Raw genomic sequence first — 576,716 nt, forward strand, 5'->3', positions numbered from 1 at the left:
TCCCACGCTTGGAAAGAAGTGGACAAGAGGTGAGCGATGTCCTGTTTCTGAAGGCCGGGCTGATGCCAGCGGTGGTGGTGATAAGTGATGGAGGACAGCTGTGGACAGTGCAGTGGCAGGTTCACAAGTATCCAAGCCAAAGACACCTTTCAGAGAGGCCTGAGTTGGGCAGGAATGTGCCTGTAGTGGTACCCCTGACGTGCTCAGGCACTGACAGGGGGCAGCCTACTGGCAGGGTGGCTTGGCAAACATGTGGGGGTGAATCCTGTGGGACAGCTGCCGGGCCTGCCAGGCAATCATGCTCCGTGCAGCAGGAGGTCTCAGCAGTGTCTCTCCGTGCCAGCTGCTGCTAGAATAAGATCCTAGTCTCTTGGTTACCTGTGTGCTGTGTCACCAACCACTGTCCTAGCTTACCTGCTTCTGTCCTGTTGGCCGCCTTGCGGCCTTTGAACACACTGAATAGTCTCCTGTCTTCCCACCTTTGCATTGATTCATCTACATGGAGAATTCTGACCACCTATATCTGCAGGATTTGCTTCTTCCACTCAACAGTTCCCTTACCAAAGTTGCCGTCTTTTACCTCTCTATCCAAAATAGTACATCTCCTGCTCTGTCACACTCCATCTTACTTGCTTTATTTGTCCGTATTGTGTTTGTTTATTTTCTGTGGGTTTTTTTTTTTTCTGGTTATCTCCATTAGAATATAAGCTTTATGAGAGCAGGTATTCCTTTTTTTTTTTTTTTAATTAGTAAATGACATGCCCTAGGTAGGTGTCTATCACATATTTTGTGCTGCAAATATTTGCTCAATGAATGTTTCTTTACATTTCAATCAATCCACACAATCATTCTATTCTAAACAACGCCCTTATAGATCAGGAGGGAGAGCTTTAAGACATATGCCAGTAAGAATTCTTTTTGTGACCCGCTGAGGAATCTACCTTGAAGATGACAAAGGTTTTCACCAATTTTTAATTTTCTTAACACAAATCAGTGGGGAAAACTACTTTTTTAACTTTGAGTAGACTTTATTTATGTACAGAGTCTTAGACTCAAGTGAGCTTTTCTAGCTACAGCATGCTTCAGCCTCTAAGTCAGCGGTTCTCAACCTGTGGGTCGCGACCCCTTTGGCGGTTGAACGACCCTTTCACAGGGGTCGCCTGAGACCATCCTGCATATCAGATATTTACATTACGATTCATAACAGTAGCAACATTACAGTTATGAAGTAGCAACGAAAATCATTTTATGGTTGGGTCACAACATGAGGAACTGTATTGAAAGGGCCAGAAGGTTGAGAACCACTGCTCTCAGTCAATGTGAAGTCTTTTCTTTCGGCTTTCACATCTTTGTGTTATGTTTTACTCGTCATTGTGTAGTTATTTCACTGAATGCTCTAACTTTTCCTACCATTACCTCTGTTTCCTAGTACTTCATCTGTTTGTTTTTGGGTTTTTTTGTGTGAAAAAACTCATTTGACATCTTGCCTACTTGTTTGTGCTGTGGTGACTCCACTGGATCCCGACTTCTCCACAGGGTCCAAGGGCTCCCCAAGTCAGTCTCTTGTGCTGTTTTAATGACCACATGGAAAGCCATCCATTCTCCCTCATTATTACAGTCGATGTTAAGTGGAGCTCAGTGTAAGCCTGATTCTTTTGACTCACCACTGGGTAGCTCTTTCACACACTCAGTCTGCTGCTGTTTATCATTATTCCTTGTTTATACTCCTTCCACCCATTTTCCATTGGTGTGAATGTGTATGTGTGCAGGTCAATGTTACCTCCATTTTAAAGTAGGATTTTATGAGATCCAATTAAGTATTTTGGTAATGCTCAAATATAGTGTGTCTACTGCAGGATTTCCTTTGTGCTCTAGTTTTGTAATGAAACTGGAAGGAAATCAATCAAGCTCCTCTGGCATGGGCTGGTTGTATATAACTCATGCTGCTGATCACTTGGTCTGCGCTCCTCTGGATTTTGCAGAAATATATTTTCAGTATGTTTTCACTATTTTGGTAGATTATTAATAAACCTTGATCACAGCTTTTTTTTTTCCTTCAGGAAGTCAATACTAGGTTTACATTTTAATATTTCTTTGTTCTATTTCAATTATTCCTGATTTTGAAATGATATGTAACATGAAATAAGCAGTTTTCCTGACAAAGGTATGTGTATTCACACTATTAATTACTTATATATGCAGTTTTACAAATAATTTTATTCGTAAAAATATAATATCACATGAGCATTCTCTTAGAAGATAAAGTACAGGCAAGAGAATGGTTATGAACCATGTTTTTTTAATTATGAGAATTGATTCATTTTATCATAAATAAAAGATTTGGAGGTGGTCAATGTATTAGTTTCCTAGGCTCTGGTTCGAAAACACCACATAATTGGTGGCTTGAAACAATAGAAATTTATTCTCACAATATGGTTTGGAATCTGGAAAATAAGTTAGAGAGAAAATGGAATGTCCCCAAAATTTAGCTGTTTTTACTCTAAAATGCAAATTAAATCAGCAAAAAAGCAGCATATGCAAAGTGATCAGTTATTTTAAAAAATTATAATCTTTTATGTTGATAAGAATATATTGTCATGGGAATACTTATACACTGTGGGTGGATGTTTAAATTGGTATAAATTTTATAGAAAATAATTTGACAGATTTACCAAGAACCTTAATGAATTTCATGTCTTTTTATATGGCAACTAGAGGCCCTATGCATGAAATTCGTGCAGGAGTAGGCATTCGCAGCCCCGGCTGCCTTGGCCCTTGCAGCCCCGGCTTTGTCCAAAAGGTTGTCCGGAAGGTCGTCCAGATGGTCGTTCTGCTGTTCGGCCATTCGGTCTATTTGCATATTATGCTTTTATTATTATAGATTTTTTATTATGCTTTTCAAAATTAATTCTTTCATTAAAAAGATGTCAAACTCTACAAAATAAATTAAATCTTTAACTTCATCCTCTACTTCTCTTCTTTCCTACAATACCAACCGCACTGCCCTTTCTACTATTTCTCAAACATGGACAAGTACCCTCCCTACTTAGCAAGTGACTTTTCACTTCCTGTTGTTTCTCCTGCACTGTTTTTCCTGCCAACGTTCATGTGGCCCACGTCTTCCCTCAACTCAGTTCCCTTCTCTAATATTATATTTTCAGAAAGAACTTCCCAATTGACCCTGTCACAATGATACTCACCCCATCGCTCTCTAGTCCCTCACGCTGCATTTTTTTCCTTTTAACACTTAACACTATATAACATATTATCTATTAATTTATTTCTTTTCTGTTTCTTTTTTCTATATAAGCTCCATGGGGTAGGCGTTATGTTTATCTCATTTACTGTGGAGTTGCTGTATCTAGGACAGTGCCTACCATGCGGTATACACTCAATGAGTACATATTGAAATAATAAATAAATGAACAAACGAATGTCTGAATGGATCTTTAAAATGTTTCTGGTTTGCACATAGTGCCACAATTTATTCTTCTTAAGGCATGCTTAATATTTTGCCACAGGTATGCACTGCCATTTATTTACTCAGTACCCCGTGGAAGGATATTTAGGTCATTTTCAGTGTTTTCTCTTATATTGAACGTTCTTATGTATACATCTTTGTAGGTTAATTAACTAGAACTAGAATTGATGAGTTAAAGGATATATACTTAAAATTTGGTAGATATTGCCAAATCAACCTGGAAAGAAGTTATACAGATTTATACTCTTTTAAGGATGAAAACACTTTTAAAATCCTATTTTTAAAAAATTTATCTTTATTGAAAGTATTACAGATGTCCCCTTTTTTCACCCCAGTGACCCCCTCAATCTCACCCCCCACCCCCACCCCCAGGTCTTTATCACACTATTGTCTGTGTCCATGGGTTATGCATATATGCATATAAGTTTCTTGATTAATCTCTTCCTGCCTCATTCTCCCTCCTTTCTCTGAGATTCATCAGTCTGTTCCATACTTTCTTGTCTCTGGATATATTTTGTTCATCGGTTTATTTTTTGCTGACCCCTATTGGTCACAGTGTAAATGAGAAATTAATGTTTTAAACCACTGAGATTCTTGTGGTTGGTTATTACTACAATATAATTTTTCATATGTTGACTAACAAAGTCTGTTTATCTAAAAATATTTTTCATAATTCTGAGATTGTTACACAAAATTAACTATATAACTTTGTTATTGTCTTTATATAGATACAATTAAAATACACTAAAAACTGAAAGTTTGTAGATCTTTTTTTTTGTGGCTGAAAGATTAAAGCTGCATTTCATAATTTGTTGTTGTTGTTTTTTATTCCATCAACATCAACAGTGTGTCTATTTTTAGTATGCCTAAGGAAAATTACCGATAGTTCTGCTTTTACTATTTTTCCTTCTTGAGGAAGGTGAATTGTTTTTATTTCATATTTATTTGCTCTAGGCTCAACATTAAGAAAAGGATATGCAGATCTATAACGTGTGAATAAAACAAGGTTTGCTTTATTTCAGTATAAAAGTAAAAAGTCAATTCAGCCCCAGCCATTTTGCTCAGTGGTTAGACCACTGGCCCACAGACTGATGGGTCACAGGTTCGATTGTGTTCTAGTGTGTGTACCTCGATTGCAGGATCAATCCCTGGCCCCCCGGTCTCGGTGTGTGCAGAAGGCAACCAATCGATGCGTCTCTCTCACATCGATGTTTCTCTCTGTCTCTCCCCTTCCCTTCCATTCTCTCTAAAAATCAATGAAAAAACTATCCTCAGGCGAGGATTAACAACAACAAAAGTCAATTCAATACTGTTGTTTCTAACAGTTGTCGTTAAGGAAAAAGGATAAGAGCAACCTGTTTACTGGTCCATATTATTCTTTATTCCCATAAAATCTTCTTTTAAGTGTTTATCTTACATGCAAACGCCTAACACTTTTTTGGTTTGTTTTCTACTCTATCTCACACAAACCCTGGAGTCCCCTGTGAGCTCTCAGCCTTGGAGAAGAACATCCCTTTAAGATTTTTCTGTCTCTATTTACTGCGTTGCTGTAGCTTTGTATGTGTTTATTTTGCTAGTTATATGTGTTCAGGCAGGAATTCAAATATGTGATTCTCATTCTTGCTTTCCAAGAGAATTATCCCGAGGGAAGGAAAACGATGTACATGTTTCTCTTCTTATTTGGCAAAGCCAAACACCATCTCGATTTAGACACTTACAAGGAAATATGTTCCACACGAAGTCAGAGCAAAGGACCATCGCTGTTTCTCTTCCAGCTTTTTTCAATCTGACACACTTTTATTAAGAGGAAATACCACGAGGTCTTTCCTGCTCCATTAGCAGGCAGAAGGGCCAAGAGCATCCACAGACAAGACCAATTTCTCAGCAGAGGAATGATGTGGCCACGGTCATACTTTATTGTCTGAGAATCACTGATAAAATCTTTTCATGTTGGGGCTCCGTTGAGAAACGTATACATGTCATTGGAGGCAGGAAATGTTTAAAATGTTTAAAGGGGGAAAATAAACAGTTGAAAAACCAGCGTAGGGGGAAATGATGTGACTCTCGGAGAAACATCCAGCTTCCTGTCAGAGCTCTAATAAGGCTTCTTGCATCCATAAGCGCATGGAATTCATAAAAAGCCAACCCATTACGGTTACTCTCTGCCTTTAATTACTTTTTAACTCATGTGGAACTGAAGATATTATCATCCTCTGCTTTTCTGAGGTAGACAGTTGAGCGATACAGGATAGGGCAAGAAGGGAACAAAATAAAAGAGAGAATGATGAATAGAGAACGCTGCTTGGAAAAAAAAAAAAACTTTAAAAAAATATTTTCATAGGGTCTTTGTTGGATATTTCCCTCCCTTATCTACTTGTATTTTCACTTGGGGGTGGATAATTCCCAGACTGAGTTGAGACCCGGTGATGTTTCAGCCATTCTCTTTGGAGTTCATTGTGACTTTTTTTTTTCTGTTTCTTTTAATCATCAGCGGAAATGGAGGGAGACAATTAAACGGGAGCCGCAGAACTTGGGAGTGTGATCACAATACAAATGGATTCTCTCCACCAGCGGAGAACAGCTGTCTCCATTATTTGAATGCTTCACCTTTCTCCGTTCTATTAATTGGGTCTTTGATCACAAGCTGAGGTGGAGAGGGCCTGATAAGGAATAGGTTATTAGGAAGGTGGCCCGCAGGAATGAGTCGGGCTGGGTCCTTGCTGCGGAAGATGAGATAAACTCGCAGTGCCCCGCGGATGTGAGTGGTGGAGGGCGATAGGACCTCCGACGGCCCTGGGCTGCTTGCAGAGGGGGACGGCTGATACCGCCGTGCTATGATAGCTAACGCGGGATAGAAATTTAGCTCCCGGCAGCGGAATAGGATGAAAATTCCATAAAGGCTTTTCTGTAAATGGCTTAGACTTTTTATCTTCCACTGTGACAGTGTAGTCACTTAAAAAAAAAAATTTAAATAACATACTTTCTTGATCTCACTATATGTTGAACACCACTGGAGGCTTTCACAGAAAAAAGGGAGGAAAAATGACTGTTCAATTTGTTCACCCCGACATTAATAAGAGCACCCTTTGAAGTGCAGGCAAAGCCCCATTGGAGGAATTGAACTTGATTGAATCTGAGACTGTTTATTTTTTTTCATTTCTGTGGAGTGGGTGGTGAGTGATTTGTAATCCCTCATTGGAAGTCTTCAGAAGCTTGCTATCCTGTAATCCATTTTTATTTTTATTTATTTAATTTTTTTTGCCGCAGAATATGACCACAGGGGACAAGGCCATACTGGTTTGTTGTTAATGTACTGGAAAGAGGTACTATGGAGAAAACAGTTAATATTAAATTAGGAACACAAGGTTATCTTTCTGCCACACATGCTCCGCTGCCCCGAGGCAGGGGTAATCTGTTAATAGCATTCAGCCAAAATGACACCATTAAGGAACTGAAGCTCCGCATCCTTTGCAGGCTCAATGGTGTAGAAAGCCGGGTTTCTATCGCCCTCCATGCAATAAATTATACATGCTGCTAAAAATTGATACAAGACCAAAGTTGGATAGGACCAGCACCCAGACAGACAGGGAAGGCCTGGCTGGCAGGAAATGACAGGGAGATGTGAATGCTGCTGCCACCAGGATGTTTTTATTTCTCTGCCCCCTGCTGATTTCTCAGGCTTTGAGGGCCATTGTCGCAAATGTGCTGCAGTGACATTTTCATGGTTGGGAGCGAACAGTGATGGAGGGAAGGGGGGAGGGGGAAAGGTTTGGATAGCAGGTCTATTTTGTTTTTTTTGTTTTTTTTTTTTTTTTTCTTTTTTTTTTTTTTTTTTTATTTTCCTCTTAAAGTATTACAAAGGGTATTACATAAGTATCCTTTCCCCCCCCCCCCCCGCCCTTGACAAACCACTACCCTCCCTTACCCCCCAGTGTCTTATGTCCATTAGTTATGCTTATATGCATGCATACAAGTCCTTCGGTTGATCTCTTACTCCCCTCCCTCCTGCCCCCCAACTCTCTCTGGCCTTCCCACTGCAGTTTGACAATCAGTTTGAGGCAGCTCTGCCTCTGTATCTATTATTGTTCAAAAGTTTGTAATGGTCTTTATTATCCATGAATGAGTGAGATCATGTGGTATTTTTCCTTCATTGACTGGCTTCTTTCACTTAGCATAATGCTCTCCAGTTCCATCCATGATGTTGCAAATGGTAGGAGTTCCTTCTTTTTAACAGCAGCATAGTATTCCATCGTGTAGATGTACCACAGTTTTCTAATCCATTCATCTACTGATGGGCACTTAGGCTGTTTCCAGATCTTAGCTATGGTGAATTGTGCTGCTATGAACATCTGGGTGCATATATCCTTTCTGATTGGTGTTTCTGGTTTCTTGGGATATATTCCTAGTAGTGGGATCACAGGGTCAAATGGGAGTTCCATTTCCAATTTTTTGAGGAACCTCCATACTGCCTTCCATAGTGGCTGCACCAGTCTGCATTCCCACCAGCAGTGCACAAGTGTTCCTTTTTCTCCACATCCTCTCCAGCACTTGTCGTTTGTTGATTTGTTGATGATGGCCATTCTGACAGGTGTGAGATGGTACCTCATTGTTGTTTTGATTTGCATCTCTCGGATGATTAGTGACTTTGAGCATGTTTTCATATGTCTCTTGGCTTTCTGAATGTCCTCTTTTGAAAGGTGTCTATTTAGATCCTTTGCCCATTTTTTGATTGGATTGTTTATCTTCTTTTTGTTAAGTTGTATGAGTTCCCTATAAATTTTGGAGATTAAGCCCTTATCAGATATGACGTTGGCAAATATGTTTTCCCACGAGGTGGGTTTTCTTGTTGTTTTGTTGATGGTTTCTTTTGCTGTGCAGAAGCTTTTTATTTTGATGTAGTCCCATTTGTTCAGTTTCTCTTTAGTTTCAACTGCCCTAGGAGCTGTATCAGTGAACAAATTGTTTTGGCATATGTCTGAGATTTTGTTGCCTTTGTATTCTTCTAGAATTTTTATGGTTTCCTGTCGTACATTTAAGTCCTTTATCCATTTTGAGTTTATTCTTGTGTATGGTGTAAGTTGGTGGTCTAGTTTCATTTTCTTGCATATGTCTGTCCAATTTTCCCAACACCATTTATTGAAGAGACTATCTTGGCTCCATTGTATGTTCATGCCTCCTTTGTCAAAAATTAATTGAGCATATTGGTTCGGGCTAATTTCTGGACTCTCTATTCTATTCCACTGATCTATATGTCTGTTCTTGTGCCAGTACCAGGCAGTTTTGAGAACAGTGGCTTTGTAATACAGCTTGATATCTGGCATTGAGATCCCACCTACTTTGTTCTTTCTCAGGATCGTTGCAGCTATTCGGGGTCTTTTTTTATTCCAGATGAATTTTTGGAGAGTTCGTTCTAGATCTTTGAAGAAGGCCATTGGTATTTTAATGGGAAGTGCGTTGAATGTATAGATTGCTTTGGGTAGTATGGACATTTTAATGATGTTGATTCTACCAATCCAAGAACATGGTATGTTCTTCCATCTGTTTATGTCTTCCTCTATCTCTTTTTTCAACGTCCTGTAGTTTTCTGAGTAGAGGTCTTTAACCTCTTTAGTTAAGTTTATTCCTAGGTATCTTAATTTTTTTGGTGCGATGGTAAATGGGATTGTTTTTCTGATCTCCCTTTCTGAAAGTTCACTGTTGGTGTATAGAAATGCCTCAGATTTCTTGGGGTTAATTTTGTATCCTGCTACATTGCCAAATTCATGTATTAAGTCTAGTAGCTTTTTGATGGAGTCTCTAGGGTTTTGTATGTATAATATCATGTCATCTGCAAATAAGGACAGTTTTACTTCCTCTTTTCCAATTTGGATGCCTTTTATTCCTTCTTCTTGCCTAATTGCAATGGCTAATACTTCCAGTACTATGTTGAACAGGAGTGGTGAGAGTGGGCATCCCTGTCTTGTTCCTGTTCTTAGGGGAAATGGTGTTAGTTTTTGTCCATTGAGTATGATGTTGGCTGTGGGCCTGTCATATATGGCTTTTATTATGTTGAGGTATGATCCTTCTATTCCCACCTTGCTGAGAGTTTTTATCAAAAATGGGTGTTGGATTTTGTCGAATGCTTTTTCTGCATCAATTGATATGACCATGTGGTTTTTTTCTTTCAATTTGTTTATGTGATGTATCACATTTATTGATTTACGGATGTTGTACCATCCTTGCATCTCTGGGATGAATCCTACTTGGTCATGGTGTATGATCCTTCTGATGTACTGCTGGATCCGATTTGCTAAGATTTTGTTGAGGATTTTGGCATCTATGTTCATGAGGGATATTGGCCTGTAATTCTCTTTCATTGTGATGTCTTTACCTGGTTTTGGTATTAGGGTGATGCTGGCTTCATAGAATGAGCTTGGAAGCATTCCTTCCTCTTGAATTTTTTGTAGTAGTCTGAGGAGGGTAGGTTTTAGTTCTTCCTTGAATGTTTGGTAGAACTCCCCTGTGAAGCCGTCTGGCCCTGGGCTTTTGTTTGCTGGAAGCTTTCTGATGACTGCTTCAATTTCTTCCATAGTTATTGGCCTATTGAGGTTTTTAGATTCTTCCTGATTGAGTTTTGGAATGTTGTATTTTTCTAGGAATTTGTCCATTTCCTCCAGGTTGTCCAGTTTGTTGGAGTAGAGTTGCTCGTAGTATTGTTTAACAATCATTTGTATTTCTGTGGGGTCTGTTGTTATTTCGCCTCTATCATTTCTGATTTGGTTTATTTGGGACCTCTCTCTTTGCTTCTTGGTGAGCCTGGCTAGGGGTTTGTCAATCTTGTTTATCCTTTCAAAGAACCAGCTCTTGGTTTCATTGATTTTCTGTATTGTTTTTTTGGTCTCTATTTCATTGATTTCTGCTCTAATCTTTATTATCTCCTTCCTTCTGCTCACTCTGGGGTTTTCTTGTTGCTCTCTTTCTAATTCTTTGAGTTGTAGAGTTAGATGATTGACTACCATTTTTTCTTGTTTTTTGAGATAGGCCTGTAGAGCTATAAACTTCCCTCTCAGGACTGCTTTCATTGTGTCCCAGAGGTTTTGGATTGTTGTGTTTTCATTGTCATTAGTGTCCAGGATGTTTTTAATTTCTTCTTTGATGTCATCGGTAACCCAATCAATATTTAATAACATGCTATTCAGCTTCCAAGTGTTTGAGTATTTTGGGTTGTTTTTATTGTAGTTTATTTCTAACATTATGCCATCGTGGTCTGTGAAGAAGCTTTTTATGATTTCAATCTTCTTGAATTTGTGGAGACTTTGCTTGTGACCCAATATGTGGTCTATTTTTGAATATGTCCCATGAGCACCTGAGAGGAATGTATATTCCGCAGCTGTGGGGTGAAGTGTTCTGAAGATGTCAATTAAGTCCATCTGATCTAGTGAGTCATTTAGGATTGCTGTTTCTTTGCTGAGTTTTTGTCTAGCGGATTTATCCAGTGATGTCAGTGGTGTATTAAAGTCCCCTACTATGATTGTATTGTTGTCGATCTCTCCCCTGATTTCTTCCAGAAGTTTTCTTATGTATGTGGGTGCTCCTGCATTGGGTGCATATATGTTTACCAGGGTTATATCTTCTTGTTGTATTGATCCCTTTAGTATTATGAAGTGGCCTTCCTTATCTCTGGTTATGGCCTTCACTTTGAGATGTACTTTGTCAGATATAAGTATTGCTACCCCAGCTTTCTTTTCCTTTCCATTTGCGTGAAAGATATTTTTCCATCCCTTCACTTTCAGTCTGTGTGAGTCCCTTCTAATGAGGTGGGTCTCTTGTAGACAGCAGATGTATGGGTCATGTTTTTTTATCCATTCAGCCACTCGATGTCTTTTGGTTGGAGCATTTAGTCCATTTACATTTAAAGTTATTATTGAAAGGTATTTGTTTGTAGCCATTTCTTTTTGTGTGTGTGTGTGTGGCTGTTTTCTTTCTGAGCTTGATATTTCTTCTTTTTACACCAGTCCCTTTAGCATTTCTTGCATGGCTGGCTTGGTGGTGATAAACTCCCTTAGCCCTTTTTTGTCTGTGAAGCTTCTTATTTCCCCTTCAATTTTGAATGATAGCCTTGCTGGATAGAGTATTCTTGGATTCAGTCCTTTGCTTTGCATCACTTTGTAGATTTCCGTCCATTCTTTTCTGGCCTGATATGTTTCTGTTGAGAAATCATTTGATAATCTAATGGGAGATCCCTTGTATGTTACTTTCCGTCTCTCTCTTGCAGCCTGTAAGATTCTCTCTTTATCCTGAACATTTGCCATGGTAATTATGATGTGTCTTGGTGTGGGTCTTTTCGGGTTCACCTTGTTTGGGACTCTCTGGGCTTGTGTGACTTTTTTCTTCCCCACCTCAGGGAAGTTTTCTGATATTATTTCTTCGAATAGGTTTTCTAATCCATGTTCATCTTTCTGTTGTTCTGGCACCCCTATTATTCGTATGTTGTTTCGTTTCATGTTGTCCCAAAGCTCCCTTAGGCTCTCCTCCTGTCTTTTAATTTTTTTCTCCATTTGCCGTACAGTTTGAGTGTGTTTTGCTTCCTTGTCTTCTAATTCACTAATTCGGTCCTCTGCTTCTCCCAGTCTACTGTTGATACTTTCAATGGAGTTTTTTATTGAAGCTATGTCACTCTTCATTTCTTCTTGGGACTTACTTAAGTTGTTGATTTTTTCATCTGTTTCTTCTAGCTTCTTGCATAAGTAGTTGAGTTTTTCATCTGTTTCTTCTTGCTTCTTGAACATGTGGTGCATGTACTCTAGGAACCTTATTCTGAATTCTTTTTCCGTCATGTTGCATATCTCTGTCTCACTTAGCTGCTTTTCTGGCGAGTCCTCCTTTTCTTTCCTTTGGGGGTTTCTTTGCCTACCCATGTTTGATCTCGCTGACATATGTAGATGTTGAGGTGTTCAGTGGCTGCTCCCTGGGTGGCAGGGGCTCCTTGGGTTGTGGTTGCTGCTCAGACGGTTGCGGTAGCAGCTGCTTTCCAGTTGGCAGCAGCTCCTCTGGTGGGTGTTGTTCACAGCTGTGTTGGCTCTTCTGGCTGGTGGGGGGAGGCTTCACGTACAGTTGCTGTTCCACAGACAGAGGGTGTGGTGATCAGGAGGCTGTGGTGATCAGGAGGCTGCGGTGATCAGGGGGCTGCTGTTGCTTGGATCTGCTGGGTTGATTTAAAGGCACAAAATACAACAGAGCAAGGCACAACGTACCAGGCACTGAACACAAGTATATTCACAATATTAATAACTCCAAATAAAGGTGACCACCCGAATTAAGAGAATTAGGGGATAAGGGAGAAAGAAGAGAAGAAGATAAAAGAGAGAACAGAAAAGAAAAATAAGAAAAAAACAAACAAAAAAGGAGTGCAAAAATAGAATTGGGAAAAAAGAGGGGGGAAAAAAAGAGAGCGAAAAAAGAGAATGAAGTAGAAGTGGGGAAGAGACTCCCCGTATGAGGAGCAAACTCCAATAGAACTGCCACTAATCTCAACAAATTCCAGCAACAGATCCCTGGAGATGAATGCAAACTACAAACCACCAATAATATCCAGAGGGGTAAGGGAAAACAGAAGCACAAAAATAACTGGGGTGGGGTGGGGGAGGGAAGGGAAAAACCAGCAGAAAAAAAAAAGAAAAAGAAAAAGAAAAAGAAAAACAACCTCACAACCAGTCCTAAAAAAGAAGAAAAAACACAAAACAAAACAAACAAACAAATTAAAAAAAAAAAAAAAAGCCCAATATATTCGACAATCAAGAAAACAATAGAAAGATAAGAGAGAAAAAAAAATGGTTGGAAAGTGAAGAAGGATAAAGAATAGGTGTATAAGGATTTAGAGCAGTAGATTGGAAGTAGGATATATAAGTAGGGTGGAATTAGACAGGGGGTAAAAAGAGGGAATTGGGAAAGTCTGGACCAAAGTCTTACCCTTAAATAGGGTAAGAGAAACAGGACACCAAAAGGGGAAAAGTAAGGAAGAGGGTTTTGGCAAAGAGGTGGAATTGAGATAGGGAAAATTAATGCTAAAGGAACGATGAAAATAGAATGGAGAACACTAATCCCAAAAGAAAATAAAGAGAAAATAAAATGGCACTTCAAAAAATGGCAAAATGGTAGGAGCAACAATACTGGTCAAAAACAAAAATGTGGTAATTGAAAGGGTAAAATCAGGTGATGGAAAAAGAAGAAAAAGAGAAAAAAAAAAATTGGTTTCTTAGTAAAAAGGTGAAAAAATTAAAAAGAAAAAGAAAAAGAAAAAATTTGCAGTAGTGATGGTCCTTCGGCTCTTCCACTCTTCAGCCTGGTTCGCCTTAGTCCTGCCAGGTATTTAGGAGAGTGTTGAATCTGCCTGCATTACACAGTTCCTCCGTGTTGCAAATCACAGTCCCGATTTTAAAGCAGGCCGTATTTGTGATCCAGTCTGCCTTAATTTGTATTCCCCTAAGAGTCAGTTTGTGGCTCAACCTCTGGGTGGCAGTGTTTTTGGGTTGGCCTCTGAGGCTATACAGCTTCTCTATCCTTTTTTAATCCTTACCCTGCTCTGTGTTGTTGGTGGGACTGAAAATCCCTCTATAGGCCAGACCCTGGTAACTCCCAGGGACTAATCAGCTTGTTTTAGTCCTTTATCTCATACAGGGTGGAATCTGGGTGTGGCTGTGCTCCTTGCCTGGGGGGCTGGAGGGAGGAATTCCACCCTCTGGAGGAATGGCTGCCCCAGTCCTGGGCCCAGGGGGGTCTCAGCACTCAATTCGCTGCCACCTCCTCCGGCTCCCCCTCTTTCCTCAGCCTCTCCCCAGATTCCCCTCGTCTGCACCTTCACCCTCTCTTCAGCACAGGTGAGTGTCTGTATCCGAACTGTCCTATGAGCAGGGTTCAGTGAAAACAAAGAAACAGACAAACGCCGGCCGGCCGCGGAAACGCTCCTCTTACCGGTCTGGGAAACGCTCCTCTTACCAGCACTGCATGGTCTGGGAAACGCTCCTCTCTTATGGGCACTGCATGGTCTGATCAGTTCCTCAGGATGCCCCCTTTAGTCTCAGTTCTCCGCAATCACAAAATCCAAATCTCAAATCTCCTGGCGCCAGCAAACCCGCGGAACTCCTTACCCTGGTCAGGGTCTGTGTCTGTCCCAAGAGACGCGGCTGTCTGCCATGCGGTCTCCCTCCGACCCTCTGGGCTCAGGTCTGGCAAACTTTCCTGCCCAGATCCCTGGTTTTTAACCTTTCCAGGGGAGGTCTGCCCTTCCAGGCTGCAAGCCGTCTCACCAGCTGAGTAAATTTGCCAATTCGGGGTGGGTGTTATTAGTTTCAGCTGCTTACTCCGTTTGCTCCGGGACAAGACTTGGGACGCGTCTGTCTATATCGCCGCCATCTTTCCATTCAGCAGGTCTATTTTGAATGAATCATTGCAGTTCAGGTTCGGTTTCTGATTGTCAATGCCTGAATGGGCAGGGGAAGGCATTATCGATGGCTTGCATTGAGAGTCATCTGCCGGGTGGGTGGTGCCTTAGGAAACCGTAAGGTACTCATATTCAAGGCCCTTCATATTATTGTTTCCATCAACACGCAGGATAAATAATTGGGGGAGGGGGGGAATGGTTTAAGATTATTTCTCTTGATCATTTTTCTTATTTTAAATCAATGCAAATAATTAATAGACTTCATAGAAACAGACTCTCAATTTGCTTGAGCGTGTAGAGCTTCTCACTGTGTCAGGAAAAACAATTTCGAAACTGCAATGGTAATACCAGTGGAACAAAGTAATCTATTAAATTAATGCATTAGCCCTGACCAGTTTGGCTCAGTGGATAGAGCGTCGGCCTGCGGACTGAAGGGTCCCAGGTTCGATTCTGGTCAAGGGCATGTGCCTTGGTTGCGGGCACATCCCCGGTGGGGGGTGTGCAGGAGGCAGCTGATCGATCTTTCTCTCTCATCGATGTTTCTAACTCTCTATCCTTCTCCCTTCCTCTCTGCAAAAAATCAATAAAATATATTAAAAAAAATTAATGCATTAAATTTGCACCCTGTTCTCCAGCACTCTGCTAGGCACTAGAGATGTCAAGGTAATAAATATTATCTTGCCTTAGCTGGTGTGGCTCAGTGGATAGAGTGTCAGCCTGCAGACTGAAGGGTCCTGGGTTTGATTCTGCTCAAGGGCACATGCCAGGGTTTGAGGGCTGGATCCCCAGTAGGGGGCGTGCAATGATTCTCTCTCATCATTGATGTTTCTCTCTCTCTCCCTGCCTCTCTTAAATCAATAAAAATATGTTTAAAAAATGACTCTTTTTAATGTCACTGAATAGAGTTTCACGAAACTCTACTCGTGGCACGTTATGCAGTGTGTTTTGTTTCATGGTTCATGTATTTCCCTTGGATTCTTTCTACACATATTAGTATTAGTATTAAACATACTAATAAAAATACATATTAGTATTTTCTAGGGACAAATGCTAATCACAAGGTATTTGTGAGTTGCCTACACTGTGCTGCCAGGTATATGGAGATGCTCAAACACATATTGAATATGGGACTGATTTAAATTTAAGCGTTCTTCCCAAAATGGATTCAAGTCTTAAGTGGAAGGCCCAAAACCATAAAACTCCTGAGAGGAAACCTAGGTATAAGGCTCCTGGACATTGGTCTTGGTAATGATTTTTCACATGACACCTAAAGCGCAAGCAACAAAATAAAAAATGAGCAAGGGGGACTAAATCAAACTAAAAAGCTTCTGCATCGTAAAAGAAACCATCAACAAAGAAAAACGGCAACCTACAGAATGGGAGGGACATTTGCAAACCATTTATCTGCTAAAGGACTAATAATCAAAATATGGAAAGAGCTCCTACAACTCCAGAACAATAAGGACTAAAATGAAGTAACCCAATTAAAAAGGAGCAAAGTACCTGAATACACATTTCTCCAGAGGAGACATATGGAAGGCCAACAGGTAAATAACGGACACTCGGCGTCACCGTCACCAGGGAACTGGCTTGCTGGGCTCCTGCTGCTTCCTCAGGGAGGCCGGTGTGTGACCTCTTGGTGCTGCTTGCACCCTTTGTTCCCAGGCAAAAGCTCCAGGCAATGTGGGTGGGCACAGAGTCGTGGTGGGATCACAGGGGGTCCAAAGCACCCAAACATAGGTTCTGCCCACCCTGTCAACCCTGAGGAGGACATACACAGGGGTGGCCGCTGGCTCCTCTGGCCTGGAGAGTTCACCCAGTGGCAGAGAGCCTCCTCGGTTTCTCAGACGTCTCGATTCCATCCCTTTCTCTCCGTTGCTCAGAAGCTGATCATTCAGCCCCCGGTGGTCTTGCAGGAGCAATGGCTATCTATATATTTGTATATTCCAGTTTCCTCCTAAGAGCTGGCAAGGTCAGCGTCCTCCTAGGCAACTACCACCATGGATCTCAGCCAAGCCTAGTTCTTAATGCGATGGCTAGAGACCCCAGCAGGTGAGGACTTCATGGTTAATATCACAATGGACCCACTAGCTTATCAAGTACGTCTGTGCCTCTACAATGAGCCAATTCCTAATTATTTGTACATTTCTCCCCTTCTCTGTTTTTATTTTTAGTTATTGATGAGAGAGAGAGAGAGAGAGATCAATTTTTTGTCCCACTTATTTATTCATTCAATGGTTGTTTCTAGAAAGTGCCCTGACCAGGGATCGAACCCACAACCTTGGAGTGTTGGGAGGACACTCTAACCAACGGAGCTACCTGGCCAGGACACCTTCTTGTCTGTTGTCAAGCAAAATACAATGCGAATTTTTCATACGACGTTACCCATGTCCCGTTGAGAGCTGAGGCTTGGGGTGGGAGTGACGTGAGGAAAAGAGGAAAATGAAAGAACGGAGCAGCTGCCTTTGTGCTCCCAGGCCCAGAGGAAAGGCGGGCCGGCCCACCGTCACCGCCACGGAAGAGGTGAAGCTGGGGACACAGAGCAGATGGGATGTGAGGCGGGCACAGAGAGACACATTTGTGAGAAATGCAACTGGGATGAAGGCTACGTGAAGTTGGGGTGGTAAGGAGACTGGAGGGGAAGGAAAAGGGGGAAAAATGAAACCCTAGAAAGAATGAGATACAATCAGAGAGAGATCATGGCAAACAAAGAGGGAGAGGAAGCACGCACGTAATGGATTAGTAACATTGTGGTTCCAACCGAGGGCTTTCTCTCCTGAGCAGGGGACAGATCAAGAGGAACACATGTGCTACTGCGGGCCCTCCTTTCAGAGCTGTCACCGTGCAGGCGGTTCCTCGGCGGGCTGCCTCAGTTCACCGTGGGGCCAGCTCTCTCTCTTTCTTACTGAGCGATGGAATGAGAACCTCTTTCAAGACAAGCAAAACTCATTTTCAGTGCAAGCATAACTCTGTATGAGTCATTCTTTCTTCACCTCTGGCGGCTCTTCCAGCCAGCGACGATAGCCCTCTTCACGATCCTCACTGGGCTGCGCACATGCTCTTTTCCATAGAAAGCAACATAAAGAGTGTAATGTTTCTCACTCCACTTACAATCGTGAGCCTTACTGATTTTATTTGAAACGGATGAATAAGGGTAAAGAAACCAAGGTAGCTGTGAGGTTCTGTCTTTGTGACTCTCACTTCTTTTGGCCAACGGGATAGAGGATGGTTCTTCTTCCTTCGTGTCGGCAGTGCACCTAGGAGGCTGCATAAAGATAGAATATCAGAGAGAACAGCTGCTAACATCAGCAGGAAGTGACAACGAAATCTGGTGGGATAATATCCTATTCTAAGTCGTCATTTTTGAAACACAGATTTCTCTGTTGTCTTCCTTGTCTTTGTAATTCATTAATGACATTTTGCTCAGCGTCTTGTCTTGAGCCCCTTTGTTCTTTTTCAATCCTCATATTCCAGATATGTCAGATTCTATGACACATGGACCTGTGATACAAACTCATCAACATCTTTGTTATACTGTGTTCACATGCACTGAGCTGTTGTCATCTATTACTTTTTAATGATATCTGTCTGTATCTCACATCACCACCTCACTCCCCCATTAACATTTATTTCTGGCTTAGTATCCACTACTTTCTGTGTTTTTATTTTGCGAAAACAACCTTAGCTTTTTCGAAAAGTCTATTAGCAAATCTTTAATAATTTTATGATGTGTTTCGAATAATTAGCTTAAAGTTATGTTCTTTCACAAATACCACTGATGATTTTTATATGTTCAAACAAGATGAGCTTGGGGCTCACAAATATCAAACACCTTTATTCTAAGGGCAAAAGAACTCAATTCTGAAAGTCACTAACAAAGTGTCCTAGCTGTCAGTTTTGGACTAAATGTGAACTTTTGGGGTTTGACATTCATTTACTCCTGGCAAAATGTGACTTCCTGCGTCTAAGAATAAAGGCCTGAAAAGAGTTATTAAAGGGAGGCTCCAAAAAGACTTCTTAAACTTCAAACAGGTCTTACAAAACAAGATTCTGATGAGTTAAGTGTGCATGAATTAGAAACATATGTATTAAATTTCCCTTAAAATACACATGGGTTTAAAAATTAAGGGTGGGGAGAAGATTCTTGGCAAAATTCTATTTTATGTTTGGGTAAATCCAAACCATTTGAAGAGCAATTTTAAGAAAGAGGACAAAATACATTAAACTTTTTAAACACGTTGGAAATTGAGCATGCTTTAATTTTTATAAGGATTTAAGCTTGTGTGAATAAGCAATTCTGGGTTTGTTTCAATTTCTCCCATAGTGGATGGAAAACTGCCTGGGAGCAAAATGCATTTTTTGAAAACTCCAAATGTTTGGGGAAAAGTTTGAAAATTTTGACAACATTCAATGAAGACCAGAACTGCCAGGAGGAACAATAAGACTTTAATGAAGAGAATTGTGACTCTTGTCCTACTTGGCTGCTCATTTGTATCAGAAATAAAGTTGAAAACTCTTTCAGACCCTTGTTTTCCTCTCTCACATTGGTAATGTCATGTGTGTTCTCTCCCCCAAATACACACACACACACACACACACACACACGAGACACTGAGATTAACTAGCTAATGCTTGTCAGCAGTATGCGTGTAGAGGAAAAAGAGAAAAGACTCCATCTTGAATGTACTATACTTAAGTCAGGCATAATGCCACATTCCTCATTTAAATAGCATGGCAACAGCATGAATGGCTTCAGAGTTATTGTATTGGTTGATATAAACATAAAAGTTGACCATGACTTAAAAATAGAGTAAGTCATATTTCAATGTAAAGGACAGACTGGTAGTCCCAGTTCCCACCCATAGCTTGTTCTTAAAATGCTTCTTTTTTAAAAAAAATTAATTTTTTGTTGTTGAAAGTATTACATATGTCTCCCCCCCCCCATTGACCTCTCCCTGTCTGCTCCCACCCCCCAGCCCATGCCCTCACCCCCCTACTGTCTGTGTCCGTTGGTTATGCTTATATGCATGCATATAAGTCCTTTGATTGATCTCTTCCCCCAGCCTCCCTCTGAAAATGCTTCTTTTTAATAAATATTAAGGTCTTGCTATCTAAGTGAGCCATACAAATGTCTGTTCATTCCAGATACATTACAATATGACTATTGTAGGGAGGGCATAACACCAAAGTCAAAACCTAAAACCGGCACAGGCCTGTGAAAGACATTTAAAACATACTGTTATTGGCGAGGCGCTCTTCCCATCCCTACCTGCTGCTGGGGGAAGCGGGATTCGTGAGATGTCACGAGAAAAGGAATCTTCTGAGTATCGCATGGGAGAATGCGTGGCATTGATTTGTGTGAAACTACATCCCTCGGTTTCCAGGTCCCGTTTCCCTTCCTCCCGCCAAGGAGGACACCCAGCTCTGTCTCTGTCAGGGCTGGGGTGAAAGCGGTGGCCCAGAGATCCCATGCCACCTGTGCATGGTCCAGTCCGGCTTCGTGTGTGTTCCCAGCTGTAGTCCATTTAGTGCGGGGTCTGCATGGCCATCAGCCATGTGGCTATGGAAGGAACACAGGCAAATGCAAGGAAGTAGGAGCAAAACCAGAGGAACAAGAGAGCCACAAGGATCAAAACAGTGAACGTTCCTTTATTTTAGGATTCTGAATCCTCAAATTTTCATGGGATTGCAGTCGCCCCACCCCTCTGGCCAATAATCTCGGTTCCAGGTTAGACTGATAGGCACCTTCCCTATGTCACCAGGACTCACTGTGCCTGCCCTCATCTTCCCCTTTGTCCCGCCCCTTCCCGCAGTAATCTGCAGTGAATGCACCGGTGGCTCCCTGGGGAGTGTGACATTGCAGCTTCCTGGTGAAGTAGCCCAAATGGCCATGCTTATACTGTTTGGCCTTCCTTTTGCTCCTTTCTTCTTATTAATTACTAGCTAATTACAATGGTAACTATTCTATAGTTCAGAATACTTGAACTATAGTTGTCATTTTCAATTTTCTGGGTTTTTGTTTCTTTGTTTGTGTTTTGGTTCTGTGGTGAAGTGGTCGGTAAAAATTGATCAAAGACAAACCAGGAACAAGGCCTGTGAAGATAAGTATAACATTAAAGGTCAATTCTATTTGACAATTATTTATTGAGCACCTGTGTTATTCCCAGAATTATGTCTAGTGTCTGGCTTAAAAACAAATGAAAACGTATTTTGATTCTCAAGGTATCCAGAATCTACTGTCAATTTAAGTACTGCATCTACCATTAGTACTCCCTGTATGATCCTGAGTAATTTATATAACCTCTTTACGCTGTAGTTTCCACATCTGTAAAAGTGGGGATAAAATTATCTTTCATGTAGATATGTTGAGATTAATTCAGACTAGAACTTGATATACTGCCAAAGAGTGTGCCCGCCCCCCCCCCCCCCCCTTGTTAATGTTATGAATATAGTATTCTGGGGAAACAAAAGAGAAAGGGTGATGTGCTCTGGGGTGGGGAGAGCTGAAGAAATCTCCAGAAAAAAACAAAAAAACAAAAACAAAATGAAATGGAAGCAAGCACACTACTAGATACAGAGTTCAAAACAATGGTTTTAAGGTTGTTCAGGGATCTTAGTGAGCGCTTCAAGGACCTCAGTGAGACTTTCAAGAATATAATGCGTTTTTATTATATCTTACAAATATGTGGTTTGGCTCTCTGGTTCTTCTATTTTTGGCTAACTCAGCTTGGAATGAATGGTCTAGAATGGTCTCACTCTTATGTCTGCAGTCTTAGTTGAGCCCTAGAAGGTTGGGGGAGGGGTCCCTTAGCCTCGCCTGCACCCTCTCGCAGTCCTGGAGCCCTCGGATGTCCGCCTGCCGGCTTAGGGCCAACCCCCCCACCGGGCCTAAGCTGGCAGGTGGACATCCCCCTTGCAGTCCGGGACTCCTCGCTCCTTACTGCCTGCCTGCTCACTGCTCCTTAATGCTGCCACGAAGGCGGTAGAGGCTCCTGCCACTGCTGCTGCGCTTGCCAGCCATGAGCCTGGCTTCTGGCTGAGCAGTGCTCCCCCTGTGGGAGCATACTGACCACCAGGGGGCAGCTCCTGCATTGAGCATATGCCCCCTGGTGGTCAGTGCGCATCATAGCGACCGGTCATTCTGGTCGTTCTGCTGTAACAGTCGCTTAAGCTTTTATTATATAGATTGGGGTCATTTACTGCAACAATCTACCAAGGTCTAAAAAAAGTTCCTAAACTTTTCTGTGTGTAAAAATCAACTGGGGTGCTGATTTGACAGACTTATGTGTTTCAAGTATTGACAAAAATCATAATTATAGCCCAGATAAAGTTATTTTCATTCTGTTTGGCTATGGTATCATCATTGAAGAGTAGAAAGGGTAAACTTCAAATTAAACACCCACTGAGTGGGGAGGCTCCCTGGTGGTCCTTAACTGCTTAGTTAGGCACAGGGAGGTAGTGGCAAAAAAAGCTTGCCTGGGTGGATCAAGAAGCTACCAGGTCTGGGGAGACCCAAACAATTTTGAGGGGTTTGTGTCTGTCCCTCCCCCACTCTGTCTCACATTCTGAGATAATTAACTGTGAAGGTTCAGTATCTGTCATTGTCAAGCCTAAAAAACTATGCATGTAGCAGTTACTAGGCATCCAATGTGTGTGGTCAGATGGTAGGTATGTCTCGAAGACCAGCTAGTACATATGGGCATGAACAATTGCCGATCTGCTGCAACACAGTGCCAGGGTGGAACCGATCATGACATGCCCAGAAAAGATCTTTCACAGGAGCTTATTCAAATGAAAATTCTTGAGTGGAATTGACACTTTTTATAAATTATCTTGATTGAAATGGTTTAGGTTTTTCTGACCACACTTGGAAAAGCTTTGCTTGGAAAGGAAAGGAAGGGCATCCAACACAGAGGGCCTGGGATACAGCAGGAACAAGTACAATGACGAAGGCAGTGAACAACATGGCCCCAGGGACACGGAGAGCATGGGACATGGTAGATGAGGAAGAATATAAGGGCTCAAAGATAAGGGAGAGCAAGGGAGTTGAAGGAAGAACATAAATGGTAGAATGATTTCTGAAATAGAAGCCAGGCAGACAAACATTATTGGGGAGACCTGTGTATGGAATATAACTCGAGGTTATAAAATTCACAATGCAAATAGGGGTGGTTTTAAATATATGGCTCAATCTAAAACAGGCTTTTCATAATAATTTGATAAAAAGAGCTCGTTGTGATCTTCAGTGAGTTCGGAGTTCTGCTGCTTGGCTTCGACTGGAAGTCACACGTTGAAGGCCTTGACTTACTCACATTTATGAACCCCGGGACCTAATAAATCCTCTCAGCCTCTCAGAAGCATTTGTGTTTTGTTGTGACTTGAATTGGAATATATCAATAGCTACCTCACATGTTCATTATGTTTAATATTTTATGCATATGTGAGATGATGGATCATCTAAATTGTTTCGATGTGATTACTCATCTTCAGTTCTGCTTATGACCTGCTTGGTTGCAAAAGGGCTTTGTTATTAAGAAGCAGTAATGAAGTACTCTAGGTTTATTGTCAGCTATAAAGATAAGATCCATTCAATTCTCAAGAGTTTTGAAGATGCTGAAAGTAGTAAATAAACCTGCTGGTCTACAATAAATGAATTTTCTATCCATGAGATTCTCTAATATAATAGTCTCTGTAACATTCTAATACTCTCTTAATGTTCACTTCTTGGGCTCTAAAAGACACAAAGTAAAGAAATTAATGGAACCTGAATTAACACTATTTGGCCTAATAATTTTTATTTTCACAAAGAAATTAGACAATATATCTCATGACATAAACCTGTGATATTTCTGTTTAATTCAGGAATATCCTCCATGACACTCTTCAGCTTCTAACTCCCGTTTGTTTATTTTTAGGTTTTCACTGTATGGTTTGGCCAAGAGATTTTTGAAAAGTGTCCAAATGCCTTGTCCCAAATTAAGCTTACTGTTTTCCTCTAAACTAGATTTCCTTCATGGTGTCACTAATTCTGTTAACTGCGTCATAATTTCCTCAGTCCCCCTGGTTGTTGAAGATGAAGATTTCATTAATATCTTTCTCATCACCTGGTTCCCCAATAGGTCCCAGGCCCTATGGCTTCTACTTCTAAAGGACTCAAGCATTTACCATTTTCTTTCCATTACTATTGTTACTAGTTCACTTGAAGTTTTTATTTTGTCTCCTATCGATAATAGAAATTTAATATGTTTTATGAACTGTCTCATTGCCATCTGTTTATCCGTCTAATACATTCTGCCTATTGATTCATACATTTATTCAATAAACGTTTACTACCTGCTACACTGTTCTAAGCACCACAGCTAAAACTGCGAACAAGTGAAATATAAATCTCTGCCTTCTTGAAGCTTACATTCTACCAAAGGAGGCCGAACATAAAAGATAAATACATAAAATATATGACTGCTGTGGTAATAAGTGCTAAGGAAACAATAAAACAGCGAAGGAAGATATGAAATGTTAGGTGGGGAGCTGAAATTTTAGATTGGATGAATGGAGAGTCTTATGAGGAGAAGGATTTTGAGTAAAACCTGAAGGAAAAAGGGAGCTTATAGTAATGCAGTTAGGGTAACTATGGTTACTATTACATACTAGAGGCCCCGTGCAGGACATCACGTACTGGGGAGGGGGTGTCCCTCAACCCAGCCTGTGCCCTCTGTCAGTCTGAGACCCCTCAGGGGGTGTCCGCTTGCCGGCTTAGGCCCGCTCCCCATGCTTCTGGCTGAGCAGCGCTCCTCTTGTGGGAGCGCACTGACCACCAGGGGGCAGCTCCTGCATTGAGCATCTGCCCCCTGGTGGTCAGTGCACATCATAGAGACCAGTCGTTCCACCGTTCAGTCCATTTGCATATTAGCTTTTTATTATATAGGAGAAGTCCCCCAAGCTCATTGGTTTAATTTTTTAAAAAAACAGAAATATCACAGGTTTATGTCAATGAGATATATTGTCTAACTTTTTGTAAAAATTATTGGACCAAACAGTGTTCATTCAGGTTCCATTAATTTCTTTTCTCACTGGTGTTATTTTTATTCACATAACAGTTCAATACCAGAAGGCTCATAGGCTTCCAGGTTGTGGCTCAGGTCATAGGTCTGACATGAACGACCCAAAGTCAAGGCAAACTTCACAAGTTAAGGGAGCAGCCCCCCACAACAGTGTGTTTGCTTCAGACATCTGCTGTAAGTTTGGGGGTCCCCAGCTACACTTACTTCTGACAAACTAGTTATAAATTCAGTTGCCCCTGTCAGGTTTTAAAATTCACTTCTAGAACATCTCACAGTGCACAGAAAAGTGATATACTTACAATTACAGTGATATTATTGCAAAAGGATACACATATGAAGCTGCCAAAGGGAGATATGCAGAGACCAAGATATGAAAGGGTCCTGGCACTATGATGAGTAACGTTACCCAGGGTTTTGCCAACCAGAGAACCTCCCTTGATCTTTGAAGTTCATCGTTTTTATTGGGGTTTCATTACTCAGGCATCATTGATTGAACCATTGGCCTTGTTACTAACTTCTAGCACCCATCCTCTCCTGGAGATTCCACTGATATCACATGACTCAAAGCCTAAACCCTCTAATCACATGGTTGGTATTTCTGGCATGAGCAGCCCTCTGAGTCATCTCATTGGAATAAACTAGGGGTCCAGGATGAATAACAAAGACGCTCTTTTCACCTGGGAAATTCCAAGTGTTTAGAGGCTCCCTCCCAGGAACCAAGGTCATGGGCAAACCAAATTCTTTATGGCACAGGTCCTGCCATACTGTGCTTCCCTCCATCATCAACCTAGGACCTCTAGTACTGACCCAGAAGAAGACAGAGAGGAGCCCACACCCTGGATAGGCCCAGAGTGACACACATCCCTCTGCTCATCACACAAACACAGCCAGATGTCATCTAAAGAAATTACTTGGAGAAAACTCATCAGTCCATTCTGTTTTATTCCCTTTTCAGTCTATCACTAATTTTTGAGTCCATTCAATTTTTTTTTGTTTGATATATTACATTAATTTTTCAGTCCCTATAAGCCGCTAATCCAGCGGTTCTCAACCCGTGGGTCGCGACCCTTTCACAGGGGTCGCCTAAATACATCCTGCATACCAGATATTTACATTACGATTCATAACAGTTGCAAAATTGCAGTTATGAAGTAGCAACAAAAATAATTTCATGGTTGGGGGTCACCACAACATGAGGAACTGTATTAAAGGGTCACAACATTAGGAAGGTTGAGAACCACTGCGCTAATGCATTATCTGTATGCTATGCTGTATTTTCTTTCCTCTGCGTACTTTTTCTGTAGCTTTTGACACTTGGTTAATTAAAACAAGTATAGAATGTGGCTTTGATATTTTTTTTCTTTGAATAATACTTTCAGATGTTAATAAATAATACTATTTTATTGGGCAAGAATCAAACAAGCAATTCAACAAAAACAATCTAATCATCACCTTGAAGTATCCATCCTTCCTATCTACACTAATAAAAGAGAAACATGGTAATTGGCGTACGACCGCTACCCTTCCCATTGGCTAATCAGCGTATCCTTATGCAAATTAACTGTCAGCCAAGATGGCGGCCGGCAGCTGGAAGCGAACAGGAGGCTTGCTTGCTGTGGACTCCAACGTTCCCCTCCGGCCTCTGAGCTTCAGTTGGAAACATAGTAACATTTACAGAAGATAAACAAAAGCCCAGAAACCTCCTGTCAGTCAGCCGGGATCTCAGAGCTGGAGTCGCAACATTGTTTCGAATACAGAAAACAAAGGCCAGAAACCTGCTTTCAGCCGAGCCTCAGGGAGAAAGCCGGCTCTCAGCTCCAGTGACAGCCATAGAAGGTAAATAAATGCCAGAATAAAAAAAAAGAAAAAAAGGAGAGGTTTGGAGCTCCAGTCGCCCGCCAGCCTGAAAACGGCCCTCAGCCCCTCACCCAGACTGGCCAGGCACCCCAGTGGGGACCCCCACCCCGAAGCAACAAGATGGCGGCTAATTTGCATACTGAAGGCAGGCGGCAGCAGGCAAGGCTGTCTGCGGTCTGGGACCCGGATCTGTGACCCTGCCAGGCGGGATCAGCGGAGCTGCGAGGCCTCCTGGCACCGGGATCAGCGTGACAGGGGGCAGCGCCCAAACCCCCTGATCGCTCTGCAGCTCTGTGTGTGACAGGGGGCAGCACCCCAACGCCCCCCCCCCCCCCGCCACGGGCCCTGCTCTATGTGAGACGGGGTAGAGCCATACCTCCCCATCGGCCCTGCCCTGAGTGTGACAGTGGCGGCGCCCCAACCTCCTGATCGGCCCTGCCCTGAGTGTGACAGGGGGTGGTGCCCCAACTACACCCCCCCCCCACGGGCCCTGCTCTGTATGTGACAGGGGGCGGTGCCCCAGCTCCCCTATTGGCCCTGCTCTGTGCGTGACAGGGGGGAACTCCTCAACCCCCTGATCGGCCCTGCTCTGTGTGTGACAGGGGGGAGCTCCCCAAACCCCTGATGGGCCCTGCTCTGTGTGTGACAGGGGGGAGCTTCCCAAACCCCTGATTGACCCTGCTCTGTGTGTGACAGGGTACGGAGCCCCAACCCCCCTGATCGGCCCTGCTCTGTGTGTGACAGGGGGCAGCGCCCCAACCCCCTGATCGGCCCTGCTCTTTGCGTGGCAGGGTGTGGCGCCACAACCTCCCCATCGACCCTGCCTTGAGTGTGACGGGGCAGTGCCCCAACCCCCCAATCGGCCCTACCCTGAACGTGACTAGGGGTGGCATCGCAACCTCCCCATCCGCCCTGCTCTGTGCATGACAGGGGGCGGTGCCCCAACTCCCCAATCGGCCCTGCTCTGAGCCCGACCAGAGGCTGCACCTAGGGATTGGGCCTGCCCTCTGCCACCCGGGAGCAGGCCTAAGCCAGCAGGTCATTATCTCCCGAGGGGTCCCAGACTGCGAGAGGGCACAGGCCAGGCTGAGGGACCCCCTCTCCCCCCCCCCCCCCCGAGTGCACAAATTTTTGTGCACCGGGCCTCTAGTAGCTTTATAAAAGGATAGAACTTATGGAAGCAGTTGGAAGAGGCTGTCCTATAGGAGTGTTTATGTAAGCATATTGTTGCTCTGACAAAGGCCATAGAAAGCTAACTGCTCAGAGCTTCTGTGTTCAGGGTCTCCAAGGGTTAGGAACAAGAGAACATAGAAACTTTGGGTCTCACCAAATTTCAAGTTGCTTTTTAGCCACAGGTTGGGAGTTGTCACTTCAGCACATTAATTTTTTTAGAAGCACTGTCTCTGTTTCATTGGTCATTTGGAGTAAAGCTCTACAGGCATCTCACCAAATAGGTCATCACCAGACTGAGATATAGAATGAGAGTTGGCAGAAATTCTTGGAAAGGCTAATAGTCTGAGAAAGAAAAGTGTAATAGCAATAAGTCTGGGACAAATTTTACCGAAAAGAAAAGAAAACAAAACACAGAGCCGTGGAGACCGGATAAGCCAAAAGCAAAAAATAAAATAATTAATATGTTGGCATGTAGTTCAGGGAAAAGGTTTAGACACTGAAATTTGATCTCTAATCTCCAATCTTCAGGCTTCCTCCAGTCCACTCTAAAAATTAATAATAATAAGGGAACACAGATGAGTAGGGAGCATCCTTTATCCAGTGGAGCAGAAGAGTGAACCCACAATTTAATCTTTCAAGGAACCATGGCCTTGTAGAGTCTATTAAGCCATGAAGCTTAGGGTTAATAAGAGGTTTTCTTCACCTCACCTTGGGGTTTATTTCTCACATTTTTGTGTTTGAATATTTACTACCACACTGCAGACATGTTTGAGATATTTTTCTTCTCAATCTCTGCCTCATTTTCATTCAACACTACAGTTTGCCTTCCCCCAGTGCATACAATTATCACCTCTCCACTCTAATTAGCTTCCAAGCTGCCTATATTGTCCCCCTCACTTTTATGATATTGGCTCCATATATTTTGATTTCTTAATTAGCTTTTGATTTATCCCATTTTACAATGTGTTGCCAAATGCTTTTTTTTTTTTTTTAAATATACTTTTAGGGCTGCTTTACCAGGCACTTTTTTTCTTAGTATGTCCTTTTTAAAATCTAGTTTCTTACTCAACCTAGCTCAAATCTGTCCTTGCTGCAAAATATTACATCTCCAGGGAAAAAAACAACAACTTTACCGAGTATTTTTTAAGCTGTAGTGGTGCACAACCCACAATCAGATCACTTTTTAAAAAGATTTATTATTTTTCACTTGATATTCCTGGACCTTGCCTCTGATGACAGTCACTTCCTATTGAGGCTAGGAAACTTTTCCTTGCAAGTCTCATCTGTGATAGTTTGTAATGCCTTAAAGACTGTAGGATATAGACGTCTGAAAAGTGTGATTTCTTAACAGACTGTTTATGTACTAATGTGTAAAATGTCCCAGAAATCTGCTCTCCCATTTCTGTTGCCCGTGGGGACTGAGATTTCCAACAGCTCCATATGTTGGTAGTTGTCTAATCATGTTGCATTGCTTGTCTGCTTTCATTGACTGTCACTCAGTAAAATAGTCCATCAAAATTTCTAAAAATGTAAAAAGTAGTTCTTTTCCTTATGATTCTTATAATGTTTTAAAGTTAAATGACTCCTGCCAGTTCACTGTACATAGCGAGGATTTATATGGACACCTCTTGGTGTTTAAGTAAATGTAGTACTTAAAAATGAGAGGAATACATATCCTATATAATAAAAGCCCAGCGACCGAATGGCGGAATGACCAGAATGACTGGTCGACCAGTCGCTATGATGCGCACTGACCACCAGGGGGCAGACGCTCAACAGGATCTGCTCCCTGGTGGTCAGTGCGCTCCCACGGTGTAGCCACTCAGAGGACAGGTCCACAGTCACTCAGCTGACTGGGATGAGCAGCGCTCCCACAGCTGGCCGATCACCGCAGGCCACACCCCCTACCGGTGCACGAATCCTGTGTCCTGTGCCTCTAGTGAAAATATAAAATGCTTAAAGCTTTCCTGTTATGATGTCCATTGCAGTTTTTATTCTGTTGTAATTTTCATTTTACTTTCGGCTACCCAAATTCTGAGTGTAAGGGCCCTGATTAAAATAAAATGAGTGATTCTGTTTTAAGGTGGCATTAGAAGAAATTGCCTTTAATTTGCTTGCATGTAGGGCATTGTACGCTAAAGAATTTGGAAAGTCTGGGCAAATAGTAAACAGGTGGCTTTTCTGTGTAAGTCCCTAACTCAGTCAAGCTGCTTAAATATTCTTTTCCACTATTGCCACATCTGTAAAGTGGAGATAATGAAAATCTTTACCGCACATGATTGTGTTGAGGATTAGATGAGATGATACGCATCATAGTGCCTTCTGCATAGGAAATATCCAGTAAATGATAGTTTTAATTATTATTTGAATGAATAGATTCAATCAGATTATACTTATACCTTAAGTAAATTCATTGTGTCTAGTACATTGTAGGAAGTGTTATGTTAAGCTTTCCAGGTGCCAAGGTAGTTCCACAGGTGGTAACAAATGTACCTCTCTAGTGGGCAATGTTGATAATGGAGGAAGGTGTACATGAGGAAGGCAAAGGTTATGTGGGAAATCTCTATTATTTTCCCTTCAAATTTTCTACGAACCCTCACCTGCTCTGAACAAATTAAGTCTTAATACAAAATTTTAAAAATAAAAAGTCAGGAATTCAGCCATTTTCCCAGAAGTGGATGCATCATGATAGAGTGATGTACCATCAAGACTCGGTGCACTACTCAAATGCTCTACTGCTTCTCAGGGTCATAAGTTATTTGGTTGACCTTCATTCTGAACAGAAAAAAAAAGCCTTTGTAGATAAAATCTCTAAAATCATTTTAGGACAATACATTTTTGTTGTTGTTGTTAATCCTCACCAGAGGATATTTTTCCATTGATTTTTTTTTTCTTTTTAGAGAAAATGGAAGGGAGAAGGAGAGACAGAGAAACATCGATGTAAGAAAGACACCTCAATTGGTTGCCTCCCACATGCGCCCTCCCACAGGGCCAGGGATTGAGCCTGCAACCTAGATATGTGCCCTTGACTGGAATTGGACCCAGGACCCTTTGGTCCACAGGCTGACACTCTATCCACTGAGCCAAACTGGCTAGGGTGGGCAGTAGACTTTTTATGTGAATTACATGTAAGTTAGAAATGAGAAAAAAACACATGAACAAACAGGTAAGAATTGCAAACATAATAGGACCTTGAAAATAAAGAGAAATGTCTATGAAAGGGAAATAAAGGAAAGAATATGAGCTTTCCTGTCTCTGTTCTTGTTCATTTTGTTTGCTAGTATAATTTTCAAAGAGGCAAAATCATGACATACAAAATAAACACATATCACATTCTATTTTTTTAAAACATATTTCTTTATTGATTTCAGAAAGGAAGGGAGAAGGAGAGAGAGATAGAAACATCAATGATGACAGAGAATCATTGATCGGCTGCTTCCTGCACACCCCCTACTGGGGATCGAGCCCACAGCCCAGGCATCTGCCCTTTGCTGGAATTGAACCTGTGACCCTTCAGTCCGTAGGCTGATGATCTGGCCACTGAGCCAAGCCAGCTAGGGCCTATTAAATTTAGTAATTAGTAGGGAAACAGTAAAATATTTAAAGGTGGTTCAAAAACTGTTTTTTGAGAAGCTAGTACATACAGGCTATTTAACAAAGAAATGTTTTAGATAAATTGCTAAATTAGATATAAAACTGGTTAGTGTCCAACAAAGCCAAAAATGGCCCTGGCTGGTTTGGCTCAGTGAATAGAGCATCAGTCTGTGGACTGAAGGGTCCCAGGTTCGATTCTGGTCAAGGGCACATGCTCAGGTTGCGGGCTCAATCCCCAGTTAGGGGCGTTCAGGAGGCAGCCAATCGGTGATTCCCTCTCATCATTGATGTTTCTTTCTCTCTCTCCCTCTCCCTTCCTCTCTGAAATAAAAATATATATATATATATTTTTTAAAAAGCCAAAAATGGAAACATTTGAGGTTTTTATTTTACTGGATACATCTTATTTGCATCCCCCCCCCCCCCAAAAAAGTCTAACAATCTCTACCCTTAGTGTTGAATATTGCCCAGCCAATAGGACATCAAGCCAAGTACTGCAATGGAAGATCACCCAGAATCTCATTTGCCTAGTGTCAAATTTTGAACATTTTTTTCCTGAGATTATTGTCACTCTGATACATGCAAGCTTTCTTAAAAAAATGCATGCACGTTTTAACCACATGTTTTTACTAACAACAAAGCAATAACTCATGTGCCATCAGTGTGAAGGTACTGTTCATACAAAATAACCATGATCCCGGAAATTCTCAGTGATTGCTTTTTTGAAAATGCTAGGCTGTTGCTGAGCACTCTATCTAGAAATCAAATCAACTTCCTAAGTCACACTCATACAGTCATCTTTTCTTATAATCAAAAGTTGCTCTTAATTAATTCAAAACTGAAAATCATCTTAAACTTGTTTACAGTAATCACAGATTCCTTTAGGTAAGAATTTATGTGTTGATTTTAAGTTATACTCATAGAAGTACATAGGTAGATAGACTAAGACTGGATCCCCATCTTATAAAGCCAGATATATAAAAAGTAAGAGAATCCAAGAATAAGGTTTGAAGAATAGAGCTTTTGTAAGTAGTTTGATAATGTTATATCCTAAGCAGTAAAATGAACCCTGACAGTCACAAAAGGAGCTCAAAACCCAAATTAGGGCAGTTACATTCACATGGCCTTCTGATACTGACTCACATGTGTGCTTTTACTGCGCACGTTAGACTGTCATAGAGTTATAGGGAGACGGTGATTATATTCATGAAGAGGCTTCTTTGTATAATAAATTTTCCCCAAACTTATAAATTGTGATTCAATTCACAGGATTCAGTTTATTCAGAATGATCAATTATCACCTTTATTATTCATAGCCATCTTTAGCGGTGCATCTGTGTATGTCCCATGTAACAGTGAAATAAAACATACTTGGCAAGCTTGAGGAATACCCTAACGTCAAAGTTTACATCACGATGAAATGAATTGTTAAAGTACCCGATTGACCTTTAAGATGAATCCATAGCCGTAGAAAGTTTCATTTTTTTAAAATGAAAGTAAGTTTTATTTTTTTAAATCTTATGAAAGTGTCCTCATTGATTGCCTTATTTTAGATCACGAAAGAACTAAACTGCTTTTCATCTTCCTTCTAGGCTCTGTCTGTACTGTGAGCTTCAAATGAAGCTCTTCTTTCTATCTGACACTCGGGCTTGCTAAATTGTTTTATTTTTGTGTAAGAATCTTGATGCCCTCTCACCTTTAATTGCTCATTAGGTCCAGGGCAAAACATCACAAAAGACTATTGATTTACCCTCAAGAGGTTTCTATTCAAACAGCCCCAGCATCCTTGTGTTTTTTACGGCTTCCTCAATGAGTTCTCATTACCTCCTGTTGGAATTTAGGGTTTAAACAAATACAGCAATTACATCATTATGGTTACTATGTACACATTTTTTTTGCAGTATGTCCATTTGTTAGGAAGCCCTCCCCCCAATATTGACATTTATATACTTCACTAGAGGCCCGGTGCCTGAAATTTGTGCAAGAATAGGCCTTCCTTCCCCCAGCTGCTGGCACCAGCTTCCCTCTGGCACCAGCAGGCACCCGGGACCCAGGCAGCCCCGGCTTTGTCCAGAAGGTCATCCAGTTTAATTAGCATATTACGCTTTTAATATTATAGATACTGTACCCAGGAATAATGGAAACCCCAATTTCAAAGGATGCATCTGGTCTATATAACTAAACTCTGCAATGAGGCATGTGTTTTCAACTATGTCAATTCCAGATTTCCCTGTATGCTAGAAGATGCATGAAAATTTAAATTGCATAGTTCCCGAAACCACTCACAAGTAAATGCCAGCTATGCATATTGGTCAGAAAAGGGGGAAAAGGCACAATCATCTATTTTTCATTTCCAGCACTGGTTTCAAAACGATTAGGTTTGCTCCTCTTCCTCAAAAGTCCAATTAGGACAAGACCCACCCCCTTGAAAGACCTGGAACTAATCACAATTATTTGAAGCGTAATGTTAATGACTCTCAAGTAGAGAATGAGTCCCAGTGCGTGGATTCTCGGGGTCTGGCTCTCAGGAGAGGCCTAGAAACGGGTGCTGCCTGTGAGCAGGAACAGTCCTCTTAGGATCCCTTGTGCCTTCCCTTCAGTGCATATGTTCTCGCAATTAATGGGGAGACTCCATCCACTGAAACTGGTTGCAACATACTTGGGGACTCAGACATAGCATATGAAGGAAGCACATTAAAGTTTTTGACTCGACATTTAAAACCTTGGTTGATTTTTTTTATTAATATAGTCCAGGTACCTAGAATGCTACCTGGCATATACAACCATTTAATAACTGATTATCAACTGAGTGAATGAATGAGCAAAGGTTTATGACAAGGGGAGAGCCTATTTATAATATTTCTGGGCGGATTATAGCCTGTGAGTGAATACACATATTAAACAAGAGAGAAAAATCAGCATGGGTTGGATTTAAAGGGAAAGACTTCACTAAGAATGGAGGCGTCGCAATGGTCCATAATTGGTTTGTCAGGCCTGATGAGCCAGAAGCATCGGGGAGGCTCTTGAGTGTGAATGGCTCTGCGGAGCACCCTGGAATTATATCCACCGACATCACTTCTCTTCATCCCCAAACAACCCTTTAAAGTAAGAATTATTACACCGATTACATTTATTTTTTAATTTATTGGGGGGACAGTGGGTAACAAAATGACACAGGCTTCAGGGACACAAGTCTCCAAGACATCCTCTGTACACTGTATGTGTGTTCACCACCCCAAGTCTCCGTCCATCACCATTTAGTGCCCCTATACCTTCCCAACCTCCTTCCATCCTCTCCCTCCAGCAATCAACACACTGTTGTCAGTGTCCATTGTTTTCTTTTTTCTTTTTTCTTTTCCTTCTATGCACAATCCCTCCATGCCACCCGCCACCCAGAGGCTCCACCCCTACAGCTGTCATCCTGCCCACTATCTGTGTGTCTGTCACCATTTGGCTCTTGAGTTCATTTTGCTTATTGGATTCCACAGATGAGTGAAATCATGTGGTACTTGTCTTTCTTTGACTGGCTATTTCACTTCCCAGAATGCTCTCTGGTCCACTCATGCTGCTGCAAAGGGTAGCATTTCCTTCTTTTTTACGACCCAGCAGTATTCCGTTGCGTAAAGGTACCACCGCGTTTTTATCCACTCGCCTACCCATGGGCACTGGGACTGCTTCCAGAGGTTGGTGATCGTAAATAAGGCTGCAGTGAGCACAGAGGTCCACATATTCTTTTGAATCAGTGTCTTGGGTCACTGGATAGATTCCCAGAAGTGGAGTCACGGCGTCATCAGGCAGTTTCACTTTTAATTTTTTGCCTTCGTGAGAATTAGAATGCTCGTTTGTATAACTGGATGTCTGGAAAGTGGTGTATTGCATGATTCAGTTTTTCTAAAAAACAGGAGATAAAAAACAATCACTTCTCTGTCTGCATCTCCCATTGGTACAGACTTCCATCCCCTTTTTCCACCTGGTTCACCTTTGTTCCCACTTCCTGACTGTGTCCACCCCACCCCCAGCCTAAAGACCATCCTTGGTGTCCAGAGGCCTTAGGAATGATATTCAACTGGACAGATTTATTTCTAAGGTCCATTAATACTCTGAGTATTGGCTAATATGTTTGTCTGGTCTTGCATTGGAATGCATTTCTTCCCTTATATTGAATTCCCAAATTGTTTTACCTTCGCCATTAGGATCATTTGGGATATTTAAAAATGTATGAAGGTTTGATGTGTCTTGATGTGAGTCTGTCAGTCTCTGCCAATGACTGCAGTCAGAAGCTCTGGTGATGAGGAGGGGGCTACCGCTGGACCTAATAGCCCACTGTAGTCTTCAATGGCCTGAGTGATCTCTTAACATGTCTCTAAATTAATGCTTTTATCAGCTAATTCGGTTCCTATCCAGACTGTATTGTTTTCCTGCAGTGCAATGAATTGGTGGGATAAAATGGAAAAGCAGGAAAGAAAAACAATTTCTAAGCATAACCCTACCAGCTCTTTGAAATGTGCGCTACAAATGAGTTTGAACCTTGACCAAAGGTATTTGAAAACACACACACACACACACACACACACACACACACACTCACTCATACATTATTTTCTAAAAGGCGATTTTTCTTCTAAATAATTCCAGAATATCATCTTCCTTTAGGAAACATCCAGAACAGTTCCATCAAAAGAGAGGTGATAGCACTTCAGAGGAGTTCAGAAGTCTATTCTGAAACTCAAATAATGAGCCATACTGACTACCAGGTACTTTGCTCTTATTTTGAATTATAACCATAAAAAACTAGACTAGACCAATTCAAAAAAACTGACATTTGTGAGATTTTCTTTAGAGGGAAATATATATACTGTAGGGTTTTTTTCCCACTGCAGTGTGAGACCAAAATCCTACAAGGCCATTTACGACTCCCCAAACCATGCAATACTATTGGCAACAATTTGGTCCTCCTGCTGCTGAGATAAGTTTGCTGATGCAGGGTGTTTGCATTATCCTGAAGTTTGAGGTGTTTGTTTGGGGATAAATGCTTCCAATTCATGGCCTGAGCCCAAAGCTGCAACACGTGTGAGCCAAGTGAACATTATTTGTAACCCTGGTACAATCACGTAGGCGATAACACCTCTGTCCATGTAAGTGGAATGTTTCACATGCTAAAACACATCAGCATTTGTTTCCTAAGTTGGTTTTATTTATATGAGCTCAGGATGGCTTCCGTAGGTTTTACCTCTATGGCACCTTCAGACATATTTTTGTGAGTTAATATTATTTTGAAGCAGCTGTCCCTTTTCTCTTGCGAGCACAGTAATTTTAAATTAAGATCGGATGGTAAATTGAAATAATTAATGCAAATAATTGAAATATTATGCCTGCCAATTATTTGGTCATTGTTAATTTCTTCACCCTCAGGAAATCCTGAGATTGCTTTTCCTGCTGGGGAAACTGAGGCTAGGTGGGCAGAGTGTTCAGAGGAATTCAGGGAGGTGAGGCAGGAGAGGACTTCAGGGTTTCCGATGCTATGCAGATGCTGACCAGGGAAGGTACCCCCCCCCCCCCACCCCTACCCCCTGCCCCCACATCTCTCATTTTGAAGAGAGACACTTCAGTGGGTACAATACAGCTCTCAGCCATGGGTTCAGAGCATTATACTCCACAGCAGGAGTTTTTTCTTCATCCTGCAGGGAAATAGGCTTCCATTATAACTCCCAACTCTCTGAAAGAACAATTTAGAACTAAATTAAGCTATTGCTCACAATTGCAAAAAATTGGATACAACATCTTTTCGTTCCTTTTGAAGATATAATGACAATACATAAAGCTTACTTGAAGTGGAACAAATGTACTCAGCAAGCTGACGGGAGCATAAATCTGTATGTGACAACTGAAATAGAGCTATGCAGGCTGCTGCTTGTTAATCAAGAGTTTAAGTCTTAGGCTGAATAACCAAATTCTGTTGATTTTTGTTTTTTTAAAGATTCAATCAAACTTTAGTTTTCTCCCACAGATCTGACACTGCGCATCTCCTATTTCTTTTTTTCTTTTTTTTATCTCTCCTCATGTTGGCTCACTTTTAATGTAAATATACCTATGGATTATTGAACTTTCTAGGGACCCCTGCTGTGTTGATTAATTGCTAATGAATGCTAATGAGGGAGCATGGTGAATCTACACTATGATGTATTTAAGGGATGAATGATTAGAGTTAGCTCTGGCTGGCAGGAGAGCACTTACCACAAGAACAAGTCCATAAATAAGCTCAGAAATTATTTCTTTCTTAAAATGTGTGTCACGGTAAACATGTGAAAAAATAAAATTAAATAAATAAAGGAAGTGGAGAGATGATACTGAAAGTTCTATGTGTTATCTACATGAACGTAAGGTATATCCATTTCTAATTGATTAGATAATAACATATGAACTCAAACATGTAATCTATTACCTTTTCCCTTTTTAAAAAAAAATATATTTTTATTGATTTCAGAGAGGAAAGGAGAGGGAGAGAACGAGAGAAACATCAATGATGAGAGAGAATCATTGATCTGCTGCCTCCTGCACACCCCCTACTGGGGATGAAGCCTGCAACCCTGGCATGTGCCCTTGACCAGAATGGAACCCCTTCAGTCCATAAGCCGACACTCTATCCACTGAACCAAACCAGCTAGGGCCCTTTTCTTTTTTAATCTAACTATTTGGCCTTGTTTTGTGTTGTCATATACTATCAAATATTATGCAAGGTATTAGTATTATCTATGAATAACTAAGTAGAGATTTTACAATTTAGAGCTATATCCTATTTTGATAATCAGAATGAGTCAGTTTTACAAGAAAATGTTGTTTCTAAAAGTTTTTATCTGCGGAGCATTTGTAATATTTTTATCATATGGGAGTGATTAAGTTTATAGAGTTGGATCATAGAACTGAGCTATTGTTTGACATAAGGAGAGTTTGTAAAATACTAACAGTTTTTCATTTAAGTCCATTTAAAAATCAATATCCTATGCAATATCTATATCTGCAATTTTCTTTACTGAGAAATTCTTTCATATGGTATGTGTTATTTTTTCTCTGGTACCTAGCATTTTTATTCAGAGTCACTGACTGTGTCTATTACTTTACAGCACCATGGGGACATAGAAATGTAATGGCCTTAATATTAACATTACTAGAGGCTCAATGCACGAAATTTGTGCGGGGGGGGGGGGGATGTCCCTCAGCCCAGCCTGCACCTTCTCCAATCCGGGATCCCTCTCACAGTCCAGGACCACTGGCTCCTAACCACTCACCTGCCTGCTCCCTGATCGCTCCTAACTGCCTCTGCCTGGCTCCTGATAGCCCCTAACCTTCTCTACCTGCCTGCCTGATCACCTCTAACTGCTTCTGTCTGCCTGCCTGATCGCCCCTAACCCCTCTGTCTGCCAGCCTGATTGTCCCTAACTGCTCTCCCCTGCCGGCCTGATTGCCTCTAACCACCTTTGCCTTGGCCCCCACCACCGTGGCTATGTCTGGAAGGACGTCTGGAAGACATCTGATCTATCTGGTCTAATTAGCATATTACCCTTTTATTAGTATAGATGTAGACAATCATTTGGATGATTGGGCATTTCTTTTCAAATTTTATTTGAACTTTTTTTTTTCATTATTTTAAAGATCAGCTGGGCTCTGCCTTAGGCTAAGGCTTTATATTCTATAAGGTTTCCTATTTTATAAAATTGAACAACTTATTTTTTTGTGTTGTGTGTGTTCATGTGTATGTGATAGCCTTTGCCATCTAAACATGTGCATGTGTTTAAAGGTGATAATATATCATTTCACACTTTTTGGAAAAAGAGCACTTCCAGAGTAGGACAATGCTGGCAAATAGCTATTTAGATCTTAATCCAAATCATATAGTTGAGACTCCTGATTCTGGAGAATTTCGAATAATATTTTCAGTAACTTTGCACTAACTCAGTGTCTCTGTTTTTGTTATTTTTTAGATACATACTTTGAAAATGATTAGATGCTATATAACTCCACAAACTCAGCACAGTCATGGCTAAAAAGAAAAGTAAGTAAGTGCAACTTTGATTCTCTTTTGCTGAGTAAATCACTTTCTCTTAGCTAGAGAAAATGCATTGTACATCATGCTAGTCCTTTTGGGACATCTCAGTACATTGGTTGGGCCAATATTCTCCCAGTACAGCCCAGTGAACGTCTTTCTTGCCCTTAAATTTCTTCCTGGACATTAAAAAATATTATGGCTAATAAATGTCATATTACAATAGTAGAAACTAGTGAACATTGTGTCCCTCTGCCTCTTTACCCCAGGTAACTTTAAATATTGCCTTGTGCCTAGACCTTTGAGTGCCATTTGTCATTGCTCTGTTCTGCCTCTGCAAGGACTGTATGTGTATAACAAATGTTTATCCACCTTCACCCACGCCCACATAAGTACTTGGAAAGCTCCCCAGAAAGAATCAGGAGTTTTGTTAACCCTATTTGCTAGTTTTCTCAATAAGTAAAAGCAGTCAAAGTTGTCTTGAGACATTCAAATTCAAATTCAAAAGAAATTCTGCCCATTTGTTGTTGTCGTTTTCAAAATCTTTTCCTCAGACTTTTGTTCTTGGTCTTGTCTAAGACATAATCAAGTTTGGTTGGTCAAGCATATTAAAGAAATTATTTTCTCTGCAAGCAAACACTAGAATAACTTATGAAGAACTCCATTTTTGTTAAGTTTTTAGAACCAATTTGAGAAAAGCTCTTTCAAATGTTTACTTGATTCCTTGTTTTTGTTGTGGTGAAATATACAAAGCAAAATTTGACATCTTAACAATCTTAAATGTATAGTTCTTTGGTATTAAGTATATTCACATTTCTGTGTAACCATGACTATCATTCATTCCCATTCAGCAGATGTTAAATATTAACTCTCCATGCACTCCTCCCCCATGCCCTGGTAACCACCATTCTACTTTCTGTCTCTGAATTTGACTATTCCAGGTACCTCATATAAGTGGTATCCTGTATTATTTGTCTGGCTTATTTCACTTAGCACAATATTTTTGAGGTTCACCCATGTTGTTTCTTATGACAGAATATCACTACTTTTTAAGGCTGACTAATATCCCATTATTCCATTGTTGTACATGAATATACAACATTTTGTTTATCTACTCGTTCATTGATGGACATTTGAAATGTTCCTGCCTTTTGGCTATTGTAAATAATGCTACTATGAACATGGAAGCATACATTTGATCTTCTTTTTAAAAATATTTTTTATCTTTTAATTACTGTTAATGTATAATATCAAATTGGTTTCATGCATACAACATAATGAGTAGACATTTATATAACTTATAAACACCTTAATAAGTCTAGGACCCATCTGACATCATACATAATTATTACAATACTAGAGGTCCGATGCATGAAATTCGTGTAAGAGTGGGCCTTTGCAGCCGTGGCTGCCTGGATCCCTCCCTCTCAGCCAAGGTGGCTGCAGCCCTGGCTTCGTCCTGAAAGGACGTCCATTCTAACTAGCATATTATGCTTTTATTATTATAGATTATCAACTATATTCCCTTTGCTATACTTCAAATCCCTGTGACTATTTTTATAACTGGAAATTTGTACTTCTTAAGGTCCTCTCCTTTTTTTACCCATTTCTCCCTACCCCTCTGTCACCTGGCAACCATCAAAATGTTCTCTGTATCTGTAAGCTTGTTTATTTTGTTTTTTAAACTCTACACGTATGTAATTTGCCTTTCTTTGTCTGACTTATTTTACTCACACAGTGCCCTCATGTTGTTTCAGATGACAAGATTTAATTCTCTATATGACTGTGCCATATTCCATGGCATATATGTGCCACTTCTTCTTTATGTATTTACCTATTGATGGAGACTTAGGCTGCTTCCCTATCTTGGATATTGTAAATAATGCTGTAGTGAACATAAGGATGCATATGACTTTTCCTTTTATTTTCCTTTTTAATCCTCACCTAAGGATAATTTTCCATTGCTTTTAGATAGAGTGGAAGTGGGACAGAGTCTCCGGGAATCACCAGGGCATGATGGGGACTCAGATATGGTATCGGCTTGGGCCTTCCATGGTGGGGTAGGGACTCAGCAAATAAACAAAGGCTTCTGCTAGCACTTCTCTCTGGGAGAAAGCTGCCCCTCTGGTCCTCACCCCAAAGCCAGGCAATTCAGTTCCCCTCAATATGTACCTGCCTCCTTGTGAGCTGCTGCCTCAGCACTGGAGCTCAGAGGGAGGGAGCCCATCAGCAGGTAAGTCTGTGTGGGGGCCCTTTAAGAGGAATGCCTGGGACTCCAACTGCCTTTTGTCTCAGCTAAGCCTCAATCTCTGCTAATTTTTATAGTTAGAAGACATAGGTACCTCTCTTCCCAGCTGGGACCCCTCACTCCTCTTCAATGGGGGCCTACTGAGCCCAGATATCCTTCTCAATTTTTAGCTGTCACATGTGGATGTGGCACCAGTCCGTGTGTCATCTCCACTTCTCCCCCTGGTCTCCACATGGCTTCTGTATTTTCTTAATTACAGACTTTCTGCTCAGCAGGGTTTCAGATCTCAATGATGGCTGGCCTGTCGTTTCTTCGTAATTTTGGTGTGATCTGAGGAGAAAGCAAGCACAGCATTGGCCTACTCTGCGATCTTGACAGGAAACTGCTATTTGATCTCTTTTAAAGGGCCTTTCACTCTATGGAATGTCCAGCTAAGACCTTTCTCCTTGTATGCTCCTTTTAGACTTTTCCCCCTGGGTAAACAACGCATAACGATTTCCCTTTAGCTCTGTCTCGTTCTCTTCTTCTGACCACCCCCATTCTCCCTGCCCACACCCCCAAAGAAAACTCCTGCTATCCACTGAATTGAAAACCACGTGGGGGTGTATCGCATACAGACGGGACATGGAACTTTACTAGCAGCGACATGTGGTTAACAGTTTATTTCCTCTTATTCCCGCTTGTCACATTCTAGGGTGTTATCGTCCCAGACGTCTCATTAGCACCTCATTATTATGCTGCTCCATACATTGTGTTTGTTTTTAAATTTCTCTGAAAAGCCCTGCTAACAAAATGTCACTATGTGAATTCCCAAGAACTTCTATTGCCATAGCATTGAAAATGTGTCTGAGATCTCTTAGAGAAAGAATAGTTCAGCAATTAGGGAACTAAACTGCAAAGTAGAAAAGATAAGCTGCAGTCAAGGAGAAGTGACCCATGAATGATCATCACGTTTATTCTCATCCTTAAGCTCTTGATAAACCCTAATTGCTAGCAGACAGGTAGGAGGATAAGTCCACAGCTCTCGTTCTTCCAGAATGCAATTCGAATACCCCAATTAATTATTGGTCTACCATCACGTTTAATTTAGATAAGCTGGCTCTTAGTAAACTGTTGCTTTCCTGACACACAGTAAAAAACTACCTGTTCAGGGCTTCCGCTCAAGATGGGGATGTAGGTGAATGTGGCACCAGCCTTCTCCCACAACCACCTCAAAGTTACAACTAAACTACAGAACAGCCATCATTTAGAACCGCCTGAAACCTCACTTAACAGAAGTCCTACAACTATGGTTATAAATAAGCAGCCGCTTCGAAACTGGTAGGAGAGGTGGAGATGCAGAATGGGCTGATCCACACCCACCTGTAGCAAATAAAAACCAAGAGAAATATCTTGGCTGCCGAGGTCTCCCTCAGGAGGAAGAGATCCCAGCCCCATACCGCCTGGGTTCCAGCCCAGGGTTCCAGTGTCAGGATGAGAAGTCCCCATAACTTCTGCCTGTCAAAACCAGCAGGAATTATGGCTGAGTGAGAAAAAGGGCTGCAGCAGTCCCAGGCAGTTCCTCTTAAAGAGCCCATGCACAGACATACTTAGACTCACTCCTTTTTAGCACCAACACTGGGGCTGCAGCTCAAAAGGCACCAGGGACGTATGGGGAGGAACTGAAGTGTCTGGCATCATGGAGAGAGCTGAAGGGCCAGCTTTCTACCAGACAGAGGTGCTGGCAGAGGCCAGCGTTCGTTTTCTGATCCCTTTCCCCACAGAGCTTGCAAGGTGGGCACCATAACTGAGTTTCCATCAACCTGGCTATCACTTTCAACAATAAAGATTTAGAGATAGAAAAAAAACTGTGCAAAGTGCTACACAATTCTGTGGACCCAAAGTCTAGTATGACCCTTGACCCCTCACTGGTCCTATACTCATAAAAAGCAAATAAACACAAAATGTAGAGCTAAATAAGTATCTGAAGGTCTTTAAAGAACATCCTTAGAGACCCAATAGAACAGTGGTTCTCAACCTGTGGGTCGCGACCCCTTTGGCAGTCGAAAGGCTCTTTCACAGGGGTCGCCTAAGACCATCCTGCATATCAGATATTTACATTACAATTCATCACAGTAGCAACATTACAGTTATGAAGTAGCAACGAAAATAATTTTATAGTTGGGTCACCACATGAGGAACTGTATTTAAAGGGCCAGAAGGTTGAGAACCACTGCAATAGAAGGATATGAACAGGAAACCAGTGGCCCAGCGTTTTGTTGCTATTCATCTGCTACCCTCCCCGCCGTTTGACTGGTTACAGAACCTGGAAGAGATATTCCTGAATCCCAGCAGGCTCACTGCTTCTAGGGGTGGCAATGGGAGATTTAAAAGAAGAACCACCCACGATTTCGGGACATCTGTATTTTCTGGGAAGTTGCTGTAACACTCGTCTATTAATACTGTCAAAGGCCTACATTAGACCAGAAAGAACCTCATCTCACAGATGGCACTTTTCACAGGCCTTTTCCTAGAACTGATGGAGGGGAGCGCTCAGCAACACTTCCTCCCCTGGAGCCAAGCTGGCTCTCTGATGGAAGTGCGTGTTCGCACTCCAGGAAGCAGCCAGTTGAGAAGGATTCTCGCCACAGCATCAGCAGGAGTCGATTGACAGGACATCTCCTCAGCAGTTTTCGCACTCCAATCTGCCACCTTAGTCTCATGTAGAGGCATTCCAGTGGCAGCTCTGAAGCCCTTTGGCAGGGTTTATCCCCTCAGAGACTCGAGTCGCTATAAGACCCCAGGATTAAAAGGAAAGACCCCATACCCGTGACAGTCTGGTCTAACCGCTCTACCTTCAGGGTGATCCATGCCTAACACAGGGCAGACTGCTATTTTGTGTTTTCTTAGGACTGGTAAGCATGCATATTAGCATAACCAATGGACACAGACGCTGGGGCGGTAGGGGCTTTCCCGGGGTGGGAATGGCTGGGGGGGGCTCAATTGGGGCAAAAAGGAGCCACATATAAAACTTTAGACAATAAAAAAAAACAGACTGCTATTTTGTACCCTGCTTTTTAGATGACCCTGGTCCCCCTCCCACTGAAGATTGGGTTATTTATAGAACTAATTCTGCCCTTGGAAAATAAAAACAAATTCTTTATGCCATTCAAGTTTTCCCGTTGTAGTTTATAAATCCGTTGTTTAGGTCATGCGCTGGAGGAGGAAACCTGAAATCCTTTTCAGTTACCTTTCCTAAAAGAATCATGAAGAGAATAATTCCAATTCCTTTTCAATTTCCTTGGTCATGTCGATTAAATGAGACATTATCTATTATCATTTACAATAAAGACAGTGACTAATAACAAATATACTACTGATAATAGCTTCTGTTTTCCAAATGTTTATCATACCAAGCTTTACAGTAACCACTTTACAGATATTTTCTTATTTTTTGAGCCATACAGAATCCTAGGGAGTTCCTGAAAATCAGAGGGTTAAAATCTTTAAAGGACTTTACATAACATCCTCAGAGACCCAACAGAATAAAACCCTCTTAACCACTATGATTTACTGTTATTAAAAGTATAATGTTTCTCATAACCCAAATATCTTACAGCTATTACAGTCTATGACTCTTTTCTTTATTAAAAGTGCTCCTACTGGGGATCAAGCCTGCAACCCCTGCCCGGGAATCGAACCATGACCTCCTAGTTCATAGGTCAATGCTCAACCACTGAGCTACACTGGCCGAGCGTGTACTGTATTTTTAAAAATTTTAGCTAATGTATTCTCAATTTCTGAGTCTTTCTTTTATATTATGTATCTCTTTCTTGAAGTTATCACTAAATTTATCCATTCTTCCCCCATTATTTTGAATTCTTTATCAAGTATATTGCTTGTCTTATTTCATTTAGTTTTGTTTTGTTGTTTTATGGGGTTTTATTTGGAACATATTTTTTAAGTCTCCTCATTTTGGCTGTCTCTCTGTGTGTGTTTTCATGAATTAGGCAGAACAACTACCACTCCTGGTCTTAAGGGAATGGCCTTATATAGGCGCACACCCTGTGGCGACTGTGTGAGCTGGGTCCTTTGGCAGGTCAGCTGGAGCTGGAGCTGGAGGAGGCACAGGCCATGGAGAGTCCCAGGAGCATGCCAGGCCAGGATCACCTCACCTGGACAGCTGATGCCATAGCTGTAGCAGGCACATGCCACAAGAAGTTCTGAGGGCCAGCTGCCCTGAGGCTCCCTTGGCAGGCAGACTGAAGCTGGGCTGGGCTCAGGTTGTGATTAGTCCTGAAGGCAAGCCATGCTGGTGCTTGGAGCTGTATTTGGGGTGAGCACTTGCACTGCGTCAACCTTGCAGGCCAATTGAACCTGTAGTTAGAGGGGACTCGGGTTATAGGGAGTCTGAGGAGCAGGTCCCACTGGGGCCCAGAGCTACAGTTGTAGTAGGTACAGGCTGCCTGAAGTCCATGGGGCAAGCCACACTGGGGTCTCTTGGTCAGGCTGGTAGGAGCTATAGTTGATCTGAGCTCAGACTATGGGGAGTCCCATGGGCCAGCCACAGCAGGTCCAGAACTTTAGCTGGAGTAGGTGTGAGTCATGGGGTAGATCAGGGGCAAGCCACGCTGGGTCTACTTTGGCAGGCCAGCTGGAGTTGTAGATGGAGCAGGCTCAGGCTGCGGGAAGTCCGCACCAGGGCCTGGAGTTTTAGCTGGAGCGGGTGCAAGGTGCAGAGGTCCTGGGGTCAAACTGCCCTGGGACAGGAAATGTGGCTGGAGAGAAAATGGGTTGTGAGGAGTCTTGAGGGCAAGTCATGGAGCTGGTGTGGGCCTGTCAAGAGTGGATTTTTGGCCCTGACCAGTTTGGCTCAGTGGATAGAGCGTCGGCCTGTGGACTGAAGGGTCCTGGGTTCGATTCTGGTCAAGGGCATGTACCTTGGTTGGAGGCACATCCCCAGTAGGGGGTGTGCAGGAGGCAGCTGATCGATGTTTCTCTCTCATCGATGTTTCTAACTCTCTATCCCTCTCCCTTCCTCTCTGTAAAAAATCAATAAAATATATTTTTAAAAAAGAGTGAATTCTTGCCCTTTGTTCTTGCTTTATGACTAAGAGCCTATGTGCTTAAGGTCTTTAAAAACATACTGTATGTTCATTGCAACATTATTCTCAATAGTTTATTGAGAAAAGGGAGCTGAAACAAAGAGAGAAGGAGATTCAGAAAAGAGATAACAAATTTATATTCTATGTTTTTAAAAAAAACTCAAACACTTTAGAAATAAAATATCAACCATTCATGTGGTATAAATCTCATATTATTTTTGCTGGGCACAGTAATTAAAATCTGTTGATCTGCCTGGAGTTTGCATTGGAGATCCTTTGGGAGCAACACATCAAAGTCAATCCTATTTAATTTCTTCGTGTTTTAAAATTCAGTTTCCCAGTGCTCAGCCTCCATTTTCTGATCAATCCCAGAACCGCCATACTTCAGGGACAGCATTTCATCTACAGAGCACCAACCCTGGAATGCTTTACATTTTATTTGTAAATCCTTCATGCTCTATTCCGCATTAATCTGTCAGAATCTGATCTCAGGTGGAACATTTCCTAATCACTGAGATTGTAGACATTACCAGTGGTGGGGGGAAAAATGAGGGAACATAATAGTCACACAATAATTTATTTTTTTTAAATGCTATTTTCAACTCAGTTTGCTGAAATATTTACTATCCCTTGCCATCAAAGAACCTGACTATGCAAACAAATATATTTTTAAATATGAAAACGTCAGTGTTTTGTTATGATAACGGGTAGATGTTTAGAGAGATTTTGGTCTATAACACCAGGCTCCATTGTGTCTGGGGTCGCAAATTATGGTCTGGTTGTGGAAATAGGTGGTGACAATTTTCTTGACCTTAGTGATTTCTATGCCACAGAAGAACCCAGGAATAATCAATGTGATCACAACCTTAACCTCTAGCCTACTTTCCTTGTGTGTTCCAGACTGGGGATAGGAGCATGTGTTCTTGACTAAATAACAACCAAATGCTAAAATGTTTCCAAATCAAAAAGAGAAAACGTTTCTCTAGCTTAAACCTAGCCTCTAAGATGTAAAACTAAAGTGGTCAAGATGTTTTTCTCATGTCAACCACAAGACTTTAATCAATAGTGCATGCTGACTTGTCCATATATGAAGATGAATCATTGTTTCCTAAGCATGTGTTTAAACATCCAAGCCTTTATATTGAAGTGGCATTCAAGTGATCTAAGGCAAGGGGATGAATGAGGAAATGAACATCCATTAAATATCCACCGTCTGCAAGGCCTCTCCTGTGAACTTTGTATGTGCTATCTCGTTATATTTCCAAAAAGCCCTACTTGATAATTATTGTTTGACTTTTAACAATAAAAACCATGTCCCAGGTAGCATACTTAACTTACTTATAGCCATATCTGTAATTAATAGCAGAGAAAAGTTTTGAACCCATGTTACTCACACAACTTTCATTGCTGATTTTTGTTAATAGCTTTGAATCAAAACAAAAGAATTTGAAATTTCTATCTTATGAAGTTATTTGCAACATAGGAGCAAATGTTTTCTCTTTTGATTGGAAAATGATTGCAAATAGAAAAGGTGGTGAAGGGTGAGGAGCACAGGTTTCTGTGTCTGGTTCTTGCCACATCAATATTTTTTTTACGATGTCTGCGAACTCACTCAACTTTTCTGAATCTTGGTTCCTCATCTGTAAAGTTAGCATATTACTAATATTTTTCACTTAGTTACTTATATTGACTATGATAATTGGAGTATATTATAAACTATAAGGCACTACAGAAATATTTAGCTATTGATGGGTGCACTCGTTTCTTAGTGCTGTCATAACAAAGGACAAAATGGGTGGCTTAAAACAACAGAAATTTGTTCTCTTACAGTCCTGGGTGTTGAATTCTCAAATCGAAGTCCATGGTGCCACACCTCTCTGGCATCTCTAGGGGACTATCCTTCCTTGACACTTCTATTCTGGGAGTCCTTGACAGTTCTTTGTTCCTATGTGCATTACTCTAGACATATGGCTACCTTCTTCCTGCATCTCTTCCTATTATCTTCTCTGTGTATGCGTTCATTCCTGCCCAAATTTCCCTTTCGATAATGATTAGGGCCTGTCATAATGGTCTTACTTTTAACTTGGTTACCATTGTAAAGAACCTATTCCCAAATATGGTCACATTCTTTTGAAGGGAGAGAATTTAACCCATAACAATGGAGTAGTGCTAAAAGAAATAGTTAGTAAAGGGAACAAAAAATAATGTGAGACTCTAAGCATATCTCTTTATCAGAATAATAATAAAAATTCCCATATAAAAATCTTGTTGATGATCAGGGTGCCCTCTGACAGACTAGCTGTTCAGTGCCTGGAAGCTGGCAGGATTAATCAGACTGAGTGATCAAATGATAAGGCGTTGGAGGCCTGTGAAGACCCCAGAGTTCTTCCAGATGCACCTGTAAAGATGTAAAAATATGTGTATGTCCTTATACTCATCACAGAGCATCCAAAGGAGAGGAGCTGAGGTAAGACCTGTGAATTGGTTTTAAAAGCTCCATATGTATCAGCAGATGAGTGGATTAAAAAACTGTGGTACATCTACACAATGGAATACTATGCTGCTATAAAAAAGAAGGAACTTTTACCATTTGCAACAGCATGGATGGACCTGGAGAGCATTATGCTAAGCGAAATAAGCCAGTCGGAGAAAGATAAATATCACATGATCTCACTCATATGTGGGATATAATGAACAATATATACTGATGAACAAAAATAGATCCAGAGACAAAGAAACACTGAACAGACCATCCAACCTCAGAGAGAAGGCAGGGGAGGGGGAGGTAAGAGATCAACCAAAGGACTTGTATGCATGCATATTAGCATAACCAATGGACATGGACAGTTGGGGCGGTGGGGGCTTGTCCTGCGGGTGGGAGTGGTGGTGGTGGGGGTCAACTGAGGAAAAAGGAGACACATGTAATACTTTAAACAATAAAAAAAAAAGCTTCATGTGATAAACACTTCCGGTTTAGAACCATCCGAGGTCTGAGGAATTGTACAAGAATCAGGCCTGACTCCCTCATTTTGAAAGGGCTTGCAATGAAATCCAAAGCAGCCCCACGGAAGGCGAGGTTCCCGGTTCTGTGGGCGCTGTCCATGGTGCTGAGCTGGCTCCTGCTGAGAGTTGGCCTGCTTATGGATTCTGTTAAGGTCTCTGTACTGACACGAACTCTTTGATGGCATTCACCACGACAGATTTTCCTGACCCTCTGCTATCGCTTAAAACATTTTTGCTGTTCATCCCAGGCTGGGTTATGTCCAGATAGCGTTTACCACGGAAGAGAATTGGAATTAATTTAAGTGTAATGGCAAGATGTTAAGGTGGATATATTGCTAAAAATCAGAATTTCTGTGTACATAACCCCAGTGTAAACAAAGAGTAGGGCACACAAGGGTTACCTGTGAGTATGTAATAACAGTTAGACACCTGGGTCACAACCTCAGGGCTGGAACTAAAGGAGATACAGTTTTAAAAGTCCATTTAATTATTTTGATGTACACCACCTGGAATATAGGTCCGGCTTTCCTAGGATTTGATGTTTGCCCTTTCAGTGTCAAAACTTATTTTCTAGCCCTAGCCAGGTTGGCTCAGTGGATAGAGTGTCAGCCTGCAGACTGAAGGGTCTCAGGTTCAATTCCAATCAAGGGCACGTACCCTGGTTGCAGGCTCAATCCCTGGCCCTGGTCGGGACACATGCTGGAGGCAACCAATGTGTTTCTCTCACATCGATGTTTCTCTCTGTGTATCTCTCCCCCCGCCTTCCACTCTCTCTAAAAATCAATGGGAAAAGTAACTTCAGATGAGGATTAACAAAAACAAACAAAACATTTCATTTTCTAGGTAGAAATGAGGTTCCCCTGGGAGTTTTTCAGCAGAGAGATGCAGGAGCACTCACTTTACTTCTTTTTTCTGGTTTTGTTTTGTTTTTATGAGAAATTTGATGACAGCTTTGGCTTGAGCTTTTGGGTTGTTAGAGAGAAGAAAGAATAAAAATAGCTGAAAGATATCTGCTACTTCAGAGCAGGAAGATGATCTCTGCATGGCTCTCATCTTCCCTTACTTATCAGGCAAAAACTCACCTGTCATGTTATTTTTGGAAGCACAATTTCAACAGCGATCGTAAAATTAAATGTCATATCATTGTATCTGAAAGCACACAACTTTGTAACAAACGTTAGTGCATAGTAAATCCAAGGCTTAAATCTCAAACCCCAAACTCTGTTTGGTGGGTACAGAGTACTGGAATTGGGATCTGTCCTCGGGTGCCATGAAGATAGGGAATGATTTGAACCTTTTAAAAATGTCTTCATTGGAACCCCCGGTAAACTGCTTAAATAATTGCAGACATAGCCGGAAGCTAACTTATATCAAAATACCCCCAGATAACCACTCTACAACATTAGCAGAACTATTTGCAGTTTTACGAAGAGCTACAGCTGTTGCTGCATTGACAAGGAGTCTCTTTTAGGGAACAGCCCCAGTAATTGTGCCAATTGAAAGCAGAAGAGAGGAGGTGTTGCTAGCAACGTGGCTCTGGCTGCCTGAGAAGTCCCTCCGAAGGAGATACCGGAGCTATGTACAGTGCCCAGACTCTGAAATCCCATTACTTCTCAGTTTCAGGAATACAAAGATACGGTATTACCCCTGCCTTCGAAAAGCCATCTACAAATAATACCCTGACATTCCAAACACAATGAGCTCTAACTATGGTATTTTCTCAAGGCATCGGAAGGTGTCAAGGAATTGGAATCTTGCTGGTTGTTACAAATTCTTCCAAGCTGTTAGAGCAGATGTTTTTGCCTTCCCACCTTTCACCTCCTTCACTCTTGACTGAGTTTTAAACTTATGCAAACATCGTTTAAACTACTAGCTCTGTTTGCTGGTTGGCAGTTTTATCCTTTCACTGTAAAAGGTGCCAAACTAGGTCTTAGGAAAAACCTGTTATTTGGTACAACAGTTTCCCAGATGGACCCACTGTGCAATAAATAAATGAGGACTACTTAGGTACAAAAATTGGTATTTTGGCATAATCTTATCAAATGACGTGTTTTGTATGCCTTTTTTATACAGGCCATGATTTTCAAAGGGTTGAATAAGGGAAGTGTAGCTTTATCATTCCGTGGGGTCTTATAAATCTGTCAAATATTATTGGACTAAAAAACCTGTAATCAAAAGCGAGTGTGACCTAACTAATATTTTTCCTATCAGCTTTCCTTAGGACAGTAAAAGGGGAAGTAAATAGATGTCCATGGTAAAATGCATTACTTTTTCCTCTCTTTTTCCCTCAATTTGGTAAGGTGCTCAAGAGATTTATATTTAGGTCTATTTGAAATCTGTCTCTTTCCATCTAAATTAGCTGTTTTCTCTGAAGAGCAGTCTGAAAAAGAAATATTGTTGAATAATTCTTTTCCGAGCCTGTACATTCTTGGAGTTAGAGCTGACTAAACCTGTGGGTGATTTACACTCCTGTTTATTCAAAGAGCTTTATAGTTTACCATTAGTCTCTTCAGACCCCAAAGCATTTCCTGGGCAGCAGCACACTGACTGAGCACACAGATAATTTAATCACATGTGAACTAATGGATATTTAAGAACAGGAATATTTTTGTTAAAAATATCAATTTTAGATAAAATTGGGGAGAGAAACCAGCAGTAGCACTTATTATGTATTGCTTGTTTTTCTATTACATTTAATGCTCTCATTTCTTCTCTCAAAGTAAATCAAATGCCACCATTATAAATAATTAATGTTTCCCTAGGGCAATACTAAATCTTGCCATCATTTGAGGATCCAAACATGCAATGGAATCTAATAAATCATATGCCTCAATAGTATTACTAAATCAAAGCCAAAGTGAAATCTCATTGGATACAGTCCTCAGGAAGATACATGATATGAGTAGATGAATTAGAAAGACGGAAGAATTGATGGATTTTTTTTTTCTTGTATGGATTTCCACACTGAGACTCACTAATGCAAATTCTTTTCATCATGCAGCAATTAAAAATCTATACGGACCTCTATTTTTTATTTAAATAGGTAGCATATTCCATATGACTTCTGTAGCTTATGGTAATTTTGCATATAGAAAATCGCAATATATGTCATACTCAAGTTAGGAATTGTCCCAGAGAAAGCTAGCTAAAATTAATCTAATAGTATACTTTCTTGCTTGACAGAGGTCCTTCCTCTATGTCTTGTGTCTGACCTGCACTTTTCATTCTGAAGGAACTACTGATTGATGTAAGGAAAGAACAGCAAAGACATTACCATAACTTCTAGATCCTGAAAAAAACATGTCTGTATGGAGGAGCAAATTACTAGCATGTTTTCTGGTTAAATCAAATCCTGAGCAGCTAGAGTTATAAAAAGGATAATCGAGTTTCTATAAAAGGCAATAAATACAAATCTCTGTTAGGACTGATTGAAGAAGACAGTTCTTCAACACCTATATTTGGTTTATTTCTGTCTCTCCCCCACCCCCCCCCTCCCCCGCTTCCCTGCAATTACATGCAGCAGATGCTTTGCTTTGCATTCAGAATGGTTGAGGGCAGTTCTGTCAGAGGTTTCCTGTTAAGTGAGAAATAATTGGCTGCAGCTTTATATTGTAGAGTCGGTTGGAGGGAGATTTTAAAGCTTTTGTGAATAGTTGTTAAACCTTCCACATATTTAACAAACAAGAGTAAGTATGTAATTACAGATGAAATCTGTAGTGCCTGCTTTTAAGAGCCTAGGCTTCATTCAGTCATCCATCCATCCATCCATCCATCCATCCACATGCCCATCCACCCATCCATCTTCCCATTCTTATCCAACACTCATCCATCATACATTCATGCATCTATTCCTAGGCATATCGAAGACCTGGGAAAATACTACCACATGATGATAGGAATTGAGGAAAATAGGAAAAATTTTTTCTGAGGATTCCTGTACCTGAGTTCATACTAACTTTATTTCTCAAATCCAGAAAATTAATAGTTTTTCTCATTCAGGGCAGAGTATGTTTGACACTCGACCAAGGTTCTAGAAGATGCTTGGGGAAAACCCCTCCAGAGCTCTATGAAATGACATGTAAACATTAAACACATGTGTTTTTTTGTGTGTTTTTTTAAAAAATATATTTTATTGATTTTTTACAGAGAGGAAGGGAGAGGGATAGAGAGTTAGAAACATCGATGAAAGAGGAACATCGATCAGCTGCCTCTTGCACACCCCCTACTGGGGATGTGCCTGAAACCCAGGTACATGCCCTTGACCGGAATCGAACCCAGGACCTTTCAGTCCGCAGGCCGACGCTCTATCCACTGAGCCAAACCTGTTTCGGCTAAACACGTGTTTTTAAAAATTTGAGACACTCTAGAAGTAAAGCTAGAAGGGTTAGGTTGCCTATCTTTAATATGTTGATATGTTTAATCTCAGAATAGTTTATTGTCCAAGGATACCCAATATTCTTGCCCAATTTTGTTGTTGATAGAGAAAACATATATTTCTTGGTTAGAGACTACTTGACTGATGAAAAACCCACTGAAGCAATGTTGAACAAAAAATTAAAAATGTACTGCAAAGACACAAAGGAATCATATAAACATTTGCCCCAGTATATAGAAAGTACTCAGCAGCTATGCTACTCTTTTCCTGATTTTTTTCTTTCAATATATCATGATCTCTGGTCTTTCGGCTTTTGCTTCCTCTCTCTTTAGATTATCACTCTCTCCTTTGCCATATATTTAGAACACAAAGGACCACGCTGTCCCTTTACTTATGCCCCTAGCTTCACACTTCTGATCATTGACTAGTATCCCTGTTTACCAAGTTCAAATTTCTCGTCGAAGCTCTGATTGATTCAGTTTAGCCAGTTGGTTGAATCTCCTGAATCAGATACTACCCTATCTCTAATATTTAGATAATGAACATTTTCCCTAATTCAGTATAAACCACAGTCTCATTTCCAATTAAAGCACCCCAAATAAAAGTAAACTTAGTTTCATTTCTTTCTTTGAACATATTCTTTTTACATTTAATAACTTTTATTTTAGCCCTAACTGGTTTGGCTAAGTGGATAGAGCGTCAGCCTGCAGACTCAAGGGACCCGGGTTCGATTCCAGTCAAGGGCATGTACCTTGGTTGCAGGCACATCCCCAGTGGGGAGTGTGCAGGAGGCAGCTGATCGATGTTTCTAACTTTCTATCCCTCTCCCTTCCTCTCTGTAAAAAATCAATAAAATATTTTTTAAAAAACTTTTATTTTAATGTAAATATTTTCCTCTCTAGGTTTATACAGAGTAATGTGTTCTAAATGAAAAAATAAAGATTAAGTTTTCAAATAACTAAAGTCTACTGAGCCAATGATAATACATTATTTGAGCAACTTCTTTCCCTGCTGAAATGAAGCCTTTTGTTACTATCTACCACCTTACCATTTATCCCAGGAGTATCTTCAATAATGAATTTAACCATTTAATTCAATATCTTTTATCAAAATAATATATCTTTAACTGTTTTCATTAGCTTTAACGAATTCATTTTTATTAATTAATTTTAAACTTTTGATCTTTTAAGCTCTCAAATGATATCTGGCTTATTGAAACCAGCTAAGTGGTCAATGACTAGCTAGAAGAAATAATAATTCCATTGCATACAAATTAGGATAATAAATTATGTGATATCTATCCTTTTATCCAATTACCGAATTTAGTCATTTTCTCTTGATTTAGTCTTTTTCAACTCCAATTCAGCTCACACTTCAGTTACAGCTGTTTTAAAACATATATCTGCGTATGACATTCTCTCTCTCTTAAAAAAAAAAAAAAAAAAAAATGTCAGCTATTTTGCTGTTGTGATGAAGCCCAGCAACCCTTTTAGCCTGGCGACAAGACCCTTGAAAAACTATTCCCAACTGACTTTCTAACCTTCTCTTCTAGTGTTCCTACTCCTCAAGTCTATAATACAGCCAGGCTATTACTTACTAAACAGTTCAAGTTATACTCTGCCCAGGAGAGCTCGCCTTCCTTCTAGCCCAATCCATCTGATGAATACCTTCCCTGACTCCCTCTATCCTCTCTCACCAACGCCATACCTGTCAGAGCCCAAGTAAGATGTCAATTCTTTGAGGCGCTTTCCCTGATAACTTCAGGCAGAGTTATTCACACCCAAATTAACGAACCGTAATTGTATAACATAATTAGTTGCTTTGTGCCTGGGACCTCCTACAAATTATAGCCTACTTGAGGGCAGTGACCCAGTTGGAGGCATCTCATCTCTAGTATCTAGCACAGGGTGCACATGTGCTCATTAAATATTAACCCAAATGTGTGCATAAGTAGATAAATAAACACCCTGCACCCGCCCCTCCTAGGCTTTCACCAGACTATTGTCTGTGTCCATGGGCTACGCATATATGCATATAAATTCTCAGGTTAATCTCTCTCCCAACCCACACAACCCCGCCTTCCCTCTGAAATCCGTCAGTCTGTTCCATGCTTCTATGTCTCTGGATCTATTTTATTCATCAGTTTATTTTGTTCATTAGATTCCACATATGAGTGAGATCATGTGATACTTATCTTTTTCTGACTGGCTTATTTCACTTAGCATAATACTTTCCAGGTCCATCCATGTTGTTGTAAATGGTAAGAGTTCCTTCTTTTTTACAGCCACACTAGAGGCCCAGCGTACACAAAATTGTGTGCAAGTAACTTGCTTCCGCTTGCCTCAGCTGGCTGCCCCGCCCTTCACTGCTCATAGCTCTCTGCCATTCCTAGCTCTCCACTGCTAGTAGCTCGCACCCCGCCCCTCCTTCCGCGAGAGCTGCTGCTTGTTTGGTCGTGGCAGCGTTACGGTGTTAGGGCCACTGGCTTTTTATATATAGAGATAATAGTCCATTGTGTAAATGAACCACAGCTTTTCTATTCGTTCTCCTGATGATGGGCACTTGGGCTGTTTCCAAATCTTAGCTATTGTAAGTTGCGCTGCTATGAACATAGGAGTGCATATATTTTTTCTGATTGGTGTTTCAGGTTTCTTAGGATATGTTCCTAGAAGTGGGATCACTGGGTCAAATGGAAGTTCTGTTTTTAATTTTTTGAGGGAACTCCAAACTGTTTTCCACAGAGGCTGCACCAGTCTGCATTCCCACCAGCAGTGCACTAGGGTTCCTTTTTCTCCACAACCTTGCCAGCACTTGTTGTGTGTTGATTTGTTGATGGTAGCCATTCCGGCAGGTGTGTGGTGGTACCTCATTGTTGTTTTAATTTGCATCTCTCGGATGATTAGTGACTTTGAGCATTTTTTTTCATTTGTTTCTTGGCCATTTGCATGTCCTCTTTGGAGAAGTGTCTATTCAGGTCCTCTGCCCATTTTTGGATTGGATTGTTTATCTTCCTTTTGTTGAGTTGTATGAGTACTTTAAATATTTTGGAAATTGTTCTCCCCTGCAGTGGCTCTCTTTTCATTTTGTTGATGGTTTCTTTTACTGTGCAGCTTTTTATTTTGATGTAGTCCCATTTGTTTATTTTCTCCTTAGTTTCCTTTGCCCCTAGGAGATGTATCAGTAAACCCATTGCTACAAGAGATATCTGAGATTTTGCTGCCTATGGTTTCTTCTAAGATTTTTATGTTTTCATAATAGTTTTATTTTAATTACTTGGTTTGTTGTTTTGCTTTCTTCACCATAATGAAATGAAACTGATTCCTTTAGTACAACCATGTTCCATTAAATAGTACTTATATTAGTTGAATAGCACCATTTTATACTTTCTTACAAATTTATTTTTAAGGATTTGTAAGTTTTTAAAATTTGCTTATTATTTTAAAAATTGAATCCTCAGATTTATTTTAATGGTTAATCCTATGTTCTTTTCTTGGTTATTTAAAGAATCATACGTACAATTCACCTCATTCTAAAAGTCATTATGAAAAACATGTCCATAAAATTTTTAATTGTTTATTGGGGTGACATTGGTTAATAAAACTAACCAATAGATATATATTATATATATTGGTTTCATATATACAATTCTACAATACATTATCTGTATATTCTATTGTGTGTTTAACAAAATGAGTCCATAAAACTTTATTCTATGTCTTTCTTTTAACCCATTCTCAGATAGCTTTGGTTGATGTAAGCTGGTGGCCTTTGCAATGCTTCAACTCACAACATAGTTCAGTATTAATGTCAGTCATGCAGTCAGTTGGATGTTTTATAATGTGAACTTTAGCATGATGGCCCAGAGACCTGATTAACTCATTCATTTAAGCAGATGACTATTATTTCAGATGGTGTTATTCCAAAACGTTATCATAGCCATTCACAATATCTCTGCTTAGAGTCCAGGATAACTATGCAACATTTTTAATCTTGCTTGCATTTCATCCGTTTTCAACTTCTTTTTATTCAGCTTCTAGTTTTCATAAGATCTGCTATTCTTGATTCATTGAACTTTTAAAATATTCAAGGAATTGTTAACATAGCCTCTTCATGACATGCCTGAATTTCTGTGCCAGAATTTTAATGACAAAATTATGCACCATTCCCCATTCTTGGATGAGTAAGTAAAGATGGCTGGTTATAAGGGGTCAATGCTGACATCAGATACTTTACAAGTTAATTGGGGAAATGGAGCACCATTAAATAATCATGGTATCCTTGTAAGGGGAGATAAAACAACGGTCCATAAAAACATAAAGAAAGAAAATAGTTCTTCTAGTCATGAGAAATAGAATAGTCTTCACAGCAGAGGCAGCAGACAAGAGCTACATTTATTAAACACCTACTATGTGCCTGTCCCGAAGAGAATGTTACATAAGCCAATATATTTATTCTTTGCCACAATCCTGTGAAGTAAGAATTATTCATAGAGGTTAAGCAATCCATTCCCCATCACACAATGTGGAAGACAGAACTGGATTTGAATTCACAGCCATAGGATTCCCAAAGCACTCAACCTATGGAGGACAGATCTCAAAGAAAGGGCAGAATTTCAACTGGCACAGATAGCAGTAGGGGGGCAGAGATCTGACCTGTTCACGTGTGTTCCTAATTATCTGCAGGCTTTCATCTCTCTCAGTTTCCTTGGAGGCAGACCGACATTGAAACTAAGAGACGGAAATTTGAATTTATATCATCTGAACTCGAGCCTTGGGTTCACTACAGACAGAGTGTGGGGCAAACGTAAGTTTGAAGTTGTTCCTATGGAACGTAATACAATAATTAATAAATAATAATTTAAGAATAAACTCAGTGTTTCATGTCCTCACAGCTGTAAACCTACTTCTTTCCACCCTTGTATATACCATGCTTTCTCTATCCACTCATCCACTGAAGAGCATTTAGGTTGTTCCAATATCTGGCTATTGGGAATAATGCTGCCATGATCATATAAGTATGTTTTTACAGACCTTAAGCACATAGGCTTTTAGTCCCAAAGCAAGAACAAAGGGCAAAAATCCACTCTTGACAGATCGCATCTCTAGCTCCATATTTATATGTAGAGATGCATGTGATTCAAAAGATAAAACTGTGGCAAAATAATTTTTAACACAAGAGACACTTGAAAATAACCGATATGTGATTTTTTTCAATTAGTTATCCCTTAAGTCCAACTTAATTTTTGGTATAGTTAAATTGCCAAATTATTTTATTGCATAAATTATAATTTTCTTTTTCCCCTTATTTTTGTGTGCAAAACTTTTATAAGCATGTAATCAAATGACAGCTTACGCCTTCATACTATTCTGAGTTAGTGCCAATAACCCGAACAGCTCAATCCACTCTTCAACATTTAGGGGTGTGTGTGTGTGTGTGTGTACACATACATATTCAGGATATACTCAAATTGGTTCTTTGACTTTTCGGGGATTCTAATCAAGATCGTGAAACAAATTTAACTGAGGCTGCCCTTCTGGGAAGTTTTTCTTAATTACTCACTCCCTGTATAAATCACAGCTTTCGGGCTGTCATTTTTCAAGGCCCCGCTATGAATCCAAACCAGGTGACTCTGTGGATATGTTGGAAACACCTGAGTTTCCATTTTGCTCAGGGCAGCGATTATTAATGTGAGAAATCTGGAGTCATATGAAGTGGCCAGAGTTTCAACAGAATTTATTGCTTACGGCTTTGAGGTCCCCTGGCCTTTACCAGCTGCTCCACACCTGAACATAAAGAGCAGCAACATCCCTCTTCAATTTATCTTGCCTGGACTTGTTGCTTATGGGACTCAGATGTCAGGTGACAGGGCTGGGAAGCAGCAGCGAGAGTCCCCATCTGCTTGGCCTGAACTCCTCAAAGAACCCTTGTTCTGAGTGGTGTGGACACTTGCCTTTCACAATGTGTGTGCATTACATCTGGGGGGAACGGGAACATATACATAAACTTACTTTTTTTTTTCATGTATTTTTTGGTCCATTTAATCCGGGACAAATTGATTAAATGAGCAGGAGACTGGGGTCCCTGAAGAGTTCAAGGACTCTCTTCCATCAGACATGAGTGCAGTAAGCAGTTCTTTTCTGAAAGACTTTTGTTGGATTTCTGCAACTTTAAAGGCGTTTCCTGGGCCCCCAAGTGTTGTGACTGGCACATATTAGGCACGAAGAAAATGCTGTGCACCAAATGAATGGAAAAAAAATGAATGGATGAAAAATAATACCATCTTTCTAAGAGGCACTATGTTTCATTGGTTAAAAGCAGCAGCCTTTGAAGGGGAAAGAACCTGGCTTCTAATCATGGTTCTGCTACTTGTTAGCTATGTGACTCAGGGCAAATCCCTTACACTCTATGTCTTAATGTCTCCATTTGTAAAACGAAGATAATAAGGATGAAGGGAGGCAATGTATGCATAGCAGGATTAATTTTTGTCTTCCTCTTCACAGGATAGTTGACATTTTTCTAGGTTAACACAAATCACAGTAGCAAAAAAGACCCCCTTTTCATAAGAGGACAAAGGAGATGTGCTAGTGAGAGGCTGATCTTGGCAGTATGACAGGTCTGATTTCCTTTCACGTAATAAACCAGTGACCAGCCTATGATGAGGGCTCTTCTCTTCCTCTCTCAGGACCTGGACCACCCTCCAGAGGGAAGTCCACACAAATCAATGAACGTAGTGTTTAGGTTACTGACCAAGGGCTCACTGCCTGACCCACCTAGAAGCCAATCCTATGGCACCAGCTTTTGAGAAAAGAAAAAAAAAATGCTTTTATTGGGAAGTGCACCAGTGAGGAGAAAGGAGACAGGACTTAAGAGGCCTCAGCACCAGAGCTTCCTGGACAATGAATCATTTGCTTTGACAAGCGTTCCAGTGCTCACATTAGGGTCACTCACCGGTCCTATGGTTCCATAGGGGGAGCAGTTAGAGGATCACAAGTATCACAAGTGGTCACAAGTGGTGCTCACAAGTATCACTGGTGAGTGGAGTAGCCAAGGTTTAAAATTTCATTCTGGGTCTTGTTAGACGATAGGACCAGTTTGAGCTGGTTCTGTGGTTACCTTGCTTAGGGTCTTCAAAGGATCCCCTTTCAGAGCCCCTTCAGCGATCACTATGTGGTTCAATTGTTTTCTTCCTTGGGGTTCAACACTATGATCTATTTTGTCCAACTGTTAAAGCTTAAAGGACAAACGTGCAGGTTATTTGTGGAGCAGAAATAATGCCATGTCAGAAACGAAGAATATTTGACTTTTGGAATGTAATTGTGAAGAATTGGAAGACTGCCCTTGCAAAAATTTGGGCTTTGCCTATGGCGCCCTATAAAGAGAAGAGCCTGTGGCAGCTGAGGTGACAGGGCAGGCACTGCAGTCTCTGTCCTTGCTGTTGCACCTGCTGGTGCCTCCTGGAAGAATTCTGTTCTTCTCTCTTGGGAGGAAATGAATGGAGCCCTTCTCAGAGACACATGGGGACTGGGATCATGTTCATGCACCTCCTTCTGGTATAAATGGTCCTCTTAAGAGTCTGTCCTCTTCCTTGGGGTAGGAGTTCCCTCTTTTCTTCATGCTGAGTCCAGGCAAGGTGGTAGGTAGAATTCAGGCATTTGTTTTCGTCTTTTTAAATGAGTTGTTCTCTGAGAAAAGACCGCTATGCTTAGAAAGGACATAATCAGTTCTCAATTCTATCTTTTGAAACTAGGAAGTTTATCCTCAGAGGGTTGAAATGACGATGACTTTTATAGGAAGCTAAGAAGACATGGCACCCATTGGCCTGTGGAGGGAGGAGATGGGAGAGGAATGTGCCAAAGCAGCAAAATGGAACCTGAATTAGAAGAAGAACGAGGATGGCCCAGGCAGGAGTTCTGTACTGAAGAGAAAGTGTGAGGGCACCATCTGAAATGCTTCTGTCAGTGTGTCCTCTGTGCGTTTAGAACATGACACTCAAATTCCTGCAAAGCTGACATTTTGTGTAATGTTTGTTTTTTATCCTTCCCCTGTCTTCTCTATTTCTTCTTTTTCTCTCTCTCTTCCTCTGTCTCAACAGATGCACACACAAATACAAACATTCAAAACACAAACATATCTAAAAACTATACGTAGCCCAGCCAGAGTGGCTCAGTTGGTTGAGCATCGTCCTGGCACTGAAAGGTTTCGCGTTCAATCCCTGGCCAGGGCACATACAGAAGGCAATTGATGGATGTTTCTCTCTCACTTTGATCTCTCTCTCTCTCTCTCTCTCTCTAAGTGTGTGTGTGTGTGTGTGTGTGTGTGTCTTTCTCTCTCTCTCCCTTCCTCTCTCTAAGCATGTCCTTGGGTGAGGATTAAAAAAATAAATAAAAACTATATGTCATCAATAGTGACTATTTCAATGTGATACGTTGACTCCCCAAGCAATGCGCTTTACCAGTGCTAACAATCTCAACTTGCTTCCTGACTAACCAGGGGATATTGACACAAGGTGAGTTCACTCAGGAACAACCTTTCTGCACCTCTCAGTTAGCTGTAAGCCTTTTGTCCTCATAATTGATTCCAAGCACCATTGCTTCTTACCGGCAGCACCATGATCCCTGGCTGAAACTTGTGAGAATAAAATCATACATCTAATCAGTTGCATTCAAGGCATTGTTTTTCTTTACCTCAACTGTGAATATTTAGCTTGTATAGAGATATAAGAGGTTAAGGGAGGTGACCAGGAGTGTTCTCCATATACTCAGTTGTCCAACATTTAAAAAAATATATTAGTGAAATGATGACTTAGACATGGCATCAATAATACATTTCTCAAATTTAGATTCTTTTGCACTGGAATGGGCCATTGTAAATCATAATATCATCTGATTTACAAAATGACAGAAGCCAGTCATGGCTTAATTAATTCAGGGTCCTTTTCATTTTGGTTCTATGGGAAGATCTCTTAATAGAAACAATGTATAAATAAAAAAGATCAAGGAAATGATGTTACACATTGATGGTGATAAGGGGGAAAGCTGTCAAGAACTAAGGTCTAAAAAATATCATCTTTCCACGAGAGACAAGACTTGGCTGCAGACAGATGCTTATAAGATCCCAGCTTTGTTGAAGAGGGCGGCTTTATAAATAGATGCACAATAACAGAAGACAGCTGTTCAAAATAATTGTCAGGTGATATTTGGTGATGACAACCTGAAGAAAGTCATCAATGCAATTATTTCACACCAGATCAGTCCAGCAAAACTGTTGAACCCTCTCGCCTGTTGTGAGTGAAATACTCGTTGTTCTTGAAATGCCAATGTGGCTTGCTCACTTTTTTCTCTAATAAACAATGACTTCAACGACAATTAGTAACTTAATCAGAGAAAACTAACTCAGTGTATTAAAGTTTCAAACATGTGAGGCTAAGGTTCAACAAACTTATGTCTACGGGATATGCTATATCCCATCATTAAGGACCATGTAAATAACACTAGTTATTTATTTCAGAAAAGCATGCCAGTTGATGATAAATCAGGAAAATGTCCTATTAATAATGTCTTGATTACTTTATCAGGACGTACATAGAATCTCCACATATTTCTCTAGAATCAATCAGTAGTTCCCCAGATGCATTTATTTTATGACTACTGAGATTCATCATCGTTCACCCATTTCCTCCCACGACCTCTCCAGTGCCCTGGGTTTCTGCTTTATCACTTTTGCAATCCTTTCAGTTCAAAGACCCAGTTTAGTTATATAACTGCCAATTTCCTACAGCTACACCATAGTTTCAGGAACTTTTTAGATCGTCGTTGGACTTCTGTGTTAGAAGTTATGTTATTTGATTAACCCACCAGTAACACTTTTCCTGAGACCTTTGCAATATAGTATTTCATGTGAGTTTTAAACAAGTGTTTGTAGCAGATTTATTTACTCCGTGAAAAAAATTAGATTTTCATGACACCACACGATGGGACAGGTATTCAAGGGTAAATTGTGTTGATTCAACAAATAATAATTCAGTGAGAATTATATGTGGAGCCAAGACAAGGTATGAGAGTTCAATGGGGAGCTTTGCTAAGCAAAATAAAGTGTTCTTTCAAACTTTAAATTGTGCAAAAACAATGTACCTTTAAACTTGAAAATGAGGTTAGTGGGAAGTAGAGTGCAAACATGTGAAAAGTGACTCAGGATATTAAATAAAACCAAAATAACTGGAGAGACATGCAATGCTGGTGGCTTAGAAGAAAAATGGTTAAGATGTTAATTCTACTTAATTTGCCTACAGATTTGAAGAATTTTCATCAAAATGCCAGCAGGCTTTTTGGTAGAAATTGACAAGTTGATTCTAAAATTTATATGGAAGCGCACATGATCTAGGACATACTTATTCTAGATCCTTTGTGTGTGTGTGTATGTATTTTACATGCAAATGTAAATAATTAAGAGCTATGTCTAGAGTTAAAAATATTAAGAAGTTAAGAGACAATTTTAATTATATTTTAACTGTCAAAAACATTTACTTATACTTAGCATAGTTGATAAAATAATTAGACACTTACATTACCTCTCCAACCTCCAAATTTTGTTACTAACACTTTTTACATGGTCGAAACTTATAACATTTTCATTCTGTTCTATAATCAATCATAAGTTCATTTTATTTTTTTTTTAACATTTATTATTCTGTTGCTATTCTGGTTCTTAATTTGACCAGTGATTTTTTGCATAAAAATTTGTTGTACAAAGTTTCCCTTTTTAAAAATTTATTTTATTAATTTTTAGCATTATTTATTTATTTATTTATTTAAATCTTTATTGTCTGTATCCATGGGTTATGCATACAAGGTCTTTGGTTGTTTACCTCCCACCCACCCACCCTACCTCGCCTTCCCTTCAAGACTCTGCACTCTCTTCCATGCTTCCATGTCTCTGGATCCACTCCGTTCAGAAGTTTTGTTACTTAGATTCCACATATGAGTGCAATTATGTGCTACTTGTCTTTCTCTGACTGACTTATTTCACTTAACATGATATTCACCAGGTCCCTCCATGCTGTCTCAAAGGATATGAGATTCTTCTTTTTTGTCTACGGCCATACCACCCTGAACGCGCCCGATCTCGTCTGATCTCGGAAGCTAAGCAGGGTCGGGCCTGGTTAGTACTTGGATGGGAGATTCTTCTTTTTTACTGCTGCATAGCATTCCGTGGTATAAATGTACCACAGCTTTTTTATCCACTCATCTACTTATGGGCATTTGGGCTGTTTCCAGATCTTAGCTATTTGTACATTGTGCTGCTATGAAAATAGGGGTACATATATTCTTCCTGATTGGTGTTTCAGTTTTCTTAGGATTTATTCCTAGAAGTGGAATCACTGGGTCAAATGAAAGTTCTATATTTAATTTTTTCAGGAAACTCTATTCTGTTTCCCACAATGACTGCTTCAGTCTGCATTCCCATCAGCGGTGCACCAGGGTTCCCTTTTCTCCACATCTAATCGTAGACAGCGCTCGTTTGTTGATTTGTTGATGATAGCCTTTCTGACAGGTGTCAGGTGATATCTCACTGTGGTTTTAATTTGCATTTACCTGATGAATAGTGACATTGTGCATTCTTCATATGTCTCTTGGCCCTCTGTATGTGCACTTTGGAGAAGTGTCCATTTAGGTCCTTTGCCCATTTTTAAATTGGATTGTTTGTCTTCCTTTTGTCAAGTTTTATGTTTTCTTTTTATATTTTGGAAATTAATACCTTAATCAGATGTATCATTGGCAAATATTTTCTCCCATACAGTGGGTCTCTTTTCATTTTGATGATAGTTTCTTTTGCTGCGCAGAAGCTTCTTAGTTTGATGTAGTCCCATTTGTTTTCCTTTTCCGTTGCTTCTCTTGCCCTAGGAGCTGTAGCAGCGAAAATTCCCCTATGTGAGATGTCCCAGATTTTGCTGCCTATGTTTTCTTCTCTGACCTGGAGATTATTATGCTAAGTGAAATAAGCCAGTCCGAGAAAGACAAACGTCACATGATCCTACTTATTTGTGGAATCTGAAGGACAAAATAGGTTGACCAACAAAGTAACTCCAGAGGCATGGAGGCTTGGAACAAACTGGCATATCTTGGGGGCAGGAGGGGAGATGGGAAGAAATAAACCAAAGAATTTACAGACATATGCATAGCCCATGGACACAGACCATAGTGTGGTAAATTCCTTAAGTGGGGTAGGGGCTGGATGAAGGGGGCAAAGTGGAGGAAATTAGGGGACATCTATAATACTGTCAACAATAAAATATATTTTTTTTAAAAAATAAAAATAAAAATAATAAAAAGAGAACTGGCAACAAGATGATGGTGAGTTTGCTGCAAAACAATTTTATCACACTAATGTCCTAAAGCAGTAATGGCGAACCTATGACATGTGTGTCAGAAGTGACACGCAAACTCATTTTTTTGGTTGATTTTTCTTTGTTAAATGGCATTTAAATATATAAAATAAATATCAAAAATATAAGTCTTGCCCTGACTGGTTTGGCTCAGTGGATAGAGCGTCGGCCTGTGGACTCAAGGGTCCCGGGTTCGATTCCGGTCAGGGGCATGTGCCTTGGTTGCGGGCACATCCCCAGTGTGGGGTGTGCAGGAGGCAGCTGATTGATGTTTCTCTCTTATCAATGTTTCTAACTCTCTATCCCTCTCCTCTCCTCTCTGTAAAAAATCAATAAAATATATTTTAAAAATATATATAAGTCTTTGTTTTACTATGGTTGCAAATATCAAAAAATTTCTATATGTGACACGGCACCAGAGTTAAGTTAGGGTTTTTCAAAATGCTGACACGCCAAGCTCAAAAGGTTCGCCATCACTGTCCTAGAGGATAAGATTAAATAAAATATATTCCTAGTTTCTAAACAAAACAAACAAACAAATAAATAATATTGGCAGAAAAATTTATTGGGGAGACGTTGGTTTATAGTGTACATTTCTAGGATACATGATCTGTATATTACATTGTGTACCCAATGTCAATTTTGCCTTTTATTGTCTCAATACATTCTGTAGCTAGACATGCATCTTAAATGCCTTATGTAAAAAATGGTCCTTAACTTCATGGCAAAAGTTAGATGTTGTGACAAGTGCATGTGCTCATTTTAATAGGGAAAAGCTTCTTTCCCCCTAGGTGAGGAATGGAAGCTTTTAAACTCGCAAGGAGCTACTTCCACAGAAGTGATTGCTGTTTCAGAGAAGATGACAACCGACAAATATGTTTCCCTGATATTCATTTAAAAATTTGTATGGGACAACGTGTCTCTCCACAAGAGAATAAATCTGTATGGAAATGTGGTAGATACTGTCATCTGACCACTTTCTGGAGGTAAGAAAAAAAAAAGTAGCATAGTTTTAGTCAACCTATCAATGTATTTCACAACAAAGTCATAGTGTTCGCTGACTCAAATATTCCTGGTCTGTCCCTGAAAAAGAAGCTGCCATACTTCCTTTTCTGCATTGTCCTTATTAACATCTATTTAGAGTTGTCTGAGCTTTGCTTCTCTGCTTACAGCTATTATATCTTTTTAATAACTGTGTATAGACAAGCCGTGGGTTTACTTAACTGAGAGTCATTCCAGTTTCTGAAGTTTATGTCAAATTCTGGAATTCTGACTATCGTTTAGTTGTAGAGAATGCTTACTTTCAATGCACTGGTCTGGTATCCTATATAATAAAACCCTAATATGCAAATTGACCAAATGGCGGAACGACTGGTCGCTATGACACACACTGACCACCAGAGGCAGATGCTTAATGCAGGAGCTGCCTCCTAGTGGTCAATGTGCTCCCACAGGGGGAGTGCCGCTTAGCCAGAATCCGGGCTCATGGCTGGCAAGTGCAGTGGCGGTGGCGGGAGCCTCTCCTGCCTCCGCAACAGCGCTAAGGACCCCTTGGGGGATGTCCGCCTGCTGGCTTAGGCCTGCTCCCTGCCAGCGGGCGGACATCCCCCGAGGGGTTCCAGACTGCGAGAGGGTGCAGGCCGGGCTGAGGGATCCCTCTCCAGTGCACAAATGTCGTGCACTGGGCCTCTAGTTTACTTATAATATTAGATATTTTAGAATTCTATCTCAACTTAGTTCAGCATATTAGATTATTATTTTACTAGAGGTCCAGTGCACAAAAATGTGTGCACGGGGGGGGGGGGGGGGGGGGGTGTCCCACAGCCCGGCCTGTGCCCTCTCGCAGTCTGGGACCCCTCGGGGGATGACCACCTGCTGGTTTAGGCCCGCTCCCTGGGGGATTGGGCCTAAGCTGGCAATCAGACATCCCTCTGGCAGCCCGGGAGTCCTTGGGGGATGTCCATTTGCCAGTGGAGAGCAGGCCTAAGCTGCAGTCTGACATCCCTAGCACTGCTGAGGAGGCAGGAGAGGCTCCCACCACCACCGCTATACTGGCAGCCAGCAGCCTGGCTTGTGGCTGAGCAGAGCTCCCCCTGTGAAAGCGCACTGACCACCAGGGGGCAGCTCCTGCATTGAGTGTCTGCCCCCTGGTGGTCAGTGTGTGTCATAGTGACCAGTCATTCCCAGTCTTTCTGCTGTTAGGGTCAGTTTGCATATTACCCATTTATTATATAGGATAGAGGCCTGGTGCATGGGTGGGGGCCATCTGGTTTGCCCTTCAGGGTGGGGGTCCCCACTGGGGTGCCACTGGGGTGCCTGGCCAGCCTGGGTGAATGGCTGGTGGCCGTTTTCAGGCTGGCCAAGCCTCCCCAGCAACAGAAGCTCCCAGCCTCTCCTTTTTTTCTTTTTTTTCTGGGATTTATTTGCCTTCTATAATTGAAACTTTGTAGCCTGGAGTGGAGCTCAGAGCTGGCCAGGGCAGGCAGGAGGGAAAGTCTCCTGTGCTCCAGCTCCCTGGCCACAGCCGGCTGAAAGCAGGTATCTGGGGTTTATTTAGCTTCTATAATTGAAACTTTGTTGCTTTGAGCGTAGCTTAGAGCCAGGCCGCAGCAGACGGGGAACCTTGGCTTCCTCCATCACTGGAGCAAGCAAGCCTCCTGCTCATTCCAGCTCCATGGCTGCCGGCTGCCATCTTTGTTGGCAGTTAATTTGCATATCTCGCTGATTAGCCAATGGGAGGCGTAACGAAGGTATGGTCAATTACCATGTTGGTCTATTATTAGGTAAGATTGCTTCCTTATGATTTTGGCCACCAACAAACACTAATAAGCTAGTACTACTACTATATCCCTTAAATATTAGTAAGTTACAGCATTTTGATAAATATGAAAAGGTCTCTTTTTCATACATTTTATAGTCTATCTTATAAATATGTCAACATGACATTTAACATGTTTTTGTAATTTGAGCTTTTATTTATAACACTGCTAATATTTCTCTACTCTTGCTCTGGTCATTTGTACAAACCAGTACCTCACGGGTGTGATCTGAACCATGTAAGTTCTCTTTCTGTCTCCTTTGTGTGCTTCTTTATCACCCATAGAGTGAAATACTGAATTAGGCTATGGCTCTGAACATCTTTCTTTTGCTGCAAATACCTAATTTCTGAAACAAAGTATTTGCATTGCATAAAGCATATTTTTGGAATGACCCACTACACATTAGGACACAGTATTCTTTTTCATCTAAACATAAAAAAATTTGTAAATGTCCTTGATACAGTAGTCCTGGGGTGGGGGGGATACAAGGAAAATCTGAATGTGCTAGAAAACAAGGAATGTTCAGTTTTAATGCAAATAGAAGAAAACATAAGCTATCTCCTAGGGCAGTGGTCAGCAAACTCATTAGTCAACAGAGCCAAATATCAACCGTACTTCTTCAAAATAGACTCGCCCAGGCGGAAAACCGACTTCTGCGCATGGGCCACGAAGTTTCAATCGCACTGTACACGCGCCCGCATGTGGTATTTTGTGGAAGAGCCACACTCAAGGGACCAAAGAGCCGCATGTGGCTTGCAAGCCGCAGTTTGCCAACCACGGTCCTAGGGGTTCCACTGGCCAAACTTGGGACAATTTGAACATGAATAAAAACCATAACTTTAACATGCATAAATAATAGAATAAAATTCAATGAATCTCAAAGAAGACCAAGTGGGAGAGTGGGGAGAGGGCTCATTGCTTTCATTGGAGATGAAAATTATAATAATCCTTCACTTTGAAATTGGTAATAAAAGGGAAAGGATGAATATTTGCCCTGTCTTTTTCAGAGGAAATAAAATTTATCCTAATTGATGAGAAAATGTTGTCCTTTATAGAAGAACTAGAGGCCTGGTGCATGAAATTTGTGCACAGGGGTGGGGAACCTTCAGCCTGGCCTGCACCCTCTCCAATCTGGGACCCCTCGGGGGATGTCTGACTGCCTCTCGCAATCCGGGACCTCTGGCTCCTAACCACTTGCCTGCCTGCCTGATCACCTCTAACTGCTCCTCTACCGGGCTGATCGCCCCTAACTGCTCCCCTGCTGGCCTGATCGCCCCTAACTGCCTCTGCCTCGCCCCGCACCTGGAACCCAGGATTCCCTCCTCCAGCCGGCCGCAGGCCCCCAGGATCCAGGTCGGCTTCGCCTGGGCCAGCTGCAGTCGCAGGACACCATGGGCGGGCAGCTTCACCCAGGCTGCAGCTGCAGGCACCCGGGACTGAGGGGTGGGCGACTTGTTCCTCTCCCGGGCAGCAGCCCCAGTCGGCTGGCACCCAGGACTGCGGGGTGTGTGGCCTGTCCCTCCCCTGGGCCTCAGGCACAGGCGTAGCCGCTGGCACCTGGGACCATGGGACAGGCAGCTTGTCCCTCTCCTGGGCTGCAGCCTGGCTGGTCCCCATTCCTCTCTCATGAGCTCATTTGTGCCTGGCTGTTAGGGTGATCCTGGATTTTTCTTGAAGCCAGAGAATACATTTTAGGAACACATGGAAAAACCTTGAATACGAACAACTATTTAGATGATACTATAACAGTTTTTTTTTAACTCACTCCTTGGGCATTTATTTTTTATTTACTTATTTTTATTTTATTCTTTATTGATTAACATATTACATATGTGTCCTTATCCCTCATTGCCCCTCCGCTCCCCCACTCATGCCCTCACCCGCTAGTGTCCGTGTCCATTGGTTATGCTTTTATGCATGCATACAAGTCCTTACGTTTTTATTCATTTCTTAGGTATGATAATGACATCGCTATAAATAAAAACTTACTCAACCTTTGGAGGTACATACCGGATCATCATAATGTCTTTCACTGACTTGCCCACTGTTCCCATTGTGCCTATTTAAAAAAAGAAAGAAATATACACACATGTATAGCTACATTCACCAAACGTGGCAGAAGTGAACAGTTATTCAATTTAGATGTTGAGTATGTGGATATCCACTTTACATTTAAACATTATAAATTATATAACATGAATTTGGAAACAGAAGAATAGTGCTTTTTGGGTTTTGTATGTGAAATTTTACTTGTATAGACACATGTCATTTCATCTCTAGAAAGTCAATAAAAACCCTTTGTCTCGGGATTCTCTGTATGTTCATATGAAGCCACTTTGTAGAGGATGGCTTCTCAAATCAACGTTGTGAAACAGTGTCAGCTCGTTTTGGACGGAAGAGTCCTCCCTGCCCCTGAAACCTGTAATGTGTGCACAGACTTTATGTGGCGTCAGCAGCGTGATGGATGCCCCTAACACTAGGAAGAAATTACAGGCAGATGCTGCAATGTTAAATGTGTAGACTGCCATGAAGTCAGAAAGAAGAGGGCACAGCAGTGAGACCTGGGATGAAAGTGGAGATCAGAAATCTAAGAGCAGAGAAACGTTGTCCAAGTGGAGAGAGGGGGATTAAGGAAATGGTGAGCATAAGGAGGCAGGATGTATGGGAGCCATGTGGCATCAGAATGTGCCAGGTGGTGCTGAAAGATGGCAAGGGAGGGGCAAGTGCCCTGAAGAGACAATGGAGTTAAAGTGACGTTTACGAAGACCAGACGGAGGTCAGCATAGCATCCGTGGGTGGCATACCTATCGCAGCGGGACGGGAAGCCGAGAAACAATTCAAAGCAGGGTAGCGAAAATCAGAGGACCAACTTCAGCTGGTGAGTAGGGGATTTTGAGATCACGAAAAGGCAAGTGATTCGAAGCCAAGTCAGCTTAGAAGAGTCAAAACAGTATGAGCTTTAGTATCAGGTAAATCTAATTTTAAATTCAGGCTTTGTTATTTACTACCTGTGTGACCTTCAACAAATCGCCTCTGGAAGTGTGTTTTAAACACCTACCCAGGTGGTTTTGAGGTAGGTGAGGAGCAGGTCACTTGGAATCATTGAAAACACCAGGGCCCAGGAAGGCTGGAGTGGGTGGTGGAGGATTAGGGTTAGGGTTAGGGTTAGGGTTAGGGTTAGGGTTAGGGTTAGGGTTAGGGCTAGGGCTAGGGATAGGGATAGGGCTAGGGCAAGGGATAGGATTAGGGTTAGGGTTAGAGTTAGGGATAGGGATAGGGTTAGGGTTAGGGATAGGGTTAGGGTTAGGGATAGGGATAGGGATAGGGTTAGGGTTAGGGCTAGGGTTAGGGTTAGGGATAGGGATAGGGATAGGGTTAGGGTTAGGGCTAGGGTTAGGGCTAGGGCTAGGGTTAGGGTTAGGGTTAGGGATAGGGATAGGGATAGGGTTAGGGTTAGGGTTAGGGTTAGGGATAGGGTTAGAGATAGGGATAGGGATAGGGATAGGAATAGGGATAGGGTTAGGGTTATGGTTAGGGTTAGGGCTAGGGTTAGGGCTACGGTTATGGATAGGGATAGGGATAGGGATAGGGTTAGGGCTAGGGCTAGGGCTAGGGCTAGGGATAGGGATAGGGTTAGGGATAGGGTTAGGGTTAGGGCTAGCGCTAGGGCTAGGGCTAGGGATAGGGATAGGGATAGGGATAGGGTTAGGGCTAGGGTTAGGGTTAGGGTTAGGGTTAGCGATAGGGATAGGGATAGGGATAGGGTTATGGCTAGGGCTAGGGTTTTGGATAGGGATAGGGATAGGGATAGGGTTAGGGCTAGGGCTAGGGCTAGGGATAGGGATAGGGTTAGGGATAGGGTTAGGGTTAGGGCTAGCGCTAGGGTTAGGGTTAGGGATAGGGATAGGGATAGGGATAGGGTTAGGGTTAGGGTTAGGTTTAGGGTTAGGTTTCTGGGTATGGTTAAGGCACCAGGAGCTCAGCATTTTGGTAGGTCTAGGGTTAAGGTAATGGATAGGGTTAGGGTTAGGGTTAGTATTAGGGGTATGGTAGCATTTGGATTAGTTGTATGATTAAAGCACAAAGAGCTCAGCCTTTTGGCAGATGAGCTCTGAGATGGCCCAGCATGGGAATGCTGGTGAAGAACATGAAGAGTTTAGCTGTTTTCAGGGGACGAAGGACTGAGGGTAACTGAACCTGGCCTGGGGATCTGAAATCATATATTGAAGTCTTAGCCCCCAATACCTCAGAAGGTGACTGTTTAGGACACAAGGCTTTTCCAGAGGTAATTAAAACAAAATGATGTAATATTAGGGTTGGCCCTAATCCAATATGACTAGAGTCCTTAGAAGAAGAGATTAACACACAGCCAGACATAGAGAAATGACCATGCGAAGACACAGGAGAAGGGTGGTTATCTACAGGCCAAGGAGACCTCAGAAGAAATCAATCCCAATGACTACATGTTCTCAAAGTTCTAGCTTCCAGATCTGTGAGGAAGTCAATGTGTGTGGTAACACGTTGTGGACAGTCTTTGCTGTTGGGGCCCAAAGAAATCAGCACAATCGCTTTGGTCATAGTGCCTTTCCATGTGCCTTAGCAAAGCTCCACTGAGTAGCTCTCTCCTCTTCTGCATTGACTTTCTCCTGCTGGGTCCTCACCGCTTCCAGTTCCAGATCCTTCTTTATCAACGGCCCCCAGACCCCAACCACTTTGTTCTTCTCCTGGGATTTGTGGCTTTTCTGTTTTTGCCCATCTCCATGATTTCTCTTTCCAGCTTTGCCTTTCGTATCAGTCCTGTGTAGGCCTGCTTACCTGATTCTGATTTGTGGCGTTCTATTGTTTTAAATTACTGTCTGGACAGGGTTGGTGGATTTAGCAAAGAAAAAATATTGTTTATCCAAAATTCAAAGTTAATTGGGTGTCTGTATTTTATCTGGCCATCCTATGTCTGATCCATTACCCATCAATGTCTGTAGTGTCTTTGCTGTGGCACAATTATTTGCCACATAACTTATAACTGTAGTTAAAAACACACACAAATATCAGGCTTTAGAGCAAGGCATTAAATTCGAATTCTAACATCCCGCTAACTTCCCAACACTTAGTATCTTTTTTTTTTAATTAAAAATGTTTATTGATTTCAGAGAGAAGGGAGAGAAAGAGAGAGAGAGAGAGAGAGAAATGTCAATGAGGAGAGAGAATCATTGGTGGGCTGCCTCCTGCATGCCCCACACTGGGGATCAAGCCCACAACCTGGGCATATGCCCTGACTGGGAATTGAACCGGTAACCCCTGGGTCGATGCTTGGTCACTGAGCCATACCCGGCCCGGCTGTCTTTCTTAATCTGTAAACCATTGGTACATTTCTTGTCAAACCTGACAAAAAATGGGAAGGCTTAATCCCATCTATAACAATAAAAGTGTAATATGCTAATTAGACTGGACAGCCAAACGATCTTCCGAACGAAGTCGTGCAGCAGGGCCTGAGGCAGAGGTGGTTGGGGTGATCAGGCAGGCAGGTGAGCAGTTAGGGGTGATCAGGCAGGCAGGTGAGCAGTTAGGGATGATCAGGCAGGCAGGTGAGTGGTTAGGGGCTATAAGGCTGGCAGGTGAGCCATTAGGGGTAATCAGGCAGGCGACCAGTTAGGAGCCAGTGGTCCCAGATTATGAGAGGGTGCAGGCTGGGCTGAGGAACACACCCCCCTCCCATGCATGAATTTCGTGCACCGGGCCTCTAGTCTATACTAATAAAAGGGTAATATGCTAATTAGACTGGATAGACCAGATGTCTTCTAGACATCCTTCTGATAAAGCTGGGGGTGTGGCCAGCCTGCAAACCACCCGCAGCCCCTCACCCAGGCTGGCCTCGCCCCCTAGTGGGGATCCCAACCCTGATCAGGGGCATGGCTGGCCTGCAAACCTTTGGTGGACCCTCACCCAGGCCAGACCCGCCCCCAGTGGGGACCTCCACCCCGATGGGGGTGTGGATAGCCTGCAAACTGCCCAAGGCCCCTCGCCCAGGCCAGCCCTGCCCCCTAGCAGGGACCCCAACCCCTATTGAGGGTGTGGCTGACCTGCAAACACCCAGCGGCCTCTCACCCAGGACAGCCCTGCCCCCCAGTGGGGACCCCCATCCCCATCAGGGCCATGGCCAGCCTGCAAACCCCTGGCAGCCCCTCACCCAGGCTTGCCCTGCCCCCCAGTGGGGACCCCTACCCCGATCAGGGGCATGGCCTGCCTGAAAACTGCAAGCGGCCCCTCGCCCCAGATGGCTCTGCACCCCCAGCAGAGACCCCCAACCCTGATACAGGGCTCCCTCTGTGCAGGCCAGCTGGCCTCCACCTGTGCACCAGGCCTCTGTCCTATATAACAAAAGGGGTAATATGCAAATTGACCCTAAGGACAGAACAACCAGAATGACCGCTGGACCAGTCACTATGAGGCACACTGACCACCTCTTGGTCCCTTCTGGCCACGAGGCACCGATCATCCGATGGTGAATGGAGAACTGGGGGTGGGTGGTGGCGGTGGGGGGGGGGGGGGGTAGCTGCGGGCAGCTGGGGAAGATGGCCCTGATCGCAGGCCAGGCCTAGGGACCGTACCCAGGCACGAATTTTGTGCAAGGGGCCTCTAGTTCCATTTATATCTGTCCAGCCAGCTCCTCTAAATTGTTGGTCACTTTATTATTTTTCAAATCCTTCATCATGCTTCCTCCAACCAGAACCAAAGCAATGTCAAAGTGCTGGCTTTGCCACCATGGCCCTCCCCACCTCTGCCACCCAATTCTAAGAAGCCCTTTTTCCATTCATTCCTTTGGGATCAACCACTGGAAACGTGTCCACAAGCCATTGACAAACCCCTCCCCAAATAAGTCTTTCGGAAAAAAAGAGTTTCAGCTGTGTACCAACTTCATGAAGTTCTTCTGTAAATAAACCAGTTTACGCTTCGCTTGTGATCTGCTTTTGTATTTAAAGAGCAGAATCAATAGTATGTTTTGTTACTGCGCTTAAAGGGAGACACAGTTAAGATGTTTAACAGAGACCTCATAGGCCATACAGCCATTGCCTTGGGCTCAGTAGATGTCAATTAACTCCTCAATGCTCCCTTTTAGACAGATGTTCTCCAGGAAAGTTGCCAAAACACATGCATATTCTGTTAGCAGCAAAGAAGTGAAATAGAAAGCCACTTCCTCCTTCCCCTGAGTGCGTGCTTGAAAATCAGAAACCATAATTAAAAGCATATGTGACATTTTTCACAATATGTTAGGGTGGTGGTTCTAATCATTATCATACGTACCATATTTGATATGGTAGAACATGCGAAAATGTTTATATACTTTTACATGATGGCTTAACAACACGTATAAACATTTAGGTACAAAGGGATTATAAATTTTGGTAAAGGCATTGAGTTACCGTCAAAAAGAGATAAACGTTAGCAACGACCCCTGTCTTTTTGGCAAACCTGTTGTCACAGGACAAAGGCTGGTTCAAAAGCAAAACTGTAAGGAGAACCCAAATCGTGGAAGGCAGGCTGAAATGGGTCCAATAACCAGCACATATTTTTGCCGGCGCATCTTCGAGGGCTTTGCAAGGATCTGAGACGCTGGCGAGCGGGGCAGGTCCTGAGCTCCTCTCTCTCTTCTCGCGCTGCACGTGGAAGGTGAGGAAACAGGAACCGAGGTGGTGTGAACCGCCCGGTGGAGCAGAGCAGATGTCTCCCTGCAAATGATCAAGCACCGACTAGGTTTGAGGCACTCCTCCTACATGAATTGCAGTCCTTGCAACAAACCGTTACATGAGGAACAAGAAGACCGAGTCAGAAGTTGTATTGTTATTGAGCTGACTAAAGGCAGAACCTGGAGGGACAGCCATACCCAGGCCTGAGGTTTTGTAAAAGCCTTCATTTTCCAGGTCTGTCCTGGGGGGAGAAGGGTGGGCTTAGTCTGAGCTTCCTTCCAAAGTGTTAGGGGTTTTAAGTTAATTAAATTGAGGTGGCGCTACTGCCAGGGCTGCCTACATAAGCAAACAAAAATAACCCGTGAAGGCCTCAGGTGACCGAAATGGAAACTGAAGGAAAGCCACTCACAAACAGCCAACTGGGCTGGAGGCCACAGCCAGTCGGTAAGTTTCGGACTTTCTGCCTCTTCTCTATAAAGGCCCCTCCCCGGGTCCTGTTGGCAGAGGGCTACTCACCACTTCAGTGTGCCACTGCCTGATCCAGTTTTACACCCTCAAAGAAACTCTTAAAATGTCTAATATGCCCCTGTTTAGCTTTTAACGGGATGAAGGGATTTGTAATTTTTATATCGGTGACTTGTCGTAACTTGGTACGGCTTGCCAGAAAGATGGCAAGTGGTATGCGAGAGATGCTCGAGCACATATGTATGCCAGCAGTTCATAAAATGTCAAAGCTGGAAAGCCTTAGCAGGGCATCTGGTCCATCCCCTTCGTTTCAAAGGCGAGGAGTCGCAGGTCAGCTAGCTGTGTGTGACACGGGATCGGCAGCCGTGAGAGACGGTGTGTGAACGCCGCCCTCTGACAACCTCCTCGCTCCAACTCTGTTGGTCGCCTCTAAATGCCAATGTGCCTTCTTAGGCTGTGACGTTGGTGGGACTGCTCTGGCGATGCAGCCCAGTGACCGCTGCAGGGATGGAGAAATCGTTCCCTGGATGGTTAAGCATGTATATAAGCACCAATTAGCAAAGTTTCTCCTAATGTTTTCTTTTGTTTTTTTTGTTTTTTTCTTCATGTAGAGGATCCGTTCATCAAACTCAAACTGCTCCAGCTCTTGTAGGCTGTCTCCTACCTAATGGACAGGGCTGGCGTGCCCACAGGAGGGAGCCTCTGCCACCCCCAGCTGTGGCTAGAACATGAACTTGTGGCTGAAGGGAAGTTAAGTGGCCTTGAAGTCTAGACACAGAGGCTCATTTTTAAATGTGGAATAAGAAGCCACAGAGCAGGACAGTATGAAAGCACAGCTCAGGGCCCTGCTGGACTAGTAGGGACTAGATGCCCCCATCCTAGTGCTCCCTTCTGACTTAAGTTATTTGTGGGAACCACTGTGATGTATCGAGAGATGGAAGTAGAGTTCAGCTTTCTTCCTTCCTCCCTCCTGCTCCTCTAAATTCTAACTTGGGTTTTCATATACACACAAGAAGTCATCAAATCAAACAAAATTCAGAATCTATACTAATAGAAGGATAATATGCTAATTAGACTGGACATCTTCCAGACGTCCTTCCTGACAAAGCCAGGTGGTTGGCCGGCTTACAAACTGCCCCTGGCCCCTCGCTCAGGATGCCCACCCCCTAGGGGGACCCTCATCCCGATCGGGGGTGTGGCCAGCCTGCAAACTGCAGCGGCCCCTTGCCCAGGCTGGCCCCACCCCAAGCAGGGACCTCCATCCCAATGGGGACGTGGCCGGCCTGCAAACCACCTCGTCCCAGCAGAACCTCCTCCCCCCTGATCGGGGGTGGGACTGGCCTGCAAACCCCGGCAGCCCCACCCTTCAGTGGGCTCCCCCACACCCTGATCTGGGACTCCTTCAGGGCAGGCCAGCCAGCCCCTCACCCATGCACCAGGCTTCTATCCTATATAATAAAAGGGCAATATGCAAATTGACTCTAATGGCAAAACGACCAGAATGACCACTGGACCAGTCACTAGGAGGCTCACTGACCACCTCTTGGTCCCTTTCCCTGGCCGGCAGGCTCCCACCACCTGATGGCCACCTGCTGCGGGGCTGGGGCTGGCGATTGGGCGGGAACAGCTGACCTCTCGGTCCCTTTCCCCAGCCATCAAGCACTGATCACTCGATGGCGAACGGGGAACTAAGGGTCGGGGGGTAACAGGGGGAGGGGCTGGCTGCGAACAGCTGGGGAAGATGGCCCTGATCGCATGCCAGGCATAGGTACCATACCCAAGCATGAATTTCGTGCACCAGGCCTCTAGTAAGTTATAAAGAGAAAAGCCTCCTGGATAAGATTTTGTTCAATATGAAATATATAGTTCTGCAACTAAAATTACAGTGTAGTCTTTCCATATGCTGAATACAACAGAAGTGAATTTAGTAGAGAAAAGATTTAATTTTTTAAAAATATATTTTATTGATTTTTTACAGAAAGAAAAGGAGAGGGATAGAGAGTTAGAAACATCGATGAGAGAGAAACATCGATCAGCTGCCTCCTGCACACCTCCTACTGGGGATGTGCCCGCAACCAAGGTACATGCCCTTGACCAGAATCAAACCTGGGACCTTTTAGTCCGCAGGCCGATGCTCTATCCACTGAGCCAAACCAGTTAGGGCAAGATTTAATATTTTAATATAGACTTCAGAGGAACAAGGTTAAGAGATCCATATTTTGATGAGAGATGAGAACAGTTTTAGTGGTTATGTAGAATATATATTTAGGATTTTCATTTCTATGTGCAGACACCTCATATTTGAGACATCCAAAAGGGTTGCAAACTATAACATTTAAGTAGTTCCTGAAAACAATTTAATTATGTGCTCTAAAATATTCTGACATGAATCAAAATAAAAATTTAAACAGTGCCTATGTTTAACAATATTACAATGTACACTTAAAGTTTTGTTAAGAGGGAGATCTTAAGTGTTATTAGTAAGAGAAATAAATAAACAGGGTAGTTCACACTTGTTTATCATAAAAAAATAGCAAGAGATAATAAATGCTGTCTAGTATGTGGATAAAAGGGAACCCTGAGACACTGTTGGTGGGAATGTAAACTGGTATAGCCACTGTGGAAAAGAGTGTGAAGGTTCAAGAAATTATAAAAGGGACAACATATGAGTCAACACTTCCACTTCAGGATCTCTATCCAAAGGAAAAGAAATAATTACCTTGAAAAAATAGCTATACTTCACTGTTTAGCGCAGCATGATTCACAATAGCCAAGGCACACAGACAACCTAAATGCCTGTCAACAGATGAATAGATAAGGAAAGTGTGGTGTATATATATTAATAGAATATTATTCAACTCAAAAAAAAGGAAGAAAATTCTGTCATTTGCAATAAAATGGGTAAACCTGGAGGGCATTACACTAAGTGAAATAAGGCAGATGGAGAAAAATAAATATCTCATGGTATCATTTAAATGTGAAATTTAAAAAAAAAAAAGTCAAACTCATAGAAACAGAGTAGAAAGTGGTTACCAGTGGTTGTAGGGCAGGATAAATAGGAAGAAGTTGGTAAAGGGTACAAACTTTCAGTTACAAAATGAATAAAATCTGAGAATATCCTATATAATAAAGAGGTAATATACAAATTAACCCTCACGCCCTCACAAGATGGCTGCCTACGACCAGGCCGGCAGGGGGGTTAGTGAGGGACAACCAAACAACTGAACAGCAGGCTGTGTGGGGCAGCCAGGCCAGCAGGGGGCCTCAACCGGCAGTTGGACATCCCCCGAAGGGTCCTGGATTGGAGAGGGTGCAGACTGGGCTGAGGGGACCACCCCTGTGCATGAATTTCGTTCACTGGGCCTCTAGTATGGTTATAAAATTTAATGCAAATGTGAAAATGATCTTTGAAGACTAGATGCATAATGTAATTAATAGTAGTAATATTTAACTAAAATCTAATTTATGTGTTAGATATACAAGTATGTGTTTTTAGATATGTACATATTTATACACTAAAAAATCTATATCAAACACTCCTGGGTTTGAATCTTAGTTTTATCATTTAGTTTTGTGGGATCCTGGGTGAGTATCTTTACAGTATCCACATACATATGCTCACATACCTACACACCCATATAACACACATGTAATAGTATATATTTCAACAAAATGTTCAAAACAACTATCTCTAGTTAAAAGAATTATTTGAATTTTTTATTTTCTCAATACATTTTATGTCTTACTCAAATTGGTAAAGTAAGCATGTATCACTTTAGTAATCATAAAATATCACTGTAAGAAAAGAGATACTAAAAATAAAGCTATAATTCTAGCTAAGTACCTTTTCCTTCTGCATGCCTGAGTTGAATTTTAGTTGAACCTGTATCGGTAAGCTGATTAATCACACATGCCATTCTATCCATCTTGGAATGTCAATATAATATTTTGGTGTGGTTTTATATTTAACTGTCACCAAATCAATTGTTCAATTAATTTTTAGGTCAACAAACTCCTAGGAACTACCAAACCAGAATAGAACGGAGAAAGACATGTTCATTATTCTGACATCAGAAACTGGAAAATGCTATGATTGAGCTTTCTCATTGAAAAAGAGGAACACAGGCCCACATTTCAAAAGCATTGTATATCAGGGGCCTAGCTGATCAATTACCAATATGTTCTCTTCTGAGAAGCATGAAAACCTTAGAACACGACTCACAAAATGTGTTTGTGACATTCTCTCAATACTTCTGAAAAATGGCGAAATTGTCAATCAGCAACTAAAATATCTTCAAAGACACCCTGACAAGAAGAGCACCATATTTTCAAACCCGAACCAGATGTGCGAGTACTGGAGGCTCAGTTCCCTGAGGCCCCTTTGGAACTGGGAAGGATTACCCAGATGTTGCTACTTGGAAGGCCTTCAACAACCTGCCTACTTTGTCTAACATAATAGGACAGTGACCGGGCTCCTGAGTTCAGAGGTAGAGTACAACGCAGCAAAAAAACACGCAATCGCACAGCATGGCAGCGGCCCATGGCCCCTTCCCTCACCTTGGTGATAAACTGAATCGTCTGACTAAAGATTGAACTCTTGTCTTCCATTTATTTCAGTCATGCTTCAAGGACATATGGTTAGTCAAAAGGACAGACATTAACCTCAACATTTCCAGCCCCCAGAAACATTTAAGTCTGTTTCATCTGATTTAACAGCGGCACATATGTGCCTTCCAAATCTTTGTTAAAGACCACCGATCTTCATGTTCAGAAAAGGCCACCACTGAATCTGATGAATTTCAAACATGGAAGGGTGAAAACCAAGAATTTCACAAGATTGCTCGGGTTAAAAAAAAAAAAATGTTTTATTGGTCAGGACTGCCAAATGGGTAATGTATCAAAGATAATGCTACTACAAAGAGGAAAGTGCTTTTCTTTCCTAACACATGGCTCGCAGCTGAGTCCTGCGCTCTGCTCTGAGTCTTGTTTCATGTGGTGCCCTGTTCTCTTCCTTGGCCCAAAGCCCAAGCATCTCTGATGATTCCTTCCCTATCTCCCCAGACGTTAGACTCAGACATTGAAACGTTAAACCGAGCACAGAGTAAAGGATTAACATGCAATCGAATCTCCATGTAATCAAGAGTTCAAATGACATGTTTGCCCAGAGGAAAAAGTAAAACAAAGGTCTTTTTTTTTTTTCTTTTTTGCTACTTGGAAAAGCTGCACATTTATTTTTCTATAAATATTCCTTCCTGTTAATTTCAAAAAAGTGAATGAGGTGAGAAAGGAAATACAAAAAAAAAAAGGAAGAGGACAGGCAATTTTTGACAATTGACAGGACAAAATGTAAAATCTCAAAAATGGTGTTGATGACTAGAGGAAGGAATGTCACCGTGAAAGGAAGAGTGGGGAGCGTGCACAGACATTTGAAAGGTACATATGCATTAATGCTAATTCCATTGAGAAAGATGTAACTGTTTCCAAAGCGTAAAAAGGTTAAGGTTCGCGCCTCTGTGTCCTGCTCACCACGTGTCCGTGATTTATGACTGAAATGATTGCTTCAGTGCTTCCTCCACTCGGAATGAAAGGAACCGGAGAGAGAAACAAAGAGCACATTTGCTTTCCTGAGGCTTTAAGATCCCTTAGCAAGCCTGACCCAAGCGTTGATGACTTCAAAGCTCGTATTTTTGCTAGTTTCTTCTCAATGTTCATGACTCCACTCGGTGACTGAGGAGACTGACCTGACCATTTCAGACCCAAATGTTCTCAGGCCGTTTGATGCTTTGAGGAACAAATGAGATCACACAAACATGTGTACGGAAATGTCATGAATTCACCACCCCTATCTCCTTAAAAGACCATTTCAGCTCTTCCAGACGCTCCCCTGGGCACCACCACTCCAGCTGTTTATGGGAGATCTTTCAAGTTCATGAACAAGACTGCTCAGGGGGTCACTGTAGCACTTTATGACAGTCTCCCCTGCTTCATGAAAAACAGCAGGCTCTCCATACTCCTGTGGACACAGGAGATGCTCTGCCTGTGAAAACCACTAATCTGCCGGGACCTACAGGCACAAACCTATTCCTCCCACCCCTATGGCCCCCCCTCTCTCTCCCTCCCGCCCTAAGCACAGAAACATTTTGCCTTGGTCTCTCCCTAGTCCCTAATACAGTGGGGCCTTGACTTACGAGTTTAATTCGTTCTGAGACCGAGCTCGTTAAGGAGCTCGTTAACTCAAATTACTCTATCAACTCAATGCAAAAAATCGGCAGAGAGACAGCTGGTATCTCAAAAAACTCGTTAGTCGGGACACTCGTAAGTCAAGGCCCCACTGTATGTCATGGTGCACGTTGAGCCAAGTGTCCTACTCACCTTCTCTTCATCTCATTGGTGAGGGAGAGAGTCCTACCCCAGGGTGAGGGAGATGGCGGAATAGCCAACAATGGACAGAGGAGATTGAAAGCAATCGAATGGTCACATACACTCACAGCCTGAAGGAAACACCCCATGCCACACAAGGCCCAGTGGGGCTTGCGACTGGGAACAGAGTAAACAGCAGGGGCTGGGAGGGGTGGGCTCTATGGGAGTATGTGATTGGCATGTTGGGGTAATTCCATAAGCCAACAGGGAACTGAAACCTACTGCTCAGGGATAAGCAGGAAGTACACCCGGACCCTTTGGTAAGGAGAGCTGTTTGCTAGGGTACTTATTCTCTGGAGCAGAGCAGGGAGGAAACTTGTAATTAGGCCAGGTGAGGTAACCAATTTTACCAGGTGTCCAGGCAGGACATAATGTTGAGTCTTAATTTTAGCTCTTACACCATACCACGTTAAATGCACCAAACACCTCATTTTGTATGTGTATATATACCCAGGTAAGCGAATCAACAATCCTTTGCAAATTATCTGCTTAGCCTCCCCAATGCCTTCATGTACAATCACAGTATGTGTCAGTTATATACATTGGAGAGGAAAACACTACAAAATTAATTATCAACAAGTCTTCTGTCAGATGTGCTATATTCTTGGGAAGAAAAGCACTACCATTAGCATGATTTTACATATCATAGATCCCATAGCCAATATAGGGAAGCGAGGTAAGTATTGTGTCTGGCTACTGTGGCTCCACTGGGCAGCCTGGACGCCTCTCTCATCCCATGATCCTATTGCTGGCTTATGCTCCTTCAGGATGAAGCTGTGTCATATTTGTCATGGTGCCTCCAGAATTGAGTCTAATGTCTCACAGAATACAGGCAATGATACCAACCAGTTAGTGAGAATTTACCACCCACCAATGTCCTAAGCAATATGTACACATCATCCAATTTAATTGTCACAATCATCTCCTGGGGTCAGTCCTATCATTTTAGTTTACTAGATTGGGGGACGGCCAAGTTTTCCTGTGAAGAGCCAGACGGTAAATATTCTGGACTTTGTGGGCTGTGTCGTGTGTGTTGAGATAGTTACTTTGCTATTGTGGTGTAAAAGCAGCCAGAAAAAAATATGTAAATAAGTGGGCATGGCCCCGTTCCAATAAAAGTTCATTAACGCAAACAGGGAGCAGGCTGAATTTGGCCCAGGGGCTGTCGATTGCCAACACCTGTTTTTGATGACACTCATGCTTGGCTTAATTGAGCAATTTGCTCCCAGTCACACAGTTCAGAAGAGGGAGAGCAAGATTTTTAAACCCAAATGTGTCTGATACCCAAACTCCTATTCTGCACCACACCTCACTACTGTACTCGGCCATGGGGCTCCGTACATATGTGTTGAATAAATTAAAATGTCTATTTTTATATTCATTTTGCAAGAGCAAAAATGGAGTCAGGTTACATAGTCAGGGCTTCTGACTCCTATTCTACACTGAGTTTAAAATGTAATGAAAATCAGCCCTGGCCGGTGTGGCTTTAGTTGATTGGAATGTCGTCCCATACACCGAAAGGTTGGGGGTTCAATTGCCGGTAGAAGCACATGGCTAGGCTGAGGGTCCCATCCCAGGTCAAAGCGTGGATGGGAAGCAACCCATCGATGTTTCTCTCTCACAGCATGTTTTTTTCTCTCTTTATCTCTCTGTCCCTTCCCCTGTCTAAAGTCAATGGACATGTTCGTAGGTGAGGATGAGAAAAAAATTAAAAACTCATTATACAATTTTTTCAAAAATATGTAATGAAGACTCAATCAGTCAGGGACCAGTATCCCTCTGTCTACCGGTTGAGTGGTATATTAAGGCCATGTCCAGTAGGAATGGCCAGTTGTTAACGGAAGAGAAACAGACTTCAAATATGGGCTCTATTTTCCATTATTTGGATTTTCATCTATGGCGGCCTCATTTAATTCACTTCCATTTCCTTCAGGCTTTGCCTAAACCTATTCACATCCCCATATGTCAGAAGAAATTCAAATACCCCAGCAACTAGCTCTTTTAATCTCTCACACTAGTTATATAATACTAACAATGTTTTTACACACTCTGTTGAAAAAAATTGCTTCCTAACTGGGAAGCAATTTTTAACCCAAAATAGAAAGGATAAAGAATAAAAAATTGCTGACACCACTTTAATTGACTGTGTCTAGAATAATGAATTTCTAAGAAAGTTCAAGTATGTTTTTTTTTCATAATCTGGAGGAATAGTGTTGTTACTTATAACTCAGAGATGGCTGGTATTAAAAACAAAATAAAACATGAGGCATCCAGAAAATGTAATTAATTTAATGAGATAAGCCTTAAGAAATTATCAAGTATTCCCAGGAGCAGCTATGAGAAACTTAGAGAGAACATGAGCTGCCTTGAAATTGCTTTCTTTGCTCACAACCAAAATTATTTTAAGGTAGTTGAGCTGCTGTTGGTATTAAAAGATGCCTGAAGTATTATTACCATTCACGGCCAACTCCACCTTTAAATAAGGTCATAGAAATTTGGAATCAATACACAAGCCAGCATCAGCCTCCGGAGACTGCCATTTTTCTCGCTAATAAAAAAGCTCACAGTAATAAATTATGGGGGGAAGGTTGCCACTACCCCTACCAGGAATGAGGTGTCCAGATTCCAAATCCAGTGTTGCCGAGAGGAAGTACAGGGGCTCCACCTCCAAAAGCTTGGCTCACCGTGTGCTCATTTCGCCAGAAACAAGCAACATGCTTGACTGCAGTGGGAGGAGAATGAGGAGGGGAGGAGTTGTAATTTCACAATGAGCAGAAAAAGCAATCCCAGGAAGACAGAACAATTGGGTGGCCAGAACCATGCCCAGGGCCAGAGTGGTGGGTTTGGGCCAGGGGCTCTGGGTGACCATGAATCTACCTTTGAATATCTACATGGTATTGGCAAAATAAACCAGGTGATACACTTAATTTGGTGATCAATGCTAGATTCTGTGGTGGGCTTTCTGGGTTGAATTCCAGTTTTGTCACTTACTACCTATGTAACCTGGGGCAAGTGTTCTACCGTTTCTTTTTCTCGGTTTCCTTAACTATAAAGTAGGGAAGGTAATATCTACCGCATGGAGGTTGTTTTTTGTTTTTATTTTGGTTTTTAACCATAAGTAAATAACAGTACCTGGCACAAGCTAGCACTAAAAAAAAATAAAAAATAAAAAAATGTTGGGCTTATTATCAAAGAAGAATGGAGTTCGACTGATTCTATAACTATTGAACCAGAGGCAGATTAAAAGCAGAGCGGAGTCAGATTTAGCGAGTTCAAAAGGCGTATTATCCACTTGTTTCAGAGCGGGAAGGAACATGCCATGTGCTGAATGCTGATTTTGCCTCAGGTACCAAATATTATTGCCTTTAGTTTTCTTCAAAGCCCAGTGGGATGGTATTGTCATCCCCATGTTATAGGTTAGGAAACCAAGGCACACACGTTAAGTGAGCGGCCAGTGGCCTCATGGGTACAAATATGGCAGATCAGAGATTTGCATTCGACTTGCTTCACTCTAAAACATGCATGGGGCCACGGAGTTTGAGCCCTGTGGTGTGAGAAAGCAGGTGTGGGTTAGGCTAAGTAGCTATCGTCAAGGCTACCAGGGCCATGTCTGGTCGCCCTCCTAATTCCCCACAAGTAATCAGACATTAATGATTGGTCAGCCAACACTTCAAAACCTATGGGACGGCATGCAGTTCTCTCACACCCAAAGCAAGTCTTTTTTCTCTGCCTGGCGGGTCTTTTTCTGTTCTAGGTGTTAGAGAAGGAAAAATGAATGGAGGCCCTTTCCCCCTAGCGCCTCCGGGTTTCTCTCTCTCTCTCTCTCTCTCTCCTCTCTTTTTATCTTCCTCTAAAGAACTATCACCATCATGTCCCCACATCCCCATATCAGCCTTTGTTCTTGCCTGAGCCTGTGTGGTTACAGGATTTATTCCCTGTCTAGGTCACCATAAATAACAAGGTTTCTCAAAAGGATTAGTGGACAAATTAGAATTTACCGATGATTTCACAGGAGATGAAAGAGAAGATTCATGTGGGGAAAAACTCAGCAAACTGCTTCAAATCATCCTTCCACAATTTTTTTCCCTCCTATGCTGGCAACGGGGGTCCTTGGTCGTCCATTTCTTACCTCATGGTCACACTCACATTTGTGGGTCTGCTTCTCCCTGCAAAGGTCCTTTGAGTTCTCCTGCTTTTCTGAAACAATGCCATCCAGGGGACTCCTTCCTCAGGCTGACACATTTACATCCAACCCGAAGCAGACCGCAGCCCTTTGATGACCAGGACCTACGTTTCTTAGAAAGCAGTCAAGTCCCGGAAGCAGGAAGTATACTGGCCAGTCACAAAGTTTACAGGTAGCACCTCTGTGTGCCAAAAAGGAATAGCACTCAACAGGAGGCTGGTCTCCCTGATGGAAAAAACAACCATTGACCCCATGACGCCAGGCTGCGGGAGTTAGAAAAAGAAGACTGGCCCTGGCCGGTTTGGTTGAGTGGATGGAGCATCGGCCTGTGGACTGAAGGGTCCCGAGTTCGATTCCAGTGAAGGGCACATGCCCGGGTTGCGGGCTCGGTCCTCTGTAAGGGGCATGCAGGAGGCAGCCAATCGGTGATTCTCTCTCCTCATTGATATTTCTATCTCTCTCTCCCTCTCTGAAATCAATAAAAATATTTTAGGGAAAAAAAAAAAAGAAGGCTGAACAGTATTCTAAGGGAGAGTGCTTGTCAGAAAGAACTTCCAGAGGGAGGGATGTATCACCTGAAAACTAAATAACAGAATTGTAATGCTGTGCCTTAAATTAAAAAAATCTCAATTTACAGGCCTTTCTCTTTACGTCTCACATGTTATTAAATAAAAATAGCTGCAGGGCTTTATTCATTTTCACATGTATATATAAATATGCATATAGTCATGTCTACCTGGTACTATAATCACTTTATATTGCACTTGTCTCTCTCCTTTTATTGGATAGAAACTCCTTGAGAGTGGCTATTTCTGATTCAGTTCTGATTCATCCTATTACCTAGAACAATGGCTGAAACACCAGGGATAACGAATGCTGGTTGAATATGTGTGAGAGAACAAAAGTGAGATAGCGTTCTAATCAACTGTAAACTAGGTTCACCTTTTCTTATTAGGCAGCTAGCACAACCAGCCTAAAACGGCACGGCTGTAAGTTATTCTATATATTGCTCAGGAGCACTCCAGAGCCACGAAAGATTTTCGTTCTGATGGCTCAATAGTAGTCGCTTAGATTCCCAGGTGGCAGGAGAGCAAAACGAGAGAAGTGACCTAACTCCCTCTCCACTGATTATCTCTCCAGAAGCATGGCGGCTCCCTGGGACGGCAGGTGGCACAGACATTCTGCTGCTCAGCAAGAGGTGTTGTCTTGATGCTCAGGATCTCTGCGATGCCGGCAGGTGCGGGGGAAGTGGAGCCGACTTCCCCTGCACAGGCTCAACTGATTACACTCGAGTCCCTATGGTGCCCGGTGCCAGGGGGCCCCGTGATCGGCTGCAGCCGACATTCTCATTTATAGGTTTCCCTTTCTGTGATGCCGGACATTTTTAAGGCTGAGCTGGAAAGCAACTATGGTGACAGCCTTCCGAGAAGGGACTCATATTATTAAATAACTATAGTAGCTTGTGTTTGGAGAGTCTTTCTGAGCACTTAGCAAGTTCTCTCATTTCATCCTCTCTCTGTTCCTTTCCCATAAAAAAGCAAAAGTGATTTCCACTCATGTTTCGGCTAAAGAAACAAAAGCACATGACGACCAAATGTGCTTCTGACTAAGTAAGATTAAAAACCTAGGTGTTCTGTTTTCTACTTGGAGATGTTCACTCTAAGACTCAGAAATACAAGGAGACTTTTTGAAAGCACAATGATATCATTTTTTTAAAAAGAAATCTATATATAAAAGTCTTAGCGACCAAACGACCAAACAACTGGTCGACCAATCGCTATGACACGCATTGACCACCAGGGGGCAGACGTTCAACACAGGAGCTGCCCCCTGGTGGTCAGTGCACTCCCACAGCCAACCTCCCGCGGCAAGCCAACCTCCCCCCTGGCCAGCTGGCCCTGATTAGCCCCGATCAGGACTGGGTAAGAAACCCCCAATCACCCCAATTGCAGGCCAGGCCAAGGGACGCCCCCCCCCCCCCCCCCATGCACGAATTCATGCACGGGCCTCTAGTCAAATATAAATGAAAATGCAAAGAAGCGATAACCATTCCCTGCTTTATTCAAATTTAAAACTCAAACTTCTTATATCTGATATAGCTCTTTCCTGAATTCTTGTTCTTGCCTATTAAACATTTTAATGTAAAAGGTTATGTTCCTATGCCAGGCTATTGAAGGTTTGGGATTGGTCCTAAAGCTATTTGTACTCTCTCAAAAAAGGAACTTAACTATTGGCCTGCAGGGAATTTTTTTTAAGTCTAAATGTTATAGAAAAATCAAAATTACACACACCATTCATTTACAGTGTTTCTTCTTAAATTTATTACAGCATTTTTTAATTTTTAAAAAGTAGTCTCAGTACAAGAAATTGGAATGAAGGGGATAATAATATTCTTACATATAAAAGAAAATTTATCAATGCACTACATCATAAAAAAACACACTAAATAATGGTGGTACCTCTTTGTATTTTTGTATTTTGTTGTTTTACATAGTCAATGCTTTATAAATATAAATTTAAAAATAGTCAAGTCCTGGCCAGTGTTCTAGTGGTTAGAGCATCAGCCCACACACTGAAGATTCATGTTCCATTGATCTATATGCCTCTTCTTGTGCCAATACCAGTCTGTTTTGATTACGGTGGCCTTGTAGTATAGTTTGATATCTGGTATTGTGATTCCTCCAACTTTGTTCTTCTTTCTGAACAGTGCTGCGGCTATTTGGGGTCTTTTTTGGTTCCATATAAATTTTTGGAATGCTTGTTCTAGATCTGTGAAATATACCATCAGTATTTTAATAGGGATTGCATTGACTCTAAAGACTGTCTTGCCCCTTTAGTTTTTCTTCAAAGCATCTGTCAAACATGAATCAATTCACTTCCCCTTTTTCTTCTCATTCGTTTTCATTGTCAAGTTATCTTTAGTTATTTATCCATGTTGCCTGATCAAGCCAGCTTCACTAGCATAGCTAAGCTCTAAAAGAGAGCAGGAATAGATATTTAAAAAAAGAATTTATTTTCTCTTTTTTGCCACCTGCCAGGCAGAGAATGGCACCATTCTGTTTGTCTTCTTCTTTTACTGGTGAGTAGTGTACACAGCATCTGCTTTGTAAAGACCTGCAGGCATTGCCCAAGTGTGTCCGGGTGTCACTAGCACAGCCAAATAACTGTAGAACTAAAATGAAGCACATTCTCCAGGATTTTCAAATCTAGTGTTGTTTTGCCTTGGAAACCACAAACGAACAGTAGCATTCTCTGGAAAAGAGATCTAGTCTTCTTCTGATTCTATTTGCAGGAGATTTTTCCCCCCATAAAAATTTACTGCCATTTTAATGACATAGCCATGAATTTAAAAATGCAAATTAAACCACTTAACTATGCCCTTGACATTGAGAAAGTATTGCAGTTGTCACCTTTTGGGGCTCACTCAACGTAAATCTATTTTCTCACAGGTCTGGACGCTAAAAGTCCAAGATCAAGTCATCTTTGGGATGGGTTTCTCATGAGACCACTATTCCTGGCTTAGATGGCATCTCTTCCCTGTGCCCTTACGTGTGCACTTACAGTAAGAGAGATCTCTACCATAACTTCCTCTTTTTTAGTAAAGCACAGTTGGCATACAGTATTGTATTTGTTTCAGTTGTATGTCATAGTGATTCGATATCACTAAGTCTAGTAACCATCTGTCACCGTGCTAAGATATCGCACTGTTGTTGACTATATTCACCTTTCTCATCCATCCCTCTACCCACTCCCCTCTGGTAGCTATCAGTTTGTTCTTTGTTTCTATGAGTCTGGTTTCTGTTGTTTGTTTGTACATTTATTTTTTATTTTTTTAAATTTCACATAGAAGTGAAATCATGTGGTATTTGTCTTTCTTTGTCTAATTTACTTCCCTTAGCATAATACTATATATATATATCTTCTTTATGCATTCATCTATTAATGGCCACTTCAGTTGCTTCCATGCATTGGTTATTATAAATTGCTTAGATATACACATGGGTGCATATATTTTTTTAAATAAGTGTTATCATTTTCTTTAGATAAATACCCAGAAATAGAATTATTAGGTCATATAGTGGTTCTATTTGTATGCTTTTGAGACATCTCCGTACAGTTTTCCATAGAAGGTGCACCATTTTGCAGTCACACCAACAGTGCACGAGGGTCCCCTTTTCTCCACATCCTCACTAACTCTTGCTTTTTGTTGACTTTTTGATGGTAGAAATTCTGACAGGTGTGAGGTGGTGTCGCACTGTGGTTTTGACTTGCATTTTCCTGGTGATTAGTGATGTTGAGCATCGTTCAACATGACTATTGACCTTCTGTATCTCTCCCTGTTGCTTTAATTGTCTGTTGGCTAAGCTGGATCTGCGTGTGCAGGCCATGTCACTCCACTGGTTCTGCACTTTCTCTGGGTGGGGCAGAGCTGTGTGTGGGTATCCCACACAACTGCCTACTAGTTCCCCACTTTCTCTGGGCAGGGGAGCCTGTGTGTTTACACCGCCCAGTAGGTGCATGCAGTAGCGCCTTACGGTACCTGCTGTATCCATTTCTGGATGGAGGGGCCCTGTGTGCCCTCTGGTGCCCTCTTGTTCTTGTGGAGCTAGCTGTGGAAGGCGTGGTTGAAGACCCATTACCATGGCCCTGCAGGTCATCCACAGCACCTGATAGCACTCCTGCCTTCTAGCCAAGAACAGACGAAATGCAGACAATGGCCCTGACCAGTTTCTCAGCTCCTGGAGAGTTTCAGCTACACCCCAACTTTCTCTATGTGGTCTCTCTGCTGTTTGTTGTGCAGAAGCTGTTCAATTGACCCTCAGTTGTCTTTCAAGAAGGAATTTCTCTAAATATAGGGAAACACTGGGTGTGCTCTTGGTAGGAGGCAGGCTCAGTGTCCGTTTACACCGCCATCTCGGGCCTGCCTCCCCCGCTCTCTTTCTAAATGAGTATTTACACACAGTGCTGGAGCAATGGAAAGAGAACTTCCCAACGCCCCAGCAGGGACACACTTGCAACTGAAAGAGAATTCATCTAGCGTTAAACCTTAATTTGGGAATTGAAAATTCTCTATCACATGTTTTTCCCCTGTCTTGTAATCCCATAAGAGCTTTTGATTATGCTCTTTTTTTTTACTACAAGTGCATATAGCACATTATTAGTTGACACGGAAGAAAATGAAGAAAATTTATAATAAACCACTCTTTAAAAAATCATTTTCTGAGTGTAATGCTGCTTACGGCCTAATTATATATATGATCTGATAATTCCATTTTGGGGTATTTATCTAAAGAAAGTAATAACACTTATTTGAAAAGATCTATACACTCATGAGCAATCCGGCAGAGGATGAGGGTAGAGTAGGGAGTAGAATTCTTGCTTTTGTAAGTTCTAAGATTCCACTTACCTTTTAGTTTTTCTCTAACTCCAGCAGGAAACACGTCAGTAACACTCCCCAGTCTCCTGTAATAGCACCTGAGATAAATAGAAAAGAATGAAGCACAGCTGTAAATGTTCCGCAAGGTCACGTTTTTCAATTTGAATAGTATGAGAAAAGAAATCAAATATAAGTGGGATCAGTGTGTATAAGGGTGCTCAGTGTTTCCTTTTCTATTGTCTTTCCACTGCCCTTGTAAGTTAATCAGGTGTTCAGACTTTATTTTTTGAATTTGATGTCATAATACACACAAAAATCCTAAGGAACGAGGGCGAAAGAAAATCTAGGCCAGATGAACTTGCGAATGACTTTAAATTCCAAAAGAGAGATTGTTTCAACACCATGGTGATCTGAAAATATTTTATTTATTCTAAAAGCCATGGAAGCATCTTCCTCATGAACATGCACTTTTCCAACAGAGACATGTGTTCAAGATCTGTAGGTGAAATTGAGAGAAAACAGTTATTATTGAAGGCCAACTCTAACTTTCAGCAGTTATTTGGGAACTTTTTTTTTAATATAAAAAGTGGAAAAGTCCGTTGGGATGGCTCAGTGGTTGAGCATTGTTCCATGCACCAAAAGGTTGCTGATTCGATTCTCACTCAGGACACATACCTGGATTTTGGGTTTGATTCCCAGTTGGGTAGCATTCAGAAGACAACCAATCAATGTTTCTCTCTCACACTGATGTCTCTCTCTCTTCTCTCTTCACTCTTCTCTTTCTCTCTCTCTCTCTCTCTCTCTCTCTCTCCATGTCCTCAGGATTAAAAGAAAATAGTGGACAGAGGTTGGGGTCACACTTTACAGTTTGCTGGTTCTGTGTCGTTAGTCAAATCCTTTTATCTACTCTGAAATTCTATCACTCGAATACTGTGTCAGTGATCAACTACTGAGAAACCAATCACCCCAACCATTAATGTTGTTCAGAAATTGGCCATTCAGATGGAGCCCAACAGAGACAGCTTATTTCTTATCCTTGAAACATCAACTGGGGTGAGAGAAAGGTTGGGGTAACTTGTCAGCTGGAGGGTGAAATCACCTGGAGGCCGGCCACTCATAGACACGTGGAGAAGACCATCAGACACGCGCCAACGGCTCAGATATCAGCTTGGAATGTAGAGTGTGCTGCGCTTCTTCTCCACATGAGCTACTCCACATGGTGCTTGAGCTTCCTTGTGTCATGGAGGCTGTGTTCCAAGAGTCAGCTCTCTAGCAAAACGATATTGAATTTGGAAGCTGAATAGTCTTTTATGACTAGTCTTGAAAGTGACATAACTTCTGCCCCAGTAAGTAGCCTACTCAGATACAAGGGGAGGGAATGCAGACCTCAATCTAATTGGGAGGAATGGGACAGTTTTATGGCCTGAAGATGTATGCCGCATGGGAGATGTTGCGGTGGCCATTTTTGGAGTATCAACCCTCAGCAATAGTAAAATCTACTATTTAACATACATTCCTATTCCGCTTATTTTTTTCAGAAAAGCCTTTGCACATATTTTAACAATTTTAGTAATTTCTCAAAATAAGAAAGACATTTAAAACTTAATACTGAATTTCATTTCTTCTGTTAATTTTCTGCCCCTTTGGTAATGGCTACTTGGGTAAAGATTCACAGTAGCTTTAATGTGCTGTAAGACAGGAAGGAGAGGGACAGGAAAAACATCCCTTTGGTTGTTGTTGCCTTGAATTGTGAGATCAAGCTTTCGGTAAACTTCGCTAGTGGGACAAACTACTGCGATGTCTTCAAGACTATGTTTGCTTTATAAGAAAATCCTATACATTTAATAACCACTTTTGAAACATATCTCTTTGTTAGGCTCTTTGGTTTCTCACAAAGGGCGTCAAGCAAGGGCTAGCAGCGGTTCTCAACCTGTGGGTCGCGAACAATGAAAATACATCCTGCATGTCAGATATTTACATTACGATTCATAACAGTAGCAAAATCACAGTTATGAAGTAGCAACAAAAATAATGTTATGGTTTGGGGGTCACCACAACATGAGGAACTGTATTAAAGGGTCGCGGCATTAGGAAGGTTGAGAACCACTAAGGTATCTACTGTTTTGGATTAGTATTGCTGTAGACATTACATGTGGAAATGTATATGAGATTTCTAACCACTGGTTGAATAAGCAGCTCTCGTGACAAATGAAATCCAAATCTTATGCAATTATCACAAGAATAAAATGTATTGATTGGAAAGTTACTAGTGCATTATTAACCTTGAGTCCTAGCATCCTCGGTTCTTATCAAGAGACTTTCACATAGGCCAATTGGGAGAAATGAAAAGCTCTGGAAAAAACATTTCTCCAAATGTCTCTAAATATTTCCTAAATGCTGTCAATAGCCCAGCAGGGGAACTCCATCGATGTTTGTCTTTCCATCAGAAAGCTGTGATGATACTTAATGCCAAATATTCAAACAAAATAAGCCCCCCAAATTATTTATCACTCTCCAAATTCCCAGATATTTAACCTCACAAAGACTCAATTAGAAACTGTTTACTTCCGAGTTTTATTTTGGCAGTGATTGATTAACCAGAAACTGCGAAAGTTGCTGAGAATAATAGCAAACGGAAATGGATTGTCGAACTGTCAGCAAAACTGCCAGGCATATTTTCTAATTTGTGGGGAAAAGAGAAAAAACAATGTAATCGACAGAGTTTTTACTAGTTGCATCGAACTGTTGTCCTCGTTGCCAAATCCTACTATCTGGATGCAGCGCCTCCGGGGAGGAGTCCACACTGAAAATCCACATTAGTAGCCAATGCGTCCCCTCAGGTGTTTTCCGCCCTCTTCTATTCAGTTACTGCGTCTTTAATAAGCATTTTTCCAGCGGTAAGATCAGTGGTGGATATTCTTTTGTGTCAACAGGAATAGCCCTGGAGGTTTAGGAAGGACCCTGGACATCAACGTTGGCTTTGAAAAAGTGCATTTTAAACTACGAAGAAAAAAGTTAGTTACATCCTATAAATACGTTGTCTTTGTTCAGTTTACATAGCGGGGTGCCTTTTATCAGTATAAACATAGCCATTGGGTTTCCCTAGTGATAATAAGGTCATTCGTTAGTAAATCTTTGTGAACAACTTAAATCACGACATTGGAGATCCACTTAAATGAAAAGACCCTTTATGCGGAGAGAAAATGACAAAATGAAGTAGCCTTGCTTGAGAAGTGCAACAGCTGAACTTTTATGCAATTTCTTTACCCTGTGCCTGACGCTTTTAAATCTGTGACTATCGCGCTGGTACAAATGAAAGATGTCAGACAGTTGCTTGAGTTAACTGTGAGATGGGAAAGGACGGGTGAAGGAAACCCACAGGTAACCCAGAAACACCTTCCGCACGCAGTCCTGCCTCTGGAGAAGAACGGGGTGGGTTTTTATTAAGTCTCAGCTTGAGCTTGAACTTGGTGAATGGGTGAGTCAGGCTGTCAGGACCTGATTCGCCTGCAGAACAGGGATTTTGGAAGCACCCTTTTGGGAGGTGTGCTCGTTACCTATTGCTGTAACAAACGGTCACAAATTGAGTGGCTTAAAAAGATAAATATTTATTCTCTCACCGTTTCTGTAGGTCAGACTTTGGGCACAGCTTCTCTGGGTCCTCTGTTTCAGGGCTTCCCACCAGGCTGCAAGCAACGTGTCAGCCAGGGCTGCGCTTTCATCTGAAGGCTCAACAGAGGAAGGACCTGTTTCCCAGTTTGGTGAGCGTTGGGAGGATTCAGTCCTCAAGGCTGTTGGACTGCGGAGCTCAGTTCTTTGCCGGCTGTCAGACTGAGGGCCTCAGTTCCTCCCGGGCTGTTGGAAAGAGGCCATCCTCGTTTCATGCTGTGGGCCTCTCCACATGGCAACTTGCTTCATCAAAGTCTGTGAGATAAGAAAACAATAGAATCTGCTAGCAAGACAGAAGTCACATTAGTAGCCTCATCATGGGACATTTCATTACCCTTATTTTATTATATGGTGATAGGGAACATTTATGGGGATGGGCCGTGTAAGATCCTAGAAATCATTTGGTCTGGCTCTGCCAAGGCATTAGGGATGAGTTCATTAAATGTTTGATCAAATATAGTGGGCTAGTTTTTCAAAAAACTATATTTTTATTGATTTCAGAGAGGAAGGGAGAGGGAGAGAGAGAGACATCAATGATGAGAGAGAATCATTGATTGACTGCCTCCTGCATGCCCCCTACTAGGGATCGAGCCTGCAACCCGGGCATGTGTCCTTGACCGGAATCGAACCCGGGACCCTTCAGTCCACTGAGCTGACGCTCTATCCACTGAGCAAAACCGGCTAGGGTAAGCAGGCTAGTTTTTAAGTTGATAATTTTGTATGGCCCACAAATGATGTTATAAATATCCAAATAGCCCTTGGCAGAGAAAAAGTTCCCACCCTTGGTTATGTCTAGCCCTCACACAGGTGGGGAGGGGCCAGTGAATATTGTTACACTTGGGCATGCTTACCAGGAGGCAGGAATAACTGGGGGCCATCTTAGTATCTACCTGCCTCAGGAGAGTGGAGCAGAGAACTGGGATGGGAGAAGAGCTGGGTATCTGCCCAGGAGAGTGATTTCTGGACCTGCGCCCAAGTTCCATGGTGAGAGACCTTCAGCAGGCTGAAGTGGAAGGAGCTGATGGGGTTTCTCTGCTCTGTGACCATGTGACCCTGGGTGGGGATAAAGGAAGGGCTCTTTCTTTCTTCATACGACGCAGCATTGCTTCGTTCTCACAAAACCTGTGTTCTTTGCAAAATGGCCTGAGATAGTGGAGCTCTGCTGTTTCAAGAGTTGAATTGTGAGGAATGCTGGGAGGTTGTAACCTTGGGTTTTTATGCAACAATAAAAGAGAATAATAAATGCTATAGAAATGGATGGCTCTTGTCTGTTTGAGCAGGTGTGCATACTGGATACATAGATGAACACAATTACTGTAAGAAATGCATAGGCTCTGCTTAGCAGTTCTATTTCCTTAACATCCATTCTTTGACTCAGTGGCCAAGTTGATGGAGGGTTTAAGCATTCTCGTTTCTATGTAAAAATAATAAGGAAGCCAAATAAAATTAATTCTCTTAAGTTTCACAGAAGTCTGGGGAAGCAGTGGTAGGTGGCTGCTACTCTGACCTCTAACATATCTCCAGAAATATGTTTTGAATAATGTCCATCATATTCTTCTAGTATTTTGGATGGATATGTGGATATCAGTACATTAATAGCAAATTTTGTGAGCAATTTTCTGGCCATGATAGTGTGTCTAGTTATTCACACATACTAGACGCACAAAGAGGATGTATCAATGTCATCAAGCAATAATAGACTAAGGAAGAAGAATATATTAAAGAAAAAGAAAGAGGGAGAAGCAAAGGAAGAGAAATGTCAAGGTAGTATTTTTTCTTTGATAACCCTTATTAGATCTTTTCTGAAAGATCTCTAGGGACCATTGTAAATGGTCATACCTTTTCTTTTTTTTTAACAAAGCCCCTCAGACATCATGGAACAAAGGAAAGGGCAATAGGAGACCCAAATGTCAGATTTGTCTACTGAATTGGCACAACATTTTTTTTTTATATAAATAGTTTTATCATGAGCGTATGGTGGGCTATTTTCTTTGAAAACAGAGATTTCAGGATGATATTTCAGTACCACCTTATGTCTAATATTTTTCAAAACAGTAGAGAATGAAGGATTAAAGTGTCTAAACTTTATCACACATTTGCTTCTGCTGGCAAGACTAACAATTGTTAATATTGAAAATGAGATGAAAGATGCTCTAAATTTATCTTATCAGCACTGTCTTTCAATGTAATAATAGTAACCTGACACTATCCCATTGTTTGCCAGCCAGTTGAAACCAGGCCTGTAAAGACACAAATTCATTCAAATAGAGTGGTGTCAAAGGAAACAGGTAGTTTTCATTCACCTGGGAACCATATTTTGACTGCATTATGATGCACAGTGGAAAAAAAATCAATGTTCACATCAATTTAAAAACTAACACTTGAAAGACCTCAGATGGAAACCATATAGTTTTCCAAAATCCATTTATAAACTGTTATGTACCATCTGGGTTACATCTGGTGACATAACAATGCTGTCTTATGGACAACAAAGGTGTTAGAACCATCACACGGCTCCAACGTGGATTTGGCACATTTGTTCAAAAAGGAGGCACTTTTGTATGTGGTAAGATTTAACCTAGAAAGTCACTTCGAGGTTAAGAGCTCATTCCAGCACACACAGTTTAATCAAATATATGGAGATGGGTCACATCAATATTGATGAGATAAGCAGAGTGCAGTCTGTATTCCATGATGAAGGAGAGTGGGTTTTGGAAAATGAGGCTGCATTTGGACCTTTTCATCGATGCTGTTTTGCACCCATTTTAGAAATGTAGTATTGTGTACAGCAGTGGTGACGCAACTAAGTAGGGAGCCCGAGAATTAGCCTGCAGCCTCTCCGCCTGCAGGTCTGTGCTCAGTGCTGTGTAAAAGTTCAATGCGTGGCATATGCTGGCCATAACACAGAAAGCCTCCGATTCAACTCTTATCTATATATTCTAATGTCAACATGAAGAAAAGTGTTTAGCAGGCTGCCTTCTCTTTATTGTTGCTTGGAAACATCACTTACAAAGAGGTTGCAAAAATGAAACCCAATTATTTCCAAATTAACACACTGTTCCCATCTATCAGGAGTTATCCAGGCTCAAATCTAGTGTGCATAAAAAAGGAGCTTTTATTCAATATGAACATAAAATCAGGGACACGCAGGTCTACTATTTGGTATTCAAATGATGGTACTAAGTAGTCCTGATTATTTCATAGATGCTGAAATGATGAATGGGAATATACTAGATTTCAGGCGAAAAATAACAACTGTGATCATATTTATAACTGGGAAAATGTATCCCATAGAATTGGCAAAGTTGTGAGAAAAGCAACACAATCAAGTCATAGAATAGGCTCATGTTCCTCAGTCTTTAGGCGGGAAGACTCTCTACCTGTCTGTACATGCCTTAGTCTCTGCCCTGAAACATAACCCTCTGGATGACTAAATGTAACTGCTGGGGGGGGAGGGGTGGAGAGAGCCAGAAGAGAAAGGCCGCTGGAAAGGGCTGAGAACACAGCCTCCAGGTGTCCCTGAACTGGGTCTGGCTACATTTCTGGGCCCCTCAGAGGATGCTCACGCTGAGCCAGGCTTTAGGACGAGCTCCCGAATCATCCCAAGTCCTCCCTTTACCTCCCAGGATATTCATGCGGGTCAAATAAGAATCAAGGGAAACACCGAAGGGAAAAGAAGTGTGGACGGAAAAAAAGGCCACGTGCTGACCTGACAGCTCAGGGAAGGCCTGCATGGCGGTTTTGCAAACTCAAAGACCGAAAGCAACCACAGAGGGTGGTCTGAAATTAAAACTTTAACTAAAAACAGTTTCTACTGGGTGGTCTTGTCCTAGGCCGGGATCTTCCCTGACAAAGGTCACTCTTGGCCTTAACTGAGCCTATTGTCTTTTTGCATCTAAGATAACATCCTTGTGAAATGTCAGGGTCTTTTGTAACTTCCCTTTTTCCGGACCCCTCGGGGCGCAACCAAATGCACCCGGCCAGGACAGACACTAAGTCCTTCATTGTTATTGTTACCCTGTTAACTGTTGCCGGTTAACTCTCCTGCCCCCACCTGAGTAAAAGAAGTGTGTCCATCATTTTACTTCTTATCCAACCCCAGAGGTTTCCCCGGCTTTGTTTTCTCCCGCCTCCCTAATCTATCACCAATGGATTTCAGGTAACCCACTTACGGCTCCTCCTTCGATTGTAGCGTGGAAAACAAGGTGAAGAACTGCTTCCCGGCAATTGTCGACAGTTTGTTCGGCTCAAATAAACTCACGAAAAAATTCTTTACAGGTTCGAATGTTTTTACCTTAACAGAAGCATGAAAAGGTCTGACGGGACTATCACAAGGTCACGGACACTGGGCCCCGTCCAGAGGGGTGAGCTGGCTGGCCCTTGGGGAGGCCTGCGCTGGGCAGAGTGCTCCTGCCGGAGGAGGAGCCAGTGATGGATTTCCTTGGCAACGAAGCAGCCAGAAGGCTCCCAGGCCCTCACCAGATGGCAGCATCGGGCAACCATCGCCAGGATAAAACACCTGCCGAGGCCGCACAGACGAAGAAACCCAATTCGGGCGGCACCTGGAGAAGGTGGTCTTCTGAGGCAAGTGTGCATCCACTAAATGTGTGAGCCGGAGGCATGCAATACCAAGGCCATTTCATTCTCTTCAACTGTCAGCAGGATTTTGCCTCTCTGCCCTCCTTCACATTGATCTCCTGAGCTCACCCTCTGCCCTATGCCTTCCTGACGGTGCCCGGGCTGCCCTGCCCGCCGGGGCCTTCCGCACACAGGCTCCCTTCTCCCAGGACCTTTCCTCACGTTGCTTCCCAACTTGTTCCCTCGAGTCCTCGCAGTCATTTTGCTGTGGACACCCCGGAGTTTTGCAGGCTCTCGGGATAGAAATCAAAAGAGATCACCAGCAACCAGATACAAACGAAGGCTTATTTAGCTTGTGCACAAAGAAGCCAGCATCACAGAGGGAAAGGAAACGGGCTGCTCCCAGAACAGAGGCTGGGGAGAAGTTTCCAGAGGCTTGAGCAGGAAACGTGTAGAGGCCAGGGCTTTTAGGGCGCTTGCATCATGTGACTACATGTTTCTTCATGTGTCACGTGTCTCATTAGCATGTGACATCTCCACCTAGGGGTGTGCTTTCTAGTATTTAATGAAGAAAGTTCACCCACAGGACAGTCTCTCTTGCTAGCATGCATGAAGGGGAAGTCCCTAAACCCCTGAAGTAAGTCTTGTAGTTAGTGATGTCCTTTATGTCAGACTGACCCACAGGAGAATATGTGGTCTGAGAGAAGCTGTGCCTGACAGTCGTCCATAAGGATAATAAAAAGTCTGCCTCTACAATGTCCAAACTGACCCCAAAGAGCCATGGTGTGCCATCAGGCAAATACAGTGGGAACCTGAAAAGTACCGTTGGAAACACAGACCATGCGCTCCTGCTTTCTTTGTTAGTGGGGTATGCTCAGCTCGGTGAATGGTGGGCTCCGGGGCAGGGCTCAGAGGAAAAGCTGGCTGAGCAGAACAAAGGCTTCCTGACCTTGCTTTTGTTACCGGGAAACCCCTGGTTGGGCTCGGGCTGCCTGTCGCTGTGTCCAAGGACGAAGGCAGGGTTGATCATCTTGCAGTGGTTCTCAACCTTCTGGCCCTTTAAATACAGTTCCTCATGTTGTGACCCAACCATAAAATTATTTTCGTTGCTACTTCATAACTGTCATGTTGCTACTGTTACCAATCGTAATGTAAATATCTGATATGCAGGATGGTCTTAGGCGACCCCTGTGAAAGGGTCGTTCGACCGCCAAAGGAGTCTCGACCCACAGGTTGAGAACCGCTGATAAGGCGTTTACTGAGAAGGCCAGCCAACCAAGAAGACAGGGCGCTGACGAACATTCAAATCCTGTCTTACAGCAAGGAGCGGGGGACAGGGTTATACAGGGGAAAGGGCTTAGGGGGGGCCTTGGAAAGGAAACTTAAGAAAAGGTTAACCCCCTATTCACATATAAGAAACTTAACCCCCTCCTCATATAAGTATACGTGTTCTAAGATTTAAAATCACATGATTATTTTCAGATTAATTCAGGTGCTCTATCAGGTTATAAGCCCCCCTATCACTTCCACACAATCATCTTTACGATCCTTCTCAGCTAATGTCTTTCATTCTCAATCAGCATTTTGTTTTCACGATGGTGGTCAGTGGAGATGAAAAAAAACTAGAAAATATCACCGTTTCATTCCGATGTGCACAGTGTGTGTATGTAGAGAACTGGTCGGGCGCCAGGCCCAGAACCAAGTCACAGAACACAAAGAAGAACCAAGTGAGGCTGCCGCACTCATGGAGCTTCCTGTTTGGTGGTATTCTGTGCTCTTTTTCTTATCTGCATCCCATTAACTGAATGAGGATTATCAAGCTAATTCTATTCATAAACCTGGGAAGCTAATTCTGTGAAAGAAATAGCAGCTTTGGAATTCCAAATCAGACACAGAGGACACACGAACCTATCAAAATAAATGTCCTTCCTCTACCACATTCACATAGCAAGAATCACAAACTAGCCCTGGCTGGATTTGGTCAATGGTTAGAGTGTCAGCCCGAGCACCCAAGGTCCGATTCCTGGTTAAGAGCGTGTACCTGGGTTGCAAGTTTGATCCCCAGCCCTGGTCAGAACACCGGGGGGTGGGGGGTGGGAGCAGGGAGGCAACCAATAGATGTGTCTCTCTCACATAAATGTTTCTCTCTCTCCCCCTCCCTTCCTTCCACTCTCTCTCTTTGAAAAAAAAAATTAATGGAAAAAATATCCTCTGGTGAGGATTAACACACTAGCAAACAAAAAGAACCACAAACTAATAACCAAGAACACATTTCTCAACACACATTAAACGGCTACATGGTGTGGAATATAGTTCCAAAGACAAAAGACAGACCTTTATATCATGATTACACATGTGTACAGAGACTATTTCAGACAAGTAAACACTCCCAGTTTAATTTGGCTTCTTGACTCATCATCAGCTTTAATGATACCTATGGACAGCGTGGATAGTGTCTTCATTAAAATATCTTTGTTAGAAAACGAGGCATCACTTCAAGATCGACCCAGCTTCCTTCCCTGCCTGAGCCCTGTAGCTTTTGACTCCAGCCCACACCCGACTTCCCTGTCACCACGAAATAGAGTCTCGGCGTGTACGACTGTCACAACACCGTGCTCATGTGGAATCCAGCCACCCGACTTCGCTCTGAGTACAGCGACTGCAGCATCCAACCTATGTTAGCACTCTGTCTGCGTGCTGGGTTTAGCAGCTCCATAATTTTCACCTCTGTCAATGAGAGCCTCATTATGCGAGATTCTAAACATTTTAACGTGGGGGAAAGAATAAACAACATACTTAGTCCTAATGAGGTGAGATATTGCCTTTTTATTTGCGTTGCTGTTTAATGATTGTGCTATCTCCAGCGCGTTGCTCTCTGGCTGCTGTATTGATTGATGCAGTTTCTCTGCACGCAGCCCTTGGCGACAGCCAGCTCCTGGCACAGTGCGGTTTGTCACATGTTCTGGGTGTGTGGCTTCGGGATGACAGCAAGCCGGAGCCCCCATCTTCCACTCCCCATGCTTGCTGTACAGGTAATTTGGTTTTCGTTTCAGCATAAATATTTGAAATGAGTGTTCACCGGCCAAGGAAAATGAATCATAACATTTCTCTGGATGTTTCCACTCCATCCCTTCGCTATACAATGGTTGTGACAATGCCAACAATTTAAAATATTTCTCAGATCTTCACTCATCCTAATTCTTTCCGCCTCCATGTGACTTTGACAGATCATTTACTTAAACAAATATTCAGTGCCATCTTGTAACATACAGTGAAATACTCTGTACTCCAAAGTAGGCATGACTGACAGCAGCAAGTAGTTGGTCTCTGAAGGGGGAGAGTTGGAGGAATGGAATCATTACAGAATCACCTTCAGGACCGGCCAGCTGCAAAGGCACCTGGAAATAACCTTCATGGCCAAGCAGTGCTGGGTTTGAAGCCCCGCTGTGCTATTTCGGAGCTCTGCGAACTTGTGCTAGTTACTCCAGTGACTTCATACATTTCCGGCTCAGGTACTTTATCAATAAATGGAGATTTTAAAAGTTCAACCTCATTTATTCCTGAAGATTTGCGAGATAATGTATGTAAAATTCCATTGCATAGAGGCCTGGTACATAATAGGCCTTCGATACATGTGTGCTCAGATTATTATAGTGGAAACACACCAGGTACATAGATGACCCAGAACCAAACAGAGCTAGAGCTGAGCGGTCACAGGGAGACTCGGCAGAGCAGCTTTTCTTTCTGTGTTTAATCCCTGAACTTTGACAGCAGAGGCTTCCACTCACGCACACTCACACCTTGAGTTTGCCTAAAGGATATTGTTACCAGGACGCACCCTGTTGGGCTCGGACTGCCTGTCGCTGTGTCCAATAACGAAGGCAGGGCTGATCATACAGGGCGTTTATTGAGAAGGCCGGCCAACCAAGAAGACAGGGTGCTTACAAGCATTCAAATCCTGTCTTACAGCGAGGCGCATGGGACAGGGTTATACAGGGGAAGGGGCTAGGGTGAGGCTGGGGACAGAATGCAGCTACGGGCAGACATTAGCTATTGCCCTTAGTCATCAGGCAATGAGATGATGTTGATGAGATGATGTTCTGACTCCTGGTGGGTCAGTCTGACCATGCTTAACGGTTCTGTTTGCTGGGTTCACAGCTGAGTCACCTCCTCAATCGCTTCTCACAGGCCTTGGAAAGGAAACTTAAGAAAAACTTAACCCCCTATTCACATAAGTATATGTGTTCTAAGATTTAAAATAATACGATTATTTTTCAGGTTAATTCAGGTGCTCTATCAATCAGGTTATAGGTCCCCCTATCAATATTAGAGCTTCCAGATGATTCCTCACCAAAAGAAAAAGGAGAGACAACCCTCAGCAAACTAGACAGTCGGTGCCTTGCAACCTGTGAGGTCAGATCATAACTTCAAATGTGTCTACGGAAACACGTGGAACAATAACATATCAAGAAACATAGTTGGATTTAATGTTAAATTTGGCATTGGAAACCATTATTCTGCAGTGCAATACAGATTCTTTACAAAAAATCATTTCTTGATTGGGGGCTGATTTTGAAAAAATCCCAAGTATAGTTTAGGTTCTTTCTCTGTGTTTAAAGGTGGCTCATTTATTCCCGTGTGCTAAATAAATTCCATGTTTCAGCCACTGTGCTAGGGCTGCTATGACATGAGTCACACACAGTGCTGCTTTTGGACACAGAGTGGCCTGGTTAGCACTGCCATCATCCCAGAAGGTGGCGTAAAGGGGAAGCAGAAAGTGTAAGCTTAAAGCTTTGAGAACAGGTAGGAGGGAGTGTGATAGAAAGAGGGGACTGAGTGAGGGAGGAGAAACAGGAGAGTTTTGAGATTTCAGCTGCCACTTTCCATAAATAACTGTTCATGAGTGAGTTTTAAATTTTTATAGTTCCAAAGAAATGCAAGTTTAATATTTCATATTATAGAATACCTAGTGAACTGCTGGATTAAAATAAGAATTGGCTAGAGATTTGAAATAGGTAGGAGTGGTTTTTTTTCCTCTCATGTGAAATAACAGGTTTTTTTACTTAATCTTATTTTTAAATTAAATTTATTGGAGTGACATTGGTTAATAAGATTACAACAGGGTGAGGTGCTATCTCATTTTAGTGTTGTTTTTTTAGAGAGAGAGATGGATCAACTTGTTGTTTCACTTACAATGAATTCACTGGTTGATTACTGTAGGTTCCCTAACCAGGGATTGAACTCACAAACCTGGTGTATTGGGACCATGCTCTAACCAACTGAGCTACCCAGCCAGTGATACCAGAACAGGTGAGCAGGAGTTCTTACCGGGATCCTGTCTCATGGAGTCGAAGAATGAAGCCACGGACCAGAGGCATTCAAACAGGGCAGGAGTTTATTGCAAGCAGCAAACACAGGCTCCCCCTGCTCGGGGAGGGACCCAAATGGGTTGCCGCCCAAGCATTCTACCCTTCCCCTTATACCTTCTAAAGGCCCGCTCTCTGTCTATCTGTGTCGCTCTCTGATTGGTTCCTGGCCTTTTTGCAACATTTTATTTTGCACTTGCAAGAAAAACATCCTTGTTTCAAAACACCCTGTTTTCCCGCAAAACATCTTGTGGTTTCAGCTAGCTCCTTCCTCCTTCTTCCACCCCTTACCCTGTCTCCCTAATTCTGTTTTAACTCCTTTCACCAGGACTTATTGCAGTTTTGATTGGCATTTTCCTAACAACTAGTGAAGTTGAGCCTCTACTCATATATCTATTGGCAACTTATTAAGTCTTCTTGGGAGAAATGTCTGTCCAGGTCTTCTGCCCATTGTTTGTTTGTTTGGTGTTGAGTTGTATGAGTTCTTTATATATTTTATATATTAAACCCTTGTCAGAGCTGTTGTTTGCAAATGTTTTCTCCCATTAAGTTGGTTTCCTTTTTTGTTTTGTTGGTGATTTATTTTGCTGTGCAGAAGATTTTATTAGAAGTTTATTGTTTCTAATAGTGTGGTGGTGTTTTTCTGGTGGAGTATTTAGGGTTTTTGATGTAAGGAATCGTGTCATCTAATAAAAATGGCACTTATACTTTTTAATTCCCAAATTGAAAGCATGTTACTTATTCCTCTTGCCTGATTGCTCCAGCTAGGACTTCCAGTACAATGTTGAATAAGATTTTTTAGTTTGATATAGTCCCATTCATTTATTTTTGCCTCTACTGAGGTGTCAAATTCATAAAATTTTCTCTAAGACCAAGGTCCATAAGTTTGGGATCTATGTCCTCTTTTAAGTAATTTATTGTTTCAGATCTTATATTTAGGTCTTTTATCAAATTTGAATTAATTGTTGTACATGGGAACAAACTGCAGTCTGATTTCTTACTTTTGCATGTGGGTTTATAATTTTCCCAGCACCATTTATTGAAGAGACTTTCTTTTCTCTATTGTATGTTTTTGGCTCCTTTGTCAAAAGTTATTTGCCAATTCACATGTCGTTTTATTTCTGGGCTCTCGATTCTGTTCCATTGGTCTATGTGTCTGTTTTTCTGCCAGTACCATGCTGTTTTCATTATCATTGCTCTGTAGTATACTTTGAAGTCAGGTAGTGTCATAGAGAGATGGTGACACTCTCATACTGAGAATGGAATAACTGCTGTTTGGCGGGACATTTTTCAACTCATACATGAATCTTGATAAATGTAGCTACTTATTAGTCTAGTGTCTCTTCATTGCCAACCTGCTGCCTATTTTTCTTTGACGTTTATAGTTATCCAATTTATATCCTTTCACCCAGCAATGAATACTGGCATTTACTTCAATATGCCGGAATTTGAACCCAAGTATGAGATGCAAGTTTCCATTAATCCAATGTTCTCTGTGATTCTCTGAATACCTTGGCAGAATGTATTACATTTTGCATTTTGGAGAAAATAAGCAAATGGTAAAAGTCTCATACAGAAATTATAGGCTCTCATAGAAATTAATACAGAGGCTATTTTCTGTAGACAAGTGGAGCTTCATACTGTAAGTGGCAAGGAAACAGATTTGTCTGAGAGCCAATAGTAATTTTAAAGGCACTGAATGTACCATGGAATGTGTTTCTACAAGTCAATGTTGTGAAGGCAAACCCCTATTCTGTAAAACTACTGTTTGGAATTCTCTGCTATTCTTTAGACGGCCTCTTATTCTGAAAAAAATAAGTTTGCTTTCTAGCCCACTTTAGCCTGCTTGAATAATGAGGAAGATAAAATTAGCTGTCTGACCTTGTAGGCCAGAGACTAGATACGCCCAAAGCCATGCCAGGTGCATTTTTTAATTTTGGTTGTATTTTTTTTTATTATTAATGTACATCAGTAGATTCAATTATTTTTAATTTCAAGAATTTACATTCAGCTCAGTAGGCAATAATTATCAACATTCTATGCTGTTTTCTAGTGGCCTGGCTCATCTCCCATGTTATTCTCATCTTTTCTTGGTGGGTAAGGATGGGGAGATGAGGAGGTTTCCTAGCCCTGGGTCTGTAATCATTACCAGTCAGAGGTGGGACTGAATTAAAATAAAGTATTCTTACTTTAGGCAACATCAATTGCTAAGAGTCAGTCATAAATAAGATCCACTGGGAACTGCCAACATTTAAATATTAACATGACAAAGTCCAAATGCTAGCAGACACAAGAATCATAAAAATTCAGTTGGTTATTACTGAACCAAGAGTTTATTATACCTGGGGAAGCAGGTTCAAATCATGAATAAAACAGGACTAAATACAAGCTGTTCCCAAGTAATTGGCCCTAACACTTGTGAGTATTAATAATTTATCTTTAAGTATCAGGAGATAAGTGGGCCAGAGATGCAAAAATTATTAAGACCGAGTGAACATCCCTATTGGGCATATTCTGATACATCTGACATCTCTTAGCAGCTCAAACTATGAGTATTTCCCCCTCAACTCATTTTTGTTTTGTTTTCAAATATAACCAATATAGCAGTCAAAATTAAAAGAATCATTGAAATAACCTAGCTTTGGTTAGATTGGGATGAAGGCCAATTAGAAAAAAAGAGTTTTAAGAATAACTATGAAAATCTAATTCCCTGTATATATTACATTCATGTGGAGAGCTGTTTTTGTTTTTGTTTTGTCATTGGTGGTGGTTTGTTTTGGTTTGATTTGGTTTTCCTTTTAAATATTTTAATGACTTGGCTCAGCACAAACCAATTTAATAGAATATCTGGAGGTTGGTCTTAGACATTAATATCCACATTCCAGGTAATTCAAACTCACAGGTAAAGTTGAGAGCAACTAGCCTAATTCTATGAGTCCTGGAAGTCAAGGTCAGCCTTTTAGGAATAGTTATCCTTAGAGACCAAGGAGGGATATGCCAAGTTATTCTTATCAAAACGGAATCTTAGCTTTATTAAGAAGGAGGCAAATTTATCTTCAGAATTTCAGACTGTTCTTTCTGGATCTTTTTTTAAAAATTTTCCCTTTATTGATTAAAATATTACAAATGTGTCCTTATCCCCCAAATGTTCTCTCATCCTCCCAACCCACTCATATTTAACATACTCTTTTCCACCAACTTGCTTCACAACCCTGGAGCTTATCCCTTTGAAATGTACCTTTAGATCCCTCAGATTCACATAAAGATATGAATAGCTAACACTACATAAATTTATGCTGTCAGTAATAAAGATAAATTACCAGTGATGGTGAGAATAATTTACCTTTGCTTATATTTTATAGTTTGCAATACATTTTTTCCCTTTACTTTATAATTTGCTCCTCACAAAAGTTCTGTGAAGTAGTCACGCAGGTATCATTATCCACATTTTTCAGGTGGTGAAAGGAGTTTTAAAAAGATGAGTTTTAAGAATAACTATGATATGTTATTTATCAGCCACACAATGAGCAAGCACCATTACCATTACTCAAACCTCAAGTCTTCTGACTCTAAATTCATTGCTAAACACACAGACAATGGTGAAAAGTTTGGGTACCCTTTTTGTTCTGTGGGGGATATTTGGAAAGCTTTTCAGTCCTTGAGACATCAGGTCGTAAAGACAGACATTTGTTTTGCTATATTTGACCAGCCCTGGTGATATTACAAAGGACACATAAGCTTTCTGATAATTTTCCCTTTGTCCATTAATTTAAGCTTATCATTTGTCAGAGTGAATTAAACTAGGGAAATAAAAAAAAACACTTCATAGGAAATTAACATTTAAAATTCAAGACTAGAGCATAATTTGGACAAATTAAAGATGTCAAGTGGTCTACTGATACTATAGCTGTCACTCAATAGCTTTCTTAGGGTTTTCATCCAGCAACAAAATAAAGTGTCTAAGCTTAGCCAAAATAGGACCAATAATCATACAGAATGACAGAGTTTTCATTTCACTGGAGACAGTTCAGCTAGTTCTTGCATTGGGCTCCCGGGAGATGCATATGGAACACTTAGTCTATGAATGAGGCATGTGTGCTCTTCGGGGAGAGCTGGCCAAAGTGCTCAAGTGCATGGATTTTAGATAAGTCAGCGTGAACATGTGGTGTTGTGTGAATAAAATGTGATAGTGCCTATCAGAATGAGCCTGTATCATATTCTTCCTTGACACGTTAAGCAGAGCTTTCAGTTCTGGGCATACCAGTGTTTCAATTTTGTTCACAATTGTTTGTTCTGAGACTTTAAAACCAAAGACTCTAACTTTTATCATCAAGAAATACTTAAAGAAGTATCATACACTTAGCCCTAGCTGGTTTGGCTCAGTGAATAGAGTGTTGGCCTACAGACTGAAAGGTCCCAGGTTCGATTCCAGTCGAGGTCACATGCCAGGGTTGCGGATCCCTGGTGAGGGGCATGTGGGAGGCAGCCAATCAATGATTCTCTCTCATCATTGATGTTTCTCTCTCTCCCTCTCCCTTCCTTTCTGAAATCATTATATATATATACATATATATAGATAGATAGATAGATAGATATAGATATAGATATATATATAGATATTACACTTAAATAGTGTATTCTGTACTTCCAGAGTTGAGAACTCATTTGTTCTCATCTTCATCCCAAAAAGCTCAGCCTGTTGAAAACTCTAACCAATATTATACTTTTCATAGAGCATTCTACTGAGAATTACATATGTGAATTGAAATACCACATTCTTGAATTATAATTCTCTTATCACATAAAAAATATAGGGGAGAAGTGTGTGTGTGTGTGTGCGTGTGTGTGTGTGTTCTCTAGTACATTTGTTCACATATAATGAACTAAAAAAATGGGGATAATATCTATGTTTTTGTTTGTTTGTTGGCACCTTATTTTAAACCTCTAATTGATACCAATATAATTCCTTGCTATATTATTCATGGATCATTTTAAGGTATCTTGGACTGGGTTCCCCAGAAATCAGGACCTATAATAAAGTGAAGTGCTTTATTAGGAAATGAGATTCACAAAGTAGAAATGAGAGCTGACAAAAACGGAAGAATGGAGGACCAATTCAAAGATGCCTCCCTGAGCTGACTGTTGTTACGGTGCACATAGTTGCTCAGTCCCATGAGACCTCTTGAAGAATTTTGTGAAGCACATTTAAGGGCTTTCTCTAGAGTAAGAGAGGAGGAAACCTCTATCCATGGGCTCCTGCTTCCCTTCCGTCAAAGGTCTGTTTTTCAGAGCACGTCCAGATTCCACTTGAGTGAGTGTTCAGAGATTTAGCTCACTTCAGCAGCTGTATCAACAGAGGCCTCCCGGGAGGGCCGAAAATGCTGTCGGGAAATGCAGGCATGACAGTGGCTTGAGCCAAAGCAGAGCTGGTTGTTCCTGTGGCTACAATAAGGAAGAATAGGTTGTGGTACCTAAGAGGTGTCTGATGTATGAGGGTTCCCTGATTAATGAATAAGCTGGATTCCAAAAGTGTACACATAATCTGTTATATGAATGCTTAATTCTTCACATGAACTATCGAAAGCTCTAGATCCATCTCTTTCTATAAACATAGATGAAGAAAATCTCCAGGCAATCCACAGAGACCCACTTAACCCATACAGATAAAAATATTAACTTTTTTTCCCAATGAAAATTGTGTTGACCGATACTGTTCCAACTGTGTCATGCATTGTGTCAGCTGAACATGCTATTTGTCGTTTAGTAGCTCTTGGACAATGGCTGCCACAGCCTCAGTCAAACCAGGCTTACCTCTAAGATCTCTGTTCTGTTCCGTGGATCTCTGTGCCTGCTCTTGTGGCAGTACCAGGCTCTTTTGATTTCAGTGGCTTTGTAGTATACTTTGACATCCAATATTGTGATCCCTCCAACTTTGTTTTTCTTTCTCAAGATTGCTTCCACTCTTCTGGGTCTTTTTTGGTTCCATATACATTTGGGGAATATTTGTTCTAGAGCCGTGAAATATGCCATTGGTTTTTAAGTAGGAATTGCATTGAGTATATAGATTGCTTTTGGTAATATGGACATTTTAATGAGGTTAATTCTTCCATGAGCACAGTACATGCTTCATTCGTTTCTCTTTTCCATGCCATGTAGCTTTCTGAGAACAGGTCTTGTACCTCCTTGGTTAAGTTTATGTCAAGGTATCTTACTTTTTTGGATGCAATGATACATGGAATTTTTTTTTTTTAGTTTTTCTTTCTGAGAGTTCATTATTAGAGTATAAATATGCCATCAATTTCTAGATGTTGTTTCTGCATCCTGCTACTTTGATGAATTCATTTATCAAACCTATTAGTGTTTTGGTGGAGTCTTTAGGTTTTTCTATGTAGAATAACAACAAATTCACTTCCTCCTTTCCAATTTTGATGTCTTTGATTTTTTTCTTCTTGTCTGATCACTGTGGCTAGGACTTCCAGTACTGTGTTGAGTAAGAGTGGTGAAAGTGGACCTCCCTGTCTTGTCCCCGATATTAAGGGAAACACTTTTAGTTTTTCCCACTGAGTATGATGGCGGTGCCCCATGGCCCTGGCCGGGGGCAATGGGACTCAGCCACTGCCCACCGTCTTCTCCCAAGGAGGACACTGCAGATCCTCCAATATGGCCCGCTCTCCCATCCCAAGTGGCTAGAAGCTCTGCTGAGCAGTGAGTGCTGGCTGCCTGTGGCTCCCATGCCGGAGAGCCAGACCCACCCCACCCCAAGTCCCTGCACCCACAGACCCCACCCCCACTCACAGGCAGGCATGCTCTCCCTCACACATGCTCACCCACCCACTCACCCAGCCACACTCTCACCCTCACTCGATCCTGCCCTCCACCATGGTGGAATCCCCTCACTCAATTCTTCTGATAAATCATCCTCTATCAGATTATTCTGTCTTACTTTTTCTAAAATTATAAAACCTTGAATGCCAATAATATTATCTGATTGCAAACAAAATTATTTCCTGGCATATCTCATATATCCAGCATACACATGCATGGGTTATCAGTGCCCCGTTAGTTGTGAGAAAAAAAAAAAGTGTTGTCTCAGACAAAGTGCTGAACGTTCTCTAGCACAGAAAGACTGCTGTCATCGTGTACCTTCAAACAGCCCTCCACCCTCTCTTTCCCAGGCCTCTCCGTGTTATTTGTGTTATTTGTATACTACTACTTAAGTGGTAAGTAATGGATTTGGAGAACTGCGTTTAAGAATGTTTGGCCTATGTTCCTATGGAAGGCTATAATTGCAGATTAGATAAATATTGTGACAAGTAGATTACTGAGATGCCATTTTTCAAATTTTCTAATAAACATTACTACTACTACTACTCTTGACAAAATATGCCAGGAGATGAAATTCTAGACATTTTCCAAAACCACCTCTAAACCATTGAGTTTGAGGCATTCCATAGTGTGTTTCCACAAATGAAAATGCAGACCTCGCTTGCTTTCACCCTTAGGATTTCCTTCACGTTGCCTTTCTCATCGGGAATGTCTTCCTCTTTCACCTCTGTCCATTTAAACGTGACTTTTACTTTAAGGCTCAGCTGGAACAGCACCCCCACTAATAGAGCCTTCATCAATCTTTTATTGCTGGGACTATTTAAAGCAATTATAGAATACACAGTGTAGCATGTGTATTTTGTTATGTATTTTTCAGCATTGTGTAATAAATATTTTTTTCCTCAACCACAGAGAGAATGGTGTCCCTCACAGCCTCAACTGTGCTATGTATTTTCCCAGTAATTCATCTTTGGTTGTTTATATATTCTAGTGACGCTTAAACAAACATCTAATCATATTGCTTTTCCTGTTATTTAAATTCATTTCTTATTTTACTCATAGATAAAAATTGTCTGAGCCAAAATTCTATTAACTAAATATGTGAATATACACACACACACTAGAGAGAGAGAGAGAGAGAGAGTTTATTTATGTGTATATTTTATCTATTATCTACTTAATACTTCTTATTTAATTCATTTTGGTCAATACAACATAATTTTGTAGAGAATTGGTCATTTTTAACTCAAAGTTTTTCGTTGTTTTTTTTTTAAATATATTTTATTGATTTTTTACAGAGAGGAAGTTGAGAGGGATAGAGAGTCAGAAACATTGATGGGAGAGAAACATCGATCAGCTGCCTCCTGCACACTCCCCACTGGAGATGTGCCCGCAACCAAGATACATGCCCTTGACCGGAATCAAACCTGGGACCCTTGAGTCCGCAGGCAGATGCTCTATCCACTGAGCCAAACCGGTTAGGGCTTTTTGGCTGGAATCGAACCTGGGACCTTTCAGTCCACAGGCCGACACTCTATCCACTGAGCCAAACTGGTCAGGGCTCAAAAGTTTTAACACAGAGTCTTATGTTTAGAGTGGTGGCCTAAACAAACAAATAGGCCCTTGGTAATAATTCTGACTACTTTAAAAATAATGAAAACTATCCCTAATTCTGTGTCCATAAGAGATTCTAATGAATGATGTTTTTGCTGCTTAAAAAAATACAGGAAAAATAAGTTTTGGCTAAAACATCATACAACTAGTTTATTGGCATTTTTCTTTTGTTAACAAGCTGTTGGCGTCGTGTATACAATGTTAATGTCTTCTTGATGCCAAAATATTTACCATAACAGTAAGCTGACATATGGGGAGGAACCCACTTGATTTCTTCCATATACTTAATGCTAAACAACTGATTTGACTTAGTTATTTAAATGGAAACAGCCACATTAACCATTATTGTGGAAGTTTATATCCTAGTCCCTCGAATTTAGAGTAACAAATGATGGAGGAAAATGTGAATAGATATTTTTCTCTCCCAGGAGGACTCTTGCCTTTCTAAAACCTCCTGAGGACTCTTGGCTTAAAAAAACAGGTTTACCGCCGGCGGGTCTACTGGCAGTCTGCTGAAGAGGCTGGTGAAACGCTTTGCTTCATTGATCACAAACAGAAATTGTTTCAAGCAGCTTCCACCTTTGCAAATAAAAGCTCATCTGAAAACTGTTGTGATACTGAAAGCATGGTGAACTGGTCATAGGAGGAAACAGACCACGTTTTTTATCAGAAAAAAGTCCACTGTTTTCCAGCTCTCCTTTACCTAATGGCACGGGAAATGGCATTAATCCAAGCAATCATTAAGTGTGCCCTGCTGTATTCTAATGACACCATAATTGTTCCTTGAGTTTTGGAAGAACTTGGATTCTGACAGGTTCTACTGAGGTGTAAAAACATTAAATTATAAACTCTAAGACATCTTTTCCAGAAAAGGTCCTGAGGGAAAAAGCGGTATCTATCGCTGAAGGGAAGTAAGTTCTGGAGCCAGAAGACTTGGATGAAAGTCTCAGCCTCCGCACTAGCCAGTTCTGCTTTACCATTAACCAGTGATGCCACTGGGCCCTGGCTAACCGCCTGACTCTCATCATCTCTGTAAAAGTGATGACTAATACCTGCTTAAGAGAAGACCCGCGTTACCTGTCTGTGGTGACATTAAATAACATAAGAGATAGAAATACTTATTGTAACCCAAAAAACAAAACACTGTCAGCCCAGGTCACTGATTTCTCTGTTATTGTCAGTGATATTATCAGACAGCAAATGGGCTGTAGGGCCATCAGGCCCTTTGACCTAGAGAGCAGGGCTGCAACTCCATCAGCGTCCCCTAAAAATATGGATGATTAACGTCCTACCCTCTTGTGACTATTTAGTGTCAAGTTGGATACAGCACCTGCATGGTTGATTTTATTATGTATTTTCTTTTGAATGTTAGTGATGTGTGGGCAGAATCTATACCCATGTATTTGTATTTGGTCAATAAAAAAAACTTTAAAAACTACACAAGATATCACAACTAAACAAACTGGTGTACTTCAGCATGCAATAGTGGCCAAGATGGTCAAATTTATAAAATCTGAAGAGTTAGAAGAGAGCTTAGAAACCTAATCCTCCACCTGCCACCTCATGAGAGAATCCCCTCTACAGTTTATGACCAGCCAGATCCTTTTTATTACTGCCCTGCATTCAAACATTTTCCTCTTCACACTATGCTAGATGTGTCAGCTTGTCTCACAATATAACCATACAGAGGTTCGGCTGTCGGCAGCAAAAAAAGCCAAACTCGTGAGTCAGGTGCTGATGAAGAAGAAAGTGGTTTATTCTCCCTAGCTGGTGCGTCTCAGTGGATAGAGTGCTGGCCTGCGGACTGAAGGGTCCCAGGTTTGATTCCAGTGAAGGGCAAGTGCCTGGGTTGCAGGCTCAATCCCCAGTGGGGGGTGTGCAGGAGACAGCTGATCAGTGATTCTCTCTCATTATTGATATTTCTCTCTCTCTCTCTCTCTCTCTCTCCCTCCCTCCCTCCCTCTCCCTTTCTCTCTAAAATCAATAAAAATGTATTGAAAAAAAAGAAAGTGGTTTATTCAAGTGTCGACAATCTGAAAAGATGGGAGACTTTCCCCCAAAACCCATCTTCACATCTCAGTGCAGGCAGCGGATTTTATCAGGAGGAAGAGGGAGCCCAGAACAAAGAAATCAGGAGGAGGGCGATTGAGAGTTCTCTGTATGTAAGTCATCACAGTCCATTCCAATGATCATCTTGAAACTGGTCAAGCAGAGGTCCTGTTTTTATGGTTGAGAGTCTGCTAGTCTTCTAGAGACAGACTGTCCAGTTGCTGGAGTCAGCCTCCTTTTCCAAAGCTAGTTCCTGAAATATGCTAAAAGGCTGTTAGCTATTTATGGGAGGCATGACAGACCATGCCTTTGCCTTAACCCATCCATCCTCTTCCCTGATTTGGGGAGAAGCTTTGTTCATTATATGTTACTAGAGGCCCAGTGCATGGATTTATGCACTGGTGGGGTCCCTCGGCCTGGCCTGCATGTTTTCAAATGATATTTGTTTATTAAAGTTCTGATTGGAATTCATAACTAGAGTTGAGTTTGTTTTACACATAAAGTTAATGCATACACACACACACATTAACATGTTAACTTCTATTCAAAAATTAATTTATAAAAATAATATATTTTCAATTTTATGTTTTTCAAGTGCTCTAACATCACTGTTTATCCTCTTGTCCTAAATTCATTTTCTCAAATGTAATCAAGAACTTTACTGGAAAGCTAAAAGTATTTTTCCACATACCTGTGGAAAATTTAAGGCATTTGTTTTGTCAGAAACTGGAAAAACTTGCTGGACACCAGGAATCAGACCATATAAGAAACTGAAACTGTCCTACAGACACCTAATTGAACATCTGCTTTCCATCCCCATTCCAAGCCCACCAACTCAGGTCCCAGACCCACCGACAGACAAGAGCTTCCCACCAGTGACTGCATATAAGGATGAAACTCCAGCTCTTTGGTGCTGCCATCATCCACCCAATGACCACTTGGCTCTGGGCTGTGCAGCCCTTTCTTTGGATATCCCATCCCCCACCCCCTTTCATTAAATACATTCTGCTTTTCTTTCATCACCATCTGAGATGGTTATTTAGCCAGTCCACATACCACCCACTTTAACCTTTCAGGGTTATCCTTGTCAGGTTTTGGTATCAAAGATTAATATCCAAAATATATAAATAACTCATACAACTCAACATCAAACAAATAATGCAATTAAAAAAATGAGCAGAGGACCTGAACAGACACTTCTCTCAAGGAGACATACAAATGGCCAATAAATATATGAAAATATGCTCAAATTCACTAATCAAAACGACAATGAGATCCACCTCACACTTTTAAATGGTTCATCTTGATTGGGATTCTCTGTGCTTCCTGAACTTGTGTGGCATTTTCCTTCACCAGGTTGGGGAAGTTTTCTGTCATTATTTCTTTAAACAGCTTCACTGTTCCTTGCTCATCCTCTGCCCCTTCTGGTATTCCTGTAATGTGGATGTTGTTACGTTTTATGTTGTCCCAGAGCTCCCTTAAGCTATCTTCCTGCTTTTTAATTCTTTTTTCTATTCGCTGCTCTAGTTGGGTATTTATTTCTACCTGGTCTTCCAAATCACTGATTCGGTCCTCTGCTTTATCCAATCTACTTTTAATACCTTCCAGTGTGTTCTTCATGTCAGATATATCATTCTTCATTTCTGACTGGTTCCTGTTAATGGCATCTATTTCCGTTCTCATGCTGTTGTAATTTGCACTAAGTTCCTTAAGCATCTTTATAACCATTGCTTTGAACTCTATTTCAAATAGGTTGCTTGCCTCCATCTCATTTAGTACTTTTTCTGGAGATTCCTTCTTTTCTAATTTGTTTTTTTTTTCTTTGTCTCCCCATTTTAGCTGTCTCTTTATATTTGATTCTATGTGTTAAATAGAACTGCTATGCCTCCCAGTTTTTGTGGGATGACCTTATGTAGAAAGTGTCTTGAGAGGTTCAGTGGTGTAGTGTCTTTGTTCACCTGAGGTGGATGCTCTAGGAATGCCCCTTGTGTGTGTTGTTTGGGCTCTCCTGTTGTAATTGGGACTTGATTGATGTCCCATTTGTGGGAGGGGTCTCCCCTCTGACTTGCTGCCAGTGAGGTTCAACCCCAATGTCTTTGTGCCAGCTGTCCAGTGGTCAGGGATTCCTTAGCTCAGAGGCTGGGTCTGCCATGAGTCTCACACCTTGAATGATTATGTTCTGGGCTGTACTGCAGAGCTGGTCCTGCAGGTGTCAGCTGCAGGTGTTTGGGGTCCTGCTGGCTTTTGCCTCACTGAGCAGTCTGAGATGGTGTCTATAGCGGGGACCCAAACTGCTGTTTCTGATTAATTAGATCAGGCAAAGACTCAAAGCCTTCAGAGAACCACCTCTGCCTGCAGACTAATTGGATTCAGTCTGGAGTGTCCTCAGGCAATCATCCACCAGTGGGGTGAGAGGTTTTCCAAAAGGGTGGGACAATTGCTTCTGCCTGGAGGAAGATGGTGAAGGAATTAAAAATGGCAGCATAGTAAATGGAAGCCCACACTGGAATTACAACTAAAATACAGAATAAACACCCTGAAAAATTAACTAAGGACTAGCTGGAGAGAACCCTGATAACCAAGGACAGAAAGTGGGGACAGCATAGAGTCTGCTAGGAGGGGCAGAGGAGCAAAAGGGCTGGCCAGGCTCCCACAGACAGCATCTGAAGTACTAGACAGATATCTCAGCTGTGGGGGGTTGCCACTGAAAACTCTAGGGTCTAATTCCCAAGTTGGGCCTCCCAGCAGAGAGTACCAGAACTGAGAAAGGAGCCCACATAACATCTGTCAGTAAAAACAGCAGGGTTGCTGTCTGCCGGGGAGACACAGCCTTCTTGCACCTCCACACTTTCTACTGGTCTTGATGTGGCTTCCTCTTTACGTCCTTGTATATAAAGGACCTCTCCAATTGGTTATTCAGAATGATTTTTGTATATTTCAGTTGTATTCTTTTTGGTCCTGGGAGAATGTCAATGTTGCTTCCATTTAATCTGCAGCCATTTTTGAAATTTTAGCGGGAGGATTGTTAAAATCATTCCATATAGAATTCCAAAGTGAGAAAAGAGTCATATGCACTGAGATTTCAGGTGAGGAAATGGAGAGAGGTGATATCACTGACTAAAACAGGGAAGTTGGGTGAGACCATCAGTTCTACAGAAATACCATATATTCTATTTTAAACATATACATTTAGAGCATGTTGAATTTCGAAATATAGCATACCACCCAGGGAATCTTTCCAAAAGAACTAGTTCTAGAACATATATTATGAGTTAAGAACTATGATACATGATTTACAGATATTATCAAATTTGATCCTCACAGCACAGGCCCCAAAAAAGGAAGCCCAGAAAACTAGAAGATTTAGAAATGTCAGATTTGAAAGTCCATAGTACCTTAGAAACCAAGAAAGAAGACTTTCAAAAAGATGGATTTGATTACTCAGGTCAAGTGCAATATAAACATAAAGCTAGAATTGGGGGGGGGGGGGGGGGGGGGCGGGGACAGATTTGGCCATTACAATACCATAGTGACTTTAGAGGGTGCAGTTCCACTAGTTACATGGAACCAGTTTGTGGTGGTTAAGTGGAAAATTAGAGGTATGGACATAAGAAGAGTGGGTCTCATCCTGCCTTTCACATAGTTTTTCTTCATCCGCTTCTATATCATATAACCATAGCTGCACATATTCAATATTCCTACATTTGAGACTTTCATCAGGATGTTAATTACATTTAGACTTGGAGCCTTTGCTGTCTGGTTACCTCAGCCATTTCAGGTCACCCATTTAGGTCACAGGCATCTTCATGCTCTAAAAAGAGCAGACAATCCTGTCGAGATTCTAAATCACATTGACTTACAACAGGCAGAAATCCTTTACAAGGGAAAACAGTGGGAAAGGGCTGTGGTGATCAAGGAAAGAGGACAGACTTGATAAAGCTTTCTAAGAATTCCTTCCTTTTCCCTTTGTACCTGTCTGGCCACAGATCACTCACGGCCAGATGGGTGTCTACACTTTCATGAGCTGACTTTCTGGCCGAGGCCAGCCTTGTGTGACTTCTCCGAGGAGAAGTAGCCGGTTCTGCTGCAGATTTCAACATGGAATTTTTGTGCAGTTGTGCTTGCTTCTCTTTGGAGTGATAAACCAGTCAAGAAGATACATATGGCTGGTAATTTACACTAAAAAAAAAAAACTTACATTGAATTATACGTGGGTGACTTATTAAATGAAAGACATTATCAACATTACATTTGTCATAAATGAAAAACTTCCAATTTGAATGGATCTAATCCATTCACTGTTTTATGAGCAGACTGGCCTCCAGAGAGAATCCCAAATCCAAATAATGTCTCTGAGTGATGGATTTTATGTTCTCTTCACAGGGATGGCAAAAAAATGGTAAAATTTTTATGCATAATGACAGTTCCTCTTTGGCCAAACAGCAAAAAAATCATTTAAAGAAAAGTTTCCTGAGACTATTTGGAATTGTTTTTGTCCAGCTGCAAACATTATAATAGGCAAGCTGGCAAATACTAGCTTAGAGGAGAGAACTGCAGGAAGCCTTCTATTTCTTTACTAGTTCTCATCAAATCTCCAGGTCCATCCATGCTGTTGCAAAAGGTAAGACTTCGTTCTTTCTTTATGGCCGCATAGTATTCCATTGTGTAAGTGCATCACAATTTTTATATTCATTCATCTACTGATGGGTGTTTGAGCTGTTTCCAGATCCTAGTTATTGTAAATAATGCTGATATGGACATATGGGTGCACATATTCTTTCAAATTGGTGTTTTGGGATTCTTAAGATATATTCTCAGAAGTGGGGTTGCTGGGTCAAAAGGCAGTTCCATTTTTAATTTTTTTGAAAAAGACTACATAATGTTTTTTACAGTGTCTGCACCAGTCTGCATTCCCACCAACAATGCACTAGGGTTCCTTTTCTCCACCTTCAAAAAAATTTTTTTTTTAAATTTAGGTAGTCAGACCATTGAACATACTTGAATTTCTCTCTTTAAAATATGTAGCAACACTATAGACATCAGGTTGTTTGCTCAGAAGGCTACTGTGCCAGCATCAAAGTTGACATGCAGGATTAGGTTAAATATTAAAATGGGTCTCTTTGTAGACAACATGTTGTGCTGTTTGATTCATCTATTAAATAAAAACTACTTAGATCATTCCATTTAAGTATCTTATTTGATAGCAAACCATTTTCACTGAAAGAGAAATAGTGACATCTACTGGAACAATCTAGTTTTATCTAAAGTCTAGTAATTAACATTTCCTCTCAAAATAAATGTTTAAGATACACATGCTCTACCTGGTAGAAATAAAAATGTACCTTTATGATGGAAGTGGCACCTGCTACATATCATGATATTGCTTTATGGTGCCAATATCAGTAACTAATTCCCTTCCTAAAATAAAAACATGGAAATTCTTCAGTAAATTCCTAGAGCAAAAACAAAACAAAACAAAACAAAAAACACACACAACAAAACTTATTACTAGGATTTGAGTTTTCCATTATTCTAACCATTTGAACAATTCAATCTGAGTGTGGCAAGCACTGTGCTCTGTACAAAGGTATAAAAACATATGGATTTCAATCTGTATATTTTTAGGTTGCAAGATCAGTAGAAATTGAGGGAGAAACATACATAATGGCCTTTATGTAGAGTGTGGGGTTAGGCAAGGTTACCTGTAGAAGATCCTTAGAAATGGGATTTAGAAATGGGGTTAACAATATGATGATGGTTTAAAATACTGACGAACAGAAATGACGAAATTACTGAGCACAGGAAGTGAAAGCATTGACCGACAGCACTAGAGGCCCAGCCTAGAGGCTGGGAATTTTCAAGGACACCCATCCACAGAAATCGGATCACCCTCCAGCACCTCATTTGTTTACCAAATCATCTGGTAGTCTGTGAAATGCACCAAAGTTGGGATCCAGGATCTCAGGATCACACATAGTAGATACCGTTCCATTTTAACTTAGACTGCAAGGAATTTTTCTAACAATTATTACATCCGGTTTCACGCTACCCTCCCTCTCCCTCACATCGCATTAACCCGGATGGTTTGCCCGGGGAAGACCCACAGTGAGTCCCCCTCACAGTTGCTCTGGGACTTGGATTACAGAACATTGCTACATGAATTCCCTTTAGAACAATTTTTTACTTCCTGTTTTGGATTATGAGAGAAAGTCCAAATACATATTTTCTTTTTAAAATTTTTAGTGAATTTATTTTGGTGACATTGGTTAATAAAATAATATAGGTTTCAGGTGTACAGTTCTATAACACATCACCTGTATATCGCATTGTGTGTTCACCACCCAAGTCAAGTTTCCTTCCATCACTGTCTATACCCTTTTATCCCTTCAACCCCCTGCCTTCCCTTTCCCTCTGGTAATTACCATACAGTTGTCTGTCTATGAGTTAGGAGGCTGGGTGAAAAAGGTGAAGGGATTAAGCAGACACAGCAACCATAGTTTCTTAATTTGGGGATCTTCTGAACATTTAATGCCATTAAATTCATTACCCATAGAAAGAGACTCACAAAGTAGACAAAGAATATGCTACAGTAAGCATAGTTCAGAAAAATGAAACCTGAAGACATGAATTCACACATCTGGCAGTGATTCATAATTGAATATTATTTTCCCTCTAGTTATGATGGTTTGCATCAGCCTCAATCCTCGAACTGAAAGTAGCTGAGCGATATTGCTGAAACCTTCCCTTTATCCCAGCTCCATCTGTGCACAATAAAAGGTTTAACTAGAATTCACTCTGCTAGCATCACAGGAGCAATTTCAAGGAAGGCATTGAAGGAAAATGATTACCTGAGGAGCCTCGGGCTGGCAGGGAAATCTCTCCCTTGTAGGGCGTGCTTCTAACAGATGTCCGTGAGGAAGAACCTGGAGGGCGGGACCATTTCCTCATGTGACTGCATTGGTATCGGTCAGCGACAGTAAACATTTGTAAATGAAGAAGGAGGCTGACATGTTCCATGATGAGAGATATTCAACACAAACTTCTAGTCTTAGGAGTTTCACTCAGGAATATATGAATACGAATTGTATGTTTCAGATATTTTCTGATTCCGACCAACTCATGTTCACCAAAAGCTATGGGTGAATTTTACATGGTCCTTGGCCATGTGATATGATTATACACCTAGTTCTGGTCACGTAACATTAGCATCACAGATCTACTATGTAGCCATAATGCATTGTGACTGATGCACAAGCCAAAAAAAACTGGTGATGAGCACCTATGTGCCTGAGAATGAGAGGTCAGGGGCTTTCTTCGTATAGCAGACTAAACAAGCCTCTGTGACTGTGATTCCGAACTTTAGGGTGTAAAATTAAAGTGGAGGGGTGTTTTAAAATTCCTATTCCTCAAACCACCCCAAAGAAATTTTGATCCACTAAGTCTTGCATTGGGTGCTTGAATCTGCTTATTTTGAAAATACACCTGGTGATTGTGGTGCAGATTATTATATGGAACACATTTTTACTGTGACTTAGGAGAAAGCTGTATCACAATGTGATTGGTTTTCATTGATGAAGCCTCTATCAGTGGTTCTCAACCTTCCTAATGCCACGACCCTTTAATACAGCTCCTCATGTTGTGGTGACCCCCAATTTCATTGTTACAAATTGAACATAATTAAAGCATAGTGATTAATCACAAAAACAATATGTAATTATATATGTGTTTTCCGATGGTCTTAGGCGACCCCTGTGAAAGGGTCTTTCAACTGCCAAAGGGGTCGCGACCCACAGGTTGAGAACCGCTGCTCTACCATGTTAAGTGAGGCCTTGACTACCTCAATATTTTCATTAGCAGTGTGGAGAAGGGCAAGTAAAAAAATAAAAAGGTTTACACAAGATAAAAATGACATGTCAATCCCGTTTTTTTGGCAGTCACACTGCTATTCTCAAATTTTAATTCTAGAGCCAAAGCAAAAGGCATGGGTCTGAGCCCCAGAAAAAGGAAAAGCCGCTGTGTGGGAAGAACTGGGTTCAACTTCACAAACCCCACTTCCACCGTGTCTGTGTCTTCAGGGTGGGGGAAAGGAGAACACTGGGTATCCAGGGAATGCCTGAGGCCTAGCTGCCAGCCTGCATCCCAAACATCACCCCTGCCCTCCCTAAGATGCCGGCCTGAGCCCGCCTCCCAGTACCATATTCCCATTCTTTCATTTTTTAAAATATATTTTTATTGATTTCAGAGAGGAAGGGAGAGGGAGAGAGAGATGAAAACATCAATAATGAGAGACAATCATTGATCGACTGCCTCCTGCACGCCCCACACTGGGGATCGAGCCCAAAACCCAGGCATGCGCCCTGACCAGGAATCGAACTGTGAACTCCTGATTCATAGGTTGACACTCAACCACTGAGCCACATCAGCTGGGCCCACACCCCCATTCTCATCCTTACCCTCGGCAATGCCCTGAGCTCCCAAAGACATTTCTAACCAGCCTTCCTCATTCAAATGTCTTCTGTGCTTTGATTTCTTGAGTCCTTGACGCCAGTGTTCTATAAGCTGTCCGGATGAACCAGTGCTTCCTATGGCTAACACAATGCATGGTACCAGCTTACATGTGTGTTTTCCTTTCTTATAATATTTACTCCTGCCCAAGTGACTAATGATAACTTCAGGCCCCTAGAAAGAATGGTCAGATAAATATTTGGACTCAGGAGACATCTAGAGACTCCTGAAATCATACCATTAGAGGGTTCATCATGCCAACCTTCTCCTCAGACTCTCAGTGGCCTCTGCAAACCTGCCTTTATCCTCAACCTTTCTTTCCTCACCCCAACCTTTGTGTTCACTGCACTCTCTCAGGCTTCATTAGCCTAAGGAAAGGTATCTTTACTTAAATATAGGGCCCTTACCTAAAATTTAAGAAAATAGAGAGCATGAGCACTTGGAACTCCCGAGAGATATAAATCAAGGTGCAAGGCAGTGTAGCAATGGGAGTTAAGTAGGGAAGCTGATTTGGAAAACATGACAGTCTAAAAGAGGCTCTGACTTGCCTAACTTCTCTAGCTTCACAAAGACCAGCAATTGCTTCAAACCAAGATGGGTCAAAAAAGGCAGCTCTAAAAGCACAGGAAATAAGGATAAACTTCTGGTTTTATTTTTATTTATTTTATTCTTAAAGCATTTTTTTAATGTAACAATTGTTCTTAAGTAGAGATGCTTAATAGACTTGTTAATTAGTCAATTTCTAAATGTGGCCATAAAGAGGCCCCAAATAGGGGGGGAGGAGGGAGGATACTAAAAAGCTTTCCACACTTACTAGAGAGATTGGTCTTGCTTATTAGGAAAGAAAGGACATCAGTTTGACCAAAATAACCTTTTTCCTCTTGCTGAATCAATAGAAAATGACTGAGGACTTTTATATAATGAGTACTCTGGAAGACATCATTACAGAGCATTTAGGTAATTTGGAGTAACCTCGTATTCTTTCTTCTTAAAAAAAAAAAGAAAACAAAACAAAAGAACCACAACACCAAACAAAGTGGGGAACTCTCACTGCAGTTACATCCTGACTGTTTGGCACTAACTCTTTGAAAGTGAGACTTTTTTTTAAAAATTGATGTCAGAGAAGGAAGGGAGAGAAACATCACTGATGAGAGAGAGTCATTGATTGGCTGCGTCCTGCATGCCCCCTACTGGGGATCAAGCCCTGCCTGGGAATTGAACTGTGACCTACCAGTTCATAGGTCAACGCTCAACCACTGAGCCATGCTGGCTGGGCGAAAGTGAGACTTCTTAATAGGTAAATCAAATTGCTGAATAAAAATATGCACCAATGTAATTACATGTGAATAAAACTATATGAACAAAAATGAAACAATAACACATATAGGTCAGCCTGGCCTCTGGGGCTTGTCAATTACTCTGCTGGTTGGTGGGTTTACAGATAATCACATACCTAAGCTCTCCTACAACAAAAGAAAAAGAAAAACATACATATATAGCTATATAGAGATAAGTGTATTATGTTATACTAGAGGCCTAGTGCACGAAATTCATGCGCTGGATTGGGGGGGAGGGTGTCTCTCAGCCCAGCCTGCACCCTCTCCAATCTGGGACCCCTCAGGGGATGTCCGACTACTGGTTTAGGATATGTCCAACTGCCTGTGGGATCGGGTCTAAACAGGCAGTCGGACATACCTCTCACAATCCAGGACTGCTGGCTCACAACCACTCTCCTGCCAGCCCGATCGCCCCCAACTGCCCTCCCCTGCTGGCCCTCCCCTGCTGGCCATCTTGCCCTCCCCTGCTGGCTGTGGGTGCCGCCATCTTTGAGGGTGGGGCAGTCAATTAACATATTCTCTCCTTATTGGCTGTGGGTGCTGCCACCTTTTTGCAATGGTGTGAGGGTCAATTAGCATATTCCCTCTTTATTAGATAGGATTGACTGTGTCTCTGAAATAAGAAAGTCTCAAACTACTGTAATCTTATATCAGAATAGCACAAAGCTATAAATACTTACCTGTAGTATTTTCTCATCTAAAAATCAAATTTGTGAAAAAATATAAAATGTGCAACTTCCACATTCTTGGGCTCCAATAAAAATTAAGCTGAAAACAGATTTTTATGCAGTGGGGATTTGGAAATTAGGGGTATCAGGTCTTAAAATCTCCTAGTCATTTCCAATATTCAGAGCAAAAGTGAGTCACGTGAAGAACTTGGTTCCATTGGGGTACTGGTCATCTGGACAATATTCTTGAAGATCGCCGTGCATGCAAAGGTATAGAGAACAATGGTTGCTAGGGTGTCGTTTGTTTTGTTTGACTTATTTTCTGTGAATTGCATATCACATCACATAAAATTGCATATCCCATCACATAAAATAGATATTTAATTGTGTGTGCTTTTTGTAAGGGAAAATGGCAATGTGCTACGTTGTTTTTGTGTATTAGTTACAGAAGATCCTGGATTTTTACAAACGGTTTGCAAATGTTCTAAGTCTCTGATGACAAGATGTTTCTCAGTTTTACAAATTAACTGACAACAAAAGAGAAATAAAATAACACAAAATACCAGGAAAAAAGGAAATACATTCATGTTTACCTTTCAGTATACCAAAACTAAATGCATACCCATTTTATAAAATAACTACAAAATAACCTACTCAGTGAATCTGCTTACTAACAAAAATTAGGGAAAAAGTGATAGCAGATCTTGACCAGGGACTCTGTGGCTAACAAGCCACACTGTACGGATCGTAGCAGAGGTCCTCTGCAGGATCTGAACGACGGAACAGGTTGTGCAAAACGCTGGCGTACGTTCTCCGCAGGCCAGTTGCTGAAGCAACATCTGTGCTGCAGCACACAGGGCTTCAGACTTCACTCTGCTCACTGAGTTTGCTCAGATTCTGAAATTGAAAAGGAAGCAGTAAGCACATGATGCTGACCAGGTAAAAAAAAACAGTCGGAATGGAAGCAAGCTTCCAGCCAAGCCAGGAAAAGCCTGTGAGGCATCAGAGTTAGTTTAAAGCTCCAAGGTCAGGACCAGAGTGCTGACTTTGAAACCGGCTCCATCACTTACAAATGGTAGAATTCCCTGGGCCTCAGTTTCCTCATTTTTTGTTTGTTTGTTTTTAAATGTTATTTCTTTATTTCTTTTGGGAGGACATCATGATAAAACAATTTTATTCTTTCTCACCACATCTCCCAGATGGAGCATTTCTGTTTTGTTTTGTTTTCCCTTTATATTGAATTTATTGGGGTGACACTGGTTAACAAAATTATACAGGTTTCAGGTGCACAATTCCACAGCACGTCATCTGTACACTCTATTGTGTGCTCACCACCCCAAGTCTCCATCCATCACCATTTATCCCCCCTAAACCCTCCTCCACCACCCCACCTCCTTTCCCCCATTAATCACCATACTGTTACTATTGTTCCCTTCACCCCCACCCACCCAGTTTCCTCATTTCTAAAAAAAAAAAAAATAGCTTAAATAATAGTATCTTCCTCATAAGTTCGTAGCCAATTTAGTGGATTAATATGGGTGAAGTTCTTAGCATATTCGTGGATTGATGAATGTTAGGAGGTCATTATAATAATAGTAGTAGTCATGTTATTATTTTGTAAATACATACAGCTCTGATAGAATATAATAGGAATGACTCTGGGAGGCACCAAATTCTAGTCTAGGGATGAGAAAAGGCAACATGATTTAAATCAAGGAAAAATTACAGGAAATCAGAGCTCTAGGAATAGTCCTAAGACTAATCATAAAGCCCACTATTTGGAGGATAACTTGGACAATTCAGCGTGAGTGCCGGGCTTTCTAGATACCGTTTCCAAAGATGGCAATATTTGTAGAGTCAAGGGCATCAGAGCAGGAAAAAGGCTATAATGCTATGTTTAGAGTTTTGGTATTTGACAGAGGTAGATTCAAACTCCCAGGATAGTGGATCCTGCAAGAAAGAAGCATTTATTCTGCAAGCTAGCAGTCTGTACTGAATAGGTGCTCACCAAATCCTCTATGCCATGATACTGTTAGAAAATTTAAATTATTGGATAATGTTCATAACTGGTCCAGAAAAGGAATGGAAATATCTCTTTACTTGAGATAGAGGCCTCCGAGGGGGCACATTTTAATGGAGTTTTAGATGCCAGTGGAATAATAGGCTAATATTTAAACATACAAAGCCCTTGATTTTACATTCTAATTTTTCTTATAACTGTAGTAGGCCGACTTACTTGTCTCGCTTTATTCGAATGGATGTCACTTATGGCAGCAGATACTGATTTAAAAAAAATTGGTTTCTCTGAGTCTAGGTTTCCAAAGTACTGCATGGCTTTTACCAAGGAAGCTACAAGAAAGCACAAGTGACGTAAGGTCTACGTAGCAGCTGGGATCACGTTCAATTGTTCGAGGAGTCATGTTAGCCAAGGACTTTCCGTTTCTCACCTGTGCAATGGGCTAGTGATACATCCACACTCCTGCTCTGACAGTCCCTGCAAACCTGGAAGAATTAAAATGGGATACCACAATTAATGCGGGACAGCCCGCAAGAAGGGACAACAAGGGCTTCAGGAGCGAGGACAATTTCCAGCCAAAAGAAGCAATTTTTATGATGTCAGACCACCAGAGGGCGGTATTGCTGCACAGCCGGGCATACCCTGGCAGGCTTCTGCAAGAGACTGTCTCAGCAAAGAGGAATGCATCAGGGCATTTTACCTTCAATGCAAATAAATTTGTCTGCTGACATTTTCCACTTAGTTTAATGAAAAAATTTTTTAATTACCTTTTCTTCCCTATAAGATTTATATAAAATTGTTCTCAACCTTCTTTTATTGGAAGTTAAGGACCCATTTATAAAAGTGATGAAAACAGCTGACTAATATTTGTACAATTTGTGCATATTCACGGACTCTCGAAATCCCACCCCTGAATGGTAAGTTGAGAACCCCACTATACTTGAAACCATGTTTGATTGCCCTACTTCCATTTTCAGGATCCATCAAGATGAGAGAACCTAAATGATGTACTTGCCACACTGTAAGGTCTTGCTTCATATAAGTCCAAGAAAAGCTCAAATAGGAACAAGGTATTGAGGGCTCTGATCTTAAACTCACCCAGACGAAAATCAGCCCAGCAGTGCCAGTAAATCTAGAAGTTTTAGTAACTGTAGGATGGATTTTGTTACATAATAGTAACATATCGTTCATATAAAATAGAAAGCAGCAACTAAACACATTCTAAGATTATGCGTGATACATCCAAAAATTTCCCTTGTATTCTTGCAGCAAGTAGCCAGGTCTGTGTTAGAAGAACTGCAGACTAGGAGATGTATTGCTCTGAGCATGAACACACACACAAACAATGAAACAAATAATGAATACATGAACTGAGGCTCGGCCATGGAATACATGGTTCCTGCTTTTATAAGGTAAAATGATTAAGTCAAGGTGACCTGACAGTGTTTGACTTTTTCGGAAGCTCAGTAAAGCACAAACACTGCCATGGGTGGTGTGTGGATGCTGATAGACATAATCTGTAGTTTGTTGACCTCTCCAGTGTCCTAAGTATGAAAATAAATAGAAGTCTTTCCATTTCCTTCAACCTCTAACTCCTAGGAGAATGTTTCTTATGCTAAAGCAGCTAAGAAAGCAATCCAGGAAATGTTATTAAAAAGCGGAAGAGTATGGGTGAACCCGGAGAGCATTATGCTAAGCGAAATAAGTCAGTCAGAGAAAGATAAATATCGCATGCTCTCACTCATTTGTGGAATATAATAAACAACATAAATTGATGAACAAAAACAGATCCAGAGACAGAGAAGCATCAATCAGACCGTCAAACCTCAGAGAGAAGGTAGGGGAGGAAGGGGGGAAGGGGGAGAGATCAACCAAAGGACTTGTATGCATGCATATGAGCCTAACCAATGGACACAGACACTAGGGGGGTGAGGGCATGAGCGGGGGGTTGGGGGGGCAATGGGGGGATAAGGACACATGTAATACCCTAATCAATAAAGAATTAAAATAAATAAATAAATAGCAGAAGAAATTCACGCTGAAGAGACTCTGTGGCCCTTTACCGTGACCTTCTTTCAGGATGGCTGCAACGAAGACATATCCTAGTTGCAATGATATTATTTCCATTTTAAGAAATAACTATTGCCTCAAGGTCTATGTCCTTCAGAGAGTGTGGGTGAGGTGAAAATTGAAACAAGCAGAGTCAAGACCCCAGAGCTGAGAGTCGAAGGTGGAAACCCTGTTACTGAAGGGAAAGGAAGGGCTCAGTCCACACACACCCTGTGTCCATACCTCAACCAGCACGGAGACGCCAGAAGAGTCAAAAAAGGCCAACCCGCTGCAGTCCAGGACTACGGAGCACGTCCTCTCCTCTGGGCAGGGCTGTGATGCTTCTTCTGTGGGAGGAACATAGTAGGACTTAGACTAGGACGATTCTTCGTGATTTCTGCTGCTGATTTTGTTGAAAAGTGGCACAATAACAGCGGCCTCGTGTTTCATGAGACTAATTCCAAACACTTTTTAATCTTTACATTTTCAATTGATTGCTCATTATTTCCAAAATCTTTGCTTTTGTGTTATTCAGAGGCTATTTCAGGTAATTACTGTGTAACTCAGAGAAGAAGATGGGGGAGAGGTTAACTACCAGTGTCATTCCGCAGATAGATGGACTGAAGCTCAGGAGTTTAACAATCTTTTTGATAAAAGATCTGGCCAGTTAAGTGCCAACGGACTAGAACTGAAGCCTGAAGCCACTGTGCATAGGACTCCTTTCCACAACCTCACAGTTTCCTTCCTGGGTGTGGCCAGAGGGAGAGCCCTGTTTTGCTGTGCCTGGAGCTTACACAATTTTGGAGTCAGACTTTTAAGGAAAATATTCATCGCGGAAGCTTGTCTGCTGGCCTTGGGAAGGCTCTGAAGGAGGGGCCCTGAAAATTAAGTTTCACTGGGTTCCTGGGAAATCTGCCTCTGAAAACACCTGCTGGGAAAAATAAACATTTTTGCATAGGACTTCATGACATTTTGTCACTGATGTCCGAAGGGCCATACTTTCCTTGTGGGAAATGACATACTTCCAAAACAATAACAGGCCCCATCCGAGGTCCCTCTAAGACAGTGGTTCTCAACCTGTGGGCAGCGACCCCTTTGTCAGTCAAACGACCCTCTCACAGGGGTCGCCTAAGACCATCCTGCATGTCAGATATTTACATTACAATTCATAATAGTAGCAACATTACAGTTATGAAGTAGCAACGAAAATAATTTTATGGTTGGGTCACAACATGAGGAACTGTATTTAAAGGGCCAGAAGGTTGAGAACCACTGCTCTAAGGAGAGTTGAGGCTCTCCAAGCAGACTAGGAGGCTAAGGTTTTCTCACCATAAGAGGACAAAGTCGGTCAAGTATGTCCCAATAAACTAATTATTATGAAGTTCTCTTTAAAATGAATTCTTCATTGGAATCACTTGCCACTTAAAATGCCCATGGTTTTTCTCCTTATGGTAGCTATAGCAAAGTGGGACTATGGTAGAATCTCAATGAGCATTGAAAGAAAGTTTAAGGGAAATGTTGTGTTTTTAAAAATTGCTTAGAGGAAAATACAGGCAAGCGGAAAATATAAAATAAATACTGAACACTTATGTATAATAGTAACTGATAGGAAAAGGATAAATGCTACAAAGTGGTTTTAATATATTGAAAATTACTATTCAGGCAGAGGATTTGTTTCCAAGTTTCACCTTTAGATCTACATTAATAGTTATGAATTGAAAATAACAGCATATACTATGTTCAGAAATTTTTTTTTCCAAATGTAATGAATGGTACAAATGTGAGGAAGGTCCTATTCCTTCTAGGAGTGTATCCATGAGTGGCAAAGATAAATAAAATGATTTAAAATGAAAAAAAAAAAAGGACGAGAATTTACAAGAAAGAAGGTCTCTTTGGAGTAATTAAGAAGACTGCATGCAAAAGTAGTCTTGAAGATATATATACTTTCAAAAAGTAGAAATGATATGGAGATTTAAGCATTCCAATCATATGGATAGCTTTAATTGAACACTGATGACAGACAGATCTAAAACTCCTCCTGCTCTCATTCAACCAACATTTGTTGAGCATCTACTGCATGCCATGCTTCTCCCTTCCTCTCTGAAATCAATAAGAATATATTTTTTAAAAATAAATAAAATAGCAAATCAGAACCTTAAACAAAATGGGAAGTAACCACAATATAGTTCATCCACTGACGTCTCACCAGCAATCACTATCATGCACTATTTGCCAAATTAAACAGAGGACCTACCTCTATTATGCAAGGGCTTTTATTTATATTCTCAAATATAACCTGTCCCTGCTCATTATCAAAGATAACAGGGAATCCAGATCACAGGAAAAAGAAAAATACATATCCCAAGCAAAGATAAACATTTGTATTTATCCATTTTATCTCCTAGTCTCATAATACACACACACACATACATATACACACATCGGTGCTATATTAATTAGTTTATAGATACTATATTCCACTTTGTTTAGAGTTATAATAAAAGAATTATTTGATCAATATTAAATAAATTGCACATTACTTAATATGGGACATGTGTTTTCTTGCATATTTTTATGATTCATAAGTATATTTTTATTTAATTTGGAAGAATTTTACTGAATTTTCAGAGCTTAAAAAATACATAAAAATTAAACATTAGTTAAACTTTCTTAGAAAAGTTTAATATTTCTATGATATATATATATAAAATATATATAATAGATATTTTCTTAGCAAGTTAAATATAAAAATAGTTTTAGTAAGACTAATCATATTTGCAATTTTCCATGGAGTTCAATATTTGAAGGGTTCCTATGCACATACTTTTCAACATATCTGTTTTAGAAATAAAATGTATAGGATGTATTTAAAGGCAGTAGTGGATTGAAGTCAACTCACACCAGCTGTTTTGACATCTTTTTAATATGTCAATTGTGTCCATATTTCCTCAGCTACATGTTTAATAACAGTATGTTGGTAACTTGAAATTAGCCATAGTAGAATTATTTATACCATGGATATTGGCAAATGCTACAGATCAGTTCTTCTCCACCACCCCATATTCTATCCTCTGCCCTAAGAGTTGTTTGTTAAAGATTTACCAGCACATTACTGCTTAAAGTGGATACTATAGTTAAACATAAAGAAAATAATTAGTAATTTTAAAAAACAAATGGCTTTGATTATATAAATGACTTATTTTACTGACATCTTTAGCAACGGTTCTTAAAATGACAGCGATGGCACAATTTGTTACCAAAATCAGTCAAGTTCTTTTTATTCATGTACTTATACAGCTCTGTTCTTAACAAAAGGCGTGTCTTTTACAACACAGTACGTATTTCAAAATAAACTACAACCTAAAATTCATAGTCCAAAAATTTATGTAGAAAAGTTATTAGAGAAGGACCGAGCAGGGAAAGGCAGAAAAGAACAGAAGGAGAAAGTGGGAGGAAGGAGGAAGAGGAGATACAGAATGGAGGGAAAGGAAGATGGGGAGGAGAGAAAAAGGAGTAGGTCAGAGGAGGGAGGCAGAGAGAGAGGAGAAGGGGAAGAAGATATCATTCTATGGTCTATATTTAAGTCAGAACACTTTATTTAAAAAAAACTGACTCACCAATGCAATTGCCATTGGACAGAGAATTGAGCAATGAGTTTTGTTCACACTGAAATGAAAACAAATATAAAGAATAAGGACATTTCAAAAATTTATTTCTTTCCCTGAAAAAAAGGATATCATTCTTTTCTCCATAAGTAACAAAACACTAGTCTTCAATATGTATTTTCCATAGTCTGTTTATTTCAGAATGGTAAATACAACAAGCTGAAATAATAAAATGATAATTAGCTCTAAGTATAAGTTTGTCCAGTAGATCATTTATGTTATCAACTCAGACTATCTTGTTTACAATGTTTTATGCAAGACTAAGTTTGTTTTGATTTTGACCAGGAATTAAATATTTTTGTGTGCTTTCATATAGCATATCCAATCAGAAGTAACCTCATTAACACAGCATTCTTTGAGAGAGAGTCACTAACCATGTATTTCATATTATATAAAAGTTAACTGTTCATCAGAAGATCCATGGAAATGTCTGAGAAACATTCCTGATTTATGGAAATTCTAAAGAAAGAAAATGACTCTATTTTATAATTAAACTTAACATTGATTATAAATGATGCCCTAAAGGGATAGCATGCTAGCCACTTCTGAAAAAAATGTATTACTAATTATTTTTACTGTTAATGGTGACAATGGATATTTCTTGAGTACTTACTATATTCCAAGGACTTTACATTAATCATTTGAAGTTACTAATCTCATTTTTATAAAAAATTGAAAATTTTCTAAATTTTGGAAAGTTTAAAAATAACTTGACCAAAGTCACAAAGCTAAACCTGAGCTCATGCCTTTACATCCTGAACCCCATGCTACAAACTGTTAATTATACTATCTCTCCCATGAAATCAGTTTCCATCTTACAGGCTGACTACAGAAGATCTCATGATTTTCCCTTCTAGATACTCAGTGGTGCAGCTTATATATTTTAAGTCTGGTTCAGACAGGTAGCAAATAATTTCCACCAGGTTATTTTACATTGTGGGGCCGGTGATGATTAAGTTAGCCCAATAAAAGGGACCAGCTAATGAAAGGCATTCATGGATGTACGTTTCCTTTTATAGGTCTTAACAGTACCCTGTCTGAAATCTTCCATGTCAAAATATTCTGAATAATTTATGTAAATACTCCAACCACCAAGAGGCAGATAGTGACTCCACACTCCTGAAGGATAGACTGCACTTAGACTTGGTTCCAAAGGGGACAGTATGGCAACGGCGGAAATAGAGTATAGCTTTAGAGTGGAGAAGCCTGACAAATACTACCTCACCCAGGTGTCAAGGTCAGTCAACATCAATATTATAACTCATGTTGGTAGTCTGTACCCTTGATATAATGTGATAAAAATGGCACTTCACTTTCACAGTTTTCCTTCCCAAACTTATATCCCCAGGCCTACAGTCAGAAGAATACCACATAAATCCAATAGAGGGAAATACAAAACACCTGACCAGTACTACTCAAAACCATCAAAGTCATCAAAAAAAGAGTCTATGAAACTGCCACATTCAAGAGGAACCAAAGAAGACAGGACAACTAAATGTAATGTGATATTCTGGATGGAATCCTGGAACAGAAAAAAAGTACATTAGGTAAAACTAATAAAGCCTGAATAAAGCATGGACTTTAATAATAATAATGTATCCATATTGGTTCCTTGGTTGCAACAAATATGCCACACTAATGAAAGATAGAGGAAACTGTGTGGTGTAGGTACATAGAAACTATACTAATTTAAGTGATTTTTTAATGATTCTTCTCAAGATTATAGTACCTAGTACGCATGTCCATTAGATATATTCTGAATGAAAGTATAGATAAGTTAATAAATGCATGAATAAACAAATAATAAGTGAGAGATTACCCTAGAGCTAACTGTAAAAACCAAATAAAAATCATAATACAATATAATGTTTTGCTGAAGTAGAGGTCTCTGTACACTTTTATAATGTATTATATTGATGTGATACATTTTTTAGTATGGCCATATAAGGTTATCATGACATTATCATAATGAAACAGTTGATCCTACCTTGTTGGTATCATCAAATGGCTGGTTGCTGGCATGTTCTTTTTGGATTATATCCATTAGATCAGCATGAAACTTCTTTGCATTCAGAAAAACCAGTGGGTTGTTTATTGAGATAATTTTCACCTGCTGCTGGGTTTCCTTTTTGGAGAAGAAATGGATGAGATTCAGAGTCCTGAATACTATAAAAAAGGATAACTCTATCCAATGAATCTCATTCTTACAAGGCCAAATGTCACTCAACCTTGGAAGCAATCCCTTAGCTAACATTTTCATTATTAAAATGTATTTGGAGAACTTAATAGACTATCATGTTTCTTAGGGAGAATATGTGCATTCTCTTCACCAACAAACATGAAGAACCATGAGATGAGTCTGAAGCATTTTAGAAAATGACTTTTATCCTTACCTACTGGGTTTGGGGGATGCAACAGCCTAGAATATCCAAAGAATAACAGGAAGAGTTATCCTTCCAAAAGGGTCTTCTCTACTCAGTCTCAAAATCAAAACTTCATTTACTTAACCATGAGTATTTTAAAAACAAAAATGGGTCCTAAAGGCTCAAACTGGCAGTCATCTACCTCATCATGACATAGCTTTCCTTTGGCTGGCATATTACCCTGCAAGTGCCTGGTAGCCCTAGTTGAGAGAAGGAAACCTAGAGTTGACATGAGGAATCTAGGCCCTGGATTGCCAGGCTGTAGGCAAGGCACACAGAAAAAGAGAAGGACAAGGTTCAATATGAAAAGTATCTGCTGTGGCCATTTGCCCAGGTCTCCCTGGCAGCAAGTGATGGGTATGCAGCTAAAACTGTCTTCTCCATGACCTTTGGGATGAGGGTCAGACCTAGAAATTGAGAGGATGGTATTTTCTATGAAATGATAACTCCTTACCAATTAAATAAAGCATTACTCCTCCCTGCTTTAGTGTTTACAGAGAAGAGACACAGAAAATAGTGAAGAATCCGCGCAGAGAAAGACAAATATGAGAAACTATTATGTATGTGAAGTTGGATAATTCCCTTAACCTTTCTCAGTTTCCTCATATTAATAATTGGGTAAATATTTAAACTAGAGTACCTCAGAAAGTTCATTTAACTGTACAACTAACTATACTCTAGGAAGTGAAGAGATTTGCTACAAATAACTCAATATAAAAAAAAAAGCCTTAAGTTACCAAACCAACTTCTAATCAAGGGTAAATTTCTTACAAACCAAAAATAAAACAATTCTTGAGTCTGTCATATTTGGTTATCACAAACCTCCACATGGTGTGATTAGATCTACCCACTAATCACACCACATGATTGTACTAACGTGTTGTTTTAAGTTAACATTTTTAAAAGACAGGTATTTGTTAAAGAATAAAGATTCAAGTTGTACCAGAAAATAGATCCTCAGTGTGGGTGAATTTATTGAGTGGGAAGAGACGTCCCAAATTGAGAATGAGTGTTTCATATAAAAAACTATGGAAGAACACATGAATGGAAGAAAGGAATGACTAACCGCCTCCAAGCTAACGTCGTTAGCTTAATCCTGGCCTGGTAGCTCAGTTAGTTAGAGCAACATCCTGATATATCAAGGCTGCAGGTTCAATCCTGATCAGGGCACATACAAGAATCAACCAATGAATCTACAATTAAGTGGAACAACAAATCTGTTCCTCTCCCTCTCCCTTTTCCTCCTTCTCTCTCCCCTTCTTCACTTTTCCTCTCGTTCCAAAATCAATCAATAAAAAATATGTATATTTGTTAAAAACTTAAAATTCTATTCAAGAATTTTAAGTTTCAAACTTCAATTCTGTTTCAAGGTTAAGAATGCCAAAGCTAATGTATATAACTGTATGTGTGGGGTAGAGACATAGAGGATCTTAGGGGCCCAAGAGTCCATCTGTACAAATTCCTATGTAAAATGTAAAAGGAAAAAATAATATAGAGATAGGAAGGAAGAGAAAGGCAGCATTGGTGGGAAAGTTGATACTGGGACACTCTCGAAGGCTCTGAACTCCGGTAGTTCTCTGAGAAGCAGGCCCCCCGCCCCCCCCCCCCCCCCCCCCCCCCCCCCCCCCCCCCCCCGTGTCCCAGCAGGACTCCTGGTGCTACTTCTCACTCCCAGTCTATTCAGAAATACCCTGACAGTGACCCTGCTGGGGGAAGGCCAGTTCTCTCTGCTCTGAGGGTAACCATGAGGTACTGGAACAAGAAAATGTAAAAAATAAAGAAGAAAAAGTTAACCAAACATTTACAAAGCAGGTTCAAAGGGAGGCCAATTTGCAAAAAGTTCAAGGCAACATTTTTTTTTCCTCACGTTACAACTTGTTTTGGCCATCCCTCAGAATAAAAAAACTAGAACAAAAACACAATTGACCTGATAGGGTAAAACAAAAAAGTTGTTTTTTAAGTGTGCACTGTGCAAGAAACTAATTCTATTGGCATTCCATAATCATCAGAATAAATTACTATCTGCTAATAATACAATCTCATTGTGTGTGTGTTAAAAAAACAACAAAAAACAAGAACAAGATCTGACTTCGCCTTATTTCCTTTCCTATTCCCTATCTTCCCTCATCATTTAATTTGGAATGGCCTATTGGTTTAGTTGGACTGTTTTATGGAACTGAGAAATGGAAAAGAGGTTTCCAAAATGCCTGAATTAATCTGAACTATGATTCTGCTGTGGGCTGTAGTTCTATTGTCTTATATGAATGCTAATATAATTTTTTGTTGCAGCTGTTCTATTAATTTGTTGCTTGTCAACTGCCATATTTCTAGTAATCACATATATACAATTTAAAGTTTAAACTAATTAAAATACAGTTATAATGTTTTCAATGACATAATTTATCTGTTTTAATGATATTTGAAAGCTATCTTAATCACAAAAAATTAATAATTGCACAAAGTAGAAAAAAAACTAAACTTACACCATCCATTTCTGTTTTCATTTTAAATTCCATTTCATTCATGTTTTTTATATTCAGTGTCTTTGCTCTAGAATTAAGGCAGATGGAAAACAAAATGTCATTTCCTAATTACTGCATTAACCATGAAGAAGTAAAAATGATGTTTTAACAATAGGAATATACCTAAAATGGTTTAGATCCTCTAACTCATTTGTTAATAAGACACTGGTAAATCTGTATTTTTCTAAAATCCTCAGGAATAACAACATTATTCATATGTAGATAAAACCTTTTTCGTTTTGTCTCCAATAGAAAATAAAACATGAATAGTAGCACTATATAGCCCACAGAAATAAAAGTAACTGGTAACACCATATACTTTGCTGCTGTGTCATAATAAACAGAACATTTAAATAAGATCCTACCTTGGGAAGCGACCAATCACCACAGCTATGGTACTAACAACACCAAACAGTAGCCCCACATTGGCAGCAAAACATATTGTAAATATATATGTACTGACCCATATGCCCTGAAAGAGAAGCAAATAGAAAAGATGTGGGTTCTTTGATATTCTCATAATTGATAAATTCCTCACAATTTTATTTTACAATATCCCAGTAACCACATCTCTCAGGCAGAATATATTATTTAGTAAGATGTCATAAACAGAAGCCCAGGAATACAGAAACAAATCCTGCCCCCTCACACTCTCAGGAGCAGTGGTGGGTAAAAGGCACATGCTTGTATTTCTACACACCGCCAATACTTAATTCAATCCCCAAAAAACGCTTTATTTAAGATCTGTAAATTATTGGTTGATGTGTGTGGTTTAAAAGCATGCCATATTGTTTGGTCATTCCCAACACTATTCTGCTTTCTAGGATTGCTATAAAAAGAACTAATTTATTTTTTCCACATGACTCAAACCCTAATGTTAAAATGACTGAATCTAACATCATGATCAAAGCCACTTTCAGATCAACTACTCCAATGAGCGTTATTATTTTATTTGCAAGAAGCCACTTTTTGTGAAATTGTGAAAGCTAAAGCATCAGGGCCAATTTGGCTCTTGAATAAAGCATGTTAAACATTTATGTTAGTAAAAGCCACACTTTTCCACTGTTTAGTATAATTTCTTCCTGGCAATATCCTATTAAAATAATGATCCTCTCAACGTAACCCATTTAAAACCCAATTCATGTGACTTTTTGTATTTAGAATGAATGTGGTCACTACTAAGATTTTCACCTTATATTAATGTGGTGTACATATCTTAGCAATTAATGATTTCTCAGGCAGAATATATTATTTAGTAAGATGTCATAAACAGAAGCCCAGGAATACAGAAACAAATCCTGCCCCCTTGTCATATTTTTATTATTGTGTACTTCATGAACTTCATTGGCAAAATTAATCCATAACAGAAATTAAGAATCCTCAATCCATTCAAGTTAGTTAGCATTTCTTTAAAAGTTCTCAAACAACACATCAATCAAAATTTGACAAAATCCCAGGTCTATTTCTTATAAAGACATTTCACATTTAAATGCATTTATTGGGATTTTAAAAGAAATTACTGGTAGTTTGTAAAGTGTACAAGTCTCAAATGACTTAAACTACTTTCTGCAAATGAAACTATTAAAATTTATTTTTTACATGTGTTTAAGTCAAAGATGAAAATGTAGGTTAAATTTCTACTAACCCAATCGATTTTATCCACATTCCAATATTTTTTTAAATCCCGAAACTGTATGAGCATTCCTTTCAGTCCCACGACAATAATACTTGCAAGAACACACTACAAATAAGAAATAGGTTAATGAAAAGACAAGATAAATATTTTAATCAAAATTTAAAAGAACCAAAGTATTTTAATTTCTTTCTTTGTTAGAGTACTTACTAGAAAAAAAAGCAATCATCATTTAGAAGACTAATGTAGCATTCATTTTGTTTAGAACTAACCAATTATTGCACCTCAGGAATATATCAATTCTAGAAAATAACAGGGTAAAACATGCCATTCTAAAAAATTAGAAAGAAGGAAAAAGAAAAGTAATGAATGATAAGGGTAAATGTTATCATGCTGGTTGTCCTCAACTTTATAATAATTATCCACCACCAATTTTTGTTGCAAAATTAAATATTTATATCATGTATTTCTTAAACTTTTTATTTATTGATTTGAGAGAGAGAAACATGGATTTATTATTTCATCTATTTATGCATTGATTGATTGATTCTGGTATGGGACCTTACTGGGGATTAAACCCGCAAACCTTGGCATATTGGGATGATGCTCAAACCAACTGAGTTCCCCAGGTTGCTATGTATTTCTTTAAAATTGCCTTGGGTCTCAGTTTATCTGGTTGCACTGAAAGACATAACTCTGTTGAAGTGTCAACTTTATTATTGAAAGATCATAATCTCACTATCCCAGTGAGAACAAGGGAGGTCTGACACTGCCTCTGGTTCTTTGAAGACCAGAATCTTATTTGCATAACTTTGGTACCTCAGGCTTACGAAAGGCAAGATGAACCACTGGGATTAGGATTCTGAGTGACTTTGTTTTTTTCTGTTTGTTTTGTTTCTAGATATATTTTTATTGATTTCAGAGAGGGAGAGAGAGATAGAGACATCATTGATGAGAGAGAATCATTGATCGGCTACCTCCTGCACGCCCCACACTGGGGATCGAGCCTGTAACCCAGGGATATGCCCTTGACTGGAATTGAACCTGGGACCCTTCAGTCAGCAGGCTGACGCTCTATCCACTGAACCAGTTAGGGCAGTCATTTAAGAAATTTTAATATGCAATGCTTCTCATTAAAAGTAAATTTAAAAAGCAGATTATGGGAGAGCACTTCCGTACCATTGGCAGCCAGTAAAGCAAAGGTCCTATTGCATAAATGACTGTCAGGACGAAAACGCAAGATATGAGACAAGCCACCTGTAAAATACAAGACAGATAAAAGAGAAAACCTTGAACTTTCTAATAATTCCAAAGTAATAAAATCCTTAGTTCATTTTGATTAGCAAAAACAATATGCTAGCACACGATTACTAAATTACGTGGACTATTATCTCTATTCTGCAGCTGAAGGAACCCGAATGTGACATCTGACAACCTGGTGCAATCTAAGTCAGTGATGACAGAAAAGCAATTCTATGGGGAAAAAAAGACTTTTAGTACACATTACAACAATGGCTTTTTTGTTTAATAGTGAAAACATTTCAATTAAAGGTCCTTTAGCCTGTTTGGTTTAACTCCCCTCCTCACTTCCCAGGGAGTTATCTGGGTAATATTTGAACATGCAGCTGAAGGTTTTTCTGTGCTGCTGATAAATTTTCACTGAAGCATTTACTCCCTTCTTTGGAGCTCTTTGTTAGAAAGGGCTCCAGTATGAAGCAGTTATATAGGATTACGGTAGAAGTCTCTGCAATGAAACAGAGCATTTTATTAATCCTGAAAAGCTACCAGTTTCATCTTCCAATCAATTCAACCTGCTGACAAAAGGAAGTTCAAATAACTTAACTCTTAGCTATGCTCTACCTAATGGAGAATCTGATTTCACATAAGCAAATGTCCATAACTTAATAGAAACTTTTGGCCAAACTGGCAGCCTAACAGAAAAAAGACGGCTCTCACAGGACCACAGAGATGCCCAGAATACCATTATGGAAAAATCACAGGGAATCAGGTTCTATTAGAATGGCTAACATTAAAAATAAATATATAAATAATCAAATAATCAATATGAAGGGCTGGTGAGGATTCAGAACAACTGGTGTTCTCAGACATTGCTGAAAAAACAGTTTGGCAGTTGCTTGTGAAGTTACACATACACTTACCGTATATCCCAGAACTGTTTAACAGAGGTAAAAATGCACGCTCATGCAAATGCCTGTATGTAAATACTTATAAAATCTTTATTAACAAACACCAGCAACTGCAAATAACTGAAATGTCCAACAACTGGTGACTAGATAAACAAGTTGTGGTATATCCGTATAATAAAATACTACTCAGCAATAGAAAAGAACAGACTATTGATATACGCAACATCCTAGATGAAACTCAAAATAATTAAACTAAGGAAAAGAAGCTAGTCACAAGTTCCTTCCTTATTTAGCAGAATTTGTCTCCAGTACTCCCCAGCATAGAAAGAGGAAAGAAATCTTTCTGTGGGAAATAAGTCATTAGGTAATAAAAAATTGCCCATAAAAAAGTTATAACACATTGTCACTAAATTAATCATTTAGGAGTAAACGTTGATTTTACATTACAAAATTTTTTTTAAATATATGTATATATTTAAACCTATTTTTATTGATTTCAGAGAGGGAGAGGGAGAGAGAAATGGAAACATCAATGATGAGAGAGAATCATCAATCTGCTGCTTCCTCACACCCCCTCCCTCCTAGGGATTGAGCCCAAAACTCAGGCATGTGCCCTGACTGGGAATTGAACCGTGACCTCCTGCTTCATAGGTCAATGCTCAACCATTGAGATACACAGGCTGGGCTTTGATAAAAATGTTAAACACAAATTGATGCTGTCATTCCACTAAATCAGAGAGAGCTAGGTGTCAAGAGCAAATCACAGAAATTATTCAGATACCTTAATAAGTGACTCATTATATCACTGCTTATATGGAAAAAAAAGGACAACTGCCAAGGTTTATTTCATGATAAAAGACAATGGCATGCACCCCTTTGATGGGATCTTCACTCATATACTTATAATGTATCTGAAAATAAAACCCTTATTCTTAATTGCAGATATCAACTTGGGGAAGGTAGTCTACACTCTGTAAAAGGTTCTGAGGCCCAGGGAAACAAGCAGATTTGACTAAGGTCATAAAACTAAGGAGTTAGAAGGTATATGGACCATGAACTAAATTGGGATCCATCAAGCTAAATATATTTTAAGGTTCCAAAAATATCTTATAGTATAGTAAAGATGATATAGAAAATTAAACTTAACTCAATAATCCTATTTCAAAACAGTGAACTATAACTACCTTTGGGCTTTTCTCTAAATAATATTTAACTTATCTTTTATTGACATGATGCTTTGCATGTACATCAACAATAAACTACAATTCCGGTCCTATCGTTAAAATAACTCAAGAGTTAAAAGGGTCTTACTTACAAAAGTAGCACATTATGGGTGAAACACAGGATTTGTTTCCCTTACATGGGAAGTCATAAAATAAAATAGGTCAGATAAACAAATGGCGAATGTCAGCTTCTCTGCTCCACTTGCCTCATCACTGTTAATGCCCGAGGACAAAAGACAAGTGCATCTAATTGGACAAGAAATTTTTATCAGTTCTGTCTCATGTATTTCCTTCTCAGGCATGAAAATCAATAAAATAATAGTTTCTGCCCTCAATGTTCTCAAAACACTGCATTTGTTGTCTCCATAAGTAAGAGATCCAGATGCTAAACTTTAGATTTTTTTAAAAAAATTTGTGAGATCATGCAGTCCAAGCCATCACTTCAATAATGGACAACGCAGTAAATGAAAAAAAAAAAAAAAAGTTAGATTAAGATGAGACATTTTCAGTGCTATAATAGACTTCAAGATTCTGTAATAATCCCATTGAGTGATATTTTCAAGTTTTACCACCTTTTTGAGTACCCTTTAATTTGCACATAAAGTGCTGCTTCCTTATACATCTCTGATCAACTAAAAAAAAATAAAATTTAAAAGCAAGTTACAGCCAGAACAAGAAAAATAAACTTGTATTTTTTTTTAAGCTCAGGAAAAAAAAAACACACCTAAGTACCCCCTTACTTATATGTTTTAACTAGTAAAATGTTCACACCCCTAATTACCCATAGGACAAACATCTTTTAGGTATTTTACTTTTCTTCAACTCTTTTCCATTTTATACTTAGGAATAAAGCGAAGAAATGTAAATGAAATCATGATAGTCAAGCTGCTAAATTACTAAAATCAAGCAGATTGAGGGATGAGAAAATGATTCTATTATTTTTTTAAAACAAAATTCACATTTTATTTACATTGAAATAAACTATACAAAATTGACTTTCTGCACCAAAAGTAGCAGCAATATTTTCCGTGTTATTCTTAGATGACGACAAAACACATTTTTGTAGGCCTTCCAGGTTTTGATTATAAATCAAGATGAGGCAGTAGGTACAGTCATGAAAAAAGACAGAATGAAACAGGCAAATCCGTTGTCAGTATCCACGGCCTCGGATCCTGTGTTGACCATGAAACAGAGTGTCCTCCATAAACCTGCTAAAAAGCTTATGAAGATACAGGTTCAACAAAGGAATGTAAACAGCAACATCCAGATGTGGGACAACGATAGGTTCTTCCATTCAATCTTTAACTGTAACTTGTTTCTTTTTAAAAAATATATATATTTCTTTGTTGATTTTAGAGAGGATGGGAGGAGAGAGATAAAAACATCAATGATGAGAGAGAATCATTGATTGGCTGCCTCCTGCACACCCCACACTGGGGATGGAGCCCACAACCCAGGCATGTGCCCTTGGCCGGAATCGAACCTGGGACCCTTCAGTCCGCAGGCTGATGCTCTATCCACTGAGCCAAGCCGGCTAGGGCTGTAACTTGTTTCTTTAAGGTCACTGACTAAAGACAAAATCTACACTGAAATCCTTGTTTGGCAAGCTCACCTGTTTCTTTTACTGTCTGGTAAAGCCCTTAATTGTCCATTACTGATTTTTAATAGCATACTTAAAACTCCTGCTGGTCTTCACCCATCTTTCTCCTGCCACTTGCTCCCCAAGGTAAAAAAAACCACACCCTTTCAAATGTATTCTTCTGATCACCTCCCAGAAAAGACTTACTATAAGGGCAGGCTCCTAAAAATGTTCAACCTGTCACATAAAATACTTTATAAATCCTTATTCAATTCCAATGTGAATTGTTTTAATAATGGTGAGCAGATAATATGAGTTTCTATATTAACACATATATGCATTTTCTTGTATAGAACTACGGTTAACAGTGCAAGATCTGGAGTAAATCTATCTGGGTTAAAATCCCAGCTCTGCCAACTCATTAGCTCTGTGACCTGGGTAATTTACTTTAACCTTCTTTTCTTCAATTTTAGCATGTGGAAACTGAGAATAATAATTATACTTCCTTCAAAGTTGCCTATAAAGGGTTAAATGCATTCATTTACATAGAAAGTATGATATGCAATGTCTGGCACATAAATCAATATATGTTTCCACCAACACTGCCACTGTGAATAATCATCACAGATTATCTTCATTGTCATCACTGTCATCTTACCAGTATCTAGCATAATACTTGGTATAGAAGAGGCACTCAAGTGTTGAGTTGACTTGAATTCCTAAAAATATATAATAATTATTCCTTTAATATCAAATGTGCACAAACATCTTATTACTTATTTAAATACTTGCACATCTATTCATACAGGAATCTCAATGTTCATGACTAATCCTATCCTATATAATATAAACCCTAATATGCAAATTGACTGAACAGAGGAACGACCAGTTGCTATGATGCACACTGACCACCGGGGGGCAGACGCTCAACACAGGAGCCGGGCTCAGCCGTGGTGGTGGGAGCCTCTTCTGCCTCTGCTGCAGGCTGGTGGTAAGGAGTGAGGGGTCCCGGGCTGCGAGAGGGATCCTGGACTGCGAGAAGGCGCAGGCCGGGCTGAGGGAAATTTCATGCACGGAGCCTCTAGTTTTTTATATAATTGATTTAAATAAATTATAATTCATCTCATTTAAAAAAAGTGAACAAAAATGGAAATTTTTCAAGTTGATCAGCTTAGCAAAAAACAGAAAAACAGAGGCTCCAGTAGTGAGAGCTCTGGCTCAAAGGCTGCCAACAGTAAAGCTGCTATTGGTACAGTATTTTTTTAGTCAGCTCATTGAGTCATTGGCTTTTGGAAGGACTGTTTACAAGAAAGAGAGGAGAAATAGACTTCCTTGAAAGTAGTTAGAAAAAAATGAAGAAGTAAAACTATTTCCTGTACTTTTTAAGAAATACATTTTTATTTTTGTTGATTTCAGAGAGGAAAGGACAGGGAGAGAGAGATAGAAACATCAATGATGAGAGAGAACCATTAATCGGCTGCCTCCTGCATGGTCTGGTGAGCCCACAACAACCAAGAATCTAACCATGATCTTCTGATTCATAGGTCGAAGCTTAACCACTGAGCCACGCCAGCCAGGCTATCTTCTGTGCTTTAGATAGAAGCCCGCTCTTAAGCACCCTTCCCCAGAGGGAGAGTAAAGGCCAGGGAGTTCCCTGCCAGACAATGAAGTTACCTGTGTCTTTGCTCCTGTGCTGTACAGGCCAGTGGTCCTTCCCATGGCAGCAGCACTTGGTATGCAGAAGAAAAATGAAGAAATCACATTGCTGAGGCCATGAGCCAAAAATTCCTAGAAGATTGATAATATGGGAATACATCACTTCTTAATAACAATCAACTTTTAGAGACCACAGGCACAACCTATCAAACAATGAGTCTTGTTTATATCCCATTTCTGTTCTCTCCAATGGTTGTATTTAACCATTGCAAAAAAAAGTGGACATTTACTGGGTGATTAAATGAGCAAGAAACCATTGCAAGTACTTTAATCATTTAATCCTCATAACAACCTTATGGGAAAATACAAGATATTTATTCTTCTGTTGCCAGTTTCTCCCCCATCTTTTAAATCGCTATAATCAAGGCTGTAACACTGACAGCAGCCTCATATATCTCATGTTTACTGTGTTTCTTGATTATATTATTTTTATTGGGCTTGATTAAATCTCATATTGTTTTGTAAAGAAACATGTTGCACAGGTTTGTAGTCTAGGAGCAATAGGCTATACCATATATGTAGGTGTGTAGTAGGTGATACCATCTAGGTTTGTAGGAGAGAACCCTGTGATGTCTGAAAAATGACAAAATAGCCTAATAACACATTTTTCAATATGTATCCCCATAAATCAGCATCACACAACAATATTCTTGACTCCTTCCCTTTTTCCCAGATGGTATCTACAATCTAGAATCGATCTACTTCTCATCTCCTCCATTGCTACATCCTGGAACACACTGCCTAATTTTACCTGGATTCTTGTAAAAACCTCCTGATGTTTTCTTTCTGACTTTCCTGTTACCAGTAACCTACAGAGACCAGTATCCCTGCCCTTACAGAACTGACATCCTTGTGAGGGAATGCAGACAACAAACAAGATGAATATGTCAAGCACAGCACAGGAGGAAGTGGAAAAGTCTGGAGTTTAGGATTTTATCTTACCCGGGAAGGCTTCTCTGAGAAGGGAGCATTTAAATAAGGGAGGCATGCAAATATGTAGGAGAACAGCTTCTGGGAAAGGGAGGAGCAAGTGCAAATGTCCTGAGCCAGAATCATCAGCGGTGGGTTTAATGAAAAGCAGGCAGCAAACAGAGTAAAAGAAGAAAAAAGAAAAAAGGGATATATAGAGAAACAAAGGGATGTAGAGTTTTGTAATCCTTGGTGAAGAGATTTTTAATCTGAGTACAAGGGTAAAGCCCTGGTAGGCTCTGAGTTGAGAAAAGATAGGGTCTGTGTTGTACACTATTGTATCCCTTGTTTTTAGTGCCTGGTACGTTAGTAGGACTTGATACACATCAGTTGAATGAATAAATCTTCTTTTATACAGTTGACAAAACTGGGGCACAAAAATAATGAAGAGCACCCAGTGTCAGAGTGAGATTAGACATAGGTGATTTGACATTTGTAACCAGTTTTCCACAGCTTTCTCTGCTGACCTGTAGGAATGGGGGGCCAAGACACTGGGAGAAATTAATTCTAAAATGTGATCATGATCTTCATTGTTTGGCCTTCCAAGAGTAGATGCTCATATTCTTTAGTTTTCTACTAAGACGAGTAATACTAGTGTTTTCTGTACTTTAAAAACTATCATTTTTGAAAGATAAATTATCACATGATCTCACTCATTTGTGGAATATAATGAACAACGTAAACTGATGAACAAAAACAGATCCCGAGACAAAGAAGCATCGAGCAGATCAGCAGACCGTCAAACCTCAGAGGGAAGGTAAGGGAGAGTGGGAGTAAGGGGGAGAGATCAACCAAAGGACTTATATGCATGCATATACATAAGAATTACCAATGGTCACAGATACCAGGGGGGTGAGGGCATGAGTGGGGGGGGGCGGGAATGGAAGGATAAGGACACTATGTAATACCTTAATCAATAAAGAAAAAAAAGAAAAAAAAGTACTCAATGGTAATATATTTAGATTCTTGCCTAAAAGCAAATTAAAAAGAAAATCAAGATGCCCCTCTTTCTCAAAATAAGATAAAATTATAAACCAACCCATAAAGGACAGATCTTCAGCTATAAATGATTTAGAGATTTTCTTTTGTGTTTGGTCAATCTATTCTTGCTGTATACGTAGGAAAGTTATATTTTTCATAGGGTCAACATTTTCAGCACCTAGGGGTTCACAGCATGATGATACGATAGCTATGGAGAGGGGCTGGGGCATACTCCACCTGGTTGTCATCCACTGAATATTTGAATTTTTTGGCAGAGTCTTGAGCAAGAGCCAGGGAGGCCGCATAGCCCACAAGTGCTACTCCAAAAGCTTCTGTGATTACTGCAGAGAGGACATGCATGGAGGGAGGTCTAGGCGAAGGAATTCTGTGGAAAGAAAATACATAATGAAGTCATCAACTTTCATGTAATTTCTGTAACAACTTGCAATGAATTCCACTACGGCGGTGACTTTGAAGTTTACATAGAATAAGTAAGATGCCCAGGAGAAAGCCAGGCAGCCTTGCCCTTAGAAGCCCTTTGTTTTCAACGTTATTTAACAGAAAAGCAAAATCGCAAGGAACACCACAGGGTCAACACCACACCACTGCCATCTGCACTCAAGTTCACCTCGGGAACTGACTTGATGAAAATGTTCTATATCAGAACAAAAGCATATTTGGAGCATTCTTTCATTTGAACCTTCTCAAATATTTATTTGGCTGGCATTAGAGACTGCATTGTCTGCCTTGAACACTATAGACCTGTATGAGGACACTAGTTTACTGCGAGCTATAATTTCCTGAACTAATCCTTAAATTTGCTATTGAATTCAACAGCTTAATTATGTTTCTAACTCGATCCTTTCACAGCACACTTAACTATGCATCACATGTATCAGGGAAAATATGTATAAAGGCTACATCTACCCTCTGTTGCAAAATATGGGACCACAGTTAACTGTATCTCAGGTTTAAAGAATTATTTAAAATATTTATTTCAATGAATACCTGACCATTGTCTTATTGTTCTTTGAAAACTACTTGCTCCAAATAAAGTCTCATCATTTATTTATGCCTAATGATGCTTTGGGAGACTATATATATACATCCCTCTGGGGAAAAAGAAGAAACAGGAAAGGCAATACATGTTCATTTAATATCTAGTAAGTAAGTAGATTGCTCAGCCCTTTCATATTAACTGCATGGAGAAGGCGGCTAGGGAATGTATCTAAATCACAGAGTGAATGGTAGAGCTGATCTCAGCTCTGTTTAATTTCAATGCCACACTCTTGTTGATTCCTTAAGAGGCTGGGTCTGGAAAGTTCATCCAAAATAAGGGAGAATTAGTGTGGATGGAGGAGAGGCATACATTTTTTTACCTACTTGCTAAAGTTTACCCCCAAAACAAATGTACTTGTATCACTATAGGCTCTAAAATATATGCTATACAAAAGTACTACCATTTGAAAGTATTAGAACTTTTGTTTCATGGAAATTGAGCTTGCCTAATTATTAATACCAATAAACGGACCTAGAAAGAAACAATAAACTGACTTTTAAAAAATATATACATTTGTATTGATTTCAGAGAGGAAGGGAGAGGGAGATAGAAACATCAATGATGAGAGAGAATCACGGATCAGCTGCCTCCTGCACACTCCCTACTGGGGATTGAGCCTGCAACCCAAGCATGTGCCCTTGACTGAAATCGAACCCAGGACCTTTCAGTCCGCAGGTTGATGCTCTATCCACTGAGACCAACCAGCTAGGGATAAACTGACTTTTGAAGGTGGAAAAGTGAATAACTTTTTATAAAAACCAAATTGACCCAGATAATCAGCATTAGCCTTTAACTGCATAAAGGCTAAACAGAGAATTTTAAAAAATTATCTTTTTAATCTCTAAATGTTTTCTATTCTCCCTCCATTTTAATGTAGTTAGAAACCAAAATTTGGGAGTGAAAGGTAAAATTAGAGAGGACTCAATAACTAACTTTGCCCCAAATTTATAAATATTGGTATGTATACAGCTCCTTAAAAGGAAATGAGCCCTAAGACACATTCTATTCCTGAAGATGCCTTTGTTTCTTTCATGCTATACTTGGAACAACCTTTTGCCCTTTCAGGGTGAACAGCTCTTCTTGTTAACCTTCCTCTTAGTGTTCAGAGAAAAGCTTTCAGACAGAAAGGAAGCCACGCCCTCTTCTCCACTCCACTCTCTCCCTCACCATTATACAATACCCTGGCCTATGGGTTTGCCATTTGAGGTAATGCTTGTGTACTTCTACTATGTTTTAAGTGAAATAAAAGTAGTCATAAGAATATGTAAGTGAAATGGGGAAGACTAAATCCCAGAACATGACTCTAATTTAGAAATGCAATGCCCTCATTTAAAAAATAGCAACTGCCCAACTGGCATGGCTCAGTAGTTGAGCGCCAACCTATGAACCAGAAGATCCTGGTTTGATTCCCGGTCAGGGCACATGCCTGGGTTGTGGGCTTGATCCCCAGTGTGGGGCTCTCTCTTATCGTTGATGTTTCTATCTCTCTCTCCCTCTCCCTTCCTCTCTGAAATCAATAAAAATATATATTTAATAAAAGAACAAAACAATATTTTTGTAAATAACTTCCAAATCTTTTATCTGAAGCAATGTGCATAAAATAATAAACTAATAGATCTCAGACGGAAGGAGTTGGGAGGCAGGAAGAGATTAACCAAAGAACTAATATGCATATATGCATAACTCATGGACACAGAAAATAGTGTGGGGAAGGCCTGGGGTCGAGCTAGGTAGAGATGGACAGACGGGGATAGGAAACTGGGGACAACTGTAATACTGTCAACAATAAATTTGAAAAAAAAAACAGTTATTAACTTTCCTGGTTATATGCGAACAGTCTAAGACGTTAGTCTTTCTCTACATGTGTATTATTTGTTTTTAACACTTAAAAATAGTAAATAATTAGAATATTGATTTTTGAAAGAAATAAAATCCATACCACCTACCTCTAGTCTAGTCTCTTCTTCCATCAAAAACAAAGAAACATACAAACAAAAAAGTAAGAAAAAAAACATTACCCTTTTGGAATATGACCAAGTACGTCTAATCCATATGTATTTTCCATATCGGTATAATAACAAGCAAATGATGCAGCAATAACCTGTGTGGTTACATTTGAAAAAAAATTACTAGTAGCCTTTCAAACACCTTTTTAAAAATTAACGTTGAAAGTAGACATTGTTCATGTGTCCCAGGATTGTCATGAATGATGTAGCAGTTATACAGATTTTTAAAAATTAGGAAATTTTAAAGTTCAAAGAATACTTCTGATATTCGAGAGCACTTAATTTGCAGTCTCGAAAATTAAATGGCATTATAATAATACTAGAGGCCTGGTGCATGAAATTTGTGCACGGGGGAGGGGGGGCGGGTGGTCCCTCAGCCCAGCCTGAGCCCACTCGCAGTCTGGGATCCCTCACTCCTTACCGCCCCCACTGCTTGCTGCTCCTTAATGCTCAGCTGGCTCACTGCTCCTTAGTGCTGTTGTGGAGGGAGGAGAGGCTCCCGCCACCACCACTGCACTAGCCAGCTGTGAGCCCAGCTTCTGGCTGAGTGACACTCCCCCTGTGGGAGCACACTGAACATCTGCATTGAGCATCTGCCCCCTGGTGGTCAGTGCGCATCATAGTGACCAGTCGTTTTGGTGGTTCTGCCATAACGGTCGCTTAGGCTTTTATTATATAGACTAGGGGCCCAGTGCACAAATTCGTGCACCTTGAAAGGAACTGTGGGCCTCGAGGCTGCAGTAGGCACAGGGGTGGGTCTTGGCCTATCTTCTGCACCCCTGCCTGGCCCCTCCCACCACAACCCCCAGTCCCCTGTTTTCCAGCAGCCCCGCTCCCGCCGCTGCCGCTCCCACATGCTGACGCCCCCTGGTGGTCAACACACGTCATAGCGACCAGTTGTTCGGTTGTTCCACCATTTGGTCTATTTGCATAATAGCTTTTTATTATGTAGGATTTTTTTTAATGTTTTACTCTACTTAAACCCAATTATGTCTAATCTTGAACAGGAGAAAAACAGACTATAGGAGTGTGTGTGTGTGTGTGTGTGTGTGAAGTTACCATAATCCAACCTTAACACTTGTCTCTTGTGACATGAAGGGATGCTTTAGAACAGTGGTTCCCAAACTTATTTGGCTTACTGCCCCCTTTCCAGAAAAAATATTACTCAGAGCCCCCTGGAAATTAATTTTTTTTAAATTTTAATAGCAATTAAACAGAAAGATATATGTATTAATGTTTCTACCTTCTTCGTAAAATATAGTAAAGAAAGGTGTAAATTAGAAACATTGAAGTTTGAAATTATGAAACTATTTATTGAACTCAGAATAGAAAGGTAAGACAAAAAAAGTTAAAACAAATGCACCTGTGGCCATCACCGCCCCCCTGGATCGCTGCAGCGCCCACCAGGGGGCGGTAGCGCCCACTTTGGGAATCACTGCTTTAGAAAATACAGTGGGGCCTTGACTTACAAGTGTCCCTACTAAAGAGTTGTTTGAGATACCAGCTGTCTCTCGGCCGATTTTTTGCATTGAGTTGACAGAGTAATTTGAGTTAACAAGCTCCTTAATGAGCTCCTTAACGAGCTCGGTCTCGGAACGAATTAAACTCGTAAGTCAAGGCCCCACTGTAGCATGTTTTGAGAAATTGCATTGATATTCCTAATAGAGATTAGTAATCAATAATGTGTACAAAAAGGGGCCACATGCTAACATGACTAGCTCAGAGAAAGCCTGCGAGGTGGCCTTGCAAACTCAGAGAGCTGAGGTAACCACAAAGGATGGTCTGAAATTCAAACTTTTTTTTTTAACTAAAAGCAGTTTATGGTAGGTAGTCATGTCCTAGGCTGGTATCTTCCACAACAAAGGTCAATCTTTACCTTAACTGTCTCTCTCAATACTGCCTTTTTGCATCTATGATAACATATCGTTGGAATGTCAAAGTAATTTTCCTTTTTTCTGGACCCCTCAAAGCACAGGCATTGCTCTGCGGAGACCACAGATCCCCTCATTGTCACTGAGCTCATTGATGATTGTGAACTATCCTATACCCACCTATGTACAAAAGGTAAGTATGTCTATCCTTTTACTTTTTATCCAATCCCAGAGGTTTCCCCACTTTGCCTTCTCCCACCTCCCTACTCTATCACCAGTGGATTCCATGTGACCCACTGACATCTCCTCTTTTGGTTGCAATGTAAAAAGCAAGGTGCAAAACTTTGCAGCCAGTGTCACTCGGGCCTCTCAGCCGAGCACCAGCTCCCAGGAAGCTCCCCCTTTCCATACTCCCTCCTCTCCAGTCTCTAGGTTTCTCTTCAGTGCTCCTTAGATAAAACATGTCCAATCAGCTACGCTTCTCTTGTTTTTTTGTTTTTTTTTTAGGCTGATTGCACAGTATCTTAGCTATAAATCCTGTCCCTGGCTAGGAGCAAGGGCACGCAGCCTCCTGTTATGCCACAGCCTCTGGCCCCCTCTAGAAATGTCTCCATATTCAAAGTCTTAGGATACATGTTGTTGTACTTCGGTAAAAACAACAAGAATATGAGAAATGCTGTAATAAGTGAAAACATGTGTGTGTGTCCTTCTTAAAATCAGTGACTGCAAATGTTTCCTGGTCTTACACAAATGGATAGCCACACAAGTGAGACATCTTCATGAGAGGTAGGAGCAGCTGCGAGTTACTGTAGGCAACATGGTGAACCTCAGCAGGTCACCCCAACAGCTGGCAAACATTGTAGGGCAGAATGCTAACTGCAGATTTCACACTTACCAAAACCAAATCGACAGGAAGGACGGCTTTAATTTTCTTTTTAAACTGCTCATTTAACTCTTTCACCATCACAAGCACCACAATGCTCAGCAAGGATAAGAGCAGGGCCTCCAGGCGAACAGACTTGATGTTCTCAAAGACATATGTGTAGAGCTACAATGAGGAGAAGAAATAGAAAGAAAATATAGGGTCGCCCACATTATAACCACCTCTGACTCCAAATGAACTCAGTGATGTTTACCAAGAAATCTTAATGGCTGTAGGATGGGAAGGTGAGGTATAGATGGGTGTCAGTGCAAAGCTCTAATTTGCTGCTTTGCCCTTGATGCTTGTAGCGCATTCATGGGTTGCTACTTTGTACATAAGTACACTATGTATGACTTCTCCTTCCCAGCCACTTCAATGAAGAGATAAGCTCAAATTCATCAATTACATGGAGACTTACTGTTAAGTGCAGTGAGGGGATTTCATAGGCTCTCTGGGAACCCCCACTCTTCCTTAAACCCGAGAATCAAATACAAAGAAATTAAGCGCTGGTATTTAAATGATATCAGATATTTGGTTTAGTGTAGTGGTCGGCAAACTCATTAGTCAATAGAGCCAAATATCAACAGTACAACGATTGAAATTCCTTTTGAGAGCCAAATTTTTTAAACTTAAACTATATAGGTAGGTACATTGTTATTAACTTAATTAGGGTACTCCTAAGGCTTAGGAAGAGCCACACTCAAGGGGCCAAAGAGCCGCATGTGGCTCGAGAGCCGCAGTTTGCCAACCATGGGTTTAGTGTGAAATATTACCATGTTCTCAGTCATTCAATATTTTATTTACCTTTTTATTGCCACATGCTTTATGCCAACTACCATGCTCAATTCTAGGTCTACAAAGGTGAACAATTTCGATGAGCCTCAACATTTATAGAGCTAACAATATGGCGAGTACATTACCAATTAAAACAACAAATTAGTTTATTATGGTGCTATAAACATAGAAGGTGCACCCGAAGCATATGTGTCTTTGAGGGGTTAGTGGTCAGCAGAGCTGTCCCTAAAGAAGATAAACAGGAATCAGCCAGATGGTGGATCAGAGAAGTAGTGGGGGAGTCTGTTTTGCCTAAAATACATAGAATGTGAGAAGACTGTATGCCTTCCATATATTTATATATATGTGTGTGTGTGCGTGTGTGTGTATTCTTTATTTTTATTTGAGTGTACTTTTCATTTTTATTTATTTTTTTCTTATAGTTTACTTTCAATTTTATTTTGTATTGTCTCAGTGTACAGGTTAAAGTCAAAGAAAGAATCTTAAAAGCAGCAAGAGGAATACAGGATTGGCATGAAATATGCAAAGGGATGAAAAGCAAGGTCCTATAACCTGCTACAGTTTCTATCCCAAGCCACGATTGAATCAAACTACAGATGAGCTTTCTGTTTCTCTCCCATTCAATTTACACTGTCCATTTTTCAGGGTATATTAAACATTCCTAAAATTCACAATAGAAATATCAAAATAACTGGGGAGGAGATGTGGGCTTTCAACAAACCACTATGTGTTCTTGACTCAGAAATCCCAGATTCGTTCTCTACATCTAAACCTCATTTGTACATATTTAATTGTGACCTCATCCTCTAGAAAAGAAAAAGTTTCATGGGCTCTGCTTTCCTTCTGACTTTTTAATCCCCTTTTATTAACATTCTTGGTTCCTGCTTTGCAGCCTGTAGGAGCATTTAAACGAGAAAAGTGCTTTGCTTGTACTGCAGAGATGGGGTTGAGAATGAAACTGTTTTCCAGTTCTGAAACTCCTTGTTTTTAAGGAAGGAGATAAAACTTCCAACAGGGGCAGTCAAATAGATTGCCAAGCTTGCCTTGTGCTCTTGGTGGTTCGGTCTAATTAGCCTATTACGCTTTTATTATTATAGATAACCCAAGTTTCTTTAAGATGGAAATACATCAGTATTGTAATGAACCAAATCCTACTTTGTGAAATACACACCAAAATATATATGAACAAAGACATGTGGAAAACTCACATAAAATAATCCAAGTGGCCTGGATATGTAAGGTATTTTCATTCCCAAGAGATGCTTGACTTGTGAAGTCAAAACATTTGTGGCAGCCCCAGTTGTCATTGCGCTGATCACAGGCTCCGTGAGCAGGAACGTAGCACCGCCCAGTTGTAGGGCAAACATGGCCACCTAAGAGGACAGAGCACAGCAAATGTCCCAAGGTTGCGAGACAGTTTAATATCCAACACATGTTCACTTCACACAGACAGAGAGAACTAATGGAAAATGAGGTTCTACAATTTTAGGTGCTCAGTCCCTTGAGTGTTCTTGACAGCGTAACCCGGTCCCAGGACTCTCAATGTTATTGGGAACAATTGAAGTGTTTCGATTAAAATGAACATGTTATTTTTTCCTGAATATTTACTTCACTGTGTTTCTCTTTTCTTAATCATACATGTTACCAAGAAATTCTAGAAAATCGGTTGATCTATGGGGCTCTGTGGGGGATATTCAAATTTGCATGATCATATTTGTAATTATTTTAAAAATCTAAAATGGCACCATGCCTGGTGCCTTAATATGGTTGAATCTAGACTGACAAGACAAAAAAACAAACAAAAACAAAAAACAAAAACAACTTTTTTTCTTCAATGAAATAGCAGGAAGCTCCTTGGGAGCATGTGTTTTGAGTAACCATAGGTGGTGGATGCTAGGAATACAAAGGATTAACTACTTTAATTCTTAGAGTAGGACTGGAAGCAAGGGCAGGGACTTAGGCATAAGGTAGGAATCCCAGTCAGGAAAACTGAGTTGGTTTTAATGTACAGAACTGTACATAATTGTTTAGAATAGCACTCATGTGACACCATGCCAGTGCAACTAGCTTTGTCAAATTTATCATCGGCTGAGACACTGTTGCCATTTCAAATAAATCCATTTGCTAAGATGAACTCAGAATTTTTGTAAATTTTATTTTGTCTTTTTGGGGAAAGCACTCTTACCAATAATTTTTTTTTCTAGAGAGGAATTAAGCTTTCCCCTCTTATCTGTGTAGGAAACCAACTATCGCTCAAATATTTGAATCCTAAGAACAACCGAAGTGAAAACAATTCAGTTGGTGAGCCAGGGTCCCCAGCCAGAAATGAAAAATACTTTTTAGAAAGTTTGTTCTTAAAAAGTCAAAAACTACTTCTCTGTAGCTTCACTATATTAATTCTAACTCATTTACTCAACCAGTACTTATAGAGGAACTATTCTCTGTACCAGACCGTATTTTCATAAAGACAGAGCACATCTGTCCCTTATCCATCTAAACAGACACACCCATGAACATGAATAAAAATAAAGCTCCAATTGCCTTTCCTTTGCCACTGTCTCAGTTTCTTCATTCCCACATCTCAGTACCACTTACCTGAATCACACCTCCCAAGAAGGAAACGGATGCAGCGATACCAATCCTTTCCATCTCAAAGTCAGATAAGCCCAGGATGCTTGTGTTACTTTGTTTGGTGAGGTTCTGGCTACTCGAAGGGACAAGCCGTTCCACTGCATTGGCTGATATTAAGGATGTCAAGGCACAAGTGCCTAAAAAGGGGGATGGGGAGGGGAATCTCCTATTAGTAACAGACTCAATAAATATTGTTGATGTCCACCACTGAAGTTGAATCCATGCTGTAAAACCAAGTCAATCTATTAGAAACACTCTCCTCTGCACCCCCATTACTCCAACCTTTGTTCCACTCCATGGAATAAATAGAAAATCACCTACTTATACACATATTCCTTCAACATACAACCACACCCATCTACTTGCTATTCCCTTCCAGACCATACACATCCCCATCTCTCGGTAGACCTGCACAGAGAATATCCCCAGTGTAGGGATTAAAATCATGGACTAGACATAAATCTAGCTCTTCCATTTTTTCTCTAATGTGACAAAGCATATTACTGTGAGTCTAAATTGCCTCATCTGTAAATGGGAGTCATATATCTACACTTCAGAGTTTGGGGCAATATAAATAAGATGATAAATATAAAGACCCCAGTACACTCACTGGCTAAATATGAGTTCTTTGCATGAACCTGAAGCTCTTTACCTACTATGCTTGCTCTTCTATCTACTTGTGCAAACCCTGTAGTCTTTCAAAGTCTGGCTCCAATCCCATATCCATAAGGATCCATTTCAGAACCTGCAAGCCAGGTTTAATCATTCTCTCTGTGCTTTCATAGGAGAGTAGACCTTTATTACAGTATAACAACATGCTGCGGCCCATAAAATGATTAAGTATGCCATTTCTGTGTAATGTAATTAAAGTTCAATGGTATTTCCCCAAAATTGTCCTGGTCTCACACAAATATGGGACCGTTTTCAATGTCTTATTGTGTAGCAAGTACTAAGCCAGACACTGTACATTAATCATCTCATCTAATTCTTACTGTAATCATGTGAATTTTTTTGCATTTCAATATTAAGAAAGCAGCAAATAAACCTTTAAAATTTTGCCTAAGCTCATGCAGATAACAAACAAAATATAAGACACACACCCAGGACTAACTCTAAAGCCCATGTTTTTAAGCATCTCGTTCTATTACCAGACCTCTATACTGGTGACAGCTCACATTATACTTGGTAATGCAGAGCTAAGTAAGCTAAAAGACATATTAATTAAAGAGCATTAGAGATTATAGCTTAGAAGAAACCTAAAAGATCAATTATGTGGAAAACACTTTTCAATATTTAAGTCACTAAATTTTAGAAATTCTTACCTTTATCCCTCAAAGTGCTTATTTTCTACATTTCATTGTAAAATCAGAACATTTGTCTCCCTTTTATGGGCTTTTTACAGCTAACACTGCAAAGAATCTTTAACAATAAACCGGTTGCATAGTAATTTAGCAATAGTTCACAACATGTATCGAGTGGTTAGGCACAGAAAGTGAAATGTCTTAGCTCGAATATTTACTGAGATTTTCCATAGTAAAGGTAGAAATGTAATCAACAACTAATGATCACTTCTCAGATCCTTTTCTTCACAAAGATGAGAGGCATCATCAGAAACAGAAAGTATTACCTGTGGCAACGTGACTTCCCATTCCAAAGATGGCATAAATGATGGCAGGAAAAAAAGACCCATATAAACCGAACACTGGGTGCACAGATGAGAGAATGGCAAAGGCCAACCCTGCGAAGAAGACCAGCATAATGAAGACCATTTTATAACTCAGAATGTAGCCCATTACAAAGCAGAATGAATATTGGCTTACTTAGTAACAAGATAAGCCATAATTTTATTATTCTGTTTGCTCAATGAGAGACTAGCATCATGGTTCTAAACAACAGAGAATTCACTCATTAGTTTATATTTCATTTCATTTCAAATGTTTGGAGTACTGCTCTTTGTCCTTGGCTACAAAGATAACTACATGAAAATATTTGTGCAGAGTGTCTTCCTGGAGAAGTGTTAATATCACAGCAAAATATCTTCGCACACTTAGCAAAGCATTTTCACATGTATTTTTTTTTTAAGTTTTTGTTTCGTTAATCCTCACCTGAGGATATTTTTCCATTGATTTTTTTAGGGAGAACAGAAGAGAGAGGGAAAGACAGGGAGAAATAGATGGAAGAGAAACACATCGATTGGTTGCCTCCTGCATGAGCCCTCACCAGGGCCTAGGCCCGGACAGAACCTACAACCAAGGTAGGTGCCCTTGACCAGAATTGAACCTGGGGCCCTTCGGTCCGCAGGCCAATGCTCTATCCACTGAGCAAAATTGGCTAGGGCTCACACGTACAATTTTATTTGCCTAATAACATCTGCGAGAGAGGCAGGATTTATATTCTCACTGACAGATGAGAAGCCTGACATGAAAGGTGACTAAGGCTGGGGCACAAAGAGCACACATTCAAAGTGGCCTCGTTGGCTGGTGACTGGCTGGCCTAAGATTGTGTATCTCAGAGGCTGGGCATGCAGTTCCCATACCTGAATATAGTCACATGAATATAGTCATTTAGGTACAATTTCTTAGAGTGAAAAAAAGAATCAACTTTGATTATTCAAAAAGTAAGAAGTAATTCATGACCACTCATTTTTATTCCTAATAGATTCTACTGTCTCCATACTTTGTATGTCGCATGCGCATCAAAGAATGTCCTGGTGTGTCAAAATGACTACTAGTATTTAAAGGTGACCAAGATAAACGTGACCTTGTTTGTGGCTGGTCCTTGGCATTAAACAGCTGGTTAAGGTCCTGATAAATCCATTCAAGTCTATATACACTCTTCTCCATGTTTCATAAGTAGGGTGTTCAATTCAATAAGAGCAGAATTACAACTCTACCTTTCTTAATTTGGGGTAAAATTCCTGCAAGTGCTGATGGATATTTGTATTACCTCATCTAACTTAGATAAGAGCAAAAGCAACACAATAAACAAAAGTATAAAGGAATGAAATAAAAAATGAGTATTAGGTTAAAGGATGTCCAAAAAGGAGAGAGAGAGATTGGAGGGAGAAATAAAAAACTTAAGATCTTTAATGGCTCGCCGAAACCGGTTTGGCTCAGTGGATAGAGCGTCGGCTTGCGGACTGAAAGGTCCCGGGTTCGATTCCGGTCAAGGGCATGTACCTGGGTTGCGGGCACATCCCCAGTGGGAGATGTGCAGGAGGCAGCTGATCGATGTTTCTCTCTCATCGATGTTTCTAACTCTCTATCTCTCTCCCTTCCTCTCTGTAAAAAATCAATAAAATATTTAAAAAAAAAAAAAAAAGATCTTTAATGGCTCATTATTTTTAAAGATAAAAAATCATGTATTGGTAATGCAAGATTGTTATGACTACTGGAAGACTTTAAAAGATGCAATATTTGGGAAAAAAGGTTTTGTAGGTGCAATAATGGCTAATATAGTAGAGGAATAGAAGAGACTCTATATTCCCACATAAATCTCATTAGTAGTTTCAGGGCCTGTGAACACTGCCAAATTCCCAAGGGGCTCTTAGTGTGAAGCTGGAAATTAACCGCAAACACCCCCTACTCCTCAGACCCAGGCTGCAGTGAGAATGGCTTCCATCCACATAGGATCTGACCCCTGACCAAGAAGGAGCGTGAAAGCAGGTAGGTAGCTCAGACTCTGCCTCTGCTGCTGCTACAATCTCTTGGCTGAGGTAGCTAGAGTGACACTGTCGCTACTGATGAGAAAGAGAATTGTTTATCACAGAGATGATGTTTCATATTTAAGATACAAATATTTTACTTTCAGGACGGTTTTGTCTGGATTTACACAATAGCAATTTATTCTGAAAATCAAAGGACATTGGAGCTGCAAGATTGTTTCTAGAACTTGAGAATCGTGCAGAATTATAGAGAGAGGGCCACTGTGCTGAAGACTTTATACTTTCTTGTCTTAGTGACCTCACTATAAAGAGGGGAGGCAGACTTAGAGGCAGGCAGTGGTTTCACTCCCCTCAGGCATAAATACAAGAACAATATTATTTTATAGACTGTAGTCTATGGTTATGGAGCTTCAGTTACTACCCAGAAAACGACAGCTCACACAACTCAATGGAAAATCATTCCCGTAGAATTCACTGCCCTCACTTGTCAATCCTGTTTGTGAAACAGCCTTGGGGAATAGCTTTTGGTCAAGATGATGAAATAGGTAAACTCTATGCTCACCTTCTCCAACGACCATATCAAAATTATAACTAAATTATAGAACAATTCTTGTTGAGAACTAGCTGAAGACTAGCGGAAAGGAATTCCTATAATAAAGGATATAAAAAAAGCAACATCAGGACCTCAAGATGGGGGGAGAGGCAGAACAGGCAGGTCCCACATCCCCCATGTGGAAAATAAGGACTGAGAGTATATCACAGATGCAGAGGTCCTCCCTGAGAAATGTGGGGTCCCCATCCCACATCAGGCTCCTCAATTCGGGGCATCAATGCCAGGAAGAGGAGTCCCCATAACACCTGGCTGTAAAAACCAGCGGACGTCAATCAGATACAAAGGGCTCCTATAGATGAAGGCACTGCAGGTCTTAAAGGGACCATGCACATACTGACTTGCTCAAAAACTCAATCACTCTAAACCAGCGGTTCTCACCCTGTGGGTCGCGACCCCTTTGGCAGTCGAACGACCCTTTCACAGGGGTCACCTAAGACCATCCAGCATGTCAGATATTTACATGACGGTTCATAACAGTAGCAACATTACAGTTATGAAGTAGCAACAAAAATAATTTTAGGGTTGGGTCACAACATGAGGAGCTGTATTTAAAGGGCCAGAAGGTTGAGAACCATTGCTCTAAACTTTAGCATAGGGGTAGCAGTGCAAATGGCTCCAGGAACAGACAGAAAGAAACTAAAATGACTAACCTCAGGGCAAGAGCTAGAGAGTCATGGGTTGGGAAAACTCTACTGAGGGTGCTGGAAGGCACTGTAGTTTCTTTGAGGAAAGTATCAGAAAGAGAAATTAAGTAAATACTCCCATTTACAATTAAATCACAGGTATTATGAATAAATGGGTGTGTATTCATAGGTATTTATTATGTATTTTATTATTTATTCCAAGGTGGTGAAAGACCTGCACTTGGAAAACTATACAACACTGAAGAAAGAAATTAAAGAAGATACAAATAAAAGGAAGCATATACCATGCTCGTGGATACGAAGAATAAACATTGTTAAAATGTTTATATTACCCAAAGCAATCTAGATTCAGTGCAATTGCTATTAAAGTACCAATGCATTTTTCACAGAATTAGAATAAATAGTCCTAAAATGTATATGGAATCACAAAAAACCCCCAATCGCCAAAGCAATCATGAGAAAGAAGAACAAAGTTGGAGGTATTATGCTACTTGATATCAAACTATACTACAAGGCAATAGTATTAAAAACAGCATGGTGCTGTCATAAAAACAGACACATACATCAATGAAATAGAGTAGAAAGTCCAGAAAAACTCCATGCCTAAATGATCAACCAATCTATAACAGAGGAGGTAAGTATATACAATGTGGTAAAGATAGTCTCTTCAATAAATGGTGCGGTGAAAACTATACAGTTACATACAAAAATGAAACTAGACCACTGTCTTAAATCATATACAAAAATACATTCAAAATAAATTAAAAATGTAAATGTAAGACTTGAAACCATAAAACTCCTAGAAAAAAAACAGGCAATAAATTTTTTGACATTGCTTTTACTGATATTTTTTTTTATGTGTCTCCCTAGGCAAGGAAAACAGAAGAAAAAAAATAAATCCATGCGACCACATCAATCTAAAGTTTGCACAGTGAAGGAAACCATCAACAAAACAAAAACACATCCTACCAAATGGGAGAAGATATTTGCCAATGACATATCTGAGAAAGGGTTAATATCCAAAATGTATAAAGAAAACCCTTTAACTTTTACAATCTAATATGCTTCAGGAGTTCCCACTTATTGTTCACCATGTCATTAGGCTGCCCTCAGGAGTGCAATGAAGCTCCGCTTCCACACATATGTTTCTGTGCCAGTAATGCCACACATTCGGCAGAATTTTAAGAACATCCATCTTTTCCCTTCTAAGGCAGCATAAAATTTTCATGGTGTAGGAACAGAGTTCTAGGTGATCCCTTAGAATTACAAGCTCAAACATCCTCATATTGCTCCTCAGTGGATTAGGTTCTTATATGGCAAGTCATGCACTGTAGGCCTCCACTCTGTCTCAATGCTTGTTTTCAGGTTAGAAACCCAGAAACTATTTCCCCCGAAGCGGTCACCCTGGCTAGGATGTGAACTAAATACTCTCTAGAGCAGAGTCTTATACTGCTTAGCTTGCCATCCATGTTGGTGGCATGTTTTAAGTCAATGGCCTTCTCTAGAATGTTTGCTCATCTTCAAAATACGTTCAGTAGAGTGAAAATAGGTATTCGTTTCTATTGTTTGTTGTGAGGCAAGAACAAAAAATTACCCCTTCTTTCTTCTAAGTCCTTGAAGAAAAGGAGCCTATGATTGCCAATATTGTATTCACACAAATGAGAGGTAATAATATATAAATGCGTTCTTTACTTTATATTTTGTTGCAGTATTTTCCTTGTATCTTCACCTTTTGAGTCTAAAAGGTGCAGGGATAATAGCTAAATGGAAAAGTAATTTGAAGAGGAGAATATTTGAACCTTCCTAAAGAAATGTCTTCTATTATTAATAACACTAGAAGCCCGATGCATCAAATTCGTGCAAGAATAGGCCTTCCTTCCCCTGGCTGCCGGCACCAGCTTCCCTCCGGCACCTGGGACCTGGGCTTCCCTCGGGCCACCGGCAGGCACCCAGGACCCGAACTTCCCTCATAGCCCTGGCTTCGTCCAGAAGGATGTCTGGTCTAATTAGCACATTATGCTTCTATTATTATAGATTGGTATTGTAAATGTCTAGTTATTTTGGAAGTATAGAGTATAAAATATAAACTATAAAGTGTTGACTTTGTAATTTAGTCCTAACTCTATCAGTTATTAGGCATGAGGACCAGGAAAAATTATTTAATTTTCTAAGCCTCCATTTTTGTATGTGGAAAATGGAGAAGAGACAGCTGTCTCTTGGGATTTTGTTAGGTTAGGAGAAGATAATGTATATGCGGAGCTTAGTACAACACTCCTTACAGCAATGTCATGATATTTCACTTTTCTTATCTCCATAGTGGGTAAGCATGAGCAACTTGAAAGGATTGTTTTTAAAAGAAGAGGTAATTTTAGAAGAATGTGTCTTTCGTTGCACCAACAAAAACATTGAAGTTCTCTCTACTGGTGTAGACTTATCCAATCACTGGTAGACTTCCAAGAGAAACAGTACCAGATCCATAACTTTAGGAGACACAAAGACTGAATAAACTTTGTGCTTTTCATCAATTGGGAGCTGGCCAGTTTTTCCTCATAACTAATTAAATACATAAATCATAAACAAAATTTCTCAAAATCTATAGAAGCCATACAATTAACTTACACATAAATGCTCTCACTAATGACATACCACAGGTATTTTATTATATCCCCAAATTTCTTTATTACCTGATATTTTACAAAAGTGAAAAAACAAATTGGTTTTAAATATGTCTTTCATTTCACATTAAGTTAAAGCAAAATAAATTTATAACATATACTGACACTATGAAAAAGCCCTTGTAAATTAATCACCTAAGTTTCAAAGTACGTGATAGTGTCTCCTTTGAATAAAACTGACTAAAATCAAGACTGGAAATAACTCTATTTTGAACTTTTATGAAATATTACTATGTTTTTCTGTTGACAAAATTGTCATTAAAAATGTAATATAAGACTATTCAGAAAAATGTGATCCCATAAAATGTGGTATTATGGATCTTAAAGCACCAGTTTCTAATCACATTAAAAACACAAATACACAAACAAGTTTGTTTCAACTACTAAATAATTCAATTAAACGAGTGCATATAATGTAATGGTAGGGATAATAGTTCAAGGCAGGGAGGTAGTGAAAATGCAAGGAAATATAAATCTACAAAGTCTGTTCTGAGGAGTGTTCCAAATTCTCAAGGCTGAAAAGTTAGTTCCTTTCTTGCTACAGTTAGTAAATTATTACCTTAATTAGTTAAAGAAATACAATGAGCATACCTTTAAGGAACACACACACACACACACACACACACACACGCAACTAAAAACTTTCACCAAGAGAAACACCTATCTAAATCCAGAAGGTCATTTAGAACCTTCCTTGGGAAAATTAAAATAAGACTTCTCACCAGTTTAAATTTCTTATTGAGAAATAAATACAGTGCATAATGTTGTGACAGGATAGTAAGAAGCGAGGAAAATTCTTAGGCAAGTGGAATAGGGAAACTGAGATGAGAAAATTAAACAAGGCCAGTTTGGGCAGCTTGCAGCCAGCTTGTGAATCACAAGACCTTATCTTCCCCAACTAAGGACATTTGAGAGCAAATAGCTAATACCTCTCCTCCCTAACCAGACAATACATAGCTTAAATCACCCCGGAACTGCTAAGGCAGGGGTGGGGGGAGGGAGAAGGAAAAAAAGGGGCATTTTATCTCACTCACTGAACAAAGGTAAGCAGTCTTGGGACTTACCAGGTGATCTCATAAATCCTGGGAAAGCTACCACAAAGCAAAAGGGGGACCTTGAAATCTAGTCTGTGCCCAAGATATCCAGCAGAGGAACCCTGAAATCTGTAGACTGAAAGTTATAAAATCCCTTGAACCCCACCAGGCATGCACTCAGATTAGCTGGGTGCCCACTTATGTTTCATGCCAAGTATAATTTTAGCAAATTTGCTTGCTTTGCTTCCTTAATAAATTTGCTTGCTACAACACTGCTGTCCAGTGTCACTCATTTGAAATCTTTCCTGCAAGATTGACAAGAGTCCCATCTGACCCAGGGGCTGTCTAATAACATCTTTCTGGTGTTCTATAACAATGTGATACAGAATTAAATTGGCATGTACAATCAATATTGTGGGGGAGCACAGGAGACTTAGTTGGAAAGTTTGTAAGGAGAAAATTACAACCTAGGTGTAATTTTCCTTAACCTTTCCAAACAAGTCTGTGTGTGTGCGGACCCTCGGGTGTTTACTGGAATCTTTATGCTTAATCTTTAGACATCCTTGCTTAAAGGCCACTGCAGACGCATATGTCCTTCTAAGAATGCTTATCCTGATTTTATCTAAAAGTTAAACTTTAGCTCAAAGTTCTGTTACCATAAAAGCCTGAAGAGGCAGGCAAATGAAGCTGTCTGATTCCTATAGCCAGGCAGTCCCTTAGCCCTCTCTTTCACAGCAATCATGTGTCAGAGTAATCATTCATCCATTGCTCAGAGTCTGCTTGTCAGCCCCAGCACAAAATAAGCTCTAAGGGCATACAGGATTCTCTATATATTTATTCAGATATTCAGTATATAAGTATTCAATGTGTTTATTTTCCTCAAATTAATTAAAAATTCATTGCATTAGCTAAATTGTAAATCTGAGGTCATAATACTCTTCCACTAAAACAAAGTGACCACTATTCTGCGTAAAACAGGAAAATCAAATGCAACACATTACCTTGTGTCACCTGTTGAACTGCCAACATGATCCCAGACACGGTATCTGGAAGTAAGTTTTCACTCAGATTGTAATGTAATGCCCATTCCAAAATCGGTAGCCGTCTTCTACACCACTGTTTAAAGCCCTCACAATGGGGAGCCTTCACTTTGCTCCAGAGCACACTTTTCTTTTTCCTGTTTGCCCCTGTCATTTTTCAGATGTTCTCTTGCAGAAGTAAACTTTAGACAAGAAAAAAAGTGCTGCAGAACAACTCCTTTCAATGCAAGGCTCCAATTCTTCCGTGGTTTTCAATGTCAAAGCTATCCAAAATATAAACCAATAAAAGAGAGAGGCAGGTAGAGAGATTAGCAGGTGCACTTAAATATATGCGGCTGGGCTGTATGTATTATTATGGTGCAGCTAATCATTCTAGATAAAAAATATAGATTAAAACCTTGAAACCTTATCTGAATGAGATGGGGAAATGGTTCATGTTAGGATAATATTTTTCCAATCTTGGAAAAGAAATGAGTTTAGTGTAAAGTTGGTCTAGAGCTCTCTCACCAGTAAATTCTCGTATATGCTCTGCAGTCTTAAATGTTTGGCTCCAATCCCATGACTAATGCAGTTCTGGGCATGTGTTGTAAGTAGGCTGGGTCACGTTAATGAAAACAGGAAGCATTCAGCTAGCTGCTCCCTCCCTATAAGCTCTGCAAAAAGATAAAACTTCCAGAGGGCTCAGTCCTGCAAAATAAAATCAGAGAATTCTGACTTACCTCTTTGGGAAGTACTAGTATACGTTTTCAGCTCTACAAAATTCAGAAACATAAGAGGTAATGTCCTTATCATTTTTAGATCCTGGGAGACTGAAAATATTCATTCATTCACTAACAGCAATACTTACATTTGTATTAAACTAGTATACTTCATTCAATATATAAGCAAATAATTTCAGAAGCTATATTAAGTATATATTATTGAGTATATTGAGTATATATTATTTTTATAATCCAAATTCACAATAAAGATCTTTTCAAAACATATCTAGGTCATAAATTCAAATCTATGCTGACAAAATAAGAAGATTTGAAAGCTTGACTGAAGTCACTGATCAACAGCAACGATTCGTTTAAATGTAATAATTTAAATTCATTTTTTAAACTCTGTGTTCCATGTTAGTAACAAAGAATTCATGTAATCAGGATTATTAGAATTGAAAAGGAGGCTGTACTGAAGTACCTAAACAGTGCCAGCAATTGTGCTAAAACGTACTAAGACCAGGAGGGAGCAGAAATTAACTTGATAAAATACTTTTGTAGTTTCTCAATCAAAAGACTCCTAAAAATTTTGAATAAATCTTTCCTTAAAATCTTTTAAGTGTAAATCTAGAATTCCATTTCCTGGGTTTTTTTGTTTTTTGGGGGTTTTTTTGGTTTTGTTTTGTTGTGTTTTTTTTTTTTTTTGCAATTTCATGTACTTAACACATTATTTAAAGCATGCCAAAATCCTACTCCAAAGCATGGTATCACTCCTACTTATAATCAGCAATACTAAAATATCTTTGTGAAGAAATTTATTCACACCCATAAGATGATCAGAGAATCTTTGACCCAGCCCATAAAATTCAAAAAGACTAAAGAATATGTATGCAAAAGTTTCAATGGCTAAATGTAGATTAAAGTTCACTACTATGTATCATCTATATGAGAAATCTGTTCCCGAATGTCTAGGCAACACCTAGATAAATAATAAAAAAGCACAAGCTTATCTTTGACCTACCATGAGAAAGTACAGAAAAATTCCTCTTTCTCAAATATTATTTTGATTACAACTCTAACATGTTTGATCATTCAGTGTTCAATATCAAACTTAAACTCAAGCATGAGACCTCTCTCCCCTCCCCTATACCCCTCTGATTAGCTTCCCATCAACTCTATTTAACCCAGTAATTATTGATTGAAGACCACATACTGTTAGACTCTGTGTGAAGTTATCTGAAAGAGGGGATATATATTGTCTTTATTGTCTAGGAGTTATTTAATTAAGGAAATAGGAAAATGTATAACTCACTCAAGGCAGAATGGGATAAATAAATAATCAAGTCACACAGTAAAGCTATGGAAGCTCAGAGGAGGGACAATTACGGTCCCACTGAGAAAAAGCCTTCGCACACCGCATAGACCCTCTGTTCCAGCAGATAATTAGACTCACCCTCTGCTGCATACTGGCCCTCCAGCATAACACTACAGCAATTTCCCTAGCTCCCTGGTATTTCTCCTTGTGCTAAACATTTATCCAATCCTTACCTCTTCCATGAAACTTCTGATTTCCCCACAGTTCTCTTCTTGCTGCAAACCCAACATCCAGGTAGCCCTTAAGCTATTCGTGGGTGTGCAGCTGCGCTCCTTCTCACTGTCTGTTGGTTTTCTTCCTTGGAATCTACTTCATGTGATTTTAGCCAGTCACGCTGGTGAGATTGTAAATTCCTTGTGAGGAGAGATTATTCACATAACTCGCTTTGCCACTTTCCTAGGACCTAATAGAAGGTTCTGCAGACGTAGGATCCACTCAATAAGAATTAACACATGAATGTCCCTACTCCTGAAAGTATCCAAGAATTATTTAGTCTATTTCAGCCTGGCTCCAGGCTATGCTGTTAGAGGAACAGGAGACTAGGTGGAGAGAGAAAAACAGTTAGAGATAGTAATGGGGAAAATAAGGACTCCTCCCCATTCAATCACCATGTAGGGAAAGGTCTATCGCTTTTCAACACAATTCCTTTTGCTACTATTAGAGAATGTGGATAATGGGAAGAGGAGAAACTAGATAGTGAATGCAAGAGAAAGGGAGGAGACAAAACAGAGAGAGAAACCTCCTGGGCTGGGGTTTTAGAGAGTTTTAGAGGTTGGCATGTAAGAGCCTCTGGAGCAATTATGAAGTATGAGATAACTGAGCCAGGCTCAAATGAGGAAAGAGTCTTTAAAGAAATATTGTTCAGCCCTGGCCAGTGGGGCTCTGTTGGTTGGGTGTTATCCCATGCACCAAAATGTTGCTGGTTTGATTCCTGGACAGGGAACATGCCCGGGTTTCGGGACCAACTCCTGGTTGGGGGGTGGGGTGGCATGTAGGAGGCAACTAATGGATGTTTCACTCTCACATGGGTATTACATTTTCCTCTCTCTCTCTCCCCCTTCCTCTTTCTCTAAATTCCATTTTTAAAAATCTTTAAAAAAAGAAATATTATTCTGTTTATAAATTGGATCACATTTAATGGTTTTTGAGAGACACCAGTAAAGATTGATATTCTTATCACATTACTTTTTTATTAAATTTATTGAGGCGAGAGTGGTTAATAAGACTATATAGGCTTCAAGTGTACATTTCCATGAGACATGATCTGGATAGAGCATTGTGTGGCCAACACTCAAAGTCAAATCATCTTCTGTCGCCAAACAGTTGACCCCTTTACCCTTTTCTACCTTCTCACATTACTTTTGAATGTAACCTTATGCTTCTTTGAACATGATCTGTGTCGAGACTGGGACACCTAAAATGCTGATTCATCTACAGGTTACATTTGGAAATATAGACTCAGAAACCTTGGAGGGCATCAACTCCAAGTCCATGCTTACTTCAGGAAGCTGATGGACAGCATTTCTAAGAGGACACTGCACAAGGTTCCCATCTGAGGAGGAGAGCCGAGGCCACAAGGGCCACGTTCTGCTCAGAAGCCACGGAACTGGCATGGGGATACACCCACAGGGAGGAAACATTTTAGCAAGTCGTCCATTAGATAGAGTTCCTTTTCTTAATCGTTACCTTTTCCAGTTTTACATAGGTTGGCACTGTCCTGAATGGAGCCTCTGTTTTATTTCTTCCATCGACTGAAATTAACAGGCTTAGCAAAAGAGCCCATTCTAATATCCAGACATCCTAATTATTAGAACATATTTCCCAATTATTGAGCCAAAATCTGCTCGATACTGTTCAGAAATACCGCGACCTCTCCATGGGACTGCGCCTAGGCGGGTCAGTTACAGTCCTGAACAGTGCAGCTCATGGTTTACTCCTGACAGGCCAGCCAGTCGAGCAGAGGGAGCCACGTCCTGTGCTCCCAGTGCTTTGACATGCTTTGCTTTCTTTAGATTACAGAGCCCTTCCAGTCTGCTTCTTTACCATTTTTTTTTTCTTTCCAATGTTATTCTATATTCTGTGACTTATTTTGACTCATAACAGAGATAGCTGTAGTGAAGCAAAAAAATAAAAAAGCGTAGGGAAAAGAATTACTTGTACATTCAAATGCTTCTCTTACAATGATTGAAGGCATTTTAAAGGACATGGTTATGGAGAGAGAGAGAGAGAGAGAGAGAGAGAGAGAGAGAGAGAGAGAGAGAGAAAGAAGAAGAAGAAGAAGAAGAAGGAGGAGGAGGAGGAGGAGGAGGAGCGGCAGCGGCGGCGGAGGAGGAGGAGGAGGAGGAGGAGGAGGAGGAGGAAGAGGAGGGAGGAGGAGGAGGAGGAGGAAGTGGAAAAGGAAGAAAGGTATAATAATTCATTCCTGATCAATCAAAATCCATGCCTTCCTGGTGTGGGGCAGGGGCTGGGAGGAGTGCAAAAGGGTTGGGGGCATCTGTTAAATTGTCAACAATAAAAAAAATAAGTACAAATATCACCCAAAATACCCAAACCTTGGATTATATTTTCCTTTTCAATGGTCTGCTGGACATTTCTAGCAATGTTCAGTTAGCATCCTTAATTTACCATGTCTTAAATCAAACTTATTTTTCACCAAATCCATCACCTCTTCCTGAATTCCTTAACCTCACTACTTGGCACCAACATTCTTAGAGACACCTGGGACAGAAATCTCAGAGACATCTACGTCACCACCTTTTCCTTTTCATTGACATTCACTCCATCAGTTCTGTCTCCCGTCTTCAATCCCTACTGCCATTAACTCAGCTCCCACTGAGTGTAGTTCGTGGACTATTCCTATAAACTCTGATCTGGTCTTTCCCCTCTGGCTTGCTTGGCCCCCTTAATTCATCCCCGCCTCTGCTGCTGTTACCTTCAATCATTCCCTGTTCTTTAGCATGCAATATACATACAGCATAAGCTTCCAATTCAAACATTGACCGGGCACTTATGGTGGTACCATGGTAAGTGCTTTTAAAATGTACATTTATTTATTTGTCATAATAACCCCGTGAAAAAAAGGGACTATTGTTCACTGTTGCCATAAAGGGGTTATAAGTACAGGCCCAGAGATATTAAGAACCATGCCTACAGAAACACTGTAATAAATAGAGGAACATGAGCAAAACGTGCCAGGCAACCAGTAGAAAGAAACAGTGTTCCAACTGCAGGGATTGCATGCAAAAGGCTAACATGGGCGTGGCATGGACGTTTCAGGGTACTGGAAGGAATAAGGCTGGAGAATAGTAAGGGCAAGAAAATTAGAGTGGCAAGAGGTGAGACCAAGGAAGAGATAAGAAAAGCTAAGTTATATAGTGCCTGTGAGGTATTTTAAGGAGTTTATACTTAGAACTAGTGTAAATGGCAGCCACCGCATGTTTCTAAGAATGCTTTGGTGTGTAACAGCTCATTCATAATAGACAGAAACTGGAAAAAGCCCAAGGTGGAGAATAAATGAACAAACAGTATTACACCCACATTATGGAATGCTATTCCACAGTAAAAAGACACAAACTCATGATATATGCAATGATATGTGAATTTCAAAGGTATTATGCTGAGTGGAAAAAAAAGCCACACAGAAGAAAATGTACATTATGAAGTCCTAAAACACGTAAAATTTCTGATGGGAAAAAAATTGAACAATGGTTGCCTTTGTGGAGTTGGGGAAAGAAATTCCTGGAAAGTAGGGTTGCCAGATCAAATACAGGATTTCCAGTTGAGTTTGAATTTCAGATGAACAGAGTTTTTTTTAGTATAAGTATATCCTATGTCAGTGATGGCAAACCTATGACACGCGAACTCATTTTTTGGCTGGTTTTTCTTTGTTAAATGGCATTTAAATATATAAAATAAATATCAAAAATATAAGCCTTTGTTTTACTATTGTTGCAAATATCAAAAAATTTCTATATGTGACACGGCACCAGAGTTAAGTTAGGGTTTTTCAAAATGCTGACACACCGAGCTCAAAAGGTTCGCCATCACTGTCCTATGTAATATATGAGACATTATGCTAAAAATATATTAATTGTTTTACTAAAATTCAAATTGAGCATTCTGTATTTGGCAACCGTGTGAGAAAGAAACATTAAGAGAACTTTCTTGGTAGTAGTAAACCGTTATCTTCATAAAGATTTGTGAATGCATTAGTCAAAGCCATGTAAATTTTATCTCAGAGAAAAAAAGAGAAACAAGTATTTAACTCTGGTTAGTGACATACATGCTGAAATACTAAAGGGAAATACATTGATGCCTGCAACTTTAAAATATCTCTCTATATAAAAGCCTAATATGCAAATTGTCCCCACAGGAGTTCGACCAGGAGACAGATCCCTCACTATAATGTGCATTGACCACCAGTGGGCAGCATGGAATGAAGGAAGGCCCCAGCTGGCAGCCGGCAGCCGGCAGCCAGGGAAGGGAGGCCCCGACTGGCAGCTGGAAGGCACCGATTGGCCCTGATTGCTGGCCAGGCCTAGGAACCCTATCCATGCACAAATTTCGTGCACCAGGCCTCTAGTATAAAAAATAAGATGCGTTAATGGCTGAATAGAGGGATGAATAGTATGTAATAAAGCAAATACAGTACAATATTAACTGTAAAATCTAAATTCATTGTAAAATTCTTCCAACATTTCTGTATGCTTGAGAATTGTCATAATAAAATCTTAAGGGGAAAAATTCCCTGCCCTGCTTCATGGATTTACATTAGAATGAAGGGAGACAGACAATAAGTAACATTAGTAGGTAAATTATAAAATGAAATAGAAAGTAAGAAGGGATGGGAGAAACCAAAGGGAAAGAGTTTAGTGTGCTGGGGGTGGAACTCACAATGTTAAATATCCTGGCCAGGGAGGAACTTCCTTCTGGCTGTGGGGCAATGAACGACAGGCAGATCTGTGAGAAGAGCAATCATACCTGGGAAGTGGGGGATGGGGGGGTGCAAATGGGGGTTGGGCAGTGAGAGAGAAATTGGTGAGAGGAGGGCTTGATATTATTTGTTTTAAAGGAATTTCTCTCTGCTTATTGTGATAGGAACAGATAGAAGCTCTCTGAGGTCTTGCCCATTCTTAAATTTAGGAAATGTCTTCCCTTTTGCAGATATCAAAAAAAATATTTGTTGGATAAGCAATTATAAACATGAAATAACTCTTTCAGTGGAAAATGTATATTTTATTATTTTAAGTACTTTTTTATTTCAAGCCAATATCACTTGACTGAGACATTTTAAATGGTCTTAAACATTTTAAATGCCCTTTCTCTTTGAAAAGATAAAATAATAAATCTCATGTAACCCCTGAATTATACCAAAAAGAAATCAAAGGCCTTGGTTATAATTCAATTGACTATTTTTTTCCAATTTTACTAGGACAGTGATGGTTATTTATGATCCTCTTCCTCCTCGCATCCAGCTGCCCCATCCTTCAATACACCTGCCTTTTTTTCTCTCTCCAAATTTTTATCAACTTACTTAATAGAATAAAAGGTAAAGATTTCCCATAAGATGGCCCTTGGGAAGACCCTGCCCCATGCAGTCCTTGTGCCATGCTATTGGTCTGCTAACCATGATCTAAGATTAATTATGACCAGCTCCCTCACCTACAGTCTGCAGCGATGATGACTAGCCCTGTCTTTCTCTTAAGATCCAGGCATTTGCCCTAAAATGTGCCGGATCTCTCAGCTTCCCTTGGACAGTTTGACTCGAGGTGATTATAGATCCTTTGTCTTCCCCATCCCACCATCTAAAGCAGTCTTGCTTTTTTAACTTTTGCAGCTCACTCACCTACCACTGACCTCCCACGCCATTTACGGAGAGTGTTGCCCTAATCCTGGTGTGCTGTGGCTTGTCAATGCGTCTGAGTGTCTCTTCTGAACTTCAGGTCAGAAGCCTCCATGCCATTTGGAGTCCTGCAACCTGCAGGAGGCTCCCAGAGAAGCAGCAGGTTAGCACGTGAAGCTACCTAGGGATTTTCTCTGCACCAAGAAGCAAAACAAATTCAGCAAGTGCAAGTGACTTCCAGCCATTAAATTTCTCACAGGGACAGTGGGAAAATAACCTAGACAAAAGAGATGTTTTATGAAGAAATGGCAATGAGAGCCCCAGGTGTTATTTTGGAGTTTTTAAAAGCTTTATGAGGTGGGAAAAAAATACATCTACCTTCATTTAAAACATTCTCAGTAATCTCCATTAATAAATGTTAGTATAAATTATAAAGAAAACAAGTTTTGCCCTGATGGGGTAGCTCAATGAACTAGGGCATGGTCCCAGTAGGCCAAGGTTATGGGTTCGATTCCCCAGTCAGGACACATACAAGAACCATCCAGTGAATGCACAAATAAGTAGAACAACAAATCAATGTTTCTTTCTTGTGCTTTCTCTAAAACCAAACATTAAGTAAAAATAAATAAAGGTCAAAAGAAAGCAAATATCCTTAATGACTTACTAATATTGCTTTAATTATAGAAAATAATAGCAGTACTTTAAGCCAGCTTTATTGATTCTTCACCCACTGGATCAACTAACACCATTCTAAAGAATATTAGAAATATTGAGTAAATAGCGAAAATCCATCTTGAATTGTGTAAAAGAAATACACAAGTACAAGTAACTAGAGATTATGCTTGAATTATTCATAGTAACTAGGGACATATAGAAATTCATTAATATAATAAACTAGAGGCCCGGTGCATGAAATTCATGCAAGGGCAGGCCTTTGCAGCCCCAGCTGCCTCATGGCCCCACCCCCGCCAGCACCCGCCTTGGCCTGGTGATGCCTACGACCACCACCACACCCCCTGGTGCCCCGGAAACCCTAATCAATCACCCTGCAGAGGGTAGCCTGGGCCTCCATCTTTGGGGCGATTGCAGAGCTCCTTTCCCTCATCGATCACCCCCACTCCCAGCCGGTGGCCTGGGCCTCCCTTTGTGGGGTGATCGTGGGACAATGGCAGGGCCCCCCCAACCAATCCCATTACACCTGCCTTGGCTGGCCTGTCACCAGTGGGTGTCATAGCGTGGTCGTCCAGACAATCGTTCTGCTGTTCGGCCGTTCAGTTGATTTGCATATTACGCTTTTATTATTATAGATGACTGGGAACAAATTAGTAACAGGGAAAAATGAATTCATTAAATAATTCTAAAATAGTGCATTTTATTCTGTTTGAAACTACTTCCCCAAAACAGATAATAGCTTATAACAAACAGTAAAAAAGACTTGAGTTTCTCTTTTTCATTCTATGTCCTGAAGCAAATGTGAGTGAACAAATAAATTCCAAAGATCACTCACAGAAGAGACAATCATGAAGAAAAATTGAATCTAAATAATTCAAAAAAAGTTAATACTCCAGTTGCTTCCACTTCCCCTGAAAAAAATAAAAGTCAGCTCTAATTGTTAGGAAATGAAAAAAAATATTTTAGTGTTTTAGAGTACAAAAGTAGTGTATCAGATGAATTTCAGATTGACAAGAGGAGACCACTCACTTACAGGACCGTACACACCCACATACACATGGAATGGAAACCAGAACCAAGAGTTGAACTGCCTGTTGCTACCAGAGTCAAAAACTAGAGACAAGGTTGAATCTTTGAGGTGCTTTTGTTCAGAGGCCAGTGATCCAAGAAAGAGTGGCAGGTATAATACCTGCCCCCCGCGCCCCCCAAAAATGCTCTCCCATCTTGTCTCAAGCCAGCTGGTATCTAGAGTCCGTGTAAAGATTAGACCCCAGGCATTTGTCTCCCTTTAGGAAGGTCTTGTCCTTGATTTACTTTCAAAATGTACTAGAATGTTCTTTCTGAAGATACATTATCCTTCCAACTTTGGTTTTCTTCTTACAACACATCCTCCCTAGTTTCCCAGGGCCCATAAGATAAATCTCTTACCTGTGGTTAGTTCTGTGACAATGTGGATGGACCTTGAGAATATCATGCTAAGTGAAATAAGTAAGGCAGAAAAAGCTAAGAACCACGTGATTTCACGCATCAGTGGGATATAAAACTGAAACTAGAAGACACACACAGCAGTGTGGGGGCTGCCAGAGGGAAGGGGGTAGGGAGGTGGGGGATGAAGGAGATCTAATATAAGGTGACAGAAGATGATTTGACTTTGGGTGGTGGGCACACAGTGCCATATACAGATCTTGTAACATGAAAATCCACACCTGAAACCTACATGGTCCTATTAGTCAATGTCACCCCAATCAATTTAAATATATATATACTAAATTCGTGCAAAGGGCTCAGCCCTCGCATCCCCGGCTTCATCCAGAAGGTTGTCCGGACGGTCATCAGGATGGTTGTCTGGAAGGTCATTCTGGTGTTGGTCTAATTAGTATATTAGCTCTTTATTATATAGGACACGGACAATAGTTTAGTGAAGGGCAAGGGAGGGTGGAGTGAGTGGAGGTGGGCAAAGGGCAGGGAAAAGGGGGAAACCCAAAATTATGTCAACATTAAAAATTTTTACTAAAAATATAAGATTTATTTACCCACATTTTTCTTCCTGAGATTTACTGACTGTATGGGGAGGTTTCCGAGTGCTTTTCCTCTGAACTATTCCTTTAGGTCCTATCTAAGTAGAATCCTTATGATGTTAACAACATGAAAGGTTGCACATAAGTCACCTGTGGCAAAACAATTCTAATTAGTCATTGACTTAAATGTGCCAGTTAACTAAAATACCTCGTGGGCCCTGATGGAACCGGAGACCAGCCACTTGTGTCACAACAGAAACAGAAACAAAAATTTAAGGTTAAAACAAATTAGTTACAAAACAGCAATGGTCAAAGGATGTCCCCAAAAGAGAAGAAAACAAGCAAAGAACAATTGTAACCAAAGTGTTCTTTCACACAGAGGAGAGCTCTCAGGCAGAAACGTACTCCCTCCCACGGGGACTCTGGGGTTAGTCATGATCTTACCCCCCTGCCAAGCGGGCACTGGGCTGTCTCCAAGCCAAGCCGCAGAGGGCTGAAAAGCCCAGAGGTCAGTGATAGAGGACTCCTGGTGTGCACACCGGTTTGACTTGCCTGGTCAGACTTGGGAGTCAGTCCCCCCACTCCTCAGAGACCTGTTTCCTTCACCAGCTAAGCATCTCAGGCAGCCGACACCTAGAGAGGGAGAGAGGGACCCTAGCTAAGTGGGGCATGCCCCCCTCTTATTCATTTCCCTTAGTAACCAACAAAACAGACAGCAAGAACATAGCACTATGGCGTATGTCTATAGGCAATGGTACAGTGTAGCTTCCAGAAAGATCTGGCTCTTGCAGAGATGGAGTCCCTGGCTTGGTTGCCTCTTGTCTAATCTACAGAGGCAGAGGCGCCTAACACCTCTACAACCAGAGAAGTGTTTTTGATCTGGAACTGATTAGGCTCAGCCCGGACTTTCAGATTCAGAGAAAAAACAAACACACACAACCCTTAATGAACTGACTCAATGCCTAAGGAGGCGATGGGGAGACCCATGACCAGGAGCGGACTCCTACAGGAAAGAACTCCAATCATGCCCTGGGACCCCCAGTCCAGGGAACCAGTGGGACTCCCGCCCTTACCAGCCCCGTACCTGAGAGTCCCACTGCTGTCCCAGTAATTTGAAACGGGAACTGGAAGTTCAGCTGTCGGTGGCTACCAGAGTTATAAGTAGAAACAAAGTTGAATCTCTGAGGTGCTTCTATTCAGATGCTGGCCATGTAAGGCAGCAGGTATAACACCAACCCCCAAAAGCCACCCTCCCATCTCATTTCAAGCCAGCCATTATACAGGGTTAGAGGGTGGCAAAGAATCTAAAACTTACTTGAGTTCCCAGGATCTGTTTTCTGTCCTGGTCCTTGTAAAGATTCACCCCAGACGTCTCTCTCTCTTCAAGCAGGTCCTGTCCTTGATTTTCTTTCAAAATGCATTTCTCTCAGAGTGATTGGCCCATCTTCAAGGCTCCTTATCTTTATTTTTCTTACAACATGTCCTCCACAGTTTTCCCAGTCTGTAAAAAAAAATCTCTTCTCTACAGTTAGTGCAGTGAATAGCTATTAGTCAACTGTGATTCTATTCTTATTGCTATCCTTCCCCTGTCAGAATAAGATGAAAGTTTTTATTTAATTAACCAAGGCTTCAGAACATGGAATAGCCCCACAGGGCACAAGCAGATCCATCCTTCCCCAGTCTAGTTCCCATGGTGTCACTTCTTGCATAGCCATTCATCTAGCAACACTAAATTATATATATAAAATTCTTTATTGTTCAAAGTATTACATATGTCTCCCTTTTTCCCCATTGACCCCCTCCAGCCTGCTCCAGGTCTTCACCACCCCATTGTCTATGTCCATGGGTTATGCACATATGCATACAAGGTCTTTGGTTGATTACTTCCACCCATCCACCCGCACCCCCCACCCCCCCACCCCCCCTTCCCTCTGGGTTTCTGCACTCTGTTCCATGCTTCCACGTCTCTGGATCTACTCCATTCATCTGTTTACTTTGTTACTTGGATTCCACATATGAGTGAGATTATGTGATACTTATCTTTCTCTGACTGACTTATTTCACTTAGCATGACACTCTCCAGTCCCTCCATGCTGCCTCAGAGGGTAAGAGATTCTTTTTTTAAGCAACACTAAATTTCTTGGTGTCAGAGTCATGATGTTTTTTTAGTACACATTCTGTTCATTCTGGGTGTTCAGCCTTTCAAACACGGAAGTGGTTTCTACTCATTATGTCCAGAGAACTCCTTCCCTCCTCACATGCTTTGGATTGCTGATCAAGTATTACCTTCTCAGACCCAGATTGCCTTATACAAAAGTATTCCAATTATTCCCTCTCTCTCTCCAATTCTATTTTCCTTCTCTTCAAAGTATGTATCACCATATAATTTGTCTACTTTTGATTGTTTGCCTCCCACCATTAGATTGTACATTTTTGAAGAGCAAGGGCCCTCTCAGTTTTGTTCAGTGCTATATATCCCAAGAACAGAAAACAGTGGCCAATACACAGTAGTCCCTCAATAAATATTTAATCCTATCTAATAAAAGAGAAACATGGTAATTAGCGTACGACCGCTACCCTTCCCATTGGCGGCTAATCAGGGCGATATGCAAATTAACTGCCAGCCAAGATGGTGGCCAGCAGCCAGGCAGCTGGAAGGGAACATGAGGCTTGCTTGCTTCAGTGAAGGAGGACTCCAACGTTCCCTGCCTGCCTTGCCGGCCTCTAAGCTGGCAGTTTGAAACATTGTAACAAATATAGAAGCTAAACAAAACCCCAGAAACAAGCTTTCAGCCCTCCGGGATCTCAGAGCTGGAGATGATACTGTGTTTCAATTATAGAACCGAAATAAACCAGATACCTGCTTTCAGCAGCAGAGGCCTTGGCCCAGAATAAAAAAAAAAAGAAAAAAAGGAGCGGTTGGGAGCTTCAGTCACCCACCAGCCTGAAAACAGCCCTCAGCCCCTCACCCAGACTGGCCAGGCACCCCAGTGGGGACCCCCACCCTGATCCAGGACACCCTTCAGGGCAAACCAGCCGGCCCCCACCCGTGCACCAGGCCTCTATCCTATATAGTAAAAGGGTAATATGCCTCCCAGCACCGGGATCAGCGGAGCCTCGAGGCCTCCTGGCACCGGGATCAGCGTGACAGGAGGCAGCACCCAAACCCCGATTGCCCTGCGGCTCTGTGTGTGACAGGGGGCGGGGCCACAACCACCCTATCAGCCCTGCTCTGTTCGTGACAGGGGAAGGCGCCCCAACCCCCTGATCAGCCCTGCTCTGTGCCTGATAGGGGGGAGCTCCCCAACCCCCTGATCACCCTGTGGCTCTGTGTATAACAGGGAGCAGTGCCCCAACCCCCTGATCACCCTGTGGCTCTGTGTGTGACAGGGTGCGGCGGCCCAACCCCCCCCCCCCCCCCACGAGCCCTGTTCTGTGTGTGATGGGGTAGAGCCATAACCTCCCCATCGGCCCTGCCCTGAGTGTGAGAGTGGTGGCACCCCAACCCCCTGATCCGCCCTGCTCTGTGCGTGACAGGGGGGAGCTCCCCAACCCCCTGATGGGCCCTGCTCTGTGCGTGACAGGGGGTGGCTCCGCAACCTCCCCATCGACCCTGCCTTGAGTGTGACAGGGGGCGGTGCCCCAGCCCCCCAATCGGCCCTACCCTGAGCGTGACTGAGGGTGGCATTGCAACCTCCCAATCCGCCCTGCTCTGTGCATGACAGGGGGTGGCACCCCAACTCCCCAATCAGCCCTGCTCTGAGCCTGACCAGGGGCTGCACCTAGGGATTGGGCCTGCCCTCTGCCACCCGGGAGCAGACCTAAGCCAGCAGGTCATTATCTCCCGAGGGGTCCCAGACTGCGAGAGGGCACAGGCCGGGCTGAGGGACCCCCCCCCCCCCCCGAGTGCACAAATTTTTGTGCACTGGGCCTCTAGTACATGAATAAATGGGAAAACAACATTTTGTGAAGATGTGAAACAGTATTATTTCAGACATGCTAAAGTTGAGAAGCTTGGAAACATGGGTTAAAAATGGAGACTTAGGATTTACCCACTCAGGTGTGAAAAGTGAAGCTAAACGAAACTGTGGGAGTAGATGAGTTCCTTCAGGTAAAGAGAAAGTGCTAAGAAAGAAGAAAATGGGACTGCGTAGATCAGTGGTTCTCAACCTTCTGGCCCTTTAAATACAGTTCCTCACGTTGTGACCCAACCATAAAATTATTTTCTTTGCTACTTCATAACTGTAATGTTGCTACTGTTATGAATCGTAATGTAAATATCTGATATGCAGGATGGTCTTAGGCGACCCCTGTGAAAGGGTCGTTCGACCGCCAAAGGGGTCTCGACCCACAGGTTGAGAACCGCTGGCATAGAGACTCTCCTAGGACCCTTGATTTTGGGGCGGGGGACGGAGTATAAAAGAGAATTCAAGTTATGGGAAATAGGCTGTCAAAGACTAAGAAATGAATCCAAAGCAAAAGATGCTCAATTGAGCCCAAAATTCCAAGGAAGACCAGCCAGATGAGGAGCAGGTGGGTTGGTAGGCACTCATAGGTCCCCTCTGAGAAACCAGTTGTGGAGTAGTAGAGCAGAAACCAAGTCTCAATACCTTGACATATGAAAAAGAGAGCAGGATGAAAAGGTGTAGAGTCAAGATTCTCTTTTTGTGTCACCTGAGCTCCAAGAATACCTGAAATATTGGTTAAGTAAATACACCATAGATGAATAAATGGATACAATTTTCTCTCCGCAGTTAAGATGGCACATACATTTTGGCTGAGGTCCTGGGGTTCAAATGGTGAACAACACACTCTTTTCCATTGCACAGGTAGTGTAAAAATAGTTCCCTAATCAAAATCAACTTACTGAGCAGTTTTTGCCTCAGCAGTTTATTTTTGTAACTCCTTTTTAATGAGCTCCTATGACTTTCATTTTTACTTTTGCTTTGTGTTTTAGTTTAAAATGCATTCTTAGTTAAGGGAGCTTTTAGAGAGCTGCCTTGAGGCCCTCATCTCTGCGTCAGTAGGAACTGACTCTTGTGTTCTTTGGGATTGAGGGCCTCTCTGCTGTGCTCCAGTGACTTAGATTCCCAAGGTTTGCCAGAGGGAACGCTGATGCATAAAGGAGTAGGTCCTAAAATAAACTAAGGAAAGGCCTAGTTAGGAAGGTAACACGATAATCTATGGGCTATGAGAATCCACTCAGCTTTCCACCAGAAGAGCCACCCAATAGTGTATGAATAAGTATATTTCTAGTGGGGTTTTAAATGTAAAGTTATGATTACATTTCTTGCTTTTCTGAACACACAGCAGAGGGCATCAGCATTGCCTAGAGCAGTGGTTCTCCGGAATGAGGCCCAGAAATCAGGATTTTAAAAAGATTCCCAGGTGATTCTAATGTGCAGCCAAGGTTGAGAACCACTGGCCTACAGGGTTTCTTAAAACAGATTTCTGGGCCACACACTGCCTCATTTCTGATCCAGTAGTCTGGGGTGGGGCCAGATGTTTTGCATTTCTAACAATTTCTCAAGTGATCTGGATGCTGCTGGATACACTTACAAAGCTCACTGGTCTATGCAATCCATGCCATATATTTTCAATAACTTGTCCCCATAGTTTTCTGTTGCCCTTCACAGAAAAAGAGCCAAATTCACATTTCAGCTCTTTTGCTCTGGCTTCTGTCAGTTCCATTTGTGAGGAAAACAAAACAAAACAAAATATGAACAAAGTGATGCTAGGAATAACCAACCCTGGATTTCTAGCCTTTTACTCATTTTTAGTGGAATGAAGGTTTTATCTTAGTCAATAAGATATTAGTGCCTCTTAACAAATAAGAGCTTACCTGAATTATACAAAGGTGATACAACTGTCTAACACTAAAAAGTGATTCTCTTTCAATTATAAAATTTGTCTCCATTGAAGTCTCTTAATACTAGAAAAGGAAAATGGTGGTCATAAGATGACAGGGAAAAAAATAAGACTCATTTCCCACACAGATCGTAGTTATTCCATTTATTATTTTGTTTTTAAGTCAAAGAAGAAACAGCACATCTAGAATCTAAATAATGTAGGCAGGCTGTAATGCTTATATTGAGATGTTTAAAAGGAATTGTTTTTCTTCCTCTGGCTTAATGTATTGACAAAGAGACACAGCATGATATCATAATTAGGGTACAATCTGACTCTGTGTGCAGAGCTGACAGGGCAACTCCCCTGAGGCTCTAAATGAGCTTCTCACTGCTCTGCACTTGAGCAATTCCAAACTGGTTAGGGCCACGTAGATTAAAACATCGGTAAGAACAAATTAATGTTCGAAGAGGTACCAGCTTTAGATTTTTGCTTATCTTCCAGTTCTAAAAAGTAAAGATTAGAAATAAAATTAAGGCATTGCTCAACAAATAGTTTTGAATAAAATAAATATTAGCTTTTTTCAGAGATTTCATAACATTAATTTCTAAAGGACACACTCTTCTATTTATTCTTCATCTGCTATTTCTCCCACACAAATAACCTTTACTAGCTAATAAAGGCAAACTCAATATTAAACAAAATTCAAATGATAAAAAATTATCTATGCTTTTATCAAACATGTTATATTGTCCAGCTATAATGTGTTTGGGATGAAATACATTGAAAAAAACACAGGGAGGTGGCCAAAACGGGGAGACAAAGCAACATGGTCCAAATGAAAGAAAAGAATAATACTCCAGAAAAAGAACTAAACAAGGTGGAGACAAGCAATCTACTAGATGCAGAGTTCAAATCACTGGTTATAAGGATGTCAAGAAACTTGGCGAGGACCTCAACAGCATAAAAATAACACAGTAAGAAATGAAGGATACACTAAGTGAAATAAAAAATAATTTACAAAGAATCAACAGTAGGGTAGGAGAAACCAAGAATCAAATTATCGATTTGGAATGTAACAAAGCAAAAATAAAATAAAATAAAATAAAATAAAACACCCAATAAGAACAGCAAAAAGAAAAAAGAATAACAAAATATAAGGATAGTGGTAAGGAGCCTCTGGGACAACTTCAGGCATACCAACATTTGCATCAGGTGGGTGCTGAAAGGAGAAGAGAAAGAGCAAGAAATTGAAAACCTATTTGAAAAATAATGACAAAAAACTTCCCCAGTTTGGTGAAGGAAACAGACATATAAGTCCAAGAAGCTCAGAGTCCCAAACAAGATGACCCAAAGAGGCCCACACTAAGACACATCATAATTAAAATGCAAAAGTTTAAAGACAACAGAGAATCCTAAAAGCAAGCAAGAGAAGAACAGTTAGTTACCTACAAGGGAGCTCGAATAAGACTATCAGCTGATTTCTCAAAAGAAACTACAGGCCAATATGGTACTGGCATAAAAATAGACACATGGACCAATGGAACAAAATCAAAAGCCCAGAAATAAACTCCCACGTATACTGTCAACTAGTATTTGACAAGGGAGCCAAGAATACTCTATGGGGGAAAAGATAGTCTCTTCAATAAATGATGTAAATATAACTGAATAGGTACATGCAGAAGAATAAAATTGCATCTCTATCCTATACCCCTGAGACACACACCCCCCAAAATATATTAAAGACTTAAACTTAAGAACTGAGATCTTAAAACTCCTAGAAGAAAACATAGGGGGGAAATTTTTGACATTGGTCTCAGTGGTGATTTCCTGGATATGACTGCAAAAGCACAAGCAATAAAAGCACATCAATAAGGGGGACTGCATCAAACTAAAGAACTCTGCAGAACACAAGAAACTCAATAAAATGAAAGGGCAATCTACAGAGTATGAGAAAATAGTTACAAATTATATGTCTGATAAGGATCTATATCCAAAATATATAAAGAATTCATTTAACCCGATAGCCAAAAAAAATAAAAAAACCCACGTAACAATCTAATTTAAAAATGGGAAGAGGGACTGAATATAAATTTTTCCATGGACCTCAGGTACATGAAAAAGTGCTCAATATCACTAATCATCAGGGAAATGCAATTAAAACTACAATGTGATATCACCTCACATCAGTTAGATGGCTATCATAAAAAAGACAACAGATAAGTGCTGGAAAGGACGTGGAGAAAAGGGAACCCTGGTGTAGTGGAACGCAAATCAATACAACACTATGAAAAACAGTATGCAGCTTCCTTAAAAAGCTAAAACTTTAAAATATGATCCAGCAATCCCACTTCTGAGTACATATCCAAAGAAATTGAAATCAGGAGCTTATAGAAATATCTGCACTCTCATGTTCGTTGTGGCATTACTTACAATAGCCAAGATATGAAAACAAACTGTCAACAAAGGAATGGATAATGAAAAGGTGACATATTATTCAGCCACGAGAAATAAGGAAATCCTCCCATTCACTATAACTTGAGGGCATTACACAAACTGAAATAAGTCAGATACAGAAAGACAAATGCTGTGTGTTATCACTTATATGCAGAATCGAAAATAGATAAATTCAGAGAAACAGTAAAGTGATGTTTATTAAGCGTTGGGGTAGGGAAATGTTCAAAATGCACAACTTCCAGTTATAAGATGCATAAGTTTGGGCATCTAATGTACCGTATGATGATTATAACTAATAATAATGCATTATATATTTGTTTTTGTTTTAAAAATTTATAAGGAATCTATTGGGGTGACATAGGTTAAAATTATATAGGTTTCAGGTGTACAATTCTATAATACATCATCTGTATATTATATTGTGTCTTCACCACCCCAAGTCAAATATCCTTCCATCGTCATTTACCTCCCTCTACCCTCTCCTACCTCCCCCAGTCCCCTTTCCCTCTGATTATCACCATATATTTTAATGTTAAGATAGTAGACCTTAAGTGTTCTTACCACAAAAAATGAAATAATGTAACTATGTGATGGAATGGAGGTGGTAGCAAATACTATGGTGACAATGATTTTGCAACTTTTTGCAATGTATTTAGTCACATCTTGTACACTTGAACATAATGTTATATATCAATTACATCTCAATAAAGATAGGAAAAAACATTATACTATCATAGAAATAAATTCTTATATACAAATCTAGTTAGTATTGGATGATTTAGATATGAACAAAGAATAAGAGGAGGTCTCATGCTCATATTCACACAAAAAAGCACCATTTACCTTTGATGGAGAAACAAATTCAACACATTCTAGCCACATGCCAAAAAATGACTTTCCACATATTGCACATTTTCTTCCCTTAGAGATTATGTCCCAAATCTCTGGGTACCATTCTATGGCTTCCATTAGGAAAGGATTCCTTTCTATCAGCTCATTCTTAATAAATCTTGATGTTATTTCCTAGATTTAAAAAAATATGATTCCTCAAGATAATTTTCAAAATAACCATTCTTTATTATTCCTCACAGTGTCCGTTAAATTAATTTTTCAAAGTGTATATAAAAAGTATATTGTCAATAATTGGCATTATAAATAAGTTTAGTTTTCAACAATATAAGAAAAGCAACTTACTCCTATTTTAATATTTCCATATTTTCATATACAGGAATCCAAGTTATAATAAACTTACATTATTAGATAAAGTTTAGTTTAAATTTTGTACCTCTTATTACAGTAAACAGGACTGTACAAATATTCAGACTGACTGAGTCTATCCTATTTACTAGTGTCTAAATTCTTACCACTAAAATTGTAGATCATGAACCAATAGAATTTGCATCATCTGGAAGCATATTGAAAATTCACTCTCAGGTGCACTCCAGACTTACTGAATCAGAATCTGCAATTAACAAGTTTCCTGAGATAATCACTTTGCATGTTAGAGTTTGAGAAGCATTAGTTTAAGTTACCTACTGCATTGAGTACCTAGGTAGAGCCATATTGGTAAAGAATACTTATTTCTATTAACCAAACCTCTGAATTTACTCTGTATTAAACCTATCCAGACAGGTATGTTCAGAAACTTCATTTATGGTAATAATATTATTAGAATATCTATCTATATATAAAAGCCTAAGCGATCCAATGACTGAATGATCATTCAACCAGTCGCTATGACATGCACTGGCTACAAGGGGGCAGGAGCTGCTGAGTGACAGCAACTTTGAAGAATGCCCTCTCGCATTCCAGGACCCCTCGGGGGATGTCAGACTGCCAGTTTCGGCCCGATCTCCACAGGCTAAGCTGAGGGACCCCACCTGCCAGAAGGACTCCGCTCACTTCACAGACACCCTTTGAGCCCCGGCACCACCCCAGGTGTGGCCAGCCAGGGAGGGACAGCAGGAGGCATGTCCTGGGCATCTCACCCAGTCCTGCCCCGCCAGCCACCTTCTAATTAATTTCCTTTCAATGTCCACGAATCCGTGCACTGGGCTTCTAGTTAAATAATAAAAGGGGTAGGGTGGAAATATGTAGAAGCTGACTTTCATCATGACAATCAACATCATCCTAAAGTAAAAAATTAAATATATATATATATATAATACTTAAAATTAAATCCTTACTGGCCAAGCAACAACAAAAAAATATATTTGATTTACTCCACTAAGTGTCCCCACCTCCCCAATGTCTGTGCCAGTAGCCCGGAAGTCTTATATAAATGTTACACAAACACTGCATGAATTTGAATTAGTTTGTGAAACTTTTTTTTTCTGGTCAAAGTGAAAGATTTTTCAGTAGTATTAAAGTAGTCCATATTAGGCTCTGAAATGAATCTTTGCGAATACCTACATAGATGCAGATGTAGATATATAGATACAGACATAATCTATCACTCATTCACCCAAATTAAAGTATTTCTAAAATAACAACAAAATGTTATAGATTGCTGTCTCCCTGTTCCTTATGACGCTGTCCCTTCCACTTCACAGGCATCTGGGAAAGCTGCCTTTACACAGCTTGGGTTCCTTAAATGCCTGATCCTTCAGCAGCATAACCTCCTACCCACTTAAGCTCATTCTCCCGGGTGGTTACATAACTGAGGTCATCCTTCCTGAAAAAAAAAAAAAGGTACCCTTTCATACTATTATTACCAGGACTGATAAGTTACATGTCTATTACCACCCTTTCTTTACCTCTTTACACAGAGCATAACTTGTGATTCTGAATAAAATGTTGATTTTAGAGGTAAGTTTTAGCTACAATAATTAAAGTCTAAGTCTCACTATGAAGCTTCAGAAAACTAATACAAGATTCACTCCCCAAAATATCAGATGGTAGAAGAATTTGCTGAAATACATGGGACCTATAAATAGGTCACAGTTCACATAGTACACTTTTTCCATTTAAGATTTCTGAAACTAAATATGTGTGTTGTATCCAGTGTGTCTCTTGACAACTCTTAACATTACCCATTACTTATATTTTTCTCCTACTTGCTGCTAATGTATTACTTTGGAAGATATAGAATCAAAATATAAAGTTATTACTTGGAAATGTGAGTATATGTAAAGTATATATACTGGCTATGACAATAGTACCTTTTCGGATACCTCTTACAGGTACATGTGTTACAGGATTCCAGGGCAGGAGGAATAGGGAAACAGACAGGGAAGTTAAAACAAGGCCAAAGAGTGTGGGCAGTTTGCAGCCAGCTTGTAACTAACAAACCATTATCTTCCCCAGCCAAGGACAGAGCGAAAATGGTTAAAAAACCTCCCTAATGAGAGAATGCAGAAAGGGAGCGGGAAAGGTTTCCATTTTTCTGAATTTAGTCACTCTGGAAATCAGATAGGATGACATTAGATTCTATAAGCAAGACAAAGAGATTATGTCTAGGATTCACACTGCCAATAGACTAGGTGACATTAATCTTGCTAATTTGGCTAGAATGCTTTAAAAGAAAGCTCTTTACAACTTAAATCAGGGCTTCATTTGGAGGCCTGTGTGAATGACTCAGGCTTCACCTGTAGGCTTAGGACGTCCAGCTGCTTGACAGCACCAACAGGCTGCTTCAGGAACAGCGGGTTTCCCTCACAGTAGAATTCCTTCAGCTTCAGATGCTGAAACTTTCAAAACAAAACAAAAACTTCATTTCACAACAAAGTAACAAATTTTACTCCTGAGGCTACATCTTCAAGAAAATTAGATTTAAAATGCTTTATTTAGGACTTATAGTCCACATTAGTATTTTAACAGCAGGACCTAATCCAGTCACTATGAGGTGCACTGACCACCTCTGGGTCCCTTCCCCTGGCTGGCAGGCTCCCATCGTCCAATGGTGAACAGGGAACCGGGGGTGGGTGGCAGGGGATGAGGGCCGCACCAGGACAAGGCCGCCCCCGCCCCCAGTCGCCCCACACACAGAGGGCAACCCGTGGGGAACGGCGGACCTCTCGGTCCCTCCCCCTGGCCAGCAGGCTCCGATCACCCGATGGCAAATGGGGAACCAGGGATGGGTGGCGGTGGGAGGTGGGGCTGGCTGCTGGCAACTGGGGAAGATGGCCCTGATGGCCGGCCAGGCCTAGGGACCGTACCCATGCACAAATTTCATGCGCCGGGCCTCTAGTATGGTAATAAAAGAACTAATACATTTCTAACACATCTAACTGTAGTTATGACAGTGCTTTTTTTGCTTTTTTTTTAAAAAGATTTTTATTGACTTTGAGAGAGAGAGAAAGTGAGAGGGAGAGAGAGAAACATGGATGTGATAGCAAAACATCCATCAGCTTCCTCCTACACAGGAATCCTGCCCACAAGCCCAGGCATGTGCCCTGACCAGGAATCAAACTGGCAGCCTTTTGGTGCATGGGAGAAAGCCCCAATTGAGCCAATCAATGTCTCTATCTCTATATCCCTCTCCCCTCCTCTAAAAATCAATAAAACTATATTTTAAAAAAATGTATGCTCTTGAAAATAATATTTTCAAAAAGTATTAAGTGGCCTAAGATAGTATATACTAACAAAAAACACTAACCATACAAATATATTAAAATATTTATGATAGCAATCATAGTTCACTTAGTTCCAACAACTTCAGCTGGCACAGAACACAAAGGAAGGACAAAAGGACCACAATAGGTTTTGAAATTCTAGAACAAAAAAAGGTATTTGAGTCATTTGTATAACTCAAGGTTCCAATTACTACAGGTTCTACTGGTTGTTCATTTTGTTCTAATCTCAGTAGCATAAACAAAAATGTCTTTCCATTATAATAGAACTCGACTCTACTTACTCCTGTTGGAAATATCTGAATGACATTTCCAGCTATGTCTAGGATTCTTAGGTTTGTAAGATGACACAATACCTGTTTAAAAAAACAACAGAGAGATTTTTTAAGAATCTGTACGATACATAGAATCATAAATATTTCTTCTAAGTTCGAACTTGATGGTATTGATCATCTTTCCTAATTACCTGATCAATTCTTTTTTACATCCTCCCCAAAGAAAATCGCTGTATCCTGGATTGTCAGATTCTCTGAATTTTCCATTTCCTCTGACCACTCCAGGGCAATATAACATGGTGGCCAAGAGAGAGGCTATTTGTAGGTTCAAATCTCACTTCTGACACTTACTATGGGTAAATTTCTTAATCTCTTTGAACTTGAATTTCTCCATTTGTAAAATAGAATTGCTAATGGCAGGCCCTACTTCAGTGATTATTGCATGGATTAAATAAATTACTAAGTGCTTACTAAAGGACCCAATACAACACAGTCGTGTGGCTCAGTGGCTAAGCATCAACCTATGAACCATGTCGGGGCACATGCCCGGTTGCAGGCTAAATCCCCAGTTTTGGGTGTGTAGGAGGGGCCAATTGGTGATTATCTCTCATCATTTCTATCTCTCTCTCACTCCCTCTCTGAAATAAATAAAAATATGTTTTTAAAAGGGCCTAGTACATAGTGAGCATAGGTAGACATTACTATCATTACAGTGGAAAGAATCTTTGAGAAACGGAAAACAGATGTAATCTTAGAAAGTTGTCCCTAATTGACAATTCTACCACTGGCATATATTTCTCATCTCTCTTTTGCTTAGCACTGTGCTAAATGAACACTTTCCTTATACTGTAAAGAAAAATCTGTTAGGGTCTCTATCTACATGCCTAATGTGACTGGATGGACATATACATTCATATACATGTGAAGATATACACACAATTTATAATGTACCAGAAAATGATTCCTAATTTTTTCATAAACAAAACAAGTATTTTTTGTAAATATTTATTGTTAGGTTTGATCAAGCTAACTGGCTTTTCAGGTCATTTCACTATGGACAGTCCCTTTGCTGAGACCACATTTCATTTGTGGTGACCACATTCCACTATCTCCCCCTCCAGGTTTGCATAAAGAAGTCTCCACCCAGAAGAAAGTCCTCCAAAAGTCCTTTAAAAGCCAATGACTTCCATCACTGGGTGCTGGAGCCATCCAGGCTCAGCCACCTGGAGTGCGGATGATCATTCGTAATCCCTCACCACTCTGGCCTCGTGCGTTCCTCCTTCGGTGACCGAACAATTATAATTACAAAATAATGATAGACTGAATCATATTAAATGTACAAGGACATAAATGATCATAGACATTCTTTATATAATAATTCAGGATAGGACTTCCTAGCATTTCAATTCTTTAAAATCTAAACTCCTTGGGATTTATAAAATTACTAGAGGCCGGGTGCACAAAAATTTGTGCACTCGGGGAGGTCCCTCCGCCCAGCCTGTGCCCTCTCACAGTCTGGGACTCCTCAGGGGATGTCCACCTGCTGGCTTAGGCCCGCTCTCCCAGGGATCGGGCCTAAGCTGGCAGTAAGACATCCCTCTGGCAGCCCGGCAGCTCTTGGGGGATGTCCACTTGCTAGCGGGGAGCAGGCCTAAGCTGCAGTCGGACATCCTTAGCACTGCTGAGGAGGCGGGAGAGGCTCCCGCCACCACAGCTGTGCTGGCAGCCATCAGCCTGGCTTGTGGCTGAGCAGAGCTCCCCCTGTGGGAGCACACTGACCACCAGGGGGAAGCTCCTGCATTGAGCATCTGACCCTGGTGGTCAGTGTGTGTCATAGTGACCAGTCATTCCCAGAGGTTCTGCTGTTAGGGTCAATTCGCATATTACCCTTTTTATTATATAGGATAGAAAGAGGACTTTTAAGTTAGAGAGACATGGATTTGAGTTTCTTCTCTGATCTTTGCAAGTTGTGTTCAAGTCACATAATCTCTTTTCCTTATTCTAAATTGGATATAATAAAAAGAGCTACACCATAAAGTGTAATAAACACTAAATAATATAATGCTTCAGCATGATGATTATATTGCTGCTGTTAAAGCTTTTCCCTCAAAAAAATGAGTTATACTTTTAATAGATTTATTTTGTAATTTAAAGATATTTTTACTTGTTCATAGAAATTAGGATTTTTAAAGAATTTAAGAATAGAATTTTTAAAAAATATTCTTATTTGTAGCCTATAACTTGGTATGTTTTCACATATTACATTATACTGTGCACAGAATTTTTAAAGAGAATATTCCCTTGAAAGAAAAATGAAGGCAGGATTTGACCTGCTTTTGTTATCTCTCAATTTACTGCATGACATGCATTCCCTCCTACCAAGTTAATTTTAATTTGCATAAGAAGGAAAGGTAAACCCACTGACAGGTTCCTAGCAGGAAACAGTACTCTCAAAGTGAGAAATCTGAGGTGAGTTGAGTAAAGTCAGGATTTAGAAAAACCTAAACTACAAAATGTAGTTCCCTAAAACCTCAAAGTTCCCCAAAGCTGGGAAACAGCAGGAAGTTATTTTACCACCATAGGCCTAAGGAGCCAAGGGGAGATAGTAATGGCCCATATGAGAATCACATGACATTAGCTATAGCTTTCCAAAAAGGTGTGCAGGAAACTCATAGCACCCCATCAGACAGGGTACCAGGGGAACACCATCTGATATTCATTCTCTTATCCTTTCACCTCCTGCTAGTGCCTCTAATTGGCCATGTCCAAGAGGAAGCCAGAGGATGTAGGAGCTGATACTGGTGATTCTCCCAGATGCAGAGTAGGTTGAAAAAGGACAAAGTGTGGATATGAAGAAAAAAATGAAAGTTATCTAGCACATATTCAAAAACCATATGTACTTATATTTTGTGCAGCATATAGGGTTGCCAGATAAAACATAGAAGCTTCACTTAAATTTGAAACAAACAATGAATTTTTTTCATATAGTTATGTCCCATGCAGGATTTGGAACATACACTAAAAATTATTCATTGCTTACCTGAAATTCAAATTTAAGTTAGTATCGTATATTTGTATTTACTAACCTGGCATCCTTAACTATGTGAAATAAAACAAGTTACAACCATTCTTTGTCACAGGAATTTGGGAGCTGACTCCATCTAATCACAAGGAAAGTAAATGATGGTGTGCACTCAGCTACCCATGTCCATTCTACAATCCCCCTGAATCATGTTGTAAGGAGACTTCTTCCCCAACCAAAGAAAATTTTGTCCCATGCTTTGCTTACCTCTGGCAAAACTTCAATGTTGTTTCTGGCCAGAAGAAGTTTCTGGATCCTCTTCAAGAACTTAATCTCTTCAGGTATGCAAATGATCTGATTGTAGTTAAGTTGAAGTTCAGAAAGATTCTTAAGAAAACAAAGTTCTCTAGGAATACTGGTTAGCTGGTTATGATTTATACTCAAACATATAAGGCTTTCTAATCTGAAAATTAAACAAAGTATATAAATGAAACACAGAAAAGGAAAGCCTATTGCACAGACACTGCTTGTCAAAAGCCATGTGTCAATTAATCTTCTTGTAGCTCATCTGAGCTTTATTTCAGTCAAATGTTCACAACTACTGTGAATAATCGGAGCATAAAAAATCTTGATTGTAATCAAACTTTTGAAAATAATTTATATTCAGATAGCTTACATTAAAAGTAGTTTATGTAATCAAATCCTAAATTTTTAAAAAATGTATTTGTATTGATTTTTACAGAGAGGAAGGGGGAGTGATAGAGAGTTAGGAACATCTATCAGAGAGAAACACTGATCAACTGCCCCCTGAACGCCCCATATTGGGGAACAACCCTGCAACTGGAATCGAACCTGGGACCCTTCAGTCTGTGGGCCGATGCACTATCCACTGAGCCAAACCAATCAGGGAAAAACCTAGATTTTAAAGAAAGAAAATTCTATTTTCATTCTGTGTACATACACATTCACTATATTAAAGAGAAAGCCAAAAACAAAGGAGGACATATACATGCAGAAATATACATATACATATAAACACCTACATGGATATAGGTATTGGTATAGGTATAGTTATAGACTATAGATCTTGTGCCAAAAATTTGTGAGAACCACTTAGTTCCTGTGGAAGATGCAAAGATGGGTCAAACACAGACTCTGCCTTCATTTATATATCATGGCCTAGAAGGAAATATTACCTAGAGCCATAAAATGAGGATAGAAAATGCCACTGGACTGGGAGAAAAATATTAAGAAAATTTGAGTCGATGATTACAGACATGATACCTGAGGTATATCATAAGCATTTTTGAAAAACTGACATTTGAACTTGGCGTTGAATAATAAAACTTGTAAAATTAGGGCAACAAGAGGACATTATAAGCTAAGAAAATATCATTTTGAATAAAGAAACAACAACAAAAAATTAGCACTACCTGAGCACCAATTACCTGCATGTGCATTTAATCTACTCATCAGTACAACTCTAAGGCTGGAATTATTCACTTACAATCAGAAGTAATAAAAATAAAGGATCAGAGGTAGTAAATACCTTGCCCAAATTTCCCATCCAGTAGATAACAGTTTCAAGATTCAAATGCAGACGCATTTACTAGCAAAGCTAATAATAAAAATATATAGTGCTTGCTTTGACAGTACATATGGTAAAACTGAACTCTATAGAGAAGATTAGCATGTGAGTTTCATTCCATCTCTATAGGTAAAAGAATATTTAAAGAGGTGGTCAAGGACCTCGGCAGCCTGGTGGCATCATAGGACCTCCGAGTCTCTCCCATGGAAGGCCCAAGGTGGACAGACATCAGAAGGGGCATATCTGGGCGAACAGCAGAGGCAGGGCTGGGAAGGAGGACAGAGATAGGAACCTCCTGCAGCCCAGCCTTCCCTGCAGGCCCAGAGGACACCTCAGCAGTAAAGAGCTGGGGTGCAGCTCCACGGAACAGACTAGACGGGAGAGGAAGAAACAGCAATCTGTCCTGGGTGGCTGGCAACACTGAGAACTGGGCCCAGGGGCAGGGGCAGAGAAATGGTGCAAAAAAATATCAATCCTCTAAAGCCTGCTAGAATTGAACGAGATTCCACAGATGGGAAATTGGCCCACTCCATCCCCCCTGCAGCTCACAGGGCAGTAAGCTGAAGGTAAAAGCACTGAAACCGGGAGCGGGGGGGGGGGGGGGGGGGGGGGGGGGGGGCGGAATCCAGTCTAAGTAGTTTGTAATTGTTGCTGCTAAGCCCATAAGGTGGAGCAGAACTGGAATTCAGGTACTAGCTACCCCCACCCAACCATCCCAGTTCCCTGTGGTACATCTTAGTGGAAGCAGCTAAGTCAACCTGGAGTCACTCTGACTACAGGGAGTGGCACAAGGAGCACACAGAATATCCATAGCCTCCCCTGCGGATCCATGGGAGGGGTTCCCTGAGTCTGAGATGACAGGGTAGTGGAGGGGACACCCAGCTACTGGGGAACGAGGAGAGGTCTGCACAGTTTAGGGGCACTGCCCCAAGAGATCTAGGCAACCCCTGCAATAGAGGTAAGAGAAATAAGAACTACTGCTTCAGCGCCACCTACTGGAAAACAAATACCTCTACATTTAATTCTTTTTAAAAGCAGTTTACAATTATGCAAATGCAAGAGCAGAGAATTAACCCATTAAACACAATGAATAACCAAAATAACAAAGGAAATCCAAAAGAAAATCTTAAAACCTCTAGAAAAGAACTTAAAGTCATGGAAATATGTGATTTAAATGTCAGAATATTCAAGACTGCAGTTCTGAAAAGCTCAACAAGATACAAGAGAACTCAGGCAATTCACAAACTCAGAAATAAAATCAGTGAACAAAAAAGACTATTTTACTGAAGAGGTAACAACTATAGAGAAAGAGCCAAACAAATACTGTAGCTGAAGAACTCAATAAAAGAGACGGAGAATGAACTAGCGAGCTTAGAACATAAAGCAGACTAAGTGGAGGGAAGAATGTGTAATATCAAAGATAGACATCTAGAAATGAGTCAGATGGAAGAGAAATTTGAGAGTAAAAAAAAGTGAAAGAACTCTATAAGAACTATCAGATTCCATCAGAAAGAGCAATATATATATATATATATATATATATATATATAAAATATGCAAATTAGGCCAGGACACCGTAACGGGTCATGACCACAGGGGGAGGTTGCGCGTGCAGGTGAGGCCCGAGTGGACATGGACAGGGCCAGGGGGGCTGCCCCGCAGCCTCCGTAGCTGAGCACAGGCCTTGAGACGAGATGGCGGGCACACCTCCAACGGAAGCAGCGCAGCTCCCTCCCACCTGGAGGAAGTCCAGGTAACCTCAGATGGGAGGCAGTGTAGCTGACAGGTAGAAGCAGACCTCAGGGAGCCTTGGTCCAACCACAGATCTGCCCCCATTTCTAAGCTAAACAAAGCAGACCCATTTACACAGATTGGCCCCTCCCACACACATACAGGTCTAGTAGACACTGACATAAAGAGAGAAAAGAGTGGTAACTACACCTGGGTGGATCAAGGCCAGTTACATACAATTTTTGACAGCAACCACATCTGAAACCTACCTAAAGGGACCCAGAACCAACACAACCACTAGTGGGTTTCAGAACACACAAGAACTCAACCCAAATAGACACACAAACACCACACTCAAAGGTAGATCAGGGCAGGTTCCAGTCCCTACTGGGAACAACCCCACCTCAGGGGGCAGCCCCTGCACAGCATTTCCTACACAGTGATAGTCGTTTACCTTTATAGACACCTAGCCTGAAGGGCTATGATTGTGCCACTGAGCCCATCAAACCACCTCGAGACAGCAGTTTGCATGCCAGACTCATAGTCAGCTGGCCTGAAGTCAATACCACCCACAAAAGGGCCATAGTAATCAGGACCCAATTACAACAGGAGAGCCTAAACAACCCAAACAAGAAACATTCCTAGAGCACCCTGCACAGGAGATCAAGGAGATTGCAACATTCAGACACCTACTATGTGGAAGGCCACCACACAAAGACTAGGAGCAATGGTGTTCTATGTCATACATAGAAACAAACACAAAGAGACAGCCCAAACGGGGAAACAGAGAAACAGGCCCCAAATGAAAGAGCTTTTCCCAAATTCACTACTAAGTCAATCTTTTGTGTCGAAAAAGAAATGAATGAGAGAAACAGAAAGAACAAAAATAATAACCAATTAAAGTAAAAGCTAATATCTATTAAGTACTTATTATATCACAGGTTCAACCCTAAATGTCTTTGATGGATTAGCTTATTTAACCATCAAAACAATCCTGTCCTGTGAGCATGGAACAAATTGACATACCTTGATGTGGACTTGGGGGGACAAGAAGAGATAAATCAAGGAACTTATCCTATATAGTAAAAGGCTAATATGCAAATTATCCCATCGACCAGGAGTTCAACCAGGGGATGGGGCCAACCAGCCAACCACCTATGGACCCTCCCCCCAGCCAGCCCTGCCCCTGATTGGCTCCCCACTCCGATCCGAGGCAGGGCCGGCCCGGCTGGACTCCACCCATGCATGAATTCGTGCACTGGGCCTCTACTATACTTATATGCATAACCCATGGACACAGGCAATAGGGTAGTGAAGACCTGGGGCGGTGAATCAGGCCAGGGAGGAAGTGGGGAAAGGAGTGGAATTGGGAGACATCTGTAATATTATCAACAATAAGAAATATATTTAAAAACCCCAACCATGTGAAATAGGCACTATTATTGTCCTCCTTTTGCAGATGAAGACACAAAAGTATAGGAAGGTGAAGAACTTTCACTTTGCCTGGAACCATGCCTGGGGAGGTAACTCTTCAGCTTATACTAAGGCACAACTAGAATACTGACAATCCATAGTCATCTGTAAAACTGTGTAGACCTATCCATTTTCCAATTCTATTTGCTTTCACTTTTCTGACATATCACCATATGTTTATACGGTTCATTTTAATATTTTTTTGTACTTTAAACAGAGCTTACAAAATTGTGAAATCATAACATGTTATAACTGCAAAGATTTTGGAATTCACATACTCAGATTTTTTACTTTAGAGATGAGAAAGCTAAGATTTAAGACAGCTAAAGTACATGCCTCAAGTCATCAAGCTGGTTGTACAAATATATGAACCTGAACCTAGTTCACCAGATCTTCCAAGTGTCCTTTTTTCATTCAATCAATACATCAATACATCAATCAATTGAATAAGTGAAGAAGCAAGCAGACAAATACTAGCATTTTCATTGCTATAGATATTCCTCTTCTTAAAAAATTAAATTGCTTCAAAATTTTTTTCTAGTTGCTCTGACTTAAAACATTACTTTCTCTGCAAAAAAAATTTACCTGGGAAACAATACATTTGCTAGAAGTATTGGCAAGTGAATTAGAATAGACTTTTATGATACCTTTTCTATCAATCTGAAAATGATTTACAATACTCACATGAAATAAAATTTACCATCACCAGTTCTGTAGTGGAGCAACCTCTAAGAACTAGAGTTGGAAGGTTAATAACACTTTAGAAATGTATGTTTCAAACCCCTACTCTTACACTTAGACTACTAAGCCATGCTGTTTCTCATTTTTCTGCAGTGTTTAAGGAATCATCTGCTTAAAAATGGTGGCTTGTCTCATTCTTCAGATGCCCCCTTTGTTATGTACAAATCCCACATGGGCTTGAAGCTCAGCATAAGGTTTTCAGAGGGTCCTGGTGGGTTGCGGGGGGGGGGGGGGAGGGGCGGGCGAGTAATGGGGTAGGGAGTTAACTAAATGTTGCTATCAACAAAATTACCTGCTGACTTCTTTAGGAATATATGTGAGCTGATTGTTGTTCAGATTAAGTAGGATCAAATTTTTCAAGCCATCTGTTAGAAAATAATTTTAGACACTTTCGTTATATATATATATGTATGTTAGCTATAATTTTTAGCCATTTTTCTGTTTAACTTGATTTTCCTTCTGATTTCTTGTCTTGCCCATGGCTCTTGGGTTGCTGATAACAGATAACTTCTTAAACTTGCTTCAAAAACAAAAAAGGTGAATTTATCACAAAGTTTCACTATGCTAAATCATGGTGCCTGAGGACAGAAGTTATAGTCTAGTTAACCGAACTCAAACCAGAAAGGCACTACAAAAGGCACTGGAACACATAAATATTTGTGGAGGGAATGAATGAAGTCCAAGGATTCTTCTTTATGGATAACATTCATCTACCTAACAAAACACCCCGTGGGAAATCAGTCAAACACTCCATGCCCCCTGCATCTGTGAATCCCAGCAAGTGTGCCCACCCAAGCAAATCAACACGGGCACACATAACACCATCTCTCGGCACTGTGCACACCTGTTCCTTTCAGGGGCTCACCTCTCCTGCCCATGATTCTGTGCCCTGTGCCCCACTTACAAAATTGTGAAGTCATAACATGTTACAGCTGCGAAGATTTTGGAATTCACATACTCAGATTTACACAGTGCCTCTGTGAGATTGTCCATGATGAGTTTCTTGAGAGCTGAGCAGGTTGGACTCCCATTCAGCCAGCTCCTAGCAATTGCTGCCATGTGGCAATGTGATTCCAGTCATGCCTAATCTTTCTTTTTCAAAACAGACAGAAAGGTCCAGAAATCCAGCCTTTATGTGAATTCTCTTGATCTGCAAATCTTGGCACTAAAAAACTTATATGTAATACTTTCAATAATAAAGCTAAATTTAAACAAATAAATGCATTGGAGTAGAGAGAGAGAGAGAGAGAGAGAGAGAGAGAAGAAAAACACAGACAAAACAGAACCAACCTACTTGTGACCCAGATTCAGCTCATGAGCCACCCATTTACAACCACTATCTTATGATTACTTAGGCCAATTAAATTGTTTTAGATTTTATCACAATCCCCAGCACAGAGTGTATGACTGACCCAGCTTAGGACACACATGTAACCCTGGTCCAGTCTGCTCTGGTCAGGGGACAGGGTCATGTAATACATGCTGAACAATGCAGTTGGATAGTCATGATCTGATATAGACCATAATTTATGTCAATCACATAGGATTTTCAAAGTTCAACAGCCCCAAAATTAAGACATACAGGAACTAAAGACATTTAGGGGCAGTGTACACAGATTACATATATTTTACAAACCTCATTTAAAGGCAACATGAGAAGAAAAATTTCCTTACAGAAATCTAAATTAGCATTAAATTGTTTAATATTATATATATCAGATTTTACTTAAATTTATTCCCTCAGTATAGCTAATAAAATGTTGTCTACTTGTTTCCATTCCCTGAATTTTTTCTTATGTAAACTGTTTTCTTCCTAAGTAAACTGTTAATAGAATGCTGAATATGTGCTATTTTTGTATATATAAAGTGCATAAACATTGATAAGTATTTGTCACAGTTTTTTTTTAACCTTCACCTGAGGATATGTTTTTATTGATTTTAGAGAGAGAGAAAGGAAGAGAGAGAGATGGAGAGAGAGAAAGAGAAACATCGATGTGAGAGAGACACATAGATTAGATCAGTTGCCTCCCTTACATGCCATAACAGAGGCTGGGGATTGAACCTGCAACCCAGGTACATGCCTTTGACTGGGAATTGAACCTGACACCCATTGATGCATGCCGGGGTTCTTGTTCCAGCATCTAGAAGGGTTCAGCAATCTGGAGAAGGCTGTGCGTAGATTAAATAGGAGTCCAGAGACAAAAAGTAATTTTGAAAGGCATTTGGGGGTCAGAGGAACCTAGTTTAAAGGAAACTAAGATCTCAGATCTCCTTGTCTCAGGACCCCATGCTTTTTATTAACACAATTTGTCCTGAGGCGAGGCAGAGATATACACTTCAAAGGGTCAGGGTTTCGTATACAGAGACATTGTCAGATTGGAAGAATTAGCCTATGGCTGTTCAGGTGTTTGACCAGTAGGAGGCAATAACACGTAGATTAAGATGCCCTTTGCTGTCTGGCAGCAAGCAATCAACTTAATGTATCCTATTCAGGTTTGGGGAATGACATCAGCCATTCCCAGATTCAGCCCTGCTGAACATGCTGGAATTGGTTTCAGGCCAACACTCTAACCCCTGAGCCACACCTGCCAGGGCTAAACCTACTATCTTGATCAAAGTCTGTGACTTAGTATCTGAGACAAAATAAAAAGTATAAAGGAAAAGGAGAGCTGTGGAAAGCTTTCCTTGATTTGATTTTCCACTAGTTTTCACTCTGGCACAAAGAAAGGGCCCATAGATTCAAGAGTATAAACAGACATGAAAATTCACTACACTAATGCTTGCTTATTTTCTTAGGTCTACATCTAAAGAAATTTACTACAATAGCTGGGAAAAAAGTCCCCAGAATTTCATAATTTCAAGAGTAGCATGTAAATATCTCCCCCCAAAAGCAAAACATGTAAAGTTCCTTTTTCATATAAATTGTTAAGGGTATTATAAGTATAAGGGGATTAATTTTGAGACTTATAATACTGCTTTTCTTTGACTAACTTACCACATGCTCCAGAAGCAAATCTATTAATTCTATTTCCAAATAAATGGAGATTCTTCAGGGATGTGAGGTATTTCACCTCTTCTGGAACTTCTTCTAAAAGGTTGTTTCCCAGATTTAGTACTGTCAACTGCAAACATATAGAGATTTAATGGACTCAGACATTATCTACCTTCAAATGAGAAAAAAGAAATAATTAAGTCCCTTTGCTGAGATGGACATAACCTATGAAAACTTCAGCATGATCACAAACAATCCTTTTACACATATCTAAAATGATTTTTATAAAGTTCATTTTAGTTCGTGTTCAAACACTTTATGCTAATTAAAGCACACTTTAATTTTCAATTAAAGCACTTTAATAAAGTTGTATCGCAAACCATTCCAAGGGTATTTAAAAATGCAGTTAATGGCTCATTTATAACTCACTTGAACAGCTCGAGAATACCCTAGCATTGTGACCTATAGACTCAAAACCATTAAAAGAAATCAACAAAGGAGCTAATTTCCTGAAGTCAGAAATATTGCCAAAGATCTGAGGTTCTCCTGTCATACGACTCCCAAATGAAGCATTAAATTCAGGTGGAGCAAGAGGTGAGCACAAGGATAACAGGCATGACTACAGTGGGCCAGGCGGGCCATGAGGATGGCGTGGGCGACATCTTTGCCTAGATCCTTTTCCTGCTCTGCTCTACTCTGCTTCCTTCACCCCCTTATGGGTTTCTTCTGATAGTGCAGCCTCAATTAATTACAAAAATCTATGACTCAGGCTCTCAGAGATATATTGTGTCACAGAAGCCAAGAGAAAAGAAAAGGCAGCTATTTTAAGAAGGTAACTGTGGATCAAATCCTAGAGAAAAGTTAAGTAAAATAAAAACAAAGAAATAACCACTGGAATTAGCAATGTGAACATCAACAGTGACCTTGACAACAGGAGTGAAGTGTTGGAAAGGAAACTGTTTGAGGTATGCTGTCAAGAAAATGTGAGAAAGCAAAGACAATTATTTGAAGAACTTTTGCTATAAAAGAACACTGGAAAATTAGGAGGCAGCTGGAGGGTTTGTTTTTCCCTAAAATAACATACATTTCACTTTATTATATGCTGATGGACATAAACCTGTAGAGAATGAGTAACTACTAATACAAGGAGAGGGATAATTGCAGAAATCAAAATCCTTTAGATTTTAAGAGGATAGGATCCAAGTTGCAAGTAGGACCTTTTCATCCAGGGAGTAAGAAGGAAGGTAGAGGAAAGGTGTGTGCAGATCAGAACACTGGACCGATTTGGTGATGGAAAGATGAGGGAGCTCCTGATAGTGTCCATTTTTCAATGAAATGTGAACCAAAGTCTGCTGAGAGGAGGAGAGGTAAGAAGTTTGATGAAATGTAATTTTGAAGATCAATCTTGGGAAATATACTAGGATAGCTGACAGTCAAAAGTTAGCTCTCAAGATGATATAAAGTAGATAGATAACCCAAGAAAAGGCACTTTTCTGGGTGACACATCCTATATAAGAAAAGGCTAATATGCAAATCAACTGAATGATTAAACAACCAGTTGCTATGACGCACACTGACCACCAGGGGGAAGACGCTCAATGCAGCATCTGCCCCCTGGTGGTCAGTGCGCTCCCATAGAGGGAGCACCGCTCAGCCAGAAGCCAGGCTTATGGCTGGCGAGTGCAGTGGCGATGCTGGGAGCCTCTCCCGCCTTCTCAATAGCGCTAAGGATTTCCTACTGCTGGCTTAGGCCTGCTCCCCACAGGAAGCGGGCCTAAGCTGACAGTCAGACATCCCCCAAGGGCTCCCAGACTGCAAAAGGACCCCTCCCCCTCTCCCGCCCTGATTGCACGAATTTCGTGCACTAGGCCTCTAGTTAACTATATGGCTTTGGCTAGAAAAGGATACCATGTGAAATTCTGAGCACCACCACCAAGAATATGATATTAGATGATGAACAGGGTTCAACTGATAACCTCAAAATATAAAGGATTTCAAAGTTAAAACTAAGATGAAGTCCATGGAACTGGGATGATTCTTGATGGAATAAGATCACTAAAAAAAAAGATTCATTGATGACTTTCAAAGTCATAAAGGTATCTGAAAGACAAGGTGGTTATCCTCTGTTACCGTGGCAAATATGTCAGAGCTCCAGCAGAGATTACATAAACTATACAGAAAGGTCCAGAGACACCTTAGCAAAAAAAAATGAGTTGCCTTTGAGAAATACCTCAAGACCCAATCTAAATGTCCCATTACTTTAATCGTATTTGTTATATGTGTACTATGTACCTTGTACTATTCTCTATACTACAGTAAAAAAGACACATAAGATTCCCTCTCTCATAGTGCTTATACATTGGGAAATAAGACAGACAACAGGAGGTACACAAATAATTTCTGTTACTGCTAAGTGCTACGTAAAAGGGAAAGAAAATAGGATAATGGCATGGAAAGTAACTCAGGCTGTCATTAGGGAAGACCTCTCTGAGGAGGTGATGTTTGCAGGAAGGCAGTGGGATGCCTTGGCAAGGCTACTCTAAATGATGTTTTACTCACAAGGCTTTCAGAAATAGCAAGCATCCAGAAATAGCACGACAGTATTGCATTAGTAACACTCTTTATGGTTATGGGCAGTCCCCAAGGGAAGACTTTAAAACTTACATTACTTCAATAAGTTTTATTAACAATATGAGGGTAATAACTTCCTTAAAAATGAACAGAGTTCTTAGCATTGTGCCAGCTCTCACTAAATGGTTGATATTGTTATTCTATTGGATACCACTTTGTGAGTGCAGAAATATAAAAGTATCATTTCTGTTTTAGGAACTTAAAAATATCAAGACAATATGAATGGTGCATTCTATGCAAAATATGGCCAAGATCAGTATATTGGGGCCAACTGGACTTCCTCCAATGACAAAAGAAATATTAGTCCAAAAGGCAAGCATAGTATATATATAAAAAGTGGTAGCAAAATATCATTATTAACAAAGAGTATGGCCTGTAGCAACACAGGCAAGAGTTCAAACTAACATACTGACGGCTTAGGCCAGATCCCCACCCCTTCGCCCCCGCATGAAGCGGGCCTAAGCTGGCAGTCAGACATCCTTAGCATTGCTGCAGAGGCAGGAGAGGCTCAGGGCTTCTGGCTGAGCGGTGCTCCCCCTGTGGGAGCGCACTGACCACCAGGGGACAGCTCCTGCGTTGAGCGTCTGCCCCCTGTTGGTTAGTGCACGTCATACTAACCGTTCGTTCTGCTGTTCAGTCGATTTGCATATGAACCTTTTATTATATAGGACTGTTAGAATAAGAATTCTTATATCTTTGAACTATGACATACAAATCACCAAGTTACAAAGACCACAAGGACACTGTGCAACAGAGGTCATTCATCAGTATTTCGGCCAAATGCCACAACATGCCCTGCCCACTTTCTCTGCTTTATTTTTCTCTTTAGCACTAATCACTTTCTCATATCCTATTTGTTTTGTTTATTTGTTTCTTATATCTCATCTGATTAGAACTTAAGGACTTAAACTCCATGAAGGCAGGGATTTTCATCAGTTCTGTTTGTTGATGAGTTACTAGTTCCTAGTGCCTGAGACACAAATGGTGCTCAATCTTATGTTTGGATTCAATAAATGAAGGCAGAATTGAGGCCCAAAGAGATTAAGTGTCTTATATTTACCTATAAGTGGCTAACCCAGTTAAGGTGCCCAAGACTCCAAATTCACATTCAGGGCTCTTTGCAGCTTTCTAAACTTACTTTTTTTTAAAACACAATGTACTACTTTATTTTATTTTTTGGTTAATCCTCATCCGAGGATATTTTGTCCACTGATTTTTAGAGAGTCGAAGGGAAGGGGAGAGACACAGAGAGAGAGAAACATCAACGTGAGAGACACACTGATTGATTGCCTAACATAGGAGGATTGAGCCTGCAACCGAAGTATGTGCCCTCGACCAGAATCGAACCTGGGACCCTTCTGTTCATGGGCCAACACTCTACCCACTGAGCCAAACCAGCTAGGGTATAACTTTCTATCTTCTTAACCCCTCATCTGCTCTTTTATTAGCAAATGTGAAAATGACTGAGCAGTATTTCTCAACTGTGTAAATACTAGTAATCTATATTCATCTTTTGAGTGTTTCCAGCAGTTTTTATTCAAGACTAGATGCCCGATGCATGAAACCTGTGCAAGAGTAGGCCCTCGTGGCCCCAGGGGCCTTGCAGCTCTGTCCCCCGCCCACTGGTCTTCCGGAAGGTCGTTCTGGAAGGTCATTCTGCCATCCAGTCTAATTAGCATACTAGCTCTTTATTATATAGGATGGTTCTAGAACTCCCATTGTACAGGAAATTTTTTTTTAAATTCCACAAGCTTAGAGACGCTATACAAGAAAAATTATGAGTTCATGAACAGCTGAACAATGTCATTGCCTTAAGTAGAGAGCTGGCTCAGCTCAGCCCTTAAATAAGAAATCATATTTTACTTTTAAAAATGAATATAACTGATTTGAAACTACTTCAAAAGAAATGAATGTCCCTCCTTCCCATTCCCTGACAACACTCCATTTCAAAGTTCAGCCTGCTGTAGTCGGTCGGTGTGGTTCAATGGTTGAACATCAAACCATGAACCCAGAGGTCCCCGATTCAATTCCTGGTCAGGGCATATGCCTAGGTTTCAGGCTTGATTCCCAGTGCAGGGTGTGCAGGAGGCAGCCAATGAATGATTCTCTCATCACTGATATTTCTATCTCTCCTTCTCTCTTCCTGTCTAAAATCAATACAAATACTTTATAAAAAATTTCAGCCTGCTGTAGGAAACTAAAAAGGAACCTCCTTCCTATACTCCAAATGTCTCTTCATTCTGTAGGCAAAAGCCTCGAGAGTCCCCAGGATGCACAGCATTTCAGGGATCCTCAAGTGCACTTCCAGATGGAGCCCCCGAGGTAGACAATTAGATCTAGACTCCCAAGCCTTTCCAAAAGTCAGCCTCCAGAAAGATGAGTATAGCAGAGACCTAATCCTGAGTCCAGATGTGCTCCAAAGAGAACATGAACAAAATGAAACTACTTCTTCCCCTACCACATAGAATTCCTAAGGGAGAACACCTCAGGCACCTCTCTAACAAGGATCCACAGGAAGTGTTCAAGAAACCAAATCTCTACATATCAAAGCCTATTGTTCTCTCACCTCTTTGATCCTTAATCCAAAAAGATGAACTCTTCCTCACCTGGGTCAAGGTGCTTAACTCTGAGCACACCTTGGAGACTAGGTTTTTCTGAAGGTTTAGAACCTTCAGGCCAGGCAGGTTTCCTATTGTAGAGGGTATCTTTGTCATCTTCTTCCCATTCAAGGTAATGATCTTAGTGTTTTTACCACCCTTTACTGCTCTGAGGAACAACCTTTCTTCCATGAAGTTGGAGGAGAGATAGGAAAAGGGATAAGGTACACATTAGGGGTTAAGTTCCTTATTTGGTATCTTTACAATCTCTAATTGCAGAATGGTTGTGTCATGGAAACAAAAAACATTCTGAGACCTACCGTGCAGAAGGTGGGAGGCATCAGGCAGTTTCCTGAGTAAGAGGTAGGGAGGGGAAACAGCTGATTCCAGGCTTGGGGTAGAAAATGTACAAGATGAGCCGAGGATATCTCATGCCAGAGACATGGAAGTAATTGAAGACTAAGCAGATCCAAGAACATTAGTGCCAACTTATAAGGAACATCACCGGTCTAAAATCAGAAAATTTGAGGATCAGAAAAAATAATCGACAGTGGCCTGGTCCACGAACATGTAAGGATTCATCATGGTAGTTTTAAAAGAAAAGAAACTCACTGATTACAGTGGGGCTCGCTAGGGAACCAATTCCTAAGTCTGAAAATTGATCAAGGAAAAAATGCAGCATTTACCAGGTATCTTGATCTGAAGGCCTATGAACTAAAAAGACAAGGTATCTGTTCCCATATATCCAGAATTTAACAAAGGGTTTTCTAGTCAAGCCCTTGGCTTCACCTTTAGACTTTTATTTGGCAAGCTTATTTTGTGATTAAATTTGCTCTGACTTGTGGTAAACGTTTTCAAACATGAGCAGATACTTCATGTATTAGAAATCTGTAGAAATTCTCTCCTGTAATAAAGAAGAATATTGTGTTTTTCTTGGTTTTCTTTTTATATTTGGAAATGGAAGTTTTGATTTAAAGTGCTTTGGATCCTCACAGACCCACCTTCTAGGGGCAGCTTCACCACTTAATAACCCTATGGCTTAGTAAGTTATTCATTCTCAACCTCTTTGAGTCCCATTCCCTTTAGCTATAAAACAGGAATGACTATACCAACCCCTGCCTTCTGTGAGAAATGAATAAGCTTGCTTATGTAAAGCATTTAGCACACTGCTTAGCACAGTAAATGCTCATTACATAAGAGTAATTATGTTTTCTTTTGTACAACCTCACATAGACATTTAAATTCAGATTGCTATTTTGTTAACAAATCTCAAGCATGCAAGCATAACTCTATTCTCGGGACTAATACAAGGTGCTAACATATGCCTTCTGTGCCAAAGCCTTGTCTCCCTATAGCCACCTGCATTCTCTATCTTGTTATCAATCACTACTTCATCTGCTTAGATACCTGAGTGCACTCTCAATATAAGGGGCTAGGTGAGATCTGTCAGAGACGTTCTACAAAGAATTCTCAGTTGGTCATGAGATTAGAAATATGTTAGGGGTTCACAGACTTTAAAACAGGAAGCAACCTATGAAAAATACAGCTACCAACTCTTACTTTTGGCAAGTAAAAGCACTTAAATTTTCTTATTTTGCCAATGGTTTCAACTTACAGACCAATATTTGATTACTACTAGGTTGGATGAACCTCTGTGATTCTACTTACACATGCACAGATGCATATACATCACACATAGTTTTTTGAAGCTTCTGCAAAAAGTAAACAAGAAAACAGAGTAATTAAATTAAAACTAGAAATGAACAGTGAAAAAATAGAACAGTGAGGTAAAGCCAGGTCCAATAAGATAACTAATCATCTACAAAGTCTAATGAAGGCTAGAATGAAAGCAAAAGAGAAACAGAAAGGGGAGTGGTAGAAGAAGATGCCAAGCAATACTTTGGCTCGGGAAATGGGCATTCTTGCCCGAGGCATGGAATGGAAGTTAGCAGGCCAGGTAGGAATGGTGGGGAATGAACAGAAAATGCGCATGCCCTGTCTAAAGCTTGCAGTGGTGAATGCTGACAAGACCAAGTCCTGGCCCTGTGGTGATGACCGTTCTAATTTTTTTTAAAAAACCAGAAATATGGCTTTTAAGTGAAATCTTCCAGTTCTTTAACACTACCAACTGACTGACCTTTTTTTCTTTAAATCACTTAATGGTCCAAGTAAAATATACCTCTGGGACACACTCAGTCCTCTCATTGGGAAGCTCTGGTGTAGAGTGAGGAAAAGATGATCAAGGGTAACAACCTGAAAGAAAGTCAGAGGAAGAGGCACAGCCCAGAACAAAGACTAAGATGAAGAAGGAGGAACCAGTAAGGTGTGTTATGAAAAGTCAGAGAATTTCAAGGAGCAGTCTACTGAGAAATGCAGCAGAAATAAGATAAGGACAGGTAAGTGGTCACCGGTACTAGTTTTAGAAGCAGATTCATTGGAGTAATAGAAGCTAAAACACAGGTACTGGTTGAAGAAGATAAATAGTTCAAAACCACAGGGTTAAATGAATAGCAATGTGTGGACCTATCTCCCCCTCACATCTGCTGCTGGCACTGAGTTGGTACCGACCAGAAATGCTGTTGGCCATCTTATAATATGCAGACAGCCTCCACAACAAGGAATTACCCAGCTCACAAAGCCAATAGTGTCACTGTGGAGAAACACTCTGAGGTAGGTGTGTAAAGCCTTTCTGATTTGATGGGGGGAGAAATGCCTGTTTTAAAAACAGTAAGTTAAGCCGAAACCGGTTTGGCTCAGTGGATAGAGCATCGGCCTGCGAACTGAAAGGTCCCAGGTTCGATTCCGGTCAAGGGCATGTACCTGGGTTGCGGGCACCTCCCCAGTAGGAGATGTGCAGGAGGCAGCTGATCGATGTTTCTCTCTCATCGATGTTTCTAACTCTCTATCCCTCTCCCTTCCTCTCTGTGAAAAATCAATAAAATATATGTTAAAAAAATAAATTAATTAATTAATTAAATAAAATAAAAACAGTAAGTTAAGACAAGGTCGTTATTTTTGCTCATCAAACTCATGCATTCAGGCTCTCATTAATCCCCATGTTGATACTGTATTTGTTAAGATTACAAACATTAATAGGTGTTTCCTTTTGTCAAGACAAGAGTGACAGAAGAAAAATCAGGAGGATTATAAGTCATCCCTGTTTAAAGAATTGATACATTCAGCAATCTTGTAGAAAGGCAGTGAGTTTCAATAAGACATATAGGCATACCAATTATAATGAAATAAGACAACTATAAACTTCATGGTAAGTATATTAACAACCTTTTTAATATATTTTTAGTATGTACACTTATTTTAAAGGACCTTTATATTTAACAAATTCATTAAAATCAAATTGTCCTAACTGACACATGAGGTATAAATTAACCGTCACACACTATCAGAAGTTAAGAAAAAAGAAAGCTCTCTTGACTTCCATTCCACAAGAGACCAGAAGTTTTAAGAATTCACCCAAAGGCAAAGTAAATTAGAAAGCAGCCCTTTTATGAAGAAGCACTATTATAAGTCAGTATCTCTCACTTCTCCTAACAGTCCATTAACCCAATGACAATTCCTTAGTCATATACTATTCTTTCTTTTTTTTTTTTTTTTTAATATATTTTATTGAATTTTTACAGCGAGGAAGGGAGAGAGATAGAGAGTTAGAAACATCGATGAGAGAGAAACATCGACCAGCTGCCTCCTGCACATCTCCTACTGGGGATGTGCCCACAACCCAGGTACATGCCCTTGACCGGAATCGAACCTGGGACCTTTCAGTCCGCAGGCCGACGCTCTATCCACTGAGCCAAACCGGTTTCGGCCATATACTATTCTTTCAACTGATCTTAAGACTGTCAACAAACACTTATTAAGCACTTAATATGTAGGCCAGGCAATGTGCTGAATATTATAATAGTGAGCAAGTTATTTCTAAGCATTTAAAGAGTAGAAGATAACAGCAATAATAAGCAACAATAACAAACTAAATACAATAGCTAATTTCAAGTGAGTAGTCATTAGAAATATGCATTAAGTGGGGTACCTACCCACCTGGGTGGCAGGATTCTGGGTAGCTTGCCAAGGTAGGTGCTGTTTAAGCTGAAGACAGGAGGACAGTAGGCTAGATGAAGCAGGTTGGGTGAAATATTCAACTTTGAATGGCAGCTCAAAGGCCTTCAAGTAGGAGAGAAAAACAATGGGGTAAAGGACAAGAACTTTGTTTGCTTCCTAAATCTTACCTTGAAAAAAGTATTAGAAACCCCACGAGTTCTATTATTTCTACAAGATGCAAAGAGACTATTTTAAACAAGACAAAGTAGAAGAATCAACTGTTAAAACATACTTGACAGGAAGAAAAAACACTCTCATTTGTTCAATAAGCAAAAACAGTATAAAATTGCTAATTAAATTCTCAGAAAAAACAACTGATCGGCTCCTTTACCTAGTTCATGACAACTTGTACCAAGACAGTATATTAACAAATCTGTGCCAGCATTAATTTGCACAAACTTCCTTCTTACTGCTTCACATTCTTGCACACTAATTAATCGTTTGTCTTTTTTTCAACACCCACCAGTCTGAGAATATTCTGAGTCACTTGCCCGAAGGCCTAAATAAACCTTCATTATTTTAAAATATCCAAAATTCCAACCTGATTTCCAAGAGCCATGCCTTAAATGGCTATTATTTCACTACTTCCCTCATTCTGTTTGGGGCATAATATATTTATTCCAAATTTTTTAAATGCAAGAATATGTTATTGTATTACTTTCAATTATATGTGAGGACAATATACTAGTATAGGCTGGATATAATTCTAAAACAAACTGAGTTTTCTCTATTTCTATAATATAAAGGTGTTAACAAATAACAATTTAAACAAATGTTTATTGAATTCATATTTTATTCTTCTTTTGGCAAACAGATAATATGAACAAAACTATACTGCTCGCTATAGTTATACACATTCTTTCTTGCTTTATACAAGTTGTAAACATATTTAAGTGGATAAAATTCTTGACTTAGCACATTCCAGAATTCTGACATACTTTTTGAGTTAAAGCAAAAGAAAGCTTATGAAACTTCCACTGTATTATCATTACACAGCAAACGAAATTAGTATATCTGCTTTTAAACTAACATCTACCATTTTTTAAATACTTCAATTTTAGGTTAGAGCTAAAATGATTTTTATCTAAAGCAGTGGTTCTCAACCTTCTGGCCCTTTAAATACAGTTCCTCATGTTGTGACCCAACCATAAAATTATTTTCGTTGCTACTTCATAACTGTAATGTTGCTACTGTTATGAATCGTAATGTAAATATCTGATGTGCAGGATGGTCTTAGGTGACCCCTGTGAAAGGGTTGTTCGACCGCCAAAGGGGTCTCGACCCACAGGTTGAGAACCGCTGAAAAGTTTTATGGAAAAAAAAACAAACAGAGCTAACCATACAAATGCTGTTCATAACCATATCAATCATTTAAAGATGACATATTTCAGAGGGGCGGTGGTGGGTAAGAGGTTAACCAATGAAGTTATATACACATATGCATAGCCCATGGACACAGATAATAGCGTGGGGAAGGCCTGGGGAGGGGGCATGAACAGGTTGGAGGGAGACAATGGGGGGGGGAAGGGAGGACATCTGTAATACATTCAATAATGAAGATAAATTTTAAAAAATTATACAAATTAAAAATAAACCTATAATCAAGAAAATGCCACTCATCTTGTTAGAAAAAAAAAAAGTTACCAATAAGGTATTTTCCAATGCTTTAAATGTAGATGAAATTCATAATAACTAGGTTTCATGATACCTTATTTTATTACTTAATGCTTATCTTTTAATTTTAAAGCAATAGGTTACTTCAAAATAAAGGCAGTATGATTAGTATTTTATAATTTCATTATTTTATCAATTTCAGAGCCCCAAGAAAACTCAGGTCTCAAAACAGGCAGCCTTCAGAATGTATTTTGCTTGGCAGCAGAATGGCTTTTAATCTCTTGAATGGAACACCTTCATGTAGTACTTACTTACTCTAGTTGACCAGCTTCCCACATCATCAATGAGACTGACACCCATTTTTAATATATAAACCTGATATTTAACTGCAAATATTAGTTGCATTCATAAAGCAAAAATTCAAATATTATAAACTTCATGCTAAATGGTACTAGCTTTTTCTAATTGGGGAAAGACGGATCTAATAAAAAAAGTGTAATTTTCATAATACTTTCTTATCAAATTACCAGACACATTTGTATATATGAGTACTATCTTCTTAGAAGGAATACTGTTATGTGTAACTTGAAATCTGAGCTAGATAAATCATTCACACCAAAAGGTATTATATACTGATTTTTACTACACAGTCTGGCTCCTAAAGAGTGGCTTTCAGCTTGATCCATACATGTGATACAAACATTCTCAAATACTTCAGGGTATGGAAAGGGGACATTAAAAGGCTAACAAAATAACAGTAAAAAAGGCTTTCTTTTAATCCTAGAGAATGAAGCAAAAAGAGAAAGGTTTTGTAAGAGAAATTGGGAAAGAGGAAGGATTTGAAGTATATTTGGCCTTGGACACTTTTGACAGTGCTGCTTCAACTTGTAGAAGTTCATGAGTAAGAGAGGTCACAAATCGTTTCTCAGTGGAAAAAAGTGCAAGGAAAGCAAAGCAGCTGAGCAGTGAAGGAGAAAACACCACAAAGAGTACAAACATTTGTAGTTCTGAAAATCAGAAGTTTAAGAAACAGCAAGTAGTAACAAATTAATCAGACATTAGTATGTTGGGACCTTTAAAATGACACAAAAATAAAAGGCTAATCTATAATTCTTTACAGGTTTAAATCTGATAGGGAACACCTATATATTTTGAATCTGTCTCATTTCTTAAAGTTTTAACAACTGATTCCCATCTGAGAAAAAACATTTTAAAATTCTTAATCATTAAAACAAGCTTCTTGGCTGCACTTTGATGGGGTAATAAAAAAGCTTCACAGCATTAATTTCACTAATACCAAGGTTACTGCAATCAAGTTTCTTTATAAGGATAAATTAAATTTGCTGTCACCATCCCCACAGTATTGCAATCTTCAAGAAAAATTACACTGAAATGGTTACTGAAAGCTTTTAATAAAACATTAAGATTTATTTCAACAGAATGTTCAGGATCCCATATTAATAAAAAATATAAGCAAATAGGGTTGCATCTTGGCCTATGAATGATGCTCTCCACAATGGACGTACAAGTGTTTAAAATACCAGTAAGGGGATACTGGTTAAAGTTTATCTCTGACATTTTTTTTAAAAACCTATTAGCAGCTATGCCATAAAACTGATTTAAAGTAATTGTTTTTTTAGTAACGTTTAAAACAATCCAGCACTTGGTATAAATACTCATATTGGCACACTGTACAAAAACATAATTGTGCAACACTCTGTAAACTAGCTGCAGTTTTCAGTAACTTTGTTCACCAACCACGTGACAGAATTGTAATGTTCTCCTAAGCCATATGCGTGTCTCATATATCTGAAAGAAAAAGAAAAAGAAATTACTGGTTTTGATGAAGGTAATTCTTTGTATATAAATGTTTATTATGCATATAACACCACGCCCTCTGAATGAATCACTCCACAGATGTATCATTCAATAAACTGCATAAGCATATTACTTAAAAAGTTCAACAGCATGTGAAAATTATAAGATCTTTAACCATGTCTGCTGAGTTTAAGTCCTTAATAAAACACAATCATTAGAGGGGGGAAAAAAGATTGAAATTCTGAGTACTCAATAAGCTTAAAATTTTTACCTAAATCCAAACCATTAATGACCACCTTAGTAGGTTTATCTAATGAACACTAAAGCCGATAGCAAACTCTCCATGCTGTGTTTCAGGAGACTTCTCAGTCATGTAAAAATACTTTTACAATATGAAGAAAAAGATATCTAAAGAATAAACAATCAGGCAACGTGAATATATTTGTTTTTTCACTTGTTAAAACTTTTAGCATTATTGTCAACTCAGAACAATATTCAAACTAATCCTAAAACTTTCTAACCTTTAGAAATTATTTTATTATTAACTCATATGCAAAAATAAATCACTATAGATTTAAATAATTATCTAAATCTCACATTTTGGCAATGCTTTTTAATTCTACAATTGTCTTTAACATAAACAAGCTTATTTAATTCTGCTGAGCATAGGTGTTTTTTTAATTAATCAACAACAACCTAAAATATTTCAATAATCCTTTTTGTCTTAATTATGAAAAATAAAACAGTAGACATTTCTAGATACTTACACAAGTATTAATGGTTTGTTTGGATATTCTTCGCCAACTACAATAGGAGGAGAATCTGCCTGTATTATCTCTATTGGTGTTTGTAAAATATGAGACAGGGCTCTTAGCTATAGGAAAGAAAATGTATTAGTATAAAAATAAATAAAAGTATAAATCTTATTGAAATCATAAACTACTGAGGTATTCATGAACAGGGCAATCATTCAGAGCAGGGATTCTCTGTTTATCACTATACACTAAGAACCTGGCACACAGTAGGCACTTATATACATATTTGTTAAATTAACAAACAAACATAATATTTATTATATCGAATTCGAAAGCTTCAAACCCTGACTACATGATAGCTTCTTAGAAAGATCAATGTCATAGTAAATAAAGTGAAGGAATGGGTAGATTGGGCTCATTATATAGACTCTTTACTTTTGAGAATTTCCATAATAAAAAGTTTTTAAAAAAATCATTGTTAGAGCACCAGGCCAAATCAATTACAATTTTGGAGGGAAAGGGGGCAAAAGAGGGAACAGCGCAGAATAGGAGGTTTATTTTTCTTAAAGCTTTTCAGATGACTGTAATGTACAACTAGGGTTGACAGCCTCTGCTCTGTAATTTTCAAGGTGCAAATAGAATGAGATATGTATCTGAACTGCACTACTGTTTCATGGAATTTCCAACTAATTAGTACACAAGTTTAAGTAATTTTATACCACAGGACATAAAATTAGAACTAAAAGTGGATGAATAAGAGTTAGTAATACAATCAATCTTCACATAACCTTATGGAACAATACTGTTATACTTATTTTTTTATTATACTTATTTTAAAGACCTAGAATTTGATGCAGAGAATGGTTAAGAGGCCTGCCTAAAGTCATGAACAAGGAAATAAAATGACTTGCAAACTGAGGAAGTTCATAAACAAATTTGAAAATCTTTAATGTAGGGCCTTGATCTATGTATTGGCCCCATTAATCTGTCTAAAATGTGGTCCTTTTAGAAAGTTTTAAACCAAAGTAAGAAATTACTTCAGGAATCTGAAAAAGGTTCTATGTTTTCATACTCTATCATAAAATGTTTCTCCAAGGCACTTTTTTCTCATACCTAAAATAACATTTTAAAAAACCTTAACATCTCTTCCCAGTCTTCAGAAATTTTTTTCAACCATAATTTAAATTTACCCCATTGAAAAAAATAGCAAATCTTGCCCAGTCAGTGTTGCTCAGCAGTTGAGCATAAACCTATGAACCAGGAGGTCATAGTTTGATTCCCGGTTGGTTACGGGCTCGATCCCCAGTAGAGGTCGAACAGGAGGCAGTTGATCAATGATTCTCTCTCATCACTGATGTTTCTATCTTTCCCTCTCCCTTCCTCTCTGAAATCAATAAAAAAACATTCTTTAAAAAAAGAAAAAACAGCAAATCTTATTTCAAATGGATTCAGAAAGGAACATTTATGAGAAATGTCCTTCAAAGGATTTTTAAAAGGTTCTTCTGAATTTATAAAGAGTCACTTAGGTCTTTAATTCTCATATTAACTTGGGATTTTTATAAGAAAGTTCAAGCATCTTTAATACTTCTTACATAGTGACAAAGCTACTGTGGAAACTTCTTGAGTTCTAGAGACCCAGGAGAGGCACACAAATTAATGGGCAGTTCCCCCTGGTGACTAGAAGAGGTACAGATATAGCACTACTCAGAATAAGATTTTGCAGAAGCATTCAAGGAATACCTTGAGACAACATAGCTCTTTAAAAATATCTTTATATGTATAAAAATTGATTTCAGAGAAGAAGGGAGAGGGAGAGACAGAAACATCAATGATGAGAGAGAATCATTGATCGGCTGCCTCCTGCACGCCCCACACTGGGGATCGAGCCTGCAACCTGGGCATGTGCCCTTGACCGGAATTGAACCTGGGACCCTTCAGTCCACAGGCTGACGCTCTATCCTCTGAGCCAAACCAGCTAGAGCTAGACAACATAGCTCTTAAAATGAAATACTCAGAGCCGCCACAAACTATTCAAGATGCCTAGTCACTACACAATATTAATAAGACTGCTAGACTCATCCACCTGGCATTTTAGCTTACAAACTCCTATGCATATACTCCCTGCCTTATTTAGTGTCCACAAATGACCTACCCAGTATGCACAGGGTTTTTATTATCCCCATGCAACAATTAGGAAACTCGAGCACAGCAGGTTGACTAACTCCTGCAAAATCACAAAACTGAGAAGAGGAAGGAGAAGCCAGGACCCAAAGCTTTCCCTCTCATCTCCTGACTTTCTAATAATGCAGGCCGTCTCATCATCTTGGACCACTTAGGTGTTTTATTTTATTTTAATAAAACAAAGTTAACAAAGTAAGATAAATAATTGGAACTAAAAAAAAAAGGATCCCATTTAAATCCCTACAAGTGTCTAAAGGTATATTTTCTTACACTTACAAGCCAGTCGGTCATTATCAACTAGGAATTCAGGACACATTTGTAATAGATTTGTGTGGTAGGACTTGACCTGTAATTTCAATAAAAATACTGTTTTCTATTTCTGATGTAATTGATATGTTACTTTTCTAATACTGACTTTCATCAGTTGAGCCACTAGGGTAAATATTACTGTACCTGAGTAAACTCTTAACTTTCCTAAGTCAAAAAAAAAAAAAAAAAAAAAAAATCAAATACTTTGTCAGTAGCAGCATCACAAATGGAATCACTAAGGAAGACACAACACTAGCCTCACCAACCACAGCTCAAACGCTGGGCTATTTAAAATGAAACTGTAATTCCCTCCCTGAAGGTACATACTTACAAGCCTAGAAATGTTACCTTCCTACAAGTCAATGCTTTGTCAGTAGTGAGACAGCAAGTAAGCAAAGAAAAGGAATCTTCAAAGAAAACCTGAGATCATCTGAAAAATGTCTGGGATTTAGAAATAAGTTACCCATCCACAACCACTATGAACAATTTAAACTTACCTCCAGCTGGCCTCCCCATGCAGCTGTGTTTATAATATCATCACAGTACTTTCCAAACTCTTCTGTAGAGGATAAACAGAATATAGCACTTAATAATTGTCATAGCTCTTATTATAAAATCGCTCTTTATAGTTTCTACAATTCCTAATAAAACTACTCAAGATTTGAACTTCCTCCTTCTCTACCTGTACTCTCCAGAATTTAGTCCACTTACAGATCCAAACTTAATTCACTACAATTTTCCACCACCTTCCATCCAAGAGCAAAGCATTTCTGCTTCCCTCCCTCAGTCTGAGACCCAAGGAAGGGCCTTAACTACATAACAAGCCTACTTCCCTCTCCTTATCCCAAGCAATGACTCCCCCAAATCGTCAACTTATTCACTACCTTGACATGTACGTTATAGCCTAAAGCTGCACCTGAAAGAATACGCCAAAAGAATAAAAATGTAGCCTCTATAAAATCAGCTCCACCGTAAGATCTTAAGAAATGTGCGAAGAGAATCAGAGTAAAAGCACAAATGTGTTGAAACTCCTTTCTCAGAGGTAGCATCCAATAGGGCCTCCACTTATTATTTTGGAAACACCTTATTTGCATCAGCATCGTATATAAAATAATATATTTTAACTGCAGAATTAAATACTTAAAAAATTAACTTCCAGTACAGCAACTTGTACTAATATCTATTAAAATTATAGAAAATAATTCTATCTAAATTTTGAGATCTTTTCCCCCCATAAGGATTATACCAGTTTTTCTTATTCTGTCTCAGGAGGCATTTGATTTAACAATAACCACCTCAACTGCAACACCCAGACATAGTAAAGAGAAATAAATTACCTGGAGTATACATATCTCCTGTATTGGGATTTGTTAAAAATGGCAGAAAGTCTTCCATGTGGCTTTGCATATAGTTAGCAGTTTGGCTTCTTAAGGCAGCTACAGTCAGAGGGCATTCCCGCTCTTTCAGCTGATCTTCAATGGCTCTATACATACAGTGGCCATCCGAGGGAATCTGTTTAATCTCCAACTGTCTAGCTGCCAATATTTGAGCAAGTTTTTCACTTTCTACATGTCTAGCTCCATGTAAGTTCTCAATTTCAGCTTCAGCTATCCTTTCTTTCTGCTCCTTTTCCAATGCGGCTTTTTTATCCTAAGAAGAGGACAACGTAGGAAATTAACTCATACAAATGAGGACTAATTTACATTTATTAAGGAGATAGAAAGATAAGATTCTTAAAACACTTTTCCATCTTTCTTCCTTCTCCCACAAGCACTATCCTATTGCTGATATCATCACTTGTAGAATCTTCTATACTGAGAACTCCTTTTTTAGGACAAACTACCTTTCTCACCTGTATATACCCAGCACCTAGTTCTGTACTAGGACAAAAGCCCTCAAGTTTTTCCTTGAAAAATGTAAAAACTTTTAAAAACTATATGCCTACATGCCAAGTTTCTGAAAAATTTACTTACTGATTTCAATGTCCTAAGACTGGCTTATCCTAGTTCTAACACACACGTTATCAAATTTAAGTCCAGGCTCATACCAAGCTTTGTAACTTACCACTACACCAGTGGTAGATTAACATGCTAAAGCCTTTAGAAGGGAACAGAAATTCTACTTATATGTATCTAGCTTTGAAGAAAATGTGTGTGTGAAACAGACACAAACATTTTATTCACATAACAGATAAAAATATTCTTCTAGGTAAAAAATTAAAATATTACAGGTAAGACTAAAGTTCCCCTTAAGGACCACTACCAATACCAGTGCCTGCTCTAGCGGTCTGTTGTTTAGCCTTCCAGATTTTTTTTCCTATACATTTATTTATTTATTAATTATTGGTTGATTTTAGAGAGAAAGGAAAGGGGGAGAGGGAGAGAGACAGAGAGAGAAACATCGACTTGTTGTTCTGCTTACTTATACATTCTTGGTTGTTTCCTGTAGTGCCCTAACTGGGGATCGAACCTTAAACCTTGGCGTATCGGGAGAATGCTCCAACCAATTGAGCTACCCGGCCAGGGCCTCCTTTGCATTTTAATAAATATAGATGTACTCATAGAAAATGTGTAAAAAAACAGAACTTTTTAAAAATAAAAATGGTATACATTACATCCTGTAACTTGCCTTCCTTATTCAAATGTCATAAGAAATCTTCCTATAAAGCGTATGCAAAGAAGGGGGAGTCAATGAGAGATTTGTGATATGAAGGATAGATAGGAGGTAGAATGAGAAGGTTGGAAAAAAAGAGAAAACATTCTTGACAGTTGGACTAGGAAGGGTGAAAAACCAGAAGCAATATATGTCACACAGACGAACAGAGCACATATGGCTAGAATACCAGAGAAAAATGTCAAGAGCTGAGGTTGGAGAAAAAAAGATAGTTACAAACAGTCCTGACTTAACAAAGGTTCGACTTAAATTTGTTTGACTTTACGATAGTATGAAAGCATGCACTTTCAGTGGAAACCTTACTTCAAATTTTGAATTTGATCTTTTCTCAGGCTAGCAATATGTGGTAGGATACTTTTTCATGATGACGGACAGCAGCAAGTGACCATGAGGATAAACAACCATACACTACAGTGCAGTCATTGTGTTAGATGATTTTGCCCAACTGTAGATGAATGTAAGTGTTCTGAGAACACCTACGGTAGGTTAGGCCTAGTTGAAACTCAGTAGGTTAAGTGTGTTAAATTTCATGAATGTTAGTTCAGGTCCTTTGACAAAGAACTCCATCATTTTTTCCTACTCTCTTCTTATATAACATGTAAGACAGTACTGAGCACACAGCACTGACTTAAATACTTGGTGAAAAGATTTCCATACCCGTCTCTTTTGTGCTCTTGATATCCGAGGCGGCTGATTCTCAAGAACCAAGTTTGAAATGTTAACAGCATCAAAATCTCTCTAAAAAAAAAAGAAAAGAAACAGAGGAAGCATTAACTAGTTAATAAAAAATATTTTTAAATTAGTATTCAAAGTATTAGAGCAATTATTGAAAATCACAAATATGTGTAATCCCATAATTTGAGTAACAGCAGTAGGTCAGTATTAGATAGCATAGTTCTGTCTCCTTTCTCTCTTTATAAGAGAACATTTGCAAGATCCACAAAAAGTTTCTTTAGAGCCTTCCAAGACAATGCTCATCCCTGTATGCTTTTCTTCCTTCTTAGCATGCCCACCCATTAATCTAAATAATGCTTTTAAAGGCCAACACATTCAGCACTCTACTCTTTCCTTCTCTAAATGTTAGTACTCATAGGATAGACAAGGTCCCGTGCTGGCTCAGTTCTTTACTACCTTCTTAACCACAAATGTGGCATTAACATAATTAACCAGAACCTAATGAGCATTGCTTCTTGACCCTGGGAACAAGTTGAGTTTTTACTATCCTTTCCCATCTACTATAGGTAGAATTTAACTTACAAATATCATCAAGACATTACAATGAATCTTAAACATTAAATGGGGATCATGTACTTGCTGGAGAAAAAAGATGTTAGCCTTTTAACTATCAGGATTAGTAGCTAGGATTTTATTACTGCAAATAAGTGAAGGTAGTTTTTAGTATGACACATACACACAGAACATTCAGTGCCTCTAATAACTCGCCAAGGCTATAGTCCAAAATATGACCAAAATATCAAAATCAGATTAAGATTTCAAAGAGTGGTTATCACCTTTAGTGAAATTAGTATTCTTATATTTTTCAGAGGAATCTGTTAAAATGTATAAATTGCCATACTGACAATAGGCAAGATACAGAGAAGCATCTGGAAAAAAAAAAAAAAGAGAGAGAAAGTAATGACATAATTCAGGCAGCTTGCAGAAAGGAAACAAGCTTAAGTTAATGAAAAAGTTAGTAGTCCAAAATAAAATGGCAGTTTGTATTTGAACAGTTGGGTAATATGTAGCTTAAGAACCAAAGATTTTTGTTCCTAGAAACCCAGGAAAGAAATTTCAAAACGAAAAGCCCTGAGAGAATAAACAAAACTATCTCACTAAAAAGATGGGGAGACAAATAGGAACACCATGATTGTGACAACACAATTAAACACCCGGAGCACCAAACTTGTGACCTGCCAATAACATATCTAATGGCACAGAAGGCCCGGATCTTGATGACTGGCTAATAAAGTTAAGGAAAATGAGACTATGTTTAACACAACAACTGCTGTAAGTCAGTACATACAAGCTGTTTAGCCCTGTCAACAGCAGACCAAAAATGAACCAAACAAAATAAAATGTAATTATGGCAGGAGAATTCTGCATAGACATAAAGAACTTTCTGGCTACCGAAATGGAGTGAGGTTATGGGGTCTGACCTTTGATATCCAAAACCCAAGCAATAAACCACCCCACGATACAAAATTGTAACAGAACTCCACGTTCCCATCTGGCGTTGGCACTTAGCAGATGCTATGAATTCAGGACAATGTTCTTAATCTCGGGGAGTCTGTTTCCCACTTGAAAATGGGGTTACCTGCGCTTATGTCATAAGTAATACCTCCGTGTGTTACTCTGAGAACCATCACGAGATGTTGCATGCAATATGGCCAACACAGTGCGTGGCACACAGCACCTATTAGCTATAATAATAAAATGATGACAGCATGCCCCAATTTACCCAAGAAGCCAGTAGGTTTTCCTTCATTACCTGTCCCTAAAGCACTTTTACACCTTCAAAGTGATTTCACACTCACTGTCCCTCTTGATGCAGACCGTACCTTTACTCAAACAGCAGAGTATAAGGATATCTGGAGAAATTTATGCCCAGGAAAAGTTTTTTTTGTTTTTGTTTTTTTTTAAATATATATTTTTATTGATTTTTTACAGAGAGGAATAGAGAGCTAGAAACATCGATGAGAGAGAAACATCCATCAGCTGCCTCCTGCACATCCCACACTGGGGATGTGACCGCCACCAAGGTACATGCCCTTGACCGGAACCGAACCTGGGACCCTTCCGTCCGCAGGCCGACGCTCTATCCACTGATAGAGTCAGGGCGTGCCCAGGAAAAGTTTAAGTAACTGGACCCACGTTACAACCATACTTAATGGCAGTTTGGGGGCCGCACATCTGACCTCCCAACTTTCATTGGGTGAAAGCCTCCTCTGGTCCACGTTACCCATCTGCCCGTCTTCTGGGCAAGGACGAGTTGAAAGTGTCCCTTCTTTTGCTGACCTCCCTTTACAAAAACACACACTCGACCACAGAAAGAATGAAGGCAACGCCTGGGCATGACTGAGCGATTCCATCTCCCTCCACACGTACGATTTTATGCGGTTGATGTGGACACCTGCTGTCCAGCACCGTGGGCGGGGAGAGACCCACCTGAGCCTCCTGGGAAGCCCGCTTCAGCTGCTCCAGCTCCTCTCTGTGCCGCTGCTCCATGTCTGCCTCCAGCTTAGCAACGTCTTCCGTGAGCTGCTTCCTCCTCTTCTTGTCATTCTTGGGAACGGCATTCTTCATACCTTGAATTCTGGCTGGAAATCCACCAAAAAAAAAAACACACAAACAAAAACTTTTTAAGTCCAAAATCGAGGGGTTAGAGTTAATGAGACATAAAGGGGATGGTGAAGGGAGAGGGTAGAGAAAAAGTAACTATGGAAACAAGAGCGAGTGCAGAGCAACCCGACAAGGACCGAGAGGAGCCACAGGAAGCAGCTGAGTGGCCCCCGCCCTCCAGATAGTCTCATCGACGACCCTGTGAGTTGGCCGTGGCGGGCGACAAAATAAAAATAAAAATGACGGAAGTGTCTCCACCTTTTCCAGCACCGCTTCGGATCCCCCAAATTAAGGTGAGATATTTCCAAACGCACCCACGAGGGTCAAGGGCAGGTGACGGGGCAGGTGACGGGAGGGAGGTGGGGCTCGTTCTCCCAGGCGGCGTGGAGGGTCTCAGGCCCCGGCACTCGAGGGGCGCGCGAGGGGCGCGGGGCAGGGGACCGCGGGGCCGAGAAGGGGGCGCCCCTGGGGATGAGAGGATTCAAAGACTCCGGGGCAGGCGAGGCGAAAGGGAGTCGCCCACCGGCCACTCTGGCGAAGTCTGGGACGAGGCGGATTCGAAGCCACGACCCCCCTCACCTTGCAACTCCTTCTTCTCTTTGCGTTGCTTTCTCACCAGCTGCTCCTCTTCGTCCAACTCGTCTGCCAAGTCTTCCTCCATGTCCACCCGGCGCCCGCACTCGGAGGAACAAGCCGGCGCCGCCGGCTGGCGGGCACCTCCCACCCTTCACCCCTCACCCCGCGCGCCATTGGCTAGGCTGGCGCTAGCCCCGCCTTCTAGGCGGAACCGGATAGGCCGGATCTCTGGCAGGAGGAGGCGGGGAAAACGGAAGGCTCGCACATGCGCACTGCAGTGGGACACGCCCACCCTGGAGGGGAGCGGGAGCCGGGTGGCGCGGGGCGGGCTTTGAGGATGGAGGGCGCGGCGGGAGCAGGGATGAGCTCGCTGCCTGGAGCCTCTTGGGCCAGAAAGCTGCACTCTGGGCTGTGGGCCTTGATGTGAGGCGCGCAGAGATGACATAGTGAGAACCATTTTGGAAATTTGGTTTTTTTTTGTTCCATGGCTTTTTTAAATCTCACTTTTGGTTCCATGGCTAAGAAGGCCTATTGAAAACGTAAGAAAAAAAGAAAAAAAAGAAAAGGTAAGAAAGAAAAATCAAACGTCAGTAAAACCGTTGATAACTATCAATAGGAATCCCTCCGTTGAATCAATCAAACAGTAGGTAGTAAGTTGTTTATTGTTTTAAAAGTGTTTAAAATAATAGCAACAGAGGCACTTTAAAATGGAGTTTGAGCTGCCATCCCCAGGGCAGCGGGCCTCGCAGATCTTACTCCTCAAACCTTTGGAATTTGTTAAAATGGCCTTTGGACTCGGCCTAAAACAGCATTGCATCCAAACAATAGTTTGCAAAGATGACAATAAAACCAGGCTAAAAACTAAACACGTGAATTAGCATCACTGTGTTAGCTAACCTGCACCTACAGAAGCTCCTGTTCATGTAATTGCTTCCCTTCCTTTCCTCATAAATACCCTGCCTTTGTTGCCTGTGGGGCCTGACAATAAAGATACCCAGTAGAAGGGATCCTGGCGGCCAAATGGGCTCAAATTTTTAAAAATAGAGCTTTGCCCTGGCCCCTGTGGCTCAGTGGTTGGAGCCTCGTCTTGTGCACCAAGGGGTCATGGGTTCAATTTCTGATCAGGTGGCAGGGTCCATCCCTTGTTGAGGAGTGGGCATGAGGCAGCCGATCGATCTCCCCAATAACCCATACCTTAGCTGAACTTTGCTTGGTTAGTTTTGTATTTAGCACTGGATATGTAGCTCCTGTATCTAAGAAGAAGTCGATTCGTTAGTTCCCTGCTGTCAATGGTACCCGGGGCTCCTGTGTTGTTTTTGCCCCCACAAACCAGCATCCTTCATTGCCTGGGAGCCATATTGAGCAGAACAGAGATGGGAGTTTTATGTTAAAAGGGAAGTGAAAATAATTACACCAAAATTGGTTTTAGTGTTGTGGCGAAAGTAGGATTCCCCAGTTCCTTGTAGAGAAGGGTGGATTCTCCATTCGGCTCAGAATTCCTCATTTAAGTCTCATAGCTTCTCAATGAAGCCATTTCTAGGATGCTTTAATAGAATTTTTTTTTTATCCGCTTTTTGTACTTTTAACCGTCTCTTACAGAAGAGATTAAATGGAAATTGTGGAGAAGTACAAAGACAGAAACAGCCTCCCCGGAGGGTGCTTCTCAGTAGTCAAGCAGGCAGCCGGCCCAGAGCCTTTTTAGGGTAATATCTGAGAGAAATGAGAGTCATCTATTTGGAAGAAACAGTAAACAAGTTGCAAATTTACCAGAATTTTATGAGCCTACTGCTCTGCAGAGGAATGGAAACACATGAATCCAGACTAGCTATAAACTGAAAATGCAATCAACAGATTATGATGATAATACCTTTCTCTTTGGTTTCCTTAGCTGAGTAATAGGGCAAAATGCCATTTTAAGGCATCATCACAAATGACTGGTTACTTATATTTAAGAGGATGCGATGTTTTCCTAAGCATACATTTAGAATTAGTTAAGTCACATTGTTGCCTTTGTTACAGGGAGGCTTAACTTACCATCTTTGGGGCTTATTCATATTAAATAATAAATGAATTAAACATCATTTTCCAAGGTAAAATATGTACTCTGGTATACATGATTTCACACCTGAGAGAGAAAGTTGCTTTTTAATTGAAATTATTTTAAATTTAAAAGTTTCAAGGTTTAGAGGGCTTTTCTAGTTTTATGATAATTTATACTACTGATTTTTATATATTCTTTTTAAGATGAGTCAGTGCTTTCCCTCAGTGTGACTGTCATTGGCCTTCCTGATTTGGGTCTGTGGGCTTAATTCAAAGCATCTAAACCTAATCTGTAAATGCTCTTCTAACTGTTAATTGTATGATTGATTTTTTTTGTTTATTTTGCTTGAAGGTTATTCATACTTTTTAATTGGCTAGAAATAAAGTTATTCCTGCTTATAAAAATAAATTCATAAAATTATTTAAGTAAATGAAAGACAAGGACAGAGGTGAGTAGATTATAAAAAAAAATTTGCTATGAAGGGTATAAACATAAAAGGAACAAAACAGTGTACCACACAAAAACAGTTTATTAGAAAACCCAGAAAAGGAGATTTTAAAATAGGGTCTTTGTTTCAATTACAAAATAATGGTTAATACATAATACCTAGTTGTACTTAAATGCAATAAACCAATTAGCTCAAAATAATGCTAAGAGATTATATTGAAATGGTTCAGATGTGGGTATTGGATTCATCTAGCCTTATCTCTAACAGGAAACGTGAAGTGCCCAGAAACAATTAGAAAAATATGTTAATAAAAAATGAAAACCCCACCTAGCTGATGTGGTTCAGTAGTTGAGTGTCAGCCTATGCACCAAGAAGTCATGGTTCTATTCCCTGTCAGGGCATAAGCCCAAGTTTCAGGCTCAATTCCCAGTAGGGGGCAAGCAGGAGGCAGCCAGTCAATGATTCTCTCTCATCATTGATGTTTCTATTTCTCTCTCCCTCTCCCTTCCTCTCTGAAATCAATAAAAATATATTTTAAAGAACACCAATATACCTATCCAGTCTTGAAATTGAGGTGTAGAAGTAGTGACCAAGTGTTTAGTAAATGGGAACACAGGCCCATTCCCATGCTCCAACTCTCCCTCCCACCCCGTGGGAAATATAATGAAGGCCATCAGTTACAGACTGTGCGACCTTGGGAGTCTAGTCAGCTCCCAAGTCAAGAAAACAGCCAGCAGTTTTGACCTTACATAGCTTGCTTGAAAGCACATCCCCCTTCCCTTGTATGACCCGTTTTTCTCTGTTTTCTGTACTCTATAAAATCTTGTGTTGGGAAAGTGTGGGTGGTAGAGAAACAATGGCACTGGCCAGCGCCCTCCGTGTGGCCAGTCAGCAGGCCGATGGGACTTAGCAGTTCAGCTTCACTAGTGGCAGCATGTGTGGCGGAAACTTACCCACCTGGCTTCCATGGGGTCTTTCCATGTGTCAGTAATAAAGGCTATGTCCTTCACCTCTGGTCCTTGTCCCTGATTTTTTTAGGACTATCAAAGAACAGCGTGGTGCTCCCAGGAATGGAGCTCTTATGTTATACCAAGGAATAATCCATAGAATGGATGCATATATATATATATATAGTGGGGTTTTATAAATATTGATTAGGAGGGAGAGGGAAATAAAAACATCAGTGATGAGAATCATTGATTGGCTGCCTCCTGCATGCCTTGGGGAAGTGAGCCTGCAACCTGGGCATGTGTCCTGACCTGGTTCATGGGTCAACGCTCAACCACTGAGCCACATCAGCCAGGCTATGTTACATATTTTTATAGAATTATACAAGTTTTTATGCACATTGTTGTGTGTGTGTGTATGAGGATTCAATGAGGTTAGCAGAAATTATATTACCATTTTATATATGGTGTCAAAATGGCTCAAAATAGTTGAGTCCTGTGTAAGTTAGATAGCCAGTGTCAGTTTCATATGCAATATCATGACTTTAGATCATATTGTATGGAGGTTTTGCTTTGCATTTCAAATTCTCTCCTTCTAAGGACTTAAATTTGTGCTCAAAATGTTTCACAAGAGATTGAATGACCTGCTTTAGGATTCTCAGTAGCCACCCAGCGGTACTAAATTTTCTTGTGAATATAATTGTGTTGATGTTTTACATTCACATTTTACTATGTTTACATTTTTAAAACAATAGTAATTTAATATGAAAATAAAAATTTACATTTAAATTTTTATTCTCATTAATGAACTTCAAAAACTCTTCTCCAAGAGTGATATTTCTTTAATTCATCTTAGTTTATCTGCTCCCTAATTTTGAGGTACTTTGTTTATATTCTTTTGTAGTATCAGTTGTTAAGTTGCCTTTAATTTTCATCATCTTAGTTCTCATAACTAATATGAGGAAAATAAGGAGTGGACTTTGCTTTTTCAAAAAAAAAAAGACATCAAACTAGATTATCTTCCTGGAAATGACAGTTCAAATTAATCAACTCTTTTTTTTTTTTTTTTGAGAGAGAGAGAGAGAGAGAGGATATGAATGAATGAGGGGAAAGATTGAGAGAGAGATAGCTGAAGTCAGCCAGTGCTCAGGAAGAGAGGGTGTGTTCCTCAAGCTCTGAAGAATCAAGTGCCTATGCATTTCATTAGGAACATCTTGGTACTCTGTGCCTCATTTATATGCTCTTATTTGGTGTGTTACATTTCTGCCATTATCCTTGTGAAAGGAATTTTAGAGACAAAACAGGCAGGCTTAGGGAATAAAGAGGGTCCATGGGAGAGGAATGCATATGTGAAGGACAGCAGTATCTCTGGCCCGAGCAATTAAAGCAACTATAAGGTAGATCAAAAGCAGTCCTGACCTGAGCAGCTTGGAGAGCCATAAGGGGAAATAAAACATCTCCAGCCAGGACAACTGAGAGAGAGCCATAAGAGGGGAGATCAAAAGCAACTCCAACCTGAACAGATAAGATGGATATGTGAAGGCTACAGAAATGCCACAGGATAAGGAGGAAGACACACATTTACGAAGGATAAAAAAAAAAAAGTCACAGGATATGGAATGTTGCAAGATAAGGGGGAGAGGAAAAGGGGGGAGGCACCACCTGGGCTTTGAGCTTTGAAGCAGAATGACCAGTGAGGAAAGCATGGGGGTCCTAAATTGAGGAAGGGTCCAATTAGAAAGCGTCAGGGTCAGACAAAGAGCATATAGAAACTGGAGACAAAGGGACATGAGACAGATTTTTAGATTTTAGATTTTTTTTCCCATTAGAGAGAGAGGAGAGAGAACAGGCTTTTCCCCTGCCCAGATGGAGTTTGTATATGCTTCCAATAAACTTCTACATGTTTTATTAAAGAAGCCTTTACCAGTACTCCACGAATTTATGCTTCATCTCTGTTGGACAAGAACCCGAGAGAAGAAAAGTCTGCACCCCGAGCCCCACGTTTCACTTGCTTCTACATTGCGGGAGAAAATAATTTAAACCATCAATCCAGTCAACTGGAGTAAGCAAAGCATGACATCCTGGGGGAGAAAGCCTCTATGCTCCAGTCCAGGGAGGGTGGCACCAGAGAGTAGCCCCCACACCAAGGGGTGGTTTCAGTCCTCCAACAGAAACCCAGCACTCTCGGAAACTTATCTGTACAGATGACAAGCCCTTGTCTATGCAGCTGCAAGAAGCATGCGTGTGTCTACATTTCTCCAAGGGAAAAGGGAAACTTCCTTTGCCACAATCCAGAGCAATCCGTCTATTTTCGCAGAGCAAAACACAAGCCTTCCAACTGAGCCTCAAGTCACAGATTCTAGGTTTGTGCATCCCGCCGAGGTCGGATGGCTTTAACAGACACGGTTGGGGAGACTCCCTCACACCTTCCCACGGTGCTGCTGTTCCAAAGGCCTTCGAGAGGACGTTGACAGGGCTGCTTCCCACGGCGGGCACGGCTGCGTGGCAGCCCCACGCGGCGTTCGCGGCTCCAGCGGGTCCAGCGCGCTGCGAGGGCCGCTTCCAGCCCGAGCCGGGAGGCGGGCGGTGCGGGCTGCTGGCCAACTGGGGATGCGAGGGCATCCGCGCGGCAGCGACCCGGCCCGGTCCAATGAACACATGGACTTTTCCTGTGAGTAAATAACCTGCCTGCTTGATTTTCATTCCCAAACGATCCCTGTTTGGTGACGTTTCGCCTGGTAGCGCCGTGGCTGCCACCGCCCCCGCGGGCCTAGCTCGCCGCGCCTCGGCTCAGCTCAGCGGGGACCCGGGAGAACAGCGACCCCCCGGGGGCGCGGGCAGCTCCCCGCTAAGGCCGGGTTCCCCTCCCGCGATCGGCGGGCGTCAGCTTGTGGGGATCGCGCTGCCTCTACCTCCTCCTCTCTGAGGTCGGAATCGGAGGAAGAGGAATCGGTGCAATTCGCAGGGAAGGGGGCCCAGAGACAGCCGACAGCCGCTATCCTACCGCCCTGGACAAATCCGTGTTTCTCTCTACCCTCTTCCCCCCGGGACCCCTAGTCATTCCTTCCCGAATTTCCTCACCAGTCTACCTTAGTGGTCGTAGCCATGGTTTTGATCAGTTTCCCCACAGTTTCAGCGATGTGTATCTCTATTCCACAATCCCACCCCACCGGCGCCTGCACCCTTTGCCAAGTGTGGGTGGCGGGGCCCCGGGTGACTGCCCTCGGGACCACCCACGCACTTCCTTCTGCGCGGCTGTTCGCAGCAGGTGCAGCGGGCGGGAGTGGGGGTCTGCGCAGAGCTGGAGCCAGGAGCCGGCAAGAGCAGGGGAGAGCGCAGACTCGGGACCTGGGAGCCTGGGGGGCGGTGTGGGAGCAGAGTCCGCGGAAAAGGGCTGAACCCCAGGCGGAGAGCCGGCGGCGATGGGGGTAGCTCTGGCTTTAAAAGGGCGGGGATGACTCTATGTATTCCTTATTTGATCCTTTGTGAACGCAAACTCCCTCCTCTCGCCCTCCCCCATCAACCCCCCACCCCCCACCCTCCACTCCCCGCTCCTTACAGGATCCAGGACTGTGGGCGGCAGGGGAGCGCTCCCTGGGATGCAGCCTCGGAGGCTCCGGCTCGCCCAGCTGTGTCTTCCCGGCGCCGGAGCCCTGACACAGCTGGATTCGCTTAGCTGCTCTGCAAGGATTCGGAGCCAATTCAGCCGCGTTTGAAAAGGTAGCAGCGCCGAGATGCCTTTTCTTTCGTTCTTCTTCTTCTTCTTATTATTATTATTGTGCAATAAGCTGTCGTTTTGGCTTGGAGGGTCAGAGAAGAATCCACGACCTCGTTACTGTGTTTAATCTAGGAATTTCAAGTGGGGTTTCTCAGAATTTAAATGTGGTTCACCGAGTTGGTAATCAAGGTGGCAGAGTCTTCCAACATAGACCCTTTCCGTTTTATGTAATGAGAGACCCAAAGAAGCTCGGGCTTTTCTGTGATGCATAATCTGTATTCATTCCCTCTCTCCTCTCTCTCTCTGTCTCTTTCTCTCGCTCTCTCGCTCTCCCCCTCTCTCCTTCTCTTCCCCTCCTCCCGCCCCTCTCTCCTTCATTTGTATCATTGGGAAACTCGTCCAGAGCCACTGAAAAGTCAGGAAAGGTTGAAATCGGATTTTCCATGGATTCCTACTTGCAACGTCAAATAATATCGGGAAACATCGCCACCAAACAAGGATGAGGATATTATTGTGGAGAAGCAATTAACCCCTCCCCAAATACAAGGCGCCCGGGGAAAGGTGAGGCCGGAAGGCAAGGAAGCCCTTTGGAGGAGAGCGATCTGGGGAGCGGCTGCAGGTGGGCTCCCAGCCCCCGAGCTTCAGTACCGGAGGGGATGGACAGCGTCTCCAGCCTGGGCTGCAGCCACCGGGACCGAACTGCGCCGCCGCGGCCCCTGCTGCTGTCCTTGCCTCCGCCGGCAGCGGGGCTGCCTGCTCCTCGCATCTGAAAGGCGGCGCCTCCCGGTAACCCCTCGTCTCCCCTTTCCTTCTAAGTAGAGGAAAAACAACAACGCTTCTTACCCACCTGCTACAGCGACCATTCGGGGCTCGGAGGAGTGCTCTTGTTGCACAGGTTCAACTCTCGGCAGCAACTTCAAAAATAATTTTCCGTGGGGGCCTGGGAGACATGCAAACAGAGGAGTGAAGTCCAAGTTCTTTGAGGCTCTGGGAAGTCATGGGCTCTGCAGTGAGGATCGAGGTGCTCAAAGGCCCCCACTTTTTGGAATAAACAATGCTCACGAGAGAAGGCCCCTGTTTTGGGATATACTGGTAGCTTTGTGAGAGGAGGTTCCAGAACTATTCAGAATCCTACGTTAGAGAAACGAACAGGCATCTAATTCTTTCACTGGGCAGGTAAGTGATAAGACTTTTTTTTCTGTTTGTTTACAACCCTACTTTTTCAAGAATTTCGCAGAAAGAGATATACAGTATTATTTTTCCTTGTGGATGAAGTAGATAAACAATTTGATTTTTAAATAATTGTTCCTGCATCATGATCTTTGGAAATCTCTTGCCTAATAATCTAGTTGAGTATTTTTATTGTTGAATATTTTATTTCTCTGAAGTCCCTTATATGACAAGAATATTAAAGAATTTATATTGGGTTATATAATTACAGCAAAGTCTTTCTTGGGTATTTTTATATTGCTGGCCTAACATACTTTTAAATTTATGTATGGATTGGTTTTCCAAAATCTGGACTTTCATTAAGAGGGTTGTTTTTTTTATCTTATACTTGCAGTTTAAAGTGATCTTGTCTGTGTTACATGGTATGAAAAATTCAAAAAGTATCAAGTAGAGATTGTTTAACCACTTCATCTATTATATTTTAGATGATTATAATTTGCCAAACAATGCACAGGAACAAACACATGTATGCATACACACCTGATTCTTCTTTCCACCTGAACACCCAAGTACTAGTATACCTGCACCTGTAGAATCTTAACTAAAAAATACACACATTTTTACTTAGTGTGGTCTTTCCTGCCTTTTAAAGCTTAAGACTGCTTGTGGGGTTTAAAATGCATTTGCCAGAAAGCAGAAAGTGAGAAGCTTTAGTGTGCCTTTTAAATATATATATATACATACATACATACATACATACACACACTAGAGGCCCGGTGCATGAAAATTCGTGCACTTGAGATGGGGGGGGGGGGGGTCCCTCAGCCCGCCTGCACCCTCTCGAAGTCCAGAACCTTTCTGAGGATGTCTGACTGACAGCTTAAGCCGCAGTTGGACATCCTTAGCACTGCCTGCTGTGGAGGCAGAAGAGACTCCCGCCACCACTGCTGCGCTTGAAACCATCAGCCCAGCCTGTGGCTGAGCAGAGCTCCCCCTGTGGGAGCGCACTGACCACCAGGGGGCAGCTCCTGCATTGAGCATCTGCCCATTGGTGGTCAGTGCGCGTCATAGCGATCGGTCGTTCCTGGTTGCTCTGCCATTAGGGTCAATTTGCATATTATCCTTTTATTATATAGGATATATATATATATATGTATATGTATATATATACCCACACACACACACATACACACACACACATATATACATATATAATGATTTCAGAGAGAAAGGGAAAGGGAGTGAGAGATAGAAAAATCAATGATGAGAGAGAATCATTGATTGGCTGCCTCCAGCACGCCCCCTACTGGGGATCAAGCCAGCTACTAGGGCATGTGCCCTTTTCCAGAATCAAACCCAGGACCCTTCAGTCTGCAGGCTGACACTTTATCCACGGAGCCAAACCAGCTAGGGCTTTAGTGTGCCTTTTTGGAGAGCTGGGTTTTTATAGCATTCTGACTTAGTTCTATAAAATAAACCTGTCACTAAAATCCAGAAAAGTGATAGAGGAAAATAGGTTCTTGACAGACCATAAACTTTAAAGTGTTCATTAAATCTGTTTTTGTTGATTCTTATTTCTGGAGTCTTCCCCTAGAGCTTTAAAACTACCATCTTTCATAGTGACCTTGATGAAAAGGACTTTAATGAAAAGGACTCATTTAGGTAAAAGAAGTTACACAGATTTATAGCGTTCGCCTGACACTTCACTAAGGGCTCCATCAATTCCAGTGCACACATTCAGTTCTGTGGAGAGTGCTGACTTGCAAGGCTGGACTTTCACAGTCATGGAAGCACATATGATGCTATATGCATAACCAACACTGTGGAAAGAGTTTGCCCCTCTGAAAAACTACAGTTCCTTAGTTTTTTCTTTTAATTTGTAGGTCACATCTAAACGATAATGAAGTACTCCTAATACATACCCATACATACATACCTTCCTTCTCAGTTTCAGCACAGAAATCCCGAGCCAGGAAAGATGGTATTTGTTGGTAGATTGATGGGCCCTTGTTTTGAATTGGCCGAGAGTAGCAATTACACTCGGAGGGAAGAAAATCCTTCTTCACTGGCACTTACCATTTACCACGAGCCTGCTCGTTTAGCAGAAAGGGAGCCGGGACATCTGTGTCATTGAGCTGCTTGGGGATTGTATTGCTGTTTATAGGTCAGAAATGACCATCGCCCTAGCCAGTCCGGCTCAGTGGAAACAGCATTGGCCTGCAGACTGAAGGGTCCCAGGTTCGATTCCAGTCAAGGACACATGCCCAGGTTGCAGGCTCAATCCCCAGGGAGGGGCCATGAGGGAGGCAACCGATCAATGATTCTCTCTCATCGTTGATGTTTCTATCTTTCCCTCCTTCTTTCTTCCTCTCTGAAATAAATAAAAATAAAAGAGAAATGACCATCATCTGAGGATTTGGATTCCTTCCTAGGAGACCTACGATGTGCTCCTAACACAACATGATTTTCTTTTTCTCTAACCTGAGAGATGTGAAAGTGAAACTGCCTCATGAAATAATTAATGATGCTTTAAGAAATGTATGGTATATTGTTAGGCTGATATTTTGGTCATCAATTAACGTAAACTCTCGTGGCTGGCACCTCATAAAAATGAAAGCAGAAAATGAATTTTAGGAAGCATCCTGTGGGTATGTGGCCATGGTTACCCTCTAGTCAGCAGCGGTTCTCAGCCTGTGGGTCGCGACCCCTTTGGCAGTCCAATGACCCTTTCACAGGGGTCACCTAAGACCATCCTGCATATCAGATATTTACATGACGATTCATAACAGTAGCAACATTACAGTGATGAAGTAGCAACGAAAATAATGTTATAGTTGGGTCACTACATGAGGAACTGTATTTAAAGGGCCAGAAGGTTGAGAACCACTACTCTAGTGGTACAGAGGGCAGGCTCCCCTTATGTGTGCGTGAAACGGCACAAAGTAAAAGTTATCTTTGCCTAAATCCTTTGGAGATTTAGTTATAGAAATTAATAACTCGAATTCAGCCTTCCAAGCTCAGGCAAAGTGCACGGAAGCTCATAACAATCATTATGTTTGCAGAAATGTCATTCCCATCGAGATAGAGTTTGGTAAATCAATTTAATGCCCACCTAGATGCTAATTCTAAGTGCTTCCTCCCCAAGAAGAGTGGGTGTTAATGTTAGCAAACCTTTTTTTTGCACACAATCACTTGTGTTTAAAGTTAAATCAATGCTTTATTCTAGGATATTCAGATCCCAGTAAAGGAAACTGCTTGATAGTTATTTTGGCCCATTAGGGAAAACGAACCATTGAGGTCTGCAGAGAACTAGACACAGTAATTCAGCATCCCCTACCTGGGTGAGGGCAGTGGTGGTGCTGACACTGCTTTGTTGGTAAAAGGTTGTTGACCTTTGCTTACATTTGAGACGCAAAGGAGAAAAGTGACATAGGATTGCATAAACAGGAAATGTAAAGTGTATATAGGACCAGAGGATAATCAGAAATGAGCCCTGGCATCCGTCCAATTGATTTTATTTATTTTTTTTGACAAGAAATGGTGTGTGGCAAGTGGGACAGGGAGTTCTGGCCTGAATCTTTAAATTATAAAATATTATAAAAACAACCTCTTGTTTAACGTTTTGTGTAGATCATCTGAATATTAACTGGGTATTTCTAATGTCATTACTGATACCTACAGATCATATTGGATTTCAATGTCCAGAGTTTGCCTTAGAAATTTTGGGGTGATTTGAATCAAGGTATGTGTATATCAAAAAATATAAAAGTATGAGATGATAATTACTAGAATTGAAGAAGGCCTTCAGGAACTGACTTTTATTTTTGTGTCATTTTAAAGATGTAAATTCCAGGCAAGCAACTGCTTATTCACCCAATTCTAACAAGCAAGGTAAAGCTACTAGTGAAGAAGAGTATGTTGTAACCTGGAAATGATTTTTTTTTTTTAAATATATTTTATTGATTTTTTACAGAGAGGAAGGGAGAGAGATAGAGAGTTAGAAACATCGATGAGAGAGAAACATCGATCAGCTGCCTCCTGCACATCTCCCACTGGGGATGTGCCCGCAACCCAGGTACATGCCCTTGACCGGAATCGAACCTGGGACCTTTCAGTCCGCAGGCCGACGCTCTATCCACTGAGCCAAACCGGTTTCGGCAGGAAATGATTTTTTATAGTCATCTCAGCTCCCCAGAAACCTGTACAATGAGTCATAGAATAGCACTCAAATGCTATTCTTATTTACTATTTTCTTCCTGTTTAGTGTTGGTGAATGAGTTATACAGGGGGTGTGCTCAAAGAGACGACATGCTGCGGTGTAAAATATGTTACCTAGCATGATGTAGCAGAACGAGTGCTGTTTGACAGTCCAAAGATTAGGATTCTTGAATGCTTGTCATTAGATCTTAGGCAAGTCACTGGACCCAATAAACTTAACTTTTCTTCTGTAAAAGGGGATACTGTCCGTACAGTACAGGGGATACTGTACGGATTAAGGTACAATTCTAATATGACATCTAAATCTTTGTGGGATGAATGTGCAAATGCCTATTGTGTGAAATATTGGAAAGTCCCAATAGAATGCTTTTGAGAGTGTTTTGGAAATGGAAGTGCTAGATCTTTAAGTTATAAGTAATCTTTAGTAGCATTCATTTATTCCCTCCTCAAAAACCTCCCTACTGATTACAATATGTGGGCATGCCTCTTCTATTTAAGAACTCTCAGTATAGATAATATGTTTTCTGTGCTAATTCAGCATCAATTTTCTTATATCTCTTAGTGGATTACATATTTTAATGCAGGTAGAAGCTGGTTTAAGAATATTTATTATTGCCCTGCCGGTGTGGCTCAGTGGTTGAGCATCAACCCTTGAACCAGGAGGCCACGGTTTGATTTCCCGTAAGGGCACATGCCTGGGTTGCAGGCTTAATCCATAGTAGGGGGCTTGCAGGAGGCAGCCAATCAATGATTCTCTCTCTCTCTCCTTCTCCCTTCTTCTCTTCTACCAGTTACATTATTTGGGGGAATACTGTCAAAAATACTGACAACTGCTAAAGATTTTAAAAGAAATTGTTGTGAGAAATAAGCAGCTCTATTACACACACTTTAATTATTTGTGTGAAAATTAAATTTCTTGAAATTTTATCCAAATTTTATTTTTTCTGAACTTGTTTTCTTGCACATGCATAAAAGAAGTATAATCATAGAATAAATGATTGAATGAAGCCTAGAAATCATTTACATTATTTACACAAGCATTGAAAACCCCCAATAGGCTATTTTTTCCCCCCTGAACAGAATTAACAAATCTCAAAATGAAGGCAGTTTCTTCTCTCATTGTGTAGTTCCGGAATATTTTCATAAGAACCTTACTTCAATGTGCTGAGCTGAGCCAAATCGTTGTGCTTTTACAGGTTTATCAAGGATACTTATTAAGAGATTGAACCCTATGAGCAAGATGGCACTCAAATAAATAGAAGTTCTGAGCATCAATCTAAAACTATAACTATTTTTAATGAGCACAAAGACTGAACACTTGGAACAAGGCTGACATGTGGCCAAAAAAATATTTGGCATCTGATGAATTACTTCACATTTCTTTTTGTAAGGAATAAAAGCATTCTGGCTTCTAACAAAGAGTTTGTGAGTGTGTGGCAGTATTTTGAACAAGGAGATCATTTATAAATGCAGTCTTTATATTTAGAAAATGATTACGGGATGCAGCTGCAGGTTTTAATGACTTTTAATAAAGCACGTTATAAAGTGAGTTAGCAATGAATGTTTAACAGATGATGCTAATTAAACACATTACAGAACATCATTACATCTACATGTTAAATTGTTAAAGCAATATATATGTTTCTATAATACCAGGGGTTTTGAAATTTTCGAGGGTATTTTGAAAGGAAGTTCAAGGCAGGTTAAATTTTAATGAATGGGATTAGTGTATCTACTAGCTCCGGGAAACCAATAAAATTTTATTTATTTAAGTAATAAAGAAGCTGAAAGCTCTTTCAATTTATACAGTATATAGAATTATAAAACAAGATTCATGTATTAACATATGAAGATACATTTCAACCATTTTAAATTCTTAAGTCTTTCATAAATAAAAGTAAATTTTACTTTGTAGAAAAAAATAGTTTGTTAGAAATAATCTGAGTTCAATACTTGCTTTGCTGGCATTGCCAGAACTCAGTCATAAACTAAATTTCAAGTCAAGTGGTCAGAATACTGATGAACAGAAGCAAACACAACTCATAACTCACCATGTCTGTTTGTATAAGTAGGCTACCTCAGCATGCAGAATGTTACAGTTTAGATTACTTTCCCCCCTCCCTCCACTATAAATTACTTTTAAAGACTAAGCTTGGCCTCTGATCTCAAGAAGGTTGGCGTCTATTAAGACAAAGCAAGGATATTTAGAATCACAAGGTAGAGTTGGAAATGTAGTCACAGATTATCAGGTTAGGAAATTGACTCTGAGAAAATTTCTGAAATTTGTTAAAAGATTCAAATTTAGTTTATGACATAGTTGAAATAGAGCTGTAAATTATGGTTTAATCAGTGATGATACTCCAAGAACAGTAAAGCATAACTGAATACTGTTCAATGAATATCTCTTTATGGATCCATAGTTCAGGTTAAACTAGTAACCTAGGATGTGGAGAAGGTAGAGAAGTGGTAAGTTCTAAGTCTTCCCGAATTTCAAGCAAATGAGATTGAATGTCCATCTTAGATGCAGCTAGGGATAACAAGGTTGTTGTTGTTGTTTTTTAACTTTATATTTGTTTTTAAATATAGACTCGAAAGAAGTTCAGAGATTCTTTATTTTTTTAAAAAAATTTATGTTTATTTGTCGATAGTACTACAGATGTCTCCATTTCCCCTCCCCGCATTGACCTCCTCCCTCCCTCCCTCTCCGCGCCGCCCCCCCCACTTCCGCCAGGCCGACTGCGCTAACATGAAGCCTTCACTCAACCTCCCCAATGGTAACATCTTACATAATTACCATACAGCAATATAACCAGGAATTTCTATTGGCACATTGTCAAATAGATTATAAATCTTACTAAGAGTTCTTCAGTTTTTAAAAAATATATTTTATTAATATTTTGCAGAGAGGAAGGGAGAGGGATAGAGAGTTAGAAACATCGATCAGCTGCCTCCTGCACACCTCCTACTGAGGATGTGCCCGCAACCAAGGTACATGCCTTGACTGGAATCGAACCTGGGACCCTTCAGTCTGCAGGCCGACGCTCTATCCACTGAGCCAAACCGGTTAGGGCAGGGTTCTTCAGTTTTTATCTGAAGTCATATGTGTATGTCATTTTATGTACTTTATGCCATGTATACATTTGCCATCACAATTAAGATAGAGAATAGTTTTATCACCACAATAGACTTCCTTGTTCTGACTCTTAATAGTGTGGTCTACTCCCCAATTTCCTGGAAAACACAAATCTCTTCTCCATCTCTAGAGTTCTGTTATTTTGAGATTGTTCTTTAAACAGATTCATACAGTATATAATCTTTTGAGATTGACTTTTGTTTTCCCATACAACACAAGGCCTTTGAGACGCATCAGCATTGTTGCATGTGCCAGAAGGTTCTTTTCATTGTTGGACAGTATTGCATGATGTGAGTGTACTGTTTTGTGGGCTTATCTAACAAAATTGAAGGACATTTGGGTTGTTTCCAGTTCGGGGCTACTCTGAATAATGGTGTTTTGAACATTCACATCTAGGTAGTTTGTTATGAGGTACTAGATAACCAGAATATTTCCCTATAAATGCACCTGTACACTGAACAGCAAAGGGCAATAAAACAAAGGATTTTGGACAAGTAATAATCGTTTTAAACTCTGGCATTCCAATAATGAAGATTGTTTTATACCATTTACTTTTGCTCTAAGAGCACTAGGTACACAACAAAACTTTTCTAAGAATTAAGGCAAAAGTTTAAACAATTCAATAAGCTCCCACACAATTATTGATTTTTCTAAGAAGACATTTCAGTTAATGCTCTGGCCGGGAATTGAACCATGACCTCCTGGTTCATAGGTCAACGCTCAACCACTGAGCCACGCCGGCTGGGCTGTTGAGCACCTTTTGATGGTTATTGGCTTCTTCAGATAAATGTCTATAAATTTGGGGGGGGGGGCATTTTTAAGTAGGATGTTTGTCTTTTTGTTAATGAGTTGTAAGAGTTCTCAATAAATTTTGTGTACTAGAACTTTATCAGATACATGATTTGAAAATATCTTCTTCCATTATATGGGTTTATTTTGTGTGTGTGTTTTCTTCATTTTGTTGTTGATAATGTCCTCTGAAGCACAAAAAATTTTGAATAAAGTCCAATTTATCTATTGTATGTTTTTTATTGTTGCATGTGATGGTGGTGCCATAAATAAGAGACCACTGCCTAACCCAAGATAACAAGATTCCTATCTATGTTTTGCTCCATTAGTTGTATAGTTTTCATTCTTACATTTAGGTATTTGATCTATTTTGAGAAAATTTCTGTATATGCTGTGTTGTACGGGCCACTGTCATTCTTCCTCATGTAGATAACCAGTTGTCCCAGCACCATTTCTTGAAGAAAGTATTCTTTTGTCATTTAATCATCTTGGCACGTTGTTTAAAATCATTGGCCATAGATGTAAAGATTTGTTTTGATGCTGTCCATTTTATTCATTGATCTAGATGTCTGTTCTCATCCCATTACTAAACAGTTTTATCACTGCATTTTGAAATGGGAAAGTATGGGGGCCATTAACAGAGCTGGTCCAAATTTAAAAATAAATTTGAAAATTGATTTACATAAAAGAAATGTTTTCTTTTATTTTAATATATGGTACCTTCCTATTATTTGCCTTGAAAATTCAGTGTGCTGAAACTATCACAGTCACTTTTGCTACAGTGTCCCTGTTTTTACTGAGTCGATTTTATAGTGAACTGAATAATCTTTTAAGAACTATTATGCAACTTGCAGTTTTAGAGAATTGTAGATGTATCATTCACAGTTTGGTAATTAAAATATAAAATGCAGAATTGGTTCAAGTGTTCATATCTTTTGTCTTGTTAATCCGCACCCAAGGATATTTTTCCATTGATTTTTAGAGAGAGTGGAAGGCAGGGGGAGAGAGTGGAAGGGAGGAAGAGAGAGTGGAAGGGAGGAAGAGAGAGAGAAACATCCATGATGGATGTAATAGAGACACATCAATTGGTTGCCTTTCACACAAGCGTCCCAACCAGGGCTGGAATAGAGCCTGCAATCCTGGTATGTGCCCTTGACCAGACTTGAACCCAGGACCCTTCAGTTGCTGGCCAATAATCTTTCCCCTGAGCCAAACTGGCCAGGGCCAAGTGTTCAGTATCTTGATTTTGGTGAGAGTTTTAAATTGTACCCTTTAAATATGTGCACTGTGTTAAATATCAATTAGCTTCACTAAAGCTGTTATAAAAATTAATTCCATTTGCTTCTCTGTACTTTTTAGAGATGAGACTACCAGAGCATTTAAAATAACCTATGTGGCTAGTATTACATTTCTATTTGAAAATGCTAATCTAGATCTAACTGCCATTTTTCAGGAAACATGGAGGACAAAAGTATGTTAGCACAACTAGGATTCGATCATCTGTATTCAGAATGTGGAGCGTTTAGGACAATGACTAGGCTTTTTCCAGAAGCATATGGCAAGAGAAACTATAATTACAAAGGGACATAAGAAAAATAGCAACCCAGTGCAACATGTGACTTTCTTTGATTTTACCGTTCTCTTTGTTTAGCTCTCTTGAAGACACTGTGTTCTCTCTCTCTCCCGCCCACCTTCTTTTAGTACCTCCTTCTCTCATTTTAGTTTCCTCTATGAAACATTACTCCAGTCAGGCCCAGGAGCTTGTAATTTGGGTAGAGTCATTGGCTTTGTTTCTCTGCTTCCTGTTTAATACTCTATCAGTAATGTCTGAAATTCTGCCTTCAGTTTAGCTCTGCCTTTGCCTTCTCCCCTCCATGGCAATGCTAGCAGCCTCCTAATGGGTCCCCGGACTTCTTTTCTATCCATGACATTCTTAGGTTTATTTTCCAAAACACAAATCCCAATCTTTACATGCCCTTAACGACTAACCTTGGTTGGCTGTTCATAACTGACAGGCTAACTCCTTGGCATCCTTTGCCATGCTGTTTGCAAGCTGAGCCCGTCTGGCTCTACAATCTTATGTATAATCATTCTCCATGATATGTTCCAAAGCAACAATATCAACTCAGCATGTGCTAAGCACTTTGCATGTCATATCTAATTTCATCTGTACGAGAATCCTGAAAGGTAGATAATTATAATCTCCACTTTATACATGGAGAAACATGACACGTGTTTATTAAATTGGATACTCAAGATGAAAATCTTGGCTACATAGTCAGGATTCACATGAACTGCTGTGCTAATCTGCCAGTCCCTAACATTTAATGGAATTCCTCCCTCTCGTTCTCCCTTCCTTCTGTTACGCTCTTGGACTTCATGACAGGAAATTAATTCATGATACTACTTCCTACCAGTCAGTATCCCGACAGGAAGCTAGATAACTGAAATAGGTAATTTGAAGAAAGTTTAAGAAAAAAATCTTATATACAAAGTCTGGGTGAGATATGGAAAAACAACAAGAACTTGTAGTTTCCCACTGGAAGGCATCTGAAGGGGCAGGTTGTAGATGGGAGCACTCACCTTGTCCCAGAGATGGTGATTTTATACAGAGAGCTGCCTGCCAGGACTTGTGTGTCCCCAGAGAGGAATTTAGCCACCCCACGGACTTCGTAATCAGGGCACATGAGATATTTGAGATATTTCTTAAACCTTAACTCTCAAGCTACTCAACAATTACTTTCTTATTCCTCAATCATCTACTGAATAGTTTAGTTTGAGTGTTGTACTTGAATCTCCTTAAGTACTCCTTATATTTTTGGTTCAAATGCCCTCCATCTCCTCTAACAGCTGTAATTTGGTAAAACCCCATTTTGTTAAAAAATTTTCCTCCCTCTAGATTTTTATTGGATTCTGCTATTCATGATAGGCTCTTAAAGCTCAGTTCTGCCTGTTAAGCAAAACCAATAAAAATGATGGAGCTCCTCTAGGCCAGAAGGTTGTCAGTCTTTTGTTGAAACATTAAAGAAGCCATTGTCTGCACAGTTGCCTTAACTACAAATTCTGAAGTACTCCCAGGCTCTGGGGATAGAGGAGACCGTTTCATTAAAAGTTCCAGAGCCTCCCCTAGCCAGTTTGGCTCAGTGGATAGAGCATAGGCCTGCAGACTTAGGGCCCCAGGTTCGATTCCAGTCAAGGGCACATGCCCAGGTGGCAGGCTCGATCCCCAGTAGGGGGCATGCAGTGATTCTCATTATTGATGTTTCTCTCTCTCCCTCTCTCTTCCTCTCTGAAATAAAAATATATGTAAAGCTGAAAAAAAGAAGTTCCAGTGCCTCTGAGAACCATACTCTTCACATTATAAGTGGACTGATTCTCACTCCTTGGCTTTCACTCTCTGGTCCCAAAGCTTTCCCAGGCCAGGTAGAAAAAAATCCTGCGCTTGTCCTTATTCCAGACGCCATTAACATTTAAAGCCACAGTCTCTAGGTCTGATGCTTTTAGAAGCTGCTCTTCCTAGGACAGGGCTGGGGGTTGGTTTGTGGTTGGTGAGGAAGCCAGTTGGCATTGCTGTTCACCGGAGTTGCTAATGGGTCCTTTGAAATGGTAGGTCACATTTATATGAAAATAGATCAAGAATCAATGTCATCGTTGCCCTAGCTGGTTTGGCTCAGTGGATAGAGCGTCAGCCTGTGGACTGAAGGGTCCCAAGTTCGATTCTGTTTAGGGGCACATGCCTGGGTTGCGGGCTCATTCCCCAGTAGGGGGCATGCAGGAGGCAGCCAATCAATGATTCTCTCCCATCGATGTTTCTCTCTCTCCCTCTCCCTTCCTCTCTGAAATCAATAAAAATGTATTTTTTAAAAAATCGCCCTAACCGGTTTGACTCAGTGGATAGAGTGTTGGCCTGCAGACGGAAGGGTCCCAGGTTCAATTCTGGTCAAGGGCATGTACCTTGGTTGCGGGCACATCCCCAGTGGGAAGTTTGCAAAAGGCAGCTGATCAATGTTTCTCTCTCATGGATGTTTCTAACTCTCTATCCCTCTCCCTTCCTCTCTGTAAAAAATCAATAAAATATATTTTTTTAAAAAGTGGATTTATAGAAAAAAAAAGAATCAATGTCATCATGCTGTGGGGGAGGGGAAGGAAGGTACTGTGAAACTATTTCCACACGCAACAAGGGTGATTTACAGCTTAATTGCAAATTAATAATGAATACTCAATCCTTAAAAAAACAAAAGAAACTCAATCCTGTGTGTTGGATTAAATGTAACTCAGCCCTTATGCCTAATCTGTAATTCCCTGGTCTTGTCAAGAGAAGACCACTGTCTTTTTCTTTTCTTATGGGCATGAAGCTCACCTCATGAGATCTTAATTGTTATTTAGTTATTGTATGAATACATGTGGTATCAGTTGGGACAAACATTCAGTTTTTTTTTGTTTGTTTTTTTAAAATATATTTTATTGATTTTTTACAGAGAGGAAGGGAGAGAGATAGAGAGTTAGAAACATCGATGAGAGAGAAACATCGACCAGCTGCCTCCTGCACATCTCCCACTGGGGATGTGCCCGCAACCCAGGTACATGCCCTTGACCGGAATCGAACCTGGGACCTTTCAGTCCGCAGGCCGACGCTCTATCCACTGAGCCAAACCGGTTTCGGCAACATTCAGTTTTTTTAAAAAAAAATGAGCATTACATGTAACAGATGGACTTATTGGATGTCTATGATTTTTGTGTTTTTCAGTTGTGACAAGGAGATCTAAATTGCATATACTCATAGGTAACTTGTATAGTCTAAGAATGCCATAGTTCCAAAAGCTTGAGGGTGTACTTGTTAATGTACCCTTTTGGGTTAATTGAGCTATCTTATCTACTAATGTTTTTATGGGTATAATTATCACTGATGTAATCATTAATTCTCAAGCATGTTTCAGTTACTATGGGAACATGTGACCTTGAATGAAAGTTCAGAGGACAACTAGTTTCATTGAATATTTATGACTGTTCCTCTCTAAGTAAATCTTAAGTGTTAGCTGCTTCACTTCTATTAAAGCTAAAGTTAAGCATATTATTGACCATCTGAAATGTCCCATACATATAATGGATAAAATAAACAACTTATTTCCAGTTTAAATCATAATTGTAAAGGTTTTGACAAGTGCTGTTTGCATTGAATATTCTATTCCTCTTTCAGTTTCTACTGGCACTACAATTTAGGCTATTTACTTTTTTCTTTTTCAAATGAAGTCAAGAATTCAGGGGCAATGCTATTTTTATTTTATTGTTGTTGTTTTTTTGCCAATCAAGTAAAAGACAACTTATTAATATCTCAGTATTTGTTTCATGAAAAGCATATACTTTTCTTTCTCAAAATGATAAATTTAGTCATGAAGTAAGTATCTGGGCAGTTGGTTGTGATTGGCATGTAGAAAACTGTCAAGTTTCACCTTCACCATCTGCCAAATGTAGGCTATACTAAATGCTGCCTAGGTTTCCTTCATTTCTCAAAGCTCTGAGATGTGAATTTCTCCCAGAATTGCAAAAAGTAGTGTCACTGTTTTAAAACTACATTTCTTCCCTTACAAGGTGCTCATATCACACTTTTTTCCCAGTTTAAAATGATATAAATCTGCTCTCTAGACAATACCAAAGCTATTTTTCTTTAGTTATTCATAAAACCCTTATCATCTTAGTGTTGGCAGGTAATATTGACTTTATTCTAACACTTTCATTTTTGGGGACAGTGAAATTTGGACCAAGAAAGATATGTCTTTGCTCTAATTTTACACAGTAATTAGTGGTCAAAGTGAGAATGAAAATTAGGTTTGCTGACATCTAATTCATCATACTATTATGGCACAGCAAATACTTCAAAGATGAAAGCAGTGAAGTTTTACCAGTGAAAGCAAATATAATCAGTGAGCTTAGAAATAAAAAACTAAGTGTCATTAACTGAATGCATACTATACTCAGGTGTTTTTTTTTCTTTTTTTTAAAATATATTTTATTGATTTTTTTACAGAGAGGAAGGGAGAGGGATAGAGAGTTAGAAACATCAATGAGAAACATCGATCAGCTGCCTCCTGCACACCCCCTACTGGGGATGTGCCCGCAACCAGGGTACATGCCCTTGACCGGAATCGAACCTGGGACCCTTCAGTCTGCAGGCCGATGCTCTATCCACTAAACCAAACCGGTTAGGGCTATACCCAGGTTTTAAATAAAAAATCTAAATGAGTCCTCGGAACCCCATTTTACTTTGATACTACTGAAGCACAGAGAGAGTATACCACGGCCACGGTCACATGATCAGGAAGTGGCAACACTATTATTAGAAAGTGTAAATCTTTTTAATACCCATTTAATTATTTGAGAGACAATCTGTGAACATAGGGAGTGGCAAGTATAGTCACCAGCATATATATATGAAAAAATATATATATAAAGAACAGACATAGCCCCTCTTTTCACAGGGCATCTGAAGAAAGGCAGTAGCCAGATCATGAGAAATTCTATAAGATAAACATTTTGGTACTATTATATCCAATAATGCAAATGTCTGATGAGAATGTGAGAAAACCACCTTTGGGATGAAAATGGAAGAGAAGGAATCAGTTCAACACAAAAACAGTGGGAGAGGCATTCCACACAGGAGAAAGTATTCACACCTCGTTGTGGAAATGGGAAAAGATCTTGGCCTGTTCAACAAATTAGAGTAAGCTGGAGCTTAAGAATGAGGTACCATAGTTTAGAATAAGGCGGAGAGTTAGGCAGGTGAGTGGCAGGATGTGCCCTTTGTTGTTATTGTTGTTATGTTTATTGATGAATATCAAGGGATACTTGAAAGAACGAGGCACAGTTTGATGCCAGTGTAGTGGTCTAGGTCACACACTATGTGGCTTGAATGAGGATCATAAAACTTATGTTTAGACAGATTTGGAATGTGTTACTGAGTTGAATTTATAAGTCTTGTTGATAGATTTTATTTGATGGGTGATAATAAAGAATGAATCAAGGAGATGCTCCTAGGTTCTTTACTTGGCCAACTAGGTGGGCGGGTCCAATTTACTGAAATGGAGGTAATTTGGTTAGAAATAAGTTTTGGTCGGTGGGGTAGGTGGAAATCAAGTGTTCAGTATCAAGCATGTTCATGTTGATGAAATTGTTACCTGCCAGATAGAGATGCCAATAAGTAAGTGGCTATCAAAATCTGGAGCTCAGAGCAGTCTGAATTGAATGTGTACATTTAGAAGGTTATCGATGAGAGTTATAGTCACAAGAATGAATGAAACCAAGAGAGCCAATGAGAAGAAAGGCTAGGAAAGAGCTTGAAAAACTCCAACATATCTTTCCATCAAGGAAGATAGAGGAGACTCTGTCAGGGTTCCAACAGGAAACAATGGCATGCCGAATTAGGAGGATTTACACCTAAAAGGACTAATCACCAATATGTCACACCAGTCCTCATCCATGGGGACAACAGGCCTGCTAACGGGATTCAGTCAGTCCGAGGAGACCTCTGGGAGGCAACCAGAGGATAAATGCCCTGTCCTTGTTCTTCGGCCTCCCTTCGTCCTATCGCCCATTCCTACTGCCTACTTTCTAAATCAGCTCAGAAGCTAGAGAGCCTGAGAGGCTGTGGGAGTAACTACATTAGGTCAGAGTGACAACATGGATAGAGATGGGGAGTGGTCTGCAGGAGTGATCAGAAGATGCCTAGCACAGAGAGCAAAGTGTTTTAAATCTAGAATTTGGAGTTCCTACTCTTTTTTTCTTATTTATAATGGCATATAAATACAAATGAAATAGAGAAGATATCTGTTTTATTATCTCCCCAGGGTCTGATGAGAATTAAATTACTTTAGAAATTGGAAATCACCTTGAAAAATGTAAAGCCTTATATAGTCATTAGTATTGTTATCGCTGATGTCAGGTCTCCCATAGAGTGAAGAAATACATGGCTTTGGTCAGAAAAACAAATACAATTTTGTGGAGGCTCAGTTCATTTCCTAGAAAGCCAGAATCCTATAAAAATGAATATTACAACGATGTGTAAGAAAAGTATGAAATTATTTTATGTAGCAACTCTAACCTGCTGCTTTTTTCTCCTCATTCCTTATTTACAGTTACGTCTCTTATATTTATAATAAAAATTCCCTGTGATTAAAAATAAACAGAACTGCAAGTATCAGAATGTACTTCACCATATTTCTTTAGTGAAGAAAGTTGAAACTTGAAATTATCTGTTATGTTTTCTGTTACAATCAAAATGTAGATGAAGAAGATATGATTATACATGTAATGAGAATGGTTTGCATAGACGTAATTGTCATAATTTAACATCTGTTTTCATGTTATCTTCATTTCCCTAATAATTGGTAACTAGCTGGGTAATTTGTAGAGGAAATCAAAGAGAGAGAGAATCCCACATGACCAGAAAATAATATTTAAATGATGGCTATTGTCTTACAATGTAGTACTTAAATTAGCACAGACCACATTCAGACAGATGTAAAATAGCTAGATGGTTCATACCTTTGATTAGTAACTATGGGTCAAACATAAAAGTTGCTAACAGCTCTCTTTAACAGAAATTATTTGAGACTATAATGTCTAGTAAGTATCATAAGTTAAAGCCAATTTGTAAGTGGTGCTATTTAGAGGGAGAAAGGTGATCCAGTGTATATTTCCATAATTTTATTTTAAATTTTCGCAGAGAAAAATAGAGCCAAAAGCAAAACTTGAAATAGTTAGAATGTATGTTTTCTCTCTTTTCTTTTTGTCTTTAATTTATGGTTTTAATAAAATCTGCCATTTTCTTGAAATTTTACATGACACACCCCTTCATTAAACCAGTAAACCTCCCCCTCATGAAATATCTAGCCAGAGAACAAATGACAAAGCTTATTTTTATTATTATAAGTTCAGAGTAGTTCTCAGAAATAAGACCAATGTGTTACCATGAATGCTTTTTCTGCTTCCCTAAACACAGACAAAAGCCTACTGACTTATTAGTATGCAATATTCCTTTAAATAATATATTTGTTATTCACTGTTTACTTTAAAGAAATCAGAAAACTACAATATTTTTAGTTATTCAAGATCCATATATTGTAAATCCTTATGTACCCAGCATTCTGTTTAGCAGAAGTATTTATAAACTGGCATCTCTATATTTGGCAATGTCATTCATAACTCCAAAATGTGAACAAACTTAAAGCATTTCCATGAGCATCAAAAGAATAATTATGCCTGGCATCATTGTAATATCAGGTATCCTATTTCTTAAAGATCCATCATCTACATATGACATTAGTGAAACTACTCTCAGCTAGAATATTTGGTATAGTTCATTTTGCTTTAAGACCAAAGACATTATATAATATAGTTCAATGCATATTGTTATTTCAGAAACCTGTTGTATGTCCTGATCAGACAAATAAGTGGGTTTTTCTAGCTAGTTTAATTTTTAAATTTAAATTGATTGCTAAAATATATTCACACAGTAAAGTGATATTCCCCTTTAGCGCGTCCCCACTCTCTTTGGAGCGTGGTTCGGTGGCAGGCGTGTTTAATGTTGAGCTTAGTGTGTCTGTTGTCTTGATGGATGAGGTGAAGTGAGTGAGTCCCAGAGCTTTTACAAGTTCAAGTGCACAAGCAAGAAGTAAGGCTCTTACAATTACAAATCAACAGACAAAACACACCCAGAAGCTTTTCCTCACTTACTTATCTTTAGTGGGAAATGGATTCATGTGATTTATTCTTATACTCAGGAGTATTTCTTTACTGGTAGCAGACTTTCTGCTTTAAAATGTTGTGAATTCCCATAGGAATCACTCTCTTCTGTAAAATAGTAAGAAAAATAATTTTTTTGTAAGATTTTTGATTGGAGATAAGTATTTTTAATAAATTTATCGGGGTGATAAAATTGTATGGGTTTCAAGTGTATAATTCTATGCTATGTCATCTGCATATTGCGTTGTGTGACATAATCTTGAAGTACTGCGACATCACTGTGGTCACTGCTGAGCAGTTTCCCACATGTTGAAAGCTCCAAATTTTTCATTATTTTATTATTAAGATATATGCCATTTATGAGCTTTTCTCAGGCTGCTAAGCTCTGAGAGGCCTTAGGCCTTGATTTCAAAGCCCTTGGCGAAACAATTCAAGGACCCATATATGTCATCTCGTTTTCAATGTCGTTTTTCTTCTGCTTCCTTTTGATTGACATATGCTTCGTTTTTCTTCTGCTTCCTTTTGATTGACATATTCTTCTTTCCAGCTAGAGAGATTTTTCTCATCTGTGAAATCTGCAGTGTTACATATATCAGTTGCTGTTTATTTAAGAAGAGTCATTGGTACAAAGAACATAGAGATTTAAAATTTTTATCAGTCTTTATATCTTGCAATCAGAAATTCTACGTATTCTTACAAGCATAGTAATAAAAGCCTAAGTTAAGACTTTGAGCAGAATCCATTGTGGGACAAAACAAAAGGCAGTCTGCCAGTCCAGAGGCCCGTGGCTCCGACAGGATGGTAGAGAGAGATGATGTCTGTTGGTAGAGAGATGGGCATCTCAGAAACAAGCAACCCAGTGGTGACATGCCTGTTAATGTTCTCTTTCCACTCCAAGAATTTACTACTGTGAAACCTAACTATCTTGTTCTTAGGCGAAACAGGGAAGCATGCTATCACAGGTGAACTATTGCTGGTCATGGAGGACAAAGATGATGTTTCTCATTAGAGAAATATTTCTCCATTTGGGTCTGCAAAGCAGCCTTCATAAAAGTGAAAGTATTGTTTCAACAAGAGTTTAAATGCTCTCCCTCACCCTTTGTGGGATGCAATAAGAAAACGACTCTTCCGTTTCTGGATAGAAAGAGGAAGACTTTCAGTTAGGGAAATGTGGAGGATCTGCCGGCTGAATTTGGCTGGGAGCTTTAACAGAAACAGTGCTATGTAAAAGGGAAAAGGTTGCATGTATAGGAAAATATACTTTTATTAAAAGACCATCTCGGGCCCTGGCCATTGTGGCACAGTGGTTGAGTGTCCACCCATGAACCTGGAGGTCGTGGTTTGATTCCAGGTCAGGGCACATGCCCAAGTTGTGGGCTCCATCCCCAGCAGGGGACGTGCAGGAGGCCACCCATCCATGTTGATGTTTCTCTCTCATGGATGTTTCTGTCTCTCTCTGTCCCTTTCTCTCTCTCTCAAATGAATAAAAACATATTTTTTTAATCTCAGAAATTCATATTTTATTTTAAATTCTTTATTGTTTAAAGTATTACATATAGTGTTACATATGTCTCCTTTTTCCCCCATTGGCCTCTCCCTGGCCACCCCCAACCCCCAGCACATGCCCTCACCTTCTTACTGTCTATGTCCATTGGTTATGCTGATATGCATGGATACAAGTCCTTTGGTTGATCTCCTACCCTCCCCCTCCCCCTGCCCTCATCCTCTCCTGCCTTCCCTCTGAAGTTTGACAGACTGTTCGATGCTTCTACTATGTCTCTGGTTCTATTTTTGTTCATCAGTTTATGTTGTTCATTATATTCCACAAATGAGTGAGATCACATGATATTTATCTTTCTCCGACTGGCTTATTTCACTTAGCATAATGCTCTCCATGTCCATCCATGCTGTAGCAAATGGTATATATTTTTAAAATGTTTAAAAAAGATCATCTTGGAAACTGTTTCTCTATGTTATCAGGACTGTCATTTTCCATAATGTTAGCTGATGGCTTGCTCAAGAAGAAATTAACTGCAGAAGTAGGAAGCTGGCCTACCATTATACGGGGTTGGTTAGTTATACAGGGTTGTAAAGGTTCCTGTTTTCTGCAGTCTCTACTTTAGACACACAGCTGGCCTTTTTTTCTCCCACTTTCAGAGCTATATCCCTTTTAAAGAAATTTCTATCCTCTGTTGTCTGCAAGGCAACAGCAGTTTTCAGCAACATGAACATTAAATATTGTACTCAAGATTTACCAGCATTATCAACAGCAGAAAAGGAAGATCTTTCCTCTATGAAGAAGCCCATACCCCACTGTCTTTCACAGGCTTAGGTTCCAATGGATAGAAAACTTCTGGCTGCGGGAACCAATGTGGCTGGTGCTTTCCACTGGGTAGAAACATGGATCCCTTTAGTGCCACTTGTCATTCCTGCATCCTGACCCACTTTCTTCCTGAAATGGAATTTTCCACAATGTCCTTTACTTTTGCTGAAGGTCTGTGTTTGCAACTGTTATCCTGGTAAATGGAAAATCTGAGATAAAGAATACCTACCTCACTTCTAGTGCCGTTCTTTTAGTGAGCTTTCTTGGAGTAAGACATTCTGTCATAAGTTATTATAATACAATTTCTATGTAAAAGAAAGCCACAATCATGGCTCACATGGATTGGACTCTGATGCTGAGTCATCTCCCAGTTGCAGTGCTTTCTGCTATGGATCACTTGGCTCACTCACATTTAACTCATGAGCCTGGAACTCCTATCATCTTCTGATGGAAGAAAATGCGGAGGCTAAGGAGAATCCAATCGCTTGTTGGAATCTCACATTTAATTAGTACCCAGCTCAATTCTTGATTTTTTTTTTCTATCAACTTGTAGGGGAAAAATGACATTGTTTCTACTCATTTGACAAAATAGTTTGAAATGGGATTTGAGGGAATGTGAGGATTGCAGGCAAAGCACACCAATGGCAGCTGGGCAGACACCTGCTTCCCCTCTTTGGCCCTCTCGGAGGCTCTGTGTAGCCAGTTCTTGGAAAGGGGATATGCAGAAGCACATGGGAGCCTCTTCCGCGGTGTTGTTGAGGTCAGAGGTGCAAAGGAAGAAAGACACACAGGATGGGGATGGCACTGATGGCGGAGCTACAGGACGTGCAGAGCCAGCCTTAATGATCAGGCATGAAGCAATACTTGGTAGATGGATACGGTAGGTGGGACATGACTTCAACAAGAATTAGATGCTGGTGAGGCTAGTCCTGGGGCTCTCAAGTAGCTGGGTGAGGTTCTCAGGACGGGATTCTCGGGCTACGTGTTGTGATGAGGCAGGCAGTGTCCTGGCGGGAAGAGGAATGGTCTGATAGGAGGAGAGGTACACCCGGGGTCCCAGGAACCCTGGGTAGGTAGTGCTTGGGCCAGAAGACGGCACCACATATGGAGCTGCTGATTTTTCATGCTTTTATTGCAGCACCTACCATAGTTGTCGTAGGTAAAAATGAAACAGATTAATTAAAAGATTATATGAGAGGATGAGTGGATAAAATCTAAATGGATGAATAACTTATCCAACCCCAAATTCGCAAGCCCTGTCCATTCTTAACCATTTTTACCTCCTTGGCGTTGCCTGTCTCAGGATGCAAAGGGGCTGAAGACACGTGCCCGCAACACTTGCTGTTTGAGCATTTCTCTGCAAACACTCTTCCAGGAATAAAACATAATAGATTAGCGACTATTGTTTGAAAGTGTTTTTGGCACATTGCCCAATTTTTATCTTGGCAGGCCTGTTTTTATTTGGTTCATATCTTGGGTTTTCAGTATTCATTTGCATACTACTTTCATAATTTTATTATCTTTTTTTGAGTGATAGTTTATAAGGACTCGATTTATGTTGCTATTCCAATGCAATGGAGTTTCTTTTTAAATATTTACTACATTTTCCAAAAAATTTAAGGGTCATTTGCCTTGCTTCCTTACCTTGTGGGGAACATTCCTAACCAAGCAAGCATTGCCTCTATACTTTGTCTCTTTCAGTTCTGTAAGCCAGGCAGAATTCAGGTCTAGTGCTTATAAATTGGGTTTCATATACTCTATATTACTGGGTTTTGTATTGGACCTTAGGATGACTATTTGAGCTGGAATCCATGACGCAATGCTATAAATAGGTCCCAATTTATTTCAGTGAATTCTAAAACCTGTTAAAAATCGGACCTTGTAGAGACTTCATTTTATTCTCCTTTTTTCCATAGATGATATGACAAAACATGTCTTTGTAAAGCTTTTCAATTGGAAAGAATTTTGCTTGGTTGCCCCACTAATGTCTTATTTTTAAAACTCATTTCCAAAACTCAGAATGAGAAAAGTGGTTTGAATCAAATCTGTTAAATTCCCACAATTTATTTTCAACTTAACACAAGTTTCCTTGAACCTATACTTCACACATTGCACCCTGCTTTTTTCATAGTAGGTCCTCCATGTGATTGTTCATTTTGTGTTTCAGGACCAAAGTCCCCAGATAATTGGGCCAATATTATTCTGGATGTTTCCGTAAAGGTATTTGTAGATGAGATGAGCATTTAAATCAGTAGACTTTGAGTAAAGCAGATTGCCCTCTGTAATGTAGGTGCATCCATCCAATTATTTGAAGGCCTTCAGAGAAAAAGACCAACCTCACTTGAGCAAGAGGGAAATCTACCAGCCAACTAACTTTAGACTCCCACTACAGCACCTGCCTTTCCCTGGGTCTCTGGCTTTTTGGCCTCTCCTGCGGACTTTAGACTTGGCAGACTCTACAATCTCTCTCTCCCTCTCTCTGTACACACACACACACACACACACACACACACACACGTGCACACACACACGTGCACACACACACACAACACACACACTCCACATTCTTTTGGTTCTGTTTCTCTGGAGAACCTTGACTAGTATACTTAGTTACAATGGCGTTTGGTCCTTTTGTCTTTCTCTCGAGGTGACAAAACTCTGGTACAGGCGTGTCCTACTCACATTTGCAATTTTCAATCCTAGCACAACTCTGGCATAAGGAAGATGCACAATTATGTTTGTCAAGACAAATTAGGCTTCTTCTAAAAATTACTATTATGCTAGTATTTTTTTCCCCCTTTTGACCAGCATTTCTTTATTTATCCAGTTCCATTAGCAATAAGTATTCATTAGTGATGTCTTTGAGGTAATCAAGTTTTTAAAATTATCTTAGGAATCTTCATGATAATGGAATTATGCCCAGTATAATCTTGAAGTTTTAGACATTTATTTTATACATATTATAGTCATTAATGATATGTAAAGTATTAGCCAGACACATTAGCGCCAACATTTATATAAATTAGAGTTTATATGTACATTATTCACTGACACAAGTTGAAGTTAATTGCAAATAAAGGAGGATAGGACATGGAATTTCTGACTTTTATTTTTAGTTAAAACAGGAAACACTAAATCAGTCCTCTTTTAATGAAATGTCTAGGGCCACACACTGTTTTGTTGTGGTGGTTGTTGAATATCTGGTTTGTAACTGTAATAGTGATACATTAAAAACCTGAAGTAAAGAATACCTCATCACTGCTAATGGAATTCTTTATTTAAGGTTTTGGCTGCTCTCCCTCATGTATTAAAATGGCATGGGTTTTCTATCATTAGCAGACTTTTCCTTGAATATTTTTTTACACCTACGGGAGTGATGGACTTGCACTAAGAAAGTTTTGATAGGCTACACATAGATGGCTAGTTTCCTACTGCTGATTGTAACAGATCTAGTTACAGATAGCAAGGGATTAAATAGGTGATGATGATGATGATGGGGGACTAATGAGAATGTTCTAAAATTAAATTGTGGCAATGATTGCACAAATCTGTGACTATATTAAAAGCTACTGAATTAATACAATTTAAAAAGGTGAATTTAATGGTTTATGAATTATCTATCTATCTCTATATAAAAGGCTAATATGCAAAGTGTCCCCTCAGGAGTTCGACCAGGACAGTGGGAGTTCAATCGCTCGCTGTGACCACCAGGGGGCAGCACAGAGCGACAGAAGGCCCAGGCCGGCAGCTGGAAGGAAGGCCCTGGCCAGCAGCCAGAAGGCCTCAGTTGGCTCTGATCGCCGGCCAGGCCTAGGGACTCTACCCGTGCATGAATTTCATGCACCAGGCCTCTAGTATATCAATAAAGCTTTATGTAAAAAAGGCAATGGCATTTTATATTTATTTAAAATCTAGGGCAAAAAATTATTTCTTTGTATTACTTAAAGTCTAAATGTTAATTGATATTAATTCTCCCCCACCCCCAAACAATTGCAGTGGTTTTATAGAAAAAACATATGCTTTAGGAAAATCTTCATGGAATCTAGCAACAATTTCCATGTTTTCATTAAGTACCTGAACTAAAAGTAATTCTATTTGATTCAATTTAAAAGTAAAATTTAGATTCAATAATAAAACAATAAATTTCAAAATATTGTCATGGAAATGTTTATTTGTCTTGTTTTAATTAAAATGGAGGATTATTGTGTGAAATCTACTTTTTCCTTTTGAAAGAAAATTCTGTTTAGAAGATAGCTGTATTTATTGCTGGAATTTCTTGATATTTTACTTTTATTTCCCACAGGAAGAGCTGTCCTTGTATATATTAGAAACTTGTGCTAATGCCTCCAGGAGGAATAAAAATGACTTGGTCATTTTCCTTCTGGAAAACACCCAAATTAAATTGCTTGCTCCCTTGGCATTTTCAGTTAGAATTAAGTCATTGCTTTCATGAATCTCCATCCTGTTCCCCAGAGTTTGGTCCTCCTCCAGGTAATTTGGTGAGGTTAATTTCATTATGGGTGGCCTAGAGTTATTGCTCCATTTAAAAGACTTTGCCAAGGAGCCAAAATTATGTTGGGATTTTTATTCCTGTTTGATTTTCAAAATTTGCAAAAGGGTACATATATATTATGGTAGTGATTAGCAGCATATATATTGAGATCATGTGATCCTTGGGACATTTTTTAATGTCTCTTAATCTTAATTTTTTATCTCACATTACAGTGATATGCATCTACCATTAGTGATTTTTATAAGGGTTAAATGTAACATTGTATACAAAGCTTTAGCATAATAAGTAGTTTTAATAGAGATAATACAGCTGCTTAAATCTAGCCTCTCTTCTGCCCCATGGATTTTACTAGTATCTACAGGCCACGTCACTTCATAAAAATTGGGACATGCTAAGTTCCAGTAGACATTTATTCTGGAATTTGTACAAAATGCTTGTGGTTCCAGTGAGTAAAACACCCAATTATGTGTCAAGATGGGTGGAGAAGGGTCCAGGGCAGGCTTTGCCTAGGCAACTGGGTCCAAGTTCAATTCTGCCATAGGAAGCACGTACTTAGCCTGGTAGTGTAGGGCAATGGCAATTGTTGTCAAGCTCTGGGAAGCCAGAGACACTGAAACAAGACAGATAATTAAACAAATCCATGAGAGCTGCATGTCCCTTCCAGCACTGATGGGTCTCCTCCAAGGAGGCCTGCACCTTGGTCAATACCTTAAACATATTGAATTAAATTGTCTGAAACTGGATTTAATTAAGTGGAATAGAGTAATAGATTACCGCTAGCCTGCCTGGAAGGGTGATTTGTTGTTGTTTTCAGTAAAAATTTTTTTAACCTGTTCAGGACTATTTACTGTGTATGGTCTGTGTTTTCAGGAAGAGTTATGGTGCCAGAGCATATATAGAGTTCAGGAATGGAGTCTATGTCACCCTTGTTCCCACTGGAAACCATTTACAACTTGTAGTTCCTGGTGAAGTAAAGGGTTAAGGGGGGTAGTACACATGCTAGCGAGAAGCAAAAGATGGAACTCCATGATCTCTAGATTAAGGGAATATTTAGAATTTTTCTAATGGGAGGTAAGTGCATAATCAATGTGATTTGACTGACAGCAATGAAAAAAAAATCTTGAATTCATGTTTTCTGTAAATAGATGGTAAGAAAACTATCTCAGCAGCAGTCTAAGAAATTTGGCCATTAATGGAAAAATCAACATGATTAAAAGTAGAAGAATAGTAAAGTGAATGTTTTATTTAAGCCGGGAAAGAATTGAACTTGTTTGCTATCCATCAGGGAGGAGCCTGTGTAAAGGGACAAATTGTGGGAATATCAGCATCCTAAAAACATCAGAACCACTCTAAAACTATGCTTTCACCTGGCCTTAAAAAGCACACCACACTTCCTAATTGTTACATTGCTATTTTTTTTTCTTTCACTGTTGCATGTTGGTGTACAGAGTGCATCCCACGGGCTACAGGGAAGCAAATTATACTCTTCCCCACCTTGATAAAATATTAGACTGGTGGTTACATAAATGAGCTTGCACCCAGCCAGCAGTCCTCTCCGGAGTTCTGTATTTAGGTTTCTGGCCCAGATTTTGTCAACCATTTAGGCTGATGTATATTTAGACTAGAATACAAATGAGTTGCAGAAGAGCATAAATTATCTAAAATTGTTCCCTACTGCAAAAAAAAGTTCAAATGTTTATTTGTAAAATCTTTCGTTGATCACTTGTCTACTGTTTTTTATAAACATGCATTCTGCCTCTGATATAGTATAAAAGTGGTATTATATTGTTAACAAGTCCAGGTGTTAGAGATTATTTTTTCAGTATATATATATATATATATATATATATATATATATATATACTAATAAAATTGTAATATGCTAATTAGGGCAGATGTCTTCCAGACGTCCATCCAGACATCCATTGGGACAAAGCCACAGCGGCTGTGAGGCCTAGGGCTCATGGCAGCCTTGGGCTCAGGCAGCCGTGAGCCCAGGCGGATGCGAGGCCTGGGGCTCAGGCCTTGCAGCCGCTGCGGCTGTCAGTGGCAGCAGCAGCGGGGTGATGGGGGCGGCACCTTTCCCTGATCAGCCTGGTCACCTCCCTGGGGAGCGGGCCTAAGCTGTCAGTAGGAAATCCCCTAAGGGCTCCCGGATTGTGAGAGGGGGCAGGCCAGGCTGAGGGAATCCATCCCCCGCTTCCCCAGTGCACAAATTTTTGTGCACCAGGCCTCTAGTATATATATGCCATAATAATTTTGTTTTATTTGTAGGATTAAAAATGTCTTTGAGCCCTAGCTGGTTTTGCTCAGTGGATAGAGCATTGGCCTGTGGACTGAAGGGTCCCAGGTTCAATTCTGGTCAAGGGCACATGCCCGGGTTGTGGGTTTGATCCATAGTGGGGGGAGTACAGGAGGCAACTAATCAATGATTCTCTCTCATCACTGATATTTCTATCTCTCTGTCCCTCTCCCTTTCTCTCTGAAATCAACAAAAATATATTGAAAAAAAATGTCTTTGAGCATGTGTAGAGTTTTAGGCCTCTCGTTCTAGAAAAGCTTTGCTATCTGAATTCTACATCTTCTTGGTCTACTTGGCATGTGTATGTGCATAATAACCTAATTAATTTTTCCTGCTTTAATTGTAATGCACTTGTCTGGCTAGTCAGTTAGTTAATCTGGTTCAAGGGAATGGATAATGAGATAATAAAGATTTGAAGTAGCTGTCGACCAATTACCTTCATAAGGAAGAGAACCCAGTGCCCACATTCTTGTGCTGCAGACCACTGCATCACAAGTGCAAAGAGTTGCACAGGAGTGACACTTGCGAGCTTAAGGATGGTTCAACAGGAACACAAAAAACACAAATAGAAAAATCGTCCAAATTGAGAAATCCCAAAAGAAGGTGATTAACATCTTCATTCAAAACCCAAGGATATAGACAATAGTGCCGTAGGCCTGGGGACGGGGGGGTGCAAGGTTGTATGGAAACTGGATGGTTTAAAAAAGTAGAAAGTTATTTTCTCACAGTTATTGAGACTGAAAGTTACAGCAGCCTAAATAAACTATAATGCCATGCAACACAATACATTGTATATAGCAGGTGCTCAGAGTGGAGAATAATTTTGATTTTTGTCCTTAGATCCTCGTCTCTGAATTCACCAATTCTCTGAATTGATGAATAATTTTTGATAACTTTTCATTTTGAAATAAATGTACATTTACTGAAAGTTGCAGAGATAGTACAGAGACATCTAGCTAACCCTTCACCCAGTTTTTCCTCATGGTTATTTTGTACATAATAGGATACAATATTGAAAGTAGAAAACTGACACTGGTACATTGTATGTTTATAGCTCTGTCATTTTATTATATGTATAGACGCCTATTACCACCACCACAGTCAAGACACAGTACTATTCCATCTCTACCAATTTTATATATAAATATATAAATCACTAACAATATATAGTTTCTATTTATTTAAAAATTTTATATATATGTAGTTATACTCTTCCTGTAACTCTAACAGCAGCCTATTCTCTATCTGTATAATTTTGTCATTTCAAGGATATTATATGCATGGAAACCTACCATATGTGACATTAGAGGTTAGCTTTCTACATTTAGCACAATGACCTTGAGATCCATCACAGTTTGTATGGTTATCAATAGTTGATTCATTTTTTTGTTGAGTAAGAGTCCATGGTATAGATGTACCACAGTGTGCTAACCATTTAGCTTTTGAGAGGCATTGGGTTGTTTCTAGTTTTTGGCTATTACAAATAAAACTATTATGAACATCTGTGTACATATATTTGGGTGAGCATAAAGTTTCATTTCCCTGGCATAAATGCCCACCTGTGCAATTGCTGGGTCATATGGCAGTTGCACACTTATTTATTTATATACTAGAGGCCTGGTGCACAAAATTCATGCATGGGTAGGGTCCCTAGGCCTGGCTGGCAATCAGGGCCGATCTGTGGGGAGACCGGTGGGGCAATCAGGGGGCCCCCGCTGGCTCCCACCTTGTCTGGCCTGGGGCCTGTGTGCTGGGGGCAGCCCCCTGTGTTGAGTGTCTGCCCCCTGGTGGTCAGTGCATGTCATAGCGACCAGTCGTTCCACCGGTCTTTCCTCCGTTCAATCAATTTGCACATTAGGATTTTATTATATAGGATTTTTAAGAAATTGGCAAAATATTTTCATAGTGACTGCACCATTTTAAATTCTCCCAGCAATTTTTGAGAAATTCAGTTTCTTGAAGTTCATGTCAGAATTTTACATATATGTTTAAAATTATTATTATGTTTTTAAATTTTAGCTATATTACAATAACTAAATGTGTCATGATATCTCATCATGCTCTTAATTTCCATTTACTTTCCTAATCGCTAGAGATGTTGAATATATTTTCATCTGCTTATTTTATCTATATATTCTCTTTAGTGAAATGACTAATTCACGTCATTTGCCCATGGTTATAAATACAAGTGTTTTCACAAATGTGTGACTTGCAAATATGTTCTCTATGTCTATAGCTTGTATGTTGATCCTTAAACATGATCTTTTGTAGAACAAAATTTTTAAAAATTAATGAATCCCAATTTATCACATTTTTTTCTTTTATGTGTGTGCTTTTGGTTTTATGTCTAAGACTCTTTACCTAGTTGTAGTTCCCTCAAAGCCCTAGTTTTTTCTCTTAAGTTTTATTTTAAAACATATATTTATATTTTTACATTTTAATCTATAATTCAGTCTGAATTATTGTTTTGTATATGGGGTAAGGTTCAGTTACTGTTTCATACTTTTGCCTATCGATGTCCAATTGCTCTAACACTTCATTATATGGACTATACTTTCTCCATTGAATTGCTTTTTTTCCTCTTGTCAAACATCAGTTGTCAATACTTGAATGGGCCTATTTCTGGATTCTCTATTTAGTTCCATTGATCTGTATATTAATTCCTCCACCAACACCAGGTAGTCATGATTAGTGTATAATAATTCTTGCAATTGGGTAGACTAGTTTCTCTCATTTTGTTCTTTTTGAATTGTATTAGCTATTTTTTGTTTTTCCACATATATTGCTTATATATTCTTTAAAACTTGTTCAATTCCTAAAGAATTTGAGCCTTTATGTTCAAGGTTATTGCTAAAATTGGAGTGGTAGGTTGGAGAAAGTCTGAAAATGGAATTTATTCCTATGGAATTAAGTTACTTCACAGAATTTTTCAAGTATTTTTTTTGTCAAAAGATTTGTAACTGGATTACAAATTCTTCCTTGTATATAGTTGTCTGCAGTGAACGTAAGTTATCTTATTTTCATGGCGTTCAATATCATGAATGATACTAAAAACTGGTTATCTACCTACTGATCTACTCATACCTGAAAGGTGCTCAGATAGCTGTTATCAATATACAAGAGTCCACTGCTTGTTTGGAAGGTCATATTTTGTTTTGGGCTTAGCGTTCTTAAGAGAGATCATGTGAATAAGAAGTGAACTATAGAGTGCTCATTTGCATGGTAGGTGAACTAGTGAGTGAGCATATGTACTTTTAATGTCAGGAACTCAGTAACCAATTTCTTTCCTTAACTGTGAAATTAAATCCTGACTAAGAATCTAAGTCTCGTTTGAATCAATTATGTGTGAAACTCTAAATATAGGTGTCATTATCTCTTGTTTTTCCATTTTTAAGCAATCTGAAAATGGCCTACTTATTATTATAAAAAATGCATTAAGCAAACTGAAGGAGAAGGTCCATTTGATTGAGTATCATTCTCATTTGTTTTTGTTTCCTTAAGTAGGTACCAGGTTATTTCTGTACTTTTGAAAGTGTGTCATACAGTCATCACTCAAATATTTATTTAATTAGTGTCTAGTAATATAAAGTTTTTTTTTTAAATTTACAACTATTATACTAACGATTCCACTCTTTAATTTACTTGCTTTAGCACGTACTGTGGATAGACAGATGAGGTGTGAAGTTGCTATTGTGGAGCTCATGTTTGCTCTACCAGAATGGTACCATTGTATGGTGTACTGTATCCTCCTTACCCATCATACAGTGTGCTTTTAATGTATGCTAAGGTGTGCTAAGTGTTCTTTGTATGGCACTCAAAATACCCATCATATGGCATGCTAGGTAACCATTGAATAGTGTGCTAAGTGTCCAGACTCTACTGTGGTGCAGCACCATGCAGCATGCAAAATACCTAGTCTATGGTGTCCTGAGTTCTCTGTATGCTGTGCTCAGTGCCCATTATATGACATGCTAAGTATCAAACATAAACTATACAGGTGCTAAATTTATAAACAAAATACTAGCAAATCAAATACAACAATACGTTACAAAGATAATGCATCACCATCCAGTGGGGTTTGTTTTAGAGCCGCAAGGATGGTTCAATGTATGTAAATCGAGCAATGTAATACACTAATCTATAATAATAAAAGCATAATATGCTAATTAGACCGGACAGCCAAACAACCTTCTGGACGAAGCCGGGGCTGTATGGGGCAAGGTAGCCACCGCAGCTGCGAGGGCTGAGCAGCCCTTGCATGAATTTCGTGCATCAGGTCTCTAGTTTAAATAATAAAGGATGAAAATCTTATGATCACATCAATAGATGCAGAAAAAGAATTGGACAAAATACAACATGCATTTTTAATTAAAACAATTGGTGAAATGGGTATAGAAGGAAAGTATTCAAGGCAATAAAGGCTTTGTATGACCAGCTGTCAGCTAATATCATTCTCAATGATGAGAAGCTACAAGCTTTTCCTCTACAATGAGGAACAGGATGAGGATGTCCACTCTCACGACCGGTATTCAACATAGTGCTGGAAGTCCTAGCCAGAGCAGTCAGACAAGAGAATACTATGCTAAGCAAAATAAGTCAGACAGAAAAAGTCACTCAATATTACTTCACTCATCTGTGGGATAGAAAACTGAATGCAACAAATGCTTCTTTGTCTGTTGTAAACTTTTTTGACTTAAAGTGTATTTTTTTTTCTGATAATAGTATAATTTTTTCACCCCTTTACTTTCTAGCTCTTTGTGTCTTTTGATCTTATATTAGTCTCTTGTAGATAGCACAGAGCTGAATTAGACATTTTAAATTTTTCTGCCAATCTCTGTCTTTTTATTGAAGAGTTCGATCCACTTGCATTTAAAGTAAATACTATGAAAAGGCTTATTTTCATAATTTTCTGTTCCTTTTCTATATTTGGGTGGGCAAAAGTAGGTTTATAGTTTATTCTTATATTATTATTTCTTAATTATTGTATTATTTTCCAAAAGAACAATTGTAACTCTACTTTTTTTCCACTCATTTATACCTTGTAGGATTTTTTTTGTCCCTCATTTCTTACATTACTTTCTGCTTTTGTGTTTAGTTTATATTCTGTAGCGAAACATTTAAATGTTTTTCTTCATAGCCTTTATGTGTATTCTCTAGCTGTTTTATTTGTGATTAGCATGGAGATCACATTTAACATTGTATAGTTATGACACGCTAATTTGAATTTATATTAACTTAACTTAAGTAACAAACAAAAAATCTGCTTCTTTATACCTCTGCCTCTTCTACTTTTGGTTATGATATCACAGAATTACATCTTTGCATATATAATGCCCCAGACATAAACTAATAATTATTTTAAATGCATTAGCCTCTTAAATTAGGCAAAAAACAAAATGTGGAGTTATAGACCAAACTTACAATAATACCAGCTTTTAAACAAGTAATATTTTAAAATGTATTAGTCTCTTAAATAGTGTAAACAACAAAAAATGGAATTATAAGCTGTAGTTGCAATAATACAAACTTTTATAATTGCCCATGTATTTATCTGTCTTGAGAATTTTATTTTTGTATAACTTCAAGTTACTGTCTAACGTTCTTTCATTTTACTTTGCAGAACTCCTTTGATCATTTTGTTCTGGGCAAATCTAGGAGTAACAAAATCTCTTAACTTTGGCTTCCATCTGAATGCCTTAATTTTCCCCATCACTTAATTGATACATAATTCTGAATTCCTTTTTTAAAAAATTTAAATTCTTTATTGTTTAAAGTATTACATAAGTCTCCCCCCCGACCCCCCCCCCCTCCCCCATGAATTCTGAATTCTTAAGCTTATCCATTAAAAACAACCTTAATCACATGGAGGGGTCCCAAGGCCACAATCGCAGTGCTGGCCAGGCTGTGTTCTCCTACGGAGCTCGGGTTCTCTCTCTGGGTTCACTTAAGCCATTGGCGGAATCCGGTTGTTTGTGTTTGTAGAGCTGATTCTCCCATTTTCGTGTTGTATGCCAGCCACTGGTTGCTCTGATCTCCTAGCAGCGCTTTCTAAAGGACCTATGTGTGTGGCCATCTCCCAACAAAGCAGCTTCTTCAAATCCAGCAGGACCACCTGTCTCAGTTGGAATCTCCTTCCCTTTGTAAGAGCTCCCACTTGACCATGTCTGACTACGCAAGAGAATCGCCCTCAAGTTGGCTTACCCAACATTAACTGATTAGGGAGGTTACAGCTGCAAAATCCCTTCACCTTCGTCATTTAAGGGACTTTACCCTAGCCACAAGCTCAGTCCACAGTCACTGAAGGGGATAATACAGAGTGTCCACCAGGGGTCAGGAATCTCAGAACCATTCCTGAATTAGTTTACCACCGCCCAGAAGCTGGAGGTCTAGTTTCGGGTTCCCAACTTGGCTAAGGTTCACATTTTCTGGGGAGCTTATTAAAAGGCCATATTGATGGGCCTCTGAATAAATCTGAATCAGAGTCAGAAATGAGTCTTTGTTGAGTTACACAGGCTCCTCCCTCCTATTCAGCCCGCTGTGTACCTCTGGAAATTCACTGGGTAACCACTGTTCTCTTAAATATGATCTCTCACTTGGTTATTATTTTATTACAGTATTAGAGTAGTTTCAAGACTGCCATTGAGTTTATAACACAGATTATAGAACTGTGATCATTAAACATTAAGTGGTAAAGGCAGAAACATTATTCTAACCTTGTGGAAATAGCAATCTGTTGCTCAAACCTTGATTTATAGAGGTCAACCCCTCTCCCGCAGCATAAAACTGAGTTAATAGCTATGTCTCATTAAAAATAGTAATCACTTTTTGGCATCAAACACGAGGTGATTCCTCACAAGGCAGGCTTTTAAATATTATTGATAATTTAAACTTGGCATTATTCTAAAGGCTGAAGTATTGGCATTTTAGACCTGAATGCAACTACTGGCACATACCATTTTGGGCAAATTATCGAATATCCTTTTGGACTTTTTTTTTTAAAGCCAATTTTCCCAAGCTGTGTTCTGCAGAAATTAGTTTTATGACATTAGCCATTTAGGGAATACTTATTATATTATTTCATCCTCTTGATGATCCACAAGGTTTTGAGTTACTCCTAGAAATTGACAAGAAATGTGGTAAAATTGTATGCGATATAAGTGTAAATGGGATGCGTGTCTCCTTATGGATGAAATGGGTGCATTTCAGTGTATAGATTGTATTGCATCTATTTGGAATGTTTGCAAGACTTTTTATTTTTGCTTTCTGTATCTAGACGATTCTCCAGAATGTTGTGATTGCCAGAGGAGTGACTTCTGATAAAAGAAAAATACTGCTCTACCTACACTCAAGTAAGATCATTATTTTTCAATATGCCTTTGTAAATTAATGAAAAAATACCTCTTTCTCTACATTTTAATAAGCAAGTAATTTTCTTCAATAGTAAGCTTTATGAAGCCTCCTTATCTCTTCTAGAACAATATGAAACAAAAAAAAAAATCTGGTGTGGGGAGGGTAGCAATATTTCAAATGCATGCCAATGTTTATTATTTAGACTGTATTTAGATATATCTTTCTACCATATTTATTTAAACAACTGTATTAAATTTTTTGTACTTTAATGAGCATCACTCAGAGGAATGAAAATTAATCAATTTCCAAAACCTGACTTTATGATAAGGGTTCCATGAGTGAGTGCTGAACTACTGGAGAAAGGGTAGATAGGTAATAATGAAAAGGGGGGCCTTGGCAAAGTATTTCTTTTTTAAAAAATACGTTTTTATTGATTTCAGAGAGGAAGGGAGAGGGAGAGAGAGAAACATCAATGATGAGAGAGAATCATTGATTGGCTGCTTCCTGTATGCTCCCTACTGGGGATCCCAGGACCCTTCAGTCCACAGGCTGAGGCTCTATCCTCCGAGCCAAACCAGCTAGGGTGGCAAAGTGTTTCTTAAAATGCTTTACAACAATAGAGCCTAGGGGACTATCACATCCTCTTTTGTTTTATTCAGAACAAAGGATGAAAATGTGAAAATATAAAAGAAATTCAATATTACTGCAGAAAATGAGCATGAGTCAGTATAGTCAAATCAGTTAGAAGGTGAACATCGTCTGTGACATTGGTGCTAAGATGAGTGTGCCTTTTGGAAGGATTCAAACTGTATCTGCTCTACAGACCAGAACCTGGCTGCCAGAGTTTTGGCTTAAAATCACTTTATCTACTTTTCTAATAAATTGTTGCAGTATTTCTCAGTTTTTATTTTCTGGCAGAACAGAGATTTCCAAAGTGGTTTTAGTGAGAATCATAAAACTCATTACCATCTATTATGTTTAAATGAATGCTAACACTTAAAAGTGTATTATGTACCTATTGTTTTATTAAATCATATTTCAATGTAATACAAAAATGACGAGAATTCTTCAGAATGTTTATCTGTGTGTTGTAAAAATCAGAATTGTAAGACTCGATGCGTCCTTGCAGAAAGTTTGTGATTGGATTTCCTTGACTGGCTTCTCAAAGATTATGGCAAAGATGATGACACTTAAGATTACAAACACTTAGGTCTACACTTGTTCTTATTACTAGATATTATTAGGCTATGGAAGCCATATGGTGTTATATGTGTCATAATCACACCCAGATAGTGATGGGTTGCTAATAAATTTATTGTTCTTTCCTCAACAAACTGTGATTCCCTACCCACCTGAATCCAGGTACATTTCCCCTCATCATTAAATTAAACACTGTTTTCTCATTATTTGCATAAACAGAAAATGCTAATGCATAGTTTTCTAGGAAGCAGCAAGAACACATTCTAATACACCAAAAAATACTGGGTTATAGCCAATGTTTTAGAATAATTTTTCATAACGAAACCTTTATATAGCTATAGCTTTCCTTCCATTAAAATGCCATAGAGAAGCTTGATAGATAATAGAGAGAGGAAAATAACCTATTTTTAAGATTGAAACAGGGGTGAGTGCTCTAGAATGACCTATTCTCTCTTCCATTGCCTTTCCTTGCCTCTGCATCTATTCCTCATTCCCCCAACCATTTTAACTTAATGGATATTTCTGTTTCCTGAAACCCTGTGATTCCTTGGTTTCTCAGCCTTTCATTTTGAAGCCCATAAGAAGGAATTAACTAAACAGAGACAGAGAGCAAGCTATGTAGGTGGAAACTACCCAGATTATGCTGTGCTAGCCATAAGTGGCAACGTTATTGCTCTGCAAGAGATGGTCATTTATTACCTACTTAGACTTTCCCAGTATCGCATGCTGCTCTGTATGCGTTCCCTTCATCATTGTGTTAATTATCCTAGACTGTAAACCCTGACAGAGTTCCAAGAAAGGTAACATATAAATGAAGAAAGAGAGAAATACATTTGGAAGGAGAGTAATGACAATTCATCCGAGAGTGACTGTTGCCATTCTCAAAGTACCTTCTTCTACAATCACAAAGAATATTTTTTATTGAAATATATGTGGATGCATTTCAAACATTTCAAACAAATGATACAGGTATATATAATTTCCTCCCATGTTTTCTTTTTAAAGAATTCAACATACTTTATGGAGAAGCAAGAAATTTGAATTGATACTCTTTTGAGAGAAGATGAAGAGGAGGAATAGTAAACAGTCTTAAAACACATAGCCTACTATTTTCTGATTCTTTGAAATAAGAAATATTTTGAAACTATATGCCTTAGCATGCACTGTTAGTGGGTTTTTATAGTCTCTCTCCTGACCTGTAGAATTTTACTTATGCCTCCCCCATGGTTTATTCATGATCACATTTGACTACATTTAAAGCTAGGTTGGCTTCATATTTTTTAAATATATTTTATTGATTTTTTACAGAGAGGAAGGGAGAGGAACAGAGAGTTAGAAACATTGATGAGAGAGAAACATGGGATGTGCCCGCAACTAAGGTACATGCCCTTGACCGGAATCAAACCTGGGACCCTTCAGTCTGCAGGCCGACGCTCTATCTACTGAGCCAAACCGGTTAGGGCTGGCTTCATGTTTTAATGGAAAATTTCCCATGAGCAAGAGCAAACTGGGTCTGTTGTGTGAGCAGATGTCCTAGCTGGATTGCTTGCCACTGCTTTGTGCTTGCTGACCTCCATGCTTGGCTAGAGGACAGCTCTGTCTTCCTGGGCATCTTTTTATTGCCAGAACAAAATCACTGTAATATAAATACTTGATCATTGAACAGGTAAATTTAATGCTGTTGCTGCTTTTCTGTGCTTTGAGGATGTTTGAGGCATCTGACCTTGCACTTTGATGAGTCTTTTCATGGTCTGTCCCCTCTTTGTGTTACACATTGCACCTATCCACAGGATGCAGCTTCTGTTGGCCCATTTGCCTTCAAAATTGTTAATCGAATTCTCAGTATTTTCCGGCATGTTTGAGATGGTAGAGCCACTGGCTGCATTGGTAAAACAGTGTGTCAAGAGTGTGGAGTAGATAAAAACTGCTTGCCTCCTTCCCAGAACATAGACATCAAAATTACAGCTAAACTACACAATAACCATCATTGAGAACTGCCTGCAATCTTACTGAACAGAGTACTATAACTAAGGATGTACAAGAGAAGCCATCTCGAGACTGTTAGGAGGGATGCAGACATAGAACAAGCTGGTCCCACACCAAAACTTAAAAATTCTGAGGGATATCTTGGCTGCAGAGGCCCCTGTGAGGAGACAGGGGAGTTAGCCCCACACCATGCTCCCTACCTCAGGGTTTCAATGCCGGAAAGAGAAGTCAGCATAACTTTTGGCTGTGAAAACCAGTGGGGATTTTGGCTGAGTGAGATAAAGGGCTGCTGGACACCCAGGCAGTTCCTCTTAAAGGGACCACACACAGACTTACTTGCTGATAGACTAGCTTGCTCTGGAGCAGCAGCTCAAAAAGCACACAAGAACATACAGAAGAGGACCTGAATTGTAGGACTTCAGGGTGAGGGCTGGGGGAGGTAACTTTCTCCTAGACAGAATTGCAGGCAGAAGTAATTGTTCCTTTGTTGAGTTCTCATCCCACCCCCAGCCTGCAGGAGAAGGCAGGCACCATATCTGAATCTCCAAGGACTTAGCTAACACTTTTCACCCCGCCTCACCCAATTTGTGAGCCCAATCCATGATGCTTCCAGTGGTTTTTCCATACAAACATCACATATTGGTTTGTGCTGCAGACTTTTCTAAAATTCTCAAACTTTCACAAACCCCACATAAGGAGGGTATGTCTCAGTATGCTTGATACATTTTTCTAAGTAGCCCCAAGCCTAAGACCAGTGGCAGCCAGCCACAGTTTGCAGCTTAGCCCAGCACAAATGGCAACTATCTGTAGATCACTTTGTACCTAATACCAGGGTGGGCCCAAGCAATGGCTGATCTTGGTCCACCTAGAGACCCTCTCAAAAGGCTCAAGAATCAACATACCCAGTGGCCAGCTTCAGACCCTGCTAGATTCTCTCCCATCAGTTCTACATATAACACACCCAAAGAGCAGATTCAGCAGGCCCAAGAGCCATGCTTCAGTGAATCTTGTTCAGTAGAATCAGACCTTACACAACAGCTTCTCTATTGTAGTCATGGCCAGTCCTTCTAGCCAATCAGCATGAGGGTCATTCCCTCCCATTGAAATACCACCAGAACTCAAGGCTCAACTACAACAGGAGGGTATACACAGCCCACAGGGGAGGGTGTACCTAGAGTGTCTGGCTCTGGTGAACAGAGAGGCTGTGCTACTAGACCCTACAGGATATCTACTAGCTTTGGCAACTCTACCAAGTCCCAGAGATGTAGGAGCTCTATCTAATACATTGAAACATACAGGGAGGTTGCCAAACTGAAGAGACAGAAAAACATATCTCAAATAAAACAACAGAACAATACATCAGAAAAAGACTAAATGAAATGGAGACAAGCATTCTATCAGATGCAGATTTCAAAACACTGGTTGTAAGGATGGTCAGTTAACTTAGGGGAAGAATTGTTGGTCTCAGTGAGAACTATAATCAAGAGATAGGAAACATAAAAATGGAGATAAAAAACATACAAAAGAACTAGTCAGAAATAAAGAATAGAATAACTAAAATGAAAACTACATTAAAGAATAGATGAAGCAGAGGAACAAATCAGCATTTTGGAAGATAAAGTAGCAGAAAACCTCCAATTAGAACAGCAAAAAGGCAAAGATAATCCAAAAATGAAGTTAATTTAAAGAACTTCTGGGACTTCAAGCATACTAACATTTACATCATAAGGGTACCAGACGGAGGAGAGAAAGAGCAAGGAATTGAAACCCTATTTGAAGAAATAATGCCAAAAATTTCCCAAACCTGGTGAAGGAAGTAGATATACAAGTTCAGGAAGCACAGAGTTCCAAACAAGATTAACTCAAAGAGCCTCACACCAAGACACATCATAATTTAAATGTCAAAGTTAAAGGCAAAGAGAGAATCCTAAAAGCAGCAAGAGAAAAGCAGTTACCTACAAGAGAACTTCCATAAGGCTGTCAGCTGAATTTTACAGGCCAGAGGGATTGACACAATATCTTCTTAGTAATGACAAGCTTGGACCTGTAACCAAAATTACACTACTCAGCAAAGCTATCATTTAGAATTGAAGGACAGATAAAGAACTTCCCAGACAAGAAAAAGCTAAGGTAGTTCGTCACCACCAAATCAACATTCAAGAAATTTTAAATGGATTTCTTTAACAAGATATAAAAAACAAAAATAAAGAAGATATCAACAACATGAATAATAAAATGGCAGAAACTACATACCTATCAATAAATACCTTAAATGTAAATGGATTAAATGCCCCAAACAAAAGACATAGAGTGGCTGAATAGATAAGGAAACAAGACCCATACATACGCTGCCTTCAAGAGACCCACTTCGGATCAAAGGGAAGGGAAACTATATTTCATGCAAATGGAAACAAAGAAACAAAAAAAGTCAGCGTATACTTACATGAGACAAAATAGACTTTAAAACAAAGCCTATAACAAGAAACTAAGAAGGACTCAACAATTACACTTCTGGGTATTTATCTAATTTGAAAAGACATACGCATTCATGTTTATTGCAGCATTTTTTGCAATGGCCAGAATATGGAAGAAATCTAAGTGTCCATTGATGTGTGAATGAATGAAGAAGAGGATATATATATATATATATATATATATATATATATATGGTGTTACTCACCCATAAAGAATGAAATCTTGCCATCTGCAATCCTCTAACTGCACCAAGTGTGCAGTTGCTCCTTTTATGTCAGGGCATTTGAGGCATTTATTGCTAAATGATGACAGTGCTGTCAGGAAAGAGCTCAGATACAGAATAGCACAGTTGGAGCAGCTGTTTTCCTCTGAAGTACAATTACTTTTTTCCTCAGAACCAATGTGATCATTTTAACAGGTCCATTTCTTCTATGTGCTCCGGTTGTAAATGTATATCAATGTGTAGCCTAACACAAATACATAAGATCTATTCTATTTGATTTCAACTGACAGCTTGAAGTTGCCCCAGATATAAAAATATTGCCCCTAAAATAAACTAAAGTGTTGGTAACAACCCTCTCAAGATGACAGAAATAAACAATGATAAGAACAAAAACGATAAAAAGGAAAGTTAAATAAAGGAAAACTATTTTTGAAAAGACACTGCTAACTTTGTAAAAACGTAACATTTTAAAGCTTTTGGAAGTCTTCCAACTATTTTCCTAGTCCATAACTTACAGAATGGCTGAACTCACCTTCCTTGTGAGTCTGTGCCTAATTTAGCTATCTCACTGCGATATATCGCAAATGATGGTTAATGTTGCACACTTCCAGGAATATTTTCAGACATGAAACAGGTTAAGCTCTAGAGTCAGACTGCTGGCTTCAGATCCTGACCTCACCGCTTTGTAGCTGTGGGACCTTAGACCTAACCAGTGGTTCTCAACCTTCCTAATGCCACGACCCTTTAATACAGTTCCTCATGTGGTGATGACCCCCAATTTCATTGTTACAAATTGAACATAATTAAAGCATAGTGATTAATCACAAAAACAATATGTAATTATATATGTGTTTTCCGATGGTCTTAGGTGACCCCTGTGAAGGGGCCGCGACCCACAGGTTGAGAACCACTGATTAACCTCTCTGTGCCTGTGCTTCACGATCAACAAAGTGGGGATAATAAAAGTGCCCATCTCACAGAGTTGCTATAGAGATTAAGTGAATGAATATTTCTCAAGTTTATCTAATGTGTCTGACACATACTTTACACTATTTTAGTGTTTGTTTTGTGTTTTCGGACTTCATCTAAGTCTATGGGTTTACATTTCCCACAAACTTTTTGCGTCTCTCATTTATTATTCAGAATTGTATAGCCTCAATTCCCAGCTGATTAACTGACATCATCCTATAGTACTTCAGTTCATTCTTTTGTTTTAAAGACAGTTTCTGCTGTTTTTGTGTGGGATGAGCACACATTACTATGTGCCATTCCTATTGGGAACCATATCGTTTCCCTCTGCTCTTGAGATTTATCCAGGGGTTTCTTCTCAACTTGCTATCCTATCCCCAGTGGTTCTGTGTATTCGTGTTCTATCTCCATTTGTACGTTTGAAGAGATGTCACTCATTTGTCAGTGCCACTCGTTTTGTGGCGTTGGTGGAGGCTTTGTGAGGTTCTCCTTGATTATCTGAACCAATTGGTTATTTTTTTTCTTGTCTTTGTACAGTAATTTGGTTATGTACCACTTATCACATGAACCCGAGTTATAGTCTGCCTCCTCAGCACGGATGAGAGGATGTCTGTGCACCCCCAGCCTCGGCAGAGTTCCATGCACATGGTAAACCTACATTACGTTTGTTTGTTGAAGTAAAGGAATGATGTATAAATGATTGTCCTAATAAATATCAGAGACATTTATTCAATTCGTGTATTTTAATCATCAGAGTTTGTGTTCATATTGACCTTATCATTTGCCAGGCACACATATCCTGCAATAGGAAACGAAGGCCTGGGACAGTTAAATAACTGCATAGTGATGGCCCGAGGAGGGGTAGAAATGCACTTGAAACCCAAGCAGAGACTGAGTTTGTACTCTTCCCTATTGAATGTCTCTTACCATATCGACATAACTAAAGAAATAACTGTGTTAACTTCTTGTATTTATTATGTGCCAGGCATTATAAATGTTGCTTTGGGAACATTAACTCTTTTTACTAGGCCTTTTTTTTCCCCTTCAACTTCATCATTTCAGAAATGTGAGATTTCATACTTCTGGTTTCTGTTCTGATATGTAGAGTTTAGAGGTCACCACAACCTTTCTCACAGTAAGGAAAAGGCCAAGAAAACTGTAAGCCAATGTTTCTTATCCCTTAGAAAACTGTAGTCACAGAGAAAACTTCCATCCCCCCAAACGGAAGCAGAAAATGGTAGGAAAATTGAAATTGTAATTGACAAATTATTGGAAGTTCATTGTAGACTAGCTTGAGAGTTTAATACCCCTAGGGGTTCAACCTTCAGAAGGCCACTGAGCAATCATGAGTTTTATCTCCAGGAGCCTCACCAGTTTCTCAGAGTAATGAACAGAGAAAAATGCCCATTTACTTCCTGCAGTGCAAGGGGAAAAGTAACTATTTGGAAATACACCAAGAACATTTTTTTTTCTAATTAACAAAAGTCTTCCCTCGAGAAAAACTACTTAGAGACTAACAAACATAGGAAAGGGAAGATACCAACCTCCAGACCCCTCATGCTTCCCTATCTCATCTAAGTGCAAGAAGAGAAGAAAAGCTGAGAAGTACCTGTGAAGGTCACAGCTCAGTGGCACAAGATCACTACAAGACTGCAGCTTAAATCAGAGGATTATGGAATGTTCCCACCTCCTCCAGTTAAATAACAGTGGATTCAAGCTGAGAGAATGTCCAGAAACAGACTGTATTTAAGAAAAAAATCTGTAAGAAAACCCCAAACTGATAGGAAATAAAAATAAAGAAAGTAGAGGAAATTGATACCTTGGACATCTATAGCTACAGCAAACAGTAAACATCAGATAAACATAAACAATCACACTAAAGTTTCTTTTTACCTATATATCATGTCCAGCTTTGAACAAATATTTACAAAGCATACTAAAAGACAAAAACAAAACAATGTTTGACAATAAAGAACAAGCAAAATAATGCAAATCAGATATGCAGAGATTTTGGAATTATCAGAATGTGAGTTTAAAATTACTATGATATGCTGAGGAATATAATGGAAAAGAGTGGATATCATGCAATATCAGATGAGTACTATAATCAGAAACATGGAAATTACAGTAGAGAATCAAAACTAAAAGCTAGAGATCAAAAACAGAATACTATGACAGACCTGAATAATGCCTTTGATGGGCTTATAAGAGACTGAAAAGAGCTAAGGAAAAAAACCAATAATCTTGACGATATGTCATTAGAAAATCTCAAATTGAAAAATCAATTAAAAAAATAGAACAGAGTATCCCAGAACTCTGAGACAATTTCAAGATATACAACAAAAATAACAGGAATACCAGAAGGAGAAAAAACATAGGAAGGAACAGCTGAAATATTAAAGTAATAATGGCTAGTATTTTCCAAAATTAATGACAGACTGAAACTACAGATCCAGGAAGTTCAGAGAACACCAAACAGAATCAATACTAAGAAAAAAAACCTATCCCTAAACCCAACACCTGCAAATTGTATAAAACCAAAGACGAAGAGAAAATTTTTGAAAGAAACCATAGGGAAAAACAAAACCAAAAACACCAAGAATAAGAATCACACCAGACTTTTCTTCAGAAAATATGTAAGCAAGAAGACAGCGGAGTAAATACAGGGTGTCAAAAAAAAAAAGTATACACACTTTAACAGCTGACAGCTCAATTTTGACAATGAAATGTATTTTCATAAGCATTGCCTTTATAATTATTCAAAGTGTGTATACATTTTTGGGATGCCCTATACTTAACTATTGAGAATAATGAAAACACCAAACTAGAGTTCTATATCCAGTGGAATTTTCCAGTCTGAGTGACTCGTTGCTGCACGAGCTTCCTGCTTGTGTTGCATCCAAGACCCACAGCCTGGGCCTTGGCACATGCACATCCCTCTCTCTCTAGGCAGCCTTCCTGTCCTAGTCTGCAGAGAAGCTACTCTTCCTTAGGATTCCTTCATACCCATTGCCCTTATCAACCATACTCTGCCACTAGTGAGTCTCTCCCTCCCCTCAGCAACAGGGCTCAGGGCCCTGTTCCATCACAGCCCACAAGGCTGGGCAGTTGTGTTTTTCTCTCTGGCGTCCTTCACCAGAACCCTCAGAGGGCAGGGCTTTAGTCCTCTCCCTCTCTGCATTCCTGCATTGGTTGCTATCCAGGCATGCAGAAGTAAATCAATAAGTGCTAAGTTAAATTGAATCGCAATGGCCGACTAAGTGTACATATTGTCTCTGAGACATGCTTTATTGTGACTTTGAAGCAATATGAATTTTTAAAGCACCGGACACATTCCTGTTCTAAAGTAAGTTCAAAATGACATTGCAAAATCAATATAAATGTTCCTGGCATTGGGGAATTATCACTGTTATTTTATTACCGAGATGGATATATTTTATACGATATCAACATTATTCTCTGTGCAATAAGCCTGGACTTAAAAGGAAATTGACCAGCCTTGATACTGAAACACATTTTAATGCCATCGTTGCTTGATTATACTGACAGTACACTCATACTTATCCGTATTTCTAGAATGATTTTCTCTTGTCACCTATCATTATTTCCAGTACATTAATAACTGCTGAGTGATGTGATTTTAAAGACTATATAGAAATTTTATCTTGTCATTTTTAAAAATGATGAAATAGGGTTAATAAGAAAAAAATATATAGATGAGGAACTCCAAAGCCAACTGTAAATAATTGCTGGATTACAATGATAACTACTTCCTTTTCAATAACCCAGATGACTGATATTTGATTGTGTCCACACTGAGTGTTTTGTAATTAAACTTTGTTCTTGTTTTCTTTTTTTATGATGTTTTAGTACTTCCTTAGTCTTTTAGAATCCAACCCCATTTTATTCATAAAAGCCTTTTGTAGCCACCTTAATGTGATATCTCTTTAAAATATGTATTGTGTGCCTACCATGTTGCAGGAGCTGGGGATCCTATGCTGGTTAATGGGGAGCAAGCCCCCTTTAGGAGACCAAAGAACTATTTTCAAAAGCGCTTTGAATTTTATTGGAATGGCAGTTAAAGAAACATTGAATTGCTATGTAACTTGTGCTTCTGGTCATTTTCAGTTTGTTTGGAAGAATTCTCACACTCTTGTGTCTGTAGTGTTCATTAGAGGTGTGTGTGTGTGTGTGTGTGTGTGTGTGTGTTTAAGTTAATTGACTACTAGAGGAGAAAGCATAGGTCTCTTCAGGAAATACCCTAAGACCGCATGAGAGAAAGAGTTCCATGTTTTCACTAATGAACTAAAAGAGAGATTCTAATAAGTTTAAGGATGGATAATTCCAGAGACAATTAATCCAGGACCCCCATTTGCATTTCAAGATTCCTGATGAGGTTTGCCATGATATAGACCCTAGAAAACCTTGACCAAATAATGCTATGTTCAACTATCATAACTTAATTCTTAAAGAAATTTCCTTATGATTATTTGAATAATTTAAATCACTGTAAATTACCAAATGGCTTACTGTAAGTATAAAAAAGATCATTCGTTCTTATCAGCATTGAGTTTAATGCTTTGTTAGTTTTCACACATTTCAAATTCAATAAATAAATTAACATATTGTACTAAGGAAAATGACCCCCTTCTATACAGATATGGCAATGTTTTTTAAACCTTGATTAACCATTCAAGTTCAAACCATCAGGTGTGACAATAGAACATTTTCCAGTCTGACATTTTTATTTCTTATTATTGTATCTGCAAATCTGTACATAGTTGGAGATTTCTTTGTCTCTCAATATTTTAAGAGCAATATTAGTATTCTGTGACCTCAAAAGTGGCCTCCTGACCTACTCATCGCTGATTATCCACAGATTCATCACCACAATGCACTGCAATGTCGGTCAAAGTAATAATTTTTGCCTTCCAATTACAGAATGTCCTAGGTTTATCCTTTTGCCTTTGCTTTCATAACTGAAGCTGTCAGCTAGTTCTTTCCTTGCATACGAACGTCCAACTTACTCAGACTCGTCACACCTTTTGTTCTGTTTTTTCCTCAGTCTTCATCTGAGTTCACTGCCTTAGGCCAGAAAGCACTCCCCACTTGGCAGGGTCTTTAGATCTCCGACAGTTACACGCTTCATACTCTGTAGTTCACAGGCCGCGCTCTGCCCTCGGCTGATTCACCAGCATACATTGGACATCTGGACGGGAGCTGAATGTTTCAGTGCTCGATGCAGTTTGCTTTCTGGGTCAGCACATTGTGAACTGTGGCATTTAAGTGGTCCTAAATTTACTTTGCCTTGCATATTATAATGCCATATAACCCTGGCTTAGCTCCAATTTTTATCTCTGTTTTTTCTTATTGTTCCCAATGTGATCATCTTTTTCAAGAAAGCTTGCTTCGAGCTAGTCTTGCATCAATGATAGCAGTAATGTTTTCCACTCTCAAAATGAATCTCTTCAATAAAAGATGCCACTGTCTTGCAAATGAAAACAAATCTGTGCTAAACTAAATGTGTGAAAAAAAAACTGCAGGGGTAGCTCAACTCTCCTTGTCCTAACCTCTTTTTTAAAATATCTGTCAGCATGATGAGAAAAAATGTTAAGGTAGAAAGCATCCAAATTAAGAATTTAAAAATATTTCAAGGTATTTTTCTAGTTTCTTTGCTCCGTTCTTTCAATCCTTATTTTACATTTAAACCTCTAGTCTTTCATTCTCTTCTACTTTTCCACTGTGATGCCTTTCTTCTGTCTTCTCATATGATTGTATTACAGATTTTTTCTGACTACATTGATACCCAATTAATTCATTGAATGTTTATGTTTAATAACAACAACAGACTGTTGAATCTCAGAGGGAAGGCGGGGGTGGTTGGGTGGGTGGGAAGAGATCAACCAAAGAACTTGTATACATATATGCATAACCCATGGGCACAGACAATAGTGTGGTGAAGGCCTGGGGTGGGGGCAGGGTGGGCTAGAAGAAGGTCAATTGGGGAGCGGGGAAGGGGGACATATGTAATACTTTTAACAATAAGGATTTAAAAAATCAAATAAACAACCACAACAACAAAATAAAAAAAGATTTTTTGAAGAAACGTAAGCCTTTGTGTAGAAGAGTTAGTAGGATACATTAGTGAATGACTCAATTCTAATTTTTAATGAATGTCATAATCAACACCTATTATCAGCCAGTGTTACTATTCATGCAGAATATACTATACACACACCCACACAGCTAGATCATCACTACTATGGATATTTCAGTTTTCCCTCTGATCAAACTAAATTGGGCACAGACTTGGCAGGTTTTACATATACTATACAACTCATCACCGTTTCCAAGATATTTACTACACAGTTTGACATGTGGTTTTATATATTACATATGAATCTCCCAGACACCTGGGTTGCTCAGCATCTACCTGATAGGTCAGTTTTCTATCAACATCTGGCAGGTCATGGGTTTTCTCCCCCCGCCGCCCCCCCCCCCCCCTCTTTTTTTTCCTCTTGAAGAAAGGCACTTACCAGGTTTACTGTGGTTGCTGTGTGGTTACCTGGAAAGCTTTGCTAGGTTATAATTTTTCCTCCGACACGTTTAAAAAAGTATGGCATGTTGCTTTTTATTGAATCGCAAGTGCACGTCCTATGCTTTATCTCATATACCTCTTCAAGGATACTTGAATACCAAATAGCCATAAGAAGAAAGTATATCACCTCCCTCCAGAGCAAAGGGCAAGCATGCTTAATGCCCAGCATAAGAAAGAATGCCTCGCCCTGACCAGTTTGGCTCAAAGGATAGAGTGTCAGCCTGTGGACTCAGGGGTCCCAGGTTCGATTCCAGTCAGGGGCATGTGCCTTGGTTGCGGGCACATCCCCAGTAGGGAGTGTGCAGGAGGCAGCTGATAGATGTTTCTCTCTCATCGATGTTTCTAGCTCTCTATCCCTCTCCCTTCCTCTCTCTAAAAAATTAATAAAATATATTTTTAAAAAAGAATGCCTTTCTGCAGAGCAGAAGGAAGGATGTTTATCACCTACTATAAACTATTTGGATTCCCTGAGCCCAAGGTTCCTTTACTATAATGCAACCCACTCTATGTGTTCTCACCCATCTGGACCTATCTGTGTCACCTCCGTGGGACATGAAGACAGGGAGAGCTTATGCTACTTGCTGTGCTGGGAGTAAATTCTTAATCTCTGACCAGGAATCTCATGTTCTGTCAGAACCTCGACACTCGGTCAGGCTAAATTTAGCTTGCAAGTAAGTTGTTCGTTTGTAAAATCTCAGACTCTTTCAACAGCCAGGACATGGACTAATTATTATTATCTTACAGTTATCTTAGCCATTGTTAATAATTAAGAAGCCATTTATAAAATATTTATAATTACAGATATTTTAATATAAATTGGATTGTTTGCATAAGAGTTCTATTTCTGTTGCTACTACTGTAGTTTTGTTTAAAATGAATGACATCTATTCACCTTAGCCTCATGTTGTTTGCAAGGGATCAGTAACAAAAACAAATAATTAAAAATATGTATATTTGAAGATGTCATGCTTAGTTTCTTCCGACAAATAATTAGAAAATTATTTATAAGCATGTAAATTTTTACCAAATTTGTAATTTGAATTTAACATCTAGGTCAGATGTCATTAAAATATTGATTGAAAAAATATATAAATTGCTAGACAAAACAAACAAACTAAATCAAAACACCAAAAAAAAGATTTTAAAAAATCCATTATATTTCTGCATGGAAAAAATATTTATATTATGAAAAAATAGGAAACAATTGTCTTCTTGTCTTTAATAGATGACCTCCCAGAAAACAATTATTTCCTATTTTTTCATACTATAGAAGATTGTGCATGCACCTCAGAAAAACAATTAGTATCCAAATTTAATAGGGGAATAACAGGAAAGCAAAGCAATGCTTTCAAATGTTTCAAGTAAAATTACAATAAATTATAATTGAAAATGAACACTTTGAAAAAATATTTGGCACCTCATCTGTTTTTCTTCAGATAATTTTGCTCTCAGCTTTATACAACTATTAAAGATACCTGTTGCTCATGTTCACTTTGAGAATGCAATAGCACAATGTGAAAATGCTTGGGAAAATCACAACCACTTAAAAAGCATGGCTACTCCTCTTTACTCTATGTTGATAATTTATTTAAGATTTAATCATTACAATGCATAATTGCATATTTGTTGGCAAACAAACTCTCTAATCCAACAAAATTTTCTTTTAATGATTTTCATCAAAAGTTTCTAGATTAGCCCTAGCCAGTTGTCTCCGTGGATAGAGCGTTGGCCTGCGGACTGAAGGGTCCCAGGTTCAATTCTGGTCAAGGGCACATGCCACGGTTGTGTGTTTGATCCCCAGTAGGGGGTGTGCAGGAGGCAGCCGATCAATGATTCTCTCTCATCATTGATGTTTCTATCTCTCTCTCCTTCTCCCTTCCTGTCTAAAATCAATAAAAATATATATTTTTAAAGTTATTAGATTAAATTACTATCCAAAAAGTTATACCACTATATATTTGCATAAATATATGTCCGAGATATTTTCCTATGTGTAAATGCACGTATATATGTATACAATTTCAAGCAATGCCTAAGTATGACTATGTATACATTTGCATTACAAACATAAGTAATATCCAAAGATACAAAATGCATATTTGCATCCCAGACATTTTTTATTACTGAAAGAAAAAACAATGAATTCTTGACCTATCAGATATCTTTTTAGTTTTATAAGAACCCTTTAATTTTTGTGTTGTAGTTTATCTCAGATTTTCCCGAATACTACATGTAACTTTTTCTGGGCCCTTGGTTTCTTAAAACTATCACCTCTGAAGGATTGGAGGAGAAATGTAATGTACTTTGCCACCTTTGTCAAACTTAATTCATTTATAATGCATTATGACATAATGTAGTCATAGCTCCAAAACACCGCGTTGTAAACATGGATGTTCTTATTGATCTATTCAGGTGGATCTAGAGACTGACTACTGTTATCCATTAAGTGTACTCTTCTCATATAATAGAGCCAGTTTGAATGTTGAAAAATGTGTTTTTTTCTCCCAGGTGGGTGTGTTTAGGAAGAATTTGAACTTTAAATTCTTTATTCTGGGGCTTGTCAAAAGTTTCTTGCCTTTGGACTTTATAAAATCATAGGCTTTAGAAACTCTTGAAGAAATATACAAATGCTTTCTAAAAGATATATCTGGGCATGAAATTACAAGAATGGAAGCAGTAATTCAATTTAGTTGCTGTTGATAAATGGTCAATCTCTTTTCTTTCAGAGGCAATAGTAATAATCCAGTGACAGTATAAGTGAATGTCTTACTCTGTTTCACCCACAAATACTTATTCATTAATATCATGCAATAGAAAATTATAAAGGAAGACAAAAGAGTGTACTGTTGTAAATACTAGAGGAGGAGTTTTCAGGAGTATAAAGTCTTCTCTTTTGTAATTCACCGTATGTTTTACTTTGAAATCTTATTTCCGTATGCTATTTTATTTTGGCTCTGCATTTTCATAGTGTTAGAATGTCAATTTTCTACGATAACTCACTTTTATTAAGTCATATCATTAAAACTCTCTAATAGCACTCAAAAACAAACTTTAAATGTTATTTTTATACATTTAAGTGCAGGTCCACCATTTAGATACTATAGTGACCATACAATGAATATGTGTTACATCAATTATCTTAATATTATTCATTCTGATAAATAGCTTGTTTCCTTACATCATACTGTTTGTGATTAAAATGTTAAATTCCAGGGAGACTTATTCATGCGTGTCACTTTTTAATTAAAAAGAGAAAGATTAGTCGACCTTTTTTCAAGAGATAACCACATGAAAGTCAACTTTTAATTACCCCTTTTGAAGTTTCAGTCCCAGTTGCTAACGGAGGTTCCAGAATGAAGGTTGGGAATGAGCTGCCACTTGAGAGAAGAGTTTCTCACATGTAGATCCTGTCTGAATGCTGGGGGGGGGGGGGGGGGGGGCAAGGAAATAGACATTCCCCACCACACTGAGCCATGGCAGTGGGCTGATACTTGGTTACAGCAGGGACTCGGACGTGTTCCACCCTTCCTTCTCCCTTCCTTATACCCTGGGAGCTCTTGTTCCACACAGGGGACTGTAAACATCATCTGCCCCCAGCATCTGCTTCAGCTTACACGTCAGTAGCATTCTCCTCTCTGACACCGGATGCTGTGCTCAATGGCAAACCATTTCTCTCTTTTCAGACTGAGTCCTTTGCGGTGCCATAGCACATGGATTTCAGGACTGCCTGTGAGGAGGTAGGTTAAGTGGCTTTGTGCTTTTCAACTTTTTCAAAACGGGAAGCCCTTGGCCTGCCTTTTATATAAGCGGGACACTGTGTTTGGTGGAGGGATGAGGGATGGGTTTATTTCGCCTCCAGAGTAGCCTCTGTTTCTGAAGACTAGAAAGCCAGAGAGCGCCTGGGGAAGGCTCAGGTATATTCACTCTTCCTTTAAGAAGGAGACGGGAGCATATTCGGCTTATTATTACGTCGCCCTGCTCCATAAACTATGTGCTGCAGGATTTCAGTAGTGGCAGGATTGGAAGTAATTCTTTCACGTAAATGGTTATAACTCAGAAGTCATCGAAGGTCCCTTTCGGCACTAAAATTCTAGGATTTTATGACTTCAGTATTCTATAACTATTTCAATATAATTTAATTATTAATCCATGGCCATTCAGATTCTCTATAGAACTGTCATCACTCCTCAGCATGAGTTAGTGTCGTGACATTGCTCTTCCAAGGATAGTAAAGGGCACGCAAGTGTGCAGCCGAGAGAACTGGACTTGGGTCTCCAGGGACTGTAGCTATTCTATTTTCGGAAGAAATACTATCTTTTTTACTCAACAAAGGGCATTCAAAGCATTGTGTTGTCATTCTTCAGGTAAAATGCTAACATTCACAGGTTAAAATATTTCACACGTTTGCCTAGGAGGTTTAAAATATTTTTATCGTGTACAAATAACCCAAGACAAAAACAACCATAACTAGGTTACCTATGATCGAGTTAAAAACAAACCAGCAAAAAGCTCCTGTTATTAACATTTATGAAGTTTTTTTAAAAAATGAAATGTCATGTGTTAACATTCTTGCAAAAATATCTTTTAAAAAAGTGCCCCAGTTTATTCATAGCTCAGAACCGAATTCTGAAAATGAGTTGCTTTTATATGTTTAAGGCTTATGTTTCTGACATTATAGTTATTGATTTACAAACCTCTGAATGCACAGACTACTATAACATACGTACATTATTATAACAAAATCTGCCTTATTCTCTCAGGACCGAAGCTTAAGCTCAAAGACTGGATTTTGCTTTCCAGGCAACTATCTAATAATTAGGGGACATTTTGCGCATTATTTGCTTGTGGAGCGAATGAAACTTTGACTGCATCGGGAATGTGATGAGAAAAGCTTCTTTTTAATGTTCTAGTCCCTGAACTTTCCCAAGGTGATCTTTTATGTCTTGTTGATGTGTAAAAGTAATGTATGTAAGGCCTCTCAGGGAAGGGCCCCTCTCCCCTCCCCAACTGGAGCAGAGCATTATTTGTGAACGCTATTTCTTCCATTGCATTGGGGGGTGGGGGTGGGGGGAGGGGTGGGGGGAGGGAAAGGCCTGATTGTACCGTGCATTGAAAAATCAACAAATGAGGGTTCAAACGGTGTAACACTGTTCAAAACCGAAGAGCATTAGGTGCCCGTGTCTTTATTCTGCTCCCTGTGATACTGCAGAGGAATTATCCTTCGCCACTGCTCAGCGAAATCATCGTATATGCCTAATGCTTAAGCATCACTTGTATGATTTCATTTTATTTTTTCCAGTTTCCTCGCATGATAGTGTCTCTGTTACTGGTTTTTAAGAGCTTGTTTATGGCTAAAGAGATGTTAACCATTTCGCATGCATTGCAAATGAAATACCTTGTTTGTTGTTATTTTACTCTAGTGTCTTACTCTTTGGTTGTATCAAATTTGTGTGTTAAATACTAGTGTAACCAAGTTCTGTTTTTTTTTTTAAAAAAAATCAACAGATGTGCTCAACTATGTTCACATGGCTTTGATATTATTTACACCCCTCTGTCTGAATGCTGGCGTCTGGTTGAGATCACATTATAAGCATGAGAGACTTTTCTATGTGAAAAACAGAAAATTATGTTTTATCTGAAGAAACATGTAATTTGCTTTCCTTGAAATATCATCCTCCAGACATATCCATTGGAGTGATGCTTTAGAATAGATTAATGGACACAATCTAGTGAGTTCCTGCTGTGTATTTGTCTCAAAGAGGAGGAAAGGACATCTGCAAAACCTTAATTTTCTTTGAAGTAGATGATAACCCTTAGGAAATAATTACAGGGTAGTATCATATCAAATGGGATAGAGGGCGTAATGGTATGTATTAGTGCAAGGTATAAAGCAATTTACAGAGAGAATTATCTTGGGAGGCTGCTTTATCTAAGCATATTCTTATCAACATTATGAAACATCCTTTTAAAGAAACACACCTCTAGCAATTCACATTAAATTTCTATTTCAAGAGAAAGCCTAGTATTATTTGCATGGAATTGGGTGTTCATTAAATACTAAGAACATAAATGCTTTCTATGAGCTTATCCCCTTCTCTAATTGAACACTAAATCAATAATTATTAAATTAAAATGCAATTGCCAAAGTGGTCACTCTTCCTATGGATTTGGTGCAGAATAACAGCCAGAGACTATATGATGTCTCAAAATATGTTTCATTTTGTATCTCTGAACAATGGGAAGGCTAAGGGCATGTGCTAGGGAGAATCTGCTTATTTATCGGGGTGCATAGTATAACACTGACCTGCTTCAGGAGGTGACAAGTTTAAAGCTACGTGGTACAAGTTTGGAAATCATCACCGGCTGTTTCAAATTCCCAAAACAGTGTGAAGCAAAACAGTGAATCAAGAAAAAAATAAAAAAGAATCTTGGGTCTCAAACCAGGCTCTGTTTTTGATTAATTGTATTAATTTAGGCAGTTCACATTGCCTCTTTACTTTTTAAATTTATCTTTATTGTTGGAAGTATTACAGATGTCCCATCCCCTCCCACCTCCCCCATTAACCCTCTTCACTCACTCCCCACCCAGGCCTTCACCACACTATTATCTGTCATTGGGTTATGCATATATGCATATAGGTTTTTTGGTTTATTTCTTCCAAGCCTCTTTATCCTGTTCCCTTATCTGTACAAAGTGTGTGTGTGTGTGTGTGTGTGTGTGTGTGTGTGTGTTGGTGACTAGAAATGATGAAATGGCGAAGGTTAGAGAAGATGTTTAGGGGGTCCGTTTTCAGATTTAAAATTCCATGATAGAGACAGAAAGTAGATTAACATGGTTGCCTAGGCCTGAGGAAGGGGCTGGGAAAATGGTGGCAATAGGTTTCTTTTTGGAGAAAATTGATTATAATGGTAGTTCTATAACTTAATATACAAAAGTTCCCACATTGAATTATATAATTTAAGGGTTGAATTCTATAGCATGTAAATTGTAACTCAATAAAGCTGTTACAGAAACTCCATAATTAGATAAGTATTAAACAAAATGTTCATTAATTTTCTAACATAGTATAAAAACTACACTCTTTACTCTCCAAATGTTCATGTGGATTTTCTGACATCGTCTCCATTACAGGGGGTCGGGGGTTACCCCTTTCTCTGCACCTACGTTAGGTGTCCAGTCTCAGACTCATCAGAGTGTGTTTTCTGTAGCTCTGACGTGTCATTCATCATGTTTTACAGGAAATCAACCATTCAGCATAACGTATAAGCTAAGCATAATATGTTCTCTGTTTTTGTCTGAAGACAAAGACAGGGATTTGTTTGCTGCAGGATGGCAATCAGGAGCCTTTCAAAGTCCGGCTGCACCTGGCCAAAGACATTCTGATGATCCAGGAGCAGGATGTGATATGTGTGTCTGGTGAGCCTTTCTATTCTGGTGTAAGTAGCTCTTCCTTCCGTTGGAGATTTTTGTGTGTGTTCATGAAAATATTTATCCACAGAAAACTATTCGTGTGTTTTTCTTTTATTGTAGAGCCTAGTCCAGCGGTTCTCAACCTGTGGGTCGCGACCCCTGAAAATACATCCTGCATATCAGATATTTACATTACGATTCATAACAGTAGAAACATCACAGTGATGAAGTAGCAACAAAAATAATTTTATGGTTGGGGGTCACCACAGCAGGAGGAACTGTATTAAAGGGTCGCGGCGTTAGGAAGGTTGAGAACCACTGGGCCCTCGTCGATCATCCTGCGTGAAATTTTTGTTTACATCATTAAGGGAGCAGGGTCCTTGCAGAAGTACCCATACTGGCTCCACAGCCACACATTTAGATGCCGTCTTCAGCGTGGCATCTCTTTGTTAAATCTGTGGGGGCTTTCTGTGTACATCATCACGACATCTAACATAAAGCCATTTCACCGCTTTCTTTCCAATTGTTATGTTGTTTATTTCCATTTCCTGATTTGCTGTACTACCGTTGAGTAGAAATGAAGCAAGTCATGATCCTTGACTTGCTTTCAAACTCTGAGAGTATGCTTAATGTGAAACATAATGCTAGTGAGAAGAGACGTGGTCATTAGATGCTCAGGTTAAGGAAGTTCCATCCCATTCAGACTTTGCAGAAAGTGCTTCTTATAAATGAGGGTCAAACTTCATCAAGTGATTTTTTTTGCATTTGCTGAGATTATTATGGGATATTTCTCTTCAATTCTATCCAAGTTCTCCCCAAAACTTTTTTCAAAAGAGAGAGTAGGTCTGTGTATATTCGTTATTTCAGCTGCCACATTTAAAAGCGATAACAATATTTCAATGTTGAAGTACTGAATTTCACAAATTATAAAATTTTACTGATCCAGGTCCTGTGTAATACATTTATGCCAGATTTATATAAGTCATATTTCTGTAGTTAAAAAAAAAGAAGGAAAGAATGAAAGAAAGGAGGGAGGAAGGGAGGAAGGAAGGAAGGAAGGAAGGAAGGAAGGAAGGAAGGAAGGAAGGAAGGAAGGAAGGGGAAGGGGAAGGGAAGGAAGGAAGGAAGAAGAGTTACAGCACTAGTTTTTCCTTAACTAAAAGAGAGGGTAATCCCATGGGAGCAATTTTATCTAACTTGACAGCAAGACCAGTGGTTCAGGATGATTTAAATAGTCTGTGACAAAAGAATGGTCAGCAGTCTGCAAAAAGGCCATTAGCTTTACTTAGTGAGGGACCATTGATTTAGGACCCGGTGTGACTCCCATTGGATGTTAGTGAGGAGTGAGGTGGGAAGTTCAGCATTATTCACCACCAACAAGACACTCCAAGGTAAGTCTATTAATAAGCTGAAAATTAAGTCTTCAAGCTAAAGAGCTACAGTGTCTGGGGAATCCCAGAAGCCAACTGTTTGATACTTACTGTAATTTTCTTCTCAGATCACATATGGCAACAAAGTTAAGGTGATGTCTTTAATGTTATTGCACAACAAATGATAAGTTCCAAAACTTGTCCTGTTTTATAATAAAATTGTTTTTCTTAAATGAAACTAATTTCACCTACAGGATATCTTCCACAGTGGTATTTCAGTGCTAGTTAGAAGAGCAATGAGTGTGACTGATAATTTATGGCTCTTTCTGAGGCTAAGTTAGCATTAGATAGAACTTGCTAGAACACTCAGACATATGGTGTTAGATAAAAGTCCAACTTCATTCTTGCAGATGGAAAATGATATAAATATTGGAAAAGTTAAATCCCATTTGCTCAACCCAGCTCCACGTTGAATGTGGAGTCTTGGAAAGTCTGCTTTCTATCCAATTATTTTTTCTTTATAGGAAATCTGTTCCTTCTTTCAGATTCCTTTGGAGATTTCAGAGTCTCTGCCTACAGTGGCCTGCAGGTTCACTCTGATGCATCTTATCTAAAGATGTTTGCTATTTGCTTTGCTTGAAAGACGTACGACTTCTTAAATATGAGGGTTTCTGCATTTCTTCCATTCAAAAGAATGATCAGTTATTAACTTCTTAAATGTTACTTATTTCCCATTCCCTCTGTTCTTCCCTTTAGTAATTTTTTTGCATGTATTTTAAAACAGCTCCTTTGATTCTTCATTCTCTACTTTTTCTCATATTTTATACCTGTTTGTCTCTCTGTGGAGTGCTAAAGTAACCCTTTCAGTCTTCCTTTCAGTTCACTAAGCTCTCTTTGGTTAAATTTAGTCTTTTGTTTGAACTATATATTGAAATTCTGACTCTGGTAATTATATTGTTTGCTTCTAAAAGTTCCATTCTGTCCCATTTAATAACATTCTGTCCCATCAAAATATTTTATATTACTGTCATTCATTTGACATTTCTTGTTCTAGTAATCATGTTAATCCTGTTTCTGTGATTGGATCTGGAATTCTAGTATCTGCCATCTTTGCAGATCTTGGTGTGTTATTTGTCCCTTGTTTGTTTGTTTGCTGACTCACTCATTGTGGTCTGTTTCCTCCTGTGACTTCTCACTGTGAGCTTGTGTTGTTTGATTCTGTGGGGGAATTTTTTGGAATTTGACTCTATAATGTGTTACAAAGACTATTTGCATCCTTAGACAAGTGCCTACGGGTGCTAGCAATTTAGATATCCTTTAAACTTAATGCTCAATTAGGCTTTTGAGGCTACCTAGGTAGAACAAAATTCATTTCAAACTCACCTGTGGACCAATTCATTTACAAATTCTCAGAAGAATTGGTTTTTAATTCTTATATTGAGAGCCAAGTTCAAAATGGGCAAGTCTTCTACTATTACTCTTTTGGTGGTTGGGATCATTTTTTATCCTTACACTCTACGACAGGGCCACTTCTCACCTTGCCCCTGTCATGCTAGTTGTGGGCTCCCCGGGGAGGCCATGGCGGGGGCGGGGGCGGGGAGGGGGCGGGCAGAGGTCACGTGAGCCTTCTTACCTCCTGGCTCTTCTTACCTTCTACCACTTCAGCATTGTTTCTGACAACTTAGAGTTTTTTCTTCTTTGTTATTTCCCTGACATTATTTTTTGTTTGTTTGTTTTGTTTTGTTCATGATTTTATGGTGCTGCCCTGGAAAGGGATTTCAGTATATTTGACTCAAGAGTATCAGACCCAAGGTTAGGTTTGTGTGTGTTGTTTTTTTAATGGTAGAAAGACTACTGGTTTTTAAATCAGACAGACTTGACTTATAATCTCAGCCTCACTATTTGCTAGCTTTGTAATCGGAAGTGAGTTCATCACTGCCTCTGAATATTGGTTCTCATGAGTGAAAAAGATGGAATACCTGATTTTCATAATTCACTTGACAGCATTAAATGAGATTGCATTACCATGGTGATTCCTAGCAGTGAACAATGAAGATTGTTCCCTTTTTCTCATTTTCTGATTATGTGCTATTTATATATTTTTGTCTTCGTTTCACAACCTTCATTTGAGGTCACAATTGTTTCCTAAAATAATGAATGAACTACAAATCTGGATATTTGTTCCTTTCTACAATTTATTTTGTGTACAACTTTGAATGCTTATTCCGGATGAGCAATTTGAGCTGGAAAAATAGTCTTTCTGTATAAAATTAGAAAATGACTCATCTCATCTCAAATGAAATGAGTGAATCTTTTTAAATACAAAAGAGTTTCATTATTAGTGCTTTAAATCAAAGTATTCTTAATATGACATAAGTAAAAAGAGCCTTAGATTATCTTAAAGATTATAGACTGCCCGGCTGGCATGGCTCAATGGTTGAGCACCAACCTATGAACCAGGAGGTCACAGTTTGATTCCTGGTCAGGGCAGATACCCAGGTTGTGGGCTCAATCCCAGTGTGGGGCATGCAGGGGGCAGCCAATCAATGGTTCTCTCTCATTGATGTTTCCATCTGTCTCTCTGTCTCCCTTTCTCCCTGAAATCAATAAAAATATACTTATTTTTTTAAAAAACATTCCCTTTGAACCTGGTTTATTTGCACTTGCAATTCCAGACATATACATGAATCATTTATATGCTGGGGCATGGCAGCCTTCCAGCTCTGCTCTCAAGTCTTCATAACAATATGACTTGTAGTGATAAAGATAAGAACTTAGTTGACAAAGATAATATTTACCACTGACATTGAGTTACTTTGATGTAACTAAAACATGGTCATTCCTTACATAATAAGAATGCCTAATGTGAAATTGAGAAGAGATTTAAAATTTGATCCCAAAATATGTCCAAAAAATCATTGGAAAGAAGAAATTTTTAGACATTTAGCTATTTAATAACACCACAGACCTTTTATCTTGGCAAATAAATTATTAATGTTTGATTTTAAAATTACAAAACACTCCATTTATTGCAAGATTTGGGAGTCTCTATGCGGACACTGTGTGTGTGTGTGTGTGTGTGTGCGCGCGCGCGCGCTCGCATAAAATAAAACCTATAGGAGGGATATGTTGTGTAAATGCAGTTTTCTAAAAGCTAACCATTTTTAACATCCTTTCTTTCAGGAAAGAACGGTGACCATTAGAAGACAAACTGTAGGAGGATTTGGATTAAGCATAAAGGTAACCTGTGTTTCCAGTCTAGCCTTATAAAGGTTGTACTATAATGCTGCATTTTTGTGTATTTTAATTTTATCTGATTAGTAATTAGACATATGGCTATAGCAAACTCCTCAATATTTGGATTGAAATGTAAGTTAAGTAGATTCTCATAGGACCTTGGTCACCTTTTGATTAAGAAATTTTGCAGAAGTATTTGGAACTTTTTTCTCACCTGGCATTAAATATAACTAATAAATGTTTGTATCTGGTTTCATCTAAAATACCAAATATGGATGGTGTTTTAGTGTACATATCATACTTTAATCAACCAGCGTAGGAACTACTGACCTGTCGGTGAATGGAACAAGAGCAGGTTCTGTGCTAATGAGATCTTAAGTTAAGTGTTGGTTGAATTCTTTTCATAAGCCTGTACAGTTTCTAAAAAAAAACACTGCATTTTTCATTTTTCAAATTAAAAAGCACAATATATGATTTTATCTTTACAGGGGGGAGCAGAACATAATATTCCAGTTGTCATTTCAAAAATCTCCAAGGAGCAAAGAGGTAAAGTGTTAAGAGAATAATACAGTAGCCATTCCTTTGTCAGCTATTGTTTTTGAAGCATAAGATGGTATTTAAGAATCATAAATTGGTATCTCATTGAACAGCTCCAGCTTCCCCAAGACCAGGCTGTAAGTGACTGAGTCTGATTCCTGAGTCTATGCCCTTTATTACCCCAGGGAAGGGCTTCTCTAGGGAGAGTGAGAAGGAAAGAAAATAGAGGCTATGACTGCATATGAATTGGGGGGGGGTGCATAGCATTTCAATTCTTTCATTAAACAAACATACAAATAAATGAGATAATAACTCACATGAAGTATAAGCAATTTTATGTACTTATTATTATTTACAGTTCTCAGATGCAAGTTAACTCAGTTATCCCTCCACATAAACTGTTATCTAGGAAAAACACCGAAGATGTAAAGCGACGGAAATGTATACAATAATCAAATGTTTAAAAAGAAAGTGGGAGCTGATTCAAAGGCTGATGGACTGAATGTCTAGATCTAAACTTTTTCATGGCTACCTTAAAATGGTCAGTACATGGTAAAATTTAGTCATCACCCAGAAGAGTGACTATTCTTTTTTAAAAACTGTACGATCTGAAATGGTAGAACTAAAGAGAACTATCACAGCTCGTGTTTCAGTATTTGGGCTGAATCATATGATTACTTTTGTATTTCCATTGTGCATCTTTTAAGATAATATCCATAGTAAGCATTTATTTTTTCTTTTATCAGTTTGACTTTAAAAAAATCTTATCTGTGTGAAGAAAGTATTTCATGCATAATCAGCTGTCCCTTTGCATTCACAGCAGAACTTTCAGGGCTGCTCTTCATCGGGGATGCGATCCTACAGGTATGAATTTTGCCAGTATTGTTTTATGGAGACCAAAACATGAAATCAACCATGATATACCATATGAAACTCTACTTCTCCTTCATTGCAGATAAATGGAATTAATGTGAGAAAATGCAGACATGAAGAAGTGGTGAGTTTTCTTTACTTTTTCTTTAAATCATGATTTTCCCCATGTGTAAATGAAGATTTAGTACATTGCTAAAAACTATTCATGTTATTGATTTGAAGGATATGACATTGGACCAATGTGCTATCAGATTTACAAAGGATCTCTTGATCTCTTAATTGATGGTGTTTTTTTTGTTTGTTTGTTTGTTTGTTTGTTTGTTTTCATATTTGAAATAGATCAGGGAGGACAGCCCAGGATGAAATGCAACTCAAAGATATACTTAAGGAGGGTCATTTGCTATGTTATTTCCTGTGGTTTTTTTAAATTAATGCCTACCAATTAATGTCCACCAAGTATATTTCTTCATGAAATACATCTCAAAATTTTTGCAAATATTTCAAAGCAATGAAATTTATGCCTGTAAAATCTCACACAGTAGCAGGTCAATTGGACCATCATATAAAGTCTGAGAAAGAGAGAGAGAGAGCGAGAGAGAGAGAGAGAGAGAGAGAGAGAGGGAAACAGAGATTTTAATGGAGCTTAATTTCAAAGCAAACAGGTTTAAAACTAGGCAGATTGGTCTTCAATTTTTATTGTGGCATTTTCTTGGATTTTGTTAAACCTGCCGATCTGAAACGTTGGCCTCAGATATTCTAATCCAGTCAGTTTAGGTTGGACCAGGAATTAGGATTTTAAACAATCAGTTCAAGTGGTTCCATTGCGTGCGGCTTTTAAACTATACTTTGGGAGAAGATGGAAGGTTGAGAAGCTTATGTTTGAGATGCTGAGATGCCATAACAATTAGGCAGAAAGGAATAGGAAAATGTCAGGGACTTGGGAAAATGCTTGCCATGGTTGATGAAATAACACTTACAGAACGTTTGTCGTATTTCTGTCATTTCATGTGGGAAGGAATAGAGGAGAAATTATGGTTAATTGTTTACACTCAAGGGTCAAGCAAAATATAAAGTATTGTAAGCCTTTTGCTTCCTACAGCTCTAATTTATTTGGTTGTGTAATACATTGCTCCTCTGCTAAAAGGGACTTAGAAAACCCTCTGATATATTTATGTATTTCAACCCTCAAAGAGACAACCTCTAGTGTCTGTGAAAAGCTGAAGTTCTACAAGTAGTAATATTTATTAGGGAGGGTCCTTGATTAAGAGCACTTAGAATAATTAATCAGTATTCGTCACTTGTCTTTGTCTTCTTAAAAATCTTACTGGGGCCACCCCTATTGCCACTGGGTGGTGGATTTTATGTAAAATATGAATCCGTCAAGTCTCAAGCTTCCTGCACGTATGCACAGAGGAAAGTAGCGTTTTAGGCAAGTGAGAGAACTCTGCATAGCAAAGAGCACTGTGTGCAGACTCATGTTAATTTTAAATATGGTAATGGAAGCAAAGATATTTTAACTTTAGTCTTTCCCCCCAAAAGTACAAAGTGATTCTAAGCTCATTATACTGGGAGCAAAATGAAGTGCATTCTCTTTTTCCAACCACATGCTGTTAGATGGAATCGTTTTTGCACTTTGCTCCTCAGAGGCAGGCAGCATGCTTAAGATAAATAGCGATGGACCTTTGATTAAACAGGTTAATGGGGCATGAAAGTCTAGAACACAGTAATAATGCCACTTCTTAAGGACATCCATTCTCCTTCAAAGAAAGGGAATTTAGAATTGCATTACAAGTGTGTGTGGTGCCCTAGCTGGTTTGGCTGAGTGGATAGAGTGTCAGCCTGTGGACTGAAGGGTCCCGGGTTTGATTCCGTTCAAGGGCACATGCCCAAGTTGCAGGCTCGATCCCCAGTAGGGGGTGTGCGGGAGGCAGCCAATCAATTATTCTCTCTCAGCATTGATGTTTCTGTCTCTTTCTCCCTCTCTTTTCCTCTCTGAAATAAAAAATATATATTAAAAAAACAAATTTTATGTGGTCCTTCACAATAAACTTTTATCTTTAAGATGCTTAACCTTATCAGCTTTGAAATATAGGTACTGACATTCTTATTTAATTTCAATCCTTTACTTCCCAACAGAGATTTGATGCTTTTGTCCTCACTATTAATTACCTGAACAAATAGACTTACTACACCTCAGTGGAACTAAGATGTTAATTAAATGTTTAAGAATGGATTTACATGGGCAGAAAAAGTACAAGCATCTCAGAGGATGTAGATGGTCTTAAAATAGCATGCTGATATTACCACGTTCCTTAGTCCAAGTCAGTATTTCACATAAAGTTTCAAATTCAGAAACAGATTTTGTAGACATGACTATATATTATTTGTGCATGTAACTTTTATTAATCTACACTATTCAGTCACATTATTAGAAATTCTGCATTTAGCTCGGATCAGCTTCACTCTTTTTATTTTACTTTATTTTTTATTTTTTCCATCACCATTGATCCCTTCTATGCCCTCTTCCACCTGCTCCCCCACCCCACCCACACTGTTGTTCATGTCCATGATGATCAGCTTCACTCTTTTTTTAAAATTTAATTTTATTTTTTAATATATTTTTTATTGATTTCAGGGAGGAAGGGAGAGGGAGAGAGAGATGGAAACATCAGTGATGAGAGAGAATCATTGATTGGCTGCCTCCTGCATGCCCCACACTTGGGATCGAGCCCACAACCCGGGCATGTGCCCTTGACCAGAATCGAACCTGGGACCCCTCAGTCTGCAGGCTGACGCTCTGTCCATCGAGCCAACCGGCTAGGGCCAGCTTCACTCTTAAGAAGACTTCAACAGTATAGCTGTTACTTTTGTATTGAAGTTTAAGGTTTGAATTAATGTAATGTATATGAAAATGCCAGCACAGCTCTGGAAACTTAGAAAAAGTATACGTTATTTTATGCCATCAAATACTATTGCTTCACACACTGGCACTTGTAGTGGAAGAGTTTGTATCCTGACTCTACAATCAAGATTGTTATAAATACAAATCTATTAATATAATTGAAATTTCTATCTCATAAGACTTTTAAAATAGAACAGGTCATTACAAGGCCAAGCAGGAACAATGGCTAGATGATTCCAGAGATTTTCTTCTAAAAGAACATTTCTGATTTCAGGTTAGAGGATCATGGGCCCTAAAAAAGAGATTCATCTGCTTTTTAAAAACTTTATGGTCTTAATAATAAAAATATTATCATTCTGATCTGTGATTTTAAAATCAATTCTAAAAAGCTGTGTCATTCGTGGTGGAAAACCAACATGGTGGCGGGCAAGACCAGAGTGAGGGTGAGAGTGTGAGTGGGTGAGTGTGTGCGAGGGAGAGTGTGCACAGGTGTGAGTGTAGTTGGAAAACAATAGGAAATTGAAGAAAGAACTAGAGCAGGGGTCCTCAAACTTTTTAAACAGGGGGCCAGTTCACTGTCCCTCAGACCGTTGGAGGGCCGGACTATAGTTTTAAAAAAAACTATGAACAAATTCCTATGCACACTGCACATATCTTATTTTGAAGTAAAAAAACAAAACGGGAACAAATACAATATTTGTATTTGCATGTGGCCCGCAGGCCGTAGTTTGAGGACCCCTGAACTAGAGGATGATACAAACAAACGGAAGCATACACCTTGTTCATGGATTGGGAGAATTACCATCATTAAAATGTAAATGCTACTCAAAGCAATCTATAGATTCAGTGGAATTCTGATTAAAATATCTATGACATATTTCACAGAACTAGAACAAACACTTCTCTGATACTGTTTCTTATCAACAGTTGGAATCAGGTTAAACATCTCCTAGTTACATCCTGTTGAGTTTGCTGATTAGTTTGGAAAATGTCTAAGAATTCCTTCTCAGTTGCTTTCACAAAGCAATATCAAAAGGAAGGCATACTTTATTGCTGCGGTTGACATCCTTGACAATGCAATATTGGTTGCTGTTAATTCGGTGTGCGATTCCTGCCCTGTAGGGGAAGTGAGCTCGTTAGTTCCAGCAGTGAACAGAAACAGTGCTGGGCCGGTCTTCAGACCTACATGCTATGTGTCTGAGACATCTTTATTGTGTCTCCAGTTTATGAAGCTCCGATAGGAACAGAGTCAGCAGCAGGGTTGTAGCTATTTCTCAGTCCAGTGATCTGACAAGTTGTTGCCCCAATCAATCTGTCAACACGTCCCTCCCATCTTTTATCTGGTTAAGTTGTAGCTGTGGACCAGCACCACCTGGGGTTATGGCTGCCCCAGGTTGCCATGGAGACGGAGCAATAATAGAGATGGAAGTGGAGCTTTGTTTCCTCCTGTTATTACTGGCACACATTCACTTGTTGTACCCAGCGCTTCAAATATAACCAAGGCAGGTGGCATGACAATAAGGGAATTTCAAAGACACGTGAGTCTAGTGTCTTTAACACTCCATCTGGGCAGGGAGTCCAGCTTCCCTTATTCTCACCTGCTTTTCAAAGGAAATGTTTGTGGGAATTACAATCAGTCCTTCTCTCCAAGGCTGCTTCGCTTGAAAGTGTTCTCTGTGAGTTTACATGCCCTCAAAAAACATTCTTCTAAAATCTCTGTCTGAATAGAAACCATTTCTATTTTATGTCTCAAGTGAATAGTCTATAGATGGTATTCATTCGCTTCTATTCATTTAAAGGGCTAGAGCTTAACTTCCCTTGTTACTAAAGCATTGCTAGGAAGTCACAAGACATACTCAAGACTCGAGATGTCCTCTGACAAACTGTGGTTTTAATGTAGAGGCTAATCTAAACACAGACTGGCACAGAGCTATTTTTAACATATTATCATTAATGTGTTTACCCCTTTCCTGGCAGTCCCTTTGGATTAAGATGACACATGCAGTTTGGAGAGAAATGAAGGTGCTAATAATGAACCCTGAGTGCAGGAACAGAAAGTTTTCCTAACGAGTGTTTTTTGTTGGTTTGTTCTTTTGTTTTTTGTCATTCAGGTACCAGGAGTGTCCTTAGGGAGTGTCCTTAGGGAGTGTCCTTAGGGAGTGTCCTTAGGGAGTGTCCTTAGGGACTTCGTTGGAATAGAAGTAGAAAAGTAGATGAGAGAGAAGTTCAAGAAGACAAAATAGACAATACGTTTATAATTTTGCTAACAGTCCATCCTTATATATTTTTAGTAATTTCCATACAGGTAATATGGGGACATATATGGCTTCCAAATAGAGTAAATGCCTCTCATAAAGTATCCGCACTATGCATAATTCCATAAATATCTTATGGCTTATACAGTTGTCATCTCTCCAGTATTGTTGTGCATGATAAATTTCTTCATGTATTTAGCAACATGTAAGGCAAACTATTTTCTCCCTATTCCTTTAATATATTCTATTTGGGAAATTCATTTACACTATTATAGTTGAGACATACACATCTATTTTTAAGTATTTGAAATTATCAGACTCCCAAAGAAACTACTGTTTTCCCCTGGCAGTACAGCTGTGTTTCTCCCTGTGCAAACTTCAGTAACCAAGGAAATGCTGGCATAGCCTAATCTGGTGACCCCACAATGATGCTAATGGTATCAGAGGATAATATACTCAATGAGTATCATGGCGGGGGCGGGGGGGGCATTTAAAATTCAGAATAACAAAAGTAAATTGACTTACACAATAGACTAAAATGACAGTATATGGCAGAAAACAGCACAAGCAACTCTAAAATGTTTACTTCTTAGGTCTGTGTTCTGCAAACATGATAATATGCACAAACAGATATTTAGTAATTGTGTGCTGCAGCTGCAAATCTAATGTGGGTGTAATAGTGTTTGTTTTTTCAGATCTTGACAATTCATTTTATATGAGATAATCTTATACAGAATTCTAAAAAAATAAGGAAGAGAGTTCCCTCTTTTCCTTCAAAATTCTACTTAATTCTGTGCACTATTTACAACCTAGACATTTATGTAACTATGGTTTTTAATATCATACATTTAGAATAAATATGTGCATTAGTTATTTCACTCAAGTGTGATTATACAAAATATTTTCATCCATATGAGGTTATTTTATAACTCTGTATTTTCCTAGATAAATATGGAGATGCTTTGTACCTCACTATCCTACCTCAAATATATCATAACTATATAGAAAAGTACACTAAAATATGTCCAGCCTGTTAAATATGTCTTTTTCTCCCATCCTCCATTATTTTTTAATACTTATGAAAGTAATTTCATTTTCTTATACTGTATTTGTAAAAACGTACAAACTATTTTTGAAATATAATAAAGAGAGTCAGCATCTTTATTCAGTGCCTGATTTTAAACGACATGGTCTGATTGTTTTAACATTTAAGATAATTTTATTGCTTAGTAAAATTAACTTATTAAGGTTATTCATTCAAAAGTATGTAATGATGACATTTATGGGCCAGCTGAGGCTAAGCTATTTGAATTCATCTGTGAACAAGATATAGCTCGCTGCCCTTATGTAGCACACAATTTCATGGAGCCGAGACAGACTACATATTAGCACAGTATCCGGTAGATTACAAGGTGCAATTGAGCATGAAGAACGATGGGCAGAGCAGGTAAACAAGGAAAGAAAGGATGTGGAGAGCTCTAATTTTAAATCAGCTGATAAAGGTAGGACTCATTGGAATGTTTTTGGAGCAAAGAGTAGAAGGAGGTAAAGATTTAGCCATGCAAATGTGTAGAAAAGGGCCATGCTAGACAGAGGGAACAGTCATATTAAAGAAATATCATGAGCTTTCTTACATTCTTATTTTTCTTAACTTTTTTATTAGGAATTGCAGCTTAATTTGACAAAACGTCCTTTCAGAATTTCTAATGAAAAAGAAAAAAATCTACCTGTATCTATCTAATCTATCTATCTATCTATCTATCATCTATGTCACAATAATAGATAATGTATGTATATTTAACTTGTTGATGAAATTAATTATATTGGCAATAAATTCTTGATTTTTATTCAGATTTGCTCTGTTGAAATAAAGGCTCATAGAATAATTTAATTTATCATTTGTTGGATTCTGTATGCTAATAGTGAATTTTGAATTATTTCATCCATATTCATATTAATGATAGTCTCTTATTTCTTCAAGCTACTTATGTAACCCTATTATATTAATTTTTATTTATTTTAGTTTGATTTCATAATATGGATTGGAAAGATCACTAATTTTATGCTTAAATAATTATTCTTAAATAATTCTTCTTTAAGAATTAGATAAAACAAAGTAAAATATTGCTTGATTAATTAAGGTAACCATTTTGAGATTAAAACAAATAGTGGGAAGCATTTCTGTTATTAGGTCTACTAATGAACAAAGCATTCTGCTTGTTGAGTTAAAGTTCAACTCATGTAGGATGTGACTTTTCATGGGCTTTTTGCATAAAATCTTGTTTTAATGGGGCCTTCGAAAGTGATGGAGTTATTTTTAGTGTGAGCTTTAAACATTTTACTAAAATTCGATCCAGTATTTCAACATTCTTGCTTCACTAGAGCAAATGGCTCTTTCTCATACTGCAGCACACCCATACTGGTCTAGTTCTGTGGCTGTGGTTCCTTTGCCAATGTCAATCTTGGAGGCTCTTTGCTGCTGCTCTGATCTGACTCACTTACCTTGTGTCCTTAGGGCTCCTATTGTTCCCTGCTAGTTCTATTTGAGGAGGTGAAAAGGCCTTTCCCTAGTGCCTCTAGGTCAGCGGTTCTCAACCTGTGGGTCTCGACCCCTTTGGGGTCAAACGACCCTTTCACAGGGGTCGCCTAAGACCATCGGAAAACACATATATAATTACATATTGTTTTTGTGATTAATCACTATGCTTTCATTATGTTCAATTTGTAACAATGAAAATACATCCTGCATATCAGATATTTACATTACGATTCATAACAGTAGCAAAATTACAGCTATGAAGTAGCAACAAAAGTAATTTTATGGTTGTGGGTCACCACAACATGAGGAACTGTATTAAAGGGTTGCAGCATTAGGAAGGTTGAGAACCACTGCTCTAGATGGACAAAAGAATGCTTTACCTTAGCCATAAATGATTCCTCTATTGGGTAAAAACACTTAAAATATCCCTCCCCTGTCCTGTTTCTCCAGTCCTGGGGTCCCTACTCAATTCTTTTTTTTTAAGTCTACCTTTTAGAATTCTATTTTGGTTGTCGTTTGCATTTTTCTCTCATGTTTATAGTTGCACTTAATAAGGAGAAGCATGTTTTTGGGACCAGAAATTAATGTAAATTATTTTGATAGCCAATTCTTTAATAACTTGAAGTTGAGCATTGTTTCTACATGTTTTATAACATGTTATGTTCCTATGTCTAGTAACTACTTTTTCACTAATTATTCTTTTTTTATAACTTTATTTTTATTGTTTACATTATTATAGATGTCCCCACGTCCCCCCCAACCTTTGCCCACCTCCACCCAGCTCTTGCCCCCCCTTCCCTCTAGCCATCACCACAATGTTGTCTATGTCCATCAGTTATGCAATACATTCTTTGTTCACTAATTATTCTTATTTCTTTTTTTAGTTTACACAAGATTTTTAAAATTATAAATATATTTATATCTTTTCCAGGTATGTTTGCTTTAAGTAAATCCTCTGCTTCTTGTATTTCTTTTAATTTCCCTACACTTGTCCTGGAATAATTTTTAAGAAAGTGCCATTATTTTAACTGGTAGATTGATTTGGAAAATGTTGAGTTATTGATAATAATAGTCTTATTATTATTCTAAATATTCAGGGAAATGAAAGTAAAATGTACAATGGTATAATGGGAAAATAATACCTGTTTTTATTTTGCAAAGAGTTTGAGTGAATTGGAGCCATTTTATTGACATGAAATTAGCACCCTGGGCAACATCTACAGGGTCATTTATTTGTAGACCTCCAAATGTTGCATATATGCTCAATAAATATTTTTAACTTAATAAGTATAGTGGGTTGAGCACTACATTTTACTGTAAATTTCATGATTGTTCATTTTTGTCTAATATAGACCATAAGCTCAAGATAATCTCAGTAAATATGAATGGCAATGATGATACAGTGAGCGAACAAGGGACCACAGAATGGTAGAAAGAAGATGAACATTGATGGCTGTGTTTCTGCAATGTTAGATCATTTATTCCCCTCTGTCTTTCATAAAATATTTCTGACCACCAGGGAATAGTGAAAGATGGAAAAGACAGCACATCATTTCCAGATTTTGCAACCATAAAACTTTTGTGAACACACTGGTAATATCATTGTAATCTTTTTTTTTTTTTTAATTGTAGGTTCAAGTTCTTAGGAATGCTGGAGAAGAAGTGACCCTAACAGTGTCTTTTTTAAAAAGAGCACCTGCTTTCCTCAAACTCCCACTGAATGAAGATTGTGCATGTAAGCATTTATGAAGACTAGGTATAATCATCACATTTACTTTATAAATATTATTTCCTGACATTAATTAGTAATAGTAATTTCTTTTCCGATGTGGATTTCTGCCAGAATACTTTGAATACTTATGCTAAAAGAACAGGTGTTATTTTTATTTCAGAATGTATTCATTACATTTACAGTTATTTTCCAATATTTAATTGGAGAAGCATTGTTTAGTTAAAAAATAAGTATCATATCAAATATATGCATTGTGTATCTCTAGTAAGTATAATTAATGATATTTGATGAATATAATTTTTCTAACTGGAGAATGATCGACATTTATTTAACTACTGGACTTGCTAAACAAGCATTGACACATGCTTTCTGTATGAAAATGTGGAAACGTATGAATTTTCATAAGAGTTACTTAAAAATGTCTATATCATTTGCATACTCTGAAATGTATATTTTCTAATATTTTTGCTAAAACTGTCAAAGAAGAATACATTTTTAACTCAGGCATAATTTGCATGCAATGAAATGCAAAGACGTTAAATGAATAGTATGAACAGTTCTAGCAAATACACATTTGCTTACTCCACAACCTGCAAAATCACAGAATGGCTCCTCCGTGCCTCTTCCCAGTAAATAACATCGCCAGAAACAACCATTGATTTCACATTTACCGTCATATACTTGTTTCTTTTAAAACTGGGTAGAGTAGAATCATACTGTATTTACTCTTTTATGTCTGGCTTCTTTCATTATGTGCAATCATTGTTTTATATTTTAGTAGTTTGTTCATTTATATTGCTGTGTAATATTAGGTTCTATTATATGAATATAGTACAGTTTGATATTGCATTATTCTGCTTATAGACAACAGAGCTGTTGCCAGTATTTTGCTATTATAGATTGAACTGCTATGAACATTCTTGTGTAGGTGTGGGAAGTTTTACAGTTTTATGTTGCAATTATAAGTATATAGAAATGGAAGAGCTGAGTTATAGAATAGTATAATTAACTTGTTAACAAACTATCAAACATATTTCTAAAATAAGCATATATTTGAAGACCTCTCACTTTCTACTCCAGCAGTGTATGAGAGCTCTGGAGGCTCTACATTATTCAAATATTTGATGGTCAAAGATTATTTTCATCCATTATATTGATGTGTAGTGGTATCTTATTATAGTTTTAATTTGCACTTCTCAGAAGACTAATGATGATTAGCTCCTTATCATGTGCCATTTGCATATCTTATTGTCCATTTGCATATCTTATTTTGTAATGTGTCTACTCAAGCTTTTTGTCCATTTTTCTATTATTATGTCTTTCTATGATTGCACTGCAAGAGTTTGAAAAATATACCAGGTAATCTGTATATAAGCCTTTGTCAGCTATATATGTTACATTTTCACTCCATCTGTGCATAACTATATTTTTTATCTAAAGTTGTCTTAGGTTTGCAGTTTTAAATTTTGATAAAACCTAATTTACCATTCTTTTTCTTGGTCATTTTTGTTGTATATGCTTATTCCTGTCTGTATATTCTGTGAAAAATAATGGCCAAACCTGAGACCACAAAGATATTTACCTACATTTTTTCCTAGCAGCCTGATAGCATTGAATTTTATAGTCCATCTTATATTAATTACTTTTTTGTGTCTGAAATAGCAATCAAGAATCAAGGAACCGCTTTTTTATTTTCATTAATTTAGGTCTATTCTTGCAATAAAATCACACTGATGATTACTGCAGCATTATACAAACATACTCATTTTATTGTACTTCACTTTATTGAGCCTTAAAGATATTGTATTTTTTACAAACTGAAGGTTTATAGTCACCCTGTGTGGAACAAGTCTACCAGTGCCATTTCTCTAACAGCACTTGCTCGCTTCCTGAGCTGAAATTCAAGTTACATTATATCCATTACATAAAAGTTACCTGCAATCATTGGTGCTGCAAATTGTGATGCATAGACCATTCAAGGAGAAGTTAATGCTAAGGGATTCGAGTTCATGTTGAAAAGACGACAGATTTCCTTTTTGGGACTTTTCTGTCCCCCCCCCCCCCCCCCCCCCACTGTTTGGGGCCATCGTCCTGCAGCACCATTCTGCCTTGTCCCTGTACAGGACATAGGTGATGGGCAAGGCCGGTCTCAGGAACCTGTGGTCCATAGGGAAGGCGGCCACTTCCGCCGCCATCACTTCTCGCTGCTCTTGGGGCCGCAGGGCCTGGGGTGCGGCTGGGGTGGGGGTGACCTCTGATGCTAGACTTGCTGCCCCACCATAGCCTCCGGACTCCCTCAGTGGTCTCTGTCTTGCTTTGGTCCCCAGAGGAATTGGTGGTGGAGATCCCGCCCCTGTCTCAATTATTTTTATTTTTTTATATCCCTTGAGATATTATATATATTTTTTATTCTATTGATGTGGTGACCATAAAAAAATTGATTTTGAATGCCAAATCAAGCTGATATTCCGAGGAGAAACACCACATGGTCATGAAGTATTGTTTATTATTATTATTACTGGCTTTAATTTGCTAATATATTGTTAAGTTTCTTCTTTTATAAGTTTTGATAAGGTTTTTTTCCCAATGGTTTTTGTCTATTTAAACTAAGTTGCCAATTCACAGAATTTGATATGATTTCATTTTATTCCATTCAAAATGGTTAAAAGTTTTAAAGTAATATGTGTGTGCATTACAAATATTGTCTCCTAAGAGAGATACAGATAAACATCAACAGGAAAAGTAGCTAAAACAAAGTATGAAATCTTTAAGATTTAAAGAGTGGAAAAACCATATTCAGGCTAGTATAGGAAAAAGTGTATGATTCCCTTCTGAGCGCCAAGCCAACTTAAGAATTTTAGAGTAATAAAAGTGTAGAACAAAATCATTACATTTTCACACATCAGTTAATATATTAGGAGTGTTACTTTTGACCCTGATGTTTAAATTTAAGTATAATATTGCAAATGAAAACTGGGAGTCAATTACATTAATAGCTCATGTTTGTCAACATTAGCCATTCCAAAAAGCATATCATCTTTAGAAAAGCTTAAATAAAACAGAAATCAAGAAATATGTTTCTAGTCCTAATTTTAAAAATTACCAAATTGTGAAATCTTGAAAAATGAAAAATATTTAAAACACCAATAGCTCATCTTTAAAAAATAAATATTAATAGGTCTCAGTTTTTTGTTGCAGTTTTGCAAAAGTAGATAGTGGCAATAAGGGTACTTCCAAGTATAGTATTTACTAAGAGATCTTGTAAAAACAGGACACAGAAAACCTTTTTTTTGCATCTAAAGGTAGGATTTGCCAAGAGGCTGAAACATGACATTATATAGAACTTTGATGACAAACAAAACACTGCACTATTAAGTATAATAAATATAGATCATTTTGGAGAGTAGGGGTGGGGGTTGGGGGGCAAAGGGGGGGATAAGGACACATATGTAATACCTTAATCAAGAGCCGAAACCGGTTTGGCTCAGTGGATAGAGCGTCGGCCTGCGGACTGAAAGGTCCCAGGTTCGATTCCAGTCAGGGGCATGTACCTGGGTTGCGGGCACATCCCCGGTAGGAGATGTGCAGGAGGCAGCTAGCTGATCGATGTTTCTCTCTCATCAATGTTTCTAACTCTCTATCTCTCTCCCTTCCTCTCTGTAAAAAATCAATAATATATATATATAAAAAAAATACCTTAATTAAGAAAGAAAAAAAATAAAATTATATACTACTTTTATAAGGCTGTTTATTTTCCTTAATAAAGCCTTCCCTTTTCTGAAATCAAAGATCAATATTTGCAGGTCTCTTTTAGTACCCCGATAACTTTAGTCAATGAGTTAACTTGGAAAACTCTGACTTTGATATAAGTGAAATAGAAATTTACTTTACTACCTGATTTGATTGATATAATTGAGCATAATAAAATATAACAGTGTAGTCCTGACCGGCTGGGCTCAGTGGATCAAGCGTTAGCCTGCAGACTGAAGGGTCCCAGGTTTGATTCCGGTCAAGGGCATATACCCTGGTTGCGGGCACATCCCCAGTGGGGGTTGTGCAGGAGGCAGCTGATCGATGTTTCTCTCTCATCGATGTTTCTAGCTCTCTATCCCTCTCCCTTCCTCTCTGTAAAAAAAATCAATAAAATATATCAAAAAAATAAAATAAAATATAACAGTGTAGCATGCATTCGTCTAGAGCAGTGGTCGGCAAACCACGGCTCGCGAGCCACATGCGGCTCTTTGGCCCCTGGAGTATGGCTCTTCCACAAAATACCACGTGCGGGCGCGCACGTACAGTGCAATTGAAACTTCGTGGCCCATGCGCAGAAGTCGGTTTTCGGCCTGGGCGAGTCTATTTTGAAGAAGTGGCGTTAGAAGAAGTGGGGGTACGTTCGCTGAGGTCCACCCCTCAGATTGAGGACGCTTTTAGCACAGACCAGCGTAGGAGTACCCTAATTAAGTTAATTATAATGTACCTACCTATATAGTTTAAGTTTAAAAAATTTGGCTCTCAAAAGAAATTTCAATCGTTGTACTGTTGATATTTGGCTCTCTTGACTAATGAGTTTGCCGACCACCGGTCTAGAGCACTTTGGCATTCTGACCAGTGGGGTGTTTGTTTTTGTTCCCTGTAGGTGCACCAAGCGACCAGAGTAGTGGCACCTCCTCTCCTCTGTGTGACAGTGGCTTACATCTCAACTATCATCCCAATAATACAGTAAGATGACTGATGCGTGGTTCATATTAATAAGGAGGCTAACGCCAAAAGCCCCCCAAATATGTATATTTATAATTTGCAGAACCTGATATTGAATCTGGTTTGAAATCCTTGGTGGCTTCATAATTTAAGTATCATAAGCCAGGAAGGAAAACATAAGTAGGTCAGTTATTTTTCTCCTCTGAGGTCTGAAAGCTGGAGAGACTTTTAGCTGCAAGAGGTCATGCATAACATCTTATAATCATTTTATGACATTGCATATTATATGTAATTTCATGCTCTAAATGATTTGCCATGATTTTTATCATTTTTCTACTGAAATTACTTAGCTAAAAGGAGCTATTTTATTTGCCACTTTTTAGATTTTCTTAACCATCTTCATGCATATCAGGGAATTAATGTAAAATGAGAAAAATCTAACCCATACATCATGTTAGTCTATAATGAATGTTAAGCTATACATACATTTAATGATTGATAAAATCAGCATGTGAGTTTTTTATATATTTAATGAAATTTTTTTAAATTTTTCACTTATATTTTGGAATAAACAGGTTTTATTTGAATTTTATAATTTTTTAAAACTTTTAAAACATTCATGCATTCTAAATACAAAGCAATCCTTTCTGGTTATATGTAAAACTAACAATTATCCTCTGTGCTTACAAACATGAAGGCTAACAGAGCTAACAGTAAGATGCTTTTATTTTTTTACTAGAGGCCCAGTGCATCCCCCAAGGGATCCTTAGCGCTGCCTTGGAGGTGGGAGAAGCTCCCACAACCTCCACTGCACTCGCCAGCCGTGAGCCGGCTTCTGACTGAGTGGCGCTCCCCCTGTGGGAGCGCACTGACCACGAGGGGGCAGCTCCTGCATTGACCATCTGCCCCCTGGTGGTCAGTGCACATCATAGCGAATGGTCGTTCCACCATTCAGTCGATTTGCATATTAGCCTTTTATTATATAGGATTCCACATATTGGACTAGAAGACGTATAGGTGCTTCTGCTGGAAAGGTAGGGAAACAATGCTCTAATGCAGTGGTTGTCAACCTTCCTCATGCCACGACCCTTTAATACAGTTCCTCATGTTGTGGTGACCCCCAATTTCATTGTTACAAATTGAACATAATTAAAGCGTAGTGATAAATCACAAAAACAATATGTAATTATATATGTGTTTCCCGATGGTCTTAGGCAGCCCCTATGAAAGGGTCGTTCGACCCCCAAAGGGGTCGCGACCCACAGGTTGAGAACCGCTGATCTAATGCATCTAAAAAAGCTTTAGTTTTGCTTGTTTTTTTGTAAGAGGAGTCTTGTGATAGCTTTATCTTTAGAAATAAGTACAATAAGATACAGATAATTGACATATTTTGCCCGTAGGCTAAAGGTCTAGTCATTTAGGAAATTGGGATTTTGAAACCAGGTGGTCTGATTCTGATTTGGAGCCTAAATCCTCTTCCCCCTGTTGTACTGCCACCCAAATGACCCCATGCTGGCCATCTACCATATCGTACATGAAGACCAGGAGAAAGATTCATATGAAACCCATGTTTGTGTTTTTGCAGTCGCCAGATAAGCTTTAAGAGCATCTGTCTTGCATCAAAAGACAGGTGTCTTACACTGAAGTGTTCACTAACCGAAGGGGGCCTCTCACTGAGAGGTCTTAGCCACTTCACCCTTCTGAGTGCTCTCAACTCTTTTAAAGATGTAGATTTGTCTGTACACAATTGCTGTCAATTAACATAATAATGCCAAGAATAATTCAACCTTTAATGATAATGGTGTGGTGGACATTTTTTACAATTTCCTAAGCAATTTTAAATAAATTAATATCCAAAAGAAAAGGTGACTAAAATAGAACATCTTTCTAACACTGTCATTCAGAAATTATAGAGAAATCAGTATCAACAGTCCCCTCATCAAATTAAGCCTTGGCCTCTTACAACCCATGACAGCTTAAATGTCAACATTACGCCATGTGCTACTGCCACAAAGAAAATTTAACAATGAAGCTCATATAATGATAGAGGCATAAATCAAGATTAAATGGAAAGCTCCATTATATCCAAATCATCTCCTCTATACATAAGAAAAAAAATCCAAACTTCTAATGAAACATAAAATACATGTGATTTTACATCAGCAGTATTTGATTAACATGACATTAAATACAAGAAAATACAAACATTTGATAAACATGAAGTTAAAATAATGGACAAGTATTTCTTTGAGTAGTTTTTAAAAGTTGTTTGATAAGAAAATTTATTATACTCAAAAATATTTGCCAGTAACTGATAAATCACAGGCACTTATAAGGGTTCTGTGCTTAGCAGATACTCAGAAAATACTGGCTAATTGAATTAAGTACAAACTTATTTTTATTTGTCACTTATGAGTTCATTGCCATTATAGTTTTGCCCTGTCTTTCCCATTTGTGGATGAATTCAGTTTTGTCACACATTTATTTTTTCTTCCATCTCCATCCCCATTTTTGGCATGCTTTTCTACCATCCTTAATCTCAGTGATGTACTCCTGCATTTTCAGTTAGAATTCCATTCATAAAGTAGTTAACAACTATAATTTCATTGTTAATGAATATGGAATTCTCCTTGTGGTAATCTGTAAATACCTTCTGATTATTTAGGGGAAAATATATCCCCCATAAGGATTTGTGAAATAGAAACTCAAAACACAGAAAGAAAAAAAAAAAAGACACTAGTGAATGTTGGAATTCTTTTCAGGACACATTATCATGTTCTTCATGGCCAACTTCTCCAGGCTTGAGATGGGAAAAGCGATGGTGTGACCTTAGACTGCTCCCTCTACTTCATTCTCGTTTCTCTCAGTATGTGCCCGGGACAGATTTGAGTCGGTGAGTTCATGTTACTAAGTTCCAATTTTTTCTTAATTCAAACAGGGACCTTTAGTCAAACTCTTAATATAGGATGTCTTCTGGTTCTTATTTTCATAGTAGAGGACCACAGATTCGTGTACCAGTGGGGTCCCTCGGCCTGGCCTGCAGATTGTGAGAGGGTGCCGGCCAGGCCGAGGGACCCCGCTGGTGCACAATTAGGGCTGGGGAGGGACCGCAGGAGGGTTCTAGGCCATGTCCAGCCCATCTTGCCCAGTCCCAATCGGCCGGACCCCAGCAGCAAGCTAACCTACCGGTCGGAGCATTTGCCCCCTGGTGGTCATTGGACATCAGAGCGACTGGTCAGAGGGTCAAATGAATGGTGGGACACTTAGCATATTAGGCTTTTATTATATAGGATATTTCTGGTAGTATGAAGAAGAATTAGGAAAGAATAGTATAACACAGTAAAACATTTATTAATCTAATTTTTAAAAAACACAGCACTTAAAACCCTGACTCTAATAATAGTTTTGTAATGGATTCAGTGTCTTTAATAGATATAGTTTAATGGAATTTTTATATTTCTTCTTGTGTTCTTTTTAATAAAATATTTTCTCAAGGAAAGTGTATAATTTAGTTGACAGCAAAATTATTTTCATATAGTTTATAATATTCTCATAGTTTTAGTTTCTTAAATAAGTGTAGGAACACTAGTGATGTCTTACTTATCATTCTTGAAATTAGTTTTTTCTCTTTTATCTTGGTTGTTTTGCTAGGGGATTGTAAATTTTATTTATTTTTTTCAAAGGACTAATTTGAGGCTTTGTTGAAGCTATTTGTTATGTGTACATATTGCAAATCATTAGTTTCGGCTTCTTTTTTTGTGTTGTTTCCATTCCTTCAATTCTTTGGCTTGCTTTTCTGTTCTTGCAGTTTCTTGAGATGGAAGTTCTAGGGGCCTAGAAAGTTTTCTGTAAAGAGTGGTATAGTAACTATTTTAGGCTTTGCAGGCCTTAACGTCTCTGTCACAACTCTTTAATTCTGCCCTTTACAATAAAAACTGCCATACATAATATATAAATGAATGGGTATGGCTCTGTTCCAATAAAACTTTATTTATAAAAACAGACGACAGGCTAGATTTAGCCCATAGGCCACAGTTTTGCCAAACCCTCATTTGATCATTACTTTTTCAGATTATTTTCCTAATATATGTAATCAGAACTAGACATTTCCATCAAAGTTTGCTTCAGCTATACTCACAGTTTTAGGGTTACATCTTAGTTTATTTATAGTGTTTTTGAATATAACATTTCCCATAGTTTTCTGGGTAGTGTTCTACATTCGTTCTTCAGTATACATGCATATCTTCTGGCACTACCGGTACTGACAATTTATCACTTTGAGTGAAGTACAGAAACATTCATTCCATTTAGGCCCTTTTATCCTCCCTAAGTTGTAAGTAAAATTATCTTAGTTTCCTAATCATACATCAAGCTTTTAGCGACTGAATGAATTACACTCAATAAATAATACAGTAATGAGCAGTTGTAAACATAGCGCTATTCAGAGTGGATAGCACAGCAATTCAGATTCAAGAACACCATTTACTGTTCACCCCTTCATTCAATAAAAGTTTATTTCATGTGTGTGACTGGGAGATGTTGTGTTTGGTTCCGCCTCTAAAGAAGCTCACAGGCAGTGGGAATAGTAAGGATCCAAAAGAAAAGACAAATAATTGTTCTATGGTGACAAATATAGAAGATTATTTAGCTCAAAAACCAGGAAACAATTTGTTGGTTGGTTTTGCCGAGGTCCATCATTATAACTTCAATGAGGTAATACTTCTCATTTCTATCAGTGATGAGATGTTATGTATTTTCTATGGTAATTAATTCATACTGTATGTCTAATATATGTCTAATTTCATATTATATTTCATAATTATTTTATATAATTATTTTAGACATAAGTAAAAGGTCTAACATATGTCTATTTTCAATTCTGAAATGTCAAAATATTGAAGAAAATTGCACTGTCAGGGAATTAGAAGGAGAAGTAGAGCTTTGTGAACTTTGGCTGATGTTTTAATCACTAAGCTTTATTTTTTGTGTGTGAAAAGTGAGCATAATGAATATAATAGTATATATATAATATATACATAATGTATATTTGAGGTTTGGAAAAAGTATTTATCTCTTTACTTTTAGTGCTTAGTATGCTTTATGGTTCAAAAGTGTTTGTATATTATATTAATTGTTTTCTTTTAATTTATCTTCTTGTTAAAAGTATTACATATGTCTCCTTCCCCCTCCCGCCTCACTGATCCCTTCCACCCCGCACCAACCCCGTCCATCCAAGACCTACCGCACTGTTGTCTGTGTCCATGAACTGAATGAGAAATAGAATAAATTACTGAAATCACTAACCTGAGTGCTTCTTTTTATTTTTTATTCAACACCTTCCCAAATAACCAAATCAAGTAAATGGCATGTTTTCAATATCTTTTGAGTAAATATTTCTTCCTACATACCCAGAACCACTCTCTAGAAACTGATTCTTATCATTGTTCATCTTGAGTAATTTACTGTTATTATTTTTTGTTAATCCTCACCAGAGGATATTTTTCCCCCATGGATTTTTAGAGAGAGTGGAAGGGAAGGGAGAGACACAGAGAGAGAAACATCGATGTGAGAGAGACACATCTGATTGGTTGCCTCCCGCATGTACCCTGACCAAGGCCAGGGATTGAGCCTGCAACCAAGGTACCTGCCCTTGACTGGAATCAAACCCAGGACGCTCAGTCCATTAGCCGATGCTCTAACCACTGAGCAAAACCGGCGAGGGCCATTTTGAGTAATTCAATATCCTTCTTATATCTCTCTTAACCTTATTAAGTTTTCCACCTTTTTTAACCACCACAGAGATATCGTTCTAAAATACAAATGAGATCCTTTCATTCATTCCAATGCTTCAGCTTTCAAGATTATATAGAAATGTTGCAGCATGGCTTGCAAAGATCTTTTTTTAAATTAGTACTGAGTTTTTGAGAGAGAGAGAGAGAGAGACATCAATTGGTTGTCTTCTGCATGTGTCCTGATTGGAGATCAAACCCACAACCTAAGTATGTGTCCTGACCAGAACCTGCCACCTTTTGGTCTATATTATTCTCAGTTTCCTTTAGGGAAAATTGGGGCCCTGTTGACCAATTAATCAACACTCTAATTCATTCAATAGTAGAGGCAAAATCATGCCCCAAAACAGTAATCTTTTTAATCAATCAATCTATTTTAATCAATCTATTTTACTCAACACCTTCCCAAATAACCAAATCAAGTAAGAGATCGTATGCAAACAAGGAAGCTCTTCAAATACTTCACTTCTATTTATGATAGGGTTTCCATCAAGCCAACCTGAAAAGTAGAGACAGATGTCAAAAGTGATATATGTTAATATACAGCCCTGGATTTATGAAAGGTTAAGTCCTTCAGAATTTTATCTAGGACTTATGTCACATATATGATTACATAAATTGCAGATTTGATCTAAGTGTATTAACTCCAGTCAGCTAAAAATATCAAACTGCCGTGATTCATTTAAAACAGAACGAACAAATATGCCCAAGACACACTTTAATTCATGGTACATGAAGCAATAGTTACGGTAATCAGAAAGTGGAAGGAAAGAAATGTATATTGCTAAAGTCAAATTAGTTCTCATTTTCCTAGGATGGCTGAGCTTCTGTGTAGATATTTTAGTCTTATTCGCTGTTGAATCTAAAATTAAACCTAAGAAAATCATGGAACATTACATTCTTTTTGTGCCATGCATATTTTTGTCATAAATTCAGAAGAAGATTACACAAACGATAGTTGTACTTTTTAAAGGGTTTTCATATAGTTTTAAGGTAGATCAAACATGTATATTTGGATACTTCTTTGTTATCAGTTGAAAGTGCTTGGCTAAGAATATCAGAGCAAATTTCTCTAAAAATGTTAATTTAGATGCTGAGCGTTTTAGAGGCAAAAGGCTTTTACCAAGGGCACAGTTCTGAATAGGATTTCAAAGCAGTGTGTCCATTTTCTAAAGTTTGTTGTGTTGTACAAAAGAATAATTCTCAAGCACGAGACATTAGAGTGCCTTCAGTGTATTTTGGGATTTTTGTCTATTTCTGTTCATCAAGCTTATATCCAAACATAGTAACTTGATACAGAAAAAAATAAATATTAGAGTTGCACAGAGTTGCTTTAAATTCTATAGCACTTGGCAAACAATTTACAATGGCATTGTTTAATTTTCTCCCACAACAACAACAATAAAATCAACAAGTTCATAGACATATTTACATAGATTAGTTATTACATTTTGAGGAAAAGTTTAATTGTTATTGAAATGCACAACATTCACATAATTTAGAGTATGAGCATTTAGACCTGAAGAGGAGCTACAAGAACCTCTTTTCCAAACCAAATTTGAAAAGACAAGAAAACTGGGGCTGAAAGTGGTTTAACAATTAACAAAAACACTGCAGCTTATAATATCAAGTGACTTTTTTTACATGATGTTTAATATTGGTGTTTTTTTAATGTGATCTTTCAATTATAAATAAGAAGATGCATTGAAAATGTCAAGAGGAGCCTGGGCCAGTTTTCTCAGTGGTTAGAGCACCAGCCCTTGGACAGAAGGGTCATGGGTTTGATTCCAGGTCAAGGGCACATACCTTGGATGCAGGTTCAATCCTGTTTTGGGCTATGTGGGAGGTATCATTTTCTGGTAAACTGGGAAAGAGTCCTAAAGCATCGTAGATGTACTTCTATTTACATAATATATATTTTATAGCTCAAAATGTCTTCAAATGTATCTGAATCTCAAGATGCTTTCTGAGAATTCAAAATTACATGTTATCTTAGTTTATCTTTAGTCTTCTATTTAAAAACAGATATTAAGAGTAGCGAACAAGTCTGAATTTGAAGCTGTATTTATATAGTTTGAGAGAAGAATTTTTCAACAGATTTGATTTCAAGTTGCAAATAGATACATGAGATGACATTTTGATCTGATCTGTGCTGACATATCTGCAGGCAGAATGCTTTTCAAGTCATTGCTGTGGACGGGGTCTGCAGTGGGATCATTCAGTGCCTCGCTGCTGACGACTGCATCGACTGGCTGCAAGCAATAGCAACTAATATTTCAAACCTCACGAAGCACAATGTAAGTAGTGATTCAAGTATTACCTGGCCGTAGAGTTCCTCACTGTGGTAAATTTCTTTTAAAAATACACACACACACGCACACACACACACGTATATATAACTTTATACCAACTATTTGATGTTCAACTAAGAAAATCCATCATGAAAGCTTTCTGGAATACTGACCAGAAAGTAGCCAAATGTATCAGTTCAAGAATACTTTCACACATAGGTTTCCATCCAGAAACGTGCTAAACATCTGCATTAGTTAAATAACTGAAAATATAGATTTAGCATGTAGTCACTTTATATATAAAATATATATAGATATGTGCATGCATGTGTGTGTTTGTGTGTGTGTATACAGAAGTATTCTGGAATGAAACAATACTAAATTTCAAGTATTGTTGATTTTCCTTTAGTGACCTTAGAATCACAGGTAGAAATTTTTGAAGTGGTGGGAGGGAGGATGAAAAGAGTTGGCATATAGACTGAAGATCTTACCTAAGACTACACTGGCACTGGAGCAGTCAGAGATGTTCTTGTGGGAAATGGTAATTCGCACGTTAGAGCCATACCCATATTATCAGGAATGACTTCTCTACTTTTTCTCTGTCTTTCTTCTTTTTTTTTCTTTTCTCATTCCTGTCTCTTTATTATTACTTCCTTATGATTATCGCTGTTGATTAATAAACTTGTCAATCCTTTCTTCCCCGTACTTTTTGGGGAAGTATCGTTTAACAAAATATCTGAGACTATAAACCTCACTTCATTGAGTATTGGTGTATAGCATTTAACTTATTTGATCTTAATTACTCTTTTAAAATATCTATTACATATTATCCATGTCTTAAACATTCTCCTCTTTCCACAACTCTTCTATGTCATGCTGGAACATTTAAGAAATCTTAGGAAAAATTCAAAAGTCAAGCAAAAGTATGTAACTTTTTTTTACCAACTCATGAAAATCCAGAACTCTTTTCACATAAATGACTCTCCAGATCCAACTTTATTTGCTCAGATTTTGCTTTGAAATCTGAAAAGGATTGTGGCAAATATTTCTTAAAAATAAGAAGACTGTCAGCCATTAAAGGCAACGATGGGTGTCATAGATGATCATGCATACATCTCCTGTGTGGATGCCTAGGGATTATCTAGGAATGAAATCAATAGTCATGGGGTATGTATATACTCAGCATTTTCTGGTAATGCCAAAGTTTTCCAAGATACTGTGAAATTTAAGGTTGACAGGTCTTTTTTCACAGGTCATATCAATACTTGGTATTATGCTACCTTTTTAAAATGTTTGTTTATTTGGTATGTTTAACCTGTGTCTCATAATAAAGTCAGGTGATTTTTTTCACGATGCCTTACTTGGGATATCTCTAAACTAGGAGGCCTGGCTTGGGCATGTCTGTCTTGGGCAAGAATGGCCCTGCAACACTCAATCTTTGTGAATGTGGTGGTTTCATCGTATTGGAATTACACATGATAACAAGAGGTATCAGAGTGACAGAAAGAAAAAGGAGAAGATCTCTGAGGATTACGCCTTTTATTCTCAACCCCTATTCCTTTATAGGGATGTTCTAGGGTTAAAGAAAAGACAGACACACCTTGTGGGAGTACGAACTCTGTATTTTATTGCATGCTATAATTAATTCTCCAAATGAGCCAAGATCTTATATTTATTAGAAAAAAATTTAAGAAGAATAGAATGTTAAACTTTTTCTCTTGACCTAGATCCAAATTTTCATTGACCACCCCAAACCTAGGAGTACTCATAAAAACTGTTTCATGGGAATGTGTGTTCGGTTAGAATGCTATAAACTAGAAAACAGGCATTTGAAAAGTCAGTACTTTATTTTAAACAGAAAGTGAAGATGTAAGTGTCTCTCTCTTCTGGAAGCACAAAGAAGGAAAAGTCACATTTTACTGCCTGTTTTTCAGCCTTGTGATCAGTGCTCAGCTTGAAACTTAGGAAAGCAGACAATTCTCCTCTCTTTACTGTTGTAGCTGCTGAGAGAGCCACATGTCTCTTATGATAATGTGGCTCTTTTCTACGTTACTTACTTGTTCTTTAACCTCCCTGTGATTATACTCTGATTGCATGTGCTTTTGATCTCATAATCAGTTCTCATTCAAAATAATTATAAAATAAGTTAAAAATAAAATCATGAGCTTGCAATGATGTACTTGAAATGTCCTTACATATACGTAAGTGATGATTAGAATAAAAAGTGGAATATTAAAATCGTAGCTTTATAGGATTTTAAAATAATGAATCATGTTTTCATGTGTGGCCCGATTAAAGAATAGACTGAGGAGGAAGTTAAAAGTTATTTCTTTAAATAAAAAAAAAGGAAAATAAAAAAAGAAACAATAAACAAACCAGTACTAGAATAAGTGGAGCAATACACTGCTTTTTAAAAAATATATATTTTTATTGATCTCAGAGAGGGAGGGAGGGAGAGAGAGAGAGAGAGAGAGATGGAAACATCAATGATGAGAGAGAATCATTGATTGGCTGCCTCCTACATGCCCCACACTGGGGACTAAGCCCGCAACCTAGGCATGCGCCCCCGACCAGAATCGAACCCTGGACCCCTCGGCCCACAGGCCAACGCTCCATCCACTGAGCCACACCAGGTAGGGCCCACTACCTATTTTTCATTGTCTTTGTTCACCAATCCCAGCAATGATAATTCTGTGAAATAGGGAGATTTTCATACCTGTTTTACGTGAAAATTTCATGTAATTGTAGTTGCTGTTTAAAAACATTTTTCCAGATGTCAGTGGATGGTTAAAATACTCAGACAAACACATTTTAATTTTACTTTACCATTATTCAAGTGGCTCCAAAGTAGTTACAGTGCGCTTAGTAAATGGTAGAAAAGGCAGTTTTCAGGACTTGTCTTCATGTGGTGGAGGGATGTGCCAGCAGCTCTGGCTGCCACCGATGATTCCTGTGGATGGACTGTTGTCTGGTCATAGTTCCTTATGTCCCTTCTACATGTCTACCTGCCATAATGAGGTGTCTGATAAACAAGTGTGTTTTTTAAATAAGGCTTCTTCATCTAAATCACTGAGTGACTTTCTAGTAGGCATCAGGTGGACAATACAGTGTCCCAGAGGGCCAGGAGTAAATAAACTGGAAGGCATATGTCAGATTGCAAATCCAGGCAAATACATTGGGACACGTGGATATTGCAGGGCAACCATGACTCTCTTAAGAACATTTTTACGTGTTTACTCTCAAGAAGGGACCATGGAAATCATCTTGCCCTACCTCCCACCCAATTAAGAAATATTGGCCTGGTATGACTCACTTGCTTGAGCATCGTTCCACCCACTGAAAGGCCACCGGTTTGATTCCTGGTCGGGCCACATGCCCAGGTAGCTGTCTTTATCCCTGGTTGGGGTGTGGGGTGCATGCAGGAGGCAGCCAATCAATGTGTCCCTCACATCAGTGTTTCTCTCTCTCCCTCTGCCTTCCTCTCTCTCTAAAATCACTAAAAGCATATTTTTCAAAAACCCCAACATATTCTCTAAAAGAGAGAAATATCTCCTGCGAGGTTCCCTGCTGGAAGGTTCTCAACGTCAAGAAAACCACTGCTTCATTTTGCAGCAACTGAACATTTGACAGTATCAGGAATTCTGCTTCTAATGAACAAAACTCTCTTATATCTCTCATCCATTTGTGCCAGTTCTTTCTTGGGAAAAACAAATCATAATTTATTTCCTTCTTTACTTGGCAATTCCTCCAATATATAAAGACAAGTATCATATGTCACCATTCTTTTTTTTTTTTATAGTAATATCACTGGTTTTTTCCTCTGGTCCTTGTTGGGATGTCATCCCAGTCTTTCTCATCCTAATCACTCACTATCACTAGATGTTAAAGCTCTTTAGAAAAGTAGAGGATTAATTATACTTTTAAGCTTTTGTTACTGACATTACCACAATCTTGAGTCTCTTAAAGATTCATTATTATCTTGGCATGAATTTACTGATTGTATACTATCTATCTATATATGGAAAACACTCATTGATGTTGTATTTATTATGATGATTAATCAAAATTTATGATTTCTCATTAGTATTATATACTATTAGCAGTAGTAAAACATTCAAAGTTTAAATGTGTATTTTTATCTAAATACACTTATGAGTTAGAAATCCTAGTTCTTGTATTGATTGCACCAATTACAAAATACTTAATGTGAGGCAAGCAACGCATACTAAAGCCAGTTGGGCAAAAGTTTAAAAGGTTCTTAAATTTCAAAGATTGAGATTCTTACTAGGTAACCAGAAGATTCAGATAATATGTTTCTGCAACTGCTAAATACCATAGTTTATAACCCCCATTTTTGAGGAGTATGTCCTACAATGTTAATGCAAATAAAATATTGAGGATATTAGTAACTTAAATAAAAATTATGAGGGTACTAAAGATATGTTTTCTTTTGAAATGTTGTTTCTTAATGTATATAGTGACTTTCTTTCAGAGTACAGAGTAAAAGTAGGAAAAAAGTATAACATTATTATGAAGACACCTAAAAAAACATAACTCCAACCAAATGATCAAAGTTGAACTCAAAATTTAGTCATGTTGACAGTATCTTAATATGATATAGTAAAAATAGTACTTTACCCCATAGGCTTCCTCCTACATTTCATAACCTTTGTTGTGCAACGAGAAAAGCATCAAAAAAATTCCAACTGATGAAGATATTACAAAATACCTGTCCAATAAGTCTCAAAATTGATGTCATAAAAAACAAGGAAAGTCTGAGAAACTTTCAAAACCAAGAGTAGCCTAAGAAGACATGGTGACTAAATGAAACATGGTATCCTGGATGAGATTCTGGAACTGAAAAGGATATTATTTAAAAACGAAAGAAATCTTAATAAAGCATGGATTTAGTTAATAAAAATTCAGTACTTTGCTATTGGTTCATTCATTTTAACAAATCTTCTATGGTAATTAAATATAAGATGCTAATAATAAGAGAAACTGGGTATATGTTATATGGGAATTGCTATTTTTGGAACATTTCTGTAATTCTAAAACTTTTAAAATAAAAAATTTATTTAAAATATACATAAGTGTGTATATATGTGTATGTAATCTAAATATATGTATACATATATTTGCCTTATATATAGTTACATTAATGCCAGATATGGACATTATTTTTAAAATATAATTTTATTGATTTCAGAGAGGAAGGGAGAGGAAGAGAGAGATAGAAACATCAATGATGAGAGGAAATCATTGATTGGCTGCCTCCTGCACACCCTCTACTGGGGATTGAGCCCACAACCCCGGCATGTGCCCTTGACCAGAATCGAACCTGGGACCCTTGAGTCCGCAGGCTGACACTCTATACTCTGAGCCAAACTGGCTAGGGCCAGATATGGACATATTTTTAGATCATTGTCAGCTCCCTGATTTATTGATATACTGATTCAATAAATATTTTTGAGGGCCTACAGTGTCAATTTGGTATGAGTCAGCACTATAATTTTAAGCAAAAATGGATAGTTTTTTCCCTCATGGAACCAATAGTCTAGTGAGGAAGGGAGACATTAATTAAATGATCACACAAGTAAATGTGAAATTACAACTTTTATAGATAACATAAAGAAGTGTTATGAGGGGCTATATCTGTACCTACTCAGAAATGTAAGGACAGTTTCCTCAAGTTGATATATAAACAATGAGTAAAACAGTTTAATTGGTGGCAGAAGACATGTATATAGAGGTAGCAGTATGGATCTCTACAAGAGAAAAATTAACAGACTTAATCACAATAATGAATCTCATTTAATATAAAAATTGCCACTGATTGTGGGTAAAAAAAATATTTCGATAAGTAGTAAGCTTTTATTTTTATTTATTTTTTTATTAAATCTTTATTGTTCAGATTATTACATTTGTTCCCCCCATAACTCCCCTCCTTCCAGTTCCCACCCCACCCTCCGCCCTCACTCCCCACCCACTGTCCTCATCCATAGGTGCACCATTTTTGTCCAGTCTCTTTCTGCATCTCCCACTCCCCTTTCCCCCCCAAGAATAGTCAGTCCATTCCCTTTCTATGTCCCTGATTCTATTATAATCAACAGTTCATTCTGTTCATCAGATTATTTATTCACTTGATTCTTAGATTCACTTGTTGATAGATGTGTATTTGCTGTTCATAATTTGTATCTTTACCTTTTTCTTCTTCTTCCTCTTAAAGGATACCTTTCAGCATTTCATATAATTCTGGTTTGGTGGTGATTAACTCCTTTGGCTTTTTCTTATCTGTGAAGCTCTTTATCTGGCCTTCACTTCTGAATGATAGCTTTGCTGGATAAAGTAGTCTTGGTTGTAGGTTCTTGGTATTTATCACTTTGAATATTTCTTGCCACTCCCTTCTGGCCTGCAAAGTTTCTGTTGAGAAATCAGCTGACAGTCGTATGGGTACTCCCTTGTAGATAACTGATTTACTTTCTCTTGCTGCTTTTAGGATTCTCTCTTTGTCTTTTGCTCTTGGCATTTTAATTATGATGTGTCTTGGTGTGGTCCTCTTTGGATTCCTTTTGTTTGGGGTTCTCTGCACTTCCTGGACTTGTAAGTCTATTTCTTTCACCAGGTAGGGGAAGTTTTCTGTCATTATTTCTTCAAATAGGTTTTCAATATCTTGCCCTCTCTCTTCTTCTGGCAACCCTATAATTTGGATGTTGGTATCCTTGAAGCTGTCCCAGAGGCTCCTTACACTATCTTCACACTTTCGGATTCTTTTTTTATTTTGCTTTTCCGGTTGGGTGTTTTTTGCTTCTTCGCATTTCAAATCTTTGACTTGATTCTTGAGCTCCTCTGGTCTGCTGTTGGGAGTCTGTATAATATTCTTTATTTCAGTCCATGTATGCTTAATTTCTAGTTGGTTCTTTATCACAACATCAAGGGTCTCATTAGATTTCTTGTAGATCTCAATAAGTTTATCGGCGGCTTCTAGATAGTTCTTGAGAGACCTTAAAAGTATGGTTCTGAACTCAATATCCTCCATTGACAGTTTTGTCCTGTTTCTTTGTCTCCGCATTTTTTATGCTTTCTTGGTGCATAAGAGAAACCCTAAGGCCTACTGGAGAAATAATTGGTTTTGTCCTCAACCGACAAGTATTCTGGATGGCGGCATTTGCTGGCTTTCCTTCAATTGTTCTGTGAAGCCACCAAGGACCCATCTTGTATCTGTTCACATTATTGCCCGCCACTACCCATAGAGTGTTGGCTTTCCCCTGATGTTTGCCACCTCATGGCCACCCAGGGGCTACAACACTTTTGAACATCACGTCAGTGTTAAGAACAAGAAAGAAAGTGAATAAGAATAAGTAGCATCACCTACATCTCCTCCCTTTTATCAAGCTAAGATAAAGGACTAAATAATGAGAAGTGTCTCATTCTTCTGAACGCAGTCCCGTGACAATCCCAGCAGGAGGGGACCCAGGGCAGTGCAGGTGGCTAGTCTTTACTTTCTGTAGCGTTTATAGCAGGATATAATCAAGAAAAGAAGGTTGCAAATAGCTTTTTATTCAGATAACCAAAAATGTCTGCCACACGGCTTGATACTAAAGGTGTATTAATCCTAAAGAAAATGCACAGATAATACCCTCTGTGATTTTTATGGGATCATCTTAGTCCCTCAGGATTTACACACATACACACAACACACATTTAATCAGTCCTTTGAGTTTAGTCAGCAAATATTTCATCTATCTTCCTATATTTTACTCATTTATCTTCAGAAGTGAAAAATATTTAATCCATGGAGATCTGAAACAAGAGATGGCAAAGACTTGCAAGTGGAACAAATGGATTATTTTTTCCATGACGTGCTGGTTGTGAAAAACTAAAGAAAAAAATTCCTATTATATCTGCCACGTTGAAAAGACTTGATACATCTTGCAGTTCAATTGAAAGTCATGAAAAAATAATACCTAGCAGAAAGGAGATTTATGGGAAATACATGAAGGCCTGTGGTTAGAGGTTGCAGAATGTGTTTCTGACAGACATGTGTGTCATTGCAGTAGATTTTGTTTTTCTTTTATCGCTACTGACATTTCTGAGTCCTTATATCTGCTTCTTAAGGCGAGCATGTTGTACATTTCTGCATTGTTTTTCCTCAGACACAAAAATATGAATGTGAGACATGCGGTTGTCAACCAAAAATGGGTAACCGGGAGTAAAATCAAACAGCTGCAGTCTGTTACTTACGTCATGATAAAAGGAAGGGAATGTTTGGGAATTAGATGCATATTTGGACAATCATAGGTTTGTGATTTACACAATTAGAGTTTATTTTTGGCAGTTTACGTCAGGAAGCATTTCAACAAAATAACTAACCTACTTTGTCTCTTGGAAAACTACTCACTGAAAGTTAAATGATGTTTGAACATTTTCTTGATATTGGCAAATATTAGCTTGTTTTCATTTGCACAACCTAAAACATCTGCTTTGATATTAACTGAATGATGCAGTCATCATAAAATGAGGCAGTTTTTAAATTATAATAAGCCTTTCAATCTTTTTATTTGTTTGTTGGTTTTTAATCCTCACCCAAGGATATTTTTCCATTGATTTTACAGAGAGTGGAAGAGAGGAAAAGACAGGGAGAAACATGGATGTGAGAGAAACACATCAATCGGTTGCCTCCTGCACACGCCCTGACCAGAGCCCAGGCAAAGAGCCTGCAACTGAAGTACATGCCCTTTGACTGGAATCGAACCTGGGACCCTTTGGTCCGCAGGCCGAGGCTCTGTCCACTGAACCAACCCGGGTAGGGCTAAATGAGGCAGTTTTATGGGATACAATTCACATGCCACCCTTGATCCAATTGGGTTTTGCTTGTCTCATGCATCCCTCTCTTCCCATTAGACCTCGTTCTTTCTTTCTGGCCAGTTCTTCATGTTACCCAGTCTCAAAGCTACAGAAACTGTGCAAAAAGCATAATTCCACCAAGTATTCAATACAGGCTTTTTGATTGGTTGGTAACAGATGTTTAGGGGCCTGCTCTTTCTGTCTACATCTCTACACTATCCTCGTTGTCGCTGATGACACCTGTAGTTTTAGCTATTTCCTTAGCTGATTCCCCACCAGACCAAAACAGTTTTGAAGTGATTTTTGCAATGTAAGAGAGACATGTTTTTCCCCTTGCTGAAATCACATAAATCTTCTCATTTTTTTTCTTTTATATTTTAAAAGAGAAATATCTTGCCAATAAGTCTGGTCTTATGATGGGCCATTTGATGATTCTCCAACTTTGTCCACAGTATTCATTAATTTCCCATGATCTACAACTTTAAAAGGAAAAAATAAAATAATTCAATTAAACAACTTGTAAATGAAAATAGTCTTCATTAATCTGATATAAGATTATACCATACAGAATTAGCATTTTGTGTTTCTCTTAGAAAAGCAATGAAAAATTATAATTAGTTTTAACTAATACAAATTCTGAACAATGACTCTGTGTAGCCTAAGGTCCTTTATCTAAGTCTCATATTCATTTTCATTCAGTTTTTGGAGCATTTTACATAACTTAGAACAGAAGGAATTCTTATTTTGAGGATTTATTTTAAATTCTAATAAAATGTCACTTACTAAATTGTCTGAAAGTCGATGTTATGCTTTATGTGGGATTCTGACTAAAAATATTTTGACACCTTTTCTTTATACTTTAGCGTTTAAATACTCCATTTCCCCTGTTCTCGAGTGTTAAAGCAAATTGGAAATAATATTATTTCAAAGTGAAAATATAAACTACAGAATATTACTCTTTTGTTCTTGGTAGATAATTATTTAACAGTGTGTGGAAGCATAGGCATTTGGTTTTGCATAAACAAAAAAAAATTAGATGGAAAGCTTTTTCAAAATCAACACAGCCTCCTTTTTCTTTTTTGTATGACTTACTGCACAAATGATGTTTGCTTCTCTCAAGTGGTATCATAATGTTCATTAACATTTTTCATATGAAATTTGAAAATATTTTGATAGTAAAAATTCTTTTCCTTTCATAATTGCTGTTTTAGATGCAATGACTTAATTGTGTCAATGTATATTTACTCACTAAATATTGATTCTCAGAAAATTTAGGCAATCTTGTGTCACCTTTGTTGTTCTTACTTTTACTATTTATTTATCATTGCAGATTAAAAAAATCAACAGAAACTTTCCTGTAAACCAGCAGGTAAGATGGACAAATACTTGAAAAGTCAAATTATATCTTTCTTTCATTGTTCTTATTATAGAAGATAATCTGGATTAAATTTAATTTTATGTGGAACTAATGTGTACTATTATTAACTATATTCAGGAAAATAAATAGTTTATTAGATTTCTTTCATATTATGCGATATATCTATTTATCTAATCACATTAAAAGCAGTCTGTAATACTATCGACAATATAAAGTATATTAAAAAACTTTTCAAGTAAACTAAGTGAACACTATTTTTTACACAAATTGTATTATTTAAATACAATGTCAAAGAACATGGAGAGCAATTTACATGAAATAGTTTTACTGTATCAACATTTAGGAGTACTTACATAAATAATCTAAATGTTAAAGAGGATTTTCACAATTTGCCGACTGTATTTAAAATGAGTCAAATTAATGCATAGAATAAAAATAATGTCTGATTAATCAAGCAAATAGTTTAGTTGCCTTATAAGACTAGTAATTGATTATAAAACAAAGTAAGTTGATTATAGAAAATAATAACGGATTCCCCTTACCATTTTATTATGCTAGAATTAAGCTTTGTATTACTTTCCTAAGCATACTAAAAACATTAATTCAAGTAAGAAAAGTAAGTGAAAGCTCAGTGTTTTGACTCATGTCATTGGTATATCGTTTGAGCTCATGTCTTCTGCGTGCACTCTTCCTTCCTTGCCAAGTTGTGTTGTCTTAGTAACTGGGTTCCAGGTTCTACTTCTTCCCTCTCTTTCCCCCATGGTCCCGATTCCTAACTACCTAGCTTCCGTCTCCTCACTTCTGCCTAATTCTCTTCCTCCAGATAGAGATATGGGGAACTTCCCGTCTGTTAAGCCTGTTCCCAAATGTTCCATCTGTGAGACCTTACACAATCTCATCTAGAACATCAGAACCTTTGCAAAACTCTGTATCTCCCCTTCCCTGTGCTCTTTAGAAAACAACAACCTGTTTTCTTGGGACCGCTTATTCTTTCTTATAGCCTATATTCTACTTCTTTCTTTTGAAATGCACAGTCACTCAAAGTGGAATCTAAAGTACATTATTGCATTGTATTTAATTCACGCTGTATCCCCAATGAGTATAACATTAGGGATATAGCAGTCCCGATGTCATCTTGTCTATGTGAGAAGGAAAAATGTTCAGGTTACCAGTCATCTGGAAATGTTGCCTTTATATGCAGAGAGCTGGGATGCCATTTTATCTGAGAGAGCTCTTTGCCGAGCAACAACCGAAATCTTTAGTGTTACTCTTTAATTGTGAGTCAGGATGGCCTAGGGCCATTTTATTTGTCAGAGTAATGCATCTCAGACGAACAGTGTTTTCCAGATAGCACCGACCCATGTTGCTGGACAATAGCCATCCTACTTCCTGTTAACACACTTGGCCCCTGCTGCCAAGTCGACCTGCTTTTATGCGCTGCCCATGGTGCCTCTTCTTTCTCTCCTGATTGCCAGTCTCCAGAATTCCCTGGCACAGTCCCAAGCTGCTTCGTTTCCACGTCTTGAGAGAAAGCCTGTAGGGCCCAGCCTCGGTGGTGACAAATCAGAGTGATTGCCGTGGTCCCCCCGTGGAGGGCTTTGTGCTGCTGCAGTGGCTGGCTCAGCAGTGGTTTTCGGGGAAGCAGCTGGCAGGAGGGAAAGGAGAGGGTTTTCTACAGCTGAACACAAATGACAATAGGCTCAGCTGTCAACGCATCACCACCATATGCCCTCTACCAACAGTGAAGAGCACTTTCTGCTTGTTTCAGAGCACTCGGGGTACATTCAGCTCACTTTGTAACTTCTCTTCCATGTTTAGCTCTCCTTTAAATTCACTTTAGTATGATTTCTCTTAGAGAAGTATTAACAAAGCAAAAGTCTTGTAACCGCCCACCTTCTCCTCAAAAAAAAAAAAATCACCTGATGAAACATTTGATCAAATAGTGGGTGACTGACATTATAACACCATGGGTTCGGGCAGAGAAGAAATTTCCCCCGAAAGGACTGAAGGAGTGGTTTTGATTGCTTTACCCAGGAAAAGGAAGCAGGCTGGCCTCCTGGTTTGAGAGGGAGGGTGAACTTGATGCCAAGTAATGTGGAAGGCTGCAATGAGACATAGTCTGGCCTGTTACTTGAGCTGAATGGCCCCACCTTGTGGGAGTGGTGTCGACTGAAAGCAAAGAACAATGAAAGGAGAAAAAGGAATGCATTCACATTAGAAAGTGGGTGAGCCGATCCACAGTAAGGCTTCTCAGACTCCAGGAGGTAATGGAGTGGATACTGTGGGAAAACACCTGCGAGGTACACTGTGGTAGCAGGGACCACCTCGTGTCACCTACAGATGTGTAGAGGCATGGTTTTGTCAGAAACCTTCTGGGAGCTTTATCAAAAGCAGACAGATGGATTTGTTAGATGCTGTTGAGGTCGCTGTGTAAAAGAATAAGAAGCCAGGTGGAACATAATGATGGTGACTTGGGTGATATCACATCTCCTCGCCCTTGATTTAGGGACTTGAGATTAATTCTGAAATTCTGTAAGGTGAGAAGTGCTGTGAGATGAGAGTACCACTAAACCAGAACTCCTTGGTAAATATATACATATTAGAGGCCCAGAGCACACGAAATCATGAGCTCCTAGCTCACTGCCCCGCCCTCTGCCGATCATAGCTCTCCACCACTAGTAGCTCACGCCCCACCCCACCCACTGCGAGAGCCGCTGCTCATTTGGTCGCGATGGCATTATGGCGTGACGGCCACGGGCCTTTTATGTAAGATATATATATATATATAATTTTAGTCTCTTGCCTCTTGTAGGCATTTTAGATTTCTGTGGCCTTGATAAACAGCTGTTACTCCAAGAAGCTTTTAGTTGTAACATGTAAAATTCTACTAATTATCTGTATATACAAACACATGCCTGCCCATAAACACACGCGTATGTGTGTGCACTCACACACACACAACACTCACACACATATCAAGAGGTAGAAAAATGGTCTTTTTAGTATGGAACTGCAATTGATTTTTATGCGAATTTTGTATACAGTGACTGTTAAATTCACTTAATTCCATGCTCCTCTTTTCAGTTATATATAAACTTCTGGCAAATCCTTACATTGCACTGCAAATATATGAACAACATATTTCTAGATATAAAAATTTTGAACAACATATTTCTAGATATATGTCTTATTATTTCACAATTTCCAGTTATCTGCTATAGTGTATGGACTAGTCATCTAAATTTTGAACATATATTGAGTAAAGTAGTAGTTTTAATGTTTGGGTTTGATACCTCCAAAATCTAAATCTCTTATGTGTGTGTTCCCTCCCCCTTTGTCTGTTTTATTGCTGGTTTTCTGAATTGTATTTATTTTTGTCCCCTCGTATGGCTTCTAAATAATGGTTAAAGAGCAGACATTGTACATAAAAGTCACAGACATAACTTGAGGATGGGAATGATGTTATCTTGCTCCAGAGAGGACTTACTTTTATTTTAGGCAAAATAAAATCAGAAGTACAATTTAGCCCTCGCTGGTTTGGCTCAATGGATAGAGTGTAAGCCTTTGGACTGAAGGGTCCCAAGTTTGATACTGGTCAAGGGCACATGCCCAGGTTGCAAGCTCCATCTCCAGTGGGGCGCTTGCAGAAGGCAGCCAATCAATGATTCTCTTTCATCATTGATGTTTCTATCTCTCTCTCCCTCTCCCTTCCACACAATACAGTGTACAGATGATGTGTTGTGTACCTGAACACTGTGTAATTTTGTTAACCGGTGTCACCCCAATAATTCAATAAAAATTCATAAATCATGAATTATTTCAAGGTTGACATTTTCTGAATCATCTAGATTTGAGCTCTTGTTCCTGTAAGAGCTAAATAACACCTGCCTCAACACTGCTGTTAGGAAGCAGGCACCTGTGACCTGAAAACCAGAGTATGTTTCCTAAGGCACACCCCATGTGGAGGGCCCAGGACTTGACCTTATGCCCTAAAACCAAGGCTGAAAAAAGCGTCTCAATCTTTTATGGCCACTTCTGTATTAGAAAGTGCCCCTCTGGCAAAAGCTAATCCACATTTGGATTCACTTTTATCAACCACCATATTACTATGAATTTTTTTCCTGGTAACGCTTTATTTAATATGTTGTAAAATATCTAGTGTTTTAAGCACATTTGAAAAATAACATTTTTATTGTTTTCTGGTGTGACTTCAGTAAAAGTGTTGTCTGATGACGTAATATACAACAACTGGAAGTAGAAAATAATTATCTCCTTTTATTTTATCTCAATTATTCTAACAAATTATGCTAGTCTCCTATAGTTAACCTAATCATTTTCTTTCTTTCTTTTTTCCTTTATGGTATTTTCAGCTAATAAACGTTATTGCTCTTTTACTCTTTAAATTTTATTTTTAAAAATTTATTTTTCAATTACAGTTAATATACACAATATTATATTAGTTTCAGGTATACAACATAGTGATAAAACATTCATTGCTTTATGAACTGATCTTCTTGATCTTCACTGGTTAATAATAATATTAGAACAACCAGCTATAGTAATTGATTATTTTCTAATTGCTTATATGGCCAGGTAGATACTTAATCAAATGACATCATAGTTTTAAAAGAGTAAAAAAAAAAAGTCTTGGAGCAGGAAAGAACATTCTGCCAACACTAAAACCAAAGTAAGTTACATGATGTAGAAAATATACTCTCCAGGTACCTCTATCATGTAGGCTGTGGTAAGAGGTAAGTGAAATGGCCTATCAATATGTTTTCAAGAATGTAAAATATTCATTTAATAAATGTTTATGTACATGCTTCACCTCAATTAAATGATGAAAAGAGGAGTAACCATTTAACTTTTTTTTGGAAATTGATCCACTTACATTTAAGAGCTAGAAGCAAAAGAGTTGTTGTCAGTGCCATTGATATATGAATAATGCTTGAACAGTCTTTAGTCATCTTAGACCAGTGACTAAACCAAGAATGACACAGGGGAGATGCGGTACACCACACTAGTGGTGAGAACATCAGGTATCTCTCTCTGGTTTATCTCATTACCCACTTGATTATTTTCTCCTGGGATCACTTTCCCAGATAGTAAAATGGAACTAACTGGTAAACAGATGGCATAAGTCAATGAATTCCATTACAAACACATATTTTCATAGTATGAACGGTAGAAAGTGAGAGATATAATGCATGCCAAGTTGGATTACGTAAACAAATAAACACTTGCAAATCCTTGTTAGTGGTTTACGTATACTTATTGAAGGTAAATCTGGTTCATGAGCTTTTGCATCAATTAATTTGATAATTTTATTAGAGCATTAAGATGCCTTACCTAGAGGTAAAAATGCACATAATACCTCTAATCTGAGGCTTTTTCTGCAGTAATTATGTTCCATTTCCTTGCAGATCGTCTACATGGGTTGGTGTGAGGCCCGGGAGCAGGACCCCCTTCAGGACTCGGTGTACTCTCCAACCTTTCTAGCCCTGAGGGGCTCATGTCTTTACAAGTTTCTGGCACCTCCAGTAAGTGTTTTTGTCCAATACTTATTTTCCTATATGTCACAGCAGAGTGACATCAACTTAACAATAAAAATAGCATGTGGCCAATATTTTTTTGAAAATCAGCTACAGAACAAAATAAAAAATAGTCCAAATTTTTGTGTGTATATTTTGCTAAATATATATATTCTGTCATTAAACATTACTTTATAACCCTTGAGAAATCTAGACATCTTTTCTATTTAGGCATTTATGACAGGCAAGATATGTTTATGTGGCACAAGTCTGTGTACATCAAATCAACAGTATTTTTTATATCCTATATGCTAGTCGTTGGGCGTTTTATTAAATATGTATTGGTATCTATTGCACCTAATATCTTGCTTTTGAAGCAGATACCTTCCATAATTGTCATTCTCAATAAATATTTATTGAATATAAATATCAAATGTCAGACCACTTACAAGTCTAATAATGGATAGGGCCTTGGAATTATCAAGTCTGACTTACTGCTATTTTGAATGTCTCTGTGTATACAAAGTTCACAACACCAGGAAGGCAGGTAAAAAACCATTAATATGTATATATTTTACTATATTACTACTCTGAATAATTTCTTATGATTGGAAATATGGTTTACACTTCAGTAATTTCTTATGATTGGAAATATGGTTTACACTTCAGTAAGTGAAACAATTTCACTGTCATGTTTGGTACCTTCATAATTTTCTAAGGTGTTCACATCTTGGAATGACTACCAATATAAATTACGTCTTTTTTAAAAATTCAACTCAATGTTGCTATCTGGTATTCTTCTTTGTAGGTAAGGAGTGATAAACTTTAAAAAAAAAATGGTGTGTGAAATATAAATACTTATTATTGACTAGAGGCCCAGTGCACGAAATCATGCACGGGTGGTTGTTGTCCGGGCCAGCGGGGGGTGGAGGGGTGGAGGGGTGGAGGGGTGGGGCTGCAGGTGGTTGGCTGGCCGGCCGCACCCCCGATTGGTGTGTTGGGGGCCAATCGGAGGCCGTGCTGGCCTGGGTGGGGCAGGGGGCAATCAGGGCCTGGATCAGTCTGGTTGGCTGCTGCACTGCACATCATAGCCACTGGTCATTCTGATTGTTCCACCATTCTGGTCAGTGGGCTTTTATATATATATAGATATGTAAAGAATACACAATATTTAAAATATGTAAAGCTATTGGGCACGTTGAGATTGTTGCATGTAACATGAGATGTTTGCTGAAAGAGGAAAAAAATAGTAATAAAGCTTAGAAGAGAGGAAACCACAGCATTCTGCATGAACCTCGATGAGAGTTATAACTAGAGACTCTATAGTACATATGTGACAGGTTCCCCTAGACACCATAGTATATAAGTAACTTAATGAGGGAATAGGAGCTATTTTTCTAAAAAAAAAAAAAAATGGCGTATTACTTTCTTATCTTTTAAAGGTGACAACGTGGGATTGGACCCGAGCAGAGAAAACATTTTCAGTTTATGAGATCATGTGCAAGATTCTCAAGGTATGATCAATAGGTGGTAAAAATTTTCATTTTTCCTCAGCAAACAGTGGTTCAGCTCATAAGTAGAGTTTGAAAAGCAATGATGCATGATTATGAAAGAACATATAAGATACAGGCAAATAAATTATATGTAGGGTGTCCTAAAAATGTATACATACACTTTGAATAATAATAAAGGCAATGTTTATGAAATACAGTTTATTTTCAAAATTGAGCTATCAGCGGTTAACACATGTATATATAATAGAATGCAGAGGTGTGTAGGCACCCTCATATTGGCTTAAGTAATTGTTAAGCAGATTTTTCAGTTTCTCAGTCTGGGGAGGAAACAAGGAGGAACTTGACAGAAATCCATTGAGGAAGAAGTAGAAAGTGCAATTGGAAATAGCCTGAACTTAAACATCTGTTGTTACCATCGTTTTTGGCTAAGTAAAATATAAAAGAGAAAAATTTGGATATATTTGTTTTAGAAAATGTAGAAAATATAAAGGCATATGCAAAGAAAGCTAATTTGTGTGTGGCTTTTGTTTTTTTAATTATCAGGGTTAGGTTATCTCTCTGAGTATGCAAAACAACATACAATTATTTTTTATCAATTAAATTTCTGTGCTTATACATAAAATTGTTGTGATAGCAAATCATCCAGAATTCTTTATAATTTCAAATGGTTTCTGCAGCCATTTTAAATAAAGGAAATGGGAATACTTTATAAAAGCTAAATAATAATCTATATTCAGTTTCTGATCTAGGGTCTGTAGGCTTGTTAAGGTTGACCTTGTTTATGTAATCAAGGAGAACTGAGTTCCCTGTACTTCATGTCAATTATTCCTCTTCCAGTTAAAGACTCAGTAGATTAGAAAATGCTGGAACATTTACAACACAATGAAATGTATTAAAAGTATCTGAAAGCAGAGACAAAGAAACATGATTACCTCAAAAGTATTCATAATATTTATCCCTATTGAATAATTCTAAATGAAAGCTGGCATTTATAATAGCTAAATAAAAATATAGGTCATTGCTTGATCATCGCTATACATGGTTTTAGTTTTATTGTGGGATTAATGGTAGAACAACTCTGATATGCTTGAATTTATTGTTAATAAAAAAAAGTTCTGGAAACTTCTAAAAGATGTACTGGTATCTGAAGAAAAAGAGATCATACTCAATTTCAGTTAATAAAAATAATTACCAAAATGACTAATAAAATTGCTTTCTCTCTTTTTTTTTGGGGGGGGAGGGGATTTTTTAAAATTGTTGATAGTATTACAGATGTCCCGCAATCTCTCCACTCCCCTGCTCTATTTTCTCTCTTCCTCTCAGCCCCTACCCCAACCCCTTCACCACACTATTGTCTCTGACCATTAGCTATACATATATGTATATAAGTTATTTAATTAATCTCTTCCCATCTCCCCTCACCCTGAGATATGTCAGTCTGTTCCATGTAGCCATGTCTCTGGACCTGTTTTTTTTCATCAGTTTATTATGATCATTAGATTCCACATGTAAGTGAGATCATGTGATACTTGTCTTTCTCTGACTGGCTTATTTCACTCAGCATAATATTCAACAGGTCCATCTATGTTGTTGCAAAGTGTAGAAGATCCTCCTTTTCTACAGCTGCATAGTATTCCATGGTGTAGATGTACCACAGCTTTTCTATCCACTCATCTACTGATGGGCACTCAGGCTGTTTCTGTATCTTAGCCACTATAAATAATGCTGCTATGAACATAGGGGTGTGCATATTCTTTCTGGATGGTATTTTGGGGTTCTTAGGATATATTCCCAGAGTTGGATTGCTGGGCCAAAAGATTGTTCCGCTTTTAATTTTTTGAGGAAACTCCATGCTGTTTTCCACAGTGGCTATAGCAGTCTGCATTCCCACCAGCAGTGTTCTGGATTCTCTTTTACCCACATCCTCACCAGCACTTGTTTGTTGATCTGATTGTAGCCTTTCTGGCAGCTGTGAGGTGATAGCGCATTGTAGTTGTTATTGGCATCTCTCTGATGACTAGTACCGTTGGGCATTTTTCCATATGTCTATTGGCCATCTTTGTATATCCACTTTGGGATGAGGTTTGTGTTGGTGCTTGTGTGGTGGGAAGCAGATAAAAGAACATAATAAGGAACATGAGCCTTATTTAAGGGACAAAGGAGAGCCACTAAAGGATTTCAAGCATGAGGAGTGAAGCGTTTGCCCTTCTAGCTCCAGAGTGAGATAGGATTGGGAGGGTGGAGAGGGGCAAGCCAGGGGCTTTCAAGTGTACGATATGATACTCCACCATCTTCGTATTTCCTTGTATGCTCATCATCCCAAGTTTAGTCTCCTTCTGAGCAGTGACCCTGTTTCATGAAGGTTTAGTGATATTGTAGCGTCTAATCTTTACGACTGGCACCTCCAGCCGCGCATTAGTCAACACCGACTTAAGGTATGAGCATGTCAGCCATCTGAATTGATGTTTGCCAGCCCGTGTAACTCCAGGTTTTCATCAGGACAGTGACCTCCTGGACCAGCGCAGACACTGTTTCACTGTGCAGTCCGAGTCCGGGGAGGACCTCTACTTCTCCGTGGAGTTAGACTGTGACCTTGCCCAATGGGAAAGAGCCTTCCAAACAGCAACGTTTCTGGAAGTGGAGCGGATACAGGTGAGAGTCTGTGGCATTTGAGGATCTGGGACATAGCGAAGCATGCCCACTGGCTTCGATTCTCACAGAAATCCAAATTAGCATAACACCACCAGTTTTGGAATCTTGACCTCCTTCTCAAACACATTCGATAATCAGCCATTGTGATTGAACGAATAGTAATGCAGCTCTGAAAAACATTTTAATTTCTCTACAATTTGATCTCTCGGGGCTATTTCCTATCACTCCTCAAAAATATATTGGAAATTTTCATTAGAATCAGTTCCGCTTTAAATCTAAAATGAACACGCTCTGATTTTAATTATACTTCCCAAGGCTGTTTCCTGTTCTGCAATTATGACCACCTAATTTCCAGCTGAATGGCTTCATTCACTCAAAATGCTTTTTCTTGCTAGAAAGCCTTCCCTTCATATCTACCCTCCAAAACTACACCCAGGCTTTGAAACTTTTTTCATAGGTCATATCATCTGTGAAGATTTTGCTGATTTCCAGTCTACCCCTGCCTCCTGACTACCACTACTCCTTGCACAACAGTTCTGTTCTATATTACTTGATTTTGTCACCAATATTATTTCCATAGCTCTGCTCAGTCTCATAGTGGAGTGAAGTGTGCTTGACATTGCTCACACTGAGTTCTAGTTTTCTTGGGATATTTTATCCATCTACCAACCGAAGTACAAGGCATGTTGTACATCATAAGTATTCAACAGACGCCTATTAAATTTTATTTCTTAAGCATGAAGTTATATCTAGATCAAACTTCATAGAATCCTCAGCCTCTCCAATTTGTAGAACCATGAAATGGAACAGGCTAAGAAATATTGGGCCTGTCTCAATTTGAAAAGTCACCAATTGTTGATTTCTGAAGAATCATTCTGTTTATACAAGTAATAGGTAAGTGGTCAATATCTTTGGGAAATAGGTTGTGTCACATGGGTGAACTGATAGAGACTGTGAAGGTCAAGATATGTTTTCGTTGTTGTTTCTGCCTTGGTTACAGAATCTGTGTTTGTGTGCCTGAGAATTCTCTTTAAATAATGTCTATAAAATCAACACACCAAGAATTTAAGTCACACCTTGATCTTTAATAATCCACTTTTGGCTTAATGAAAATGCAGGGATAGTTAGCTGGAGGACATGACAACTTAATCTTGCCTACACCTAAAAATGTTTGTACCAGTTTTATTGCAAATATATAGTAAGGAAAGTCGGTGTGGTACATGATAAAAACAATCTTTTAAAAAAGACTGGAAACTTGGTCCTGAATACCCCTTGGCAGGTCAAAAATCACTTGTATTTTTTTTTATTAACATTAGGATGTTGATAATACTATGTTCCTTACACGATTACTGCTGATAATATTAGCTATTATATAAGAACGCATTACAGAAACTTTCACACAGTGTTGGACAACTATTAGCTATTAATGCTGATCTTGGATCAATCACATAAAAAGTAACAGTGTTCTCTGTTCCGTCTAGTGCAAGACATATGCATGTGTACTAGAAAGTCATCTAATGGGGCTCACCATCGACTTTAGCACAGGATTTATCTGCTTTGATGCTGCGACAAAGGTAATGAGTTCGGGCCGGCTCTGAGAACTGTTCTGCAGACATTTTAATTTAAGAATGATTGAAATAACTTTGAATTCCTGTCAGCATTTTAATTATCATATGTCAAATATAAGATTCTCATTTTTTGTTAATAAAGGTTAAATTATGCTTTAATCTGTTTATAGAAAACAAAAGTTGAAAATCGTAATGAAACAGATGTGTTGGCACACAACACTAGAACTATATAAACTGAATATATATATATATGTATATATATATTATATATATATTCTTTTTTTCTCTTTTACTAAAGCTATGGCCTTATATTGAGGAAAATTTTCCTCCTCAAAAACATTTTTTGAACAAAATATTCCTTTGATTATTTTTCTTTAGCAACCTCTCTAATATCAAAATGGGGGAAATATATATTTAGCTTTATAGGTAATATGTTGGAATTATACCAGTAGAATGGAGGAATTTGAGTGTGAAGTTTCTGGCCAAGGAGTATAATCCTTGTAAATACTTAAAAAGGTCTTGTACTGTCTGATTGTGTGCCCTTCCCACAAAGGTTATGTCTCTGGAAGGGATGCATACTGAATGATGAAGGGCACTTTCTGAGCCAGGCGTATCTCAAATATCTTCAAGATAAACTGACCCCTCCCCACCGCTAATCTCCTCCCAGTACTGGCATCACTGCTGCACTTTCTTACTTGGGGCTCTGGCCTCCACATAAGCCATTCTTCTTCCCATAAGGACATACATTCCGTAGATCCACCCCACTTTCTTCTCTATCAAAGAATGGTCTAAGAAATAAACTGATACATTCCTTCTCCCTCATTTAAGGACTAGTGGCAATCCTCTACTGATACGAAAATTATCAATAATATATAATAATGAGGTATAATGAGTTTATAAAATGAATTTATGTAATATATAATAATGAGACACAATGACCTTATATAAAATGAGCTTATATGATATAGAATAATGAGGTATAACAAATTTATATAAAGTGCCATTCACTTCTTATCTATTTATTAACTAAACATTTATTATTTTTCAAGCCAAGGTCAGTCACCACCTGTGCCCTGCCCCCGCCAACCAGAATGAGCTGCACACTAATCTGTAGATGGCTGCTATTTATGCTGCCTTGGAAGTGCCCAGGGGAGGCCACGCTGCAAACTAAATCCGGCTGCAGCTAGTGCTGCGCCTGGGGCCACTGAGTGAAGGGTGTGGGGCACTCTGAGGCCAGATGCTGCTTGTTTGATAAATTTTAGAGAAGTCCAAAACATGAGCCAAGAGAGGCCATTTGTAGGAACTTATGATTATTTTATTTTATTCTTTTTAAAGTGTGAACTTTTAAATTAATATTTCTTTTGAGTGGGTTCTGAAGATACAATGCTTACAGAATTTTTAAGTTTTTTTAAAATTGTTATAATACATTTTAATATAAAATTTCCCATTTTAGCCATCATTAATTGTACATTCAGTGACATTAATTAATTTGTACTGTTTCCAAAACTTTCCATCACTCCAAACGGAAACTCTTTAAATCATTAAGCAATAACTTCTATTTTCTTCAACCCTGCAGAACAGGAAAACAAAAACAGCCAGGATCCTACCAAATGCTGTCTACAAGAGGCTGACTTTATATCTAAAGAAAGACACAAATGGGTTGGGGGAAAAAAGGTGTAAAAATATATTCCATACAAATTGTGCCATAAGAGAGCTGGGTGACTTGCTTTTGTTTCTTTTTTCCCCTTTAGGCTGTACTTTGGAGGTATAAGTTTTCTCATCTTAAAGGCTCTTCAGATGATGGCAAGAGCAAAATCAAATTTTTGTTTCAGAATCCAGATACTAAACAGATTGAAGCAAAGGTAAGCCCAAGTTCATCATATAAACCATCTCTGACTACATTAATACTGTTAAGAAGCAAAGGAGAGAAAATTTAGAAGAATAAAAAAGCAAAAGCATACATTACCTGTTTACCTTGAACTGTACCTTATGGCCAAAAAAATAAAATAAAATAAAATTTAATGGCATATTTTCACTGAAAAGCATAACTTAAAATAAATTACACTCAACAATTAGATTTATTACTTTTAATTCCTTATGGGCTTTATTTGTATCATACTACAATAACATTCTGGGAACTAAAAAAATCACTCTTTTGTAGTTTCACACACTAAATAATAATTTTAAATGCTTAAAAGTTTCTGACTCTCTTTTATCATTTATTCCATTTTTGAATATGACTAAAAATCTTTTAAGAATATTATTTTTATATCAACTCATATTTTCTCATGTTATGTATTAAAATGCATGAATGAATGATTTTTTGCTTTTCTTCATGCAAATTTTTAGTATTTTTAACTATATTAACTATGTTGTTTTTTTGTTTTGTTTTTTTAAAATATATTTTATTGATTTTTTACAGAGAGGAAGTGAGAGAGATAGAGAGTTAGAAACATCGATGAGAGAGAAACATCGATCAGCTGCCTCCTGCACATCTCCCACTGGGGATGTGCCCGCAACCAAGGTACGTGCCCTTGACTGGAATCGAACCTGGGACCCTTCAGTCCGCAGGCCGACGCTCTATCCACTGAGCCAAACCGGTTTCAGCAACTATGTTGTTTTTAACTCATCAAAAAGATTCACTACTTTATTTTTTAGGAATACATATATTTTAAATATTCAAATTTTGAATTATTTCCATTATTTTACTATGGAATTCACAATAACAATGTTTGGGTTGGAATGAATTATAAATATAGTATTCCATTGTGGAAGAATGGGTAAATACTAAATACCAAAGTGAAGGTTTAATTGTTGTCTGTGGGCTTGCCCTACAGTGACTGCATTATGATGAGGTGCATTCTCTTGACACCTACTTTGTAAAGAGTTTTTATCATAAATGGATGTTGAATTTTGTCAAAAGCTTTTTATGCATATATTGAGATGATTGTGAATTTTATCCTTATTTCACTTCATATAATGTTCTCAAGGTCCATCCATGTTGTTGTAAATGACACTATTTCATCCTTTCTTATGGCTGTGTAGACTCCATTGTGTATATGTACCACATCTTCTTTATCCAGTCCTCTATCGCAGGGCACTTTGGTTGTTTCCATGCTTTGGCCACTGTGAGTAATGCTGCAATGAACATAGGGGTGCATATATCTTTGCGTATAAGTGATTTCGAGTTTTCCAGGTATATACCAGGAGTGGGGTTGCTGGGTCGTATGGTAGCTCTACTCTTAATTTTTTGAAGACTCGCCAGACTGCTTTTCATAGTGGTTTTACCAGTCTACATTCCCACCAGCAGTGAATAACTTTAAACAACCAAGTACAACGATTAAAATTATATAAATTTTAAATTAATGAAATGCATTATTTTTTTAAGCAGAACCATGTGGCTCCTAATGTCATGACCACTCATATCCCTTTTCTTTCAGTAATTCATATTCAGTGTCCTTTGACAATGAATAACTTATTCTAAAAAAGTAGTAAAAATGTTTTCTAAAATCATTCCAATCCAAATTTATTATTTGAGGTATGTACAACGAAACAAAAATACTTTTAAAGTACTCCTGTGGTTCTCTTTAGTTACATTTTATCAAGAATAAAATTTTAATCAGGCCCAATATATTTTTATGCAGCATTGATCACTACTGAAATGACTTTAATGAATGATAGTATGCTTACTCCTTCGAGTTCTTAGATCACCATGTCTTTTTTTTTTTTTTTTAATATATTTTATTGATTTTTTACAGAGAGGAAGGGAGAGAGATAGAGAGTTAGAAACATTGATGAGAGAGAAACATCGATCAGCTGCCTCCTGCACATCTCCCACTGGGGATGTGCCTGCAACCCAGGTACATGCCCTTGACCGGAATCGAACCTGGGACCTTTCAGTCCACAGGCCGACGCTCTATCCACTGAGCCAAACCGGTTTCGGCGATCACCATGTCTTATAGTAAACCCGCAATATATATTAACATTACATATTGAACAAAAATTGAACAGTAGAGTTGCCATGCATTCGATATAACTGGTGATAGTTAAGTTTATTGCACTTGAAAAAAGTCTATTATCTACTTATATGGTTTATTATCCATTTTTTAAGTAAATTTTTTGTTTTATTTTATCTGACCCATGTCTCTTTTCCTTTCAGGAGCTGGAGTTTTCGAATCTATTTGCTGTTCTTCACTGCATTCACTCGTTCTTTGCGGCCAAAGTAGCTTGTCTGGACCCTCTCTTCTTAGGCCATCAAGCTACTGCCTCTGCTGCTGCCAGTTCTGCTACGATGAGCAAAGCGAAGTACACGACTTGACACCCTGAGTTTTGTGTTGCCACTTACCATGACTGTATAAATAGATGAACAGCTTTGTCATTTGAGACCTTGGAGAGACAATAATATCATCAAGTCAAATGGGAACTTCAGCAGGAAAAAAAGGGATCTCCAAAGCATTTCTCTTTTGGAGGCCTCGGTGAATAGTCCTACATGAACAAAACAGCTTGTTCTTTCACTTGGCTGACTGGTCACCAGTAGACAGCTTTCATCAGAAGTGGAGAGAAAAGAAGGAACGATGTGAATTATGTAAGTAATGTAAAAATTGTAAATTCTCTATAAATAAAATAAAAATACCGATTAAAGGGTTACTTCTGTATTTTAGGATATTTTGTATACAGAATACATGTTGGTTCAGATCACGAACTAATGCCCTATGATTATACATCATGAGTGACCGAAAGGAGGCAGAAAAGCTATGGCAGCAAGGATACTAGCATTCGAGGGGGAATAAATCTTATCAAAGGAAAAAAACACTCACTTTAATTTGCTGATGTAGATTTCTCCTTGTGTTATCATTTCATGATTTGGCACTGGCACTCTGATTCCATCTTACTGTAAAATGTTTTTTTAAGAATTGCAGAAAGCTAGTAACATTGACCTGTGATAGACGCATTGTGAGATGAACTGTTTCCTCCTTGGAGCACTTACACTGAAAGTGTTATTCACGGCCAGAGCCAATCAAATATGCCAAAATGCGTTAATTTAATTATGAACGAAGGCAACATTCCCGAACATCTTCTTCTGTCTTTCACTGAAGGAGATTTACATTTTACCTAATGGAATTTATTTTCCAATTAAAGTTTCCTAAACTTTCAGTGACCCCAAAATTTTCTAGAAAAAAAAAAACTGGTGTAAGGAACAATTCTTTGTAATCCTAATCCTAGCTCATCGTAAGCTAAAATGTTTCTAGAAAGCAGTCTCAAAGCTATTACTCATGTTCATTCAATAATTTTTCCCCCATTTTTAGCAACATTTAATGATAAAGTAAGATCTGAAAATTAAAAAATTTAAACTTCTATCTTACCATGTCATCACAAGTTATTATATAATTCTAAACAATGTGGATTCTTTCAGGTATATTTTCTTAGGAATGTAGATGTGAAGAGGCTAGAAATATGAAGTCATGGGGGGGCGGGGGAAGTGGGTAATACATGACTCAGATTCCAGATCTTACATAATGATTTGCATCATGTGGAAAACATTTTCCACCCTTCACTACAGCTGTGCTGAGATCTGCCTGTAAACAACCAGCTGACCATTAAAAAAGGAAAATATGCTTTTTTAAATTCACACCAACGTCCCCAACTAAATCAAAACTGGATTATTTCTACATGAAAATGACCAAGGATCTAATAAGGTGGTTTGATTTATTTTTTAAATAAGAGAAAAATATCACTCAAAAGGGAAAAATAATTTATAAAAAGGCACTACCATCATAATTAAAAATTTAATACCCAACTATTTCTGTCATCATAGATTTTCAATTTACTTTTCACCTGATCAATTCTGAATCACATTACATTTTTTTTAAAGGTAAGTTTCATAATTATACATGGGCAAGTATTAAGTTGGGCCTAGGACACATTATTAAAAGAACTGTGGAAAATTCAACAGTAATTAATATAATTTATTCTGATCACAAAACTAAATATATATCCATAAGGAAGGTAATGCTGTGGAAATACTACTCATTATTTATCGATCAGACACAACGGTCATTCAAAATAAGAAGCCCACCAACGACAGGCTTTCCCGGGGTACTATTGAACTTATGGAGAAAAACAGAGGGAGGCATCGACCTTAGAGGGAGGTGAAGCAGCAGAGAGCAGCCAGTTCATTACAGGATCTTTGCTACTAACTAGATGTTACCGTGGGGTGACATCTGTGTGTCATCAGTGTGATAATCTAGTCTAATGGAAATACGAAATGGGCAAGGTAGCTAAAAGAGAAACGTGTCAAACTCTATGTTAGGGTAATGTAATTATTGAAAAATGAATGCTAGATTTTTAAAAGCTCCATTTGAAGTATACAAAATGCAATTTATTTAAATACCTTTTTTGTTACACCATAAAATTATTCTAGCCTGTGCTTATGTGTATGATGAAGGAAAAGGTGCACAAAGGAGATATGTATGGGTATATATCTCCTCATGCCACAAACACACACAAAGATACAAACACACACGCACATATATATATGTATATACATATGTATATATAATGAAATGTTAACCACAGATTATATGAAGAATATTTCAAATACATATACTTAATATCTTTACATTTGCATTGTAAATGGTAACTTGAATTTAAATTTATGATAATACTGCATTTATTTTTGATACTATTGATAAAAAGGCCTAAATTACTACATTACATAATTGGTGGAGCAGCCGTCTATTAAAAATGCTATTCTACTTTTCATTTGTTAGCAGGTAGTAAGTAACATTTTCTTTTACAGTGCAAATATTAGCCACTATCATTTGTCATAACTTGGATTGCTGAATGAGAGAGCTTAGATATGAAAAATACTAAGATAAATCTCAACTTCTCATGTAATTAAGTTTTAGAAGCATTGGAAGTATTCACATTAAAACCTAGTTCATACTAGAGAACATTTTGACAGCAGAATGTTTAATTTTGTGTTAACCCCTCCAGTGCCTTGGTATATGTGTGTGTGTACATGATGCATATATACATATGTTTATATGTATACATGTGTATGTATACGCACTTTTAAAGGGTTCATTATAGTTGTACATAGTGCAAGCTCAAAGAGAATATTGTATCACAGATACTAAGGTCAGATTAGGGAGTTCAAGTATTTCCAATTTTGCTAACTACTATAATAATGTACTTTGCCTGATTTAAAAAAAAAACAATTAATTTAAGCTGAAGTAAATGAAAGCAGGGGCATTTTATATTTGTTATATTGGAACAAATATTTATTTAAAACTACTTTCATAGATAATGTAAGTATAATGTGTAGCCTAACATACATCATCCAACGCTATTTTTAAGGGAGAATAATCAACTAGTAATTTATTGCCCATTTTCCAGGCTTACACCAACGTATAGTTTGAAAGCCTTTGCTCACAGAACTGTCATCTAGCAAGTAGAAAAGTAATTACTTGAAAATAAATGTCAAGTCCATATTAACCATGTAAGCAGAGAAAGCATTAATTTGTACATCGACATTTCCCTCATTAATGACAAGGCTTGCTTCTCAACTTTGTCTACTTTGAATGCTGGATTTGAGAAAAGTTTAATTTGTTATTGTGAAAAGTACTGATTTAAAAATTTAGAATTACTGCTAGAAATCAGCAGTGTGGAGACTTTATAAGCACAAGGACAGTCTTGTGCTTTACTTTTTTTAAGGTAAGTGTAGATGTTCTGATATTAAACACAAATAGTTTGCCACTCTTAACACTTCTATACTCATGAGCTCTCCTTAAAGAATCACTTTGTCACTCTAGAACTGTTATTTATGATTTATTCTTATTCCTTCATACTTTAAAATTATAACTCACTTTTTTGCACATTGGAAGTTCCTTTGGAAGATAAATAAAATATTGTAAATGTTATATATTTTATACATATGAAAATAAAAGGAAATACCAGAAATATGAAATGTAAATATATTTATTTCATTTTTTTATTGTTTTGGTGGATGTTTGTAGATATAAATTAATATCTGTGGCAATAACTTGTCACCTTGTTCTTTAAGTTTATTAATGTAATACTAATAAAACTGTATCTTTTTTAATGGAGCATACGAAAAAATAAAAGCAAATACTATTTACTATACGTATCTTTTCACTTCTTGGGCTAGACTTGCATGATTTACATACGCGAAGAGCAGGATCCTGAGAGACAGAGCTGTAATGAACAGGAGCAGATGTGAGCTGTCTAGCCTTGGGGGCTGACTTCTTGGGACATGACCTGTTCTGGCTCATCAATATTTATGAAGATAAACTATCTGACCTCTAAGCTAGAGATTGAAGAAAGTTGTTATTTGACAAATTACTAAAACAACCAGAATTACAACTTTGGAAAGCACAACGTTGATATCTTCACAATGGCCCATGGTAAGCTGAGTCTATATTGAGAAGACTGGTCTGACCGGGCATCATGATCTGGTCATCTGTAACTGAGAAGAGCTCATCACGTCATGTCATACAAGGCCACAGCTGTCTTTAATTACAGTTCTATCAAATATTGATCACAAATCATTTAAAAACAAGTCTGATATCTATATTATTTCAGTAAGCAAAGAAACATCTCTCATTTTTTACGTTTTCTACTGAAAAAAAATTTGAAGAGTATATGCTCATCAGAGGTAATTTAAGCACTTAAGAATACAAGACAAAACAAGAAAATAATAGCTATTATATTAAATCTCCTAACCACAATTATGTCATTATTAAAAATATATATTTTATTGATTTTTTACAGAAAGGAAGTGAGAGGGATAGAGAGTTAGAAACATCGATGAGAGAGAAACATCGATCAGCTGCCTCCTGCACACCCCTACTGGGGATGTTCCCGCAACCAAGGTACATGCCCTTGACCAGAATTGAACCTGGGACCCTTCAGTCCGCAGGCCGACGCTCTATCCACTGAGCCAAACCGGTTAGGGCTCAAAATATTCTTTTATTAATTTTTAAGATAAATTAAGTTAAATTTATCTTATTAATTTTTAAGTTAAATTTTAGATACTAAAAGTCAACCTCTTCAGCATAGAGATCTGCAAGTTTTGACAAGCGTATATGATTGTGTACCACCAGGATCAAAATATGGTCAATTCAGGTTCACCAGTAAATTATTGGTGCCACTTGTAGACGGTCCTCTTCTAATCTCGAATTCCTTCAACTATTCATCTGTTTTCTGTACCCATAGCTTTCCATTTGCAAAATGGAAATGAACACTATGATATCTTTCGAGATTGCTCCCTCCCTTTTGTGGGATAAGCTCTCTCCATAAAGTCTATCTATGTTCTTTCAAGAAGAATACCCATTCTAATCCCTGTCCTTGAGACAGGCCATGACACAACCAAGTTCTGACATCTGGAAAAGCAAGCCTATTCCTCCTTCACACTTACCATCTGGCTTCTGTCCCCCCTCCCCTGCTGCTGAAGCTGCTTTGGCTAAGCCATCCCCCATCCTGATTGCCAGGCTGTCTTTCATTGTCCAGGCTGGGCTCTGCCGCACCTGGGCCGCACCTCCCTCCGGGAAACATCTGAGCCGCACCTCTCCCTGGCTTGGCCTTCCCTGACCATTTTCTTTCTTTCTGTCATTTGTGGGCTCCTTTCCTCCCTTTCAGTCGCGTGTTCCTGGAGATGCTGTTCTGATCCCACTCCTTTCACCTTGCACCCTCCCTGGCACACACACTGCAGGAGCGTGGAGCATCACAGATCCGGAGCTCTCGGCCCCTATAGCTGCCTGCTGGACATCTTCAACTGCGGCCCGCGGGGAACCCCACATGAACATGACCCGGCTGTCATTCATTATCTCCTAATCTAATTTCCCTGGAAGTTGGTTTGATTGAAAGATGACTCCCAAATATCAGGGGCGGGTCACACCCTGGACAAGGGTGTCAACCACCAGAGGCTTTTACCACTCCGCACCCCTCGAGGGGCCTTACTCCCGGTCCCCTCACCCACTCTTGTCGCTTGGGCTTCACGCACACTCAGCTGGCCTTCCCAACAGCCTCTCCCAGCTCCTCTCATAGAAACGCACCTGAGGCCGGGAGGCTGTGCGGGGGAGTCGGCCCCCGAGACTGGGGACATCGCTGAAATAGCCCCCCTGGCTTGTGAAGCAGGTGTCCATAGGAAATGCATTCCAACCCCATTTCTCTCCGTGACAGATCAACAACTGAAGAAGGTGCGAGCGTGTATGTAAGTTCAGCTGAGCCCCCTCAGGCTTTGCTTCAATCAGGCCAAATGGGGGAAACGTTTACGGGGTTCAAGCCTTTTCACTACTGTTCAGCGATCAGTCAAAGCCAACAAGTTATGTCGGTTATAAAAAAGTTATGAAAAATTCTGTTTCAAAGGTAAAAGTAACCCCTGAGGGTTAAATGAAAGGAAAAAAGACATCCAGCTGCAATTGACACTGGAGAGAGCGACAAGAATCCTATTTTCTTCTTGAACAAGGTGAAATTTTCATCAGCTGGATCCATTCTTCTCATGACTAAGGTTAAATCATTTTCCCATTTCCTGCCACCAGCTTTTTGCCCGAGTTTTGTATTATTTAGAGGGCAAGGCAACGTTTGTACATAAGGGAAATGCCTTTAAATCACATATTTAAAACTTCACATGCTACATACTTTTAAATTTAAAACAAGAAAAAATTGTAACAATATTACTCATTAATATTTACTAATCACCTTGGCCATTTGTAGTGTTAAACATGTTATTGACCTTGTTTTCACTGTTATAGTGACAATACATATATATTTAAGTATGGTTTAACAAAATCTGATTCTCCTGAAATTTAGCCACATTCCATTTGTCTTATCTTAATGTGTTTAGTTGTGGCCCTTCGTGATATTGCTTACCTGAAAATGTAATCCTATTCAAGGGTTTTTGGTCCATAAGAAGTAGGGGACCAAAGTCTAAAGTTTTATAGACTTTATATACATTTCTCAGCTTTTATGCCATCTCTCTAATAGAGATCACAAACTAAAAGTCCAGGGCCTTTCACTTTTAAAAATGCAATAAGCTACTAGTATTTAAAAGGTAGAAAATTTTATTTTTTATATCCATCATTTATTGAAAAATTTGGCAAGTTATTAGCAAGCCCAAATTTCCACAGGACAGCAATCAGCTGAGGAGCTGGCTGGCCCATCAGGCTGCCACACCTCTCTCTCCTCATGGTCCCTCAGCTGCCAAGCCCCTGGTCAGCTGTCCATCATCCCATCTACACAGTAATATGTCTTCCATTCACCCTAGTTTCCTCAAAGTACTTACCAGCCAGTTTCCTGTAGGTATTTGAGTTTATAGCTCCTGTCCTTAGTTATAAACATACTCTATAATAATAAAAGCATAATATGCTAATTAGACCAGATGTCCTTCCATCCTTCTGGACCAGCGGTTCTCAACCTGTGGGTTGCGACCCCGTTGGAGGTGGAACGATCCTTTCACAGGGGCCGCCTAAGACCATCGGAAAACACATAATTACATATTGTTTTTGTGATTAATCACTATGCTTTGTGTTCAATTTGTAACAATGAAATTGGGGGTCACCACAACATGAGCTGTATTAAAGGGTCACGGCATTAGGAAGGTTGAGAACCACTGTTCTGGACGAAGCCGGGGCTGCGAGGGAAGCCCGGGTCCCAGGTGCCAGAGGGAAGCGGGTACCGGCAGCCGGGGGAAGGAAGGCGTACTCTTGCACGATTTCGTGCATCGGGCCTCTAGTAATTAATAATAGTGAACACTTCTATAGACACTTTCTAAGTTCTTAACATGCATTAATTCATTTAATCCCAGAATAACCCTGGAGGGTGAACACTATCAGCATCCAATTTTACAGACAGGAAACTGATACACCAAGAAATTGAGAACTCACCCCACACCACACATTTTTTAAAAAATATATTTTATTGATTTTTTACAGAGAGGGAGGGAGAGGGATAGAGAGTTAGAAACATTGATGAGAGAGAAACATCAATCAGCTACCTCCTGCACACCCCCTACTGAGGATGTGCCCGAAACCAAGGTACATGCCCTTGACCAGAATCTAACCTGGGACCCTTGAGTCCACAGGCCGACGCTCTATCCACTGAGCCAAACCGGTTAGGGCCCACACCACACATTTTGTCTGTAAGGCCATCAGGCTCAGACTGGCACTCTCTGTGATTACACTGACAATGTCCTTTCAGTCTGTTCATTACCTTCGTAAAAGAATGTCGAAGGAGTGCTAATTGTTTTCTTTGAAAAACCTAAAAAGCAAAATCTGAGTCCCAATTGGACCTTCCATAGCATTTTATTTTATTTACTAGTAAGTCCATGGCACTTGATTGGACAGGCTATCCCATCTCTAACTAAAGGCTTTGATATTACCTGACAGGAACTGGCAGGGGTGTTCCCTACCATGGAGGCTCCTTTAGGGCTGTGCTCTGACAATGCAAACATATGGTCAAATGTTCCAGACACTGTCTTGCTAGTTTTTAGAGTGAGACTTCGTTTGATATTTTCAAGCATAGAAATAAAATGCTTAAATTACCAGGAAGCTGATGGACCATATATATGTCATTTTCAAGGAAGTAGGACTTGAACCCAGATCCATTTGGTTCCTAAATTCTGGTTTATTCTCCCATCCCACAGTGCCTCCTAGGTGGGGATTAGTTGTTACTTGTTGTTCAGTAAGGCTTCTATGCACCCGGTATTCTTCGGGACGATTTGGAGGGTCTGCTTTGCAAAACCAATAGTGTTTCATGGGCTTGAGGCTGAGACCATCACCCACCTGGGAGGCACATGGAGGACAAAGCCCAACAATGAACAGGATAAATGCAGTTTCCAGCACATAATAAATTGGAACCACACTCTGAACTTAAATTAGTGCTTTCCATATAACAGGCAGCTCCAAATGGGGAGGAAGGGCTAACCTAGGTGAGCTCCCAGGTCCTGAGTGCAGCTCCCAGGCCTTCAAGTTAGAATGTGCCTTGTTTAATCAGAATAAAACAACCATGGCTAATAGAGCATGATTAATATTTCTTGCCATTCTAGCTGGTTCCCCAACATCCTATTTCTGCCCCTATCAGAACCAGGCTGGTTCTGAGCAACCTCTGGCCTCAGCACCGGTGGCCGGACTCTGTTTTTCTGGACTCTGTGAGCAGTTTTAACCGGCACTGGCCCTGTCGCACTGAGGTCAGCGGCCCCCCTTTGGGGACAGACTGGTGAAGAGAGCAGCCTTCTTCAGCAAATATGCCTCGCAGTTAAACGCGTATTTTTTGGTCACTCTATAAGCAGTTATCTAAGGAGGGTTTTGGCTTTATCTTTAAAGACTGAAATTTTCAAACAAATTTCATCCTAAACTAGCACTTTAAAAACTGTGAAAGTAATAGAAAAACAAATTGAAACATGGATGGTCCAGTTTAGGCGCCAATCCCGGATGACTGGACTGGGAGACAAATCTAGTGAGTGGAGAGCTAGCTTATCGAATTTTGTCAACCTTATGGGAAAAAATAAATTCATTGGCCTTCTCTCCAGTAATTTTCTTGTCCCTTTACATTCTACTGTAGGTGAATACTGCCCTCTTTTGGCAGAATGTTCAAACTTAAACATGTGGGGCTTTTGATTAAGACATGATCAGAAGAAAAAAATTAATCTCCATGAACAAGAACGATTTATTTTAAAATAAATTAAACTTTTAAGTATTCTGGACATTGTTCATGTGTCTTTTATTGTCTAAGTAGCAATAAACCAAAAAAGCCAATTTCTTCCTTTTCACTCTCACTCCTACAATTACTATGAGAAACGTTATAGAGAACCTAAAATCAAGAAACACTTGAAGAGACTAAACACACACACCCCTCCTTTTTAAGTCACAAAGCCCCTACCAAAGAGGCAAAAATCAGAACCAAATGTAGGTGAGGGGATGGAAAAATGGAACATTTGAATGTTGCTAGAAGGAACATATATTATTACACTGGGAAACACTTGCACCATCTACTAAAGGTGAATATAAACATGTTCCATGACCCAGTAATTCTCCTTTATATACACACTAAGACTCTTGCTCACATATAGCCACGAACACGCTGAAAAATGTTCACAACTGAATTATTTGAGGGGAAAATACATGTCCATCAACAGTAGAATTAAAATGTGAGATGTGAATGTAAGTAACCTAACTAGATACATCATAGTTGAATCTCAGAAGGGTAAATGTGAGTGGAAAATTGCATTGCAAAAGAATACATAAAGTATGATTCCACTTATATAAAGTTTACAGAAAAGTGCATGTGATAAAAGGACTAGAGCAAAAGCAAGTTCATGATAAACACAAAAGGGTTACCCCTGAAAAGGGACGGGGTTAAGATGAGATTGTGAAGGAGCACACAGATAATAGTAAATCAAGTAGGCCAACCTAACAGTAGGAACACACACACTTGAATAACCTATTTTCCTTCAACATTGTTTTGTTGCGTTGATGAGGAAAAATAGATTCCTGGTGAGGGCACCGTGTGTGGAGTTTTCCCACTCCCTGTCCGTGTGGGTTTTCTCTGGGCAGTGTGGTTTCCTCCCACATCCCAAAGATGTGCACACGAGGTGTATGGCATGTCTAAATTGTCCCTGTATGTGATTGCGCACCAAGCTGCCAGGAGGCTCCTGGCCACCCACAGCCTTGAACAGGAATAAGCGGGTTGAAAAATAGTGGTCTTATTTTTATTCACCTTTCTTAAATGGAGGTATAACTCACACTTATCTCAATGTTTAACATTAGATGTGATTTGAGATCTATTTAGAAGTTTGGTGATGTTTTTGTGATCAAAAATAGAAGATAGAAACTTAATTTTTATCAATTAGCCTATAAAATAAAATTGGTTTCGTTTTATATTGTTTAGCTTAAGATCAGATTCCAAGAACCTATCAATAACATTAAGTGAGGATTTGCTGTATTGACATGTACACTGAATTATTCTTTGTGCATCACACATATTTTATAAACATCCTTCATATCTACTAAATATTTTACAAAAATTTTTTAAGAACCCTACACTCTTCAGAGGTGGCAACAGCGAAAGGGATATTAGATGTCCAAATACAGACCACTGTAACTGTAACGCAGCATATACCCATAGATGTACTGAGTTTTCCTACATTAAAAAAAAAGCCAGGCCACTGAGAAATGGTTTCATTATATGCAACTGTTTATTTAAAATAATTTTCCAAGTCTTCCCACAATTTAACAAGTTTTGCTTAACTTTTATGCCCTCAGACAGCTAGAAACCAACACATTATTTTTATATTTTATTTTAACCACTACATGTGCCATTTTAATGCCATTTTCCTTTATTGGTACTAGAACCAAATATATAGACCAATAAGCAGTACAGATTTAAATTATTTTCTTAGTAGTTATGGTGCCATTGACAAATTCCCTGGGATTTATCGGATGCTGGACACTATTTTGAGCCATCTCCAACTAGCTGTCTGATTTAGGAAATCATGCTACCTCCCCAGGCCTACTGTCTCTTGCAAAATAATTTACTGGGTTAGATTATTTCTATTGTTTTATCTGGCTATAACAATCACATGATATGCTCATCATTTTCAATTAATTTTACTTCATCTTTTATTTGCTACTTCTCCACTTATAAAGCATAATCACCTATATTCAAGTAAACATGAATGCATTGAAAAATAAACACAAACCCAACATATTGTTAATATTCCCATTAATACATAAAAGGGCTTTCAGTTGAATTATCTGTTTTTATTTCTCTTTCTTTCTTTAAAGTCAATAATAAAATCACAGCTGTAAAATGAATGCATTTAAAATCAAAAAGGATACATTTCAACGACAAAAACATGCCATCGTGAAAACCTGCTGTACACATTGCCAAGGTCAACAGACTAAAACACACGATGAAAAAGCCAATCTTCAAAGTCAGCCTAGATAAAAGCTCTCTCCTGACAGTGAAATCACCATTAAGACTATGTACGCCTGCATATCTGGGTCAGCTCCGAAAACCACCAGTGTGTGTGGAGGGGTGCTGGGTAAAAAAACGTGAGTACCAGGAACTCAAGATTAAACTTCTAAAACTAATATTTAATTCAAAATAAAAGAGATGACAATTGTATAAAACTACTTCCTTGACAGAAATGGCATGAGGTGTTTAACAGTAACAGTTTAGTAATAATCTGAGAAAATTTGTGGAGATACTCCAACCCAACTCCTAGCCTCTGTCACTGGTATAAAACAAACACCTTCCATGAAATTATCTTTTATGTGACTGAAATGTTCCCATTTATTTAGGAACGTTTATGCTTAGAATATTTTAAACACTTGCTTTTAGCCATGTGGCATTTCCAGAACTGATATTTTTTTTAAAGCATCTATGTATTACTAATTGAATATCTGCAGAGGTGATAATCCTTTCACTGTACACTGATTGGGTTTCCTGAAGCATATTTGATCAACTATTTTAACAGTGATGCTGATGGTAATAAGTGACACTCTCAGATTTTTCATTTTAAATAATACATAATCCTTATGACACTAATTACTAAATAGGCTACATTGCATAACTTCTTAACAAAGATGACCCATTTCAGGCCCTAGTATGATGAAAAGACACTAAAAAATGGCATTTACTACTTGTGTTATCACTGAAAAGCTATAACTAACAGTCAAATGATAGTTTAATTATGTGACATTCAGCAAAAAAAAAAAAAAAGAAAATCATTATAATTTTACCAAAAGAAACAGGAGACATGGGAAGAAATTAAATGAGCACAATGTGGGTCCCAAAGATTACACTATGACTTGGAACTAGATTTTCAAAGCAAAAGGCATCTATATACAATTTCTGTGAATATTTCTTATACTACGAAAGTGAATTTCAAAGCAAATGTAGACTAGCTCAGCCAAAGATAAGCACTCAGGTGAACTAGAAGTTCCATTTGCTAAAGTGCACCTGCTATAACCAACTCTGCTCAGGCCATCACTCATGCTTTTCATTCACTCACTGTGCTATCAACAGTCATACAGAAAATGGATTTTTTAAAACCAAATACTTTACACAGTGGACTATAGAAAAAACAATCCTAAATATACTATCTTCTAAAACTCCAGAGTAATATAACCTCATCGTTTTTAAATACTGAAAATGTAAAGGGTCCATACAAATTATGAGTATTAAGCATATACGTTTTACTTTAATGTTCACTTGATGTATGCTCTTAAAATCTCTATGAGAGAAGCAGGTATTTCCCCGTGTCTTTTGGCAATAGATTCAAAAGCAAAAGTAGCAGTGCTGTTGAATTCCATGAAGCTTTCTTAAAGCTAAATTACTCAATGTTTTATTGTTATTGCACTCATATATTGCTCGGAATGCATCTATAGTAACTCAGCTACAGTGATTGCAAAAAATAGGAAGGTAAGTGGGTCTACAAAGCATTTGAGTTTCCATAGAGGAAAGGCAAACTGCAATTCAAATAAGGTTGTATATGCTTAACAATTATTTAACCTTATATAAAATGAAGTCCACCCCTCACTACTACAAATCTGTGGGGAATCAGAAAAAGACTTACAGTACACAAAGTCTTGACTATTGTTGTATTCCACTTTTGAAGTCACTGAATTAAAACAGCAATTTTTCCAAGATTTAAAGAAAAATATATTTTATAAAAGGGATTATTTTTAATCACTGAATACATCATTAGTAAGACAGAAACATTATACTCCCCCCCTCCACTATAATTCGCTGGTAAGAGAGATTTCTCTCTCCTTTAACTTCTAACAAAGGCTACATTTTCAAGACTTAAGGAATTATCAGTAGGCATTCTTTCTTCGTGGTTTAAGTTATTTTTCTCTAAAATATGTCAAGTAAGCTTTTAAAGACTCAGGGAGGGGGAGCTTCATGATTTTTTCTCTCAGTAGATTCTGAGGTGGCTCCTCTGGCTTCATGGCATCACTGTCATCTTTCTCTTCCTCTTCTTTATCCTCTTCCATTTTTTCATCCTCTTCACTGTCTAGAGGCTGAGGAATAAGCTGATTACCCACAAAGACGTAAGTGTTAATTCTCTGTTTAACTCTCTTTCTTTTCCTTTTGGGTGGAGCCCTCTGAGGAATCCCCTTGGCCTGCATCTCGTCATTTATGAAATTTCTAAGTGTGCGTCGGATATAAATACGAGCCAAGTCCTGCAGATTCCTGACGGCACAGGGGGCTATAAAAACACAGCACACACAAACAGAAACAGAAGAGCATTATATATTATTCATTTCTTCACAGAAAAAAATGTATTTCTTGGTGAATGTTAGAAAACAGTAAGTATAAAAACTCTGACTTTCAACTAACATAGATTTCCAGGAGTTTACCAACTGCCAGGCACCATTCTAAGAACTGAGAACAGCCCTGGCCGGGTGGCTCAGTTGATTGGAGGGTCGTTCCATATACCAAAAGGTTGCGGGTTTGATCCCTAGTCAGGGTGTGTACAGGAGGCAACTAGCAACTGAACAATGTTTCTCTCTCTTTCTCTCCCTTCCTCTCTTTAAACTCAATAAAACATATCCTTGGGTGAGGACAGTGGACAGTGCAGAGGTTGATATGTGTAGATATACATGTGACCCTCTGTATATTCTTAAAAATCCTTTGGAAGAAAAAATAAGAACTTATAAACAGAGTACATGAGAATTAACTAGTTGGGGGACAAGAATAGTAGATTTTTACTCTACATATTTTTTTATACTTCTTGATATTGAAATAAATCTATTTTAAAAACTCAAAGGCAACATTTGAACCGAGATTTGACTGTACTAAAATATCATTCACATAAACTTCATCCCGAAGATCTTCTGAATGACACAGCAACTCTGAAATAATTCTCAGCCCTAGCCATTCAAAAATCCCCAACATTTTCTATTCTTTGATATTCCCTTGTTTCTAATGCTTCCAGTTATGATATAAGGATTTAATTAACCAAATAATACTAGTCCTTACTCCATAAAATCTTATTTTAGATTGAAGCTTTCACTCCATAATTACAATTAATTATCTCAATAGATACATGTACACTCTACTTGTTTCCCAAAAGACATTCTCTATATAGATTTTATAAGAACCTAGCACTCAGCACTTACATTTTAATTTGTTAACAAAGATTGAAAAAGGTGTTTTATTTAGGTCAAACCCCCAAACCAACTACTTTAAACCATTTTTAACCTACAGAACAACTTCATATAGCTCAATGTAGTACAGTGCCAAGATTTATGAAGTTTCTTTTGTCCCTTGTGATATTTAATTTATAAGAAATATACATTTAGCTTCCCATTCCTGACACAGGGCTCCTAAAACACCTGGAATTTTCTAAATGATAAGATCATAAAGATGAAAGGAGTATCTTCTGTGTTCATAATAAGTCCCACCTGAGTTTCATTAATAAGGTGCCTTTGGGTTTCCCCTAAGCATGGCGGGCTGATTGCCAGGGGAATCTAACCATGTGATTAGAAAGCTTCTGGGCCTATGATCCTGGAGGTGCTGGGAGGATGACATACCCTAAGAAGGCATGAAGCTCTATGCATTCTCGAATACCTGGCCCTATGCATCGATTCCATCTGGCTGTTCCTGTGTTGGATCCTTTTGCAATAAACCACCCGGCCAGGGCTGTTCTCAGTTCTTCTCTGTATCTCCACTCTCCCCTAACTTCTCCTCCATTCTCACAATGCCATCTTCATGTTCAGGATTCTCAATCTATACCTCCCTCTTGTAGTATGTATACACTACTTGAGTACCTAACATCTATAATGCTAATAGAAAACAAACATGGCCAAAATAAAATATATGATCTTCCTACACCTATTTCCAAAACATTCCACCCCCAGTTTTCCAAACACCAATAAATGGTACCATCACCTAGCTAGCTATTCAAGTAAAACTTAGATCGCTCTTTTTCCTCCAACACCATCTTCTATATAGTCCACTATTTTTCTACCTTCAAACAACCACCTATAACCACATCAACACTGACTCTCTCCTCGAGTATAAGTAAAGTCTTATATAATCTATCCTCTACAGAAGTGGTTCTCAACCTTCTAATGCTGCGACCCTTTAATACAGTTCCTCATGTTGTGGTGACCCCCAACCATAAAATTATTTTCGTTGCTACCTCCTAACTGTAATTTTGCTATTCTTATGAGCAAAATGTAAATGTCTGATATGCAGGATGTATTTTCATTGTTACAAATTGAACATAATTAAAGCATAGTGATTAATCACAAAAACAATATGTAATTATATATGTGTTTTCCGATGGTCTTAGGTGACCCCTGTGAAAGGGTTGTTTGACCCCCAAAGGGGTCGCGACCCACAGGTTGAGAACCGCTGCTCTACAGTATAGCCAGTAAGCTTCAACTAGCCTAAAACTTATTTCTGGTCTTGGAATGACCAAGCTCTTTTCAGCCTAAATAAAGGCTTTTGTGTTTGCTGTTCCTCTGTATGGAAAATGCCACCAAGTTAATAAATTATAATTAATAACCTCACAACTATAATTAATAAATTCATTTTTGTTTCACTTGCCCGTTCTTTTCATGTTTCCATGAAGGCAGCTAACAGTGTCTGGTGCAAGACAGGGCTTTATTAAACAGAAAAGTGAATAAATCCAATGAATATATTACTGCATATCTACTTAATTCTTCATAATTATAGAGTCCATTAAACCCCAAGCCTCGGAGTTGAAGTCACAGTTCAGTTGCAAAGGCCCAGTTACTTACGGAGTCCCACAGAGTCTGGTTTGCCATTATCATTCTTACTTGGCTGCACAAGTGGAGCAAATGAAACAGCAAGAATATTTTTACTTTCCCAAGTATTTTGTCCAGTTCGCATAATTTGTGTTAACTATTTAGAAGGGGAAAGAAACAGAATAGCTTAATTCTGGAAAAGTGATTTCCTTACAGTCACAATTTTGTTTTAACAAAATAATTGCCAATCATTGCTATATAATCACCTATACTTGAATGCAACCAAATTACTTTTACTTAAATATTAACTATAAAAGAATAAAGAAGGAATCATAAATGTTGCCAGTAGAAGACAGGCATTTCAACATAAATGGAATATCCCAATGTGGCCTGATGGCTTCTAGGGGTATAATGCGGTCTGATGGCTTCTAGGGGTATAATTCCAATCCGTACCTGCCATTGATTCTCAAATATGTCTCACATAGGTTTGGTTGTTTGGTTAAATAAAGCATTATATTTTAAAAGAAACATGTTTTGATTACTATACCAGTGAGTCAACTTCATGATCTTCCATAATGGTAATAAAATATATATTCTAATTCTAATCTCAATTTGATATTTCACTAATAAGTGTAATTATTCATAAAGGGTTTAGAAGTTGTACCTACTCAGTAAACACCCATCATCAGTCCTTGGAAAAAAAAGATTAGGTCAGGACATAGCTTGATCAAGGTAATATCTTCAATTTATATGATAAAAATCATTATTATGTGTTACATCAGTATAATAGTATATAATAAATATCTAACAAAACACCAATGGGAAGCCGTATTTTAAATGTCCGAATCTAAAACTGTAAAGGAAAACAGAAAAAGATTGTTCATCTGGGGGTCTCAACTCTAGAAACATTCAAGTAACATTTTTCCAAGAACATTTTTCAATTAATATTTTTGTATTATGTCTTTTTAGTAACCAACAAACAATTTGCACAGTGCATAATAATGGTGAACTCCCCTGAGATGCAAACAATATTTTGTGATGTTAAAGGACTCTCAAGATATATAAACTCCAGAATATCATGCCAGGTCCCAGTTATCTTAGACAATCTATCTGCTGCCATACAAATCACACGGTGTTTTAAACATCTCAGATTCCGGTTAATATGAATATTAAAGATACTTTTTGAAATGCATTTTTATACATTTTTAAAGTAATTTGCTTTTGTAAGATCCACACATTTTCTGAATACATTAGCATTTCATACATTTGTTATACCTAATAATTACAAACCACAGGCAGGCAAATAGCTGAAAAATATTCTCAAATGAGTTTATGAAGTACTAAATGAAGGTTTAAAAATTTACTTGTTTCTTTTTCTTTTAATATATATTTTTATTGATTTCAGAGAGAGGAAGGGAGAGGGAGAGAGAGAGAAACATCCATGATGAGAGAGAATCATGGATCAGCTGCCTCCTGCACGCCCCCCACTGGGGACCGAGCCCGCAACCAAGGCATGCGTCCTTGACCAGGAATCGAACTGTGACCTCCTGGGTCATGGGCTGATGCTCAGCCATTGAGCCACGCTGGCTGGGCTACTTGTTTCTTTAATGGAGTTAAGCAGTCCAAACAAACCCCAAATAGGATTTCTTTCTTTAGATGTTAAAGGAATTTTAAAATGTTGAAAATTGAACAGCTAGTAGAGAGCATCTCATTCAACTGAACACCTCTAGGTCAGAAAAATGAAGAAGGGAGCAGCTTGGCAAGTGCAGCGGTACCCTGTTATCCACAGGGGATATGTTCCAAGACTCCCAGTGGACACTTGAAACCATGGGTAGCATTAAACCCTGTGTAAACTATTTTTTTCTTATACATACATACCTATGATAATTTTAATTTATAAATTAATCACAGTAACAGATTAACAATAGCTAATAAAACAGAATCAGTCCAGCCGGTGTGGCTCAGTGGTTGAGCGTCAACCCATGAACCAGGAGTTCACAGTTCCATTCCAGGTTTCCAGGTCGAGCGGGACACATGCCCGGGTTTCAGGCAAGATCCTTGGTAGGGGGTGTGCAAGAGGCAGCCTATCAATGATTCTCTCTCATCATTGATGTTTCTATTTCTTTCTCCCTCTCCCTTCCTCTCTCTGCAATCAGTACAATAAACCAATGCTCCAAAAAACAACCAACAGAATTACAACAACATACTATAATGAAAGTTATGTAAATGTGGTCTTTCTTTCAAAATACCTTATGGTATCATACTCACCATTCGTGTTGTGATAATGTGCAATAATACAATGCCTTATTAAGTCAAGAGCCTTCACCTTTACACTTAAAGGAAGCACTTTATGGCTTCTCTTTGACCTAAACAAATTGAAAGCATCACTGCTCTTGCATTCTGGGGCCATTATTAAGAAAAATAAGTTGAATACAGGTACTGCATTATCTCAACAGTCGATGTGATAACTGAGATGCTAGTAAGTGACTAAAGGGCAGATAGTGTACAGTGTAGATATGATAGACAAAGGGATGAGTCATGTCCCAGGCAGGACACAGTGAGAAGGCTCAAGATTTCATCATGCTACTCAGAATGTGGCACAATTTGAAACTTATGAATTATTTCTGGAAACTTCCATTTAATATTTTCAGACCATGATTGACCACAGGTACCTGAGACAACAGACAGTGAACCCAAGGATAAGGGGGGACTATTGTAACACAAAGACTGTAGCTAAGTTTGGGAGAAAGACCAAGTCTCTTCTAATAGTAGTGGAGGGAACTTTTCTATATCTCCTCTGGTTAGATAATTAAGAGTCCATTTCAATTTTTTTAATGTATATAGACCTATGAAGATTATTTCTTCTTTAAAAATTACATTGTACCTTTACTGGTGTTAGACACTTCCCATCTTAAACTAATGTGTTTGTTTTCTATGCCATTAAGCAAAAGGATGGTGAAGTTACCTGATCTTCTATAGGCATCACTAGAATGCCTCCAACTTTCAGTAATATTTTCATGTAGTTTTCATGGTCTTTCTGGACTCCAGCTCCACAATAAATTCGATCATACTGATGACTGTCAGATGCTATCTGGAGGCAATTGCCAACCACAAATGCAGGTTCACAGAACTCAAATCTGCATAGAAAAACAAATATATTTTAATTCATTTAAACAAAATATTAGGTAAAAAAATTTAACATAATCCAGTTCTTTGAAGTAGTGAAGTTGCCAAAATTAATTCCAAGGATAAAACATGAAATTTGATTTAAATATCATACTTATGAAGTTTAATACTGATTAAATATGTAATTATCAATGTAATATAAATATTTTAAAAACATTAACCTAAACTTTTGCCGCACTGAAACCTCACTTAAGGCTTTAAAAAATGGATATAATGAAAAGCCCATCACAACACCAATCTTGTGACACCACACAAATGATAAAGAAAAAGAAAGAGAAAAAAAGGCTTCACTTTCCACTGCCCTTTCAAAAAACAAAAAAAAACTGAGGGGACACTGGAAATGGGAAGGGCTGGTGCGGTATTCATCTGTGTGTGACATTTTTGTTACAATGAACAGCAAAGCTGGGTCAGGAAGATACCAGTGTGACCATATAATCTCGCAACCACTAAGATTAGGGAGATTTTCCTAATAAATTTTAGCAGAACTATGTTACAGGACTGGGACAGAGAGCAGAATGAATAATAATTTTCCTTACTGCTGCTTTGGCCCCCATGGTCTTCCTGTGCAACACATAGAAGAGAAACGGTTTCAGAGCAAAGGCATTTTGTCCTGACCACCTGTTCTGGTTACAGTGTTGGTTCATGGCATAAAGAGTTGTGATTTTACAAACGTTCCTATTTAGAATTCTACTTTAGTCCTTAAGTTCTGACAAAGCTGAAAATAGTCTCTAACATATAGCATAGTTACAACCTCAATACACTAAAACATGTAATCATTTTTAAAGTTAATTAATGAAATATCCTTTCACTCTTAAGTAAATTAAAATTAATATGACCACACAGCAAAATCAGGCTATCATTTAAGGAAAAAGTAATTTACATTAAAAGTTTCAGCATGCAGTGGAAAATGACACTGCTTGAATCACAATCATTTATACTTGGTAAGCATATCCTATCCTTTGGTAATTAACAGACTTATTACGCGGTAAGTTTTCATTAAAATACAGACACATTAGGATCCTTGACAGTTAAAGAATTTGCCAGAATTACACCCTGTCCTCTTGGTACAGTAGGGTGGGGGTGGGATGGGAAGGGTTGAGGGGGTTGGGGTGTGGGTGAGTGAACTGTGTATACCCTATAATCTCTTCTCCATATCCCCACACTAAGGTAGTGTATGCCCCATTATTTCTTTTACTGTAACTGCCTCCTCACTGCTCACACGTTAAGGTCCCTCTTCCATTATTTTGCTCCCTACAGGGCAGGCAGGATAGGTTCAAGCTCCTCAGAAAGTCATGTGGGCTCTGTATGACGCCATTGTCAAGTTGTCCTTCCAGAATCATTTCCTGGCTCTGCCCCTACCAACACATACTATGTTGAATTATTTGCTCCTAGTTGCCTTAGAGGAACTATTATAAAGTGTTTTTGAAACACTGTATCTGTGGATGTGCTGTTCCTTTGATAAATGCCTACAATCCCTTCAAGATACAGTTCAAATATTAGCTTTGCAATGAAATCTTATCCAACTCTTTAAGAGTTACCTCATTTTTCCACGTGTATAGCACACATAAAAGTGTAAATTAAGCTACAATAGGGAAGATGTTTAATTTATCTTTTATATTCAAGACTATGTTACAACATATGATTATCTAAAATATGGCCAAAATATAATTTATATGATTTGTTGGCTTTCAAGTAATTAGATATTGTGGATCAGGTGGTTTAATCATTTTATCAAACTCACAGTAAGCATTCTTTAAAAAGAAAAAGACTATTTTCAATGAAGTTTATCTAAAATCTTCATTCATTTTAAATATTTACTTTTATAATAATTTAAGTCAGTCATAACTTTCAACATGACCATAAAATTTAAATAAAAATTTGAATTATTAAACCCTGTTTCACCATCAAGTCTGTTTTAAAAGCTTCCTATTTAAAAATATGTGATAGCTTAAAGAGCTATCACCTAGAAAAACATCATTACAAGTGAACAATTTACAATTAAAACTACTTCTCATATTAGTGATATTTTATACATTCTCATCCCAGCAAAATTAATTTGCAAAAATTTAGTGCCTGATCTAAAATGAAATTTGTGACTCTGGTTCAAGTTACCTTATAGTCGTCAGCAAAATTCATTATGTCAAATTCTACTTATTGAGCACCAGTTGTGTATAAAGACTGGAAATACCATGGAAACATCCACGCCTGTATTTGTGGACGAGAGAGGATCAAACTATCTGACTAAAGATTAATTTACAACGATGGTAAGTGCTCTAAAGGAAAGAAATATGATTCTATAAAACTGAGGATGAAAGGAAACCAACAGGCCTGGGGAAGTACAGAAAGATTCCCTGAGAAATGAGAAGCCATGATCTTAAAGATGAGACAGGACAATCTAGAGACACAATACCCACGAGAGTAGCCGCTAGCACCATGTGGATATTGAGTCCTTAAAGTGTGGCTAGTCCATACTGAGATGTACGAATAAAATTAACCTGGGATTTCAAAGATTCAGTACAGAAAAAGTAAAATATATCAATATGTACTTTATATTAATGTGTGTATTTATAAATAACAGATATATTTCAATAACCACATACATTTCAGCTACTGTCTTTCTACTTATCACATGCAAATAGAGAAGCGTCAAAGACTTTCTCCTTAACACAATCACCCCTCTGAAATATTCTCCTGGTTTTTTTGCTGTCTTTGAATATTTCTTCTGAATTAATTGTATCTCCATCACCTATTCCAGTACTCAAAACATTTACTAAATAAGAAAACCATACAACAAACATAAATGTTTTGTCAACTTTTCCACCTATTAACTTTGAATATGAACCCCAAGTTGACAAATTGAAGCTACTATTCACAAAAATCTCAAGACAGAAGAGAAACTTGCCCAGATTAAAAAAAAAAAGTAAAAAAAATAAGTGCCTATGGCACTCTGTCAACATGATAGTTCTTCTTTTACTGAATTTGTTACTATAAATAACTGTAGCTTAATGCTACAGAATGCACGTATGTTTTTTCCAAAAATGCCAAAACAAATTTTAAAAAGCAAAACTCAAATAGTAAAACAAAATAAACTCTTTCCTTTTATGAATAAATCAACTGTTCTATATTTTTAAGATCTTAAATAAGCCACCCTTATCCTAGGAAACAATTTGATGCTTTCCCTTATAATCAGATGAGAACAAGTATATTTGCTTCAATGTAGATAAGTATTACAAAGGATCATTAGAGAAAAAACAGATCTCTAAAATTATAAATAATTTCCATTAGTGCAAATGGAACATATACGTCTAACATATGCATATGGGGTCTTTACACTTTTATTTGACATATTTATATTAATTTCCTTTACAAGAATACTTAAATTTGAAAGTTGAGTTGAATTGGAGCCAATATTTCAAAAGGATTGAACTATTTCTAGATACAAAATACTAAGACTTCAAGGACAAAGTAAAATCGGGAGAAACCTAAAATATCTAGAACATAATAGTGTATTCATATACCAAACACATTACAAAAAGGTTGTAACTACCAATTTAGTAATTATAAAGAAAGTGTCTACCAGAGAGTATCCTATCTAGAGATTATTTATTATACTTACCACTATGACCTTTTACACCAAATAATACCAGAATCCTTCATATTAATAAAGAAAACAACTCTCAAATTGCCTATATTTACATTTTTTTCATACATTAATAAGCTATCGATCATCTTTCCTAATAAAAAACTTATAGATGAGCTTTATATTTCGGACTAGGTATGTACTTAAGGATAATACTTAAGACACTTTGTATTCTGTTATTAAAATGATGACTTTTATAACAGCATTTCATGTAAATGAAGTCGTACCAATTGAACTAATAATATTTTTTCCAAAACTCTATGATGAAAAGTTGTCAGGCAAATGTTTATAGATATGCTCATATCTATAGCATATATTCGTATCATATATGTAAAGAATAAATTATTACTTTCAGACATAGATGATGGCATGTTTTCAGAGTAAATTGCAAATCCTATTAATTCTTCCAATGTAGAGAAGAAAAATAAAGAAAACATTTTCTTCCTTAGGCCTTTACCATCTTCTGAAAGCTACATCTTACCTTAAGTTTCCATAGACCTCTACAGGCTAACGACATTATTTAAATCACAAATACATTTTCTGTATAATCTGGAAGACTGTAGCAATAAACTCACCAGAAGTTTTCAGTTCATTACAAAATAGTACTATACTACTTAGAGATTTACATATAAAATCTAAGCTAAAAATAGTGAGAGAAAACTCAAATTCAACCTTTTCACATTAACTACACACTAAATGAAACCTAAAAAAAAAACTGGCTAGAGGTCTACCAAATATTTCTATGTGGTTATAATTTTACTCATAAAAGTATGGTTCATGCATTCTTTCCCTAGTTTTTATGTTTGATTTAGGAAACTTCATTTAAATTTTATGTTATTCAAATGAAAAGCAGCAATCATTTTTATTCTTTGAAGAACATTTCCAAAACAATTTCCCAGATATAAATGACTTACACTCCTAAATTACACTAAATTATATCTCTAAAAATGTTATCTGCATAAAAAATAGTTCTGAAATGTATGTAATAACTACAAATTCACTTATTCTAGACTTATTTATTGATTTAAATATTAATTACTGCTTTTTACTCTCTTATGCAGACAGGAAAAAATATTTGACATACTCTTACTAACATGTACACTGAAAATCATTTGTGAGAAAATAGAGAACACATATATGTTGGTTTACAGCATGAATAATTGCTCAAAATAACACCAGGATGCTAATCACTTACCTTAGCAGTGGTTTTCTTTATAGGTGTATGTTGGATATCTTCATCTTGAGACGGACAGATGATTTCGTTCACAGCAGGGACCTTGCCAACTTGCCCATATAATTCTTTTGATAAGCTGCTAGGAGATCAGGGTGACCTAGCCTTGCCCTGCAGCTTCCCTCTTAGACGGATAGTCTAGGTCTAGGAGCTGACTGAGAGTAGAAAAAACAACATTCCCCTTCAATACTGTTGAAGTGGGGGCTGACAATTTGCACACCTAGTTTATCATGTGCCACAGGATGCTGTCATTGAAATTTTAGACTATTTTTCAATGGAATAAAGGATTTCAAGGACATAGGAAAAAAATCCTACCTTGTTCTCATACCTCATCCAAAACAAGCTGCCAAATCCCAGAAACTTCTTTTTTGTAAAACACTTTGTCAAAGTATACATTTTGAGTTTTAAGAGCTATGACCATTTCATTACAATAAGATGAAACTGCAGAACTTTCCATTGTGAAGAAAACTCAGGGATATGTTAATCTTTTGATCTCCAAATGCTGTTAAACCATTCAAAACCTCTTACAATAAAAAATGAAGCTACTGAATTAAAAAAAAATTTTTAGACCAATGACTTTACCTTTTCAAGTGTTTCCCTTCAAATGCATCAAAATCATCTCAGAATAATTCAAGCATTATGTAAAGCAAAGTGTTAAAAGCAAATACAATAATTTTTCATTGAATGAAGCCTTAGGAAAATAAAAAACACACCACCGATCTCTAAAGTGTTTATAGGAAATATGACAGGTACCTCATACAAAGGTGAATCTTCATGTATTTCAACAATAATTTTTTTCTCCTAATAATGTATTTGAAGCCATTAAACTTTTCCCCAGGCCATTTAACTTATGTTAAAATATATCACTGACAGCCATAAGGACTATTTTTAAGAATTTCTCTGTCTCACCATATGAATGTTTGCCATGATTAAAAATTTTGTTTACAATCTGTAATAATTATTATGGAACTATTATCTGAACATTGGCACATAAAAATCTTCAAATATCTGAGAAATATTTTTAAATACTATTAATATATTTTTCTAGATAGTGAAACCACTTCAAGTGTGCTATAATTCTCTTAAAGACTAGGCAAAGTTGACAAAATATATAAGTATTAATTTTCCAAAGCAGATCAGAGCGCAGGAAAAATAAAAACCTATCATTGAAAACAAAATTATGACACTTACACATTGCCATATATCATTTAAATTTCCTATAGTAAAATACTATACTAGCTCTGAAATTAATTTAAAACTTACACCTCAACTAAATTTGAGGAGCGCATTGTCTCTTCCACTCATCTCTGCCCCCAAAAGTAATTCACAGCATAGGATCTATTGTCTTATAGGGAAATGGCACGCTCCAAAGCAGGCACTTTAGGAAGCCAGTGAACTACATGCACATGTTTACATATTATATGAATATATAAATGTAGCTATAAATAAATGCTATACCAATTCCCAACTCATTTGCGAAGTATTTATAGGGTAAAGGTTTACTATTCAGGCTCCTTTAATTGACTTACTCTTCCAATTAACCACACCTGGAGAGATTATTTTGCTTACTGTGCATGCACAAAACTGATTCATATAATTTGACCTTTCCCAACCTTCTCCTTCTCTCATGAAAGCCAGACACCTAAGGGCCTTTAAAACGTAGACCCAAAGACTTGTCTAGTAGACCATAGGGCAGCCGTGGGCAAACTATGGCCCGCGGGCAGTTGAAATGAATAAAACTTAAAAAAAAAAAGACCGTACCCTTTTATGTAATGATGTTGACTTTGAATTTATATTAGTTCACACAAACACTCCATCCATGCTTTTGTTCCGGCCCTCCGGTCCAGTTTAAGAACCCATTGTGGCCCTTGAGTCAAAAAGTTTGCCCACCCCTGCCATAGGGGCTAAATAAAATGTTCTAGAAAGTTTGTGTGAAGAGCAGAATGGGGATCAGCAAACTGTGGGTAGCAGTCCAAATCCTGCCTGCTGCTTGTTTTTATACATAAAGTCTACATGAGATACCCTGGACCACCACACAGATGAACAGGAAGGTCTCAGAGCAAATCAAACCTGAAACATTGATGGAGGCAAAAATGACAAAAACCGAAGCTGTCCTACTTCATGCACATCATGAGAAAGCAGTTTCTTTGGAAAAGACAATAATCCTGGGAAAAAATAACAGGCAGCAGGGAAAGAGCGAGACCAAATATGCAATGGACTGACTGTATAATCAGCCATAGGAGTGCGTCTACAAGAACTGAGCAGGGCTGTTTGTACAGGACATTGTGGACATCACTCATTCAGGTCACCAGGGGTTGGAGCCGACTCAAGGGCGCATAGCACATAGAGAACGCCCTGTGCCCATTTGTTTACATAGTGTCTATGGCTGCTTTTGCTCCATGATAGCAGAGTTGATCAATTGCAACAGAGACCATTTAACCCCGGAATCCCCAAAATATTTACTACCTGGTCCTTTACTGGAAAATTCTGCCAATGTTTTAGAGGATCCCTGACATCAAATGTCAGTTTTATAACAGTATTTCAGTGAATTTGGGGATAACTTAGGAAGAGCAAAGGAATAAACCATACAAGAGAGCGCCCCCATTCCTCCCATCTCCAAGTACAGTGAATCCAGTGTAGTTTCTCCAAGTTATTTCATCTGTTGCTACAGGTCTAAAGTGTAGGAAAAAAAGTTTGAAAGTACATGCATTATAATGCTATTGTTTCTAAAAGAAGGAATACTACTGTGAAGATTCAGGAACCAAGCTTATTTTATAAAGCACACACAAAAACACACATTTGTATCTTTTAAAAGGTCACCTGACATTATATATTGTAACGTTGAGCAGTTCATCGATTTTTCCCCCCTCACCTACTATATTTGGAAGTTTACTATGGAGTCCATAAGACATATATAAGAAAACTTTCAAGATTCAATTTAAATCGTGACATGACAATACTTTCAAAAAAGGAACTGGTAAAAAAGATCCAAACCAACAGGGTAAACAAGATTGGAAGACTATTATGTTTGAGTTATCTATTCTCCATGTTACACATAATCCAGGATAATGTGTACTAAGGAATGCATAAATAGCAATCAATTTTCCTGAGTTACTTTATATTTTTAAAATTAAAATATGTATTTTGATGACACAATTAAATATAATGAAACTGATTGGAAATCAGGTTTTTAAAAGCACTTTGCATAACCATTTTTTTAATTAAAAAATTTAAAATAAAAATTATTCTCCATAAACATCAAGAAAAATTACAAGAAAATCATCAACACTAAAAGAAAACTATGTTATCTTTATAATTTGTCTCTAAAATGGAGTGATATAAAAAGAAAAGCCAATGAATGACTCAGCAACTCTGATTATTTACTTTCCAACCACTTACTGCCTTATGCAAAATGAAATATTTTCCCAGTACCTACTGCTCTTTATAGACAAAACAATTTTATAATCTGAAATGTGTAACTAATATTTCAGAATACTCTTTGAAAACCAGAATAGATAATATTTCTAGAACTAATTTTTCAGACCAGTTAATTAATATAAGAATCAGTTTTAAAAATTAGTTGCAACACTTCAAAAACAACTATATTATAAAATCTGACTGGTTATTTCAATGAAAAGGACCATTTAGAAATTAAAGAGAGACATTTAGATCAGTCACATCACATTTTATGATTCATCATTTTATGAATAACAAATTTGCATAATGCAATAATATGAAATACAGCCAAGGAAATTCGATCATTTTATAATTATACTAGAGGCCCGGTGCACGAAATTTGTGCACAGGTAGGGTCCCTAGGCCTGGCCTTCCCCACCTGCCAGCTGCCGGCCAGGATCTTCCTTCGTTCCACACCACCCCCGGTGGCCAGTGCACATCATAGCAAGCTATCGAACTCCCGGTCTCTCGGTCGAACTCCCAAGGGGACACTGTGCATATCAGCCTTTTATATATATAGATGAATACAGTTTTAGAAAAATTGAGACCCTTCAATATATATAATCATCAAACTTATCTGTTACAGATTATTTGCTATTTAAATTACATCAACACAAAAATGCTTTAAATAATGACATTTTACTGTTTCCTGAAACCACGCCCACTTGGCAGCTGAGCTCCAAAAATACTTGTACAGAGATGCTTCAGTGATTCAAGACACTTCCTGAGGTTTGTTCCTCTTGTTTAATAACTGCATTATCCGTGTCATTATATATTGATACATAAAATAAATGTATTACTATCACATATATAAAGGCCTTACAATAGGCCTTAAACATTTACTTTTACTAACATTACTTTTATATTTTTTTAAGTTCAAATGTATTCAAAAGGTCCTAACGTATACATAGTTTTAGCATCAAAACAAAAAATCTTAAAACAATAAAAGTTCAATAAGTTTAAAATAAGTTCCAATAAATGATATAAAATATTTATATCCACATTTTAAGCATTTAACATGCTACTAATCTATTCATAAGACAGCTAGAAATACAAAAGGATGCCAAAATTGAACACCAATTTCTTATAAAATTACTTGGGCTAAAAACTATTTTGTTTCTAACAATATGTTATTCTTGGAAACAATATATGAACCAACACGGTAAGCACTTGAAAAATAATTCAAAATATGAATTAAATGTTCATTTATAAAGGGAAGCATAAATAACCTAAAGGATGGCATTCAGCAAATTGATGCAGAAATTTCAAGTGGCTTGCTCAAAGCCACTGAACTAATTATAGAACAAAATAAATTCGGAGCACTTTCAAATTCTCCCAAGCTTGCCTGACTGTGGTCTTTAATAATAGTTACAACCACATCTAAGTAGACACAAAACCTCCTCTATTTTACTGCAGAATATCAGTTTTCTGTTCTTCAACCAATCAAGTGCCTCTTGCCAGAGGACAGATAAAAAGTGGCAATGGCAAAGAGGAATGAAAGACAAGGACAAGGGTCTGCGGGAGGAGAGGCAGAGAAAGGACAAGAAAGAAAAGTATACTCCAGCAGACATGCACAGTCCTTCTTGGCTTCCTTCTTGGCACTGTTCCCAAGCCTAAACTCTAGAAAAAAGCTCTCAGCTCTGATTCAGACTCCTCCAAGTTTCTCACCTCCAACAAGCTGAGTTGGAACTCTGAATGGTTTTGCATTAAAACTTAGTTGTATAAAATGACTAAGTTGCAAGCTTGTGATTTCTATCCTTTTAAATGTTCTTTGAAAATATGACTGGTTGAGAAAAATAAATGCCCTCCAAATTTTACATAATTTCAGAGTTCATACTTTAGCATAAGAAGCCCTTGGTCCATGGTGTTATCATTACTGAATGTTAGAAATATTACGCACCAAACAAACTTCCCTGTCAGCTGAAGAACAAAAGACTGCAGTATTTCTTCAAAGGGGAAGTACGAGTTCAAAACAATGATTTTATAAACAAATTTCTCAAACACTACCCTATCACAAGATAGATCAATGTATTTCTATCATAATTTCGTCTAGATATATTACAAAGTAATTGAATATTTTTAAGAAAGTCCCTTGTATGCTAACAGGTATCATCCTTGTGTGACAACTGAAGAGGGCAGAACTACTAAATTACTATCCCAAAAGTATAAAACCAGTTCCAGGAAAGCATTCTAATCAAGCATCTCTGTATTTTCAGAAAAGGGACTTGCATTATGTTTAATGAATGATAATTAGCCTATTAATAAGTGACAGAAGCAAAAGATTAAAAAATAAGTTATTTCATTTATTGATAACTTACTATAGATTTACAAAGAATAAAAGTTGTATCACAGAATAATTTTTATGTTAACTTCTTTTCTCATTTTATACCACATTGACTTTTGCTGCATTCAATTGGAACAATTTAGGGTGAATGAATACTACTGAGGAACAAACATGTCACATATCTATTTAGAAGTGCTATAAAACCAAAACTATATATATAAATACTTACTTATCAAAGCTATCACTATTTTTGATGAAGCTCTCCAGTTTTTCCTTGGCATATTCCACCACATCTGAATGAAGCTCAATCCCATGATTTATTCCAAAAGGACCTGCAATCGTAGCAGCACTTTTATTTAAAAAATAAATAGTAAGTCATTACAGAGCTTAATTTTTGCTCATTTATCACAGGAACATTTAAAGAGGGTTTGAAATATGTGAATATCTGCTAGCCGCAGATTTAAAAAGCTACATGGAAATCTCAGAATTTATACTGTTTTAATTAAAAAACAAAATAATGCTTATTTGTCCAGACAATACTGACAAATAAACAGTCACATACTGTATGAAGTTTTAAGTTCTTTTATCGTTGGTTAAAAATTTAGTAATTCTAAAAATCTCAAAACCATGGGCTATTAGATACTATAAAAATATCTCACAGGATCCCACCACTACCCAGTGACTGCTAACTTCAAGGGCCAAGACCACATTCTATGCCTTCTGGAGCTCCCACTGTCTCTAGCAGAATGTGGCTATCAGTCAACTTTTTACAGAGCTGATTTTACTCTCCTGTTCCATACTTCACACTTCTCACTTGGTATATCTTTTTACAGAAAGCCAAGGATGAGTAACATTCCAGGAATGAGGAAAATGGGAGAGCTTTCTCAGCCGCTGAAGATTTTGGGATGGCTCCTTTCCCCACCCTGGTTACCCGCTTACTGACAATGTGACTTAACTGGATTCACATTTCATAGGCTGCTGTTACTGCGCATGCTGCCTGCCCCCCCAACCCACAAATCCATCCAGTTATACTATTTATTTTCGAATTTCTGAAATTGAGCCAACCAGGTTTTCTACTCTACATTTGTTACATTAGTTTAGAGATTGGTCTCCTAGGAGAAAGTGTATAGCTTGTGCTTGCGTATGTGCTATTTATTTTTTCTATCTTATATGGACGTATGTACTGTACCTTATATCTATCATAGGAACTACTTAACTGGATGTGTACCCTACTGACTGTCATTAAAAATACTATATTGGAATTTTAAAATAACAATAAAAATCAGTCACCAATTATCATGCTTGAATGTTTAGAAGGCACATAAAAATGGTTTGTGACCTAGAAACTACCTAAACTATAAAAATTAAACCAAAATGTTCATAAGCTATCTTAAGTCCAAAATCAGATAAAGGTAATGCTTTAACCTACTATATTTCTATCATATTGCATTTGATTATTTAAAAAAAAATGATTCTGCCTGGCCAGCGTGGCTCACTGGTTGAGCATCAACCCATGAACCAGGTCAGGGTTCAAGTCCTGGTCAGGACGCATACCCAGGTTTCAGGCTCCATCCCCAGAAGGGGGTGTGCAGGAGGCAGCTGATCAATGATTCTCTTTCATTATTGATATTTCTTTCCCTCTCCCTCTCCCTTACTCTCTGAAGGCCATAAAAAATATTTTTTTAAAAAGAGTGAGTCAAAGAAAAAAAGTAAAAGATTTTAAAATAAACAACGTAATTCTAATAGAAAGGTACAAACTGCCAATAGAAAAAAATGAAACTGTATCCAAAGAAGTGTTAACACTTTCTAATATTATCTAACAGATGGAGTGTAAACTTGACTTTGTAGTCAGTAAATTCCAATGCTATTCTGTATTTGTTAATGTGAGATATTTTTCTATGAAATAATAAATGCTTAATTTTTGTAATACATATTTTAAAAAATGAAACTTATAACAGTTGACCACTATCTTTAATGACTAAATATTAAAGAGAAAATAGAAACATAACAGAAGTCAAAGCTTATTAAGATAAATATACTTATTAGAAAAATCTAGGTATCGTATATGTTGGAAATGATTTTTAAGGCTGGCAATAGACCATTTATTAAGAGCAATAACAAATATAAAATAATACCAATATAATAAAATCTAGTGACTGTTTTTCTTTTACAGTAGTTGGACCTAATCTAACTCATTTATCACCTACCAGTTAGTCAATAATCAAAGCTTATAAAGGTCAGTAATTATTAGGTATAGGTATGAAGTGTCCATCTACATTTCTTATTTACATCCATATTGACCCCATACAATACACAATGCCCCAGTATCCCCCTACTCCAAGTACCCTAAAAGGCTGTATGAGTGTGATGTGCATGGTAGACGTCTTCATGAGGAAGGCCAAAGAAATCTGAGAGCTTTGTTTGACATTTGAATGCAGTCATCAGTACCTTCAGAATTGTCAAGCTAATTTACAGAACATAGCCACAAGCAAAAAGTACTTCATAATACATAAGTAGCAGAGCTCTAAACATGAACTAATTCAAGGTCCACCATTTCAACTGAGGACTCAAATCTAAACACTGTGGGTGGTGAGAAAGTGAATTTAAGGGCAGATGTCTAGTGTCCAACTTTGGTTCCTCCTCTTAACAGTTGCATAATCTGAGATCAGTCACTTGCCGTTTGAAGTCTTTCCTACAGTATAAAATGGGTCCCTAGGAAAGCATGCAAATTATGTAAAAGTGCTTCATATACTATACAGTAAAAGATGGGTACAAATCGTTAGGACTTAACATGTGTGCCCTTCTCCTTGTATACAGAACTGGTTAGTTGTGGAAGCAAAACCATAACCGACATATGGTTTTCAACCCTGATTTCATATTAGAACTAGAGGCCGGTGCACAAATTCGTGCACGGGTGGGATGCCTCAGCCTGGCTGGCGATTAGCGCCTATCAGGGACTGTCTTGCCCAGTCCCAATTGGGGCTGGGGATCAGGGCTGATTGGGGCTGGCCAGCCATGGGGAAGGGACCACGGGAAGTTGGCTGTGGGAGCACATTGACCACCAGGGGGCAGCTCCTGTGTTGAGCGTCTGCCCCCCTGGTGGTCAGTGTGTGTCATAGCAACCAGTCGACTGGTCATTTGGTCATAACGGTCACTTAGGCTTTTATACTAATTAAATTTGATTACAGTATATAGATATAAGTGCTATTTTTATTACACTTGAATCTTAGAAATGATTACACAAAATCTGAAAGTGTTAAAGAGTCAGAGATGGACTCAAACCCTTATGTAAACTAAATGTCTAAAATATTGAAATATCGTTCTAGCCAGTTTGGCTCAGTGGATAGAGCGTGGGCCTGTGGACTAAAGGGTTCCGGGTTCAATTCCGGTCAAGGGCACGTACCTTGGTTGCAAGCTTCTCCCCACCCAGGCCCTGGTCAGGGCTCGTGCAGGATGCAACCAGTCAATGTGTTTCTCTCACACTGATGTTTCTCTCTCTGTCTTTCCCTCTCTCTTCCACTCTCCCTAAAAATCAATGAAAAAAATATCCTCGGGTGAGGATTAACAAAAAAATAAAACAAAAATGTTGAAATATCAATGAAAGACCATATATTGTATGATACCATTTATAAGAAATGTACAGAAACTTGGCAAATCTACAGAGACATAAAGTAAATGAGTGTTTGTCGGGGCTGAGGTAGGGACAGAAATGGATGCAACTGGAAATTGGGGGTCTTCTTTGGGGCAATGGAAGTGTTCTCAAATTTGATTACAGTAATGCTTGCACAACTCTGCAAATTTACTAAAGTTCACTGAATTGAGTGGGGCTAAAACGAAAGTGAAAACATGAGTATCTGAGGTCTCTACCCTGAGGTTAAGAGAAAGAGTATAGAGACCAACCATGATGGCAACATACAGCTTAACTGTATTGGACAATACAGCAGCTGTTGGTATTTACATATGTTGGCAATAAGTTTCCTGTTAAGCACACAAGCTTATGAAGTGTTTCACCTTTAGGAACTAGCATAGTGCTGAGGCAGTGAAATACACAGTGTTGGAAAGATTCAGGCAGTCTCTCCACACTCATTCCTATTAACTCAGCAACTAGGGAAGAGACTAAGCTGATGAACCTTGATATTATAGCGAAACCCTAAGCAAAAAGGATCAGAATAGAGAACCATACCTACCCGAATCAGAAAGATTATCAGAATAACTTGCCATCACAGTTCTGATATTTAATTCAACTCTGGGAAGCAGAGGACTTGGGAAGCTTCTTTTCTTGTACCCTATTTTGCAATGGGGTTCCCTAGGTATGATAAGATAATACTGAGAGAATCAATTAAATACAAGAATCTTTGTGAAATTCCTTAGTTCTAGGAAGACTCTTAATGAGAAGAGAATAGAAACAAGAAGAATTTATCTTCAATTTGAAACTCAACAAGCTGTCAAAATGAGATGATCTGGGGAAAACATGAATTTATGAATAACTGCTTTAAATGAACTTTAATCACAAGAAATTTCCTTAAGATAAACCTATCTTTCCCACACTGAATAACAAAAGCTCTCTCAAGATGATAACCCAACCTTTACAGGTGTGTTTCTGGAGTGCTAATGGAAATTCCTCAAAGAATATCTTCTTATCTGTATGATCAAAGCACAGACGCCCTGCTCTCCCTTCCTCAGCCTGGATTCCTCTAGATTACAGAGTAAGCCCTTGGATAAGAACCACTTCCAATGGTGAGCACCTGTCATCCGCATCTTGTGACTGGGAGAGAAACATGGCTGAGAGCCATGGTGTTACAGTTCCTTAATAAGGAGAGAACTTCTGTTAATAAGGTCGCTGTGAAGCAAGAGAGCCACAGCTGATTCACCATACTCAGATAATTACGGGAAGCATACAACATCCTTTTTTGGGTCTAGTTCTAAGTGATTTTTATGGATGAATCCTCCCTTCCTTGACTTAAATGCTCTCAAAATACAAACCAAAAAAGGAGACTGTTTTTAAAAAAATAAAACTTCCTCAGAAGTTGGATAGATCTAATATTTATTAGCTGTAATCATAGTTTTACAGACTCTATTCTTTTTTCCTTTCCTTCTTTAAACTGTTATTTTATCTTTCTTGAAAAATAAATTATTTCCCATCAAAAAGAGAGGAACTATATCTTGGTCTTAACTGTGCAGGATCACACACAGTAAATCTTAGATTATCTAGTAACTATAGTCATACATGTAACTAAAGACTCTTGACTCCCTGGAGACTTGTAACAGGAGGAAAACATCGAGTGCATTGTGGCTCATTTACACAAGAGTCTGTCTCCCCACACTGGTCTCTGGTATGGATTAAAAGACATTCAAGATACAATGAAGTGTGAGGTTACCCTACAAATGCATCTGGCCACAGGTATCTAATCTCTTGGGAGACTGGGACTAAGAAATGGAATTTAAGAGGGCCACCTCCCTGCTAGCAGGGTTACTAAATACTACCCTCTCCCCCCAGCCAGGCCTTTGGCTAGACTAGTGGTTCTCAACCTTTTGGCCCTTTAAATACAGTTCCTCATGTTGTGGTGACCCCCAACCATAAAATTATTTTTGTTGCTACTTCGTAACTATAATGTTGCTACTGTTATGAATCGTAATGTAAATATCTGATATGCAGGATGGTCTTAGGCAACCCCTGTGAAAGGGTCGTTCGGCCGCCAAAGGGGTCGTGACCCACAGGTTGAGAACCGCTGGGCTAGACTGACCTTCAGCAGGAACCAGTCAACAGGGTTGGAGAAGTGGAAGACAGGATAAACAGGTGCTCTGAGGCTGGCAAGACATGGTATGAGGCCTGGGCTCCAGTCTAAAGTACCAGAACTAGTCAAGAAATGCACTGACTCAAAGGTAGCTTTTGAAAAGAAACTCTACCTGCGCTCCCCACTAACTTGCTTTGGTTTGGAGACTGTCTCAAAGCCTAGAGATTCCTTTGTCGAAGAGGCACTAGTGATACAAGTGATAGATGTGTGAGGTTCCCAACCTGCAGAGAAACTCCTGTCTCAGGGCAGCCTGAGAACCAAATGCACATGTAAGCTGCTAAATTTCTGTCTTGGTAAAACTTAATTATTTGCTACATTTCTGAGGAATTATTATTTATCAAAAACTCAATTGTGGGAGAAAAATGCTCTATTTTTTTTAATGAAATAGATTGCAGGTTCCATGATTAAGAAACGAAGGAGCGAAACCCTAACCCTAACCCTAACCCTAACCCTATCCTGGGAAGAGCCATAACCCTAACCCTAACCCTAACCCTAACCCTATCCTGGGAAGAGCCATAACCCTAACCCTAACCCTAACCCTAACCCTATCCTGGGAAGAGCCATAACGCTAACCCTAACCCTAACCCTAACCCTAACCCTAAAGAAAAAAAAAAAAGAAACGAAGGAGCTAGTCAGTGTGTAGGAAAGGAAAATTTCAGGACTAACAATGCCTTAAATGTCATATGTGACCACACAATTTATTGCTCAAAATGGGATACTTTGGGAAAGAAAAGAACATTATTGATAATGCCAGGACCACAGGGATGAACAAGGACTGTCCCAGCATACTGGGACCTAGTTACCCTAGCAGGCAGGGGTGGGAACCTTTTCTCCGCCCAGGGCCATTTGGATTATTTATATCATTATTCATGGGCCATACAAAGTTTTCAACTTAAAAATCAGCCTGCTATATTTTGTCAAACATTTAATTAACTCACCCCTGATGCCTTGGCAGGGTCAGACCAAATGATTTCAAGGGCCTCACCCCTGCTAAAGTATAATCAGAGATTCTCTATTCAAAATCTTTCAATGATTCCCCATCACTTTAGAGCAAATTTTAAACCGGTCTTATTCCTATTACTTGGGCATACAGTATACCTCAACTACAGCACGTATCCCATTGGATGAGAAGTGTTTTGCCCCCCCCCCCCATCTCCCCTCCCCCCACATGTGAATTCAAGGGCAAGAGGCTATGTTATGGGCCTTCATGCTCCACCTAATTCTTGCCACACAGCAGCACTAAGTAAATACTAAGTGGCTTAGCAAAATTCATGGTTGTTCATTCTCCATCCAACATCATAATGTCCTTATAGATTTTCTTCTAGCCATGCTTTTTCCACCACATTCCATATTTTCCATCTGTCACTTCCTAGCTATGGGACTTCAGGCAAGATATTTAACGTCTGTGCTTCAGTTTAACTCTCCTATACACATGGAAATCAATGCCTCGCCCTCGTAGTAAGCACCCAATAAAACTTCTCCCAGACAGAGCTATCTGTCCCTTTTGATCGCTGCTGTATACTCATACCAGAAATAACACCTGGCAGAACAGGCCATTACTTAAGTTATGCTGAAACCTTAATGGCATGTACTTCTCTCTTCTGTGGTTTATTTCCAAGCCTTTGCTTTGCCTGCCAGTGCCACATCCTCTGTATCCCATATACTCCTGTATCTTTAAAAAAAAAACCTGGCACCATTCCCTTTAAAATGGGACATTGATAACTATCAAACTCTATGCCCGCAGTCAGAACACTTTACCTGAAATAAATTACATTATACTCCTCAGTCTCCTGCCTACCAACTGTTCAGTTTTAAGTACAGACAATGACCGGGGGTTGGAAAACAATCCCAAGAGCTCTTGAAGTCTAGGACTAAATGCAGAAGCCAACAATTAGAGCCAAGGCTGAGACTAAGAAAAAATCACTATTACTTTGTGCTTCCACTGAAGGTAGATAAGTACCTGAAGTATTCAAACATATACTGAATACAAACAAAGTTACAAACCCGAAAATCATAAACAGTAATACAAACTTAGCTTACTTTTTAAAAAAAGAATTTTACAAAAATAAAATTACCTAAAATTAAGCCCACCATTGTACTTAAATATCCGGTTCCACTTCCCAGGTTAAGAAAAGACAATCCTGGTTGAAGTTTCAATGCTTCCATAACTTCAGAATAAATGCAAGGTGCTGACAAGTGTATGTTCCCGTGCTTCCAGGCTAAGTCTTTGTAAGCATTGTCTCTGTAGCCTTCCAAATAGTAATCTCCGCGATCAATTGCTCTGAAGGCTTGCTCCACTCTTTCCGTGCGGATATACTGAGCTTCTTTTAAGTTATCAATTAAGTCATCGTTATCTTCCCCAGCACTCACTGCTCCTCCCATGATAGTATTCAAATCAAATCATAAATTTTAAAATGTAATAAAATTAGCAGAAATGGCTTCCAATAATGTGCAGTACAGTTTGTTTTCCTCTTAATATTGCACTTGATTTCCAAAAATAAATTAATCCTGAAAGGGAATAAAAATAAACAGGTTTAAATTAATGCTCAAAAGGAAAGTAAGTCCAGTTTATTAAATATGTAATCATTATCACTATCATTTCTCAAGGACATATTCTATTCCCGGTATAGTGTAAAGCTCCTTAAATACATTCATGTACTTATTCTTACAACTACAAAAGGTAGTTTAAGTATGACCTCATCTGAACAGATGGGAAGTTTGGAACACAGCAAAGTTAAGTCACCTCATACCATGAGACCTAATACGGTAGCCACCAGTCACATGTGGCTACCTAGACCTAAATTAATTAAAGTTAAATGCAATTTAAATTCAGGCAGTCATACGAACCACATTTGAAGTGCTTAATAGCTACATGTGGCCAGTAGCTGCCATAGTAGACAGTGCTGCTCTATCTGGGAGACACTGCTGGGCATAGTCCCAGGTCTTTCAGACTCCAGAAACCACGCTTTTATTCACCAGCCCATGCGGCCCCCTTTAGAGGATTGTGAGTCTATGCATGGACTACTTGATTCATTTAAAACCCTAAACTTAAAAATCTGCTAACAATTCCCAAATGTACCACATAAATTCATAATGATAACATAAATGATAATATAGTACCCAAACACGACTTACAAACAAAATATGATCCACATTTTTCAAGTGTGTATGTATGTGTATAAAAAGGTGTTTTGTCTGGTAAATGTTGTCATGATAAATAAGGTAAGAAATTTTATTAACAACCTTGATAGTTTAAGCACTAGTACATTTTACATACACACACACACACACAAAATGAACTTGTTTAATAAGTCACACTTGGTATCTTTGAGTGAAACATAGCTGCATCTTGATGAAATAAAACTGTCAATACATATTACTGAATACACAATTTAAGCTTCATTCAACTATAGCTGATAACCACATTCACGTATCAATTTCTGAACTAATAAACCAGGAGAGGGGAGTGAGAATGAAATACCCATGGCCAAACAAGAGTCATGTCAGCCAACTGTGGCAAAGCCAACCCTGACTCTCGACTTGAGAGAAGAAAAGCAATCAGGTCTCGAACCTCATGAGGATCCTCAGACCCCTGGTACAGGCGCTCCAACCCTCCTGGGGAGCCAGCCTCCTTACCAGAGCCTGCCCATGTCTGTCTGTGGCCTCCCTTGTCTTTTATGATCTCCTGAACTTTCTGAGTAGAGGAAATGCTGTGAATTCGCATCACATTCCTATTTAACTTATTCTGACTCACACAAACTTGGCTGACTTCAATGCCCCCAAAAATCAAAGAAAGAAATCATTTTAAAAGCACAAGGGCTTACAGCCCCATTCTCCTCCACGAGTGTTATTTCGTGGCATACAGTGCAATGGGAGGCGCCAATCTGCTGTTCCTTCAAGGGGTCTTTTGTAACTCAAGCAGATCAAGTCACTGAGTGCCATTCTGGCAGTTAAAGATTTTTTACCGTCAGGGCCTCTAAGCATTAACTTTTCCATCTGGTACTCAGAGAATGAATGTCTTCCCAAGATGAAAGAAAAAGCATCTACAATAGATTGATTCCTATCAGTCTCCAGTGTGGCACGTGTCTGAGATTTTATGAGGATTTTATAATTCTGACTATGCACAGACATTAAACAAATGGCTCTACTGGAAATGCCATAATTTTACTAGTTTTCTTTTTTTTAATCCTCCCCCTAGGATCTGGGATATGATTCTAGAAAGAGATGAAGGGCGAGGGACGGAGGAAGAGAGAGAAACATCGATGCGAGAAACATCGATTGGCTGCTTCTGCACACGCCCCAACTGAGGGTCAAACCCACAACCTGGGCTTGTGCCCTGACCTTGGGAATCGAACCCTCGACCCTTCGGGACATGGGATGATGCTCCAACCAATTGAGCCACACTGGCCAGGGCCATAATTTACTAGTTTGAAAAAGTATCCCCCTTGTTTGGTTCTAGGGCGGAAGAATGACTCGATCTTTCTCAGGTTCTACTGAACTCCTGAACGCTAATCTATCCAAAATTATCACAGCAAAGCAAAAAACACTGACTTTACAATACAGAGGCTCACACTCTTGGTGAGAAAGGCAAGAGGAAGAATAAAGCAAACAAGAACTACTACCATTTGCTGACAGATATTGTACTAAGCCTATAAGGAAGAAACTCACATGCCCATTTTCAAGTGAGAAACCATCTGTAAAGGTATGGAGTGCTACGCTACAATGCATGTGACCATTGCTACAGGAGCCCAGAGAAACCCAAAGCAGAAACCGAATCCAGGAATCAAGGAAAGCTTCCTTAAAGGCATGATTCATGTAATACTTTTAAAAGATTAATAAAATGATGGGCTGAGGAAGCAACTGGTATTTAAAGCAAGAGAGCAGATGTATTTCTGAGAAATTATAAGCATTTGGGTACTATTCAGCACCTTAAGACCTTTCTCCTATGGGCAAGTGGTATTTTTGGGGGGAAGGGGCTGGATCCTTTCTAGAGTCTGATTATATTATATCCCCTCTCTCTAATAAAAGATAAGCAAATCAAAAGTTTTGCATATACTTTCAGAACGCTCCTGAGTTCTTAGAGATCCATGAGTCTACTCTAATTTAAGAACATCTACTATGGGCAACAGAGCGTGGTCAGTCACAGATATTAACAAAGGAGGGAATTACATTTCCAATGCAGAAAGTGCAGTGTCATCTGGGTTTCAAACCTACTATAACAGACCTGAGACCAGGCACTCAGAAGGCTGGAAAAGAAAATCACCTTGTCAACAAGAAGCAGTGCCAAACGGTGAAACCAGTTTTCCTGGACTTCTTTCTCGCTAGCCGAGTAGGAAAGACAAACAGATCTGCACAGAAAGCCGTAAGGATATGCAGGAGGGAGGCGGTCAGGAAAGGCTTCCTGGAACAGGAGGTACAATCAACTACAATGCCAGGTTTCTTTAACACAAATTTGCTCACATATTTAGTATATAGGGTAATGATGTGGAGATAATGAGGAAGTTGTGGTGGCTTACAATACATGTTCATGTGTTGGAAGTGACAGGAAGGTATAAGCTTCCACTATTAGAGAGATACCTTAGCCTGAAAATTATGTATGTAGAGACAGATAGATAGATAGACAGATGACAGATATGGCAATTAGATGCTGGTACAGTACAAGTGATCTAGAGAAGCTATAAATGCAGACGGAAAAAATAGCTAAGAATTAAAACAGACTAATAAAGGCTATATCCAGGTTCAGATTTTAAAATTTTGATAAAAATGATACCCATAGGCAAACTATTCCAGGGCCTAAATCTCATATGGGAAAGATGAGCCCTAGGGTTTAAGGCTTCCATGTCTTAAACCCCAGGAAAGATTTAGCTGTGCTAAAAGTTTCATTTATGATTGCTACTGTTTTAGCTGCTAAACTGGTTACACCAGTGGTTCTCAACCTGTGGGTCGCGACCCCTTTGGGGGTCGAACGACCCTTTCACAGGGGTCACCTAAGACCATTGGAAAACACATATAATTACATATTGCTTTTGTGATTAATCACTATGCTTTAATTATGTTCAATTTGTAACAATGAAATTGGGGGTCACCACAACATGAGGAACTGTATTAAAGGGTCGCGGCATTCGGAAGGTTGAGAACCACTGGGTTACACACTTGCACAGGTTTTGAGTGTAAGTCCCAAGGCTACTTTCCTCACAAGCCCTAATGTTCTGCAAAACATTCGTTGTTTTCTGATGTTACAGTCGAAAAACCCAGTCCTTGGTCTCTTTTATTTCAGGAGGCCTCAGAGACCCTACGCCACATCTGAGAACAGTTAGCATAAATAATTACAAAACAGGATGAGTAGAGCCGTGGTAGAATTGTACAAGGCTGTTAAGGGGTACCTAGTCCAAACATGTGGGAGGTGGGAGTGGGAATGAAAGGACTGAAAGACTTTTCTAGAGAAAATGAAGCCTTGGTAAGCACAGAAGGAAGTGTTCAAGGACGTAGAAAGACATGGAGGCAAGAGGAAATATGCCCATTCAAGACCCTACAAATAGGACTGCAGAGGTGAAGCAAAGAGACAGAAAGCAGTGGTTGCGAGGCCGGAAGATTGAAGCGGAGGAGCCAGGTAAGCTCACAGCCTCACATGCACTGAACTTGGACTTCAACCTGCAGACAACAGGAGCCAGGGAAGGCTTTTAGAGAATGAGAGGCATACTGTATGATTAATCTTAAAATAAGATGTTAACAAAAATCAAAACTGAAAAATAAAGGGAATATAATTATAATACATTATTTAATCTGGGGTTGGGGGGTTTACATAGTCATAATCCTGAAAAAGCGATTGCTTTACATTCGAATGGCCCTTTCACCACACTGGGAGGAAAGAGAGGAGGGCCCTGGCCTGGTGGCTCCTTTGGTTGGAGCTTCCTCGCGGTACCTATGATCCATGCTTCTCACTGATATGGATGTTTCTCTCTCTTTCCCTCCCTCCTTCTCTAAAATCAGTTTTTACAAACATATCCTCAGGTGAGGATAAAAAATAAAATAGAGGAAAGGTAAATAAAGGGAATGGGAGTTAACACCTCATCTACGAAAACAGAAAGTAAATGTTATCTAAAATTAATGAAAACAAAACAAAACAGTAGAAGCATCTTAGCAATGTGGAGGTAACTTCTCTATGAAATAGCTATATTTTGTTATATGTTATTATACTTTGTCTTCAAGGCTTGACTTTCTAAACTGTGTACATGTATTATTTGGACAAAACATACAAGTAAGGGTAAAAATACAGGAAATATATATGTATATGTATGTGTATGTGTATACGTATGTGTATGTTATATGTATACATACACACCAGAAGTACAATAAAGACACATGAAGAATAATTTCCTAAGGAATAAAAATACATTTAGTAACAAATAAAGTAGTCTATAATAGAAAAATCAAGAAACAAGAGATAATTTACACTATGAAGCTTCAAAGATATGTCATTTTACCATACATGTTATTCCTAAAAATTACATGGAAACTAAATTATAAATTAATTACATTTTCATAATATTCACTAATTTGATTATTAAAGTAGTATGTACATGTGCAGGAAATTTGAAAACCAAGTAAAATAAATAAAAATTATTCATAATCCTGACATTCAAAGCCATTGTTAACTTTCCAAGCATGTACTGGTATGTGCCTGTTTGTTTCTTTTCTTCCACAATATGGGTATTATCTATAATAATAAAAGCATAATATGCTAATTAGACCAGACGTCCTTCCGGACAAAGCCAGCAGCCGGAGGGAAGCCCGGGCCCCAGGTGCCTGCCTGGTGGTCACAGGGAAGCTGGCGGTCCGGGTGCCGAAGGGAAGCCCAGGTCCCGGGTGCCAGAGGGAAGCCGGTGCTGGCAGCCAGGGGAAGGTAGGCCTACACTTGCATGAATTTCATGCATCGGGCCTCTAGTACTATATATATTATTTCAGACTTTCACTTTATATGCATCCCTTCATGCCATCAAAAATTCTTCCAAAATCCAGAGGTATGATATCCTACCACAGAGGCACACCAGGATAGTGTAACCGGTCCCCTGATGCTGTACACTGGGAGTCTGAATTGATATATAACCAACGTACACAAGGAGTTTGCAAGTTAAAATCTAGAGTAAATATTTTGACAATTCAACAATCCTGAAAATGATTTCATTTTCTGTTAAACTAAAGCAAACAATCATTTTAAAAACCATCACAGCATTAGGTCATGGAAGTGTTTGCCATTTGTGAATTCTGTGATAATGCTATCTCCATTACAGAAAAGTACCAAGAACAAGCCAAGAGACCAAGGTCTAGCCTTGCTGCCACTGATAACTTCGCTGTATGGCCCTGGGCAACTCTCCCGACTGTCATTTCCAACCCTGGGAAATGAAAAGGCTAAATTCTGATTCCATGGGTTCCTCAGAGCTCTGATTTCCCTCTTATTTCAGCATCAGTCACACTCACATTTGAATACAGCTGAGTTTGTTATCTAGGAATAGCCTGTTGGCATTTCTGTTACTTCTGCCAAATTTTTTTCTGCCACACTCCTGCCATTTTCTCTAACAGAAACGAAAAAAGTGTTAGGGGTGTTAAGTCCTGCATTAAGCAATAAAAGCAAAATAAATAATCTGAGGAAAACAAGAAAAGGTAAAGCCAGAACAAGAAAAGGGGTCAGAATAGAATAAAGGACAAAAGCTTAAGCAGTTATGTCTGAGAAGGAAGTTGTCATATTTACTCATAGAACACAATTTCACGGCTTGGCATTTTCTCTCTTGTAAGTGTTTGGAATGGAGTGACAAACAAAAGGCGTATTCACATAAGCTCACTTGAAATGATGTGAAGTGTTCCAAAAATTGCTTGCTACTCTCTGAAAATCAGATGTGTGGATTTGGTGTATTTGTTTTAAGGGAAGAACTACTGAAGGGCCAGTTCAATCTGACACTCTCTTTCCAGCAGCTCAGGGAGGTTTTGTAGGAGGTTAAAGACAAGTCAAAGGAGGTGGGAAGCCAACAGATGGCAGACAGATGTCACAGAGTAGAAGAACAGAATAAATGCTGACTTACTTTCCTTCCCTCCTAGCAACCAGTGGCAAGCAGCCCACTGCTCCCTGCTGCTCCTTTCTCCTTAAAGGTGAGGACAAAGCTCGAAAGAGACTAGGGCACCCAGGAGAACACACCATGCGAGGGCGTGGCCACAGGGGCTTTATTCCTCATCCTTCAAGGACCTTGTCATGGGAGTCAGGGAGAACCAAGGCTGCACTGGATGCAAAGGCAACTACCGAGGGGAACATTTTCCTCAATGATGACAAACAGATTTGATGAAATAGAAATACAGTTGACATGTGAACAACCCAGGGGTGAGGGGGCTGACCCCCAGCCCACTGGCTCCAGTCAAAAATCCACATATAACTTTGACTTCCCCCCAAATTAACTACTGATAGTTTACCGTTGACCAGACGCCTTACCAATAACAATCAACACATATGTTGTATGCTATATGTATTATATACAGTATTCTTATAATAAAGTAAGCCTGAGAAAAATGTTATTAAAAAATCTTAAGGAAGAGAAAGTACATTGATAATACTGTATGTATTTACTGAAAAAAAAACCCACACAACTGCATATAAGTGGACCATTCACTTCAAACCTGTTTTGTTCAAGCGTCATCTGTATAGAGTAACGAAAGAAAAGGAAAGAATGGGCTAAGCTACGGTTCACAACTCACACGCCAACAGCTGCCAAGACTGACCTCCAGTCAAGATGGCAGCATAGGTAAGGATATGTGAATCCTCCAAACACCACATCAAAATTACAGCTAAACGACAGAACCACCATCATGCAGAGCTGCCGGAAATCTAGTTGAACAGAAGTCCTACAACTAGGGATTAACAGAAGCTACATGGAGACTGGTAGGAGGGACAGAAATGTTGAACAGGCTGGTCGCACACCATGTGGTGGATAAAAATCAAGACGGTTGCCATAGCCGGCTTGGCTCAGTGGATGGAGTGTCGGCCTGCGGACTCAGGGGTCCCGGGTTTGATTCCGGTCGGGGGCATGTGCCTTGGTTGCGTGCACATCCCCAGTGGGGGGTGTGCAGGAGGTGGCTGATCGGTGTTTCTCTCTCATCTATGTTTCTGGCTCTCTGTCCCTCTCCCTTCCTCTCTGTGGAAATCAATAGAGTATTTTAGGGGGAAAAAAATCAAGAGGGTTATCTCAGCTGTGGAGACCCCCCCCTGAGGAGCACGGAGGTCCAGCCCCACACCAGGCCCCCCAGACCAGGTTCCAGTGTCAGGAAGAGAAGTGCCATAACTCCTGGCGGTAATAACAAGTGGGGACTGAGGACGAAGGAGGCAGAGGAGCTGCTGGAGTCCTAGGCAGTTTGTCGTAAAGGGTCCATGGATGAACTTACTGAGACTCACTCCAGTGCTCAGGCAGCAGCCTGAAAGGCATCAGAGACATACGGGGAGAAACGGAATTGTCCAGCATCAGGGCGAGAGCTAGAGAGCAGCCTCCTCAAGTCAGAAGTGTTGGCAGAGACCACTGTTCCTTTGATGAGCCTCCCCCACTCCCCCGAGCTGGCAGGCGGGTACCATATCTGAGACTCCATCAACCTGACTCATCCTGTCTGTCCTGCAGCACCCAACTTTCAGGCCTACCCAAGCTGTTTTCAGTGTCTTTTCCGTGCAAAGGGTGTGTCTTGGCTCACGCTTCAGGTTTTCCTAAAATCTCTCCAACACAGAGCATTTGGCCTCATTGTGCCCCACACCTCTCACTAAGTGGCCCCAGGCCTGGCACTAGTGGCAGCCTGCCTTAGTTCACAGCGTGGCCTCCCCTGGGCACTTCCAAGCCAGCCAACACAAGCAGTAGGCATCTGCAGATCACTCCGTAGCTTATGCCAGGGGGCCCAGGGAAGAACAAAGCCAGCACCTCCTGGGAGACCCCAGAGCCAGCACACCCGGTGAACAACTTCAAACCAATGCAAACCACCACCGAACCACCCCCACAAGTGATACCCTCGAAGGGTGAACCCAGTGGGCACCAGAGTCCTGGTGAAGTAAGTCCTTGCCTCAAGCGCCCAGATTGGGAGATTGGGGAGGACACCTACTACATCAGGACACTCTACCAAGCCTTGGAAATGTAGCAGCTCTACCTGATACAGAGAAACAAACACAGGGAGACTGCCAAAATGTGAAGACAAAGAAACATGTCATAAATGAAAGAACAGAACAAAACTCCAAAACAAGAACTAAACAAAATAGAGACAAGCAATCTCCTAGAAGCAAAGTTCAAAATACTGGTTACAAAAATGTTAAATGAACTTAGTGAGAACTTCAACAGCATAAAAAAGGACATGGAAACCATAAAAGAGAACCAGTCAGAAATGAAGGATACACTAACTGAAATGAAGACTACAGTACAGGGACTAAACAGTAGAGTAGATAAAGCTGAGACTCAAATCAGTGATTTGGAATGTAAGGAAGCAAAAACCACCCAATCAGACAGTAAAAAGAAACAGGAATTCAAAAAAATGAGGGTAGTGTAAGGAGCCCCTGGACAACTTCAAACGTGCCAACATTCTCATCATGGAGGTGCTGGAAGGAGGAGAGAGAGAGCAAGAAATTGAAAACTTATTTGAGAAAATGACAGAAAACTTCCCTAACTTGGTGAAGGAAATAGACATATAAGTCTAGGAAGTGCAGAGAGTCCCAAACAAAATGAACCCAAAGAGATACATTATAAATAAAATGCAAAAAGTTAGACAAAGAGAGAATCTTAAAAGCAACAAGAGAAAAGCAGTTAGTTACTTACAAGGGAGCTCACATAAGACTGTCAGCTGATTTCTCAATAGAAATTTTGCAGGCCAGAAGGGAGTGGCAAAAATATTCCAAGTGATGAAAAGCAAGGACCTACAACCAAGATTACTCTACCCAGCTAAGCTATCACTTAGAATTGAGGGTCAGATAAAGAGCTAAAGGACAAGAAAAAGCTAAAGGAGTTTATCACCACCAAACCAGTATTACAGGAAATGTTAACGGGTCTTAAGAAGAAAGATAGAAAACGAGTAGCCTGGCCGGTATTGCTCAGTGGTGGAGTGTCAACCTATGAACCAGGAGGTCAAGGTTTAATTCCTGATCAGGGTACATGCCCAAGTTTTGGGCTTGATCCCCAAGAGGGGTGTGAGGGAGGCAGCCAATCAATGATCCTCTCTCATCATTGATGTTTCCATCTCTCTCTCCCTCACCCTTCCTCTCTGAAATCAATAAAAATATATTAAGAAAATATGAACAGTAAAATGGCAATAAATACATATCAATAATTGAATCTAAAAAACAAAATAAAGAAATAAGCTGCATAAAACAAAATACCTAGTTACATTATCAGTCTTAATTATTCAAAGTATTTTAATATCAACTCATATAATTTCATAATTACCCTGGTATTTACACAGGACAGGTGGTATTTTCTGTCAAATGAAGGGAAAAAAAAAAAGACTGAGAAAGAGTAAATTACTTGTTCTAGATTTCTCACATAACACAGAGCTATTGTAAACTTACTCACAGATCTTCTGTCATGCACTATAACTAATATTCACATTATCGGAAATAAGAAACCACAAGAACTAGGATTTTAAGTCTGATACCTGAGAAATGCATGACTGCGTACACATTGATACTATAGTTTCATTCATTTATGAGGACAAATAATTATCCTTATTTTTACTCATGAGCCAGAGAAAGTTTAAGAAGTCCTTAAACATGAACTTTTATCATAAGATCATCACCATAATGTATAAGCTCTAAAGTGCTAGGAGGCTTACCTTAAGTTTACAGGATTAATTTGTCACTAGTGGTTCCTTGAGTCAATAAATATCATTTGGAGAAAAGTTTAAATTGAATAACCAAAATGTGTGCAAAAGCTTTTTAAATTATAGCTTAGCACCACCCTCCAGGCCGCGCTTAACTTCTGCATGATAGGCCTGGCAAGGATCAGGACACAGGCACATTGAGGAGAGAATTTCAATGGAGAGCTTCAGTTCACATAAATAGTCTTTGTTCAAGGAAATTAGCCTCTCAAATGGTTAGTGTATTTTCAGACAAATGTCTAAAAATTACTTTGAATTTGGTTAAAATGAATTCATAGAACTAAAGGTCTTTAATAACATAAGGAATTACTTCATGTTAACTAGATTGCTCTTCAAATTATAGTCAAACTGTGTAAGTAAAATTACATTTACTAAGAGTACATTATTTTTTTATTGTTGCTAATCCTCACCGGAGGATATTTTTCCCATTGATTTTTAGAGAGTGGAAGGGGAGGAGGAGGGAAAGAGAGAAACATTGATGTAAGAGAGATACATTGACTGGTTGCCTCCCACATTCATCTGACTGGGGCTAGGGATTAAACCTGCAACCCAGGTAAAATTGTGGTCAGAAGTCAATAGGATTTATATCAATAGAAATATAATTTTACTTTATTCATTGGCTATTCTTAGAAGGATCATTTGTAGAAAGAATATTAGTAAGTCTGTATAAGCAACCAAAAGTGAATCAAAGGTGCTCGGAAATGAGTCAGTGCAAATAAACTAGTGTAAAAAATATCTAAACTATGTGGGTCTAGGCAACATATATGGTACCAGCATAAAAAGAAATGACATATCTCTCAAATATCTAAAAACGATTTTTTTATGCCTATCAAAAAACACTCAAATCCCACATATAGAACAGACTGATTGAAAAATGACTAAGAAAAGATATCATATGCTACTTAAAAAAGCACAACTTGGTAAACCTGAAATGACTTTGCTAGGAGTAACCTGATAGACAAGGTACAGAACCTAAGTAGCTGTTACACTTGAAATAATACTCTTATTCATAGCACCTAGTCTGAAGGAATCAGAGAGCATTCACTATCTACCCCTGTATCACATCATCACCTTTTCCTTATTCCATGGAATTCTGACTTTTAACATCCTTAACATCTATTATTTTTGTTCATGTATAAAAGTATGAAAGGATTCACACCACAGTTAAAAAACCATTACCCAAGCAACCTATGAGGAATAGATATGGATGGGGGAGGTTTGCTGAAGGAAGAAATTGCTTAGCTTTATTTGTTTGTTGTTGTTTTTAAATTATTTTTTATTGATTTTAGAGAGAGGAAGGGAAGGGGTGGAAGAGAGGCAGAGAGGGGAAGGGGGGGGGGGGGGGAGATTCGCCCTGTGGAGGAATCAAACCCACCACCTTTTGGTGTATGGGGGGATGCTCCAACCAACGGAGTCACATCAGCCAAAGCTATTTCATAGTTTTAATAATATCTTTGAACATACAATATTACAAAAATTAACCACAGAAAATATATTACATCGTATGGTAGGTCATGACATTTCAGTCTAGATACATAGGGATCTTAGTTCATCCCCTGAACAGATTTCCTATGTTAAATATACTAACATGGGCCACAGTCCCAGGGACCAGTTCCCAGATAGCCAGTACCCTTTCTAAGCACAGAACTTCTAAACACATGCCGGTCTGACCCTTGCCCAGAGCAGACAACAGGTCACACGAGATACTACCAACCACAGGGCCATCCCCCTACTCTTCCAATTTCAACGGCCAACTAGGATTCTAGCATCTTCCATTATAATCATGCAGTTAGCATTCCACAAAACAACACCACCGAAATGTCTCCTCCATCACATCACCAAGATATGCAACATTCCCAATTCCTAACAGCAAGGATTATATTTTTATGTAATAAAGCAAGAATTAAGTGGCTAAGCTATAATAGAAGATAGGATGCAAAAATAGATATAATAGAAATATATAATTGTAGCCTCTGCATGGTAACTATTAACTTTGATAGATTCAAATAAGTCCAAAATTTCACATGGATTTTCTTTTTAAATGTTTTTATTGATTTGAGAGAGGGAGGAAGGGAGTGGGATAGAGATAGAAACATGGATGAGAGATAAAGGTCATGGACTGGCTACTTTGTATATAACCCCTACTGAGCCCACAACCTGGGCATGTGCCCTGACCAGCGATCGAACCAGTAACTTCTTGGTTCATGGGTCAAGGCTCAACCACTGAGCCACATCGGCTGAGCCACATGAATCTTTAGTTGACCATATAGTTGGAGCTTCCTGATATTGCTAAAAGGAATAAAATGACACTGCAGTATAGGCACAGCTTTATTCTTTCATATCCACATAAGCACAGAAGAAACTGTGAGAGCAGAGCTTGTAAGAGTATTGTTACTGAAGTATTAACCCCCAACAGGACTCAGCTAACACAGCAACAATTAGCTTATTTTTCAGTATGTCAAAGTTCAAAGATCTATAATGTTAAATTCTCATATTCCTTGGCATGCATGCACACATTTGACTCCACTGATGACCCACTCTTTGAAGAACCATCCTCTCCTTTTGTGTATTTTGACAGCCAATTCTGATTTTTCTCCCCTGTATTTCAGCTTCTCTTTCACCTTAACCAATTTCTCCCTAAAAAGAGAACTATTCAAGAAGCAAGTCCTTTATGAACTATCACAATAGCTGTTTAAACACCACTTGGATTTTAAACTCTAGATCATACCTTTGGCTACTCATGATTATATGTCCCCAAAAGGATTTTGAGGCTAAAGTGGAAAATAAACTTTTTCTTTCTTCCCATCAGCCTTAAAATCTCTTATTAATTTTTGAAAATATACTTACACAGCACTGGTTTCCTCGCCCTCCAATAGCCGAGTCAATAGATCTTAAAATATTCTAAAGACACCTCTCTGGTGTCTGAAACATTTTCGTGTCCCACAAATATAAAACCCACTCAGATCGTGTTAAGACAAAGGATGGCAGATATGCCATTTAGATGTGAATCCAATTACCATCCTTAATAATTGCCAAGAATAAAAACTCAAATATTTTCCTGTATGTGGATTTTTTTCTCAAGTACATATTACACCGATCATATTTTATTAAACTGCAGTATTTGCCATCTTTAAACTACACAGTTGTCACACCAGCTGGAAAACTGGGACAATATACCATAATACTATGACACATACTCTGATGTTTGTCATGATGCATTTTTAAGAGACATTAAAATACCAAAAATAGCCCTAACCGATTTGGCTCAGTGGATAGAACATCAGCCTGCGGACTCAAGGGTCCCAGGTTCGATTCCGGTCAAGGGCATGTACCTTGGTTGTGGGCACATCCCCAGTGGGGAGTGTGCAGGAGTCAGCTGATCGATGTTTCTCTCTCATCGATGTTTCTAACTCTCTATCCCTCTCCCTTCCTCTCTGTAAAAAAAAAAAAAAAAAAAATCAATAAAATATTAAAAAAAATAAAATACCAAAAATAAAATAAGTACATTTTAATATTTGTAGGGCCCTCTTTGTTTTGTTTTCATCGGAGTAGTTCACACTTTACCAAGAGTGCAATTGGGCCCATAAAAATAATGCTAAATGCAATGAGATTATCCGCCCAGTTAGTAAGGCAACAAAAGCACCTGTAGGAGGTACAATTTACTATCATATCCAAATTTGCCAGGGCATCAAGCAGTGACTAAAGTAACACAATCTGCCTTCATCTTGGTTAATGACATCAGCTCAAGGAATTTAATATTTAAAAAATACACCACCAGAAACCTCATCTAAAAAGATAATTTTAATTTCACACTATCCTTTGGATTATTTTTTCAATGAGTATTATTATATTCATGTGTCTGTTTTGTAAAAAACATTTATGACCAAATAAAGGAGAAGGAAACTTTGTAAGGTACTCTTCATTCATGGGAAGCAGCTGGCAGAAGGGAAAATATAGGTTCTTGGATGAAGTATGCCTAAGTCTAATGCAGCCACCACTACTGAAAAGGTAAAGGCATGGAACACTGAGCAGTTTAATCTCTGAACCTGTTTATTTATCTAATGTGGAGAATACCACCTGTTTTTGTGGAAAATATATATAAAGGAAGGACGTATTACCAGCAACAGTATCTAAAATGTCATGGATATTTTTGGTTCCTTTTAAAAACAGTTCCCCTGCCGAAACCGGTTTGGCTCAGTGGATAGAGCGACGGCCTGCAGACTGAAAGGTCCCAGGTTCGATTCCGGTCAAGGGCATGTACCTGGGTTGCGGGCACATCCCCAGTGGGAGATGTGCAGGAGGCAGCTGATCGATGTTTCTCTCTCATCGATGTTTCTAACTCTCTATCTCTCTCCCTTCCTCTCTGTAAAAAATCAATAAAATATATTTAAAAAATAAATAAATAAAAACAGTTCCCCAAATAATCAAATGCTACACAAATGAGCCTAAGAGTTCAGGCTAGAACCAGACTGTTCTTTGTGATCATCTTCCTCAGGTCTATGTTCTCTCTGAAAGCTAGCACCAAGATGAACAGAGTACATTTTTAATAAACACACAACTCCGTGATTACGTCAGGAAAAGTCTCCAGCTCTTTTGCACGTAGAAATACAAAATGTAATAGGGAGTTCCTAGCTTTCTGTCTATTTAGTAGTAAGCAGTGTAGTTATCATCCTTCCATTTGTGGCTTACTCCCTACTATCAAAATATGTAGCCCCTGGCTGTTTTTTTGAGTTTTCTGTTTTGTTTTAACCTGCCTGAAATACAGACTTCTGAGCCACTGGCCTTCCCCTTTACCTCTTCTTCACACCTGATCCAGTTCATGGTTAAGGAATTACATTTGTTTTCAACTGACTAGGAGAAACTTAAACTTACTTTGAAAAATACTTAAAAAACAACAACAAAGTAAACTATTTCACTAACCTGCTTGAGGAAGTCATCCAAGCCTCATGTAAACTACCATTAAGCTCTGTGGAAACCTACCACTCAACTTGCCTAATATGCAAATATCCTCCATCTGGCCTTAGACCTTCTGAAAGTTTTACCAAACTACGATTCAAAATATTGGTTTACAGTTTCTTCTTTAAAATAAAAACTTAAAGATTAGGGGGGAAAAATTGGAGACAATGCTCACCAGTTAAAAAAACACACACAGCTATACAACTTTTAAAAAAATGATGTAGTAAAATGGAGGACTATCTGCGAGCATTGTTGGCTAATAAAAACCACGTACTATATATGTTCTCAATTTTATTTTTAAAACATATTTATGATATGCACAGAAAAATCCTGAATGGCTAAACAATGCACTTGAAGACTGGTTACTCCGGGTAAGAGGGGGATAAAGCCAGGGAGAGAGGGAAGCGATGTCTACATTGTTCGGCTGCTTGACTTATTTTTTTTTTTTTCTTAAAAAGCACGTAGTACTTCTATAACTTAAAAAAAATACTAATAATAACTGGGGAGAAATAACTGTAACTTTAAAAATGCTAATAATAACTGGGGGGAAATAACTATTGGTCAAGCCATGCTTTCCTCTCTGTACCCAAATTATTCTAATCTGTCATTTTAAAAAATGGGTATGATGTCTCGATTTACAAAACATACTACAAGTTAAAAATATCTTGAATTTGCAAAATTACTCCCTCTGGTTCTTCGCCTCACGGATTCTCTCTACGCCGGGTTTGAAACGCCCTAAGGACGGGCACCAGACTTAAAACAGTCGGAAACGCTCAAACGAACAAACAGAAAACAAAAACAAAAACAGAAAGTAAGAGAAGGTTAGTGCCGGCCCCAGCTCTCCAAGCCCGCCCAGCCCCAACCCCCAGGCTTCCCCCGCCGACGGCGGCCGGATCCTCTCCTTCAAAATCAAAACAACAGCAGGTCACGGGGTGGATCGGAAAAGGCCCCGCGGGTGTTGGGGGGACCGCAGCGTCGCGGGCTCTGTGTCCCGCAGCCGGTCGGACCCCACAGCCGCCGAGCCCCCACTTCCCAGCCCCTTCGGAACCCCGATCTCCCCGGACACTCTCCCCGCAACTCCCGGCCCCCGGACTCCCCACGTCCCCCGACCCGGGTCCGCCGCCACCGCGCACGGCACCGGAGCACCCGGGACACGGCAACCCGCGCGGCCGAGCCCACGGCAGGCGGCGTTACCTGCGGCGAGGCGGTCGGTCCGGCCCGCCGCAGCGGCGCGTAGGGTCAGGTACCAGGACTCCGCGAGCTCCGCGGCAGCCGACCGCCGCCGCCACCGCCGCCAAAGCACGGCCGCCAACGCCGCCGCGCGGAGGGGCGGCGCCCGGACCTGCCGCGGAGGAAGCCAGACCGTCCAGGACTCCGAGTCGGCCGAGACCTGGGCATGCGCCGCCGAGGGCCACTTGGTGAGGACGCCGATGTCAACAAGGCCTGGGGACGCCCCATCCCGGCCCCGCCTCCTCCGGGATCGCTCCGCCCCCCCAGACCCAAAACAACGCGAGGCCTTGCTAGGGGTCGGGGGCTGGCAGCGGTCTCCGGACAGATCTCGCGAGAGCAGGACCAGCCTCGCCGGTGCCGGAAGTGTGGAGCTCCTGGCGAAGGGGTCCGCGGGTGTCCGGCGGTGGCAGGCGGTGGCGGCGGAGCGGGAACGGAAGATGCCGCCCTCACGCGGCGAGCAGGGCGTCTTAGCTTCGCCCAGGTGTGGAACGGGGCCTCCGGGTGTGGGCGGGTGGGCTCTATGGAGGCTGTAGGTGGAAGGGAGCCACATACTGCACCTGACAGGCCCTGGGAAGGCGTGCCCGGCGGCCTTGCAAACCTGAAGGAACCGCCGAGGATGGTGAAGTGAAAACTTTTTAAGTTGAAGCAGTTTATTGTGGGTAGTTAGTCCCTAGGCTAGAATCTTCCCCGACGAAGGTCAGTGTTTACCTTCGCTAAGCCTGTCGCACTGTCTTTTGCATCTACAATAACATTCCTTAGGAACGTCCCAGTGACTCCCCTTTTCCACACCCCGCCAGGCACAACCATCAATCCTTTCGTTATTCTATCTCCTTAATTGTTGACTGTGAGCTATCCTGGACCCACCTATGTAGAAGGTGCATGTTTCTATCGTTTTACTTTTTACGCAACCCCAGAGGTTTTCCTGCTTTGCAGGAGCCAATGGGTTTGATGTAATCCACTTGGGCCATCTCTTTTGATGCTAATGTGTAAAATCAGGTGCGACACTGTTTGGAGCATTATCCCCATCCCTTGAGATTTTGCTTCCTGGCAGTTGTCCACAGTTTGGCTCAAAGAAACTCACAAAAATTCTTTAATCTGTTGGAATGTTTCTCAGGTTGACAGGGCTTTTGTGGAAAGTGCTCACCAGTTTATCTAAATACTAGAGGCCCAGTGCACTACATTCCTGCACCTGGGGGTTTGGGTGGGGGGGCGTCCCTCAGCCCGGCCTGTGCCCTCTCACAGTCCGGGAGCCCTCGGGGGATGTCCAACCGACATCTTAGGCCTGCTCCCGCTGAGCCCGCAGTTGCACATCCTTAGCACTGCTGCCGCTGCGCTCGCCAGCCATGAGCCCAGCTTCTGGCTGAGCGGTGCTCCCCCTGTGGGAGCGCACTGACCACCAGGGGGAAGCGCCTGCGTTGAGCGTCTACCCCCTGGTGGTCAGTGTGCATCATAGGGACCGGTCCTTCTGCCGTTTGGTTGATTTGCATATTAGCCTTTTATTATATAGGATAGGATTAGAGGCCCTGTGCACGACCTTTGTGTACGTGGGGGCGGAGGGGGGCGTCCCCTTAGCCCGGCCTGCGCCATTTGGTGTTGGGGTCCAACCCCAACAGGTCCAGGGGTTCCCCAAAGGTGTGGACGGAGTCGGCAAAGAAGGAATGACACGGAGACAGCCTTCAGTTGATCAGCAGCCTAGCCAGGATCTCCAGCCAAGTTCTGGTCAGGATCTCCAGCGAAGTTCTGGTATTAAGTTCTCCTGCCAGGTTCTCCAGGTTCTCCAGCCAGGTTCAGTCACCAGGTTCTTTAGCCAGGTTCTATCCAGGTTCTTTTGCCATGTTCTGTCTAGGTTCTCCAGTGAAGTTCTGTAGCCTGGTTCTGTCCAGGATCTTTTGCCATGTTCTCTGGCTAGGTTCTGGTTAGGATCTGATGAGGATCTGATATGGATCTGATGTTTATTGTCTTGTTACATCCGTATTTATACCAGCCGATTTTAATCCTGTCAATTTCTATTACAAAGGTTAGGGCGTTTCTTATCTCCATTCCAGGGAGTAAAGATTATGTAGCTTAACTACCCGCCTGGCACTTAATTAAAGGGTTGTATCCCCTCCCTAACCTCAGGGAAAAATCCCCACCTGGGGAAACAACCTTTCTCAGAGAGGTGACCTTGGTTAAAACACATGGCGCCAAGAAGGGGAGCAAACATATTAAGAACAGTATGCCATATATGCCAGGTCCCTTGAAACAGCAAGGATGGACCGGCTCCCGGCACTTTAGCAGTCCGGGAGCCCTCGGGGGATGTCCAACTGATGGGGAGCAGGCCTAAGCTGCAGTCGGACATGCTTAGTGCTGCCGTGGAGGCTGGAGAGGCTCCTGCCACCACGGGTGGAGAGGTCAGTCATCAGCCGGGCTTGTGGCTGAGCGGCACTCCCCCTGTGGGAGCGCACTGACCACCAGGGGGCAGCTCCTGCGTTGAGCATCTGCCCCTGGTGGTCTGTGTGCGTCATAGTGACCGGTCGTTCCTGGTTGCTCTGCCATTAGGGTCAATTTGCATATTACCCTTTTATTATATAGGAGGATAGCCAAGGATTTTTCTCAAAAATTTTTTTTTTTTAATATATTTTATTGATTTTTCACAGAGAGGAAGGGAGAGAGATAGAGAGAGTTAGAAACATCGATGAGAGAGAAACATCGACCAGCTGCCTCCTGCACATCCCCCACCGGGGATGTGCCCGCAACCCAGGCACATGCCCTTGACCGGAATCGAACCCGGGACCTCTGAGTCCGCAGGCCGACGCTCTATCCACTGAGCCAAACCGGTTTCGGCTTTTCTCAAAATTTTATCTTGAGCAAGTGTCCCCACCGCCGCCGGTTGTCAATGGGGGCTGCGCATCTTCCTGCGTGGCCTCAGCTTCTTCGCAGCCTTTCTGAGTAGCCACCAAGCCCAGGTTCTGGCTTGGGACTTGGCCCTTTTGGTCTCCCGGCTAACGTGTGTTCTTCATTCAATAAATTGAGTACTTGCGATCCATGAAGGTGGTGTGTACCAAGTGAGTTTCTCTTGGTTTGCTTAAACATCCCATAGACCATGACCAGAAGGAAAGATTTTTGAGGAAGAGGGATAGAAAGGTGAGAAGAGGAATGGAGACATGGGGTCAGGAGAGCTGGGAAAATGCTGCGCCAATGAACCTAGTCCAGGGGTGGGCAACCCCTGGCATGCGTGCCAAACATGGCACGCCAGTAACTTTTGCTGGCACACAAAACCCTCTCTTATAATCTTTCATTTACAATTTTTTTCTTAATATCGACTTTTTTATTTTTCAGATAAATTCAGTGTAGGTGCATCTTAGATAAATAAATAATTTTACATAACAAGTTATCTTAAAGACCATAGACATGGATTGACAAGAGAGGGGAAGAGCAATTTCTATGCCTCTGCCTTAACTCTCCCTGCCTTCCTAGATCCGACCAGTGTTTTGGTTTCATCCACATACGCTTGTGAATCTTTGTTCTCAGTGATGAATTTTATTAAGTCTCATAATAGGAGTAGCCTGACGGATGAAAGTAGTAGCTCGTGCATATCTCTGAAGGTCAAGAAATATAAACCTGATGTAAAATCTCTGTCATCAGTGATACAGCAGCAAAAGTCCCACTGATAATATCAAACGGAGTCATAAAGTTTTCTGTCGGACTATCAGTGTATATGTATACATTAAAAAATAAACGTATTTTTCATCATCATATACTGTGTTTTTGTCGCTCAAATTAATTTTATTATTTCTTCAAGGTTCTTCACATACGTACACCTTAAGAGATATCAAGTAGGTGTAACATGTTCTCAAAAAATTAGGGTTGGCATGCAGAAGAATTTTGAGTCAGAGATTTTGCTGGTTTTGGCACGCACTCACAAAAAGGTTGCCCACCCCTGACCTAGTCGGTAAACAGGCTGTTCATCCTTTTAAGAGTGAGTGGTAGTATGCATAAAAAGCAGCGTGTCTTCCCATAAGTACTGTGACTTGGGGGCCAGTATTCTGGCTCTCCTATTCACTAGTCTTCCTGTGTGTGCGCCTGTCCAGCCCACTAGTAGGGTTGCATTACTTGAATAGTATTTGGTTTTGATTTTCAGATGTGTTAGCAGTGATTGTAAGCTAGCTGCACTTAATAGGTTATGTACGGTAAATTAGAATTGGTAACCACATCCTTGATACCCAGTTACTGTTTCCCACCATAGTTGGTTATTTGCAAGTGTTTAATTAATATATTCATAAAAGCACATGCAAGCTACATCAAAGCTGAAATCACAGAATAACTTGCAAACAAGACAGAGTTGCTGCTAACTGCAAAATCTTGTGGATTAGAGCTGGTGGTCATGGATTCTTTATCCCTTGGCCTGGTCCCAGGGCACTCCTAACTGTGATGGGGTCATATAACAATTTTATAGGATTAGCTTTCTGCAATTCCAAGCAGAAATTTTAACACATGAAAATATCTTGCCATAAGCACAATGAGTAGAAATGGTTGAATGAGGAAAATAGCTAAACTGAACTGCTACAGCCTTTTCCCAGTTTTCTTCATTTCTTAATGTATTTAATTTCCCCATTCTGCTATAGGAATTTTCCAGAGTTCTAAGGCTTTTTTTTCCCTCTTCTTCCATAGATCATTAAAAATGACCACAGATCATTTTTAATAAGACTTTTAATAAGTACTTTGTTAATAAACAGGACCAAGTACTGTTCTTGTGTGGAAGTAGTTGAATAGCAAAAAAGCCATTGACCATGTATCTTCCAGTGACCACACACCCCATGGTGCCATCCCATCTCCACCTTCTGACCATTTATGATTATGCCTCCAGTTAGCATCTTTCATGTATAATTTACTTCTGGTGAGTGCATGTCTCCTACTAATTTGTAACCCACAAAGTCTGGCCATGCCTGCTGGGGTCCAACCCCAACGGGTCCAGGGATCCCCAAAGGTGTGGACGGAGTCGGCGAAGAATGAATGACATGGAAACTGGTTTCAGTTCATCAGCATAGCGAGGTTCTCCCTCCAGGATCTCCAGCGAAGTTCTGGTCAGGATCTCCAGCGAAGTTCTGGTCAGGATCTCCAACCAAGTTCTGGTGCCATGTTCTCTCGCTAGGTTCTCCAGCTAAGTTCTCCAGGTTCTCCAGCCAGGTTCAGTCACCAGGTTCTTTAGCCAGGTTCTATCCAGGTTCTTTTGCCATGTTCTGTCTAGGTTCTCCAGTGAAGTTCTGTAGCCAGGTTCTGTCCAGGATCTTTTGCCATGTTCTCTGGCTAGGTTCTGGTTAGGATCTGATGATGATCTGATGAGGATCTGATGTGGATCTGATGTTTATTGTCTTGTTACATCCGTATTTATACCAGCCGATTTTAATCCTGTCAATTTCTATTACAAAGGTTAGGGCGTTTCTTATCTCCATTCCAGAGAGTAAAGATTATGTAGCTTAACTACCCGCCTGGCACTTAATTAAGGGGTTGTATCCCCTCCCTAACCTCAGGGAAAGATCCCCACCTGGGGAAACAACCTTTCTCGGAGAGGTGACCTTGGTTAAAACACATGGCGCTAAAGGGAGCAAACATATTAAGAACAGTATGCTATATATGCCAGGTCCATTGAAACATATGCTGTGCAGATGTTTCTTTCCTGCAGTGACTGTGTCAAGCAGCAAGGATGGACCGGCTTCCGGCACATGCCCATTGTGTTCACTGATGCTCTCCAGTGCGTAGTACAGTGTCTGCCACAATGTTGTTACTTTGCATTTGTTGAATGGAAATTATTCCATAACCTAGAATTACTTAGAGATTTATTTAGACTTTGATTAATTTAGATAGCCCACAGACCATTTATTCCTGTAATTATTGGTCCATTATTGCAGCAAGTCTGGTCCTTGCAACAGCAATAATACAACTTGCTATAATAACTTCTTCATTACCAAATTTCCTTAATTTTAATATTAATCAGAAAATACCCAAAGTGAATACTTCATGAATATAGAAAACTGTGTAGGCAGGAGCCTTGTAAAGTGGAAATGTTCTATTATTTTAATGCATAACACATTCAACACATGCTGCTGAAAGTAAATCAAATTCAGCATACAAACTACTCTCACCATCCTTGGAGTTCACATTTCCCAGAAGCATGCTAGAGTTGTTGCATGTTTTCTTCAGCCTCAGAATTGGAAGTCTGCATGTATTGCCCAGATTAATCTTAAATTATCTAGTTATCTGAAAACAAGTGTGTTGCATAATAAGCCTTGATTATGGTTTATGGTGCCAGGTCTGGCCTGTGAGTCCTGAAATAATTTCTTTATATCTTTCACTTGACCTGCAATGTCTAGGGGAAACTCAGAACCAAATTCTAGTCAATATGGAACTGTTTTGTTCTGCAATTTTATTTCCTTATGCTATTGTCAGTACAGCTATAGGACCATTCCCTCCTGCACTCCCCCATGAACAAAACAAATACTTCCTTTCTCAAAGTGAATTCGTTTCACTGTACTTATTTTTCTCTGTTTGAAAAACAGAAACAACACATCAGCATTTCCTTATTGACTTTAAAAAACAAACTTAGTTTGTTAGGAATATGGAAATGTTTTCTGGAATAGGACTGGAATTTGAAAATGAAGGAGAAAGCTTAAGACCCTAGATTCCAGAGAAGTGATATCTATATAATTTACAAATTGAGAAAATATAGAGGAGTCTTAGAGATGACAGAGGTGTTCTAACTTACAACCTTTATCCAAAGCCATTAGCAGTTTTTTTTTTTACAAGATATCTCCTTGTATTGTGTTCCTCTGTTGCCACTTATGATTACTTTACATATTAAACAGTATTGTCAAAATTAAGGATCAAGAGCTCTATGATAACATTAAAGTATCCTCTAGAGCAGTGGTCGGCAAACTCATTAGTCAACAGAGCCAAATATCAACAGTACAACGATTGAAATTTCTTTTGAAAGCCAAATTTTTTAAACTTAAACTATGTAGGTAGGTACATTGTTATTAACTTAATTAGGGTACTCCTAAGGCTTAGGAAGAGCCACACTCAAGGGGCCAAAGAGCCGCATGTGGCTCGCGAGCCGCAGTTTGCCGACCACTGCTCTAGAGGAAAGTGAAAAAGACTCTGTTTAAACCAATTGTTCTAAAAAAATTTTTCTGGGACCAGAGGCATCAAACTTACTAGAAGTGCAAACTCGTGAGGCCTCACCCCAAATTAACAAGTCCTCTGGGCAATTCTGATGAATGCTAAGGTTTGGTTTAAATCATGAAATAATTTCTTTTCCAAAATACGTGTAATTTGTAGATAAAACATTGGGTAGGAAATAGGCTTCTTTTGGAGAAAATACTCCATTCCTGGTATTTCCAATTTCTATAATATTATGTCCTATCTAAGAAAATTATACTCATTGTTCATGTACCTACCTTAATATTTATTCCTCTATGAACCTTTCTCAGTCCTTTGATCTATAAAGTGATGTTTTCTTGCTGTCATTGTTCTCGTTCAAAGATGCTAGTCACGATTGTGGATGTAACCAGGCATTGAAGTAGCAACTATAGTATTTATAGATTCTTCATGCTCTAAATAGGTTGATAATCTTGAACACAGTAATTATAAGAAATTGGCTAGAATCAACTGGTTTTCAAAGAGAATGTTTTTAAAAATCCCACTAACATGAATAGTTTGCTGAAAATATTAAAATATTAAAAACTGTGACAACAAATCCATTATTAGGGCAGAGACTTTTAAATGAAAAATCCTAAAACAAAACCCTGGCCTAAATAATCAACACGATTCCTTTTAGCAGAAATGCTGGATAAATGTGATTTAAATTCTCTGTCTTTTCAAAGAGATTTTTACAGAGCCTGATTCGCACCAAACACTCTGGAAAAGTGTTCCCTGTTGCCTAATTTGAAGGTCATGGCTAAATGATAGAGGCAGTCCAAAAAGCGTAAGTAGTTGTGAAACATGGGGTTTGGGGAGCGGATCTCCCCCCTTGCAGGTTCTTGCCTCACAGAGTTTGAAGAATAAAATTTTCAGACTAAAAGGGTGGACATTTATTGGAAGCAAATACAAACTCCCGCATAGGAAGGGTTTCCCAAGGGGGTAACCAACTAAGCCCCTTTTTCTAAGGTCTTAAAGGCTGGAAGTTCTTTGTCTATCTATGCTTCCTTCTAATTGGACCCCTCCCCCATTTTATGACCCCGTGCTTTCCTAATTGGTCACTCTTTTGCAGGACACCAGTTTCAAAGTCCAAAACCCACATGGTGCTCCCTTCTTTATCTCCTCCTTATCTTGCAACATTCCTCTATCTCCTGTGAAAATACGTCTGCCTCTTCCAGGTATCTGTTGACATTTCTCTATCCTCTGTGAAGATATGTTAAGCATTTTGGCAGCTTGGACCCTCTTTATTCCCTAAAACCTGCCTGTTTTGTCTCTAAAATGCCTTTCAGTCGGATCAGACTGCCAAATTCTTTCAAAGCAGCTGTCACTTGACAACAGTGATGGTAAATTGCACTGGCTATTTTATCTGCCTAGAGTACTTTTCACAAAATTGGCTGTTTCCCCTTCTTTAGGACTCAGTCCCCTTGTCATCTTCTCAATGGTTTCTTTCCTAACTACACCAAGTAAAGCAGCCTTCCCTCAAGCTCTGTCCTATCGCAATCACTCTTCAACAGAATACCTTTTGTTTGCTCTACAGCATTATCACTACTTGAAAAATATTTTCTTTATTAATTTAGTATTTACTCTTTTTTACTTCTTTTTTTTAATATATTTTATTGACTTTTTGCAGAGAGGAAGGGAGAGGGATAGAGAGTTAGAAACATCGATGAGAGAGAAACATTGATCAGCTGCCTCCCGCACACCCACCACTGGGGATGTGCCCGCAACCAAGGAACATGCCCCTGACCGGAATCGAACCCAGGACCCTTCAGTCCGCAGGCCGACGTTCTATTCACTGAGCCAAACGGGCTAGGGCTCTTTTTTACTCCTTAAGAGAGGAGCCAGCTCTCCCTAAAGAACTGTTGTCCTTCATGTGACAAATACTTGCTGATGTGTCTGAATCTGGGTATTAACTGTTGGGTAGAACAGATAAGACCCTTGCCCTTGGGTATTTTATGGTGCAGTGGGGAAAACAACTAGTTAGACAAAGAGATGTAAAATTATAACTGTGATAAGTGCTAGAAAGGAGAGAAACATGGGCGATGAGAGCTTGTAATGAAAAATCTAATTTAGTTAAGCAGATTGAAACCTCTGAGGAAGAGACTTGAGCTAAGATTTAAAACTAGAGTAGATATTAAGGGAAGAGTCTAAGCTGAGAGAACAGCTCTGTAGAAAGACCATGTGGCAAGAGGGAAGATGATGTAGAGGAGGGACGGAAAGAAGTCTGTGTAGCTGAAACACAGGAGCGGGGGTAGCAAGATATAAGAACAGTTATTGAGATCTGCATGGGCTAGAATATGTGAGGGTTGGAGGGTTATGACTTTATGCTGAGCAAAATAAAATCATTGAATAATGTGGGTGTATGAGTGTGTTTGTGAGTGTGTTCATAGGAGAGTAATCATCAGAGTTGTGGTTAGTAGAGATGATTGTGACTAATCTGCAGAGGACATTCAAACAAGGAGTTCAGAAAAAGTCAATGTAGATGCCATAGCAGTATCCCTCAGGAGAAAATATGAAAGTTTTGATTCAGGTAGTGCTGGTGGCTGGTGGGAAAGAAAATACAGATCCAAGAAATATAAAAAACTAAAATTGAAAGGACTTCATGTTGAAATGGCTACTTTGTGAGCTGAGAAATGGTGTAGCCATTCTCTGAGAGAGGAGGAACTACAAGGAGATATTGTGAGGTAGTAGATGATGAACTTGGCTTTGATGTATTCAGTTGAAAGATGTCATTGGGAGTTTGTATAAACTATGACTCTTTATATTTCTTGAATTTCTATAAGTTAGAAGTTTATCTGTACTCCATTCAATCTGAACAATTATTTCCCATCATTTATTTTTTAATACCAAAATAGAATTCTGCAGTTTTGTTTCCTATAACCCTGACTTCTACATTATGTATGAAGCAACAAGTAGCCCTAAATTCTAGCTAGAGGAATTTTACTCTAGTGAAAATCAATGAATTGACTGTTGCTGGTTTTATAGATAAGGGATATAGGGCCAATAACTCAGAACCTGCTTTCAAAACCATATCTCAAAAAAATGGGTGAAATCTCAATATATAATTTCACATAACCCAAGCAGAAATTGTCAAAACCTTTTACATTTAATATGGACATCCTAGCCAAGTTAAATAATATTCTATGATATCCTATATAATAAAAGCCTAATATGCAAATAGACCAAATGGCAGAATGACCAGTCACTATGATGTGCACTGACCACCAGGGGGCAGACCCTCAACACAGGAGTTGCCCCCAGCCCACAGATCCCAGGCCAGCCAAGGCGGGTGCCAGCCGGGATCCCCTGATCACCCTGCTGATCATCCCACAGATTGGCCCTGATCACTGGCCAGGACTAGGGTCCCTACCCGTGCATGAATTTCGTGCACCAGGCCTCTAGTCAGATTATAATGATCATAGAATGGTCATCTCAAGTCATTCAGAGTTATAACATCCCTCTAACATATTTGGCCTTCACTGTTTATTGTCTACCCAATAAGGCAACAGAAAAAGGCTATATAGATGTCATAGCAATATACCTCAGGAGACATTGTAACTAAAGTAACACAGTTATGTTATTTTAGTTACAATGTTTAGTTACGGTGAGACCTCTGTGTGAGGTACTTTTAAAGACAGTGCTAAAGTGTCAAGACTGTAGGAAAATCGCATTAGAAGCAATCAACTAGACTTTACCTAGAAAACATTGTTTTCTTTATTTAAATCATCTCCATTCTGTAGAAACTCTGGGATAGCACACAGGAATACTTTCAATTTTTAAAGCATCGTATGAGTTTACATTAACATTACTTTTCAGGAAGATTCCTTATATTCCCATTTATTGATCTATCCTCATATGTCTACGTGTGTATGTATTAACCACCATAAAATGCTTAATAACTATATATGGTCATGATAATATATTAATTCAAAGCCTTTGTAAAATTAATCAGCTTTACCCAGTAACTTTTAGCAAAAGTAACACTATTCTAAACTGTAAAAGGTAAAAGCAACAATTTTGATACTTTTGGGAAATTTATCAAATAACCTAAACAAGCAACCTATTCCCACATACACCAAATCTCTCTATATAAAATCCTAATATGCAAATAGACCAAACGGCAGAACAACCAAACAACCAATTTCTATGACATGCGCTGACCACCAGGGGGCGCGCGCGGAACCTGGCAGGAGTTGGCAGCAGGCGGCAGAGCACAGAACATGACAGGCGTCGGCCGTGTTGGGATGGTGGAGCAGGTGAGCGGGGTTGCCAGACCAAGGCAGGGCTCTGGTCACTGTCATCAGGGTGAGTCTCTGGTGGTTACTGAAAATTGTTTGCTCCCGTGTGCCGCAGTCCCACTGGGGGCTCATACCTGCTGCCAGCACTGAAGCCACTTTTCACACCCACTGCCGGTGCCCGGCGCTGGCCATGATTGCTTGGCATCATCAGCGGGTGCAAGAGGCAGCTGCTGGCCCCTATCTCCCCTCAGAGCTTCTCTACCTCCCCCTGCTCCTGAGGGGTGATTGGGGCCGGCAGCTGCCTCTCACACCCGCTGCCAGTAACGGCCATGCTCGCACCCACTGCCAGCACTGGCCCCGCTCGCACCCACAGCCGGTGCCGAAACCACCGCTTGCACCCGCTGCCAGTTCCTGGTACCGGTTTCAATCGCTCAGCACTGTCAGCGCGTGGGAGCGGTGGCGGGAGCGGTGCTGCCAACAGAGAGGAGACTAGGGGGCGCAGCAGGAGGAGGGCCTGGTGGGGGCGTGGAGAATGGGCCGAGACCCACCCCTGTGCCCACCGCAGCTTCGCGGCCCACAGTTCCTTTCAAGGTGCACGAATTTGTGCCCTGGGCCCCTAGTTGTTAAATAAAAATGAATTTGTTTATAATCTTAAAGCAAAAACAAATAATACTAAAATTTACCATTTTGCTTTACCATATTTTTCTCTAAATTTAGAAAAAGTCCATCTTCAATTAATGTAATTTAATGTTAGACTAAAGCCAAGTGAAATATATAGTCCAAAACTTTAACTGGCCTCTACAAATATATAAAATTTATAAATGCAAACAACCAAAAAAAAAACCACAATGATGTGTAAACAATGATATGCTCTTGGGCCCAATGATATTTGAGTCTCCTTCATTGACTACAAAGTGATAGATGGTCACAAAATTGAAGGAATGCATTTCCCAGTTAGAGAAGTAAGTGGTCAGGAGTGCCCATTGCTGAAAACAGTCTTGATATTTATCATGGTTATGTGATGGGATAAGAAGACAGCTGGACAATAAACAATCATGTATACTCTACAGGATGTTTAATGCAACATCAGCCCTGAAACACCATATTGGTTATCTACCTCTGAGTGCGTTCATCATCCCTAATTTCTAAGCATTTATCATCTTACATTGAAAAATATTTGCAAGCAGTATACAGAAACTTTTAAATGGAAACTCCTTAAATATTACCTAATATTGAGGAAAGTAGGAAATACTCAAACTAATGTAGGATATATTCACATCCAGAAAATTTATTCCAGTGCTCCTTTTTAAATACATTTCATTACTTTCTAATTATACATAAAATTTGCTTGCATTAGAAAATTAGAATTACAGAAATATATGAATAAGGAAATGAAAACCACCCATAATCCTACCTCCAAAAATAGCCACTGTTACTATCTATATATATAAAAGGCTACTATGCAAAGTGTCCCTTCAGGAGTTCAACAGGGAGAACAGGAGTTTGATTGCTCGCTATAACATGCGCTGACCACCAGGGGTGGCGCAGAACATGGTGGGCGACCAGCAGCGGCAGCAGGGAGCTGAGGGAACGAGGGAAGGAGGAGGTGGGGAAGCGGAGAGGCAGGGAGGCGGGAGGAACCACGAGGTGGTGGTGCATGGGTGGCAAGGGAAGGAGGTGGGGAGCGAGGGGGGCGTGTAACCACATGGTGGCAGCGCACAGGGAGGTGAGGGAACCTGATCGGCCCTGATCACTAGCCAGGCCTAGGGATCCTACCCATGCACGAATTTCATGCACTGAGCCTCTAGTTTTGTTATATTGCCTTTCAATCGTATCCATATATGTTTTTAATACAACTAAAATCATCCATGTATAGATTATTCTGCAGTTTTCACTTAACATAGTGGATAGTTTTCTGTGTTGTTAAATATTGCTAAAATTATAAATTTTAAAGTCTACACAATGAACAGTTGGTGAGATGTATAGCAATGTGTCAAACAGGTAATGTATTTATGGGTGTGTTTGCTATTTTCAATGTTCATGATTAAAAATAAAATTTTTGCACCTCTTCTACACATTTGAATCCAGTGACCTTTAAACCATTTTATTAGGTATCAATGCTTCTGTTTTAAGGTATAATAAATAATTCAACAAACATAAAGAGAGTCTAAATTTTTTTTAATTGAAAATAATTAAATTTTTGGCAACATAATATGGATAATGAAAAGACTGCTACAGTTAAAGACGAACTGCTTTAAAGGGGCACATATTTTTTAAACCATGCTTTTCTAATATTCTCTGTGAAGTTGATGCTACTCACGACAGTAATTTTAGTATTGAAAAAATGCCTGAACTTGTATGGGTGGCTGCTGTGATCTTGCCTAATAAATGAGATCTCTGGCCGGTTTTTGTCTTTTTGCAATGGAGAAGCGTTATCTAGAATAACTTGAGAGCTGACGGGTCTGGTTCACATTTGTAGCACCTCAGCAGGTGGAGTCATTTTGATTGTCAGAATCAACAGTTAGTGCTGTATAAAATACAGTTGTTACAGCTATGTCATTAGATTGCAATACAAAGATGGTTAGTTGAGAAAAGCTTATCTGTAAGTTAAGCTGTCTTTATAGTCCAAGTAGAGTAGAAAATAAGTAAAACACTTACCTAGATCATTCAAATCAATGTACTTGATAAAGAGAGTAAAGAATACATCTTTTTGAAAATTGTCTTCCTTTGATTTTAAAAAGTATCAATACTTGATTCTATTTTAAACTCATATTAGAAAATTGATCAAAACTTAGGTTTTAATATCAGAATCTATGAACGCCATCATTATTTATTTTTATTCAGTTTAGTGGCTGGTCATCAGTGTTAGTATCAGCCATTGTCTAAAGACAAAATAAATACTTTTAAAAAACTAGTGGGACTAACCTAGGTTGTTTAAGACAGCAACTAGATAACTGTGATTTGTTTCCTAAAGGTATTAATAAAAAAATAATTTAGAACCTTGCCTCTGATTCCCAATCTATCCCTCCTAAACATTAATAAAAATTGACATATGTCTTTTCAATCACACTTTAGTGATAGAATGAGAGAAAGTGCTCATGATCTGACTTATGGTTAATTAACTAGAATAGGGAGCAATTGTCCCTCTCTATCTCATAATTATGTTTTATATCAAAGCCTACACCATCCTCAAGGAACAATTTTATCTTATTGGTTAAGAATTACTACCTGCATTGTTTCATTCACTGCTAGTAAGAGATACCCTTATCAGAAAAGGCTGTAACTTACCCACTAACAGACAGTTCTTTTCTTATTTCACTTGAAAGCACAGGTTCAGAATGAAAAAAGGATTTCAACCACCAGGTGGATTCTGCCATTTCAGGTAACCCTATCAAATAAAATACATATTACTTCCTTATCAACAAAATTTTTATATATATTTTTATTGATTTCAGACAGAGAGGAAAGGAGAGGGAGAGAGAGAGAAATATCAATAAGAGAGTCATTGATGGGCTGCCTCCTGCACACCCCCTACTGGGGATTGAGCCCATAACCCGGGTGTGTGCCCTTGATGGGAATCAACCCAGGACCCTTCAGTCCTCAGTCCAACGCTCTATCCATTGAGCAAAACTGGCTAGGACCTTATCAAAATTTTGAGAAATTACAAACAGAAAAATAATGAGAGTGATGCTGATAAGAAATAAACTAAATACCTTGAAGGGGTTTGTCTTCATCTATGAAATTAACAGAGTCAGAGCTAACTGAAGAAATACTGGCCTCTACAAAAGAAACAATAATGAATGAACAAATACATAACAAGCAAACAAATACATATTTATCTCTAAACTCTCAAGTAATTTGGTTTGACATTATTTACTTCTAGCTCATACATTTATGAATTTAAAAATTAAGTAAATTATCAATCAATTACAAAGTCTTCCAGAATAATAAGGCTTATTACATTTTTTACTAATATGGTATATTCCTTTCAGTGGTGAACATTCTCTTTTCACAGATATAGAATTTAAAATATAAGTGCTATAAAATTTAAAATGTTAGGAAATAACAAAATCAAGAATGAATGTTATTTTATTGCATTAGAAATATTACATGTGTATATATTTAAATAGCATACAAAGGCTATCATATTTAGAAATAAAGGAGTTATTTTTAAAAAAATAAACAGTATTTGTATTTGAAACATATAAGTCTTTTAAAATATCCGAATATAAAAATAACTTCTGTGGCTGTAATAACAAAAAATAAATGGGCATAGCTTAATCTTGTTGTAAAAAGGATAAATCAATAGATATTTCCAACACAGAGTTAAAAGCATCTGGAAATAAGAGTGTTTTTTTACATGTTTCTGGCATCTTTTCAACAAATGATAAGTTTTTTATTAAATATACTTTTATTGATTTCAGAGAGGAAGGGAGAGTGAGAGAGAAAGAAACATCAATGATGAGAGAGAATCATTGATTGGCTGCCTCCTGCACGCCCCCGGCTGGGGATTGAGCGCACAACCTAGGCATGTGCCCTTGACTGGAATCGAACCTTAGACCCCTCAGTCCACAGGCTGACGCTCTATCCACTGAGCCAAACCAGCCAGGGCGATACGTTGGTTTTAAAGTGATCATTTTATTTAATGAAATTTCTGAATTTAAGAAGCTACAAATTTCTATTGAGCTATAAGTACAGATGGATAAAAATAAAACTGTCATGATAGATGCTAACCTATTATCCATAGCAGCAAAGTAGAAATTAGAAAATCCACGAAGCATAGTTATGATATCCCTTCTATTCTAAAAAATGAATATTTTATTTTTTAAAAATTATCGGTTTTTAAAGTATTGAAATTAAACATTATTTTGAAATATAAGCTGATCACTTATTTATGTGTTAGTGGCCTTATCGATACCATATAACATAGTTAAAGAAATGAGCCTTCCTTGATAATACTGATTTGGAGAAGTCTCCAATGAATTCTACTCCTTTGTCCTTCACTGTCACATCAGTCTTCCTTCACCGTAAAATGACCAGGATACAATACATGGGTTACTAATAGCCTTCAGACATCACTTCATACCATATTCTCTAGGGGTCCTCTAGTGATGATATTACTTACTTCGATAATACTGATTTTTGGCCAGAAGGCAACCAACTGAAGGTACCGATGCCATTGCTATCCCCGTGAGCAAGCGCCAGAGACTATGAGCAGCAGTCTGAGTAACAGAGACAGGGAAAGAGAGGTTGACATGTTGTTTATTTAACATTCTTTTTTCTTTTTCCACATGAATATTTTTTGCAAAACAACTTAATTTAATACCATGTAATAAATATCTGATTAAAAAATGGAAAGTTCACACAAAATTATCAAATATACTGTAATAAAAAAATGTAATCAATGCAGGTATTTATTTGGAAAAGTAAGAGAACAGTTTGCATCCAACTACAAACAATGCCCACAAACTAATTTTGTCTGAAATAAACCTAACCTAAAGGTAAAAGGAAAAATACGAACACAGCCATGATCTAGTCACTTACCTATTTCTTTTATCCAATTTATTCTTTTAAAATAAATGTGATTCTAAAGTTTTCTCAGAAAATGCATAATTTAAAACAACTTGTAGTGATCCATGATAGACTGTGTTGCCCCAGAAGGCCCTGGGGCACTGTGCGGTGTCTGGGACCCCCGAGCACACCTTATATTTAGAAGGATGAAACCTGAGCTGTGGGTGAAGGGAGGCAAGGTGGGCACACAGCCAGCCAGAGGCAGCGTGGGGAAGCTCTCGTCCTGTTTGCTCTTGATCACGTCAGTGTGCCAAATGGGGCTGCCTGCAGCGCGGACAGACTTGGCTCAGATACTGTTTTGCACTTGCCCTCTGTCAGTCACAGCTGTGGTTGCTGCTTTCTATAGGGAAGGAGGTAGTAGCCACCTATCCTCTCAGCATTAGTTACAATCACACATTCTGCTGGGCTCCATATGGGGCACAACAGACAGGCTGCAGGCCAGCTCGGGGACTGGGCATACCCACAAACACATGATGCAAGACAGAGTCACAGGATCACAGAAAACAGTGAAGAACATGAAACACGGAAGTCTTTGTGGGAAGGGACATGTACTGTAGAACCTGATGGACCATGAGTTAGGAATTCTAGTGGGGATGATACAAGAAATGGCAATCGTGGGTATAGGGAAATTGCAGGACTTTATCACGTATCAATGTTACTTATTGATACAAAAGCTAATGTTCCAATTTTACTAATTTCCTTATATAAACTATTCTGCCATTTTATAGACTTAGTTTACCGGTGGATCAAACGTGGCTCCTCTTTACATTGAGGGGATTCTCAATTGCTCTTTCGGTTTATTTGGTGGCTCAGTTTAGCCAAGCTTAAATTAATACTGGTAATGCAGCATTACTATAAAATTACCCATGTCAGCTAGTTCAAATTTATTCAGAACCTTTCTTTCAGTGTGCCATTAAACATCTACTGCACCTGGTATGGCTCCTTTATGTTGCCAGTGTTATTTACTTCTGCCTTTTTATTTTTCTTAATTAGTTTAGCAGGAGTTTCCCCCCCCCCCCCCTATTAAATTCGTTTTAAGAACTAGTTAGTCCTTTCTTTTGTTTCTTGATTGTATATTTTATTATTTTCTGTCTTGATTTTATTCTCCCTTTTACTTACTTTAGAGTTATTCTTACCGTTATGTATTTTAAAATAATCTGTAACTGCCATTATGACATCTCTTAAACATTTGTATTATTTAGGCATGCTTTTCTTTTTCAAAATGTATAAATGTTTGAACCATCTTTTCATTGATAATTAACAAATTAATTGTTCTGTGTTGTTAAGAGAGAATATTTAATTTTGATTCATTCTTTGAAATAGTTTTTTTAAAATGGATGTTAGTACACTTAAACCAGGGAAAAGCCCCTAGACTAAAAATCTACCTCTTTAAGAAAGAGACTGGTCACTCTCGTCTGGTAATTAGTAGAGTTTATTAAGGAAAGCTTACATCTGAGGCATGTCTTGGGCAGCTACAAGATGAAATGGATCCCCACACCGCTTGGCAGGCGCCAGAGAATTATACTGTGTAAAGGGTCATTGGGGTGGTAGTCACGGGTATGAGTACGTGAATGCTATCAGGTATGGAAAGTACTTTACGTGCTTGCCCAGGTCAGGACAATAACCTGTTCCAGGAACCAGCACACAGCAGGAGGCAAAAGAGTGGTGTTGATTTCTGTCAGGATGATCATCAAGTATGATCAGACAGTCTCTAAAGGGGTTTGCCGAAAGCAACCTCCATTCTGTCCCGGGTTCAGCTCCTGGGACAGACAATGGTCACATCCTCCTCAATGGCTTTCTGTATATCTTCTATTATAATAAAAGCATAATATGCTCATTAGACTGGATGTCCTTCCAGACGTCCTTCCGAACGAAGCCAGGGCTGCAAGGGAAGCCCGGGTCCCAGGTGCCAGAGGGAAGCCGGTGCAGGCAGCCAGGGGAAGGAAGGCCTACTCTTCCACGAATTTTATGCATTGGGCCTCTAGTTTGAGAATAATAAATATTCTTTTATTTATTGCATACAATCATTATGTGGGTCCATTAGATCTTATTACTTAATTTTGTTAAATAATGTTACTGCTTAATCCACCAGTTTCTAGTGTGATTGTATCATCTAATTCTATTAATTTTTATCTTATATTTGAAGCTATGTGTGTACAAATAATGATTGTAATACCTTCTCTGTAGGTTTTTATCAGCATTAACACTTTTGCCCTAGATTCTAATAGATTTAATATTAATATTGGTGCACAAGTCTTTTTTAAAAGTACTGACATGGTATACAATTTTGCATCTCTTTATTTTTAATTCACTGTATTATTTCATTTTAGAAATTACTTATAAGTACCCTTATCTGTATTATTTTTCCTAATGTTACTTGCAAACACACACTTTTTAAAAATACGGGTTTAATCCATTAGCATTTACTGGAATTAATCATATATTTGAATTTTTTCTATTATCTTATTTTGTGGTTTCAATGTAACCACATTTCTTTTTATGTAGACCTTTCTCCTCCCTTCTAGAAATAATATATTGTATTTTCTTCTTTTATTTTTTTTATTCTTTGGGTATTTTTATTTTTATTACCATAGATACTCAACTTTAAGTCTTTTAATAAGTCCATTCTGCAGTTGTACTGGATTTGCCTAAGTATAGAATTTGCTTTATTAATCCCGTATTATACTCAGAATGTACATTTCACCCACAGGCTCATCTTCCTTTTCACTTTGGAGAATTATCACTTATTTTTCCTTCAAATGTTGCTTTTACACAGTATTAACGAGATCTTCCTACTCTAATTCATTACAAACACACATTTATATCAGTTGGTACAAACAGTGAATGTGCTTACACATTTGCAGATTAGTTGAAGAGGCTAATGTTTACCTGATTGTTTTCTGATTCATGTTTTTTATTCAACATCTAACTGTTAGAATAGGTTACAACCACATCTTTAGTGTCTTTTGTCCCAGAATTGAGTTATGCTAACATTTCTGTTTGATTATAACAAGAAGAGAGTGAATGCTCAGCTGGGATGACATACTTCAAGCCATCATGGGAGATGGAGCTATCATTCACGTGTCTCATCAGACAAGTTGCAAGATGCTCCCAAGTGACACCTCATTACCTGTATGCACGTAGCTTCAAGAGAGAACATTAGACTGAAGGCGTTGAGTACTAAGTAAAACCAACTGCAACTTTTATGGCAGGTGATCTCTTTATCACATATAAGATACTGTTACTCTTTTTAATTTTATTGACATTGAATGAAATAGTAAATACATATCAGGTTGCTGTTTTGTAGAGCATGGAAATTCATGGCAAGAAAAATGGTTAAGCTCGAGATAATTCATTATGACCTTGTATTGTCATAGACAATTCGCCGATTGAGCAGTATAAGAAGATCAATTTCTTACTGTCCTGGAAGGCTTAAACTGTCTAGATCTAATTTCAATCTATAGTTATAAATACAAGATGTCAGGTATTTGAAATATGTAGTAATATCCAGACCAGTAAAAGTATCATGTTAAGTACAGATTGGTCACCTGTAGTAACTAACACTGCAAATGAACATGTGTACCAGGTGCTTTTAAAGGCATGGCAGTCTGCATTAAACCACTTTCATTTAATAATTGTTTTAGGTAAAATTACCAATGAATATCTCTGGGCCTCTACACCCAATATATAAAATGGGAATAATAATATCTTACTTTATTTGGGATCCAATCCAGTCTATAATTCAATTGCTTGTTTAAGTTTTAAATTTCTTTGGGTTACAAATAGTCTATTAGTCAATTGTCGTGGTTGTATACAACAGAAACCAATTCCCTCTAGAAGGAGAGAGGAGAGTGGACAGACAACTCATAAAATCAATAGGAAACATAGCTCGATCTGAAAAGCAAAATCATCCAATGAGAGCCTAAGAGCCTATGTGCAGTTGTCTGGTCAATCACTTGAGTGGTGATTGGGGGGAGGTGCAGTCAAACTGAGCTTCCCTGTGGCACAAGGAGCTGAAATCGCCACAACCTCACATTCCACGAGCGGGGCTACTGGCTTCCTAGGACAATTCCTCTAAAAAGTGGGCACCCCAAATATAGTCTGCCTTTAAAAAAAAACAGCTTCTTACTGATTTTAGGGTGGGGGGGGGCAGACATCTGTGCTGTTTCTTGCACAACCCCTAGCGGGGATTAAGCCTGTAATCCAGGCATGTGCCCTGACCAGGAATTGAACCAAAGACCACTCGGTGCATGGGGTGAGACTCAACCAACTGAGCCACACCAGCCAGGGCTACGTTTGCCTTCTAACATGCAGTCTGTTTAGTTCTCCACTGAGAAAGTTGTATCACCCTATAAGAAGGGAGAATCATAAGAATGAAGTATTACAGCACATTTGCCAGAAAAGCCTGCCCTGTGTGCCTCCTGGGGGAATAATGGGAATCTGGGGTTTAGAGTGCTTTCTCTTGTTGAACTCTGGCTCATAAGCTTTCCCAATAAATCCTGTGTTTCAGCGGATACTATGAAGTACTATGCATGCCGTCCCGAAAGCTGCTGCACTTCTGGGGAGCTACCCAAAGAACCAGAGTTAGAATACGGCAGGAACCAAGTACACTCGAGCAGGTAGGCACCCACTCAGGACACACCCAGGGAGAATATGAGGAAGATGCTGCTGTCAGCTATGACCAATCCTCCAGTCCAAAGCTCCCAGTGGAACCGATCTCATTGGCTAACCCTCGGTCAGCTTATATGTAGCTACATAGTTAGAGGGCACATCCTTGTAGCAACTATTGCTAATTGTTCTTCAGGATCAATTCTTTCTTTTTCTTTTGAATTCGATGAGCAGAGTCCATTCAACCAGAGACTACATGTCTCAGCCTCCCTTCTAGCTAGGAATTGGCGAGGGCCAGTGAAATGTGTGAAGTATGTGGTTCATCTTTAAGGTCATGAATATTTAAAGACCAATCCACTTGCCTGAACTTCCTGCCAGAGGTAAGTGGTCAAAGCTCATGGGTGGGACAGCTGTTCTTACATAAGAATGAAATAAAGTTCTCTTTTGAGACATTGTGTTCTAGTCTGGTTACACAGCCTAGCCTGCACTCTGACCATGAAAATCACTCTGACTTCCATAACGAGAGGTGCAAATTGCGGGATCCCCCAAAGAAAATGGATCCCCAGATGCTGGATTGCTAGGAGCAAAAGCTGATGGCACCGTCATGTTCCAGTGTCCTGATTTCTGACATGTACCTTTTGCTTTAGTGAACGGTCTAGCCATTTTCTTCAACTTGTGTCCTTAGTCACTACCAACATGTGCCCTTACTTACATTGTTTACCTGACTTACTCATCTTTCTCTTCTGCTCTCTTTCTTGATCCCTTTGAAGCAAAGAACTAAGCTCAGTGCCTTCCTCATTTCTGTATTACTCTTGAATAAAAAAAGAGACAGTTGCCCACTATGCAAATAGTCAAACATTATAAAAATCAGCCCCAGTTTTTATCTTCTCTCCTCTGACCCACATCTTCCCTCACCAGTTTCCAAACATTAATCACAATATAAAACATTGTTTGAGCACTGATCTTGATTCTTGAGGTTTTACCCACAGGTCACCTCCACACCATCTGGAAAGCCATCGTGAAGGTGAGTAACAACTTTGGTAGACAAATCTATAAAAACAGTAAAAAGGCTAATTTATAGACTGGGGAGAAGACGGTTTCCCTCCCTGTGCAAAGACCATTTCTCAGAAGGTTCTCCTTTCAGGAGTCTCTTAGTTGCCATTTTTTAAGTTACTGTTAATGTTTTCCAACTTTTGGCAAAGCATCTAAATTAGCATCGTAACTGGCTGAACTCCTCATGAAATTGACATCCTACATTTTCTAGGTCCTGCAGGGCAGAGTCTGGAGAGTTTATGAGGAACCCCCAACAATTATTTCACCAAATAAATTTTCTTTCTTAAATGCTGAGATATTTAGGTAAGCAAGTGCATTGAAAGTAATAAATATGCTAGAGCCAAAATGATTTCACTACAAATTTCTCTTGCTTTTATGATTTTAAACATAGAAAAGTATTCATAATTATCAACGATAGTGTTTCTGGCCTGTTAATCTTATGCCTGCTGAGTTAGATACTTACTTTTGACAATGATCAATGACCATTTGGAGACCTGTGAAAAAGTTTGGAAACATGGATGCATTTTGTCCTTCATGTCTTCCATAGTACCTGTAAAAGCAAAGAAAAATTCATGGAATTATTTTCATTTTAAAAATTTCAGATATCTTTTAAACGTCAGGTCAAACTCCCAAACATTTTTCTTTCCCTTAATCTAATCAGATCCATTTCTCCATAAATCCTCAGTCTAAATATGAAATGGTTGCTTATTTTGATATTCCTCAGGATCTTAATCTGAAATTCATAGTGTATCTGATCATCTGATTGCAGGTGTCTTGGCTCTCTGTTATCTAGGAAACAGATAAATTTTCATAGTTGTTAGGTTTCTCTCTGGAGGTAGAGGGAGAAGGGCAAATAGAAAAAGAGTGAGGGAAGAATTTGAGACAGATTGAACTGCGATGAACTTGCCTCAGCGGATTGTATAAAGAGCTCTGAAAATAAAATGGTCCTCTGAGTTGTCCGAAAGGAGGCAAGGAATCAGGCCATGGTCACTTAAATCAACTACTTCCCCTTCTGACAGATTTCTTAGACGTCAGCTACAACCTTCTAAGAATGAGCATTCCTCATAGTCAGGGATGAGCACCTTTGTTCTTAGACGTCAGCTACAACCTTCTAAGAGTGAGCATTCCTCATAGTCAGGGATGAGCACCTTTGTTCTTAGACGTCAGCTACAACCTTTTAAGAGTGAGCATTCCTCATAGTCAGGGATGAGCACCTTTGTTCTTAGACGTCAGCTACAACCTTTTAAGAGTGAGCATTCCTCATAGTCAGGGATGAGCACCTTTGTTCTTAGACGTCAGCTACAACCTTCTAAGAGTGAGCATTCCTCATAGTCAGGGATGAGCACCTTTGTTCTTAGACATCAGCTACAACCTTCTAAGAGTGAGCATTCCTCATAGTCAGGGATGAGCACCTTTGTCCAAAGGGGAATCTTGGCAGCAGAGACAGGTCCCCACAGTCCACCCCTTACAATGACTAAAATCAAATGCTTTGAACAGTAAGTCCATCCTGTTTTAGGAAACTTCTGTGGAGACTCAAATAAGTTTCTTTTCGTGGGAAACTTACAAGAAGAAGGTGCGAGAGATGAAGTGTAATTCCTGCCACTGCAGCTGGACTTGCGTCACATCAGATAGCCATCCTCTCCACCCTTGACTATGCATCTTCTCTTTCCCTAACCCTTGGCTCACACCACTGCTGGCCCAGTGCTTTATCAGAAGGACTGACCTGAATCTTCATCTTGATTTTTTTTGAGCCAGTGATCATTACGCCCTTCTTACACTTGAGGGTGTTTGTGTGGGAAAGGCACATTCTCAGGAAGGCCTGTTTATCTCTGCACCTTGGCTGGCTCCTGGGAACTGAGCTCCCGGAGTGTTCTGTCCCATCAGAGTGTTTTGTGTTCCAGAGTTCTGGAGTCCGTCTGTCCCAGCCGTCTAGACGGTTTATCCTGACAATGTGATTGATGGTGATCTGGAGCGGATCAGGCGAGTGTTCTGGAGTAAGATGATTTGGGAGGTTAAGATTTCTTTAAGGCTCTCTGTTACAGAAATTAACCCATTGTCTTTCTTTTCTGGCCCCTTCTGTTATGAAGAGAGGAAAAAACCTTTCTAAGTTAGGTACTTTTTTTTTTTTTTTTTTTTTAGATATCCCATTGTAAGCAATGTGCTAAGTGTAAAAAATCAAGCTAAGGGAGATAAAATTCTTCAATCTTTGTCTTTGGTATTCTGAATACATTTAAGCAGTAATTAAAACACAGTTTTGTTTAAATGCACATTTACTATGCTCAGTAAGATTGATGAAATACCTTCAGAAGCTGATCTTTTACCTTTTGGTTTCCAAGATGACATAGGCATTGATTAACGTGGGAATCTTTTACTGTCCTCATCTCTCACATGTTCCAGATGAGGATGCCGAGCAACCAAAGAATGTCTGAACACAGAATCTGAACAATAGATCATAGAATCACAAATTTTAATATCTTATGTCATTTAATTATAAATTGTCAGTCTTTTTAATAAGACTTTATTTCACAGAATTAGAACTAAATGTAATCCAGATTTCTGAATTGAAAATTGGATAACAAAGGTCCCAAGTTATACATGAGTTTGAGTTAATCACACAAACCACTACAGATTTCTTTTTTTTTTTTTTTAAACATTTTTTTTTAATATTTTTTATTTCAGAGAGGAAGGGAGAGGGAAAGAGGGAGAGAAACATCAATGATTTAGAATCATTGATTGGCTGCCTCCTGCACGCCCCCTGCTGGGGATCAATCCTGCAATTTAGGCATATGCCCTTGACCAGAATCGAACCTGGGGCCCTTCAGTCCCCAGGCTGACGCTCTATCCACTGAGCCAAACCAGCTAGGGCTACAGATTTCCTTGTATTTATTTTCCACATGCATACTTTTCACTTGTATCTGTTGGTAATGACATTCAGGAGTCATCCATTTAGGTCCGGATTTTGTCTAAATGTGCCAGGGTAAGTAAGATGTCATGCATCTCCTTGATGTCTTGATTTTATATTATGCAAACAGGGCCTTTAAAATGTAAGCATTCTCCAAAATAATATATATAGGAATCTTTAAATTCTTGTGTGCACTTGAAAAACATGACACATCATACCACTTGTTACCAATGTAATCAAATTAATGGTTTCTTTTTACTTTAAAATTAATCTCTTGTTGTACATTAGGCATCTGTGTAAGATCATGAACCATTTGCAGCCTTTTCAGCAGATGCCCAGGGGAATAAGTCTACTGGAGCTGGGTTACTGGAGTATATAATAATAGTAGAGGATGTGAAGGGCTTTCTTCAGCGAACTTCATTAAAACTAATTCCCCTTGATCATTAAAATATAGTTCGCCTTTGTAGCAGCTTTTTCTGGCGAATGTAGACCTTTTGTGAAGTGCCCTACACTATGATATATTTGATTTCAGATTTTATTTAGAATTGCTAACAAAATTAGCAGTGCTTATGCTATTAGCACATACTATGATTGTAAATTCACTGATATTATTTTATGAGATATAGCCTGTAGTGGGTTTAAAGTAAATATAACAGAATCCACTCTTTCATATCTAATGAGAATACTCTAAAGAGTTTGCTTTAACTTTTAGTTAATTAAATTTTCCATACAAGACATGAAGTGTTTATTTTATTTCAATGAATATTTATGAACGTTTATTGTCCAAAATTCAAAAGCCTTCATTAAGACTCATGAAATATAAATATTTCATCAAAAACTGAGATCATAAAATGAAACACTTTATAATTTTTTCTAGAGCTACATACCGTAAAGAATGTCCATGAATTAAAACCACGCATAAATGTTGGTAAGCATTAGTATTTTTTCCTTCAAAACATATATTACAAATGCTTACTTAGAATCAACAATACTTTAAATATCACCTGTCATTTTGGGGAGCAGTATTAATTTCCTGGTAATTTACACATATGACAAAATCCTTCAAAAAGTTGAGGGCGCCTTGTTGGTTTGGCTCATTGGATAGAGCATTGGCCTGTGGACTGAAGGGTCCACGGTTTTATTCTGGTCAAGGGCACATGCCCGCATTGCAGACTTGATCCCCAGTGGGGGGCATGCAGGAGGCAGCCGATCAATGATTCTCTGTCATCATTGATGTTTTTCTCTCTCTTTTTCTCTGAAATCAGTAAAAGTATATTTTTTAAAAAGGTGAGGGAAAAGTACAAAGTTCTAATATCAAGTTTATAGGTAATCATTACCATATCCTGAAACAATATTGGGGAACTAATTTATCATCTAAAAATCAAGGATCCATGCATCATCAGCTGACAAACTAAGTTAGATGAAAACAAATGTTCCAACATGTATTGACGTAATAGTTATTTATAGAGTGGTGACTATGTTTCAGGTGCTATGCTGCTATTTTTATTACCAAGAATCATGTGGACTCTAATGAAGAATACTAAAGTTTCACTGAGTGTAATATCTCTATGTACAACAGAATGGAAAGGTAAGGATTGAAATCATAAGTTCATTTTCAAATGTTGTTTATCATTCATGAGTATTAGTTTTTTTATGGATGTTGTTCTATAAGTATGGTGAAAACCAATATTCTATCTCTAAATTCTCAACTCTATTGAATAGTTGGGTTGCTTACACACAGATAGTAGTGATCCTCAATCAATTCATTCAGACAAAGAGGGTTTTTTGAATGTGTACTATATACCCAGGCCTATGTTATCCTTGCTCTAGTCAACTCTAGTGAGCAAATACATTAATAATATAATTTCCAGTAGGGAAACACGCTACAAATAGAATAAAGATAACTAAGCAGAAAGAGGGTTAGGGCTGGGAATCTAAATTTGATATGGTCATAAAAACAGCTTCTCTGAGAAGGGTCCATTTGGGCAGAGTTTGGAATGAAGGAGCAAACATACATTATATCAGTGTGAGAAAAATTCCAGACAAGAGCAGTAAGTATGAATGCTCTGAGGTAGGCCAAAGCTTGGCTACAGAAAAAAAAAAAGCCATTTGTGGATTCTCTCAACCAGGTGAATGAGATGGAGAAAGGGAAGGGGTGATAGGAAGTACAGTCAGAGAAGTGAGTGGAGGTCAGTTTATATGTTCCCTTGTAGGTCTTGTAAGAGCTTTGATGTTTTATTTCGAGCATAATGAGGACCTATTTATCGATATTTTATTTATAGAATAGCTATTTATACTTTCAATGGAAGCATGAAATATCTGATTTTCATGTTTGAAAAATGTTTGTAGCTGTTCAATACAATAAAGAGTAAAGTTGGCAAAGTAGAGGCAAGTAGATAAGTTAGGAGGTAATTGCAAATCTCTTAGAGAAAGACAATAGGAGCTTGGAAAAGAAGGATAATGAAAAATTTCATATTTAAAAGGAAGAATAGCCGAAACCGATTTGGCTCAGTGGATAGAGCGTCGGCCTGCGGACCGAAGGGTCCCAGGTTTGATTCCGGTCAAGGGCATGTACCTTGGTTGCGGGCATATCGCCGGTGGGAGATGTGCAGGAGGCAGCTGATCGATGTTTCTCTCTCATCGATGTTTCTAACTCTCTATCTCTCTCCCTTCCTCTCTGTAAAAATCAATAAAAAAAATATATTTAAAAAAAAAAGGAAGAACAGATAAAATATGCTTATTAGCATTGGGAGAAGATTTAAAAAACAAGAATGACTGCAAGGCTTTCCATCTGACCAGCTGCTAACGTCATTGACTAAAATGGACTAGACTGACAACAAAATGAGTTTGGTATCTTGTGTGTCAGGAGGTCCTAGTTTGGAAAATTTTGAAATGTCTATCTAGATGTATAAGTAGTCTTATGGGTAGGAGTAAGCAATGTTCCCCAAGGTGGAATACATGTTCTCCCAAATCCAGATACATAACCCACCAAACATTGGCCTTCTGGCTTCGTCCTCTGGGTGTGTAATGACCACAGCTTAGTTTTAGTCACTGGTGGAATATCCCGAGTGGCTCCTGCCCAGGCTCTTCTTAAGAACTTTCCTGTCTGGCAGGCCCTGGGATCTTCGCTGGATTTACTACCCAGGCCTAGGTGGTCGTGCGCATTACCATTGCATTCCTATCAGTGCCAGCCTGCTTTTAGGCTTCCAGTGGTCTCATCATGTCATCAGTGTCCACATTCCTTCTGACTAAATTAGGACAATAGGCCAGTGAGTTCAGATAACCTTTGGCCACGCAGTAAACCTAATGGGAATCCTTTCCATGTGAAGGAAAACTACGATCGATCGGCTCTTTTCTGAGATTGAGACAGAGAAGAAAGCATCGGCAAGGTCGGTCCCTGAGTGCCAGCCCCCTTTTGTCTGCTGTATTTTCTGTAGGATGAGACCATTTCCAGAACTGCTGAGACTATGGGCAGCCTGGCTAAGAATTTTTGTTGTGTAGTTATTATTGCTTTAACATCAAATTCTGCAATATTTCTTTCTTAATTCTTTATTGTTGAAAGTATTACATATGTCTCCTTTTTCTCCCATTGATCTCTCCCAGTCCACTCCCACCCCCCCAGTACAGGCTCTTAACCCTCTACTGTCTGTGCCCGTTGGCTATGCTTATAAGCATGCATACGAGTCAAATTCTACAGTATTTTAATGAATTAAGATGTTCTGGATTGTAGCCTCATTTGTATTTACTCCTAACTAGGGAAATAGAAACCTGCCCAAGAAAAAGAATCCTGAGTCATGAAAGCCTCCTGGTAGGTACTTTCTACCTCAGCAATGTAAACTCAGGCAGCTGACCAATGAGGCGTCCCCGTGTGTTTGTGAACAGTTGGTGGCTCAGTTAGATAGCCTAGCCATCTAGGCACTTATAAATTCAAGGAAAATGGTAACCACCACAGACAAAGATAAATCCTATCCGACCCAAACCACTTCCGCTAAGGCGGCACTGTTAATGTTTTCATCTGCAGGGATTGCTGCATTTGCCCACTCAAGGAAGGGGCCCGTTAGATTTTCTCCTATCCTGAAATAAGTTGTTCTAAATTTTAGAGTTTACCCCCTTCAACAATGGTCTAGGACCGTGGTTGGCAAACTGCGGCTCGTGAGCCACATGCGGCTCTTTGGCCCCTTGAGTGTGGCTCTTCCACAGAATACCACGTGCGGGCGCATGTACAGTGCGATTGAAACTTTGTGGCCTAGGCGCACAAGTCGTTTTCAGCCTGGGCGAGTCTATTTTGAAGAAGTACTGTTGATATTTGGCTCTGTTAACTAATGAGTTTGCCGACCACTGGCCTAGGAGATATGGTTGGAGGTATTATATTTCCAGGCCAATCCAAGAGTAACAGAAATTTTTTGAAAAAGAGGATTCATGTTGAGTTCAAGTGTGAAGTCTTGATGTGGCGTCCCGGGAAGAAGCAGTCTGTCTTGGTGCTGGTGACTTTCTTCCTAGTCCATTTAATTTGAACAGAACCAGATGGCAGACGGAGCCTTTTTTCATCGTGAGATGTATATCCCAGGTTCAGGTTACTGTTTTGGCTGCCATCTGGGTACTGAGTAGGACCTGGTAGAGTCCCTTCCAAGGAGATTCAAGGACATTCTTTGTTCTTAATGATTCCAAATCAGAAGAGTGGGAGAAAATTGGACATGTTCATTAGCAGAATTAAAGTCAGGTATTTGAGGAAACTAGAATTGAGGATATAGTACACATTCAAATTCAATAAAACCTCGAAGAGAATGAGCATGATTAGAATTTATTATATTAAAAGGTGCAAACATGATTTTCCTCTCTATAATTACCCCACATTGTATCAAAGATAATCACAGTAAAACTAATGTGTTTGGCCTGATTATTTACATAAGTGTAGCGAGAATAGTGTTTGACCCCACAAACTATTTTTAAGACTGCTTTGCTGGAACTTTTTGTAAGGAATCTCAGATGGCACTTTTGGGTGCCTCTGGGGTCAGGAAACCAGGTGGTTTCCATCAGTCCCTTAAAGCTGTCTGAGTCTATGCATCTCTCTCTCAAATATCACATTTCTGTCTGTAATAGCCACGGTTTCCAAATGTGCCCTGTTACAAGGAGAACCATCATCTCTAGGTATTTGATCTTAGTAAACCTACAGGGTGTTCTGATCATAAATTTCTAACTGGGCAGGTCATGGTAGGTAGTCACCGTCCGAGGCCTATAACTTTTTGGTAATAAAACCCAGGGTCCTTATAACTTTGATTAAGTTTAGTTTTAAATTCTAGCTGATCCTGGCTGAGCTTGGTGAATCGTGACTGGGCTCACTTATGCTTTTGTGGTCAGCTGAGTTAGGTGACAGCTCTGCTGATCTTGGGTGAGCTTCGATATCACATGTTAGAGTGAGGACTGGTCCAAGAAGACTTTGGCTGTGACAACTCAGCTCTGCCCAATCTCTCAGCCTCCAGCAGGCTAAGTCAGGCTTGCTTCCATTTAGCTGGTAGGATTTCATGTTCAAGAAAACTCAATCATGCAAGATTAGTAGAGATACTCAAGGGCTTTTTAAGCCTCTACTTGTGGCATGTTTGCTAACATCCTAATGGCCAAAGCAAAATACACTCTTCGTCCAAAGTCAGAGGTGGGGAAGGGGCTTCAAGTTACAGGATAAGGGCATAAAGAAGGAGAACCCATTAAGCGGGCCCATCAATGCAATACTGGCTTATCGTTTTCCAAACTCTCCTTCTGACTGTGTACACCCTACCTAATTTAATCACTGATGGAAATAACATCATTGTCAAGGACAACATCAATGACTACAACAAACAGGCTTCATGGACCACCAACCACTGTGCTTAGCCTATAAATAACTTATTTTTTTAAAAAGTTCCTTATTGTTGAAAGTATTGCATATGTCTCATTTTCCTCCCATTAACCTCTCCCCACCCATTCCTGTTCCTCAGCACAGGCCCTCACCCACCCTCCTTTGACTGTGTCCATTGGTTATGCTTATATGCATGCATGTAAGTCCTTTGGTTGATCACTTGCTCCCCTCCCCCACCCTTCCTTGCCTTCCCTGTGAGGTTTGATGGTCCCTTCGATGCTTCTATGACTTCGGATCTATTTTTGTTCATCAGTTTATGTTGTTCATTATATTTTATACGAGTGAGATCATATGATATTTATCTTTCTCTGACTGGCTTATTTCCCCTAGCACAATGCTCTCCAGGTCCATCCATGCTGTTGCAAATGGTAAGAGTTCTTCCTTTTTACAGCAATGTAGTATTCCATTGTGTAGATGGACCACAGTTTTCTAATCCACTCATCTCCTGATGGGCACTTAGGCTTGTTTTTAAATCTTAGCTATGGTGAATTGTGCTGCTATGACCATAGGGGTGCATATATTCCTTCTGATTGATGTTTCTGACTTCTTGGAACACATTTCTAGAAGTGGGATTACTGGGTCAAATGGGAGTTCTGTTTTTAATTTTTTGAGGAAAATCCATACTGGTTTCCACAGTGACTGCACCAGTCTGCATTCCCACCAGCAGTGCACGAGGGTTCCTTTTTCTCCACATCCTCTCCAGCACTTGTCGTTTGTTGATTTGTTGATGATAGCCATTCTGACAGGTGTGAGATGGTACCTCATTGTTGTTTTGATTTGCATCTCTCGGATAATTAGTGACTTTGAGCATTTTCATATGTCTCTTGTCCTTCTGTATGTCCACCTTCAAAAAGTATATTTAGGTCCTTTGCCCATTTTTTGATTGGATTGTTTATCTTCTTTTTGTTAAATTGTATGAGTTCCCTATAAATTTTGGAGATTAAACCCTTATGGGATGTAACATTGGCAGATATGTTCTCCCATACAGTGGGCTCTCTTGTTTTTTTGTTGATGGTTTCTTTTGCTGTGCAGAAGCTTTTTATTTTGATGTAGTTCCATTTGTTTATTTTTTCCTTAGTTTCCATTGTCCTAGGAGATGTATCAGTAAACATATTGCTATGAGATATTTCTGATATTTTGCTGCCTATGGATTCTTCTAAGATTTTTATGATTTTCCATCTTACGTTTTAAGTCTTTTATCCATTTTGAGTTTATTTTTGTGTATAGTGTAAGTTGGTGGTCTAGTTTCATTTTTTTTTGCATATACCTATCCGATTTTCCCAACACCATTTATTGAAGAGACTGTCTTGACTCCATTGTATGCTTTTGCCTCTTTTGTCAAATATTAATTGAGCATAATGGCTTGGGTCAGTTTCTGGGTTAATAAATATTCTTATTTAATTCATAGAACAACCATATAAAGTAGATGCTATTATTATTTCAAGCCAGGTCTTTTAACTCCAAACCCTGTAAGCTTAAGCGTGAGGCCAGTCTTCCTGTAAAAGCAGGTTTGAATTTATGTCTCCGATAGGAACACCTATCATGATGATGGCCTTTTGTTGTACATTGTTCTCGTCTCCCTATAAAAACTTTTTGGTGAAAGTTTATGCACCACATCCCTCCTTATATTACAAATTATTTGAATGGCCAAAGAGTGTGTGAATATAGAAGCATGTATAAAATTTAGAGGTGCAATGAAAAATATAATTCAAGGGTCATTTCTCAATAATGGCTCACAAATCATTTTGTGCCAAGAACTTAGGCCATTGGAATCTCTCTTGCTCCTTTCACATTATTGCTCAGAAACAGCAATAGTGCCATCGTGTGGACATTCTGAGAACAGCACCCTGGGAAGGGATTAGTCTCAAGAGTGCCCTCGTGTGGACACTAGGGTTCTGAGGACAGCACCCCAGTAAGGGATTATCTTCAAATTAGTGTCTGTTTCCTTTGTGAGGACTATAGAGATGGCTAATTAATAAATAACATGTTTTTGTCCTGCCCGGATGGCTCAGTTGGTTGGAATGTAGTCCTATACCAAAAAGGTTACAGGTTCGATTCCTGGTCAGAGTACATACCCAGGTTGTGGGTTCAATCCTCAGTTGGGGTGGTTACAGGAGGCAACTGATAGATGTCACTCTCTCTCTCTCTCTCTCTCTCTCTACCTTCCTCTCTCTCTAAAAATCAAAAACATACCCTTGTGAGGATTAAAATAAGTAAATAAATAAATAAAAATGATTTTTAATGTGTCGAAATTGAGGATGCATTCTGACGTATTTCCCACTGCTTTCAGAGGAAGTCTCCTGGAAAGAGACACACCTACTGGTAATTCAGGATAAAAATAACACAGCTACATTTCTGGGAAGGAGCATAAGAACTCGGAGGAAAAACTATTCAGAAAAAAATAATTGGTTTTCTTTCTCTAGAGCCATCCCGGGCTTCCTGGATGCCAGTGTCAGCTCGTTTGCGATAAGGAAGGCTGAGGAAGATGCTGTTATGGTTTAAAGTACGTCAAGGGCCAGAATTGGTTTATAAAGGGCAGAGTGGAAACACATAAAGAGAAGATCATGGGCAAGCTGGAAGCTATCACCTGGCTTTGATGCTGTGCTTTGTGGATGATTCAACTCTGAGTGATAGGGTTGAACAGCTCTGCACTTCCCAGGCCAGAACACTGGAAATGCCAATCCCTTAGCAATGTCCTCAGCCTTGGAAAATCCAAGCAGTGGAGAAAGTGCTCCTCAACCGCGGGCCTGCAGCACCATTGTGAGGTGCAGGTTGTGCAAATGGGCAGGCAACCTGTGACACTGAATCAGAGTTAGTTACAGAGAGCAAACAAGTGTGCATCCTGCATTATACAAGAATGCATCATTCACTATTTACCCATGCAATTCTGTTCTCAGACATATTACGAGCCATGCATATGGTATAAAGTTTCCATTCATCCATCTGTTCACAGAAGATATTGAACCAGATAACGTGATAAACTCAAGATACAAACATGGAAAAGAATACAGTCCCTGTCTTCTAGGAATTTACAGGCGAAGGAGAAGAGACAGAGCAAGAAACTGGTTCTGACTATACTGAAAACCATCTTGAAGGAGGTTTGAAGCATGGCCTTTTGCTCTGTCTAGTTCTGAGTCAGCTGAGAGTCACAGGGGAGAAACACACAGCAACAGGTGGGTGCTATTTGTGATAAAAACTGTATTGAAGGGCCCAGCCAGCTTGGCTCAGTGGTTGAGTGTCAGCCTATGAACCAGGAGGTTACAGTTCAATTTCCAGTCAGGACACATGCCGGGTTGTGGGCTAGGTACCCAGTGTGGGGTGTGCAGGAGGCAGCTGGTCAATGATTCTCTCTCATCATTGATGTTTCTATCTCTGAAATCAATAAAAATATATATTTTAAAAAACAACAAAAAACTGATTGAAGGATGTGGTACCAGATGTGTCACCCAGAGGTTTCACCAAGAACACTTCAGGCCAGAGCTGAACTTACCCACCCACATTGGTGTAATGGGACAGCGAAGCTTCCCCCATAGAAAGAAGCTCTTACCACCTGGTGGCGAACAGGCCAGAATGCAAGTATCCTGCCGACAGTCCAGTTTCCGGGGGTAGAAGAACAGGGAGGGAGAGAACAAACAAGGACGTCATGACACATTTCCTCAGCCCCTCCTCCCAAACCCAGGAATCCGATACCTCACTCTTCCTTTCATGAGATGAAATGAGTGAGGAACAGAGAGAGAAGCCAGTTGTCTTTCTTTCCCACTGGTGTCTTCATAGGAAGGATGGAGCCAGATACAGATGAAGGTTCTTCCCTAAAACTGTGGGCTAACCCACAAAGAAAACCTAACCTAAACTGGACTGGAGGGTCAAAGAAAGTTTCTCCATTCCCACAGTTCGAGGCGGAGTTGTGTAGGTGAGAAAACGGGGTGTTACCGGGTTGCAGGAAAGACAGCCACGAAGAATGATTCACAAAGACGTAGTGTCTGAAAGGAACTTTGGCGAAGGGATTAAGAAGTACGAATTGGTAGTTACCACATAGTCATGGGGATGTAAAGTACAGCATAGGGAATATAGTCGGTAATATCGTAATAACTATGTATGGTGCAGGTGGAGACTGGAAATACCAAGGAGAACCCTTTGTAAAGTATAGTATGACTGTCTACCCACTATGCTATACACCTGAAAATCAACACGAAATAATTGAAAGTAGCCTGGATGGCGTGGCTCAGTGGTTGGGCATCAACCTATGAACCAGGAGGTCACAGTTCCAATCCGGGTCAGGGCACATGTCCTGGTTGTGGGCTTGATCCCCAGTGTGGGGGTGTGAAAGTGAACTGTAACTGGAAAAAAAAATGCAAAAAATAAAAAATAAAATGGACCTTGACAATTATAGTAAGTTGCGATAAGTAGAGTGACTTAGTAAGCTCATTCAAGACAGAATAAAAAGGTTAGCTGCCATACAGTGACAGCGAGGCCCATGTTCAAGGAGAATGAGCTGCCGGCGGCTTCAGCAGGTCTGTGGAGAATGTGTAGGAGTGCAGGGCATGGAAGAAGAGCTGTGGGGCCAAGTATGGAAGCATCTAGAATGCCAGGATATTAAGATGAGAGGTGAGCCCATATCCCTCAACCCTATGGCAAGACCCCAGAGAGGTAATGAGGGCCTTTCACTTGATGTCTGGGGAACAGTACGTATTTAATAAGTAGTATGAAAAATGAATGTTCCTTTCTACTGTTGAGCACATCCACATGGTAATCAGGGGTCTTTGCAAAAGAGTGAAAGGGCTGACACTTGGTTTGGGCTCATCGCCTCGCTCCCGTCTCCACTCCCATCTCTCAGAATCTTTTTCTGGGTCTTTTCCAACCAATTTTAAAATGGAAGGAAGGATCAGAATCTCATCTAGACTAATAGATGGCAGATAAAGATGTCCTATGTCATGTCTCTTGTAGACATTGGTTCCTTAAATGATTCCAGGCCTTGGCCTGGGATGTCATTCCTGCAGTGGGGTGCAGTTGAAAGAGAGACCCCTGGGGACAGTTGAAAGAGAGACTTCAAGTTAGACATCAAGGGCACGGGTTGATGTCCAGTGTCCTGCTTAGATGAGTGTCCCTGCTTCAGTAAGCATTGCCTGTATGCAGAAATTTTCATGGGGGACACAGACAATACTCTCCTAATTGCCAAAAAGGGAAAGAAAATCTAGTCTTAGAGTGTTAAATTTCCACCCTAAATGAGCTGTTTTAGTTTTATTTCCTTTAAGTCCAGTTCCATTGCTTCTTCCTTGTGAATGAAATATCACACAGGCAGGGGTTCCTGAAGGTTATCTATAGCTTTGCCTAAAATGGTTATAATTAGAGAAATGAGATAGTGCTAACTGCAGAGCCTGAATAACATTATGCAAAATGAAGGCACTTTAGAAGAATAAAGAAACGATGACAATGCAAATCAGAGCCAGTGAAGGTCAGGCGTTTTGCATAAAGTGCCTTGCAATCTAATTCATGTGAACTTAGCCCGAGGAGAGAAAAGTGACTTATGAAAGCACAATGCTTTTTCAAAGAGCATTACTGCGGAGCCCTGGGTCTGCTTACAAGTCCCACTGGCAGCTGCAGGGATTGGGCCGGGCGAGGAGTTGGGGGGAGGCAGAGCGAGGCTGAAATGACAGAATCTTTGTTGAGAAATAAAATATTTCCACCCCTGATTGCACTCAAGCTGGCTTTCTTAACCCTTAGATGGGTGAACTGAGTGGCTTTTGCTCAGGGAACAAACAGGACTAGGTGGTTGTTTACAATTATTTGCAGGCTACCGTGTTGATTATCTCAGCCATTTGAAGCAGATGGTTTTAATTTATTCTTCTAGTAATTGAGGGTATTGAGGCTCAGATAGTTAAAGGCATTAGCTGATGGGCTCCTACGCACAATTGTTGGACCTCACATGCCAACTCTGTTAGACTCTGAGGTCCAAAGTGAGTCCACTGTATCACACTGCCTGAAAGATCACTGTTGACTGTGCCTTGGGAACATCACGTCCTTGCACGTAGAGTGAGGTCTTACCCTTGGTAGGACGATCCTTTAACTTGACTTCATAACACTCTGAGTAGATGGGGGCCACATTTTCTAGAGGTAGGTGGCTGCTGGGTCCCTTCTGGTTCAAGCTGCTATATGTGTGCCCTGTTGTGCACGGCTATTCGTGCACAATTGGCTTCTATTAGGTTTTAGGGAGTAAAGGGTATGAGTCATACCAACATTGTGTATTTTTATAAAACCGCCATGTATTCAGTGTAACACGCTGCCCATTCTTGCTGAATAGTCAAAAGAGATGACACCTACTCATTGATCATGAATTCCTGTTTCCTATAACTAAGGATATGCAATGAAAGGGAGGCAGCATGACCCTATGCAGCTCGCCTTGCCATGGCTGCCACTCTGAAGCCCTGGGAAGTTGTCAGGGCTCAGAGCTGATGGTGGCATTCTCTCCCCAGGTTGAGCCCTGCCATGTTGAGGAAGCAGTTTCCAGAATGTGGGCTATGGGGGAAAGTGTATACAACATTACACTCCTGGGCAAAACTACCTTTACCAACCTGGGTTGGGGTTTAAGGGTCCGTTTGCAAACTTTTAGGTTCTGCTGGATGATAAACTGAACTCAGTATCAAGGTCATATTCTCCTCATGGGGAGAATAAGAGTGAACATCTAGGTGTCTTTCCAAAAATAATATACCTGCAACCACCTTTCCAGCAATCCAGAAAGCTGCTTTCCTCCTATTCTACCCCCCGCCCCTACTTTGCTTTTATTATTTTTTTACTGAGTGATTTGAGCGTTGAGTTTGACCCAAGAACACAAATCTGTTCTCCCACTCACACTAAACTGTTAATGACGGGGGACGAATGGGGGCAGGAGCTATTGGGGGAGTTGACAGGGAAAAGGCAACCCACAGAGAGGGGTGTTCACTTGTTACTCCTCACATTTTTTTGATAGTTGGAATTTCTTGCAATGAGTGAAAGGCATTTCTGTATTAGTTACCTGTGAGCACTTTTTACATAAAAAAAGTTCTTGTTTTGTTCATCATAGCGTCTATCCATATTGGTTGAGATTTGGCTGGTCAAACAGAGTATCAAGAGATGATGTTTCATACCTCTAATTCTAACAGAATAACTTTATTTCCTTTTTAAAATGTTTAGTATGTAACTTTTACATACATGAAAGCAGACAGGATATTACAATGAATATTCATATTTGCTCTATTTGTTTTATCCTGTACCTTTTTTGGCTTAGTATTTGAAGGTAGTTTATATTTTACAGGAAATTACAGATGTCTTGACATTTTACTGCCAAATATTCCAGAATGCATCTCTAAAAAGCGAGACTATTATCTAACGTAACAATAATAGAATTATCTTACCCATCCAAAATAATTGTGATTTTCTAGTGCCGTGTATGCCCAGTCCAAACTCAGATGTCCTCAGCTGCCCCAGACATTTCTTTCATAGCTAATTTGCTCAGACCACACACAGCAACACTGCACTGAGCGTCTTTTGTGGCTTTTTGAAAGGCATCTGAAGGGCATCGGAATCAGGAGGGCTGCCTGACCCTCGGCCTTGCTTTCCTTGGGTGACGGCTTTGCCTGACAGAGGCCACGGCACTCAGCATTCTTGCTAAATGACAAAGACCAGAACAGAAACAATCCTGTGATTCCTCATTGACGTCAGTTTGGGGTTGGGGACCAGTATGGAAATCACATGCAAATCTAAGCAGACTTCACTAACTTCCCACAAAGGCCTCAATGAGAAGTGACAAGCATGGGGATTAGGACATCTCTCAGAAAAGAGAATATGTTCTTAAATGTGTTGAATCGAGGCTTTGGTGGCTTATCACAGTTTTAACTCTATTTTCCCTCTCCACAAAAGGATTTTAGCCACTTATCCACAGCTTTTTGCTTAAATGTTAAAACTGAAATTATTTATGTTGAGCAGCAAATCTCCTTAGCCAATCAGTGTGTATGCTGCCCCTCGATTGTCCCAGAAGTCCCAAGTTCAAATCCTAATTCTGCCAATAATTCCATGTGAGTGTTAAAAATAATCATAGCCTGGCCGGTGTGGCTCAGTTGTTGAGCATCCACCTATGAACCAGAAGGTCACGGTTCAGTTCCCAGGCAGGGCACATGCATGGATTTTGGGCTCAATCCACAGAGTGGTACGTGCAGGAGGCAGCTGATCAATGATTCTCTCTCATCATTGATGTTTTTTTTTTTTTTTTTTTTTTTTTTTTTTTTTAAATATGTTTTATTGATTTTTTTACAGAGAGGAAGGGAGAGAGACAGATAGCCAGAAACATCGATGGGAGAGAAACATCGACCAGCTGCCCTCTGCACATCTCCCACGGGGGATGTGCCTGCAACCCAGATACATGCCCTTGACCGGAATCGAACCCGGGACCCCTCAGTCTGCAGGCCGACGCTCTATCCACTGAGCCAAACCGGTTTTGGCATCATTGATGTTTATATCTCTCTTCCTCTCCCTTCCTCTCTGAAATCAATAAAAATGTATTGAAAAAAATAATCATACATATTTGCTGAAAAATGGCTGGGCTTGCCCAGATATTCTTTAAAATGTTTTCTGGTTTTGAAGTCCAAGTAGCCATGAAAAAATCTGACATTGTTGATCCCAAATCTCTCTCTCTGGCCTTTGGTAGGGATTGAGGTCATACATATTCCTTTAGTGCACACTGCTAAGTGAAAAAAAATCCCATTAATTCGAGTAGCTGTCTTTTTATATTATGATTTTATTGCTCATTTTCTTTTTTTGTATATAAGAGAAGGGCATTTTAGTGACTTCATCCAAATTGGAGTTTTGCTTCCTCTAATAAATCTGAAACAAATTAACACATTCAAAAAATGTCTTCTGGATACCCTGTGATTACTTGATATTGGTTAAGATATCAGAAAAACCAAATGCCTTCAAAGATGGAAGGGACCTGCGTGTTTGGACATTGGTTCTATTTTCCTACACAAATGCCAGCTTCTAACTTTGATCACTAGAAGGGGAAGGGCCATGGGCCAGCCACCATGAATGCATAGCTTTATTTCATCTTCACAACTATAAGAAGTATTATTATTGCCATTTTCCAGATAAGAAAACGGAGGTTTAGAAAACAGGTTTAAAATGTCTTCTCAAGATCACACCAAAAGGAGAAACCAGTAGGTCCATGGCCAGGCTTGATGCGGAAACCCTCCCTTTTCCTCCTCATTGCCAGCTCACCTGTCCTTCATCGTTAGCCCTAAAATGATAGGTGTTAAGAATGGCCAAGACTAAAAATTGGGAATGTGCATATGACAGAAATAGCAGCCCAGACGTCTTATTTGTGAGCGTATTTGTTGGTTTGTTTATTTTTTTTGCTGCAATCTTCTTCGGGAATCAAGCAGGATTCTGTCACCTAGCATTGAGTTCATTCCAGTCTTCACTCCTATCCTTGCCCGGCTGCAAGGACTCTTCCTCTTCTTAACCTGGGATCTCATCACCTCCTTCTCGTCACCTCCTCACGGAGCCTTCTCTGCCTCAGACCAGGTTAGGCTCCCTGGTATACTCTGCTAGCTTTCTGGATATTTCCCCTTTGAACATGTATTTATATATATTTAGTTGCTGCAATTGGTGAGGCAGGGTAGCATGGAGTTTAAGTTAGTGGACTATAGAGCCAACCTGTCTGGGTTCATAACCTAGGTTCTCCTATTTACCAGCAGTATAGTTCTCGGCCAGGTTACTTAACCTCTGCATGCTTCAGTTTCCTCATCTGTAAGATGGGCTCATGATGGTACCTAGTATTCACTGGATAGCAGTAATGATTAAATCAGTGAATCCATGTAAAATCCTTAGAACAGAATGTAGCAAGCACTCAGTCATTGCTAGCGATCATTACCTTGTCTTACTTTCTCAACGGACAGTAGTCCTATTGGAACAGACACTATATCTGTCTCATTTACTCTTGTGTTCCCAGTGTCTACCCACCTTGTCGATATTCAAGAAGTGCTTGCTGGGTAGTCTAATTACTCCCTTTCTGAGTGACTCAGCTCTGATTCTACAGAATACTTGCTGTGTGCTGGGAATTTTCATATGTATAATCTCTCCTGGCTCTTGTAAGTTATTATTGGCATAACTTTTTTTTTTTTTTTTTACCAATGTTTAAAATAAGGTTCAGAGAGGTGACCTGCTCTGCCTGGGTAAAGAGTTGAGGCCGTAATGGAACCCAGCTCTGGGGGGACTCTGGACCCACTCCTCTTGCTCCTTTCTCTCCCCCAGGCTGCCTCATTGTGGCACAAAAGAACAATGAACCTCATATAAACCGCATGTAAATAGGAGGTTCTGGTTTCATGAAGCCAATGCCAAAGCAAAGTAAGCAGAAGTTAATAAAAGAGTCATAGTCATCTGATCTTTTTTTTTTTTTTTTTTAAAGACATCTCCTCCTTCTTTCCTAGGTACCCAGATTCATGTTGATTCCTGAGTGGAGATGGAAAATCATTAAGGCCTTTCCACAGAGGTCACAGATTTCTTTATAGAGGACTAAAGAACCACTTGCTAGTGCTGATTTATAAGTGACCATTATGGTCCACTGGGGCCGCTGCGACCTGCAATAATTTCCCGTGTGGGACTGCTAAGCTGAAAGACTGTTGGGAAACTGTGACTCTTTGTACTAAATTAAGGACTGTTGATGCTGGTGCTTCTCAGACATTAATATGCACAGAAATCACCTGCGGGGCGGGGGTGGGGGGGCCCTTATCACAAGGCAGATTCCAGTTGTGTAGATCTGGGGAGGGGCCTGAGCTTCTGCATTTCTAACGAGTTTCCAGTGGATCCTGCAGGATGGCCGGCCACCCTTGGAGAAGCCAGGTTTCTGGGACTTCCTTGGGCTGTGTTCTAGCCAAACACAGGGACCCCAGTGAAAGGATGGCTTTTGCAATCACAGCAAGAGCAGGTGTCTGCTTGGGGAGTTGCGTGTATTCAGCTCCAGCTCTGCCACTTAGTGGGAGCGGACCCGGGGGCCAAATTTGGGTGTCCTCACATATAAATGGGTGTGCTGAGCCTGGGGAAGGAACAATGGGCTGATGCAAATCATCTCTAGGCCTCCTTTCAGCTCTAAGATTGCATGACTGCCTGACTCATTCTATTGCCTGCATTGAAGTTGACATTTTTTATTTTTTTTAAAGAAGAGAGTGGTGGGGGAGGAGGGGTTTGAGGCTTGGAATCTTGCAGAAGAGACTTCTAAGCAGTAGCCTTGGGCACCGGTCAATGCCACAGGTCATTGCCACTGAAACGCCTGTCCATTGATGCAACTTGTTTGCCCCTTTCTGCTCCTCTGTGGTCAATGACCACTCCAGCTGGTAGCCAAGAGCATTTTGTCACCATGATCCACTGGTATTTGGTCCTAAAATTTCCTGACCGTGAAGGCAACCTTGGAAAAATGACAGTGACCTTTAGCAAGAGCCATATGGTCATGAACTTTCAGAGCTGGAATGAAGTCTGAATGCCATAGAGTCGAAAGTTCTTATTTCAGAGAGAGGAGGAGACTTATCCAAGGACAAACAGTCAGCTGGAAAGAGATTTGGGCCCAGAGTTGGCCTACTGCCAGCCCTGTGTTTTCCTGGCAGTGAAATTAATGCAACCTGCAGGTTTTTATAATATGCCCTGGTTGCCCTTAGGTGCCTGCCATAAAGTAAAATGATACTCCAGAGTGAGAAACACTATCTGCATATTCCAGCTGCTCCTGAAGGTGTTAGTTTATTTATTTATTCAGGCCATGCAGTTTAAAAATAAACTCCCTAATACCGATCGCAGGGTGGAATGTTGGCGTCGTTGACGACCCTGGCTTGGAGAGCTGCCTTCCTTCTCCAATCATCTGGGGGGACAATTAGGCCTGGTTCCCAGGGACCAGGGCTGTCATTTACTCCAAGGACACCGAACACTGAGAAGTGCTAGTCAGCCAGGTGAGATGAAGGAGAGACAGAAAAGACAAAAACACAGAAAGAGAGAGAGACTCTACTACAGCTCGTGGCATCATGGAGAACTCTAAAATACACTCATGATCATTCATGCTTCCCATCTTCCTGGGTCCCACACTTTGCATGGAATTTGCATTCTCTGGCACATCCAGAGCTTTGAGAATATTATTATGAACCTTAAGAAAGAGAGAAGGAAGGAAGGAGGGAGGGGGAAGAGTCAGAGGAAGAAAAGCTTACTGTTTCTCTGTGCTTGTGAAAACGTTATGAACACATGCATTATCGTAGACTATGACTGGCATTGGACTTCTTCCCATAGAGTGTGGTATGATGGTAATCTGAACAGAAAGCTGTGCTTTCTCCCCTAGAGTCCACGTCTCCTGGTGAGATGATCACATTGACTGCTGTCGTTGGCTTCTCTGGATAGAGGGTGGGTCAGCATGTACTACTCAGAGCTGATTTGGTATCAGGGGGCATAGAGGTTGTCATAGGAGGTACACATGCACAGTGAACATGGAACCCTGGCTCCGAGCATGGTGAATTGTCTCCTATGAGAGAGCTGCCAGAACTGTAAACATCAGGCATCTCCTTGCCTTGTCACTGTGCAGCCAGGCATGCCCCCCCCCCCCCCCCCCCCTCCCTGGACGTCAGAACCCTCTCTCCTTACACTGGATCTCACCCTGCCTCTGCTCCTCCCAGCTCCTTACCCTGCTGTTGGCTTCATCCTGGCATTCGTCTTAGTGCCAAGGGCAACTGTTCAGGCTCTTCTCGTCTTTCTCCCTGATGTGTCAGGTCACATTCTCCTTCTGGCTGCACGACTCCGGGTCATCTGAATAAACTATAAATCAACATTGTCCCCAGGAGCTCCCACGTTGTATAATCTCGTGGGCCCGTGTATCTATTTCTTACGGCTGCTAGAACAAATGACCACCACCTCAGTGGCTTCCAACACAAGTTAATCACCTTACAGTGTGGAGACCCGAAGTCCAAGTGGATCTCATTGGGCTCCAGTCAAGGTGTCAACAGGGCTGGGTTGCTTCGGAAGGCTCGAGGGGAGATTCTGTTTTCTTGCCTTTTCAAGCTTCTAGAGGCTGGCTCTGCTCCTTGACTCATGGCTCCCTTTTTCTTTTTTAAAAATATTTTTATTGATTTCAGAGAGGAAGGGAGAGGGAGAGATTGAATTATCAATGATGAGAGAGAATCATTGATTGGCTGCCTCCTGCATGTCCCCCACTGGGGATTGAGCCTGCAACCCAGGCATGTGCTCTTGACTGGAATCGAACTTGGGACCCTTCAGTCTGCAGGCTGCACTCTACCATTGATTTCAGAGAAGAAGGGAGAGGTAGAGAGAGATTCAATCATCAATGATGAGAGAGGATCATAGATCAGCTGCCTCCTGCTGGGGTCAAGCCTGCAACCCAGGCATGTGCCCTGACCGGGAATCGAACCATGATCTCCTGGTTCCTAGGTTGACACCCAACCACTGAGCCATGCAGGCTGGGCCATTTCTCTGCTTCTGCCTCCCTCTTCCCCATTTAAGGACCCTGTGATTCCAGGAGAACCTCCCTGTCATTAATATAGCTGGTTAGCAACCTTTATTTCACTTGCAACCTCAATTCCACACAACACACCCGACTCACAGGATTCAATTTGTTCCCGGCCCTTGGAGAAGATTCTTCCCAGAGACGGACAGGAGGTATCTTGGGCAGGTAATTGTTTAGAGAAGACACACAAGGCTTAAGACACATTCTTGCCATAAAACTGCATGGTTTGCTTTCACCTACATCACAATTTTGCCAAGAATCATCGTATCTTGCTGTAAACATATTCATCACTGTGAGACTACAACCAAAATTTAATACGTGGCTAGTGCCATCGAAAAGACAGAACAAAGATGCATTACAAATTTAAATTACAGCACAAGGAGGAACTATTATTAAATACAGCCATGTCGTCAGTGCAATAGATAATAATAAATGATGTTAAATATTTTGAAGACAACCGTGTCAGACAATAAGCCAAGTGTTCTCCATGCACTCTCTTAATTTCCAAAACAGCTCTACGAGGTGGTGGCATTGCTATCCACATTTCCAGTGGAAAAGGGGGCTTAAAGAGGCGTACGCATTGCAAAAGTGCACACAGAGAGTACACGGAGTGGAGGGATTTGAACCTGGGTTGGATGCCATTGCTCAAACTCAACCAGCAGGGAGTTCAGAGGAGGGGCCCCTTTAGAGTGAGGCATGGCAGAGCTAAGAGGTACTTCTTAGAGGGGATGATATGTGGACACACATTTAAAACGTTGCTCGATGAAAAGGTAAAAGGGGATGAAAGGTGATGGGAGGAGATGGGGTGGTGCACACACTATACAATATACAGATGATGGATGGTAGGATGGTACACCTGAAACCCATACACTTTTATTAACCAATGTCACCCCAATAAATTTAATGAAAAAAAGAGTTCAGCGTAAGCCCCACTTTCTATCATTAAAATAAACTTTCACATCAATCAATCAATCAATCAAAGGTGCTCAATGGGAATCCCTTAAAAATTCAGCTATCAAAACATATTCGCCTCAGGGCTTGCCTGAGCTCCCTGCGCAGAAACGTGTGTTTGTGAACCTTATTCCTTTCATTCCAACTTCCCATTCCCACCTGGGCCAGGCAGTTAACGTCAAAAACACCCTTGTTTTCTTTCAGTGGTTCTCAACCTTGGCTGCACATTAGAATCACCTGGGCATCTTTTTAAAATCCTGATTTCTGGGCCTCATCCTCCGGAAATTCTGTTCCTTTGTTACGAATGTTGTGGCCCCACCCCATAACAAAGAAACAGAATGTCTGGAGGATGAGGCCCAGAAATCAGGATTTTAAAAAAAGATGCCCGGGTGATTCCAATGTGCAGCCAAGGTTGAGAACCACTGCTTTAGGTCTTAGATTGGCCTCTGCCCGGCCCCTCTTGAGGAAGCATTGGCATGGCCAGATGAGGGCTTGGTGGTGCTGGGGAAGGATGGGGGTACGGGAGGGGGTTCCAGAGCCTGGACTCTGCTCCCTGTGGGCTCGCAAGGCCACTTTAGGGAGCAGGGGTCAGTGCAGGAGCCCACTTGTCTGTGGTTTCGCTTCTGGGGGTTTCAGTCACCCGCCCTCAACCGAAGTGGAAACCTAGTAAAAGGGAACTGTCAGAGATAAACAACTCATTAGCTTACAATGAGCACACCTTGCTGAGCCTCATGATGCAGCCTCGGGCTGTTTCACCTGCACCCACTGGAAGGTGAATTGGCCCTTAAACCTGCCCCCCGCGTTTCCACGCGGCCCACGCTCCTGCCCTCAGTCAGCAGCCAGCTCCTTTAGGACACGGACCGTCCTGTGTTCAAGGGACCGTAGTTTCCTTACTAATGGCCCCAAAGCGCAAGCGGAGTGATGCTGGCAATTCGACACATGGAAGAGACGCCGGAGAGGATTCCCCTGAAGTGAAAAGTGAGTACAGTACAATTAGGTATTTTGAGAGAGGAGACCACGTTCACACAACGTTTGTAGCAGTATCTTGTTATAATTGTTCTATTTTATCTTTAGTTATTGTTAATCTCTTACGGCGCCTAATTTATAAATTAAACATCACCATAGGTATGGATGTATCGGGAAAAAACTGTATATGGGGTTGTGCACTATCTGGGTTCAGACATCCACTGGGGGTCATGGAACGTATCCCCTTTGGATAAGGGGGGACAACTGGCTAAAAGGTGGAAATGTCTTGTATCCCAGTAGGGACTTGGCAGACCACATAAGTCATTTATTTACTCATTCATTTGCTCCTTACCTAGCATTTCTGTGTGTGTGTGTGGGGGGGGGGGGGGGGCAATGTGTACAGGGTGTCTCCCCAAAATGTATACACACGTTGAATGGCTATGAAGTCAGTGTTTATGAACTTATAGTTCATTTTCATAATTAAGTCAGTTATCAGCTGTTAAAGTGTGTATACAGTTTTGGGGGGATACCCTGTATATAAAAAGTGAGCAAGTCACGGCCCCTTCTTTTAAAGATCTAAGAATCCAGAGGAGAAAATAAATACAAATCATTCCCTCTGAACACACAAATCCACTCAGGTGCAGTCAATGAACATTAAGCACAGAGTCAGGAGTCTGTCTGTAGCCTATATAGCACTGTTTTCTAATATATTTGTACATATGTTGCACCTTCTCCTGAGATGAGAAGACAAGGACTGTTAGGACCACCTTTGCTTGGGAAGCACCCCATTAATTCTTACCCCCAGTGGAGCCGAATAATGAGAGTAGGGGCAGGTGGGAGCCGCTGTAACCCACCACGGAGACCCTGCGGGGGTGGCTGTGCGTATTTGTTTTGCTTTGCACGGGAGTCGTAATTCTGAGACGGGAAAAGTCGTAGAGTTGCTTGTTGGAGTGGTTTTTGAGGGGCCCTAGGATTTCAGGGGTAGCTTGGTTTCCAGCCATCACAGCTCCTGAGCATGGGGAGCGGGATAGACTAATGTTTGTTTATTTATTTTTAAATCTTTATTGTTGAAAGTATTTCATATATCCCCTTTCCTCCCCCGCCATTGACCCCATCTAGCCCCCGCCCCCCCCCCCCCCCCCCCCCCCCCCGGCACTGTCTGCGCCACAGGTTATGCAAATATGCATACAAGCTCCTTGGCTGATTCCGTCCCTTCCCCTTCTTCCCAGACTAATGTTTAAGATCCTGAGCTTCAGAGGCAGGGAGCGGTCTGTCTCCTCAGTTGGATTCTGCCACTTTTCCTTTCTGTGAGACCATGGTTCCCAGGTTAAAATATACCCATCACGGGAATGATGATGCTTATGATGGTAATGATGAGAGATTTACATTCCTTGAGTCCCCACTATGGCCAGATGCTCATTCTAGAACTTATACGTGTCAGATCATTTCATTCTCACGCCAGCTCTCAAAGTTATGTATCCTCATGATCCTCATTGGTTAGATGGGAAAACGGAGGCACAGAGAGGTTAAGGAATGTTCTCAAGGTCGCACAGCCAGCAAGTGATTCAAATCCGATGAGCTGGCTACCAAGCCTGTGCTTTATTGTTATTAAAGTTCCTACGATATTTGTGACTTCCTTGGGGGGCTTATATGAAGAATTGTCCTTTCAGTATACTGAGGATGGGAGCTGCTCACAGCTGAATTTGGAACCCAGGATGGCTCTGCTTTTGTCTTCTACTGAAATTATGAGCCACTTCATCTGCTATTGAATTCTTTTTGATTCTTAAAAAAAATCCACTGAGCAGGTGGCTGGTGTTGCTGGGAGTGGATTTCCTCACCACACCTTTCCATTCCTCTCTGAGCAGACACGTCTCCCTCTGTGTGGTGTGAGGCTGTGGCCAGAGAGGGATGAAGGTTCCTGCTGTGCATTCGAAGGACAGTAGCCACCACAGTGGTTCTACACAGGTGGTTGGTTAGTGTGCAGAAGAGAAGACCAAGGTCTAGGGTTGGGCCCTCAACCACCTGACAGACAGATGTTCCATGAGGCCGCTGAGCACCATGGTTATGGTCCTGGTGCTGGAGTGCTGGGGAGGGAAGATGACCCGAGTCTCACACCCAGCTCCATGCTTCTGAGCTGGTACCCCAAGGGAGGGATTTAGAAAACCCACCTCCCTTTATTTGCAAAGTGGAAATGGTAACACCCATCCAAAGCGCCTCATCTGCATTGCTAAAATCCAAATCTATCTGAAAAGGGAACCCATTTTCATGAGCCCCTGGCAAACTGGTTTGTCAGCTAAACCCAACCTGAGCTGGTGCAAGGCTGGCTGTGGTCTCTTTACCCAGCTCTGGGTGAATGCGCATAGGATTCGCGATGATTCCCTACAAAATAGTCATGTGTTTGGTTAAACCACATGGTCCCAGCCCCGCTGATGGTAGCAGGTTAAGTACAGTACACATACTATATTACCTTTCTAAAAGTAGAAAAATAGTTATGAATTTCAAAACGCATCTTGCCTCGAGAGTTTTGGGTAAGGGGTGGTGTAGCTGTGCTAACTACCTCATTAGGTTTCTCGGTGGATTAAGTGGAATAAAATATGGGAAAGGTTTAGCCAAGTTCCTAGCACATCGTAAATCAACAACGAATAGTTCATTTCCTAAATAATTATTGCACGCGTTGCATTAGGCACATTAGTTGTATTGTGCCATCCATTTTATTCTCTTTATAAGAACATAGTAATACAACCTTGTTCAATAGGGCCCTCTATTATCTCCAGGGCTTTTCCCCCCTGAGATGCCTTCTGAATATTTTTATGCTGGTGTGTTTTGGATTTCCAGAAAGTTCTCACTGTTCAGACTTTTTAGGTCCTCAGGAGAAGTTATGTTTCTTATTCCCAAGGCACCTAAATGGTTGGGTGACTGATATGTTGAGAGGTTGCCTTTGACACCACATCGCTGGGAACAGCCACGCTCACACCTGCACAAGCAACCAGTCACCTCCATGGCAGGGCAAGCACAGTCATAAGATGCCTCCAAGGGTGAAGGCCGACTCCAAGTTCAGAGAGAAAATGTTAACAAATTGGCATCTTAGGACTGAAGAATGGCACTATTATCCCACGAAGAGAATTTATTTTATTTTTCAAAATATATTTTTATTGATTTCAGAGAGGGGGGGAGAGGGGGAGAGAGACACACACATCAATGATGAGAGAGAATCATTAATTGGCTGCCACCTACAAGCCCGACACTGGGGATCGAGCCCACAACCCAGGCATGTGCCCTGACCAGGAATCGAATTGTGACCTCCTTGTTCATAGGTCAACGCTCAACCGCTGAGCCATGCTGGCCTGGCCCATAAAGAGAAGAATTTACATGGAGTTCCGGGAGGCCACTCTCAGGATGCTGTGAGAAAACCCCCCAAAAGAGAACTTGCCCACGAGGAGGTTTGTTAAAGATGGCATAGGCTACCTTTGGTTTGAACCGACGTCAGTGCTCTGGCAGTGGGGAAGCCGAGCCTGGGTGAATGCTGTCTGGGGGTAGCGTAGCAGGATGTCAAAGTCTGCAGAGTGGTGTGCATGAAATGACCTTGGAGGGCCTTAGCTTCCTGACTCGGAGATTCTGTGAGACGCCGAGGACAGAGGAGGCAATCGGGTGTCTGGCAGGGGAGCCCAGGAGATTCCCTGGCCCTTGTAGGTTGTGCTTGGCGCTCAGACTATTCTCTTTGGAGTGGCTGCTTCTGATGGCCGAGTTAAATGCTCATCACTCAGACTTCCTGCTCTGCTTCCGTCCGAGGAAATTCCCATGAAATTGTGGATCCCTGTGACATTTGTAGAAGCCGCGAGGAGGCTGCTCTAGTCCCTGAATCGGCTCCTGCTAAGGCATACTGACCTGCTCTGATGGAGGGTGCTTGGCACGCCCCTCTCCCTGTCCAGCTCTGAATCAGAGGGAGACCCCCCGGGGTTGAGGGAGGGAGGACGAAATGCCAGCTTCTTCCTCACTAGCAGAGGGAATCCTGGAGATGAAGGCGGCAGTGAGCTTTCTAAGCGTGTCCCCCAGAATTAGGCTGCCTTTTAGCCCAGCCACCGACTGGGCTAAAAAAAAAAAAGACATTTTCCTTTTGAGGGTAAGACCTTATTCTTCGTGGCAGATGCGAGGACAGCCTCTACGAGCAGTGGTGGGCTGGGCAGGGGAAGCGGAAAGTGGTGCTGTTAGCCCCTGCTTTGTCCCAAACTCTCCCAGATGATGACTTTGAGGCTCTGTGGGGGGCAGTAGCTGGAAGGACAGGAGAGTTTAGGGAAATTTGTCTTCAGGGAAAATTATATTGGGGGTGGTGAATATATATATTCATTCTACCCAAACGCTTGCATGGAATCTTATATTTGCAAACTCTCACAGAAAATGGTAAATAACCCTGACCTTGATGTTTGGGTAGAAAAGAAGGGGTGGGTTCCATCCAAAGGAGACCTTGGCTTAATTGCATAACGAGGTGATGAGGAAACATTCCTAGAAAAGTTTTCTTTAGCTACATCTCTGCAGAGCGGACGAGCTGTGTAATGTGGCCCAGTCCTGTCCCCTGTCCGGTCCCCTCTCCCTCAGGTGTTAACGTGGTGGCCCGTGGGATGACCGCCCGCATCCCTTCCTTCCCTCACAGTCCCTCAGACTGCGCTCCCCTGTTTCCAAGAACAATAATTACCGCAGAAAAGTATCGTCTTTCCCTAGATTGTGATCTTCATAACTTCGTCTGTGTGAACAAACATCACCGAACAGCTGAAGCATAACACAGGATCTACGGAGGCGGCGATGTCAGGGGCCCTTCCTCGGAACGTCCCGCTGAGATAGACTTTCAAACAAACAGCGTTTGTGTGTCAGGAGGGAGGCGGGTGAAGGTGGTGCTGTATGAAGCAGAGTCTTTATTCGGGGCATAAGCTCCCGTTTCCGGGACAGGGAGAACTTTGTCTTCTTTGGAAAGCCTGCCTGAAGTGTTTGCCTGGGTTGTCGCTTGAGGACAGGGGAGAAGAATGGGATGGATGTGTCTGAGATCCTTCCTTCTGAAATCCTGCAGTCCCTTTCCTCGACCCAGGTCCGCAACCTCCTTGGCTTCTGGCCGGGCTCCAGGGCAGGGTGCACTTACACACATGTGCATGCACACACACACACACACACACGCATTCATAAGAGTAATCACACATCTTTCTAGCAATGAGCTGAGGGAGGACAAAAATCCCCTGAGGACGAAGGGACATTGTGGTGCATCACCCTCACACACTGTCCACTTGTCCCGACCACATCCTTGTCTCACTGGGGGATGCATCTGCTCCTCCCTTAAAGCCATCACAGCACGATACACATGTGTCCATTACACCTTTTTGCCTAGTAGGATACTTATTTTTTCTTCACATATGTCTATCCTTTCTAGTTCATGAGCTCTTTGAAATTCAAGGCCTGTAACCACTTTATTTTTGATTCCCTAGTCCTAAACCCTGGCATATCCACAGCAATCAGCTCAGGAATTGGGGCTAAGGAAGATGGTAAATGCCACGAGGGTCTCTCCCATTTCCTGCCAACAACCCCTGCTCACTAATAGGGTGGACCCTGGCAACGGTGGGAGACCTGGACTCAGTTTGGGCCAATCAGATTCCCTCTAGCAGGTTATAGTGGGCAGACTTCCTGGAGGCGGGAACTGAGAGGGGAGGTGGTGCTCTCTGCGAGGTGCCCTAAGAAACAATGTACGCTCGGGAGCTGGGACAGAAATGAAGATTTTTTTTTTATTCATAAAGTTATGTTTATTTACTGTAAAAAATTCAAACGATATACACATCCTTATATGATATAGAATTTACTGTTTACGAATGGCTAAGAATATTTTGTAAAGGAAAAATAGTAAGCTGTAGAGGCAAACTGAAGTTAGCATCCTTGGTAACATTAAAAATCAATATTAATAATTAAAAAAACAACTCTAAATGTCAAACTCCATAAAGAAAGGAGGCCAATAGCTGATGATGAGAAAGTATTTGCAACTAAAACAACACACAAAAGGATAATAACTCCAGGGTACAAGCAGCATCTGCAAATTAGGAATTGGAAGACAAACAATCATACAAAACAAAGGATAAAGGCATAGTCTTAAGGATTTTTTTAATGCTAATTTTCCCTCAAAGCAGTAGGTAAGCAAAAGGGGAGGGGCAATGGAAGCAATGGCTGTGCCTGAGCTCCTTGCTTCCTAAATCCTTCTGTGGGAATCGGCTTTTCTTAAATACTAGTGACCCGGTGCATGGATTCGTGCACATGGAAGGAAATTAATTAAAAGGTGCCCATTGGGGAGGGACTGGGTGAGATGGGCCGGACACGCTCTGGAGCCAACCTCCCGCAGTCCCTCCCTGGCGTCTGCGGATGGAGCGGAGTCCCTTCAGCAGGTGGGGTCCCTCAGCTTGGTCAGCAGGGATCAGACCAAACCCGGCTCTCCAACATCCCCGAGGGGTCCTGGAGTGTGAGAGGGCACTCTGCAAAGTTGCTGTCGTACAGGGTGTGGAACACAAATGTAAGTGTGCAGTAAACCAGATTTGGGGCCAGCAGTGCCCCAGCAACATATAACCCATGGCCAAAGGTGGAGTTGCGTGGCCCCGTGAGGAATTGGGCTCCCTTCTCTCTGGTTTGGGGTGCATCACCCCGAGAACCAACACTGCCAAGTCACTGCAGCTCTGCAGCTCTTGTGTTGAGCATCTGCACCCTGGTGGTCAGTGCATGTCATAGAGACTGGTCGGACACTTAGCATATTAGCCTTTTATATATATACTAGCGGCCTGGTACACAAAATTTGTGCATGGGGAGGGTGTCCCCTCAGCCCAGCCGGCACCCTCTCCAATCCAGGACCCCTTGGGGGATGTCTGACTGCCGGGTTAGGCCCAATCCACAATCCTGGACCGCTGGCTCCTAATTGCTCACTTGCCTACCTGCCTGGTCACCCCTAACTGCCCCCCCTGCTGGCCTGGTTGCCCCCAACTGTCCCCCCTGTCAGCCTGGTCGCCCCACGCAGCCTGCTTGTTCAGTCGTTTGGTCGTTCCTCACTAACTCCCCTGCCGGCCTGGTTGTAGGCAGCCATCTTGTGAGGGCATGAGTGTTAATTTATACATTACCTCTTTATTATATAGGACTAGAGGCCTGGTGCATGAAATTCTTGCACGGGTAGTGTCCCTAGGCCTGGCCGACCTTCCTTTGTTCCACGCCACACCCTGGTGGTCAGCCCACGTCATAGTGAGTGATCGAACTCCTGGGCGAACTCCTGAGGGGATAATTTGCATACTAGGCTTTTATATATATAGATAGATAAGCTGCAGTTTTGACATTGAAGTCACCTAACCTATATATTTTTTAACAACAGTGTTATCAAGGATGTGTTGAATGACCACTCACATTCATTCCAGACTATTCGTCAGTAGCACCTTCTCCCAGGGGTGGAGGTGAGAATTAGTGTGACAATTCTGTACAGGTAGAGTCCTAGGAGCCAGGAAGGGGGTGCAAACAGTGGAACTTAATTATTTGCATTCCGTGTTTCCTCTTCTCTTTCTCCAATGCCTTTTTGTATCCCAGTGTTTGTCACAGTGTAAGAAAGGAGGAAGGAACGGAGGAAATAAGGAAGGGAGAGGAGGAAGAAAGAAGAAGGAGAGAAAGAGAGAAAGGGGGAAGAAAAGACAAATCCGGCTGAATCCATTCCTGGTGCAGTACCGCCTGCGGCCACATGATGGCGGCATGAGCATTGCCGCGCTCAGGCGCTCGCCAGCCTGTCCCTTCAAATGCCCTTCCTTTGAAGCCCGGGGCGCCTGGGTGTGTTGTGTTTTGTGCCTGTGAGTCAAAGCTTTGCCCAGCTTCAGCTCTGTCAGCTGAGTTGTAATGCAGGCGAACACGGGAACCTTCACGGGTTTCACGGTTTTTCTTTCTAGAAAAAAAAAAAAATCCCAACAGTTTGATCGTCCAAAGGACTTGGTAGTCATTTTCAGGTGGGGAGAATTTCCTGAGACACAGGGCCTCGGCTCTGCCAGGTCTGCAGTCCTGGGCAGGTATTGCAGGTAATGAGCCACCGGCTGGCTGCTCCCAGGGCCAGGCTGCAGCAGTCAGCTGGCGGGATGCTGGGAACGAGCGAAGGGCAACCGGCGGCTGTGCAGCAACATGCCCCGATGGAAAGTGTGATTTGTGACACAGCAGCTTGGGAATAATAATGAAAACATAATTGCTCCGGGCGGATCGCTCTCTGCCTTTCAATTGCAAAGCCGCTTCGCCTCCTAGGAGAGGACCTGTGTGTGTTTCTTAGCCTTTGTTTCTGCAGGACAAGCAGAGGCACACCCAGCAACTGTCCTCCTGCCCCCAGTCACTTAGAGGTTTCTTTGAACCCCAGAGAGAGGCTGTCCCCACACCAGGAAGAACCCCACGGCAGCCTGTCTGTTCACGCAGCAGAGCCGCCCTGGTCACGGAAGGGGCTTTGAAACCTGTTCTTCCCATCGCAGCCGCTGGGATGGGCGGCTCTGCTTTGTTCTCTTTGCCTTTTGAAAAACTCAAACCCATTCCTTGCCCCTGCGCTTTTCTGGACAGTTTATAGGCAGTTTTCATCTTGGCTTCATCACAGCTCGATGAGGAGGCAGCGGCTAGTGAGTGATGTGACACACAGGGACACCGAGAATCAGAAAGAGGCCCCGATGTGTCAGGACCCCCGTTCCCAGCTCAGCGGTGAGGGGCAGGGGGCTCCGAGGTGGGACACCCGGGTTGGATGTCCCTCCAGCCGCTGTCATCACCCGAGGTGTCTGAGGTCCAGGCTCCTCACCTGTAAAATGAAGAGAAAGGTGCCGGCCTCGGGGGGTGGGAGAGGACCCGATGAGGTGATGCCAGGGACACCTGCTGCACCGGGAGTCAGTGGGGAGCTGTGGATCAAGCACCTTTTCACCCTGTGTCCGCCCCTCCCCGCCCCAAATCCCTGCAGAGGGCTCCAGGCAGCTTCTCCAGCGTTTGCGCCCGGCTGGTCTCCCTGTCCGGGCGACTCTTCACGCTGTAGAAACTCCCTCAGCTTTTGGGGGTGGGTTATCTGAGGGGTTCATGCTGGAGGGGCACTCCTGCCCCAAAGGGGACTGGGGCTGCTGGGTAAATGCTGCCCCCCTTTGCTCCCCCATGGGAACGGTTCTGAGACATGTTACACATACGGGAGAGAGTGAGCCACAACCACTCGAGACCCAATGGGGAGCATAGTTTTACGTTCCTGTTCTTCCTCCCTGTTTCGCTCATGGTCCCTGGGATCACCTCCCCAATAGGCTACTCTGGTACAAGCTCTGACTCAGGGGTTTCATTTGGGAACCAGGCTGGGACAAGATGGGCGAGAAGCCGGAATGCTGACTGGAGGTCAGGAGTGCTTCGGTTAATAGACACACACACGCACACATGCATATGCACACGCACACGCACACGCACGCACACACACGTGCATGCTTTGATCCATGTCCATGTCCGAGCAGGGGGAGCGCTGGAGTGGTTGCAGAGCATCTCCTAAATTGTTGGGGTGGGGAGGGCCCCTAAGAGCAGAAAGTGTGAGTTCTCCGGGCCTCTAACGGACATGGACACGGGCTGTGTGCACGAATGGGCACTGAGCAGTCGGCCCGGGCGCCCTGACAGCAGCCACCACCGGAGACCTGGGCCCGCATCAGGAGGAGCCAGCAGCTGTCTCCGCGCTGTGATTTAAGGGCGCCATTAGGCCCTGCAATGCAAATACATGACATGGGCGGGTGACACGCTAGCCTCGGGCTGTCTGCCACGCCAGGGTGAGTCGGAGCTTGCTGCGAGGAGGCGGTCCTCGGAGAGCGCCCCGTCCCACCCCCACTGGAAGCTGCCGCTTACTGATGATCAGTGATGAGTCATCGTCACGCAAACACGGCGATGCCCATCAGCCTTGTCCTAACCCAGAAGCACCGGGAGCAACGTGGGCGATGCCAGTGCTAGTCCCCACTCTCCATTCCTTTTCCTGGGTCGCAGGGCGGGGCTTGGGCATCTAGAGTGTTCCTCGGTCAGCTTTCCTGTGCAGTCAGGTTTGAGAGCCATGGATGCTAATTGTCTCTTTTCACTCTCACCCTGACCTTCCCAGGAAGATATTCGCCCCCTCCCCACCCACCCCTCACTTTGTTGAATGGGAAGCAGTGAGTGCCTTGGAGCACTGAGGACACAGCTGGTTAGCCATGGACCAAAGAGGCGAATGCAGGTCTGCCCGCCTCTGAAACGTCAGGCTCCAACACAGAATTCTTGCAGAATTCCTCCCGAAAACCCAGCACAGAGGAGGCAGGCGTGTTCTCAGGAGAGAGGCTATTAGGGGGCCAACAGCGCAGGGGAATTTTCTTTGCAACCCCATGGTTCCTCCTCAAAATGCCTTCTTTGTGTTTATTATAAAATGATCAGGTTTTACATAATTTTCTAAAAAACGGGAACTTCAGGAAGACAAAATGGGGTTCACACCCCACCGTGGTTGCAGGGGGGTTGCAGTCTGGTTTGAGCAGCTCCGCCCTGGGCTACACTCCACCTCCCTAAATGGACCACGGAGACCTGTGGTCACTGAGGGGAGTGCCGTGGGTGGAAAGGGAGGATGGGGGGCGGAGGAGGGATGGGAGTCCAGGCTCCTTCAAGGTCAGTTCTGTTAGGATCTCATCTCCCACCAGATGGGAAGGGGAAGTTCTTAGCTCTGGAAGATGCAGGCAGGAAAGACTGGCGCAGGGACAGGAGCTCGCTTACCTTCGCTTTCGGGGTCAACAAACGGTTTCTGTAAAGGCTCAGGAGGTAAACGTTTCAGGCTTCTGGCCCATCTGGTGTCTGTCTCAATGACCCAGCTCCGTGGGTGCAGCCTAAACGCAGTCACAAGACACCCCAGAAACGCTCGGGCGTGTCTGCCACCTAATAACCGTCCTTTAGAGAAGCAGGCAGGCGGGCCGGATGGGGCCCGTGGGTAGTAGTTTGCAGAACTCGGTTCTGTTGTGCTACTTACAAGCATGACTGAGGCCATTAGCTAAACTCCTTCTTTATCCTCATTGAATCCATCTGTAAAATCTCAAAGTCAGGGCTGGCCCAGGACAGCTACCATATTTTGGCTCTCTGAACACACACATGCACATACATACACACGCATGCAAACACATGCGCACACACTGCTCATCTCCCCAACCTGGATTTGGTTTCTGGGTGAGCACAATGCATCTCAGGACAATTTGATCTGACGCCTCCTGTGTCACAAGTAGGTGGGAATTTGCACCCGGGTCTTCTAGTAATTAAAGCTCAGATGCTTTTCTAGGCGGTACCTCTGCTTCTAAGCAATTGTTTGAACATACGTCTAGCCCCCACAGCCATGAGACTATGATTCCCTTTACTTTTTCCACATGGCTTTTTGCCCAACATGTAGACAGTGCAAACATGTACCAGCCGAGCCATTTTTTTTTTAAAAAAAGAAAAGTAATGTACTTGAGATTGAAATATATTCAGCGGAGCGTGTTGACTTGGCATCCTGTAGTCAAATGCCAGGAGACCAATTTCTATTGGACCCCGCCTCCTGCATCAAGGAAATATTTGGAAATGCCTCGGAAGCGCCTCCTTATCCTCGACCTCCCAGCTGTGTTGTTATTAGCCCAGGGCCCGCGAAGCACTCAGATAATCCAGTCCCAGTGGCCACTCTGTGAAATGCAGTGTGTGCACCCTCTGTGTGTCATTGCTGTCAGTGGCCTCCCTGGAAATGTCCCTCTGGTCCAGATGTTGCTCACCCCGTTACTCACTTCTCTTGTGCTTAAAGCAGCCCAACGTGTAGTCAGGTGTCCAATGATTCTAGGTTTTAAATGAAGAGTCAGAATGTGGTCTGTGCACTCGCCCTCTAGGGGTTGCGGTGTCAGGGCCTTTGTTCGATGCTTAAACTTGTTACATACATTTGCCATTTAATTCCCCCACCAGCCTTAGAGGGTAGAGATGATGATCTCCATTTCACATGGAAGAAGATGTGTGCCCTTGGAGGGTCAAATCCCAACCCTCAGGGCTGTGAGGCTGTCAGTGGTCCAGCCTCCTGCTTACTCTGTGGTCCACTCCACAATATTTGTGAATGGACGGGTAGGAAAGGGACAAGCCTTGAGTCAGATAGATTTATAGAACAGTGACTCTTACGCTTGGGGGTCCCAAATCCTTTTGGGTGCTGGATTACAGCTTAGCATCCTCTCCCCACAAAATGTAAAATTATCCACAGTTTGTAGAACAAGTCAGAGGATTCATGAACAAGAGCAAGTACCTGCTAAGTGTAGGTTACTATACTAGCCGCTGGGCTGTTGCTGGCATAGAGTATAGATGGAGCAGATGCTTCTGGACGCTGCCCTCCCTGTGCCAGGCCACATCCCATTGCCCTCACCATTGCCATTGCAGACCAGCCCCACTGCCCGCTGTAGTTCCTGCCTTTCTGCACCTCAGCCTTTCTCTTAGAGCTGGACTCAACCCCCTCGAGGCAGCCTGAAGAGCCAGGAAATGCATGCCCCCTGGGAATAGCCCTTGATCAAAGACTGACAGGAGTGTAGCTACCCCAGCTCCCTTCCCTCTGGTGGGGCCAATCCAAGGCACGTGCTCTAGATCCTCTCGCAGTTTGCTCACTGGGATTCAGCTCAGTTGCCCACGCTGGTGGCTATCTTCTTTTCTGACTCCTCACCAGTATTCTTGTCTTTGTCAAATCAATCAGTTGGCGCTGGAATCCTTGTTTCCGAGACTGCTTCTGGGGGACTCAAACTTAATGTTTTGAGGTGTAAGTGATCATCTATTCCTTATGATGCTAATGTGGGTCTAACCTTAATGGATATTCATTTCACAGATGGGGAAATCTGACATATAAACAGGCTTAGTGGCAAGCTCAAGGGTCCCTAGCCAGGGTTGATCTAAGCTCAACCTCGACCAAAGTCTCTTTGCCCCCCCGCCCCTTTTTTCTCATTTATTTAGGCAGTAAAACTGCTATGTGCCAGGCATTGGGTGAGACATGGGACACACAGGACAGCAAGCCAGGTAAGGTCTCTCACTATATGGAGCTGGTATTCTAGGAAGAGGAGAGAGACAACAAGCACATATAACTAGGAAATAATTGCAGGCTGTGAGGAGGACTATAAAAGAACTGCAGAGCATGGTATCATAAAAAATAATACAATTGGAGGGAAGGTCAACCTTAGACAGGCTTTGGGAGAGTCCTCATCCTCCTGGGATCTCCATCTTGGTTCTTTACGCTCCATTATTTGCCTCCAACAAATATTGAATGTGTACGATGGACCAGCAAAGACAGTGGACACAGTCACTGCTGTTAGGGAGTTTACCATCTAGGACAGCAGTTCTCAACCTGTGGGTCGCGACCCCTTTGGCGGTTGAATGACCCTTTCACAGGGGTTGCCTAAGACCATCCTGCATATCAGGTAAGATATTACAATTCATAACAGTAGCAACATTACAGTTATGAAGTAGCAACACAAATAATTTTATGGTTGGGTCACAACATGAGGAACTGTATTTAAAGGGCCAGAAGGTTGAGAACCACTGATCTAGGAGACGAGATAGAGAAAAAATAAGTAAATAAATGAGGAAAAACACCAGCATGTAATAAGCACTTTTAGAAGGAGAGTAACAGGTGATGAAAGATCATGTTTTGTCTTTTCAATAGGGGTTCCCTAGAGAATTAAGCCCAACAGTCCCAAGGCATATCATTGGATAGAATTAACTCGCTTCTCTTCTATGCATTTAGCATCATACTAATCCTAAGGAAAAGTGAGTGGATGAGGGGAGGTACGGAAATCATTTGCTGTTTCTGTGGTTCAGATGAGGAAGCCCAGTTGAGAAAGGCTCTCTCGGGAGGTATCGTGTAATCAGGCCTCTGGATGTCAAGAGGAAGCTCGTCAGCAAGGATCAGAGCTCGCAAGGTAGGAAGAAGGGTGCTGCAAAGCCCAGAGGAGGCCAGCGAGAGGAGAGCAGGGCAAGGGAGAGGCGGGGCGAGGAGAGGAGAGAGGACAGGGCCAACCCAGGGAGAATCTTGTACATCCAAGTTAGGAGCACGTATTTTATTCCAAGAGTGGGAATCGTTTCTAGAAAGCCAATTATGAATAAGAAGGAAGACCAGTGTCCTGTGGTGAGATCGTGGTGACTTTATCCAAGATGGTAGCCGAGTCAGTGGGACTTGCTGCCGAATTGGATATGAGGAAAAAGGAAAGAGAAACCCAAGATAAGGCCTGGTTTTTATGAATGACGGAGCTGTTTACTAGAATGGGGAAGATGAAAAAGCTTTATAAGACTAAACTCAAGAATTCTGTTTTGCCTGTTATAATTGAGGGGCCTGTTTGAAGCCAAGTAGAAAGGATAAGTTGACCACTGAGTATGTGAGACAGAGTCTTTGGAGAGATTAAAGCATCGTTGCCCTGTGGAGGTTGTGGTCACCTAGAAACATTTCTGTCGTCCTGTAGTTCTTATTGCCTGGCTTTCATCTTAAATCTCTCAAGATGGTCCTGTTTCAGATGATCAATTTTATCAGCACCTTCCATAGAGAGAAAAGAAACGGAAAAGTAAAGAGAGCTTAAGAAAGGCCCCAGGATGATTCAACATTTATAGTTGGAGGGAAAGGAGAGGAGTCAACCTAAGCAACCAAGAAAGAATAATCACTGAGGTAGGAAATAGTGGTGTCGTGAAGACAAAAGAAAACATGTTTGCTGAAAGTGAGATGGTCAGTCATGACCAATGTTGCTAGAAGGTCAAGCACGCAAAGAACATCCATGAGATCCTTATAGGTCACCTGCTGGAAGTCATTGTTTTGGTGGATGAGATCATTCTCTCTAGGACACAAAGCCCCTTGGGAAATCTAGTCTAGGCTTACAAAATGGTCTAAGAACCACTGGAAGTGTACTTGGAAAGACCCCAGCAAGCTCAGAACAACTTGGACAAATTGAAATTTGGGGTGAAAGAGCAATGTCTTGCCTATGACATTGACTGATACTAAGCTCAGAAAACACGGGCATTTAGTTCAGAAAGTAGAGGGTCTCCAAGGGCCCTGCCTTACTCATGGCTGTTCCGCTACTGTTATTAATACGGTCTGTTGCTCCCACCACACAGTTTCTAACGCACCATCGCTTCCAACTCCCAGGCCAGCGCTGTTTGCTAGCAGATCATGCTGTCTCAGCAGAGCTTCCTGGCTGGTTATATAAAAAGCAATGTGGGAAAGAGTTAATTGGCAAACGGAGTGACTACATTTGCAACCCAAGAAGGCCTGCTGTGACTTGTTATCTGCAGAGCTAAGCAGCTTGCTGTACAAGTGATATTCGAAGCTCATTGCTCTTAATGCCAACGGGGGCACTTAACACCTATGTAAATGGTCTCAAGATTAATATCTCGCCATTTATTTTATGTTACGTCCCCCCCCCCCCCCTTTGGAGGGCAAGCCTTTTCTCATCTTTTGCCTTCAGGAGCCAGAGCTGAGAGAAGGTCAGATCTGGCAGAAACCTGGGATCAGATGCTAACTTGACATTGCCTCCCATACTTCTCCCTGTGTAGCATGAATCATAAAGTTGGAGAATTACTCAGCAGAATGGAAAGATCATGGGTTTTGGGATCAAAAAACCTGCATTCAAAACTAAATGAAAGAGCTACCTAGCTCACATAGCATTTTTTTTGCATTTTTAAAAAAAAATAATGAAACCTAGATCACAGATTTACTACGAAAAATCTTCTTCTAATCTGGCTTCTGTCTGCTCCCCAGACTGAAGCTAGTCTTGAGTGCTATCATTTCGATAGTATATTCATCACAATTGACCACCTTCCTCCCTGAAACGTACTCTGTGACCTCATCCATTTTGGGTTTTCTTTCTACCACTCTGGCTGCACCTGCTCAGTCTTCTGTGCTGGCTTTTCCTCCTCTATCTGATATCAGAACTTGAAAATAGGCCCCCTTCTCTCTTCTCCTTACAATCTCTTTCTAGATCATCGCATTATCATCTAATTAAACAGCACGTGCATGCTGACAACTCTTGAATTTATCTCTCCTACTTAGCTGTGTCTTTGGAGATACTGTCTTGCCCACCCACCTGCCCAGCTGACATTGCCACTGGGCGCTTCTCAGATAGCTTACACTTTATAGGCCTATTAACTCTGAGCTTCTCCTTAAAAATCCATTCTACCCCAAGTCTACCACATATTCGTAAACAGCATCATAACCCCATTGCTCCACATAGAAGCCAAAGATGCATGGTTAGCGCCTCCTTCTCCTCTACTCTCTGTATGCACCTATCTGCACTTCATGGAAATTCTATATTGAGGATATTTTGAACTCTTTATTTACCTTTTATCTCCACTGTCACCTGGGTGGCATGTTTTCCATTTTCCCTTCCGGATCTATCCCCTAGCCATGGTCTGTTCTGTCCTGCTCCATTCCTCAGCAGGCTGACCTGAGGAAGCTGCCTCAATAGCTTCCTTGCTGGTGGACTCCTTCCTGGTGGGACTCAGGTAGTGGGGAGGACGAGCAGGGAGCTGGATGAAGGAGAAGTGTGAGGGTGGGTGTGAGTTCTGTGGGCTCCCTCCTTCCGGGATTGCCACAGATGTGCTGGGGTCCCCCTTGGAAAGTCTCACTTCGTGTCAGGAGGAAGCCTTTTGTCTCCGTGTTCCAGTTCCTCTCCCTTCACTAGCCCCTTTGTGGCAGGTGTAGTAATGGTTGCTACTGTCCCTTATCCTCAAGGACACACAACTGGAAAGTGACAAGATAAGGGCTTAGATTGCCGGCATGTTGACTCCAAGTCTAACCACCTTTCTGTTTTGGGGTGCAAAGCCAGTGGAAATGGTACAGGGTCCTTTTTTTATTTTTTAATTCTTTCTGTTTTTGTGTTAAAGCAACATTTTTTCAAATACCTGTAACAAAAGTCTGACATTCTTATTTTTCCCCAAAGGCCAAAGGGCGGTGCCCACCTCTGGTGGCTGCTAGGGGCAGTCATCTGTCACCTCCTGCTTCTGTGTGGCGCCACCTACAGGATCATAAAAAGAATTTATCCCAAGAGCCTTAGTAAAGGTGCCAAGAAGAAGGAAGGAGAAGGGAATGGGGCTTTTTTCTGCCGTCTTTATAATTACCTTTTTATGGGCGATGTTACAGCAATGTATAATTACAGGCAAATAGTAGTAGCTCTTGTTCTCAGGCCCCGAATTCAGGCTAGAGGTTTTGCATAAACAGAATCCATCTTTCAGTACCGTGAGGTACGGGGGAGCGAGCACCGGTCAGGGAGGGCACAGATTTAGCTCAAAAGCACGGCTTCCTCGCCTGCTAGTTTTGTGCCCTTGGAGAAAATACTTCACATCCTTGATCCTCACTTCTCCATATCTCAAAGAAGGATAGTAACATTTACCTCAATAAGCTTCTGGAGGTTTAATTGATGAAATATATTGGAAGTGTTCACTATACCACCTGAAGTCAAACAGAAACTTTAAAAACATCAGTTTCCTTCCCTTTCTCTACCTGACAGTGAATGGAATAGCCTTCACCATAACACCTGCCCATGGCCACACACACGAGTCCTTGAGTGCAGGTGCACAGGTAGGGGATGGCTAAGGGTGGTAATGACGTCAGTTCACCCAGGGAACCACTGGCCAAGGAAGGGACATGTGAGCTGAGATTTACAGAATGAGGAAGAGGCAGGAGGAGAAAGAAGGACATTTGGGACAAATGCCTTGGGTGCCACGCCAGGGATTGTGGATTTCATTTGAACAGCAAAGAGAGGCCTGTGCAGGTTTTGGTAGGCATTGTGCATTGTGATTCTCACCACTTTATGAGTTGGATACAGCTGAGTAGATTGAGGCCTAAGGAGATTAACTTGTTTAAGAATCCATGGGTAGTAATGGCCTTGGCGGGACTTACCCCGAGGCTAACCTGCTCCAAGGTCTTGACCGTAACCATGGCATGGTTCTGTTCCGGGTCCACCACACACTCTGTGTGATAAATCTCTCATCTGTCCTGATTCACACAACCCCCTTGCTCTCTATGCTCCCCCCGCCTTTGACTTCCCTAGGTGTGTCCAGTTCTAATCTTTCCTAAGGGTGCCAACTCCCCTGTGTGCGTGGCATCTCCACTTGGATGCTTATTGGATCTCGAATTTACCAGGTGAAAAAGGGAACCTTTGATATCTTCCTCCTATAGCCTTTCACAACCTGGTAAATGGCAGCTTTATTCTGCCATTGTCCAGGTTATAATGTTGATACTCGTCCCTCACTGCTCTCCCCCACCCCCCAAATCCAATCTGTCCTCACCCCCTCCTCCTCTGTTCTAGCCGCACTGTCCTCCATGCAATTTCAGGAACTTTCCAAGCACGTCTCCACCTCAGGGAATTTTGCTTGCCATTCCCATTGCCCAGCTCACCCTTCACTCACCTGTCCATATGCAGAGCTCCCTGCCTGCCTTTTGGGTCTCTGTCCAAATAGCATCTGATTTAAAAAGTCTTCCCATGCCCAGCCAGTGTGGCTCAGTGGTTGAGTATCAACATATGAACCAGGAGGTCATAGTTCAACTCCTAGTCAGGGCACATGCCTGGGTTGTGGGCTCGATCCCCACTGTGGGGCGTGCAGGAGGCAGCGGGTCAATGATTCTCTCTCATCATTGATGTGTCTCTCTCTCCCTCTCCCTTCCTCTCGGAAATCAATAAAAATATATTGAAAAAAATAAAAGTCTCCCCAGCTTGCCTTAGACAAACGAGCACCCTCCCCATCACCCTCTCCCCCTCTGACTTTGCTCCTCTACCTTTCCTCTTGCCCCACATCTCCACGTCCTGTGTGTACTACTTTATATATTCTCTGTCCCCCCATTAGAATGTACGCACCATTATTTTAGCCATTATTTCATCAATGATTTTTTGAATGAATCGGGAAATACCTAGAATGTAGCAGACAATTCCAGAATAAGTCCTAGCATGTCCCTCCCTTGCCCGCCGTGTGCCAGGCACGGGCTGAGCACTTTCGCAGACACTGATCTCGTGGGCACCCTTCCCACAACCTCGGGAGGAAGAGGCCCTGTTTCTCTCCTCAGCTTCCCATCAAGAGAGAAGGATGTCCCGGAGACAATGTGCAGGAAGGGGCCGTGTCTCCGGTGTGCTCACCAGTGACCGTTCCTGAGGCCTGAGCCGCTGCTTCCCTCCAGGTGGCAGCTGAGGAAAGCGCTGTCTCTTTAAAATAACTCACACTGAGATGCTAATAATACACCAGAGTTAATGCGATTTCTCCTAAAAAGATTAAACCCAGGTATCCTTCCCCAGCAATCCATTTCTCGCCACAATGGGCATCCTGTTTACTGTGCCCTTGACAAGAGAGACCTAGTTGGGAGGTGTCAGAAGGGAGTGAAAGGCCAAAGTACACAGGGTGTAGCACTTTGCGTCTTCTTCTTTGTTAATAAATACATCCCAAACCACTGCCTGGCATCAGTGCTTTTTTATTGTGATAAAATATATATAACATGGCCCGGCTGGCGTGGCTCAGTGGCTGAGCATTGACCTATGAACCAGGAGGTCACAGTTCAATTCCCAGTCAGGGCACATGCCCGGGTGGCAGGCTCGATTCCCAGTGTGGGGTGTACAGGAGGCCACCAATCAATGATTCTCTCTCATCATTGATGTTTCTCTCTCTCCCTCTCCCTTCCTCTCTGAAATCAATAAAAATATATTAAAAATATATACACAACATAAAATTTACCATTTTAACCATTTTAACTAGTTTTGTTTTAGCACCTTGTCGAGTTCAGTGGCAGTAAGTACATTCCCGATGTCATGTCACCATCACGACCATCCATCTCCAGGTCTTCCTCACTTTCCCCACGTGAAACTCTGTCCCATGAAACACGAACAATCGCCCCGCCCTCCCTGCCGGGCCCCTGGCGACCACCATGCATTCTCCTTTCTGCCTCTGGATTGGACTCCTATAGAGAGCTCTCCTATAAGTGAAATCATTCAGGATGCGTTCTCTTGTGTTGGCTTATTTCACTTGGTATAATGCCTTCAAGGTTTACCCGTGCTGTCGCCTGTGTCAGAAAGTCTCTCTTTTTTCAGGCTGAATAGTACTGTATAGTGTGTATAGACCACAGCTGGCTTTAGCATTCATGGGTTGCTTTCGCCTTTTGGCCATTATGAAGAGTGTTATTATGATTAGGGATGTGCTAATATCTGTTCAAGACCCTGCTTTTAATTCTTTTGGGTATATATCCGGAAGTGGAATTTCTTAGTGGTAATTATATGTTTAATTTTTTGAGGAACTGCCGTATCGCTTCCCAGTCAATCTTTCATTAAAGTTTGTTTAAGTTAACATTTTAAAATCTTGTTTAAAAGACTGGTTTCCAGAAATGTTATGAAGTAATAGAAAGCGGTGGTCTTCTTTTTATTATCAAGTCTCACCACTTAGTCACTGCCTTCCTAGGCTGCCCTAAAGACCACTTTATCATTATAATAAGGTGCAGGCGGGCGTTCTGTATTTTTTTCCTGTGTTTTGTTCCCCAAATGAGTCAGCTGAGGAAGCTAAGGGAACAATGCCAAGCTTTTTGTATTTCCTCCTTCCCTGCTCCCCTAAGTCCACCAACTCAATATCACTCGACCTGAGCGGGTGAGCCAAGCATCCGGGCTATTTCCTTACAACCCATCTGTGACCTCATGAACTTCCAAAGGGGTATTAGCAGACCCTGCCAGAACCACATGCTAACGTTAACAGCACCGGGTGGGAGGAGCAAGCGTGCGAATGCCTGCACTTTGGGGTCTGAGCACAGCCCTGGAACCAGGAGCCAGAGGTGGGGCTGGTTTCCGGTCTGTGCTCTGCTCCCATCCCATGCAGCAGGATCTTGTCCAAACCTAAGTCACTCTGGGAGTGGAATAGTCCTCTCCATCCCATTTTTAAATCAATAGGTTCCCCAAAATCAAATAAAATATTGCACAGAATCTTAGTATATGAAACAATAATCAAGGTGCTAAAGGAAATTCTTTTTTTTTTTTTTACTCACAATACTTCTGACACCCAATATGTGGGATTTTTCCTCACACCAGCAACTAATTTTCCATCTCCGGACATCAGCTCGGTGTCCCATGGCTTATTCAATTTGACACGATCTACCTGGAGTTAGTGCAGGCCCCGCAGGTTAAGGGCTCAGTCCCACAGCACTGCCCTCACTTGACATGCCAATCACAAGTCTACACTGTCACCTGAAATCTGACCCACTGGCTATGAAAGGGGGGTTCCCACAACTCCCTCCTCAGGTTTGATAATTTTCTAAAATAACTCAGAGACCCCAGTAGGGAAGCCCCTCTAATTATGAACCGAATTTCTAAATACATTTCACAGGTACAGTTGTTCATCATAAGGCTGAGAATACATCAGCAGTGGTCCCTGCCATCTATGGGCGCTGAGCAGAGCTGATGTGATTTTTAATCCTGACTCATTGCTTTGTTTGTATTTATGAAAGTTTGTCAGTATTTTGAGGTGGAAAAATGGAGGCTTAGAAAGCCCACGCGACTTTCTCAATGCCACAGGGTTCGTGGGCAGAGGAGCCACAATCTGAACCCAGGGAATTTGGCCTCAGAGTCTGTACTTCAGAAACGTTCTGCACTGAGCCACTTTTAAAGCCGTAAATGGGTATGTAGAGATGCTTCTGTATACAGCAAGTGTGAGAGGAAGAGCTGCATCCTTTGGACTGCCCACGCCTGTAGTTCTAATACCACTGTGGGAGGCGCCTGCCCCTGACCAAGGTCCCCAACCTCCTTCCCTTCAGAGACCCCAGTCCCCTGGGCCAGCCGTGTGCCCGTACAAAATGCCCAGAGAGCACTCTAGCAAGTTCCAGCAATTAAAGTGAGTCAGTTCAAGGTTCAGAGCTCCAAAACAATTCATTGGGTCCAAGATTGGGTCTTTGGGATTGAATTTCCCATCAATTTCTTTGTCTCTTTTGCTTTCTTTTCACCTTGTAGGAGTGGGGATGGGGGTGGGGGACTCTTGTCCTTTTTAATTATGCAGGTGCTCCCTCTTAGTTCTAATTTTCTTCCTCAGGGCTCCCTGCAGAGACTTTGCTGTAGTTGATTGCCAAGAAGATTATTGATCCCAAGGGCAGAGTTCAGAAATATTCTGATAAATGGATCATGTTGTTAATAAAGGGTTGCCCCACAAGGGCTTTGGGGTAGAGATGTTGCTGAAATCAGAGCTCTCGGCAATGGTAGCAAGAGAGAGAAAATGCCCCGATGACCCATAGTCAAGAAGGGAGATTAAGAGAGGAGAGGGATCAAAATGACCATTTATCAACACCTCTGGGGGGCTAGAATCCTGGCTCTGCGGATACTAGCCCTGTGACCTTGGACAAGCTTCTTAGCGTCTCAAATCTCAGCTTCCTCAACTGTAAAGTGATAGAAATAACGTCTTCAGAGGGTGTTGTCAGGACTTTATGAAATAACGCCTGTAAGGTGCTTTGCATAGATGCTGCCACATCAGAGGGAACATAGACGTAGTGCTTGTCATAGCTATTATTACTGTTACTATTTGTGCTTTTGTTAAGCCCTCGCCAGCCCCTCAAACTGATAGGTATGAGCTGGAATCCCGGGTTTCAAAATCATAAAGCGAAGATGTTGCACAGCTCATGCTGTTTGGGTGACGGGCTAGCGCCTCTGTCCATGACGTACATGTGAAAATCAGACAAACTGATGGCTGCTGCCGGGCAAGCGGACGATGCAGAGGAATGAAGCCAACTGACGGGCAGAACTTGTAGATTTTGCAACTGTCCTCCGTTTAATGTTTGACATTCAGGCCTCATGACGAAGAGTGTACGGCTTCGCAGTAAGTTGGGAGTTGGCTGTGAGGGACAATGGAGATTGATACAAAGCCAAATGGAACAAATGGTGAATAATTGGTTTAGCCGACCTGACAAGTCCCACTTGTAAATAACATAACATGTTTTACTCTGGCAGCGATTTCGTTTTCTGGGCATCTTGACTCCTTCTAGCATTTCATTGTAAAGGACCCAGTGCTTTCTGACTTTCCCATACAGCAAAGAAGTTTAGATCCTGAGCTGTTCTCATGCCATCCTGGCATAATCTGTAGGAAATATGGCTTATATTAGATAAACTCCCAAGAACGTAAGGAGATATATATATATCCTTTGATGTAGGAATATATTTTGTTTGGCCTTTACTCAGTAAAACTTGGAGATATATTTGGTTGGATTCAAGAATGACATTGTTTACCTGTCTCTGGAATCAAGTAAAAATAAAGTAAGTGAAATAAAATAAATATAAAATAAGCAATGTTGCAAATCCCCTTGCCAGTATCTGGGTACAGTACCTGCCATTCTTGAATACAGCAAAGGAAGCATCTATTTCCAAGCACGGTATTCCAGGGAATGGGGCAGATGAATGTGTATGCGTTTTCCTTGGGCATCCTCTCCCCAAGGACTGCAGGAATTACCGATGGCTTATTAAACAAGATACAGAAGCAAATGAAGACATTTTAGAACCCATCTTTGTAGCACTCTGCGATCATGGATCACTGGGATTGAAAGTCTCCTTGAGAGATAGATCATCCCGGTTAAACCCTTGATTATAGATTCAGTTTCATTCAATAAACATGTAATGAGCTCCTAGAATGTGACAGGCATTAGGCTGGGCTTATTGGTGGGAACACATGTGCTTGGAGGGGGTGGGGGGAGGAAGCGCAGTGTCTGCCATCAAGGGGTTAAAATGCTGGTTAATGAGCTGTTTGGATACACATGGACTGAGACAAGCGCCGTGCGGGTGATGTGAAGGAAGTACTTCAGGAGAGCTTGGGAGGAGAAGTCTAATGAATGTGGTTAGGCTGGTCAACAGATGGCCATTCTTAAGTATGAGCTCCTCTTCATTTCACTCCATCAAAAACCTATTGACCATCTTCTATTGACCAAACCCCTGAGTGGGGCTTTTGGGGATGCTGGGTATAGTAATCAGGATGCCTTCATGAGCCCGAAGTCTAACAGAAATGGCTGGAGATTGGACAGCAAACTGCTGTGCTGTGAATATCCTTTTTAAAATTATATTTTTATTGATTTCAGTGAAGAAGGGAGAGGGAGAGAGAGATAGAAACATCAATGATGAGAGAGAACCATTGATCGGCTGCCTCCTGCACACCCACACTAGGGATTAAGCCTGCAACCCAGGCATGTGCCCTGACCAGCAATAGAACCGCAACCTCCTGGGTCATAGGTCCATGCTCAACCACTGAGCCATGCTGGCCGGGAGCTGCTGTGAATATTCTTAAATGTCATTCGTTCCCCTGCTTCAGCTAGTCCTACACGTAGCTATCCTGGAATGCCTGTGGGAAGAGGTGACCCCAGCACAGGGGAGAGAACTACCCAGTTTTTGATCCCTTTGTCTCAAGTTGGAGAGATGAGGTATATGAATGAGAGGACAACTAGTTTCTCTTTATTAAAAAAGAGACTCAAATAAACGTGAGTTGTGCTCATTTTGTGAGGTGAACTACATTACCACTGGGCTGAAGGTTTCTCGCTATGATGTTGTGAGGTTCTAAGTTCAACTCTCAGCTCTGCCATGAAGTTGGGTGTGTGTCCGTAATTGGGTTTCTGTGAGGGGTGCAGGAAGGTGGCTCAATTATATTGTTCCCCAGTTTTCTTTGATGTGAAGTGAGGAAGTCACTGTATCAGCTGAACTTGAGGTCTGATTGTTCTTCTTGGACAGTCGGTGTCCAGTGCTGTTGACTGACCACTGAAAGTCACTCATGACATCACTCATGGCATCTGAAGGCTCTTAGGCTCAATGGTACAATTAAGCTGACATGCATTTCAAAGCTGACAATACAAGCCATTTGGACACAGGCCCAGTTGTACTGCCTACAAGTGCTACATCACCGAGCTTCTGTTCAGATTTATGATACAGCAATTCCCAATTTTTGGTGTGTGTGTGTGCATGTATGTATGTATGTATATGTGTGTATCTATGTAAGACAAAGGTTTCCAACATATCATATATTACATCTTGGAGTTATTTTTAATGACCAATGAGAAAATGATTGTGGCAACGGGCACAGGCTCTGTGCGTGGGTTTGCTGTTTGGGGCTGTGTGACATTGGAAGATTTACATAACCTCTCTCTGCATCTTAGTTTTCTCCTCCTAAAAATGGGGTTAATAACTATATCTGCCTCATTGGGCTAATTTACATAGATAAGCCATGTAGCATGGCCATTGTACTGTCCAATTACGTTTCAGTTATGATTAAACATTAGCATCTCAGAATACATTTGAGAAACATTAGTAAGGGCAATACTTTTGAATTTTCATCTTTTATGAGGCAGTTATTTTCTGTACAAAAATATCCATGTGTGCCAGAGGCCTCTGATTTCTTGCCTGCGTCAAAGCTAACCAGCTTTTTTTTTAATTTAGAGGAACAGGATATTTTGAAGTTTGATGATAAGAACATATTCATAATGATAGCTGTTATTTGTTGAGCACATATCTATGCCAAGCATTTTGTGTCCTGTATTTCTATTTTATGATACCCTTGCAAAATAGATAAAATTCTATTCATCTGACCGAGGTGTCCTCAAACTACGGCCCGCGGGCCACATGCACATACAAATATTGTATTTGTTCCCATTTTGTTTTTTTACTTCAAAATAAGATATGTGCAGTGTGCATAAGAATTTGTTCATAGTTTTTTTTTAAACTATAGTCCGGCCCTCCAACGGTCTGAGGGACAGTGAACTGGCCCCCTGTTTAAAAAGTTTGAGGACCCCTGAATTCTGACCGATTTAGAAATGGGGGTTCAGAGAAGTGGAATACCCACCCATACTCCCTAAGTGACAGAACCTAGATTGTAACCAAAATGAACCCATCTCCAAAGCTCAGAAAATGTCACTTCCACCCCGCCAGAAGGACCTGATGTTTACGGGAGAAACAGGGAGGGAAAGCCTCGCTCTAACTGAGTGGAAATGTGTGTGTCTCCGTGTGCAGAGTTTTATTTTCGACTTAATTCATTGTGCACACTCTGAAGACCTTACTACGTACATGGATCACATAATGATCCTTTTTTTTTTTTTTCAAAACAACAAAAAAAATACGTTTGTCCAGAAAATAACTGCCCTATAACATTGGTGTGGAAATCTTCATTCTGCTCTACCAGGCGTTGTTAAATGAGCCAGGCAAACACGGGGTGCTTTTCCTGCAGACGTTTGTAAAGGTGGCTTTTCTGATTTCACCCCCAATGCTGTGCTTTTCTCAGTGAGAAAGTGGAGGCCTGGGAACCTTGGACAACTGGCCAGAAGCCACTGGGCATGTCTGGGTCAGAGCCAGGACCACTCCCCGTCTCCCAGGTCCCAGGTCAGAATTCTTTGGCCGAGTTCACAAATAGAAGAGCCTTTCAAGCAGCAGGAGAGATCTGTCTCTGTCAGAGTGCCACCGTGAGAGGATGTAAGAGAAAAAAACAGAAACCAGACAAGCACCGGGGTTTTCGCCAAGCTGAACAGAAGCGGCATTTCTGACCTGGGAGGGGTGTGGGAAGGTGGGTCACCGAGCCCCTGCGATGTGTGGGGGCCTCGCCTGGGGGTCTCCCCGCTCCTGATAGTTCAAAGGCTGGTGAATGGAGGCCCTGCATTCATGTCTCACGCATGTGCAAGACATTTAGGGGCTGGATGATTTTCAGTCCCCCTGGGTGGGGGAATGAAAGGTAAATACGGCGCGGAAAATGCTCTGGCCTGGCTTTAAGGCCTGTGTGCAGTGTTTCCCTGTGTGTGTGTGGGAGGGTGTTGGGGGTCACTAAAAGGTTGCTTCCTGCTAATGCCCTTGATCGGCGGTGGGTGCGCAGCGCCCTATGAAGTGACAATCAGGCGAGTGACCACTGCCCTTTGGCTGCCGTGATCAGTGGTCCGGCCAGTTCCCTCCATTTTCATCCATTTGGTGTCTGAATAGCTCTTTTCTTTGTTTTAGACAAGAGAGGCAAGTGTAGGGTCAGGATGCCTCCCTTCTCCTGGCAGCCCCTGTGTTCCGTAGGGAGCCCTCCGAGGCCTGGTCCGCTGTTCCGTGGGCCAGAAGGCTCCGTCCACAGAAGCAGGAGCCCTTCTGGCCAGGCCTCGCAAGGTCAGCATGGAGACCGGCGGGGTTGCAGCGCCATCGGGGCAGGCTCAAACCATTGGGCTGGCGGCCTGTATTAGGGTTGCCAGGTAGAACTCAGGACTGGTTGCATGGGCATTGCAGATAACCAGCTATCTCTCATGGGACATACTTCTCCTAATCTGTTTCCATCGTGTATATGAAACTCCATTTAACCGGGCGTCCAATTATGTCTTGGCTATATCTGAATGCATGAAGGTAGGAAAGGGTGAGATCTACCTTCAGGAAAGCAAGAAGGTCATGGGTGAGGTGAGCAAGACGAGCAGTGGTGACGGAGCACGTCCATTCATTCGCCAGCGCTTTCACATATTTGGAGATTTATCGACTTAGAAGCGTGGTACTGAATCCTGCTCTGCAGCCAGCATTATGATGGGGATATTAAGACGAATGCAGCAGATTAGTGTGATTCGAGGCAGATATGATACGTCTACTTCTAGTTTCTCTAGACGAGCGGCCCTAAGGCCTCTTATTAAAATTTATTTTTAAACTGCAGCAGACCCTTTGCTTGCCATTTTATTTTCTGTGAGGGATTGTAACACCTTCCTCATGCATTCCACGCTGTCTGTGCTCCGTGCACACATACATGTCACCTGCACAAATACCCCTTATTAAAGCAGAGTCAGAATTAATGAGATGCTGGGACCAATCTGGTGAGAAATCAGTACAATCGGATTTTAAAGGTGTTCCTGCAGTACCTCTTAGCTGCCATTGGGGGGCGCAGACATGTCCAAGAGAGCTTATCTCCTAGAAGGAATTCCTAGGTGATGAGATGAGATAGCTCAGTGGGTACCTGGCTTCAGATCCTGCCAGGCGGGCCGCCTCTGTGAGAGTTCCCAAGCAAACACAGCCCCTCACATCGCTAGTGTCAAGGGCAAGCCAGCACCCCGGCCAAGGTTGATTTTCCTGGAGTAGACACTTAACTCAAGGACAGTCAGTTGGCCAGTGGACTCCAGGCGGCTGGGAAAGGCTGGCCTGTGGGTGCAATGGCGACCTCCCTGACAGATTTTCTCTGTGAGGGCTGAGCAGTCGGTGGAGAAGGAAACTCAGGACACAGAAGGTGGAAGAGTCAGAATGAAGGGCGCTCAGGCCCAGAGGCGCCCAGCCAACCCCGTTTCAGGAGCAGCACAGGTGCCCGGGGCCCAGGCGTGGCTGCCCAGGTGTGTGTGTCTGGGTGAAGGGTGCTTGCTGGGGCCCCGGTGACTTTCCTGTTCCTGAAGGTGTTTCCACCTTTCAGAGCCTAGATGTGCGACTGTCTCTGTTCTTCCCAGAGGCCAGATTGCGGGGTTGCTTCTGGTTCCGAAGAAACCTGGCTGAGATCCCTGTGTTTCTGACAGTCATGCATTTCCTTACAACTTTCTATTACCTGAGGTATTTCAAAGGCGGCCCATGCGCCTGCAAGCAGAAGCTCAAGGCCCCGCAGGGGCACTGTGGTGCAAGACAGCACAGGACCTGTGTTGTGAGTAGAGAGAAAAGGTTGGAAATAGTGGAGGGGGCAGCTTTCTGCTGGAGAGTTGAACAAAGCTTCATTAAAGACTCGGTGCCCGGCCCTGGCCAGCTAGCTCAGGTGGTTAGAATGTTGTCCTGATATGCCAAGGTGGCAGGTTCAATCCCTGGTCAGGGCACATACAAGAATCAACCAATAAATGCATAAATCAGTGGAACAACAAATGTTTCTCTCTCCTTTCCTCTTCCTCTCTGAAAAATACATTAAAAAAGAAAAGGAAAGACTCACCATCTAAAACAGGCTCAGGAGTTAAGGGAGGAGTCAGGAGTTCTCTAACCTAGCCTGGTACCCTCTAAGGAATGAAAGAAAGCATGTGGTTGTTAAAAAAAAAAGCATTTTTCTCCTACTGAGTAGAAATCAGGTTCCATATTGCAACTCACCCATGTAAACAAACATGGCCTTCACCTGTCTTACTGTCTCCATGATGAAGCATTTGGTGTCTGTCCATTTGCTCCTTACAGAGGAAAATTATGAATGAGAAAGAAATCTAGAAAAAAAGTGAACAGTCATTGAGCTAATACCTCTCCTCCTTCCAAAGGTGGACACCACCTCATTGGAAACTCACAAGAATTGGCTGATAAGGTGCTCACTTTTTATAGGTGACTTCTCAGAATTAGAATGGGTAAGTGGTTGGCCCAAGACCATACAAACAGTAAGGATACAGGTTTCTTTCTGTTCAGTTAAAAATATGTAGAAACTCAGGGAGTCTATGGGATCTGTTCTCAAACAGAGCAAGGCCTTGACCAAGGTCTTGTCAGTACCTCCCAAGCCAACTCATAGGACTCACCCCAGCCACACCACACAAGCCAAGGTTCCCTCCCGGGGCCCAGGACCTATGATAAACTTTCACTCTTCAGAACCCTTCTTACAGCTTACCTGTCTCATGCCTCTTCCCCTCAGTTTGTTTGTTTGTTTTTTTTTTTTTTTGCTAAAGAGCTAGTTGTAAAATAAGCAAATGAAACACCGAGGCATTAATGGATGATAAAGGAGAAATACAACCTTCTAGTAAGACTGTGTTTGCATTTTATCCTGGAGAAACTGCGTAAAACAAGAGTATCCCTCGAGTGGAATTCATTCTTGGCAGCTCAGAAGGTGTTTTATTTTTATTTTATTATTTATTTATTTTTAAAATATATTTCTATTGATTTCAGAGAGGAAGGGAGAGGGAGAGAGAGATAAGAACATCAATGATGAGAGAGAATTATTGATTGGCTGCCTCCTGCATGCCCCCTACTGGGGATCAAGCCCACAACCCGGGCATATGCCCTTGACTGGAATCGAACCTGGGACCCTTCAGTCCCCAGGCCGACGCTCAATTCACTGAGCCAAACCAGCTGGGGCCAGAAGGTGTTTTAAAAACAGATCATTAGAGTGTGCAGAGGGGCCCTGCCCTGACTTCCTCAGAAAGCGCTATGATTTGTCTCCAGCGTTACCTTAGAAGTCCTGGGACCCGCAGATACCAGGCCCAACGAGGAAAATAAACAGATACAGGCTTAAAGCTCATCTCATATCTCAGCTTCCAGTACAACATCCTTTTTTTAAAAAAAGATGGAAATTAGTATTTGTGGACTTGATTTGAATTGTCTATGTTTTGAATCTACTAACTCATGGGCTGGCTGACCAGTGTTTACTTTCTCGACATCTGTGGCCTTTTGTGGCCGATCCTGGGTGTGCAGATGCTGTCCTGAGCCAGCTTGAAGAATTGCTAAATTTTTAGAAAGTTTGTGAGCCGGTTGACCTCACGTGGAAAGTTTGTAATTGGCATGGTGGGAATATTTGTACCATGGAGATTGGCAAATACTATAAATCAGGATTGGTTGATTAATTGATTTTTTTTTTTTTACCACAGAACTTGTTTTTAAATATTAAGCATTGAGCAGCATACCACGGCCTGTCTTTCCTTCCTTCCTTCCTTCCTTCCTTCCTTCCTCCCTCCCTCCCTCCCTCCCTCCCTCCCTCCCTCCCTCCCTCTATTATCACTTTATTTTCTGTCTTCTATTTCTAATATGTATTGGCTATTTTGACACGCCCGTTACAAAAATATCTCATTTCATCATTATAACAACTCTATACTATGTTAACTCAATTTCCAAAAATAAACAGAGGCTCAGAGAACTTGTGGAAGGCCCAAAGGGGACACTACAATAAGTCAGTAAATAGTAGGAGTAGAATTGAAGCACGAATCTATCTTGTTTGAAACCCCAATTCATTCCTCAAACCTATACTAACACACACACCCAAAACAAAAACAAACAAACAAAAAACTGAGTCGGTAAAAAATCAACTTGCTCTGTTCTAGATCTTGCCTTGGAAGATCTGTTACTGGGTGGCAACCATGTCAACGTCAGCACCAGACTTCTGCCCCCAAAGTCATGCATCCAGCCACGTCAGTCACGAGGGTGGGAGGCGGCAGCCGGCCCTGGCACTACCTGAGGGGGAAAGATTCAGGTAGGTTTCACTACCCACGGCAGAACATGTGGTTTCTTAGTGGGATGAGCCCCTGGAGGCTTGCCTGTCCTGGCAGAGAAAACGAAGGGCAGAGGTTGCAGATACCTCTACCACCCCCACCACCTCCTGTCAAAATTCCAACTAGAGATACAATTTAGAAATGCTTAAGCTCTCCCCCCCCCTTCTCTTTAATCCTCTATCTCTGGGGGTTGCTTGTTTCACTCTCTGGACCCTGGTTTACTAACGGAAAAGCGACAACCCAGCTCTTACGACACCCATTTCTGGGGAGTCCAGGGCGGGTGACTCAGAAACATCTGGATTCAATTTCCTTGTTAACAGACATGGGATTAGAAATTAAGGGAAAAGGTTATTGGCAAATAGTAGCTGGGGAGATTGTCAAGCCCCAAACTGAACGCACAGCCTAAAATAGAAAGGGATGAATTCATTGACTCCTTCCTTCAACACCCATTTCTTCAGCAGGCGCCCCCTGTGGGGCTGGCAGGGCTCTACGCCCTGAAAAGCAGCCATGAGCTCGGCAGGGCTGGACAGAAAGGGAATTTGTCAACCTGGAGATAAACAAGACACTTTTCCACATTCATTATGGTATTTTAAAACATATATTTTAATTGATTTTAGAGAAAAGAAGGGAGAGGGATAGAGAGATACATGGATGAGAGAGAAACATTAATTGGCTACCTACTGCATACCTCCTACTGGGGATTGAGCCTGCAACCTGGGCATGTGCCCAGACTAGGAGTTGAACCATGACCTCCTGGTTCATGGGCTGATGCTCCATCACTGAGCCACACCTGCCAGGCTCTTATGGTATTCAATTTTGCAAAAATACATTTGGCTAATATTCCTCACATTATTTTGCATGTGAGAGAAATAATAGATACTATATAAGAAATAAAGTTTCCCCAAATCGTTAAGCTGACAGCTGGAGGACCCAGGATTCTAACTCACATCTCTCTAACTTCGAAGTGTGTGTGAGTTACCCAGGCCCGCCTTCCACGCTGGAAGCCAGAGACTGGGCTCCACAGGTCAGTTCTGAAAATAGGCCGACTTCCCTCCTGTGGCCCCTGCTGAAACAGATCCTGTGTCTGAACTTGGAAAAGTCCGAAGAAGACTGGCCTTCTAGGGGAGCCGGGCATTGTCTCTTAGCATCCCATAGCTATTTCTAACCTGCCTATATCCTGGCACTCCGGCTTCCTTCCCCTGGCCGATAACCCGGCAGACGGGAAGCTGCAGGCCTACGCATCGCTGGCCTCTTCACCCCATGGATACCGTGGCCCCTGATAGGAGAGATTTATGGCACGCCTGCACTTCCGAGGCAGCACGCTCCAGATGGAGAGTGAGGGGTATTGCTCTGTAAAAAACAAAAACAGAAAACCCCATAAACAAATAAAGAGGGCTGCTGATGAGCTTGGCCCACACCCCCAGGAGCAGATGGGACTTCCCTTTTCCTCTCCTCTTATCGCTTTCCTCTAAAGCGCGTCTGGAAGCCCTGCAAAGGGGAAAGTATAAACAATGTCACGGGTGGTGCTAGATCGAAGGGAAATGTAGGCCTCGCATCCTGTCCTTCTCTTAAAAAAAGGAAATGCATAAATAAACTGGCCAGAAAGTGCAGCATCTTGTGGCCCTGCCTGGGTGAGCTGGCTAATTTCCATAGTGAGATAAGCGGGTTAAGCCTTTAAACTCTTAGGGCTGCCACTCGGATTTTCATGTGGAAATGAAAGGCACCGAATTCCAGCCACTTACCTCTTATCACTCTGTTCCTTATAATTCCAGGAATTTCCCTTAAGGTTCCCCCCAAAAGGTAACATAATGGGGTTTGAGGTGGAAGCAAAGGTAGTGGGAGCAAACTGGAGACCCATGTGTGAAATCTTCTGTATGTTTTACTTGACTTTAATGATAATTTGGGGAGCTGTGAACCGACATTTAATAATTGATCATTTCATTTTTTTAAAAATAGGACTTTTCGGGTTATGTTGAAAAAGTGAAAGGGGTGACGAGGCTGGGCGGACAATGCCCTTTGGTCACTATTAGATGGAGTTCAGTAGTCACTGCCTCCTGTCGGAGAGGCGAGCCTGGCTCAGTATCTGGCCACTCCTCCTCCTGTGTCCCCAACATTGAGGCCAAGGATCAGTTGTCCCTTGTGCCATTACATTGCCGCCTTTTCCTCTACTCAGGCATCTGTCAAAACCAGGGCCCTAAGATTTGCACCAGGCTGATGTTTTCTTTACATCCCATTCAGTGTCTGAGAACATTTCCTTTGGTAGGTGGTAAGACTTTGCTATGAAGAGAGACTCGTTAATGACATTCCGGGGTAAGAGAACAGGAAAAAGGGGCAAAGATGTATGGTTGTTTTCGGCCCAGGCTTCATTAACATAACCATTAGCATCCAGGAGCTCTGACCTCTGACCCCAGCTCCATCAGTCATCAGCTGTGAGTACTAACACAAACCATTCCTTTCTTCTCAGTCAGCCCTGTCACTCGTGAATGACAATTTCATTGCCTAGCCAGGATTGTCATTCATAAAATGAGGGGAAGATAACAGGATTCCGTGTTGGGTTCCCCAGAGTGTTTTCACGGAATGTTGTGTTCATGAGACATTTATGGATGTTATCTGCAAAAAGCATCCTGTGAGCAAGTTAACTGAGGAAATACCAGACAGATAAAACAGAACTGGATTATTTAGGACATATAAAGTAAATGGGATTATTTAGGACATTTTAGATTTTTTAATATGCAACTAGTATTCTGAATTTTATGGGAGAAATATTATATGCAGAAATAGCCAACTTATTTGATTACAGAACCTTGTTATATAGACGATCATGAGGGGCTGGTGTTGATGTGTGGTTGATCCTGATAATCACTTTCCTAACCCTGTGCAAGGCACTACAAAGGGGTAAAAGGAGTCGGTAATGTACAGACGGAACATGGGTGGTGAGCCATATGGACTGGCTTTGAATCTGAAAAAACTTGCTTATCTTTTTGAGACTAAATTTTCTTACCTATCTAACAAGGATAATAAGATCTACCTGGTGATTGTTGTTGAGTATCTGGAGACAGAAAATATCTCATCTAATGGCACAGTTGCTGGAACTCAGTAGGTGCTTAATAAATGTTAAGTCTCTCTCTCCCTTCCTACCCAATGTGGTGCTCCAGTGAGGGATAAATGGCCGTGTGGCTGATTGCACATGGGGTGTGGAACTGGTAAACATCACACTTTCGAACGGTTTGTGTAAGGAATAGGGAGGGGAGAACAAACATTTTTACACCAAAACATTACTGACCTGGAAGAGCAAAAGGAAAACTTCTGCAGCACAGTGTGACCAGATGCTTACAAACGTATGCTTTCATAGGATCACAGACATTTGTCTACACATTTGTTTTCATGTTTTTGAAGTGACCACAGAGGAAAGTACTGGAGATCTGTTCTGGGCTTGAGGTTGTCGAAGAGCAGGTGTACCAGGCCAAGCTGTCGTGAGGTCTTACCTTTTCCCACATCTGCTGCACTGGAACTTCCCTGCCCATGATATTCTTCCTTAGACAGAACCTCTAGACCAGTGGTTGAGAACTGGTGGTCTGTGAGGTCAAAAAGGTTGACGACCGCTGCTCTAGACCATGCTTGGTACAGGGATGGCCAATATTAGGGTGGGCAGCTCTCAATAGCAGCCTCGATCTAATAAAACATGGATGTTGTGACAATTACCAAGCACCAATCAAATTGGCTTCCTGAGCTAATATCACAAGACATTGGCCAATCAAGGGTGATTAGAGTAGATAGAAACAGAGAGCACACCCGGCCATTCTCTTGTGGTGCCAGTGAGTTTCTGCTTCTTAAGTAACAAGAATCTAAGCAGCATCTGGAGTTCACAAATCCCTCTGCCTCAACATTCCCATTCTCTCTCTCACAGAAGTCTCCTAGCTGAACGCTGGGAGAGGACTGACATATCTGCTTGCTTATGTTTCTTTAAAGCTCACAGTGTTACCTCTGTTCTCTCCAGTCCAAGCCGAGAGGGGGTCCCTGAGCGGATCACCTGGGAAGGGTTACTTCAAAGCGACTGAGGGATGCGGATCGGCACGAGTTTGTGCAGATCCAGACGCTCTGAGCTTGGGTGGACTTTCTCTCGCTTGCTTGTCAACAGCTTTGAAGCTGTGCCAGGTGAAGCTGTCCATAGCCATTAGCTACTTTGATGACATCAGACAAGTATTACCTGGCAACATCAGCCTCGCATTCCTGTGGGAACTCGGGTTAATCCCGGAGGATCCTCTGAAAAGTCGTTTTTGTCTGTTTTGGGGGCTTTCTTAACAGAGTCGCTCTAATATTTCTCTTCCAGATGAGGTCAGTAGCTATATCCTAATCCTTTCCTCCTTTGCAAAGCCAAGGACCGCGGCCAGCTATTGTCTTTTTTTCTTTCTTTCTTTTTTTTTTTTTGCAGAGTTTTTGTGAGGGCCTCCACGTTGCAGTGGCTGTTGAAACTGAAAGGAACAGGCACTGGCCTGGGCGTGATGAATCTCAGGCTTTAACCCATGCTCCTCCACGAGCTCTCTCTGCCTCTGGAACTAATGCCTTCTCCTCTCTCAGCCCTCGCTTCCTAAGCTGGTTAACATTTAGATGACTGGAGCTAAAAGGCTTCTCTAGCGATCACGGTGTCCCGCTGCCTCTACTTTGCAGTTGAAAACGCATAGTGTGTGTGCAGAAGGCTCTTGCTGGGCCCAGAGCTGCTTCTGAGCAAGCTTGTCACCCGGCATTCAGTCCCCGTTCTTCCGGGAAGAGTCCTCTGGCTGCCTTTGCAGGGGCCCTGCTGCTCCCCTTCTCCATCCATTTAGGAGGAGCTGACCACAGCCCCAGCTCCGGGAGTGAGCGCTGACTTAATGATTTGTTGAGGGCTGGGTCATAACTCAATCCAGGCTCATCAGAGACAGGGCACATCAATTAGAAACCTTGGCATTGAGAATTGTTGGGAATAGAGACGTAGTTCCTACCGGGGTGACTGGCAGTTAAAGGTAGAGTGAATGAAAACCATGCTTCAGTCATGAGTAAAAGCTCTGCCGAAAACAGAGCCAATGAAGAAGCAGGAGAGCATGGCACGAGAGGAGGATTGAGTCCTGTAGATACAGTTTGAGTCTACACACCCAGCCATGGGCCCAGACTGCCCTCATTTGCATAACAGCTCTGCCGCTAACAAGCTATGTGACCTCCTTGAGCAAGTCACTCACTCTGTGTATGTCTCAGTCACCTCATCTGTAAAGGAAGCTAATGAATGGAAACCTACCTCATACGGTTACTATGAGAAATGAACGATTTGTGTGTGTGTGTGTGTGTGTGTGTGTGTGTTTAGAGCAGGGCTTGGCATACAGTAAGTCTTACATGACTGTTAATATTATTACTCTTGTTGTTACTAGACTTTTCAGTTATATGAGCCAGTAAATTTCATTCTTTGTTTAAGCCAGTTTGATCTCTGACAATATTGATTAGTCATCAAATGAGTGGCAGATCTTAAAACCAGGTCTTCTGACTCCCATTTCAGACAAATTACCTCCCCATCACTGCAATCATGCCGTAAGTTACAGGACATAAAATCAGAGTATTGGCCTGCACTGAGGACCAGTCTGTACAGTCTCTGAGTTCATTGAATTACATGTCAATTGATGTTAAAGACTGGGTATTCAATACCAGAAATTGTTGATATGGTTTCGTTAGGTGTAATAGTGTTGTGTTACACCGGGAAATGTTCTCTTTTGGTTTAGAGAGAGACACGCTAAAGTACATAAGGTCCATGTTATAATGTCTATGATTTACCTTGGAATAATTTAGCAAAAGCCACAAAACAAGATGAGACAAAAATGACAAAATGCTAGCAACTGCTGTCCAATTGAATGATGGCTAATTGGATAGTCATTATAAAATTCTCCAACTTGTCTGTATGTTTGAAAATTTTTATAATATAAATGTTGGTTTCAATTGCTGGCTTAATTATATGTCTTCCTTACTTGACTGTAGGAACCGTAAGGGTAAGGAACATGTCTGCCTTGTTTCGTGTTTTATCCCAATGGCTGTAATATGGTACATGCTTAATAAGTATATAATCAAAGAGGAACAGGTTAGCTCTTGCCAGATGAGGAGGGCCTTTAGGCCAGGTGTAGCTGAAGCTGTGGGTGCTCTGCTATACCCCTCATTACCCATCATTCCCATGCGTGCTGATAGCTTCCAACTATAGGTACGTGGGACTCCCTTTCCATGAGTTGCCTTCTGGGCCCTCAGCTTCTGCAAGGTGCTGGCCAGGAGAACTGAGACGTTAACATCCTCCAAGAGTAACCCTGAACAGATGATTAACAGACACTGGAGGATAAATATTTTCGCTTCCTTGCCCCTTGAGTGGAATAACTCTGAGGTTTATTCTACATCATCTCCCAGAAGTCCTCAGTGTGATTGAGCCCACGAGAGCCTATAGCAGTAACCTGCTCATTAATACACCCTTCCCTCTCTTACACCAGCCCTTCCTACCAATGCTTGTTGGGATCACTTCTGAAGTAAACTGTTTGACTTTAAATCCCAAGATGCAACTACTGGGGAAATTGTAAGGCAGGAAGGGAGAGAAGTTGAACCTAAATAAAGTCACCAAGTAGATTTAGAGAGTAGAGATTCTCTTTCTGGCTAGATTGGACAAAAGTGAGTCTCCTGTTAGTGTGGGGATATGAAGAGGCAGGTATTTCTCTCTTGGGACAGTCCATGGTCTATGCTCAGGTCACCAGGTTGCCTGAACATTGGACATTGGAAAAACTCTATGCTCAACACCAGCTCTACTCTTTCTAGAATTAAATTACTCAGTTATTCCACTCTTACCACCTCCCCCTCCTTTCTGCTTTCTCCATGGAGGTATTTCCTGGTGCTGGTTTTTGAATCACCAGCCAAATATTCTTTTCCTCTCTGCATGGTGACTTTGCAGTACAGTAAAGACATATGCTCTTTCCTGAGAGCCAACCCTAATTCCATCCTGGCTTCTTCAGACGCCCTTGGATGAAAATAGACATTCCTTTCTCCTGCAATCTTTGTGTTAATTCTTATTCATTAGACATGCTATGTTAAATCCATTAATGGGAACTCTGAATTTGTAGCCAACTCAAAATAAAGCCCTCACAAAATTAAACACAAAGAGGAGACAAAAAATACAGTTCCCTTAGCTACTCCCTGTCTCTGGGGTGAAATATAATCTGCTCAGTGTGACAAGAAAGGACCTCAAAGATTCAGAGCCCCCAAAGCAGTGGAATGGATCAAGCAGACCTAAATGTGATTTCTGACTCTGTCTCACCACCCTTCCGGGTGGCTTGGACTCTATGCCCTGTGTTTATTATCTCTCCAAACAAGCAGCAGCACACACAATCCACTGTAGCATTTCAACTCTTATTTTCCCTGGCAAATGAGGAGCTTGTTTCTCACAAGAGAACCATGTTAAAGGGATGAATGTGTCAAATAATACATTCTTTATCTTACTTTATATTTCCAAATGCTCCTCCTGTGTTTCTGTAAAACTAGTCACCTAGGGATGAAAATCTGGAGTATCTGGTGATTCAAAATCTCCAAACCAAAAAATATCCTCAAATTTTCTCCTTTAAACTTTTCTCAAAGGTCTTCCTAAATCCCTTTGGTGCTGTGTTCACAAGGACCACTCAGCCCTTCACTGTCCTTTCTACTCCCACCTCCCTGCCTATGAAGAGACCCCTTTACCTACTGGCTGTAATATGTCAAAGATTTTCTAACTGCTTCCCAGCATCACCTCCCCATCACCACCCCCAGTTGCCCTCACTCCCATCTCTTTTTTACCCTGCTACCATTCTGATCATCCTGAACATGGGTTTTATCAGGTTCGTGTCAGGTTCTCAGAGATTCAGCAGGCCCTCCACTGGATTCTACTTTGGCTCTAGCTAACTAGATCCAACTTTTTTCTCTATTCAGTACCTGGACTCCTATCCTTTATCCGCATAAGTCCTCTTGGATTGTTCTCTTAATTTTCCTGCCATTGTGTCTTTGTGCAAGCTGCCCCCAGCACTGTTGCCCTTCTCAACTACACATTTTTCAGAGTCCTTCATATGATTTTAGTTCATCCCCAAATAGTCATGAATTTCTTTACTCATAATACCATAGTACATGGCTTCCCTATAGTAAAACTATCTTGTTTGTTTTCTTTGTTTGCTAGAGAGGTTTTAGAAGGCAGCCGCTGTTTTATTTATTTCAAAATTACCCTAAGAACTCAGTAATGCACATCATAGAGGCACAATAAATGGAAGTCCCTAGACTAACCCTGGGGGAGGACGGAGTTTTGTTCTTGGAAATGTAAATGAGAATGAAGTAATGCACTTCTGTTGAGAGTCTCTCTTTCAAGATATGATTTAAAGAAACAAAACTTTTAGGCATCTACTCTGGTAGGCAGTTGCTGTTATGACCCCGAATGATCCCTACCTCCTGGTTCACGTGTTTGGGAAACCCTCCCTGTTTGAGTAAGGGCTGGATCTCAGGTTTTACTGCCAATGAATCAAATCTGGCAGAAGTGATGGGCTGTCACTTCCATGATTAGGTTTCCAGAAGGCTCTGATGCCCACATGGGCAGCGCTTTCGCATTCCCTGGCCCTCTCTTTTGCCCTCTCGCTTACTCGCTGCCATGTTGTAAGAGGTTTGACAGAGAGGCACATGGCAAGGAACCCAGAGTGGTTTCTGACCAACGCATTGCAAGGAACTGAGGCCTCAGCCCAACAGTCTTGAGAAGCGGAGTCCTGCCAATAGCCCCATAAAAGAGCTCAGAAGCAAACCCTCCCCTGTTGAGCCTTGAGATGACCGCAGCCATGAGAGAGACCCAGAGCCAGAGCGCCCAGCTAATCTGTCCCAGATTCTTGGCTTACAGGCTGAGATCATAAATACTGTTGCTTCAAGCCATTATGTTTTGGGGTAATTTGTAATGCAGCAAGAGATAACCAAGACATCGGTCTTTGAAAATTCTGACCATGTTCAAGCGATCAGGATGGGTTTTCTTTTTGATAGATGGCCAGTGGCATCTGTTTACGTTTCCTTTCTATCTTCTCCAAGTCTTTCCAATTTGGGTCTTTGTATAAAAATTATGAGCTCCTAAGGGCATGGCTTATACATTTATCTGCATCGAGCTCGTGCTGAATCCTGTAAAGCTAGCACTTCAGTAGATAAGAACTTAAATCTTAGTGAAAAATATATCAGTTATGGACCGCCTACCAATTCATGCATTTATGTGTTGTTAAATACACTTTCAGTTCTACAAATAAGGAAACTGAGAATTATTTTAAGACCTTTCCTCAAGGGCCCACATCCAGTGAGTGCTGAAATCTGATGGCAAGCTGAGACGTGCATATTGTCAAAGCCAAACTTTTCCCCTTAAACTAAGGTTCTCAGCTGTAGCTGCCCATTGTAATCACCTGAGGAACAGGAAACAAACTTTGAGAGATTCTGATGAATTCTTCTGGGGCACATCTTGGACATTGGGGTTTTTAAAAACTTCCCAGATGATTTAAATATGTAGCCAACTTTGAGAGCTACTAGACTATACCACAGACCCTTCCAAACGGTGTTCATTCTCAGTGAAATTGAGCCACACTGTGACTGCTCCCAATTCCTCAGCAAGAAATGACACAAAGTCACCAAAACAGAAGCATCTGTTGAGTACGAGCTGTAGAGAGAACTGTTCTAGGCGAGGAAGAAATAGAGGGGAGAGAAACTCTGACCTTGAATTACTCTGACATTGAATGGAGGAGGAGATTTTATTACATAGCAGGAAGCTGGTCAGCAGTTTTCCCTACATCTTATAAAGCTACACTATTTACTCATATTTCACTTGTCCTTGAGTAACGGTTAGTTCCCTTGCTTCAATGATAGTATATTAGAGCTAGAAGAGAACCTAGAATTTAATTATTTTATATACCCCCAAACCCCTGAATTTTAGAGAGAGCAGGTTTTTTCCAAAGGCCACGTAGTGAATTAGTGGAAAAATTCGAGTTTAGCTTAAATATTTAGATTATCTCTGCCCAAATGTCTCCTTATCAGAGAGGCCTGTGCTGACCACTGTATAAAACAGCAGCCATCTCGAGCATCCTCTATTCACTTCACTCTATTTTCCCCATAGCTTTTTCTACCAATTGCTTTGTTCAGTTATTCATACCTGTCTCTCTCCCTTACCCCACAAGAATGAAAACTGCATAAGAGCAGAATCTTTGTCTACTGTATTCACAGCTGCATCCTTTATGCCTGGTGGCCTGAAGACCTCAGTAAGTATTAGCTAATTAAATGCAGGATAGTAAAATCTTTTTAAAAAAAAATCCTCACCCGAGGATCTGTTATTACTGATGAGAGAGAGAGAGAGAGAGAGAGAGAGAGAGAGAGAGAGAGAAACTTCCATGTGAGAGAGAAACATCAGTTGGTTTCTTCCTGTATGTGCCCTGACCAGGGACCGAGCATGCAACCTGGGTATGTGCCCTTACTGGAAATGGAACCTGCAAACTTTCAGTGTATGGAACAACGTTCCAACCCTCCAACCACGTGAGCCAGACTGGCCAGGGCTAAATAGTCAAATCTTTAAAGATGAATCATCATGAGGCTTAAATTCAGCATCAAGAAATACAACCCATTGAGTGGGTTCCTTGTGGACTGCACCATTTCATATTTTTATCGGCAATGTATAAAGATTCCAAATTCTTCATCTTTTTAATCAATATTTGTTAGTATCGATCTTGCTATAGGCATCCTAATGGGTGTGAAGGGGCCGGCGTCTCATTGTGGTTTTAATTTTCATTTCCCTAATAATTAATGTTGGATATCTCCCCAGGTGCTTATTGGCCATTTGCAGATATTCTTGGGGGAAATGTCTATTCATATATATTGCCCATTTTTAATTGGGTTGTCTTTCTATTCTTGAGTTGTATTTGGAATACAAGTTACTTGTCAGATATATGATCTGCAAGTATTTTTTCTCATAATTCTTTGGGTTGTCTTTTCACTTTCTTGATGCTCTCTTTGGAAGTACAAATATTTTAAATTATGATTAAGTCCAATTTTTTTCTTTTGCTTAATCCATGGTAATAAATCTCCATTCCTGTGTTTTAGTTGTTATATTTAGGCCTATGGCCCATGTTAAGTTCATTGTTATTTATGGTGTGAGGTAGGAGTCCAAGTTCATTCCTTTGCACATGGATATTCAGTTTCCTCTTCACCATTTTTTGAAAAGACTGTTACCTCATTAAATTGTTTTGACTCTTGTTGAAAATAAATTGACCATAAATATAAGGGTTTGTTCCTAGACTATTGCTTTTTGTAGTTTCTTTAGGATTTTTGATATTAAGCATCATGTTATCTGCAAATGGATTTGGATTTCTTTTATTATTTACCCTAATGGCCCTGGCTGGAACCAGCAGTACAGTGTTCAAGAAAAGTGACAAAAGTGAACAATCTTTTCTTCTTTATCTTAAGGGGAAAGCATTCAGTCTTTCACTATTAAGTATCATGGGAGCTGTGGGTTTTTGATAGATGCCCTTTATCAGATTGAGAAAGGTGTCTTCTATTCCGAGATTGTTGAGTGCTTTGTTATGAGTGTTGTTTATGTGTTTTAGAAAACTGGAACACCAAGAATCTTATTTCATCTCCACAGATACCCTGTAAATGGAGATAGCAGTCGTTATTCTATAGATGTATAAACTGAAGCTGAGAGTCGCACAGGCTTTCAATAGTTAATAGCAGAACTGCAATCAAAATTCAGATCTCCAAATTCAGACCCAGTGCCGATAAACAAATAAACAAGTCAACACAAACAAGCCAGAACCTCGTTTGTCCTATTCTCTCTTTATTCTTGGCACCTAGAATAATACCTTGCACTTGGGTCAAAGAAATGATTGAATCTTGCCAACCACAATCTGCTTAATGAATGATCAAAAATCCTTTTGGCTTCCACAGGGGCTCAGCACACAAATGGCTCCTAGGAGCCAGAAAGTTTTAACCAAGAGCAGATGTTCGACCTCAGCTCCCTAGCTCCTTGCACAAGCTAAATCAACCCCTTCATTGTGAAGTTTCTGTTTCAGAAGGCACCAGGGACTGGGCTCAGCACAGGACTGCTCATAGTGAGGAAAACTGGCTGCCCTGTGCGATGTGGTGAGGAGGTGGAGCAGTGGGTAGGGACTGAGGGCCATGGTAAAGGCAGTTGTCACTGGAAAAACATGCTCTGTTTCCAGTCCCTCCCAGTAGCTCTACAAGATGTGACCATGATTTGTTTTGGAAGGTAAATTTGTCTCAAACCTTATGCCCTCTGAGAAGCATCCTTGGGACCTTATATCAATGTATCAGTTCCTAATAGAGCATTTGTGAGTCATTTATAAATTATTTGAGTTAGATTGTGGCATGACAAAGGATTGCAGAATTTTCAAAACCCGAAACACTAAAGTTATTGCATATTGTATTTTATTCACTCATGTGTTAATAGACATTTCATCTACATTTAGGTTGGCTTATAGTAAGGAGAAACAGACAGGGAAGCTAGATGCCCAGTTATTTATATCCAGTGGAGTAACCCTTTATCTTTGAATCGCCAAATCCTTCTCTATAAAAACAGGGATGGATAATTATTAAGAACCTTCCAAGTTTACAGTTCATTTACTCGAGGTTTGCAAACTGAGAAGCTTCAAGTTCTGAGATTGATTTTGTTGTTACTGTTACTCCTAATTCTAGTTAAAAAGAATAAGGATTAAGTTACATCTGTGACATATTTTTACAGTGATCTAAAATGGTTTCAACCAAATTAAATATTTGCTCTAGCAATATTTTGTGTTTGCCTATCATCTTGTAATTATTTAAAATAACATGGATTATTTTATTTGTTTTACCTTTATCCACAGTAACTCTTAAGGAGAGCAGAGAGGTGGTGGGGAGTTAAGGGAAATATTCCCATCTTAAACAGGAGAAAACAACCTCAGATAATTTCAGTAATTTAACTAAAATATTGTGACTAACTAATGGGAGAGGTGGAACCAAATACTAGGTCATCTGATGTATGTTCCAGACCTTTTAAAATTATTATTAAACTAGAGGCCCAATGCATGAAATTCATGCAAGGGGCTTGGCCCTCACAGCTCTGCCTTCATTCGGAAGGTCGTCCAGAAGGACATCTGGCTATTTGGTCTAATTAGCATCTTAGCTCTTTATTATATTGGATAACTACTTATGTATAAACTAGAAGCCCGTTGCAGGAATATTCCTGCAAGAATAGGGCTTCCTTGGGCCAATCTCGCTGCCAAGCCCCGGCGCACAGAGGGCCGCACACGGGGTTCCCGGCTGGGGGCAGGGCTTAGGCGGCACACCGGAGCCCGGATGGCGGCTTGCGCTGGCCCGCCCTGCTTGCAGTATGCAAATTACCCGCCATCTTTTTTGGCGGTTAATTTGCATATCACGCTGATGTGCCAATGGGAGGTGTAGTGAAGGTACGGTCAATTACCATGTTTGTCTATTATTAGATAGGATTACCATATTAAACACTAGACAATAAGACATGTCCCAGCTCTCTAGGAGCCTCCAATATTGTAAAACTATAATCATAATTTGGTAAATTTTTGTGGGAATTGAAGTGTGAGTGTGAGTTAAGGGGATTCATAACGGAGGAGCGCAGCCCAACCCAGGGGGCTCACTGAAGGTTTATGTAGGAGATGCCACTTAACTGTGGTCTTAAAGGATGAATGAATTAGCCAGGCATAGAATGGAGGAAGGGCTTTCCTGGTGGGAAGAACAACATGAACAAAGGTATAAGGATAGAAATCAGCATTTCTATTAAAGGAAAGGTAAGCACAGATTGGCGAGCAGGATTACAGTCACATGAAGCTGGAAAGGTAAAAACAACAGATAATGGAAAGTTGTATTTGCCTTGCTAAGGTGCTTAGACCTTTGCGTGGAGGATGCAGTGGAAAACTCTTGAGGGATTTTATATGGTGGCATGATTTGGGCTCATTACAGAGGGGCCACCACTGTGGCTACATAGAGTTATGAGATAGGGCCAAGACAGGAGGCAGGGAAATCAGTTGGGAGGCTTTGGCATGGGATGGCATTTTCTTAGATGTCCTTTATGGGGCTTTCACAGAAACAAAGCAAAGGCAAGTAAATGAGTAGAAAACCAAATGGAAGCAATTATCTATCCAGAGAAAAGTGAGCTATTTTTGCTCAGTCCTTGGTTGTTTCAAGTGTGCCCATCAATTCTCTTAGAGCTGTGAATGATAATTGGATCTCATTGGACTAACCTAAAAATATGCCATAAACAAGGTAAAACTGCGACTACTAATAATACATAAAATTTATGAACTGCTGTAGTGTAGGCAGTGAACTAAGCTCTGTAAATTCATACGTTATCCAGTGTTCCCGACAGCTTTGTGAAGTACGTATACTTACCACAGATGGGGAAATTCAGGCACAGAGCAAATAAGTTATTTGAATACATTAATTAATAAATAGTTTGTAACCAGTCCTTTCCTCCTTAACTTCAGATTATAGACGACTCTATTAATTTCCAGAAGCACAAGTACCTGTGATATTTAGGTAGAAGGGATGTCAGTGTAGGGACATAGAGCTAATTGCAGAGTGGAAAGTCTGCCTTTGGAAGAGAGACTAGGTTGGTTCAGCAATGTTTCAAAAGTCAGAACCAGGACCAGCTGGTACAAACTCCAAGTAAGCAGTTTTCAGTTCTTTAAAGACAATACTCTGGCAGCTAGAACAACCGTACAACCATCTGCCTTCTGATCTTGCAAGAAGCATGTTAACAGATCAAATTAGATGAGGACCGAGAATGATTCTTGGACTTCCCAAGATGGAGCCCACCGATAACTGTGACGAGGTGGTTTTCATGGAGCAAAAACCTACTGGGAGGGAGAAAGAGAGGGTAATTGGAGATGGAGGGTGGGTTTAAGAGTGTGTAAGTGTGTGTGTGTGAATTTTTTTTTTTTTACTTTGGAAAGTAGAATAACATAATTATATGCTGGAAGGAATAATCTAACAGAAAAATTTGATGGTAGAAGAGAGGGAGCATTGATTTCTGGAGTGATACCCTTGGGTAGGTGGGAGAACTGATGTGCTGCACAAGGTGAAGGGTTGGCCTTAGCCTGGGGTATGCCCAGTTCAGCTGTAGTAACAGGGAAGGTAGACGTCCATCACTGAGTACAGATGCTGATGGGTGGGTGGGTGTGGGGTAGGAGATGGTGGAAGTTCTTCTATTCCAAACCTGTTACATGTTGTATTTGGCTTACAAATTTTTCTCTCACATCGGGATATAGAGTCTCCTTTGAGACAGGGACTTAGACTTATTTTACGGTGTTTTTAGCTATGTGGCATTTGGTAGGTACATTTAAATAAGTAAATGAAGAACTATAAGCTACACCTTAATTTTCTAAATATTACTGTAATACTGGAAGTCTCCAGGAAGTGGAGGTGGTGGTAGGGCGTTAAAGCCTAATCACAGCAGTACTTAATGAACAGGAGGAATGTGATGCAGCCATGAAAAGGCTGTGAAGTGAGCATTAACAAGGTGGGTGGAGCGCAGAATTTACGGCATCAGTCAGCGAGTTTTATTAAGAGCCTCCCAGGACCCAGCCCTATAGCCCATACTGTTGGGACTTGAAGAGAAGAAAGCTGTGGGATGACTTTTGAAGACTTTATAATCAGGTGTTGAGTCAAGACCAGGTTAAAAATCATATGGCTCTGACTCTACGCCTTCTAGCAAATTAGTGAATAGCACAGGTTCTGATGTAAAAAATACCTGGATTTGGCCAAGTCATCAGTGGATAATCCTGGGCAAGTTATTTTCTCTGTTCTTCCGTTTCTGCATCTTTAAAATGATGAAAATAATTATCCCATGTTGTAGGCTATTATGTGGATTAAATGACTCAATATATTTAAAATACTAAAAAGCATTTGACCCATAGAAGTGACCCCTATGTGTTAGACACTATCATAGTAAGGAGAAAGTGTGGGATAGAGAAGGCTCTTCCTGGGTAGCTGCTTATATCCAAATTAAGTGCTTCCCATGGAAGATTCTTATAAGCCTTGATGTGTGAAATGTCGATTTTCTAGCTGTCTTGATAGGTAAAATAAACTTCTGAAAAGGCATGAGGTGATATAAGCCTGTAATGGAGACACTAGGAAGGAAGGACTGAAGAGAACAGAACAGATCAGTTGGGACAACCAGGCAAAAACACTTCAATGACTAAGCCAACAATAGGGAAAGAAGGACAAGGAAGAAGAACAGGATGGGTTCCAGAGGCAGTGACCCAAAGTAGAAAATGTATGACAGGTTGGTTTCCCCCCCCAAAACACACCAATCTGATATGGAAATTAGCCTGCAGATGTGTTCGTATGGCGTGTGTTTGAAATCAATACACATGAAAGGGCAGGGAGGGAAGCAGAATTGGGAAGCGGGAGATGTCATGTTGCAGTGCAGCCTCAATGGAATCCTCAGCTGACCCTGCGGGCCGGGGGGATTCTGAAGATGAGATGGCCCCTCTGAGTTGTCTTGAATTGGACCAAGAGGGATTGGCCGTCATCCTCAGGCATCAATCAGTCTCCAGATGTAGGCCACTCAATGAAGGGACATGCTATCTGGCAAGGCAGCTCCTTTGAGCAGAGATAGCCTTAAAGGGCAATGAGAGAAGGGTATCTGAAAGCTGCACTGCCAGCAGCTGGGGTAATAAGTCTTTGACTGTGGAAGGGGCATCTGGGTAGTATATCACAATGTTCAGCAAAAGGTAGGTAAACAGGGAGACAAAGTAATGAGGTTATAAAATTAGCTTTCAGCTACTCAACCTTGAACCCAAGTAGCTTCAGTAGGGCTTAGCTTCCATCAATCAGTATACCAGTGACCAAAATGATCATATCAGTAGTGACCGCAATTCAATTATGAAAATGCAGAATTACTTGGTTGTCTTTTTGTGACGAAACCATGCTAGATAACCCAGTACTATGTGCACAGTGCATTGCCTGTAGTAGGTTATTCAGCAAATGACTGTTAAATGAATGAGTGGCCAAGTAATGCCACCGAATTACTAGAGAGCTGAATATTCTGTTATATTTTATGAATCTCTACTCATTGCCTTTGAAGTCTCTTACATTGTCTTTCCCATTTCAATCCTGGTTTATACCCAGACTGTCCATCTTCATGGTCTCAGGCTTGAGTTATTTTTTTTTTTCCTTTCTAGATTTGAAAGGTACCTCTTCTGCACCCTGTCTTTCCTCTTTGGCATGGAAGGGAGTTTTGCTCCTTTGTTCTTCTTGCACCTGAGGGGTGTGTATGTGTGTTTGATCTCTAGTACACCTTTCTCCTGGCCTGGAATGAAAGTTTCTCATTTACAACATTCCATTTTCACGACCCAGGCACAGACAGATCCTTGTGAAAATTCAAATAAAAGTGCATAGAAAGGAGGGGCGTTCTCTTAGCAATGTCCTTTGGCCAGTTGCCTAGATCTTAGTTAAGATTTTCTTGCTGGAATCTAAGCTCTGGGACGGTGTAGGAGTTCTTTCCTAGCTTTGGTAAAATCTAGACGGAATGGGAAAGTCATGGATTCATAAGATGAGGATCAAAACAGGTAGTCCTAGGAGATCATGGTACCAAGAAGAGAAAAAGAGGATGGATTACAAATTAATTTCACTTCTCTAAGCCCAAAGGTTCTCTATTATCTATAGAGATAATAGTACCTGATTTACATTTATTGTTAGGATTAAATACAAGCATATGTACAGAAGAGTGGGAAGGGATATCATTGAGATTTTCTCATATAAGTTCATAGTACCTGCTACGCACAGAATTAACTCTGTGAGGACTCTATCTGTGAAGAGAAGTCACTGGCTCGGCATCACTAAATGACGCATGTCTGGGCTGACCAGAAACACCCATTGTGATGTCTATGCCACAGAGATGGGGTCCCGACAGACCCTTTATCTAAAGCCATTCAAATCCTCCTTCCTGTCTTTATCCTTCCTTAGTTATCTCTGCCTCAGCTAGTCAGGTGGTGGCAGCTGAAAACAGAGACAGCAGAAACAGGTTCATCATCACCCTGGTTAGGGGCACATCATTGAACCATGTTGAAGGGAAGTTCGAGATTCGCCGTTTTCCTCCAACACCCTTTGTTTTGTTTCCTATTCATGAATTATATTTGTTTAATGTTTTTAAATATGTTGCTACATTTATGGAAGCTAGAAGAGTAGCTTTCTCGTGCCTGTGTACCAGACCACCAGTCTGTGAACTTCTCACGAGCATTTATTGAGTGCTAGGACTTGAGGGGATTGTTGACTGTAAAAGTCTGCAATGTACCGGTGCTCTTAGAATAGCTGCACTTGGGCTCGCTTATACAAGCCAGTTATCTGACATCTGTCCTTAAAATTGTCCATCTATATTTTCCGTTATAATTACTGGTCAAATATAGTGCACAAACCAAAGACTTGATTACTAGAAAACTTTCTGATAATATGCAGGAATCATTGAGTACTAGGGATGAAGTCTACCTGATGTCATCTCATCAGACTCCATTAGCTTGGGGATGAGGAGTCAAAAGTGGCTAGGCAATATGTCAGAATGATATACTTATTCATGGTGAGACTTACACCCCTATCCTCTAACTCAAAGTAGTATTCTCTCTATAACACTTCATTGAGACAGTGTGGAATTACTTTCTCTATATGTTGTAACTTACATCAATACAACAGTATTCACTCAGCATCTATTAAAAAAGACAGAAATAAATTGATCTTTTAAAAATGGCAGATCATACCACTCTGACTTAACTCCACAAGCATATTCTATGGTGAGCATAGCTGCAATGTAGAGTCTGCTCTTCCCTGAGTTAATCTCAAGTCTTAAAGGCCATTTGGTCCATCATCTGCCTCTTGGTATGCTTCTGATGTCTGACAATTTGTACTTTTTGGTTATAAATCTAAGCACCATATTCCATTACTCAAATCTCTTTAAAAACCAAAACCATAAGAAAAACTGGTTTTGTTTGATATGCCTGCAATGGAGACTTAGGTGCACTGGTGCCCAAAATTCCCAATAGATTTTTAAGGAAAATTAATGCTGAACACAGTTTTCCTTTGCATTGACTCTAGACTATGGGCTTTGCCTCTCCCCCATGTATTCCTGCTAAGAGGGGAATCCAACATCTTATTAATACTAGTCTCTATTCTTCATCAGAGTATGACCTAATTCTTAGAGTGGACATACCTTTATTAAATATTTAAGCTCTTATTTAAGTGTTTCCATCTTTTACAGAATACATTCTTCCCATAGTCATAATTGTCAGCTTAATTCGCTTGGAAATTTATCTTCTACATTAGCCTACCTCACTTTGGCCTCATTAAATCCTTTTATGATTAATATGTTTGTGGCTTATCTCCACACCTAGACTTTAAGTTAATTAAGGATCAATTTCTCTTACCTTGGATCTTATTGTCATATTCCCTCATACACACAAGGCATCGAATAATAGCTCCTTTTTTGAACAATGCCTGGAGATGCATTCCGATAGAAGTAACATGATTTAACTCTCCTTAAGTACTTTATATGCACCATTTCCAAAATGCTAAGGGGCAAGAATTTTTGAAGAGAAACCAACAACTCAAATGCAGAAACAGCCTGGGAGAGGCTCAGCGAGTTGCCAAATAGGTGACGGCTAGTCCGTGTGGAGCGAACCTCTGTTTCTGCATGCCGGGTGCGAAAGTGTGATTCATTTGCTGTGGATGCGCACTGCTGATGCTGAGAGGAGAGAGTAGGCTAGCCTTAGTACAAGCTATTCCCTCTGCCTGGCCCATCGTTTCTAGGCATTATTCATCTGTCAAGATCAAGGTTAAACATCACCCCCTCTGTGGAACCATCCTCAAGCAAAATCTGGTTTTGTCTCTGCTGGCCTCAAGTTCACGTGTTCCCCTGGTAGCCCAGAACACAAGGCCAGTCCCACATCTGGACCAAGTCACCAGTCACTTCCTGGTGTATTTTTACAAATACTGCTGGGAAGGTCTTTTCAGCGTCATCCTGAAGTTCCGCTAGTAGCAATTTTCTGTATTTCATTGACCCCCTCTCCCTGACCTTTTAAATCAAATGCAAATTCACTCATGAAGGGTTAACATCCAATTCTTCATGCCTTAGAAAGGAAAAGATAATGAGCAATTACTGAGCATCTCTTTATGTTCCAAGCCCTGATCCAAGGAGATATTCCTGGTTGCTCTCAAAATGCAGACCATGCTCTGGTGTTCTGGAAAAGTTGGAAGAGATGGGGACACTGAAAACAGCAGCAGGTTTTCAAAGCTGCGATCCACCTTTCATTAAATGGTTGTGAGACAAAAGGGTGTTACATCCACAGGTTCCCCTGGGAACTCCAATATGTACAGGCCCTTGTAATGCTTGCTATTGCTCTTCCTGTTCAATCCAGTAATCTAACTTAACAGTAAGTTAGAAGCAAGTGTCCTCTATTATAGATTGTTCCGAGAGTGCTAGGGAAGCAAGAATATGCCACAAAGTAATATCCCATGAAACTGTCCTGGGGGAATTTTTAAAAATGTGCACGTATGGAGGGAGGCCTTCCTGACTACGAAGGGTAAGCAATAGGAAACCACTGAACTCGGGCCCAAGACCTGATGCTGTGAGCTTGTGTGAGTGACCCAGACTTTCTGAGTTTCCATTCTCTTCTTGGTCTGACTGAGAGAAAAATAGACTCAATTTTCTCCATAGGGTTGTCTAGATCATGGATCTGAAAATGCTGCAAAACTCTATAGATCAATACCAGGAAAGGACGTTTCTTCCAAAGGCCCTATTAACTAAACTCAGCTCCAGTGCGGCCTTTTCCACTGTGTTGCTGTGGTACAGAAAGCTTTTTCCTGCTAGAAGCTGAGGCCGAGCTGGGCCTCCAACCCCAGCACTTTCCAGATGGACAACAAGACAATGAGAATGACTGACTCCTGTTGAGCTGCCCTCTACGACCCGCAGGGCTTTATTTCTGGGAGCCTGACACCTTGCCAGTCACTCCTCGTTGACATCCACCCTGTGGCCTTCGGCACGATCTCTCCATTGGCCCCTGTGTGACTCCACCTGTCTGCGCTGCCATTCACCCTGCCCCCTCACCCTTCCTGCCTCTCACCTCAGCAGGGACAGCGGGACAGTGACAGCACATGCAGTTGGAAGGTCAGGGGATGCAGGAGTGGACTGATTTTTCTTCTGTCACTACCTGTAGCCACTTTGCCATTGGTGTGGCTTTACACACACACACACACACACACACACACACACACGAAACTGCCCTGAATTCCCCACTAGAGGAGGCATTTGTGTCACATTAATTAAAAATGTGTCCCAGACTTTAAGTGACTTCCTAGCGTCTGAATGATATCAGAAAGCCTTGTACCTGCAGCAGAGGTCGGGCTCCGGGGTCCGACCTTGGCCTTGGGTGAGTTACCTAAGTCTCTGAGCTGAAGTTCCCTCATCAGTGAAATGTGAGTCCTTACAGAACTTCCCTCACACTTCCCTGCATGAGTGGCTGCTGAATTGTAGGCCCTCAACAAAGGTTTGCTGAAGGAATGATCAGCTGGGAATAAATGAGGTGATTCAGGTAAAACACAGAACACAGTGTCTGACTCAAAAGAGGTGCCTAATGCACAATAGCTATTGCTGTTACCTGTAGTAGTACTGCTTCAGACCCTGTGGCTGTCCAGGTCTCTTCCTTGTGTCTTCTTTGTCCCTTCCTTGTCATAACTTTGCAGAGAAATTAAAAGCTTAGACTCCAAAGCTATGTTCTCTGGGTTTGATTCTGGCTCAACCAGCTGTGTGACCTGGAGCTAATTTTTTTTATCCTTTATCTGGCATTGTTTCTTCACATGGTTACTGAGGATAATATGTATCTCATCCAATTATGAAGCTTAAGTAAGTTTTTCCATGTGTTATGCTTAAAATAGTGCCTCACAGGTAATAAATACTCAGTGGAATTAATTTCTGCTTTTGAATTCTTATTAGAATCTGTCTAGCTTGGCTCTTAGTCCAGACCCAAGGAAATTGCTCCAAAGACATTCTCCCAGACACAGAATCATGTATCACTTCCCTTTACAAGTCTGTTGTCTCGTCCCCCTGGACTGGGACTTACTCCAACAAGTAGGTCTTGCTGCTTTCATTCTTCCTCCTGCCCTAGCCCAGTGCTGGGACGCCTTAGCGCAGCGGTTCTCAACCTGTGGGTCGCGACCCCTTTGGCGGTCAAATGACCCTTTCACGGGGGTCACCTAAGACCATCCTGCATATCAGATATTTACATTACGATTCATAACAGTAGCAACATTACAATTATGAAGTAGCAACGAAAATAATTTTATGGTTGGGTCACCACATGAGGAACTGTATTTAAATGGCCAGAAAGTTGAGAACCACTGCCTTAGCGTATTTACCTTAGAAAAGTATGTCATGGAATCGGTATAAGATCTAATCTTTCTAACTGTGAAGTCTTACAGCTCACAGGGCCTTAGCTATATGCGCATCTACTTCTCATTTTATAGGTGAGACAATGGCCCGGAGAGGTTGGAACTTAGCCACAGACGCCCGGTTAGTCAGTAGCTGATTCTCCAAACCAGGCCTCTTGGCTTCTAGTACAGCACCCCATGGTCACCAATCAGTTAAACATTTAGAAGAAGAAAAAAAATACATGGCTTAAGGGTCGTAAATATTGTTTTAAAAACTTAAAGCTATGATCCTATGTTATATGTTTTCCAGTGTTGAGTACTGAGAGGTAAAACCACTTACTTCTGGGCATTCACCTGATCAAATAAGAAATACGAATGAGCCTGATGCCCTGAGATTACCCTCTGCACTTACTAGGATTCTCTGTCTGGTCCAAGTACCAAGGGACACGCGGCAACGAAAGGAGAGTTTGTAAAGAGAGACAGGGTGGCGGTGCGGGCTGCATCTGGGGCTGGGTAGACTTTGTGGCTTCTGCTCACTTCTCTTCGACCTTGCCTGGTTCCTTCCCATCTCAGAATGGCCGTTTCTTCATCTTTTAAGTAAAAGAATTGGAATAGCTGGGTTTCAAGTTCTCTCTCCATTCTACCATCCAGGGAGGTCGCTATGAACAGCGGCTCAGCAGCTCATCTGTGCACAAGGGTTTCATTGATCACTACCTCATGCTCCAGCGAGGAAGGTCTGCATTGCCAGCATTCTCTTCATACAATGCATCTCTGTGAGTGACACCGGATGACTGGGAAACACCAATGTAATGCGAGGATCCGTGTTAAATCAGTGTAAAGGCTGCGCAGCTCACAGCTTCCAGATGTCAGAACCTCATAAGGTTGCCATTTTTCTTTGTCTCTGTTCAGATGTTCATACAAGTGGAAGATAAATGGCTGCAGGAACCATCTCCCAACAAAACATTCCTTTCCACTTCTACCAGCTCATTCCTGGGGGTGACATCTCTCCGAGGGCTCACTGCCGTCCCCCGGAAGATCACAGCACTGCGGCGGCGCCTCCCCAGTGCCTCGCCTGAAACATGGGCTCCTCTGTGACTCTGAACACTTGAAAACACAGACAGCCTGGTGAGAGAGAGTACTTACCCAAATTAGAGAGATTAAACTCTGAACTGTTCAAGTTTCAAGCAATCAGTTCCAGTTGGTACACACTCAATTCCAACCTCAGGCATCTGAAGAGAAAATGTGATTTTGGCGGCGCGAGCTGCCGGTAGGGGTTTAAGTCCCAATCAACATAAAATGTGCATTAAGTGCCAAAGCTGAATATTGATCAGGAGGTTCCTTTCGCCTACTTTACATCAGTTGAGAGACTGGAAGGCTGTCATTTTTATCAGAGGAGAAGACAAAAAGAGGCAAACAATTTTGAAGAGAAGATTAAATCTTCCTTTTATGGGACAGGGAGGTTATAAAGTCATGCTAGAAAAGCCATATGTCATTGTACCTTCAAAATCCTTGTTGCTTTAATCTTTTTATTAACGAGGATACGGAGTTCCTTTGTTATGGACACTGAAAGGAAATGTGCTTTTTATTCTAGAGGCTGGGCTAAGCTGCACAATTCCAGTGGGTGTGGTTCCTACTGTGCTCTACACATGTATTCACTGAATAGAACGGGGTAGTGCCCCCTGGCGGGGTTCAGTGGGCCAGCCCTGACTGTCTGAATGGGAACATGGGATAAAAAGCAATGTGAGTCAACAAAGAACATAGTGTGTGTAGACATGTTCTATATTTCGATCGTTCTGAGCACCCTTTGAAATATAATACAGATGAGGAAATTGAAGCTCCGAGAACGTAAGCCATTGGCCCTACTAGGCAGGGTGGGCTAATGGCTGTGACAAACTAACTCAGAAACTCACTGTTTCAACCCCGTAAAGTATCTTTCCACATCACAATCTGATTGGATATTTGGCAGGTGGACTTCCAAGTGGAGATTCAGAGACCCAGGTTCCTTCTATCTAATGGCTCCAACATATGACTCTGAGTCCTGCAGAGGATCCTTCGTATTAGGTGTGCAGACAGGGAAGAGAGAGCCTTCAGAGTCTCCTGGAAAATTCTAGGTAGGACCAGCTTGGAAGTGGTTGGTCCCTATCACTTCTACCCACATTCAATTGGTCAAAAGTCAGGCACACACATGCCTTAACCGGTTTGGCTCAGTGGATAGAGCGTCGGCCTTTGGACTGAAGGGTCCCAGGTTCGATTCTGGTCAAGGGCATGTACCTTGGTTGCGGGCATATCTCCAGTAGGGGGGGTGCAGGAGGCAGCTGATCGATGTTTCTCTGTCATCAATGTTTCTAACTCTATCCCTTTCCCTTCCTCTCTGTAAAAAATCAATAAAATATATATATAAAAAATAAGTCAGGCACATGGCCTCATCTCATTGCAGGGGTCCTGGGAAATGTAATCTCTCTGTGTGCCCAGGAGGAAAAAGAAATGAATCTGATGCACGTAATGCATTGTCTTTTTAGGGTACAGGGAGGTTACCGTTGTCTTTGTCACGTGCCAGCAGAATTACTAAAAATAACAGGGATCTCCCCGTAGCTCTAAATCCTATGTTATTTCCATTATGCCAGGTTGTGGAATTCATCTTCTGAATGATTTTTGACCCAAATTATAGGCAAAAGTATACACCAGTTTTTGAAGGCACTATAAAATCGCCCAGATGCTCAAAAAATGCATCATTTTTATTTTATGGATACAAATTTTAATATTTGACCAAATTTTCCAGATCTAATTTATATCTAGCTCAGATGCTATCTAGCAGTTTCTTAGAGATAGTTGGATCAGCTGTATTTATGATGCAAGATGTAATCTTGGGAAGGTTCTTATCCCTATCAATTTTTTCCTCCTCTATGACCTCATCTTTGAGAATTGAGTTACTTCTATTTTTTTTAAAAATATATTTTATTGATTTTTTACAGAGAGGAAGGGAGAGAGATAGAGAGCTAGAAACATCGATGAGAGAGAAACATCAATCAGCTGCCTCCTGCACATCTCCCACTGGGGATGTGCCCGCAACCCAGGCACATGCCCTATGACCGGAATCGAACCCGGGACCCCTCAGTCCGCATGCCGATGCTCTATCCACTGAGCCAAACCGGTTTCGGCAACTTCTATTGTTTCATCTATCAACACCACGTGGTTTACCCAACAACACATATTCTCATCATCTCTTTCATCATCTCTTCTGAGCTGATAGGCTGATATCCAACTGCCTGCTGATCAGCTCCTCAGGATCACACATCCTTTTATAGCCAACATTAGGACATTAATATTTATTTATTTTTCCTCTCAAACATGTCTTTGTTACCATCTTCCTAGTTACTTAGGTTATTGAGTTGTGATTCATCTGTAGATACAGGTTGTATGGGGTCTGAAGCTTTAACAACTTTTTGAAATACAGCATTAAGAATACAAATTAGATTTAAGAGTAAATATTTACAATGAGGAAAGCAATTAAGTAAATTACCGCTTCAAAATCATGATAAATGCTGTAGTCACACAATGCAGAAAAATATAGTTTTATATTTTTACCTTCTGGACATATACCTGTGGTATTTTTTCTTACATTTTTTAGATGCATAAAGAGAAAAAAAAAACAAACACCCCACCTAATCTTATTTCCACAGCCTATCATTTTTACCATTGTTGATAGCAATTTGTTTTTGTTGTTGACAGTTTATTAGAGTCTTCTTGGCATCTCAACTCATTGATAATGCCATGTAAATGTCCAGAATTTTTTTGTTGAATTTGAAAAACTATCAAAGTTCTTTCATGGCACTTTATATTTTCTTTCGAAGTGGTTAATCTTAAATGCCCCTTGAATCAGCAATACTTGTTAACACTGGCAGGGTCCCTGCCAGGGCCTTAGAAGGGATCTGTGTAAGAGTTCATTAACGTCATGGTAGATCTCCTCTTGTTTACCTGCGTTCACCCCACTCTCTTTTCCCACAATCAATTGCCAAAGTACTTTCAACACTTCTTTCTTCATTCCCCAAGCCGTTTAAAGACATTATTACTATAGATATGAACCATTGCAAACTTCTAAACTTTCCACCTGAGGTCTTTGCCTTCTTCTTGTCATTCTGAAAAATGATTCCAAATGAATCATTTCCAGTTTTAAAAACCTTCTTGCTTGCCAAACAAAGTCCAGATCCTTTTACCTGATTTTATGACCTGGTTCAAACTCATATTTCCATGATGATCTCCTTCAAATTCATTCCTGTCTAGAGACTTGGACTTTACCTAAGCAAGACTTACTAACACGCCATTCATTCCGTTTTGAATGTGATTCCTTCTTACATTAGAGAGAGATAGCATTCTTAGCAGCTCATAAGTGTCTTATGCACAGTTATTAGAAAATTCTGAAGTCGCTCACTGGCCCCCGATCCCTTTCCCCGCAGTGGTTTTTCTCCATGGCCCTTAAAACCATGACATTCTAAGTATTATACTCTGTTTGTTTCCATTTACTAGTTCACAGGCTCCACGAGGTAGACAGTGTTTTGTTTGTTTTGTTCATGACGACATCTCCACTGCCTACAAGAGTGTCTAGTATATAAAAATTTCTTGAAAATACTGACCACATTTTCCTTAAGAGATCATGAGAAATTATTTAGAGCTGGAGTTTCCTCATCTGTAAAGTAGCAATAATCATACTAAACATTTCATACTATTATTGTCAAGGGTTAGTGATTAAAATCAATTAAAGCTCGTAGCAGAGTGCCTGGCACACAGTAAACATTCCATAAATATTATCTAGCATTTCGTTTTAATTAGAACCTTCACGAGGGAGAGCCAAGAAAGCGGCAGCATGGGAAAGCATAAGGAATTTCAGAATTTCATTCCCAGAGGGATCTGATATTACTGTCGACTAGCATGGTCCCTGAGTAACATGCTTTGATTTTCTGAGCCTCAGTTTGATATATTTGCATAATGAAAATAACTGTGCCACAAAGCCACGGTTGGGATTAAATGAGGTCTTTAAAAAAAATCTAATCCATCCTATAAAATATTATTATTAGGACAGGTATTGGAGTATGGGGACTCTCTCGGGGCCCTTCACAGGCGGCTGTCTGAGGGTGCCTGCTGTGCAGGTTATATAGTGTGGAGAGGCCATTGAGAATCCCTGATGAACTGTGCTATGGAAGCAAAAAGTATTGTTTTAATCGTCAACTCTAAAATGTCTTTACAGAATAACATCGATGATTAACACTTCTAATTTTGGAGATAAAAAGAAATCTGAAGATAATCACTTGAGCTAATTTTACCAGACAAGAATTAGATTTTCAATTTGTTTTATTCCTGGCCAACTTTATTCCTTGTATAGTCTGGGGAGACCTTTTCCCCTTCTTATCTGCTTGTGTTTAAGGGGTGGGGAGGGAGCCTGCTTTCCCCTCTGGGAAGGACACATGCCAGTACCAGAAGGTGGATGAAGCCAGCTTGACTAGAGGTTTTAGAGCTTTGAAACAAAGCCAAGGCCAGATCGGAACCAGAATAATAATTTCTCCAAGCTGCAACAAACAATAAAAATCCAAAATAGAAACTGCCATTGTGATCCAAAGGAGGAAGCAAACCTGATTAGCAAAGCTGATTAGAAGCCATTCTGGAAGGAGAAAGATGAAGTGTTGAAATGGTCTTAGCGGGGGCTACATTGATTCCCTATTAGATATCAGGTTTATTCATATAGCAGCCAATCGTTATGATCAGACCCACAGAGGGGAGCTGGCCTCCAATCCTGGCCAGAACCTTTCATTTTCAGTGGTGGTGGTCTAGGGGTCATGGTGCAATGGTAGAGACAAAATCCTATCCTCACAGGTAAGGCCGGACATCCCTGCTGTTAGGACAGAAGGATAATTGTCTTCAGGTCATAGGGGAAAAAGAGCCCAACCTCTATTAAACATTTATCATAGTGGTTATGGGCATGGGCTCTGGAGGTGGATGATCTGGAGGGAATCCCGGCACCATTCTATAGACGCCATGCAATCTTTTTTGTAAAAAACATTTTTATTAATTTCAGAGAGGAGGGGAGAGGAGGAGAGATAGAAACATCAATGATGGGAGAGAATCATTGAATTGCTGTCTCCCGCAGGCCCCTCACTGGGGATCGAACCCGCAACCCAGGCATGTGCCCTGACCCTGAATCGAACCACAACCTCCTGGTTCGTAAGTCACTGCTCAACCACTGAGCCATGCCCGCCGGGCAAAGCCATGCAATCTTGACCAAGTTATTTAACCTCTGAGCCTCCATGCCCATAAGTAAAAAAATGAGCTTAATTATTGCAATATCTCACAAGGCTGTTGTGAAGACTGAATTAATCATGGAAGGCATTTAGAAAAGCAAGTCACTCTGCTAAATTCTTTGCCTGAACATTCTGCTTCATCCCTCATAATTCCATGGTGCAGGTTTTGCCATCCTCATTCTATGGATAAGAAATCTAAGCTCCCAGCTCAAGTGCTAACAAGGTGTGATGTCAAAGGCCTCAAGAGGATGTTATAGAGTGAGAGGTATCTCTGTCATTTCATAATAGAGACAGGAGCCTCAAAGGGAATATTTGAAGCACACTCATTTCCCCCAAACCACCCCACTGAACCATTGAGTCTTGGTTTTCTCCTCTCTGAAGAAAATTTAGACTTTCTTCTCATTGGACTCTGATTTCCTGTGTCTCTCCTCTCCCTCCACCATCTCTCTATCACACAGTGGCTCAAGGCCGTTCTGAGAATGAGTCCTTCCCAATAGAAAGCTCTCTGTAAATGAAGCAAGTGGTGCTAGTGAGTCTGATTGCTGAACAGTCGCACTGAGAGCATCACTTGAGTCCTTTGCTTGCAGGCTTTCTGGTTTCTTTAGAGGCTAGCTATATTTCAAGAGGTTCATTGTCTGCAGGAGATTTCATAAGCCATCTAGGAGCTGAGAAGGATGTGAGGTGTCATCTAAAAAGTCTCCATGGTGGACAGATGAGGAACATGCAGCCTAAGGAAAGAAGGACCTTCCTGAACTTCACACATTGACTTCAGTGGCAGAGCCCAGGTCTAGTGTTCTCTACATTACTGTTCACCATTTCCTCCCTTTCACCAGACTGAACTCTTTGGAGCACCACAAACATATTTTCTCAAAGCTCTTAGCTTTGACACGAGACACATACTCAACCTGGAATTCTAAATATATTCCTACTTTTCATGGTTTTGTTTTGCCTCCTCATCCATAGTGCCCAGGTCAGACATCATCTCCTTCAGGGAAACTTACCTCTTACAGGCTCCTACACTAATCCCTGTTTATCAACCTCACAGTTTGATTTCTGTTATGTCTGTGTATATGTCTATCTTTACTGGAGGGAAAAGACCATGCCTACTTGCTCATCTCTATGTTCATTGTCTCTAGCACCATGACTGGCATATAGGTGGAGGGTCAAAAGTGTTGGATGGATGTGTGGATGGATGGATGGATGGATGGATGCACAGATGGATGCATGGATGTGTGGGTACACGAAAGATGATGCAGATTCTTTCTTCAATATCTACAGAATTACCTAAAACACCCTATATATATCAGATAAAAGGAATTATTTCATGTTTCCTGCAACATTGCCTCATGATATTCTTTGTTATTGGTTTAGCATATAGTAATCTGATATTTCTAAGAACAGAAAAAAATATATGACCTGACGTAGTAGCCAGTAGAAATCAAATGCTTCTTCACTATGAGCTTTGCTTGAAAACTTTCAGCTCACTATAAATATTTTCTATGAACTCTTTCTCAGTCTGTATGTATGTGTTTCTGTGTGTGCATTGTGTGTGCGTGTGTGTGTAGACTTGATGATTTATCCCTTATACCGAGAGGCAAGAGAACTGTAGAGGAATCACACACAATCCCTTAGATAGTCAGAAAGGCAAAGTGCATTTGAGTGCACATATCCTATTTTATGGGTAGCCAACCAGATCTTGACATGACCTAGTGACTGCTTTGGTTAACTACCACCTTGATTTAAAATCTCTGCTATTGTGATTTCTATGTGATGTATGCAGAGGCTCAGCCTTGCCTACATCTTAATTCTGAGACATGGAAGTAAGGAGGTTTCTGGGTTCTTTGAGTGACAGAACAATAATAGACTTTTGCATTTTGGCTTTTAAATTTACCATAATTTGATTTGCTTTCTTCTGTGCATCTTTTCTTTTGTAGTCTCATTAGCTCAGAAGGTCAAAGTTGAGATACCTGTCTAGGCAGTCAAAACATAGAACAATGAGCCCACGACAAAAGCGAGGCATGATATTAATTGTACATTAAGCTTTATAGGTCTTTGAGTCATTCATCCCGCTGACAGTCATAATAGGAATCCTGAGTGCTATTATATTTCCTTCATGGCAAAGATTATAAAAGGCAGGAGAAAGTGTACCTGCTTCTCCCTCATCTTATCAGCGCTCAGACAAAGCCTACAAGTGTGCATAATCATAATGAGTTCCAAAAGGTCTCACCTTCATACTTGCGCTCACTTAATTCAGTGTAACAGACATTTACTGAGCATCTATTATATACTAAACATGGTGCCTGGTGAAGGGGATTGAGAAATGAGTAAGTCTTTGCAAAAAAATAGAAATAGGAAGTAGAAGCATGTGTTTTTGGGTTATGTTTTAAGTTAAATTTGGATTCTTCCTAGCAGGTGGATTCATACAGGGTACCAGCTCTCCTTAAATACTAACTATTTGTGTGACTTTGGTTAAGTCAGTTCACCCCTGTAAGCATCAGTTTCCTCACCTATAAATGGAGCCTATTTGACCCCAAATAACCCAGATATTTTGTACTTCATACATCTTAGAATTTGATGTTTGTTCTATCAGAAAAAAATCTGCTAAGAATGATCCTGGGTGAAAAAAGCTGAAGTAACAGCAGTAAATCCACACTCGAAGTAGCATGTATGCAGGAGGTTTTGTCTTTGGAGCATCATGGAAAGAAGCATCCTTTTTGTTCTCACCATTTCCTGAGGGGCTCTACACAGAGATTTTTCCATAAGACTTTTCCAAACACTTTTACCCCATTCTTTGAGAACATATTTGGGTGTGGAGGAGAGCAAATCAATCGCAACACATGAGTAGCTCATGGAACCATTCCTCCTCTCTGGATGGATTTTTTTAAAAATATATTTTATTGATTTTTTACAGAGAGGAAGGGAGAGAGATAGACAGTCAGAAGCATCAATGGGAGAGAAACATCGATCAGCTGCCTCCTGCACATCTCCCACTGGGGATGTGCCTGCAACCCAGGTACATGCCCCCTACCGGAATCGAACCTGGGACCTTTCAGTCCACAGGCCGACGCTCCATCCACTGAGCCAAACCGGTTTCGGATGGATGGATTTTTTTTTATAGTAAATTAGGATAATGTGGTCAATTTTAAGGAAGTTAAAATACTAGATGTTTCTTTGATGTGCACAAAGTGAATCATTTTAATGAATAGGCCCATTTTTTCGATTGGTTTAGACAATTACACTGAATTCTCCTAATGATTCTCTCTCATCACTGATGTTTCTACCTCTCTTTCCCTCTTCCTTCCTCTCTGAAATCAATACAAATATATTAAAAAAATAAAGTCAAATGGGAAAATAACATGTGCAGCATCAGGCAGGTAAAAGTAGGCTATGTCTCTTTACCATTATCTAGTCTAGGCCCACTGCACTGAATGTTGGTATTGTTGTTTTGTTTTGTTTTGTGGTTGGCTGGAAGGTGGCCACTGGTGTTTAATGAATGATATAAAAACAGCCATTGTAGGATGATGCACCAAGTTTTGACCTTGGACACATTAATCAAACAATCTGAGCCATAGCTTACTCATGTCTGGAATGGGTATTATAATTAGTGTTGGCAAGAGGTTAAAATAAAAGAATATAGCATAGGACCCAGAGTGATGTAGACCCTGAATATGTATAATTTTCTTTACCAAACTCATCACCAAGTTAGCAGAACAGTCAAATATAAAAAGAGCCTCTACATTCCTAATCAATCACTCTTGCCACACTCCCATCCTACTTCTCCTTCACCACTTCCCTGTTGGCTGAATTTGCCACTTAGCAGCACATTCTGAAGTTGTGATAGGAGTTTTGGGAGCAGAAACCTCCAAGAACAAGCTAATTTCCTATATGCAGCATGTTTAAGTCTTCCTTATGTTGACACCAGAAACTGGGGGTAGGACTTATTTAGCATGAATTCAGTGTTTCACCTACTTGACAATCTGTAGAGATAAAAGTATTTCTTCTCTTAAAACAAGGGAACTGAGAGCTAAGCTGGAAATATAAGGTAGGCTCTCAGCAGCCCAGAAAGCATTGCAGTAGTTGCACCCTTCATTTTGGTCCTGTTGGTAACGTTTTCCTGGGGAAGGTCTGTTTGCTGTAACTTAACTTATAGTTACAACATGTAGACATTTTCCCAAGGTGCTATAGCAGGAATGACCTGACAGTAACCTGGAAATTGTTCAATGCCCCAGGGGGGAAGAGAACACCAACCCACAGTGCCATGCAGGAAGCATGCACCACCCCTTCGAAGTCCCTACTCAGGGCAGAGGCAGAGTAGAAAGAAGGTGGACCTAATGTTGCCCTTGGCACATGCTTTGCATACCATACATCATAGTTAATCTCTTGCTTAGTGCTACCCCAGCTCTCCTGCCTGTCACTGTTAGGAGTGTGTGTTGATGAAATGCCACAGCTGGGAGCATTGTTGGTTTTTTCATGATGCTGTCTAATGTTCAAAGCCATCCTTTGAACCTTCCATTGAACCCTTGAGGGTGAAACCTTGAGAAGGTTCGTTTATGTGGTAACATCCTCTCATTCTCTTCACTATTGTTGGCAACACCATCTATTATCCTGGGAAGCCATTCCTACTCATGTAGGATATCCTGTTATGGGCCCACATGCTGTCCTTATAATTTAGCACTGGCTACAAATAGAAGAGAAAGGAAATGAATATTTATTGAGAGTTTACTTAGCATCAAGTCCTCAACATAATTATCTCATTTAGTCTTCATAATAAAAGGTCAAAGTAGAGATTTTTAGTCTTATTTGAGTTACAAGGGAATTAAGGTATAACACATTAATGTAATTTTTGCAAGGTCACTTAGCTAATATGTGACTGAGTCAGGAGTAGAATCCACATGTCTAAGTCCCAAGGTGAGCTTTCTGCTCCACCATGCTATAGCCTACAAATGATTCCTTCTGGGTAGCAGCAAATATGAACAAATTAGTATTTTCCCTCATTTGACACATATTTACATCCGTGTAAATAAACACATGCTTATATGTACTTACAGTGGTTTAGGATCTGAAGGTATAGCAATGACATAGTTATAGTTCCTGTCCTCAAGGATTTAAAAAATGAATATACATGTATTTACATAAAAAAATATTCCAGGGTGAAAAGTGATACAATGGTGGAAGTTTGGGGTTACAGGAGGGTACACAGAAGAGGCAATGAATTCATGCTTAGGAAATGCTTTAGGAAGAACCAATGTCTTAACAAAAATCCTGAAGAACTGTAGGAGATAAAATGGAGATGGGGTTTGGACAGAAGGATCAGAAAATACAAAGATCTCAAGATAAGAGAGAACTCTGTCTGTTGGGGGAAGTGAAAGTTGTTCTACATAAATTGTATAGAAAGAATTGTTTACCAGCACATCACCACCTCACCCAACTTCTAGCCCTTAGCACCCCAGGTGCTGTGGATACAAAGATGAATAAGCCATGGTCTGTCTCCTTGGGGAGTGTACATCCAGAAATAACCAAGGGGCAAGGGATGCTAGAGTGAAAAAAGAGAAGTTAATTCATAAACTTGGGGAGGGGGAAGATGAAGACAAAGAAGACCTGAGAAAGGCTCCGAAGACTGAACAGTTTTGAAGGTCAAGGTTGAGAAGAGATCCAGTAGGAAGGGAAGCCAGGAAAGCGAGTTCCAGACAGAGGACATGGAATTGCAATAGTAGGCTGGGGAGGATGCCTTTCCTGGAGATTTGAGAAGCACTCATTAGTCATGTCCTTTTCTGGATTCATTTGAATACATTCTTCCCCAAGCGACAGAAGGATACAAGATGATATCAGGGTGTTTTTACTAGAAGTTGTAATTCCAGTCCATTGAATGTTCCCTGTTGACCATAAGTGGGTAGGAAAAGGAGCTTTAGGAAAAGAAACTTTTAAAGGAAATAGGTTGTCTGGCTACACCAGCACTGGACTTCCAGTCAATTATTACAAAATTTGAGGCCACATAAAAGTCAAGGATTTTGGTTGCTTATCTCTCTCAGTTCTATGTTCTCCAAACTCAGCTCAGTGTCTGACTCACAGTAGGTGTTCAAAATATTTATTAAGTAAGTGAAAAAGTAAGAGCTATTTCAACCTTGCTGAGGTTCAGTTCTGGGAAAATTGGGATTATGATCTCTAGTTAACCACATATCTGGACTAGGCTTGAGTTTGAATTCTGCTCCACTACACGCTCCCTGCTTCTCTTTTGGATGAACTAAGCTTCTAGGGAATATGGAGTGCCCATCTGGAAAGTGGAGCTGACATTAGCTCCTCACAGGAATGGTGAAGATGAAATGCAACAAGGCATAAAAGTGGGGCTAGACACATGGAAAGTTCTCAGTAAATATTAACTAACATGATAATTGTTAAAAGATAATTTTCAAAAAATTATAAAATCATGTCTCTCATACAGCTATAAAATTAAATCCATGTTAAACACCTCATTTTCCTCATTAATGAGGGAATTAGTGAGGTGTTAACAGCCAGTTCAAAGGAGATTTCAAAGAACAGACACATTTACAGATCAGATGTTAAAATGAATGTTTAAATGGAGGGGAAATTAGTCTTTTCTGCAGTAGGGGAGGAAGAACAATTGAACTTTCACTGACCATATCTAACCAAATGTACATGTCTGTGGGCAAGAATCACTTTGCATTGCTATCAGTTATCTATAATGTACAGAATTGTGACTCTAGTTGTCACTCCTCGTTGAGGGAGGTAGAATGTATAAACGGATTGGCATTGGAGAGATTGGCGAAGCAGACCAGAGCGCATGGAGCCCACCTTTATTCTCCATTCTCTTTCAGATCCAGCCAGCTCTTGGGTCAACTGCACGTCGTGAATTTCTTCCCATGGTAAGAGAGACCAGCTGTTGATTAATGGCTTTGCTAACCTTGAGTTAATTCAAATCTGGGAGGAGTAGTTGGGGGCCTATTTTGGTTTGGGGCTTAAGCAGAGTTTTCTGTTTCAGATTCATTAGCAATGGTCCACTGTGTATTTCACACAATTAGTGCAGAGAATTTGGTAGGCAAAGTGTGTAACTGATTTAACAGAATGTCAAATGTATTATTATTATAACCACCATTTTATCATAACGAGGTGTGTTATTTTCTTCTGAAAAATCCCAAAGAGGTAAGCACTAGTGTTATCTTCATTTTACAGGTAAATTTGACAATAGAAGAAGTTCAATGACTAGTTGAGTTTCTTAAAAGCTATTAATAAATTGGGCTGAAGTTTGAGTTATTCATTTACTCAACATTTTGGTATTGGACATTATGTGTGTGGGTTATTGATGAACAAAACAGTTATAGTCCATAGCTATGTGGAATTTATAGCTCAGAGAGGAAGACAAATGTCAACTACATAACCATATACAATTATGCAATTATACGCTGCAATAATATCTTCAAAGTCTATTTTCTTAATGATTATACCATCCTGCTTTGACTTAGAGATTTGCTAATAGTACTAAAATTCATAGTATTCCTTTATCTTGTGTCCTTTTATTGAATCATTCTGTCATTCATTATTTAATTGTTTTATTATGAGCAAGTGACACATAAGCAGACCTGAAAGCCACCGACTTGGTAAGATCAGGAGGGTGCTTAGAAATTTCCATGCTACCAGCAGTCCACATCCTAGTACCACTGTTGTCCTTTAACAGGACAGGATAGGTCCTAACATCTAGATCAAGAAGTCAAGTTCCCTGATAGAGAACATTCATTGTAGGAAAAACACTGAGAGATCATCCAGCGGAGCCTTCTTATATCACAGAAGAGAAGGCCCTACATAGCTCCGGGAGACGAAATGACCCACTTGCAGGTCACATCGTTTGTAGAGGAGGGTTACCAAGGTTGGGTCTACAGGCTCCTAGCTTTTAAAATATTAGTGTAAGTTCTCTATATATTGAAATGACCTGAAACCCGACCTAACCTTAAGAAGAGGTCATGGTAAAGCAAACTTCTTCCTGCTCTCCAATTGACAGGAGATGGGGGAATTCAAGGGGCCAGAAATTGAGCTTTCCCCTTGGGATAATTTCCCTGGTATGGGATTCACAAGTGGAGAATGTGGTTGTTCCCCACCCCCTCCCCCAGTTTTTGAAGAATACACAGTGATTTTGTAACTGTGGTGCAGTACAAGGCACCTAGAACACACGCGATAACTGTTTTCTTTTGTGGTTGCATTGGTGTTGATGATGTTGTTTTATTGTTACATTGGTATATAATGTTTTAAATACTTTTACATTTTAATGCCAAGGTAGGGGGTTACTGGAGGAAGAAATGGGGCACATGTTTCAGGGAAAAGCTTCTGATGTAAATTGGTTGTACTCTAATTTCGACCTGATTGAAAACCACTGCTTTATGAGTTTGTTACATTTTAATATCTATTTTAGTTCTCCACCTGAGCTTTATGAAGAATGTATGTTTAAGAATTCTGTACACAACAATGATTGTAATTTGGCAAAAGAGTAAACTGAATCAAGGTTAGTTAGTGGGAGAGTCTTGTCTAGACTTCAAGTCTCTTCCACCCTAATTGGCTTCTCCTTCCTAGACAGTGGAACCAACCAAAACATGATCTTCATTTCAGCCCGCAGCTAAAGCGTTTCCCGCTAGGCAGACTTTTCTCCAGGCCCATTCACACGATCTGCCTGCCCTGCCCATCCTCCCCCACCCCATTGCCATTTCCATTTTTCTGACTCCAGGCCCTGCCCCTTGATGAAGGCAAAATGTTTTCCCTACCAATTAGTTTAGCGGAAACCTCGCATGTTTGGTATTGTAGCAGATAATGTTTCATTATGCTCCCTTGATTTGAACAGAGAGATCGCTGTTCCTGACAGCAGCCAAAGCACACTGCGAAGGGTAGAGTTACTGACTTCCAGCCCAGAACCGGAGACCACAAGGGAGGCTAGACTCCAGTGAGAAAATGCATCAGCAAGTGTGGGTACCTAGGAATGCTTAAGAAGAGATGTTATGGTCAGCATCAATAGATGTGTGTGTTGTATGAATAAGAATGAGTGTATTCATGTTCCTGAAGTGCTTTCAAATTCTCGGCTGAAAGGTGCTCTTAAGATTTGCTCCTGGGACTCTCCCTGAAATAGTGTGCCGTTTTACACGCAGGAAATGGTGAGGCAGGGTTCCCTGAGATGCCCACACACTGGTGGGAGGTTGTATCTTCATTGTTTAAGATCCCGAAACTGTGTTTTATAGCATTTCTGCAGCAAAGGAAGCTACAGCCAATGGTCAAAGCTTATTTCAGATGCTCCACGTCTAAAATATATTGCCAATGGTTGATTAAAAAGAAATCAATGCATACAATTTCTCTTTGGAGGTAGGGAGCCTGAAGAGATAAGCAGGCAAATGGGTAGGAAAAGAACATTCCAGGTGGCGGGGTTGATAATGGAATGGTCTAACGGCAAAAGGCATCATGGTTGTTGGAACATCAACTGTAGGCAAGAGTAGCTGAAAAGCAAGTTGGAGAGACAGGGATCTATCTATCCCTGCAAGTGTCTTATATGCCAGGTTATATACCATTTAATTAAAAATACTCGCTGCATGTACATTTTATACTTGTATCATGTACATTTACTTTCATAATTTACATGGTCTACCAAATTCCTCTTTTATGAAACTGGAATGTTGATATCCATTTACATTCTTCCAGTACTTTTCAAATGTCCCAGTAGATCTCAAACTTTGACTTGGTTACTGAGAAAAACGATGCTAATAATCAGAACAACTTGTAACTTTATTCTGTCATTGAATCCTCGCGATAACACTGGGAACAAGGCACCCGCCGTTGGTTTTATTATTTCTATTATATAGTTGGAAACCCTGAGGCTTAGAGATAGTAAATGACACAGGAAATGGCATAGCAGGTTTCCTTGTGATATTCTTAGTTATGCCATTAAATTTCTCTGAATGTCTCGAGTATTTCTTCCAGAACCACTCTCCCCCGACCTGTCTCGAATAAGTTATGTTACATTCCAGGCTCAGCTTCAACTTGTGGTAAATACCTAACTTACTTCTTCTACATACAGATTGTTTTCAACCTAATATGCAAACCTCCGTGATCTATATTGAGAGCAAGTCGTACATTTTTAAATCAAAATGAAGAGCATTATCTATTTCACGTAATATGTTTCAACCTGCCTTGTCTGGATAATTTCATTTTCCTAGTATTGTCATCTAGCATGTGAACTCCTCTAGCTGTGTGTCCTCCTTGAATTTGAAGCCGTGAGTTAGCAAGGCTCCACAGGAATGAGAAACAGGATTTTTCCAGGAGACAGAGAGGCGGTACCTGTCACAGTCCTTGAGCTGTAGAAGGACATTATGCCAAACTAGGTCTTGGGGGCAGAATGCCTCCTAAAAAAAAAATGTAGACAAAATGAACACCATACCTCACCGCTTTGCCAATGTTTAGCTTGAAAACATTTAGTTTTTCAACCTCTGAAAAATCCTGTCTGCCTTCTTTGTGGGAGAGCCAAACTCCATTTCGAAAGAAATTCAGGATCCTTTGTCCTTATCCTCAGTGCCACACATTTACCCCCAACAATGCGAACGTCTTAGTCACACCAACCATTTTGTCTCAGAGGCAGTGATGCTCTCTTCATGGTCTCCAGCGGGTATGAATTTGAGAGTTTCCTTATTTCTATGCAGGGCACTATGGCGGTGGGTGCGAAGAATATAGATCTTTGGCTGCCCTCCAAGTGGTTACTGTCTGACAGAAATTTCTCCGAGACATTGTTTGGTTGACGTTGTTTGATGCGATTTGCTTCCCTCTGACTCTTTCTGTTGACCTCTTTTTAAGTCATTTTGGAGAAGAGATTGTCAAAGTTGTCTTTCCATGGAAACATATACTGGCAGCCTAAGAGGTGATTTCATTATCTTGGTTTAGATTCTATTTATACTGAAGTAAAGGATGAGCTTCTTATATTTAAAGTTTAGAAAGCTTTGGAGTGAGAGGTAATTAACTAATTCCTTCAACCTTTGTCTCCCCTTAAATAGGACAAATTTACCCATCTCGAAAGCAATTCCAGTTGTCCAAATATTGGCCTTCTTCATGACTTTTGGATCTTGACAACCATCAACATTTGGCAAGCAGCCCCTACCTGCCTGGCAGGAAGTTATATTTAGTTCAGTGTGAAACTTTATTTTCCAGTTTCAGACATCCTCAGCCGTTGTTGTTGAGTTCCAACACTCACACTTCCAAATAAGGCGATTTTCTGGAATCCTCCTATGGCTGGGTAGATGCTCTGAAAAAGGCTCTCATCAAATCCAGAATAACTTATGCCCGCTAGGCCTCCATGGCTCAGAGGCGGTCTATTGTTGCTTGGCCAAATTAAACGAGTCCAATCTTTGTCATTTCTTTGCTAGTTTGTCAGTCTAACCAAAGTCTAAAGGGAGCCTTTTGGCATTTAAAGCCACATAATCAAATCTGTTTAAAAAAAAAAGAATTGAAAAATTTTGAAGTGAGACTCAGTTTGTGTTTATTCAGTCGCGTCACTGTAACATGAAAAATGGCACCTCAAAATTACATTGGAAAAGCTGATGTGGTGCTGACATTCAGTGGTAATGCTAGATTTATGTGAAAATTCAGGATTTGTCCTCGTATTTCCTTTCCTTGTACATATGCTTTGTTTCTCAACATTCTTGAGTAGCCATGTGATGAAATCTAGGATACCACAGTCCACTAGTTAAAGCCCATCTGCTCCTTCTCCCCCCCGCCACCCCCTTCTTTTAATGGCTATAGACCCTTGTAAAAAGTAATCAACATTTTTGATCTTCTGATCCCTCATCTGCAGCATACGGATAGTGAGTGAATGATCTGCCACACTGTCTCAAAAGGCCGTTGTGAAGAATGGAGGTTGCAGATAACTATTCCAAGAGATGTATTTAATCAGACCTAGAGAAGAGTAGGTACACAATAAATGTGGATGGTTGAGAGGATAAATGGATGAATGAATGCAAGTAATTTATGAAGGGAAATATTTTATACACGATAAAGCAGGCCACAGTGGTAGTGCTCACTTAAAGCTAAATTAGCCTGGCTGCCATGGCTCAATGTTTGAGTGTCGACCTATGAATCAGGAGTTCATGGTTCCATTCCCGGTCAGGGTACATGCCTATTTGCGGGCTTGATCCCCAGAGTGGGGCTTGCAGGAGGCAGCTGATCAATGATTCTCTTCCAGCATTGATGTTTCTATCTCTTTCCCTCTCCCTTCCTCTCTGAAATCAATAAAAATAAATATATTTAAAAAAAGACAGCTAAACTATAGGGCTTGTCCAAGCCTTGTAGGTTCATGGTGACTTTCCACGAAGGGGATTCTAGGTGAAGCATTTCCTAGGACTGGACTTCTGAGAACACACTTTAGGTAAGTTAATAATGATCAGGCAGTTAATAATGGTGTAACAGATTGTATAGTAGGACTTTGCCTGTTGTTCCAAAATTATGACTAGGAGCCAAAGCTGTAGGAAATCATTAGGAACCCAAAGCATCTATATAGAGCCACAAATAATCACAGACAGCAACCTCCATTGGAGATTTATTAAAAGGTACATATGCTATTCCCCACCCTCACCCAGGCCCCCATCTACTTCCCATATAATTTAATGTAAGAAGACACTTTGAATGAGCGGTAAAAGGAGTTGGACAATTGTCAGAATCATGAGTTTTTGGATTAGTAGAATGTACAGTAAAGTCTTCCTATACTTTCTGAAGCCAAGAGAAGGAAGTGGCTCCAAGGGAACCACACATCCCATAGACACCGAATGCCTGCCTAGGTAGCTTACTCTGCTCTGGTATGGAGACTGCAGGGTAGAAGAAATGGGAGAATGACAGAAGGGGAGATAAAGCACCCTCTACCTCTACCCTTCAGTGAGGGTGTGTGAATTCCCACAGGTCAAATACAAAACAAGAAGGGAGTACCTTGAACAGAAAGACCATCTAGGATGTGGACTGAGGCCAGATACCACAGCATCAAAGGCTATAAGATGCACAATCAATAGGCAGACCTGATGGATTTAAGAGATTGCCTGACAGGACTTACATTAGGCAACTGTGGCAGCCCTTACAAGGCCTAAAGAAGAGCTCACATAGGCCCTTCTGAGAGCAGCATTTGGATCCTTCCTAGGATAAGGCATGAAGAACAGTAGTTATTGCCAAAGAGGCAAAGACACTGACAGTTGAGCAACGTTTGTGTCCTTCTTTTCACTTACTCTAAGTCCCAGTGCCTGCCCACGGGTAGAAAGAGATAATGCTGGGGCTTAAAATGGCCTATACTCATTGCAGGTGGAAACAAATCTTTTGAAATTTCTCAAGATCAAGGGTATAAAATCACAGGGAAACTCTTTGGTATTTATAAACAAGGGACAGCTACAGAATGGGATCCTGGCAATGAGGAAGCAGGTGATGCCGAATCAGCTTGTGCAGGCCCCACCAAAGTGAGGTGACTTGGGCACCCCAACTGGTCACCGCTGCACTTGACTTGCATCTCTCCCCAGGCCCATGTTTTCAACCCTCTTCCCAGAATGCAAGGTGGAAGAACTCAGCAGCTACCCTGCCCCATAGATTGTTTCTCCATAACCTAAGTATTTGTCCAGTTGCAGGCGTAAGACCATTCCATAGCTGGATCATTCAACTGCTGGGAGTCATCCTTATAGTTCAGTGAAAGCTGTCCTCCTCATAGTTCTCACACTTGCCTGCTCCTTTTGAACTATCTCATGGGTCCTCAAACTTTTTAAACAGGGGGCCAGTTCACTGTCCCTCAGACCGTTGGAGGGACAGACTATAGCTTAAAAAAAACTATGAACAAATTCCTATGCACACTGCACCTATCTTATTTTGAAGTAAAAAAACAAAACGGGAACAAATACAATATTTGTATTTGCATGTGGCCCGCGAGCCTTAGTTTGAGGACCCCTGATCTACATGTTGCCAGGCTAAATGGACTAATGGCAATTATTGTCAACAGCCTGTCTCAAATGGAGAAATATACAGGTCTCTGGGTAGAAGTTGTAAAATTGCAAAGGAAAATCAACAACTTTAAAGTTTTCAACCATTTTATTCTTGGATAGATACTTTCTACCGGAATGGTGAAATGTTTCTCAGGGTTGAATAGCACCTATTTTCAAGCTATTGGGCTAGGTCAAGTCTTCTGTGTGCAATGTTTTAACCAGAAGTTGGCTGCTGTTGTTTTTTTTTCTGTTAGAAGTCAGGTGGTAACTATTTTTGAGTTTGTGGGTCCATACAGTCTCAATTGCAACTACTCAAGCTGCCATCTTAGTATAAACACAGCCATAAACAATATACAAGTGAATTAGTAGTTGTTCTCTAATATTTCTTTTAAAAAGCAGGTGGCAGGTTGGACTTGACCTATGGGCTATACTTGGCTGACCCCTGTACCAGAAAATCTTGCTGCTGGAATTTTGTAAGGAAATTTCATTGAACTTTCATCACTATTATGAAAACACACACACATGCTTATTAGACAAAAGAACTGCAATACAGAATAACAGAGAGAAAAGTTACTAGCATTCTCAGATAATCACTATTATATCAGTGTATTTTCTTTTCTTTTTTAATAAGTTGTTTTATGTACTGTGGACCTGCTATTTAAACAATTTTATTATACTGCTTTTATCTTTAACATGACATTACAAGCTTTAATATGTTATTTTAAACTCTTTATTGGCATTATTTTTAATAGCTGTATAATATTTCATTGAATAAAAGGGCCAAAGTACAAGTTACATAAGCAACCATTTGTCCTCTTTTAATTATTTAGGTTGTTCCTTATTTTTTTCTATTGGAAAATATACTGTAGGGAAGCACATTGATAGTTTTCCCTTGAATTTTAAGTTATTTCCATAAGTTAGATGTTAAGAAATATAATTATTAGATAGAGGTTTTGAACACTTGAAGGCCTTGAATACATACTGCTCAGTGACTTTCAAAAGGATCATTGCCATCTACATTCCCAACAGTAACATATAGCCATGTGTATTTTAATGAATCCTTAGCATAACTAGGGTTTATCATTAAAAGGAAAAAAAAAACCTGTGTTACATTCTGTAAAAAAAAAGGTATCATTGTTTTAATTTATTTTTTGTTGGACACCTTTCCTTGTTTATTATCCATTTATTATTTTCCCTCTTGTGGCACGTATGTTTATAAGAAGACCATTTTCTAGCATGATGATTAATCTGAAGTTCAAACATAAGGCGAGAGAACATTTCTTAATAAAAGTAAGAGCTACGAATTGCTGAATGCTTACCATGTGCCAGACAATTATATATAATTGTGTTTGTGTGGGTAATTTTATTTAAACCTCACAGTGACATTATATGGTTGTTATCTGAGCCTTTTAATGTGGGCTGACTTCCCATTCACACCGAGTGGCACATAAAACACAGTTCAAAGGATGGGTTTAGTCTGCATTTTGCTCTGCACTACTCCCCAGTAACACCTGCCTGCATGTAGTAAGCACGTAGGTCCGGTAGTTGTGTAAAATGTATTATCTCATCTAAATCTCATGATAACTCCATACTGTGGTTATTATTCTTCCAATTTCAGCAGTAAAGAAGCCAAGGTTTGGGGAAATGGAATACGTTTCCTCCGTCATTGTGACTTGGAAGCGGTGTAGGCAGGGACCCAGGAGTGCCTGCCTGCAAACCCCACCCTGAAGCCCCTGCTGGGTTTGGGTTTGTTGGCCCCGTAACCCTTCTTCATCTGTTTGGGGATGTTGGTGGATGCCTCTTTGGACTTCTTGGGCTCCAAGCTTCTAAAACAGCTCTATTTCCTCCCCTCTGGTTTTGCCACAAACATGCATCGCACACGCAGAGACATGGATACACACAGGCATATACACAGGCACACACAAACATATACAACACGTTCACGATTTCAGATAGCAAACACTTTGTTCCAGAATTACTTCCCGGGACACTAGAGCAGGGCTTCAAGGGGCAAGCCCTTCGATGTGGAGGTTGACTTGTAATGCTTGATGTTTGAGTTCTTTCACTGAAGGAGTTCAGGATTTTTAAAAGAAACTTCCTTAAACGCTGCCTTCCTGTTGGTATGCTGTACTCTTGATTCTAAGATAATTTACGTAAGTAAGGTGGACCCAGATTTTATCACGAGGGCCTATTGTTAAAAGAAGAACAAATTTGTAGTGAATTATGTAAAAAAGGTGCTTCTAATTTACAGATTAGCTTACACCCTTTTAATAAGGCTGATGCCCTCTTTATTTTTTTATTTTTTATTTTTTTTAATTAAATCTTTATTGTTCAGATTATTACATTTGTTCCTCTTTTTTCCCCCCATAACTCCCCTCCTTCCAGCTCCCACCCCACCCTCCACCCTCACTCCCCACCCACTGTGTTCATCCATAGGTGCATGATTTTTGTCCAGTCACTTCCCGCATCTCCCACACCCCTTTTTCCCCCAAGAATAGTCAGTCTATTCCCTTTCTATGTCCCTGATTCTATTATAATCACCAGTTCATTCTGTACATCAGGTTATTTATTCACTTGATTCTTAGATTCATTTGTTGATAGATGCATGTTTGTTGTTCATAATTTGTATCTTTACCTTTTTCTTCTTCTTCCTCTTCTTAAAGGATACCTTTCAGCATTTCATATAATACTGGTTTGGCGGTGATGAACTCCTTTAGCTTTTCCTTATCTGTGAAGCTCTTTATCTGACCTTCAATTCTGAATGATAGCTTTGCTGGATAAAGTAATCTTGGTTGTAGGTTCTTGGTATTCAGCACTTTGAATATTTCTTGCCATTCCCTTCTGGCCTGCAAAGTTTCTGTTGAGAAATCAGCTGACAGTCGTATGGGTATTCCCTTGTAGGTAATTAAGCCTCTTTCTCTTGCTGCTTTTAAGATTTTCTCTTTGTCTTTTGCTCTTGGCATTTTAATGATGATGTGTCTTGGTGTGGTCCTCTTTGGATTCCTTTTGTTTGGGGTTCTCTGCGCTTCTTGGACCTGTAAGTCCATTTCTTTCTCCAGGTGGGGGAAGTTTTCTGCCATTATTTCTTGAAATAGGTTTTCAATATCTTGCTGTCTCTCATCTTCTGGCACTCCAATGACTCTGATATTAGACCGCTTAAAGCTGTCCCAGAGGCTCCTTACACTATCTTCACACTTTCGGATTCTTTTTTCATTTTGCTTTTCCAATTGGGTGTTTTTTGTCGAATCTTTGGTTTGATTCTTGTACTCCTCTGGTCTGCTATTGGGTATAATATTCTTTATTTCAGTCCGTGTATGCTTACTTTCTAATTTCTTTATCATAGCATCGAGGGTCTCATTAGTTTTCGTGAGGCTCTGCACAAATTTATGGCAAGCCCTCAAAATTGCGATTCTTAGCTCCATATCCTCCATTTCTGTCATGTTTCTTTGTCTCCGCATCTTTTATGCTTTCTTGGTGCACCCCCTTGTGGTCTCTGTGCGCAGTCTTGTTCTAGCCAAGCCTTAATTGTTGTAGTTAACACTAGAGGGATTTGACCCCCAGGCCGACTGGCTATAGGAATCAGCTGTATGGAAAACGTCTGCCTTCTGGGGAGGCGCTAATCCAGCCTTTGCCTGAGGCGATCGGCAAATGGCTGTGCGCAGGCTTTGGGCGGGGCGGGATCAACAGGGCGGGCGGAGGGAGCAGTTATGGCCACGCTCAGTCCCGTTCCCAGAGGCTCTGCTTCTCAGAACCCCGGCAGCCGCTGCAAACCTCGGAGAGAAAGCTGCCCTCAGGTTCCAACTGATGCCGGATAATCCCGCTTCTCCCGTTTGAGTCTGGGTCCCTAGAGACTCGCCCGGATCTGGAGCCCAGAGTCTGAGACTCACTCCCGACCGAAAACGACAACCGCGCCCTCAGCCACCAGCCCGCTTTGCGCGCGCACCTCGGTACCTTTGTATTTTCCACACTGCGCCGCCTCTGAGCCTCGATTTGCTGTTCTCTTTCCTTCTAGTTGTAGAGTCTCTCTTCAGCCAGCCTACCTGTGGTTCTGGGTGATGTCCGTTCAGTCTTTTAGTTGTATTTTTGAAATGGTTGTTTGCGGCAGCGGTCTCCGGTGTTTACCTATGCCGCCATCTTGGTCTCCCCCCCTGATGCCCTCTTTAACTTGTGTGAGGAACTTCATAGTCAAATCTCCTTTTTCTCCATGCAAATGAGCTACCACCAAATGGCATAGCTGATCTCCACCCTCCTAATCCCCTTCCAGGCTCTTCTTAGTTCCTTCTTGGCCCAGGGAAGGAATCACATATTTGAATGTCATTTCTGCGTTAGGTTTTAAATTTGGTTGTGGTTTGCACTGAGAAAAACTGGCCGATACTGGAAGGGTACACCTCCACAGTTTGTGTTTACCTACAAGCTCAAAGAGGCCGTTTCTTGTTCCAATCTAGTCTTTTTTCGGAATCTTGGTACTGTCAGACTGATGCCTATTCTGCATCTTACATGGAGTGTTAAATGGCTTGGACATTCCAAATGGTCAGGGCTGGATTCCTTTTTTTTTTTCTAACTACGTTTTTATTGATTTTAGAGAAGAAGGGAGAGGGAGAGAGAGATAGAAACATCAACGATGAGAGAGAATCATTGATCGGCTGCCTCCTGCACGCCCCACACTGGAGATCGAGCCAGCACCCCGGGCATGTGCCCTGACCGGGAATCGAATCGAATCGTGACCTCCTGGTTCATAGGTCGACACTCACCACTGAGCCATGCTAGCCGGGCTGGATTCTTCATTTGACTTTCCCTTCTCCCTGGATTCCATGTTTTCAGCCCTCTGCCCAAACACTCTGCAAAGAGCTCAGCACGGACCCGGCCCCACTGCCTGGTGCTCCATCGTGTGCCCTCTCAATGTTGGTTTAGTCTAGGGGTGGGCAAACTTTTTGACTCGAGGGCCACAATGGGTTCTTAAACTGGACCGGAGGGCTGGAACAAAAGCATGGATGGAGTGTTTGTGTGAACTAATATAAATTCAAAGTAAACATCATTACATAAAAGGGTACGTCTTTTTTTTTTTTTTTTTAGTTTTATTCATTTCAAACGGGCCAGATGCGGCCCGCGGGCCGTAGTTTGCCCACGGCTGATTTAGTCTCAGGTTTAATACCACCCAACGGGGATCAGATGCCTGAGCGAGATCACCACCTTTCTGGATAATGCAACTGGCAGGAATCATCCTTATCTTCCATCCTAATCTGCCCTCCTTGGATTTCACGCTCTTGCATGCTTCATTGGAACACTATTTACTGCAGGGCTAAATTGACTAATAGAAAATATTAGCAGTGACCTGTCTTAAATGAAGAAATCTAGAGGGATCTGTGTAGATACTATGAAATCGGAATAAACAAGCAGTCAGCTTAAAATACCAGCCATTTCATCATTCCGTAGGCACTTTCTAGTGGAATGTTGAAATGGCACTCCAGATTGAATACCGTCAATTGCTAAGCCTGGCCCCATATGGATGGAGAGTGAGGCCTTCAAAGGTTCCTGCATTGGTAGGTCTGTGGTCCTGTGTCCTCCTTCCTGGGCTTTCTGTGAAGTATAGACTGAGAACTCCTCCTGGATCCGGAGTGGTTTGCCTAGAGCCGTGGTCGGCAAACTGCGGCTCGAGAGCCACATGCAGCTCTTTGGCCCCTTGAGTGTGGCTCTTCCACAAAATACCACGTGCGAGCGTGATTAAAACTTCATGGCCCATGCGCAGAAGTCGGTATTTTGTGGAAGAGCCACACTCAAGGGGCCAAAGAGCCGCATGTGGCTTGCGAGCTGCAGTTTGCCAACCACTGGCCTAGAGTATCTGCAACATAATGGATCCCAACTAGAATGGAGAGAGCCTCCCAGGCAGTGAGATCAACAGATACAAAGGCAGGGAGATTACTTAGTGCTGCCTCGTTATTGTAACAACACTGTAGAAGGCACCCTGGATTTGCCTCAAGGTCAAGGAGCCAAAAAGAAGAGCCATAGACCATACCATGATTTTAAATACAAGAATCTGTGAAACATTTGAGGCGAGCACTGTTTCACTCATGTCTTCCCAATTCCAAATCATTCATGTAACGACCCCCTCCATATAGATGCACTTTCCCTGAGGTTGGAGAACAGCAGAAATGCCACTAGATCTGGAATTGAATACCTCTGGGTTTGAGTCCTGCCTGTGCCTCTTACAAGTTTTTATCTACTTGGGAAGATCCTTTAATCTGCTTAACCCTTGATTTCCTCATGGAAATAATAGTACGTGTCATGCAGAACATTTGTGAGATTTCAACATTCCAAAGTGTGTGAAAATTCAAGCCAGAGAGCTTGGAGTATAATGTATATTCATAATGTCATCACTTACCTGCATCCCTTTTCCTCCTCTTCTTTTTACTCCTTCCATCCCTCCTCCTTTTTCCCTTTCTTGTATTTTTTTGCGTTCTTCCATCTTTCTTCCATGCAGTCTATTAGCAAAAATCCACCTTTTTAATTTTTTTAAAAAGCGAAGTCTTGTTTTGGAAGGCTAGTCTGAATCCTGGGAGGCAGTAAAGATGTGTATTGTATTATGGGCAAAATGCAGAAGGGAAAGTGAATAGAAATGTCCTTTGAGATTATGAACCTGCAGTGACATCTCTGAAAACCAAGGACAAGAGGCTGATCTGTGTTTGGGTCCCAGATTTATAATCCAGCTCAGCAGAGCGCTTAGTGACCTCCACCCCCACCTCCTTCCACTCACGTGCGACTCTAGCTTCTTCTAAACTATTGGTTCTCAAAATGGGGTCCCGGGACCAGGAGCATAACATCACCCAGGAACTGATTAGAAATGCCGATTCTTGGCACCCATTCCAGAGCTGCTAAATCAGAAACTCTGTGGTTGTACCCATTACCTATGATTTAAAATATCTTCCAAATGATCCTGATGAGCACTCAAGTTTTGAGAATGATGGGCCCGGTAGGTATGTTAGAGTATATTCCCCATACGCCAAGGTTGCTGGCTCAATCCCCAGGTACAAGAATCAACCGATGAATGCATAAATTAGCAGAGAACATGGTCCTTCATCAATCCCAGCTCAGGCTGCCCTTCCAGCACCAGGATGTGAAAGGCAGCCAGAAACTTGACACTGGATTGTCAAGGCTTCCCGAACAAGCCTCATACCACGTGAGCTGCAGGTTAGCTAACAAAATGCACTCCCCCAGGCTACGGCTGTGATATCGGTGAAGGATGTTGATTCATCTGACATGAATCTGCAAATGTTTCTCCAATAACTGCTTTTGAAGTGTGTGAGTTAAATAAACATTTGCAGTGAACCCAAACTTTTCTAACTTGGCCCCTTTCCGCAAGTCCCTATCAAAATCTTCTCTTGGCGGGTGCTCAAAGGAGATGATGAAGACAACACCGGCTTCTAACCCCTGCTTCCCAGGTCATAGGATTCATGAGCGAGGAGAACCATGCTGCTGTATATTTTCATATATCTTACCATTTCTCAAAGGACTGAGGACAAATATTCCTTCTTCACAAAAATGTATATAGAAAACGTGAATGCCCACCACTGTCCTGTAGTGTATAGGGAATTTTTCTCTCGAGATCAGGAAATCAAAACTGCGATTGGTGACTGTAACAGATGCTGTTGATTTTCTACTCCACCTCACCAAAGTCCGCCGCTGGGTTCACCTGAAGCAGACAGCTTTTGACTTCAATTTCCTTTTTCATTCACGTGACATGCCAGGGGCAACTCTCACACAGGGAGAGAAAAGGGGAAGTGGCTAAATATCCCAGCTGCTCTGTCCCTTAGCAGGAAAATTCAGAGCTGCATTTTCGAGGATTACTAAGGTGATTTCTAGAAGGATTGAGCTCCGGAGGTCCACAGTAGTAACGGATCATTCAGAGACTTATTATTGTGTTGTCTCACTTTCCCCATCCCATCTATTATTTGGAATTAATTTCCGAATAAACTCATTGCTCCAGTCCCCCCCTGCCCCCCCCCATGTGTTTCAGGGACTCATAGACAGCTGAGTGATTTGATTAAGGCCATACATACAGTTAGGGCACACTAGGATTCATCCTTTTTACTCTGTATTGTAATGGAAGTGCATTATGATGCTGGTGTCGAGTTCAGTGCTTCTCTGTTTTTGTCAACACCCTCTAGGAGAGCACAGCACTGTGCAAATACATAAGAGGTGATTGAGATTTATTTGATAAACCAGTAGCTATTGGATTCCCATCAACCGCAAACCATTCAGCCTTTTGTGCCACAAGTTACCTTCCACAGTTCACTTTTCTTAAGTTCTATTACTGTTGCTTTCCCTGACACCTGCATGAATGGGCAGGAACATAATGCCTGATATGTAATAAATTCTTAATTTGTTGAATCGATCAATAAATTATGTAGTACATTTCAGATTATGAAATAGGGGCCCCAAAATCGTGAATACCATTAAAGGTCACATTGCTGGTTCATAACCCAGGAAGGACAGAAATCCCAGTCACTTCAGGTCTTACCTTGTGCTTTTTTTACTTCATCTCATAATACCCTTAAAGGCCAAATGCTTTCCCAATAACTTTCAATCACTGAAAGAAAAATTATATTGTTTAGAGCAATCTGTTCTATGAATACTATTCAAAGGAAGCAATTATCCAGAACAAATTTATACTGAAAAATTCTAGTTTGAGTTTGTTGACAGAGGAGATCTGTTGGCAGCTGAATATGAAAAATGTAGTGATTGGTACAGTGAGCACTCTGGGTAGATTTTGACCAAAACACAACTCTAAGCAAGAATCTCTTGGAGCCTAAAATAATCTCTAGCTACACCCTCTGAAATGATGGCAATGTCTTATGATACTCCTTTATCTATCAGTCAGTAAACATGTTTGGTACATCTGTTATGTGCTGAGCCCTAGGGTAAGTGCTTCTCAAAATATGGGTGTGAAGTGTTCTCTGCCAGCAAGATAATATACTCTCCTTTGCCTATTTCTCTCCATCCTCTACCACCACCCCAAATATAGGCCACCATCCCAATGTTAACGCACTGTCATCTCTTGTGGATATAATTGAAATAGCTCCTTACCTAATGTTTGCATTAGGTTTTTGGTAAACACCCTTTGTCAAGTTATAGAAGTTTTTTTATGTCGTTCCTTAAGATATTGAAACTTATTAAATGATTCTTCTTCATCTATTGAGATACTCATAAGATTTTTCTCTAATCTGTTAATATAGTAAACAGTTTTTAATTTTCTAATGGTAAACCAACTTTTATTCCTTGGGGGTGGAGGGAACAAGTTGGTCATGATATATTTTCATTTTCATAATGATAATAGTATGTTGGAAGAGTTGCTGCTGAGAGATTAGGAGGAGGCCCTCTATGCAAACAGGATGGATAACGAGGGAAAGGGAAAGGGGCCGGTTGTCTATCTGTTTTCTATAGATTTTTAAATGTTGACACACACAATCACACACCCTCTGTAATCTTCTCTCAGCAGCTGATTCATCAGATAGCCTAATTCGTGTATCCATTCCCAGAATCACTGCTTAAATTATTGCTGATTTAACTTGTCCCTTTTATTCACTGTAAACTTCCCGAGGGTACAGAGTTTATATGCCCTAGCATGTAGCAAACCCTAGAAATAGTTGTTCAATGTATGAATGAGGGTGTAGTTGGTAGGGTCATTCTGCTTTCATGAGTCTGGATGTGAAACACAAGTGAAGTCAAGATGTTATCTTTGGTTTGGACAAAACTCTATTCCCTTGATTAACAGACCTGAGGCTTTTTCTTAAGACAGTTTGATGCTGACCAGAACCTGATGTCCTTAGGGCTTAATGATTAAGGGGCTGGACATGCAGTCTATCATGATACTGTTAGACAGAACAAAGCTAGCTTGAATTCAAGAAAACATCATATTAAAGAAATGAGGTTCCTGTGCAGTTACAAATAGAGTTTGTGAGTGGCAGAGAGAGGAGGGGTGGCACCGTGACTGACAGTCGCAGCAGGTCCAAGTGTAATGGCAGTTCTAGGGAGATGAGCAGTGAGGCAGGCAAAACACCCAACTTTGACCATAGGGAGGTGGCATGATGAAGTGTAAGGTACATGCGCTTTGACATTGGACGTGTTTGGATTTGAGTCCCAAGTCTGCTGCTTATTAACATTGGTACCTTGGAGAAATTTAACCTGTCTCAGCATCAGTTACAAACTTAGCTGGGTTAATAATGAGGATTAGAGAAAATTCTAGACAAAGCACCTGACATATAGTAGGTGGTACCTTTCACCACTATCTCCAATCTTCAAATCACCAACTATTGTTCCTTTTATTTCCCGCAGGCTTTCAGAGTTTCTTAGATCCCACCTATGCACTCCTTAAGTGTTGCCCAATGGTCTCGTAGGTGTCAGACAGGTTACTACTCTTCCTAACACGCCCTGTATTGCCAGAGATTCAATTCAGCTGTAGAAAATTTAGCTGAAGATGGTGGGGAGAGTAGCCTTTGGTATAATGTCATTAGGAGCTGGCCTACCAGTTGTATCCCAGCAAGGGGGAATGAGTCACCGTTTCCCCACCAACATGTATGTGTAAATACAGGGCAAGGTTAAGCAACTATCTGCTCTTACCTTATTCTCTGTGGCCCTAACCTGCTGTCATAGCAGCGGCTTATGAAATGATGAAAAATGCCATGATTGCATGACCTAATTCAGGCCTGGTGCTTGCAGCGGGGAACATGTGTGGGCCTCGCGTTTTCCTACTCACACAGAGCCTAGAGCAATCAGCAGGGATTTGGAAACAGGTCCTTGTGGAAATAAATCCAGGACTCTACACCTACTCCTTACATAACTCGAGGTTAAGGAAACAAAGCCCTGTGGACGGGTGTGCCTGGGTATGCAAGCCAAAGCGATACACACAGGATACCAGAGCCCTACCCCATCCTTACTAAGCAGAAAAAGAAAGCCAGGAATGACCTCTTTATCATGGATGGCTAGAATGTTCTCTTCTGAAGAAAGACAAGTGGGAGGAGGAAAGAGAAGATTACCATCTGGGAGCCCCTCCTATGTATGAAAAAACAGGCCTGGTGATTTTGCTAAGTGTATCTCAACCTTCACAACAGTTGAGCTGTGCTCAATGAGGTCATCATCCTCAAATCATGGACGAAGAAATGGAAGCTCAGAAAAGCAGAGTCAAATTGCTAGTGAATGGCAGTCGCAAGCTCACAACAGATTATCTGTGTGCCACAGGTGCACGTTCTAGCTCAGCATCTTGTTGGAGCTGGCAAGAAACTGGGCCGCGCCTCCAGTCCTGTCTGAGCCTATCCCAGTGAGGTGGCCTGAGAGGAAAGTCAGATCGCCATTCACCTCCCCTTGGGAGGCAGCCACAGTCCACCAGGAGTGAATTCACCTCTGTTGCATCTTTTTGGAGGCACCGTCCATAGTAGCCCAAAGGCAAAAGAGGCTCTGAACTTAATACAATGAGATCAATCCATGTGGGGGCTTCCCAAGTTCACCTTCATTTTTGCACAAGCTTCTCAGCAAGAAAGGTGGAAATAGACTAAAAAGACTCAAAAGGAAAAAAAACAACCTTGCTGTGTTATCCAGATACAAGTTTGTTTTCAGTTTTTAAGTCTTGATAATGCAATGGCCATGAAAAGACCATTTTTTCCCCATTGTCCTCTAAAATCCAATATGTTAGTGTCCAATCAAGCAAAAAAAAAAAAAAAAAAAAAAAAAAAATGGAGGGCCCACATTTTAAAATAGTTCTTTCCTTCTTGACTTTATGCATCCATTTGTTTACTAAAACACAATACATATTATTGATAAATTATGAAATGTCAGGCAGTATGCCTGTTGCCGACGTGGCAGAAATCATTTAGGCATAGGCCTGTTCTTGAGGGAATCTAGTAGTGAAAACAATGAGACCTGGGCAATGATCCATACACAGGCAGGGCAGTGAAAGGGCCCAGAAGGTGGGCTTCTCTGTGAGGGGTCTCACAGTTCTCCTAAGAGCTGTGACTCTACTGGAGCCGAAAGGCAGGGGAGGCACCTGCTGGAGACCCGGGGAAGTGGGGAAGGGCAGTGTCTTGAGCAGGATGACCATGGGCAAAAGGCAAAGAGGCATGGAAGGGTTTTATGCTTTTCAGAAACAGCAAGTAGCCCAGAAAGTTGGACTGTGCAGCTTGAGGAATATATGAAAGGAGTTGGAATTAAAGAAATAAATAGCTAGATCAGGATGGGGGCTAAGGATTTGCTCACGATCCCAAAGTTTGTCAAGTGGTAGGCAGGAGACTCAAGCCTTTTGCTTCAGATTATAGGGATCTATTCGCTAAACAGTATTAAGTCTTTAAATATATATATATTTCCTGACCCTGATAAAATGAAAGGGAATAGATGTTGATTGTTGGTTAGGACAGTAAGTTATACAGAAATGAGTGATTGTTGAGTGGTGTTTTGAGTGGAAAGGCCAAACAATACAGAATACTGCTTTTTACAGTGTTTGCCTTTGCTGTTCTTTCTTTTTACCCAAACTTGCCTATGTCTGAAGGACCAGTTCAGATGCTAACGACTCAATGCATCTTTCTCTGATCATCACCCTAGTTCATAATGATCTCTGTCTTCTTTGAGGTCAAGACCAAGAGTTCACAGGCCTGCAGGACCCTTGCTGATTTCTCAAAGAAACACATGCTCAGGCCCTACCCCAGACTTGCTGAGTCATAATCCACAGGGTGGGGACCAGGCATCTTGACTGGCCTGGCATCAATCCGTGGGCTGGTGTGGCTCAGCCTTTGGAAACTGTCCACCTGGACCATGAATTTGAGCATGAGGTTACCCACTGCCTTGTAATATCCTCTCATTTCAATGTCTTTAAATATCATAAGAGTAGAACCCTGTCCCTTTGTACATTGACTTAATGAAGATTTTTTGTGCTCTTGTTTTTTTTTTTTTGCTGGGCATTGTACTAAGGGATGGCAATGTAGAGATGAATAAGCACAGGATCTATCTCAAAGAGATCTGAGGCAATGACTCAGGGAGGCAGCTGGAGGTGGAATGAAGTAACATGCTCAGCTGGTACGAAAAAACCCTGAAGCTTTTGGGAGCACAGTCAGCCGGAAAACTGGTAGGACCAGGATGAGAAGGCTGCCTATCACTTGCTCTCCCTCCTTCTACCCCATACCTGTTCATGCACAAAATCCTTTCCCCACTTCAGCGCTTGCCTTGATATTCAATTTTGCTTGTAGAAAACTGTCTTCAGGGAGGACCACACAATATGTTCTCTGGGTTCTGTACCTTCCAAGGGATGGCCTTGCATGCAGGAGAGTCAATACTCTAACAAACCACTTTAAAATTATATATTTAGCACTTGTTAATTCCAGGTTACCGTGCTAAGCCATTTTCCCCATTCTCTGTTCAGAGCATCACTTTGAAACAAGCATTTATATCTTAACCCCTCCTTGACCCCATCTTCTCCCTTACTGCTACCCTTGCCTCTGCATTTTCCTTACTAAGTACCCCTAACAATATGCTCACCATCATTTATGTCTGGCCTGGCCCCAGCTTGCACAAACATCTCCCTAAGAATCTGTTTTCCAACATTACACTTAAGCCCAATGTATTATTTTTCTATTGCAGCTGTTTTAAAAAATGACCACAAACGTAGTGGCTGAAACCAACACAAATTTATTATCTTCCAGTTCTGGAGGTCAGAAGTAAAATAGGGGTCTTTCTGGGCTAAAAGCAAAATGACAATAAGGCTCCATTGTTTCTCGAGGGAAGAATCCATTTCCTTGCCTTTTCTAGCTTCCAATGAGCTGTCTGTGTTCCTTGGCTCATATCCCCCTTTTTCAAATCTTCAAAGTCAGCACTAGCATCACCTCTCTGCTCTGATATTCTGTTTCCCTCTTGTAAAGACTTTTATGATTACATTGAACCCACATGGATAATCCAAGATAATCTCTCCATCTCAAGATCCTTAACTTAGTCATATCTTCAAATACTCTTTTGCCATGTAGGTGAAATATTCACAGGTTCTGGGAAAATTAGAATATGGACATCCTTGGGAGAGCCACTATCCTGCCTATTACGCACAAAGTTTCCTGAGCAGTGGGGTACCCTACTGTTTAAAATTCTCTTCTTTTCTACCTTCCACTGCGCCCATTTCATCTAAAGATCAGAGGGAAGGAAGCCGAAGTCCATGCCAGAATGGCTAGGTCTCCTTCAGAGCTCAGCAGAATCTAAGGGTGCAGAGCATTGGGTCTCATTATCTTTATCAGTTGTCTGATCCCACTATCTCTGCTCTGCTCCAAATTGCAGTTTTCCTTGGCAACGGACAAAGTAAGGCTCTCTGATAATACTTCCGCCTCACTGTGATTTTGTGAGTTTCCTCTCTTTTCACTTTCCCCTAATTCTCACTTGTAGTGTGCAGTGTACCTTTGCTAACCACATGGACCATATACGTCCCCAAGCTCTTCTGTCTCTACCCACTTGCCTTCACGGAAACCTAGTTAACCCTCAAACAGGCCACATTCACTGAAATCCTCTAAGTGCAAGATGTTTATTGACACACACCCCACTTCTTTCAGATTCTCTCCACCTTAGAGTCCATACCTCACATTTCAACCTCTCTTTTGTCTGTTCTCTTCTTTGACTTCCACTGGCATACGCCCTATCCATGTGTGAAGCCCTACTGCCCTCTCTGTGCATTTCCCCTACATTCTGGGAGCACCGAGAATAAATTACATAACTGAGCAGATGGGCATCCTTATAAGTTCAGAGTCACCAACAGCAATTGGTTTCTCAACTCTGCTCCCTGACCTGACAGTATTTCTCCAGGTACACCTTCCCCTCACCATTTCAGTATTCTCATGCTTTTACTGCACTTTGAGGCCTAGCCAACTGCCTTCTTCTCACTGAACGGCTGTCTGAAATCATCTGCACTGTTTATAACCAATGCCTTCCTCCTACCGATTCCCAGAATGTGCCTGTACTTTTCTTGGGACGTCTCAGTGTTCTTCCTTGGAACACATTGTACAAGATCTTCATACGTTCGTAAGATCTTAAAAGCAGGTTTCATTTCTTTTTGCCTTTTACTCTCTTTATCCCCTAGAAACTGGTCCTGCTACCGAGCTGGCCCCCAATGCAAGTTTGTCAAATGTATGAATGAACAAATGAGCACAAAGTAGCAAGGCTTTCTTCAATGACACCATTCTGATCAGTTGGAACCTCATTCAACTGAGCTTATGAAAGCTAGTGTTTTCCTTCAACATTCTTTTCTCCGGTAGGAGCTCAGAATACCAATTAGGAGAAGAATCTCCAGCCACTTGTAGTGACAAGATTTCTTTCTCAAGCTTGCAAATTCATGTTCTAAAAAACAACAACAACCAAAAATAAGAAGCGAGCTGTGCACGAAATGCATGTACAGGTAGGTAGACATATAAATCTTTTCAAAACCAAGCTCTTCACGAAAGATTGAAATGTCATGTTTTACCAACACAGTGTAATGATAGTCAGATTCCCTAAATTATTTCGTCTCCACCTTCCTGGTATCATAACCTTTCCTGGCAGAGCCAAACGAGGAGTAGAAATACAGTAGGTGGAGGCAACAAGGGAAGGATGTAAGAAGGAAATGCTTCCAAACTAAATCATAGAAAATGGAACACCCCTTCCAGAAATGAGGCTCCATGCAGCTCTTGACAGCGGTTCAAAGCTGTCACGCTTCTTTAATTCCTGGACGCGTCAGCCAAGAAAGATGTTAGTATTCCCACCGAAACCAGAGCGACTTCAGATTTATGTGATCCACACCCTTGGAATCAAGGCACTAACATGTTTTGCTGGAGGCACTGAAAAGCTTAACATCTCTCTCTCTCTCAAAAAGGAAGGTTTCCTGTAAAGCAAATGGAGCCAGTCACAGATGGAGTGGGTCCAGGGTATGACAGGAGCTCAGGGGCTGAGGTGAGATGGCTAGAAGAGAGTTGATCCTTGTTCTGCACCTGCCTTTTGTCGGTCCTAGTGGGTTCCTCGCTATTGAGCCTCAGTGGCCGGGCAGACCATGCTGTGTGTTTGTGAGCGCTCCAGGAATTTAGCAAATCGCTCTGCCCTGGCCTAATTTTCTACACTCGTGGACGAGTATATGACTCAGCTTCATCAAGTGCCCTGGGAATTCAGTGATGATGGGTAATTGTCCTTTAATGCCAAGTTGATGAGCTCTTGAAGCACTTAGCTACTGTTAACTAATTAAGCTACATCGGAGCATTCACCTGCCATGGCGAAAGACCAAGGGGAAGCGAACAAGCAGAGAAGCAGATTTGTTTGGTAAGATTCAGATTCTATGTCCGTTGTCAGAGCTCATCAGACGGTTGGCATAAGAAGTTTTGCTTTCATTAAAGTCACCAGGATACAAGAGCAATGAGAAATCAAGTGACTTTCCCTACAGGAACAATTCCTAACTGGGGCATCTGTCCCTTTGAGGGGCCTTATGGATTCTGTTGTGGGGACCAGGGGTGTCGAATTCAGTATCTTTTTGATACACCCTCCTAAGTATGGCTTGCTTCCCAGTCTCCATTTAAGATAGTGAGCTCACTAACACTACTGGGATTCCATAATGGTATTCCTCAGGTTATATGGGAAGAAAAAGTGTGGCTAACCACTGACCTTGAAATATGTTTGAATTCCAATATTTGCATATTATAGTAGGAACCCAGACCTATTTAATTAAAGTTGATATCAACCCTGTTCTCAACCATTGCTATACATATGAGTCATTTCTGGTTACTTAAAAAAAACCCTCTGGAGCCCAAGTCCCTTCCCTGAGAATTATACTTCATTAAATCTGGGTGATTCTCATCTCCCCTCCTCCTCCCCTTCTTAGCCTAGGTCAGTGGTTGGCAAACTCATTAGTCAACAGAGCCAAATATCAACAGTACAACGATTGAAATTTCTTTTGAGAGCCAAATTTTTTAAACTTAAACTATATAGGTAGGTACATTGTTATTAACTTAATTAGGGCACTCCTAAGGCTTAGGAAGAGCCACACTCAAGGGGCCAAAGAGCCGCATGTGGCTCGTGAGCCGCAGTTTGCCGACCACTGGCCTAGGTGATTTCTATTCAACCTTTAAATCTCAGCTCAGAGACCACTTACCCATGGACACCTTCCTTGACATCTGCTACAGACAGTTTCCTGTAAACTCTACAACCTAATTCCACTTCTTGTCTCATAGTCTCTCATGAGACCCTGTTTCTGTTGCTCAGGACCCTTGTATAAGTTTGAAATTCTCTAGTCAGTAATGCAATTACTTCCTCAGTATGTCTCTTTGTCTCCCTCAGCAGATAGAAAGCATTGGAAGGATAGACACACAGGGTCCACTTTTCTGCCCCTGAGGTCCACACTGCCTGCACCAGAGTGTGCTCAAGGACTGTATGCTTCCAAGAACTGTTAGGATGAGTAAGTAAGTGTCAGGGAGAGAGCTCCTTTCAGTACAAGAGCTGACAGGTCAGGTAACAAATAGTAACAGGGATTAAATAGCAAACGCATGTACTTTTTGCCAAAAAGACTTGGAACTGAAAGAAGTGAGAATAGGAGTGATGGGAGAGCCATTCACCTACCTAGGCCCCTGTCCCAGAAATAAAAAAACCAAAACAAGACGCCACTTTCATAGCCTACACAACATTCATTGGTCAATGCTTTACCATCCACGGACTGGTGTTGATGAAAAGGTCAGGCTTGGCAGCAAGTTCTTAAATTACTCCTGTCATCTGACCCCTTCACTTTCACCTTTTAACTAAAAGGTGAAATATCTTAACTGATAAGTTGGGAGAGCAACTTCACAACATGCTTGGATGAGCAGGATCAGGGAGTAGATTGTCTGGGTTGAATTCCTAGCTTTACCTCTAATTAGCATGAGGAGAGGGAAAGGTCTTCATCACTCCATACCTCAGTTTCCTCATTTATGAAAGGGGGATGCTAGCAGAAACTGCTCTCTGGCATTGTAATGAGAATGAATGCAAGTTAAGGATCTAGGTCACATCTTGGCATATGGTAAATTCACATTATTTTACTAATGCTCAATGATTATTAGCTGGTTTAAGGATGAAAAGGGAAACATGGGATCTAACACTTAGAAAACACCTACTATGTGTCAGGAACAACCCAAAGTACTTTGGATCAAGGTAATTCTCATGCTATCTCCGCAACAGTCCCAAGGGGTGGTTAATATTGGTATCTAGTTCTCCTACTCTGGGAATGTTGTTCCTTAAGGAGCAGAAATAGATTACATCTTGCTGGAATATTTGTTATGAAATTTATTGTTAAAGGAAATTCTTTATAATCCATTAAGGCAATGTTTGTATCCATGGCAACGTTCTCCACTTTGAAGACAATGGCCATCATTCCGACTTCCCCATGCACAACCTCAAAGAATATTGAGCTTAAATCATTCACATGGAGAAAGGCCAAGTCTTGGCATCAAAAAGTCCTGGTAGCTTTGGGAACTTAAGCCATTTCCCTAACTTCTCTGAACTTCAATTTCCTCTTTTCTTAATAAAAGGGAAGCCCGGCCAGTTGGATCAGTGGGTGAGTGTCCATTGACCTATGAGCTAGGAGGTTACAGTTCAATTCCTGGTCGGGGCACATGCCCAGGTTTCAGGCTTGATCTTCAGTAGGGGGTATGCAGGAGGCAGCAGATCAGTGATTCTCATCATTGATGTTTCTATCTCTCCCTCTCCCTTCCTCTCTGAAATCAATAAAAATATATTAAAAATAAAATAAAAGGGAACAGTAAATGGGGATCATAATGCCAGCCTCCTCTGCCTCACAGTGTTGTACTGAGAATTAAATCTGTGCCACTCAAAGCATATCTTTCCACGGACCACATCTAATATACAACCAGCAGTCTCAACCCAGACCCACATGGGGGTGGGTCCAGGAATCCATGTTAACAATATTCTTCAAGGTGATTCTTCTGCATGTTAAATTCTGAGAACAGAATTAAGTGTGCTAGATTTTTAAAAGCATTTTATAAACTGTAAAACATTTATACAAGCATAAATGCATCCTATTCCTGTCCAATTCTCCACCCACATTCCACCTCCGCTTCTCCCTGCTCTTTTCTTCCCCAGTCTATCTCCTGCCTCTCATCCACATCACCTCTTCCTCTTCCCACCAAACTGAAAATATCATGTCTGTAGAGAGTCGGTACCTTCCCCAATCTTCAGGCTTCTATAAACAACAGGTGCTCAAATAATGTTTGATGGATGAATAAAATGGACAGGAGAACAGATTGCACAGGGTGTCACACTACGTTAGCATTTTTTTCTTTTTTACAGGCTACATCATATTTCATCTGCATAATAGTTTTGTTTTCCAAAAAATCTCAAGTGCTTTCACATGTATCAACTCCTACATCTCATCTGCACATGATCTTCCTGAAGCAGGCAGAGGCAGGTGCCCACCCCACCCCCATCTCACCCCACCCCAGCCCCAACCCGGACAGGTGCTGAAATAGAAGGTGAGAGAGTTTGGATGCTTGACTCATAACATACAGGAAGAGGGAGAGTCAGACTGGAGACTGCTATTTAGATGTCCCACCCCTTGACCAGGGCCTTTGGATTTAGAGCAGCGGTTCTCAACCTTCCTCATGCCGCGACCCTTTAATACAGTTCCTCTTGTTGTGGTGACCCCCAATTTCATCGTTACAAATTGAACATAATGAAAGCATAGTGATTAATCACAAAAACAATATATAATTATATATGTGTTTTCCGATGGTCTTAGGCGACCCCTGTGAAAGGGTCGTTCGACCCCCAAAGGGGTCACGACCCACAGGTTGAGAACCGCTCTCCTGTCTTCAACAGATGGGTCTTGGGAAGGAAATGTAACCTCTCTACCTTGACGTTTGCAGGCTTAAACTAGAGAACATTTATAAAATGCCTGGAGCAGAGTAGTGCTTGGTAAATATTACATCTTTCTCCATGTTCTTTTGGGTTGGTTCCTGCAAATGTTATCAGTGTACTTGGCTTACGGGCAACAAAGTATAGTCCTGCCCTTTGGTTTGCATTCCTTCAACAGCTGGGGTGAAGGGCTTGTTTAAGCCGAGAGTGAAAAATGCAGCCAGTCCAGTTTTCTCAATATCTGTTCCTTGGATTACCTGAAGCAGAATCCCTGTTTTTTTGTTTTTTGTTTTTGTTTTTTTAAATGCAGATTCCCCTGTCCTAGCCAAGAACTACCCAGATTCCCAGGGAGTGGATTCTAGAACTATGTATTTTTCGCATTCACACCTTATGTCCACTCAAATTTGAGAAACATTGCTTTAGTTAATTAGGTGTGAGCCTTGACTGTACATTAGAAAGAACTGGGAAACTTGTAAAAATAAAATTGTAGGCCAGGTGCTATCCCAGAATGAATGAGTAAGAATACGGAGTGGGGGTTGGGGTGGGGATTGAAGGAGGAGTGGGATGGATGGTGGAAGTGAAGGGGTGAAGAGCCAACAACTAGACCTCTTTTGTCCTCTAATTCATCGACCAGCATTTAAATTTGTCTACTGTGGGAGGAGAACGACAATGAGGACAAAATATTATATAAATAGATTTTTTCTTTCTAAATTAATTGTATACTTTGAGCTGTGCATGGCATTTTGAAAGGAAGTCCTTTTCTCTCTTTCTGTAGAGGATTCAACTAAAGGTCTGAGGTCAAAATGAACTGAAGGTAAGTTCAAGTTTCTTCCTTGAGCTACCTTCTAACAAAGATGCTCTTCTCACACGGCCAAGCGCATTGCTGCATTGAGGAACTCACCTAGCATTGAAACAGCCTGCACTTTTAATTATTGTGCTAACATTTTGTCAACTGTCAAATGCTCAGAAATAATTTAATATCCTCCCACCTCTAATGCAACACATTTATTGATATTCATGAGGCGAGGTTCTTCAGCAGCGTCTAGACGGAATGTCAATAGGGTCTGCTGACAGAGATACTTTCCACGGAGGGAGGATATTAATAATGAAATTCAGAAATTATTTTTAATTTTGGTCTAATGAAAGAGCAGAAGGGACAAAGACCACCGTGCCCCCTTAATCGTCTGATGCATAAATGAATGTAACATAGCCCAGCCATTTTGAATAGCAAAGATGAGAAATGATCATCTTAACATAATTCGCCTTTAGCTGATACCATCTTCATCATTTTACCAGCCAAAGTCTAGTCTTCTATGTTACACCGGAGAGGTGTTTGCCTGTGTCCTTTGCAAACTGAACCATGAATTTGGGGAGGCAGGCTCTCCCTTTGGGAAACCTGAATTAGGAAAAACGATGGAAAACTGCATTTTGCAGCCACCCACGAGGGACTTGGGGATGTCCCTTGGAAAACAGTCCAAGCTTCGTAGTGAGAAATAAAGGAGAATTGCTCCAGATTCAAAGATCTTATAAAACCATTACTGCCACTGGGCACGTGCAAACACTCTGCTAAGCCCTCCCTAAGCTTTTTACACCAAATCCCTCCAAAACCCCAGGAAATCTATTGTTGGTCTCTGAAGACTTCTGATTCAGAGGGTTGACTTAATCACCATCTTGTCTATGGCACTTTTAAAAAGTATTTATCTGTACAAGGTGCCACTTCATTTAGTTAATTAATTTATCCTTTTTTTATTCCAGTGCCCTATCTCCATTCCCTCCCTTACCCCACAGGTAACGGTTCTATTGTATTTAGTGTGTCTTTTTGTTGTTTGAATGTGCTCTTGTATAATGCGTAATGTGTGAACTGTAATAATGTCATAGTCGTTTCTTATGAGATGAGGGAACTAAGGCTTAGAAAGTAAAGTAAGTTGCCTAGCACAGCACCACATGGATATTAAGCTGTAGAACTTGTCTCCAGGTCAGTTTTACTCCGAAGATAGCGCTCTTGACTGTTCCACTATTTTACTTCCCCTTTGAAAATGTTATATTGTTTCTCACCACAACCCTGTGCAGTTCAGAGAGGTTGAGTAACTTGTCCAAGGGCGCTCAGCTAGTTGGTAGCAGAGTTCCGCTGACATCTCAGGTCTGTCCGACCCCTGGACCTGAGGGCTTTTGATTTTTGGATCCAATGATCTGTCACTGCTACAGTCTTCTGGGTTAGCTCACTCTTCTGGCCTCTTGCTCTGTGTTTGATTGTTGGGTGCGCTGGAGACAGGAACACCTTTCCTTATCTAACAGCACCAAGTGTGGGATAAATCATCGCGTGGAGAGGGGCCTGTGGGTTTGTGTCAATTCCAATGTCGCCGTGGCTGGTACGAAGGTGATTGGTCTCAAATGAACCTGTGGGGCCAAGGAAGGTGGCACAGGCCCTCTCTCCTCTCCGAGTGGATGTCTGCCAAGGTCTCATGCTGGAATGGTGAGAGGGCCACCGTGTTCTTTCTCTGGGGCTGACATGATGCAATAGGTCTGGTGACAGGAGGTTCGCTTTCCTCTAGTTGCCCTTGGACTCTGGCTTTGTCTACTGGGATTATATAAGGTTACGGGTAAGCCTTGGCAGGTGGCCCTCCACTGCATTGTCCTTGCCGGTAAGCGTCCAAGCCGAGGCAGAGGAAGAGTTGGTTCTCCATAACAACTTCCGAAGATCACAGGTCTAGACCACTAGACCTGCACCTGGTCTTGTTGACCAAGGTTCTTATAGTTAAATCACTAAAGGTGGAGAACGGTACCTGCGTGCTTTTACATTTGTCTCCAGCTATCTGCATCCAGCCAACCATTTTAGATAAGGCACCTTCCTTGACATCAAACAGGAGGGACAGAGGACTTGAAATTTTAGAAGTAGTGAATGGAGTTTTGTTTTGATACCAATTTGAGAGATTGTCTTATTTGGGGGGGAAAAGTGATGCATGTTAGAGTCAAGCAAAAGAAATACCTCACACTCACTTCTTATCTCCAATGTGACCTTGGGCAATTGACTTAACCTCTTACTTACTTTTTTTTTCAAACTTGAACTGGAAACAGTGACATCCATCTCACAATGCTCTTATGAAATAGTATGAGAAAAATGCATCTAAAATACCTGTCACATTCGGAGAGACTGGCGAATATTTTTGTACCTCAGCTAAGTTTAAAGACTCTTCCAGTTGAAGTTAAATTATAGATTTTTTTTTTTCCTTTGCCCTTTTAGTGCATTTTGGTAGAGGACAGCTTAGCTGGGCCTTGCAGCGTCTGGAAGGTCATTCTGTGCGTGAATTTGTTTTGGCATTTATCTCTGCCTTCTTTACTTTATTTTATCCACTGCCAAGGGGGCATTTTGATTGGCACGGAAGCCAAGTGAAACGAAGCCCTCCCTCCGAGGCCCGGCCACGCAGGAGCTTGGTGAGAATCGCCCCCTTCCTGCCTGACGGGGGCTGCCTTTCTTGCCCTCCTCTGTGTTTCTGAGGGATTTTTGATGTTTTCCTGGCCCTGTCAGTGCCATTCCTGGCCTGCCTCACTCCCCACCACCACCAGGCACTATCAGCTCCGACCCAGGATCAGCATGCCAACGTAGAATCCATTTAGACATGGTAACGTCTAGTCGGGGGCTCACAGGGGACTGTGACTAAATTTATTTTTCAAGCCGAGATGGAGGGAAAGGTTGTGCTGCCTGTCTGACACACAGTTTCACTTCTCAGCCTCCTGCCTAGTGATAAGGATCTCGTTCCCGCCCCTTGACAGATACCAATCCCCTGAGCTCCCCCGCTCCCCCCCCCCATCCTTGCCCATGGGCTGTACTTGCAATCAGTGGCTCCAGAAGGAATCGCCTGAAAATCCCTGCTGTGTGAAGCAGAGCCCCTTTAAGGGCATCTAGGGATGGAGTGCATCACTCAGTCAGCTCTGTCCTCTGCGGTGCCCAAGTGAATTCAGGAGAGGCAGTGACGGAGGGAGACTCTGAGGGGACAGTATTCATGTGCCTGTGTCACACTTTGCAAGGAAAAATCCTCAGGAAGGAAACGCCTGTAATAGGCTTAGAATGAGTTGGTGGGGGTTTCAAACCTCAGACCCAGAGCACTGCTCTCTGCACGTGTGGTCCCTCACTAGCAGCCCAGGCGCCTCTCCTGGGTTTCTTAACCAGAAGAGTTCTTGTTTGCTTGCTATTTTTTTTTTTTAACCAACAAATCATTCTCTTTTTTTTTAAAAAAGTCAGTTACTGTTTAATATATATAATTGATTTCAGAGAGGAAGGAAGAGGGAGAGATAGAAACATCAATGATAAGAGAGAATCATTGATTGACTTCCTCCTGCACTCCCCCTACTGGGGATCAAGCCCCAACTCAGGCATGTGCCCTGACCAGGAATCAAACCGTGACCTCCTGGTTCATAGGTCGACGCTTAACCACTGGGTCACATCAGCCGGGTCAAATAATTCTTTTAAATAGTTATGACAAGACCTTGTGTATGAATTGAAATAGTCACAGATAGCAAGAATGATCCTCCTCCTTTGAAATTGGAGTCAACACCCTCTGTGTGGCTTTGGACAAGTAAATAAACCTTCCCAAGCCTTGTATTTCTTATTTTAAAATTGGAATAATAATCCCTTTTTTTTACTGGGTTGTTAGGGACATCAAGTAAGAGGAGGATATAAAATGCATTAATCAGTTGGGACTCTTTTGGTGGTCAGCGACCGAAAACCCAACTTAAAATTGGTTTAAGCAAAAAAAAAAAAAAAAAAAAAGTGGGAATCATTTGCTCTTTGTAACCAAAAAGCCACAGGGAAATCCGCAAGCTGGATTCACAGCCAAGAAGTGAATTGTTTTGTTTGTATGTGTTGTTGTTTACCCACTCTCCAGTTCCAGATTTCTCTCTTCTTTTTTAAGGTTTATTGAATTGATCGGGGTGGCATTGGTTAATAAAGTTACATAGGTTTCAGGTGTACAATTCTATAACACATCATCTGTATATTGTATTGTTTGCTAATCTTTTGATATAAATCCAGAGTTTTTCTTTGCATAGAAATAACTTGCCTCAGAGCAAATATTTGACTTTCTGCTTAAGTTTCATTAAACTATGGAAGAACTTAAAGACACCTAAAGCTATCTGAGTGCAGAATATCTCTAAGTTTTTACAACCCCATCCTAATTTTCTTGGGTGTCCCAAAATTCACACAAGATTTAAAATTCAATTCAATTGCAAATCTTGCGTGAATTTTGGGATACCCTCTGCAACTGTATTGCCCACACCTATTTAAAAAAAAAAAAGAAAAAAAGACAAATCACCTTTACTGATTTTTTTTACAAAATGTTCAACTTATTGTCATTGAAACAACTTTTTTTTCTAATTACATTTTATTTATAAAAAAATAAATACAGCATGAATGTACAAGTTTGGGAATAAGCACAATTCTCTCTTGGTGAGGCCGGTGGGAGTAGTAAAGGAGAAGCAAACACTAGCTGCTTGTTGGCCTGGAGTGTATGTAGGAGCAGGAGAATAGAGCATCAGTTTCTAGGGAAAGAAACTAGAGTTTATTTAGGAGAGATCCTACTAAGTTTTATTTACTTATAATTTATACACTGATACTCTGATTTATCAAGATTAAGTGGAAAAATAAATCAGCCCCAATCATTTTATTGCCATCGCCCACCCTTGATCTCATAAAACCAAAATTCATTTTTTTTTACAAATCCCAAGAATTCCCATCACTCCCCATTTGTGGGAAGCCTCCCCTATGCCTCACACCCACCCTCAGAACACTTGACTAATGTACTTTTTAGTTATCATTTCTAGATCATGAGGTAATTTCCAGTCCCCTTTCTCTTATTCCACATTTTGAGTGTAAACCTCTGGAATGCAATAGGTCAGTCTTTTTCATGGTGACCACAAAGACATGGTCTAACTTATGAGTATATATTTTATTATGCAAGTTTTTTTATTGAAAAAAAAAACTAACAAGTGTTTATGTGCATTTTATGCTTTATGGTCTACAAAACACTCTCAACTCCCCTTTTTATTAATCCGACAAATAATCATTGAGCAATCGCCGTGCTCCCAGTATGAATCTCTACCTTAGAGAGTTGGGGAGGTCGGGAAGGCCTCTCTGAGAAGGTGACATTTAAGCTGGGATATGAATGTGAGAAAGAAGCATACTTGTGCCAGAGAGGGTAAGCATTCTGCTGGCTGAAGACACAGGAACGAAGCATATTGAGTGAAGGGAGAGTGCCAAGAAGTGAGGGCAGGAGGGGTGGGGAGTTCAGGTAGGGGTTAGCAAAATTTCTTTTATTCTAAGTAAAATGGGGAGTCCTTGAAGATTTTTAAGGAAGGGAATGACATGACCCATTTAAAAGTTCATCCTTCCTGGCTGCCGATTGAAGATTGATGAAAGCTGGAAGATCAGTTGGCAGGCTAATATGGATTAATTTCACAGACATTATGTTGAACAAGAGAAGCCAGACACAGAACAGTACATGCTGTGATATATATTGATTTCTATACATTGTGAATATACAATGTTCCACACATTCGCTTGTGTGTGGTTTACCAGTAACCCAGGCAGCAGAGAGAGGGTGCTGAGTGAACTAGTGTGGTGAGGGAGAGGACTTTAGTGTAATTAACCCCCAATATAAACTGGTAAATAGGGAGGGATGGGTGAAATCATTCTCCACATAGATGAGAAAACAGGCAGAAAAACCAAATGCCTTATCTAAAGTCACGGAGCTAATAGCAGTGGATCTAGGTCTCAAGTTTAGGTTATTCTCATTTTAATAACTCAGTACACACACACACACACACACACACACACACACAGACAGAACTTTAATTCAGCAATGAAAGGGGGAAAATGGCTGGTCATGCAACAATATAGATCAATATCACAGACATTCCAGTAAGTAAAAGAAGCCAAACACAGAGAGTGAGCGTTATATGAAGTTCTACAACAGGCAAAACAAATCCACAGCCTATGGTGAAAAAATTAAGAAAAGTGATTATGTCTTTGTGGATGCAGGAGATGGACTAAAAGGGCCATGAGAGAACTGTCTATAGTGATGGAAATATGGTATAACTTGATCTGTGTACCCTTTACATGCGTCTATATAATCGCCAAAATATATTGAATTGGATTTTGGGGGGGGGGGGGGGAAATGGTTCAAAATATGTAAGTGATTTGCTAAGAATATATGGTCAAAATATGACAGTGCTGAGATGAGAATCCAATTTTCTGAAGTCAGGTCATATACTCTTACCTTAAAGTTATAGATCTTGGGCCCTAAGCTACAGGATTCTCAGTTCTGACCTCCTAGTCAAGTGTCATGATATACTTGTAACCAGGCTAACCCTCTTCTATTTGAAGATCGACCTAATAAAACCTAAAACTCAAAGATATGTCCTGTATGGGCAATGTGAGCATCCTTCTAGAACAAGGGGATCTATGCCGAGTATTGGAGAATTTTTTAGGACAACAGATTTTAGGTCCTGAACCATGTGAGAATGCTCTTCCAAGAAAAGCTCTCAAGATTTGCAATGAGACAAAGAGCCACAACAGCTTAAAATAAGCCCAGTAAAAGAACTGGGTTAGCTTATCAGTATTTAAAGTCACTCTAATGACACCTTGGACAGTGGTGTCCATATGATTGATGCTGCTTTGCTGATACTGGGACGTGATACCCTTACAGGAATGGCATTTTGGCAAAACGCAATATCTTCTGACTAACAGTTCATTTTTTATAAGAGTCTATTCATGGACTGCATACTTGTACAATCTCATTAGTCTGCCATTAATCATTTCTAAGTCTGTCTATATGCTGACTTTCAAGGCATGGATTTGCATGCATGAAAACAACATGTTCCATGTCTTGGTAATGCTGGCTTCATAAAATGAACTCAGAAGTGTTTACTTCTGGGAAGGGTTTGAAAAGTTTTGGTATTAATTCTTCTTTAAATGTTTGGTATAATTCACCAGTGAAGCCATCTGTGCTTGGGGGTTTTTAATGACTGATTCTGTCTTCTTCCGCCTTATTGGTCTTTTTAGATTTTCTATTTCTTCATGATTTAGTCTTGTCAGGTTGTCTGTTTCTAGGAATTTGTCTGTTTCTTCTGGGTTGTGCCCTGGATCCCAGAGCTCCCACTAAGGCATTTTGGTTTGTGGATAGCTGTTGAATATTTGTTTCCATTGGGGAGGGGGGGGGCGGGGGGGCATGATCTGGGGATCTCCTGCTCTGCCATCTCTTGATGTCACCAGGGTTAGTTTCTTCTGTGGGCTATGATGGAAAGATGTGTTCCAGGCCTTTCTCCTTGGCTTATAGATGGCCATCTTCTCCATGTGTTTCCTCAAATTGCCTTCACCCTATGCAGGTCTCCATCCAAATTTCCCCTTTTCCTAAGGATACCAGTGGTATGGGTTAGGTTCCACCTCAATGAACTCATTTTCATTTGATTACCTTTGTAAAGACCTTATCTCCAAATAAAATCACAATCTTAGGTAGTGGGGGTTGGGCCAACATATCGGTTTGGGAGGGTCATAATTCAACCCATAAAATATTCTGATCATTTAGTCTGAAAAATACCCCATTGTTATTTAAAAGTGAAAATCAGTCAATGTATGCAAAAGCACTTAGTAAGCTGAATATTTTTATATAAAAGTAAGGCAGGTAAGTTAATGAGAGATAACTACTAGATGTGCATAATAATAAAAACTCTCTCTGTACTAAGAACAACCAAGTACCTGACACAGTTCTAACAGCATTAACTCATTAGCCTTTCAAATCTCCTGTGGCCATAGGAGATAGTATTACCCTCATTTTCAAGATGAGGAAGCTGAGGTTCAGCAAGTTTGAGCAACTTGTTAACGACACAAGGTTTGTGGGTGGTGTGGCCTCCATCATAGGTCAGAGCCTGCTGGCTCAATCTTCCCTCCCCCGTACAGGTACTAGTAATAGAATCGACTTCAAATTTCTAGAATGGAGACTGTTACAAAGATAAAAATAAATATTAAGGAATAAAAATAGAAATAATTTCTGTAGACAATCAGGTAAATGGAAAAACAGTTGAATATGTGGACATATGGTAGGTAGCTAAATATAACATGGTATTATTATGGAGTGCTGTATATAGCAAAGAAAATTAAAAATAGATGGGTAGGGAAAACTTCTTTCATTCTTCTTGTAGCAGAAGTCCAATTAAAGCAGCACAGTAGAGTGGTAAAGAGCAACGCCTTCCTTCCTGAGTTCAAATTCTGAATACAGCATTTACTAACTTTATGACTTGGCTGTGTTACTGTCTATGCCTCAGTTTCTTCATTTTAAAAAAAGTGGATATAGTAAAGTATTACTTTTGAAAATCATTATGGAAATCAAATGTATTCATAAAATACTAAGGAAAAAAAGAAATGATTGGCATAAAGTAAACTACAAACTCAAGGAAGGTAATTCCAGAGCAGAAATAAGAACTTGAACGTCAAAGGAACGCTCCTCTACTCCTAAGGTTCACCCCTAACTTAATCAAAGGATAACCTGGAGATAGTTAATCTAGTAGCCTAGCAGCAGTACTTTCAACCCACAGATAGCTGAAACTTTTTTAAAGAGAAAGGAACTAAAATTACTTCAGGACCTACTACGTGCAAGGTTTTTATCTGATATGTGTGTGTATATATATGACATCTCATCCCTCAGTGGTCCAGAGGGCATAAGCTATTGATAAACCAACTTGGGGATGATTAAATTGCCCAGAGTTAGACAGTCTTCGACTAGACTATTTTACCCCAATGCCCATGTTATTTTCCACTAAGCCAAGTAACCAAAACTATAAACCACATATCGCTCTCTTTGTAACTCTTCTTTGAGTCCTAATAGTGGATACTAGTACCTCCAAGTACTTGAAATGATCCTGGACATTGCCAAGTTACAAGTTATTGAGTTAAAAACAGAATTTCTTCCTCCAAAGCAGCGGTTCTCAACCTGTGGGTCGCGACCCCTTTGGCGATCAAATGACCCTTTCACAGGGGTCGCCTAAGACCATCCTGCATATCAGATATTTACATTACGATTCATAACAGTAGCAACATTACGGTTATGAAGTAGCAACGAAAATAATTTTATGGTTGGGTCACAACATGAGGAACTGTATTTAAAGGGCCAGAAGGTTGAGAACCACTGCTCCGAAGGGATGACATCTTACAATTTCTCTGACATGTTTCCCCCTCTCCTAGTGAACTATCTGTAAGAACTATCCAGAGAAACATATATCTACAGGTTTCTGCCTAATCTATTGTCTTTGGATTCTGTTTGATGGTGACAGAATGGTCCATGGGAACAGTTTTTCAATGGATGTTTTCAGCTCTGATGGGAATGCTAAGCTAAACAGAGCATCAAGAGGCATTTAATGCATTTGAGACACCTGGTCTGTGTTTGTAGCAGAATTAGCATAATATTACCATCTGATTATTATTATCATCTCAGAGTCATTAGGACTCATAAGGATATCTCTGATTGCAGAGGTGGGAGGGTTCCTGCCTGAGGGAAAGAAGATTCCAGCCCTGCAGTTTAATTTGAGAGAATACAGTGTTTGTGCATCCTAACCTAAGCTTGACGTGCTTGCTCCATCTATGCCATGGCACAGGGGCATTTAGGGAAAGGATAGAGAGAGGGGCGGGGAGGCACCTTGGGCTGAATCAGGGAAACCAGAGGTAAATAGGCCAGACTGATGGCTCCAAGGGGCCATTCTGTAGAAGTAACACATATGCCCATGAACGAGCAAAAGGACTCCCAAACATATGACTACTTAAAGGAGAACGAGGCCTTTCTGATGTCTGGGAAAACGCCAGGTGACACTGAGTTTTAGCCCCAACTTGGTCCCTGCAGAATCCTGGGCAAGGTTCAGTGCTCTCTGCTGGGAGCTCCTGGGCCCATATGCAAAGCAAAGGCCTGAGATGAGACAAGCCTTGGCCACTTCTAAGGCTCCTGCCTGTTCCAGCTTGGCAAAGGGTTCCAGGATGCAGTTGGACTTTGGGTTGGCTCTTCATAACGGAATTTCCTCAAAAGCAGGGAATCATTCTTTTTGGGGGTCCTTCAAGATTTAAGGCCTGGGTAGGGCAGGGACCAGGTGGAGGAGAGCAATGGGGGGGGGGGGGGGGGGCGGGCGGGAAGGGGATGATATCTATACATCTGTAATACTCCCAAACAATAAAGATAAAAAAAGAAAAAATTCAAGTGTAGTTCCATATATGTGGATACACCCTAGCATTTAGTTGACTGAATGGAAAAAACAAACAAACCCAAAGGTTTTGTATCAACAATTCTAAGTTCAAAGATAAGGTGTTAGTACTATGAGCACATTATCCAACCTTTCCTCAGTTTACTCATCTGCAAAAGGGAATGCTGAGATCTCTCTGCCGATCAAATAGTGGGGAAGGGAAGAGTATTAATGTCATCCTCCTGTTAGCACACTACCTTGTGCCAGGGGTGTAACACTCATCTCATTTGGTTCCCACAGCAACTCAATGAAATAGCATTTCCTCCCCCAGTTCCCAGGAGTAGGCAGCTGACACACAGCGAGCATGGAGACAGGATTCCCAGCCACCAAAGGCAGTGATTCCAATGTTGAGGATCTTCTCTAACGTAGATCCTTCTTCTTTGTCAGGGACGCTCAGCAGAGAGAAATGAGCTAATAAAGATGGTGGCACTTTGTCCGTCATGAATATGCTTCTGATATACCGTGTAGTGAGCCAAGGAGCATGGTCTTGGGGCCAGACTGGCCCAGGTGCCTCTGCTATGTGCCATTCCTCCTGGAATCAGGAATTAAATTCACGTTGGCCTCAGTTTTCGTGTATCTAAATGGGAGACATTGTTATTTTTTACCTCATGGCTTTATTTAAAGAACTACGATAGGAGGGCTTTCCATTCCCTTGGTCTTTGCATTCCCATATAGAGGGAGTTTTGCTAAAGTTTCACTTCTGGCTTCATCTGACCCTTCGTTCTTTCCATCTTAATGAGGGGTGACGTCCAAACGACAGGTCCTGAAACTTCTGCTTCATTAGCCTCACAGCGAACCGACCTGTGCCCACAGGCAAGACCTGTGTGCATGACCTGGAGTGTGTGTCCCATTGTAGGTTTCACTGCCTCCCCCGGGGCAGAAAAGCTGGCCATGAAGCAACTTCTTTCAGAAGCATCGTCTTTCATTTGGGGCTCCTTCTCCAATCTCTAAGAGAAACCACATTAAAGGGCAGCTGAGCACCGTGGCTATCTACAGAGCATTTCTGTAGGACTTTGTAATGTGCATGTACCCTTCTCTGGTTGAAAGATGCACGATGTATCATTTAGGGGTAGAAATTCGGTGTCTTAGAATACGTGACTTGGGAACAGTGTCCTCAGTTGTCAAATAAGAAAACAAATTCAGTGTATTTCTAAGTGAAGGAAGACCATCTGAGATGGCTACATACTGTGTGATTGTGAGAACAGTCCATTCTGGAAAGGGCAAGCCCCTGGAGACAGGAAAAGAATGAGTGATTGTCAGGGGTTAGGGAGGAGGGAGAGAGAAATCGAAGGAACACAGGATTTTTAGGACAGGGAAACTACTTCGCATGTACTACAATGAAGGGTATATGTCATTACACATTTGCTCAAATCCATGGAATGTACAACACCAGAAGTGAACCCTCGTGTAAATTATGGACTTTGAGTGATCATGATGTGTCAATGCAGGCTCATCATTTGTAACAAAGGTACCACTCTAGTGGGGGTGTGGAGAATGGGGGATGTTTTGTCTGTGTGTGTGTGTGCACCCCGGTGGGGGGGGGGGGGGGGTGGGCGGGTGGGGAAGGGAGCAGGAGATAGATGGGGACTCTCTCTACGTTTTCTCATTGTTTCTGTGAACCAAAAACTGCTATAGAAAACTACACTGTATTTGAAGCAAAAAGAAATCCAGACTTAGGTAAGCAGAGGCTTGATTTGAAAGGATTATTGCAAGAGAAGGCGAGAAACTATTGCAAGAGAGAGAACTATCTGGCTGGAAATCGACAAGCACCTCAAGCCTCTGGCAGAAAAGGGCTTTGCTTTTCTAGGGAGAATGAGCAGGGCTAGAAGGAACCCTGTGCGGGCAGGGAGAGGAACATGGGGCTGTGGTCTGATTGGATAGTAGGTCAGAGAATGTTTGGCCATGAGGCCAGCCTCTTTCTGAGAGGGGCCATTAAGGGGGTGGAGGGACATACGCCGGCTCAGACTGAAAATGGAGCAAATTCTTGGGGTCTCAGGGGAAGGTAAAAACTGAATCAAATGTTGATCAACTCAGGTGAATGGGCATTTTGTCCCCACTGATAAGTCCAGCTAATCTTTTATGAAGCCATGATTGGGAGTTGGAGAATGTGTGTCTGGTCTTGTCATAGGTAAACAATGAGGGAATTTGTGATTCTTATCTCACGGGGGTGGGGAGATGAGGGTGATTCTTTGGAATAAACCATTTCCCAGAACATGAAAGGATGGGGGGGGGGGGGGATTTCTTAATTATTGCTCTCCTCCAGAGGCACAAGGCTCAGGTGAAATTCAAAACTGCCACAAACCAGTCTTTCCCATGCGAAGGAACAATTTTCACAAATGCCTGTTAAAGTGTCCCTAGCCCAATAGGATGGGAGATTTTCCGAGGTTCTTCTGTAATGGAATCCCTGCTCCATTTCACATGATGGCCCTAAGGCTTAGCTTCATCATGGATAAGATTCAGCTAATCATATTCCCTCTGCCTGTAGTAAACTGTGAGGGTTAAATGAGGTGATGCTTAGTCACTTATTGGTGAGTGTGTTCGACACGTCAATTCTCTTCTTCTCATTACTTCCATCTACCAAGTGATTTCCCAGTGTGATCCAAAGCTGCCATCAGTTTGTGAACTGATGGCTTCCCTCTGGTGCGGGGATTGTCCCTGTCTGCGGTGGCAGCATGTTGTGTGTGCGATGCAATATTCTTGAGCTGCAACTGGTACTTGAGGTTCTCCGGATGCTTCACTTCCATCCGGGTTAATCTCCATGAGCCAAAAGGAGGGGTAAGGAAAGGCAGCAGGAAGCAGAAGAGCAAGCAATCAGGATACCATACCCTCAGGTCATCTAGGCAGAAAAGCATCTCTCAGAGCAACACCTCTAATAAGCTACAAAGATTGATGAAACAATCTCAGAATGCGGATGCCAGCGAGCCCGCGGCTGACAAGCAGACCAAGTGAAAATGGTTCCTTTTCACTGCTTCCAGCGCAGTGGAAGATACAGCTATTTAGGGTTTGGGTGTAGTTGTTTTATTTTGAAAAGATTAAAAAAAAAAAAATGGGTGGTGGCCTAAGTGAGAGGGTTTCAGGAACTCAATAAGGATTGTTGGTCAAACTTATCCTGAAGTTACATGAATGAGGAAAAAGAAATGAACTGAAGGTTCTAGAGAGGCTGACCCTGGGAGGAGTAATTTCTATTAGTTATTCTCACTAGAGTAAGAAGTGATTTATTCAAATTGTTTTTCCCTTAATACCTAATATTTAGTTGAAATCAACCATTCTTGGGTAAAGTTGCTCAAAGAGACCTCAACATCTCATCGTAACCAATAGTACCCACTTCCAGCTTCTTAAATCCAGGAGCCAAACAAGTTGGCTTGATCTACCGGCATCTCTGCATCTTTATTCAGGGAAATTTGAAGAGGAAGCGACCACACATCCCAGTTTTCCTGATACAGTCTCATTCATGCCTATTGTTCTAGTGCCCTGTCTGGTTTAGAATTTGTCCCCTAGTTTCACTTTTGTAAAATGAAGTATTGTCAATTCGCATTGATTACTTCAGGATGAGTTTAGTGACCATTCACTTGGTTTACCCAGCCTCTGACATGGTCTCATCTGAGAGTGTGTGAGAGGCACTCGGGGAACAAAGCTCTCACTATCTCTTGCTGACCTTCTCCAGATCCAATATTAACCAATTATAGTCTTCCTTCCAGGTACAATTAGGGTACTTGCTGGTAAAATAAATTGCACTTGGACTGGATTGGCTAAGGGCAGCAAATTGCTTCTGGCTTCCCCTGGTGGAAGGAGGAGTATTCAGTGATGTTGCTCCTGATAGTCACCTCTTGAAACAGCCAGTTGTGCCAGATCCAATGTCCATACCCGTGAATTTGCAAAACTCCATCTAGAGCAGTGGCTCTCAACCTTCTGGCCCTTTAAATACAGTTCCTCATGTTGTGACCCAACCATAACATTATTTTTGTTGCTACTTCATCACTGTAATGTTGCTACTGTTATGAATCGTCATGTAAATATCTGATATGCGGGATGGTCTTAGGCGACCCCTGTGAAAGGGTCGTTCGATCGCCAAAGGGGTCGCGACCCACAGGTTGAGAACCGCTGCTTTAGAGGGTCAGTGGGAAATGGGGGAAGTTGTAGGTTAGATGCGCTTGAAGTGGTGTAGGAAAGGGGCTGAGAGATGGAGAATAGCTTCAATGTCTTGCTACAATGAGTTGGAGGAGCTAAACCTATAATTTATCAATTTTGTTTTTTATTAACTTTTTAAAATTTTCCATAACAACTTTTGACAAATTAGTTTTCTAAAAGTGCTACTGAAAAACTCAAGATTGAGCTTCCATTTCTCAAGAGAAATGATGACAAACATATGACATATACAACATGTTGGTTGACATTTGCTTCCAATAGTGGCATCACAGACCATTTGGAAACCAGGCTATTCAGATCTGCTGAAGAAATGTCAGCATCTATTTCAAAAGACAGGAGTTATTTTAGGAAGTCTCTGTTTGAATAAGGTGTGTTTCTATATCATTATAAAAAGCATGACTTTTCATTTAGATCAAATGGTTCTATTTTCTTTTTTAAAAAAATATATTTTTATTGATTTTTATAGAGGAAGGGAGAGGGATAGAGAGATAGAAACATCGATGAGAGAGAAAGTCATCGATTGGTTGTTTCCTGCATGGCCCCCAGTGGGGATTGAGCCCTCCACCTGGGAATTGAATGGGTGACCTCTTGGTTCCTGGGTTGATGCTCAACTGCTGAGCCACACCAGCCTGGCTGGTTCTATTTTCTTGTATTAATTTCACTTTTCTTTAATTCCATGTTTCCTTGTGCACTTATGAAAACTGGAATGTGCGTTGGTTTCATGAACATAAAAACTTGGTGAACTAGAATGTGATATCAGCTGTATATTAGTGACATGAAAGGCTTCCAATAGAAAATCAGTTAAAATAATTTTAGTAATTATTTGATTATTTTATCCAATTCATAAAATCAAATTAAAGTTCTTATTATTTGCCTGCCCTTTGCATCATTAGCATAATCTTCAACCACTTTCTCTGAAGGAATATTTGAAAGATACTTGCTCATCTATTTAAGGTAGTGCTAGAATGCATTATCTAGATCAGCATACCCAGGCACATGTAAACTATACAGTGTTATAAGATGCTGACAGTGACTGACTGAATGAGGGTGCCTCTGGAAACTTCTTCAGATTATAGACTTTCCCCTCTTCCCTTGGGGTATCTTCTCTATTCTCTATAGAAGACGAATGATTGTCTTCTCATTGAGAGCATCAATGCCTATGAGTAATTAAATATAAGTAAAACTCAATTTGTTTCTTTTAGACAGCAATACTAGAAATAAAATTTCTAAAATTTTCTTTTCAATACCAAGGAATCATTTGTCACTGTTCACTTTGGAGATCATTGCTTTAGATCAGAGGTTGGTAAATTTTTTTCTGTAAAGGACAGATAGTAAATAATTTAGGCTTTGGGGTTCACACAGCCTCTGCTGTGACTACTCAACTCTTCCATCGTAGCATGAAGGCAGCCAAGAAGATATGTAAATGAATGAGCATGTTTGTGTTCCAATAAAACTTAATTTACAAGAGCAGGTGCAGGCTGGATTTGTTCCACGGGCCATAGTTAATCAGCCTTTGACATAGATGATTAATTATGGAGCCAAATTTGTTTTGAAAGTGAGATATGGAGATACCTCACGTATAGGGAGGGCTTACAAGAACCTGGAATTTCTAAGCATTGAATGAGTGAGGTTTTGAGAGAACAGCAGTGTTAGAAGTTGAATAACTATGAAGTCAGTGCTTAAGACTCCAATATTAGAAAATTAAGGATGCTGAGAGGGGCAATGGTTGGGCCATAATGCGGGTGGCTGAAGTGCAGGGAAGGTAAGATTTGTTGAAAATTAGTACAGTCAGCCCTTGCTATTGGAAGCCCTCCTCGTATCTTCCTCCTTCCTTTGCCCCCACCAGGTGGCCTCCCTACTATCTGCACATACTTCTACTGTAGCAGTTTCTACACACTGTGTCCAAGTGTCTACAGACAAGAAAACTTTAGAGTATGGCTTTGGCATTAGGGTTCCAGTGACTGGGTCTTATTCTACTTTAAGTCTCCAGTGTTTACCACGGTACCCAGCCCACACGTGATCAGTAAATGTCTACTGAATGAATGAATGGTAACTAAAGAAGCTGTCTCCTCTAGGCTCCGTTATACAGCGAATATTCTCAGCCCTCTATTTCCCCACCGCAGTCCCTGATTATGGCCACACGGCATCCCACACCTCCCTTAGAGCATCCTTTCTCTGCGTGCATATCTACCTGCGGTGATCTGCTGCATTATTAGGCTGCTCTATTTTAAGAAAAACTCTTTGAGCAGAAACTTCACTCAAGCATCTTTTAGCTTTAGGGATTAACTTTGCCATCTGGAACAAAGAAAGCCTACAGTCTTTTTTAATAAGATAATCTTTCCCATACTTAAGATAATTACTTGTGGATTTTCTTTCACTATTATTTATACCTCAGGAAAAATACCTAGTTCTCTCCATCATATATTCATTCATTCATTCATTCAATAACTCATTCATTCATCCATGTACTTGCTCATTCACTCAACTTATCCTTTACTCTACAAATATTCTGAGTTTCTATGATACCCCAGGTACTTTTCCAGAACTGAAGGTATAATATTGAACAAGATAGCTGGAAGTCCCAGCCTTCTCCTCTACATTTACACTTTGATGAGGGGCACTTCACAATATGGGTGATAAATGCTATGATTAGAGAAATGCTGGGTGATCTGAGAGCACAGGTGGCACCTATGTCAGATTGGAGGAGGCAGGGAATGCTTCCCTCCGAATGACATCTAAGCTGAAGCTAAGTAGGGGTCACAAGGGTCAATGAAGGGGCAGGGAGTGTGCTTCAAGCAGAGGCCACAGTATGCATTCAGGTCAGGGCATGGGGTGGAGGAATGGGAGGTGAGAGAGAATAATAGTGTTTCAACAACCAAAAGACAGTTGATAAGTTAAAATGGAGGAGTCCAAAGATTATAACACGGAGGGCTCTAAGCTGTGTCAAGGAACGTAGATTTTATCCTAATGGAAATGGATTTCCACTAAGTGTTTGAAGAAGGGGAATAAAGTGGCCACGTTTCTTGTTTTTTTAAAATATATTTTATTGATTTTTTTTTTTTTTTTTTTACAGAGAAAAAGGGAGAGGGATAGAGAGTTAGAAACATGGATGAGAGAGAGACATCGATCAGCTGCCTCCTGCACACCCCCTACTGGGGATGGGCCCACAACCAAGATACATGTCCTTGACCGGAATCGAACCTAGGACCCTTCAGTCCGCAGGCCAACGCTCAATCCACTGAGCCCAACCGGTTAGGGCCCAAGTTTTTATTATACAAAAATAACTTGTCCCTTCTATGCTTTTGTTTTGATTTCCTGACTACTTCTTTCTGGATCTCTCAAGTTTAGATTGGCCAAAAATTGCCACAATTTCTGATGAAGAACCCGCACTAAAAATGGATTGGGGAATGAGACCGCATGTCCTTGCTTAGCGATGCCAGCATGTTTTTCTAAGGATGTGCTTTCTGACGTTATGGAAACTATCCGAGGCTTTCAGTTGGGCCCTGGAAAAGAAGACACCTGTTTCAAGGAATGTCCCGCCCCTTCTAACTTGGCAGCTGCCCCCTCGAAGCTGATGACACTAGGGATGTGGCCGACTGAAGAGGCTGGCCATGCCATTTGGTCAACCCGGGTGACTCTTTCCATCAGCTGTATTTCTGCAATGTCCTGTGCCCACAGAGGGGACCCAAGATGACTTTATAATTCCTGGACCATATTATAATACCAATACACCCAGGGCCTTAAAAGCAAGGCTCTGATTGAAATGTCAGATGGGGACTCGGTGACCTAAACGATATATCCCTCAAGAACCTGTGTCATCTGGGTGAGGTTTCTGAACAGAGATAACTCAAACCACAAACTTTCAAATAGGGAAAGTCATGCGCCTCTCTGGTCATCAGGAAAATTATAGAATGATATTGCAAAAGAGGTGGAGAGATGAGCTAACTATCAATAGAAGCTGTCAATGCCGCAAAACTGCCCAGTCCCAGCTGGGCCGGGACCACACATGACGTTGCCCTTGCATGGTTGGTCTCTTGTCTTACCTTTATCTCTCTGCTTTCCTTTCTTCCTCTGCCCCACCTTTTAACTGCACCGCTGACCTCCTTCCCCTGAGTTCCAACCTGTGAGATCATATGCCTTTCCTTCTGCATTCTGGTCTCTCGGCCTCCATGTTTTTTGAATCAGTCCATTCTTTCCTTTTATTTATTTTATTTTATTTATATTTTTAAAAATACGTTTTTATTGATTTTAGATAGAGAGAGCTGGAAACATCAATGACGTGAGAGAATCATTCATTAGCTGCCTCCTGCACGGCCCCACTGGGGATGGAGCCCACAACCCGGGCATGTGCCCTGACTGGGAATCGAACCGTGACCTCCTGGTTCATAGGCCAATGCTAAACCACTGAACCATGCCGGCCAGGCATGCTCTTTCCTTTTAGATTCCTCTCCAGCACGAGTAGGAAAATATTGTGCTTCAATGGGGAACTGCGCATTGTTAAATCACCTTCCAGATTATGTGTGTCTGTTATTTCACTGTCTTTAAGCTATTTTACAACTCTGTGCATTAATAGTAGTATCAGCCTGGAAGGCTTCCCCGGTAAGAGGCGATGTGTGGATAAGCCCAGAAGTGAGCCTGTGGTGTCTGCAACAGGAAAATGTCAGTTACCATAAACCGCTCTGACAAAGACGAAAGCCAAGCACCCTTTCACTTGCCATTACCTGCCTGTGAGCCAGGTGCCAGGTGCCAGATCTCCTGAGATAGCCAGATATCCATCCCCCTGCCAGCCTGCACTTTCTTAGGGAAAGGCTTCACCCGAATACCAGATGCCGCCAGACATCTGGATGCTCGGTGTCATGTGTCCTAAACAGCTGGTTTGATAAAGCTGTTGCTCTCCACCTGGATGTTGGTTGCCAAGCCTGTCAGAGCTTCCCGGAGTTCCCAAGTCCTCAAGGAGAGAGAGGAGCGAAGACTCCTTCCTGCCTGCGGTTAGAGCTGGTTCTGGGCCCGCACCTGTATTTAATAGGACGTGGCTTAGCTCTGGGGATTTGCTGTGGGTTGAATCTATGGAGCTGGCGGTTTTCGCTCTGACTATTCCACACCCTCCCTGTGGAGATTTTATAAAAGTTCTCTATACGCTATAGAAGGACTTTTAAAAGTTGATATATCCCATTTAGCTGCTCGGCAGAGACTAGTAGCATGATTGTGACACGCACTGTAGACAGACCAGGCTTTGTAAATGCTGACAATTATAATTATTTTCACACTGAAGAGTTGATTTTCCACTCATCCAGGTATTTACCCTTTGAAGGCATTGGCTATATTCCAAGTGATCTTCATTTGGCCTTTATGGTGGCAAATCTTTTCATCTTTATCCTCATCACGAGAGTCCCCTGCCCCAAACAGAGGCACATCTCGGACAGCAATCCCAGAGCCATTCTGTATCAGAGGCAAATTCCTTACACTTTTTTTCCCCCTTCTATCCTCTTTATCAGGAGAAAATTAATAATTTTTTTCTCTCATTCATGCAGAGTAACTTTCTACCTCTCTGAGCCTCTTTGCTTGCTGACCTGGACAATAGCAGGTTATATTTCCTCTGCTCCAAGCACTTTTAAAGATATTTTGTTTTCATACAGACAGAGTTCTTTCTCAAGGTGAATTCATTGCCCCTTTTCCCTCTGTTTGCTTTTATCTTCTTTTGTATGCAGTTCATTTTCTATGTAGATTGAGCAGTCCTTTGGACCACAGATCTTAATTGCATGTCTTTCCTCCCCCTTTCCACCGGGCATAATGTGTCCATTTAACTGACTCCGTGAATTTTTAATGGATGAGTATCTGGGGGGAGATGGAGAGGTGGGCCTGGCAGCCAGCCTGCAGTGGTTGGGACTGTCTTGGTCAACATTACATCCTCAGGGCTTAGAACATAGTCTTGCAAATAGCAGGTCTAAATGAAAAAAAAAAATATATATATATATATAAAATATATATTTATATAAATAAATAAATATATGTGTATATATATGTATATATATATGTGTGTGTATATATATATATATATATATATATATATATATATTGAATAAATCAATTTAAAATAGAAGTTTCTTAGGCACAACCTTTAGACAAATCTAGGTTTGCGTTGTGGGCAGAATCATGCCGCCCCCCCCCCCCCCCCCCCCCCCCCCAATGCCAAATCTCCATGTCCTGTGGATGTTAGTTTGTATGACAAAAGGGACTTCAGCCCTAACCGGTTTGGCTCAGTGGATAGAGTGTTGGCCTGCAGATTGAAGGGTCCCAGGTTCGATTCTGGTCAGGGGCATGTGCCTTGGTTGTGGGCACATCCCCAGTGGGAGGTGTGCAGGAGGCGGCTAATCGATGTTTCTCATCAATGTTTCTGACTCTCTATCCTTCTCCCTTCCTCTTCGTAAAAAAATCAATAAAATATATATTATTTTTAAAAAGGGACTTTACATCTGTGATTGAATCAAGGATTTTGTGATGGGGAGATCACCCTGAAATGTCCAGGTGGACCCAACCAACTTAAACACGGGGTCCTTATTAGTGACAGGGAGACAAGAGAGTCAGAGTGAAAAAATAAAAAAGGGGTGCCAATAGAAGCAGAGGTTGGAAGGATGTGATTGCTGGCCTTGAAGTTGGAAAGCTATGAAATGCAAGTGCCTTTGGAAGTGGGCAAAGGCAGGAAAGAAAACTGTCCCCTGGGCCTCCAGAAGGAAAGCAGCCGACTCCTTGCTTTAAGCCCAGTGACACCCATTTCAGACTTCTGACATCCAGACCCATCCTTTATAATAAAAGGCTAATATGCAAATTGTCCCCTTGGGAGTTCGACCGCCTGGGAGTTTGACTGCTTGTTCTGATGTGTGCTGACAACCAGGGGGCAGCACGGAACAAAGGAAGGCCCCGGCTGGCAGCCAGCAGCCAGGGGAAGAAAGGCCCCGATTGGCCCTGATCGCAGGCCAGGCCTAGGGACCCTACCCCTGCATGAATTTTGTGCACCGGGCTTCTAGTAAGGTAATAAAACGGTGTTGTTTTAAGCCACTCAATTTGTGGTCATTTGTTACAGCAGCCACAGGAAACCAATACATTCAAGTTCAATTAGTATCTCCCCAAATTCTCCAGACCTCAGATTTCTATTGTGTCAAAGGCTGAAAAAAAATACTTTAACAGCCCAGCACGTGCATACAGATTGTTTACTACAGAGATTGGCATTTTTTCTAGGCGCTAAATGGATATGAGGTTTAAGGTAAAGACTATAGATAAAATGCTTAGTGATATTTCTAACAAAAAGTGTGTCCTTCAAAATGCAGGAGTTAGCCCTGGCCAGTGTTGCTCAATGGTCAGAATGTCAGCCTGCACACCAAAGTGTCTTGGGTTCGATTCCAAGGGAACATACCTGGGTTGCAGGTTTGATACTGGGCCCTGGCTGGGGTGTGTGTGGGAGGCAACCAATAGATGTGTTTCTCTCACACTGATCTCTCTCTTTCTCTCTCTCTCTGCCCCTCCCTCCCTTCTACTCTATCTAAAAAAAAAAAAAAAAAAAAAAAATCAATGAAAAAAATATCCTCAGATGAGGATTAACAGCAACAACAAAATATAGGAGTTAGATCCTGGAAACCTACAGAGTATGTGAATTGGCAAGGAGCTAGGTCATTTAATTTCAGGAACCAAAGGAAAGTGGAATGAAGAACCGAGGTTGCTAATAAATCTATACAATTCCTTATAAATAAATATTTAATTGACTAAGATAGAATACAATAAGGATATCATAAGTAAGGTAATGTTAATATTTTACATATCTTAAACGTACAATAGCAAATCCTTCACTCTTCATGGGCATTTAGAACTCCTTGCCAGTAAAAACACTTCAGCAAATAACTTCTTTGTTTCAAACGTGTCCTGGGCTTCGTTGGGGTAACACACCCACTAGGCCAGTGGTTCTCAACCTTCCTAATGCCGCGACCCTTTAATACAGCTCCTCATGTTGTGGTGACCCCAATTTCATTGTTACAAATTGAACATAATTAAAGCATAGTGATTAATCACAAAAACAATATGTAATTATATATGTGTTTTCTGATGGTCTTAGGCGACCCCTGTGAAAGGGTCGTTCGGCCCCCAAAGGGGTCGCGACCCACAGGTTGAGAACCGCTGCACTAGGCGCTTGCTTTTTTATTCTCCCCCAAGACTGGTCCTCTCCGCTCTGCATGTTGGATCCACTAACTGCAGGAGTGCTTAGCACCCCAACAGTCCCCACCCCCTGCCTCTCCAAGGCCCGCCCCTAGTAGCACCTCTTCTACCTACTTCACCTCCAAATTGACTGCCGGTCTAAAATTGGGTTCTATTTTCCCTCATCCTCATTGGCTTTCTCAGAGCTTCAAAAAAATTGTCTTTACTCCGCTGCCACTGCTTTATCTTTATTTCCCACCCGTACCCCCCCCCCCCCATTTTCTATCTACAATAGGCATCACAAAATTCCCATCTGCTGGAACTGAAATTGTCGTGGTTGCAGAAAACATACAGATATACATTCTTGTGTAATGACATTTTGCATAAGGGAAACTCTCAGTGGGGGAGGGAACGCTCCGCTCCATCAATGGCATTTCCCTTCCTGTGCCCTCGCTGTCCCCAGACCAGTCTGCCAATCAATGAGATACCAGCTCACTGCAGCCCCGGGGCTCCGCTCCGGGGATTAAGGCACAATATTGTCTAGTTTTAATTAAAGTACTCCTCGCAAAGCGGACACGTGGCTTAAAATCTTCCTGTAAAGAAACTGCAAAACACCAATAATGCAAGCCCAAGCCTCAACAATAAAACGGGAGCTGGTACCTCCCCGGATTCATCCAAATCATGAGCAAAGAGCAGGGATGATCTAATCAGATCTGACGGGACATTAGCCCAAACCCCTGAGATCGCCCACGAGTCTATTTGAAATGTGGATTCACATCCACCAACATGAACTCGGAAGCTCACCTCAGCTGTATCTGTGCCTTGAGATATTAGTGAATAACAGTCCGAAGGCATCCCAATGAGCCAGGCAATCAGTGAGCAAGAGGAAGATATGAGGACAGATGGCAGCAGGGTTTTATTTTTTTGCAGGAATGTTTAAAATCATGCATCACGCATTTCATTTCAGGAAATTTGAGTAAATATTATGATTTAGAAGATTGTTTAATTTATTTTTAAAAATATTTTTATTGATTTCAGAGAGGGAGAGAGAAAGAGAAACATCAATGATGAGAGAATCATTGATTGGCTGCCTCCTGCACGGCCTCCACTGGGGATTGAGCCTGCAACCCGGGCATGTGCCCTGACCGGGGAATGGAACCGTGACCTCCTGGTTCATGGGTCCACACTCAACCACTGAGCCACGCCAGCAGGGCTAATTTCTTAATTGATTTTTAGAAGATAAAAAACCACATATCACTGTGATACAGAGAAAACGTGGAGGTAATAGATGGAAAAGAACATGGTAACAAGCCCAATGTATTTCCTTCTCAACATATGCAATGATGCCCTTTATGGACAGCATTGCTAAATATTTAAAGAAATAAACACGTAAGCAATTACAAAACAGAATGTTGTACTGTGAAATGAAAGCACAAGTGTTTCCCACACGTTTCTATTTATCGAAATTTCTAGATTCTTATTTAATATTAAAAGCATATGAAAAACATTTTTGTATGTGAGCCTAAAAAGCAAGGATGCCCTCACACACATAGTGGACTTAATAAACACAATGATGCTCTCATTAGAAATAAAGGGGTGGTGGTGGAAGAATGGCGTTAGGTTTGCAGAGGAGACCACACTTAAAAGTTATTTACTGCATAAGTCATAGACCAACTGCTGCATCAAAGTTGAAGTAGGAAGCGTAAGAAAATGCTATAGAGAATGCAGTTAATGTGGTCAGTGTCTCTCAATCAAGAATGAATTAAGTACACTTTTTGCAGTATTTCCATGAGATGGGAAATGGCTAGAGAGGTCTTTTACATGCTACAAATTTTATTGTGGAAATTATCCCACAGCCCACAATTTAAAGGGGCTGCAGCACCATAAAGAGAGATAGGTATTTCTCTTTTACGAAAAAGGCCAATGTTCTAAATCTGGCGACCTTCTATCTGTGTAATGAAACCTGGCTGTCAGTAGCCAGCAGATTCATTTGTCAAGATGAACCACGTGATCTGACCCTGCAAGGTAGAGGTGAGCATTTTCACAGTGAGCATTTCACAGTGCTCGCCAAAGAAAGCCAGGCTATGGAGAGAGCATGTTGGAAATGTGCATTTGGAAATATTTACTTCGTTATGTACATTTAGTTATTTTTTTTATTTACTGGGTCAAAAGAAGTCAAATTGGACTAACTCTAATTTATTTCATAAAACGCAGATGGGGCATTATCCCTCAGTGAGACAGCTCGAGTCAGGAGCCCTTTCCTTGATTCCGGTCCTTTCACTTCCTGCACACGTGCTACTGTTGTGCTTGTAAAGCTGTGTTGGAGGACGCTGTTTATATTTGCGTCTCATCCACTGGACTGTGAGTTTATTGGGATCAGGAACAAAGCAGCTGTCCTGCCAGGATGAGATCAGAATTCCTCAAAGTTGTTCTGTAAATATTTGGCAATTGAATTCGAAATCAAACATAAAATGGACCTCGCCTTGGCCGCCTAGCTCAGTTGATTAGAGCATTGTTCTAATACGCCGAGGTTGTGGGTTCAATCTCTGGTCAGGGCAACCAATGAATGCATGAAGAAGTGGGGCAGCAAATCAATGTCTGGGTCTCAGGCTTCGTCTTCCTCTCACTTTCGCTTCCCCACTTTTTTTTAAAATTTTTTTATTGATTAGTTATTACATATGTGTCCTTATCCCCACATTACCCCCCATCCCCCCCACTCATGCCCTCACCCCCCTGTTGTCTGTGTCCGTTGGTTAGGCCTATGTGCTTGCATATAAGTCCTTTGGTTGATCTCTCCCCCTTACCCCCACCCTCCCCTACCTTCCCTCTGACTTTGGTCTTGGCAACAAAGTGTGAAATGTCCCCTTGCCAATGGGTGTGGTGGGAAAGGAAGTCCAGCAGTTCTCCCTCCTTGAAGCCAGGATTCAGGTAGCTGTGTGTTAGGAGGAGGAGCAACACCTGAAGGTGCTGGCACTTAAAGAACTCTGCCACTGAGGCAAGGAATTTAAGTTTTTAAAGCTTATTTCTTTCATTTAGAAAATGGGGTGATCATGCTCACCTGTCAGGGATGCAAAGGAATTGAAAGACGTAGCATGTAATTAAGCGCCTGTTGTGATGGCTGTCAGGGATGCCAACAAGTCAGCTTCTTCCTGTTCCTTCCTGCTCTTCATGGTTTTCTATCATCACACCTGCTAACATTCGCCCCCACCCCTACCCACCTCCAACACCAGAGAGCAGAGCAGCTCCTCACTGAAGTGATCATTTGGAACTGTAGCCCAAAGCAAGGACTGTTAGGGTCTCTAGAGACGACCCAGAAAATAGAGGTTGAAGTAGGGCCATAAGAAGCTTCATGGAGAGATGATGCCATAGGCATCCTTGAAGCCCAGGAAAGGATGAAACTGTGCCTGACACTCCACCACCCCGCTCTCCTTTCCCATGGAAATGGGGGTGCCTGGGAAACGATGGCCTTGACACCTGGTTGAAATACCAGGAGTTTCAGCCTTTCTCAGGGTAAGATTTGGTCAAGGGATATGGCAATGCCATGAGTTCTTGGGAATTTGACAGGCTCGGATCACAGGGCTGAAATCCTCAAAATACCAAGAATACACCATCAAAAAAATAGCCACCCCAGGCCTCTCCCCAGGATTTGTCCGAGGTAGAAAGTTTTGAATTTGTGGTGCCACCAGAGTTTAGTACGTTACTTCAACACGTGTTGGAGCCTTGGAAAACCAATATCTCAAACTCTCATTAAACTGTCAAACACTTTTCCAGAATTTCTCCTATTATAGCTGACTATCAACACCCCCCCTCCCCCCCCACACACACACCCCTTGATAAGTTACTAGAAAACGCAGAAAAATGTCTGACAGTTTAATGAGATTTGGGTGAAAGAAAATTCTGAATTTTAATGTTTTCCAGGCCGTAGAAGTAATTCATAAATTTCCTGAAATTCATTCAGCTCGGCTATGGTTCTTAAAGTATTTACATAAATTTTGAAGAACAAATACCATTATCGGGCACTAAAAGGGATGCAGTTGAATCCATCAGCCATTTCACCTCCATTCGCTCAGCTCGCCATTCACTCAACTGGGTCTTACCGATGGTTGTCCTCAGACTGAGCTCTGAGCCCCATGGCTGTGATGATTCTGTGGAGGTGATGTTTTCCTCAGCCCCAGGGCTGGCTTTCAGGTACACAGGATGACAGCTGGTGGCCTGTAGAGTGGTGATTGTAGCATGTCCTATTCAAAGACACCTAAGAAGTGTGGGTCAATCCACTGATGTGTTGCAGTGGAGGAAAGACCTTGACAATGATGATGCAAAAGTAGAAAGTTCCAGTCAGGCACTAAACAAATCAATTAGTGGGGAGTTCAGAGGGAAAAAAAAGAAATAAAATAAAAGCATTGGATAAGTAATAGATAAACTTTTAAGGTCATTTTAAGTACTGAGATTCTAAGATGCTGAGGGGAAAAAAGAAATAAAATGTTCTGCAATGTGACTTGTTCTCAGCCCCAATCCACTGAGCTTGAGAGCCACAGAGAGCAATTTCCAATGTGTGTATGGTACACGTGCTTGGCAAACATCTTTCACATGTATTGGGTATGCAATACTATTAAAATATGAAATAGGTATTAAAACAATTTGCATTTCAGAGGAGGTTGAGGATCAAAGGCTGAAAAATGACCTCATACCACTCAGCTCTTGAATTTCAGAGCTAGGGTAGCTCATTGGCATCAAAATCCCGTGATCTTCCTGTTGATGTCTCCTAGGGCAATTAGGAAAGCAAAGCATCTATGGACATAATGACGAACTGGACATGGGAAGACTTTGAGAGGGACCAGAGACAACCCCAAAGTTCTGAGCAGGTTTAAAAAGGAGAATGGTGCCCTGGCTAGTGTGGCTCAGTTGGTTGAGAACCCTCTCATGCACCGATAGGTCGCCAGTTTGATTCTAGGTGGGGATATATGCAGGAGGCAGCTGATCGATGTTTCTCTTCCACATAGATCGATCTCTCTTTCTCTCCCCCTCTCCTTCCCCCTCTCCTCTCCCCCACTCCCTTCCGCTCTCTCTAAAATCAATGAAAACATATTTTTTAAAAAAATTAAAAAAAATTTTTTACAAAGGGAAATGGTGACAACATAGATAGAACTAGGAAAGGCAGTGGAAAAGATAGATTCGTTTGGAAATTGTTAATGTTTGGGCTAGTTATATTTGAAGATGACTGTGGTTATTGAGAGAACAAAATCCAATGTAATAACAGCCAACATTTAATACTTGCGAGTAATAACTACTATTAGTGTTTTTGTATATTAACTCATTTAATCCTCACAACTCTAAGAATAGGCATTCTGACTGGGACACAGAAACAGAAAGAAGTTAAACAACTGGTCCACACAGCTAATAAGTGGGAGAGCCAGGGATTGAACCCAGGAGCCTGGCCCCAGAGTCCTCACCTTTAGTCATTACAACATGCATAACATCTATAGTCACACACATTAGGCGCCCCGACCACACACCTCCGGGTCAGGAAGGGGAAGCTTCTCAGAAGAGGGAAAGCTTGAATGGGAGTTAACAATTTCCTTTTCACATGCTGATATGTGATCTTATTTGACCATTTCATTTTTTTCTCATAAAACATAAGATGAAAGAAAAGGAAAATGGGAACTAGCTCTGTAAAAGTATGACAGAGCTCTGGTCCCCAGAGAGCCTCTTGGTGGTAGTAATTTTTATCTGCTTTTGGGACTGGCTTGGTTATTTGGACTTAAGGTCCAATCAGTTCAGCCAAGTAACACAGCAACCCTGTGTGTTTGTTCATCTTTCAAATCCGTTTTCTAACAGGGTAAAAATTGTACTTAGAAGCCACCAGCAAAGGCACAAGCATCGCTGGTTGTGTTTACAGACATGGTCAAGTCGAAAGCAGATGGAGAATATCCCAGTTTCACTTACATTTAATTGAAAACCAGTCCAGAACTATGTATAATATGATTGTTAATGATATTGGCTGAAGATGATATATTGAAGCATTTGCTCCAGAAATGCGAAACACCCTCTTACAATAGAGGGAGTTGGATTGGGGCAGAGTTCTATGGATGGAAGTTTCTTGAAAGCATTGTGGGAAACATCATTTGGATATGATACTTGGACAAGGAGTTGATTTATTAATATTGGAAGGGTTCATGGGAGAAAGGAAATAAGAGGTTATGAGAGAATGACCCTCCTGCAATGTTGGGTGGGAGAATGCTTGCAGTGTGTATGTTAGCATTGCTGGTTGTGGAGGTCTTTGCATTTCCTGGGTCCGTGCTGTCTAACATGGTAGCCACCGATTACGTGTGGCATTGAGCACTGGAAACGTGGCTACTCTGAACTGAGACATGCTGGACGTGCAAAGCACAAACCGGATTTCAGACTAAGTATAAAAAATCATGTAAAATATCTCATTTATAATCTATATTTGACTACACATTAAAATGGTAAATTTAGTATATTCAAATAAAATATGTTACTGAAATTATTTTTATCTATTTTTTTTAATGTAGTGACTAGAAAATTTAGAAATCGTATCTGGCTCACACTATATTTCTGTTGGGCAGCGCTGCCTTGAGCCTGTCCAGTGTGTTTGGGTAATCCCTATTGGTGTGGAGAAGCTATCATAGTGGTTGGTTTGAGAGTGGATGGGGCTGATAGCCTCGGTGGGGAGGTTATCACTGATACTCAGAGGCTGCCTGCCTGCCCTGCCCGCCCCCCCCCCCCCCCCCCCCGACTATAGCAAGCCCATCCTGGGGAAAAAAAGTTAGGAAAAGGTTTTGCATTCACGGAAGGGAGAGTCTTTTGGATCTAGCTCAGTGGTTCCCAACGTGGGGCACACGCCCCACGGGGGGGAAGGAGCAATTTGATTTTTAAGGGGGGCAATTCGAGAATGAGTTACTAACAGTGATTTTTTTGCATTTTGTATAGTTTTATGGGCTTCATATACCGTAGTTCAATATATATTGTGACATATTTATGCATTTCAGTTGTCTATTATATGTTTTGAAACTTATTTGCTATTTTTTCATATTATTATTGAAACCGTTTCTTAGTGATTTCTTCCATGGTACTTTAACTGTTCTTTCGTTCTTTTATTTTTCTCTTTCCTGGATGCCATGTTCTTTGGAAGCTTGTTTAGACCAAGTTCATGGCCTTTTAGGCTTCCTCCACAGGAATAGGAGCTCACTTTTTGCATAAGAATTATATGTCACAGGAGGGGGCATCAAGATTTTAGAGATGCTTAGGTGGGGCATGGCCAAAGAAAGGTTGGGAACCGCTGATCTGGCTAGAGGCAGGACAAACAGTCAGTGGCTGGCTTGATAGAGGCCAGAGGCTGAGAGGGAGCCGGGGCTCAGTGACTTCTGAGAAACAAGCTGGTATCTTGGAGGCCAGGAACCGGACACAGTGCTGCTTCCAGGCCTGGGGCTCGTTACTGGTTTCCTTCCACCCAGTAACCTGCTCCTTGGAAAGATATCCAAGTGGACTCTGCTTGTACTCTCTGCCTTCAATTCTTTTATGTTCTCTTTTAGTAAATATTTTTTTCTTAATTTCATTGAACATCATGTTTACCCTGGAAAACACAGATAATTTTTGCACAAACTTAGCCAGGCTTGTCAAGGGAGCAGGGCATAACTCCGAGAAGCCGGCGTACTGATATGTACTGAGGAAGTTTTTAAATGTGTGAGAGGATGACACCTCCGTGACGCCAGACACCGTGTCTTCATTGCTTTCTGAACCCTCGCACCTAGCACAGTGCCCGGATGAACGGTGGCTTGATGAATGGGTCAGTAACTCAGGAGGAAGGTGCCACTGAGGAGGGCAGTCAGGGGCTGCCTCTCCCTAGAAGCGACTTGGAATAATTCTTGGGAGATTTTGCCTTACGGAAACCAAAGCACGCACTACAGCGAAAACTGGATCTTCCACAAAGAATGGAGGAAGTGAGTCCAATAAAACAACAATTACAGCTACTGTCAATGGGGGAGTTCCCATGAGCCAGGGCTAAGAGCTTTCCATGTATTATCTCATTATGTCTACATCAAAGCATTAACTATGACCTATGTAACATTAAATCTCATTTTATGAATGAGGCAACTGGGATGTAAGGAGCAGCCGAAAGTTACAGAGTTAGCCAGGGTGGAGCCAGAATTTGAATTCAGACAGTCTGACTCCAGAATCCATTCTCCTAATCATTATGCTGTAATTGCATTTCAATTAAGTAGCATCCATAAATTGAAATATGATGCCCAGGTCTCTTTGCTCTTCGTGTGGGTGAGTGTGTGTACATGTAACTGCACATGTATGTGGTCACTAGGATAGAAGACATGTCTTTCTCTGTTTTGGTCCATTCCAGGATGATATGGATATTTGATTGGGCTCAGCAGTTGGACTGTCTACTCAATAAATTCACCTGTTCGTTCTAAGTATGTTAAAAAGTAGTTACTTTCAACATAATTGCATATGTGTTAAGTTGGTCTTTCAGATGATCAGAGTCTGTTACCAGAGCTAATATTTCTAGTTGTAAAGTGTTGATGTACTATTGTTATTACTACACACACACACACACACATCCATAAGCTCAAAGAGCTTTCTCAGGATTATGTACCTTACACCTACAGCAGGAAGCCCATCTAGAAAATGTCAGTCCTATTCAGATAACAGCACATAGAGATACAGGCTCTGCCTTTATCTTTAGCTACTTTTTTGTTAGCTGCAAAGCTGTTGCTTACAGTGCTATATATTTACTTTTAAAAGATGTGGAAACAAGTAAATGTCAAACGAAAAAAAATAGTTAAGCAAATTGCAATGATTCCAGAAGACAGCACATTACGCTCTATTAAAATTATAAGTACAAAGGAGCCATGATTAAAAATGAAGTGGGAAAAAATAGGACACAGCTATATTTGAATTAGGATATCCATTCTGTATAGCAATATTTGTGGAAGGAAGAATATATAACAAAATAGTGTCAGTGTATCTATCTGAATGGCAGAATTAGAAGTCTCTTTCCTCTTTCCTCTACATATTTATACTTTCCAAGTTTTCTATTATACACACATGTTTATATACTAGTATATATATATATATATATATATATATATATATATATCATTTGTATGATTACAAAAAATTTGGAGGGGGCTGTCTACTTTCAGTGGTGTGATTTAAAAAGACCATTCTGAAGAGGTGACATTGAATGGAAAACGTGTGGAGGAAAGAGACCAGTCATCAAAAGAGCATTCTAGATGGAAGAAGAGCAAACCGCATTGGAAAGCCGCTGACTTAAGGAAGAGAGAATCACACCACCGCCCCCCTTGTTAGCCAATTCAAACCAAGGCATTTGGGAGCTGGCACAGAGCAAGACAGGGTTCCTGGGAGGGTCCTTCATGTGTCACCCACACAGATACTCGATCCATGTCTTCAGGAAGGGTCGTGACCTCAGCAGTCGCCACCTTGATCACCAGCCGGTCAGTGTGACCTCCTGGGCAGCTGTGGCCATCGGAGGAAGTGACGTTCACTACTGCGCCGCCAAGGGGAACCCCCTCCTCATGGTCTCCACTCTCTTCCAACATCGGCGATCACAGGCGCGATCCTGCCCTCCCTTCCACGTCTGACATTTATGAAGTGAAATCCCCATCTGGCAGCTGCTCACACAAACAGAGATGGACTGGAAGCTTCTGTGAGAGCCTCAGGAAATTCTCCGGGCAAGGCCCCCATTCGGTAGAATTTCTTTACCTTCTGCGCTGTAATGTTTCCCATAAGGATTTGGAAAGAAGCAGAGAGGAACCGTCTGACTTGATTGTTTTTAGGTGATTAAAATGGGGGGCGAGGGTGTCAAGCTTTTCACGTAGCAGATAATATCCTCTGCTTCTGGAATTACTTTAATTAAAAAACCACGACTTCCGCGATGCTCTCGCAATGCATACTATTCACAAGCAGAGCGAGAAAATGAAACAAATCTCCAGTTAACATTGCTGGCAAGCTTCCTTCGCTTGTGTGTATTTTTTAAACCCCAATGTAATAACAGTTCCGGACTTTTAATTTTTATTCTGTATGGAAGTGACAAAGAAATCGTCGGATGGTCCTTCATCATCGCTCTCTCCCATTTCTTAGAAATATAAATTGCGTGAGGGGGGAGTGCTATCATTTTAGACCAGAAAACGCAGGCCAGATGGCTTCTATGAAGCTGACCCGCCCAAGGACATATGCCTTAGTCATGAGGCCGTGTTCTAAATATTCCTGCAAAGCCCACGGAATGATGGGCCTGAACCCTCACGTATACTTAACTGCTGACATGTGGCTTTGTTTCTGCATCTTGTGCTCCGATTTCCATTGATGTAAAGGAAGCACCAATTAGATAAGACTCCATTACTAAAGGCCAGGCACACGCCCGCTGAAGGGGGAGACCGCCCTCCCGTCCAGGAACAATGTGAAACCCGCCTGGCTGAGGTTCCCGGCTCAGTCACACTGTGCCTTTGAGATTCCCCCTATAAACATGCCCAAGGCTGTCCTGTCCGGTTTGTTTATTCCAACTATAGTGTCCAGGGCAGAGAAAAGGAAAGTCTAGCTGGACCCTGGAGATGACGGCAGGCAGGGAGAGAGAGGCAAACACACACACACACACATACACACACACGCACACACACACAAAGCAAAAATGGGGAAAACAGGAAACAGGCTAGTGAGAAGAGACAAAATGCTGTGGGTCAGGAAGCAGGCCCTGTAACCTCTCTAATCTCCACCGTGCAGCTGGCTTGCTGTCTGGTTTATACAAGTTCAGGGGCGATCTCTACGGGCCCTGGGAGCGCCTGTTCCCGGAGGGCTCATCTTCGTTTCCAAGAGGAATGGCTGCTCTTTACGTCTACCTGTCCGATCTGACCTCTTTCTCTTCTCAAGGGCTAAGTCTGGATGCCACCTCCTAATCCTGACCTCTCTGGCGAAGGTGGTGCGAACCCAGCGCCGTTACTCTCTGTATTTATTTCCTGCATGGCTCTTATCCGTCGTGCCTGTGTGATAGTTTGTTTATTATTATTAGTTATTATTATTATACTTGTTTATGGCCTCTTTGCCCAGAGGCGGTAAACTCCATGAGAGTGGCAATACATCTCTCTTATTACCACCCTGTCACTGGTATTTAGCACGCGCCAGGCCTGTACTAGATGTCTAAAGGATATTTATTAATTGTGTGAGTCAATGAATGGGTTTACCAGATGGTGTAGATAGCACATGAAAGGAATGGTAATTTTGTAAAATGTTCTTTGTCATTGGAGATATAGCTACTTATTAGAACTTTTCAAAAATATATTACCAAGCACAAAGCTAAAGTGATGGCAGCTAATAAATACTTAACTAAAATAAAATATGTGGAAAGTCAGAAATCTCAGGGATTGTATTTTAAAGAACATCCACTATATGTTTTTAATATTACATTGTTTTCAATATTAAGAAATCGAGATCTTCTTGCCACTTTTGACATCCTTCTTAAAAATAGCCACTAAACCAAAGTCATTTTATCCTGATAAATAAAGTGCCGTGTTGCAATTCCTGAGTAGACTAAAAAAAGCCTTCTCTCGAGTCCTTTCCAAATATACAATTAACAAAGAGTTAATTATTCTCAGGGAGCAACTTATTTCTTTCATTTTGCCAATTAGGATGAGAGCTATTTGTTACAGTCATAGAAGAGGAAATGGTACATAGGCCAAGAGGAAATTAAAGAGGAAATGGGATTGGAGAAATTATTTTGAAAGGTGAAATGGAGGAAAGAGACACAGGAAAAGAAAAATTAGAA

The 576,716-nt window shown here is 40.3% G+C and overlaps 6 protein-coding genes and 1 long non-coding RNA gene across 17 annotated transcripts; 1 reads left to right on the forward strand and 6 right to left on the reverse strand.

Annotated features, from left to right (window-relative positions):
* Window positions 1-34,745: 34,745 nt before the first annotated feature.
* Window positions 34,746-86,789, reverse strand: LOC138993215 (uncharacterized). Its single transcript, XR_011468249.1, has 3 exons — window positions 86,709-86,789; window positions 41,969-42,204; window positions 34,746-35,476 (listed from the first exon to the last, which is right to left on the reverse strand). It is a non-coding gene; the product is annotated as an uncharacterized lncRNA (long non-coding RNA).
* Window positions 86,790-128,045: 41,256 nt separating this feature from the next.
* Window positions 128,046-181,908, reverse strand: SLC26A7 (solute carrier family 26 member 7). Of its 4 annotated transcripts, none has more exons than XM_070392293.1 (22): window positions 181,847-181,908; window positions 181,315-181,395; window positions 172,404-172,583; window positions 170,662-170,841; window positions 170,116-170,417; window positions 162,112-162,222; window positions 160,449-160,621; window positions 159,062-159,226; window positions 157,032-157,184; window positions 154,278-154,360; window positions 151,437-151,584; window positions 149,208-149,321; window positions 143,764-143,841; window positions 142,597-142,692; window positions 141,317-141,423; window positions 140,913-140,979; window positions 137,994-138,131; window positions 135,959-136,007; window positions 132,585-132,688; window positions 130,723-130,777; window positions 130,512-130,624; window positions 128,046-129,172 (listed from the first exon to the last, which is right to left on the reverse strand). In XM_070392293.1, exons 5-22 carry the CDS (start codon window positions 170,306-170,308, stop codon window positions 129,137-129,139), a joined length of 1,983 nt encoding a protein of 660 aa, XP_070248394.1. In that variant the 5' UTR covers window positions 170,309-170,417; window positions 170,662-170,841; window positions 172,404-172,583; window positions 181,315-181,395; window positions 181,847-181,908; the 3' UTR covers window positions 128,046-129,136. The 4 variants fall into 4 exon arrangements, with proteins under 4 accessions (XP_070248394.1, XP_070248393.1, XP_070248395.1 ...); XM_070392292.1 differs by having other exon boundaries at window positions 181,207-181,395; XM_070392294.1 differs by lacking the exon at window positions 143,764-143,841 and having other exon boundaries at window positions 181,207-181,395.
* A 4,826-nt stretch (window positions 181,909-186,734) lies between these two features.
* Window positions 186,735-210,879, reverse strand: LRRC69 (leucine rich repeat containing 69). Its single transcript, XM_070392297.1, has 8 exons — window positions 210,697-210,879; window positions 205,463-205,589; window positions 202,760-202,832; window positions 197,202-197,397; window positions 193,922-193,993; window positions 192,654-192,755; window positions 189,910-190,089; window positions 186,735-187,115 (listed from the first exon to the last, which is right to left on the reverse strand). Exons 1-8 carry the CDS (start codon window positions 210,877-210,879, stop codon window positions 186,984-186,986), a joined length of 1,065 nt encoding a protein of 354 aa, XP_070248398.1. The 3' UTR covers window positions 186,735-186,983.
* A 4,696-nt stretch (window positions 210,880-215,575) lies between these two features.
* OTUD6B (OTU deubiquitinase 6B) lies at window positions 215,576-228,180 on the reverse strand. The gene is made up of 7 exons (XM_070392296.1): window positions 228,069-228,180; window positions 227,316-227,467; window positions 224,808-224,888; window positions 222,815-223,127; window positions 221,975-222,036; window positions 219,000-219,106; window positions 215,576-218,223 (listed from the first exon to the last, which is right to left on the reverse strand). The coding sequence occupies exons 1-7, from the start codon at window positions 228,148-228,150 to the stop codon at window positions 218,139-218,141; spliced, it is 882 nt and encodes a 293-aa protein (XP_070248397.1). The 5' UTR covers window positions 228,151-228,180; the 3' UTR covers window positions 215,576-218,138.
* A 232-nt stretch (window positions 228,181-228,412) lies between these two features.
* SNTG1 (syntrophin gamma 1) lies at window positions 228,413-349,746 on the forward strand. Of its 7 annotated transcripts, none has more exons than XR_011468242.1 (22): window positions 234,101-234,172; window positions 235,063-235,221; window positions 235,623-236,395; window positions 270,679-270,754; window positions 287,890-287,943; window positions 291,509-291,643; window positions 296,171-296,227; window positions 296,713-296,770; window positions 297,582-297,625; window positions 297,717-297,758; window positions 306,963-307,065; window positions 311,699-311,781; window positions 314,523-314,653; window positions 319,717-319,846; window positions 330,018-330,056; window positions 335,489-335,605; window positions 337,039-337,110; window positions 339,610-339,762; window positions 341,244-341,336; window positions 343,082-343,192; window positions 345,490-345,915; window positions 349,501-349,746. XR_011468242.1 is itself a non-coding variant. In XM_070392301.1 (22 exons), exons 6-22 carry the CDS (start codon window positions 287,917-287,919, stop codon window positions 345,646-345,648), a joined length of 1,554 nt encoding a protein of 517 aa, XP_070248402.1. In that variant the 5' UTR covers window positions 234,101-234,172; window positions 235,063-235,221; window positions 235,623-236,395; window positions 270,679-270,754; window positions 278,146-278,256; window positions 287,890-287,916; the 3' UTR covers window positions 345,649-345,977. The 7 variants fall into 7 exon arrangements, 6 of the variants coding, with proteins under 6 accessions (XP_070248401.1, XP_070248403.1, XP_070248402.1 ...); XM_070392301.1 differs by lacking the exon at window positions 349,501-349,746 and adding an exon at window positions 278,146-278,256 and having other exon boundaries at window positions 345,490-345,977; XM_070392300.1 differs by lacking the exons at window positions 234,101-234,172; window positions 349,501-349,746 and adding an exon at window positions 228,413-228,631 and having other exon boundaries at window positions 345,490-345,977.
* Window positions 349,747-356,522: 6,776 nt separating this feature from the next.
* On the reverse strand, window positions 356,523-400,919 carry PCMTD1 (protein-L-isoaspartate (D-aspartate) O-methyltransferase domain containing 1). 2 transcript variants are annotated; one of them, XM_070392315.1, is made up of 6 exons: window positions 400,696-400,919; window positions 383,742-384,174; window positions 376,101-376,203; window positions 365,040-365,211; window positions 362,108-362,231; window positions 356,523-359,565 (listed from the first exon to the last, which is right to left on the reverse strand). In XM_070392315.1, the coding sequence occupies exons 2-6, from the start codon at window positions 384,046-384,048 to the stop codon at window positions 359,201-359,203; spliced, it is 1,071 nt and encodes a 356-aa protein (XP_070248416.1). In that variant the 5' UTR covers window positions 384,049-384,174; window positions 400,696-400,919; the 3' UTR covers window positions 356,523-359,200. The 2 variants fall into 2 exon arrangements, with proteins under 2 accessions (XP_070248416.1, XP_070248417.1); XM_070392316.1 differs by lacking the exons at window positions 376,101-376,203; window positions 383,742-384,174; window positions 400,696-400,919 and adding an exon at window positions 370,096-370,586.
* A 13,384-nt stretch (window positions 400,920-414,303) lies between these two features.
* PPDPFL (pancreatic progenitor cell differentiation and proliferation factor like) lies at window positions 414,304-417,829 on the reverse strand. Its single transcript, XM_070392318.1, has 5 exons — window positions 417,687-417,829; window positions 417,268-417,364; window positions 415,856-415,921; window positions 415,431-415,530; window positions 414,304-414,669 (listed from the first exon to the last, which is right to left on the reverse strand). The coding sequence occupies exons 2-5, from the start codon at window positions 417,320-417,322 to the stop codon at window positions 414,657-414,659; spliced, it is 234 nt and encodes a 77-aa protein (XP_070248419.1). The 5' UTR covers window positions 417,323-417,364; window positions 417,687-417,829; the 3' UTR covers window positions 414,304-414,656.
* Between the last annotated feature and the right edge of the window lie 158,887 nt (window positions 417,830-576,716).

The sequence above is a fragment of the Myotis yumanensis genome, unplaced genomic scaffold (genome assembly GCF_028538775.1).
Source record: "Myotis yumanensis isolate MYYU_CA2020_CCGP unplaced genomic scaffold, mMyoYum1.0.hap1 SCAF_15, whole genome shotgun sequence".
Lineage (NCBI taxonomy): Eukaryota > Metazoa > Chordata > Mammalia > Chiroptera > Vespertilionidae > Myotis > Myotis yumanensis.

What these genes read in the sequence shown, in the direction of transcription:
- SLC26A7 (XM_070392293.1), bottom strand. Translation starts at nt 170,308, where the DNA reads ATGACAGGGGCAAACAGGAAAAAGAAAAGTGTGCTCTGGAGCAAAGTG. An exon ending in TTCCTGTCGATTTGGTTTTG is followed by an intron (nt 154,361 to 157,031) that starts GTAAGTGTGAAA and finishes GTAACCACACAG; the next exon opens with GTTATTGCTGCATCATTTGC. An exon ending in TGCTTTACTGGCTGCCAATG is followed by an intron (nt 142,693 to 143,763) that starts GTACGGAAGTGC and finishes TCTTATTTGTAG; the next exon opens with TGTGTTCTTGCAAGTATTAT.
- LRRC69 (XM_070392297.1), bottom strand. Translation starts at nt 210,879, where the DNA reads ATGGAAGAAAGGTTGTTCCTCAGAGCAGTAAAGGGTGGTAAAAACACT. An exon ending in ATTCCTAAAGAAGTCAGCAG is followed by an intron (nt 197,398 to 202,759) that starts GTAATTTTGTTG and finishes TTTAATTTTCAG; the next exon opens with ATTAGAAAGCCTTATATGTT. An exon ending in AATTTGTTTCTCCATCAAAG is followed by an intron (nt 187,116 to 189,909) that starts GTAAATGGTGCT and finishes TTTACTTTTTAG; the next exon opens with AACTGGAAGATAAGCAAAAA.
- OTUD6B (XM_070392296.1), bottom strand. Translation starts at nt 228,150, where the DNA reads ATGGAGGAAGACTTGGCAGACGAGTTGGACGAAGAGGAGCAGCTGGTG. An exon ending in AGAGAAGAAGGAGTTGCAAG is followed by an intron (nt 227,468 to 228,068) that starts GTGAGGGGGGTC and finishes GTGGATTTCCAG; the next exon opens with CCAGAATTCAAGGTATGAAG. An exon ending in AGGAGATATGTATACTCCAG is followed by an intron (nt 222,037 to 222,814) that starts GTAATTTATTTC and finishes TATCCTCTACAG; the next exon opens with AAGAGTTTGGAAAGTACTGT.
- SNTG1 (XM_070392300.1), top strand. Translation starts at nt 287,917, where the DNA reads ATGGATTTCAGGACTGCCTGTGAGGAG. An exon ending in GATTTGGATTAAGCATAAAG is followed by an intron (nt 296,228 to 296,712) that starts GTAACCTGTGTT and finishes TTATCTTTACAG; the next exon opens with GGGGGAGCAGAACATAATAT. An exon ending in AATGCAGACATGAAGAAGTG is followed by an intron (nt 297,759 to 306,962) that starts GTGAGTTTTCTT and finishes TTTTAATTGTAG; the next exon opens with GTTCAAGTTCTTAGGAATGC.
- PCMTD1 (XM_070392315.1), bottom strand. Translation starts at nt 384,048, where the DNA reads ATGGGAGGAGCAGTGAGTGCTGGGGAAGATAACGATGACTTAATTGAT. An exon ending in AATGGTGGGCTTAATTTTAG is followed by an intron (nt 376,204 to 383,741) that starts GTAATTTTATTT and finishes CTACGATTGCAG; the next exon opens with GTCCTTTTGGAATAAATCAT. An exon ending in TGATGCCTATAGAAGATCAG is followed by an intron (nt 362,232 to 365,039) that starts GTAACTTCACCA and finishes CCTTCTAAATAG; the next exon opens with TTAACACAAATTATGCGAAC.
- PPDPFL (XM_070392318.1), bottom strand. Translation starts at nt 417,322, where the DNA reads ATGGCATCGGTACCTTCAGTTGGTTGCCTTCTGGCCAAAAATCAGTAT. An exon ending in CAAAAATCAGTATTATCGAA is followed by an intron (nt 415,922 to 417,267) that starts GTAAGTAATATC and finishes TTTCTTTTGTAG; the next exon opens with AGGCCAGTATTTCTTCAGTT. An exon ending in TGAAGACAAACCCCTTCAAG is followed by an intron (nt 415,531 to 415,855) that starts GTATTTAGTTTA and finishes TTTATTTGATAG; the next exon opens with GGTTACCTGAAATGGCAGAA.